Source organism: Canis lupus, chromosome 13 (genome assembly GCF_048164855.1).
Source record: "Canis lupus baileyi chromosome 13, mCanLup2.hap1, whole genome shotgun sequence".
NCBI classification, from domain to species: Eukaryota; Metazoa; Chordata; class Mammalia; order Carnivora; family Canidae; genus Canis; species Canis lupus.
The window spans coordinates 11,462,188-12,038,903 of NC_132850.1; the positions used below are offsets into that span (position 1 = coordinate 11,462,188).

At 38.5% G+C, this 576,716-nt stretch overlaps 3 protein-coding genes, 2 long non-coding RNA genes and 4 pseudogenes across 8 annotated transcripts; 8 read left to right on the forward strand and 1 right to left on the reverse strand.

The window, feature by feature from the left end:
* Positions 1 to 1,172: 1,172 nt before the first annotated feature.
* Positions 1,173 to 6,227, reverse strand: CDKN2C (cyclin dependent kinase inhibitor 2C). Its single transcript, XM_072772176.1, has 3 exons — positions 5,946 to 6,227; positions 5,355 to 5,494; positions 1,173 to 1,923 (listed from the first exon to the last, which is right to left on the reverse strand). The coding sequence occupies exons 2-3, from the start codon at positions 5,481 to 5,483 to the stop codon at positions 1,546 to 1,548; spliced, it is 507 nt and encodes a 168-aa protein (XP_072628277.1). The 5' UTR covers positions 5,484 to 5,494; positions 5,946 to 6,227; the 3' UTR covers positions 1,173 to 1,545.
* Positions 6,228 to 11,391: 5,164 nt separating this feature from the next.
* FAF1 (Fas associated factor 1) lies at positions 11,392 to 472,185 on the forward strand. 4 transcript variants are annotated; one of them, XM_072772179.1, is made up of 20 exons: positions 14,168 to 14,238; positions 87,549 to 87,617; positions 147,516 to 147,583; positions 155,079 to 155,125; positions 167,537 to 167,739; positions 206,091 to 206,182; positions 213,678 to 213,769; positions 239,016 to 239,121; positions 278,559 to 278,645; positions 326,808 to 326,903; positions 334,226 to 334,352; positions 335,323 to 335,386; positions 336,382 to 336,463; positions 353,041 to 353,195; positions 378,940 to 379,076; positions 382,911 to 382,999; positions 420,676 to 420,756; positions 422,398 to 422,475; positions 434,676 to 434,891; positions 471,932 to 472,185. In XM_072772179.1, the coding sequence occupies exons 3-20, from the start codon at positions 147,527 to 147,529 to the stop codon at positions 472,013 to 472,015; spliced, it is 1,893 nt and encodes a 630-aa protein (XP_072628280.1). In that variant the 5' UTR covers positions 14,168 to 14,238; positions 87,549 to 87,617; positions 147,516 to 147,526; the 3' UTR covers positions 472,016 to 472,185. The 4 variants fall into 4 exon arrangements, with proteins under 4 accessions (XP_072628278.1, XP_072628279.1, XP_072628280.1 ...); XM_072772177.1 differs by lacking the exons at positions 14,168 to 14,238; positions 147,516 to 147,583 and adding an exon at positions 11,392 to 11,436; XM_072772178.1 differs by lacking the exon at positions 147,516 to 147,583 and having other exon boundaries at positions 14,080 to 14,238.
* On the forward strand, positions 142,554 to 144,576 carry LOC140602127 (MICOS complex subunit MIC26 pseudogene; annotated as a pseudogene).
* Positions 183,189 to 184,725, forward strand: LOC140602544 (polyadenylate-binding protein-interacting protein 1 pseudogene; annotated as a pseudogene).
* LOC140603208 (ATPase inhibitor, mitochondrial pseudogene) lies at positions 184,190 to 184,725 on the forward strand (annotated as a pseudogene).
* LOC140603209 (uncharacterized) lies at positions 324,927 to 326,417 on the forward strand (annotated as a pseudogene).
* Positions 472,186 to 487,114: 14,929 nt separating the features above from the next.
* Positions 487,115 to 491,697, forward strand: DMRTA2 (DMRT like family A2). The gene is made up of 4 exons (XM_072772182.1): positions 487,115 to 487,412; positions 487,897 to 488,150; positions 488,542 to 489,317; positions 490,537 to 491,697. Exons 3-4 carry the CDS (start codon positions 488,762 to 488,764, stop codon positions 491,568 to 491,570), a joined length of 1,590 nt encoding a protein of 529 aa, XP_072628283.1. The 5' UTR covers positions 487,115 to 487,412; positions 487,897 to 488,150; positions 488,542 to 488,761; the 3' UTR covers positions 491,571 to 491,697.
* Positions 491,698 to 523,358: 31,661 nt separating this feature from the next.
* On the forward strand, positions 523,359 to 527,039 carry LOC140602128 (uncharacterized). The gene is made up of 2 exons (XR_012005122.1): positions 523,359 to 523,701; positions 525,041 to 527,039. It is a non-coding gene; the product is annotated as an uncharacterized lncRNA (long non-coding RNA).
* A 27,541-nt stretch (positions 527,040 to 554,580) lies between these two features.
* Positions 554,581 to 565,557, forward strand: LOC140602129 (uncharacterized). The gene is made up of 3 exons (XR_012005123.1): positions 554,581 to 555,093; positions 557,177 to 557,322; positions 564,980 to 565,557. It is a non-coding gene; the product is annotated as an uncharacterized lncRNA (long non-coding RNA).
* Positions 565,558 to 576,716: the final 11,159 nt, after the last annotated feature.

Below are 576,716 nucleotides of genomic sequence, written 5' to 3' on the forward strand. Positions count from 1 at the left end.
AGTTGAATTCTTATTGCACTTAAGGAGGTGAACTTTAGTGCTGAAAAAAAATAAAACTTTTTTCCTATATTCTTTTATATTCTTATGGAAAACAAATTATTGGAAACCACTTGCCTGCGACCATTTCAATCCTTGTTAGGGCAGGCATCAGAACCATATCCGTCAATAAACCTTGAAGTATTTTGTTCTTTTTGGAGCCAGGGCAGGGAGCTTATAAAGCAGGAGGGAGCTTTCACATAAAACATCTTTGTTTCATGTCGGAGATGATGAATAAAGTATAAATTTATAAATGGTAACTGCATTGAACTGTTTTGGTGAAGATCTGTAAAGTTAAATAGCAGATGCTGGACAATTCTCTTGGAAATTTGATATTTCTATTTCAAATTGTTTTTATTTTTAGCTAAATGTATTCTTAAAAAGATTTTATAAGCCTTTACTAAAAAGTTTCCTGGAAATCAAGTACCATGTATAGGAGTGGCCTATTTACTTATTGTAAAAGTTTCTATATTTGTTATACTGCAGTTAAGACCCTTACATGTAAGGGTCATAATTAGTTATGACCCTTATATGTAATTTACACATTTTTTTCTTGCTGTACTTTGTATCCCCTAAAAATCTGTATTTACATTATATCTCAAGACTAAACATTTTGTAATTTTATGTTTCTGACATGCAGAGAGAAAAAAATGTGATAGTATATTTATGGTATAATTTGGGAAATGTATTATTTAACCAATTGTTTCACTTTGTGATTAAAAAAAGAACAATTAGTGGGAAGCACTTTTAAGGTGGCATTTTCTTTTAAAAGTGACCTTTAGAGCTAACATATATTTGTTTTCAGATCCCTACTTCTGAAGCCTGTTTTTCAACTATTTAACTTAACTTTGAGAAAAGGGGAAGACTGAGCATTAGGAAAAATTCACATTTAAATCATTTTAGTTCTTCAAAAAATGTCCTTATTTTGTTGTAATGCAGAATTACAGGGCACCAAGTAAAATCTTTGGAGGGAGGCATGAGGAAAGAATGAATCATCAATAGAATATGTTTAGTTTTTCACTTCGTCTACTTTCTCTAACGTCGAGACTTAAACATTGTCATCTTTTTGTACACTTCTTAGCAAGTGGCAACCTATGTAGGGGTAATAGAGTGGAAATCACAGAAAAACACTGTCCTGTTTTTAAAAAAAGTGTTTTAATTAGGCAAAAGAAACATCAGGACAAATCATTTTTAAAACAAAGTCTCTAAGTTGGGTTTTGAGACTGGCAAAGGGAGAAGCAAGGAAAAAGTCAAGGCGAGATAACATATTCAGGAGAAAGCCAAAGCTATTTGCAATTACATGTTAGAACTCAAGATTTTGCAGGTGGAAAAGATGTTGCTTAAATATATTCATAAACCTGTAGTAAGATTTCCACTTTGCAGTATGAGAAGATTTAACTAGCTGCTTAAAGTATGACAAAACTGGATTTTTAACAAGTGATAGTAAAATAGGACAGCCAACCAATTAATGACAAAATAGAAGGCAGTGTGGGAGAGCCCTCCCCACATTCATTGCAAATTCGAAGCTCCCTCTGCCTGGTTTCCCTCCATCAGGCTAACGACCTCGTTCCTCCGGTAGAGCCTGGCCAAGTCGCAGGCGGTGTCCCCCTTATGATTCCGATGCCCCACTTTGCTGGCCGTGTGCTTCACGAGGAACTCCACCACAGGGAGGTGGCCTTCTTTGGCAGCCAAGTGCAAGGGCAGGTTCCCTTCATTATCCTCGATGTTAACATCAGCTTGGAACTCCAGCAAAGTCTGTAAAGTGTCCAGGAAACCTGCTCTGGCTGCATCGTGAATGACAGCGAAACCAGTTCGGTCTTTCAAATCGGGATTAGCACCTCTAAGTAGTAGTCTCCTGGCAATCTCTGGATTTCCAAGTTTCATAACCTAGGAAAGAAGAGAAAATGGGAGAATCCTTCAAGTGCTCCTACAAGAATATTTTAAAATATCCTTCTCTACTATTTATATAATTCTATTTTTGAAGAAGCAGTGCTTGGGGAAGACCCACCTGGTAGGGTTTGAAGGGCTCAATTGCAGGAAAGAAAGTACCAGTAGGTGAAAGTAGAAGACAACCTCTAAAAATTGAGCTTCTATGATGGACTATCTTAAAAATAGGCCCAAAGGAGGATAAGCTAGTACAGCTTGTAGAAAACTCTCCAGCAACTCAGTTCCCTATCTCCCATGAGGAGTTGTGTAATTTCATGAAATTATTAAAATAAAAGAATTGGAATTTGAAAGTCTCTTGTTTGATTGCTTATGCCCATAAAACATAAAACCTGGGTTATTAATTCTGAAATATCAAATGTAGATAAAATTTATTTTCTAAATAGCTACTGAAAAAGAAATAAGGAGAGTGAGTTTCTTTATATCCCCAAAGAACTGTTTCCACACATCAGACTCCATCACCTAATATAAAAATGATCTATTAAAATACTAGACCTGGTATTTTCTTAAATTATTAATTTTCACAAGTTCTCTCCAAATATATATAGCTCAAACTTCCAAGTGTTTTTAAAAATATTTTTTCTTTGCAAGTTATTTCATATTGGCTACCAGGTGTGTTCTGTGCTTAGAATTCTTCACCCGAATTTTAAAATGTTACTGATTGTTAAGGTGTTCAATAATCAGTGGTGTTCTACGTTGCTTATGCTACTGATTTATCTAAAGCTAAGTTATCTAAAGCTAAATCCTGTCATGTATTAGACAGGAGATGATTGCATTGCAACCATTCTTGAAAAGAATGAAACAGTTTTCCAACTATATTACTCACTGTTTCTTGAAGTTCTAACTAGCTTCCTGATTTTTAAGTACGCAAACAAAGAGAAAAGAAGATATTTAATGTGAATTATGAGACTCACAACTTTGTCTTGTGGATTGAGTGCATTTAATACTCAACTGGTGATGCCATCTTATTTCCTTTTGCAGTTATTATCAGGCATTTACAAATAGCTATTTGTAAACTGCCAACATTTTAAAAGTCAGAATGTGGTATTAAAATTTGCTATCAACATACAAATAATTCACACGAGAAAGATTTATCTACTGTTGTTTGAACATATTTCATCCTAATAGGGTCTCTGTTAGGCTCTCATAATTATAAAATGTCTTGTAGAGCAGCATGCGATTATATAATACATATAATTTAGTTGTGAAAAAAAATGTAGTCTCATTAACATCCCAGAAAATAGTTCAGCATTTTAACTGGTTTCAATTATATTTAGGTATATTCATAATCACCTAAATTTATAATAAACAGAGTACATAGTAGACACTCAAATGTTTGTGAAATCAAATATAATCCACTGAAAAATTCCTACAAAGTTGATCTGTCACTTTAAATTGTTTATTTAAAAAATAATCACAAATTAAGTAATAAAATATATTTAGAATGAATAATATTTTATGAATGCAAACTATATAGATGGCCAAGGTATTAAGCTTCCCTGTTGATAAAACCCTGCTGACCTAGCCTTGCCTTTGGAGCAATGGTAAAAATGATACATAATTTATTTTTTGAGAATTTCAATAAAATATATTTATTAGTTAAAAACGAACACAATCTAATTTTTGCCACAACTATCTCTAAAGATTTAGTCACATTTAAAGATCTAGACCGGGAAAAATAAGGGACAGACACCTTGGATCTTTGTAGAGCAAATGCGCGATTAAGGCCTTTCACATTATCCTGATTGAAAAGCTTACACTAGGAAGGGGGGAAAAGCTTTTGCAACCAGGTTAAATGAACATAATTATAGAAGAAAATTCGCCTTTCACAGAAAATAATAGTAATACTGGAAATTGTTTTGAAAGAAAGTTCTTTCTTGAGTTATGACACAACTTCAGAGTCAGGATTATACATACTGAAAATAAACCTTGAGACTCCTGTTTGTGTATGTTTCATTATATAAATTAGGGTTAAGCCACAATAAATGGGTATTAGTATATTGATAAGTGTGCTTAATATAAACAAGATTGCAAAGTTGTATTAAAAATATCAAAACTTTTTGTCAGTCTTCCTGTTCATCAAAAGTCCTGTAAGATCTTATTCTGAACATGGGTTAAATTGCTCATTCTTAGTCAAATTTATATAATCTTTGGATTTTCAATAGGAAACTTTTCAATATATCAAATTTGTAGCATTGTTATCATCATCAAAGCTATTAAAAACTACTAGGTGGACAAAGAAAAAAATTCCTTATCCCATAGAATCTACGTGAAATAACAAGATTAAATAATTTAGTATTTATGCATAAATTTCCTTAATACTGAAATTTTTGCAAGGCCGGTATGTTCTGATTTAAAAATGTACAGACTGAACTTCGTCTGTTAATAGCGTATCTCCTGCTACTTTTAAGTCTAATTCTTGTAAGTAAAACAAAGCATTCTAAAACCTTCTCCCCAATGAATTTTCAAAAACAGCTTCAAGTGTTGCATTTCCGAATAAGAACGGTTTATAAGAACACTATTAGAACTTTGATAAAGCAACTATTTGAGACTACTTTGCCATTTTTCTGTTTCTAAGCCTTTCAACTAAGTTACATGATAATTAACATTCAGAGGAGGAAAAAAATTATCAGGTACAATACTTGGCAGCTGGACATGTTTCATTTCTTGCTTGTAAATCTAATTACTGAAAATTAGAACATACCACCGCATGACCTCAGAGACAAAAATACTACAAACTGAGCTCTGATTAGAAAATTCAACTTTTTATTCCTCCTCAATCCCGAACGGGTGGATGGTATTGCATTAACTGTGAAATGTACATCCTGTCCCTGTGCCCAGGCCACCTATTCCAAACGAGGAAAGGTCGTTTGTCAAAACTTGAAGCATTTGAAGGAAAAACACCCTCGCCAGGAGTCAAGAAAATTAACGTTAAAGCCAATTATTGGAGCAAAGCACGGAAACCACTAATAGCAGAGTATTTACTTCAAATAATAACTATAATAATGTGTTTACAGAGCTGTCTTAAAACACACACACACACAGACACACACACACACACAGACACACACACACACACCTCGGCGCTGCTTCGACTACTTTTAAATCCCCACCGTCACAAAAACATTCCAAAAATTAAGACCAAACCTGGAACCCATCTGATATCGAGGATGTCATTGAATTCGACGAGTTTGTTCAAAGTACGTCATTTTTGGGGACTCGGATCCACTTAAAGATATAAAATATGGCAACCAAGTAGGCTTAAAAAACAGTGAAATTCTGTACCCCTGAAAGCTTAAAAGCCGTTATTCCAGAAACCCGGGTCACGTAGGCAACATTGTTGACCTGTTTTCCCCACCTCTCTGGATACCAACCTGCAGCGCAGTCCTTCCAAATCCATTTTGTGCATTGACGTTTACATTATTTTGCAACAAACTAGTAAGTTGCTCTAGGTCCCCCCTGGCAGCTGCAGACGCCAACTCGTTCCCCCAAGGCTCGGCCATTCTTTAGGGTCCTGACGATCGGGAAAAGATGAATTAGTTGTTTTTCTTTTTCCCCTTTCCTTTTGCTCCTAACCAGGCTGCATGATGGCATCGGAGACTGACAGAAGGACTGGGATGGTTAATCTGGAGTAGAGCTTGGTAGTAAATACTAGTAAGATCTGCCTGCCAAAAGCCCGCCCCTCGGTTCACACGTGATTATTCAGCAAAACTGAGCCATTGGAGAGGGGCTCCGCTCCTCGCTCTTTAGCTTAACCCCTGTGAAGAATTCTGGTGACTCAACAGAAAGACACACAGACGTCTATACATTGCCGGCAAATTGCTCTGGACGTAAAATGCTGGCAGAGCTGTCACGTATCTACATACAGGTCTCCGCGAGTCCTGCGTGCGGGGACCTCGGCGGCTAGACCAGGGCGTAGAGCGCCGCGGCAGGAGGGGTTCGGGGGAGAGGAGGCATTAACCCACCCGTGCTCACGGCGGTGGCTGGAGCCGCGCGAGCCAGAACCGCGGGGGCAGGTCCTCGCAGGGCCCGGTCTCCATCCGTGTGCCGAAGGGTCGTGCTGCGCCCGCGGCGGGGAGGGCGCCCGCGGCGGGGAGGCCGGCGCGGAGGCAGACGCCGCTGGCAGTTCGTGGCCCTCAAGCTCTAGGTCCCAACGCTCCTGTGTGGCCTCGGCTGCTCGGGGGAGCCCCGACTCGCTCCGGGCGGCCCCGCCGGCTAACGCCGCGCGGGAGGGCTCCGCGGCCCGCCTGCCGCGCCGCCGCAGCCTCGCCGAGCCTCCCGGGCCGCGGGCGCCGGGCTGCGAGCGCGCCTCCGAGGACGGCCGGGCGCGCGGCGGGCCCCGGGCAGGTCGCTCATGCCGGCCCCCGCGGGTCCCGGGACCCCCGGCGGCGCGAGGAAGGGGGCGCGGGGCGGCCGTGCGGGCCCCGTCTACGCGGCCCGGGCTGCTGGGGCGGCGCGCCGCTGGCTTCCCGCCTACGACCGAGCCGGTCCAGACTTCCCACCGCAGCCTCTCCTCGAACCGCCGCCGCCGGCTCTTCCTTCCTTCCGCGGGTTTCGGGGGACCTCCGGAGGTCGGGAGCGGCCGGGGAAGCGCAGGCCAAGGTCCGGGGACCGGGGGCCGCCGCAACGCCCGAGAGCAGCGGGTCCTGCCCGCCCGTCGGCGACAGCCCCGCGGCTCCGGCCCCGCCGCCGCCCCGCCGCCCTCCGGCCGCCCACGGCCTGTGCCCCCGGCCCGTGCCCCCGGCCCGTGCCGCCGACGGGGCGCGGCCGCCAGCGAACTGTGCCCGCGGCCGAGCCGGGCACCGCCGCTCCCTCCGCAGCCGCAGCGCTCCCGCTGACAGTTTCTTTTGTAGCTGGTCCCCCAGATCGCCGGGCCCCGCTCTCTTCACCCCTGCAGACAACTTGCGCGTTGTCCTCTTTTCAGCTCTTTTCCTTCCCACCCGCCTTGGCTTCTTTTTTCGCTCAAACAATTGCTGCTTCTGTTGCCGCTGCGGAGACGGTGCCGGTTTCTTCTCTCTTTTTTCCGACCTCATCAGCTTTTTTTGAAAAGAAAAAAATTGAGCGCTTTTTGAGTTGAAAAACCCGCCCCCATTTTAACGGCAGAGTTTTAAGGAGGCTCGGCCGAGTTGCAGCGCCGCGGGAGCGGGAAGGCCGGGCGCCGCCCACGCCCCGCCCCCTGCCCGGGAGGCGCTCGCGCTCGCGGCTCGCTGGCCCCGCCCCCGCCCCGCCCGCGCCCGCGCCCGCGCCCGCGCCCTTCCTCCCGCTGCCCCGCTCCCCGCCGCCCGCCCGTGCCCTTCCTCCCGCCCTCGCGCTCCCCGCCCCGCTCCCGGCTCCCGGCTCCCGCTCCCCGCTCCCCGCTTCCCCCGCCCCGCTCCCCGCCCCGCTCCCCCCGCCCCGCCGGCCCCGCTGGAGCGGCGTTCTGCCCGGCCGAGCCGGGCTTGGCCTCCCTGAGGCCGGCTGGCGGGATGCAGTCGGCGACTCCAGACCTCGGACTCCCGGAGCCCGGCGGGGGCGGGCGGGGAGAGGGAGCTGGTTTAGGACGCGGGCTGCGGGGAGCCGCAGGGCCTCCGAGGCTCGGCGGGCTGCTGGGAGGCGGGGAGCGAGCTGGCGCGAACCAAGTTTTCCCCGGGCCTGGCGGGCCGGCCGGCTCGCCTCCGCGCTCCCCCGCCAGGCTCTCGGAGTCCGGGCGGCCGGGCCTACGGCTGCCGCCGCCTCTGGGGCGCGCCCTGCCTTGACTCCCGGGCCTCGGCCTCGCACCTGCCAGATGAACGCCCGGGGCCGCGGTGGGCAGAGGCGGCTGCGGGGGCGGAGGACGCCGGGGCTGACAGCGGGGACCGTGCTCAGAAAAAGCAAAGGTCTTTAATACACTTTTTACGGACACTGAAGGCATAGTATAGGGAAGAAATCATGACGAACTCTGAAGTCTTAATGTTCCAAGGGCGAGAAACTCAACTATTCAATTTCTTCAGGGAAAGGAAGAAAAGCAATGAACTCTAAAGCTAAATTTACAATGACTCTTGGGAAGCTTTTCTAACAAGGCCATTTCTTTCTTGCCAAAGTTCTCTCTTTTTCTACTCAGATGGGGGCTGGTTTTTTGAGGGGAGGGGAAGGCGTCTGAATGTAAAGGAGTAGAGTCTCTTCCCCTACCGTTTCTGTCAATCCTTGGAGACACCAGTTGTCTGCACTCTTAACCTCCTCTTTTAGCTATGTAAGATTAGTTAAAGGTTTCTATATTTTTGGCTCTTAACAATATCCAGCACGGTTACATGATGCACCCAGTGGTCAAAATGAAACCAAGCAAAAAATGACAAGTGGTTTAATTAGAGCGGGCCTCTAGTAAGCATATCCTGCAGCGACGTCTGTAACCAGCCCCTTAAAGTATAATGGGAGTATTAGCAACAATACACCAGAAACATCTGGAGAGTCAACTAGCAACAGATTGGCTAACAGGTAGAGGGAGAGTTGAAACTGGGAGGAATCTGCCAGTGTTTTCTTTAACAGAATTGTTGAGGAAAAAAATAACTAGAGCTCTTTTCTTAGGTAACTAAACTTGAATTGTGAATCAAGTATGAGCTACAACACCAGAAATTAACTCCTCTTATTTCTTACATGTATTTAGACATTTCAAATTTATATAGAGTTGCTTTGTGGCATTTATTTTGTGTGTGTGTGTGTGTGTATTTGCTGAGAGAAGATATTGTAATGAGGAAGAATCTTAAATTATACTCATTATGTATGAATACACATGTGTTATAATTTTTGTGAAGTACTCTTTTGCTGAATAACTGAGTGATTAAATTTTGTGGTACTTTAAGACGCACATAGAGCTGGATTAAGATTTTTGGAGGTCCTAAACACTGAAAAGAGTTTGATGTCCCATCACCTCACCTAATATGTAAATAAAAACAAAGACAAAAAATAAGAGTAAGTAAAGAAGTCCAAAAAATTTCTGATTTTTCTCCGTGATGACTACTTCAGTGCTTTTGCTGAAATATTAAATTTAAAAAATTTTAGGAAGTCTTTTTGGTTTTTTATTCTGGCTTCGCTGGTGCCCTAAACCACCTAAAGCATATGCTTAATCTGCTTGTTGTATAAAGCACAACTGGCAGCACAGAGGTTCCAGTCTTAGTTCAGAGAGCATAAGCAATCACTATACAGTACTTCCAATGAAAATCTAATATTTATTGATAGTTCACTGAAGTATATTCAAAGGTGAGTATCTCTGCCTTTACTAATTTTACATTCTTTTTTAATATTTTTTTTAAATTTTTATTTATTTATGATAGTCACAGAGAGAGAGAGAGAGAGAGAGAGAGGCAGAGACACAGGCAGAAGGAGAAGCAGGCTCCATGCACCGTGAGCCTGATGTGGGATTCGATCCCGGGTCTCCAGGATCACACCCTGGGCCAACGGCAGGCGCCAAACCGCTGCACCACCCAGGGATCCCCTAATTTTACATTCTAATATGGTATAAGAAAGATCCACAGTTAGGCATCTATTATATTGAAAGTAGTGGTTTCTCTTTTAGTATAATAATGACCTGTCTTTCAAACATCAGAAAAGAGGCTTCATATTAAATATGGCCATAGAAAATTTCTCCCCAGCAGTTCATACTCATTTTAAAGTGCTTATAGAAATGTAATTTATCAGGTTATTTTGTGCTTTTCTTCATTGACTCACTTATGCAGTTTCTGAATGATTAACTTATGGAAATGTATATGTGGTATTTATAATTTCCTTGCTAGTATAAAAGTCTTCCTTTTTGTTGTATTTATAGATCCAACAGAGGTAGAAAACAGACTACTACCCTCAAGGACCTTTCTATCATTTCATAATTGTGACTTTGGCATTTTATTTCTGAGTTTCAGTAGGCTTTTTTATGTAAGTCATTTTGTAAAGTAAGTAAATAAATGCTCAGTAAGCAACTCAAAAGCTTAAACATAATAGAAACAATTGATACTTGTATATTGTTTCATGGTTTTAACACATGAAGCACACATTATTTAATCTCACAACAACTCTGAGCTAAATGTGGTAATTATCCCCATTTTTTAGGTGAAGTAATTGAGGCTTGTAGAGATTGTGACTTAAAGCCAATAAGTATTGGATTTAGGATTTGGACTCAGATCTTGGGGCCCCAAATCTTATGCCTTTCCCATTAGTTAAGAGTCCATGATCAGACACTAGAGTCCTAAAGAAATTAAATCATTACATGAAATATATTTTTGATTATTCAAGTGTAGTAGCATTACTCTTCTCATGAATTATATTAGAAGTGAGTAATATTGTTAAAAAGTTTTTAAAAATAAAAAATAAATAAAAAGCTTGATTAACTTAACCAAAGGATTAAGGTTGATACTACCATAAGTTATGTTGATATCATGTGCCCTGGTAATATGTGATGAGGGCACATCACTTCTGTGGTATGATTCCTCCCAAATCCATAAACAGGATAATTCTGACAAAATTTTAGACCAACCCAAATTGAGGGATGTTCTATAAAGTTCCTGACCACTACTCTTCAAAAGTGAAGGTCAAGGAACTGTCACAGATTAGAAGAGGCTAAGCAAACATGATGACTATATATAATGAGGTATTCTGGATTGGACCCTGAAACAGAAAAAAGACATTGATGTAAAAATGTAAGTAGAGTCAGGGTGCCTGGATGGTGCAGTCCGTTAAACATCTGACTCTTGGGTTTGGCTCAGGTCATGACCTCAGGGTTCTGGAATCGTGCCGTTGTTGGTCTCCATGCTCAATGTGGAGTCTGCCGCGGAGAGGTTCTCTTCTCCCTTTGCCTGGTTCCCCCCTCCCCCCTCTCTCTAAAATTAATAAAATTTAAAAATGCAAATAGAGTCTCTAGAATTTGATTAATAGTATAAAACCAATGTTAATTTTAGTTTTGATAGCTGTACCATTGTTATGTAAGATGGTAACATTAGAGGAAACTGGATAAAAGGTAAATAAATATAAATCTAAAATTAGTCAAATGAAAATTCAGCAAAATAACTTTATCACATATATTTGAAAGAAAGATGAAAAAGTTCTTTTCCAAACAGTAATGGTAAGGTCAAAGAACATGGAGATTCTAGGAAAAAAACCTATCTTTGAATTAGGCTGCTCTGTGAGTTAATGCAGTATGTTAACTATGAGAATTTATTTAAATTATTTTCCTTTGCTCATGCCTATGTACAGAGAATCTATACATTTTTATTCTCTCAGTTTGTAACACTGAAGTTGTTTGTAAGACTCTTCTGACCTTTCATTCTGGGGAAATGAAAACTGAACTTTTTTAATTCAATATTTATTTTTCTTTCATTTTGTTCTCCACAGTGGACAATCACTCTGGATGTTGGGTACCCAACCATGGATAGTTAGGTCATGGAGAAGAATCAGTCTCTTCAGTAAATGTACAAACTTTGCAACATGGAGGGTGAATTGCAGAAATGCAACAGGGTAAGTGGAAAGAGCCCTAGTTTTGACCTAGCCTTAAATACTAGGCCTGTCCACTTTGTAGCATGACTTTGGGCAAATTCTTAACTTCTCAGAGCAGTTTTTTATTCTCTACAATAGTTGTAAGAATGAAATAAGATGAGTAAAATACCTGTATCTACTAGATATCCAAAAATTAATAAATTCAAAAGTATTGGTTGTTATTATATACCTAATACTTTGCTATATATGAACCATAGTGAATATAAAAACACACTGAATGAAATGGCTTATAATCTCAAGGAGTTTTTAGCCCTTGGGAAGAGATTAAAACATGACTAGATGAAACTATTAGGGAAAAAAACCTTACAGAATTCCCCGGAACATTAAACTGTGTTGTAAAGACAGTAAAAGCAGTGATTAGAAGGGAGAAGAATCCTTTGTTTGTTTTATGAAAGCAGTGGCCTTGAGAAAAGCCTTTAGGAATTGGTACACAGAGTAGTAGCAACTAATATTTTTGGAGAGCTTTAAGATTTCTGAAGAGTTTTCACAAGTATTTTAATCATGATGTTCACATTACTCTATGAGATGAGTTTTATAAGCCCCATCTTGAAGATAAAGAAAATGAGACTCACGGACAGAATTAGAACTGAAGCCTTGCAATGCTATGAAATTTCTATGCTCATTTTGTAAAAATATTTTATTTTCCAAGCATTTTCATAATTATTTTCTCATCACCTGGAACAGCAATGTCAGAAGATGAAATCAGAGATACTACCTGACCCATGCAAGTTCCCCCAGCTAATTAGTTGGAAAAGCAGAACTGGGACCTGTGTACCTGAATGTGTATTCTTTCCATCTTTCTACATTATCACATTGTCTTCATTTCCAGATGGTGAGGAGGGAGGGAGCAAGGGACCAGTACTCCATTTGAACTGGTTCTGTGGCACACACACATAATCACAGAGAAGACCCTCAACTTTTCAGGACTGCATTAATCCTGGCCATGTAACTAGAGACTATCATTGACCCAACTTGTGCTGAGAATGACATATACCAACGGGGAAACTGAATCACCACACCTTAAATTGCTGGTAAAACGTGTTTTACCTCGTGATTCACATTTGTGCTCTATTTTGGAATCACTTCCCATGAGATGGCAATTAAAATAGACATTTCGATTCATGTGATTATAGATGGTTCTATTCCTTATCTAGCTAATTCTGGTCTAAATACAGATTATTGAGTGAGAGTTGTAGGCCAGTCTATTTTCATTTAAGAACACACAGGATGAACCTGGATCTTTAGAACATCATAGCGCTCTTGTCTTCAGGGGACACAATGATCTAGGCCTTATTGTATATGGCGATTTACTAGCATCTACTTTACAGCACAAAATCACCAATCTTACTTCACACTTCCAGGGGTTAATGCACCTCCCAGAGCACATCAAAACTCTGTTACAGTCCAGAGGTGGTGTCTTCCCCAAAGTTAAATATATCCACTGCCACTTTTCCTCCAGTGAGGATGACTGTTACAAACTGTCATGCTGCATTACACAGTCTATTTTTTTTATTTTTATTTTTTGTCTTTGACTATTCTTGTCTCAAAGCCTGTCAACCTCTGACCATAAATTGAAACTTTTAGTAATTGGCATCTTAATATAATTTCTTCGCTTACGGAAGTATTTTCAATTGGTTATATTCAAAGCTGGATTCAAGTTTTCCCCATTTGCAAGATGCTGCCTTAGGTCTAAAAAATGATTGTTATGCTGCAGGAATAGAAAAGTCTTTATTTCTTATAACTAACAAAAAAAAGTGCTCATCTTCTTGGGGTCGACAGTCTCACTTTTCGCAGCTTCCACGCCCCCCCACGTCCAATCTTGGGAGGCTGGTTACCTCTGAGTTACCGAGTCTGGGGGCGCGCGCGTCAGGGGGCTTGGGCAGGGGCGTGACAGTGTGTAAGCAGGTTTGGGTCGTGGGGTTGAGTCTGTCTACGAAGTTGTATTTTGGAGAAAATGTTCATTTATGAAACGCTGTCTGTAAAACGGGTCGTTAGTGGGGCTCGATGTGTACGTAACCGCGGAAGGCTCAGAGGCCGATCCCCACCCCGGCCGCGAGGCGGCTTTTGCTTAATTCCAAACCGGAATAACCTGTTGCGGGACTTGAAGCTCCCGCAGTTGTTGGTCGGCGTCCCAGCCAGCGGCGCGCGGATCCCGCCTGGCAGTCGCGCGCCCGGCGCTTGACAGGAAGGCAGTCACGTGGCAGCCGCAAAGCGGCGCTTTGCGACCTCGATGACAGGCAAAATGTGCGACAGCCTCGGCGCCGGCCAACCAGGGGCGGAGGAGGCGGCCAGGGAGGAAGCGGAGGAGGCGGAGGCGGCCGAGGGGTTCGCCCGCCTGCTCGTTCGCCTGGTTTCCCCGCCCCCGCCAGTCTCGCCGCAGCTGAGGGGAGCCGGGTGCGCGCTGTCGTAACCTGCCCTCATCCTGGCCGGCGACGGGAAGACCGGACCCCCATCCCGACCAAGCTCCCTGACAGGGCGGCTGCGGCGCGGGCTCCGCGGGGCGCAGGCGGGCGGCCCGGGCGCCTGAAGGTTACCGAGTGCATGAGCGCCTAGCCTCCCGCGCTGCCCCGCCCGCCGGCCCGCCGGCCCTCCCGCCGGCTCGCCCGCCAGCCCCTCGGCGCCCGGCGGCGGCGGCGGCGGCGGCGACGGCCGCAGGAGGCGCCGTTTCCCTCCCAGGTGCGCGCTTCGCTCCCGGAGCCGCGGAACTCGGCGGCCGCCATGGCGTCCAACATGGACCGGGAGATGATCCTGGCGGATTTTCAGGTGAAGTACACGGCCTGTTCCTCTCCCACCTCCAGCCTCGTGGGCTCCCGGTGCCAGAAGGGTAGTCTCTCCTCAGGGGTTGTCAGAGCGTGGCGGTGGTGTGTGGTTTGGGCGTTTTTATTCGGTACGTGGCGTGTGTGTGTGTGTGTGTGTGTGTGTGTGTAGCCATCGGGAGCGTGCGGCTCATCTGCTGGGTGGGGTGTGTGTACAGTGTGTCATGAACGGATTTGCAGGACGAGGGGGCGTTAGGATACTCGGTTTGCTGTATGTGTGTGGGCTGTGTAGTGTTCCCTGTATTATGTGAAGAAGAGGTGGAATTTGGGGGTGTTAAGTGTGAGGCTTGTAAGTGTGGGGTTCTGGGGGTCGGAGTTTTGGGTTGCTCCCTGAGGAGAGCGCTGTGCGGAGAGTGTGTTGTGGGTGTGGCGTATTGTATTAAGAGGTGAGTAAAAAGGAACCAGGGGGAGGCGGTGGTGGAGGTAGGGGCTTTTTCAAGGAGGAGTAAACATTATAGACTTTGCCTATTGGAATCTTTGGAGGATATGAAGGTAAAGAGGAGGCCAATACGCTGTATGTACCAAAGTATCCTTGCGGTGAATTCATAGCTTAATAAATTACATATTTGCGGATTCCCTTTCCCTACAGATGTGAATTGCTTGGTTGGTGTCCCAACCGCAGGAATAATTTAAAGGATAAGCCAAGGTTATTCTTTTATTTAGCCCAAATGTAGTTACACTAATATATGAGCATCTTAAGAAGGCTCGTTGAAGATGGAGGTGGACCCCGTCATGAAAGACTTGAAGTTAGAACTAATATCCCATGAACTCCATCTTTGCCTTCTGATGTTTGATGAGGAAAATGTAGTGAGATATTTTTAACCATTCATTTTGGCGTTAACTTAGAAGCTACTGTTATGTATAGGCAGACTTTTCTCTAACACGGTCATCACTGCACATGGTCTAACACTAGCATAGTACGGGATAGTTTTTCTTATTGAGATTTTGTTGGTCTGCTCTTCTTCTTTCTCTTATTTTCCTTATTTTGTGACTTACTATTATGGTGGTCATTTTTGGAGTTTGCTCTTTATTTTACTCAGGAGTGATATCTGATGTGTTGGGAATATGGTTATATCTGCGTTTGATTATACCATAACTTCCAAACTCAGACAGAGGTGTTCTGAAGATAAAAGTTGACCACAAGATTTTGGCGTTTTCTAAGATTGCTCTGAGATTTTATTTTGCTTAAGTCTTTTATTCCCTTTTTCCTTTTTTTCAGTCTCCAGTCTTTTAGCTAATATGGAATGTGGTCGTATGAAAAAAGCACTCTTTCTAGGAGTATTTTATTTTTTATTTATTTTTTATTTTTTTATTTATGATAGTCATACAGAGAGAGAGAGAGGCAGAGACATAGGCAGAGGGAGAAGCAGGCTCCATGCACCGGGAGCCCGATGTGGGATTCGATCCTGGGTCTCCAGGATCACTCCCTGGGCCAAAGGCAGGCGCCAAACTGCTGCGCCACCCAGGGATCCCTCTAGGAGTATTTTATCCTGTTACAAAATTGCTTTATAGAAAGGGCTTTAGACAACAATAAGTGTAGTTTATCTCACTAAAAGTTTTAAGGTAATTATAACTTTATTTTGATTTCACCAGTTTTTTTAATGTCCTGTAACAAGTTGTAGCTACTTGTTTTCTTATTATTTGTGATAATATGCTTACTGTGAACTTCTATATTAGCCAAGGACAGGAAATTTAGGATTCTTGTACTCAGAGACAAAGTAAGATTTTCTGACAAGCATTTGGGATATTATTTTGATCACATTAATACATTCTGTTTTTCTGTTCACACCAATGGCACTGATGTGAACAGTTGTTTACAAAACAAGGAAAAGCTATGGCATTCTCAATGTTTGCCAAATGGTGAAAGTTTATTTCATATTGTCAAATAGGTAAGAACACTAATAGAAAGTTATTTACAAACTATGCACATATATATATGTATATATATAAAATATTTTATTTATTTATTCATGAGAGAATCAGAGAGTCAGAGACATAGGCAGAGGGAGAAGCAGGCTCCATGTAGAGAGCCTGATGTGGGACTTGATCCCGTGACTCCAGGATCACACCCTGGGCCAAAGGTAGACGCTCAGCCGCTGAGCCACCCAGGCGTCCCTAAACTATGCACATATTAAGTGCATTAGCCTTTTGTGTTTTTAGGAACCTTGTGTTCCTCTCAAATGATGATTCCAGATCAGTTTGCTTAGTGGACTTACTTTTAGAATCAATTATTCTTCCTACTTTTAAGATTATGTAAACTTTTTGTAGGATTAATTTTTTAAGAATTAGTATTTATCCAGTTATCAGAAACTAGATAATTTTAAAGATTGCAGTTCAAGTTTTTTTAAGATTTATTTATTTATTTATTTATTTATTTATTTATTTATTTATTTATTTATTTATGATAGAGAGAGAGAGAAAGAGAGAGAGAGAGAGGCAGAGACACAGGAGGAGGGAGAAGCAGGCTCCATGCCTGGAGCCCGACATGGGACTCGATCCCGGGACTCCAGGATTGGGTCCTGGGCCAAAAGTAGGTGCTAAACTGCTGAGCCACCCAGGGATCCCTACAGTTCAAGTTTTATAATGTGGATACTTGGATGATACTTGCTTTCATCTGTAACTGTGCAAATCAGTTTCTCTCCAAAAGTGAACACATGACTGTGAAATTAATAATAATTTCGAGAATTCAGTGCCGCCTTTGTCGAAAGGGATATGATTTTTTAAAAAGTTATTTAAATTCCAATTAGTTAACATACAGTATCATATTAGTTTCAGGTATATAATGTAGTGATTCAACACTTCATGCAATACCTGGTGCTCATCACAAGTGTACTCCTAAATCCGCATCACCCATTTAACCCATCCTCTCACCTACCTCCCCCTGACAGTCATCAGTCCATTCTCTATAGTTCAGTGTCTGCTTGTTGGCTTGTCCCCCTTTCGTTCCTTTATTGAGAAAGGGACATTATTTTTAAATATCAGATTTTAAAAATAAGTTTCAGATTTTGATTATTGCTAGATAATAGGTTCTTATAAATACAGTCCCTAAATACGGACAAACTTTTTTTTTTTTTTTTAAGATTTATTTAAGAGAGAGAGTGTGAGTGCGAATGCATGTGGAGAGGGGAGAGGCAGGGGGAGAGAGAGAGAAGCAGATTCCTCACTGAACACGGAGCTGAGCTGGAGCTGGGGTTTGATCTCACCACCCTGTTACCATGACCTGAGCAGGAATCAAGAGCCCCATACTCAACCAACTGAGTGATCCAGGAGCCCCAGAAAAACTTTTGAGAAAGATTTTTGTATTTCAACTCAATGAAGAAAGGACTTCTGTTGAAACTGATCAGTGAAGGAGTAGTTAACAATTGTAATTTAAAGGACAGCCCCTGTGGCTCAGTGGTTTAGTGCTACCTTCAGCCCCGGGCGTGATCCTGGAGGTCTGATATTGAGTCCCAAGTTGGGCTCCCGGCATGGAGCCTGCTTCTCCCTCTGCCTATGCCTCTGCTCTCTCTCTATGTCTTTCATGAGTAAATAAATAAAATCTTAAAAAAAAATTACCTGGTTTCTTATAACTGAATAAGTAATGGATGGAAAGTTATACCTCCATCCATGACTTAATAAGACAGGTTTGGGATTTTATACATCAGTGAACTCATTACAAAGCAAATGTATTATAGATTGTCCTCTTAGGGCACCTGGTGGCTCAGTGGTTGAGCATTGTGTCTTTGGCTCAGGTCATGATCCTGGGGTCCTAGGATCGAGTCCTGCATCAGGCTCCACACGGGGAGCTTGCTTCTCCCTCTGTCTGTGTCTCTTCTTCTCTCTCTGTGTCTCTCATGAATAAATATATAAAATCTTTAAACAGACAAAAAAAAACCAAATTGTCCTCTTAAAGATTTCTTCCTCAAATAAGAACAGCTTTTAATTAAAAATTTTTAAAAAGATTTTATTTATTTGAGGGAGAATGAGTTGAGAGAGAGAGCGAGCACACAAGCAGGCAGATGGAGAGGGAGAAGCAGACACCCCTGCTGAGCAGGGAGCCTGAGGTGGGGCTGGATCCCAGGATCCCAGGATCACAACTTGAGCTGAAGGCAGATACTTAAACTGACCGAGCCACCCGCACCCCCAATTAAATTTTTTAAAAAATTGTGGTGAGATACTCATAGCATAAAATTTGCCATCTTAACTTTTTTTTTTTTTTTGCCATTTTTAAGTGTCCAGTTCAGTGGCATCAAGTATATCCACATTGTTGTGCAATCATCACCACTCTCTATCTCCAGAACACTTTTTATCTTGCAAAACTGAAACTTTAACCATTAAACAATAACTTCCCATTTTCCCCTGCTCTCCAACACCTGGCAACCACCATCCTGTTTTCTATGAATGTGAATATTCTAGGTACCTCATTTAAGGGTAATCGGGCAGTATTTATCCTTTTGTGACTGGTTTGTTTTATTTAGCATGATGTCTCCCAACATTTATCCATGTTGTAGTATGTGTTAGAATTCCGTTTCATTTTAAAAGGCTGATATACAGTATATGTATACAGTAGCCCCCAATATGTATGATTTTGCTTTCCATGGTTTTGGTTACCCTTGGTCAACTCTGGTCCAGAGGTAGATGATCTGTCTTCCTGATGTATAATCAGAAGGTCAGTAGTAGCCTAATACTTCATCACAATGCCTGGGTCATTCATCTCACTTTATCTCAACATGTAGGCATTTTATCATCTCACATCACCAAAGAAGGGTGAGTACAATAAAAGTTTTGAGAGACCACGTTTATATAACTCTTATTGCAGTATATAGTATTGTTAAAATTACTCTATTTTATCATAGTTACTGTTAATCTCACAGTAATGGATTTATAAATTAAACTTTATTATAGATACATATGCATAGGAAAAAGCGTAGTGTACATAGGGTTTGGTACTGTCCTTGGTTTCATGCGTCTGTTGGTGGTCTTGGGACATAACTTCCAGATAATGGGGGACTGCTGAACCACATTTTGTGTACCCATTCATCTGTCAATGGACAATTTTTTCCGTGTTTTGAATATTATGAGTCATTAATGCTGTTATGAACATAGATGTACAATTATTTGAATCCCTGCTTTTAATTCTTCTAGGTATATATCCAGAATTTGATTTACTGGGTCATATAGGGTTTTTTTTTTTTTTTCTTTTTAAGATTTTATTTATTCATGAGAGACACACAGAGGGAGGCAGAGACATAGGCAGAGGGAGAAACAGGCTCCTCACAGGGAACCCGATGTGGGACTCGATCCCGGACCCTGGGATCATGCCCTGAGTCAAAGGTAGACATCCAACTGCTGAGCCACCCAGGCGTCCCAATCATATGGTATTCTTTGTGGAAATTCCAGCCATACTGTTACCCATAGTGGCTCACCACCAAAAGTTTGAATGAAGAGAATGACAGCATCATGTTTATTTAAAAAAAAAAAATTAACGGTTTATTTATTTACTTCTTTATTAATGAGAGACACAGAGAGAGAGAGAGAGAGAGAGAGAGGTAGAGACAGAAGCAGAGGGAGAAGCAGGCAGGAAGCCGGATGGAGGACTCCATCCCGCCACCACAGGATCATGCCCTGAACTGAAGGCAGACGCTCAACCGCTGAGCCACCCAGGTGCCCTTGACAGCATCATGTTTAATGAATTATTTGTAAATTCACCTCTGGGCACGTGAGTTTATAATTTGGAATAGTCTAACAAAAATCAGTTTTAGGGACGCCTGGGTGGCTTAGCAGTTTAGTGCCTGCCTTCGGCTCAGGACGTGATGCTGGAGTGCTGGGATCAAGCCCCACATTGGACTCTCTACATGGAGCCCACTTCTCCCTCTGCCTCTCTCTCTCTCTCTGTGTCTCTCATGAGTAGATAAATAAAATCTTAAAAAAAAATCAGTTTTAAATGTAAATAGTGTTAGCATCGTATGTTACTGGTAAAGGAATGAATAGAGTAGTACACCTACAGTTCTGGCTGGTCAGAGCCAGGAGGGGGTGTAAAGGAATTTCCTGAGTTTAAAAAACAGGCAGGCATTGATGAATCAGGACAGTTTCTTTCTTTCTTTCTTTTGTTTTTTTTCGTCCTTAATGTCTTTTTTATAACAAAGAGATGCATTCAGGTGAGCGTTCTAAATCTTGTCCTTTTTGTAATTGTAGAATTTTTTGCCTTTTTTTTTTTTTTTTTAAGGTTGAGGTGTAGAGCAAAAGTCATTTGATGAAACAAACTTTTAAGGTATATTTGGTTTGCTTAAGATGTGAAAATAGCTATCCAAATGGAGTTGTAGCTGCTATCAAATGATTTCAGTTATAGTAGTTATTTTGTTTTGTTTTTATTTTTTAATTTTTTTTAATTTTTTTATTTATGATAGTCACACACAGAGAGAGAGAGGCAGAGACACAGGCAGAGGGAGAAGCAGGCTCCATGCACCGGGAACCCGACGTGGGATTTGATCCCAGGTCTCCAGGATCACGCCCTGGGCCAAAGGCAGGCACCAAACCGCTGTGCCACCCAGGGATCCCAATTTTGGATACATATGAACAGAAAGTGAATATTCCCCTTAACCTTTTTTTCCCCCTTAACCTTGTAATCAATGAATGCTAATTTCTTTTTCCTTTAAGATACTTTTTTTTAAATTTTAAAGATTTTATTCATTCATTCATGAGACAGAGAGAGAGAGAGAGAGAGAGAGGCAGAGACACAGGCAGAGGGAGAAGCAGGCTCCATGCAGGGAGCCTGACGTGGGACTTGATCCCAGGTCTCCGGGATCACGCCCTCGGCTGAAGGTGGTGCTAAACTGCTGAGCCACCTGGGCTGCCCCGATACATTTTTATAATACATTTTTTCTTTGGGAACAAAAAAGGGTGCTATAGCTGTTTAGGTTAGCTCACATGTTGGTGTCATATCTTTTTCTATTTACATTTCTCTGTTATTGCAGTTATTGTATAATATAGAAATATAATAGCTTTACTCAAATCAAGGGAAAAAAGGTACAATTTTCACTGGTAGTAATATATATATATATATGTATACACACACACACACACACACACACACATTTTAAGCAACAAAACCTTATCTCCCTTCCTAAAATAATATTTTTTCTCAACCTAGTTCTTGTGGTCACAGAGTGAGTCTCCTTCTCTAATTTGGCTTTGATTTTGATGTTACTTTCAGTTATGTTTCCTGGATGACACAGTTGTGCCTTTGTTTTCTTCTTCTGGTCTTTCAAGCTAATAATACCTTTACTGCCTAAATTGCTTTATGCATTTTCATATATTGGATTATCAGTATGGGACTTTTAAGTTTTCTTTTGCCTATCACCTTCTCTTGGAAGCATGGACTCTTCCATGACACTACCAGTAAGTCACCTGAAAGTAGTTTCTGCTCCTTCATAACATTTCTTCCTTCTTTTTTTTTTTTTTTTTTTTTTAAGATTTTATTTATTTACTCTTAAGAGACACAGAGGCAGAGGGAGAAGCAGGTTCCACGCAGGGAGCCTGACGTGGGACTCAATCCCTGGTCTCCAGGATCACGCCCTGGGCCAAAGGTGGTGCCAAACCATTGAGCCACCTGGGCTACCCACATTTCTTCCTTCTAATTGAAGTTGTGAATCTTTTTCTTTTTTAGTTTGACATGAAGAGGTATCTTCTACAAAAGATGCCAGACTGTACAAGTAGAAATGATATTGATCCACATGGCTAGGTATCCTTTTTGGTGTGTCGTGGCTTAGGGACCAAACTAAATATCCATGGAACATCGTATTTATTTCCTGGGAGGTTACCTTAAGTCAGAGATTGAGTACTGTGGCAGAAAATAGTCTTGTCTTTGTCCTTTCTTTCCTTTCTCCACTTTCATTAGAGGGATGAGGCATTTTGTGTACCTGTTTGGATTGTTAGTCATTGGGAAAATAAGGTTTTAGTATGTAGAATAAAGTTTAGTATGGAGTGATTGAGAGCGTGGACTTTTAGGTCAGATTGCTTGGATTTAAACCACAGCATTGCCACTCACACATCTTGTGATCTTTGACTACTCATTTCATACCTCTGCCTCAGTTTCCTGATATGAAAAATGAGTTAGTGCGTATAAAGTGATTAGAACAGTTGTCTGAGGGCAGCCTGGGTGGCTCAGTGGTTTAGTGCTGCCTTCGGCCCAGGGTGTGATCCTGGAGACCCGGGATAAAGTCCCACGTCGGGCTCCTTGCATGGGGCCTGCTTCTCCCTCTGCCCGTGTCTCTGCCTCTCTCTCTCTCTCTCTCTCTCTGTCTCTCTCATGAACAAATAAAATCTTAAAAAAACATAGAACAGTTGTCTGAGATACAGTTCAATAAACTTTAGTTATTTTCATTTTATTAAAATATTTATGTATGTATGTATGTATGTCAGAGTGAGAGAGCACAAGTAGGGGGAGTGACAGAGGAAGTGGCAGAGAGAGGCAGGTCCCTGGGATCATGACCAGACGCTTAACCAACTGAGCCCTAGTTATTCTCATTTTTGATAATTTTAATGTATACTTGTTCTGCAGGGGACTTCAGAGATCATCTGTTTCCAGCTTCTCAGTTTTCCTTTTGTGGAAGTTGAGACCAGAAAAAGGAAGTGACTTGTCCAAGTTCCTAGGTTGGTTTGAAACAAAGATTATATCTAGGTACATATATTAGTGTTTATTTTCTAGCTTAATGTGTCAGATGGCTTGTATTTCTAGAGGAAAACAAGACTCACCATTCAGAAATTTCCCCAAATGATAAAATTTATATACAAAATGAATTAACAGTACCTGGCATATAGCAGACATGCCAGAAGGGAGAGTGGGCCTGGCACTTTGTTTCTAGACTAGCATTCATTCCAGTCTAGTGCTGTGCTTCTAAGTTTACAGATGGTCAGAAGCCAGGGAATGAAGAGCGTGGTTGGGTTGATGCCTGTTGTTTGCCAGACTAGGTTTATAGACTCTGTAGATAAGGGGTCAGGAAACTATAGTCTGTAAGCTGGCTACCTGTTTTTATACATGAGGGTTTATGGGAATATAGTGATAGCTATTCATTTTAATTTATCTATTGTCTGTGGCTGCTTTTTTGCTACACTGACAGAGATGAGTAGTTGAGACAGAGACTTTATGTTGCACAGGCCTAAAATACTTCCTGTCTGGGCCTTTACCATAAAGTTATTTCAGAACCCCCCCCCCCCAAACAAATACTTTTCTTTCCAGGTTTCAGTAATTACAAAGTGCTAGAGCATTTGAGTGCTTCACAAGTAATGTTACATGGTTGTACACCTCCATAGGAGGCAGTTGTTAAAATATTTCCCTTAGGCAGACTAGAACTCTAGTTTTTTGCTTTTTTTTTGTTTTGGTTTGGTTCTGGTTCTCCGAGCAAGTCTTTTATCCTTTCTGGGTTTGATTTATTTAGTCTGAAATGGAGATTTGTCTAGAGTCATATATACCTGAAAGCAGGGCTGGACTAGATCAGGTATTCATATAGAATCTGGACAATCACATGGCAGCAGTAGGGGGTTGAGGACATTCAGTTATAATTTAGGTAATACGTCTGGATCAGGAATTAGCAAACTATATCCTGAGGGCCAAATTACCACCTGGTTTTGTCAGTGAAGTCTTTTTTTTTTTTAATTTTTATTTATTTATGATAGTCACACAGAGAGAGAGAGAGGCAGAGACATAGGCAGAGGGAGAAGCAGGCTCCATGCACTGGGAGCCCGACGTGGGATTTGATCCCGGGTTTCCAGGATTGCGCCCTGGGCCAAAGGCAGGCGCCAAACCGCTGCGCCACCCAGGGATCCTGTGAAGTCTTATTAGAAGACAGTCATGCATACTTATTTACATGTTGTCTCTGGCCACTTTTGCCTTCAATAGCAAAGTTGAGTAGTTAGTTGATTGCATGGCCTGCAAAGCCTAAAATATTTACCCTGCCCCTTACAGGAAAGCTTGCTGATTCTTGGTCTAGATTAGTGGTGTTCAACTGTAGGTAGTATCTGTTCCCCAGGGGACATTAGGCAATGTCTAGAGACATTTTTGGCTGTCACAACTGGGAGAGTGCTGCTGGCATTTAGTGGGTAGATACCAGGAATGCTGCTAAACATTCTGCACAAGACATCCCTTCACAATGAAGAATTATCCATCGTAAAATGTCCAATAGTGCTGAAAAACCCTGATCTGAGTTACTGGTTCTCAAGCTTTAATTTGTTTGTTTTTGAAAGATTTTATTTATTAGACAGAGAGAGAGAGAGAGAGCATAAGCAGCGAGAGTGGGAAAGGGGGAGTCGGGTTCCCCACTGAGCAGGGAGCCCGATGCAGGGCTTGATCCCAGGACCCCGGGATCATGACCTGAGCCGAAGGCAGACACTTAACCACGTAAGCTGACCCTCAAACTTTAATCTGTTAATAACCTGGAAGGCTTGTTAAACCATAGATTGCTGGACCCCACCCCAAGTTTCTTTTTTTTTTTTCACCCCAAGTTTCTGATTGAATGGATTCTATAGGTGGGGTCTGAAACTTTGCATTGCTCTGGGACTCCAGGATTATGTTGCTGCTGATCCAAGATCTACACATGGGAACAACTGATCTAGATGACTTTAGAAGTTAAATCCATTTCTATGATTTTTAAAAAATTTTGTGATCTGTTTCATTTTTATAACTTAGGAACGTTGCTTATTTTCTTTTCTTTTCTTTTCTTTTCTTTTCTTTTCTTTTCTTTTCTTTTCTTTTCTTTTTTTAGACTTTAAAAAAATTTATTTATTAGAGATACACAGAGAGAGAGAGAGGAGAGAGACAGGCAGAGGGAGAAGAAGGCTCCATGCAGAGAGCCCGACATGGGACTCGATCCCAGGTCTCCAGGATCACGCCCTGGGCTGAAGGTGGCACTAAATCTCTAAGCCACCGGGGCTGCCCATTATTTTATTATATGCCCTATGCCCAATGTGGGGCTCAAACTCATAACCCCGAGATCAAGAGTTGCATGCTATCCCACCTGAGCCAGCCAGGTGATCCCAGGCTCTGTGTCTTTATACCCTTATTTTTTGTGCCCTTTAGAAAACTTCCATTTATCTTTTAAAACCTATTAGTTGCCTTTTGCTTATAAGATCAGTGCCATGTGCCCAGTTTTTAGGGTTAATCATTTTGTCTTATGTTTCTTGTGTATGTTTCTCTTCTTTGAGTCTTTTTTACATTTTAAAAAGTATTTATTAATTTATTTCTAGAGAGAGAGCACCCATGAGTGGGAGGGGCAGAGGGAGAGGGAAAGAGAATCTCAAGTGGACTCCATGGTGAGCACAGAGCCTGGTGCAGGGCTCCATCCCAGGACCCTAAGATCACGACCTGAGCCAAAACCAAGAATCAGATGCTCAACCGACTACACCATCCAGGCACTCCTCTTCTTTTGAGTCATATGCCAGTTTGTTAGTAATCACTTTACATGTTTCTTTCCCCTAATGTCAGCTCCTTGAGTGAACAACTGCCTGGGTCTTAACCATCCTTTCCTGCAATATCTATAAGAGGTGCTCAGTGGGGACACCTGGGTAGCTCAATGGTTGAGCGTCTGCCTTTGGCTCAGGGTGTGAAGAGTCCCAGGATTGAGTCCCTCATTGGGCGCCCTGTGAGGAGCCTGCTTTGTGTCTGCCTTTCTCTGAATCTCTCATGAATAAATAAAATCTCTTTTTTTTTAAAGGTGCTCATTGAATATATTTTTGGAGGAATATTATGAATATTAGCTGTTATGGTAAAAATAACAGCTACAAAGAGTAGAATTGTAGGTTTACATGTACAGTTGACCCTTGAATAATACAAGGATTTGGGGCACCAATCTGTACGTTTGAAAGTCTACACATGATTTGGACTTCCCTCACATTTAATCAGTAATGGCCTGTTGTTGACTGGAAGCCTTACTGGTAACATAGTCAAGTAACACATATTTTATATGTTATATTTTGTTTTTGTTTGTTTTTTTTACAATAAAGCAAGCTAGAGAAGATTTTATTAAGAAAATAGAAAATACATATACAGTACTGTATTGAAAAAAATTTGGTATATGGATACACACACTTAAAATGTGTGGTTTTCAAGGATCAGGTGTATTTTTAAGCATCTACTGTTGACATGATTTTGAATAATAAAATCTGTTAGTGAGAGAATAAAAATTGGGCTGTTCTGTTGAATTGAAGATTATTACTTTAAAATGACCCATTTGTAGAGAAGTACATAACACCTCCCTTCTTGTTGAGCTTTTATAGAGGCCTCAGTAAGGTGATGTGGCAACATATAGGGCTTGAGGTCAATAACTTAGGGAAATTTGAATGTTGTTACTGAATTGCTCTGCATCAACACTTCTCTTGATTTTGGTTTCACTTTCAAACTTTTTTAAGGCAGAAATTTCAAATAAAAATTGTTTACCATATTAAATCATTAGTCATTGGCCTTAATGTGAGTTTGAGAAAATTTTAAGAAGCAGCTTGGGAACATTAACAGTATTGTTGTACCTATCTTTATTCTTATTTGTGGTTATAGAAGAATAAGTGAAGTAGAAAGGATGGGATGTCAAGTTGTGGTAAGAAAAGAGAAATGTTGCAGGTTATGTGTACCTTAATGGCGGGTGGAGTTAGGTTCCAGCCACCTGTTTTTTCCTCTCCATTTTACCTTGATTTCTTGGACTTTTTTTCTTTTTTTTAAAGATCTTATTTATTTATTCATGAGAGACACACACACACACACACACAGAGACACAGGCAGAGGGAGAAGCAGGCTCCATGCAGGGAGCCCGATGTGGGACTCGATCCTGGGTCTCCAGGACCAGGCCCTGGGCTGAAGGCGGCACTAAACTGCTGAACCTCCCGGGCTGCCCAATTTCTTGGACTCTTTAATGAGGTATAACGTTAGTGAGAGGAAAGCTTTGTCTCTTGTGCCCTCTTGGCTATCCACCTTCTTTCTTCCAAGGGAAAAGTAGTGGTTGAACTTGTTTATTTTTTTGAAAGATTTTATTTATTTGATGGAGACAGAAAGCAAGCACAAGCAGGGGGAGCAGCAGAGAGAGGAGAAGCAGGCTCCCACTGAGCTAAGAGCCCAACATAGGACTCAATCCCAGGACCTTGGGATTCTGACCTGAGCTGAAAGCAGACACTTAACCAACTGAGCCACTCAGGCACCCTGAAATTGTTTTTCTTTTTTTTTTTTAATTTTTATTATTTTTATTTTTAAAGATTTTATTTATTTATTCATGACACACACACACACACACACACACACACACACACAGAAGCAGAGACACAGGCAGAGGGAGAAGCAGGCTCCATGTAGGAGCCCAATGTAGGACTCGATCCCGGGACTCCATGATCATGCCCTGGGCTAAAGGCAGGCGTTAAACTGCTGAGCTGCCCAGGGATCCCCTGTTTGTTTTTTTAAAATATAATTTTAGCTGCGTCCTTTGACATGCAGTGAAAGTGAGGTGGAGATACAATTGAATGTTCTTATTTTAGGTTTAATGGGGGGTGGGTGGGTAATAAAATTAGCATCTAGCTTTTGATTGTTTTGTATGTGCCAGGTACTATGCTAGGCTCTTAACAGCTAAATTCTACAGTGACCGTATTGGGATCTGTTGATACAGTTCTCCATGATTTCTGTGTGTCTTGTGATCAGAGACACTGACTGCTCTTGTTTTCTGCTCTCTTTTCAAGCATGTTTGTATAGTGAGCTGCCTTGGAAGATAGAGGTAGTGTCTCCCTCTAGAGCAAAGGGTAGGCATGCATACTCTTTGCAGTTTGAAAGATTTGGGTTCTCTAGGCTCTGGGTTTCTCTTTTAATGCAATCCATTGCATGGTAGGTATCACGTGGCCTGCTTTGTGTTGCACTGTGGGAAATGGGACTGGGGAACTACATAAGAAAATGCTAATATTCTGACAATGAATATTGTCAGAGTCATAAAGTTCATTTTCTCCAACCCAGGAGTCTAGGTCTTATGCCAGCATCCATGAAACTGGCAGGCTAATTTGTTAGCTTGCAAGTAGGGTAAAAAATATCAGATCTTTCACTGCTTTAATAGTTTTGGCAACAAAGATAGTATGTTGGTAGACACATGGCTTTTTGGGAGAGAAAGGGTGAGGGCTCATGGACTGGTTAACAGAATTAGAGGGGCCTCCATGGAATTGATACTGAACACCTCGACCAAATTGTTAAGTGACTTTCTACTTTATTGCCTTTTAATGAGGAAGAATTAGGGAGGTGATTACAGACTGAGTATCAGGAAGGAGGTTCAAACACAGTTGCCTGAATATTCTAGTTTTTGCTGTTAACAACCCTCAAATATCCTCTCTGGTAGACAGAATTTTTTTCACCAATCTATCAGATTCAGAGTCAGACTCCCCCCTCAATGTAATAACTAGTACTAAGATTTGTCCCGGCTGGGCAGGAAGTTCGGCCTCTTTTAGACTACATTTACAGACCTATGTACACCTACACTTGAGTGCAAAAGGAGGCAAATTTGCAACCCCTGAGTGCACAAAACAAAGGACTTTCTGTGGTTTGAGAGATGAGAGGATGGAGGTTAATGATGTCTTAGGGCTCAGTCCTTCCTTTGGAGAAACCTTTATTCCACATTTCACTGTCTAAAGCAAAGCTACTGATTCAGTGGGGTCCTCAATCCATAGTTTTTCCTAAACCTGGGCATGGTTCACCAGTGATTTAGCCAAGCCGAAACTGATTTGTCTGGTTGTCTTCCGGGGCTGTTCAGCCTCTGTGCCAGCTATGCAGACTGATAGTGGGTGATTGCTTTCTCAGTGCATAGAACTCAAGGCTGTTCTTATAGCTCTGGCTAGTATTCTCCTTCATAAAACTTGTGTTTCTAGTGCCCCTTGGCTTGTTGCCCATGGCCTAGCTATTCGGTCTGCCACTTGGAAACTATAGACTGGCAGATTAAAGGCAGCTCTCTTTGAAGCTGTGAACTATGGAAACAAATTATAGCTGCTGATCAAACTGTCTGGATCACTCATGTAGATGCCCACAATAAGGGACTGTTCTCTAATGAAGCCCACTGGAATCAAGCTTCTGATTGAGTCTGTACTGCCCAGAGCCATCATTGTTGTCTGGATCCATCCATCATATTAGATGTGATAACACATCAGCTATCATAAAATGGGTGTAGACTTAAAGACTATTTATTTCTGATGCAGAGGGTAACATTGCTCTACTTGTGAGTTCTGCCAAAAATTGACCTGTCACATAATGAGAGAATCCACATTTGCTTTTAGCAAATTTAATACATTGGAACTTTGGCCTTCCATTCATAAGTATCAGTGCTGCCTCACTGCTGTTGATACTTTTTTTCTGGGTATGGTGTTGCTGTTGTAGTTCAATTAGCTGACTGGCCACAACATTTTGGCCTGTGAAACTAATCTTTGTTATGCTTTTGGGTTTTCTGGACCATTTGCAGTCTGACAATGGTGAACTTTTTATTTTAAAGCCACTCAGCAGTGAGCTTGATAATCAAGATGCTTGAGGGATCTTTCATGCTCCCTAGCATCCACAGACATCAGGTATGTGGATAAATGTTGAACATGGAAGCATCTTTTTCCTTAGTAAGTCAGGCCACTGAATGCAGCTATGACCAGAAAGGGATCATCTCATCTTGGTCACTTACTTCATGACCCAATAATCGGGATGGAAGGGTTGGGAGGATATATATATATACACACACATACACACACACACACACGTATATATACGTATATATGTATATGTATATATATATATAAAACGAATTCAGATTTTTTTTAATATAAGATTTTTTTTTGTTTGTTTGTTTATTTGAGAGCAAGAAGGAGGAAGAGAGAGAGAGAGAGGAGGGGTGGAGGGTCAGAGGGAGAGAGAATCCTAAGCATATTCCGTGTGGAGAGCAGAGCCCAACACGGGGTTCAATCTCAGGACCCTGGGATCATGCCCTGAACTGAAACCAAGAGCTGAACACTTAACTGACTGTGTCACCCCAGGCATCCCTTCAAATTTAGATTCTACCCTGACTATTTCTGGGCATGAAGCTTTTTTTTCTTCTACCTACAGTACAGAGCCAGCCTGTTGGTACACCTTTTATGTGGCAGTATGCCAAGAGGTAGCCTTGAGATTCAGACTTAATTCTCGTTTAGCCACCTGGATTCTCATGTTGGTTTGACATGGTCTAGATTATAAGGATAATGACCACTGGTTGAGTACCCTGTTTGCTGAGTTCCCCTACAGTGGCCCCTACATGTGGGCCAATGGGGACCATTAATGGATTTCTGTAGGTTTAATAAAAATTCCCTTGCTTATTTCACACTGACATTTCTAGGGGAAAGGCCTAAGTATGAATGAGTAGGAGAAGATTGGAAAAAAGCTGCAATTATAGCTACTGGAATGGAACATAATTTTGTGGTAGTGGAGGGAAAGCCAACGATCTTGACACCTAGGAAGGAACACCTTAGACCTCAGAAGAAGCTTTGGGGAAGGGAGAGACATTCAGAACCACACTTGAAGCTTTCCTTAGTTTCCAGGAAAACATCCTGATGCAGCTCTTGCAAAATTGCAGGCATGTAGTTGCTGGGGTCTGCCATCCTCCCATTAGAGTGCTCAGCTCTGATCACCATTTGGTTATCATTCCCTTTAATTTTACTGAGAAATCTATTGGAAACTGCAGGGGTTGCCCCATACCTTCCATGCAAAACACCTGTCATTGCCTGCTCACATCTACCCACATGTCTTCCATAGCCTTTGCTCAGGGATTCTGTGGGGTGGATTACTGGTGGCCTGCACAATTAGGATAGTTTGGACTGACTGCCTTCATTCAGTTCTTTCAAAAACAAAGACTATACTTAATTATTCAAACTGAATTTGGGAACTCCAGGCCTGTCACCTGTCTGGGAGGCCATGTTGGGATATAGATTGTCTCCCAGGTTGATGTAGGTCTTCCGAAAAATATGGACTCTTGTACCTCTTGAATATTTAACAAAGCACTACTAGTAGATCTTAGAGCCTTCGGTGGACTGTGGAGATCTCTCCAAAGTGAGACTATCCTTAATTTTTTAGGGAGGCTTCCCAGAGTCTTAACTGATTTGTTATTTATGTGCATCCTGTAGGCAGTTAACTTTATGAGGGAAGTTATTGAGTTAGAATAGATGGTTCAGAATTTGTTCCTGATTCTTTTTGCTGATATGATCAGTTACACACCTTGGTCCTAGGAAGCATTCAGATTAGTCTCAACTCACTGACCAGCATTGTTATGGATGATAAAATTGCCCTTATAGGCCGAAGCAGAGTCTGTATAATTGTTAATATATCCTGTTGTTCTGGATTAATGCCTTGGGCCAAGTGGAAAGGTTAATACAGAACTTTAGGGACAGGGACACCTGGGTGGCCCCAGTGGTTGAGCATCTGTCTTTGCCTTAGGGGTCATCCTGGGGTCCTGGGATCGAGTTCCACATCAGGCTCCAGAGGGAGCCTGCTTCTGCCTCTGCCTATGTCTCTGCCTCTCTGTCTCTCTCATGAATAAATTAAAAAAAAAAAAAAAAAAAAGAGAACTTTAGGGAAAAAGACACCAGACTTTCAGAGGTAGACCCTAATGTTTCATGGGATTTTCTTCAGCTTATTCAGGGGTGGAACTCTGAGGAGCATGGTTGAATCAGATCTGAAGGTTGGCTTCATCCTGCTGCCTGTTGATAACTGTTTTAATTAAATGCTGTATGAAGCAAATTGAATGGGTTTAGTCCCAGTCACTTGTCAGTCAGATTAATCAGAGTGGCCATTGGAATCTATACTCATGAGAAACTTTGTCAGCAGCCAAGATGGTTTAGAAGTGAGAGACAATTCTCTTTGTCTAATATCATCACATTTTATGAATAGAGACAGCAATTGTTACAGTCTATCTTTTCAAGGGTGTTGTATTGTGACCAGCCTAGATAATGTCTCCTTCCAGATCAAAGGGCAAGTTTGTTCACAATCTGGGAGATAAAGATATTTTTTCCCTCCAGAGCAAAGGGTGGGTATGCTCTCAGGATTCTTCTCCTGTAGTGGAGTCCTGTAGTGCATGAGCAGATGTCACCTGGCTCACTATGTATCACCTTGTGGCTAATCAGATTTGCGAACCCATGTAAGAAACTGCTGATACTCTGGCTACTGCTATTGTTGTGAGTAATAAAGTACATTATTATTATTATTATTATTATTATTATTATTATTATTTTAAGATTTTATTTATCTACTTATGAGAGACACACAGAGAGGCAGAGGCACAGGCAGAGGGAGAAGCAGGCTCCATGCAGGGAGCCCGATGCAGGACTCGATCCTGGGATTCCCAAGATCATGCCCTGGGCCGAAGCAGGTGCTAAACCGCTGAGCCACCCAGGGATCCCAAGTAGTTTATTCTTGACCTAGGAGTCTTGTGTCTTCCTCTAGCAGCCATGAAATTGTAACATGCTAAATCATTAACTTCTAAGTAAGTAAAATATTAGATCCTTCACAGCTCTTACCACCCTGGAGACTAGGCAGTCCTTTATTATACAGAATGGTTTTGGAGATGGTAATTATAATTACTACTAATGTTACTCAGCAATACTTTGGCCTATATGGTCAATGTTTTATCTGCATTGTTCAATCTAATTGGTATATGCCATTTAATTTGTGATAGTCATTATTAATATTCTCATTTTATTTTATTTTATTTTATTTTAATTTTTTTAATTTTTATTTATTTACTTATGATAGTCACAGAGAGAGAGAGAGAGGCAGAGACACAGGCAGAGGGAGAAGCAGGCTCCATGCACCGGGAGCCCGATGTGGGATTCGATCCCGAGTCTCCAGGATCGCGCCCTGGGCCAAAGGCAGGCGCCAAACCGCTGCGCCACCCAGGGATCCCAATATTCTCATTTTAAAGATGAATAAGTGGAAACGTGTAAGGAGGTTAAGTAATTATCTAGAGATAGGTAGTCATAACAAGGCTGGGTTTGGAACTCAAGTCTGCTCTACTCCAAGGTCAAGTCTGTGATCTTATGTATGTATATTTCTCAAATGGGTATGCTAGGAAGTGCTCGAAGTTAAGAATAAATATCAACATCTTGTAGCACCAACTTACTAGAATAACCTAAAAAGAAATACTATGAAGTAAATATAGAGTTTACATGAATTTTAAAGAGAAAATGAAATTTCAAAGATATTGTAAGGATGTGACTTGTTTCCTTTGGGTCATCTACTCCCCTCTTCCCATTGGGGAACATATTTCCTTTCTTCTATCATTATGACTATAATAGTGGAAAAAATTAGTAAGTACTGTACTTTTTAAGGTTGCCTTTTAAAAAAAACTGCATCCAGTTATTTTTTGATTCCTTCATCCTGTTGTATCTTTGTGAAAACACAAAAAGACAGAAAAAAAACGTTTCTCTGGTGTCCCTAGATTTACTGAGACTAATAGAGGGATCAAAAGATGAAAAACTGGGATTAATGGACTTCTGTTTTGAAGTTGTATGTGTCAGGGGTTGCTATTAGGATTACTTAGGTACTAGTAGGTTTGCTATTAGGATTATTTTAGCAAGAGATTATCCTGCCACTGCTTTTCTTTTTTCTTTTTTTTTTTTTTCTTTTCTTTTCTTTTCTTTTCTTTTCTTTTCTTTTCTTTTCTTTTCTTTTCTTTTCTTTCTTTCTTTCTTTCTTTCTTTCTTTCTTTCTTTCTTTCTTTCTTTCTTCTTTTTTAAGCTTTTACATTTATCAGTATCTGTATTGTGTTGGTATATGTAATATTTATGCCAAGTATTTTTGTCTCATTTTTCTGGGAGTACTGTCAATTTTGGATTTATTCCTAAGGTCTAGTAGTGGGACTTGAAACAAAAGTAATGATGTGACAAAAATAATAGAATTGGGTGCTTGGATGGCTTAGTCAGTTAAGCTTTTGACTTTGGCTCAGATCATGATCACAGGGTCCTGAGATTGAGCCCTGAGGTGGGTTCCTTCCTCAGCAGGGAATCTGCTTGGGATTCTCTCTCTCCCTCTCCTGCTTGTATTCTCTCTCTCTCTCAAATAAATAAATGTTAAAAAAATAGGATTGATTTCAGCTAAGACAAGCTGGTTCCAGGTTGAAACACAAGAACTTTGTTTTATTTATTATTTTATTTCTTTTTTTTAGGAAGGGGCAGAGGGAGAGGGAATCTTAAGCAGGCTCCATGCCTAGCACAGAACTTGATACAGGGCTTGATTGCATAGCATTGAGATCACGAGCTCAATGATCAAGAGTTGGATGTTTAAGTGACTGAGCCACCCAGGCACCTCTTCTTACTTTATTTTTTATTTTTTAAAAGATTTTATTTATTTATTCATGACAGTCTCACAGACAGGGGGAGAGAGAGGCAGAGACACAGGCAGAGGGAGAAGCAGGCTCCATGCAGGGAGCCTGACATGGGACTCGATCCTGGGTCTCCAGGATTAGGCCCTGGGCCGAAGGCAGGCGCTATACTGCTGAGCCACCCGGGCTGCCCACTTCCTCTTATTTTAAAATCTGGTTATCAAGAACTTTGTTTTGAACTGTGTCGTATTTTAGAAGAGGAAAGCAGGGATCCCTGGGTGGCTCAGCAGTTTGGCGCCTGCCTTTGGCCCAGGGCACAATCCTGGAGTCCTGGGATCAAGTCCCACGTTGGGCTCCCGGTATGGAGCCTGCTTCTCCCTCTGCCTCTCTCTCTCTCTATCATGAATAAATAAATAAAATCTTAAAAAAAAAAAAGAAGAGGAAAGCATTGTTTAGTGATTACTTTGCAATAATGTAGTGTAAATATTTTGTGGAAACTGGCTATTTGATGGGAATTAAACAATTACGTTTGTTAAGTGTGATTATGATTATGATTAATGGTTATGTTTTAAAAAAAAGGAATGCTTATCCTTTAGAGATATACACTGAAATATAAGTGATACCTGAAATTTACTTTGGAACAGTCTGGGAGGCGTTTTGGGGATGGGGTTGATGGGGAGTGAAACATTATTGGCTGTGACTTGGTAGTTGTTGAAGAGGCTGTTCATTTAACTATTAAATCTACTATCTTGGGATGCCTGAGTGGCTCAGAGGTTGAGTGTCTGCCTTTCGCTCAGGGCGTGATCCTGGGATCCAGGATCGAATCCCACATGGGCTCCCTGCATGGAGCCTGCTTCTCCTTCTGCCTATGTCTCTTCCTCTCTGTGTCTTGTGAATAAATAAATAAAATCTTTTTTTTTTTTTAAATAAATCTACTATCTTGTATATACTTGAAATTTTCCACAAAAGATGTTCTGTCAAAATAAAAATGACTTTGGGGGAACTGTAACCTTTGGTATACTATTTTCATGTTCTAATGATCTACAGGATTAGAGGAATGGTGATGAGATTATTACAAGGAAGTGATAGCAATCATAGTAATGTTATGTAGTCATAATCTCTTGTCAAAATGGTTGGTAATTTTTTGTCCATATTTGTTGTTTCTGGAAAATTTAAAGTAGTTAAATTTTATTTGTAAAAAGTCTTTGCAGTTGTCTGGAATAAAGGTTTCCTAAAACTAATCAATTTTCTAACCAAGTTAAAAGGTATAAACTTAACAGAAATTAACTTTATGTGTTAAATTTGATTAACTGAAGGCAAGTGTTACTTTGGCAAAGAGGTGCCAGCAGTTTTTTCTTTCTTTCTTTTTTTTTCTTTAAAGATTTGTTTATCTCTTCATTGAGAGACAGAGAGAGCGAGAGAGGCAGAGATACAGACAGAGGGAGAAGCAGCCTCCCCACAAGGAGCCTGATGTGGGACTCCATCCCAGACCCCGGGATCACACCCTGAGGCGAAGGCAGACACTCAACCTCTGAGCCACCCAGGCGTCCCATTTTTTTTCTTTTCTTAACCAATATTTTGACAAAATAAGAAACCTAAGAAAGTACAAAAGATGTTTCAAGCAAAAGGCCAATTTGATGATGTGTCATTTTTTGTGTATGTTTAGATTTTATTTATTATTTTTAAAAATTTGGGAGAGTGTGAGTGAGCACAAGTGGGAGAGTGAGCCAGTGAGCATGAGCTGGGGTAGGGGCAAAGGGAGATGGAGAGGTACAATCAGACTCTACACTCAGCAGGGAGCCTGATGTGGAGCTCAATTCCAGGATCTGAGCTGAAGTCAGAAGCTTAACTGACTGAGCCACCCAGGTGCCCCTAAATATGGCTTTAAGAACTGAGAAATACTTGGGGTGCCTGGGTGGCTCATTTGGTTAAACATCTGACTTTTGGTCTCAGCTCAGGTCTTTATCTCAGAGTAGTGAGTTCAAGCCCCTCTTTGGGCTCCACATTGGGTGTGGAACCTACTTAAAAAAAAAAAAGCACAGAGGAGTACTGTATGATACTACATGTACATGGAGAATATGTAAAATTACAATGTGGATTATGCCAAACGAAGTACGTTTTTGTTGTTAGGATTAAAGGTTTTGTTAGACCATAAATCCTACCTATAATCCAGCATTTTAATTTAATTTGCTAAGATAAAAAGATTGAAACCATGTCGTCATGGTTTCCTGGCATATCTACTAGAGGATTTCTATTTCTTTACTATTTTAAAATCTTTGCTATTCTTTTTTAAAATCTGTGCTCTATGTATGTGTATATGTGTGTGTATGTGTGTGATTGTAGCAGAACCTTGCCATTTCCAGGGGATGGATTTTGAAGGTATGTTGATTTAACATGGATACAGAGTCATCCTTTGATGGAAAGGCAATGGTGACATGCATAGTTGATTCTGGGACTCAGTTCCACATGCATTCCTCCTGAGTTTTTAGGAAACCTTAATGAAGATAGCTGCAAGGAATTCCCTCCTGGCCATGACACATCACAGTTGCAGCTGCTGTGTGTGTTACCTCTGGGGCAAGTATGAAATTGTAGTGTCCTGAATCTTGGTTGGTTTTCTGCCCTTGCTTTAGTAATCCTGGATAGAGATGCTCTGGGCTTGTCCAATAAGGCATTTCCTCAGAAATACCTCTGTTCTGATTGCTGTTGTAGTCCAATTAAGTTAAGATAAAAGAAGATGGGAATATCATGAGTTTTGGTGGTGTTGGTATAGTGCTTGATACATGAACAGCATCTTTAATTCTTAGTGCTTTAAATCTGTAACTATGTTACTGAGGGTATACCAGATATTTGTTTGTCTAACACATACTTGAATGACTTCATGTATTGTAGTATGAGGATTTAGGAATACAGAGAAATACGAATTACCTGACACTGTCTTGATTCATATATTTACTTGACAAAAATTTATTGAATACCTGCTCTGTGCCAGACATTATGCTAGGTAATTGGGAGATTGCTACCTCATAAGGCAGTTAAAATAGCTAATAAAAGTTAACCTCTTCATAGCTTATTTACTGTAGACCTGTGAAGAATTTTTTTTCCTGTCAACAGGAAGGCAACTGTGTTACCATTAACTCTTACTATCTGAGCCCTAATTTTCCAGTTCTTTCTATTACTCTTTATCACTTGCTTGCTCTGTCATGGATGTTTTTACTTATTAATGGCACACTTCAGAGGAGGAGCTTGATAGTGAACACACTATTCCAAAAGAAGCTTGGAGTAGAGCAGAATGGCCTCTCCCTTAATTTTTCTACATTATATTACTATTAATACAGTCACCTTACAGTTTTGACATCTTCTTAATGGGTAGTAACTTGAAATGCTATACAAATAGGTAAGACATATGTCCTCATTCTAAATTTAATCATTTGCATTTCTCAAGCTAAGTGGAGAACTTTTTTTTTTTTTTTTTTTTTTTTGGAGAACTTTATATTTGTCTTTCTTAACTTTTTTTTTTTAAAGATTTTATTAATTTATTCATGAGAGACACACAGAGAGAGACACAGGCAGAGGGAAAAGCAGGTTCCATTGAGGGAGCCCGATATGGGACTTGATTCTGGGACTCTGGGATCACGCCCTGAGCCAAAGGCGTGATGCTCAACCACTGAGCCACTGAGCCACCCAGGGGTCCCAATGATTGAGTTTTTTTTTTTTTTTTTTAAAGAAAGCATATTTTATTTTATTTTTAATTTTTTTAAGTTTTTATTTACTTATGATAGTCACACACACAGAGAGAGAGAGAGAGGCAGAGACACAGGCAGAGGGAGAAGCAGGCTCCATGCACCGGGAGCCCGACGCGGGATTCGATCCCGGGACTCCAGGATCGCGCCCTGGGCCAAAGGCAGGCGCCAAACCGCTGCGCCACCCAGGGATCCCTTTTTTTTTTTTTTTTATTAAATATTTTATTTATCCATGAGAGACAGAGAGAGAGGCAGAGACACAGGCAGAGGGAGAAGAAGCAGGCTCCATGCAGGGAGCCCAGTGTGGGACTCGATCCCTGGACCCCAGGATCATGCCCTGGGCCAGAGAGAGGCAGGCTCTAAACTGCTGAGCCACCCAGGGATCCCCAATGATTGAGTTTTTGAATCCTGATTTTGTCATGAGAATACTAGCAGTTTAGCTTTGTGTCATTTGCGTATGTAAATAAGCATCAGTCTGTTAATGCTTTTTGAGTGTCCTGGGATTTGGAATTGTGTCACATTAATTATTAGTATCTAATGAAGTGCCTGCCAAATATCAGGTTACTATTTTTTATTGAATTGAAGCAAATTAAAATTAGATGAAAGCATTTATGCTGCAAAGATACTATATGATTAGTAGCATCTTTATTGATGCTACTAATTCTTTATTTCTGTGGATTGTCTTTAAGAATAAATGAGAAAAAGTTTTGTCAGTTGCTCTATTGAAATCCAGATTTAGGGGATATATATTATATTCCTGATCTCTAAGTCAAATTATTAAAATTTTTTTGGCATTATTTATTGTAAAAATCACACTTTCCCTTCTAAGGATTTATTGGACATCTCCTTAAGATTTAAGATTTGGTATGAATTGATGACAAAAATAATAGTGGTAATTGTTTTAATTTTTCTGTTTTTATCCCCTCTTTTGAAGTGCTCTTAGCATTCCTTCTATTAAATGTTGGGCAGCCTGGATGGCTCAGTGGTTTAGTGCCGCCTTCAGCCCAGGGCATGATCCTGGAGACCCGGGATCGAGTTCCATGTCGGGCTCCCTGCATGGAGCCTGCTTCTTCCTCTGTCTGTATTTCTGCCTTTCTCTCTCTCCCCTCTGTGTTTGTCACGAATGAATAAATAAAATCTTTAAAAAAAAAAAGTCCCCAGAGAGTTTTTTCCTCTTGGTTGTGTGGGCATTATTGGCAAGATTTTTCAGTACTTTTGCAGGTAGTTGGTATGAGACATAACTTTACAGATTCAAGAAGCTCTGTGGACACCAAATAGGAGTAATACTAAGAAACACATACATAGGCACACAGCAGTAACATTGCTGTAAACCAACATAAAAGGAAAAGTCTTAAGAGTCTGAAGAGAACAATGACAAGTATGGTAATCAACTTCTCATCAGAAACAATGGGATAAATACAGGGGACACTGGAATGATATCTTTAAGTGCTGAAAGAAAAAAATTAAACCAGAATTTTATATGTAGCAAAATTATCTTTCAAAAGTGAAAGTGAAAAACATTTTCAGAAAATAAAACACAAAGTGTTTGTTGCCAGCAGACCTGCACACTTTCAGAAATGCTAATGCAAGTTCTTTAGGCTGAAGAGAGGTGATACCAGATGGAAATGTGGATTTATGGAAGAAGAAAAGCACTGAAAATGGTATATATGTGGGTAAATACAAACAATTATGCTTCTCTTCATAATTTTTTTTCAGGATTTATTTATCCTAGAGAGAGAGAGAGGGAGAGAGAATGAGCACAGGCAGGAGGGGCAGAGGGAAAGGGAGAGAGAATTTTAAGCAGACTCCACAGAGTGTGGATGGTGGGTGTTGATCTCACAACCCCAAGATTATGACCTGAGCTGAGACCAAGAGTTGGACACTCAACTGACTGCCATCCAGGTGCCCGTTTTCATAATTTCTAAAAGAACAGTTGACTAGTAAAAAAATAATACACTATGGAGCTTTATATCTGATGTAGAAGTAAACTCTGTGACAACAGCTGAAAGAAAATAAATGGACTTTCTTATAAGGTTCTTACATTATGTGGGGTGTAATAATATTAACTCAAGGTATGCTGATAAATTAAGGATGCATATTATAATTTGTAGAACACTCACTAATGAATAGAATAACTGTAGTTAAGCTGATAGAGGAGATAAGTTGCTTAAAAAATGTAGATAATGAAGAATAACAGAACAAAAACAATTGGGACAGATTACAAACAAAAAATGGCAGACAATCTCAGTCCTATGAATAATTAAATGTAAATAGACTAAACAGTGAGCAAAAGGTAGAGACTGTCATCAGCAAGGGTCCCTGAACTCACCCCCACCTCACCCACTTATACTTCCAAGAGCGTGACTTGGACTCAGCTATCACTTTCTAGGAGCCAGTCTGTACTCTCTTTACCTGCTTCTCTCACCCTCTTGACTCCCATCTGTAATTAGAGTTGTTTAAAGAAAGGCAAAAAAACCCAAACCAAAACAAACAAACAAAAAAAGTAGAGACTGTCAGATTGGCTAAAAAAGAAAAAACTGATCTATATTGTTTATAAGAGGGGCATTTGAAATATAAAGGCCCAGTTAGGTTGGAAATGTAAGAATGAGAAAAGCTATACCATATAGATACTAATCATAACAAAGTTGGTGTGATTAATTAATATTAATTAATTAGTAGACTTTAAGATAAGGAGTATTCCTAGAAATAAAAAAGTTCTGGCTCGCTAGTTTTCTACTTTCTAATCCGGGGTAAATCATGTGGCTTTCTTTTGTGTTCTTATCTTTATTTTTTTTTTTTTTTATTTTTTTTTTCTCATCTTTAAATTGCAGTTAATATATGAGCTCTTATTTTTTTTTTTTTTAATTTTTATTTATTTATGATAGGCACACAGTGAGAGAGAGAGAGAGGCAGAGACATAGGCAGAGGGAGAAGCAGGCTCCGTGCACCGGGAGCCTGACGTGGGATTCGATCCCGGATCTCCAGGATCACGCCCTGGGCCAAAGGCAGGCGCTAAACCGCTGCGCCACCCAGGGATCCCTATGAGCTCTTATTTTAGGCATTTACCTGCATAATTATCAATCCTTTTAAGAGCTTTGCAAGATGATTATTATTTTTCCTAAAGTCACAGGATTAATAGTTGGCAAAGCTCAAATGTGAAGCCAGTTTAGCTTTAATTCAGACTTGATTTTTTTTTTTTAACTGCACATTGTTTCCTGCCAATATACCTTCCTGTGAAGGACTGTACCCTGTGCTTTGCTTCTTTATAAAGATATACTTCTGTAGAGAATTATTAATCAGAAGAGCTCTCCTGAGGTTACCTATCTGTTCATTATGCCCTCTTGAAATCCATTCTTCTTTAAATCATATAAAAGTAGCTGTATTCAAATGATATTAATTGGCTGTGATTGAGAATTTTCAGTGTTGGTATTATGATTTTATTCATCAGATTTTATCTTTTTAAAGATTTTATTTTTAAGTAATCTCAACACCCGACATGGGGCTTTGAGCCTACAGTTCTGAGATCAACAGTCATTTGCTCTACCCACTGAGCCAGCCAGATGCCCCCATCAGTACGTTTTAAAGATGCCTCTCTCCTGAAATACCGTGTTAATTACAGTCTCAAATTCCCCTCAGTGTTGATTTACTTACATTTTGATTGAGGTAAATGAAAAATGGTGAAGTAGCTTATATTATTGGAGTCCGTTCAGAAGAGGATAATTGGCATTGTAGAGCCTACCATGAATTCTTTGTATAATAAATTGCATAATGCATGTTATTTGCCTCTTAGAGTTATATAATATAAACAACTGATATTTGGTTAGTCTTTTCCATCATATTTGTGGTTTCTGGTCTGTAAGTATTCAGATTGAATACTTACAAATTACAGTTTACAGTAATGCTATAAAAAAAGCCAAGTATGATTTGTTCATGTTTATTAAAGAGTTTTACAAAATTGTAGATGTACTTTGTTGTGTGAAGTACTGTGATGCCTGGGAGCAGGAGCTATATATTTTACTCACAGTATTTCCAGACACTGCTTAGCAACATGGCAATCACTCAATTAAATGCTTTTTGGTATTTTTTTTTTTTTTCTGATTATTGTCCTCTAAAAGTCTTGTGTAAAAATTAGTATGTAATGAAACTCCCATAAAGATGTGTTAAATGTTTGCTCCCTCTTGTGGTTATAAAATAGAATGTAAGCTCTTATAATGAAATCTGTTCTCTAGTTTTGTTGTTAAAAAAATGTAATATAGTATGTAAAATTTACCCCATTTTTTCTCTTTTTGGAGAGATATTAATCCCATATACATTTACCAACTCATTAATTTTTTTATTTCACATACACTCATAAGACATGCAGAATTCATGCTCAAGAAATATGTCCAGGATAAAGTTTATATACTGTTAATTCAAGTCAGAACTTAATAGCATGTTTTAAGCATACTCTTTCTGCTTTCCTGCATATAAGATATATGAATAATTTTTGTATTTTATTTTTTTAAGATTTTATTTATTTATTTCATGAGAGACACACAGAGAGACGCAGAGACACAGGCAGAGGGAGAAGCAGGCTCTATGCGGGGAGCCTGATGTGGGACTCGATCCCAGGACCCCAGGATCATGCCCTGAGCCAAAGACGGATGCTCAACTGCTGAGCCACGGAGGCGTCCCACTTTGTATTTTAATTATAGTGCTACATTAGATAGTTTTAGATATATATGAGAATATTATTGAGAGTATTATTTCCTAATGGTGTTAAACATTCCTTGTTTTGGTCAAAGTAAAAATAAAAGACTGATTTTCTTTTCTTTTTTTTTTTTTTTTGCCTTCATAGCTTTTAAATTCAGAACACCTGACCAGTTTTTTTTTTTTAATGAATAATATTTTTATTCTAAGTAGTTAATGCAACTGAGACTATAAGCAAGTGGCCTAGGGATAGCTTTGACATGTAGAAATATCTTTTTAACAGGTCTCTATAGATCCTTGACATTCTTTTCCCTATATACTTAGAGACTTTCAGATTAGTTTGTTAGACCTCTTCATTTTCTGTTTACTTCTGTCACTAATAGAGGTTGACTTTCCTTTTGACTTTTGGTATAGAAACATTCTTTTCACCATTTCGGGGGGAGGAGCAAGATGGCGGAAGAGTAGGGTCTCCAAATCACCTGTCTCCACCAAATTACCTAGAAAACCTTCAAATTATCCTGAAAATCTATCAATTCGGCCTGAGATTTAAAGAGAGACCAGCTGGAATGCTACAGTGAGAAGAGTTCGCGCATCTATCAAGGTAGGAAGACGGGGAAAAAGAAAGAAACAAAGGCCTCCAAGGGGGAGGGGCCCCGCGAGGAGCCGGGCTGAGGCCGAGGCGAGTGTCCCCAGGACAGGAGAGCCCCGTCCCGGAGACGCAGGAGCTGCACCGACCTTCCCGGGCGGAAAGGGGCTCGCAGGGAGTTGGAGCAGGACCCAGGAGGGCGAGGATGCCCTCGGGTTCCCTGAGACAGTAACAGAGCAACTGCGCGCCAGGAGAGTGCGCCGAGCTCCCTAAGGGCTGCAGCGCGCACGGCGGGACCCGGCGGGACCCGGAGCAGCTCGGAGGGGCTCGGGCGGCGGCTCCGCGGAGGGGGCTGCGCGGCCCCGGGAGCAGCTTGGAGGGGCTCGGGCAGAGGAAGAGGCTCCGTGCAGAGGGGGCTGCGCGGTTCCAGGAGCAGCTCGGAGGGGCTCGGGCGGCAGCTCCGCTGAGGGGGTTGCGCGGCCCGGGAGCGCGAATCCACCAGCGCAGGCTCCGGAGCACAGGGCGCCGGGACACAGCCCAGGATCCGGCCTCCCCCCAGGACAGGCAGAGGCCGGGAGGGCCCAGGACAGCAAGGACGCTCCTGCCCCGAGCTGAGCAGATCAGCGGCCCCGCCCCAGAGCCTCCAGGCCCTGCAGACGGAGTTCCTGCCGGAGCTGAATCCAGGTTTCCAGAGCTGGCCCCGCCACTGGGGCTGTTCCTCCTGCGGCCTCACGGGGTAAACAACCCCCACTGAGCCCTGCACCAGGCAGGGGCACAGCAGCTCCCCCAACTGCTAACACCTGAAAATCAGCACAACAGGCCCCTCCCCGAGAACACCAGCTAGACTGACAACTTCCAGGAGAAGCCAAGGGACTTAAAGTACACAGAATCAGAAGATACTCCCCGGTGGTTCTTTTTTTTTGTTGTTTTGTTTTGTTTTGTTTTGTTTTGCTTTTTGATTTGTTTCCTTCCCCCACCCCCTTTTTTTTCTCCTTTCTTTTTCTTTCTCTTTTTCTTCTTTTTTTTTTCTTTTTTTTCTTCCCTTTTTTTTTCTCTTTCTCTTTTCTTTCCTTCTTTCTCTCCTCTCTTTTTCTCCTTTTCCCAATACAACTTGCTTTTGGCCACGCTGCTCTGAGCAAAATGACTAGAAGGAAAACCTCACCTCAAAAGAAAGAATCAGAAACAGTCCTCTCTCCCACAGAGTTACAAAATCTGGATTACAATTCAATGTCAGAAAGCCAATTCAGAAGCACTATTATACAGCTACTGGTGGCTCTAGAAAAAAGTATAAAGGACTCAAGAGACTTCATGACTGCAGAATTTAGAGCTAATCAGGCAGAAATTAAAAATCAATTGAATGAGATGCAATCCAAACTAGAAGTCCTAACGACGAGGGTTAACGAGGTGGAAGAACGAGTGAGTGACCTAGAAGACAAGTTGATAGCAAAGAGGGAAACTGAGGAAAAAAGAGACAAACAATTAAAAGACCATGAAGATAGATTAAGGGAAATAAATGACAGCCTGAGAAAGAAAAACCTACGTTTAATTGGGGTTCCCGAGGGCGCCGAAAGGGACAGAGGGCCAGAATATGTATTTGAACAAATTCTAGCTGAAAACTTTCCTAATCTGGGAAGGGAAACAGGCATTCAGATCCAGGAAATAGATCCCCCCCTAAAATCAATAAAAACCGTTCAACACCTCGACATTTAATAGTGAAGCTTGCAAATTCCAAAGATAAAGAGAAGATCCTTAAAGCAACAAGAGACAAGAAATCCCTGACTTTTATGGGGAGGAGTATTAGGGTAACAGCAGACCTCTCCACAGAGACCTGGCAGGCCAGAAAGGGCTGGCAGGATATATTCAGGGTCCTAAATGAGAAGAACATGCAACCAAGGATACTTTATCCAGCAAGGCTCTCATTCAAAATGGAAGGAGAGATAAAGAGCTTCCAAGACAGGCAGCAACTAAAAGAATATGTGACCTACAAACCAGCTCTGCAAGAAATTTTAAGGGGGGCTCTTAAAATTCCCCTTTAAGAAGAAGTTCAGTGGAACAGTCCACAAAAACAAGGACTGAATAGATATCATGATGACACTAAACTCATATCTCTCAATAGTAACTCTGAATGTGAACGGGCTTAATGACCCCATCAAAAGGCGCAGGGTTTCAGACTGGATAAAAAAGCAGGACCCATCTATTTGCTGTCTACAAGAGACTCATTTTAGACAGAAGGACACCTACAAAAAAAAAAAAAAAAAAAAAAAAAAGAAGGACACCTACAGCCTGAAAATAAAAGGTTGGAGAACCATTTACCATTCGAATGGTCCTCAAAAGAAAGCAGGGGTAGCCATCCTTATATCAGATAAACTAAAATTTACCCCAAAGACTGTAGTGAGAGATGAAGAGGGACACTATATCATACTTAAAGGATCTATTCAACAAGAGGACTTAACAATCCTCAATATATATGCCCCGAATGTGGGAGCTGCCAAATATATAAATCAATTATTAACCAAAGTGAAGAAATACTTAGATAATAATACACTTATACTTGGTGACTTCAATCTAGCTCTTTCTATACTCGATAGGTCTTCTAAGCACAACATCCCCAAAGAAACGAGAACTTTAAATGATACACTGGACCAGATGGATTTCACAGATATCTACAGAACTTTACATCCAAACTCAACTGAATACACATTCTTCTCAAGTGCACATGGAACTTTCTCCAGAATAGACCACATATTGGGTCACAAATCGGGTCTGAACTGATACCAAAAGATTGGGATTGTCCCCTGCATATTCTCAGACCATAATGCCTTGAAATTAGAACTAAATCACAACAAGAAGTTTGGAAGGACCTCAAACACGTGGAGGTTAAGGACCATCCTGCTAAAAGATAAAAGGGTCAACCAGGAAATTAAGGAAGAATTAAAAAGATTCATGAAAACTAATGAGAATGAAGATACAACCGTTCAAAATCTTTGGGATGCAGCAAAAGCAGTCCTAAGGGGGAAATACATCACAATACAAGCATCCATTCAAAAACTGGAAAGAACTCAAATACAAAAGCTAACCTTACACATAAAGGAGCTAGAGAAAAAACAGCAAATAGATCCTACACCCAAGAGAAGAAGGGAGTTAATAAAGATTCGAGCAGAACTCAACGAAATCGAGACCAGAAGAACTGTGGAACAGATCAACAGAACCAGGAGTTGGTTCTTTGAAAGAATTAATAAGATAGATAAACCATTAGCCAGCCTTATTAAAAAGAAGAGAGAGAAGACTCAAATTAATAAAATCATGAATGAGAAAGGAGAGATCACTACCAACACCAAGGAAATACAAACGATTTTAAAAACATATTATGAACAGCTATACGCCAATAAATTAGGCAATCTAGAAGAAATGGACGCATTCCTGGAAAGCCACAAACTACTAAAACTGGAACAGGAAGAAATAGAAAACCTGAACAGGCCAATAACCAGGGAGGAAATTGAAGCAGTCATCAAAAACCTCCCAAGACACAGGAGTCCAGGGCCAGATGGCTTCCCAGGGGAATTTTATCAAACGTTTAAAGAAGAAACCATACCTATTCTCCTAAAGCTGTTTGGAAAGATAGAAAGAGATGGAGTACTTCCAAATTCGTTCTATGAGGCCAGCATCACCTTAATTCCAAAACCAGACAAAGACCCCACCAAAAAGGAGAATTACAGACCAATATCCCTGATGAACATGGATGCAAAAATTCTCAACAAGATACTGGCCAATAGGATCCAACAGTACATTAAGAAAATTATTCACCATGACCAAGTAGGATTTATCCCTGGGACACAAGGCTGGTTCAACACCCGTAAAACAATCAATGTGATTCATCATATCAGCAAGAGAAAAACCAAGAACCATATGATCCTCTCATTGGATGCAGAGAAAGCATTTGACAAAATACAGCATCCATTCCTGATCAAAACTCTTCAGAGTGTAGGGATAGAGGGAACATTCCTCGACATCTTAAAAGCCATCTATGAAAAGCCCACAGCAAATATCATTCTCAATGGGGAAGCACTGGGAGCCTTTCCCCTAAGATCAGGAACAAGACAGGGATGTCCACTCTCACCACTGCTGTTCAACATAGTACTGGAAGTCCTAGCCTCAGCAATCAGACAACAAAAAGACATTAAAGGCATTCAAATTGGCAAAGAAGAAGTCAAACTCTCCCTCTTTGCCGATGACATGATACTCTACATAGAAAACCCAATAGTCTCCACCCCAAGATTGCTAGAACTCATACAGCAATTCGGTAGCGTGGCAGGATACAAAATCAATGCCCAGAAGTCAGTAGCATTTCTATACACTAACAATAAGACTGAAGAAAGAGAAATTAAGGAGTCAATCCCATTTACAATTGCACCCAAAAGCATAAGATACCTAGGAATAAACCTAACCAAAGATGTAAAGTATCTATACCCTCAAAACTATAGAACACTTTTGAAAGAAATTGAGGAAGACACAAAGAGATGGAAAAATATTCCATGCTCATGGATTGGCAGAATTAATATTGTGAAAATGTCAATGTTACCCAGGGCAATATACACGTTTAATGCAATCCCTATCAAAATACCATGGAGTTTCTTCAGAGAGTTAGAACAAATTATTTTAAGATTTGTGTGGAATCAGAAAAGACCCCGAATAGCCAGGGGAATTTTAAAAAAGAAAACCGTATCTGGGGGTATCACAATGCCAGATTTCAGGTTGTACTACAAAGCTGTGGTCATCAAGACAGTGTGGTACTGGCACAAAAACAGACACATAGATCAGTGGAACAGAATAGAGAATCCAGAAGTGGACCCTGAACTTTATGGGCAACTAATATTCGATAAAGGAGGAAAGACTATCCATTGGAAGAAAGACAGTCTCTTCAATAAATGGTGCTGGGAAATTGGACATCCACATGCAGAAGAATGAAACTAGACCGCTCTCTTTCACCATACACAAAGATAAACTCAAAATGGATGAAAGATCTAAATGTGAGACAAGATTCCATCAAAATCCTAGAGAAGAACACAGGCAACACCCTTTTTGAACTCGGCCATAGTAACTTCTTGCAAGATACATCCATGAAGGCAAAAGAAACAAAAGCAAAAATGAACTATTGGGACTTCATCAAGATAAGAAGCTTTTGCACAGCAAAGGATACAGTCAACAAAACTCAAAGACAACCTACAGAATGGGAGAAGATATTTGCAAATGACATATCAGATAAAGGGCTAGTTTCCAAGATCTATAAAGAACTTATTAAACTCAACACCAAAGAAACAAACAATCCAATCATGAAATGGGCAAAAGACATGAACAGAAATCTCACAGAGGAAGACATAGACATGGCCAACATGCATATGAGAAAATGCTCTGCATCACTTGCCATCAGGGAAATACAAATCAAAACCACAATGAGATACCACCTCACACCAGTGAGAATGGGGAAAATTAACAAGGCAGGAAACAACAAATGTTGGAGAGGATGCGGAGAAAAGGGAACCCTCATACACTGTTGGTGGGAATGTGAACTGGTGCAGCCACTCTGGAAAACTGTGTGGAGGTTCCTCAAACAGTTAAAAATATACCTGCCCTATGACCCAGCAATTGCACTGTTGGGGATTTACCCCAAAGATACAAATGCAATGAAACGCCGGGACACCTGCACCCCGATGTTTATAGCAGCAATGGCCACGATAGCCAAACTGTGGAAGGAGCCTCGGTGTCCAACGAAAGATGAATGGATAAAGAAGATGTGGTTTATGTATACAATGGAATATTACTCAGCTATTAGCAATGACAGATACCCACCATTTGCTTCAACGTGGATGGAACTGGAGGGTATTATGCTGAGTGAAGTAAGTCAGTCGGAGAAGGACAAACATTATATGTTCTCATTCATTTGGGGAATATAAATAATAGTGAAAGGGAATATAAGGGAAGGGAGAAGAAATGTGTGGGAAATATCAGAAAGGGAGACAGAACGTAAAGACTGCTAACTCTGGGAAACGAACTAGGGGTGGTAGAAGGGGAGGAGGGCGGGGGGTGGGAGTGAATGGGTGACGGGCACTGGGGGTTATTCTGTATGTTAGTAAATTGAACACCAATAAAAAATAAATTAAAAAAAAAAGATGAAACCACAGAAGAAAAAAAAAAAAAGAAACATTATTTTCACCATTTCAAAAGAATTGTATGTACCAAAGAAAAATAGCATGCAATAAATGTACACTGTAATGTGGATATTGGACTCTCAGCAGGGCTCACTTACTAGACTTACTCCAGGCGACTTACTCCTGAAAGCAGTCTAGCTGTGAGCATGATCCAGATCCTCAGCAAAATCACAACTTATCTATCCTTAATTGAAGAAAACAGAAAACAAAATGTTGTGGTATAACACTCATATAGCAAGGAACACATATCATAAAAGATTCATGGAACTTACATAAAATGAATACACCCATGAAACCAACACTTAGGTTAAGAAAATGGTAAAAAACAGTAGAAGTACAATGTCAGAAGCCTTCTTCTAGTCATCCTCTCATGCTCTAGAATAACCTCAGTACTTTGAATCTAACATGTATATTAGTTTTGCCTTTTTTAAAAATATATATTTATTTATTCATGAGAGACACAGAAAGAAAGGCAGACAAAGGCAGAGGGAGAAGCAGGCTCCCCGTAGGGAGCCCGATGTGGGACTCATCCCGGATCCTGGGATCACGCCCTGAGGTGAAGACAGACACTCAACCACCGAGCCACCCAGGCGTCCTTAGTTCTGCCTGTTTTTAAATATTAGATGCAGAAACCATACAGTAGGCTTTTATTTTTTTTAATTTTTATTTTTTTAAAGATATTATTTATTTATTTATTCATGAGAGACAGAGGCAGGCTCCATTCAGGGAGCCTGAAGCAGGACCTGATCCCGGGTCTCCAGGATCACACCACAGGCCAAAGGCAGGCACTAAACCACTGAATCACCTGGGCTGCCCCTAGAGGAGGCATTCATTCATTCATTCATTCATCCATTTATTTATTTAGAGGAGGCTTTTTTTTTTAAATTTTTTTTTATTTTTTTAGAGGAGGCTTTTAAAAAAATGTGTTTAAATATAACCAATTTTTTTTAACCTTTTATAAGTGTAGAATTCAGTGGCATCAAGTACATTCACATTGTGTGCCATTACCACCATTATCTCTAGAATTTTTTCATTTTTAAAAAAGATTTTATTTATTTGAGAGAGTGAGAGAGAACACACATGATTGTAGGGGGAGGGGCAGAGGGAGAGAGAGAAGCAGATTCCTTGCTCAGCAGGGAGCCCAGCTTGGTTCCAGGACCCTTGGATCATGACCTAAGCCTAAGGCAGACACTTAACTGGCTAAGCCACCCAGGTGCCCCAAATTTTTTGATTTTCTTGAATTAAAACTCTACCAATTAAACAATAGCTCTTCATAGCCCTTTCCTTCTAGTCCTTGGCAACCACCACACCATTCTACTTTCTATCTCAGTGGATTTGACTCTTCAAGGTATCTCATAGAAATCAATCATATAATATTTGTCTTTTTGTGTCTAGGCTTATATTACTTAGGCTAATGACCTCAAGGTTTATCAGTGTTTGCTTTTTTTAAAAAGATATTTATTTCTTTCTTTCTTTCTTTCTTTCTTTCTTTCTTTCTTTCTTTCTTTCTTTCTTTCTTTCTTTCTTTCTTTCTTTCTTTCTTTCTTATTTATTTATTCATGAGAAACACAGAGAGGCAGAGGCACAGGCAGAGGGAGAAGCAGGCTCTATGCAGGGAGCCTGATGTGGGACTCGATTCCCGGACCCCAGGATCATGCCCTGAGCCAAAGGCAGACACTAAAGCACTGAGCCACCCAGGTGCCCCAAGATTTATAGCATAGTTTGTAGTTTCAGAATTTCCTAGCTTCTTGAGACTGAATAATCTGTTGTTTGCATATACCACATTTTGTTTATCCAATCATATTTTTCAGTGGACATTTGAGTTATTTTTACCTTTGGCTCTTGCAAATAGTGCAGCTGTGAATATGAATGTATAAATATTGGGCAGCCTGGGTGGCTCAGCGGTTTAGCCCCGCCTTCAGCCCAGGGCCTGATCCTGGAGACCTGGGATTCAGTCCACATCAGGCTCCCTGCATGGAGCCTGCTTCTCCCTCTGCCTGTGTCTCTGCCTCCCTCTCTCTCTCTCTCTCTCTCTCTCTGTGGGTCTCTCATGAATAAATAAAATCTTAAAAAAAAAAAAAAGAAGAAAGAATGTACAAATATCTATTCGAGTTCCTGCTTTTAGTTCTTTTGGGTATATACCCAAAAGTGAAATTGCTGGATCAAATGGCAAATTTTATATTTAATTTTTTGAGAATGTGGTAGACTATTGTTATATTTATTTTGTATATTGTGACCTTATTATCACTGTGGGAGGTTTTGTTTTCTTTTTTCTTTTTAAAGATTTTATTAGAAAGAGCACAAGCAGGGAGAGCAGTAGGCAGAGGGACAGAGGACTCTGGATGGGATCACGACCTGAGCTGAAGGCAGACGTTTAACTGACTGAGCCACCTGGGTGTCCCAGGAGGGTTTTCTTTTTAAAGAATGCAGAGGATGTTCTATATACAGTCGTTTATCTTTGATAAAAGATCTTTACTGCTTTCCCAGAATTTAACAGCTTTTTTTCTTGCTTTATCACATTGGATAGGATCTCCCATAGGGTGTTGAAATAGTGACAGCAAACATTCTTGCCTTGTTCCCAACCTTTAGAAAGAAATTATTTGGTCTTTCACTGTTAAGTATAGTGTTAGTGTAGGTTTTTTATAGATTTCTTTCATCAAGTTGAGGAATTTTCTTTTATTCCTAATTTGCTAAAAAAATTTTTATCATGAATGAGTGTTAATATTGTCATATACTTTTTTAATAGTCATTTCTGCAAACAATGTGGGGCTTGAATTCATGATTAAGTCACATGCTTTAACAACTAAGCCATATAGATTGTTTCCATTATTTTTTTATTATGGTAAGTTGTACTGATTTCCTCATGTTAAATCACCTGCATTATGGGAAGAAATCCTACTTGGTCATTTATCATGATGTGTTATTCTTTTTATAAAATATGTATGATATACACATATATACATATATATTTCTGCATCTGTATTTGTGAGGAAGATTAGTCCAGATCTGAAGAAATTTGGGACCTATCTCCTCCTCCATGTCAGTGAAGTGAGTCAACAGATCAGTGACAATTTGTATGAGCTACAGTAGCACCTTGTGCCATATCTAGACTTTTTGAGGACAGTAATACCTGCTGCTTCTCATTTGCCCTCTAAATCTTGCACAGATTTTTAAAATTATGGTTACCACTCGGAAGAAATTTTCAGAAATATAGTTTCAGCCTAGATAAATCTGAGATCATCTTGGCCATACCTCCTATAGCTCTTTGTTTTTTCTCTTGTTCTAGGGATTATAATATAAAATGGCTTACTTTACCATAGTCTGTCTTGAATTATTTTTTATTTTATTATTTTTTAAAGATTTTATTTATTTATTCATGAGACAGAGAGAGGCAGAGACACAGACAGAGGGAGAAGCAGGCCCCATGCAGGGAGCCCAACATGGGACTCGATCCCGGGTCTCCAGGATCAGGCCCTGGGTTGAAAGCAGCACTAAACCGCTGAGCCACCCGGGCTGCCCCTATCTTGAATTGTACCACTTCATGTATAATAGTGTAAGAACTGTATAAGGGTATACTTCTATTTATTCCATCCCAGTCTTTGTTTTATTCTTGTTATGTATTTTACTTCTCCATGTTATAAACACCACAATTCATTGCTTTTGGGATGCCTGGGTGGCTCACTGGTTGAGTGTCTGCCTCTGGCTCAGGTCGTGATTTTGGGGTCCCAGGATCGAGTTCCACATTGGGCTCCCTGCAGGGACTCTGCTTCTCCCTCTGCCTATGTCTGCCTTTCTCTCTATCTCTCATGAATGAAATTAATAAAATCTTAGGAAAAAAAAAAAAAAACCCAAACCCACAACTCATTGCTATTAGTTTTGCTTTATTTTTATTTTTTTTTATTTTTTTATAATTTTTTTTTTTAATTTTTATTTATTTATGATAGTCACAGAGGGAGAGAGAGAGAGAGGCAGAGACACAGGCAGAGGGAGAAGCAGGCTCCATGCACCGGGAGCCCGATGTGGGATTCGATCCTGGGTCTCCAGGATCGCGCCCTAGGCCGAAGGCAGGCGCCAAACCGCTGCGCCACCTAGGGATCCCTAGTTTTGCTTTAAAGAGTTAATTATCTTTTAAAGAATCTGAGAAACAAGAAGTGTCTTGTATTTACACACATATTTGCATTTCTGACACTGTGTACATTAAAGTTTCCATCTGATATCACTTCCTTCAGCATGAAAAACTTTTTCTTGTATGCAAGAAAGATCTGTTGGTGAGAAGTTTTCTCAGCTTTTGTTTATTTGAGTATTTCTTTATTTTGCCTTTTTACTATATATGTATTTTTTTTTTTTTTTATTTATGATAGTAACAGAGAGACAGAGAGAGAGAGAGAGGCAGAGACACAGGCAGAGGGAGAAGCAGGCTCCATGCACCAGGAGCCCGACGTGGGATTCGATCCCGGGTCTCCAGGATCGCGCCCTGGGCCAAAGGCAGGCGCCAAACCGCTGCGCCACCCAGGGTTCCCTATATATGTATTTTTTAAGGAGTTAGATGCAGTATTAAACTGTTGGGTATGTAAGGACATTTTGGCAAAGTATGAAAATCATTAGAGAAATCAACTCTCTCCCCCCCTTAATAATTTTATTACTCTGTTTTTTTGGTAAGTAAAAGTCCATTTATTTTGATGTTTCTAACTTAAAAATGTTTATCTTAAATTCATATTCAGTGGCACACACTTAAGCAGTTTGATGTTTTTATAGCTGTGTATATCCCTTAACCATCGCCCTACCAAAGATACACAGTATTCCCATTGTTCCAGAAAGATTTCTTCATGTCTCCTCCAGTCAATCCCCATGCCTCATAGGGAATTTCTGATTTATGTCATTGTAAGTTAGTTTTGCCTCTTATTGGACTTCTATAAATGAAGTCCTACAACATGTAGTTTTTTTTTTTTTCTTCTTTCCCTCAACGTGATTCTTTTGTGTTTCATATATATATGATAAAAACAATATATATATACTAACAAAATTATATACATATATATATATATATATATATATATATATATATATGTTGCTGAGTAGTATTCCATTACCCCAAAGTACATTTTTATTGCTCAGAAAGGTTCCCTCAAGGTGTCATCATCATCTCTTCCTCCTCCTCTTTCTTCTTTTTTAAAGATTTGTTTATTTATTTTGAGAGAGGGAGGGAGAGAATGATCAGGGCAAGTGGGAGAGGGAGAGAGAGAATCTCAAGCAGACTTCCACTAAGCGTGTAGTCTGATTTAGGGCTCTATCTCATAATCCTGAGATCATGACCCTGAGCTGAAATCAAGAGTCAAACTCTTAACTGACTGAGCACCCCAAGTGTCCCCTTTAAGGTGTCTTCTAATCAATCTCCTTGCTTCCCGGGAAACCAGAGGTCTGATTTCTATCACTGTGGATTAGCTTGCTTGTTCTTGGACCTCATGTAAATGAAATCATATACCATGCAGTCTTAAATCTGATTTCTTTCTCTCAAGGGAATGCTATTGAGGGTCATCCGATATATGTACTATAAATATTTTCTTTTAGTTTGTGTCTTGCCTTTTTATTTTATCTTAGAGCCTGTTGTGTTTTCTGAGGCCTCATCCCATGCTGATCCTGAAGTGTAATTTTTGTCTCGTAAGACTGCCAAAAATTATGCTCTTTTAGTTTTTACTAATACTTTTAGCTTTCTAACCTGTAGAAGCCTAGAATTTGGTAAGTGTTACTTGGCAGAAAATTGGCATTATGTTTGAGGGCCCCCCAAGTATTCATAAATAACACAATGAGGCATATAATAGTATAAGGCAGAGTAGAATTAAATGCAAAAAAGAATCATAAGAGAACAGAAAAGGAAGAAATGTGTTTTTAAAGGACTTCATATATGAGGGACTTTAAGCTTAAAGCTTAAAATCCAAGTTACCTTTTGGCTTTTTCTCTCATTTACCAGAATGGAATGTGGTTAAATCCCAAGTAAATCTCTCAGACTTTGTTTTGAAGCCCTAGTTTTAGTAGTTTTGGAAAAGCAGTTTGCCAGTGGGCTAAGTGTGAAAAATTGATAGTAGACGATTAGAGAATAGCAGTAATTCACTCTGCTTATTATCATTTGCTTATTTAGGGGGAAATTTTGCTTATATAAAAAATGCTTTTTACTGGCCTATATATTTTGTATACTTACAGACCTTTGGTATCATAAGCAAAATTCTCTGGTGTATTTGAAAGTGAATGGAGAAAAAGATCTAACTTTAAAATTCTGCTAAGACTGAATCATAGTTGTAAATGCTAGGTTTTGATATTTTTGTGACATGTGACTCAAATAATGAGATTGGTCATTTTATCCTGATCCGTGGTTGGTTCTTCGTTCTGTAGACTTGAATATTATTTGATCTTTATCTGTTACCCATCAGTGATAATGTCCTGGGAAATTGATTCAAGAAGTAACAGCTTCACAGGAGGCAGATTTGTTAACTAGAATATTAATTTACAATAGGTTAGATACTTTTATATTGACCACAGTACTTGTAATCATTATTCACACATCCTCTTCCTGGTATTAGGATACCTGAGAAACCAGTTTGGTTATTAGAATATGGATTGGTAAGTAAGGAAGCAGAGCAGAACAAAATACCTGGATTGCTTTTTAGAGGATTGTTTTAGAGGTAAGTCTAAAGGAATTACTCTTGCTTTATTTCTAGTGATGAGATATTCATGCAATTAGTTTTATGAGTACTATATTTTAGTATCTTTAAGCTATCTTTATAATACTGCTTTTGGTCAGTAATGGACAGATTCTTACTGATTCTTCTTTCCCTATATTGGGTGTGCGTTTCTGTTAGAAACTTAAGTTATATTAATGTGATTAGTTTGATTGATACTTTGGCTGCTGACAGTTTATTCTTCTTGATGAAACTGGGGAACAATCCAAGACTTCCTAAGACTGTGGTACAGATGCTCTTCCTTTTTTATGTTAACATCTTGATGATATTTGCAGGGTTGTAGTGGAAACATTGAGCCACTTTGGTGTTCTGGCTCTAGATTCTGGTTCTGCTAATGAGTAGATGAGCAACTTGGTTATGCTATATGATCTCTTTTAGCCTCAGTAGTACTTTCTCTTGTGAAGATGTTGAGAGGGTTATGAATTAATGTGTGTAAAATATTTGAGCAGTGAATGCATAAGAAATGCATTTGTGGGGAATCCCTGGGTGGCTTAGAAGTTTAGTGCCCGCCTTCAGGCCAGGGTGTGATTCTGGAGACCTGGGATCAAGTCCCATGTCGGGCTCCCTGCATGGAGCCTGCTTCTTCCTCTGCCTGTGTCTCTGCCTCTCTCTCTCTCTCTCTCTCTCTCTCTCTCTCTGTGTCTCTCATGAATAAATAAATAAAATCTTAAAAAAAAAAAAGAAATGCATTTGTATGAAATTCATCCATCCATTTATCCTTTCAATAACTATTAATTGACTGATTTACTATGTGCCACGCAATTTGCTATGCACTGACCATAATGATCTGTGATCTGTGCATTTTTGGCATTTACAGTCTAGTGGGGGATAGAGGCACATAAACCAGCAACTGTAATACCATGTGATAAGTGATCTAATAGATGGTAGAAGCATATTAATAAGCGTTTTTAGAGGTGCCTTAGAAAAAGCAACGTCAGAATAATAAAGACTTTTCAAGACCTGAGTTCCCCAACTTACTAACAGTGCCTGGTTCATTTTTGTGAATTGAATGCATGCACACCTTATATGAAGATATTTGTACAAAAGATAGATATTGAATTGATACAATTCAATTTTGGTGTGGCTTCTACATTTTGAGATTTAAAAAAATACGCTATTTATTTATTCATGAGAGACACAGAGAGAGGCAGAGACACAGGCAGAGGGAGAAGCAGGCTCCATGCAGGGAGCCTGATGCGGGATTTGATCCCAAGACTCCAGGATCACGCCCTGCGCTGAAGGCAGATGCTCAACCGCTGAGCCACCCAGGTGACCCTTGAGTTTTTTTTATTTTTTATTTTATTATTTTTTTAGAGTTTTCTTTTTAAGATTTATTTATTTATTTATTCATGACACACACATACACAGAGAGAGAGAGAGACTGGCAGAGGGAGAAGCAGGCTTCCTGCAGGGAGCCTGATGTGGGACTCTATCTGGGTCTCCAGGATCATGCCCTGGGCCGCTGAAGGCAGTGCTAAGCCGCTGAGCCACCGGGGCTGCCCTTGAGATTTTTTTAAAAGAAATTTTAAGTTTTAAGAAAAATTTTCAAAGAAAAGTTATTTAAAAACTGAAACTGAAAAAAAAAAAAAACAACTGAAACTGGGTCAATGAGTGATAGTATGTCCTAATATCAATGTGCTGTTTGACAAAATGTGTGTGCATTTGCACTGTGGGACTGTTTGGCATTTATTTGCATGGAGCAACCTGTGAGTAGATTTCATTAGTACAGAATCATATAGCAGCTTATTTTGGGAAATGGTAGAGATGTGCTTTATTTGTCTTAGTATACATACATTGTCAATAAAAGCATTTATATAGGTTGTTATGATCAGACTAATGATGTTAAAAATAATAGAACAACAATGCTTGGTAAAAATAAAAAATAGCATAATTCATTAGCTCTCATTTTCATTCTTAGATGGTATGTATGTGTGTGTGTATGTAAGTAAGCCTCTGCACCAACGTGGGCTTGAACTCATGACCTGGAGATCAAGAGTTGCATGCTTTATGACTGAGCCAGCTAGGTACACGAGTAGTCCTTTTTAATAACGGGAAAACTTTTGCATTGAGTTGAAGTGGTTTACCAGAAAATATCCAGCTGGGGATTAGGAGATGGGCAAGGCTTTCTTTTCATTGTGCTGGTGGTTCTCAAGCTTTGAGAAGTGTAAGAATCACCTGGGATGGGTAGTAAACTAGAGCCCTACTTTCAGAAAGTCTGATTCAGTAGTGTGAGGCCGAGTCTAAAAACCAGTATTGTTAATAAGCATTCCAGGTAAACCTGATACAGGGGAGGTAACACTTTAGTCTAATATGCTGCCTCCTGGACTGTGATAAAGACTTGTCATGTTGTTGCTCCAATCCTTCCCTCCTCTTTCTGAAGCTGGTGACCTTCTTGAAATCATATTGTCCTTACCATTGCAATACTGACAGTAATAGTGTGCTCTGTGTTGTGTTACAGTCTTCTGAGTGCTCTGGTTTTGAGTATTCCTTGAGTATATCTGAATTTTCTTATGATGTGGAGACGACTCATCTATTACTCTTCTGTTTCATTTTCCATAACAATTCTTTTTTTTTTTTTTTAATTTTTATTTATTTATGATAGTCACATCAGAGAGAGAGAGAGAGGCAGAGACACAGGCAGAGGGAGAAGCAGGCAGGCTCCATGCACCGGGAGCCCGACGTGGGATTCGATCCCAGGTCTCTAGGATCGCGCCCTGGGCCAAAGGCAGGCGCTAAACCGCTGTGCCACCCAGGGATCCCTCCATAACAATTCTTAATTAAAATTTTTTTCTTTCACACAAATTTGTTTTAATAAAAGTGAATTATTTTTAGTTTCCTAGCATGACTGCTCTGTCTTTATCTCTTCTTTCTACTTCCTCTCTTCTTTTCTACTACTTCCTTCCTCCCTCCATCACTTCCTATTCTGTTTCTCTGACCGTATACATACAGCTTGAGTACCAATAGAATTGGTACTTAATTAAATATATTGAATAAGTGAATAATACGTCTTGTATTTCCAAAATATTATTAGTCATATATAAGTTTCATGGTTGTTATACCCATTCCTGGGAAGAGATTTTTCTTAAGGAAAACAAGACAATTAAAAAAGTAAAATTCAGGATAATAGTTAATGGAAAAAGGAAAGTGATTAGGAAGTAGCACTCTGAAGGCTTCTAGGATACTAATTATGATGCAATTTTTTAGTTTGTTGGTGGAAATATTAGTAGGTGTTTGGAAACTGGCTATTCATCTTTGCTCAAATAGGGAAAAGTGAAATATAAACTGACTATTATTAGAACCATTTGTAACATAAGTCAGACCGTCTGTGTATTTGGAATAGTAGACTCTAAAATGAAATCCACTAGGAGATTTGAAAAGTTGGCTTTAGTGAGATTGATAGGAAACTCTCAACTAAGCAATACTAAGGGCTTAATTAAATGTGTGGATTTTTTTGTTTTTGTTTTTGTTTTTGTTTCTGGTGGGAGGGAAAGAGCCGAGGGAGAGGGAGAAAGAATATTAAGCAGGCTCCAGGCCCAGTGTCACTATTACTAGTCATTGTTACTCTATCTTTGAGAATCCTTTAAACCATCTTTTGCTGTTGTTAAATAACGTATTTGGGATGCCTGGGTGGCTCAGTGGTCGAGCATCTGCCTTCTGCTCAGGGTGTGATCTCGGAGTTCTGGGATCAAGTCCCACATCGGGCTCCCTGTGAGGAGCCTACTTCTCTTCCTCTGACTATATCTCTGCCTTTTCTCTGTGTCTCTCATGAATAAATATATAAAATCTTAAAAAAATAATGTATTTATATGATTACAAAGTGAAATCTATGCATCGAAGTATAGTCAAAGAATTCTAGCTTATTTTCTTTCCCTTTTGCCTTTTCCTTTTTTCTTAACGTTTATTTTTGCATCGAAAAAAGTAAAAGTATTTTTATATTCTTATAGTCTTAAATAAATGATAATACAGTACACAAATTTTTCTACAGCTTATTTTTTTTTCACTTAAAGTATTCTGGAAGTTTCTTAATTGTCATATATAGAAAAATTGCTCATTCCTTTTTACAATTGTATAGTACTGCTAGAGTATTTTTTATTTTTTAATTTTATTTACTTAAAAATATTTATTTATTTATTTGACAGAGAGAGAGAGAGAGAGAGAGAGAGAGAACATGCAGGAGGAGCATCAGAGGGAGAGGGGGAAGCAGGATCTCTGCTGAGCAGGGAGTCTGACATGGGGCTCCATCCCAGTACCCCGGGACTACCACCCAAGCTGAAGGCAGACACTCAACTGACTGAGCCACCCAGGCACCCCTAAAGTTTATTTACTTATTTAAATAATCTCTATACTCAGCATGGGGCTTGAATTCACAACCCTGAGATCAAGAGTTGTAAGCTCTTCTGACTGAGCCAGCCAGGTGCCCTGCTAGAGTATTTTTTTAAATGTAAATCCTAAATTGTATTTCATTCCAAACTGTTGCTATTGTTGGACGGCAAACCGCCCTAAATTCAGTTACTTAAAAGAACAATTACTTACTTTCATTCAGGCATTAGTTGTGAGTTGACTGATCTAGACTGTTTTTGTGGGTGGCTTTGCTTCACTTTAGAGGTCTTATTGGACTATCTCCTGTGTAGATTGGAGCTCAGATATGTTCCATGCATATTCACTCTATGATCCTCTTAATGATAACCCAGTGATTATCTGGGTTCACATCTGATGTGATTACACAGATATAAGAGGGCAAGCAGAAACTCATGGTACCTTTGAAGGCCTAGGCTCAGAATTGTCATAATGTCACATTCACTAATATGCTAGAACCAAGCCATAGATACAAGCCCCAAGGTTGTTTCCTCCTTCTCCACTTCCTCCTCCTCCTTCTTCTTTCTTCTTCTTATATTTACTTGAGAGAGAAAGAGTAAGAGCAGAGATGGGGAGGGGCAGACGGAGGGGGACAAGCAGGCTTCCTGCTGAGTGGGGAAACTGACATGGGGGCTTGATTGTAGGACTCTGGGATCCTGACCTGAGCTGAAGGAACACCCAGCCAGCTGAGTCACCCAGGCATCCTTCAAAGTTATCTTCTTAATGTTGGTTTTATCTGGCCAATCTATCAGAAATATCAATCCCTTCCCAATGTTTCATATCCTCCTTCCCTGTTTTAATCCTTAATTTATCATTATGTTAAATATATGTGTATTTAAACTACTTACCTTCTTTACCTTTACAATGCATGTGTAATGAAAGCACCCTTTTCTATATTTTTATTCACTGTATCTCCTGAACCTAGAACACAGTTGATGCTCAATAAACATTTGTTGAATAAATAAGTGAAGGCATGAAGTACAATAACACTCATTAGTGGTTTTTTTTTTTTTTGTGCTATTTCTGGTTATTGAGGTATATTTTAATAAAACAAAATGCACAGATCTTAGGAGTACAGTTTTATAAATTGTAACAAAACTATATTCATGAAATCATAACTCCAATTAAGATATAGAACATTCCTCTCACCCTAAAAGGTTTCCTCATGTTCTTTCCTGTCATTTCTCCAACTTCTAGAAGCAATTGCTATTCTTATTTCTGTTGCTTTAGAATATCATGTATATGGAATTATATAACATATGTGTTTTCCTTATTTTTTATTCATACTGAACACAATGTTTTTTGAGATTTATCCATGTTGATGCATGAATCAGAAATGCATTCTTTTATACTACTGAGTAATATTCTTTTGTATAAATATATCACAATTCATTTATTCATTTGTTGATGGGCATTTGGGTTGGTTACTTTTTGGACTATGATGTAAAGCTGATATTAACATTCTTATGTTAAATCTTTTTGTGGATATTTCATTTTATGAAGATTTTTATTTCTCTTGAATAAATAGAGGTGGAGTTGCTGGGTCATAAGGTAATATATTAACTATTTAAGAAAGTGCCTAATGGTTATTCAGAGTGGTTTACCATTTAAAAATTCCCCCAACAATGTATGAAATTTACCAATTAAAGTTTTTTTGTTTTTGTTTTATTTTATTTTGTTTGAAAGTTTGTTGATTTATAAGTGTTCTTCCTAAGAGGCAGTGTGGTAGGGAGAAAGAAAAAATATTTTAGAATTAGTCCATGGAGAAATATTTTAAGTATTAAAGGAGTCTTGCTCCCTGAGAACCATTCTCCATATACATGTGTATATGTGTATATGTGTGTGTGTGTATATGCCTCAATATGTCAGACAAAACTGTAGAAGGGATCTTTTCCTCTGAAGATTAGAATTGGTATGTAGTTTGCCAGTTTGAGATGGTGACAAAGGAGGCTCAGCTCACGTATTCTCATGGACACACGCAAGTCTATAGCTACATATGGAAACATTCCCTTTGAAAGAAATCCAGATACAAGCTGAGTGACTCTTACTCATTGGGTAAATGAAATAAAATACTTCAAAAAGATTAGGAGAGCCTGAGACACAATCTTACCATAAAAATCAACCCCTGGTTAGCAACATACCTGGAAGGGAAAGAACAACTCCCAGCTTCTTCCTGACAAGAAAAGGGCTTGGATCCCACATCTGGTGCCCTAACTTCTAAGACTTCCACCTGAGGGGTGTGCTCCCAAAACATCCTGCTTTGAAAGAAAATAAGGCTTGTGTTCATACCACCGAAAGGCTGTAGTGAACTCAGAGACCGTTCTTGAAGGGCTTTTGTTGACTCACTGTGGCTAACGTCCTGGGGCCAAGCTCACAGGTAGAAGACTAAAACATATCTATTTTTTCCATGAAAGAGCCCTGTTTCCTTATCTTAAAAGCTTCAGTCTGGGGAGCAGTCTTCTAATTTAAGACCTAATTGAGGGGTCCCTGGGTGGCGCAGCGGTTTGGCGCCTGCCTTTGGCCCAGGGCGCGATCCTGGAGACCCGGGATCGAATCCCACGTTGGGCTCCCTGCGTGGAGCCTGCTTCTCCCTCTGCCTGTGTCTCTGCCTCTCTCTCTCTCTGTCTCTCTCTCTCTCTTTCTCTCTCTCTGTGACTATCATGAATAAATAAATAAAATCTTAAAAAAAAAAAAAGACCTAATTGAGGACCTATCTAGGGGCCAACTGCAATGGTCTCCAGATACCAAAGACGCTGGGAGGCACAATCTTCCTCCTCTTCCTCTGCCTTGCACCAGGTCTTCACTATCTCAGAAAGAAGCTCACATGTATATCTGGCACATTTTTGCAGCAGTTGACCAGAGGATGCCCCTTGATTGCCTGGCTCTGGTGGCCAGTGTGGCTTGCATTCGTGAGTCACACAGCACTGTAACAAAATTTTTAACCAGCAATCCTCCAGGGCACAGTATCGAGGCAGCAGACAGAAGTGCCTAGACTTTCTGTGAAAGAGATCTATTTGCTTATCATAATTCTGCAGCCTGAGGGCCAGGGTTTTATTTTGTCATGCATCAAGGAGCCAGCTGTGTTACTCTCCAGAGAATGGGGAGGTTGGTGTGTGCCATCTTCATACTTACTCTTTGTACCATATTGCTAGTGGATCCATGAAAGGAACTTGTGCATACATTTGGCAGCCCAGCTTTTGTTGCTGTGTCCAGGGAGACATATGATGATAGTCTAGCTCTGGTGGCCAGCAGGGCTTGTGTTCATGGGTTCAGTAGCATGGTAGCCAAGAAACAATTCTTAACTCGCTATCACCCCAGTGCAGACAGGTATACCCATCCCCCAGTCTTTTCCTGAAAGAGTTATATTTTTTCACTTTAATAGCTGCTGCCTGAGTATCTGGCTTCTAATAAGTCTACATCTGGCTGCTGAGATCCTGCCCCTTTAGGATACTGACAGTTCTTGGCACACCTTCAACTACGGGGAGCCACTAAAAACAAGGAATTGTGCTTGGAGAATCATAAAGGTTTGAGAGACAACTAAGAGCTAGAGTAGGGTTGAAAGATAAAATTTATCTCCTATGTGAGACCACTATGTCAAGACTGGAAAGGATAGCTGTTTCATCTAATGCACAGGAACAAACCCAGAGAGGCAAGGAAAATGAACAGAGGAGTATATTCCAAATGAAGGAAAATGGTATAACCCTAGAACAGATCTTAATGAAACAGAGGTAAGTGATTTACCTGATAAAGAGTTCAAAATAGGGGCACCTGGGTGGCTTAGTCAGTTAAATGTCTGCTTTCAGTTTAGGTGGTGATCTCTGGGTTCTGGGATTGAGCTCCACATTGGGCTCCCTGCTCAGTGGGGAGTCTGCTTCTCTCTCTCCCTTTGCTCCTCCTCTCTGCTCATTCTCTCTCCAATCAATCAATCAATCAATCTGAAAAAAAAAATATATATACGGTGGCTAAAAACTTCCCAGACTTGGGGAAGGTAACAGACATCCAGATCTATTAATCCCGTAAAGGTTTAAATAAAATAATCCAAAGAGACCCACACCAAGATGCATAATAATCAAATTGCCAAAATTAAAAATAAGGAGAGAATCTCCTTATATATAACAAGTTCATATATAAGGGCCCCTCCCCCTCCACCTCCAATAGGACTGTAAGCAGATTTTTCAGCAGATACTTTGCAGGTCAGAGGGAGTGGCATGATATATTCAAAGTGGTGAAAGAAAAACTGCCAACTAGTAATACTCTGAGTGGGACAACTGTTCTTCAGAAGAGATATCTTGAAGAAGAGATAAAGAGTTTCTCAGACAACAGAAGCTGAAGGATTTCATCATTAATAGATTGGCCTTACAACAAACATTAAAGGAACTTCTTTAAGCTTAAATGATAGTTAATTAGTAACAGGAAAACATATGAAAGTATAAATCTCACCAGTAAAGGTAAATATATGGTTACATTCAGGATAATCTCATGTACTAGTGGTTTAATCATTTATAAATCTAGCATGGAGATTAAAAAGACAAAAGTAGTAAAAATAACTAGCTATAATAGTTTTTTTTTTTTAAATGGAAAACACACGGTAAAGAGATAAATTGTGACATTAAAACCAAAATGTAGTAGGGGAAAGAGTAAAAATGTAGAACCCTAGAATGTATTCAAACTTAAGTTGTTATCAATTTAAAATAGACTGTCACAAATATGTTTTATGTAAGCCTCATGGTAACCAGAAAGCAAAAACTTATAGTAGATACACAAAAAGTAGAAAGGTATCTAAGTATACCATTAGAGAAGATAAATCAGAAAGGAAAAGAGCAAGAGAAGAAGAAAGGAACAAAAGAATTACAAAATAGCCAGAAGACAATTAACAAAATGGCAATGTCTATACTAATAATTACTTTAAATGTAAATGGACTAAATTCTCCACTTGAAAAACAGAGTTGCTGAGTGGAGCAAAAACAAGACCCAATTATATGCTCCTACAAGAGACTCAATTCAGCTTTAGGGACACACAGAGACTGAAAGTGAAGAGATAGAAAAAGATATTCCATGCAAATGGAAACAAACAAAAAACCTGGGGTTGCTGTACTTAGCTAAAGTAGATTCTAAGACAAAGACTTTAAGAGGACACGAAGAAGGTCATTAAATAATGATAAAGCCATCAATCCAGCAAGAGATTATAATATTTGTAGATAGTTAGGCACCCAGCATAGGAACACCTAAATATATAAAGCAAATATTAACAGACCTAAAGGGAAAAATAGCAATGCAATAATAGTAGAGGACTTCAATACTCTGTGCCATCAATGGGTAGACTAGACAAAATAAATAAACATTGGCCTTAAACAACACATTAGACTGGATGGACCTAACAAGTACAGAACATTCCATCTAAGAGCAACAAAATGTACATTCTTCTCAAGTGGATCTGGAACATTTTCCAGGATAAATTAAATTACTTGGTTACAAATGTATAGTAATTTTTTTGCTTTCTGACAGACTCATCAGAGGAGTAGGGGAAAACCAAAAAGAGCTCCATTCACAAGTGGCAGGCACCATTATCTCCTAATTCTAAATCACTAGGTAAATAAAAACTAACTTTAGAGTCTCCTCACCTTGTCAGATTCTTTCCACAACATACCATGGGGCAAATATGATAGCCTCATTTCTGTGTCACTGAAAAATACTACGTTTCTTTTGATAATCGTTGGTTCAGTATAATTACCAGCACCTCTAACAATAATAGTGATAACAGAAAAACAATATATGAAAAAGAATAGCCAAATATGATTATACTTGTATATCCCTTTGCTTCTATCATCTTGTCAAACCAAATTAACTCACTGGGTGCTCCCTCTCTTTGGTGTGATAGGCCCAAAGATGTACCCTGCTTTCTTCTCTGAGTAGTAGCTATGATTGTAGTTTCATCTCTTGAGATTTTCCTCAGAAAGTAGGATAGGTCCTCAGTAACTTTATATATTATGCAGGTCTTTTTATAGCCCAGGTCCCATTACCAGCATTCCATCCTGAAGTGTCTTGAAGCTAGGGTACTCCTGTTCAGTTGGGCAATCCTCTAGGAAGGGGTTTCTAGTATGGTGGCTGAAGCTCCAACTATCCACAGAGATGGTCATACAACACACATGAAAACCATGTTTCCTTGCCTCTCAAAGAATGTGGACACAGACCCCCTCATACTCTTTTTCAGATCTGCCATCTTTTTTCTGCTTCTTTCTCCATTTAGCTGGATTACCCCTTGGGGGTAAATCAAGATCTCTACCTATTGAGTAGCTTAGTAATATTCTAACAAGATAATCTCAGTTGGCAATTTAAAGGGTGAGAGATCTGGTTGGGAAAATCAAGAAGACAACATCTGAAACCACCATGCTGTATACATAGAAATACAGTTTATAATGTTACATATACTAATTGTCAAGTGTTATGTATATTCTAAATACTGTAGAAGTTAGGAAGAGAGCTACATAATGATGGACAAATAATAGCTCAGTCTTAAAGATAAGGTAAAAGAAGGAAGGGATAGACAAGAATACAGATAGGAAAATCAAAATAGGAATTATAGGGTTCATAATGTATGTCATATGTTGAGAGACAAAGTTAACTGTAGTCAACTGGAATAGGTTTGCAGAGGCTAGACTTTAGAGGGCTTTGAATACCGTGGAAGATTTTTAAATAGAAGAGGTGAAATAGCTAAAGCAGGATTTCACAAAGATTTATCCGATATCAGTAGGTAAAATGGACCAAAGGAGGAAAATACAAAACACACAGTACTATAACACTATCATAATATTTCAGATATTTGGTATTGAGAATCTAAACAAGTATAGTGACATGGAAGGAAATAGATACAAATTTCAAAAAAAAATCACTAAAAGAGTGATCAAAATTAGGTGACTGAATAGGAAAGGGAGTAGAAGTTAGTAAGGAGTGATTCAAAGATGATTCAAGTTTGTATCTGAATGAGTGGGAGAATGGTAGTTCTATTAAAATAAACAAGGAAGCCTTTAAAATGTCTTTCATCTTGGATGTTCCTAGGGTTATTGTTATAGGAAGAATAGCAGCCCCCCAGTAATGTTCAGATCTTAATCTCAAGAGTTTATCAGTATTTTCCGTACATGACAAAAGCTACTTTGAAGATGATTAAGTAAGGATATTTAGATGGAGAAATTATGCTGCATTATCAGAACAATATAATATAATTGGCCAATATAATATATTGAGCCCAATATAATCACAATGGTCCTTATAAGGGTTTGGCAAGAGGGTCAAATTTAGAGAGAAGGTGACTTGACAACAAAAGCAGAGAGGTAAAAGAGTCTGTAAAGCAAGACCAGGTGCCAGAGGTTGAGGACAGCCTTCAGAAGCCTGTAGCTTGCAGATGCAAGTAAACATGTTTTCTCAAAGCCTCCAGAAATAAAGCAGCCCTGTTGACACCTGTTTTAGGACATCTGGCTTCCAGTATTGTAAGATAAATTTGTTTTACCTTAAGCTACTAAGATTTGTGATAATTTGTTATGGGAGTAACAGGAAACTAATAAAGTTCCATTCTCAGCCCCCTACTTGGGTAATGTCATCCTTGGCAGTGGCTTCAGTTATGACCCCATATGATGACTATCAAAAATAAAATCTGGACCCAGGTTTCTAACCTATGTATAGTGCATCCTGAAAGTCTTATGGTTGCTGCAATAGTATTGGGTTCAATTTGTGTAAGCTGTGAATAGAAATCTCTCTCAGATCTGACTTGTATACCAATGCCACTATTTCCCCTTGTAATTTAAAAAACTGTGGTAAAGAACACAGAACATGAAATGTGCTGTCTTAACTTCCTTAAAACTTGCTTCTTATTGTTAAGATGGACATAATGGTATCCACTTTTTACTTTCTAGGTTTGTTGAGAAGATTTAATGAGATAATGTAAATTGCTTGGCTTACAATAAATAACCTTGTTTGTTCTGAATGGGTAAGAGTTTTATGCTGGTAGTACCAGATTAATTTTGAGTGTTCTCCCTTGGTCTTATTTCCCTAGTTTGGAAATTATATCAGTTGAGTGTGTGTTGCTGAGTTCTGATAGTTAACTTTAATATTTTATCTCTAGGTCTTAGGGTGAAAGAGAAGAAACTACCTGTAGCAGACACTTCTATGTCTGACTCAAAAGGCTATGAATAATTTGACTAGAATCTTAGCCTTTATTGGTTTCTTGGGCTTTTGAGTGATAATTTAGTTCCCTGAGTAATACTTAGGGGAAGCAAATAACTTTCATTATTAATTTACAACATATTTAACTCATCAAAACAACTTTCAGCTTGATTTTTTAAAGATAATTTTGTCTCAAAGAACACAGCCATTTTTTTTTCAGTCATCAATATACTGAAGGGGGAAAAACAGCTAATTGGAACCAGGAAGCATTTCTTCCAGACTAGGAAGTGCTTTTAAAGTCAAACTGTTACATGTCAATATAAAGTCAATATAAATGTAGCTAGTGGAACATTTAGTACCTAGATATTATATAATATGTAGTATTTTTACTTGACATTCTTCTGTTCAAAGATTTTGTAAAGGATACTGCATTACATGTAGTTTCTTAGGTTCCTCTTACTGTGATAGTTTCTCAAGCATCTCCTGTTTTTTATGATTTTGATAGTTTTCAAGAGTACTTTTCCTCTTCACTTGGGATTTGACTGATGTTTTTCTCATGATTAGACTGGGGTAATGGGTTTTGGGGAGGAAAACCACAGAGACAGATTACCATTTTCTTCACATTGTATGACTTAGCATTGTTGATACTGACCTTGACCACTTGGCTGGAATAAAGTTTGTTAAGTTTTTCTACTGGAAAGTTCTTCCCTCCCTCCCATTTATATACTGTACTCTTGGAAGGAAGTCATTATGCCTATTCCACACTTAGGGAGTAAGGAATTATGCTCCATCTTTGTGAAGGCTGAGTATCTACATAAATTAATTGGAATTCTACATGGGAGGTTTGCCTCTTCTTAGTGTGTTTGTATGTGTATCAGTCATCATGGATATTTATTTTATATTTGGGGTTATACTCCAGTAACAATTTATTTTGTTGCTCAAATGTTTCAGTTTTGACTGAATTTGAATTCAGTTTTGAATGTGTCTTTCATTGAGCTGCTGCATCCCTCTTACATATCCCTATCATTATGTGTGTTTGGTATTTGAACCCTTACATGCTTTCTGGCATTGCAGGGTGTTCCAGGCTAATCTATATTGCCTGCCCCAATCCTAGAGTCAGACATTACCCCAAGGAACCCTGATTCATTTTATTGGAGAATAGAGTTAGAAACTAAGATGTGGCGCAGAGAGTTCTTGATTTTGACCCACTTCCTCCAAAACATATCATAATTTCATGCATCCATGTCTTTGGCGATGATGCTTTCTTTGTACAAAATATTCTCTTCCTTTTTTCTGCGTGGAAAACTCCCATTTTATCTTTCAAAAGCCTATTCAAGGAGTACTTTCTCTGGAAAGTAGTTCCTTAATTCTCTGAGTCATTTACTCTCTTTTAAAAGTTCTTTTACACATTTTGCATATTGTTACAGGTTTTTTCTGAAGTTTTTATTGAAATTTCAGTTAACATACAGTGTAATATTAATTTCAGGTATACAATATAGTGATTCAACACTTCCATACAACATCTGGTGCTCATCACAATAAGTGCACTTTTTTATCTCCATCATCTATTTAACGCATCCCCCAATCACCTCCCTTCTGGTAACCATCAGTTTGTTCTCTATAGTTGAGACTGTTTCTTCGTTTACTAGTCTCTTTCTTTTTTTCCCCCTTTGCTCATTTGTTACTTAAATTCCCCATATGGGTGAAATCATATGGTATTTGTTTTTCTCTGATTGAGTTATTTTGCTTAGCACAATACTCTGTAGCTCTATTGCAAATGGCAAGATTTCATTCTTTTTGATGGCAGAGTAATATTCCATTGTATATGTATACCATATCTTTATTCATTTATCAGTCAGTAGACACTTGGGCTGTTTCCATAATTTGGCTATCATTGATCATGCTGCTATAAACATCAGGGTTCACGTATCCCTTTGAATTAGTATTTTTGTAATTGTTGGGTAAATACCTAGTGGTGTGATTGCTATATTGTAAATCCTGTTAGTTTTTTTGTTTTGTTTTGTTTACAGGTATATTTGCCCTGCTGGACATTGAGGTTTTTCACAACAGTGGTTGGGACATTCTCATTTCTTTAGAAAAGCCTACAAAACAAAAAGTTTGTTTTTGAAAGGAAATGAAGTAGTGGTGGTGATAATTAAAGGGGGACTTGAGGGAATGGTTTTACCAGAATTATAATCTAAAAGACAGCATACTACTTAGTATACTTAGGTTCTTTTGCTTTTCATACAGCTTTTCATACATACTTAATGTCCTTTGAAAAGGAAGACCATTTTGTTGTCTCAAACAGAATATGGTAAAAATCAGGGGCAGCCCGGGTGGCTCAGTGATTTAGGGGTCAGCCCAGGGCCTGATCCTGGAGACCTAGGATTAAGTCCCACATCAGGCTCCCTGCATGGAGCCTGCTTCTCCCTCTGCCTGTGTGTCTCTGCCTTTCTTTCTCTCTCTCTGTGTCTCTCATGAATAAATAAATAAAATCTTAAAAAAAAAAGATAATGAATAGACCTCTAGACATTTTAAGCAGGAAGGGGTTTAATACAGAGAACTAGATGCTAATGAAATCTTTGTCTGGGTTTGAAAAGAAAGGCCTTTGCTTTCAAGAAATAAGTGATTATAGGAATAGCTCAAAACTTCTACCTATGATCTTAACTATTTGTAGAAGCCAGTATGATTTGTAAGAGCTCACTTAGAGGCCATGGCGAACTTCATGTCTTCAGTCTGCTCAAGGCATTTTCTTTTGCTACAAGGAGGGATTGATTTTATTTTTTTGGTCTTTACCTAGGATTAACTGTGAATCTGGGGGATTTCTCATATACATGACAACTCATATACTGCCTTTCTCTAAAGGTGTCTTATTTTTATCTTTTTTTTATTATTAAAAATTTTATTTATGTGTTCATGAGACACAGAGAGAGAGAAAGAGAGAGAGAGAGGCAGAGACAGAGGCAGAGGGAGAAGCAGACTCCATGCAGGGATGCAGGGAGCGCGATGCTGGACTTGATCCCAGGACAAAGGCAGGCGCTAAACCACTGAGCCACCCAGGGATCCCCAATTATTTTTATCATTTTTTCTTTTTTCTTTTTTTTTGTTTAAAGCTGTGGTTAATGCTAACCAGGGATAGGTGCTATTGTTAAAAGATTTGGTTGAGTGGGAGATTATGAACTAAATAGATGGAAATATATGTATGTGTCCATATATATTTATGTGTCTTTGAGGAAATTCTGGTTATTTTCAGGGAAAGCCATACATGTTCACTTTGACATCTTGTTAAATGTTTGTTTTTTAGTCACTTCTAATAAATGTACAGAATTGTTTATTTTCCTCCTATTTGGCATTATTGGCAAATAGTGCTTATTGGATTGATTTTTTTTTTTTTAACCTCTCTGGTATTTACAACATTGATGGAAAATTTAGGGAGTCTAAGTTTTACATTTTGAATTTCTCTATCGAATCTCTACCATATTTAAATGACATTTCCTTGTAAACTAAAGTTTTGGGTTAGGAATTCTAATTTTGTGTGACTTTATATAGGCTAGGTCAGTCTTGCTCAATATTTGTCTAAACTATATGACTACTGTATTAGATTCCTATTGCTACTGTAACAAATTGCCGTAAATTCAGTAGCTTAACAGAATTTTTTTCCCCTCATAATTCTGGATACCTGAAGTTCAAATTATGATGTCACCAGGACCATTCTCTGTCAGCATTTCTTGGTTTGTAGACATATAACTCTAATCTCTGCCTTAGTATTCTCATCATTTTTTCTTTTGTGATTGTGTTTACCTCAAAACTCCCTCTGCCCCTGTCTTTTAAGAATCACATATAGGGCTCATTCAGATAATCCAGGATAAACCTCTCTCAAGACCTTTAATTTAATCACATCTTTTGTCATTCATGGTAATATCCATGGGTTCTAGGCCATATTTTTCCATCCTGCCATACCTATAGTTAGCATTCTTTTTTTTTTCAGATTTTATTTATTTATTTATTTATTTATTTATTTATTTATTTATTTATTTATTTATTTGACAGAGAGAGAGAGAGAGTGAGAGAGAGAGAGAGAGAACGTGTACACAAGCAGAGGGAGCAACAGGCTCCCCACTGAGTGGAGAGCCCGACATGGGGCTTGATCCCAGAACCCTGGGATCACAACCTGAGCCAAAGGCAGGCATCCAAATGACCAAGCCACCCAGGTGCCCCAGGTCAGCATTCTTTACCACATTGCTAGAGTATGCTTCTGAAACTTGTAGTGATGGTCTTGTGCTTGAGAGTGGACATTCATTGCTTTGTAAACAGTACTTATAGGCTCCAAGTCTTGGAGGGCTTAAAATAGCTGTCACACTCTCATTTTTTTTCTGGTCAAGATGGTGACTTTTAGCATTAACTGCCTTTTTCTCTGTGGTCTTGATGACTCCAAGGGGGCGTGGGGAGAGGTAATGGAGTCCAGCACATCTAGCAGTATCATACTTGCCACATTCCCTTTTTTCCTGGTGGTCTGCCAGTCTTTGAACTTGTGTGTTTTGCTGCTGGTAGTCAGCATGTTGTCCATGTGCCAGCCTGAGATAGTCACATAGGCCATCACGTCCTTGAGGATCTTCTCAAAGTACTTGTATGGTATGAGTAAGATAAGCATAAAATTATATAACTTTAATATAAAATACATAAGATGAGAGAAAAATAATATAGGGAGAAAGTCTTGTGTGTGTGTGTGTTTTTTTTTTAAAGATTTTATTTATTTATTCATGAGAGACACAGGCAGGCAGAGACATAGGCAGAGGGAAAAGCAGGCTCCCTCTAGGGAACCTGATGCGGGACTCAATCCCAGGACCCTAGGATCATGACCTGAGCCAAAGGCAGATAGATACTCAACCACTGAGCCACTCAGGTGCACCAGAAAGTAGTTTTATACCTAAACAAAGTCTATTTCAATATGTTGTGTTAGGAATTTGTCTCTCTAGCTGGTTGCTAAGGAAACTTTTGACCTTTGACATTATTTCTTTAAAAGAAAAATTAACCCTTGAGATTAAATAGAAATACACAATAATAACGTTTAAATTCTCTCCATACCACTTGCCTTTTTTTAAAGTGACTTAAATTTTTCAAAAGTTTAGTGCTGTATAAAAATTGAAGATTTTCCTCTCACCCAGTCACTTACTGGTGAGAGAAGAAAGCAATTGTAAGGCAGTAAGGTGAGCCAAGTGCATTTGTAAACTTAGAATTTTAAAAATCAAAAAACTAAAATTTCAGATTTATTTTTTTAAGATTTATCCATTTATTCATGGGAGACACAGACTGAGAGAGAGAGGCAGAGGCATAGGTAAAAGGAGAAGCAGGTGCCTCACAGGGAGCTCGATGTAGGACTTGATCCTGGATCCTAGGATCACGACATGAGCTGAAGGCAGGCGCCCAACTGCTGAACCACCCAGGCATCCCTAAAATTTCAAAATTTGAAATGAAAATATATACTCATTTTATACATGTATCATCTGAAATAGACCCCGTTGTGTCAAAGCAGACCTAATGCACTGGTATAGATATGACAATATAGTACATGCATTGAAAAGATAGTGTGAAACCAAAAAGGTGTGGCCATAAGGTAGTCCATTTTTTTTCTCTTCATTAATTTATTAATTTATTTAACATCTATGTGCTAGGCACCATGCTGAGTAGTAGGGGATATAATCTCATTGAACTCTGGTAGTCATAAAACTAAATGAAAATTTGTAAGAAAAGCCTGTTAAACTAGGAAAAATTGAAGCCTGTTAAACTAGGAAAATTTGTAAGAAAAGCCTGTTAAACTAGGAAAAATTGAAGGTGTAAATATCTTACAACCCATTAAGTTTACATATTCAAAATCTCAGGCTGGCACCTGGATAACATGCTGACTACCAGCAGAAAATATGCTGTTGATTTTTATAAAATGTACTAAAAGATAGATTCATATGGGTGAGATTTATTTAAGACTTTAAAAACACAGAACGGTATTCTTTTGTATCTGAATTAATATATATAATATAAAAATATAAAACATGCTGCTGTAATTCTCAGACTGTTGGGGAAGGAAGAAGCAAAGGATATAAAATAGAGAAGGATTAGGGACTTAAATCATCTGTAAGTTCTTCTCACTTAAAAAATGGATTTGAAATATATATGGCAAATAATAAAATTGTTAAACGTGGGTGGAGGAGTATACCAAGGTCTGGGATGTTTTTCTTTTTATATTCAAGAAATTTTGTTATAAAAAGGAAAGAAAAATAGTGAATCATATATGTGATTATATACGTTCAAGCTAGAAAACAAGAAAGGAAAATTCTTAGATGCTAGGACTCAAACAGAAATCACTGCCATTGCAATGACCAGTTGCTGAAGTCAAATGGTCTTTTATACTTCATATAGATACAGTATTGTTGGACACTGATCTCATGCCTGGAGTTGAAGGATAAGACCTTAGGCCAGTGTAAGCAATGAGAGGTAAAACCCTGGTGTCTGTCTCAAATAATACCTGGTAAAATTCTACCCATGGATTATTAGGGATATGGTAAAGAAAGGGGGTATTGACTTAGGAACATAGGTAGAAGAGGCATCATCCTCAAAAAACTGGAACTACAGGATTGTATAAAAAGTTTAAGACTCTGAATTTTTTAAAAAAATATTTATTCGTGAGAGATAGAGATAGAAAGAGAGAGAGAGAGAGAGAGAGGGGCAGAGACACAGGCAGAGGGAGAAGCAGGCTCCATGCACAGAGCCTGATGTGGGACTTGATCCCAGGACTCCGAGAGAGAGAGAGAGAGAGAGAGAGAGAGGGGCAGAGACACAGGCAGAGGGAGAAGCAGGCTCCATGCACAGAGCCTGATGTGGGACTTGATCCCAGGACTCCAGGATCATGCCCTGGGCCGAAGGCAGGCGCCAAACCGCTGAGCAACCCAGAGATCCCCTTCAGACTCTGAATTTAAATTAAAAATAAGAATAAGAAATAAGACAAGTAAGAACTGGTCCAGAACTGGGACGCCTGGGTGGCTCAGCGGTTGGGCATCTGCCTTCGGCTCAGGGTGTGATCCTAGAGCCCTGGGATCGAGTCGCACATTGGGCTCCCTGCATGGAGCCTGCTTCTCCCTCTGCCTGTGTCTCTGCCTCTCTCTTTCTCTGTTTCTTGTGAATAAATAAATAAATAAATAAATAAATAAATAAACAAACAATCTTAAAAAAAAAAAAAAAAAAAACTGGTCCAGAACTAATGAAATGCCTAAAGTTGTAAAGTTTCAGCCAAGGTAAATGCAAGAAACACTTTATAAGGACACCACCAAACCCATAGCATGAAAATAAATCCTGCTGAAGATTAACTTAATGTCAGAAATTATATGCCACAGAGAAGCCATAATCACTGTCAGCAGATGCCAAAACTGAAGAACCAATGAGTTGAGAATTGATAACAATTTCAAAGAGACTTTAAAATAGATGTTTAAAATATGTAAAGCAACAGGGAATAAATAGAATTCATAAGGCAGAAACAGAGTATAGTGATAGTTATAGAATGGATTTTAAAAAGAATCTGGGGGCACCTGGCTGGCATAGTCAGTAGAGCATGCAACTCTTGATCTCAGGGTCACGAGTTCAAGTTCCACATTGGGCATAGAGCCTACTTAAAAAATAAATAAAAAAATTAAATAAAAGAATCTGAAAGTCCTGAAAGAAAAAAAAAAACCCGAATAGATGAGTAAATTTGAAAGCTACATAGTTAAGAAAAAGAAATCGGAAGTAGGTTAGAGCAAATCATTACAATAAACTATAGAGAGAGCATTTAAAAGATGACAGAAGGCTAGAATGAGATGCAGCTAAATGACAAGTAGGAGCTATGAAAAGGGAGAATAGATTATGTGGGAGAAATAACATCCAAGTAAATAAAAGTGGAGGATGTCCCAGATTTATAAAAATACCCCTGAACAATCAAACACTATGCCAGAATAGCAAAATCAAAAATAACTGCTAGGTTCTTTATAGATTTTTGGAGATAGCCCTTTATCTGATAAGTCATTTGAAATACCGTCTCCCATTGTGTAGGTTGCCGTTAGTTTCGTTGACTGTTTCCTTTGCTGTGCAAAAGCTTTTTTATCCTGATTAAGTCCTAATAGTTCATTTTTGCTTTTGTTTCCTTTGCCTTTGGAGACATGTCTAGCAAGAAGTTGCTGCAGCTGAGGTTAAAGGAGTTGCTGCTTGTGTTCTCCTCTAGGACTTTGATGGATTCCTGTTTCACATTTGAGTCTTATATCCATTATGAGTTTATTTTTTGTGTATGTTTAAGAAAATGGCCTGATTTCATTCTTCTGCATATTGTTGTCCAATTTTCCAACACCATTTGTTGAAGAGACTTTTTTCCATTGGACATTCTTTCCTGCTTTGTTGGAGATTAGTTGATCATAGAGTTGAGGGTCCATTTCTTGTTTCTCGGTTCTGTTTCATTGATCTGTATGTCTATTTTTGTGCCACTACTATGCTATCTTGATGATTATAGCTTTGTAAGGCAGCTTGATGTCTGGACTTGTGATGCCTCCAGCTTTGTTTTTTTTTTTTTTTTTTTTCCCCCAGCATTACTTTGACTATTTGGGTCTTTGTGGTTCCACACAGATTTTAGGATTGTTTGTTACAGCTCTATGGAAAATACTGGTTGTATTTTGATAGGGATTGCATTGAATATGTAGATTGCTTTGGGTAGCATAGACTTTTTTTTTTTTAAGATTTTATTTATTTATTCATGAGAGACACAGAGAGAGAAAGAGAGAGAGGCAGAAACATAGGCAGAGGGAGAAGCAGGCTCCATGCAGGGAGCTGGACGTGGGACTCGATCCGGGGTCTCCAGGATCAGGCCCTGGGCTGAAGGTGGTGCTAAACCGCTGAGCCACCCAGGCTGCCCAGCATAGACATTTTAACAAAAATATTTATTCTTCCAATCCATGGGCATGGAAGGTTTTTCCATTTCTTTGTGTCTTCCTCAATTTCTTTCACAAGTGTTCTGTAGTTTTCAGAGTACAAATTCAATACCCAAAAACCAAAAAACCCAGTCAAGAAATGGGCAGAAGACATGAACAAACATTTCTCCAAAGAAAACATTTAAATGTCCAGCAGACACCTGAAAATAGTTTCAACATCACTCAGCATCAGGGAAATACAAATCAAAACCATAGTGAGATACTGCCTCACGCCTGTCAGAGTGGCCAAAATGAACAACTCAGGAAACAATCGATGTTGGTGAGAATGAAGAGAAAGGGGAACCCTCTTACACTGTTGGTAGGAATGCAAATGGTGTAGCCATTCTGGAAAGCAGTATGGAGATTCCTCAAAAAGTTAAAAATAGAACTACCCTATGATCCAGCAATTGCACTACTAGGTGTTTATATAAAGGATACAAACATAGTGACTTGAAGGAGCACATGCACCCCAGTGCTTGTAGCAGCAGTTTCCAGAATAGCCAAAATATGGAGAGCCCAGATGTCCTTTGACAGATGAATGGATGAAGAGGATAAATGAACACACACACACACACACACACAGAAGAATATTACTCAGTTATCAAAAAGAATGAGGTGGGGTAATTGGGTGATGGGTATTAATGAGGAGGGTAGTTGGAGTAATGAATGCTGGGTGTTGTATGCAACTGATGAATCACTAAATTCTATCCCTGAAACTAATAATACACTCTATGTTAACTAAATTGAATTTAAAGGAAAAATTACACAAAACAAAACAAAATAACCACTAAAGGCTACCAGACCAGAATACTTTGAAAACAAATAGGAACATAGTAGACTTAAGCCCAGTTATATTTGATTAAATGTAAATGTTTTAAATACACCATTTAAAGGCAAGAGATTGTGGCACCTGGGTGGCTCAGTGGTTGAGCATCTGCCTTCAGCCCAAGTCATGATCCTGGGGTCCTGGGATCGAGTTCTGCATTGGGCTCCCTGCAGGGAGCCTCCTTCTCCTTCTGCCAGTGTCTCTGCCTTTTTCTGTCTCTCATGAATAAATAAATAAAAACTTAAAAAAAAAAAAAAAAGGCCAGAGATTGTAGACTGGATAAAAAAGACCTGACTAGGCTATCTAGGAGAAATGCCCTATATAAATAAAGCAACAATTATGTTAAAAGTATGCAAAAAACTATATTATTAAGTTATTGGAAAGGTTAAGTGGCTGTTTGAATATCAGACAAGATAGACATTAGAATAAGGTATATTACCAAAGGAAAAGAAACATAATGGTACGAGGGTCAATTCTTTTAGAAGATAGTACCCCACATTTGTATATATTCAATATATCAAGGAAAAATGAGCAGAACTGAAGGCAGAAATAGACAAATTCAAAATTATAGCTGGAGGGCAGCCCCGGTGGCTCAGCGGTTTAGCGCCGCCTTAAGCCCAGGGCCTGATGCTGGAGACCCAGGATCGAGTCCCACGTCTGGCTCCTTGCACGGAGCCTGCTTCTCCCCCTGCCTATGTTTCTGCCTCTCTCTCTTTCTCTCTCTGTGTCTCTCATGAATAAATAAATAAATAAATAAATAAATAAATCTTTAAAAAAAACAACAAAATTATAGCTGGAGATTTCTACAGTCTTAGTGCTTAATAGAATTAGAATTAGTGCTAGAATTAGTGCTTAGTGACTAATAGAATAAATAGGATCATTTAAGATACAAAAGATTTGAAGAAAATTTTCAATAACTAGATTTAATAGGTTTAATTGAATTATAATAATCTTAATTTGTTATAAATTTATAAAGTACTCCACAACAGTGGAAGAATACAGATTTTATTTTAATGCAAATGAAACATTTACCAATATGAACCATTGACTGGGCAAAGAAGTCTTGATAAATTATAAAGGATTGATATGATACAGAAATGACTGATGATGGGACGTCTGCTGGCTAGGTTTGTAGAACATGCAACTCTTGATCTCGTGATTGTAGGTTCAAGTCTCATGTTGGATGTAGGGATTACTTAAAAATAAAATCTTAAAAAAATGATTATTGATGGGATAGTTCTTCATCTTCATGAGTTAATTCTTTTATTCTTCATCAAGAATGAAGAATCTAAAGATCCTTCAAACTTAAAAGTATAATGGGAGAATGTGTTCATTGACCATAATGTATTAAATTAGAAATCAGTAACAAAAAGATGTGTGGGAAACCTCTAAATATTTGGAAATTAAATAACATTATTTCATATATAATGCATAGGCCAAAGAAGAAATTATGAGGAAATCTAGAAAGTATTTTGAATGGAATGATAATGAAAGCACATATATCAAAATTTGTGAGACATAGGAAGAGCAGTGATTAAAGGTAAATGTGGAGGTATATGCTTATTTTAGAGAAAGGATTTAAAACCATTGATCTAAACTTCTGCCTTAAGCAACTTAAATGTAAAATAAGTGGAAAGAGGCAAATAAAGATAAATGCAGAAATGAGTGAAATAAAAAACAAGAAAAATAAGGAAGCAAATACAGTTTTTTTTTGTCATCCACTTGTATTTTTTAGTCACCAGAATTTTTATCACAATTATTTTATGTAAATGGCTTGAATTTTTTTTTTTTAAAGATTTTATTTATTTATTCATGAGAGACACACAGACAGAGCCAGAGGGAGAAGCAGGCTCCATGCAGAGAGCCCAACGTGGGACTTGATCCCAGGTCTCCAGGATCACACCCTGGGCTGAAGGTGGCACTAAACCGCTGAGCCACCCAGGCTGCCCAGGCTTGAGTTTTTTTATTACCTTTTTACTTAAGTTTGCATACTGAAAAGGGCACAAATCATTAAGTATATACTTTAATGAATTTTCTTTTCTTTTCTTTTTTTTTTTTTTAAATTTTTATTTATTTATGATAGTCACAGAGAGAGAGAGAGAGAGAGAGAGAGAGGCAGAGACATAGGCAGAGGGAGAAGCAGGCTCCATGCACCGGGAGCCCGACGTGGGATTCGATCCCGGGTCTCCAGGATCGCGCCCTGGGCCAAAGACAGACGCCAAACCGCTGCGCCACCCAGGGATCCCACTTTAATGAATTTTCTTAAAAATTTTTTTGAGTATAGTTGATGCACAGTGTTAGTTTCAGGTGGGCACTATAGTGCTTCTTCTTCTCTATACATTATGCTATGCTTACCACAAATTAGCTACTGTCACCATACGACACCGTTATATCATTGACTCTATTCCTTATGCTGTACTTTTTGTCCCATGACTTATCCATTCTATAACTGGAAGCTTGTATCTCCCACTCCCCTTACCCATTTTGCTCATCTCATCCCATCTCACTTTCTTCAGGTAACCATCTATATTCTCTATATTTAATAGAATTCTAAATAGGCTGACCAATAATCCCCCCTCTCCACACAAGCTCACAAATTACCAATGATACAATAATTCTTCCTATTCCTAAGATAACTCTTTCACAGTTAATTAGGAATGAAGGTGGGGGCGTTAATATGGATCCTCCAGACCTGAAAGCACATTAGGAGAGAATTATAAATAGCTTTTGCTAGTACATTCAACAATTGGGAAGAGTGTATTATCAATATTAAATACATTGGTATTTATAACAATTAAAAATTGATTATTAAAAACTTTCCTTGAGAAAACTCTAGGCCCAGATCACTGGTGGATTTTGTCAGTTTAGGAGAAAAAAGTCCAGTTCTATTAGATTATTTCAGAAAATAGGTTAAGACAATGCCCTTGTACCCAACTCAGACAAAGACACAGGAAAAGAAAATTATGGACCAAAATCCTCATGAACATAGACATGAAAATACATAAAATTTTAGCTGTTGAATCCAGAGACCTAGAAAGAAGATAATATATTATGACTGAATGGATTTATCTGAAACATGTAAGGTTGATGTATCATTTTAAAGTCACTCAGTGGAATTCACCATATTCATTGGTTTGAGGAGAAACAAATATCAATAAATAGAGGAAGATATTTTGACAAAATTCAGCACCAAGTAATGGTAGAAAATATCTTCTCTCATTCAGTAGGTTGCCTTTTAGTTTTATTGATTTATTTCCTTTGCTGTGCGGAAGCCTCTGTATCAGCAATTAAAAATTGGCCAGGGACCACTCCTGGCAAGGGTCGGTCAGGTAACCTCTCAGGCATTTCTGGGCTCAATAGCTCCTGTCAATCAAAGGGAATCCTTCAGAGAAGAGTGCAGGTTTGAGCTTTTGGCAGCCAGTACTTATAGCAGGTGGGAAATGAGTTCAGTATCCAGGAAGGGGCATAAACAGCATGTACAGTTGGACCTGTAAAACTCCTTTGTTATTTGTTTTCACTTTTGTTTCGCTGTGTCATTTAGAATTAGATTGGGGAAGCTGAGCATGAAATGAATGATTTATTGCAGGGATTATCCTTTACACAGCTGAAGAAAAAGCTGGGGGGGAGGGTTGGGATGTAAAGGTCCAGACTGAGGCAGTTGGAAGATGAGAGAAGAGTCAGTAACCAGGAATCAGAAAGGGATGTTGGTGAAGTTTGTGGCTGCTGCTTCTTTGTATGGTGGTGAGCTTAAGTCATTGTAGTTGGTAGGACAAGTAGCTGGGAAGAAAAGCTGAATTCAAGAGAACAAAATGGAACCGTGTTTATGTTTGGTATTGCTTCTAGCCTTTTTTTAAGATTTTACTTATTTTTGAGAAAGTTGAGAGAGAGAGAGAGCACTCGAGCAAGAGTGGGGAGGGGGCAGAGGGAGAGGGAAAAGCAGGCTTCCTGCTAAGCAGGGAGCCAGATGTGGGTCTAGATCCCAGTACTCTGGGATCATGACCTGAGCCAAAGGCAGATGCTTAACCTACTGAGCCACCCAGGTGCCCCTTTTTTGGCTTTTGGTAGCTTGATTGTAATGTGTTTTGGTATGGATGCCTTTGCATTTATCCTTTTGGGAATCTGTTGAATGTTTTGAATATGTAGCTTCTTGTCTTTTACCAAATTTAGTTTTTAGCCATTATTTCTTCAAATATTCTTTCTGCCCCTTTATTTCTTCTCCTTCTGGAACTCCCTGTTATGTATATGTTGGTACATTTGGTGGGGTCTCACATATCTTTGGCTCTGTTCATTTTCTTCATTAATTTTTCTTTGTGAAAAAAAAATTTTTTTTCCTTTGTGCTCCCCAGACTGGATAATTGCATTTGACCTACCTTCAAGTTCTCTTATCTTTCTTCTGCCTCCTCAGAGTTGCTATTGAAACCCTGTAGTTAATTTTCATTTCACTTAATGTACTTTTCAGCCCCAGATTTTTTCCCTTTGGTTCCTTTTCAAGTAATTTGTATCTCTTTATTGATAGTCTCTATTTGTTGACATCGTCTTTTTGGTTTCCATTAGCTCTTTGTGGAATCTTTGAACTCTTTGAGAATATTTAAGATGATGATTGAAATTGAAAGTCTTGTGTAGTAAGTCTGATGTCTGTTCTTCCTCACATTTTCTGTCAGTTTCTCCTCTGAATGGGTTATACTTTCTTAATTCTTAGTATATATCACAATATTCTTTTTGAAAAGAAAAATATTTTAATTTTCAAAAATTTAAAATAAAATTTAAAATATTATAATGTGATAACTCTGGAAATCAGATTCTTCTTATGATTTGTCTTTGTTGCTTTCTGTGGGTTGTTACTTGTTTACCAACTTTTCTAAACTTTTTGCAATTTTTTTGGTGATGCGTTGTCACTAAATCTGCTTGGGCTACCATGACAACATAGAACAGATTTATTTTCTCATAATTCTGAAGGCTGAAAGTCTGAGATCATGCTGCCATCTTGATTGGTTTCTGCTGAGAACTCTCCTCCTTACTTACAGATGGCCACTTTCTCCCTTGGTTCTCACGTGGCAGGGAGCAAGAGAGGGACACAGAGAGAAAGAGAAAAAAAACACCCATTGGTGTCTCTTCTCCCATTATGAGAGCCCCACCTTCATGATCTCATTTAAACCTGATTATCTCCCAAAGGCACCCCACCCTCCTCAGTACCATCACAATGGGGATTAGGGGTTCCACATAGGAATTTTGGTGTGTGTGGAGGGGATTGGGGGTGGGACACAGACTTGGTACATAATAGTCTCTGAAATCTTTTGTTCTTTAGCTATGGTCTACCAGTAGTATGAGAGAGATTTCCTTGAATATCTGAAGTAAAAAAGAAAATAGAAAGAAAAGAGAAAAGAAGAGAAGAAAGAAAATCCTTTCTTTGCAGACTGGCCCTATGTTGGAGCACTCTAACACTTAGGCTGTTCACTAGTCTGTCTTTTCTTCCTGTTTGTGCTGAGCCTAGAGATGAGCCAGTAGTTTTCTCAGATCTTCTCTGAGTAGATTTCTTGCCTTAGACATGCATGGCTTTCTAAATTCCCAGTGTTTTTTAATGTTCTAATTTCCCAAAGAAACTCTCTTGCCATTTTTTCTTTCAGGTTTTTGGCATGCCTGTTTGCCTTAACTGGAATATTTTGTTCCAGGTGGCACTGAATTTTTCTGAAGAATGCCCTCTGCTTAGCTATTTTTCTGTAGATTTTGAAGTTGATAAAACAAAGGAGAGAGCATTGAATTAGTCCTTCAGGTAGCCCTGCACAGGTTACAGCAGACAAATACGAATTCTATGAGAACAGTCTGCTCTGCTCCCTCTAAACCAGGGACCAGGGTTCGTTTAACTGTTGGAATGTGGACTAGTATATTCAAGACTGCCACACAGCTGAGAGTGGGAAAGGGAAATAAAAATCTGTGAAGCTTTTCCACTGTTCTGAAGTGATCGTTTTCATGTTTCAGCATTTATTTGATTGATGTAAACCTTTGACTAATTTCCAGAGTTCTGACAAATTTGATTCTGACAGTTTTTGGTGTCTCTGTGGAGGGGATAGGCTCTCAGAACTACCTCTCCTACATGTTTTTCTGAGGGGGGAAAAAGAGTGATGTCATTGAGGAAGTGTATTTTGTTGGTGCTTTCTGATGTTTTGCTGTGTACCCCCTATAGTTTTTCTCTCCTCTTCCTCCTGTACAACTTCTGCTCTATCTTAACTGCTCTTAGTTGCTTTTATTAGTATTTTGGAGTCTTTGGATTATCCTTGTTTTTTTTCATTTGGCTTAAAATGAGGATATTGCATTTTTTATTGTTTTACTTGTTTGCTTTGTTGAATTTTTATGGTGTCCAGGAATCAAATTTTGTTCCTTTAATTCCTCCAATTTTCCTCTTAGTTGTAGTCAACTCTTATTCTTATCCCAAGCCTCTCTGGTGATAATTCATATGTGTTCTTAGAATTTTGTCTTTTCTAAAATATCATGTAAATGGAATTATACAGTATGTGTCCTTTTGAGCCTGGCTTTCACTTAGCATAATGCATTTGAGGATTTCTCCACATTTTTTTTTATCAGTAATTTGTTCATTTTTGTTGCCGAGAAGTTTATATCTGTTGTATGAATGTATAGCTGAAGCACATTTGGGGTGTCTTCTGTTTTCAATGATTATGAATAAAGCTGTTGTAGACATTCATTTATAATTTCATGTGAATGTAAGTTTTAATTTCTTTTGAATAGGTAAATACCTAGGAAGTTGGATTACTGTCATAACTTTCTAAGAAATTGCTAATCTGTTTTACAAAGTGACCATTTAATTTTGAGATACATGTATATGTCACACATATGTCAATCTATGAGAGTTCTGGTTTTCTGCATCTTTTTTTTTTTAAGATTTTATTTATTTATGCATGAGAAAACATTGCTTTGACTTAATGTTTGATTGTGATACTAGAGAAATAAAAGCAGATAAATATATGTAATTTGGGGTTAATAATAAAGTTTTTTTTAAAGACTTTATTTATTCATGAGAGACAGAGAGAGAGAGAGGCAGAGACACAGGCAGAGGGAGAAGCAGGCTCCATGCAGGGAGCCTGATGTGGGACTTGATCCTGGGTCTTTCCAGGATCACGCCCTGGGCTGAAGGCAGACACTAAACCACTGAGCCACCCAGGGATCCTGTTTTTCTGCATCTTTACTATCACTTGATATTGTTAGTTTTTGGAGTTTAGCACTGTAATGTATGGAAGTGGCGTTTCTCTCTGTGTTTTACATTTTCCTGTTGACTAATGCTGTTGAGTATTTTTTCATATATATATTTGTGTATCTTCTTTGGGGAAGTTTCTGTTGAAATCTTTCGCTATTATTTATTTTAATTAGTTTTGAGAATTATTCTTATATTGTGGTTATCAGTCCTTTGTTAGATGTTTTTGCAGATATTTTCTCCCAGTCTGTAGCTTGCCTTTTTTCAAAGAGCAGTAGTTCTTAATTTTAAGGAAGTTGATTTTATTAATCTTTTGGGTTTTGTTTTTGTTGTTGTATCTAAAGCTCAGAAAGATTTCTTTCTGTGTTTTCAGTACTAAAAATAGATGAAAACCATAAATGTAATTAAAAAGTTTCTAGTATCCATGTTAAAAATAAAAATGCTTAATTAAGCCAATATTTTCAAATTGGTCATCTCAATATACATTAAATAGGAAAATTATTATTATTATATTTAAAGGTTTTATTTTCAGTAATCTCTATCCTAGTATGGGGCTTAAATTTATGACCCTGAGATCGAGAATTGCATACTCTACTGACTGAGCCAGCTAGAAGCCACAAAGAATTAATAATAAGTATTTACCTTTAATTTTTATACTGAGTTCTACCCTCGTGTATTTAACACAGCTCATCTTTTTTTTTTTTTTTTTTTTTTTTTTTAACACAGCTCATCTTAAGTCGAGACAGATTTCAAGGGCTCACTAGCCATGTATGTCTATTGATTACCATATTAGCACAGATCTACAAGTCTTATACAGTTTTAGATTTTACTTTAAATCTGTTATTTATTTTGAGTTAAACTTTGTATAATGTGAAAGGCGTGGATTGAAGTTCTTTTTATATGGTTGTCTGTGGGAAAGTTTTTTTTTTAAGTAGGCTCCATTCCCAGCGTGGAACCTCATTAGAAACCTTTTTTTTTTTTTTTTTTTTTTTTTTTTAGATTTTATTTTTTTATTCATGAGAGAGACACAGAGAGGCAGAGATCCAGGCAGTGGAAGAGGCAGGCTCCCTGTGGGGAGCCCGATGAGGGACTTGATCCTAGGACTCTGGGATCACATTCTGAACTAAAGGCAGATGCTCTACCTCTGAGCCACCAAGCGGTCCCTCCATCAGAAACTTTTTAATAAAAGTTGTTCTGGGCAATTAGAGATCTTGAGATCATTCTGGGCTCCAAAGCTCAACATTTAAACATACTTTCTTTTATTGCTTTGATTTATTGTCTTTTATTTCAGTGCAATGTATATTTATTTTGTAATTAACAGTTTTCAAACCATATTTGTAAAATGTTTAGAAGTGTTAGGCATTTAGTGGCTTTATTCATATACCTTTTTAAAACTTAAATGACATATTATGCTATTTACCTTTTTAAGATTAACCTTCCCAAACTTGTATCTAAAATTCTTACTTTGCTTTCAGGCATGTACTGGCATTGAAAACATTGATGAAGCTATTACATTGCTTGAGCAAAATAATTGGGACTTAGTGGTGAGTATTTTTAGTCTTTTTTCTTTTTCCCAGCATTTTTGAGATATGTATAACATTGTGTAAATTTAAGGTGTATAATATAATAATCTGATATATATTGTGAAATGATCACCATAGTAAGGTGAGCTAACACATCCATCATCTCACATAGTTACTTTTTTGTGTGTGATAAGAACTTTTAAGATTTACTCTTTTGTTGGCAGTTTTCAAGTATACAATGTAGTATTGTTAACTTGCTATACTTTAGATCACCAGAATGTACTCATTTTATACCTGGAAGTTTTTTTTTTTTTTTTTTTAACCTGGAAGTTTGTATTCTTTAACCGCCTTTACTCACTCTCCCCCATCCCTAGCAACCACCAATCTAATCTGTTTCTCTGAATTCTATTTTCTTTTGGATCCCACATATAAATGAGATCATATAATATTTGTTTTTCTCTGAGTTATTTGAAGAATTTTTTTCTTTTTTTGGACCAATAATCAAATTTCATTAATTCCTCAGTGTCTTTAATATTCCTTTATAGATGATTCAGCATACCATAGCCGATTTGTAACTGTAATCTGAGTGAATAAAATCTAAATGTCTTTAACATGAAGTTTGTATTTAGTTCACTATTAAATTACTAAATTATTATGAATTTTTAGATAATTTAAATAATTCTTAAAATTGTTCTCTCATGTTACTGTGTATTAAGGATCCTCTTCCCATATAATATTTTGCTGGAGATGCTTGGTAGGAGAGAAAATGCAGACTTGTCTAAATGTCAGAATAATCCTATCACTTCCTGAGGCTCTCACTTATGTCAGAACAATTCTATTTCATGTTTTCCCCTTACCTTCTGGAGCTCTCACTTATGTCACTCCTCTCTAAGGCCATTAAAGAAGTGACATTCTGTTGTATATTTTTTAAAACATTTAAAAATATCTACTTCAGAGAGTTTATTATAGAAGTGATTTAGTTTTTTCCGTGGGGGGAGGCAGTAACTCAAAATCAAGTCCTTGCACAGCCCAACACACAGAATTGTAATTTACTTAAAATTGCAAGGCAAACTAAACATAAATTGTTTAACAGTATAGGAAGAATACTGATTGGGTTGGGATGACACAGGTGTCCCTCAGTGCCTTTGAAATGCTAAAAAAATCTAAATTACAATTTGAAGAAGTGTTAATTTTCAAAGGTCAAAACTTGAAATGTGTGCTAATAGAACTGAGATTAGATACGTGGATAGCAAAAAAAAAATGTGCATGGACTTATATAATCAACTCTCCATTGTCTATGTGTTTTGTATAGATTTACTGCTATTAACTTTTTTACTCGAAATATAAAACAGCTTTATTTTTTGCCTGTACAAGTAATGAACATTTTTCTAGTCTATTGTGTGATTAAAGTTAAAAAATTTTTTTTCATACAGATGAGGTAGTTCTACCATTTTGTCACCTGCAGTTTTTAATTAACAACCTATCATGAATGTCAAATTAAATTGACTAGTCATTCTTTATAATGTTCATAATGTTTGCATGGTATTCCAGGAAGTGGTTGTAGCATAATAATTTTACCAATCAGTGCTATGCTGTTAGACATTTAGGATTTTTGCAGTATTTTGCTGTTATCCACATTGCTGTAGGAATATTCTTAGACCTTCATCCTTGTATACTTAACCTATTATTTTCCTAGAAGATATTGAATAAATTCAGTTCATAAGTGTATTTCTGTATCAAATTGTGTGTGTGTGTGTGTGTGTATGTATGTATATATTATTTAGGTTTTGGGTATTTATAGGTAAATTGCCTTCCAGGATGTTTGTACTAATTTAAATCTTATCAAATATATACGTTTTTGAAATGGCCTATTTCACTAAACCAGAGCTTCCTTATTTTATTTTTCATATAGGGCATGTTTGGCCACTTGTCAAAATTTCTGTTTTTATGGCCTAACTCCAAATCCATGTTTTTACCTTGCTGTAATCTTTTAAAAAAAAATATATATATATATATATTTAAAGTTTTTATGTTAATCATCTGCTGATCATCATGATAAGTGCACTCCTTAATCCCTATCACCTATTTCATCCATCCCCTCTGCCTACCTCCCCACTGAGTGACCTTTAGTTTTTTCTTTATCAGTAAGAGTTTGTTTCTTGGTTTGCGTTGTGTGTCTCTCCTTTTTCCCCCCATTGGTCCTTTGTTTTGTTTCTTAAATTACACATGAGTTAAATCATATGGTATTTGTCTTTTTCTGACTGACTTATTTCACTTAGCATTTACTCTCTAGCTCCATTCATGTAGTTGTAAATGGCAAGATTTCATTCTTTTTTTATGGCCGAATAATATTCCATTGTATGTAAATACTACTGCTCTCTCTCCATTCCTCAATCATGGACAGTTGGGGTGCCTCCATGATTTGGCTATTGTCAATAATGCTGCTATAAACATTGGGGGTGTTTGTATCCCTTTGAATTAGGGTTTTGTATCTCTGGGTAAATAGTAGTACCACTGCTGGATGATAGAGTAGTTCTATTTTAACTTTTTTTTTTTTTTAAGATTTTATTTATTTATTCATGAGGGACACAGAGAGAGAGGCAGAGACACAGGCAGAGGGAGAAGCAGGCTCCATGCAGGGAGCCTGACATAGGACTCAATCCCGGGTCTCCAGGATCATGCCCTGTGCCGAAGGTGGCGCTAAACCACTGAGCTACCTGGGCTGCCCTGATTTTAACTTTTTAAGGAACTTCTATACTGTTCTTCAGAGGGGCAAAAATAAACTGTTGGGACTGCAGCTATATAAAGCTTCCGCACAGTGAAGGAACAGTCACCAAAACTAAAAGGCAACCTATGGACTGGGAGAAGATATTTGCAAATGACATATGTGATAAAGGGTTAGTATCTGAAATTTGTAAAGAACTTTCAAACTTGGGCACCTGGGTGGCTCAGTCGGTTAAGTGTCTGCGTTCAGCTCAGGTCATGATCCTAGAATCCTGAGATTGAGCTTTGCATTGGTCTCTCTGCTCTGAGGGGAACCTGCTACTCCCTCTCCCTCTGGTTGCTGCTTTCCCTGCTTATGCTTTCTCTCTCTCTCTCCCCTCCCTCTCTCAATCACTCAATCAATCAATCAATCAATCAATTAATTAAAAACAAATTATATTCTTTGCCAAAGAAGGCATCCAGATGGCTAGTACACCCATGAAAAGATTCCTAACACCACTCATTGTCAGGGAAATACAAATCAAAACCACGATGAGACACCACCTCATATTTGTCAGAATGACTAAAATGAACAACACAAGAAACAACAGGTGTTGATGAGGGTGCAGAGAAAGGGGAACCCTCTTGCACTGTTGATGGGAATTCGAACTGGTGCAGCCATTCTGGAAAACAGTGTGGAGGTTCCTCAAAAGTTAAAAATAGAGCTACCCTATGATTCAGCCATTACATTACTAGGTATTTACCCAAATACCTATATATGAAGGGGTACATGCACCCTAATCTTTATTGTAACATTATCAACAATAGCCAAACTATGGAGAGAGCCCAATGTCTACTGACTGATGAATGGATAAGTAAAATATGATATGTTTATGTATATAAACAATGGAATATTACTCTGTCATCAAAATTGAAATCTTGCTGTTTGCAATGATGTGGATGGAGCTAGAATGTATTATGCTAAGTGAAGTAAGTCAGTCAGAGAAAGGTAAAATACCATATGATCTCACTCACGTGGAATTTAAGAAAGAAAACAGATGAACATATGGTAAGAGGAAAGAAAAAAAAGGAGAGAGAGAAAAACCATAGGAACTCTTAACAATAGAGAACAAACAGGACTGATGGAGGAAGATGGGTAAGGGGATGGATTAGATGCATGATGGGTATCTAAGAGGGCACTTGTGATGAGTACTGGGTGTTGTGTGTAAGTGATGAATCACTGAATTCTCCTGAAACCAATATTGCATTATATGCTAACTAAAATTTAAATAAAATAATTCTAAAAATAAATATTTATGTTTATTTAGCAATAAATAAATAAATAAGGAAATGTTTGGTAGAATTCACCTGTGAAGCCATCTGGTCCTGGAATTTTGTTGTTGGGAGTTTTATGATTACTGAATCAATTTCATTGCTGGTAATTGGTCTGTTTAAATTTTTATTTCTTCTTATTTCCGTTTTGGTAGGTTATATGTTTAAGAATTTATCCATTTCTTCTTGGTTGTCCAATTTCTTGATATGTAGTATTTGATAATATTCTCTTATAATTGTTTGTATTCCTGTGGTGTTTGTTGTTATTATCTCTCATTTGTGATTTTATTTATTTGGATCCTTTTTCTTTTTTTCTTAATATGTCTGGGTAGAGGTTTATCCATTGTATTAATTTTTTTCGAAGAAACAGCTCCTGGTCATTGATCTGTTTTATTGTTTTTTTAGTTTCTACTTCATCTATTTCTGCTTTAATCTTTATTATTTGTTTATATCTTCTCGTTTTAGGTTTTCTTTGTTGCTCTTTTCCTAGGTTCTTTTGGTGTAGGGTTAGGTTGGTTATTTGAGTTTTTTTCTTGCTTCTTGAGGTAGGCCTGTATTGCTGTCAACTTTCCTCTTAGAAGCACCTTTGCTTCATCCCAAAGGTTTTGAGTCATTGTGTTTTATTTTCATATGTTTCCGTGTACTTTTTAATTTCATCTTGTTTAGTAGCATGTTATTTAACCTCCCTGTACTTGTGGTCTTTCCAGATTTTTTCTTGTTGACTTCTAGTTTCATAGTGTTGTGATCAGAAAAGATGCATGGTATGACTTCAACCTTTTAAAGTTTGTTGGGGCTTGTTTTGTGGCCTAATATGTGATCTAGTCTGAAGAATGTTCACTTGGAAGAATATGTATTCTGTTGTTTTAGGAGGGAATATTCTGAATGTAACTGTTAAGTCTCTCAGGTTCAGTGTGTCCTTAAGAGCTGCTGTTTCTTTGTTGGTATTTTGTTTAGATGATATGTCCATTGATGTAATTGGGGTTTAAAGTCCCCTATTGTTATTCTATTACTACTGATTAGTTCCTTTATGTTTGTTATTAACTGTTTTGTGTATGTGGGTACTCCCATGTTGGATGCATAAAAAATATCTTCTTGTTGGATTGTTTTCTTTATTATTATATAGTATTCTTTGTCTCTTGTCACAGTCTTTTTTTTAAAGTCTGTTTTGTTTGATATAAATATTGCTACTCTGGCTTTCTTTTGATGGCCATTTGCATGTTTCTCCATCTTCTCACTTTAAGTCTGATCTTTTGATCAGAAATGAATCTCTTGTAGGCATTCTATAGATGGGTCTTCTTTGTTTTATCCATTCTGTCATCCTGTGTCTTTTGATTGGAGTGTTTAGTCCATTTATTCAAAGTAATTATTGATAGACATTATTGCCTTTTTATTACTTGTATTTTGGTTGTCTGAAGATTTTCTCTGATCCTTGCTTGTCTTTATTTTATGGTTTGCTGGTTTTCTGATACATACAGATTTCTTTCTCTTTATTCTTTGCAGACTGATAGTTTTTTATTTGTGGTTACCATTAGGTTTGTATATAACAACCTGTGCAGATAGATAGCAGTCTGTATTAAGTTGAAGGTCGTTTAAGTTTGAACCCATTCTTTACTCCTTTCTTCCCCATTTTCAGATATGTGGTATCAGATATTACATCCTTTTATGAATTCCTTGACTGGCTTTTTACAGAAATATTCATTATTACAGCTTTTGTGTTTACTACCCTCATGCTGTCAGTTTTTGTCTTTCCACTCAGGGTTCCCTTTATTATTTCTTGCAGGGCAGTTTAGTGGTCATGAACTCCATTAGTTTTCATTTGGGAGACCTCTTTCTCTCTCTCTCTTTCTTTTTTTCTTTCTTTTTTTTTTTTAAAGATCATATTTATTTATTCATGAGAGACACACAGAGAGAGGCAGAGACACAGGCAGAGGGAGAAAGCAGACTCCATGCAGGGAGCCAGGCATGGGACTGGATCCCAGGTCTCCAGGATCACACCCTAGGCTGAAGGCAGCGCTAAACCGCTGAGCCACCTAGGCTGCCCCTTTATCTCTTTCTATTGTGATTGATAGCCTTGCTCTATAGAGTATTATTGGTTGCAGGTTTTTCCCTTCAGCATTTTAACTATGTCATGCTGCTCCTTTCTGATATGGAAATCTTCTGAAAAATCCACTGACAATTTATGGAGTTTCCATTGTATGTAACAGTTTTCTTTTGTTGCATTTACTATTTTCTTTATCAGTATATTTTGCCAATTTAATTACAATATGTCTTGTGGGTCTGCTTTTGTTGATTTTGGTGAGGATTCTCTGTGCCTCCTGGATCTGGATATCTGTTTCCTTCTCCAGATTGGGAAAGTTTTCAGCTGTTTTTTTCTTCAAATAGATTCTCTGCCTCCTTCTTTTCTCTTTTCTTCTGGACTTTTTTAATTGAACATTATTACATTTGATGGAGTTTTTGGATTCCCTAAGTATATTCTTGTTTTTTATAATCATTTTTATAATCAAACACAAAAGGCAAGGTGGGGTAAAATAAACTGTTTTTTCAGAAATCTCTACTCCAGTGCCCACTGCATACAAGAAGAGAATCAAAACAAATAACTAACAAGATCCCCTCAATCACAAGTTTCCAAAGAATTGGAGAAGGGGAACAAATGGGATGAAAATGGTGGTATGAAAGGGAATGGATGTTAGCAGCACTGCTTCAATAACCAGTCTCTTCTGAATGAAATAATCTTCCCTTATATGCAGTAAATTCTGAACAAGGCTAAACTTTAGGATATACCTTGACCTGAAATTTAACTCTTTTGTTCGGCTTAATTACTTTCCATTACTCTGTCTTCTAGGTCATTAATTCATTCTTCTGCTTCTTCTGGCTTCTTGTTCATTCCATCAATTGTGTTTCTCATTTCATTTATTGAACCCTTTATCTCTGCTATGGTATTCTTTATCTTTGTGTTAATTGTCTCACTGACTTCAATTGCCACTTTTTTCTCAAGTCCAGTGAGCATCCTTATGATCATAGCTTTAAATTCTCCATTACTCATGTACTTATGTCTGTTTCTCTTAGATCTCCAGCTGTGGCCTTGTCCTGTTCTTTCATTTAGGACAAATTCCTCTGCCTTTTCATTTGTCTAAGTTTCTGTGCCTGTTTCTATGTTTTAGGAAAGTCATCAATATCTCCTGTCCTTGAGGGTAATGGCTTTATGGAGAAGGCCTCTAGTGCCCTACAATGTAGTCTGTCTTGTTGCCCAGGGCCTAGTGCCTCTGGGATTGTCTACATGGGTGCTGTGTGTGCTCTGCCCTTTTGTCCTGACCATTTTATCCTTCAGGTCAGTTGTCTCCAGAGGCTCTCTTTGCCTGGTATGGGCAGTGTTTGGCCTGTGGCCTGAATATGGCATGTTTTAACTAGGTGTACTCTGGTCTGCTTGTGAAAGGAGACCTGTCATTGCCAACACTGGAACCAAGGCCTTGTAAAACTCCTGTTGGCAGCAGTTTGGGTGGGTTTTCTTGGGGAGGGGCCAGCCCCCTGGGGACTGAGGCAAGTGTGATAGGGAATGGTGGTTCTTCTGGAATATGTGAAGCAGGGCTTGGTTTAAGTAAGTTAGGTAGTGAGTGTCAGCATTGTGCTGGTTCCTGCAGGTGGCCCGTGTTCATGCTGAGGGGATGGGGAAAGGAAATGACACAAGCCTGTTCCTTTGTTTCAGGGCTGGGGAGTCTCTGTGTGAATGCTGCCCCCTTTGAGATAAGCAGATTATTGGTTTATCATGTGCCTCAAGTGCTCTTCAGAACGCTGTTTCCACACTGTATGTCCATGGGCTGTTTGTCCTGCTTTATATTCAAGAGCAGCCCATGGTGTCCTTTGAGCTCTCCCAGATCAAAGCAAAGGTCAACACCTTAAAAACTCCAGGCTTTAAGCCCTGCTGGTTGTAAGAATTCCCGAAATTTGGGCTTTGTCGCTTTCCAAGCCAATTACAATGGCTTTTTCATTTTCCCTTATGCTCTCCTGTGTGCTAGTCTGATCTTTTGCCCTTCTTTGCACTGCAGCAGCCAAGATCTGTTTGTCTTCCAACCTACATCTCTGCACTTTGTATTTTCTTTAGTGTAGCCTCTTTTCTTCCTTTAGTTGTAGAGTTTGTTCTCCTAATCTTCGGATCGATTTCTGGTGTATTTTGGGTGATTTCATAGTTACTTAGTTGTATTTGTGGGACAAGATGGGCCTAGGGTCTTCTTACTGTGCCACCATCTTCCTAATCCATTGTGCTATATTTTCATTAAAGTATTGTATAGATGATATGCACATGATTTCTATATGGAGGTGACAAGTGTCAGGAACTTATTCAGAATAATGTCCTCAGGTTTCTTGTCTTGAAGGTATGTTTTTGTTTTTTGTTTTTTTTTTTCAATAGCAAATGCATTACTTTAGTTTGTGTAGTTTTAGGGTGTCTTTTCGGGAGGCTTATGCAAATTGTTGCTTTAGATTAAAAATCCGTCAAGCCACTCTTGCATGATATTGATGAGAGGAATATGAGATAAAATTGTTAAGTGAGGTTGTGGGCTTGGAATGATGGACTATAGTCTTTCATCTGAGAATTACCATTTGGGAGTAATGTAAATTCTTTCCTAAGGTCCTTTCTGTTGGTACATGTTCATTAGCTTTGAAGGGTAAAATATCAGTTGGTTCTGCCCATTTTCTCAGTCTACTCTATCTAGAGTATTGCAAAGGACAGTTTTTCCAGATAGGGTTAAATGAATTCCAGAAGTTTCTTTGAAATAAATATCCTAGGGATCCCTGGGTGGCGCAGCAGTTTGGCGCCTGCCTTTGGCCCAGGGCGCGATCCTGGAGACCCGGGATCGAATCCCACGTCGGGCTCCCAGTGCATGGAGCCTGCTTCTCCCTCTGCCTGTGTCTCTGCCTTTCTCTCTCTCTCTCTGTGTGTGACTATCATTTAAAAAAAAAAAAAATTGAAATAAATATCCTAGTTGGCTTTTCTCTGCAAATTGTATTCACAGCAAAAATTTGCTGTGCTGTGTAGCTACACTGTGCTGTGTAGCTGTCTTGCTCTATACATTTTCTCATTGTCCTATTTTTATGCAATATTTTATCCTGTTGCTTTTAAAAAATGAAACGAGCATTTTGAATAACTCATTATTCAAACTTTTCATTAGGTTCATGGAACTTTTAAAATGGTGTTTTATATATTTGCTTGTGCATTATATTTTGTTTTTCTAAATTATGATTTTTCACTGTTCTTTATTTTAAGGACCTTATGAATAGTTTGCATAATTTGAGTTTTAGATCTTGGACATGTCTATATTTAAAATTTTCTGTATGTATCAGTTTGACTTTTCCTCCTTTTTTTTTTTTTTAATATTGTATTTATTTATTCACGAGAGACAGAAAGAGAGGCAGAGAGAGAAGCCGGGAGCCTGACGTAGGACTTGATCCTGGGTTTCCAGGATCACACCCTGGGCTGAAGGCGACGCTAAACCGCTGAACCACCTGGGCTGCCCTCCTCCTATGTTTTTAAAGTGCCCATTGTGCTAGAGAAGTATAGAGGAATGTGAGATAAGTACCGTGATCTGGTTGTGATTGTGATGGTTTTAAGAAAACCCAAGAACAAAAAAAACTCATTATGTCAGTATTGAGTGCTTACAGCGTAACCAAATTTATGCTAGATACAGTGTGAGCTTAAAAAAATTAATAGTATATGGTATCTGACTTTGAGAAGTGTACTGAAAATTTGTTAAGACCTATTTGGTCTCTTAAACATGTATGTTATACTCATAAATGGAAATAACTTCCTGAAAAATAATGATTGCAAGTATTTTAGCTATTTTATAGATTTAGACACAAGTAAAAAGTATTCTATAATAAAATATAGTGGAGTCCCAGGAATTTTAGTCATTAAGTCACTTACCCTTATCCTGCATATTATTTTCATTATATAGCTATTCGCAAACTAGTGCTTCCAAACCCTGTTTTAAATACTCCCCAGTTGACTGTTTATTTTGGGGTAACTGTAGGTTGGTCTATATTTGCTAAAATTCTGAAAACAAAAGAACATGAACTTTAATTCTATTGGGAGATATCTCCTGCTATGGTTTTACTTGAAATGAAGACTAGTTGTACTCTGCCTGCCTCCATCCACCTCAGTCTTTGGGTTTTCACCTTGTCCTGCACTTGTATTTTGGAGAGAATTAATGTCATTATAGTTGATTCCTTCCTTGCAGATGAGTATTTTCAGTTTATATACAGAAAGATGAATATATAAGGAAGGGTTATTGCCAATGAATTAAGATCTCTTAATACATGAAATACTTATGAAGAATTGATTTATGTCCTAATCCCTATTAAGATTCTATAAAAATCAGTCAACTATGAATAGAATATATAGCAAACATTTTAGTAGAATTTTGTGTTTGAAATATGTGTACCCATACCATTTTGTTTAATTTTTTTAGCAACTTTATGATGTAGATAATGGCAGAACAAAGATGTATGCCAATTGCTTCACAGGTCTGTATATATGAAATTCCTTCAATAAAATAAAATTTCCAGTAAGCTCTGGGAGATCTAGGGAAAGGTATTTGTCATATACTTGATAACCCAGTGCTAAATGAAAAGAAAGTAAAAGTAAACGTTAACCTAGTCAATACTACATTTTAAGTACTCTGTGCTCTTAGGAAATAAGTTTTGAACTTTGCACTCTAGTTCTGCTCTAGTTTTCTGCTTGTGCTGACATAAGCTGTTTTGCTAAAGAAAGACTCTATTCAGTGTGCTTGTATTTATCTTTAACCTCATGTTTCAACCTAAGGCAAAAATGAAACAAATCAGCCTATTTTTGGATCATTACTGAATTACTAGTCCTCAGTAATATATTTGTATTTATAGAAGCTTATAATACATTGATAAGCACTGAAGAGTCAAACACCAGGAAAATTACCATGCACATAATTTGTCCCATTTTAAGACTCATTGAGGTGCTTTGAGATATTTCCATTCTATCAGTTTTCACTTTTGAAGAAATGTATCTTAGTGATTATTCTAAAAGTCCTTAGAAAAATTTCTTCTACTACCCTACTCAGGATCTGGCTATAGAGTTCCTTGAGTGTGCACTGCTTTTCTATTTTATACAGTGTTATGAACACCTGCAGTTTTATGAATGAACTAGTTTAGCCAGTGATATAATGAGTCTCTGTTGTCATCAGAAAGCAGCCAAGCATTGAGTGCTGCCCTTCATCAATGGCCATTAGACACTGGCTTATATTTGCACAAATCCTTGCTATGACAAAAGCGAAGTTATTGTGAAGGAATGTCTCATTTTATCAATTTCTCTTTTGCTATAGCCCTCTTTGTTTTTCTTCTAAGGGACTATAAGGCCATTGTTCTACAGAAGTTTTCCATTTTTTGGTTTGTAATTTGGCTACCATCCCACATTTGCTCTCTGTCCTTTTATTGAGGGTATACTTTGTGCTAGGTATCATGTCAAGTGGTTTACCTACATTATTATTTCATTTAATCTTCAAAGCAGTTCCGAAAGGTGGGTAGGTAAGTATTGGTTTTATTTTATATGAGAAACTGAGGCCCTATAAAGTTAAGTCAAGTGCCCATGCTTGTGCATCTATTTGATAAGGAGTAAAGCTGTGATTCTGAAACCTTGTCTGTCAATCCATAAAAATGTTTCATACCTTTAAAGTCATGGTTCATATCCAGTCTGTTTATCTTCTCTTTACTCCTGTAATTTTCTTTCTACCACTCACAACTAATTTCATATTGTCTTTTTAAAAGATGTTGTTTATTTACTTATTAGAGAGAAAGAGAGAGAGGGAGGAAGGGAGGGGGAGAGAGAGAGAGACAGCAAGAATGAGGAGAGGGAGAAGGAATCCGAGGCAGACTCTGCACTGAATATAGAGCCCGAAGTGGGACTTGATCCCACAATGGGGAGATCATGATCTGACTCAAAACCAAGATTGGGACACTTAACTGAGTCACCAGGCACCCCATGAAAGAGCTTTTGCTGTGGTTACCTAGTGGTACTTTAAAATATGTTGATGCATTATTTTCTTTTTCTTTTTTTTTTTTTTTAAAGATTTTATTTATTTATTCATAGAAATGCAGAGAGAGAGAGAGAGGCAGAGACACAGGCAGAGGGAGAAGCAGGCTCCAAGCAGAGAGCCAGACATGGGACTCAATCTAGGGTCTCCAGGATCACGCCCTGGGCTGCAGGCTGCGCCACTGGGGCTGCCCGATGCATTATTTTCAGGTAGATTTTAAAATTCTAGAAGAAAGGGATTCTTATTAATTTTTGTCTTGGCACCTGATACTTGTTTAGTAAACGCTTATTTGATTGCTTTTATTAGTAGTACATTAAAAAAAATTTTTTTTTTTTATTTGTGATAGTTAGACAGAGAGAGAGAGAGGCAGAGACATAGGCAGAGGGAGAAGCAGGCTCCATGCACCGGGAGCCCGACGTGGGATTCGATCCCAGGTCTCCAGGATCGCGCCCTGGGCCAAAGGCAGGTGCCAAACCGCTGTGCCACCCAGGGATCCCTACATTTAAATTAAAAAAAAAAAATTTTATTTATCCATTCATGATAGACATAGAGAGAGAGGCAGAGATACAGGCAGAAGGAGAAGCAGGCTCCACGCAGGGAGCCCAATGCGGGACTCAATCCCAGGACTCCAGGATCACGCCCGGGCCAAAGGCAGGCGCCAAACCACTGAGCCACCCAGGGATCCCCTACATTTAAATTTTTAAGTCTGTTTTCAATTTCCATTATTTGCATATTTGAAAAGTCCTTGCTGTTAAGACTTCTGACTCTTACTGCTGTTACTCTTCCTTATTTGTCATAATGAAGATACTCAAGGACTATGATTGATTTCCTTATCTCACTAACAACATTTAGATGGTTTTCTCCTGTTGTAGCTTTCTTTTTTTTTTTTTTTAATTTTTATTTATTTATTTATGAAAGTCACAGAGAGAGAGAGAGAGAGAGGCAGAGACACAGGCAGAGGGAGAAGCAGGCTCCATGCACCGGGAGCCCGACGTGGGATTCGATCCCGGGTCTCCAGGTTCGCGCCCTGGGCCAAAGGCAGGCGCCAAACCGCTGCGCCACCCAGGGATCCCTGTTGTAGCTTTCTAAGTAATATGTTTCACAAATAAATTGCTTCTATTTTTTTCCCCTTCTGTTTATTTCTGGTTGCACTAATCTGGTTGAGCTATCATAAAGAAAGCTCCTCACAGGACCCAATCTATTTGAAGTTTTTCATCAGTTCTGCATCTTAAGAGAGAACTTAAAAGCAGTGAAAGACTGCTGCTATTTAGGGGCTCCTGGGTGGTTCAGTCAGTTAAGCATCTGCCTTCCTCCCAGGTCATGATTTCAGGGTCCTGGCATAGAGCTCTGCATCATGCTCCCTGCTCAGTAGGGGGTGAGGGGGTGTGCTTCTCCCTCTCCCTCTGGCCCTCTGTCTGCTCATTTGCGTGCAGTTGCTCGCTCTTACTCAAATAAATAAATAAATAAAATAAAAAAGATTACTGGTATTTAAGGTGTGATTAAGTAGATATGAAAGAATTGTTTTCTACCTTTCAGAGGAAAACATATTTTTACAAACATGAAATTCTCAGTTTACTAACCTTGTAGTGGTTCACATTACTGAAACAAAACTGTTAGAGGTCCACATTTTTACCCCTGACTGCAACTTGATTTTCTGCTTATTTTTTCATTGGATTTTGCTCCATGTTGTATTACTTCTCCTTTAAATATGATTTTGTTCTAGAGTTCCATGTAGGAACCAAATATCTTTTTTATAAAACTTATGGTAGGTATAAATTTAGAGGCTTTTAAGACCTAGTAAAAAGGTGGTATGCTGATTTGATGATTAATTGATAATGTGCCCACTGTTAAATGAAATTTGGAACTGTGGCTAATATTTATTATTTTTTGATTTCTAGTATACTTGTCTAACCTTTGTTTCAGAACACACAGTTAAACTATTTAATTGAAATCATGAAGAGTCAGTTCACTGTTGTGAAACTAAGCTAAAAGCTTTATGCTAATTCTGAAAGAGGTAGCCTATGCTACTCTAAGCTAGAATATTTAAAAGAAAATAAAAATTTAGATGGTTTTGTTTTAAAAATTATTCAGTTCAATTGTTTACACTTTGATCTTGATGTTTTATAAAGCTTGGTAACCTACAGATTAGCTTGATTTTGAAAATGGGTTTATTCTCCCCAGGTTGCCTTGCTATATGAAACTTAGCTAATTTATTTCTGTTACTGGAATTGGTTTAAACAAAATCATCATTGCAGCAAAGTCGGTGGTTAGCACACCTGTAAATGTGATGACTTGCAGTTTCTCTTGCTGGTTTCAAGGGTCAGTGGACATAAATCAGTGTGTGCTTAGAAAAGAAAAAGTAATACGGCAGTTAAAATTCCTGTTTTCATAATTCTTTATACTGACAGTTTAAAAAATTTTGCTACCTAATGATAGCATAATTTCTTCAAAATTTTAGTTCTTATATAAACACTTCTATATTTAAGAGGTAGTTAAAATGTTCCCATAAAACTTTATATTTCTACTTATCTCTCCCCAGGTTGTCATTTTCTTCTTTTATTAACTTTTTTAATTAAAACAAATTTTTTTTTTTTTTGCAGTAAGAATGCTTAAGACCTACTCTCAGCAACTTCATTTTCTTTTACTAATATATTTTTGTGTATAGCCATTTGGTTTGTATTTTGTTTAATTAGATGTTTTAGTAATTTTTTATATTTTGATGTAATCATCAAATACTTCTATCTTTCTTATGCATGGATTTCTCTCTAATATATACCTGTTCTACATCTTGAAAATACAGTCTATACTTTTCAGATACCAAGGTGCTCTAAGATAAACTACGTTTTATCTATATCCAGTTTAGTTATAGGAAACTGATCAGTGGAGTTGTTCTTTGAATACCTGTTACAGAATTTGGGCCATCTTTCATAGCTTAATGTTTGAAAGCTTACTGTTTAACCCTGCCTATTCATGATAAAAGAACTTCCATAATTGTAGAGTGTGTATGACTTCATGCTGCCAAATTAGCCTAGAAGCTCAAACATACTGTAAGTATTCCTCTTGCCAAGCTGTGCTTTTCCTTTTCCTTGTTGAGCATTCAGATTTTATCCTTCGTTTAAGGCTCATCTGAACTCTAATCCTTTCTTCTCTCAGTGGGGATGCTTGTCTCTGAAGCTTTTGTATCTGCTACTGCTCTTTTAATACCTAGTGTTTGCTCCAACGCCAACATGTGGGCATACACATGCACACATTTAAAGAGAATATGTAACATTGTTGAAAGAATTAAGATGATTTTCAGCTAGAGTATATAAGGAAGGACTTTATGGATGAGTGTACATGGTGACTCATAGCTAGAAAAATGCATTATGCTATGCCTTTAATAAATCTATGGCTAGCAGCTGTATAGAAGATATCTTTGAAGATAATTGAGTAGTTCTAATGTATTGTCACATTATTGCTAACATGTTGGCATTTTTTTAAACCAGTAAGTTTATTATCTTTTTCTGAATGTCAAAATTGATGTATAATTCTAGAGGCCAGTAGTCTCTATAGCCAGAGGTCTATACTTTAGGGATATGGCAAGTCTGATAACACTCTGATAAAGTCTAGGCTTGAATTTTGGGATTTATTTATTTATTTATTTATTTATTTATTTATTTAGCAATTGATTTAATGCCTAGAGGATAAATATTTTTAAAACATAAAATGATAACAGCATGTTTAGAACATGGGGTTATTTAAACATGTTGAGGCATTATAGAAGAGTTGAAGAATAGTTTAGGATTCTTGATACCCTTTATCAAACTTCTGTTACTTCTGTTAATGTTGATATCTTACATAATCACAGTGCAGTTGATAACAATTGGTACAACTAACTGGTACAGTACTATTGGTAATTTTAGGACAATAACATTATAATAGTAATACTATACTATTGGTACAATATTATTAACTAGAGAACTTATTTGAATATCATTAGATATTTTACTCATACACTTTTTTTGATTCAAGATCCAATCTAAGATCCATAATGCATTTAATTTTTGTGTCTCTGTGGCCTTCTCCAATCTGTGATGATTCCTCAGTTGTTCTTTGTTTCATGACCATTATACTTTTGGAGAGTACTAATCAGGTATTTTGTAGCACATTTCTGAGTTTGGATTTCTCTGATGTTTTCTCATAATACATTGAACATATGCATTCTTGGAAAGAATATCACAGATGTGATTATGACAGGTGCATAATATCAATATGTCTTACTATTGTCAATATGTCTTACTATTTTGCCTGCTAATTTTCTCTTCTATTGATCTGTCATTATACTTCTTACAAAAATTATTTTTAGTAGTTGTCCTAGGTTTTACAAAGTAATCTTTAAACAATCAGAACCTACATTTAAATAATGACATACTGCTTAATGTGTGGTGTGATGGCCCTACAGCATTGTATTTTTAATTCTTCTGTCCCAATTTTGTATAATTATTGTCATATTACTTTAGTTTTATATATGCTATAAACACAAAACGTGACAGTTTTTGCTTTAGGTGTAAGGAGAAAATAACTTTATTTTACTTACATTTGGTTTCCTTTCTTTGTGTAGATTTAAGTTTTTGTCTGGTATCATATTCCTCCTGCCTAAACTACTTAATATTTCTTGTAGATTAGGTTGATGGCAATTAGTTCTTACAGTATTTTGTTTTTCTGAGAAAGTTTTTATTCCTTCATTTTTGAAAGATGCTTTCAGTAGGTATGGAGTTCTGAGTTGACAAGTTTTTTTCCCCTTCAGCAGTTTAAAATTCTGTGTCGCTCAGTTATTTTCTAGTTTGCATGGTTTCTGGAGAGAAGTCATTTGTTTTCTTATATTTGTTCTTCTGTTTGTAATGACTTTTTCCTCCCCTCTGGCTGCCTTCAAGATTTTCTCTTTGTATTTGCTTTCAGCAGTTTGAATATGATCTGCCTAAGGGTGTGTGTGTGTAGCTTGTGTAGTTCTGCTTGGCATTCTTGGATCTAATTTTAAAGATTCTTTTTTCTTTTTTTTCTTGAGATTAAATTAATATTATGTAGAATTAACCATATTAACATGTACAGTTCAGTGGTATTTAGTGTATTCACAATGTTATGGAACTGAGCTCTTGTTTGTTGGTTCTGAAAATTATTATTCTTTTTTTTCCTCTTCTATATTTTTGGCTATGTATGTATTAAATACAGTAGGGTCTTTTTTTTTTTTTAATACAGTAGAATCTTAATACAAGCTTGAACTGTGTGGGTCTGCTTATTCATGGATTTTTAAAATATAGTACAGTACTGTAAATGTATTTTCTCTTCCTTATGACTTTCTTAGTAACATTTTCTTTTCTCTAGTTCACTTTATTGTAAGAATATAGTATATACTACATAGAACATACAAAATATGTATTAATTGATTTTATGTTATTAGTAAGTCTTCCATTACGCTATTAATGGATAAGTTTTTGTGAGTCAAAAGTTGTATGGATTTTTTACTGTGGGGGGAGGTTGGGACTCTTAACTTTCCTGTATTATTTCCTGTATCCAAGGGTAACTGTAGTTTGATTTTGTCATGTAGCTCTTCGATTCTCTTTTATATCCCCCCTTTTTTCTGTCTTTCAGTTTTAGTAATTTCTTACATATGTATCTGCAAGTTCACTGATTCTTTCCTTGACTTTGTCAATCTACTGATAAGCCTGATGAAGATATTCTTCATCCCCAGTTTTTTTCATTTAGCATAGTTTCAACTCTGCTGAAGTTACTCTTCTGGTTTTACATGTTATCTGTTTTTTCCATTAGAGCCTTAAACGTATTAACTGTCATTTAAACATACTTAACTATTTAACATATTCAGTAGTCATTTAATATTCCCTGTCATTTGATGACAGCAGTCTGATGACTGCTTGTAGTTGCCAGTGTGCTTTTTCTGGCCTTTTGGTATACTTTACAGTTTTTTGCTGAAAGTTGGACATTTTATATAGGATAGTAGAAACTCAGATCTAGAAATAGGCATGCCTTTCTTTATGCTAAGACTATTGTGGAGGTATTTGAGTTGATCTAACTTTGAATTGGATTGGGTTTGAGATGTATTTCTCCTTTTGTTTTGCTCAGTACACCCAAAGCCTTCAGATTCTTCTTGTGATACCTGTGTTTAGGATATTGACTGGTTTGCTGGAGAGTTTTTACTTTTTTTTTTTTAGGTTTTCACTGTTCTCTCAGCTTTTGGTTTTTCCTTTGAGGTGTGCTTTAGAGAGAATGTCTCTTGCAAGTTACTTGTTACTCGGCCAGCTAGAATGGTCATGGGGACTGGAGGGCATTCTCTGTTTTGATGATACATAAGTCTTCTGTGGGCATTGAATCCCCTGGGTCTTGGGTTTGTGGTCTTCTCCGGGCTCCTGTCTCTCTCCAGGTATAATTCCCAGCCCAGTGTGTTTTCCTGCCCCCCTTCATGGGGTAGAGGATTTTCCTTCTTTTTATTTTTCAGGTTACTATGGATATCCACCACCAGTTCCCTAAGGTGAGGATATTTATTGCCCTTCTCCTCTCAGACTAGGACTTTTGTGTTGTGAGAGAGATGGAAGCGTCCTGACAGAGTTTTGTGCCCCTTCCACAGTATCTGCTTACTCTTCTCCCTTTGTTCTGTACCTTAGCAGAGACTTTCTCAAGACTCTGCCAATTTTTTTTTACTATGAACACTTGGTGGTATTCATAAAACAAAAGCCTGTAAGAACTTGCAGATCTCCTATATTTGCCTTAACACTCTCTGTCTTTACCAATTTGTTAATCATCCTAGTATAACTCTTACCCTAGCAAATCAGTGCTCACATTTTGTCTTTCTCTGCATGCTCTTGTCTTTCTCATTTTATCTTTTCTTTGTCCAATAAATGTTTAGTAGTTGGTTTTAAATTGTTCAGATGTAAGGTCCTTTCTGTTTTCTTGTTAGTTACTTCTAATTCCATTGTATTAGATTCAGAGAGTATTGTTTATAACATTTCTACTTCCTGAAAATTGTTTCTTTGTAACCTAACATATGATTGATTTTTATGTTTGTGTCATTGGCTCTTGAGAGAAGGTGCATTCTTTATTATCACTATGTAGAATTTAACATATAATCCATAAGATCTTCTATCTCCTTTCTTGTCCCCTTGATTTGTCTTGTATTTAGAGTGTTGTATTTAACTAGTCTCCTATTAGTGTATCTCTGTGTCTTTTTAAATACCTATAGTTTTTCCTCATGAAGCTGATTGCTGTGTTATTTCACACATGCATATTCAGTTTTTTAAAAAAGATTTATTTATTTGAGAGAGGGTGCATGCATGCATGAGTGGGGGGAGGGGCAGAAGGCAAGGGAGAAGCAGACTCCCTGCTGAGCGTGGAGCCTGACTCAAGTGCTCAAACCCAGGACCTTGAGATTATGACCTGAACTAAAGTCAGATACTTAACCTAACTGAGCCACCCAGGTACCCCACACATGCGTATTCGTAAGAATAATATCTTCATTGTGAATTGTGGCATTAAAAGGCATTAAAAAGTGACCTTTGTAAATAAAAATGACTTTTGTTACATTTAACATCAGATGTCTACTTCTACTCTTTTTTTGTGTCCATTAGCTTGATTTAAAAAAATTTTGTATTAGTAATTTTGTTAGTCTTGAATGAATCTCTTGTATATAGCATATAGTTTTTTTTTTTAATTTTATTTTATTTATTCATGATAGACACAGAGAGAGAGAGAGGCAGAGACACAGGCAGAGGGAGAAGCAGGTTCCATGCAGGGAGCCCGACGTGGGACTCGATCCTGGGTCTCCAGGACCAGGCCCTAGGCTGAATGAAGGTGGCGCTAAACCACTGAGCCACCGGGGCTGCCCTAGCATATAGTTTTGTTTCATGAGTCAAAATGAAATCTTTTTAAACAGTTATGTCCATTCATACTCACTAATACGACTGCTGTGTTTGGTCTTAGTGCTGTCATAATATTTTGTAATCATGCTTTGTTGTATTTGCTATGCATTCTATGAGATGTATTTTCTTTCCTTTTATAGTTATTTTCCTTAAATTATTAGTATTTAAGAAGGCATACATGTTTGTTCTTATAGTTACTTTTACACTTGAACTTTTTAATGCTCTAAGTCTCATGTTTTCCTTTTAGCTGTTTACTATGTGCTTTATCAGTTTTTAAGTATTATTTAAGCCTACCTTTTGCCTATATTATAATTACTATGCTTATTCTGTTTTCCTTCTTTCATTTAAAAATTGCTTTATACTTTTTCAGAACATTTAAATTTGTCCATTAGACTTTGGCCTTGCATCTCACTTCTGTTTTAGTGATGTATATTTATATATTCTTAAAATACCTGTAGTTGGTCTTTCATTAAAGTTTTCTTAGTCATCAGTTGGATGAAAATCTTTCTCTAGTAGATTTCTCAAGGAAGGCTGATTACTGCAGAATTCCCTAAGTTCTTACATGTTGAAAAAAATTTTTTTTTAAAGATTTTATTTATTCATGAGAGTTACAGAGAGAGAGGCAGAGACACAGAGGGAGAAGCAGGTTCCATGCAGGGAGCCCAATGTGGGACTTGAACCTGGGACACCAGGATCACACCCTGGGCCAAAGGCAGACGCTCAATCTTTGAGTCACCCAGGTGTCCCCATGTTGAAAATTTTTTTATGTTATCCATATATTTGAATGTTGGCTGCATATAAAATCTTTGGTTCCTATGTTCTTTGTGTTTTTAAAAACCTACTACTTCATTGTCTTGCTTTGTATATTGGTTTGGAAACTGATACCAGTCTTAGTCTTTTGCTTTTTTAAGTTATTGATCTTTGCCTGGAGGCTGTGAGGATTTTATCTTTATATTTGAAATTTAGTAGTTTTAGTAAATTATGTCTCAGAGTTGGTCATTCTGGATTAATTTCCTCCAGGCCGCCAGTGAGCTTATTCAATACATAGATTGATGTCTTTCTGTATTTTTACAAAGCTTACATAGGGTTTTTAAAGATTTATTTTTATTTTTAAATTAAAAAAATTTTTAAAAAGATTTTATTTATTATTTCGTGAGAGGCAGAGACATAGGCAGAGAGGAGGAAGCAGGCTCTATGCAGGGAGCCTGATGTGGGACTTGATCCTGGGACTGGGATCACGCCCTGAGCCAAAGGCAGATGCTCAACCGCTGAGCCACCCAGGTGTCCCATATTTTTAATATGTTTTAAAGTAAGCTCCACACCTAGCATGGATCCCAGGGTAGCGCTCAAATTCATGACACTGAGATCAAGACCCAAGCTGAGATCAAGAGTTGGACGCTCAACCAACTGAGTCACCCAGGCACCCCTCTTATATTATAGTTTATGTTTTAGTTCTGTTGCATTGTTTTCCTGTGTTAGGCGTTTGACAATATGAGTGTTATTGCTTTGTCTTTCTTCCACTTACTTCTACTTTCTTTCTCATCTTTTTTCTTTTTTCATTATGTTATATTTGTTCTCATGGTTGTTTTCCTGCCTTTCTTCAGTGCCCCTCATGAAATTTTGTTGGCATATATTTTCCCGTGGGTACCTTGTGACTTTATTCTTCATCGCTGAGAATATCTTTTTTCCTTTTCCTGAGTGCCATCAGCTTTCTTTCCTTTCACCCTGCCTTTTTGGTTATTGCTCATAGTTTTAAAATTTTCTGATTCAAGGTGATTGTTCCTCAAATGCTTATTTAAGTATATTTCAATATATTGTTTGGAGCATTCATTTACAACTTTTCTCTGCTTCATGGTTGTTTTTTGGAAGAAAAATTTTTCTCAGTAGAGAAGTATGAAGTGTCATTTCCTGATTTTTTTTTTTTTTTTTGAGTAGCTCATATATTTGTTGCTTTGTGTGTGTATGTTGATTTTTGTGGTGATGGTATGAATTACAATATTTTTACTTAATGGCGCCCTCTTCTGTCAATTTAGCAAAGCTCAGGTACTTTAGCCAGGTCTTTGGTTGGTTTGTTTTGGGGCTTGGGGGGAGTTGAAGAGTGGTGTAATGAGTGCTTTGATTTTATGGTTCTCTTTTGTCTTGTAGGACATTATATTTTCCCATTTTGCTTCTTTTTCCCTTACCACTTAACTATCAAAGGGATCCTTTTACTTTCTTTTTCCTTTTTCCCCCCTCTCTGCAGTAGCTATGTGTTTCTTAGACTGCCCCTATCCTTTTAAATTGTGCTTTTATAAGTCCCTTCCTTGTAATCTTTGCTCTGATCTGTTTATACCTTTTTTGTGTTTTCAGACAGATAGAACTTATATTTTCAGGCAGTAGTTTTAGAGCAGTTGTAATCTACTTCTCTAGCTTTCCTCTTCTGTTGTATTTCCCTCAATTTTGGGGGCCTGTCTTGTGGGGTAAGGATGGGACCAGGAACATGAGAGACCACACACTGGGAATTGATAGTTTTCCTCTTTTTATTCACAGTTATTTTGAAGTTTCAATATTCTCTTTCTGCAAGTCATGATGAAGGAGTGATTTTTGTTTACCTTTATGACCCCTTTGTTGTTTGGTATTGTTTTGGATGGTGTAATAGTCTGGCTTTAATTAGAATATAGAAAACCACACAGTAGGTTAAACAAGTGAAATTTAATATAATGAATTATTAACTATGATAAAGGAGTAAGTATAAGATATGAGAAAACTCTATACTGTACTCTGGGGCTAAGTGAGAGTACCTAAGAGAGGACAAACTTACAATGGATTAAGACCTTTTTGGAGAAGTAATTCAGGCCATTGAATAGTAGAGTTCACTGTTAGGCCAGACCTGACCTGGGTAAGTAATTGGCACCCTCTGGTGGAAGATGGGGAAGCATATCAGCAATCAGTAGTGTGGGTATGCTGTGGGCTTGCAGGGAGTTAGGAACTCTGGTCACAGGTAGGCTGAGTGTGGAGATTGGAGGACTTGCATAAGGAGCAGCGTAGTGTGAACCCTTTGGCCACAGGCAGCTATGCACAGGGACTTGCAGAAGACGTCAGGGTGCTGATTAGTGGACAGAAAACCTTTGGACAGTTTTCCAGTTGAGAAGGCTGTGGAAAGATTTTCACTAAGCCAAGAGTGCATGCTTGTAGACGGACTGTGTTCTGGGCTCATAACTGGGGTAGAGCTCCATTGGGTGTCCTTACTTCCCATGTTGCCAATACCAGTGCTACAGCTAGAAACTGCAGGAGAGAGCCTTTTCCTCGGCAGTGTCCTTCCAGTATCCTTTACTGACAAGGTGGTGTGCTCACTTTAAAAGCAATATCAAAGAATTCTTCTTTTGTTTAATCACAGGACATAGTTAGAGTGTATATTTGGACTTGAGAGTCAATAAATTGATAATGACACAGATGGAAATATTGGATGGCTGATGGTTAGACAGCCACTGTTGACTTTACTTACCTGGAAGTTCCACCAAATTTTATGTATCTGTAACTTTTGTCTTATTAAATTCTTCGTTTGGAATGCCATCTCTTAGCATTTCAAATCCTTCTTTCCTCCCAGCCTGTCAGACATTTATACTGCCTCAGGCATTCTGTTATAGTTTTGACTTTAGCTTTTTCATTACCGGTCACTGCCACCTCTTTCCTAATCTTAATTTCAAGTATCCCTTCCTATCCCCATCTCATACTCTTTAATGACTTGACTTGGAAAACCCTTCAAGCACACCTAGGATCTGTTAATTCATGGATCCTGTTACCTTTACGCTGTCTTTTGGATTTTGTGTATCCACTTTCCTGATTTATTTATTTTTGGTACAATTATTATATTGACACTGCTGCAAGGCTAAAACTTGAAGTCCAGGTCTTCTGACTCTAGATTCATATTCTGCTATACTAGAGATGGCAAACAGTTTTAAGATGTAAGCCAACTCTGTTCATTTTTTTTTGACTGTGTGCAAAGGCAATTGATAATGTCTGCCTCAAGAAGTATCTTAAGGTTTATAGGATTGTGTCCAGATTTAGCAGGAAAAAGTGATAGAATTGCTTCTGAAAACCTATAGTAGACATTTTTGTCTCATTGTAACCAGATTTATTTCAACGTGTCTTAAAATCAGCTGTGATCACTAATATGTTTAAGTAGCAAATTTAGATTTTGGTTTTGGACAGATATAACTGGCGTTGGTAACATCTCTCTTCCTGCCACTTGCCGTAGTGTTCTATAAAGCTAATACATAATTCCAGAATGAGTGTACTCCTTAATTTATTTATTCGAATGAAAAGTGAACCATGTAGAGATCTGAGGAAAAAGCACTGTAGAGACAGAGGAAAGAACAAATGCCAAGGCCTTGAGGTGAGGGCCAACATGTGTTTGAGGAAGAGGTAGAAGTCTGATGTGGCCAGAATGCAGTGAGCAAAAGAGAGAGAATGCTAAAAGTCAGAATAAGAAATAGGGACTTAATTTTTTTTAAGACCCTGTGGATGAATATTTTGGGTATATCAGTAACATTTCAATTTGATAACTCATAATCCAAAAATGATTTTCTCATTAGCACATGAAACATTTAAATACATGCTTAAGAATGATATAAAATTATATTAGTTTGGGTTGCAAGTAGTGTTCTCTTACAATCGATCTCAAATGATAAGCCATGTAATACATGACAAGGAAGAAACAATGGAAAAGTTCCTTACTGTTCTGAAGAAATCATTACCCAGACCTTCAGTTCTTTTTGTGTCTGTCATTCACCCTTTGCACTGCATTGATCTAGGAGCTCAAAATCTAGAGTTTTACATTAGAATAGAAGTATTGGTTCTGGTCAGTGTGAAAGAGGTAAGTACTCTGAATGAGTATAATGAAGTTCAGTGCAGTTGATGTATCTGGACCCAGTACTCCTATTTAGGGTGATAAGACTTGCTATACTTAAAGTATAACAGGATCTTTTGGTCAGTAAATCAAATGAAGTTCAGAATTCCAAGTAAGTTAGAAAGTATAATGAGGCCCTTGCATTCCTAGTCAGTCAGGAAATGTAAGAGTCCAAATCTCTTACTTAGTCTGGAATTGTAATGATCCAGCATTCCTAGTTAGTCAGTCAGGAAGTATAATAGTCCAGCACTTAGCCAGTTATTGCTTAGCAACTGGTATGAAGGTTTGATGGAAGAATGGAAACAGACTAATGGTCAAAGTGGGGTTTTGGAATCATTAATTTATCCAAGCTACCACTTTTGATTGATCTCCTTAAAATTTTATGCTTCATAGCTGGATTTTTCTTTTGACCTTAATAACTTCTTTAAAGAAATCTTTTACTGTTTGACTTTTCATTCTCTCCCAAGTATTTGTGTTTCTTACCTGATTGACTAATTCAAAATGTTGTTTTTCAGTTAACTTCATATCTTTTTCTCTTTTTTTTGTTTTTGAAGACCTAGGGTTCTTATCTTTTTACCTCAAAGACAAAGAAACAAATGAAAAACATGGCTGAGTTTAGCCTATCTGCTTGAGATTCTCTCCCTCTCCTACTGCCCCTCCCACATGTGCTCTCTTTCTCTCTCTAAAATAAATAATTAAATCTTTAAAAAATAAATATAATTACATGAATTTTTTTAAAAAAAGATCTTATTTATTTTATTTAAGATAGTGAGTATGCAAACGGGGGACAATGGGAGAAGCAGGCTCCAGAAGGCCTGATGTGGGCCTTAATCCCAGGACCCTGGAATCATGACTGGAGCCGAAGGCAGATACTTCACTAACTGAGCCACCCAGGTGCCCTGAGTTTTGATAGTTCTATGCACCTATATAACTACTCCATCAGGATGTAGAACATTTCCATTATCACAGAAAGATTTCTTCTAACCTTCTTTATATATTTATAGGCCACTTATTTATATTCTTCAGTGATGTATCTATTCAGGTCTTTTGTGCATCATATGTGGATTGGTTGTTTTCTTATTCCACTGAATTAGGAGTTCTTCATATATTCTTTGTATATATAAATTTCCTAGTCCTTTGTCAAATATATTTATTATAGATAATTTTTCTAGTATATGGCTCACCATTTCATTTTCTTAATGGTGTCTTTTGAAAAATACAGGATTTTAATTTTGGTGTTCAATTTATAAACTTTTATTGTTCATGACCTTGTGTCAAATGGATATCTGGTTGTTCCAAAACTATTTTTTTTCCAAAACCATTTTTAAAGGATTATTCCTTCCTCATTAAATGACCTTATCACCCTTCTTGAATATCAGTTAAATTTATAGAAATGTTCAATTATATCTCTGAGGAATGGATGTGTTCATAGTGTTGAAGTATAGGGAATCAGGATCCAGGCTTTTGTGACTTTAAGTTGGTTAAAGTTGGTAAGTCTTTATTAAATTTTTTTCCCCTTTTTTCTATATCTAGGGATGGCTGTCAATAGAATCTGATTTATAATGTACTCATTTTCAGCAGAACATGTTCAGATTTTTTCCTCCTCTTTTAAAAATTACTAAAAAAAAAATAACAAAAAACAAACAAAAACAAAACAAAACAAAAAATAATTACTAATTTTGCCAAATTATCTACTGGTATTGAGGGATAAACAGCCATCTGGAAATAGTTGTTAGAAGGACCTGACAGGTAATGAGCATCCTTAGGACACCCCACTCTCTGTTTTTGTGAGAGGATAAGGTGCTGTGGGATTATCAAAATCTGATCAACAATACTTAGGCCATTTCTCCGTTGCCTATACATATTTGCTGACATCTTTTCATGTTGTTATGCCAGTAGTGTTGAAGGCTTTATGAAATTCTGGTTGAATAAAACTACAGTAATTTATATAAATATGAAAAAAAAAGGGATCCCTGGGTGGCGCAGCGGTTTAGCGCCTGCCTTTGGCCCAGGGCGCGATCCTGGAGACCCGGGATCGAATCCCACATCGGGCTCCCGGTGCATGGAGCCTGCTTCTCCCTCTGCCTGTGTCTCTGCCTCTCTCTCTCTCTCTCTCTGTGTGTGTGTGACTATCATAAATAAATAAAAATTAAAAAAAAAAAAAAAAAGAAAAAAGGCTCATGCTTAAATACATGCTTAAGTCTGCAAATACCAGACTTCCTGCATACCAGAAAGTTTTTTGTATTTTGAGTGTTTGGGAGTATGTGAACCTGTAATATATGATTGGCTATCCTGTAGTGGCCATTTGCTTGGTGTTGATGTCACCAATATAAACTAATGTAAGCAGACACTTTTCATGAATATGTAGCAACCTGATTTTTGTTTTCGTGTATAAAGATAATAGTAGAAATTTAGTTACTATAGCAATGAACACCCTTGTTTTTCTTGTGTAGTGTCAACAACAACAAAATAATGTGTCGTCATTGAGCAAGGGGCAGGCTAATAGATGTATATTCCTTTTTATAAAAATGAAGCATAACAAGCCAAACTTTTCAGTTGTTTGCTGTAGAGATTTCTTTGTGCTGTGAACACATCAAAAAAGGAATAACTGAGGCCTTTAGGAGTAGCTGATAGTACAGCTAAGTTGTTGGAATATATTCCCCTTAGTCTTTTAAAAATAAACATTTCAGTTGTTTATACCTTGGTAATGAGTATTGAAAACTTCAGCTTCCAACTTTACTATCTGAAAGATTTGTCTGTTATAAATTTGATTTTGATTTAGTTTTATTGTTATAGCTTTAAAAATAATTGTTAGTATTTAATAGTAATAATCATGTATTATTTATATTTACCACATTTAAAGAATTTTCAAAATGGAGTGAAATCCTTTGTATATATCATTCTGAGAGATTGTTTTTCAAAATGTTTATATTTGCACAACCAATAGCATTTATAGTAGCAGTTGATTGTGACATTTATTTTCCAGAAGGAGTCCAAAATATTTTTATTCCTATTTACAACCCTATACATGCCAATGTATACATTTATACTGTAACTGTAGTTACATAGACTTTTCAGGATAAAACTTTCTTAACAGTTGAGAGCTTTGAGAGATAACAGTTGTTGAATATTAGTTATAGATTTTTCACCTTTTTTTGGGGAAACAACAAACAAACAAACAAACAAAAAAGGAACATTTACCATCTGATGGTATTTGCATGCTTTAGCCCAGTGGTTCAGTTTGTAAAATCATCCTGTTGTAATACACCAGAGAATATTTGCAGTGAGGGGAAAATGTTTGCAGAGTTGAGCATGCCTTTATGATTGATTCTTTTTTTTGAGGGGGTGGTGGTGGGAGGTACTTTATAGTTTTAAAGGGCACATAATATAAAGGAATTTCCCTTTCCCCAACTATTTTCTACAAATTTCATAAAGCTGATGGCTGAATTGAGTTTACGGATTGGATATATATTTGGAACAAATTGTTGGGTGTCAGATAATAGAATTATGCTTCATTTGTTGTCTTTGAACTTATATAATGAAAGATTTGACTAGCCTTTTAGAACACATAGATTCCATATTAAAATCAATGTATATATTATAATTTCATAAAGAAGAGCATCACTTATGTAGTATTCTTGCTGAAATGTTTAAATGAATCTAATCATGAGGAAATAATCAGACAAATACAAATGGTGGATTATTGTATGAAATACCTGGTTCAAAATTGTTAATGACATGTAGTGCACACACACACACACACACACAGAAGGAAAAAAGTTGGGGAAACAGTTCTAGATTAAAGGACACCAAGCAACAAGAGAGCTAAATGCAGTGCATGACCCTTAACTGGATCTCGATCCAAAACAAAAACAGCAAGAACAACAAAACCAATACACATTTATAAAGGGACAGTTGGTACATTTGGAAAATTCAGATACACACTATATCCTACATGCAATATAATGTCAATATTAAAATTTTTCAGTGTCATAATGGTATTGTGGTTATGTAGGAAAATGTCCTTGTTTATCAGATTAAGTGTTGGGGTAGAGTTTTATAATGTCTACACTTTACTTTCAAATGTTGCAAAAAGAAAAGGTGAGCGCATACAACCAGAAAGAATGAAAGTAAATTTGGCAAGAGGTAACAATCACTGAGTCTATGTGAAGGCGTATTGGTGTTCATTGTGTTATTTGTTTTTTAAGATTTTATTTATTTATTCATGAGAGACAGAGAGAGAAGCAGAGACACACAGGCAGAGGGAGAAGCAGGCTCCCCGCAGGGAGCCCAATGTGGGACTTGATCCCGGGATCCTGGGATCATGACCAGAACCAAAGGCAGATGCACAACTAGTGAACCACCAAGGTGCCCCTCATTGTGTTACTCTTTCAGCTTTTCTCCAGCTTGAAAAATGTCAAAACATAGATAATAGGGACAAAATCTCCACACAGAGTAAACTTTACCATTAGGATGGTGCAACTTACTTTATTTTGTTTGATTTTTATCTCTAATCATATCTTTTGCAAGAGATTTTTAGATATGTTATATGCTCAGTAATTATTTATTAATTGGGTTTCTATACTTTAATAATGCTGTTCCATTATTTTAGAATGTTTTATAATTTAAAGAACTTATATAGTAGATTAATATACATTCTATTCCCATTTCGTAAAACAGATGAGGTGTTTTCTTCATTTTAGAGATGAACAACTTGAGGTTTCAAGAAAGGTACCCAAGGACCAAGCCATTTACCCTTATGCCCAGACTTCTTTCTGAAGCCTCTCTCTCTCTTATCATTCATTACACATCCACCTGGATGTTCGACGGGTATCTTAACTACAATGTGCCACAAACGTATTCTCCCTTTCTTTTTATATTCGTGGTTAATGATGCCTTGATCTAACCAGATAGACTAATGAGGCATCTGGGTACCATCCTACAATTCCTTTTTTTAAAAATCCTTCAATTCCTGTCCTTTTATCTAATTGACTCAAGAGGGAGAAGAAACAGGGAAAGAGAACTAATACTTCTCATGAACTTATCCAGTATCATGTATCTTTGCTAATATTCATGACTCTTATTAAATTCTTTCAGCAACCACTGTGATTAGATGTGGCTCCATTGTTACAGTTGCAGTTTTATAGTAGACATTGGGAAATAAGCTCAAAGAAGTTAGGTGATTTGACCTAAGTTACAGAGCTTATAAGGAATGAACTTTAGGTTTTCTGGTTTCTAAAGTGTGCATTGTCTCCAATGTTCTGAGGCAGATTTCTCTTAAATCTTTCTCTTGTTCTTTACGAAACTCCCATTAGGTCTCAGTTTGGGTTACTATAAGAGCCTACTTAATCCATCTTTCTGGTGTCCACTTTGTTTCCTTTAGAACCTCCATGCTGTTGACAGAATGAACTTTCTAAATAAGCAAATCTAGTCATACGGCTTCTTTTCATTGACAGGATGGATACAAAGCACTTCATATAATCTAGACACTACCTACTTCTCTTTCCTCGTCCTTACGTGATTCCTCACATCTACCCTACTTTCCAGTCATACTGAAAAACAGAATTGTAGCTGTTTTTGTCTGTCATGGCTCATGCCCTCATATTTGTTATTACTCTGCTCTTTATTTTATTTATTTATTTATTTTTATTTATGATAGTCAAAGAGAGAGAGGCAGAGACATAGGCAGAGGGAGAAGCAGGCTCCATGCACCGGGAGCCCGACATGGGATTCGATCCTGAGTCTCCAGGATCGCACCCTGGGCCAAAGGCAGGCGCTAAACCGCTGCGCCACCCAGGGATCCCGAGTTCTTTATTTTTATTTATTTATTTATTTTTATTTATGATAGTCACAGAGAGAGAGAGAGGCAGAGACATAGGCAGAGGGAGAAGCAGGCTCCATGCACCGGGAGCTACTCTGCTCTTTCATTCTTTGCCACATTATGTGTTACACTTACTAATTCAAGATTTGAAGGTATAAGTTCCTGCTGGAAGTCTTCACGGCACCTTTATTGGCTGAATTAGGGCTTTTTCTTTGCCTTGTGCACGTTTCTGCTGTAAAACTACATTTTAATTGTTTTCATTCCTTTTACTATTATGAACCCCTTGAGGGTCAGAGCTTACACATATTAGGTGTTCAGTAAATGTTAATGGACCTTCATCTAATCTTAACACTAAGAAAATACTTGTTGTTAGGGAAGCTGGCATCTGTCAGGTTTTCAGAGTTGTTGTGACTTGACATTTTTAAAATTCATTCCCAGTATTGGAATGGTAATAGGAGAACCTGATTTCTAGTTTTGGCTCTGCCTCTTATTTGGTATACTCTCTTAGGCAAGTCAGTGTAACTTTCTAGGCCTCAGTTATGCAGTTAATGGCAGATTGAATTAAATGTTTTCTGACACTTACCCATCTTTCCCAGTGACTCTGATTTTATGATTTCATTTGGGAGGTTTTTGAGCAGAGATGTAACACATCGACAGCAGTGTTATAAGAGTTTCATTTTGACAGACTGTAGATTGCAAGGGTATAGGATAGATGCAGAGAAACCAGTTAGAATAATGTGGCTTGATGAGCATTTCATATAGGATCAGTATTTGGGAAAGGAGAAATAATTATGAGAGAAACTTTACAATTTGAAATGGTGAGGCCAGAATGGATTGTCTTCTGCCTCGTCCTTTCCCTCAAATGGATTCCAAGATTCAAAGCCTGTACTGACTTCTATTTTGAGAGAAATGAAACTAGGGGAGTAAATGGTTTAAATTTCTCTCTAATTCCTACCTTAGTTTCAAAAGAGAATGAAAGATAGGAACTTCATGACCAGAGACATAACTATTTCCAGTTTTACATAGAAAATTTTTCCATTTGAAGAAACCACTCCCTAAAAACAGAAAAAAAAGGTTATCACTCAGAAGAAGCATAAAGAGAGAAAAGAAAGCTTGGAAAACCTTAGTTTGAAAAAAAAAACAAAGACAAAAAACCTCAGCTATCAAAACATGCTCATCAAGTTTATAGGCTGTCAAATTTTGGTTTTGAGATTTTCCTCACTGGGGCAAGTGGTGTGGAGACCTCCTTGTTAGTATTACTGCAGTTGCACACTTAAATTTAACATTTGTTGAGCTCTCAAACTTGTTCAGCTGGGATTTTTAGAAAATATCTCTCCTATATGGTAAGGATGCTACTGGTGCATATTACCCTAGATAGTCAAGAAATCCAGAAAACTTTGGTAACAAAATTGTTACTAAGTCTGAGAAGTGTCATGGATGATCACTTTTGTTCCTGTCACCACAACTGTATTTCCTTCTAGTAGGAGGCAATAGGGACAACCGTGGAGGCAGCTGTTGCTAATGTCGCTACCTCTCTAAAAGCTTCACATAATGCTTCCACTGGATTTACAAATATGTTGAGAGGAAATGTGTTTCCCCATTTTACCTTTGTATTTTCCCTGCCATACTGATATTTCCCTGCACATTGATACTTCTAATAACAAAATATATTAGTTTCCTAGGGCTGTTGTAACGATTTACCACAAACTTGCTGTCTTAAAACAAGATAAATTTATTCTCTTACAGTATTAGAGGCCAGAAATCCAAAATCAAGTTTTTGGCAGGGCCATACTCTCTTTGAAGAATCTAAGGGAGAATCCTTTCTTTCTTGCCTATTTCAGCTTCTCCTTGTGGTCTTTGGTTTGTGCAGTGTAACTTCAGTATCTACCTCCAGTTTCACATGGCCTTCTTCTCTGTGTATACTTTTTGTCTTTGATTAGGATACACTTATTAAATTTATTAGGACTCATATTTTTCTAGTACTATCTCAGTCCTTACCTTATATCTACGAAGACCCTATTTCCAAATAAGGTCACATTTTTTTTTAAGATTTATTTATTTATTCATTCAGAGAGAGCGAGAGAGAGGCAGATAAGGTCACATTTTGAAGTTATATAGGTTGACATAAATTTTGTTGGCTTTCCATTCAACACACTACTGGAGAGTGCTGACAATTTGAGATAATTCTTATTCCTGGAGGCTTTGTGTTCTTCTGATCATATTCATTATTTTGCTCAACAAACATTTAGGAAACCCCAGATTATACCAGGGATAGGTTTAAAGGAAGATGGATCAGATTATTTACTTTTAAGAGCTTCCAGAGTAGTTGGAAGGCAGTTATAGACCTCAGTATCTATGATACAGTATGACAAGTAGGGTAATAGAGGCTTATATTCGATGCTGAAAGCACCTACGTATTTATCCTGTATTTGCTGTGGAGGGACCCAGGAGGGATAAAGAAAAGAGTCAGGAAAGACTTAACAAAAGAATTGACATTTGAATCTTGAAGGAAGGCAAGGAAGATACTGATACAATAATATTAAGTGTAAAGTACTATGGATTGAAAGAAAGTGGCTTAGGAAACTCCAAGTTCTAAAGTGCCACTGGATCATAGAATGGATTTGGAGGAATGAGAATGAATGATATGCTTCTGTTTTTTCACAACATTGACATCCTGATCTTGGGATTGTAGTGATCCTGTGAACACTGTGGCAAAGACAATACTATAATAAATTTCCAAATCCTTTACTCTTTCCTGGGCTAACAGAAAGGTTGATTTTTCTAGCTCTTTTGAGGTTAGATGGAGATATCCTTCCCCCTTCTTTCTCTTTTTCCCCTCCTCTCTTCCTTCCTCCTGATTGGTAGCCAATGATGAATGCTGTGTCCATATGGTAGAGTAACAATATTGGAGTGGCCTGACTCACCGAGCCACCACATGGAAAATAGCTATCCTGAATATGTTCAACAGGTTTTACATGAGTGAGAAATGAACTTTCTGATTTGTTAAACACCAAAATTGGGGTATTATTTGTTATTGTAGCATAGCCTATCCTATCCAGACGTAAAATGTTTTAAAACTTCCTTTAAATATCCCCCCAAATTTATAAATAAAAATGACAGAGGAAGATAGTTGCTAGTTTTGCGTTTTTAAATTGAGAATATATTTCACATGTAATTGTATATTTCAAATTTATCCCATTTTTTACAATCATAAAAGTCATGAATTCATTTTAATTCAAGTTATACAAGTATAAAAGTTCATCTAGTTGTAAATAAATACCAAATTAATAATTTGGCTTTAAAAGTCTCTCCCCTAAATTATTCTTTTATAAGTTATTTTTAATATTTCTTTTTAAATGTCATAAAATATTTTTCCAAAGCATGAGTTTGAATGGCCTCACCATATCCTATTACGGACTATTGTATTTAACCAGCCTCCCATTGTTTTTCATTTGGTTTGTTCTAATTTTTTATAATAAAAACTCCACAGAGAATAATTTGTAGAAAATCATGTAAAAAAATCTCTTATTATTATTTCCTTAAACCACATACTTGAAAATGGATCTTTTGGTTTAAAGGGATCTCTCGCCTTGACCCTTTCTAATGATTTTGATAGTCTATCAAATTAACCTCCAGAAAGGCTTCCTCTGTTTGCAAATGTAAGAAAGTCTTTTCATGAATTCTTAGCAACATTCGATATTCTGTGTATGTGCATGTATGCATGTCAGTGTTTGGCAGTTTGATAAGTAAGCATGTTATCTTGTTTAATTTTTTTTTTTTCCTTTGGTTGAGATTTTTGTTGCCCCAAATGTTGAATTGGTCATTTATATTTATTTCCTGTGGTTTGTTTCCAATGTCCATTTTTTCAGTTATTAAAAAAAATTTAAATTATTTCTGTAATTCAGCCTGTAATGACATGGAATTTTTTTTTAATTTTTTAAAAAATTTATTTATTCATGAGAGACACACACAGAGAGAGGCACAGACACAGGCAGAGGCAGAGGGAGAAGCAGGCTCCATGCAGGGAGCCCGACGTGGGACTTGATCCCGGGTCTCCAGGATCACACCCCGGGCCAAGGCGGCTCCAAACCGCTGAGCCACCCGGGCTGCCCGACATGGAATTTTTTAAACAATCATGTATGTGCACCTAATTTTTTCCCCCTGTTTTGTCATTTGTCATTTAAATTTATGGCATTCTTGTATGTCACAATTTTTATTTTCATGTGACCAAATCTGTCCGCTTCTTTTTAATTTTTTTTGGTTAGTATGCTTATATAGGGCTTTTTTTAACTACAAGATCAGATTAAAATACACATGTATTTCTCCTAGCACTGCTGTGTTTTTTTTCTTTTCTTCTTCTTCTTCTTCTTCTTCTTCTTCTTCTTCTTCTTCTTCTTCTTCTTCTTCTTCTTCTTCTTCTTCTCCTCCTCCTCCTCCTCCTCCTCCTCCTCCTCCTCCTCCTCCTCCTCCTCCTCCTCCTCCTCCTCCTCCTCCTCCTCCTCCTCCTCCTCCTCCTCCTCCTCCTCCACATTTAACTCTTTAATCCACATAGGCTCTGTTACTGTGAAATAGCAACCTAACCTTTTCTCAGTTAAACAGTTGTTAATTTCATTTAACAGGAACATTTTTTGTTTACAATTCTTGTGTTTTCTTTGACTTAAAATGTCACCTTTAGCATATGTTGAATTTTTCTGTATATTCGGGTTTCTTTGGTTTTTGAAATCTGTACTTGAACTTGCTTCAAGTGACCTTCCTTAAGGTAACTTTGTAAATACATACTTATTGCATAGGATAGGCAAATGGTGGTTTTTTTATTACACTTCTCTTATAGAAATGTTTTTACCTTTTTTCAACTGTTTTTTCCTCCCAGATGGATTTTAGAACTATTTTGTTTAGGTCACAAAGCATATTGGTATTACTATTGTAATTTCCTTACTCTTGTACGGTAACTTGGGAGAAATTGGCATAATTCTAATAGTCTTTTCATTCAGGAATAGCTTTCCATTCCTTCATATTTTCTTTAGTAAAAGTTTAGATATTTTTATTTTAAATGAGATGAGCAGCCGTTAGAATTATTAAATGAGACTTTGAACCCAACGAGGAAGCTACACTACAGAACAGGTTATCCATGTGATAAACCAGTAACAAATTTTGTTCAGATTTTAAATTTTAAGTTGGTAAAACTTGGAAATGTTTTATAAAAGATGTACTTGTTGCTGAACTGGTAAATTGGAATTGATCTATTTAGTGGTCAGTCTGAATTGATATAATGATTGTTGCAGAAAATTTGTAAGGACAACCTTAAAAAAAAGTCTCTGTCTTAAATGACACCTTTGGGATCCCAAAGAGAAGGTTAAACAGACTGTGTTTGTTTTATTTTTTTTAAAGATTTTATTTATGTATTCATGGGAGACACACACAGAGAGAGAGGGAGGCAGAGACACAGGCAGAAAGAGAAGCAGGCTCCATGCAGGGAGCCCAATGCTGGACTCCTTCCCGAGTCTCCAGGATTATGCCCTGGGCTGAAGGCAGATGCTCAACCGCTAACCCACCCAGGGATCCCAACAGACTGTGTTTAACTTAAATTTCTATGATGTGGATGCAGATACCTCCTTTCAGCCTACCTGACTAACCAAGGGACGTAATAGTAAGGCACCAAGATTTTGATAGTGCATGCATGCCAGAATGTAACGACCAAGCTTTTATTACTTTTGTAACCTTGTAATTCTTTTCAAGCTACTAATAATGCTTTTGTATTTAAAATGATACATTTTTGAGTTTTACTCACTTGCAAGAGTAGTTTGGCTCATGAGGTTTAAACAACTGAAACGCTGGCCCTTGGTTTGTCAATAATTGACAGCTCAGTTACAGAATGCAATATAGCTGCCCAGATTTAGAACAAGTGGAATAGGAAAAAAGAGAAGGGTGTGTGGGTAGGTTCTTGGTTTCCTGATGTTTCCACTCAGTAGTACAAAATGCTCTGAAAGAGGAATGGACTTTTGGGAAGGGGTGTTGCCTTTTACTGCCTTTAATTCTGAGCAGCAGTCTCAGTTTCCTACTTACCCTGGCACACCTGCCTGTTTTCCTCTTGTGGAATGTGTTGGGGAACACAGCAAATGGTGTCAGCACTGTTGAGGTTAGGCTGTAATGAGAGGTCGCTTATTTGAGGGTCAATCAATTTATGGCTTATAGCACACAATTTTGGTATTTCGTAGTAGGTTACAGTGTGAAAGCCAAATTGTGAGTCTTCAGTGAATAAGTAGTTAAAGGATAGTACCCTTTTTTTGTGTGTGTATTCTGTACTACCAAACAACAGACCTTTCCTGACTGGTTAGGTTCTGCTTTTCACCTTCATATTAGACTACAGCTTCTTGCAGTAGTACACCTCCTTTTCTTCTCCCTTCCACATTATGACTATCACACTACCTCTTTTGCAGAAGTGGTTACATGACTTATGTTACTGTGGGCAGAGTGTGAGAGTTCCAGTTGCTCTCTATCCTTGCCAGTATTCGGTATTGTCACCTTTTTATTTTTATCCTTTTCTTGGACATGTAAAGGCATTTCATTGTGGTTTTAATTTCTACTTCCCTTGATTACTAGGGGTCATTCGAGTGTGCTCCCTTCTGAGTACCCATTTAAATTTCTTAGTCTTTGGGGCAAGACTAAGTGGGTGACTCAGTGGTTGAGTATCTCCTTTTGGCTCAGGGTGTGATCCTGGGGTCCCAGGATTGAGTCCTGCGTCAGGCTCCCTGCATGGAGCCTGCTTCTCCCTCTGCCTATGTCTGCCTCTCTCTGTGTGTCTCTCATTAATAAATAAACAATCTTAAAAAAAAATCTCTTCGTTCTCTATTGGAGTATGTGTCTTTTTCCTGTTGATTTGCAAGGAGTTCTATGTTTTTTGGGTAGGAACTCTGCTGTATCTGTTGTATCTTCTTCCATTCTGAGGCTTGCCTTTTTTCCCTTAAAGAGTCTTTAACGAGGAGGAAAGACTAATTTTAATGTAGCTCCATTTATTAATCTTTTCCTTTATTGAATTTGCTTTTTGTGTCTCATGTTTTAAAGAAATCTCTGCCTAGTCCAAACTCATGAGGATGGTTTTCTAGACATTTTCTTGAGAAGCTTAACTGCCTTTGTCTTTTATATTTAGAGTTGTAATTTATCTGGAGTTGATTGTTGTGGTTGTATGAGATAGGTTTAAGTTTTTTTTTGTTTTTGTCATGGATATCCACTTAACCTGCTACAATTTACTGAAAAGACTGTTCTTTCCTTACTTCTCTGTAGTGCTATGTTTATCATAAACGAAGTTTTCCTATATGTGTGAGTTTGTTTCTCAACTATTAACAGTTCCATTGCTTTATTTGTTTTTCCTTGCTTAAGTATTACCCTTTTTTATAGACTGTAAATTTTTAAAAAGTCTTTATAATCTGGTGGGGGCGTTTATTTTTAAGCTTTGTCCTTTCCAAGATTGTCTTAGCTGTTCTTGATTTTTGCATATTCATATATGTATTTATCATCAGGTTATCAATTCATACCAAATAATCTGCCAGAATTGTAATTGAGATTATATTGAATTTGAGAATGAATTTGATAAGATGAATCTGAAAGAGAAGTATCATGTCTTTACAGTGTAAAATCTTTAAATCCACAAACACAGAGTATCAATTCATTTTTATCACTTTCAGTGTCTCTTAGTATGCTTTTCTGTTTCTTTTTGTCATAGTCTCATACTTTTTCATTAGATAGTCTCTAGATACTTAAACTTTTGTGATAGTGTTATAAATGGTGTGTTTTTAACTTTTCATTAGTTTTTTTCAATACATTGAATTTCTTTTTCTGGCATATTTGCTGCTTCAGACTGCTGGTATAGTGTTGAAAGAAGTGGTCCTAGAGAGCGTTCTTGAATTAGTCCCAATCTTACAGACAGAGATTTCACTGTTTAAACTAAAAGTGATGTTACTTGTAGGTTTTCATGTAGCAGCCCTTTATGAAGTTAAGGAAATTTCTCTCTACTCTTTTTTTTCTAATTATCTTTTAGAAATTGTAATTGATATTGAGGTTTATTAAGTACTTGCCCTGCATAGATGAAAATGGCCATAGAAAATTTCTTCCTTTATTCTGTAAATGTTGTGAATTACACTGGTTGATAATTTGAGTGTTATATATTATTTTTCATTTAATTATGGATGTACTTTACTGATGTTTTATTTAATTTAGGAATTTTGCCTCTGTGTTTGTAAGAGAAACTGGCATATGATTTTCTTTTCTTGTAATGTTAACATATTTTGATATGAAGCTTCTCTGGTTTCATACAGGGTTGCTGGGTTTAGTAAATAAAAATCTCATGTATATTTATACTAAAAATATTTATTGCTTTTCTGAAATTCACATTTAATTTGGCATCCTGTATTTTATCTGGCAACATCACTCATAGGTCAAGTTCAGAAATGTAGCTCTCTCTTTTTCTGGAGGAGTTTATGTGAGATTGATGTTTTCATCCTTAAATGTTTGGTATAATTCATTATTAAAGTGTCTGACCCTGGAATTTTGTTATATATAGACCTAAATATATAATTTTTGGGGTGCTCATGTAGATGATACGGATTTTAATTTCAAATTAGAATTGTTCATTGCTGGTGTATAGGGAAGTGAGTAACTTTTATACCATAACTTGTGTCCTGCCAAGGATATACAATATTTGTTTATTATATATTCCTTATTCTTAACATGATTTATGCTAGAGGTTAAATATGTGCCCCTTATTTTTTAAAACCTAATATAAGTGAAAAGTTATACTACTTGTCAGACAAAACAAGGACATTAGAACAACACTTAACATCTATTTATTGTTTTTTAAGTTTTATATATTTTCTTAAATGTTTTAATTCTGTATGTATTTGATGTCCTATGAGACATTGTTATTGTTTTATAATGTCAGTATGCATTTAGATTTACTTTCTATATACCTTTTCTGTTGCTTTTTTATTCCTCTGTGCATTTTCTTCCTTTCGTCTCATGCTATTTCTCTTCTTGAAAAACATCTTTTAGTTTTTGTTTTATTGTGTGAGTATATTAACAAAAAATTCTCGTTTTAAATATGTTTTCAAAATGTCTTTATCTCACTTTATTTTTTTCTAAATTCATTTTTATTTTATTTAAAAAAAATTTTTTTTAAAAAAATTTTTTTATTTATTTATGATAGTCACAGAGAGAGAGAGAGAGAGAGAGAGAGAGGCAGAGACACAGGCAGAGGGAGAAGCAGGCTCCATGCACCGGGAGCCCGATGTGGGACTCGATCCCGGGTCTCCAGGATCTCGCCCTGGGCCAAAGGCAGGCGCTAAACCGCTGCGCCACCCAGGGTTCCCTTTAAATTCATTTTTAAAGAGTATATATGTATATATATTTTTTCCTGGAAATAGAATTATAGGTTAAGAAAGTTTATTTATTTTTTTATTAGTTTGAAAACATTTTCTTTTGGCTTCCACTGTTTCTGTGAAGAAAGCAGCTGTTGAGTTTATTTTTGCTCTCAGATGGTAAACCTTTTCCTCTTTGGCTGCTTTTAGGATTTTCTCTTTCTTTGGTTTTCAGCGATTTTTAAAAATTTCATTTAAATTCAATTTACCAGCATAAAGTATAACACCCAGTGCTCATCTCATTGTATGCCCTCTTTTAATCCCCATCACCCAGTAACCCTGTCCCCCCACACCTCCCCTTCTGCAACTCTGTTTCCTAGAGTTAGAAGTCTCTCATGGTTTCTCTCTTCCTGTCTAATTTTTCACCTCTCAGTTTCCCCCCTTCCCTTATGGTCCCTTTCACTATTTCTTATGTTTTTCAGCGATTTAGCTAATATGTGCTAAGTATGGCTTTCTTTTTATCTTGTCTGGAGTTCTTAGGGTTTATTTAATATGGCTTTTGATGTCCGTCAATTTTAGGAAATATTAGTACTGTCCCTTTTATAAAAGTTCTGTCTTTCTTGCTCTATCTTCTGAGTCTGGAATCTAATTACATATGTATCATATCTTTTACTATTTCCCATGTGTCTTTTAGTCATTATTCCATTCTTTTGTCTCTCCATGCTTCACTTGGATAATTTTCTTATGATTTATCTCATATTCACTAATTATCTCTTCAATTAAGTCTAATCTGACATTAAACCCATCTACAAAGTTCTTTTTTTTTTTTTAAATTTTTTTTTTTTAATTTATTTATGATAGTCACAGAGAGAGAGAGAGGCGCAGAGACACAGGCAGAGGGAGAAGCAGGCTCCATGCACCAGGAGCCCGATGTGGGATTCGATCCTGGGTCTCCAGGATCACGCCCTGGGCCAAAGGCAGGCGCCAAACCGCTGCGCCACCCAGGGATCCCTACAAAGTTCTTTACTTCAGTTTTATTATTCAGTTCTTATTGACATAATTTCACAGTGTTGGGGATGAGAGGAATGAGAGAGAGAGTACAGGTCAGGTCCTTTCAAAGAGCTCTGGTAAACACCCCAGTTTCATTTTGGTACCTTGTAGGGATACACCTAAAGAGTAAGGGAAAACTCTAAGCAGATCAGCACTCAGAAGAAATGAGGCCCAATTTTGAATCATCTCAATCTCTGACTACAATAAGATGATTTATCTTTTTGCCTAGATGTCCTCCAGAAGGAAAAATCAGTTGAACCTCAAATAGATTTCTCAGTGTTTCGTTCCCATTGATCTACTCAGTAAAAAATAATAAGGCATGCCCTAAGTAAAAATTTTACTGAAAACCGAGAGAAACAGACAGTAGAACAGATGTGTAGGAGATTCAGTTATTTCAGTTATCAGTCAAGAATTTTTTAGAAATACATTATTACATGACACATGGAGAGTTTAATCAGGATTGGAAATAAACAAATTCACAAATATTCATTTACAATTCACATGGATGTATTTAGAATTCTAATGGATATAAGTGTATGTATAAAATTCCAAACATTTTTTTAAAGATTTTATTTCTTTATTCATGAGAGACAGAGAGAGAGAGAGAGAGAGAGAGAGAGAGAGAGAAAGAGAAAGGCAGAGACACAGGCAGAGGGAGAAGCAGGCTCCATGCAGGGAGCCCTATGTGGGACTCGATCCTGAGTCTCCAGGATCACACCCTGGGCAGAAGGCGGTGCTAAACCGCTGAGCCACCCAGGCTGCCCCTCAAACATGATTTTTAAATGTTAATATTTTGTGCTATAATTATAGCAGTATGAATAATTAATTCAGCATAGGTAACATACAGTATTATATTAGTTTGGGAGAGTACACTTTGTATGATTTCAGTCCTTTGCAACTTATTGATATTTTCTGTGACAGGCTAATTCTAAGATGGCTTCCGGTGATTCCTAGGTCTGCATATTCATGCACTTGTTTAATACTCTTCCCTCACTTGTGAGTGGGATCTGTGACTTAATTTTAACCACTATGATACAGATCTTCCTTGACTTATGTGCCAATCAAATATTGTAAGATGAAAATGCCATAAATTGAAAATGCACTCAATACACCTAATCTGCCCAACAGCATAGCTTAGCCTAGCCTACCTTAACACTCTCAGAAACTTAGATTAACCTTCATTTGGGCAAAATCACCTAACACAAAGTATATTTTATAGTAAAATGTTGAATATCTCATGTAATTTATTGAATACTGTGCTGAAAGTGAAAAACAATGGTTGTGTGTGTACAGAATGGTTGTAAGTGTAATCACAACCTTGCGATTGTATAGCTGAATGGGAGCTGTGGATTGCTGCTGCTGGCCTCACAAGATAGTACTGTACTGTATATCACTAGCTCAGGAAAAGATCAAAATTCAAAGCTTGAAATACGATTGCTACTGAATGTGTATTGCTTCTGCACCATCATAAAATCAAAAAATTATAAGCGAATCATCTTAACTTGGGGACTGTCTGTACAACAAAGTAGTGATGAGATATCATTTCTTTGATTAAGTTACATAGGATTTAACTTCTTGCTAGAAACTCTCTCCCTTGCTAGCTCTGATGAAGCAAGTTACTGTGTTGGTGAGGAATAGTGGCAAAGAACTCCAACAGCCCAAAAGTAATGGATTCATGCCTAAAACCAAATAAATGAGCCTGTAAAGGGGGAAATTCTTCTGTAGTTGAACCTTTGGACGAGATCCCAACTCTGGTAGACACATCAGTTGCAGTCTGTGAGAGACCATGAAGCAGAGATCTCAGCTAAGCTATGCCTAAGTTGCTGATCAATAGAAACTATGAGATGATCAGCATTTATTATTTTAAACTCCTTATTTTGTACTAATTTATTATAAAGTGGATAACTAATACATTGCTTAATGACCTAATTTGTGGGCAAGCCCGGGTGACTCAGCGGTTTAGCGCCACCTTCAGCCCACGGCCTGATCATGGAGACCTGGGATGGAGTCCCACATCAGGCTCCCTGCATGGAGCCTGCTTCCTCCTCTGCCTGTGTCTCTGCCTCTCTCTCTCTCTCTCTCTCTCTCTCTCTCTTTCTCTCTCTCTCTCTGTGTCTCTCATGAATAAATAAATAAAATCTTTAAAAAAATGACCTAATTTGTGGTCCAATTTATTTATTTTCTGTGTTTTTAGAAGTATGTTCACTTTGTAATTCTTGGGTATAGTATTTATATGTCTATTGGATCAAATATTTTACGTTGTTCAGATCTTCTAAATCTTAACTTATTTTTGTTTGCTTGTTCTATCAATTACTGAACATGATATATCAAAACCTCCAGTAAAGATTGTGTATTTGTTAATTTTTATGGATAATGTTATTTGTTCATTCTAGGCTATATTATTAGATATATGCAAATATAGAATTATTATAACTTCCTAGCAGATTGAACCTTTTCCCTTATTATATTATTCTCTAGTAATTTTTGGCTTTATATTCTGTTTTGTTTAATATTAATATAGGTATACCAGCTTTCTTTTGGCTAGTGTTTTCTTGGTATATCTCTTTTTACCCTTTATAGTTAACCTTTCTGTGTCCTTATATTTTAATGTATCTCTTAATAATAACATACAGCTGGTTGATGAGTCATCTTCAACCCATTTAATCTTTGGTTTTCAAGTTTATCATTTTCAACATCCAGATTTAATGTAATTACTCATATACGTAGGGCAAAATAAATAATGTGATGTGCCTTGTGGTCATTCCACTTGTTAAATGTTCTGTTTTCCTCCTTCTGTTACATTGGTTATATTTGTTACTCCTTCATATGCCTTTCCTCTTCCCATTTGGTAATTATATAGTCTTTAAAAATCTTCTGGTAATTTCTTTGGAAATTAGACAATGGATATTTGACTCCTCAAATTCTAATATTAATACATTGTAAGGATCTTAAGAACTATTTATTTTCCATTTATATTCCTCTCATCTTATATACTGTTTATTATTAGGTACTTTAGTTTTGTAGAAAAATTTTAAACATCATAAATTACTGTTACCATTGTTTTATGCAGTCAGTTTTCATTTAGATTTACCTACATTTCCTCCCATTTTCTTCCTTTTTTCATTTCTGTTTTCAATTTGGGATTATTTTCCTTCTACTATAGTATATAGAGTTTGAACTTGTGCAGATCTCATGGGGGCAAACTCTTCCAGGTTTAGTTTGTTTGAAACATCTATTTTTCCCTTTCCTGTATTTTATTTTATTTTATTTTATTTTATTTTATTTTATTTTATTTTATTTTATTTTATTTTATTTTATTATTTGTTTATTTATTTATTTGACAGAAAGAGAGAGTGAGAGCACAAGCAGGGGGAACAGGAGAGGAAGAGGGAGAAGCAGATTCCTTGCTGAGTAGGGAGTCTGGCTTGTGGCCCAATCCCAGGACCCTGAGATCATGACCTGAGCAGAAGGCAGATGTGTTAACTGACTGAGATGCATGGGGAGCCTGCTTTTCCCTCTACCTATGTCTCTGCCTCTCTTTCTGTGTCTCTCATGAATAAACAAATATTTAACCTCTTCAGAGGGTTTTTCTTGATCACAGATATTTCTGTCATAGCACTGTGTTTTTTTTATTCTGTATTGCTTAGTTTAGTTTATGGTTGTACTCATCATTTGCCAATTTCCCAGCTGTCTCTTGCTCTGTTCTGAGTTAAGGGGCTGACCCATATAAGCTACATATATATACCCATATATATATATGTGTGTATATATATATATATGGGTATATATATACACCCATATAAGCTACCCGTATATGCTTTTTAGTTCCCCCAAAGCTCTCTTGCCATCTGACTTTCAGCCATCATCTTATGACAGGCAGTGTGAAGAGATTGGAGAGTGAGATACTAGGCTATTTCTACTCTTCTCTTCCTATTTCTTTGGAGTCTTCGGTTAGTGATTCAATTTCTTGTTGTTTCTGGCTCCTTCCAGAGTTCCATCTCTCCCTGGGCAGCCTCTCTCCATGGTCTCCATTCTTACTGGGTAGCCTTGGCTTATAGACTGTATTAAATTATTTTCTTCTTTGGTCTCTCAACTCTTGTTGGGGTAGTAGGGACTTCCTTTTGTTGCTTATTGCTAGGTTGCCTCACATAGACTTTTTTAAAAAAAATTGAAGTAGAATTAACATGTTATTAACCATGTAAAAGTGCACAATTCATTGGTCTTTAGTATATTCCCAGTGTGGTGTATTTGCCAGCTTACTCTGGTTTCAAAACTTTTTCATTACCCAGTGAGAACACCCAGACTCATGAAGTAATTCTTCCCCATTCACTTTCCCCACTCCTTCCACACCCTGGTAACCTTTAATCTGCTTTCTGTCTCTCTGGATTTTCCTGTTGTGGATATATTATATAAAAGGAATTATACACTATTTAACCTTTTGTGTCAGCCTTCTTTCACTTAGCATAATGTTTTCAACTACTTTAGTTCTTCCAATATTCTTAAAGTAATTTTCCTTATTGAAGTCCCTCTATTGATTCTGGTATTGGTTACTTTTCCTTGTTGGAAACTGATGACATATTTATTTATATGTTTATTGCTTATTTATTACCTGTAACATTTCATATATTTATTCATTTATTTATTTGAGAGAGTGAGAGCAAGAGCATGGGGAGAGGGGCAGAGGACTAGGGAGAAGGAGACTCCCCTCTGAGCAGGGAACCTAACATTGAGATCATGACATAAGCTGAAGCCAGACACTTAACCAACTGAGCCACCCAGGTGTCTGGTATGAGAGAAATTTTAAGAGTGCTGAGGAATATTAGAAATCACAGAAGGATTATTGGAGACCTATTCAAAGTAAGGAGCAGTTAGCCTTTATAGTTAAGTGGTCTATCATGTATTCATTACTAATTGTTTTTTACCTGCTTTTGACAAGAACCCGGTATTAAAAAATACTATCAATTAACCAATATAAGAATCTGCTAATGTGTTTAAAATTTATACATTATTGACATTTCAGGAAGGAAACTGCTCTCAGAATATTTATTTTAATCCTCTTTCCCTTTCTTTCATCCTTTCTTGGCAGAAATCATTTTTTTAAAAAGATTTTATTTATTTATACATGAGAGACACAGAGAGAGGCAGAGACATAGGCAGAGGGAGAAGCAAGTTCCCCACGGGGAACCTGATGTAGGACTCAATCCCAGGACCCCAGGATCACGACCTCAGTCAAAGGCAGATGCTCAAACACGGAGTCACCCAGGAGCCTCAGAAATCTTTTTTTAAATGCATTTTGTTTTATTGTGATAAAACACACATAACAAAATTTATCATCTTAACCATTTTTAAGTATATAGTTCAACAGTGTTACAAGTATTCACGTTGTTATGAAACACATCTCCAGAACTTTCTCATCTTGTAAAACTGAAACTTTATACTGATTAACAATTATCTCCCCCTCCACCACTCCACCCATCCTGACCCTGCCTGATAACCACCATTCTACTTTCTGTTGCTATGAATTTGACTATTTTAGATACCTCAGATAAGTGGATTCATACAGTATTTCTTTGTGACTTGTTTATTTTATTTAGCATAATGTTCTCCAGGTTTATCCATGTTGCAGACTGTGACAGTATTTCTTTCCTTTCTGAGGCTGAATAATAATCCATTGTATGTATGTAATACATTTTCCTTATCCGTTCATTTATCAGTGGTGATTGAGTTGCCTCCACCTCTTGTTTGTGGCAAAAGGTGCTGCTGAGAAACGTGTGCAAGTATCTTTTTGAGGCCTAACTTTCAATTCTTTTGGATGTATATCCAGAATTGGAATCATTGAATCATATGTTCTATTTTTAATTTTTGAGGACTGTCCTTAGTGTTTTTCACAGTGGTTACACTATCTTATAGTCCCATCAGCAGGGCATAAGGGCTCCAATATTTCCAAATCCTTGCCAACACTTTTTAAAATTCAATTAATTAATTAATTAATTAATTAATTTTTGTAGTAGCCATCCTAATGGGTGTGAGGTATCTCATTGCAGTTTTTTTTTTTTTTTTCTCATTGCAATTTTGATGGGCATTTCTGTGATGGGTAGTGAGTGATGTTGAGAGTCTTTTCATTTGCTCATTGGCCATTAGTAGATCATCTTTGAAGGAATGTATGTTTAAGTCCTTTGCCAATTTTAAATTGAATTATTTGATCTTTTGTTACCAAGTTGTAGGATCAGGGGTATGATTTGCAAGTACTGTCTCCCATTTTATAGGTTGTCTTTTCACTATGTTGATTGTGTCCTTTGATGCACAGAAATTTTAGTTTCATGTATCCTTCCCCTCTGTCCCCCCCTTTTGGACTTTTTTGCTGATATTTTTGGTCTGATAGCTGGGAAATCATTGCCAGATCCAGTCTCACAAAGCTTTTACTCTATCTTTTTCCCTAGGAGTTTTATAGTTTCAGTGGCTATGACTCTTTTTGTTCATTCTTTTATATCCAACACCTTGACCTCTTTCCTGATACAGGTAAACTTTGAGTAAAGCAAGCTGCCCTTTATAATGTGGGTGGGCCTTGTCCAAATAGTTGAAGGCCTACTAGAACAAAAGATTGACTCTTCCTGAGCAAGGGGGAATTCTTTTGTATATGGCTTTCATACATGAACTGTAACATTGGTTCATCCCTAGGTTTTCAGCCGTCTGACCCACCCTGTAGATTTTGGACTTACCAGCCTCCCTAATTGGATTAGCCAATTCCTTAAAATCAATTCCTTTCTTCTTTTCCTCTGTACAAACATATACATACCACACATACCATGTTAGTTCTGTTTCTCTGGAGAATGCTGAATAATACAAGATTATTTAACCCAGCCCCTTTATATTTACAGATTTGGTAACATAAAGGCCCAAGGAGATGAGGAAATTGGCCAAGGTCAAAGAAAAGTTATTGAGAAAGCCAGGGCATAAATTCAAGTCTCCTGACGTCCAGTCTAACACTCTTATTACCTGAAATTGCTTTGCCCAGAGCATCAAAACCAAACGGAAAACCTCAGCCTCTCCTACTTCAAATAAAAAATAAGCATATTGGCTACTTTCCATACGTTAGGTCTTATCCTAAGTAGTTGGTAGCCATTTTTCTTATTAATTCTCAAAACCATTCTAAAAATAAGTATTATTATCACCTTCCATTTTGTATATTAACTTGTCTAAAATGACACATTTTGTCAATGATAGACTTCTTATCTGAACTTAAGTCTGTGGCTCTAGAATTGGAATTATTAATTGCTATACTATGTTCTCTATATATTTTGTTCCTGTCCCCTGATGATGTTAAGCACTGAAGAAAAGATTTGGATTTACTCAATTTTTGGTTCTCAGCAGCCTGGAACCTTTTCCCTTTATTGGTGTGGCAGGATAATAAATGAAATGATTCATACTGCTTATGGATAGACCTTAATTATTTGTGATCCCTTATCTTCTGTTAATTATGATTCTTTTCTGAGTAGAAATATTAATCTATTTAATATTAATCTATGTTATCTATTTATTAGTACCCAAGACATTTCCAAAGTGGACACTAATGAATTTACCATGAAATTGTGTGCCCTGGACACACATATGTTCTTCACTGCCAGTAACTATTACTATCTTTCCTTCTCCATCTTCCTTTCTTCTGCCTTTCATACCATCTGGTGGCGGCAGTAAGAAGAGTGGAGGAGGGGGTGAGGGTAGTAGTGTGGGGAAGGTGTTATAATTTTTTAACATTGTGCATACCAGATGGTAATCAGTCAGTAAAGGATCAACAATTCAGAATTGGAAAGTAATCAGTCAGTAAAGTCAGTCAGTAAAGTCAGTCACCCTGAGAGTGAGACGCCAAGAGACATGTCCCTCAGTTCGTGTCACTTCCTCCCATCCTCGGGGAGATGTACTTTTCGAGTAACATGAGGACTTACTTATATATTACTTACCATCACTCACTCATGGTAATCAGTAAAGGATCAACAATTCAGAATTGGAAAGAACCTGCAATTTAGTAGTGCTGATCTTGTACGAGTTGCTCAAATTTATTGACCTTGAGGTTATTGTCCTGCAAATCTATTGTATAGTAGATTGAGGGCAATTTTGTTTTGTCATTCCTTAGATTTTTGAAGCACTAGATTCATACCTTTCCTCTGTCTCCTAGAAATCACTCAGCTCTAAGTGCTATGGTGAATGGCAAAGAAGTAATTCATGGCTCTTGCCTGTGTGAGCTTAGACTCTGAGGATTAAAAAAAAACACCACATAGATGAGGGAAAAAAGCATAAATACTATAAGATAAAATATAATATGTATAAACTAAGTGTTTTTAAGTAGGTTTAGGCAATAAAAATTAAGAGAGTGAAAATGAGGGATCCCTGGGTGGCGCAGCGGTTTGGCGCCTGCCTTTGGCCCAGGGCGCGATCCCGGAAACCCGGGATCGAATCCCACATCGGGTTCCCGGTGCATGGAGCCTGCTTCTCCCTCTGCCTGTGTCTCTGCCTCTCTCTCTCTCTCTCTGTGTGACTATCATAAATAAATAAAAAGTTAAAAAAAAAAAAAAAGAGAGTGAAAATGATTGAGAATGCTTGGGGGATGAAGAGAGACTTGAATTGGACCTTGTGACTACTGGCTGGAATCTAGCTGCTTTTAAAATAAAAATAAGAATTTATTGTACATGTCTAAATGTAAGATGGTTCTCAATGACAAGATAATGAAAATATTTTTGAACAGCCTGGATACATAAACTTTTTTTTAAGCTTGTAGAAGAAATAGCTATTAAGCTTAGCTTCTTAAATTATACGTACAGATTTTAAATTATATAATATAAAATATTGCCTTAGAGTATCCTTTTTTTATACTTGCTTCATGAAACATTATTCAGACCCTTCACATGCATTTTAAAACATGGGTGTTTTCCTCATTACCAAAGTAAGTCAGTTTTTCAGAGTACATGATCTTTAATTTTTTTTAAGGTTTTATTTATTTATTTATTCTTGAGAGAGAGAGGGGTGGGGGAGGCAGAGACACAGGCAGAGGGAGGATCAGGCTCCATGCAGGAAGCCTGATGTGGGACTCTATCCTGGGACTCTAGGATTACGCCTTGGGCCGAAGGCAGGCGCTAAACTGCTGAGCCACCTGGGCTGCCCTGATATTAAATTTTTAAGTGGTTTGTAGAGCATTTTAAAAACCTGGATGTGGCACTTTTCCTGGGAATTTTAATCTCAAGTCACAAGAACTCATTTGCTATTCTTGAGCTCTACAGTGAAACCCTTTCAAACCTAATCTTTAATAGGCTTGTTTATAATGGCATCTAAAGTTCTAATTGTGAAATTATTATCTCCTCCTCTCCCCCCATCCCTCACCACTAAAATAAAATTTAGGAGATCTGTGCTGAACTTCTTTGCCATCTTTTTAAACTGATTTCATCAGGGAATGTTTTCAGTATCCAAAACTAGTATCGCCTGAAGTTGTTTTAGATCCTATGTCTTGTGAACAGCTTTTTTTTCTTCAAAAATAAATTAGTTGTAAGGACTCAACTATAGAATAATTTCCTTTTTCCTTTGGGACAGTTTTGGGAAAAGAACTTTGCCCTATATGCAGTGTCATCATCTGAAGTGGATCAAAGTATTACAAGTGAGCTAGTGAGTGACGTAAAGGAGATGGCTGAAGTGGAATGGAGAGTCTAGAACAGTGTATATAGATACATCCAGTATAGATGTTACTACCCTTATATGGGTATTTGAATTTAAATTAAATGATTAATTTAATAATTATGCTAATCATTAAATTGTAATTCAGTTCCTAGGTCACACTGGCTGTACTTCAAGTGATCAGTAGCCATATGAGACTAGTGGTTAGTGTATTATCCAATGCAGATATAAAATATTTCCATCATTGCTGAAAGTTCTGTTGGATAGCTCTAGTCTGGAATAGCCTCAGGAATTTAATGTAGTTCATTTCTAGGAATGATCATATTGATGGTAGTAGTCAAACTCCTCCCCTCACCCACAACTGCTCACCCCAGCCAACACCTTCCCTTCACCCATACAGACACAGATCAAAGATGTATTCTCAGTTTCCAAAATAGAGGTAGTGATCCAAGGATATTAGCATTGTTAGTAAATATTAGTATTGTTAGTATAGTACAGAAATTTATACTGTGTTCATCTGAAACACAAGGTGTACTCTTTTCTCTATGTTATTGTCAAGGAAAAAGTCCCCTAAATTGCTTTGTGGTGAAAAGATTGGGAATTCTAGGAGTCAGAGAGGTCTGAGTTTGAATGTTACTCTGTATGATCTTGGATAAACCACTTAATCTCACAGAATGTCATTTCTTCATTATGATTGCTTCATGGAGTAAGGATTAAATGAAACATGTAATGATGTGTAATTATTTTACGTAATTTCTTGCACGTAACAGATGCTTTTTCCCTCTTCATTCTTCTAAGTCCAGAAAGACATTTAATGAAGATTAATTCACTTAACACTTCATTAATAAATTCACCAGAAGATATTTATTGAGCATTTATTATATGCAAAGCTTTCTTCTCAGTGGTAGGAATATAGCAGTGAACCAAACAAGTAAGAATCTCAGTCTTCATGGTGCTTATATTTTCATAGGAGGAGACAGACAATAAATGATATAAATAAGTAATAGTGTGTGTCAGAAGGTGATCATTTCTAAGGGAAAAAATAGGCAAGGAAGATAAAAGTATGTTGGGTGAGGTTCTATAGTTCTCTAGAAAAAGGTGGGCGGGTAACAATTGAATGAAGATCTAGAGGAGGAAGTTAGCAAATGCACCATGTATCTGGGGACAAGGCCATTTCTAGCAGGGGGAATAGTACCACAAATACCTTGAAGTGGGAAATCAGGCTTCCATTTTTCTGGAACATTAAGAAGACAGGAGTGGCTCACCAAAGGAAGAGGAGGTGAAGTTAGATAATACAGGAGAGAGGCAGAAATAAGACATACTAAGGATGTTGTCTTTTTATCTGAGTAAAAAGTGGAAGATTTTGAGTAGAAGATTGACATGGCCTGACTTACATTTTAATAGCTTCATTATGGCCACTCTAATGAGAATACATGAAAGATAAGCAGGGGCAAAACAAGGAAATAGGAGGCTATTGAAATAGTAGGGGAGAGAGAAGATGGAGGCTTAGAATGGCAACAGTGCAATGTGATCAAATTCTGAATGTGTTTTAACATTTCAGCTATCAGAATTGGTGAATAAATGGCAAAGAGGGAGTCAAGGATAACACCAAGGTTTTTGACTGGATCAACTGGAAGAATGGTGTTGTCATTTATTGAGATAGAGACACTTTCTGTATTCAGCCATTTTCATGTATTCTTTTTTAAAAAAAGTTTTAAAGATTTTGTTTATGTGGCAGAGAGCACAAGCAGGGGGAGCAGCAGGGAGAGGGAGAAGCTCAGCAGGGAGCCTGATACGGGGCCCCATCCTAGGACCCCAGATTCATAACCTGAGCTGAAGGCAGATGCTTAACCTACTGAGCCACCCAGGTTTTTTTGTTTTTTTAATTGCTAGCAGCAAATGTTTATTCATGATTGAAGCCAAGAAGGATTTATAAATGCATTTTAATACCTTGCTGATAAAATAGTAACATTCCATCTTTGCAATCTTGTAAGGAATACAGGAAGAGACTGTAAAGGCTTTAATGTGTGTATCTATTATAACCAGGTCATCAGAACACACACACACACACACACACACACACACACACACCACCTACTTTAGTGTTGCACCATACCAACTTTTCAGAAAGGCTATCCCGAAGCTCTACTGGATAACTGAGTAAATAGGTTTAAAGTCGGGGGGGCGGGGAGTAGGGAAGAAAGGTGGAAGGTAGTAAGCAGCACACATTTCAAAGCCCACTTTTAAGTACACGACATTATGAATATTAAAAAAAAACAAAAACGTGGGGGTGGGGAAGGCAATTGAGCATCTTCAGAAAGAGCATTTGGCAATATTCAACGCATCAGGAGGCTGTGCTTGGGGCCATCCACTCCCTCTAGCTTCTCAAAGTGTTTCCTGGCATTGTGAATGTTGATCAGAGTAGCTGCGGAAGGGATCGACGGTTTGACATAACCACCAATAGGTTTGACATAACCACCATTACGTACGTGTTTGAGGTGAAGATGTCGATGAAGGCCGCGAACTTAGAATTTCGAACTTCCATGCTCTGGAAAGAAGCGGCTAATTTACTGCAGCTCAGCTTGAACTGCTTAATGATGTTGCTGATCTTCTCGAACCAGTGAACATCACGCTGCTCCTTGCACGCATGAGAAATGACCAAGAACGTAGCCCTCTCCTGCTTAATGTATTCTTACAGGCAGGCGCCAAACTGCTGCGCCACCCAGGGATCCCATTCTTTTTTTTTTTTTTTAAATTTTTATTTATTCATGATAGGCACACAGTGAGAGAGAGAGAGGCAGAGACACAGGCAGAGGGAGAAGCAGGCTCCATGCACCGGGAGCCCGACGCGGGATTCGATCCCGGGTCTCCAGGATCGCGCCCTGGGCCAAAGGCAGGAATCCCTGTAGTAGGTCTTTATGTGACACTAACCAAAGTCTAAGTACCACCATGCTTCCTTAGGATGGATAGAGAATTTGGAGAAGGGAAGTAAGTGACTGTCACAGAAACCACCTTTCCTCATTTTTGCTTTTAGTAAATGAGATCTTAATTGCCAGTTACTTTCGATCTTAGCTATATGGTTTTCCCAGTTTGCTATTTGGTTTTTTATCCATAGATATTTGTTTGACGAGGGTAAATCTCTCAGGTACCATTATTAATCTTAGGGTCTGCCTTGTATTTGTCTTTGATTTGGTCTGTATGAGTCCTGATACTGCATGTTGAGCTATTTTGATAGTGATACCTACTTGGAAGGACTTGGTGAACATTTTTTGCATTTGACTAAAAAACAGATTGTGGAATAGTTACATTTCTTAAATTGTTTTACTTATTAAAACTAAATATTTAGCTGTTAGGAGCTCTTTTAGGGTTGCCAATTATAATTCTTTTCTATTACAAAAATAAATAGTAATAGATTGATTTAGAAAAAACAGGTTAAAAATTTAAGTTTAGAATTATAGGGCTGTTAAACTATTCACTTTTCTACTTCTAAGATGTTTCGACATCTTATCTGTAAATGATAGAATATTTTGATGATACTGTAGACCATTATTTAAATAGTGAAAAGAGCAGACATCTCCAGAAATAAGTTGTCTGCAATAGGTAAATATTATGAGTGGAAAAATTTCTATTTTTTAAGTGTCCATTCCTTTCAAAATTTTGTGATTAAAAATTATTTGTGATTTTAAACAAGAATAAATCTTGGTATGACAAACATGGATGTACCTAGAGGACATGATGCTAAGTGAAGTCAGAGAAAGACAAATACCATATGATTTTACTTATTGTAGAATTTAAGAAACAACAACAACAACAAAAAGAAAAAAGCAGACTATTAAATATAGAGAATAAACTGGTAATTTGTCAGAGGGAAGGTGGGTTGGGGGATTAAGAGTATATTTACTGTGATGTGCACTGAGTAATATATAGAATGTTGAATCACCCGTATTGTACACCTGAAACTAATATAACACTGTACATTAATTATACTGGAATTTAAAAAAAAAGTGTAAAACTCTTGGTATGACAAATGTTAGAATAAAAGCAGTTCAGCTTCATTGAGTATTTTATTATTTATCATATACCATTTAAGTACTTAGTTTGTGTTAATAAGTTTCATAGACTCCCAATGAACAAAGGAGGGTTATCACTCCGATTTTACTGATGAGAAAACTGAGACAGAGAGAACTTTCTTTTTTTTTTTTTTTTTAAAGATTTTATTTATTTATTCATAGAGACACAGCTAGAGAGAGAGAGGCAGAGACACAGGCAGAGGGAGAAGCAGGCACTATGCAGGGAGCCTGATGTGTGGGACTCGATCCCGGGTCTCCAGGATCACACCCCGGGCTGCAGGCGGCGCTAAACCGCTGCGCCACTGGGGCTGCCCCAGAGAGAACTTTCTTGAGATTGCATAACTATTTTTTTAAAAAGATTTATTTATTTATGATAGAGAGAGAGAGAGGCAGAGATACAGGCAGAGGGAGAATCAGACTCCATGCCAGGAGCGCAACGCGGGACTTGATCCCGGGACTCCAAGATCGCGCCCTCGGCCAAAGGCAGGCACCAAACTGCTGAGCCACCCAGGGATCCCCTGCATAACTATTAAATGATGCATAACTAGTAAATGATAGAGCTAGGAAACAATGGCTTTCTGGCTTAAGAGCCTTCATCCTTACTTTGGGTATATTTAATAACATGAGTTTCTGAAGGATCTATGCTTTTAGATAACTTCTGTGCCTATAGCTATTTATGCCTTTAAGTGACTTATGAAATAATGAATGGTTTAGAAGGAATTAATAGATTGTATATGTAATATCAGAATAAAATATTTTATATAGGTCTCTAAAATATTTATAGTTGTTCCCAAACCTGGCTGTGCTTAAGAATCACTTGAGCTTGTGAGGGGGGAAGAAAAAACCTGGACCCCATTCTAGATCACCTGAATTTGAATTACTGGGAGCAGAACTTCAATATATCTGTCTTTCTAGCCCAGCATGAAGCTTGTGTTTATGTACCAGTGATATATAGTACATAACAAAATAGACTAAAACAAAAACAATATATGATGAAATATTCATATGATGAATAATTATGGTGGCTAACATTTGTAGAGTACTTTGTTGTATTATCTCATTTAATCCTTAAAATAACCTTGTGAGTTAAGTTGGTATTACTACATTTTGTAGATGGGGATACTAAATCTTAGAGTAGTCAAATTAACATGGCCAAAGTCACACAGGTCATAAACTCTTGATAGAACTAGGATTTGAACACAGATCTGCCAGACTACAAGGCATAGAACATCCCATAGTTGGCCAGAGCCACCTCTGTCAGCAACATGTTCAAGGTAATTCGGAGGTCTGTGGGGCCAGCCAGTCTGCTCACCTTTAAAGTCTATGCATCACCTAAAAGGGACTCACCTCAAAACTTCTGTGAAGGTTAATGAGCTTTCACTCTACTCGGTTCCTGAGGGTCAATCTAAATATGTGGAGGAGCAAGGACCCAGCTTGAAGAAAGCATTTCACATCTCCGACATTACTGCGAGCCATATACAAGTTGGTGTCAGGAAATGTACTCACAAACAAAGCCCGAGATGCAGAGCTTAGTTCAATGGGGGTTAGACAGCTATGAGTATCTCCAAAATGCACCTCCTGGCTTTTTTCCAAGACTTGGTGTTATTGGTTTCGCTGGCATTGTTGGACTTCTTTTGGCTAGAGGGTCAAAAATAAAGAAGCTGGTGTATCCACCTGGGTTCATGGGACTAGCTGCCTCTCTTAATTATCCGCAACAAGCCATCGTATTTGTCCAGGCTCGGGGGGGGGGGGTAAATTATATGACTGGGGTTTACGAGGATACATAGTCGTAGAAGATTTGTAGAAGGAGAACTTTCAAAAGCCAGGAAATGTGAAGAATTCACCTGGAAATAAGTAGAATGCTCCATGCTCTCCCATTTTAATCAGTTATAGGTAAACATTGGAAACTCCATGCATTTTCTACAGAAAAATGGCAGAGAAGTCAGTACTGAATGTAGTAAATTGGCTTTCTTCTTCAGGAAAAACTATACCAGGCTTCTTTGTTATCTTGGGTGATGCCATACTACCAGTGGACTAATCGGAAATCCTTTCACCTAGAGATAATGTCCAGCATTAGAGCTCCTGGTTCTCATGTTGCTATTTATGTACATAATTAAAATTCTGAATTAAAAAAAAATCCCATAGTTGACCCCGTTAAATTATGGTAGGTTATAGATTAGAGAGAATTGAACATGAATTGTTATTGTAGTTTTTTTTTGCTTAGAAAATATATAAAAATAATATGTAAAAATTAATGTTTGTATACCATCTCCTTTTTATCCATTTTCTATTGATGACTGTAGATCCTCATAGTTGTTGAATTCCCTAAGGGCCAACCTCAGTATTAAAAATTTGGTTAATGTGTATATGTAACTGTAACTGAGATTTGTATGAGGCTCAGATGTCTATATATATCTTCTCCTACTTCTCTGATAGTTCTGTTGTATTTTTCTCTGATTTCATTTTTCCTAAATACTCCTTAAATGTTGAAATTCTAAAGGTTCCATCACGAGGCTTTTTTCTTTGTTCACACTATCCTTCATTTCAGGTAAACTTAATCTGTTCCTGAGACTTTTGCAAAGGCTTTAAAAATATGATTTTAAATATAAAATATAAAAAAAATAAATATAAAATATGGTTTAAATACAAAATATATTATCTTAATCATTTTTAAGTATACAATTCAATAGTGTAAATACATTAACATTGTTGTGAAATAGATCTCCAGAATGTTTTCGTCTTGCCAAACTGAAACTCTATACCTACTAATCTACAACTTTACCTTTTTTCCCTCCTTCTAGCTCCTGGTAATAACTACCATTCTACTTTTTGTTTCTACAAATTTCACTATCCTAGGTACTTCATATGAGTAGAATCATACAGTATTTGTCATTATTTAAGTTTGACATTTTTTGGGGCTTATTTCACTTACCGTAATGTCCTCAAGATTTATTCATGTTATAGCCTGCGATGATACTTCCTTTTTTGAAGCTGAATGCTATTTCATTGTATGTATATACTACATTTTCTTTATCCATTGCTATTGATGGGCATCTGGGTTACTTCCACCGCTTGGCTATTGTGAATCATGCCGCTATGAATATCAATATACAAACATCTCTTTGAGAACCTGCTTTCAATTATTTTGGATACATACCCAGAAGTGAGACTGCTGGGTCAATTGGGAGTTTTGTTTTTTTCCAAATTAATTCTTTCTTTTCTTTTCTTTTCTTTCCTTTCCTTTCCTTTCCTTTCCTTTCCTTTCCTTTCCTTTCCTTTCCTTTCCTTTCCTTTCTTTTCTTTTCTTTTCTTTTCTTTTCTTTTCTTTTCTTTCTTTTCTTCTTTCATTTTTCTTTCTTTCTTTCTTTCTTTCTTTCTCTCTCTCTCTCTCTCTCTTTCTCTTTTTTTCTTTCTTTCTTTATTTTTTTTTAATTTTTATTTATTTATGATAGTCAAACACACAGAGAGAGAGAGGCTGAGACACAGGCAGAGGGAGAAGCAGGCTCCATGCACCGGGAGCCCGACGTGGGATTCGATCCCGGGTCTCCAGGATCGCGCCCTGGGCCAAAGGCAGGCGCCAAACCACTGCGCCACCCAGGGATCCCTCTTTCTTTCTTTAGAAAGAGCATTCGGGGGTGGAGAGGAATAAAGGGAGAATTTCAGAGAGAATCTTAAGCTGGCTCCACTCCCAGTGCAGAGCCTGATATGGGACTCGATTTCATGACCCTGAGATCATGACCTGAACCAAAATCAAGAGTCAGACACTTAATTGACTGAGCCACCCAGGCGCCCCTTTCCAAATACTTTTTTTTTTTTTTAATTCATAGAGAGAGAGAGAGAGAGAGAGGCAGAGACACAGGCAGAGGGAGAAGCAGGCTCCATGCAAGGAGCCTGATGTGGGACTCGATCCAGGGTCTCCAGGATCACGCCCTAGGCTGCAGGCAGCGCTAAACCGCTGTGCCACCGGGGCTACCCTCCAAATACTTTTAAAGTAGATGACTCATGACTCTAAAGTTAGTATCTTGAACTCACATATTTTAGATTCTTTACAGTCTATTGGACATCTCTATATGAATGTCCCATGTATACTTCAGAATCAACATACCTAAAATTGAAGGCTTCAGATCTTACTGTCCTCACCAGCCTGTCCTTTTGCTCATGCTCCATTTATTTATTCATGTATTCTGTATGTTAACTCATACTACCTAGGGACCAGGCAGTGTTGTTGGTGTTGAGGACATATCAGTGAACAAAATAGTCATTTGGATCTCACATTCTGGCGAGGGAAGACATATAACAAATAAGAAGATACATGAATAATTTGTTAGATACAATGTCATAGCTAGAGGGGTTCTCTTTTAGATAGAATGGCTAGGGAACATCTCTCTGAGATGACCTTTGGGTAGAAACCTTACTGAAGTGAAGGAGTGAGATATGTGGATATCTAAAAAAAGAGCATTGCAGACAGAGGGAAGAAATAAGTATAAGGGGTTTAATGTAGGAACATAGTTCACCTTGTTCAAGAAATTTTAAGGAAATTAGAGCAACTAGAGTAAGTGAATGAACCTCAGGAATAGCAGATGATGATGATGATGTCAGAGAAGGAGCTAGAGCCAGCTAATGTAGTCTCATAAGGTCAGAATGAAATTTTTGACCTTTGTTCTCTTGATATGGGAAAAGGGAAAGGGTTTTGTTTGACTTGACATTTGTAAGCATCATGCTGGCTTCTGTGTGAACAGGCAGTAAGCAAGTGGGGCAAACATAGAAGCAAGGAGACCAGTTTGGAGACTATTGAAATACCAACCCAGAGGAAAGATGATGGTTTAAACTAAGGTAGTAATAGAAAAGATTGGTCAGATTTTACATTTTGGAGTAGAATAAGTAATTTCTCATAGGTCAGGCATGGAATGTGAGGGAAAGGATTAATGACTATATAATTTTGACTTGAGCTATGGAATCTTTGGAATTGCTTGCCAGTTGTGATGATTGGGAGGACTGGAGCAGGAACAGTCTATTCAGTCACCCAAGCCAGAAGCCTGGGCATCATTCTCAACAATTTTCTCTTTTCAATTCGTATTTCACAGTGCTGACCAAAATGGTGTTCCTGAAGGGCAAATTTCAGTTGCAGCAGTTGCCTGCCCATTATCTTCAGGTTAAGTAAAACTTTAAATGCCTGTATTTATACTGCTTTTCATAATCTAACTCTTGCTTACCTTTCCAACTAGCTCCTCACTACTTCCTGACCCAAACGTTTGCTGAAGCCACACAAAACTGCTTTCTACTTCCTGAACAGACTTACCAAAAAACCCCCCCCTTTTTTTTTCTCCCTGAGTGCTCTTACTCAGCTTTTTCTCCTAGAAGTGCCCTGCTTTAACACTTGGTTCAAATCTCACTCCTTCCAGCTTTTTTTCCCTGACAAATTACTTCCACTCTTTTGCCTTCATATAGTACCTTATATATTCCTCTATTGAAGTTTATAGTAATTGAAGGAAGAGTCATCACCTTTTGAGTCATACAGTAGAGTACTTGAAGAAGGCTTAGAAAAGGGTTATAATGATTAACATATTTGGAAAGTAGGAATTTGAAAGAATGTATAGAAGAATTTAAATATAGTAGATTATTGGAAACAGTCTGCTACAGATACTTACAGAAAGTCATTTATTTATGAGAAAAAAAAAAAAGATTTTTCTTTCTGCCTAGAAAGAAAGAGGAGAAAATGGTGTTAAGCATCTTTTTGAGGCCTCATTGGCTTCCCACCATAATCTCATAATCTTTCTTTACAACTCTACTGCGGACACTTAAATCTGCTGCTTTTCTTTCTTCGGTATGTCACTTGTGTAGCTGAGAAAGTTTCATCCCAAAATGGACCATTTTCTTATAGCTCATTTGATTAACATAATACTAATGATGTCTGTGAAATAATAGAAAAAAGATATATTGGTCTCTGTCCCCCAGTTCCGGGCACAGGAGCTTCTAGAACCCTTATAATTTCTTAAGTGATAAGAATCTAGTGGTATCTTTTGTTATAATATTTGGTTTTTGACTCTGGTCCTGACATAGAACTCCTAAATCCCTTGGAATTTACTGGGTGATAGGAATGTCTTTTGTTCTATTGAGGAGACTTTGGGCTCCTGGATAGCTTCAGGATGGGGTGACTACCAGAAAGACCAAGCCATGATTAGAAGCTTGGAAGGATCATTCCTACTCCCCATCCTCCAGGAAGGAGAGAAGGACTAGAGATTGAATTAGTGATTGATCATGCCTATGTAATGAAGCCTCCATAAAAATCCCAGTAGTACAGGTTGGGAAGTTTCCAGAGAATACATGAAGATGTGGGGAGGAGAAGTGTGCCCAGAGAGAGCACAGAAGCTCGGCATGCCTTCTCACATAGTATTCTCTAGGCAGCTCTTCCATCTTGCTATTCCTGAGTTACATCCTTTTATAATAAACCAGTAATCTAATAAGTAAATTTTTTTCCTGAGTTCTTTGAGCCACTCTAGCAAATTAATTAAATTGAAGAGAGTGTTATGGGGACCCCTGATTTATAGCCAGTAGGTCAGAAGCACAGATAGTAGCCTGAAATTCTGATTAGCATCTGAAGGGGGAGTAGGCTTGTGTCAGAATTGAGTTAAATTATAGGACACCTAGCTGATGCTACAGAATTACACAACTTCTTATTGACCCTACTCAGAGCGAAAACACAAGAGGAGGATGATTTTGTGAATTTAGTGTGGACACTTAAATCTACTACTTTTGTTGTTTCCTCAGTACCCAGAATAGTTTCAGGTGAGTAACTAAATATTTGTTGGATGAGTTAATGTTGGAATGAATGAATGAATGAATGAATGAAATATTCAAATGAATGAGATGCATGAGTGCTGTGTAAGTACAACACAATGGAAAATCATTGAGACTTTTAAAGTAATCCCAGAGGCAGACTCTTAAGTGTAGAGAAGAAACTGATTGTTACTAGAGGGGAGATGGATGGGGGGATGTCTTAAATAGGTGATAGGGATTAGGGAGTACACTTGCAATGAGCACTGGATGTTGTATGTAAGTGTTGAATCACTAAATTGTATACCTGAAGCTAATATTACACTGTATGTTAACTAACTGGAATTTAAGTAAAAACTTTAAAAAAATATTGAGAAAAAGGTAGTATGAATCAGTTAAATTTTCTTGAAGAAAATGATTCACATCTGGGTCTTCAGCTCCATTAGGCAACAATAGGCATTCCTTCCTTCATGATCCCATATTGTATTTCACATTATAATTAGTTGTTTCTATAACTGGGAGGAATATGTCTTACCATTTTTATATCCCCTCTGGTCCTAAAACACTATGCTCAATGAATAAAAGAATGAATGAATTTGAACTGGTGAAAAGAGGATATTCTATATAAAGGATCAGTATGATTGAAGGAAAGGAAGTCTGGGTTTGTTGGAAGAATTCTCTTGATGGCAAGATCAGGTCGTTAATGCTAAAATACTATACTTTGTGGGTCCAAAGTGTATTTTGAAAATAATTTGACTCCAACATACCATAGAGTAATAATTTCAACTTGAACAAAAGTATACTAATTTTGAAAGTATTTTTCTATATTTTAAGTATTTTCAGGAGATGAAAAAAATGGATAATGGGCACAATGAAACCAATATTAATTACAAGGGCACTTGGATGGCTCAGTTAAGTGTCTTTTATTTTATTTTATTTATTTTATTTTATTTTTTTTAAGTGTCTTTTAACTCTTGATTTTGGCTCAGGCCATGCATGCTTTCAGGGTTGTGAGATCGAGCCCTGTGTCAGGCTGTGCACTGGGAGTGGAGCCTGCTTTGGATTCCCTCTCTCCCCCTCTCTCTGCCCCTCTACCCTCTCTCTCTCAAAAAAAAGCCAGTTTTACAAAAATTATTATGATCCTAGTTTACAGGCTTTCCAAACATGTGGAATAAGTAGAGTTGCCTAAACTTTAACAACTCATAATATATATGATTTTTTTGAGTGTGTGTGTGTGTGTGTGTGTAATGAAAATGTATTTATCATTTCTATTTTCACAAAATTCTAAATATTTTCTTTTTCTATTTGTTTATAAATTCTTATAAATTAAATGTATTAAGTATTTAGTTTTACTGGTCTACAGTCAGTCATTTAGAAATTGGCCAGGTGTGGAGGCTGCTAATAAGAATAAAGCTAGTGACAATGGGGCACCTAGCTAGTTCAGTCTGCTAAGCGTCTGACTTAAGCTCAGGTAATGATCCTGAGATTGAGCCCCACATTGGGCTTTCTGCTCAGCAGGGAGTCCTTCACACCCCCCCCCCCAACTTGTGCTCTCTGTTTTGCTCACTCTCTGTCTCAAATAAATAAGTAAAAAACCTTAAAAAAAACCAAAACTAATCGTAATGCTGTGATGTAGTCAGTGAAGTCTGGAAAATGATGGTCTGTTTTAACTAATGTGTATTATACTGAGAATAATGAGCATTATACTGATATTCCTATTTTTATACTTTCACACTGTTTCAAGAGTTAGTTATACCTGCTTTATTTCCCATGTATTTCTTAGCTTTTTATAATTTAATTTTTATAAAAACTTTTTTTTTTTAAATTTTTAAATTTATTTATGATAGTCATACAGAGAGAGAGAGAGAGGCAGAGACATAGGCAGAAGGAGAGGGAGAAGCAGGCTCCATGCACCGGGAGCCCGACGTGGGATTCGATCCCGGGTCTCCAGGATCGCGCCCTGGGCCAAAGGCAGGCGCTAAACCGCTGTGCCACCCAGGGTTCCCTTATAAAAACTTTAAAAATATGTCTAATAATCTTTTCTCAGGCCTCATAATATGAGACTATTTTCACATTTTTCAGTTTTGTCTAATCCTTCCTTATAGTACCTTATTTGCCCCTTCTGTGACATACTCCTGGTCTTTTCTCTCATATCTAACCCTTCTATTTTTCTTTTAGTCTTTAGCTTTCTCTCCTGTTTATTATATGTATGAATTCCCCAAGACTCTAATCTCTGTCTCACTTCTCTTCACCAAAGACAGCTTATAGGGGTAGGAAATTAAAATATTTTTAGGGCCGCTTTTATTTGCCTTTAAACATATATTGCTTTACTTAACCTAGCTCTACATTTTTAAATTACTTTTTGTCTCCAATTGGATATAACCTGAGCTGTGTATAGTAAAATTAGTTGTTGAATATATTTTTGTTCCTGCTAGAAGGCAAGCCATGTTACATCCATTAGTATATCTCCATTCCCCAATATATATTTGTTAGGTAAACAAATGATATCCTACTGTCACTTTGATGTTAACTTGTTCAAAATTGAACTCATCTGAAATTTTCCTTTGCTTCTATATCCACTCATCGTTCAGTGTCCAGATCAAATTCCATCTCTTTTCTGAAACTTCCCTTAATCCTCACAAAAATCTGTCTTCCTATTCTATATTCCTTTAGCAAATTATACTTTTATTGTACCTTCATTCTGGATTACATTTTATATTTTTATGTACAAAATAGGTTGAGGTCAGGGACTTTCTACCCAAAACAAATACATTATTTAAAATGATCTAAAGACTAAGAAAATGAAAGTAGAAGTGTTGCACTGTTCCTTTTGCATAGTATTGCCTCCTATCCCATCTTGCTACTTTTCACTTAACCTTCAGTCTTTTTGTTTTTTAAGATTTATTTATTTGAGAGAGAGAGAAAATGTGTGCACATGTGCACAAGTTGGGGGAGCGGCATAGGGAGAGAATTTTCAAGCAGACTCTGCTGACCATGGGAGTCCTTCATGGGGGCTCTATCTTATGACGTGAGCAAAAACCAGGAGTCCAGTGCTCATCTGACTGAGCCACCTAGGCACGTGTGCTTATCCTTCAGTCTTAGTTGAGACATTATTGCATCTAGAAAGTTTTCCGAGCCTTGGTCAGGTCTTGACTAAGCGGCTTTTGTTTTTGTATTTGTTTTTTAAAAGATTTGTTTATTTTTTACTTTGGCAGAGAGGAGCAGAGGGAGAAGGGGAGAGAGAATCCTTAAGCAGACTCCCATCTGAGCACAGAGCCCAACCTGGGGATCGATTCCTGGACCCGTAGATCATTACCTTAGTGGAAGTCAAGAATTGGTTGCTTGGGATGCCGGGTGGCTCAGCAGTTTTGTGTCTGCCTTCAGTTCAGGTCATAATCCCAGGATCCAGGATTGAGTCCCACCCCAGGCTCCCTGTGAGGAGCCTGCTTCTCCCTCTGCCTGTGTGTCTGCCTCTCTCTCTGTATCTCTCATGAATAAATAAATAAATCTTAAAAAAAAAAAAAAAAGAGTTGGTTACTTAACCAACTGAGCCACTCAGACACCCCTGTTTTTGTTTTTTGTACTCCTCTAGCATCATTAGCTTAACAAGTTATCAATTGCCATTTAGTGTCTGTGCTGTGCTACGCAACAGGGATAAAGTAATGAACAAAATTGTTATTGTCTGGTCTGTCACATAGCCTACATCCTATGGAGAGGGGCAGACATAAAACCAAATAAGTAATTATCAATTACCTTGAGGGAAAAGCACAAGGTTCTATGTGAGAGTGAGCCTACGTAGATGGGGGTTGATGCAAGAAGAATTCTTTGAAAAAGTGTATCTATGATTAAAATTTAGCCAGACAAGAAATGAGGAAAGGGCATTTCAAATAAACAAAGTATCTTCAGAAGACCTAAGAAATAGAACTTGATGCTTTTGAGGAACAAAAAGACAAGCCCATTTTGGCTAAGGATATAGTATTAGCTCATTATTACAGATGCGGAATCTGAGGTTCAAAGAGGTTCAGTGAGTATAGAACATATTAAGGTCATAAATAATAAGTGGGAGAGTCTAGATTCAAATTTTGGACTTTGTAAATCCTTAGTATTCTTTCTATTCTACCTTGGCATTCCCGAGTGAAAATTTGAACAAAATCTTTCCAAACTGTGGTATTTTGTTTCTTTTCCAACACCATTGAAAATTCTTTTACTATTTTCTTTCTTTCTTTCTTTCTTTCTTTCTTTCTTTCTTTCTTTCTTTCTTTCTTTCTTTCTTTCTTTCTTTCTTTCCTTCCTTCCTTCCTTCCTTCCTTCCTTCCTTCCTTCCTTCCTTCCTTCCTTTCTTCTTCTTTCTTTCTTTCTTTCTTTCTTTCTTTCTTTCTTTCTTTCTTTCTTTCTTTCTTTCTTTCTTTCTTCTTTCTTTCTTTCTTTCTTTCTTTCTTTCTTTCTTTCTTTCTTTCTTTCTTTCTTTCTTTCTTTCTTTCCTCTCTCTCTCTCTCTTTTTTTTTTTTTTTTTTAGCAAAGGAGATATTTGTATGTGGAACCAATGCCGTCAAAAGAAAAAGGATAATTGACCTGGCAATAAGCAGGGATGCTTCCATTGAATTTGTGGCTTTGAAGACCCATTTTAGCATTTGTTTGACTCAAAGGATTTATGAACCTCCAGAGTTGTCAGGGTTCTATGGAATTCACTGTCTATATTAATCTGTGGATTTCTTTGTTTTTTACCAGTGAACCATTACAACTCTCAAAATCTTACACTCTACTTTATTTCCATTCAACAGAATAACATGTAAACTTGACCCTCTTTTGGCAAATATTTAAGTTAATGTCTCACAAAATACTCTGTTTTTGGGAATTGATTTCTAGACAGCTGATAAAGCTTTGAAATGTTACTGTTTTTTTCTTTTCTGTTTTCATTTTGATGTGGACTTGGATGGACAAGGGGAGGGAAGAAGTTGTTATGATGCAGAGGCAAAGTTGGAAAGGCAAAGTTTTTTCCTTCAGAGAATCTTTGTTACCCTGCAGTAAACTGCCCATAATCTAGGATGTTGCAACCTGCTTGCTTAGTAGCCTGCAAAAATGTTGGTATCATGTCATTTCTGTGCTATGTTCTAAGTAACTGGTGACTGGTTAGCTTAGAGACCAACTTCAGAAATGTTTTATATAAGGAAACTTCCCCAGTGATGTTCCTGCCTCCTTTTATAACCTGGTACAATCATGGTACTGTGTTCTCAAACAGTTTTTGCCTCTACGTTTTTTCCTTCTAAATGTTATTTTTACTAAGAATAATAATTATAACATGAAAGAATGAATTTAATTCCTGAGCTAATTTTTACATTCTTATTGGAATTTTTCATTTGTGATTTGTGAAACCTTATGTGTTTCTTTATAACATGAAAGAATGAATTTAATTCCTGAGCTAATTTTTACATTCTTATTGGAATTTTTCATTGTGATTTTTATGTCTCACTCTTCTCAATCTGAAGAAGGAAATAATGTTAAAAATATTACTTTAAGGTACTGATTTTACTTGTTCTGACATTCTTAAGCATTGGTTTTTGTGGGTGTTTTGCTTGAATGAGGACTGTGGAATTAAGCTTTTTATGACTCAAGATTTGGAGATATTATATACCAAATGCATGTTTTTTGTTTGTTTATTTGGTTTGGTTTTAGTTTTCTAAAATACAGTTTTATTATACCAAATAGAGAAACATTTTAGAGAATATTTTGTATTATTAAGGAAACAGTATTTCATTTAAATTTGATTTTTCAAAGTACACTTATTTCCCTGTACAGTGTTCTCCACCTCACCCATCACTGAGCATTTTTCTGTTTTTTTTTTAAATGGCTTTCCCTGTTTTTTTTGTTTGCAGGCAGCTATCAATGGTGTAATACCCCAGGAAAATGGCATTCTACAAAGGTATGTTAGTTATAAGGTGCTTAATGGTAAGGATGAGAATTTAGCCAAGCAAAAAGAAATAATTGTTAATTTTTTTGTTTAATTTTTTGACAGGGTATTTGATCTTTGGTATAGAAGCTCATTAATATAGTTATTGTTCTTTTAGACATTTTTGTTATATCAATTTCCTAAAGTTTCCAACTTTTAACTATATAATGTTATTTCAGAATGAGTGATACTGTTTTTCAAGGACATCTTTTTAAAAAATTTTTTTTTATTGGTCAAGGGCATCTTCTAATTCATAAAATGGGAGGTACTGAATCTCAGTAGCTGTAGAGCATGGTTATCATCTACCTATCCAGGAGTTCTCTCCAACCTTACTACATTCTTTTTTTCTTCACTTTTGGTTTTTAAATTAAGTACATGATAATTTGCAAGAATTTGAATAAGTACTTAATTGATGAAACCTCCCAGAGCACTGAGCCATTTCGCCTGAAGAATCCATTGTTAACATGTGGAATGGGCTTCATGGTTTTGTGTCATTGCCGGAAGGTAAAATTGGCAGATGATGCCAAGAGAACTACAAGTTACAAAATAATTCCTTAAATTAGAAATAACTTTTCCTCACCTTTCTTTCCTTAAAATTGGAGACTGGTTTGGATTAAAAGAGGACACTATAAAGTCATAGGAGGTAAAACCATTCTCCCTTCCAAGTATAGTTTAATTACTTGATCCCCACCCCCACCCCCCCAATTCAAACTTTGGCTTGAATTTTAGTGGCTAGGATTTCTAAGTCACTGAAGCATGATCTGCTAAGTGCAGATGAGGCAAACAGAAACAGTAGACTAGGACTGAGGTTGTTTTGGAGAGGAAGAAAAGTGCTGTTGCAAAACCATAAAAAAATTCACCATGAACTGCAAAATGGACTGTACTTTATAGGAAACTGTGTATATTTAGAAATGAAGCAAATTCTCTTTGGTACTTATACTACCCTTAGTAATTAATAGACCTGTTCCCCACCATTTTTAAAACACTATCAGAGTTTCATCCAGAGTAAATGTGGCTGATTTCCAGAGTCTGTACCTTTTTTTTTTGGGGGGGTGGGGGGGCGGGTCCGAAGCATTCAGTTTTACTGAAACCCTTGTCTAGAAAGCAAACCAGGTGATTACCAGAACTTCCTTCATGATCATTTTTTTCTTGGTTTAGGAAGTTTTAGACTTCTAAATATGGTTCCAGTTTTATTCTTGAGTAAATGTTATTTCACTTTTGTGCCAAAATTTTTGCTTGTTAAATCCTTGTGGATTCAGCTGCTGGGTTTCTGAGCACATAGTGGATATATCTTAAAATTAATATTTTGCTATTGGTGAACTGTAGAAATTCCCTTATCCCTGGAAACATTGCATCTCTCCTGTCACTAGTGATACATTTCGATTAATATATTTTCTAAGTAGAGATTCAGCACTAAACTGATTTCTAATACTATAATATTTGGGGTTTACCTTTTGTCAGAGTGAGTTTTTGTTTTATTTGCTTGTTTATTAATTAAAGGAATGAATCATATGTGCACAGAAGAAAATCAGTTGTATCTAGTAATAGTCTTCAACTCTCTCCTTTCCTGACTTTGTTCTTTAGCTTTGAAATCACTGTGGATTTGACATAACTGAAAATTCCTCTTAACTAGGGGAAAATGAAAGAGGGCTCTTTGCTCATTTGCTTCTACTGAAAGTGGAAGACTTAATAGTAGGAATGGCATGCGTAGGTAGTTAAAAGATTTTTGTTTTTTAATTTGACTTTTGTAATATAGTCTGTGAATGCAACTGACTCTTAATTTGTCAGTTCATACTTCGATAGGGAAAGAGCTACCAACAAGTTTTTTAAATATGAATTATTTTTGGAGGGAGAAGAGCCCAATCCCTGTGCTTTATAGCTTTTCTTGAAATCAGTTTTTTGTGTGAATTCAAAAGTGGGAATATGATTTTTAATGTGCCCATGAAGTCCAAAGCAAAAAAGCTAACAATTTTAAATGCTTAAGGCACTGTGCTAAGTAACTGACATATTTTCATCACTTAATACTTAGTGTAACCCTTAAGAGTTTCATATTTCATAGTGAGGAAACCGAAAGTTAGAGAGTTAACATAGATTTGCCCACAGTCACAAGTGTAGTAGATGATAAAGTCTGGATTGTCTTCTTTTAAAAGCCATGCTTTTTCTCTGATACCGCTCTGCCCTATTCAAGGTCTGCAAACTAGCCATGTCCCACCTTTTTAAAAAGATTTTTTCCCTTGGATAAAAAAGTTGGAATTTAATACGTGTGTATAAGATCTTTCTCCCATAGTTTTGTTTTTAGTTACTTATTTAGTAAAGGTAAGTAAAGCCAGATATTCTTATCCCTCACTTTACAGGTTTAGAGAATAAGGGATGAAGTGACTTGGCCCAGATGGTACAGCATGTGTTGATGGAGTCAGGAATATAAGCGAGTCTTCTGCCTCAACCTTGGTCCAAGGCTTATTTTATTAGACAATATGCTGCTAATACAACACATTCATAAACTGTATTGCTTATGCTGTCATAAGTGTAAGCCATTCAGTCATAAAACATCAAGTATGTGCATATTTATTTACATCTTGGTGTAATATTTTATTGTCCATCTTATTGTCCAGAGCCATTTAAACATTATTTTTGGAAATAGTTATTGTTAGAAGAAAGTGCTAATGAATTACCTGTGTTAATAGGCAGGACATGCTATGTTTCCTAAGAATTTTATGAATCAGTAGTATAATTTTCCTCATTGACTAAGTGGGTAGTATCTGTCAACTCTTATTTATTTATTTATTTATTTATTTATTTATTTATTTATTTATTATTTTTATTTTTATTTTTTTTTAATTTTTATTTATGATAGTCACACAGAGAGAGAGGGAGGCAAAGACACAGGCAGAGGGAGAAGCAGGCTCCATGCACCGGAAGCCCGATGTGGGACTCGATCCCGGGTCTCCAGGATCGCGTCCTGGGCCAAAGGCAGGCGCCAAACCGCTGCGCCACCCAGGGATCCCTCTATTTAATTTTTAAAAGATTTTATGTATTTATTAATGAGAGAGAGAGAGAGAGAGAGAGGCAGAGACAGGCAGAGGGAGAAGCAGGCTCCACGCAGGGAGCCTGACATGGGGCTCCTGACATGGGGCTCAATCCTGGGTCTCCAGGATCAGGCCCTGGGCTGAAGGCGGTGCTAAACTGCTGAGCCACCCGGGCTGCCCATATTTATTTTTTTGACCCAGATGATACAGTGTATGTTTCTTTGTCCATTGTTTAATTCATTGAGAAAACCTAGAGAAGACTAGACATTTTTTCACTTATTGACCATTATGTTTTCAAAATATGTAAGTGCTAAGGTTTCTAATATAGAAAATATCCATTTTGGCCAATTAGTTTCTATTTATTGTCTTCTCTGATGCTCATTTAAGAATCTGATTTTATATATTTATTTTATATATTTATTCATGAGAAACAGAGAGAGAGAAAGAGAGTGAGGCAGAGACACAGGCAGAGGGAGAAGCAGGCTCCTCACAGGGATCCTGATGTAGGCCGAAGGCAGACGCTAAACTGCTGAGCCACCCAGGGATCCCCAAGAATCTGATTTTTTTTTTTAAGATTTTATTTATTTATTCAGAGAGAGAGAGAGAGAGAGAGAGGGAGAAGCAGGCAGAGAGCCCAACGTGGGACTTGATCCAGAGCTCCAGGATCACACCTTGGGCTGCAGGCGGCGCTAAACCGCTGCGCCACTGGGGCTGCCCTGATTTTTTTCTAAAGACAAGTTTATCTTTAAGACACATGTGTGTTTTTGTTTTGTTGTTTTTGTACCTAGAAATTTTTCCTGGGGATGGATTTTTAAAAACTGAAATAAACATGTACAGAGTTCTTGTTTAGTGTGCTTTGTCCGTTGCCTTCCAAGGACATGTGTGGTTTGTAGAGGAAAGTTGAGTGAGGATAAAAACACTCCTTTAGTTGAGGTTTAGATCTAAAACAGATTTCTCCATAGAGCTTCCTTTACTAATCAGTGTCTATTTAATTATTAACTAGAAAACAATAGTGAATAGATCAAATTATAGAATGTGTCTTCATAGACATAGTCTTAAAAATACTTTTTTTGGAGTCAGAAGTTTTGGATATCTTTGTACTTAATGGATACTATTGAACATTAGTCAAAATTTATAGGATCATTAACTATAGTCTTTCTTTCTCTCTCTCTCTCTCTCTCTCTTTGGATTGCTAGTGAAAAACTCTAATGTAAATTTATTATTTATTATTTATCTTGAAATAGAGTAATTATAGCCAATAAGAAAATTCTCGAGTGAAAACTAAAAAATTCTCTCTGGCTGACAACACACCAAATAGCCTGCTATGATTAGAAATGTTAAACTGTCTCCTTGAGTTAGAGTTTGGTAAAGAAGAAAAAAAGTGCACGAAGGTGTTTCAAACACAGGGAATTTCATATAGGGAATCAGTTCCAAGATGTGGAGCAGGTTGAAAGAAGCAAAAAGGGAATACAGAAACAATTCAGATATAATGACTTCAGGAAACAGCTGGATCACCAGACCCACCTGTGGGTGGGGTGGTCCTGCTGTGACTGAGGAAAGGAGCATAAGGCAAGAGCAGATTTACAGTTGCAGCATCCCTGAGTAGGGTGGGCACAGCCGGGACTGTGTGGACTAAGTTCAGGGTACTCCAGGAAGCCTGCTCTAGGACAGATCTGTCTGGGAGAGCCCCCTGCTAACCAGTAAAGGGCAAGAAGTCACTCCTGGTATTAGGGGAAAAAGGGAAAGTGATTGGGAGAGATTGAAATTAGCAGGATTTTGAAGCCCAAAGGAAGGACTCTGGCAACATGGCCCCTGCTCAGCTGATACTGGTACCTCTACAGGATGCAGAGGCTTTTTTGAAATAATTGAAAGAAGCCAGAAGCTAACATCAGTGGCTGATGCTAAAACAAAGTGGATGTTATTGTTACAGTAATGTCACTGCTAGGTCACTGATGTTGATAAAATAACATTAGTATGTAAAACTGTAAGAAGAAAATTTTGTGTGTGTCTGTGCACACACTCGTGTGCTGCTACATTTTTGTTACTGTTATTGGTCATAAGGCCATGGTTAGTATTTGCCAGTTTCTTCTTTCACTCTTTATATTCCCTTTGCCAGCAACTCAGTCAAGTTTCTTTACTTGGTGGGACATCTCAAATATTCATCCTAACAGTCAGGATCCTCAGTTGACTTGCTTTTGTTATTTGGCTATAGTTTTCCATACCCCAGAAATAGTCCATTGTATAGCAGCAACCCAGTTTTTTCTTGGTAATCAGGACCTCCCACCTCACTTTGTATCCCCTTATTTCATTAGTTGATTCAGTAATATGAAGAGTACAAAATGGCCAAGTGGCATTCTCAGGTTCTAATTCTGTGAAAGTATTGTGGAAACATTACATTCCTGGGAACTGTGATCTCTGAATCACCAAAGCCCAAAGTAGCAGGAAGCAAAAATTCTGTTAAGTTATTCGGCATAGTAAGAGAAACCACTATTATCACTTAGTTCTCATACCTATGTTTTCTGGCAATATGAGAAATATCACAGTGTTTTGGTTACTGATACAAAGCATATACAACATCCTTTAAGGTGGAGGGCCAAGTTTTGAGTGTTGTCTCCCAGCTGTCTTTAGCAGGACATTCTACTGTTCTAACAAGCTAGGTGCTTCTGGGTGACAGTGTATATGAATATTACCAGCACTACACTTCTTTTGCTGTGAAATGAGTTTCTTGGTTAGAACCAGTGTTGTGTAGGAAAGCCTTAGATTAATACATGAATGGTGGTGCTGGCAGAAGCATTGCTGTCAGGGAAGTCCATTTCATATTCAGAAAAGTGTCATTTTTTTTAAAGATTTTATTTATTTATGATAGAGAGAGAGAGAGAGAGGCAGAGACACAGGCAGAGGGAGAGGCAGGCTCCATGCCGGGAGCCCGACGCAGGACTCGATCCCAGGACTCCAGGATCACGCCCTGGGCCAAAGGCAGGCGCTAAACTGCTGAGCCACCCAGGGATCCCCCAGAAAAGTGTCATTTTAAGGGAGAACAAATTGCTTCTTTTTCTGTGATAGAAATGATCTATTACCAGACCCCCAAGGAATGATGTCATATTGGGGGCTCAGTTTAGACTGTTGTTTGCAGTTTAGATGCTCAGTAGTTTCCCTAGCCAGATTCAGACTTGAGGAGAAACTGATGTTGTGCCTTTGTCTAATTTCCACTCCTATTGGCATGGCCACATTATACATTAATGCATTGATAGTCCTAAGGGAGTAAGGGAGAAAAGCTGACTGACATCAACAGAACAATATCATGTTATTCACATTGAGAGCCTTTTTTTTTTTTTCTCCAGTGGATAGCTTGTAGGCAGCATTCCTTTCAGAAGCATATATTCACATTTTGTGTCCATTCTGAAAGTCCCATTTTCTAATCTTTTACCCAGACTTTCTTGTCCACCTAATTTTTCTTTTATTCTTTCCAAGTCTTGATCAGCTGACCAACCTGTCCATGGTTCAATATAGATTTGTACCTCAGGCAATTTCTCTAAATGAAAAGGTAACTTGTGGTACGATCCCAAGTTCTCCCTATTAGGAGACTTTTCTTTCACTACTGTCTTTCTGAAATATCTTTGTTTAGGGGCTGTAATGCTTCAGCAGTTTGTTTTTGGTTGGTGTGAACAGGTATACACAACCATATTTTCCTTTCCCAGTCCACATCTTTTCTTCCTCATTTAACTTAGTTATTTCTTATTATTTTTTTAAAATTTTTATTTGTTTATTCATGAGAGGCACAGAGAGAGGCAGAGACACAGGCAGAGGGAGAAGCAGGCTTCATGCAAGGAGCCCAACATGCGACTCGATCCTGGGTCTCCAGAACCACACCCTGGGCCAAAGGGGGGGGCGCTAAACCACTAAGCCACCCGGCTGCCCAGTTATCTCTTATTATTGACAGAAAGTGCAAGATAATAGCAACTGGCCTTTTACCCTGACTTACTTCTGAGTACTTACCAAGGTAGCGGGTCCCTGCATTTTTGTGGCATGTATCTTCTAATCTCTGTCATACATGTGTCCAAGTACTTGCTACTTTTGCTTTTCAGGATCAGTTCACATTGTTATCAATGTAATGTTGTTTTGTGGAATGTCTAGTTGATCAAGACTTCTCTAGGCTAGATTGTTAATGCTAAAGATTGGGAGAGTTGACATAATCTTCTGAAAAAGACAGTGACTTGTTTGCCCTGCTGGGTAAAATTAAAATGGTTGTCTTGGTGACTGCAAATTAACATAGAGAAAAAAAGTATATGTGAGATCAGTGTCTTCCTGTTACTAACCTTTCCTGCATAGCAATCCTAACTATATGGATCAGGAAGGCAGTATGTGTTGTCTGCCAGTTACTGAAGTATGTCTCTTTGAATTATACATTTAGAATCTAGAAAATAAATTGTAGGGTAGGTTGACAGATTGTTTGAACATAGTATGAATGGATTTGGGCCCAAACTTCATTTTACCAACACAGTCCTCTACTTTTATATCCCCAGGAATTAGAGTTAGCATCTAGTAATCTCCTAAAAATTTAGATATTTTCCTTTTATCAGTATACAGACACCCTAGTTAATGACTGCAGCCTCCTAGGGCAAGTCTTAGAAGAAAATTTCCAATATACACGGGGGCTACTACTACTTCAGAAAGTGCTACATGTGTGGCTCTGTTGTATTGTCTTTGTGGGGATCAGGAGCTCTATGTCCGTGAAACAGTTAATGTTTGGAAACTGAGAGTGACTATGACTCTCCATTGTGGTTACAGACATTAGGTTTTAGGCTATCAGGTCTAGGGGTCTAATGTTTTTAGATCAAGTAATATTTTTATCAACTGACTTTTAAGTTGGTTTCTTAGAAATAATTATGTTCTGGGGCTCCTGGGTGGCTCATTTGACTCTCTCTCTCTCTCTTTTTAAGATTTTACTTATTTATTCGTAAGAGATACAGAGAGAGAGGGAGAGACATAGGCAAAGAGAGAAGCAGGCTCCCTGTGGGGAGCTGGAGGTAGGACCCGATTCTGGACCCCTGGGATCACGACCTGAGCCAAAGGCAGATGCTCAACTACTGAGCCACCCAGGCGTTCCAGCATTTGACTCTTGATTTCAGCTCAGGTTGTGATCTCAGGATTGTGAAATTGAGCCCCCAGTGGGGCTGGTCATGGAGCCTGCTTATGATTCTCTTTCTCCCTCTTTCTCTGCCCCTCTCCCTCACTGCTTACTTTCCCCCACCCTTGGGAAAAAATAATAATTATGGCCCATTTCTAAAGATCTCTGCAGGTTGAAATCTTCTGATTGTCACTTTTTGTCTGTGCTGTCCATTAATGTAATTGCTTCCACCTTTTTCTTACTAAATTCTGCCATTTGACCTCAGCACTTTGGGATACCATGCTCATTAAGGAGATTTATTCAGTGGTGTCATCTCCTCATGTTATTCCCAACCCATGGAAGACAACTGCTACAGTTTTTTTAAGAATGCAAACTCCTCTTACTAATGTATTTTGTAATACTTTAGTGCAATGTCCTTTGTGACCTCATGGATGATGTAGTAGGAGAGTATATGTATGTTTGGATTGTATATGGTAAATCCACTTGAGCATTCTTATTTTTCTAAGCATCTGGATTTCCTCTATACTTTGCCAGGAAAGTTTGGGTATTTCATCCTCATTAAATGTAGACTCCTTTGGAACTTAAGTTTCATTCAGTCGATAAGCAAACTATTAGAGGTACTTACAGCTGCTTAAGCAAACATGTTATATATTTGGCTGTATCAAAACTCTTTTGGTCAAATTCACTTCAAATTCATTTTCTTACATATTCCCTAGGATTTTGCTGGTATAATTTATCAAAATATTTTTATCAAAAGATAAATTTATCTCTTTATCAAAATAATTATTTTTGGAAATAACCTTCTCTGAGTTAAGACATTGTATTTACTCTCTTGGAGAATGCCTAGATCTGATTTTAGAGGCAATAAGAAATGGTTTGGGTAGGTTTTGACAATAGGCATTCCTTTTCAAGGCAATGATCTTAGTAAGAGCATTATCAGTTTTCGAGCAAGAGGAGGATAACTTTAGTCATGGAATAAGGAGTTGTTTCTGCTTACAAAGAAGGTTCACAGGAACTCCATGGGTTCAAGATTGTTGCCTTCATCTGAGTCCACTTGGATATCCCCATTCCACGTTGTAGAATACCACTCCTCCTAAAACAGTGCTGTAATTTTCACAAAAGATACTTAGAAAGTATATATACTCAACTTTCACTGTAATGCTGCAAGCTGAAAAGTTAAATTTGCATGTGATTCTCAGTAGGATCATACCTGGGAGACAGGAAATGAGAAAGTGCTACTTCAGAAGCTTTCTTATCATGGCTTAAACTGAAAGTTGATAACCCTAAGTGTGTCATTTTCTTCTGTTAAGCATTCCATTAGAGTCAAAAGCAGCCAGCTCATAGTCTTTACTGTCATTATGACTACCATAAGGGCCAAGTCAAATAGCCATTTGTCCCCTTAGGCACTTGTTTTAATAGGTATGTGTTCATAATGAATTATAAGTGATGATTTAATCATTATGCTAGTGCATGATCACTGGTATCCCATTTTCCATTAGCAAGTAGCTCATCAGTGTATTGAAGGTCAAGGACATAATCAAACTAATTCCTGAATCCTCTTTCTGGGATACCTCCATTACCCACCCCCCCACCCACCTCCCAAAAATTGGGTATTTCAAGTTTAATGTAGGATTGGTTACACAGGTGTGGAGCAAAAAAAGTAAAACTGAAGTAACCTCTGTATAACTGCTTCAGGAAGTTACCACTCTTAGGTCCAGATCAAAGGGATTAATAGAACTTCAGAGCTCCAAGCAGCCCCTTGGACCTGAATGAGGATCAGGCCACTTTAGAAGGCATACAGTCTAGCTGCTGTCTGTGTCTGAGGGATTGTCAGGAAGCTGGTTATATGAACGCTGAAAAAAGCAGGAGACTGAAAGCTGCTGTATGATACTAATAGAAATATATGTGAATAGGAAGAAGGAAAGCTTTCCTTCTCTCCTCCTAACAATCTATCTCTATCTAGTATCCTATTTGCAGAATCTATTGGGGAAACATATGCCAAAGGACAAATAGAATTTTGCAGAATCTGCATCATAGAATAGACCACAGAAGGATGAATTCGGGGTTAAGAAAACATTAAGTCAGGGACCAGCCTATTAACTTTAGCTATATTTCCGAGCTTCTGAGAAGTGACAAAATTTAGAGATCTGAAATATCATTGCGCATATTCTGTTCATAGATACTTAGGAGCTCACTTTGGATTCCAACAGTGATGTTTCCTGCTTGGACGTTTTCTTTTCCATGTCTTACTTTTAAGATAACTTTTCTTGAATCTAACAGCTAGGAGAAAGTGTAGGTTTTTTTGTCTTTGGATCAGTGATTATTAGAGTGTCTGAACTCGTTATTTTCATACTTTTTTGGCTATGACCTACAATTAGAAATACATGGAATCCAAACACATATGCAAGAATGTATCAGAATCAAAAGTTTTAGGAAACAATACTTGATCTTAACTATTAAGTACCATGTACTGATCATTTGTATCTTATCCTATCCTGTCCTATCATATCGTCTTCTTTAAAAGATGATCACAACTCACTAAATCAACTTTTTAATATAAATTTGGTAAGCACTAATCAGAGCAGTAGTGTGAAGTAAAGGTAAATATTTTTTCTTGGTTCATTGTATGAATAGTGCTTATTTGTGTGTTTTTGGTCATTCTTTTTATTGTTCCTGTTTGGGTTCCTAATCTGTTCTTTTCCCACAGATTTAGGGGTATTTTAAAACTCAGCTAGTAGTTTTGGTGGTGGTGGAACATATATACAATAATAATGTTTCAATGGAAGCATTCCTTTGGTTCTCTTCTTCCTTATTCCTCCTAGTGAGGGGGCGGTGGGGAGGAGTGACTATATATGATAAATTGAGAGAAAACCCAAGTTCTTTAATAATTATTCCTTTACTCTTTAGCTTGTTAAATATTTAAGTGCTTTCTCTATAAAATCTTGAGCTCCAGGCAGAGTATACAGCCATAAAACATAAACGTGGGGATGCCTGGGTGGCTCAGTGGTTGAGCATCTGCCTTTGGCTTGGGTCGTGATTCCACAGTCCCGGGATTGAGTCCCAAATGAGTTTCCCTGCATAGAGCCTGCTTCTCCCTCTGCCTCTGTTTCTGCCTCTTTCTCTCATGAATAAATAAATAAAATCTTTAAAAAAGAAAACCACAAATGTGAACTTTGACCTTGTAGAACTTATATTCTCCTGGAGTCTTAAATATCAAATGATTAATACCAATTATAATTGGTAGTGATGAGGAATTAGAACCAGTCTGAGGTAGTAAAACATGCACTGAGTTGAAAAACATTCAATCTGAGATATGAAGTGTGAATATAATTAGCTAGAAGAAAGTTGGAATATTGGGATGAGATGAGAAAGAATAGTCTTAGAAGGAATAGTCTGTGTTCCGCTATGAAATGGGAAGGATCAAGGTGAGATGGAAGAAATGAAAGCTTGTTGTGCCTGGAAGCATACAGAGATTGGAGGAGATAGCCTAGCACAAGCTAAGGATAGGAAGGTAGGTAGGCTTTGGATCATATAGAGACTTACATGTAGTTCTGTATGAAGAAGAGGGGAATATTGAAGAAAATGATATGAAGATATTTCTATAATTTCATTTTTGTAGTGGTATGGAATGACATGCACAGGAGCAAGGGTACGTTCAGAGAGATTAGTTAGGAGGCTGTTGTATTCAGAAGAATAATTCAGGAGATATTGAAGGTACTGGAAAGGAAATTCATAATCCATAATGTAAAGCTAATTAGAAGATGGTTTTGGATAGATGTTGCCTCTGTTTTATAAAAAGAAAAAAAGAATAGAGGTTTAAGGATGGTAAATTTCTGAGTTTTGTGGAAAGTAGAGTTAATCAGATAATGCTTCAGTGAGCATTCATTAGTGAATGAATTCACTTTCATTAGTGAATGTAGAAGACACTGTTCTTAATTAACAGAAATTAATGTTTTACTAACATCATAAAGCAAAAACCTGATTAAATGATAGATGATATGTATGATACTGTCAATAGACATAGGAAGGCAAGGTTGGGAGGGAGAGTAATGTAGCTTTCAGTCACTAGGAAAGATTTTATGGAGGAAGTAAAACTTTAGTTAGGCTTTGATGCACAGGTAGGTAAATTTGATTGGAAGACCAACACAAGCCAAGTATGGAATGGGTCCTTAGTGGTAATCTATAAGGATTTGGTTGATGATAATCTTTCTTTTTATGTCAATATTTCAGTGACTATGGAGGTGAAACTATACCAGGACCTGCATTTGATCCAAGTCACCCAGCTTCAGCTCCTGCTCCTTCTTCCTCTTCAGCATTTCGACCTGTAATGCCATCTAGGCAAATTGTAGAAAGGCAACCTCGGATGCTGGACTTCAGGGTTGAGTACAGGGACAGAAATGTTGATGTGGTACTTGAAGACAGCTGTACTGTTGGTAAGGTTTTTCCTAGTATAAAGCCTTCATAAATAGAGAATTTATTAGGTAAACATTTCTTTATATTCTTTTCTTTTGAGTTGAATGCCAATAAGAAGGGAGAAAAGACAATTGAAACTGATATTTTCCATACAGATAATTATACTGCATTTTAAAATACTGTGTTGTTACTGAGGCAAGTTTAAGAATAATTCTTTTGTTCCACTTGAATGGTATAAGATGCTGTTTTAGGGCAGATGCAAATCAAACTTTTAAGTATATTGCTTATTGGACTTTATAGCTGAAATTCATTAATTTTTCATACTGTGGTTAATGAGAGATCAGAAATAAGACATGTTTTCATTACTTCTTCTCCTACCTAGTTGTATAAGTTTTTCAATGTTGTCCTTTCAAAGGAAACTTTGAAAAAAAAGTGTATGCCTGCCATTATTGGACAGATTTTACCAGATTTCTATAGAGAAACTGTGTTGAATGAATATTTGATTCAGATTATTTGACTTATAAATCTAAATTCCAGATATTTCTGAAAATTTTGCCTTTGTTTTATTAGGAAGATTCTTTCCTAATTTTATTTAATTTATTAATTGAGGTACACTACAGGAGCACTTGGGTAGCTCAGTAGGTTAAGAAGCATCCAACTCTTGATCTCAGCTCAGGTCTTGATCTCAGGATTGTGAGAAAAGAAAGAGAAGAAGTATGCTGTAGAGAAAAGCAAAACTGTTAAAAGATTGATCATTCTCAAACACGAATCAGATTGTTATTCCCTTACTTAAAAGGCATTTAGAAACTTTCCATTGGTTTAGGATAAAATGAAAATCTTTTACCATGGCCTGTAAGCCCTGCTTGATCAGGTCCCTGCTACATTTCTGGTTTTCATCTGTTACCACTTTTGCCCTTGTTCACCATGCCTAAGTTGTTTTGGACTTGTTTCAGTTCCTTGAATAGGTTATGAGCCCACTCAAGGCATTTATAATGTACCTTCCTTTGCCCAAATTTCTTTAGTCCATTTTTTCCCATGCTCAGTTCCATGCCTCCCATATATTCTCCTATTAACTCCTTTTTAAAAAAAAATTGTGGTAAAAAAGTACATAATATGATACCTATCCTTTTAACAAATTTTTAAATGTACAATATAGTTTTGTTAACTATATGTACATTGTTGGACAGCAGATCTCTAGAAGATTTTCATCTTGTATAATTGAAACTTTGTATCCATTGGATGACAACTCCCCATTTTCCCCTTTTGCCAGCCCCTGGCAATCATCATTCTACATTCTACTCATCTGAGATGAGTTGGACTACTTTAAATATATCATATAGGTGGAATCATACAGTGTTTGTCCTTCTGTGTTTGGCTTATTTCACTTAGTATGATATCCTCAAGTTTCATCCCTGTGTAGAATATTATAGGATTTTCTTTTTTCTTTTCCTTTTTTTTTTTTTTAAGATTTATTTATTTATTTATGATAGAGATAGACACAGAGAGAGAGAGAGAGGCAGAGACACAGAAGGAGGGAGAAGCAGGCTCCATGCTGGGAGCCCACTGTGGGAATAGATCTTGGGACTCCAGGATCGCGCCCTGGGCCAAAGGCAAGCGCTAAACCGCTGAGCCACCCAGGGATCCCTATTATAGGATTTTCCTCTTCTAATGAGTAATAATCCATTTTATGCATATACTACATTTTCTTTATTCATTCACCCCTCTGTGGATATTTAGGTTTTTTTCACCTCTTGGATATAGTGAATATCCAATGGATATACATTCCTACCAATATAAAATGCATAAGGTTCTAATTTCTCCACATCCTGTCAACACTTACTATTTTCTGTTTTGTTTTTGATTTATAATGGCCTTCTTAACAGGTATGAGGTGATATCTCATTATGGTTTTGGTTTGGATTTGCATGATAATTAGTGATGTTGATTATCTTCTCATATACCTGTTGGTTTTTGTATATCTTCTTTAGTGAAATGCTTATTCAAGGTCTTTGCCTATCTTTAAGTCAGAATATTTACTTTTTTGCTTTTGAATTGTAGGATTTCTTTATATATTTTGAATACCAGTTCCTTTTAAGATACATACTTTGCAGTTATTTTCTTTACAATCTTGTTGGTTGTTTCCTTTGCTGCACAAAAGTCTAGTCCCACTTATCTATTTTTACTTTTGTTGTCTTTGCCTCTGGTCTCATATCCATGAAGTCATTGCCAAGACTAATGTTACGAAGCTTTTGCTTTATATTTTCTTTAATGAGTTTTATAGTTTCAGATCTTATATTTAAATCTTTAACCCATTTTGAGTTAATTTCTGAATATGGAATAAGCTAAAGGTCCAATTTCACTCTTTTGCATTAGATATCCATGGTGTTTTCTGTGCACCATTTGTTAAAAAGACTATCTTCCCCCATTGTGTAGATTTGGCACTCTTGTCAAGTCATTTGACCTATATGCATGGATTAATTTCTGGGCTTGTTATTCTGTCTATATATTTTTCTTTATGCCAGTACCTACTATCTTATTACTTTGTAACATGTTTTAAATTCGGGATATGAGGCCCCCAACTACATTTTTCTTTCTCAGATTATTTTGGCTATAATAGGGTCTTTAGTGATTCCATATGAATTTTAACACACTTTTCTGCAAAAATGTCCGCGAAGATGCCATTGGGATTTTGATAGGGATGACATTGAATCTGTAGGTTGCTTTGGATGGCATGGATATTTTACCAATATTAAATCTTTCAATCCAAGAACATGTGATGTCTTTTCATTTATTTGTTTCTTCTTTACTTTCTTTTAGCATCGTTTTGTTGTTTTCATTGTACAGATCTTTTGCTTCCTTGGTTAAGTTTATTCTTGTGTATTTTTATTCTTTTTGATAGTATTGTAGATGAGATTGTTTTATTAGTTTCCTTGTTAGATTATTTATTGTTAGTACAGAGAAATATAACTAGTTATTGTATGTTAATTTTATATCTTGTAACTTTCCTAAATTTGCTTATTAGTTCTAGCAGAGTTTTTGTTTTTTTAAATGCAATCATTAGGGTTTTCTACATGTAATATCATCTGGAAGCATAGATAATTTTATTTCTTGCTTTCTGATTTGGATGTCTTTTATTTCTTTTTATTGCATAAATTGCTCTGGCTAGGATTTCATATACTCTGTTGAATACAAGTGGCAACAGTGGGTATTCTTGCATTGTTCATGATCTTTAGAGGAAAAGATTCTAGTTTTCACCATTGGGTGTGATATTAGCTATGGACGTTTCATATATGGCCTTTATTATGTTGTAGTAATTTTCTTCTGTTTGCAGTTTGCATATTTTTATCAGGAAATGGTTTGAATTTTGTCAGATGCTTTTTCTGCTTCTATTGAGATGATCATGTAATATTTTTCCCTTCATTTTGTTAATATGGTGTATCACATTGATTTCCACGTGTTAAGCTCTTTTTGCTTCACATGCATACATTTCATTTGGTTATGGTATATGATTCTTCTAATGTGCTATTGAATTTGGTTTTCTAATATTGAGGATTTTTGAATCCATATTCATCAGGGATATTGGCTTATAGTTTTTGTTCTTGTTCGTGTAGTGCCATTGTCTGACTTTGACATCAGGGTACTGTTAACTTCACAAAATGAATTTGGAAGTATTCTCTACTCTAATTTTTGAGGTGAGTTTAAGAAAGAGTGACATTAATTTTTCTTTAGATGTTTGATAGAACTCTTTTTTATTTAAATTTTTTTTCTTTTATTTATGATTTATGATAGTCACACACACAGAGAGAGAGAGAGAGAGAGAGGCAGAGACATAGGCAGAGGGAGAAGCAGGCTCCATGAACCGGGAGCCCGACGTGAGATTCGATCCTGGGTCTCCAGGATCGCGCCCTGGGCCAAAGGCAGGCGCCAAACCGCTGCCCCACTCAGGGATCCCTGATAGAACTCTTGAAACTATCTGGTGCTGAATTTTTCTTTGTTGGGAGGCTTTTGATTACTGATTCAGTCTCTTTACTAGTTACAGATTTGTTTAGATTTTCTGTTTCTTTGGATTCAGTCTTTGTAGATTATATATTTCTATGAATTTACCCATTTCTACTAGGTTATACCATTTGTTGGCATATAATTGTTTATAGTAGTCTATTCATATTGATTTCTGTGACATAGTTGTAAGGCCTCCTTTTTCCTTTCTGATTTTACTTGAGTCTTCTTTTTTTTTTTTAGTTTAGGCTAAAAGTTTATCAGTTTTCTTTATCTTTTCTAATATCAATCAGTTTTGCTGATTTTTTGAAAAGTTGTTTTTCTATTCTCTTTTCATTTCTGCTCTAATCTTTTATTATTTCCTCCCTCTGGGCTTAGCTTGTTCCTCTTCTTTAGTTAACTTGAGATGTGAAGTTGTTTATTAGATCTTTCATATTATTCTCTCTTTTTTAAATGTATACACTTACTGCTATAAACTTTGCTATTTTTCTTACATCTCTGAAATTTTGGTATGTTGTGTTTTTGTCTGCATTTGTCTCCAGATATTTTTAAATTTTTCTCTTGATTTTTTTCTTTGATCTTTTGGTTGTTCAGGCATAAGTTGTTTAATCGCCACATATCTGTGATTTTTCCAAGATAGATGACATATCTTTTTTTTTTTTTAAAGATTTATTTATTTATTTGAGAAAGAGCATGCATGGAGGGAGTGGGAGGGGGAGAGAATCTCGAGCAGACTCCCTGCTGAGCATGGAGCTGAATGCAAGGCTTGATTTCATGACCCTGAGATCATGCCCTGAGCGGAAATCAAGAGCGGGATTCTTAACCAATTGAGCCACCCAGGTGTGCTAGGTCACAAACAAGTCTTGACAGACTTAAGACTGAAATGATATCAAGAATGTTTTCCTACCACAGTATAATGAAACTAAAAATCAATAGTGGTTTTCCTTCTGCTTCTTTCTTCTTAAATTTATTAAGACTCATTTATAGTCTAACGTGGTGTCTACCCTGGAGAATGTTCCTTGTGTGCTTGAGAAATATGTGTATTTTGCTGCTCTTCAGTGTAATGTTTTGTGTATGTCTGTTAGATCCATTTGGTCTATGATATTGTTCAAGCCCTGTGTTTGCTTATTGATTTTCTGTAAGTTTCACCCATTATTGAAACACAACTACTGTTGTGTTGTTGTGCATTTCTCCCCTCAGCTCTGACATTGTTTGCTTCATATATTGGGTGCTTTGATTTGGGTGCATATGTGTATAATTGTTGGTTGTATCTTCCTGGTAAATTGACTCGTTTATCATTAAATAATGTCCTATGTCTCTTGTGACAGTTTTGATTTATGGTCTATTTAGTCAATGTAGTTACGGCCACCATGCTTTCTTTCGGTTACTATTTGCATATAATATTTTTTTTCTGTCCTTTCACTTTCATCATATGTGTACATGAATCTCAAGTGAATCTCTTGTAGATACCATATAGTTGAAATTTTCTTTTTAAATCCATTCAGCGGGGATCCCTGGGTGGCTCAGTGGTTTAGAGCCTGCCTTTGGCCCAGGGTGCGATCCTGGAGTCCCGGGATCGAGTCCCATGTCGGGCTTCCAGCATGAAGCCTGCTTCTTCTCCCTCTGCCTGTGTCTCTGCCTCTCTCTCTCTCTATGTCTATCATAAATAAATAAATAAATAAATAAATAAATAAATAAATCTTAAAAAAATAAAATAAATCCAGCTAGTGTGTCTCTTGTTAGGGGAGTTTTATCCATTTACATTTAAAATAATTACTGATAGGAAAGGACTTACTATTGCCATTTTGTTGATTATTTCCTTTGTCTTTGTAGCTTTTGTTTCCTCTTTCTCTTTGTTGTTTTTTTTTTTTTTTTTTTTAGTGTCATGCTTTATTCTTGTTCTCATTTTCTTTTGTTTATCTTCTATAAAGATAGAAGTTTTCTTTGTATGTTCTAATCTTCTCTAGCTGTTTTCTTTGTGGTTACCATGGGGCTTACATAAAGCATCTTATAGTTTTAATAATCTGTTTTAACCTGATAATTTCAGTCATATATAAAACTAGTCTTCATCCCCTCCCTTTGTTATTGATGTCACAAATTACATCTTTTTGTATTATGTACTATTGATATTTTATAATTATACTTATTTTGTATGCTTTTGTCTTATAACCTCTATATCAGATTAAGTGTTTAATCACTGTTGTTACAGTATTCTATACTTGTTTGGGTGTTTATAATTGTCTATATGTTTACCATTAACAGCTTTATACTCCTGTGTTGCTATTTAGTATCCTCTTGTTATGACTGGAGTACTCTCTTTAGCATTTCTTATAAGGCAGGTCCAGGGTTGGGCTTTCTTGGTTTTTGTTTAAATGGGGAAAGTCTTTATTTCTCCTTAATATATGAAGAACAGTTTTGCTGAACATAGTATTCATTTTGGCAGTTTTTTTTTTTTCAGCACTTTTATGTGTCATCCTACCCCCTCTGCTGCAGAGTTTCAGTTAGAAATCTGCTGATATGGGGATCCCTGGGTGGCTCAGTGGTTTGGCGCCTGCCTTTGGCCCAGGGCACAATCCTGGAGACCCGGGATCGAATCCCACATCAGGCTCCTGGTGCATGGAGCCTGCTTCTCCCTCTGCCTGTGTCTCTGCCTCTCTCTCTCTCTCTCTGATTATCATAAATAAATAAAAATTAAAAAAAGAAAATAAAAAAAAAAAGAAATCTGCTGATACTGGGGGCTTCCTTTATGTGATGAGCTTTGCTCTTGTTGCTTTCAAATTCCTTTTTGTCTTTTAATTTGACAATTTGAATTTAATGGTTTTTTTTTGGATATGGACTTTTTAGGATTTATTATTTTTTGGATCCTTTATGCCTCATGAATCTGCATCTCTGTTTCCTACCCCAGATTTAGGAAGTGTTCAGCCATATTTCTTCAGATAAACCTTCTGCCCCTTTGTCTGGTCTTATTTTCTGCAACTCCCATAATGCACATATTGGTCATTTATCTTCTGTCTTTTTTCACTCTTTCTCTTGCATTTTTTTTCTTTTTTCTCTTTTCTGATTGGATAATTACAAATGACTTGTCTTCAAGTTCACATAGTCTTTCTTCTGGTTAAGTCTGTTGTTGAGCTCTTTTAATGACTTTTCAGTTATTATATTCTTTAGCTCCAAAATATGCTTGGTTCTTTTTTTTATATATATATAATTTTCTCTTTGTTGATATTTAAAATGTATATATAATCCTAAAATTACCAAAACTCTCTACTGATATTTGAATAATAGTTTTATTTATCTTTACAATAGTAATTAGAATTGACTCTGCTTATTGTTCATATAGATTTTCAATAATATTGCTAAGGCACCTTGGTGTATTAGTAGGGAACCCTTTATATAGCATTTTACTGGCTTTTACTTTCCTAGTTTAGTGATGAATATATTTATTATAGAGGAAAGAATTCAGTGTCATATCACACTTTTTCTTTTACTTAAAATTATCCCAGATTTGTATCTGTTTTAAAAAAAACTGGAAAGAAGTATTATAATAAGTAAGTTTAAATTGATATTATGTAGCATGTGGCTGAGTAATTAACTAGGTCTCATTTCAAAGTGACCTGATTCTTTTTGTTGATGGAATATTTGGTATATGGTGGAAGTAATTGGATTACTTGAACCACCCTTTTCATTGGCTCATGCAGTTGGAGTGAAATCTCTGCTTATTTCAGAAATGGTGATCAGAAATGCTTCTTTATATACGTTAATGTTACACTTTAATTTTATCTGAGTTTGGAGGGTAGTCTAGGAAACTGCTTTAAAGCTTTGTTGTAAAAACATGTGATAGAATTTCCAGATATCATATTTGTTAATATGTTGGCTTTATAATTCATTGTAAAAGCAGACTTGTGCCCAAGAATGGCAGAGTAGAAAGTCAAGTTATCATTCTGATTGAAAACAAGTAACAATTAAAATAGTTGCAAACATATTGTAAATAAAATGTGATTCAAAAGAAATTATATACAGATACTGTTTTTGGATACAGATACACAGCTTCTCTTCTTTCTTCTAATTCTAGTTTTTTATTTGTTCTAGATTATAGTTATTCTGTTATGATGAATTGCATGCCAGAGAATCATGTCATGCATCTTCTCTGTATTCACTGTTAAATTTGTTAATATGCATCACTGTAGAAGTTGTGTGTAGGAATATTTGGGACTTGATGGAAGATTTTTTTCTTCTTTCACTGCATTTGATTGATTAAGTTCTATTAGTTTTATAACAATATCACTGAATCCTTCATTTTTATGACCTCAGTTATAGTTCAGGAGCTAATTTCTTTAATGAATTATTAAGATAATTCCTTGAATTTCTATTCTTTGTTTCTATATTCCTCTAGTCTGTATTCTACATAGTTGTCCTATAGTGCTGTATCTAGAATATAAATCTTTTACATCTTTCAGTGATTCCTTATTTCTTATATTCTATTTGATTTGCCCTTCCTTATTTTAGTTTTTCTAGAAAACTCATAATCATCTTTTAATGTTCCATGTAAATATCTATCCTTTCCACTTTTCCTAACCTCCATGGGCCTAAGTTGATTCATTCATTTATTTTAAAACATCTTATTCTTTCTTTGTGTTTCGGAATTTCTTTGTGAATGTTAACTTCTCAAACTCACAGACTAGGTCTTATTCTTCTATAAATTCTCCAAGCACAGTGCTTAGCACAGAGCAGTATCTGTTGAGAAAATAAATGGATCAATAAATGAGCGTATCTATATGTTTGTATGTATATTAAAATATTTATCATAGGAAAATTTAAAAATACACTCAGTAAAGTTTATGTGACCTGCAATATAATTGTTAAATATTTTTTATATATAGACCAAGTTACGGAGTTGGATAAATACTAATTTTTCTGTGTATTTATAAATATTAAAATGCAAAAAGATGCTAAATAAGATAGTTTTTCATGTTATTATCAGGAAGACTCAACAATGTATAAAGGCAGCCACCAACTTTATATCATAGTGACACCTAGTGGTAATTGTATTGGTCTGTTAATATTTTTAGTATGTTATTTATTTGTTTATTTCTACAGTTTTATTTTATTATAAAATCCTTCTAGGTTTTCTTAAATAAATTTAAATAATTATTTTAAGACCTTGATTCTTCTATAAAATACTATCTAGTGTGAAGTAGTATGATCTTGAAGGTAGGAATTATTGTGTCTTTCTATGCCTATAAGATCTAGCACTGGATTTAACCTAACATACAGATATTTGTTCAATAAACTTTGTTGAATCAGTACTGTCAGCAAAACATAGCCTTATTTTCATTTCTGAAATGGAAAAGAGGAAAATAGGTCTGTCATTAGTTTAACCTTTGCTTCATTTTCTTTTCCATTTTTAATCTACTTTCTTAAAGCTGCTTTTATTATATTGGATGGCATTTTAGTTTAAATGAATCAGATTGAGTATGGAAAGAGTTAAAGCATTTAGCAAGTCCATTTTGAGCCTAAAAAGTAGTTTAAGTTATTTCAAATCAGTTTTTTTTCCTGGAATCTATGAACTTCTTTCCAGTCTTGACTCTAAAACTCAGATTGTGTAATTTCTGGCACATGCCTTTACTTCTCTGCGCTCAGACACCCTTTATGAACAATAAACACCATATAAGTGAGGGTTTTTTGTTTGTTATTAATGCATGTGAAAAGAGAAAGAATAGCAATCTTGTTTGCCTTATATGTTGTGAGCATGAAAAGACAAGAGGATAATTAAAAAATTAAATAATTTCCATCCGCAAATTGATGTTTATGGTCTCCGTGACAACAATTGTGCACTCCCCAAATTATCTGTAAGATCATTTCACTATCTAAGTAAGCAGCATCTCAAATTGGGCCTTATTGTGCATAGTTTACTTATATTTATGCATTAGAAATGTATCTTTAACTTAGTTTCACATTTCTAGGTAATATATTTTCAGTAAAAAAAATTTTTTTTTTAAATAGAGGAGTATTTTTCTTTTTTCTCATTCTTAAGTCTCTGCTGTTAGCAGTTTGGTATAGAGTGTAAGGTTGCCATTTTATAAAGTCTTTAAGTTTTATTTAAAAATAGTTTTCCCGGGTAGACCCAGTGGTGCAGCGGTTTAGCGCCGCCTGCAGCCTAGGGCATGATCCTGGAGACCCTGGATCGAGTCCCATGTCAGGCTCTCTGCATGGAGCCTGCTTCTTCCTCTGCCTGTGTCTGTGCCTCTCTTTCTTTCTCTGTGTCCTCTATGAGTAAATAAATAGTCTTTAAAAAATAAATAAAAATAGTTTTCCCCCTCAACTACTTTTATCATTCATGTCATTTTTCTGTTGTCTTATCTTCAAGTCAAAAGATCAGAAGCATATATTTATGTTTTCTAACATACTATTTTGTGCCATTTATCTTTCAGTCTTCTCTTCCTTTGATAATTCCCTATTATCTTCCTTCGAAAGTCTCTCAGATGACTTTTTTCCTTTTTAAAGGAATAAAACACATAGTGATGGCTCTAACAGTAAATAACACTTTACTTTCTTAAAGTCTCATATTTAGCAATTACTGCTGAAAATTAAGACATAAATCCCAAAAGACTTTTGTGTAATCAGAATAATTTTATTATGGATGTTTGTTGATTACTTTGAGTTTAATATTATGCTAAGTTTTCAGATTATGCATAAAATAAGGGAATCCTCATCCCAGAATACTCCATTGTCTTAAACTTTATTTATTTATTTATTTATTTATTTATTTATTTATTTATTTATTTATTTATTTTATGATAGTCACACTGAGAGAGAGAGAGAGAGAGAGAGGCAGAGACATAAGCAGAGACATAGGCAGAGGGAGAAGCAGGCTCCTTGCACCGGGAGTCCGACGTGGGATTCGATCCCGGGTCTCCAGGATCGTGCCCTGGGCCAAAGGCAGGCGCCAAACCGCTGGGCCAGCCAGGGATCCCCTGTCTTAAACTTTAAAGAGGGAAATGTAGATGTGGAAAATAAGGGCTTTTATCTATTCGTTCACTCACTCATTTGTTCATTTTTAAATACAGACACACACACATACATATAACCATATTACTTATTGTACATCAGCCACTCTTCTCACAGTACTACGTTCTTATACAACACTTAAAATAATACCGTGAGGCAGTCATTATTATCCCTGTTCCAAAGACAAATAAACTGAAGCTCGGAGAATTCCTAAATCACAAATTCAGTTTTAAACTGAATCTAGAACTCATGATCTTTCCAATTAAATAATTATTTCTGTTATGAAGTAGGTAGTGGTATAGGAATATTGAAAAGAAAGATTCAGCTTTAACTGGTGTCTTGAGAGTATGGGAAGGGAATAAATAGGATTATGAGGGTAATCAGAAAAGATTTCAAAGGGACCAACTTATGAAATATGAACCAAAATATGGTATGTGAACATAGTTGGTGAGTTTATTCTAGGCAAGGAAAGCATGGAAGCAGGAATGATAATGGGGTATCTGGTGGAATAATGAGGTATATTGCAGTCTTGAGCAGGAAGTTGGGGTTACAGTCCAGCTAGTTGAACAATTCACTTCAGTGGAACCTCTTCTTTTCCACTAGTGACAGGTTCATGCTATGCTTCCTTCCCGTGATCATATCTTAGTTCCTGCCTCTGCCCTTTTATACTCTTTGACCTACTATTTTCACATTACCTTGAGATAGCCAAAAACTATATCCCCACTTTATAGTTGTGAGAACTGACAAAAGAAAATAAGCAACTTACTGATTCATGGAGATTAATGATTGTGGAGGGATCTGTAAAAACTGTCTAGTACAAGTGGCCACAAATTAAGCATTATTTTCCATGTATTTGTCTTAGGGTCTTCTAGCGCATGCTTAAATACTTTTAGCAATGGAACTTATTAATTTTAAGACGTTACTTCAATTGTCCAGCAACTATGAAATTTTATAAATAAAAAATTTTATACACCGACCACATACAAAAAAAGAAGTATCAGTTGTATGTTTTTCCTTATTTTGAGTTGCCACCTGTAAGCTCCATTCCTTTGACCTCACTCTTATTTCAGAGACAGATTTTACAAGTTAAATGTATTTTCTCGACAATTCTTCAGCTATTAAAAGACAGTACTGTTTTTTCTCTCATTTCTTCAGGCTAAACATCTTTAGTTCATTCAACCATTGCATAGAGTTGTATTGAAATTAAAATACATACTGTATGGGAATGCAGTGTATAAATTATGGTGACTATAGTTAACAGTGTTGTATTTATATTTGCAAGAGAGTAGCTTTTAAAAGTTTTCATCACAAGAAAAAATATTATAACTGAGGTAAGTGATATTAACTAAACTTTATGTTGTGCTGCTTATTTTGTAATATACATGTAGATCAAATCATTATGTTGTACACCTTGAACTAATAATTATATCTTAATAAAACTGAAAAATGCATACTATAGATGCTAGTTATTCTTAGTCATATTTGCTGAGACATCACTTTCAGATAACTTTTCTATTTTAGAACTGTGATTCATTTTAGAAGGTCATTGCTGCACATACAGTGTGACACTTACATGAGTGCCCACCTTGGGTTGAGAGACCATAGTTGATCTATCTTCTTCCTTGATTGAAGCATGTCACTTTTTAAAAAGATTTTATTTATTTACTTAGAGAGAGAGAGAGAGAGAGAGAACATAAGCAGAGGAGAGGAGGAGCAGGGGGAGAGGCAGATTCCCTGCTGAGTGTGAAGCCCAACATGGGGCTTGATCCCAGAACCTTGAGATCATGACCCGAGCCATAGTCAGATGTTTAACTGACTGAGTTACCCAGGCACCCCAGAGGCATGTCATTTCCTTTAGTGTAACCTTATATTAGTTTTTCGAACTACTTTTTCATGATGTTTCAGAGTCTCACAGTGAGATGGTGATTGGTATTACTCTATCTCACAAAAAAATAAATATAATCATGTCACTCCTGTGATTGAAAAAAATTTCATGTACCTTATCAACAGGTTAAAAAATAAAAACCAGATGATTATTTCAACAGATATAGAAAACATTTAACAAAATTCAGTGTCCAAAATTCCAAAATTGGAAATAAAAGTAGATTCTTCAACCTGATAAAAAAAATTTATAAAAATTCTACACCTAGAATACTAATGGTAAAAAGATTGAATCTTTTCACCCTAAGATTGAGAACAAGCAAGAATGTTCACTCCTACCACTTCTGTTAACATTGTTATTCAAAGCAACATTGTCATTCAAAAATGACAGAATAATCAATGTAGAAAGGCCCCAAGAATCTACAAAAAAGCTACTAGGAATAATTGAATTTAGCAGACTTATAAGATACAAAGTCAATATACAAAAATCAATGATATTTCTTTACACTGCAATGAACAGTTGGAAACTAAAATTAAAAAAATACTTTTTTACAGTGTCATTTAAAAGACTTAGAGATAAATTTAGCAATAAATATGCAAACAAGACAAATTTAAAAACTAAGCAGAGTATTATATTAATGAATTGTAAGTCTCAATATTGTTAAAATGTCTCTTTTTCTCACATTACTCTATAAAATCAGTATAATACTAATAAAAATTCCAATTTTTTAAAAATAAAATATATTGATGGGTTGATTCTAATACTTAAAATGCAAATGGTATAGAATAGTTAAAACAATTTGAGAAAGAAGAAACTTGGATGTCTCCATACCACATTAAGACTGATTTTAAGACAGTAGCCATGGCAATATCTTTATTTTTTTTGCAAAGAAAGATAGACAGGTAGGTCATTGAGACAGTGTAGGGAATCGAGAAATAGACCCTACATTTACCTGGTCAGCTTTTTACAACTTGCCCAGTTAATTCAACTCTGTGGGGATAGTCTTTTCAACAAATGGACTTCCAAATGCATAATTGGACATCCAAATGAAAAAATACAAAAAACAAAAGTACAAAACAAACAAAAGTAGCAGCAATAGTGGTAGCAGCTTAATCCTTCCACCACATACCAAAATAAACACCAAATAGGGATCCCTGGGTGGCGCAGCGGTTTAGCGCTGGCCTTTGGCCCAGGGCACGATCCTGGAGACCCGGGATCGAATCCCACATTGGGCTCCCAGTACATGGAGCCTGCTTCTCCCTCTGCCTGTTTCTCTGCCAATCTCTCTCTCTCTGTGTGTGACTATCATAAATAAATAAAAATTAAAAAAAAAATAAACACCAAATAATTCACAAACCTAAGTGTAAGAGATGAAACTGTGGAATTTGTGAAAGAAAATATTTGTGACCTTGGGTTATAGGCAAAGATGGTTTGTTTCTTCCCCAAATAGGACACAAAAAGTACAAACTATAAAAGAAAAATTGAAATACTGAACTTCATCAAAATTTATATATACTGCTCTTTGAAAAACCTTCATATTTTTTTAAAAAAAGATTTTATTATTTGAGAGAAAAGAGAGCATGCAAGCAGGGGGAGGGACTGAGGGAGAGGCAGAGAATCTCAAGCAGACTGTGCTGATTTCGGAACCTGATGCACACACAGTGCAATCTCACCATCCTGAGATCATGGCCTGAGCTGAAACCGAGAGTTGGACTCTTAACTGACTGAACCACCCAGGCACCCTGGAAGACATTCATTCTTAAGACAATGTAAAGATAAGCAGAAGGCTTGGAGAAAGTATTTGCAAAACACACCCTTTATAAGGGACTTGTATCCAGAATATCTAAAGAATTCTCAAAACTCAATCTTAAGAAAGAATACTCAATAAAAAATGGGCAAGAGATTCTAACAGAAACTTTAAGAAACTATAGGTAGAAAGCATCATGTGAAAAGGTGTTTAATACCATTAGTTTTTAGGGAAACGCAAACTAAAATCATAATGAGATACAACTAAACACTGTTAGAATGGCTAAATTTAAAAGACTAAATACCAAGGCCTGGCAAGGATGGAAGGAACTTTCATATATTGCCGTTAGGAAAGCAAAATAGTAGGAACACTTTTGAAGACATTTTGATAGAATCTCATCCACAGTGTCAGTATTTACCTGGGGCCACTCCCTAATACCATGCCCACTGTTTCTGTGCCTCCAGCCCCAGAGAAAACCCCAGTGGACTCATGTACCCCTCACGTGGGTGGTCAATGGTAGAAGCCTAGATGACTTCCTTTTACTCTTAAAAGGAAGAAGTGTACTACTGATTGTTGTACTGTGATTAGGGCCCTGCTGGGTCTCTACCTAAATTAAAAGAAAGTATAGCACAGATAAAAAGAGAGACTTCCAAGTCTGTTAGCCTCGATTTGAATCCTTTTAAATTTTAAGTGTATTTCTTTGAACATCTAACATTCCTGGACCCTAGCTTCTTTTTGGCAGAATGGAAAAAGCATCTTCCTTTTTCTGGGTTGTCATGTATATGATCTCAAATAATACAATTAAAAAAGCTTTGTAAATCATAAAAAAAATATTAAATTGAACAGTTTGCAGAGACCCTGAATGGCTGGGTTACAACAGATGATGCTTTGCAAGAACTTGTAGAACTCATCTATCAACAGGCCACATCTATCCCAAATTTCTCTTACATGGGAGCTCGCCTCTGTAATTACCTGTCCCATCATCTGACAATTAGCCCACAGAGTGGCAACTTTCACCAGTTGCTGCTTCAAAGATGTCTAACTGAATATGAAGTTAAAGATCAAGCTGCAAAAGGGGACGAAGTGACTCGGAAACTATTCCACGCGTTTGTCCTCTTCCTGGGAGAACATTACCTTAACCTGGAGATCAAGGGAACAAATGGACAGGTTACAAGAGCAGATATTCTTCAGGTTGGTCTTCAGGAGTTGCTGAATGCCCTCTTTTCTAATCCTATGGATGACAACTTAATTTGTGCGGTAAAATTACTGAAGTTGACAGGGTCAGTTTTGGAAGATGCCTGGAAGGAGAAAGGAAAGAATGATATGGAAGAAATTATTCAGAGAATTGAAAATGTTGTCGTAGATGCAAATTGCAGCAGAGATGTGAAACAGATGCTCTTGAAGCTTGTAGAACTCCCGTCAAGTAACTGGGGTAGAGTCCATGCAACTTCAACATACAGAGAAGCAACACCGGAAAATGATCCTAACTATTTTATGAATGAACCAACATTTTATACCTCTGATGGTGTTCCTTTCACCGCGGCTGATCCAGATTACCAAGAGAAATATCAAGAGTTACTTGAAAGAGAAGACTTTTTTCCAGATTATGAAGAAAATGGGACAGATTTATCAGGGGCTGGTGGTCCATACTTGGATGATATTGATGATGAGATGGACCCAGAGATAGAAGAAGCTTATGAAAAGTTTTGTTTGGAATCAGAGCGTAAGCGAAAACAGTATAGCTAAATTTCAGCGTATCAGTTTTATAAAGCAGTTTAGGTTATGGTGATTTAGCAGAACACAGGAAAACAGGAAAATGTCGCACTTATACCAAATTAAGGATGTTGAGTTATGTTACTAATGTATGCAACTTTAATTTTGTTTAACACTATCTGCCAAAATAAACTTTATTCCCTATAACTTAAAAAAAATTTATGTACTTGGGGTGCACAGCGGGTGTGGCTGGGCATGTGGGGGTGTTAGGGCCCTGCAAACCCGAGGCTTCGGCTCCGAATGGTCAGAGGACCCGGGCTCCACAGGCTCGATCCGGGAGGCAGGTGGGGCCTTTGGAAAGAAAGAGCAAGCTGAAGAGGAACGATACTTCCGAGCACGCACTAGAGAACAACTGGCAGCCTTGAAGAAACACCATGAAGATGTGATCAGTCATCATATAAAGGAGATTGAGCGTCTGCAGAAAGAAATTAAGCGGCACAAGAAGAAAATAAAAAATCTAAAACCTGATGATGATTAAATGCACACAGTTCCCATAGAATGGCTACATATCATCATCCACTTCTATGGAAACATAGTTCTGGTTTTATTATCTGTCTTTGTGCTGCCAACAGATTATAATAAATTGTCGTCAGTGAAAAAAAAAGTAACATGTACTTACCATGTTTTCCATTATCAACATAGACTGTTTATGCTTTTATTCACTATTTCTTGTCTTCTCTTTTAATATCCTCTGCTAATAGATTTTATCTTCTTTGTTTCCCATTCAGTTCTTTACTAGATTTTCTTAAAATCTGTAACAAGTTCCCTATGCCACTCAATATACACGATTAAAATCTGGCACTTAAGAGAAAGCCTTTCAATAGATATTAGTTGCTTAGTTCACCCTTTGTTTATTGAGTCCTGAGATAGAAATTGTTTCTCTCTGTTTATAAAAACTTCATTTCCAGTGTTACAGTAAAATATTTATGAAACACGAAAATATGAAAAGTAATAGTCAATAATTCTGTTTAACTGCAGTCAACATTTTGTTGCATTTATTTCCAGTTTCATTCTATGTCTATTGTATAAATTTATATTTTATAAAATTGATGCTTCATAATCAACTTTTTTTTACTTGTAGCATTATATCATGATCATTTTCCATACTTTAAAATACTCCTGAAGTACAATTTTTAAAGCCTGAACAATGATATATTGGTTGGATCACTTTTTTCCTGCTGTTTGAGTTCCCTCCCATTCCTGATCTTTCACTATAATATGTTTCAGTGAATTTTGTTGAACCTCTGTGATTATTTTTCTTAATATAGATGTCTAGAGGTGCAAGTCTACCTGAGAGGGCACAACCATTTCCATGGTTTAGGCATATTCCACCAAATTATTCATTAGAGAAGTCTTATGGTTTATACTCTTGACAACAGTTTGTGATATTGAAACAAAACTCAAAGGCCTAAACAAAAAGAGCTCAAACTCTAAAACTCTTGTAACAAAAAGCTTCATGACTTTGGGTTTGGCAATAATTTCTTATATGTGATACCAAAAACACAGAAACAAAAGGAGTAAGTGAACTGGACTTCATGAAAATTAAAAACTTGTGTGAATCAAGGATCATATCTACAGAATGAAAGGGCAACCTACAAAATGGTAGAAAATACTTCCAAATCATATATCTGATAAGGGATTAGTATCTGGAATATATAAAGAACTACAGCTCACCAACAATAAAATCCACAAACAATCCAATTAAAATTGTTCCCACCACAAAAAAAGAAGTAATTGTGACCTGATAGAGTTGTTACAATGATAATCAAATTGCAGTATACAGATGTGTCAAATCATACATGTACACCTTAAACTTACACGATGTTATAGGTCAATTATATCTCAATAAAAAATAATTTAAAAAAATAGGCAAAGACTCCACCCCAAAATTGCTAGAATTGATACAGGAATTCAACAAAGTGGCAAGATACAAAATCAGTGTACAGAAGTCAGTTGTATTTCTGTACACTAACAATGAGGCAGAAGAAAGAGAAATCAAGGAATTGATCTGATTTACAATTGTGCCAAAACCCATAAGATACCTAGGAATAAACCTAACCAGAGAGGTAAAAGGATCTATGCTCTGAAAACTGTAGAACACTTATAAAATAAATCAAGGAAGACAGAAATGGAAAAACAGTTCATACTCATGGATTGGAAAAACAAATATTTTTTGTTAAAATGTCTATGCTACTCAAAGCAAACTACACATTCAGTGCAATCTTTATCAAAACACCATAGACATTTTTTATAGAGCTGGAACAAACAATCCTTAAATTTGTATGGAGTCCGAAAAAGAAAAAGACCTCAATTAGCCAAAGGAATGTTGGAAAAGAAAACCAGAACTGGAGGCATCACAATTTCAGACTTGAAGGTGTATTACAAAGCTGTGATCATCAAGATAGTATGGGACTGGCACAAAAATAGACACACGGGTCCGTGGAACAGATAGAGAACCCAGAAATGGACCCTTATTAACTCTATAGTCAACTAATCTTCAACAGAGGAAAGAATGTCAAATGGAAAAAAGTCTCATCAACAAATGGTGTTGGGGAAACTGGACAGTAACATGCAAAAGAATGAAACTGGGCCACTTTATTACTTCATATGCAAGAATAAACTCAAAATGGATGAAAGACCGAAATGTGAGAAAACCATCAAAATCCTAGAGAAGAATGCTGGTAGCAAATCTCTTTGACATTGGCTGCAGCAGCTTTTCTTTTTTCTAGACACATCTCCAAAGGCAAGAGAAACAAAATAAAAAATGAACTATTGGGGCCTTATCAAGATAAAAAGCTTTTGCATGGCAAAGGAAACCGTCAACAAAACTAAAAGGCAACCTATGGAATGGGAGAAGATATGTGCAAATGTCTTATCAGGTAAAAGGCTAGTATCCAAAATCTATAAAGAATTTTTCAGACTCAACACCCAAGAAAAACAGATCCAGTCAAGAAATGGGCAGAAGACGTAAATAGGCATTTCTCGAAAGAAGACATTGAAATGGCCAGCTGGCCAATGCTCAGCATCACTTGGCATCAGGGAAATAAAAATCAAAACCACAGTGAGATACCACTTCACACCTGTCCGAATAGCCAAAATGAACAACTTAGGAAACAATAGATGTTAGTGAGGATGTGGAGAAAGGGAACCTTCTTACACTGTTGATGGGAATTCAAACTGGTGCAGCCCTCTGGAAAACAGTATGAAGGTTTCTCAAAAAGTTTTAAATAGAGCTATTCTATGACCTAGTGATTACATTATTAGGTATTTGTCTAAAGGTTACAAATACAGAGATTCAAAGGGGCACATGCAACCCAGTGTTTATAGCAGTAGTTTCCACAATAGCCAAAATATGGAAAGAGCCCAGATGTCCATTGATAGATGAATGGATAAAGAAGGTGTGTGTGTGTGTGTGTGTGTATACACAATGTATATACAATTGTATATATATAATGTGTATATATAATGGAATATTACTCAGCCATCAAAAAAGAATGAAATCTCACCATTTGCAACGATATGGATGGAACTAGAGGATATTATGCTAAATGAAATAAGTCAGAGAAAGACAAATACCATTATGCATTCACTCATATGTGAAACTTAAGACAAAGCAGATGAACATAAGGAAAGGGAAGGCAAAATAAAATAACATGAAAACAGAGAGGGAGACCAACCATAAGACTCTTAACTCTGGGAAACAAACAGAGGGTTGCTGGAGGGAAGGTAGATGGGGGGATGGAACAATTGGGTAATGGGCATTAAGGAGAGCACTTGAAGTAATGAGCATTGGGTGTTGTATGCAACTGATGAACCACTGGATTCTACCCCTGAAACTAATAATGCAGTATATGTTAATTAAATTGAATTTAAATAAAAAATTTAATAAAAAATTAAGTTAGGAATAAATAAAAATGAAAACAGAAAGAAATAGGCAAAGGACTTGTAGAGATTTCTCCCAAGAAGATGTACAGATGACCAGCAAGCACATGAAAATAGGTTGAACATCGTGAATCATTAGGGAAATGCAAATCAAAATCAAAATGAGATACCACTTCACACCTATCAGGATTATTATTATCAAAACAGTAGGGAAAAACAAGAGTTGGTAAGGACATGGAGAATTTGGAACCCTTGTTCATTGCTGGTAGGAGTATAAAATGATGAAGCCACCGAGGAAACGGTATGGCGACTCCTTGAAAAATTAAACATGGATTTACAATATAATATATTAATCCCACTTCTGAGTATATACCCAAAAGAAATAAAACCAGGGACATTTACAGAAGAACACAAGAAGTAGAAACATCCTAGGATGCTTGGGTGGTTTAGTCAGTTAGGCATCTGACTCTTGACTTTGCTCAGGTCATGATCGTGTGATCAAGCCCTTTGTTGGGCTCTGCTCTGTGGGGAATCTGAGATTCTCTCCCTCTGCCCCTTCCCCTCACGCAATGTGCTTGCTCTCTCTCACACTCCCTCTCAAATATTAAAAAAAATAAAAAATAAAAAGCAAAAGCATCCCAAGGGACCATTGGTTGATAAATGGATAGACAAAATGTGATATATACATGCAATAAGATATTCAGCCTTAAAAATGAATGAAATTTTGCAGTATTCTACAACATGGATGACAATTGAAGACATGCTAAATGAAATAAGCCAAACACGAAAGGACAAATATGTATTATTCCACTTATAGGAAGTACTGATAATAGTCAAATTCTAACAAGTAGAATAGTGGTTACCGGTGGTGGGGTGGGGTGGGGTTGGAATGGGGAGTTATTGTTTAATGGGCACAGAGTTACAGTTTGGGGTGATGGGTATGTTCTGGACATGGATAGTGGTGAAAAGAAAAAAAAGAGCTTTGCTAGTTTGGAAATAAATGATATCTTTTGATTTCAATTCACCATTCTTTCACTACTAATGAGTTAATAATTCACCAGGTTTATTGGCTCTTTTATATGTGAGTTTATATGTTTCTACGGACTTAAAAATTTTTATTTATAAGACAATAAATGAGATTATCATTTCATTATCTGTTTTGTAGATCTTTTCCCAATTTACATTTTTATTTTATTGTGCTTTTGGAGAGAAGGAAGTTTTTTTTTTTTTTTTTTAAATATTTTTTTCTTTATTTATTTATGATAGTCACACACAGAGAGAGAGAGAGAGGCAGAGACACAGGCAGAGGGAGAAGCAGGCTCCATGCACCGGGAGCCCGACGTGGGATTCGATCCTGGGTCTCCAGGATCGCGCCCTGGGCCAAAGGCAGGCACCAAACCGCTGCACCACCCAGGGATCCCGAGAAGGAAGTTTTTTATTTTGATGTTATTGAACTTCTTTGTAGCTTTTCCTTTTATGCTTGTAATTAGGGATCCCTTTCCATTATGATTTATTCAGCTTTTGGATTCTTCAGAGTGCTAAACTTAATGCCTTACACTTAATAGAAACAACATGGATATGAGGTTTTAGATCTGGAAGCCCTTAGAGGCCATTTAGTTTAGCTGCTTTTTATTTTACAGATACGAAAACTTAAAACTCAGGAGGCTGCTCTGCTGTGGTCCCATAGTAGTTAGTAGACCCCACAATAGACGGTGAATGTCTTTTGATGTTCAGTCCAGTCTGTTTTCCACTAAACCTAAAACAATTTTCTTGTATGAATGGCAAACACAGAGTGTCTTTATTCAGGCAAAGGCTCTATAGTACAAGAAGCAGAGAGGTAAATAGCAAATAGTCACATGAAAATTACTTGATAATCCTTATTGACCAGTATGCTTCATAGATGACTAGAAATTTTGCTCCCTAAAAACTTATTTTATTTTTTTAAAAGATTTTATTTATTTATTAATGAGAGACACACAGAGAGAGGCAGAGACATAGGCAGAAGGAGAAGCAGGCTCCCTGCAGGGAGCCTGACATGGGACTTGATCTCAGGACCCTGGGGTCACACCCTGAGCCAAAGGCAGACACTCAACCACTGAGCTCCCCAGGTGTCCCAGAAACTTATTTTAAATACATCTCTTTCTTATTAATTATAACCTTTAGGTTTCTTTCAACATTCAGGGAACATTGATGTTTGCGGGAAAATAAGGACTTATGCCTTTTAATCTCACAGACACAACATTAGCTTTTAAAGTAGTCTGATAGAGTGTTTATATGCATTATTAGGTGTAATTTCAAGTTCTTGTAGGACGCAGTGACACAGTATAAGTAACCTCATAAAGATGAGCAGCATTTTCTAGATCCTTTTGTCTCAGAACCCCTAAATATCCACATGTCTATTATTATTTTGATAATTATATTTGTTATATTAATGATATTTTTGTTCAGATTTATATGTTTGAGCAGCAAGTTATGCAGGAACTGCATCTTTGAATCTGTGAGGACAGAATGTGGTATAGAGGGAGAAGCAATGGAGCATTGCCTTGTAGTCTTTGCCATTAAAGTCCTACTTGTTCTTGGGGAAGTCATATTTCAAAGCAGTTTTATTTATTTATTTATTTTTTAAAGATTTTATTTATTTATGAGAGAGAGAGAGAGAAGCAGAGACACAGGCAGGGCGAGAAGCAAGCTCCATGCAGGGAGCCTGACGTGGGACTTGATCATGGGTCTCCAGGATCATGACCTGGGCCAAAGGTGGCACTAAACCACTGAGCCACCCGGTCTGCCCATCAGAGCAGTTTTAAACAGCCTCTGAGATGGGTTCTTTCTAGTCTTAAAAGTCTAATGTGCTTCTTCTTCTGATACAGAATCTTAATCTGATTTTCCTCAAAATAATAGCTTTCATAGTTCGAGTGAATATTTGTAGGCATAATAGCTTAAAATGTTTGAAATAATGAAGTGATTGGAATTACTAAAAGATTTCTGACTTACAAAAATACCAAGGAAATAAAGGGGAAAGATATTAAGTTTTGAGGATTGTGCTTGGGAAAAATGTGATTTATTATCAGACATTTTTGTTTATCTGACATTATCAGATATTTTTGTTTCTTTTGGGTGATGGGTTTGATTTCCTTATTGTGTCTACTGAAACAGGCTAATCATTTTTCCTTTGGGGGCAGTTTTAACTTTTTGGCGCCACCTTGTGTTGTCATTTTTCAACTTTAATAAATGGCAACAGGTAGCATTACAAGTGTCATTAATATGAAATGTATTCATAGCTTTTTAAAAAATTAATGTGGAATTTGAGGCCCAGAGAAGGCCTATAATTTACTTTAATAATAGTTACTTAGTGATCAAACTGGGATAATGCTTTTTATCCTAGTGATCATAGCATTGCAAAAATATGCTGTATTCTACTTGGATATTGTTAATACAGTCCCAGTATCCAATTTTCACTACACATTTTCCTATGTAAGAGGAAATAATCGGAATGTATTAACAACCATGTTTTAATTTGTTTTGTATTGATAGAATCCACTTTTTCTTCCTCCCATATTTAGTTGCCTTTACAAATTATAAGGTTTAAAACTACATATTCCTTCCAAATGACCTTGAAAGAAAGTAAATTCTGTAGACAGTATATTTGTTAAAACTTTGGAATCTGAAGGAAGATAAAAACAACTATATAAAATATCTGTTTATTAGGTATTTAAATGGCAAATAAAGTGTTTATAAATCTATTTATAGTTTATTATAGTGCAGCAGACTAAATGACCTCTTGCCAATTATTTCTCTGTTGACCAGGCCAAAATCTGTTTAGACTGATTGCTGACTAATGTTTGAGGTAGTCTTTTTTTTCTTTCCTTTTTTTTTTTTTTTTTTTTTAGCTTTGTTTTCACAGAAACTGGAAAACTAGAGAAATGTTGCTGTTAAAACAAAAAAAAAAACAAAATGCAGTGCCTAGGTGGCTCAGTCAGTTGAGTGTTTGACTCTTGATTTTGGTTCAGGTCATGATCTTATTCTTAGGGTCCTGGGATTGAGCTCTGCATTAGGCTCTGTGCTCAGCAGGGAGCCTGCTTGAGAATCTCTCCTCCTTCTACTGACCTTCCCCCCACTCTCATGTTGTGTGTATGTGTCACTCTCTCAAATAAATCAATCTTTTTAAAAAAGAAAATGGGATGCTTTGGGTGGCTCAGCGGTTGAGCGGCTGCCTTCCGCTCAGGGTGTGATCCCAGAGTCCTGGGATCGAGTCCCCACATCTGGCTCCCTGCAAGGAGCCTGCTTCTCCCTCTGTCTATGTCTCTCCCTCTCTTTCATGAATAAATAAATCTTTAAAAAAAGTAAAGATAATTGTACTTGTAGCAGTATTTGTAAAATCCTTATTGATGTATAGAACAAATTATTAGATGAAATAATTTATGGTTCATGTTAATATAAAACCACATGAATACAAATCATAATTTCCAATGTAAAGGTAAGCACTAATTTATAAAACAGAATTAATATGCCTAATAGTAGCTGAATATGCTTTCATGAGTTACACCTCTGGTTAGTTTTTATGAAACTTTTTTCAAACCTACGAAAACATTGGGATTTTTGTTGGCAGTAACTTTGAGAAATAAAAATTATAAGAATTTCTATTTCTGCCCCTGGAGGAATAACTGGTGTGGTGCCCACTGAAAGTACCCATAACACTGGACAAAATATATGAAACAACTATCTTTAGGTATTGGACAACAGGCAATGTAATAGGGCTATGATCCCTGCATAATGGGAAATAAATAGGTCAGCTCAATAGTTTCCTCTGATTTCTGCGTAAAGGAAATTTCTAGACCATTGTTTACAGAAAGGGAACTCAAGCAGTACCTAACAGTCTTGTTGAGATGGGGAAAAAAAAAAAAAAAGCTCAGAGATCCATGATGCTGAGATGACTGGAGTCTTCTGGGCAGAATATTAGAGAGAAGAGAGCTGCAGGAGTAAAACTCCAGGAGTCTGGATTGTGCTCCCCTCAAATCTTCAGCTGAATAGTAATCTGCACTAAGTTGAACAATTCCTTGAGCTCACGGGTAAGGTTAGGAGACTATTAATTTCCTTCCAGCCAGAGGAGACACTGTTAAACATATAGGACAGTTAGTAGAGGCTCCAGAGGAATATTTTCTGTGTTAGTAATTAAAACTGAGAAATTTTAAAAATATTGAATAATTAGTAAATAACAAAAGAGAAGTCATTACATGTTGATATAAATATAATTCTTCATGAAAAATAATTAATTTTCCCAAAAAGGGAGCATTGTTTTACATTTTTTGAAAATTTTCAATGTCTACTTATTATAGAAGACAGCTTGATTCTTAGATCTGCTACTTTATTCATTCTGTTGCAATATTTCTATTGGAGTATGTGAAGAAAATGGTGTCACCGATGTATAATTAGAGAAAAGAGAAGTATCATAATAGCCTTTTCAGATAATATTCTTATTGCTTTACTTGATATTCTTATTTGCTACTACAACCAAAACCTGGGGAGTGATAATTTCTTAAAGGTTAGTGGCAATGTAAAATCTGAAACCACATCAGCAGAATTTTGGTATTGTTGTATTAAAATTCACTGGAATATTCAGTTTTAGTGTATGATTTTCTAAAATCTATGAAATAGTCATTTGGAAAATATTGGTTCACTTAGACCAACCAAGTATTAGTAGATGGCATTATATCAGTAAATCACATTTGTTAATATCACTGATCTCACAGAAAAGTATTTTAAGTATGGGGAAGTTGTAGAGCTCATAATGATACATACAAATTTTTTAAAAATTTGCAATTTAGTTTGAACGCTCAAATTTTGTCATTGACAGAAAATTGTCATTTGTTTTCCTTGAATTGATGGGCTTAGTTTTTTCCTTTTTAAGAAAATGTCAAGTCTGAATAACATGGCATGATGTCATTTGCTTAAGTAAAAATGGTGTTCTGTGAAAAAAGTTTGGTTCACACTGTAAACATGTCCTTTTCCTCAGAAAAACCATTTACTTTAGTATGTAGCAGAAATGCCTTATGAGTACTTCCAATTTCATCATACATAATATTAAAAGCACCAAGATTTAATAAAAAATATTTTTTGTTATTTCATGGCTTTTTTTAAATGCAAGTATTTTGTGGTTAAGGATACAATACAGTGACTACAATGTCTACTAGTTCAGCTTAGCATCACTACTTTTAATTTTTTATTATTTATTTATTTTGAGAGAGAGCAAGAGCAGGGAGCAAGGGCAGAGGAAGAGAGTTGTTAAGCAGACAGTGGGTGGAACATGGAGCCCAACATAGGGTTCAATCTCATGACCCTAAGATCACAATCTGAACCAAAACCAAGAGTTGGATGTTTAACTGACTGTGCCACTGGGTGTCCCTACTTTTCTTTTTTTTTTTAAGATTTTATTTATTTAGAGATCATGCAAGTGAAGGAAGGAGCAGAGGGAGAGGGAGAAAGAAAATCTCAAGCAGACTCTGCACTGCGTGAGGAGCCTGACATGGGGCTTGAACTCATGACCCTGAAATCATGACCTGAGGCAAAATCCAGTGTCAGACACTTAACCAACTAAGTCACCCAGGTGCTCCTTAGCATCACTACTTTGATTTGTGGTAGAGTACCAGCAGTTTTACTTAGCATTATTTCTGTACAATCAGTCTCAAGAAATCCCTGGAGTCTGTGAACTATACTTTTGAGAATTGCTGCTTTAGATCTACCCTAAAAAGTGTTGTAAAGGAGTCTAAAAAGGATCAATCTGATATGTGTAAAAATTGAAGGCCTGTCAGAATAAACTTCTACACTCTTCAAAGGCAAACCACTAAATATAGACACTCATTGATGTAATTTTCATAATGAATGATATTTAGTCAAAAACTAGTAGACATGAGAAGTAGCCAAATGTAACCCATAACCTGAAGAAAAATTTTAAAATAAAAGTACATCAATGGCAAAAATGATAGAATTAGGAGATGAAGATTTAAAAGCAATTTTATAACTATTCTTAAGAGTTTAAAGGAAATCTAGAATGCAATGAGGAAAGAAATGAAAAATACTGAAAATTGTCCAAATGGAGATCCCAGAATTAAAATATAACATCTGCAAAAAAGAAAATTTACCCAAAAGGAGTTGAGAGGTTAGATACTGGTGAAGAAAAGATCAATGAACTTGAAGACATAGCAATAAAAAATTGCAAAGTGAAGTACACACAGCAAAAAAATATTTTCTATTTGTGTTTTTGTTGTGTGTAGGAGTAGGGGTGGGTGTGGAATGTTGTGTGAGTGACTCTTGGGGTACATAGAGAGTAGTCTAATGTATGTGTGGTTAAAGTTCCTAAACTAGAGGGACTAGTTAGAGAGGGGGAAATTTAAAAGAAATAACAGAAAAATACCCAAATTTCATGAAAAATATATACTCACAAGTATAAGCAGCTTGTGACTCCATCACGAGTAACTCAAAGGAAACCATATCAAGGCATATCATAATAAAATTGCTAAAAATGAGTAGTACAAAAAATTTTAAAGTAGAGGTGAGAAAACAGACACATTGCACATAGGAAAACACTTAAAAATAATGACTGTAGACTTCTTATCAGTGGTGCAAGCCCAGAGATAATCAGTGATAGTTTTAAGTGCTAAAGAAATAAAATATTAATGCTATATCCAACAAAAGTATCTTTCAGAAATGAAGACTTAAATAATTTTTCCCTCAAAAGTTACAAGAAATGTTAGAGGAAGTTCCTTAGGTTGAAAAAAAAACAACAGGTGGAAAATTAGATGAACACAAATAAATGAAGAACACCAGACATTGTAAATATTTGGGTACATATGAAACTTTTTTTTATTTTCAAATTTTAAAAAAGATTGACATTTGAAAAGTGAAAGTAATTGCAGTATATTGGGTTTATGATTTAGATAGAAGTAAATGTATGAAAACAATACCACAAAGAATAGGAAAGGAGAATATGAGTATACTTTTGTAAGACAAGTCCTATATTATTTGAAAGCAGACTGTGTGAAGTTAAAAATGCATATTGGGGCACTTGGGTGACTCGGTTAAGCGTCTGACTCTTGATCTCAGAGTCATGAGTTCAAACCCTGTGTTGGGCTCCCCACTGGGCGTGGAGTGTACTTAAAAAATAAATAAAAATTCAAATTGTAAACCCAAGAGCAATCACTGAAAACATTGAAATGCAGATTATAGTTATTAAGTCAAGGGCTAAAATGAAATGGAAAACCTAAAAATAATAAATTCAAATGAAGGTAGAAAGCGACCATGAAAAATAAGATAGGATGAATAGAAAATAATAGGACCATAGCTATAATTAATATAAATATATATATTTTTTTTTTTTTTAGATTTTATTCACTTATTTTAGAGAGAGTATGCACATGTGCATGCACATCTGGGGAGAGGCAGAATCTTCGGGAAAGGAAGAGGGAAAGACTCCCAAGCAGACTCTGTACCAAGATAGGAGCCCAACACAGCTCAGTCTCTCGACCCAGAGGTCATGACCTGAGCAGAAGCCAAGAGTTGAATGCTCAACCAACTGAGCCACCCCAGCACCCCTATCTCACATTCTTATTAGGAGGTAGAGATTGTGAGACTGGATAAAAAAGGAAAACCAAATATATATGCACAAGAAACTCAGTTTAAATATAAAGTATAATATTAAAATATATATAGGAAAATACTAACCAGGGTATGAAATGTTAGTAACATGTTATTGTATTACAATATTAAATGAGGTAGACTAGACAATATCATTAAGTCCAAATGGAGACATTTTGTGATGAAGATGGCAACTCATCACAGTCATCAAAAACACATAGTATCATAAATGTGTATAGGTCTAATAACAGTTTGAAAGTATATGAAACAAAATCTAATAGAACTGAAATGAGAAATGGAAAAATCCACAGTGGTAAATGGAGATTATAGCACTCCTTTCTCATAGTAAATGTTCAGAACAATAGCAAATATGAACAATATATCAACAACCAATTTGACCTATTTGAAGTATGTAGACTACTCATAATCCCAGCAAAATACATATTCTTTTCATGGGCGGTTGGTGCATTCATTAAGGCAAAAAATATAGTCAGCCGGTTAAAAAATCATGTGTGGTATGTTCTCTGACAATAGTGGAATTAACAAATCAAGAGTCTGGAAAATCCTGATATATTTGGAAATTAAACAACATATTTATAAATAAACCATAGGTCAAAGAAGGAATCACAAAAGAAATCAAAATATTTTGAACTAAATTAAAATGGAAACATGGCATACCAACATTTGATGCTGACAGAGTGGTATTGAGAGGGACATTTATGGTTCAAATTCTTAATTATAAAAGAAGAAAGTTTTAAAAGCAATGATCAACACTTCCACTAAGAAATGGGAAAAGTAGGGATCCCTGGGTGGCGCAGCGGTTTGGCGCCTGCCTTTGGCCCAGGGCACGATCCTGGAGACTCAGGATCGAATCCCACGTCGGGCTCCCGGTGCATGGAGCCTGCTTCTCCCTCTGCCTGTGTCTCTGCCTCTCTCTCCCTCTCTCTGTGTGACTATCATAAATAAATAAAAATTTATAAAAAAAATAAACTTGAATGTTAAAAAAAAAAAAAAGAAATGGGAAAAGTATCCCCTCCCCTCCTTCCACTTATATTTATAAGATTTACTGTTACTCCTAAAATAGCTAAATAAACCACCAAAAATGCTTAGAAAGAATACTATTAGGAACAGTATCTGTGCTTACAAACTAGATAGGAAAACCTCATAATTCATGAAGCTTGGATAGAGTATGCAAGGCTTTTTTGCCTTGGTAATGGGGAATAATTAGCTTTAGATTCATTGCTACTTGGATGATACTCACTGACATCTTAATAGCAAGACCCAAGCACAATGAACTTTCCAAGTAACTTACCTGCATCTTAGAACAAAACCAAAGTATATTTATAGGAATAAAAAAACATTTAGTACTCATCAGTGTAAAATTTGTAGTGTCTGGCATCTGATAAAAATTGCCAGGCATTCAAAGATGCAGAAAAACTTAGCCCATAATGAAGAGAGAAATCAAAAAACAATTAAAATTGACATAAATTTTGGAATTAGCAAGTAAAGGGATGCCTGGGTGGCTCAGTGGTTGAGCATCTGCCTTTGGCTCAGGGCATGGTCCCAGGTCTAGGGATCGAGTCCCACATCAGGCTCCCCACAAGGAGCCTGCTTCTCCCTCTATGTACTGCTTCTCTCTGTGTCTCTCATGAATAAATAAAATCTTCAAAAAAAAAAAAAAAAACCAAGGAATTAGCAAGTAAGGACATTAAAATAGTTTTTATAACTCTCATACTTACATTTAAAAGAGAGGAAAAGGGTAAAAAATGTGAGCAGGCCTGTGGTTGCCTTGGTGGCAGAGTTCAATAAATTGGGGTTTAATGCAAGATGGTATATGAGAATGATGATGTGAAAGAGGCCATAAGAAGGCTTCTTGAGAACCTTTATAACAGGATGTTTCGCATTAAGAGAGCACTGGCCCTGACTTTGAGGCAGCAGATATTGCCTACAGAGCAGAGGACAAAATATGAAGAGGACAAATTATTTCTTGAACCATATCTGAAGGAAGTTATTTGGTAAGGAGAAGAAATGGGAAAAGAAATAATCATGGATTTGAAATCTGTGGTTGCAGCTGTCCTACAAATATTTTTAAGAAGTTGGGTAAACATGAAACATGCAATTTAGAGCAATTTGAGCTGCAAATGTGTTACTTTAAACAAATGTATATTGTAATTATAAAAATAAAAAAGAGGAAAGTTTTAAAATTATGAGTCATTGAAAAAAATGTTAAATGTTAAAATGACCCAAATTGAGTGTCCAGAGAAGAAGACCATGATGTGTGAGATGAAAAATTTACCAGATGGGATTAACAGTTTAGACAGTGAAAAAGAAAAGATTAGTAAATTTGAAGATCTCACAATAGAAACCACTTTAGAAAAGAGTTTGGCAGTTTCCCACAAAGTTATTATACAGTGTCCAGTCATCTTCTAGGTATTTACTCAAGAGAAATGAAAGCATATCTATCAAAACGTGTTCATGGCAATTTATTTGTAAAAACACCAAACCGTAAATAACCCCAAATGCCCATAAACCATTGGATGGATAAGCACATTGTTGCATATTTATACAATGTTATACTACTTAGTAATAAAAGAACTGGACTGTTGTTACATATAACAATGTGGGAGAATCTCAGATTAGTCTGAGTGAAAGAAGCCAAATTGAACAGATGTATTCTGCAATTCCATTTATATAAAATCATAGATGATTCTAACTAAGTCATAGTTAAAGAAATCAAAGCAGTTCTCTGAGGATGAAGTAAGGATAGTGTAGAGGAATTACCAGGGAGCGTTAAAAAAAAAAAAAAAAAAAAAACCTGAAGGGGGTGAATTTACAACCTTGATTAGGATGAATTTCACTTTTTGGATATATTTGTCAAAACTTATGAGATTGTAGATTTTAAATGTGTGCAGCTTATTTCATGTCAATGATAAGGCTGTTAATTTTTTAAAAGCACAAATATAATTCCAAAGTAGCTATAGAAGGAAGCAAATTATACATGTGTATAGATGCAAACAGAAATCAATAAAGCAGAAAATGGATATATAGTAGAGAAAATGAACAAAATAAAACAGCTTTTTTTGAGAAGATGAATAAAGTTGATAATTCATTTGCTACTATTAATAAGAACAAAAGAAAGAAAGCACGAGTTATTCATATTGGAAATGAAAGGAACCTATAGACATTAAATGGGCTATAAGGCAACATCAGGAACAAATTTATGTCAGTAAATTTAAAAGATATATCAAACTTTAAGAAGCTATGAAAATTATGTTAAAGGTACAAATTATAGCTGACAGAAGAAAAATTAAAAATCTGTATAGGTATGCATCAAATACATAAATTGAATTGACAATCAAAAACTTGCCCAAAAACCTTCCCAGAAACCAAACCCAATATTATTAAATGGCTTCATTGGTAAAGCCTGTCTAATATTTAAGGAAGAAAGACTAGCAATCATTCATAGAGACAAGATAAAGTATTTCCTTATTCATTTCATGAAACCAGCATTACTCTAATACTAAAACCAGACAAAGACATTACAGGAAAAGAAAACTACAGACCAGTATTTCTAACAATTACAGAGGCAGAAATCCTTTACAAAATATTTGCAGGTTGGGGTGCCTGGGTCACTCAGTCAAATTAAGATCTGACTCTTGATTTCTGCTCAGGTCACGATCTCAGGTTCATGAGATCAAGCCCCGAGTTGGGCTCTCTGCTCTGTGGAATCTATGTGTCTCTGTCCCTCTGCCCCCTACTCTCGCTCATGTGCTCTCTTGCTCACTCTCAAATCTTAAAAAAAAAAAAAAATGCAAGTTGAATTTAGTAAAATATAATAAAATACATGTGTATATAATATACCTCATGGTCAAGCAAGTTTATCCAGGAATGCAAAGCATGTTTAACAGCCTATAATTTGTTCTTGTAATTCACCGTATTAGAACAATAAATGAGAAAATTCATCTGATATTTCAGTAGGTGGAGCAAAAAAGCACTTAATACCCATTCTTGTGTAAAAAAAATCCTAAATTCATAACTAGTAAGAATAGAGGGAAACTTTGTCAACCTCATAAAGCACTTTGCTGAGGAACATACAACTAATATAATACTTTATAATTAAAGACTAAATTCTTCCCTCTTTAGATCAAGAACAATGCAAGGTCCACTTGTAACACATCTATCCAATGCTTTGTAGAAGATATGCAAATAGCCTTTAAGCGCACAAAAAGATTCTCAGTGTTATTACTTATTATTAATCATCAGGGAATACACAGTGAGAAACTACACCCACTGGAATGGTGAAAATTAAAAAGAAAATTCTTTTTGTTAATAGTGATATGTAACCTCTGGAATTTTGGTGGAATGCATGATGGTATAATCACTTGGAAAAACAATTTGGCAGTTTGTAAAGCAAAGTTAATCATACAGTCTAGCAGTTCCATTCTTAGATATTTATTCAAGAGAAATCAACACATATTTATGAAAGAGTTTACACAATGTTCATAGTAGATTTATTTGCTGTAGGGAAAAAATAGAAACACCGCAGATGTTCATCAGCTGGTAAATGTATAAATGAATTGTGCAATATCCATATGTATTTTATTTGTTCTTGTGTAACAAATGACTCAAAATTTAGTGATTTAAGAAAACATTTGTTATCTCACAGTTTATGTAGATAAGGAATCCAGGCATGGCTTAGCCGTTCTCTTACCAGCTGCAATCAATATGTCATCTCAAGGCTCAACTACGGAAGTATACACTTTTGAGATCACTGATGTGGTTGCTGACAAGATTCATTTCCATGTGAGCTGTTCAGCCAAGAGATTCAGCTCTTCACTCACTCTTGGGTGGAGGCTGCCCTCTGTTCCTTACTATTTGCACCTCCATATACCAGTTTACAAGGCAGTTGGTATCATCAGAGAACAAGTAAAGGTCAAGAGAGAGTGTGCTAGCAAGATGGAAACCATAGTCTTGTAACCTATCTCCAAAGTCACATCCCATCACCATTGTTATATTCTCATTAGAAGTAACTTGATATAACTTACACTCATGGGGGCGGGAATTACAAAGGACATGAATACCACGAGGGTGGGGAGCATTGGAAGGCATTTCAGAAGCTGCCTACTTTACAATATAATGAAATACTACTAAACAATGAGAAAGTACTGGTTATTGGTATAGATAGATAACAGTGTAGATGAATGTCAAAAACATTATGCAGAGCAAATGAACCCAGACATAAAAGATAACAGACAGAACTAATCTTTAGAATGAGAAGAAAGATCAGTGGTTAGATGGGAGAAGGTTTTTGTTTTGAAGGGGTATGAGTACCTTTCGTGATATAAGAAATGTTTTTTATCTTAATTGTGGTAGTGTTACAGTGGTGTATATATTTGTCAAAACTTAGAGTGAATTTTATTATATGTAAATTATCTAAGTTGGGTTTTAAAAAAAATATCCTATTGGAGTCAGTGGAATCTTTTTGCAGTTTTATTGAGATGTAATTGATATGCAACACTGTATACTTTTAAAGTGCACAGTGTAATGACTTGACTTGCATATATTGTAAAGTGATGACCACAATAAGTTTAGTTACCATGCATCATCTAATATAAATACAAAAAAAAAAAGAGTTTTCTCTTTGTGATGGGAACTCTTAGGATTTACTCTTAACAACTCTAAAATATACCATATAGTATTGTTAATTGTTATCATGTTATATGTTTTATCCCCAGTACTTATTTATTTTATTTATTTATTCATGAGAGACACAGAGAGATAGAGAGGCAGAGACATAGGCAGAGGGAGAGGCAGGCTTCACTTGGAGCCTGATGTGGGACTCCATCCTGGGACCCCAGGATCACCCTCTCAGCCGAAGACAGATGCCCTACTGCTGAGCCACTCAGGCATCCCCCCAGTACTTATTTATATTATAACTGGAAGTTTTGAGCACCTTCATCCAATTCCCAACTCCCCACTTGTGTTTACTAAAAAGTCTGAGCTCTTTCTGTGTGCTTTTTTTTTAGATCTACATAAAAGTGAGATAAAATATAATGTTTATATAAATTATATAATATATATTATTGTATTATATTTATTTATACAAGTATAAATACTTTTCTGACTTTTTTCACTTAGCATAATACCCTCAAGGTTTGTTCATGTTGTCAAAAAAATGGCAAGATTTCCTTTTTTTATGTCCGAATAAAATTGAAGTGTATACATATATTACAACTTTTTCATTCATTCAGCCATCAATGGACATTTAAGTTACTTCCATATTTCGGCTGTTGTAAATAATGCTGCTATGAACATGAGAGCACAGATATCTCTTTGACATAGTGTTTTTGTTTCCTTGGATATATTGCTGGATCATATGGTAGTTCTGTTTTTAATTTTTTGAGGACCCTCCATTCTGTTTTCCCTAGTGGTTGTACTAACTTACAATTCTACCAGCAGTGCACAAGGGTTCCCTTTTCTTCACATCTTTGCCAGCATTTGTTATCTCTCAACATATTAGTAGTAGCCATTCTAATAGGCACAAGGTGATATCTCATTGTGGTTTTGACTTGTATTTCCCTAATAGTGATGCCGAGTACCTTTTCATTTATCTGTTGGCCATTTGTATATCTTCTTTGGAAAAATATCTATTCAAGTCCTTTGCCCCCCCCCCCCTTTTTTTTAAAGATTTACTTATTTATTTTAGAGAATGAGAGAGAATAAGGGAAGGGACAGAGAAAGAAGGAAAGAATCCTTAAACAGATTCCTGCTGAGTTCAGAGCCCAACATGGGGCTCAGTCCCAGGACCCTGAGATCATAACCTCAGGTGAAATCAAGAGCCAGATGCTTAAAACAACTGAACCACCCAGGCACCCCTGCCTATTTTTAATTGGATTGTGTGTGTGTGTGTGTGTGTTTTGCTATTGTGTTGTGAGTTCTTTATATATTTTGGATATTAACTCCTTATCAGATAAATGGTTTGCACATTCAGTGGACTGTTCTTGATGACATCTGCATATCTTCACATTTTCCCAAGTAACATACTAGCATGCTTGTGTTATCTTGGGCTAAGATTTTTGGTGTCATGCAGACCCATATACAAATACTGGCTCTAAAACTTGCTGCATTCTAGTACTTCACTGACCTAGATTATTTTGGATATTCCTGAAACAATAACTACTGTTTTTAGAATCTATACTGGTTACATTCTGTGCTAGACATTTATGTGTGTATTACCTTAGTTAACACAAATCAAAATAACCAACATTTTTGAGTCCCTTGTGTATTAGACACATATTAATATAGAATATTTACCATGCCTTATGTGATTCAATGTAGCAACTCAATGAAGTGTTGGCACTAATACTATCCCCACTTTACAGAAGAAGAAATTGAAACCAACAGAAAATAAATTTTTAAAATATGAGGAACTCAGGTTGCTATCAAGATTCTGGTTTTGTTTTCTATTCCTCTCTACCTGTAGAATTAGACTGTTTTATATGTTACCGAAGCTTGCTGCAAAGAGTAACTGCAACTTCAACTTAAAATCTCTTTTTGTATTTCTTTAAGAAACTTCTTTTAGGTTATGAATGCTAAGAGTGTCTCCAAGAATCTAAGTAGAAGGTGTCAAGTGAAGATCAGATTCTAAGAGGAAAACACTGGGCAGACTCTCAAGAGCATAAGCTTAGTTCTAGACAAGTACAGTTCTAGAAATACCAACCTTAGCCATAAACGAAAAGGCAATATTTGTATGTATTTGATATAAAAATATGGCTTATTATTCTACCATTTCCACAAACAGAACATTACTTTGTCAGCAGTGACATTTTTGAAGGTCAAGGTTGATAAAAATTTGTGCTTGTAAAATCTATTAATCACTTTCAGAAGTGCTCAGATAAGAATTTTCTTTGGGGAGGTAAGACTGTGTCACTAAGGCAGTGAAGTGTTTGTGGCGGTACCTACTTTGGCAACTGTGTTTCCATAGTACTTGGGTAGCATAAGTTTTTCCCCCCTTCTTTTCCTTTGTCAATGTGGGGTTATTTTTCCTCTTTTAGTATATAATATAATCAGTTTTATCAGTATTCAACCACTTATTGTAAAATGGGGTTGAATTATATGTTAATCTAAAAGTGTAGACAAGGGGCGCCTCAGTGGCTCTGTTGGTTAAGTGTCCAACTCTTAATTTCGACTCAGGTCATGATCTCAGGGTTGTGAGATTGGGCCCCATGTCGCGCTTGGCATGAGTCTGCTTGAGATTCTCTCCATCTCCCTCTCCCCTTCTTTCTGCACATGCTCTCTCTAAAAATAAACAAAATCTTAAAAAAGAATATAGACTAGCAACAACCTAATAAAAGTAGATATGTGCAATACTTATACATTCTGATTCATCTGATCTAATATACTGTAGTTCCAGAAATTAATTAATTAATTTACTTATATATTTTTAAAAAGATTTTATTTGACAGAGAGAGAGGACAAGTAGGGGAAGCAGGAAAGGGAGGAGCAGACTCCCCACTGAACAGGGAGCCTGATGCAGGGCTCTATCCCAAGACCTTGGGATCATGACCTGAGCCAAAGGCAGACACTTAACCAATGAGCTGCCCAGGCGCCCAGCTGATTGATTTGTAAGTAGACTTGATTTATGAAAAATAATTTGTGGAGTACTGGGAAGATTTTGATTCCTCACTGTTTTTCGTTAGCATCATGTTCATTTTTGCCTTTTACCTTTAAGTCTTTTGTCTTCACTGAATAGAATAACTTTTGGTTTGGCTGGGTTTAAGTCTTATCTCTTTTCTTAAAGCTTTATTTATCCAACACAATTTTTTTTTCTTTTCTGAAATTCGGTTGCTTGTCTTTTTAACAAAATTTAGATTGTCTTCTAGATTATATACGTTGGCTTTATTTTTTCAGCTGCTTTCACGGATATTATTTCCTTTTATCCTTAGACCCTGGAAATAGTTAAGAAAGGCAATATTATTATCCACTTTATGATACAAAAACTAAGAATAGATATTTAATTTCTTTAAAATAAGACTTCAACCCAAATTTTCATTCCACAATCTGCTTTGCTTATACTATACCAGTTCAAGTTTTATACTTTACCTGCTATTCCTACCATATGCTGAGCATATAGTCGTATCGTCAGTTGATTGATTTAAAATATTTGTTTATATTCAAACCCCCATTCCCTGGTATCTGTTTCTTTTAAAAAGCTATGCAATTAACTAGTTAATTAATTGTAGAGTCTTTTTCATAATTAATCTTAAAACTGGAGTCCTTCAAAGGGGCAACATTTAGTTCAAGATTTGAAGTTTGGACTATGGAAAATTTTCTTATTTATTCATCAGACATATGTCATTGACTGTGTACCATATGCCTAATATTAGTGGTAGCCATGGATATGGACAAATGTTGATTGTGTTATTTTATTAGTAACATTGTCTTTTCGTATTTATACAGGAGAGATTAAACAGATTCTAGAAAATGAACTTCAGATTCCTGTGTCTAAAATGCTGTTGAAAGGCTGGAAGACCGGAGATGTGGAAGACAGTGTGAGTTTCTTAATTGCCTAGAAATAAAAGAAAATTAGGTCATGCAGTTGAATAAACAATATATAAAAATTGGTTTTTATTAGTTTTGTTGCATATGACAAGTGGATTTTGGTAATAGTAACTTAGTTTAAAGAATCAACAAACTGTTCTTCAAGTTAAAACATTTTCGTGGTAAACCAGCAATAGTTTTGAATTAGCTAGGTATATAAATGAAAACACTATATGCCATGTTTTTCCTATTTCTGTTATATAGGAGTTAGTTTGGCACTCTTTTGAGAACTTTTACTTTTTTTATCAAACATCATAGGATGTCAGTAAGTGCCCTAGAATAGTAATTTACTGAACAATTACTTACTGGCCTGAAAGGAGTCATCCACAATGTGTATGTATGGCAGATATTGATTATGGAAAAAAGATAATAATAAGACATTCTTTTTAACTTGGAAAATTTAATGGTAGAATCTTTGTTTACTGGTAGTGGCAAGGGCACAGAATGAATTGTACTTCAGAATTTTCATAAAGTGTTACAATTATAAAGCAGTAGCTGCTATTCTCGAGGACCCAGTAGCAGCCTCAGGTATTAAATATTTCACATGCTCTTTCTTTGTCTTGACAGAGAGAGAGGGGAAGGATGGAAAGAAATGAAAGAACTCTAAAGTTTTATGTGTTTGAAATGCAAATAGTTATCAGATACTTACACAATCTTTATATGGTTATTAACTTGATATTTAAATATCTAGGCATTGGGATCCCTGGGTGGCGCAGCGGTTTGGCGCCTGCCTTTGGCCCAGGGCGTGATCCTGGATACCCGGGATCGAATCCCGCGTCGGGCTCCCGGTGCATGGAGCCTGCTTCTCCCTCTGCCTGTGTCTCTGCTTCTCTCTCTCTCTCTGTGACTGTCATAAATAAATAAAAAAAAAAATTTAAAAAAAAAAAAAAAATAAATATCTAGGCATAAATTTAGAATCTTCAACTTTTGGTTCAGTTCTTTGTCAATTACTTCTGGTAGATATTGTGCTTATAAATATTTATATGTGAGTTCATTTGGTTTGTGGAGATGTTTGGAGTATTTCAATAAGATATTTAAATGAATTTCATGTTTGCAAGAGATTTATAAATTAAGCTACAAGTTAGTGATGTACTATTTTAGAGGTCAGAAGACTTTTTCTATATAGAACCAGGTTGTAAATATTTTAGGTGTGCAAAATATAGTCTCCATTGTAGTTACTCAGTTCTGCTGTGGTAGCGTGAAAGGACCCATAGCCATATGTGAAAGAGTGAGCCTTGACTGTGTTCCAATACATCTTTATTGATAGACACAGAAATTTGAATTTTATAGAATTTCACGTATTGTGAAATACTCTTCTTTTGATTTTTTTCCCCCACCATTTAAAGATGTAAAAATCATCCTTAATTCATAAGGCCATATAAAAATAGGCAATGGGCTAGATTTGTCCCATAGGCATAGTTTGCTGACCCATGGGGCTACATGGCTGTTGTAATTGAAACATAGATTAAAAAATAAAAAGAAATGCTACCTGAGTAATCAACAACCTTGGCAGAAATATATCATTTATTTGTTCATTTATTGAGAAACCAGTGGATATGAATCAGTCGCACATGGCATTTTCAATAGTTTGTGAAAAAAAGGGCAATTATTTTGAAAATGTTCTTAAAGCTATCTGTTCTAATATTTAAACATAGTCTTTTGTTACCAACAATATTTTCAGTCACTTATTTCTGTGTACTCTTTTCCTAAGGTGATTTCTGCTATTCCAATGCCATTAATTTTCTGATTGCTCCAAAATTTGTATTTCCAGGTTATACTTCTGTGTATACTCTGTATACTCTGTATACTTCATGTATCCAAATTGGTAATTCACTTTTGTACTTGTATGCCTTATGACATCTTTAAGTTAGCATGTTTAAAATGGACCTCTTGGTTTTCCTTCCCATGCCATTTCTCTACCAGTTTCTTCCCAATAAACAGTAGCACTGTATAGCCACTGCTGAATCCAAAAATACGGGCATCCCGTCTTTTCCCATTTCAAACAACACCTAATCCTTTGGTAAGTCCTATAGCTTCTATCTCCAAATATATCTCAACTATAGCCACTTTTCAGTATTTTTATTGTGCTGCCTAATCAAGGCCATTAGCATCTTTTGTCCATACCAGTGTAACAGCTTCATCATTGTTTTCCAGCTTCCTTTCTTGGGTTCATCCTTACATTCTCCACAAGCAGCCAGAATGGTCTTTTAAAAAAGCACATAAATTGAATTATATCACTCTCCTGTGTTTTGTTGCACTTTGAATAAAATTCAAGCTACTCACCATCATTCAAAAAGCATTTTATTATTTATCCACTGTTCACCTCTACAACCTCATCTTCAGCCTTTCTTACCCTCACTCTCCATGATGCAACCATAGAAACCCCTTTTTAATTTTTCTAATAGACCCAAGTCTACCTGTACCTTCAACTGCTTGGAACGATTTACCTCCAGTTCTTCACATGGATGGCTCTATTTCATCCTTCAAATTTCAGTTTAAACATTACTTTTTCTAACAGGCTTCTGTGTAAAATTAGGTTCCCATCCCAGCAATCTCCATGAATTGGAGTAAATGTTTGTAGAATGAATGAATGAATGACTTAAAGAAAGTCACACTGTATGTGATTTGGGGGAGATTTAGTGGAAAATCTTTGGGTGGTGGCATGGCAAAAGAACAGTAGTGATTTGGCCAAGTGGTAAGAGTAAACATTTATCAGTAATCCACCAAGTAAAATAATGAAAAATAGAAAGGTAAAAATAATTTTTCTATGTATATATATGTGTGTGTGTTTTGTTTGCATGTTAACTCTTAACTCTGTAGAGGTAACACAGATCAGTTTCAAAAAGGCTTATACACATTGACATAAAGATTCGGGACTTAAAAAAAAAAAGATTCGGAACTTAAAGGTGAAGTTATGAGTAAAGCCCACTACAGTATTTTTGTAGATCATGAATTACAAACCATTAATAAGTTGTGTAGTGAACTGAGTGGGTTGTAGCCAGCATTAAGAAAAAAGAAGAAATAGAAGATGTCAGAGTATATTGCAAGTAATAAGGTTAAGTATTTTATTTAACATATAGCTAATATGGGTCATACTAAGTCCCAATGTCCTTGAAGTAAGACTGTGTACCTAGTAAGATGGACCTTCTTGTGGGGGGATCAAGAATGAGTTCCTCATACTCTGTGCTTGGGTGAGATCAGCCCCTGTCTCTACTTCCATCTGCGGGGTTAACAGAGATTCCTAGATATTTACTACACCTTGCATTCCAACACTATCAGCCTTGACATTATTATTTGATTAAACCAGGACTGATTTGATTACATCTTTGCCCACTGTTTATACCAGTCACTGCAAGGAGTTGAAGTTTCTCATATCACCCTCACTCGAATTTCCATAGTTTCTGCACAGGCCATCTCTGTCTCTATCCTTTTTCATCTACAATACCTGAAATCTGTTCGCTACTTCTGTGGAGCTAATTTTATCACTAGCCAAATTCCTTCTGTTGTCAGCCTCTTCCCTGCATGCTCGCTTCACCATCTTCCTTTGATTAAAACCTGTCTTCTGGAGGACGTTGTTTCTCTATAGGCTTCTCTGTGTTAATTGCTTTTCTTTAGCAGCTATCATACCACTGGACTATCTGTTAAAATATGTATCCTTATTGTACATCTCTTCCACTTCCAGACCTTTATCAGTCCTTCTTCCTCTCTAAAGATCTGTAGCTTTGAATTTCATGTCAAAAGGTCATCACCTACTTATTGAGGTCATCTTCCCTCATTTCCTGATGATTTTTAAGTCCTGGTCTATAATTGCGGTCTTAATTCTTAGTTTAAAATCTTTGTAAGTGGTACTTCTAATACCTTGGCTTAGTTTCTTGAATTTCTTTCCTACAGAAATCTTTTTCTTCACTCTGTATCAGCTATATCTTCCCATGGTTCTATCATTTAATTATAATTCTCAAATCTTAATTTCAGGCTTCCGTTTCTTGTTTACCATTTCTTATCTTTCTAGCTCATTTTCTTTGGCATCTTGACTTCACCAATCCTTCAACACTATCTGTTGTGCCCAAGATTGCGAATCCAAGAAACCACCAAGGAGCCGACACCAATGCAAGTGCACAAGGGTTTATTTGCAAGCTCGAGCTTGGGTCCAAGTATACCGGACACAGCGGAGCAGGGACTTGGACCCCGAAGTGAAGTGACACAGCGGAGCAGGAACTTGGACCCTGAAGTGGGTTACAGCTGGGTTTTTTATAGGCTGGTCTAGGGGATTTTCAGAAGGGATGGAGGAATTTCTCAAGTTCTGTTTACATTTTGATATGGGGCTTTCAAGGGCATTGAGCTCTGTTCTCATTCTAATATGGGACTTTCTATCACGGGTGTGGATTCTGTTGTCTTTCTGATGTGGGATTCCCTGCAAGGACATTGAGGACATTCTGCAGTTTTTCCTATAAAGTTCAGCTCTTATTCACAGGGACCTAAGATGGCTGTACTTGTGCTAATGCTAAACTTGAGGTGGAATGGCCTTGATTTTTCTCGGCCTCCACATATCTAGGCCTCCAATCTTCCCAATCCATTGTTTCTGCCATCTGTTCATGCCACTACCTCCTTCATGTCCTCTATTCCTTACAGTGGATTAAATCCCACAGTTAATCATTATACTCACTTTCTTGTGCATAGTCTCAACTCTTGCTTTATGGATCCTGAATGACAAAAAAAAAAATCCTTTTTTTTGATAAATCCAACTCCACCTGTTCTGTGCCTTACAGCTAAATATGGCTGTAGAAATATAAAATTATGGTGTTGGTGTATCTTTAAATTCATAATTATGATCTTTAGAGAGTCCTTTAATGTTGCTAGGCAATCACTGTATTTACCTGGTTTATCCACACTCCTAAATGGTTATGTTACACTTATCGTCTCTTCAAACCTTTAAAGCACCTCTCCCTCATTGTCACTCTCAGCTGATAACTTGACTTCCTGTTTTGTTTCACTAACAAAATAAAGGCAATACAGGAAAATTTCTATAAGCTCCCACCTTGGTCTCTGTTTATTTAACTGCATTTTATATACATACTCTTCTTTTGTTACTCTAAATGGCCTATCCAGTCTCTTTTCAAAGACCAACCCTCCATGTTTGCTTTGGATTATATTCTTTATCTCCTCTGGCCTACTCAAGAACTTTACTCTTAATTCTTCCCTGTGTTTCCTGTATCATCAATATTTTCCTTTAATAGATTATTACCTCTAGAGTGTAACAACAAATATGATGTTATTTCTTCCATTTTTCTCTTGATCCTGCTTCCCCTTCCAGCAGTCACTCCATTCCTCTAGTCCTCTTCATAACAAAACTTTCCCTAAAGAGTTGTTTATATTTCTTATCTCTAATCCATTTCTCCCCATGTCTCCTGAGTCCTGTCTAAACAGAGAACTGCTAGTGTTCTTGTCAAAGTCACCAGTGAAGTGACCACATTACTAAATTCAGTGGTGATCTTATCCAGCGTAATGACTTTTAAGTGTACCTATATGCACAATTTTATATCTTTATATCTCCACCCTGGACTTGTTCCCTGAATTCCAGATTGATATATCCAGCTGCTTATTTTCTCCACTTAAATGCCTAATACACATTTCAAAATGTGTATTACCTGCCTGAAATGGAAGTCCTTATCCTGTCTTTCCCATTTTAATTGATAGTAACTTAATCCTTCCAGTTGTTCAGTCTAAAATCTTTAGGACCATTACCAACTCCTTTCTCTCATAACCTATATCCAGTGTGTCAAGAAATTCTTTTGGCATTGTCTTCAAAATATATCTAGAATCCAGCTATTTGCATCACTTTTACTGCATCACTTTTATTTTGCATCACACAGACATAAGCCATTATCACCCTTATCTTAGTATATTCCATTAGCCTTCTCTGTGCTTCTGCCCTCCTCTGCCAGTCCCTTTCCATCTGTTTTCAACATAGCTGACAAAGTGATTCTTTTTAAATGTGAATCTAATCATGTTACTCTAATAATTTCTCATTTCATTCAGAGTAAAAGTCAGAGCTTGTAGCTCAACACATTTCTTGTCCCTACCATGAATGTTCTCTCTCTGACCTATCTCTGCCAGTGCTCATTTGACTTCAGTGACAATGGACTTCTTGTTGTTCTTTAAGCACATTTTGTGCTGGTTGTGTTTCCTTTGCCTGAAATATTCTTTATCTGTATAGTCTCATGATTTGTTTCATCACCCTTTAAAAGTCTTTACTCAAATGTCACATTCTTCAAGTGAGCTCTCCCCTGATCACCAAGTTTAAAATGACATAACTTCCCACCTCCATATTTATCACCCCTCCTTCCCTGATCTATCTTTAGTCCAAAAAATCATCACTTTTTAATATTCAGCTATTTAGATAACTTTATTAATCCTAATAAAATAAAGCTCTATATAAGATTAGGAGATTTAAACTATTCTGTTCACCACTATATCCACAGTGTGTGGAGTAGTCCTGGCACAGAGTAGGTGGGTCAGTAAATATCTATTGAATAAATATGTATGTCCTGGATTATGATATAAAGATGTAAAATGTGTTTCTTAATGCATTTTTCTGTCAAAAAAAGTTTGAGGGGCGCCTGGGTGGTACAGTCAGATATTGTTTAGTTCTTGATCTTAGCTCAGGTCTTGATCTCAGGGTCATGAGTTTGGGCCCCATTTTTGGGCTCCACCCCAGCTTAAAAAAAAGGTTTGAACTATGTTAGTATTTACCATCGAGTTAGAAGTTTGAAAGGTATGCAGGAATTTTACAGCCACAAAATTTACTGAATTTTTGTATGATTTTCAAGATGTAGTTTTGATATACCCCAAGGGTAGTTTATTCACCCTGGATGAATCATTTTAACAAAAAAAAAATTCTCTGGAATAAGAGTTTTCTTTGGAGTAAAAGTTGAGTGACCTAGGTAATACTTACTAGAGACCTCATCCAAGTTACTTTCCTTTTCAGGCTTCATCTCCTCATGTATAAAGTCATTGGGTTGAGGTACTCACTATGATCTTTTCTAGGTCTTATGATCTCTGAAAACCTACATTGCAAAAAAAAAAAAAAAAAAAAACCTACATTGCTATTTTTTGCTCTAATGATCCTGGCACAAAGTGCATATTAGTTTCAAGGATATACTTCTTCAATGAAGAAATTAGTGATTCTTAACTGTGTTATCTATTTATCTCTCATCATGAGCTAAAGAATATGTTTTATTTTTAATGTTCATATTTATGCTTATTTATGATATATATATAGGAGAAATAAGTTACTTGCTTTCATTAGTTCTGCAATATTCTGCTTAGGAAATTGTCAAAGTTTTCAAAAAGTGAACTACAATATTGAAAAAACTTAAGAACTTTAGGGAAAAAATGAATAATGTACAATCAGCAGTCATTTTTTTGTTTTTAATTTTTCTTTTTCAGACGGTCTTAAAATCGCTACATTTGCCAAAAAACAACAGTCTTTATGTCCTTACACCAGACTTGCCACCACCTTCATCATCTAGTCATGCTGGGTAAGGTGTTTACTTTTTCCTGGGAATCTGAAATGAAAAGCTTGATTGTTAAGTTGCTTTAAGCTGTATGTAAATACCAAAATGAGATCAAATAAAAATCTTGAAGCTTTAATTTACCAACAACTATTAACTATATAAAATTTCAGATTATTTGGTTTGGATAGTTTGATTTCAGTGGTGGAATTTTTTTTACAAAGAAAATCTTTAGCAAAACTCCATTATGGAAAAAATAGTCAAAAATGGTACTGTTTTGTTTGAAGGGGAAAGACTAATTAATGTTGGAAGGAAGAGATTGAGTAAATGGAACTCAAGCTTCTCCCATGGCTAAAGAAGGCATACGTTTGAGGAAAATTCATTAGGCACTGCAGGTTAAAGCTTGAAAGGCACTGATACATTTTTATTAAGATTTTATCTCTTTTTGGAATAAAGTATCTCGTTCTTTTTTTCATTCACAGTGAACCTCAGGACATTTATAGAATGATTAAATGATTTTAACATTAAATTATATATGACATTGCTGGGTGAGGCAAATTAATCTAAAGTAAATGATGCTGGTGATAGAGTAATAATTTTTTTGAGTACAATATTATTCCAGAACTATGTTTAAGTTGTTTTTAGAATTTCATAGCTTTTATACACATTTACCTCTTTTAATACTACTTGATGATTTTGTGTAGTAGAGAGATCTGTGTGCCTTAACTTGGGAAATTGTCAAACTTTTCCTACCACATATCAAGTATCTTTATCATTATGTAGTAGAAGGGGGAAAAAATCCTGTTTGTTGTTTTGTTGTTTTTTTTTCTCTACTACACTGCTCACAGAACACTTCTGACTACCAAATGTGTTGGGTTCTTTTTCCCAACATCAGGCAATTCTTCAATACCAGCTTGATGTTCTGCAATTTAAATAAATTCTGATACTGTCTACCTGAAGATAGCATATAATCCCATAAATTCAGGGCTTAGTTCCATAAGACTGCTCCCACATCAGACACCATTTCAAGTGTAGATTGTCTCCTGTGCTTCTGAACAACTGGCTATATACATTGGATGTTCCCACAAACCCCTTCTTGGGTTTGATGATTTGCTAGAAGAGCTCACAGAACTCAGGAAAGTACTCTACTTACTATTAACCATTGTATTACAAAACATATTGTAAGGAATATAAATGAGCAGCCAGATGAACAGATCTATAGGACAAGATCTGAAAGTGTCTTGAGCACAGAACTTCTGTCCCTATAAAGTTTGGGGGTGTGCCACCCTCCCAGCACATAGATGCATTCTTGTTCACCAACTTGGAAGCTCTTCAAAACCTTTCAGCTAGGGTTTTTTATAGAGGCTTTATTACATAGGCACAATTAACTAAATTATTGGCTACTAATGATTAACTCAACCTCCCGCCCCTCTGCCCTCCCTACAAATGTGGAGGCAGGGAGAATGCAGGTAACTGAAAGCTCCAACCCTCTAATCTCTTGCTTGCTTTCCCTGGCAACCAGTCCCTCCCTCCCCTATCCTGAGGGTTTTTTTCTCAAAGTCATGAACTCATTAACAAACTCAGGTGTGGCTGAAAGGGGCTTGTCACAGATAAAAAGCTCCTTGCTCCTGTCACCTAAATCACTCTTATCATTTAGAATATTCCAAGGGTTTTAGGGAGCTCTTGTGTGGGGAAGACCAAATGTGTATTTCTTATTATAGATCATGACATTACAGGTAAATAGTAGCAAAAAAATTAAATTTGGCTTGTACCAAAGCAGTTTGTTCTGCCAGTTGTTTTCAGATGAATTTCTGGGGTATTTAGGATGATTTGATGATTATCTAGTTGTGTTTCTGGGATAAGGCAAGCCTAGGGTCCTTCTACTTTGCCACCATTTTCCAGCCTGGCTTAATGGATTTTTACCAAGTTAAATTGATTATGTTCTCTTTGTTGGAACAGTAAGACCAAAAATTTAAAGCCAAACAGAAGACATAAAAGGGAAGAAGGGACATGTAGAAATTCCCCTTAATGAAAAATCATGTTAATGCACATTTTATTAAAAACTAACTAAAATCCAAGTTGTTTTTCTTTTAGTGTATCAATTTAATATATTTTTCTATAAAACTAGGGATCATTTTCCCTTTTTTTTTTGGTGATGTATATCTGAATTTTGATTTCATGGGAGACAAAATCCATGCAGAACCTTAAATGCTAATGGTTATAATTATTTTTAACTTGTGCTTTTTAAGTTTTTGTTTCAACAAATGAAAATAAATTTTCAACATCTTAACCATATAGTAGAATCTAAAAACAATGTCCTACTGAAATATATATACGTATGTGTGTACACATATATGTATACACACACACATACATACACATATCCCATCCCTTTCTTCATCTCAAATTTAGGGATTTTGAAGAAATGATATATTTTATTTAGGTGGGGTTGGTTTGATGTTTAATTGGTTTTATTGCTTATTTTTCTCTGAGATGAGTCAACGTATCCTGGAAAATGGAGGGGAGTTGGATAATAACCTGCTTGTTAGCTGCAGTGCAGAACTACGATGAGGTCCTGCTGCTGGATTCTGCCATTGCAATTCCAGTGCATTGGCAAACATTAGGTTTTTTTCATTATTAAGTATCTATCTTTTCTAAATGAACTAGACAACACTGGTATTATAGTGTCACTCCTAAACAAAATTTATTATAACCAAGTCAGTAAAGTATTATGATTATAATATATCTCTCCAGACAAAGGATGCCAAGGTATAAGTATAATGAGAAAAATCCTGGATTACTCCCTCGGTTTAACAGGGACCCTAGGTGTTTCATTTATTATAAAATGGGAAGCATTGTTTTTAGTGTCAAAGTGGTTGTAAAAATTCAGTAGCAGGAGTGGTATAAATTACAAAGCACAATAATTAAAATGATTTGTTTATGCTAATAAATACCATTAGTAATCCTTTTTATTCAACTGTTATTTGATTCTTAGAATAACCCTGCAAGGATGAAGGTTGATTTTGATGTGTCTATTTATAAATGAGGAAATTGAGGTGTCTAAAAGAGTTTTGGATCATTCAAGGCCAATAGTAAATACTTCTGACTCTAAAGTCTGCATGTGACTCTCCATCTAGTATAGCTTTTGGATTCACAACAGAAATTTACAAGACTTTACTCTAAAGATGCCTCCTCTTTTGGAGGCAGTTATTTAGAAAGATTTTTTTAAAATTTTTATTTATTTATGATAGTCACAGAGAGAGAGAGAGAGGCAGAGACACAGGCAGAGGGAGAAGCAGGCTCCATGCACTGGGAGCCCGACGTGGGATTCGATCCCGGGTCTCCAGGATCGCGCCCTGGGCCAAAGACAGGCGCCAAACCACTGCACCACCCAGGGATCCCAGAAAGATTTTTTTCAATCTTGTAATTGTTATATACTCTTTGAAGAAGGCCATTTATATACATTATTTCACTTACTGTAATTCTCAGGAATATTCATGAAATTTTAGTGTATGATTTACTTTTTTTCTGTGTATATTTAATCATTTAGTAAAATGTAGATATAAAATAGCATGCTTTTAAATTGTTTACTGACAAACCATTTTATCCTCAAAGTTTGGGGAGAATTGTATATCTAGAGAACACTACATTTTAAACCCTGTCCTTTAAAAATTTTTTTTCTTTATTTTACTGCCACTAGGGGGTGCCTGATAATTGAGTCTTTTTTTATATTTACAATTTCTGAAAAAAGAAAACACTAAGAGCAGAAAACTATGATATGCATGTCTATAATTACATTTAGAATTATTTTACAGTGTGTTTTTCAGAAAATGGAGTATCAAGCTTTCTGAGAATATAAGAACAGTCTTTTTAATCAACCTTTAGGACAGTTGAAAATCACTTAAAAACACCTTTTAATAAATCACATTTCACTAATTAATAGGTGAAACAGTACCTCAATGGCAAAACTTTAAACTATAAGTCATAGTAAAATTAGCAAAGAGAGAAAACATGTTAATTATGCGTGTTTCATATTATAAGATTTAGTCTATCAAAGATTTATTGATTACATACTGAATACAAATAAGCTCTGTCCTCAAGTAGCTTATAACCTATTCATTAAAAGTATTAGGCTTTATCTTAATTTGTCTCTTTATAGAAATTTTGTGTAGATATCACTTTTAGTGTTCTCTCTACCACTTAGGTTGATTCATTCAGTAAGCTACTTTTTTCATATGCTGTAAAAGTTGGTGTTCCTGAGTCCTGTTCTCAGCAGTCTCTCCTACTGTAACTTCTCCCTTATATCTACTCTTAGTACTTCATTTTCCAAATATGTATAGATGGGGATCCCTGGGTGGCTCAGCGGTTTGGCACCTGCCTTTCGCCCAGGGCGGGATCCTGGAGTCCCAGGATCGGAGTCCCGTGTCGGGCTCCCGGCATGGAGCCTGCTTCTCCCTCTGCCTGTGTCTCTGTCTCTCTCTCTCTCTCTCTCTCTCTCTGTCTATCATAAACAAATATGTATAGATGACACAAATATCTGTTTATCAACCCACATGACCTAGTTGCCAGTGGAGCTTTTCACTGGTGTGTATGTCCATATGTAATTCAAAGTCGTATGTCTAGAAGTGAGAAAATCCTTAGAAATCTGTACTAGGGCCTATATTTTTGGTCTCAAGTATACAGTTGTGCAAAATAGTCAGTGTATTCCACCAGAATGATAATTACTTGAAAGGTCATTGAGTTTGGCATATTAATTGATGACTTTGTTGAGATTATTTTTGGTAGATAAGCATGAGAACCAGATTATAGTAGATGTTAAGGGATATGGGAGAAATGAGGAATTGGAGTTACTGTTATTTCAGAAAAGTTGACTGTGAAGGGAAGAAGTTGAGGAATGAGTAGGGACAAGAGACTGGAGAATTAAAAATATTAGGAGAAAGAGACAGCTGATAGGGAAAATTTGAAAAAGTAAAACCAAAAAAGAGCTATTGGCCAAAAAGGGTACAGTAGTGGCTTAGCTTGAGCTACTGTAACAAAATACCATAGACTGGGTGGCTTAAATCACAGACATTTATTTCTCACAATTCTTGAGGCTGGAAGTTTCAAGATTAAGTTTCCAGCAAGGTTTGGTTTTTGGAAAGGCTTTTTTCCTGGCTTGCAGACAACTGCCTTCTTGCAGTGTCTTCACATGGCTGAGATAGAGAGAAAGAAGATAGCAGGTGTGTGCGATTGAGCAAGTGAGTTCTGGTCTTTCTTCCTCTTCTTATAAAGACACCATTTCTGTCGGATTAGGACCCCACCCTTATGATCTCATTTAATCTTTCTTCTCCTCCTCCTCCTCCTCCTCCTCCTTCTCCTCCTCCTCCTTCTTCTTCTTCTTTTTAAAAGATTTTATTTATTTATTCATGATAGACACACAGAGAGAGGCAGAGACACGGGCAGAGGGAGCAGCAGGCTCCCCGTGAGGAGCCTGATGCAGGACTCGATCCCGTATCTGGGGATCAGGACCTGAGCTGAAGGCAGACACTCAACCGCTGAGCCATCCAGGCATCGCTCCTTACTTCTTTTTTTTTTTTTTTAAAGATTTATTTATTTATTCATTCAGAGAGAGCGAAGAGAGAGGCAGAGACACAGGCAGAGGGAGAAGCAGGCTCCCTGCAGGAAGCCCGATGTCGGACTTGATCCCGAGTCTCCAGGATCACACCCCGGGCTGTAGGCGGCACTAAACCGCTACGCCACCGGGGCTGCCCCCTCCTTACTTCTTAAAGACTGTCTCCAAATAGTTATATTGAGTATTAGGGCTTCAACATAAGAATTCTGGTTGGGAAAGGGGAAAATGCAGTTCAGTCCATAGCAGAGAGAGACAGAGTAGAGTCCAGGAATTAAATATTTGAAATTAAGTTAGCTAGCAGATTTAGGGACAGTAGGAAAGATAGAAGATTGAAGGAAATGGACAAAATTTCTGGGTTCCTAATTTTAGAGCTATTACAGTAAAAGTTGGCAACAAAGTAAAAATTACATATAATACTGAAATAGAAGATAGGTAATAGTTACAAGAATAAGAATGTTAAAGAAATATGAAGTTAAAGTGTCTGGTCAGTGACAGTGACAAAATGATTACCATTTATGAAGACAAGCGTTTTGCCAAGTCCTTCATATATATTATTATATTCTCACAGTAAACCATAAATATTATTAACCACATTTTGCAGATTAGGAAACTAAGTTCAGGGTAGTGTGACCGAGAAAGAGTAGTTATTGGGAGTTCATTTAGGTTCTTACTTGAAGAATGCTAGAGATTCTGATTAACTTTATACTAAGATTTATGTTTTTTCTTTTTCTTTTTTTAGATTTATGTTTTTTCTAATACAGACTAAATATTTTAACTAAAAGGAATAATGGTAAAGAAAAATAACCTGAATACTTCTAGAAGAAAAAAGAGAATGGGAAAACTTAGTTAATACATTAGCAAGCAATAGTATGAAAAAAGAAGCTCTGGAAAACAAGGAGAGTATAGAACAGAAAATATGATAGCAGAAAAAAAATCAAGTATATTAAAATCTCAGTAAATATTAAACTCTGCTATTAAAGATAAAAGCTCTCAAATAGGATTTTAAGAATTGTCCACTGTATGTTGTTTACTAGAGAATCATCTTTTGAAGAAATGGCGTAGAAAAGGGAAAATAAAGGGTCAGAAAATGATATTCTACCCAAATATTAGTTAAAAGAATGTGTAGCAATATTACTATCACATAAAATTGAATTTAAGGCAAATAGCAATGAGGGCCAGTTTATCAGGAAGATAGGACAGTTGTGAACTTGTATGCACAAACCAGCAAAATTGACAGAATTATAAGGAGAACGAGATCAACCACAATCATATACAAACATCTTTCAGAAACTAATGAATTAAGAAATATATCTTTGCAGGCTATGGAAGATTTGAATAGCTTGAGTTAAACACAAATGGAATACTGATGAAAATTGGCTATGTACTAGAACTCAAAGCCAGTATCAAAGAATCACTATTGTACTGACCTTATTCTCTGACCATTATGCATTAAAATTAGAGGTGAAGTAAGTAAAAGATATCTTTGAGATTCTCCATATATTTGGATACTACAAATAATTTATTTAAAAATTATGGGTCAGGGGATCCCTGGGTGGCGCAGCGGTTTAGCGCCTGCCTTTGGCCCAGGGCGCGATCCTGGAGACCCGGGATCGAATCCCACATCGGGCTCCCTGCGTGGAGCCTGCTTCTCCGTCTGCCTGTGTCTCTGCCTCTCTCTCTCTCTCTCTCTCTCTCTCTGTGTGACTATCATAAATTTAAAAAAAAAAATCTTTAAAAATAAATAAATAAATAAAAATTATGGGTCAAAACGAAATCATAATAGCAACTACTAGATATATTTAGAAGTGAATGTAAACGAGAGTGCTAGATACTAAAACTTTGAAAAAGTGGTATTTAGAAGGAAATGTGTAATCTAAGTCCACTAATTGGAAGACAGAAAAGATAGAAAACAATTGAATTGTTATTCAACTTAAGGAATTAGAGAAGTAGCAGAGTGAGTCAGAAGGAAATAGAAGGAAAGAAAGATAAAATCGCAGAAATTATTGATAGAGGTAATCAACAGCAATAACTCTTTGCTTGGAAAGTCAAACCAGGAAAAAATAAGAAAAATATCAAGTATGTATAAGGGGACTTAGCTGTAGATTCAGAAGAGATTTCTTAATTAATAAAATAACTATTAAATTAATATTACACAAAAGGGAAACTAATACATTGTTTGAAAACAAAAATATATATAATAATAAAATATATATCTTTATGCCAATAAAAATCTGAAATTTAGATGAAATGGAGAGTTCCATATAAAAAGTACTAAAATTAGTATAACCTGAAAAAATGATAACCATTAAAGAAACTGAATTAACAGTCAGAAATTTGATATACCATTCCTTTTTTTAAATAAATTTTTTTTTATTGGTGTTCAATTTGCCAACATATAGAATAACACCCAGTGCTCATCCCACCAAAAGCCCCCCTCAGTGCCCATCACCCAGTCACCCCCACCCCCCTCCCACCTCCTCTTCTACCACCCCTAGTTTGTTTCCCAGAGTTAGGAGTCTCTCATGTTCTGTCTCCCTTTCTGATATTTCCTACTCTTTTTTTCTCCTTTTCCCTTTATTCCCTTTCACTATTTTTTATATTCCCCAAATAAATGAGACCATATAATGTTTGTCCTTCTCTGATTGATTTATTTCACTCAGCATAATACCCTCCAGTTCCATCCACGTCAAAGCAAATGGTGGGTATTTGTCGTTTCTAATGGCTGAGTAATATCATTCCTTCCTCCTCTCTTACCCTAGAGAATTTCCATGATGAAGTCTTACTAAATCTTCATGAAATAGGATAGTCCAATCTTAAATACATTCTTCCCAGAGGGATTGCTGTCTATCTTATGTTATAGTGCTCATAGAATCTTGATACCAAAACCAGAAAAAGATAGTATAAGAAAAAATTATCTCAACTTGTAACCAGAGATAATAAAAATAAGCAAACTTTTCTTTGCCCCCTCTCAGTTTTACCATGTAATGATCTCTTTTTTTCCCTGTCTCTAATCCACCACCTTCAAATGGCATCTCCAAATTCAAATGGTGTTACTAAGATTGATTGATTGATTGATTTTAAGATTTTATTTATTTATTCATGAGAGACACAGAGAGAGGCAGAGACACGGGCAGAGGGAGAAGCAGGCTCCATGCAGGGAGCCCGATGTGGGACTCAATCCCCCGTGTCCAGGATCACACCCTGGGCTGAAGGCAGCGCTAAACCGCTGAGTCGCCTGGGCTGCCCTGTTACTAAGATTTAAATGAACCAATAGCTCTTTTTGGCAAAACATGACTTGATTGTGTTTCTACCCTACTCAAACCCCTCAAGTAGCTTTTCATCATACTTAGAATAGAATCCAGGTTCCTTACTCTGACCTCTAAAGAATTTGCATCATCTTATTCTGACCTTCCTCTTCGTTTCATCTCTTATTACTCTCCTTCTGGCGCATAGCTTGCCAGCCACACTGGCCTACTTACTTTTCTTTAAAAATTCTAAGTGTGATTCTACTTCAGAGCATTCGCCTATTCCCCTGCCTGGAATCATCTTCCACCAGTAATCAACTCGGTCATTTCTACTAGAGTAGTCCTCTACTCAAATATCATATCCTCAGAGAGGCTTTTCTTGATCCTCCTGTCTAAAATATCCCTCTGTCTTACTTTCTTCCTTTATCTTTCTTTATCATTGCAATACATTACATTCATATACATTCAGTATATTCATATTCATATTTCTTGTCCGTCTTCCTCATCACAGTGTAAAGTTACAAGAAATCAGGGACTTTTTTGTTGTTGTTGTTCATTGCTGTATCCTTGGCAGCTAAAAGAGTGCTTAAAACATACTAGGTACTTAGAAATATTTGTAGAATAAATATTGTAAAATGACACATTCCTAAAGATACTTGCCTCTTAAAGACCATAGCTAAGGAGTCAAGTTTTAGTGGTGGGATATGAAGCATCATGCAGAACAGAGATTACATATTTGGGGAACAGATCTTAAAAATGTCTCATAAATGTAATGAACTAGACAATCTTCACTTCTTGGCATGAGGTTAGCCTTATTTTTGTCCGATGTTCCTCATGGTTTTTCTCATCAAAATATGGAATAATGGAAGGAACTCTGGCTTAATAGAACACATAGGCTAGTCATTCTGTATTTGCCCTACAGTTTGGTGTCAGACAACATTTTTCCTCTCTGAGACTAGTTTCCTTAGTATTATTTCTGGTTGGCTATCTTCTTCAGCCAGATCTTGAGCTGTGAAAAGCAAGAACATTCTTTTTTTTTTTTTTTTAAGATTTTATTTATTCATAAGAGATACACAGAGAGAGGCAGAGATACAGGCAAAGGGAGAAGCAGGCTCCGTGCAGGGAGCTCAGTGTGGGACTCGATCCCAGGACCAGGATCACGCCCTTAGCCAAAGGCAGACGCTCAACTGCTGAGCCACTCAGGCATCCCTAGCAAGAACATTATTAATGAGTATCCCCCTCAGCTCATGAAGTAACATGTATGTACAAGGCCTTTTTTTATTTTTAAGATTTTTATTTATTTAAACATGAGAAACACAGAGAGAGGCAGAGAGAGAGAGAGGCAGAGACAGGAGAAACAGGCTCCATGCAAGGAGCCCAATATGGGACTCAATCCCAGGACTCCAGGATCACGCCCTGAACCGAAGGCAGACGCTCAACCACTGAGACCACCAGGAGTCCCATAAAAGGCCCTTAACAACAAGTCCTTGTTGTAAAGAATATGAAAAGTTTCATGACTAATTGAGGAATGTGATTTTTGCTCCACGCATCCATAGTCTCTCCATTGGTTGTTGGTTGTTTTACTAACTGTTAAATTTATCATAAAATATTTTTCAGATAAATTGAGAGTCCACCCAAATGTTATTCCTGCAGGATATCAGTTATTCACTTATTTACTAGATGTCAATTGAGTACTGTCTTACAGTGTGTTAAGTTATTGTTCTAGGGATTGTACTAGGGATACAATTAAGTTATTGTTCTAGGGATTGTACTAGGGATACAGTGAGGAACAAGGTGACACAGTACCTGCTTTCATGGGGTTTACAATATAGTATATGTAGAGGTGGGGCGACAGGCAACAAATTATTTAAAAAATAAGAAAAAATATAAGGTGGTAATAAATGCTTTCTAGAAAACTGAAATAGAGTGACATGATAAGAATTGAGTGGTGACTGTAGGTTGTAAGCTCAGGAAGAGCCTTTCTGAAGACGTGCTGTTTAAGCTGAAATGTGAATGGTTGAGAAGCCATTCAAGTGAAGAGCAGAAGAAAAAGTATTGTAGGTAAGGGAAATAGTGGTGAAGCTTTCAGGTCATTAATAAATATAATTGGAGAAGGTTGTATATTTTTGAATTTGGTCTTACTAGTGATCACTTGCTAGAAAAGGTCTTAGAGAATGTCTTGGTAATAAGGTCGTCTTTTCAGCTTGCTTTGATCTTGTTCTAATAAGTGATGAAAATGTCTGCCAGTTTAGTTATATGAATTTTCTTCATTTTATGGAAAGGTGACAGAACAAGGTATCCTTTATATAGTTGTCCCTTTTACAGTTAGTAATTGAGTCTTGCTATTGAACTTTGACCTTTTATACTGGGAGGATGGCTCCTGTTAATATTTTAATGACTTCTGTGAAGGTGTTTTTGAGCTCTGGTCATGCATTCAAGCATATGGTCTTCTTGTGTCTGAGTCATGAAGTTGCTGTTAACTATATCTTTGAATTAATTGCTATTGTATAAGCAAGGGTAAGTCCAGGGTGCTAATTTGGACTCTTGTGAGTTGAATATACTACTGGTGTTAATATATATGGCTCACTTTTTTTTTTTTTTTAATCCTTGGAAAAACCATTGGTGGGAAAGCAGGTGATGGTAGTCTTGAATTAAGCAGGAGTAGGGTATTATATTTTCCATTGGGTGCTGTGGAAGGAACTAAGGAATAATGAGTCAAGATGTCTGAGTTGTAGCCCCAGCTGTGTCACAGAATCACCATAAGACCATAGATAGGCAGGTCGCTCCTCTGCTTGGGCTTCAGATACTACAAGAAAATAGAGATTCTTCTAGATTCTTAGGCGTCTGTGGTGCCACTCATTCTTCCTTTCCTCTAGGGTTCTAATCAGTGGACTATACTCATAAAAATTAGTATTTAAATTAGAAAACAAAACTGCTTTAATGGCCAGACAAGCATCCAATAGAACATGTGGTTTAGACTTGAATCCTGGGTAGAGTCTTTTACCTTTCACTGCAAATCTAAATCTTAGGACCCACATACTCAGGTAGCCTATAGAAAAAGTTATGACTGGGTCTTCAGAACCTGATGGCCTGGTACAGTAGGCCTTGCATCACCAACCCAGTCACAGTAGGAATGAATGACAAGCTTTGTTCAGATGTATCTACCACAGAGGATAAGAAGTGGGAGGGAATTCAGTGCACTAGGCTGTAAAAAGTGAAAGAGAAGCTGCTGGTTTTTAGTCTCTGCCTTCTGTGAAGCGTAACCTAGTACAGTGTGACCTTGTGAATAATTGCAGTAGTCTCTTGTCTTTTCTCTGGGAGAAACAAGTTTAGATTAGGGGGAAATGCTGTAAATTTTCTTACTAAGACATCCTTTGTGTGAAGAAGTGGCGTGGGCAGAAGTAGTATACTCCTTATGTGCATAGGCAGAAGTTTGAAGAAAAGCAGATGAAACATTCTTCTCAGGATCCTTGACGTCTCTAACGCCACATTTGATATGTGCTTCACCATACCCATTAGGCATGGTATGATAAGGGAAGGATTGAAGTATTCCTCTTCTGTCTCTAGCTCCTTGTAACCATCCAGCAGTTGTGGTAATAAGTATCCACCTGTGCTCCTAGCCTTGGTTCTAGTTAAGAGGTGTATTGATACTCATGTAAACATCATATACCTTTTTCTTTCTCTCTCTTTTTAAAAAAGATTTATTTATTTATGATCGAGAGACAGACAGAGAGAGGCAGAGACACAGGCAGAGGAAGAAGCAGGCTCCATGCCAGGAGCCCGACGCGGCACTCGATCCCAGGACTCCAGGATCGCACTCTGGGCCAAAGGCAGGCGTCAAACCACTGAGCCACCCAGGGATCCCCCTTTTTTCTTTCTCATTCCAGTCTTTCCCACCCAGTACTGAGACCTTCCTAGACACTCATCTACCTCCATTACCCAAACTAAGAGAGATAATTTGTGGGATTCAATTATTTGAAGGACATTCCGAGAATGCCTCCAAATAACTCTCATCCTACTTCTATTTCCCCAACACCTAACAATCTCTGCACAATTTTACTTCTTGTAATGTTTCTCACTCTTGGGATGTATCCTACTATTTCTGTTTTTGGTATATTTCCTTAGTACAAGAAGAGTCACATCTACAAGAGCTCTGACTTAGAATGAGAGGAAAGCTCAAGAATATCCTCTTTGGAAGGAGCTAAAGCAATCATCTAATCCAGTCCCATTTTATGATTGGAAGAACTAAGGTACAGAAAGGAGAACTTAAATAGTCTAGGCCTTGGCTTCTTTACCCAGAATGTTCAGGTTGATAATTTTGGCCTACTAGGGCTTTGGAGAGAAGTAATGTGATTAAATAAGAGCACAAGTGAGGGGATCCCTGGGTGGCGCAGCGGTTTGGCGCCTGTCTTTGGCCCAGGGCGCGATCCTGGAGACCCGGGATCGAATCCCATGTCGGGCTCCCGGTGCATGGAGCCTGCTTCTCCCTCTGCCTGTGTCTCTGCCTCTCTCTCTCTCTGTGACTATCATAAATAATAAATTAAAAAAAAAAAAAAAAAGAGCACATGTGAGCATTGGGCAGGTCACAGGGCTAGTTAATGGATGAGCCAGGACTTGGCTGTCATAGAATTCTTAACTCCAAAACATTCTTTGTAGTGCTTCTGAACACTGTTCGAAAGGTTAGAGTGAGTATGATCCTCAACATAGAGTCTCATTTCAACCTAATTCACACGTAAAGTAGACATTCAAAAAATCCTTTAAATGGATAAGACAAAGTGATGCAGCTCTTTTAGGAAGAGACAAACAGCTTTCAATGGGGGAGTTTTTTGGCTAAGTATTTTTATTTTCAACTAGGAAAAAGAAACACAATAGAATTTAACTTTTAAATAATTTGCTGAGAGATGTCATTTGAAATGGTGTTCTAGGAGTGTGTTTTCTATCTATCTATCTATCTATCTATCTATCTATCTATCTATCTATAGATTTTATTTCTTCATTTAAGAGAGCACTTTAGAGAGCACCAGCGAGGGAGAAACTGTCTTCTGAGCAGTCTGCCTTCTGAGGGGGAGCCAGATGAGTGGGGCTTGATCCCAGGACTATGGGTCATGACCTGAGCTGAAGGCAGATGTTTAAGTGACTGAGCCAGCTGGGTGCCCCTGAGTATGTCTTCATCATGGTGGCTTTTTATTGATAAGCATTCATGAGATTTTAGCAGTGTAGTAGAGAGAGAGAGAGAGACTTTAAATGGCCTATATGTGACAGTTTTCTGAAAACTTCATGTATGTAAGTAAATGTTCTGAATGAATCAATTAATTTTTTCTTCCAAAATGTTTTACAAAATAACTTTTTTGTTGTTGTTTTTACAAAGGATAGTTACCTGTAAAAATATTTTACTAGTATTGTAATCATTATAATTGATATCTATTTGATATATCTCTTTTTTTTTTTTTTTTAATTCATGAGAGACAGAGAGAGAGGCAGAGATATATGCAGAGGGAGAAGCGGGCTCCCTATGGGGAGCCCAATGCGGGATTCCATCCCAGGACCCTGGGATCACAACCTAAGCCAAAGGCAGATGCTCAATTACTGAGCCATCCAGGTGCTGCTTGATATATCATTCTTTAACTCATCATTTTTCGAGAATAAATGAATGTAAGCAATGTTTCTGGCACATTATTGTGACTCTGTTCAAGTTGAATTTAATTCTAGCAAGTATCATTATTAGAGTTTATAAAAGTAAAATTAGGAAATATAGGTTTGTAAATGTTTCTTAATAAGGGGTTACTGAAAAGTGGCTCATTTTAAGAAGAGGATATTTCCCTGAAGTTATGCATCCTGAATGAAAGAAGAAACTTGTCTCCAATTAAAGCATTGATGGAGTTCCCAACACATCTAATTGGATTGATGTACCAAACCCATTTATACAGTTTACTGACTATTGATAGGTTGGTGACTACTGAGATTAGCTTGTTAACATCACACTTTGAAAAGGAATTGCAGGTATTCTCTATAGTTGATTTAATGAAGAGTCAGAGTCTTGGTCACTAATTCATGAAACAAAAATCAATACATCTGTAAACGTAATTTTTTTTGCTTTTTTCCATTTTGTCTACATGGCTAGAATTATGTTTTGACAGTTTTGCTATAAACTACTTGATAGATCACAATATATCACTATCACCACTAATTACCACATTTTGATTAATCTTATATACTTTGGTTAATACAGTTTGCTGTATCCAGTATATCACTATATTGATAAACAGTAATTATAGACATAAAGACACCTGAACTTGAAATTATCATGAAAAATGTTATTAAAATTATGTGAAACCAAATGTTTGTTTATCTAGACATATTTAATTGCCAGCAAAAAAAGCAATTAAAAGTAGCTGCAGAGTAAGAGGCCAGCCTTCGTTAAACGTGGTTTTAAGATTGTTACAAAACTTGTGGTGATGATAACATGATGTGTCTTGGAGGATGTTAACAACTGTAGCAGAGTGTTAATTAAGAATGATGTAATCTGTAGCTCAGAGTTATTAGTATCATGTTAGTTTAGCTGGACAGGAGCAAATCCTAGCTTCAGTTACGATGAGGGCTCAAGTTGTATTTATAGTTGAAAGATTAACATTTTATTTTTATGGTGTTCCTGAGATAATTTAAAAATCCTGAATGAAATACAGTCAAATGTAAACATCAAGTCCCTAACTCATTTACATATGTGCCAGATTTCCAAACTGATTGCTATTTGAACCTAATCTGTCATTGCTGCCTGCATTAGCTACAACAAACATTACATTTACATATTGATTTCTTATTTTGTTTTAGTGTAAATAATCCATAATTATAGTAAATTTGGTCTTTTGTTGACAAGAGCTCATATGACTCTTTAAGTTTAGAATGGAAATTTAAATTGCCATGTGTGATGCTTTTTAATTTAAAATCTTGATATATCTGAAAGGATAAAAAGATCATTGTAGGTTATAAAATATTCCCAGAAACAAAAAAGAGACCTTTTGGAAAGATATAAAATATTAGTGGAAATGCAATAGCATATTCCAAGATTATTATTTACATTTTTCTAATAAAAACTCACAGTAATTTGAAAGAAATTACTGTTTTTGTTTCAAATTCAGATCATATTTTAAGAAATAAAATCTACTGGAAATGAACCCCTTAAGCCTATTATTTTACAATGATATTTTTGTTTTAAATATCTATTACAAGAAAAGAAATAGCATACATAGCAGGAATGAAACAGGAGATATTTTTGATACCTGTAGTGGTGTGTATGTAAGTACATACACAACATTGATTTGAGAAGTTTGATTTCACTGTCAACAAACCATGTGTCACTGGACATACAGTATTATTAACTAGCAGTGGCAACAAATCCATGGTTTCCATTTACATTGATTAAAAAAACATGTTGTATTTTTGAAATTAAGAATATGGGACCCAGGGATGGCTGGGTGGCTCAGTTGGTTAAGCATCTGCCATCCCCTTGGGTCATGATCCTGCTGTTCTGGGATTGAGCACCTTGTTGGATTCCCTGCTCAGCAGGGAGCCTGCTTTTCCTTCTGCACTCCCCCCCCCGCCCCCTCCCACTCATGTTGTCTCTCCCTATCTCAAATAAATTTTAAAAATCTTTAAAAAAAATTGGGACCCATTTAATTTTAAGAATGGTAATTATCAGATTGTTCAAGTATATTTTTATGGTTTATATTTTTTATAGAGATAATTTACATACAATAAGTGCACAGTTGTTTTTTACAAATTTATTTACAATTAAAAAAAATTTTATTTGAGTGTAGTTGATACAGGATGTTACATTAGTTTCAGGGTGTGCAGTATAGTGATTCCATAAGTTTATACATTATGTTGTGCTCCCCTGAAGTGTAGCTACAATCTGTCACCATACAATGCTATTACAATATCGATGACTATGTTCCTTACACTGTTCTTTTTATTTCTGTTTTTCATTACATAACTGGATGCCTGTATCTCTTACTCCCTTTAACCCATTTTGCCCATACCCCAACCAAAAATGCATATTTCTTGTTTCTCCCAGTTATATGAGTTTTGACAAAAGCATGTTGTTTTCTACCATGGATTTTAATGAGTGAGATTTTAATTTGGAGATATATATGTATAATACATATATATATACAAAATTTGGATATATCATATCCATTATATATTATATATAAATATTAATATGATTTAATATAAATATTAAAATTTGGATATATCATCCACTTATATATCATATAAATGTTAAAATTAATATATCAAAATATATAAATATTAAAATATAAAATATTATATATATGGTTCATATCCATGTAGAAGCTTGTGTTCAATTGATAGCAGCTGTTTACATGCTACTATGAATGCGGAAACTCTAAAAAGCCCTTATATTAGTCAGCTTAGGCTGCTATAACAAAATACCATAGACTGGGTGGCTTAAACCAGATACTTATTTCTCACAGTTCTGAAGCTGGGAAGTTCAAGATCAAGGTACTGGCAGATTTGGTTCCTGGAGAGAGCTTACAGGTGGTTGCCTTCTTGCTGTGTCCTCACTTGGCAGAGAGAGAAAAAGCTCTTATCTCTCTTGCTTTAAGGACACTAATTACATTACGGGCCCCACCCTCATGATTTTTCTAAACTTACTTTCTAAAGGCCCTACCTGCAAATACCATCACAGTGGGGATAGGGCTTTTGGTTTGTGAATTTAGTGGAAGTGGGGTGTGGGGGAGGAAGGGTGGGACACAGACATTCAGGGCATAAGATTCCTGAAACCTCAGTCTGAATTTGTTGTGCTTCCTAGTTTCGTTGTTTAATCTTGATGAATTTATACTATAAAGTATAAACAGTGTTTCCCTTAGAACTGGTAACTATTTTAATAGTTAGGCTATGGTGTAGCCTGGCCAAATCTTTTGGTAGCCTAAGAATTTAAGAGAGGATTCTTGATTCAAGGAATTGCTGGAAAGGAAATCCTTAAATTACTATTATTCTCCAAAAAAAAAAAAAAATTACTATTATTCTTGATGCAAGATACTTTGCCTACTTTTGTGCTACCCTATGAAATGGGCCTGCTATTTGGCAGGAAGAAAGCCATTCCTCATTTTAATCAGGAATTAACAATAGGTATATAGCTACATGATGCTCAAAAGATTGTTTCATTACCATAATGCAGCTTTAAGTTAACCTTGAAAAGTCACTGCATCATACATATTAAATAGCCATGTGCTTTCTGCATAAGTGGATCACTAAAGTATTCTCTCAATGTGAAATAAACTCAAGACTGAGTTAGACTGTTATACTTCATTATTTCAAAATGTTACTTTTATCAATACCTGATCACAAAGTCTAGTAATTTATGGCTTTTTATGTTCGCATGTAGCTTCAGGGCGCCTGGGTGGCTCAGTGGTTGAATGTCTGCCTCTGGCTCACGTCATGATCCCAGGGTCTTGGGATTGATTCTCACATCAGGCACCCCTCAGGAAGCCTGCTTCTCTCTCTGCCTATGTCTCTGCCTGTCTCTCTGTGTGTCTCTCATGAATAAATAAATAAATCTTAAAATAAAATGTGGCTTCAAATTTATTTACTGGGGCCTATGTGTTAAAATTTGCTATATGTTATTTTCCCCTTATAAAAAAAACTGGAGAGTAATGTAAAAATATGTTAAACCAACCCAGTGAATTAAAATGAAATTGGCACTTATTAGAACACAGGTATTTTATAGATGGCTTCTCTATCTGATAAATGTTCATAGTTAAATTGGAATAGAATCTTCCCAGGCAGAGATGGACATTCTGCTAATGAAAGGTCACTAGAAGTGTAAGACTTGTGGACAAAAAAGAAAGCAGAGAAAAGATGTTCTACTGGAACTGTTTCTAGAATTGCATTGGTGACTTCAATATTAATGCTTCGTTATAATACTGAGAATTTTGAGTGGCCAGCCAGCTGGCCTGCCTGCCTGCTTCCTTGCTATAGTTCCTGCTCTTGTATCCTCCCCACCAATTTTAAGTATCTTATTTATTTATTTAGAGGGAGAGAATGTGAGTGAGGGGAAGGACAGAGAGAGAGAGAATCCCAAGCAGATTCTGTGCTGAGTGTGGAGCCTGATGTGGGGCTTGATCCTGCAACCCCAAGACCATGACCTGACCCGAAATCAAGACTCAGAAGTTCAACTGACTAAACCACCCAGGCATTTGCCCCGCACCCCCCTCCGCCCCCTGCAACCGAGACTCCCCTTCTGCCTACCAATTTTAAAATGAAGAAGCTGGTTAGGGGAATTATGAGATGGTATATATGAAAATATCATGCACTATGTCTACTAATTGCTTAAAAATGTTAATGTTCATTGTATTATACTGTATTGTATTTTTTTTGCAAATAGCCACTAGCTTTTTTTTTTTTTTTTAAAGATTTTATTTATTTATTCATGAGAGAGACAGATTGAGAGAGACGCAGAGACACAGGCAGAGGGAGAAGCAGGCTCCATGCAGGGAGCCCAACGTGGGACTTGATCCTGGGTCTCCAGGATCACGCCCTGGGCTGAGGGCGGCGCTAAACCGCTGAGCCACCCGGGCTTGCCAAATAGCCACTAGCTTAAAGCTTGGAACAGTGTATGTGATTCTTATTATGGTTTAAACATTAATTTCACTCTGAGTTTGAAGGTAGGGTAATGGTAAGTTTTAAGAGCCTTTGTCTGTTTATAGAAACGAAATCATCTTCTTGTTGGTAAATGCAAATATTTTTAACCGAAAGGAAAATCATGATGAATAAAAAATTTAAAACTTTACAATGAGAATAGATGTTCTATTGAAACCATTTCTTGCTTTGGGTGAAAATTCAAATTGTTTTCCAGAAGGTTGTACATTTGCCTATACCTATCCTTCTACCTCTAATTGAAGAGAAAACATACTATTAAAAAAATCGTTTCATGTTATTTCTCACCTACCCACTTTGGTTGGCAGTCATCCTCAGAGCCACTCTAAAGGTCAAAAGTTGAAGTAGCATGAATGACTTTGCATTTTGAAGGTAAAAGAGAAGCTGCTTGAAGGTGAATTAACTGAGGCTAACTATCCTAATCAACCATTAGAAGACACTTAGAAAATTGCTCCTAGGTGCAACAGCTAAGGTGAGGACTCACTTCATTCTGCTGAGTTATAGCTAGAATCAGTTGCCTAGATAATATTTTAGCAATAAAGCCTTTGCAAATTATGCCAATCACCACAGTAAATTCTTTACAGCTTTTAGCCCTATTTCAATCCCCACCTCCCCAAACCCTTTGAGAAAACCAAGAAACAAAACTTGCTCAGTTCACATGCCAGCCTCTGTGGGAAGCCACTGTGGTTAAATTTAGGAATTCTTCTTCTTTATTTCCTTAGCATCTTAGGAGAAGTGGTTATTAGAGTTCTTAGCAAACAGTATTAAAGATGAGTTGTAAGTTTGTCTGCCAATCTCTCAATAAATTCAGTGAAGGCAGAACTGTGATTTTACTGGGTTCCCTTCCCCAGGACTTGGAGGACAAATCTTGAGTTAGACCTGGATCACTTTTACTTATTTTGTGTATTTTGTATGTGTCATTAGGCAAGTAGAGTAACATCAGTTTTCTCTTCCATAAAATGAAGAATGATAATCCTAACTTCATAAAGTTGACGTGAAGTTCTTAATGCCTGATACGTAGTAGAACTCATTAAGGGCTAGTCATCATTGTTAATTGCTAAGTGAATGAGTCAGGCTGGAGTCTGAGGTCACAGGTAGTACCCTCAGCTTACTCTTCCAGATGAACAATTCTCACAAGGAGCATGACTACACTATATCAATCCCAAGCAAGACCTGTATAAAAAAGAACATTGTGAGTGAGTCTGGATAGTATTAGGCATTACATACAATTGTGTTCAATGCATCAAAAAAGTTTTATTCTTTATGAACTCTTGTGGAGGAATGGAATTAAAACATGAAAAATTACTGCCACAGAAACACCCATAGATCCTTTTATTAATGTTTCATTATCATTGTAAGATTTTAAAGCATGGGTACCCCTCAAAAGTATTCTGTTTCCAGTAAGTTCTATGAGAAACCACTTAAAACTAACATGCAATGCAAATTCCCACTTGGCTTTCTAAAATTTAGTATTCATAGTTCTATGAAGGATTATTATCCTTTTCCTGAAGAGGAAACTGAGAATTTACAGTAAATTCTGTAATGTACCTGAGCTGAAATCAAGAGTTGGACGCTTAACCAGCTGGGCCACCCAGATGCCCCAAAAGTGATGTTCTTCCAAAGTAGTCTGACAGTTAATACTGGTCCTGGCAAACCTTTTTGCAAAGTTATTGCACAAGTCTGCCAGTCAAAATCAGAAACATACCTAAGCAATTGTGTAAAGGCAAGCACTAAAAGTATTAATGATGTATGTAGATTCACATGTAAAGATAAAGGAGGATCTATATAATAATCAAGACTTGCAGAATTCTGAGCCTTGCTTTTCAAGCTCCCATACTGGTGGTCTTTAATTTTTTAAAGTTTTCTTTTTTTTTTTTTTTAAGTTTTCTTTTTTACAAACCTTTCTTCACATCTTCTTATACTTCTTCCTCATTGCTTTCTACACTTTTCTCTATATTCTCTGGTCTCCATCTCTGCTCAAATTGGTCTGTGCCTGAAATCATTCTGCATATCTACTTGTTAAATTACTGTCCATCCTTCAAATTACTTCAAAGTTCTGTCTTTCTTCACAGTCCTCAGGTGTCTTTTAAATTCTGAATAGTCTATCTTGACTGTTACAAATAATAGAATCAAATAATTATAGAAAGAATTAATTGTGAACTCTTCATCTTTGTATCTCCAAAGCAGCTTAGCCATTTTGGGAGGTAGGATACTGATGTGTAAAGAACATGGAATTAAAGATAGTTTAGAAACTGGATTTCATCTTTTTGTAGCTGCATGACCTTGGGCAATTACATAACTTTTCTGATCCACATTTTGTGAATAAAGTGGCACTTCACAGACTCAAAAAATGAGAATTAGTAGTTCCATATATATGCAGTTCAGAACATGCAAAACTATTCTTTTTTTTTTTTGCAAAACTATTCTATAACTGTTTATAGGATTCAGTTATATCACTTTTTAATATGCTAGTTGCCAAGGGAAATACTGATGAGTAATAAGATATTTATCCTCAAAAGGCTAATAGTCTTGAATTAAGGACTTCTACACATGAAACAAAGCAAACTGTACAGAATATACTATAACTAAGTATTAAATGAATTATATGATAGAGAAATTCAGAGAAGAGAGAGTCTAAAATAAATAAAAATGGTAGACCATGAGTTGGCCTGAAAGCTGTGTAGTATTGGTGGGGTAGCTGTGGAAGATGAGAACAACATGAACAGAAATTGAATTGAGTATGATGTGATGTTTCTGTCATGAGAAGTAGAAGTTAGCCAAGCTCTAGAGCAAAAGTCAAATTTTAGAGAATAGTTGGGAAGTAGGTCTACCTGTGAAAGGCCTTGAAACTCCAAGTAGGCTTTCTGTTACTTGCCGCTTTGACCCTAAATTAACTTAATATACAGATATTGAACATTGACCCAACCTACTATTTGAGCCTCATTACTCTCTTCTCATGCAGTCATAATGAACTTTTCACAATTTCCTGAAAATGTGATTTTTCTGACCTTAGTGCATTTGATGTCTCAACATCACTTGACATAATTGCTCATGCCCTCCTAATCGAAACAATTACTGCAGTCTAGTTACTAGACTTTCTTGATCTTTCTCTTAACTCACTGACCATTTATCATTCTCCTTTGCTCTGACTCTTCTGCTTGATTTCAAATGATTGGAATGTGTAGGACTCCATCCCGGCCTCTCTCCTTTTCTCTAAGCAATGTATTTCTCTAGGTTATTTCTTTCACCCACAAAATCTAAATACGGTCTTTGTGCTATGAATTCTGCTGTAAGCTGGCTTCGTTGACCATCACCTGTGTACAACTGTACGTGAGATCTCTTTTTAGATGTCTAATAGGCATCTTAAACTTAATATATCCAAAACTTCACTCTTAGTTTCCCCACCCAACCTGTTCTTACCCCAGTTTTCCTTGTTAAATGTAATTCCCTCCTTCCATTTGCTTAGACCAGAAACTTGGGAATATGTTTTCTCTCATTTCATTAGTAATTTGTCTGGCTTCTACCTCTAAAAGACATCTGAACCTGACAGCTCTTCACCCTCTTTGCCCCTAGTAGTTCAAGTCACCACTTCTTGCTGGGACTAGCCTCCTAAGTCTCCTAACTCTCCCTGCCTTTACATTTTATTCACCATAGCCCAGGCAGCCAGAATAATATTGTATACATGTAAACGTAAGTCAGTTCTTAACTATTTCCCTGCGTAAAACCTCCAGTGGTTTCCCCTTGCAATTACTATAAATATCAAGTTCTTTACTATGGTCTGTAAGGACCTACATGCTCAGACTGCTGCTATCTCTTTCTTATCATACCAGCCTCAACTTAAATGGCACTTCCTCAGAGATGCCTTCCCTAACTATTATGTTGAAAATAATTCCCTTCATCCTGCCCCTCTGTTACTTTTTAATTGTAATCTGTTTTATTTCCTTCACAACACTTAGTATTCTCTAAAAAACATTTATTTGGTTATTTTCTGTCTCCTTTAGTGGAATGTAAATTACATGAAAGCAGGGATCATGTTTTTCTTGTTCACTACTGTATCCCTGGCAGTTAGAACCTAGATAGGTGCTCAATAAATACATGTCAACTGAGTGAATGAATGTCCTGTGTTGTTCTACTTATTATTTCCTTGTCTAAAAAGTGCGACCCTTCTCTCTTTCCCAAATGAAGCAAAAATTTCATGCCTTACAAATGACAAACACAAAGGTCCTACTTATCCTTTATATTTCAACTTATATCTTTCTTCTCCTCTGAAGCTTTCCCTAACCATTTCCCTCTTTCACTGAGACAGTTAAGTGCTTCCTTCTCAGTTTTCATTATCTCACCCCCCCACCCCACCCAACCTGTTCCTACCTATTTTTTTTTTTTGTACCTATTACATTTTACTTTGGCTATTTATGTATCTGTCTACCCTTCTTAGACTGAGAAGTTTTTAATGGACAGAATCTATGCATTTATTTGGGTTGGTTTCTTTCGCACATGGAATAATGCAGACATTGACTTAATGTGATAACTACATGAATCAAAATCAAAATCTTAATCCCCTAGTAGTTTTCCAGAAAGCAGTATTGCTTTGTGAAATACAAAGATGAATAAGACTTTTTCTGGAAATTTACAATTTATTCATTGTTCAATAAATATTTATCTACACTGTGACAGGCATTATGCTTAAGTGCTAAGGATACAGTGACAAAGAATCCTACTTAAACTCTTTTAATTTGGTATCATTTCCTTTGATTTTGATCAATAATATTTCATGCTATGTATTGCTGTTTCCTAGGTATTTTTAGTCTGTAATTAATCTAGGAACTCCATAGGAGACAACGGGACAGACAGATTAACTGCCTAATCCTAATCTTATGTATGTTTATCACATGGTTACAGAATAGCAAAGGAGGAGTAACGGAGGCTAGAACTGTATACCATACTGAAATTGTTTTCCCAATTCCATAAGCATGGCACAATTATACTCAAGGCTGCCAGTATAGATTATTCATACAGAATAGAGGCAGATTTTTATTTTCAGTGTTGATAATGCTTAAACAAATTAATATTGTCATAAACAAATAGAACTATGACTTAGGTTTCTTAGTTTATGTGCTTAATTTCATTTACTCTTCATGGTTCTGATACCTTTCTAACATTTTTTGGTTAATGTTGCTCTTAATTCCCCAATTTCTAAATTCTATGTATTTCTGATTCCTAAGTGAAAGCACAGACATTTTGAAGTAATTTTGATATAGCAATTAAAGTTCAGTAGATGTCAGTATCTTCTGAATTTTTACTAAAACCATATTTCTAATCTAATACAACATTCATGAGTTTTATATTTCTGTTCTTCTAAAACCATTTCACTTGGATTTGAACTAAAGCCTTTGAATATGCATCTTAGTAACATATTTGGAATTTTATATAATTGAAAAATTTGATTCTCTTGGAGGAAATACTTAGACAATAGCATATATCTTCTAGAAAATTCTTATGTATGCAAAATGTTTAGAATTGAAGTTTAAAAACACCTTGGTAGAGAAAGAGTTAACAGATTAGCTCCCCTTGGTTGCTCTCAGCATGTTCTCTTGCCTTTAGGAGCTGCAAAGATGATAACATTGGGCCCGGACATGCCTGTGTGGAGGTTATGGTACTCCTGGGGTTTTTGCAGCTAGCTGTAAAGCAAGCTAGAACATGTTCATCTCAGAGTTCCTTGTTTTTCTTTCAACCCTTTCAGTGCCCTGCAGGAGTCATTAAATCAAAACTTCATGCTGATCATCACCCACCGAGAAGTCCAGCGGGAGTACAACCTGAACTTCTCAGGAAGCAGTACTATTCAAGAGGTGAGTTATGTCTCACAGCTAAGGAATAAAGGTAGCTCATTATAGCTAATGTTGACCCTGTTAAAGAGGGCTTATCTGTTCTAGTTGGAAACTCTCTTTATGTTTCATTATTGGGTTCTTAATTTTAATTAACTGGAGCATCAATGATTACTGTAGATATATTAAATGACTTGACCTAGAAAGATAGATGTTGTAAATGGGAGCTCTTGATAACTCTTAAAATAGTCAACTTGAAAACTTGCTTAAAAATAACTCATTGTTATATAATATATTTTATGGTTTTTTTAGTAATGATTCAAAATATTAATTTGGAAATTGTTGACAGCATGCATTTTCGAACATGTTTATATTTTATTTGAAAGGTTGCTCTCAAATATATTATTTATATTGTGTACCCTGTCTTTTTTCCAAAAGGAGTTTCAGGAGGATTTTCTTAAGTAGCTCAATCCCAATGTTAGGCAATATTCGTGAGGTGCTTTTGGAGACTGTCAGTCTTTAGCTTGGAATATCTGAGAAGAGTCTATTTATAGTGTCAATATTTTCCTCAGTGTGGCCAACCAGGGCCACTGTTTCAAAAATGAACTGCCCCCAAGAGAGTTAAGGTACCTTTTTGCCTGTGGCCCCACCCACTTGAAAGCCAGTAGTTTATCTCCATGGCAGAAAAATGTATAAGGCTTTGACAGTACTTATGTTTAGAAACACTGAAATGATGATTATGACACATTACCTCTTATTAGTTGTGAAAACAATTGTTTGTCTAATTTTTATAAAGATAATTAATTATGCTTAACTTGAATTATTTCAGAAATTTTTTCCTGGACTACATCGCTTAAGATAATTATTAATATCATATTGAAAGAATGAGTTGATTTCACCCAGTCATTTTTCAGACATATATGAATTGTTTTGGTAGTGGTTAGAATATTAATGGTTTCCTTTTTGGATGTTTTGTCAATGAATTTCAACTTCTGAATTTGGCATAAGTAGCTCATTGTTTGAAGTTTATTTTCTCTCTTTATCACTTGAATAGTTTGTTGATTAGTAATTAAAATCTTTAATATTTTTCTTGGCCCCAAGTTTGAATCGTAAGTTTGAGTTATTTTTTCCCCAGGATTTTAAACATATTGATTGCCATTTCATTTTAACCTCTATAATAATGGGTGTTCTAGTCTCTAAATTTTTAATTCCTTGGAGAATCATTGTTGTTTTTACATTAGAAATAATGCTTAACTATGACTCTATTGCATATTTATTCTGGTAACTTCATGGTAGTAAAATTTAAATTATATACTGGATGTAATTAAGGAAATTTATTTTTGTAACAACTCCATTTTAATCAAGAAAAGCAAAAATAATACAAAATAAATTTCATTCTGTTGTTGATTTACTTTTTTGAATTGAAGACTAATATAATGCATGATGGATAAATATACACTGTTTTATTTTTCTTTCTGATTGAAATTTTATAACCAAAATTTCTATTTTTTTCTACAGTTTTTTTGAACATTTCTATAGTTTGAGTGTGTTTCAACTTTCTCCCACAAGAGGGCAGAAAGGACTATTAAACTGATAGTCAAAATGTCATTCGGTGTTTTCAAATTAGCTTCTCTTATATTAACAAAAAGGAGCATAATGGCCAAGTTATTGTTTGATTTACAGATAATTGGCATATTGCAGGGAGGAGACTTAATTTCACCCTTTTAAATTAAACAGGGAGATTTAAAAAGACATAAAATATTCATTAATGTTCGGTGATTATAAAGTAGTGGCATATATTTATTTTGCCTTTATTACTGTTTCGATGGGAAAATACTGCAAATATTTCCGAAATCGAGTTGGCCATACTGACAAGTTGAAATGTTTAAGCAGCGTTAATGCAATCTGCTCACACCTGATATCCTATGCAGAATGATTCAAAATGACTACATCAATTATTAAAAGAAATATTTAAAATTCTGTAAATGTGCCATTGTGCGCCACAGTTGGCTGAAACTGTTCTCCATGGCCTGCTATTTAGATTATCAAATATATTTTAAGCTTCAAGGACTTGTAAACAGTAAACCTTTTTCAAATGTCCCAGAAATATTTTTGTAGAGATAGATATTCTTATATATTTCTTCACAAGAGTTTGGTTTCTTCTTTTTCTCCCCCCACCCCCTTTTAAATTAATTAATTTAAAAATAATATTTTGAAATGCTAGGTGCCAGGACAAAATAAATGCGATTTCTAGTATCAGTGCTTTTTGTGAGACAGGTGCTTGTAGACCCTTTTATTCTGTACAATTTAGAAAAAAGAATATGTATTATAATCTCTGGGCCTAGGATCACACTCTGTAAGCCTAATCCTAAGATTTTTCTTCTTCAACCTCTGGAATATTTGGAGACCAAGGGAATGACTCAGGAGGAATAGATGCTCTTATGCTACAGCCATGCAACCCACAGTGACACTCAAGTATATGCCTTTTTTGTTGTATGATTGAAAGTCAGTTTGCAACACAATAAAAATACAAAGTTGATATGATTTTGCAGTATGATTTTATAAATGTTAGAATTTTTGCTATTAATGTGGAAGCTTAATGATTCCATATATCCTAAATTATAAATTAATTTCTGTCATCAGTTTTAGAAGTCTCTTTTCAGTATTGTTTAATAGTTCCAAGAATGAATTCTGACCAATATATGAGGGAAAGGAAGAAAATAACCCCTGATTTTTTTCCAGGGTAGGAATTACTATTTTGTTATAGGTGAAAAATCAGCCCATTTTTTGGTATTTTTAAATTTTGAAAGTCTTGTGTATATAAAAAAAGCTTTTGTAATATTTTTCCCTCAAAGAGAAATTTCCATTAAATAGGGTTGAAAAAGACATGATGATTTCAGCTTTTAACTAGACAAAATATACTTTTTTAAATATTGAATTAGAAAATAGAACTTAGATGCAGTTTGAATTTCAAATAAACTCTTCATTGACCATATGTTCATGCAAGTTAGTGGTGATAAACCGATACTTGTGCAAGTGTTTGTTCATTCTGGCTCTGTGGTCTCTTGCCTCACAATGCATGACTTATGTCCTTTGGGTGCCCTGGATTTTAATTTAAGCTAGTTAGATATTGAGGGGTATTTTAAGCTCTTTACAAATCATTCCACTTACATTATCTTTCTATTTGAAGAAAAGGCAGTAATAGTATAAAAAAGGTCAGACTGGAAAGTTGCAAGTAGTCATGAGAATAAAAATCCTTTCTCATTTTCCATTTCAACAAATAGTTTGTGAAATTATCAGGTAATATGACAATTATTTGTGACAATCTGTCTTTCCACCATTTTGGGTCCTGAAGTAGTTACTTGCCACACTTTAAAACAGTGAATTTCTTTGAAAATTTAAGTGAGTTTACCTTATTTTACTGAATTTTCTACATTGAGAATTCAGATTTTTAACAGTTAATCATACAGATTCTAGTAATACTGTCTAATACTATTAAGATCTGTGATTACAAATGCACTTGGGATTGGTTAAATTAAGGGAAAAAAAGATTGATTTGCCTACTGTAAAATCCTAAACCCAGGTGTGGAAAAGGATATGAAGTCCCTGAAATCAAGCCAACTTTTCTTGGAAACTAATTCTTTGTTGTCCATATTACTATTGCAAAAGCTTCTTTTAGGCAAAATACCCACTTTTATTTGCAGGTGTCATACAAACTTAAGGAATACACACATGACCCAGAATAACAATGATAAGAAACCTAAGCATTCTTGGTATGGAATCATGGAGTATTACTTATCTGTTATGGCGAGAAGCATGATGAATAGCTATTGGAATTATTTAAATCCTCTTCCAAGTTTCGCTTTACTCTAAAATTCTCACTGTTCTTATTAATGTTGATTTAGTTCTTAAGGGGAATGAAAGGGAAAAATTGATGACCTATAAAGATATATCTTGCATAGAATAGTAAAATATTTCACTACTGTTACTAGTGATTGTCAAGTGAGAAGCTAATAGTTTGAATTAGCAACAAGAAGTGAACTAAATACATAAATCAGACCAGTCTTTAAAAATAATCTTGGCTAAATAATTGTGAAATTATGAGGCTAGTTTTGATTCTGCAAATTTGAAACTTTTGTTAGGTTTTTGTGCCTGTTTTTCTACTTGATACTTTCTGAATTTACTTGATTAGCATATTTCAAACCATTCTCTGATGCTGGAGACCATTAACAGTATTAAATATGTAGTTTTGGGGTTTTGTTTTTTGTTTTTTTACTGATTGTAATAATAAGCAATTTTCTGGTATTGGGTTGACTATAACTACTTAACTAACATGACCTTTCTGTAAATGTTTTAAGTATAGTTGTTTTTTGTTTGTTTGTTTGTTTGTTTTCCAGTTTGGGGGGGTGCTGGCACAGAATTGAAGAGTAGAGTAGCTGAGAATATGCGTATGCAAGAGGGTAAATTAAATTGTGTGCTTATTTAATTAAAAGTTTAAGTGGTTTATAAATTTACTTCACGGTAAATGGCATGTATAAACTCAATTACAATGAACCCATTTTAATTAGCATATATCATAGTTTGATTTTTTACAATTTGAAATCACAAATGACATCTTAGCAAGAATGAGATATAATTTCTTAAGCAATTGGGCCATGAAGCCTTTATTCAGCTTTTAGAAAAGGAGATTACAAGTTTCTTTTAAATATGCATGTATATTATTGGTTTCAAGTTGCATTTTATAATCTGTTGAAGTCATACCACTTTAAGTGATCAAATTCCTAATGACTGTCTAATAAATATTGAGGTTACCTGTGATTCTTAATAAATCATCCCCTTAGGAAATAAGTTTAAGTAATATTTACCATGCAATTGGAGCTGACAAGTCTTCTTCTCTCTCCAAAACTATTTTAGAATAATCTCTATGGGAAAATTTTCCCCCCATTTTAGGTCTATTTCTTCACCTACTTTTCAAGAGGATAGAAACAATGAAATTTTGTTAAGAATTAAGGGCAATGCTTTAGTCCTTTGTTACTTAAGATATGTGTATCCTAACATCATCTTAGCTTTCATAATCTGTGATTTGTGTGTTGGTAGTTTTGAAATGTCTGGGCTAAGAGAAATTATGTTCAGTTATCAGAAACTAATAAACATAAGACATTTTTATATGCAAGAAAAGGCAGAGAGTAAATAATTGCACTGGTGACCAATACTGTAATAATCCTGTTTTACAATATGCACTTGACAGGTTGTAATAGTGCTAATTGAAGAGACTAATTCACACTTGCTTCATTCTATTCAAAGGCAAAATCAGCAGCTTGTTTTGCTTTTGACCAGATGGTCCTCATGAACACCTACTGTGCACTTTAAGTGCTTTACTAGAATTACAAAGGCTGGGGGCTGCGTTGGACTCCAAATGATTTGAGAAGAGAGAGAGAGAGACAGAGAGAGAGAAGAGGAAAAAAACCCCTCTGTGCTCAATGGATTTGGTGCAAGTAAATTAATTCTAGTGGACCCATTACACACTGAGCCCCCTTTTCAAAGCTCTGAGCCTCCTCGCTTGCTCTGTAGCAATGAGAAAGAGAAAGAGAAAGGCAGATTACTGCAAACAGAAATAAAAAAAAGGGCTATGAAAGGGAGAAAAGAGGCCTTGAAGCCTTTCATATCATTTGAGTTTTTCAAGTGCGTTATTTTTGGGGAGGGTGGATATATGAAAAGCCAATTGGAGTTTTTTTTGTTTTAAAGTGCGCTATTTAAGCACCATGAATATAGGCGCAAGAGCAACAGTTGACTGAGTTTACTGTGGTGAAGCTTTGTGTCCGAGGATGAATCAAATTCATTATATTCAACTCTTTGTGTTTTAACATGAATGTAGGGTTAGTTTCACAAGACTGTGTCTGTTTAGGATAATTATAATTTAATATTTTCCTTTCATAAAGTTATCACTGTAGATGTCTAAAATTTTAATCAAAGCAGATTTTGTACATTGACTTTGAAGCACCCTGACAGTTTAAAATTCAAAGGAAAGCTTTTTTAGTTTTCAAAAGAAAAGAAAGGCTCATTCTAATGGCATTGAAGCAGAGATTATTATAACTAATTAGAAGTCACACATCTGTTAGCTTTTGGTTTGTGACTTACTTATGTATTTTTTGAGTAAAATATATACTTTAAAAATATATTGCTGTTACTGAGTGAACCCAAAAGGATAAAATGCACTTAATAGAGAACCATTTATTTGAGCCAACCATTTTTGCAAATTTCTACCCAGTCCCATAAAAATATATAGTATATTAAAGTCGATTAAATGTGAATGGAATTGTATAATTAATAACCTTAAATTAGAATACACTTCCAGACAAAATATTTTCACATAGTTCTTGTTAGCATAATTCTGATTGTTAACCAAAATTGTAATGACATAACAAGAAAATAGAGCAAACCGAATTTGTGTGAATTTATAGTTATTCTTATCCTTCAAGCTGTTTATGTACAATTGTAATTTGGAATATGGACACTGTAAAATAATGAATTCTTCTAAGCAATGTGGGTTAAGATACAAAGGATCACACCTAGGGCATGTCAGTAATTTTGTATGTTTTTATACTTTTAAGTTTAATTCTTGTGATACATTTTGTTGAAATAGTCTACTTTTGTTTGAGGGTGTGCTTAACACTGTAATTCAAGTTCATTTTATTATAGTTATTAGCAAAGAATATAATAAAATTATGCCAATAAGATATAACTTAAAGATAATTGTTAACAATTCATAGAGAAGACTGTTTCTAAGTTTGGCCCATCTCTTTAAATGAATGTCTAGAAATTTATACTTTAAAAGGCATGAAGCACTAATAAGCACTTATATATCAACGTATGTTAATTACATTCTTAGGAAATAAAATGTAGTAATGTAAGAACAACTACAAAAACATTTTAAGTTTTATTTTTCAAAGACTTTTAATAAAGAGGGTAGCATAACATGCCTTCTGTGATATTTAAAATAAAATTAGATTCATTTGCTATTAATGTCATTACTTTGGGCTTCATTCATTGAAATATAAATTTTGAGGTGGGGAAGAACATAAAGGGAATCCCCAAACCTTCAACCAACAAAACATATAATGAAATTTATAAGCAATGAGGTATTAATGAATTGATATCCTTTGGGAGAAAAGGATTTCTAGAAAAAATATGAATGATTAGGAAAACTTACTGAAAAAAAATTTTTTTTTTTTGCAGTGGACTGTTTAAACTGAAGGTAAGACTAGTAGATTCTCTTTCTTGTAGGTACCATAAAAAACTACCTTTAAGTCTAGAACTTCAGTTAGCAGACATGGATTGACCATGATGGTACACTTACTTAGGTAGGGCTGATTCTTTGGTTTCATAGGCATAGTAGTTGGAGCCTTTCTCCTCATGCAGAAGAGTTTATTTCAGTATTAAAATATTAACCCTAGATTCCTGAATGCCAGAGACCATGTGTCCTGTAGGGGAGGGTTGGAAAAGGCTACAATTTTTTTTTATAGACTTGATAGGTATGATGTTACTTAAGCTGAGAAATATTTTAACATTTAAGTATCCTCCAGCCATAAAATAAGAATAATAACCTCATTCTTTTCCTGAACCATCCCCAGCAAAGAGAGGGAAAAAAGAGAGAGAGAGAGAACTAAATGAAAGGATGGATAAGTGAATGTAGAGTGCTCATAAACATAACCTAGATTGAGTCAAGGTATATTAAGGCCTGCATGTTGAAAATTATTTACATGTTTATCCTTATATATCAAAGATTATTTGGTCATAACCCCTTACAACATCTGTTTATGATCATTTTTCTTTTGTCTAATGTGTTTTGGGTATAACTTAATATTGCCTAGTCAAGGAGTTCTTTTTCAAACATACTTAGTATGGAAAAATAAAACTTAAAAACCCTATAACTCAGTTTAGAGTTATATTGCCTTATTATTACTCTCAATACATTCCTTTTTTAAAAAAATATTTTTAAAAGAAAAGACTTTAAAAGCTTGTAGCAAACATTTTTTATAAATGACAAAATGTATTCCTTGCTTTGTAATCATTGCGTGACCAGACAGTAGAGTACTGGATTGTTTTAAGGTTTTTACAGCTGCAAGGCAAAAGCATCTGTTCATTGCAAAGCCGGCATTGTTTAATTTTGACACTGACTTTTCCATGCGTCTTGTACCAAGCACTGGATTAGATGCCACTAAGATGAAATTTGTTTTAAGTTGCTCCCAAAGTGCAGCTGTCCCCATATACAGCCTTGTAGCTTAACCAAAACAGGCAGACATAGGATCAATCAGAATCTTTGTACAGGGTCACCTTACTAGGCTAGAAAGGCTCAGAGAAGGAATGTTAATGATATTTATTGTGAATAACTGCAAAATTAGTCTCCAAGCTGATTTAGTGTATGTAGAAGTATACCCTTCCCCGATTTAGGGCAACAGAACCATTATTCAATATTAAGCTTTTAAACGGGAGTATAATGGTCAAATATTAAGGTGTCTATAATATACACAGGCACTGTTCTTCCTGCAATTGATTGCAAGAAAAATGATCAGTTTATTGGTCACTAAAGTATTAATCGACTGAAAATAAAACTCAATCTAAAATGGCTCTGCTAAAATCTTGAGAAGTGGACATTTTTATAGAATGATAATTTTTCTTTAATGTTTCAAGTGAATGAAAAATGAAAGAGCACCTCACTTCCCGGGTTTCCTGGGATTGTGTGAATTTCTACCCAGCTGGTCCAAATTGATTGATACAGGGCCAAATATTTGTCTGCCTACATTTCAAAGTCTATAATTTGCTAATGAATTGTGGTAATAATCTTTCATCATACATGAAAGATTTAGCCAAACAATTTGCTAAGTATGTATTTTGATCATAAAATTTTTGGACTTACACCAAGCTTTACATCTATTTTACAGCTTATGCATGGGGGTGGAGGGAGAGCAGGGGGAAAAATAATACTGAACATGAACACTTGATGGAAAGGGATGAAGGAAATGAAGGAAGAAGGTACTTTGGAGAAGAGTAATGCTGGGAAAGTCCTATGAGTGACAGTGGAAAACAAATTAGATTTGCACTTGGAGTACAAAATAGAATTTTTTTAAATGCCAGCAGTTTTAGCCTGGGTTGTCCAGAGGTATGGTATCCAGGTAGATCAAGTCAAGGAAGGAATATTTTTCTGTTTGGCTACAGCTTTTCTACATACTGATTATAGAATAATTTCCTAGAAACTTTATGCCAGGAAAGTCAAATGCCCACAAATTGAAAGTAATTGAAGGCATAAGAATAAAAGCCGGATGTTTGTTGGGGTTGATGTAGAGACTTAAAAAAAAAGAAAACAAAACAGTGAAGAAATAAATTTGATTTGACCAGTTCTAGAAGATGAGAGAGGAACCTTCTAGTTAAGCTACTGAAATGACTGTGGTTATCCAAGAAAATATTTTCTCCCTTTAAAACAAAGACTGTACAAAGGACAGTGGGGCTTATATTTGTGTGTGTGTGTGTGTGTGGGAGGTTGATATTTAGGATTAAATAACCTCCATTTGGGAAAGTGTAAATCTTAAGTATGTATTTTTGAAGTGCAACATAAGATAGATTCCAGAGAAAGCCCAGGATTAGCCAGTGGAGTGAGAGGACAAGAAAATGTTCTAAATAAGATTCTGTCCTGCATCAGTAGTTTTTGTTTCAATGTTAGAGATCATGTTAGAGAGTACCATGACTTCTTATTTGATATATTCTGAGTTTTTTTTCAAGTTGTCCGTGAGGAGAATATTTAATAATATTGATAAAGTTTGCTTTGCTTTGCACATAGGTAGTTAAAAAAGGAAAAGCAGGTAGCTAGAAAGAGAGAAACCATATTATAAAAGAGACTGAACCTTCTGTTTTATAGATTTTAAAGATACACAGCTTTAGGATTTTTACATACCCGCTAGACCTTTTATGTCACATTTCCAGAGCATTAATTTCTATCCACTTATGTAATTCTCTTTTCTCTGATAGAGCTAAGCCTGTTCTAAATATTAGTCCAGTGGATGTCTGTCCAAGATGGCACCATTGGAAACTCCTAACAACATAATAAGAAAGTTAAAGATTTATATTCCAAACTACAGCTTTATTTCAGATAAATTGAAATCTTGTCTTATAGTTGACTTTCTCATCCTCCTTCCATTTTTTGATTTTTTTCTGTTTCATCGATTTAATACTTGTCATAATTCTTTTGCAAGTATATTGTTATCACATTTATGATAGTGCAGTTAATATAGAAGAGATCCTATAATCATTATGAAAGAAAAATTATCAAAATAATATTAAATAAAAACAGTAATGAATGAGATAGTGCATTTCTGATTCTTGTTAACAACTTTATAAAAATTGCATTTCAGGAACATTAAAGTTACAGATTGTATATTGTTAAATTCAAATTATGCTGTTGCCATTTTTTTCTAGTGCTTTTCATATCCTTTTATCAAAAGCACTTTACATTTATTTACATGCCTGCATTTGCCTAAAAAAAAAGTATTTCCCACTAAGAGGTATGTTTGTAATGCCTAATAATAATTATTACTATAATAAAATATCAGTTAAACATCAGTTCATTTCTGTTGAATTGGGAGTTATTTCTCTTATGCTTCACGTTGCAAACAAGGGAATTTTAATTAAGGTGTTTTTATTTTTTTATTTTATTTATTTATTTATTTTTTAATTAAGGTGTTTTTAAAGCTGCTATTTTGTTGGGTAAAAATCTTTGTTGCTGATAACAGATATGCACATGGATCACTTTGCTTGGAATTTGAAATTTCAGAAATATATAAAATGTCTTATAAGCCCTAATTTCTGTTGGTAATTGTAATTTCAAATACTGTAACCATAATGTTTATATATAATGAATGGAGCAATATGTAGAGCATGACTAAAAGTGATTGATATATTAACATGCTTACATGTCATAAATTTAAATGAATATCCATGCCTTCAAATTAGTCATCTTTGTTATTGATATGTATATCCTCCGTTGCTCAGAAGTTATTCTAGATTTCCAGGAACTAGCTTTAGAGACAATGATGGTTTTTAATATATTCTTTTTGAATGACCTCACGTATGGGCAGTCTTTGTCCTATGAAGGAGACAAATTGATTTGTTGGACCTGCCAAAAGTAATTGGAAGTCAGATATTGGGGCAAGTGGGTATTCAATCTGGGTAGTTAAATTTTTGGTAATTTTCTTTTTCCTGAACTTCTCCTCTCCCTGTGAATACATATCTGACTTAGCATTTGCCACACTCATTTGCAGTTATCAGTTTACTTATTTTTTTCCCTTGTTAGACTAAGAGCACCTTAAGAACAGGAAAAGTATCAGATTCATCTCTTTATTTCTGGACCTACCACTTAATTAATCAATTAAGCTTAATGAATGCCTGAATTAAAAAAGAATCTATAACTCATTGAGATTATTTGTACATGAAGGCATTTGCAAAAGTGAAGTCATTCAAGTATTTCTGAATATTTCAAGCATTTCAAGTATTAACATTGACATAAATAGATACTTTTTTGAAGAGGTTATGAGAGGATCTCTCTGATTTGGCTATATAAATTCTCACTTGTTAAAAATGAGATGGATTGCACAAAAAGTACAAAATAAAATTCCAACTTTATTATTATTTTTTAAGATTTCAAAATTTGTTCATGAGGGACACAGGCAGAGGGAAAAGCAGGCTTCCCACAGGGAGCCTGGTCTGAGACTCAATCCCAGCACCCAAGGATTGCGACTTGAGCAGAAGGCAGATGCTCAACCACTGAGCTACCCAGGCACCACAAATTCCAACTTTAAAATAGATTTATGTCATCCTTAAGTTGTTATATCTGCCAAGTTATTTCCTGGTGTTTTCTTTGTAAGTGAAGTTATAACTGGTTTTTAAAAATTGTTTTCTGAATCTATGAGTTGCAATCACAGATATTAATGAAACTATTTCTCAGGTGACAATTAGTTAGCATGTGATAGTGGAAAGATCATTATACTATGGTGTAGGGAATCTGAGTTCTAATCTTCTACTGTTACCATGCTGCAAGATCATCTGGCCCTGAGTGGCTTGGTATTTCTTTTGAATTTGTTTGACTTTTTTATGATGCATAACTGCAGAGACTCAAACTTTTTGCTGGTGAAAATGTAAAATGTCTTGGTACTTTAAAGTATGTGTAAAATCCCTACGTCCCATTGAACCTGCTGTATACTTCTATTGCAGCATGTCTATCCTTTTGTTTTGTGTTTATTTTCCTTCTTGTGGTAGGCTTCTTGAGGGTAGGATCTCAGTCATTTAATCTTCATATTTATAGCACTAAATGTAGTACCTAGCATTGTATAAATGTTGAATGAGCAAATATTTACATGAGTCACCATCTAGTAGTTGAAAAGAAATTGGGAAACCTGGATTCTAATATCTGATATTTTGCTTTCTTAGCTATATGAGTTTGGGCAATTCATTTAACTACTCTGGATCTGGGTCATTTATGACAAATCGGAAATGGTTTCAGAGGTGTTTCCTGCTTCTAAAATTTGATCGTTACATGTGAATTTAGAAATCTCATATGTTCAGTTGAACCTTGTATGTGAAGTGGAGATGGGGGAGAGACAAAACTGGTCAATAGGTGGTCACAGTGTATAGGTATGTGTATATATGTGTATGTATCAGTCACTCTGGAATGTAGATATCCCTTTAATAGTTAAGGTGTTATTCAAGATGTTCAAGGTTGAAATAGAGGCCTCTCTTGTCAGGGTGTTTGAATGTTTAGAATTGAAATTTTTTTTCGAATAATAAAGAATTATATTTTTATCTTAAAGTAGACTTTAACCTTGAATACATATGATGTAAGAAGACTTTAAAGGTGAATTGCATAAACTAGCAAGCCTTTCTAATACATAAGATTTTTAAATGTTGAGTTACATAAAAGTAAATGATATTAGTGCCATTAGTTTTACCTGTGGTAAGTGAATTAAAATTCTATGAGAATATCAAGACTATAAAGGTACCACCACCATAAGGATACACCTGTAGATCCGTAGAACCGAATTGGAAGTCCAGAAATAAATCCTTTACACTCAAGGTCAATTAATTTTCAGCGAGGTTGCCATGACAGTTAAATATGGAAAGAATAGTGTTTTCAGCATAAGGTGATGAGACAACTGGATATCTACATGAAAAAGAAAATTGTACTACTCTTTCACATCATATGTAAAAATTAATCCGTTGGTTCAAAGACCTAAATATAAAAGCTAAAACTATAAAACTTGTAGAAGAAAACATAGGAATAAGTCCTTGTGACCTTGGGTTAGGTGATGGTTTCCTTAGATATGGTATCAAAAAGACAAGCAACAAAAGGAAAAATAGGTAAATTGGACTTCATAAAAATGAGAAAACCTTTATGCCTCAAAGGATATCATCAGTGAAGTGAAGAAAATACAGAATGGAGGAATATATTTCTATATCACTTATTGGTAAGAAACTTGTATATGGCATATATAAAAAACTCTTAAAACGCAACAATGAAAAAACAAATAACCTGATTTAAAAATGGGTAAAGGATTTGAATGGATATTTCTCAAGAGAAGATACAGTATGCACATGAAAAGTTGCTCAACGTCTTTCGTCATTAGGGAATTGCAAACCAAAACCAGAATGAGATAGCATTTCATATCACTAGGATGGCTAGCATAAAAAAAGATGACAATAACAAATGTTGATAAGATGTTGAAAAATTAGAACCCTCAGATATTGCTGGCGGGAATGCAAAATGATGCAGTAGCTTTGGAAGACAGTTTGGCAGTTCCTGCAAAAGCTAAAAAAGTTGTTACCATATGACCTAGTAATTCTGCTTGTAGGCATGTACCAAAAGAATTGAAAACATGTTCACACAAAAGTGTGTATGTGAGTATTCACTGAAGCATTATTCTTATTAGTTAAAATATAAAAACAGTCCAAACATCCACCAACATATCTGATGTATGAATAAACAAAATATGGTATATCCATAAATGGAATATTATTCAGTCATAAAAAAGGAATGCAGTACTGATATATGCTACAACATAGATGAATCTCAAAATTATGCTAAGTGAAAGAAGCCATACACAGAAAGCCACACATTAAATGATTCCATTTATATGAAATGCCTAGAATAGGCAAATGTATAGAGACAAAAGATAGATTAGTAGTGAAACTACTCTCTACTGTAATGGTAGATACATGTCATTCAGACTCACAGAATTTATAATAGCAAGAGTGAATCTTAATATAAATTATAGACTTTGGGTGATCATGCGTCAGTCAATGTAGGTTAATCCATTGTAATAAATAGACTACTTTGGTGGGGATGTTGCTAATAGAGAAGGCATGCATTTGTGGGGGCAAGGAATATATGAGAAATCTCTGTACCTTCTGCTCAAATTTATTGTGAATCTAAAGCTATGCTAAAAAAAGTTAAGTCTATTTTAAAAAATTAAGAAGTAGGTAAGTGTTTGCCAGGAACACATGGTGGAAGAAAGGGGAACCACTGGTATGGCTGCTAATGAGTACACGGTTTTATTTGTTGTTTTGCTTTGTTTTGTTTTTTACATAACCTACCAGTTATGTAACACAATGCATTTAAAATATTAAATATCTTTAATAATTGTTTATTTACATGTATTATAAGCATAAAATTTTACATAATGAGAAATATAATGTGATTTAAACATAGATCTTCATGTGTATTCCGAGTGTTTAATAAATTAAGAAAGTCAATTTAAATCTTCTTATTTATATGTATACAAGTTTGATTTTGTACACATTATCTCTAATGATAACATGAGATAACATGATAACATTATCTTTCATGAAAATATGAAATGTTTTCATCTTCCCACAGTGTGACTCCATACTCTTTAGACGGTAACTCCCAATCTTCTCTCTACCCCAGCTGCTATTTTACTTTCTGTCTCTATGAATTTGACTACTCTAGGTACCTCACATAAATGGGTTAGTATTTGACCTTTTGTGATGGGCTTATTTCACTTAGCATAATGCCCTCATGTCATAACATTTTTTGGAATTTACTTTTTAAGGCTAAATAATATTGTATATACCACATTTTATTTATCCATTCATCTGTTGATGGGACATTCAGGTTGCTTACACTTTTTGGCTATTGTGAATAATGATGCTGTGAACATGGGTGTACAAATACCTAATCAAGCCCCTGCTTTTAATTTGTTTAGGTATTCTTATAACATCTGCTAGTGTCAGTCCTGTTGCATATGGCTGTGTAGGTTGAAAATGGCACCTCCTGAAGCTGTGGGATACAATGGTCTTTTTTTTTAATTTTTTCTTTATTTATGATAGGCACACAGTGAGAGAGAGAGGCAGAGACACAGGCAGAGGGAGAAGCAGGCTCCATGCACCGGGAGCCTGACATGGGATTCGATCCCGGGTCTCCAGGATTGCGCCCTGGGCCAAAGGCAGGCGCTAAACCGCTGCGCCACCCAGGGATCCAACAATGGTCTTGATGAGGATGTGACTGTAGGACTTGATGAGTGTAGTCACTCTTCCTGCTATATAAATAGAGATACGGGGCACCTGGTTGGCTCAGTCAGTAGTGCATGTGACTCTTGATCTTGGAGTTGTGGGTTCAAGCCCTGTGTTGGGTATAGAGATTACTTAAAAAAAATAAAAATGTTTGAAAAATATATAAGTAAATATAGGTACTAATGCAGATTATAAGAGTCCCCAATAAAGTCATTGTTTTTTTCGCCATTGTATGATTTATTTATTTCATTTCCTAAATCTGTAATCCATTCACATGGCCTCTTCAGAGAAGTAAGCCTACCTTACCCTCCTTCGTCTCACTATATAGACTCTTTCCTCATCTGGAAGATTAGCAGTGGTAATATTACTTGCCTAACAGGTATTATTTAATTATGCAAATGAAAATGAGACAGTAAAGGTGAATATAACTTTAATAACTAAAATACTCTTTACCTCTGACTTTACTAAGTGATATTATTTGTCTCTGAACATGTATCACTATATTTTAAAAGGTTTAACTCTTCCTCTGTTTGATCACTTCTCTTTATACTGTTCTCCCTATAAATTTCAGGAAGAAAGGCCATACTCAGCTGACATATCCTTCAGGAAATCTTCTACAGTTCTTTGTCCTGTTAAAAATGTAACATTTCCTTACTACTTCATTTTGCCCTTATATGCCACTTAGTGATACTGTGCCTCATCTGCTCATTTATATACTTGTCCTAGTTCATTGTTCAGCTCTTTGAGGAGAGAGAGGCTATGTCCTACTGATCTTTATGTTCTCTACAGAACTGAACAGAATACTTTAAACAGTAAAGGGGAAAAAGAATGTAGGAGAAAAAGCATGTGTTGAAATTGAATTCTATTCAGCTGTTCTAACCATAGTGCTTAACATGCATCTGTTATAGCACTTATTGGATTTAACTGCAAAATTTTGTTTGAAGTCATTAGTTGTATAGTGCTGGAGCTAACTACTGTCAGTGCAAGAAAGCTGATTGCTAGATACTCAGGACTTTTGTGAACCTGATAAATTGTTGATAGTTTGAAATTGGCCTCAATTGGAGTATTTACACCATGTAAATTGGCAAACTCTCCAAATCATGGCTTTTTGTTTTAGGAGAACCAATTTACCAGCCATTACTCATTGTGTTTCTCTAACCCACAGTAGATTGTGAATTCCTTCAGTCATTTCTGCCTCAATGCCTGTCCTATGATAGGAATACACTTTGCAGAATTAATGAATAAATAAGTGATTGAATATATCGGCTGCCTTATTCCTCTACTGTCTGACTCCTGCTGGGAGAGACTGAATTTCAGAATCTAGTGTATTTTTTGAGACCAAGATCAGAAATGGCCCATTGTCATGGTCTGCAATTTTCTTTCTGCTTTAGAGTTTGAACCCAAAAAAGTGTCTATTGGAAATCAAGGCTATTAAACACAGATGTTTCAATAGCACAGTAAGGATGGCATTTCTGTCCATTATCACCTTGTTAAGCTACTCCTGCTATGATTTTGCTGCCTACTAAGTTTTTGGCATCCATTGCTTAACTGACTGACTCACCTTTCAGTTTCCAAGTTGGAAGCCAGTAGTGTGAACTATCTCAAATTAGCTGAAAGATTTCCTTTCACATTATAAGAGGTAACTAACTGATTAATTCTCTCTAGTCATAGATGATATAAATGCCTACAAACGAAAATATGTCTTGGAACTTCAAATATTACTAAAAATTACTGTATTAAAACAACTTGAAATATTTTTTCTAATAATATTACTGTCAGTTTTATAAAAAATGACATTTATATCAAATGAAATTTAAAAATAATGTTAAAAATTATTTGAATATTTTATTTTTTTCTAAAATATCCCCTATAATCATGTAAGTTTTTTTAAAAAATGACGTGCTTTCTGGCCATTCCATGTGCCATCTATTGCCATCTAAACTCAAAACCATTTTTAATTTCCTTTAAATTTTGAAGAAAATAAACAGTTTTTATATTCTATACATCATAGTTATGGTGTTACATACAGTACTTTAGATTCCTTTCAAAAGGCTGAGATGGGAGCACCTGGCTGGCTCAGCAGTAGAACATGCAACTCTTGATCTTGGGGTCATGAGTTTGGGCCCCATGTTGGACATAGAGCTTACTTAAAAAAAAAGGCTGAGATGTACCAGTATGTATTGAATAGGTAACAGGTTCCTTCTTGTACCCAAAGAGGTAAGTAGGCTAATCACCCACATTTTTTTATTTCTGAAGTTCTGCTCTCACTTTACACAATAGGTTAAATATTTTGATGGTAAAATCAAGACACAGAAAATGACATTACACAACATGCATATTTGTTGATTTTATTGAAAGTGCGAAAAATTTCAAACAGTTCTAATTAGGTGCAAGTGCACTCTATCTCTAGAGGTACATCTTTCAGTATCAGCTACTCAGTTGCACGTTGAAATTTTTTGCTGTATGAAAATTGTGCATTGCAGATACTGAAGATACTTGGTTCAAAATGTCACAGGGGTGACATTTTAATAAAACCTTGCTTATTCTATGGAAAAGTTAAGAGATAGAAGCTATTCTAAAAAATGGGAGATTCCTGTTTGGGTTAAAAATTTATAGTGTGCTAGTATTTGTTGTCAAGTGTGTATGTGTTCCAGAATATTGTCGGATCATTTCCAGATTAATAAGCATTTGAAATTTGTAATAAATCAAAACATGAAAAAAATTAACTACTTTTTATTTTCCCAAGTTAAGGTCATCACAAATTTTGGTAGAAATGAAGCACACAACTAACTTTTTATTTTATAAAAATAATTAGAATTCTGAATACAGCATCAGTGATCGATATTACATGATCATAAAGTTTATAGAAGGAACTCTTCAAGTTACCATATAGAATAACTTCCAGTAGACTGCATATAATTGGTTCATATAAATTCTGTGCTTAAGCGTTCTAAATATAAGAATGGGAAAATCAGAAGTACTTTAAGTTGATATGAGCATCTTGTGGAGGGATAGAAATTCTCTCAAAATTCCAAATATGTGTGAGAGATTTTTGTTTTGGAGAATACTGCATTGAGTAGTTGTTTTTCCTAGATGATTTCATGGGTACTTTTGGTTCTAAAGTACTTAAAATCTGTGATGGATTTTCAGTGTTTCCTTAATGACATGATAGAGCATTATGACTTGTTTGAAGGTATCCTTTCTATAATACAAATTTTATCTGAAGGATAAAAAGAAACAAACTTTAAAAAATTATAATTAATATTTAGTGATAAAACTAATTGTCAGTAACACTTGAATGCTAGTTTTACGAAACATTAATTAGCTGTTCCTGTTATCAGTTCATTATATACACTATCAGAGCTTAATATTTCTTCAACTTGGAAACCATTATTTTAATCTTTTAAGATCTCCTAAGTTTGTATCTGTAATTAATTAAATATGAAACAAAAATTATTTCTTTTAGTGAGCACCTACTATGTATACTAGATACATCATAGTAAAAGTGGTTTTCCTTTTCAGCTAGATTTTATCTCAAGGCAAAATATTACTTATTGTAAAGCAAAGGTGTAAGTTTTAGGCTCCAGGATTTACTCATGTTTAGGTAATTTACCAGAAATAGTATATATTGTCAGTCTGTATGATGTTGTTATTAAATGTATTAACTGTCAACATGTGTCATTAAGACTCTACTTAAATGCTTGTACAGAAACTATTTTATTTTTTAGTATTTGCATTTAGAATATCTGTGACATACAAATCTATGTGGAAATGTATAACAATTACCAATATTTTAATTTAGTTTACCTACTATGTGCTTTACATTTTAACTGCACAGTGTTGTGCTTTTATTAATTGGTTAAAGTGTGCTTTAGGTAATACTAAATTGAAATATAACTGATAGAAATAAGATAGAATTTGCTGAGAATTACACTTTGCCTCCTTTACTTAAGTGCATAAGGCTCTTGCCTACCTCTTACTTACTCTTCAATCTGGAACATCTTTTGTATGAATGGCTCCCATTGTTTGGGTCTCATCGTCAGTGTCATCCTAGAAAGACTTTCTCTGCCACCATTTTCCAGTCTAACTAGGTCTCCACTACTTTGTTGGTTTCCGTCATTAAACTCAGTTTATTTCCTTCATAGGACTGGTCACAAATTGTAATTATGTTTTTGCTTACTTGTCTTTCCCATTAGAATATATGCTTCATGGGAGTAAAACCATGCCTATTTTATTCCCTGGCGTAACCCAAGCACCTAGTTCAAAAACTACAACAAAATTTTGCTGCCTTTAAGAAAATCTCACTCAAACTCACTCTCTTTATCTTTGTGAGGAGACACTTTATGCTAGATCTACCACTTACTAAATCTGATCTTGCGAGGCTATTTAGCCTCTCCATGCCTCATTTTCTTCATCTCTGCAAAGAGGACATATCTCAGTGGTTTGCTATAAAAAATTAACTTTCTTAGTACATTTAGAGCTCTTAACACAATGTTTAATACTTACTCAGCACTGAATACAGATTTTTAATATTTTAAGATGTATTAAGGTTTGGATTGCATAAAAATTGTTTATCATTGTGTCCATTGCTCTTTTTTTGTTGTAAGCTTCGGGAGGAGAGTAGTAGGTATGTCTTACTTACTTGTCTGTACTATATCATACAGTGTTCTGAGGCAAGTTAAAGTCTAATTCAACATCATTAGGTACTTAATTCCATATCCTAAATATCTACAGAGTAATAAAATTATTCTTTTAAAAAAATGTTTAAAAATTATTCTTTTCATGTCTGAGTGTTGCTATGAACTAAAAACAGCCAACTTCACCCTTGTTCCTCGTAATTACCAGAATCTTCAACCACTCAGAACTGCCCTGCATTCTTAGACACACACTTCTGCAACTTCTTGCACCTTTCCTTATTCATGCTCTCTTCTCCTCTGACTGCTTTTACATTCCATGTCCATATCTAGGAAGTTTTTAAAGTCCATGCTCAAAGATGTCACCTCTGTAAAGCTTTCTTTTATCTTCCATGAAGATAAAATGGCTTTTTCCTCTTAGTTCTTTGTTTATAACTTTTTGGATACCTAATAATGTAATATCTTACATTTGAATCATTTGTATAAAGCTATCCCTATGTAAAAGAAATATGGACCTCTACGTCCAACAGATATTCATAGCACTCTTACCATTTGATAAGCACTATGCTAATAGCTTACAGCACAAGGATAATTTGCATGTAGACTTTTTTTTTTTTTTTTTTTTTTGCATGTGGACTTCTGAGATAAACCCATGTTTATTACAGATGACTTAGTAAGTCCTGTAACAGAAGTCTATTAAAGATTGTAGGGACTGGATTGGCTTTACCTATATGTTAAAAAAAGGCCTTCTCAGGAGGTAATATTTGAGGTGGATGTTTAAAAATGGGTAAGAATTTTCCAAGTGGACAAGAGAAAAAGCACAGAAGCATGAAAGTAACTGTGTTTTAGGGAAATACCGTTTTTCTGTTTCTGATATATCTAGAAAAAAGTTTCTTTTACTTTCAAGTCTTGTCAGGGTCTTCCCAGCATAGTACTTGACATATAGTAAGTTTTTAATGCTTGAATAATGAATAAACACAAGTGATATATCTAGCACAGATCAGTATAAAATGCTATCTTTTGCTTCCATCTTCTTTTAACTATCTTTATTTTCAGTCCATATCTTCCCAAGTGCTGATACGGTGGCTACTACATAAAGTAGTTTATGTAGTAAGCTACTGAGTTTATGCTGCTAATTTAGTAGTTTTCATGAAATTTGCCTCTCTTATAGTTATAGTAGAATTCCTGATACTGATTTAACTGGCCCAGCTTGGGTCACATAATTCATCTTTAAACAAATAACTTGGTGGATGAGAGGATTATTAGTTCTTAATTTGGAGAAGTGGGGACCAAGTCATCTTAAGTGCAGTGGGATGCTTTTAGAGGTTTTAAGTAGAAAAATTACATGATCTAGTTAAGTTTTTTTTAAAATACTGTTTTTGCTACTGTGTGTCAAATGGATTGCAGAAGGCAAAAGTGAAAGCACCTAGACTTTTGAGGTAGTTATTGTACTCCTCCGGGTGAGAGACAATGATAGTCTAAAAGTTTTGGTTATGAATTAAAAGGAATGAATAGTGAGATTAAGGGGAAAATGAAAGATGATGCCTAAATTTTTGACCTGACTGAATGGTAGTGCCATTTATTAAAAGAGGGAGGACTGGGCATGATAATAGTTTAGTTTTGGAAATGTTACATTTTTATTGTTTAAGTATCTGCATAGAGGAGCAAGTATATAAATTGGGCAAATTCTCAGGTGTCATCTTTCTCTGTAAAGTGGAAATAATGCCTCTAATAGGGATACTATAAATTATATGACATTTAACAATTGAATGAAGAAATGAATGAAGTTGAAATTCAAAATGAATGAATTCAAATGAATGAATTCAAAATTCAAAATGTGTGAAGTTGAAATTCAAAATGACCACCTTTTTAAAAAAAGGACCTAGCTTCCTTTTCCTCAGTAATTTGATTGCCACATTTAGCAGTTACAAAACAATGTACTTTGTGTTAATGATCATATTTGGTAGATAAAACAATCTGGTATAGGAAAATATATTTTTTAAAAAGCAACTAGTTTTACTTTATCAGAGTGTCCAGTTCTTGCCTTCTTCCTTGTGTTTTTACTCATAAAAATGGTGTTTTGTGAAATGTGTAAGATAGAGGAAAAAAGGATTCCCTAAAGTACCGTAGTCAAACACTAATGAACCTGCCCTCAGATATATGCTTGGCATTACTTGACCCTAGAGTTAAAGAAAAAATGACATTGTGGTTTCAATAGTGTACTGTTGCCTGGTTACTCAGTCCCTATACACTTGCCTATGAGGCTAATGCTGTTTGTACTTATGAGAGATTGGGGAAATTCCTGATGCAGTTTTTTTTTTTTTTTAATTTTTTTTTTTAACTGATGCAGTTTTTAGATTGTGGGGTATCTTAAGGGTGGCACAGGTGGGTTTAAACCTGCCTGGAGCAGGGGAAAGCCCTGACATCAAGTGTTAATTTTGAATGTGTAGTGGCTATATCAGCTAGTTTTAAATTATCCCCCAAACACAAATATTTTCCTTTTGTAGTTTACATATCCGGCCTAGATATGTTTCACAATTCATACTTTTCTAAACTTAGTAATATGAAATAAAATGAAATAATTATGTATACTCAGGTTGACATTGAAAAGTGTAACAACAGTTTTGTCATCATAGTAGTAGTTACTATTTCTTAATTACTCAGAAAGTATATAAATAATATTTCCATTGTAAATGTCTCAGGATCTCAGAAGCCTTAAAAAAATAAAAACATGACAGCCCCTTTTTGTGAGTTGTATGGTTTTCTCTTAGATAGCTACCAGAGATGGAATGGCTAGGTTGAAAAGTACATTCATTTTATTTTGATAGATATGGCCAAATTCACCTGCTCAGAAAAGCTTTACCTTCTTCACCCACCAGCTAGCTGTGTGAGCATGTATATTACACCAGTGCTGGATTATATTAGTATTTTTAGTTGTTTCCCATTTGAAAGGTGTGAATGATATTTTTTCAATTTGCATTTTCTTAATTACTAGTGAAATTAGGCATTTTTCTGCATGTATTGATTTACCTTGATAGTATTACAATTTCCAAACCAAGTGACTTTGGTATTTATTGAATTACAAAGTGATTAGTTAATGTGCATATAGTAATGGTTGAACTATAACCATGCTGAAACACTTGATTCACAGTTTTACTATAAACAAAGTATATATTGTAGTGTATAATTTATTGCTTTTTCATGTGTATCACAGAATGGAATATAGAGAGGCACTTATTATTATGTGATCCTGATTAAGTTACATATCCTCTCTGTGTCTCAGATGCCTCATCTACAGATGAATGGGTAACAAAAATATGATTTATATACATAGAATATTATTCAGCCTTAAAAAAAGGAAATCTTGCCATTTGCAACAACATGGATGAAGTTAGAAGACATTATGCTAAGTGAAATAGGCACAGAAGGACAAATACTACATGATACCACTTATATGAGGAATCTAAAATGTCAAATTTGGGGCATCCTGGGTGGCTCGGTGGTTTAGGGCCGCCTTCAGCCCGGGGCCTGATCCTGGAGACCCAGGATCAAGTCCCACATCAGGCTCCCTGCATGGAGCTTGCTTCTCCCTCTGCCTGTGTCTCTGTCTCTGTCTCTGTCTCTCTCTCTCTGTGTCTCTCATGAATAAATAAATAAAATCTTTTTTTTTTTATAAAATCTTAAAAAAATAGTCAAATTCATAGAAGCAGGAAGTAGGATGGTGTTGCAAGATGTTAGGGAGAAGGAGGAAATGAGAAAGTATTTGTGAAAGGGTACAGAGTTTCAGTTATATGAGATGAGTAAATCATAGAGATATATTGCAAAGTATAGTGGCTGTAGTAATAGTACTAAATTGTATACTTAAAACTTTGCTGAAAAGATAGACATTAAGTGTTCTTATCACCAAATAATAATAGTAATAATGAGAATAAATAGGTTAGAAGAAAACTTCTGGAGGTAAGGGATAGGTTTATGGCTTAGATTGTGATGTTTTCATGGGTGTGTACTTGTCTCCAGTTTATCAAGTTGTTTAAATATATACAACTTTTTTTATTTTAGTCATACCTCAATACATTTTTAAAGATTTTTATTTATTTACTTTTTAGAGGGCAGGGAGTGGCGGGGGGGTGGCATGGAAGAGGGAGAGGGAGAAAGAATCTGATTCTTCAGATTCTTTGACCACAAGATCATGGGCTGAACTGAAACCAAGAGTTGGACACATAACCAACTGAGTCACCCAGGTGTCCCTAAAGTGTTTTTTTAAAAAAAAAGAAAATTTATGAAAATAGTTAATATCTGTAAAAGTGCTTAGGATAGTGCTCGGCCATAGTAAGTGCTATTTGAATGTCTGCTAAATTAATCAGATCCATAAATTTATTGCATATTGAGTAAATACAGTTCTTTAACCCTCTGGGATCTCAGCATTTTTAATAAAACTTCACAATACAAAGATGTACTACAGCTCAAGTGTTGATGTCTAAAGCTTACATCTTGAATATGTGCTGTATAAGTATTTGCCAGGATGATTATTAAATTGGAAAGAATATCTAAAATTTTTTCTATTTTCTGAAATGAATTGGGTGCAAAAGTATTAGTTTTATTTTTCAGATATTTTATATGACTGATCTTCAGAAACTAAGACTTTTATTTGGAGCAATGTGTAGTGTGATATGGTAGGGAAAAACCCGCAGGTTTTTGAAGTTGCAAAAAACAGGGTTCAAATCCAGCTCAAGCACATATTAAGCCCTTTCTGTACCCACAGGATTGATGTGAGCTTGAACTGTCGTAACATATGCAAAATGTGTAGATCAAAGTGCCCTGGCACTCAATAAATGGTAGCTGTAGCTGTTTATGTCTTCTCTCTGTGCTCTGAATACTTTATTGATATCTTTATCATAATAATTATCACACTGTACCATGAATATTTGTTTCTAGGGATAAATATCACAGGGCAGTCACTTCCCTGAAGGCAAGAATATTGTGTCTTTATCTATCTTTGTATCTCTCCTGCAGAGGTTGCAAACTGGCCAACTGCAAGACTTTTTTGTTTGGTCCGAGAGTTTTAAATTTGAACTGGTTGCCATTTAAAAGTTAGGAGACTTAATATTTAAAAAACAAACAAAACAGGATTCCTGGCTTCTGACTTCTCTCAAAGAATGAGACAATTCTGGCAACATTGAACCTCAGATTTTCTGTAACAATCAGCTGTTCTGGAGTAGCAGCTGCCTCATCGGATGAGGCATGCTCTCCAGTTTGCCATAGTCCTCAAGACCCCAGTATTGCTCCCTCAAAACTAAAGGTAAATGCCATTTGCCCATTACATTTGACACATTTTGTGAACTATCTGGCTGCTCTGAACATTTGGATTTGAAAAAGCTGCTGTCATGACTATCAGAGGCTAGAACCTCAGAAGTGCTCAAGAATCTTGGTTAAATGGATGAATGAGAGAACCATAAACATATACAGGTATAGGAAGTTTACGAGATTTACTTTTAAATACACAAGATGATAGAGGTCTAACTGTGCTTTAGCAACAGCTGTTCCCATCATCCTTTTCAATTTAGAAGGTGTGGTAGTGTTGGGGTATCAGAGAATGATGTTCTGAAATAACTGGCTTTCATTGGATGTGATTGCCAACCTGCCACAATTTTCAAGAATAGATATCCTCAAATTTATTAAGTACTGGCATAATGCAGTGAAACATGACAAAAAATAAAATATGATCAAATGCACTTGCCATTTATTTTGGAATGCATGACAATATCTATTCATTTGAGCAAAAATGTACAAACAACACCCAACTGTGTGTGAAGACGGGGTATCTTTGATCAGAATCTCTGAAATATCCCTTTGAATTTAGCTTTTAGTATAATAAACTTTATTAATTTGTACCTGACAGTAATTTGGGATTTATGATTATTTAGTCTAGTTGAATTAATGCATGACCCAACCTGTGAAGGAAGAGTTAGCCAAGTAAGAGAACTGTGTGGGTAACATTTCTTTGGCAAGGGATGTAGAAGGGGGCAGTAATAAGCTAATGATAAAGAATAGACTTTTCTAGTTCTAGTTTTGGGAGAAGTATCATGGTGCAGTGAAAAAGAGAAAGTGCCTCAGCCCCATACATTTCCTTCTGAATCCTGTTTCTGCTACTTATTAAGAGTTCGAATCCTCAGTTGCTTTTTCTGTTAAAAAAAAAAAAAAGAATAAAAGCTGCATTGAACTTAAGAGTAAGAATTCAAGAGTATATATGTGTATCTAAAGCACCTGATAGTACCTTTGCATTTCATGTTTCAATGCCTGGAATACTCTTTCTGGGATATGTTCCTTCTCATTCAAGATTCAATTAATCTAAAATAGAGAATGACTTGTAGGAGGCTAATATCATCCTTCATAAAACTTAATATGAAATGATCATGTTTATGTATTTACTTATTTCTTTTCCGTCTCCTTCCTTACTGCCCACCCCCACCTGCCATATACATATTATAGAGTGAATTTAAACTCCATGAAGGCAGATACTTTGTCTCTTAGTCGCTACTACAAAATAGTACCTTCCTCATTATTGACACTCAGTAGATATTTTTTGACTGGCTGTACAGCTTTATGAATGCTCATGAATTATTAGCACTTAATGAATGTATTTGTTAAACTTAGAATAGGTTTATCTGTTGTTATAAAATACATTGAGAAATTCTCCAAATACTTTGTTAGAAGTAAATTATGTGCTTTCTTTAAAATTATTTTTTTAATGTCACCCTAATTTTTAGCATTAATAAAAAGATGATCTGCTTTTTTATAGGAGGAGAAATGTTTCATATTTCATTCTTAACTCTCTTCTCTGGTCCCATTGCGTTTTTAAAATTCATTTATTCAGTCCTTTTATTTACCTTTAAAAGAATTCTATAACAAGTATATTATAGTTATTCTCACATATTTTCTTACCAAACAGATGCAGTTCCTCAAGGGAGTATAGAGGTCTGTATCTTGTTCAACCAGCACTTTCTTTGCTGTATTACAATCACTGAAGTAGTAGATGCTCAGTAAGAATGTATTGAATCAATAAGGAATTGAGTTTGAGACTGGTAATGGTTAGAGCATCTATTATATCTGTCTCTTAACAGTTCTGCTTCTATGAATCTTTAGAAATCTTGGCCCCAGGGATCCCTGGGTGGCGCAGTGGTTTGGCGCCTGCCTTTGGCCCGGGGCGCGATCCTGGAGACCCGGGATCGAATCCCACATCGGGCTCCCGGTGCATGGAGCCTGCTTCTCCCTCTGCCTGTGTCTCTGCCTCTCTCTCTCTCTCTCTCTCTCTCTCTGTGACTATCATAAATAAAATAAAAATAATAAATAAAATTGAAAAAAAAAAAAAAAAGAAATCTTGGCCCCAAAAGAAGTAATTAATTTTGAATCATCACTCTCTTAAATGAAAAACTGCCAGATGTACAGTTAGCATGATTTGTTGTAGTAATATCTAAATCATTGTTATTGTTCCCAGGTAACCATTTTGTGAATGAATAAATGAATAATAGACCTAAATATTGTGGCAGCTATTTAATCAAATTTACATTTTTATCTAAATATTTGACTACCTTGGATATTTAATGATTATAATATAGCCCATTACTGCTTTCTTTTTTTCAAGTAAGGTATTATGTATGTTTATTCTATCACTGTTCCTTCAATTTCAGAATAGTAAAGCAGATAGTTCCTGTTGATACTTACTAGGCTACTTTAACATCATTAACAAGACAAAAGTATTTGTGTGAAAAGTTAATTTAGCACATTATTTCTGTTTTTATGTCACAAGGACTATAAGGAAATGAGAATGAGATGAAGTATATATTTAATCAGTGGTATGTTTTTACGTTGTTCTGTGTTCTCTACTTCCTTAAGTAGTCTTAATATACTGTTCAATAGGGTAAGTACTACCCACATGTGGCAATTTAAATTTAAATTGATTAAAATTAAATAAAGTTTAAAATTATGTTCCTTAATGAATTACATTAGCTAGCTGTGTTTTAAATGCTCAGTAGTCACATAGGACTAGTGGCCACCCTTTTGGACAGCACAGATACGGAACATTTCTATATCACAGAAAGTTCTGTTAGCACTGGTAGAGCATCATACACACAACTCCTTACCCTTTATTTTGCCACATTGTACATTGGATTTTTTGTTTATAATCTGAAAATGAAGTTTAGTATTTTCTAGAGATACTACCTTGCTAGTTTCTTGAAATCTCTTACCCCCAAAATGGTTGTTTTATCAACTATATATTTAAATCAATTTGTTCTTTTTTTCCTTTGTTTTTCCATTCATTAGGATAGTCAACCTGACATTTTTCACCATTATTTACAACTCTTGAGTCTGTGATGAATACAGTTGAAGTAATGCCTCTAGGTATTATTAACTTGTAAGACAACATAGCATATGACAGTGTCTCCATGCACCTCTTTTACCATATACAATGAAAAAAAATACTTATTAAATGGTGATTTTTCCCCCTTTATCTTATTAAGTAAATTATATGGTCCTTTTATATGGAAGCCTCCATAGTTAGAGATGTAAAACAGCAATTTCTTGGTTCTATAGCATGACATAGTTCAGAGCTGAGATTAGAGAAACCCCGTAGAGTTGTTAATACTTGAGGGCATCCCCAACTAGAAAAGTATGTGAATTTAGGCATGGGAGGAAGGAAGGATCTGCTTTAAATTTAGTGTAGGGTCACTGAATCTTAATGATAGATTAAACAAGGGAGGTAGAATAATGAATAGGGGTATGCAGTGTGTAGCACTAATACCAGAAGTCCATGGTTTGTGGCGGTTTTTTAATGTCCTTTCCCATATGGTTTTGAATAGAGTAGGTTATGGCAGGGATGAGCTAAGGAATAGCTTTGTTAATGAATAAATAGGAGTAATTTTTTTAAAAAAAACGGGAGACTTCAGACAGTTTATTTAGAATGCCTGCTTATTTAATGAATCATGATTTTTAAAAAACATTTTCTGGTCTTAATACATTAAGTGGAATGCTAGGGTTTTCCTGTTATTTTCTTTATAAAATGGCTATATTTACATTTCAGAGCCAGCCTTAACAGTGAAATCTTTGGGTTGGGATTATAACTGCCTTAATTAAAACCCAGTTGTATAGAGCTTCTGAGCATTGGCAGCATCAGTCCTTATTAGGGTTTGGTGTCCAGTATTAGACTTTAGTTTATAGTGTCAATTCATTTTGATAAGTTTTAATTAAATTGTCATTTGGAACAAGTTTCCAACTCTATCTCATTCATCTAAAATTAACAAGGTATGTGATTATGGTGTCCATCCTCTTATTACAATTTTGCTCTTAGTCAAGGCAGCTACTTTCCTTAAGATATCCTCCCTGCCCTCCCATATATCTCTTGAAGAGAGTAATACTGAAAGCTGATCTTGGAAAGTAGCAAGTTAGAATAGGAAAACCTAATTGGACGCACTTCTAAATATCACTCAGGGCTACTCTCTTTGGAGGAGATTACTTAATATTTTGGGAAGGAGAGAGGTTAAATAGGTTGTCTCTGGTGTCTTGGTTAAGCAGAGTGAAGGGAAATGTAACTCTCCTGACTCCAGGGCCCCAAATGCAAACACTGGCCTAGTGTTCCCAAACTTTCTCCTTGATGTGGATGACTTGAATGGTTTATTTTCACTTGATGAGCCACACCCCCAGGCCACTTTAGTATTCATGGCAGACCCCAACACTAAGTCCTTTTGTTGTCTTTGTTTTTTGCATTTTTTTGTTAACAAGAAAAGATAAAATTATAAGAGACCTGATTATAGACCGAGCTTCCATTGCTGATGGTTCCCACCACTTTTTTCAGCATCTCAGAGAAAGGCAAAGGCCTGGATGGGCAACAGAAAGCAGCAAAGCAAACATAAACATCATGTCTGAGCATCAGTGTGGTGCTACCAGAATGGATAAAAGATACACAGTCTTTATCGAAATGTAAAGATGGGTCTTTGCCCAAAACAGTATGATTGGCAGCATTATAAATTTGAAGTTTGCTATAGAAGGAAGTTTGCTATAGAAGGAATGATCTTTTCTTTAAAAAAAAAATTTTTTTTTTTAAGGAAAGAATAAATGAATTAAGAACTTTAAAAATCTGCATTATCATTCTGATTTAGACTAACTGAATGACATTTGGGCAAGTAGTTTAATTTCTGTGTGTATGTGTGTGTGTGTGTGTGTGAGAGAGAGAGAGAGAGAGAGAGAGAGAGAGAGAGAGAGGGATAAAAATTTAAAAGAAAATGCAATTCTATAAAAAAAAAATTGGTAGGATAGATTAATGGCATTGCCCTACAATTTTACATTAAAACCTGTAGAGGTTGTAACTAAAACAAATTCTTGACCATATTTTCACTTGTTCAAATCAAAAGCATAAAAGAGGGGTTGGCAAGAGTGCCCAACTGTTGAGAGAAGAAAAAGTAGAATAAGGTAGGGCATAATATACTGTATATTGGCAAAGTAGAAGAAGCAGGCCCATAGTGTGAATGTCCTCATATTCTTTTGTTCTAGGCAGAACTCTTACATTAGCATAGGGTGGAAACTCAGAAGGCTTTGAGCAAAAGTTTATAAGAGAAAGAGCCTTTGCTACCTCTCACTTTATAGTTTATTTACTGTTTTAACAGTTCTCCTTTTGCTTTGATTTATTTTCCTTGAAAATTTTTTATCTTGCTATTTCTTCCCCAGCTGTGTGTGACACCAGGAACTGCCCTCTTACTGTGAAGGCCACATTCAATTGTTGAAACAATAACAAGTTGCTACTTGATCTGGCAGTTGTCATTCCTCTATAGTACTTAAAAGTACACACTTAAAAATCTGTGTTGTCATTCATCTATAGTACTTAAAAGTACACACTTAAAAATCTACTGTTTGTAACTTGCTCTGCATTGCCTGGTGCAGTACAACAGGTGTGAAAAGGTTCTCTTGGTCTCATTCAGAGTAAGTAAGACTTAGAATTTCAGAGAACTAAATTAAATCCTTATCTCACCTTTTATTAACTGGAGTCACGTCACCTCAGGTAAATTATTTACTGTCCTTGAGCTCCAATTTGTAAAATGAAGATAATATGTAAATGTTGTTTGTGAGGATGATATGTTAACATAAAGCCTAGTTCTTGATTTATAGAAGATACTCAGTAAATGTTCACTTGCTTCTCTTTCCTTCCCCTTTCCTTTGTTCAGGGTTACTTATAATTAGTAGCACAGCTGAAATGAAAACTAGGTTGTTCTGTCTGACTCAAAGGGCATGTGTTTACTTTGAATAAAAACAAAACAAAATTCTTATTACAGAATAAAAATGTAGAAAAGATAAAAAGAAAATAAAAATGTGTCATAACCCCATGATACAGAGGGAACAAATTTTATCTCTACTATATATCTTTTTTCTGTATGCACACATACATAATGTATAATATAATATACACATAAGTATATGTATATATAGATGTAATTTAATAACAAGAAGAAATGTACATAATTTTGTAACCTGGTTTTTCTTTAATATGTACTTTTTTTTTTTAAGATTTTATTTATTCACGAGAGACACAGAGAGGCTGAGATGTAGACAGAGGGAGAAGCAGGCTCCTCTAAGGGAGCCCAGTGCAGGACTTGATCCCTGGACCCGGGATCATGCACTGAGGCACCCAGGAGTCCCTAATATGTACCAACTTTTAATGTTAGTAAATATTCTTCTACATCAAGAACAGCAAACTTTTGCTGTAAAGGGCTGAATAATAAATATCTTAGGCTTTGCAGGCCATACAACCTCTGTTACAACTACTCAGCTCTGCCATCATGGTAGTTCAGAAGTAGCCACAGATCATATATAAACAAATGGAAGTGATGGTGTTCTAATACAACTTTATTTACAAATATAACAGACTAAATTTGGCCTCTGGGCTGTGCTTTGCTGACTCTGGTTCTACATCAGCATTTTAATGGACGAAGTATATTTTGTTTATTTAATTATTTATTTAATTATACTACTATTGAATATTAATTGTGCCAATTTTGTATATGTCTGATGATAGATAAGGTGCAATGAATATCCTTGTATTTAAATATTTGGTTTTACACATATCCTTGAGATTAACTTATACATTAACTGCTTCTGACATATCAGATTGTCTGCTAAAATTCAGACTTAAAAATCAAAACATTTCTGATGTACAGGTTTTTCTCAATTTACATAACCTCTGAAGTAATACATAAAATTGAACCTTATAAAATGGTTAAGTTAAAGTAAAACTCCTAAAAATGTTCTTATGATTGTTTCAGTTATTTCTAAGATTGACTCGACTTAATTGGTATTTTCTGTTGTGGAAGTAATTTTAAATCAATTGATTTACTTTATTTTAAAAGCGAAACTTTAAGAGCATATTTTGAGGAACCTGATATATTCATTGAAGATATTAAAAAACATTTGTATCTATTAGACCATTAAATAGTTGGAAAAACTTTGCTCTCTTACTGTTTCCATAAAGTATAGATAGGAGATATCGCCCTGTAGGACAAGGTCTTGACTGACTGATAATGAGGTTAACCTCTTGCTATTTTTCCTTTGGGTCTTGTTCCAGCTTGCCTAAGAGAGTGACAAAAAAACAAAACAAAACAAAAAACTGTTTAGCTTTTCATTTGTTTCAAGCATGGTTCTCTGATGTTTAGGAATATTTTCCAATTCAGCTGATGGATACAGATATCTTCCAAGTTTGTTTTTTTATTGTGACCAATAGATCATTTATTGTGGATTTGGAGTTTTACTGTATTGCCCAAATATATAGTATAGCCGGAAAGCAATCGCACTTAAACTTAAGACAGAAAAACAGAAGAATAACACAGATTTTCAATGATAATGTCTCAGTTATTTCAGTGCTATAAAGTCTGTAGTAAAGAGGTAGTCGGGTATCTCATTAATTTCTTAAACTAACAATGATCACTTTGTCATTCAAATAAAATTATAGCATGTCTAGAATTTCAGTAACAAATCATTATTAATCACGTTTATTCTCAAAAATGATTGTCTACATTAGGCACAAATTCAAAGAACTTTAGAATGAATATACTAGAGAGGCATACTTACCTGGAAAAGCCTATGATTCATACATCCTAAAACAGTGCTTCTTAAACTTTGGCATAGTAAGAATTATCAAAAGAGCTCATTAAAACACAGAATGCTAGGCTCCAGAGTTTCCAACACACTAGGACTGGGACAGGTCCTCCAAATTTTCATTTTTAGTTTTCAGAAAATATTAATACTTTACTCCAGGTACCACACTTTGAGAACCGTGTTGTAGAAAAATAATTATTCTATTGTTGTTTATGGTTTCAACTTCTGCAACTGCATAATTTCTCTAAACATCTTTTTCCAGAAAGCTCTTCAAATTCAGCATCTTTCCATTTGTGAAATATACTCAGCCTTACTCATCTATAGGCATTTTCCTAGCACGGTAGGAATTCTCTTTTAAAATCTAGGCTTAACCTTTAGATAAAGATACGAATTTATTTTAATAAATTTATGATCATTAGTTCATGTTTCTAATGACAGTATTAAATCTTATCCTTGGCAGGTTTTCAGGATTGCTAAAGTCCATTTCCAAGTATATGCACTCAAATGCATTTCCATATTTGATTAGCTTTATTGTCATCATTCCCAGTAATCTCTTAAAATGCCAATTGTCAAACTTCTTTACTGACAAGTAAGAGGTGGAATAAGTTTTTTAAGGATGGTATACAGAACAAAACTTAGTTACAGTTGTTGGAATGAAGAATTCAGTTAGAGCCAAAAGATGTTTTAAAGAGCAGAATACAGTCAGTTCAAAGCCTGATTGAAAGCAACTTCAGTTTTATAGTTTTCTTCAAACAACATCTTCATTGTTTTCTGGAAAGATGGTATTTGAGAAAAAGAAATGTCTTGAGTTACTGTTTTTATGAGGAGAGAATTGCTGAGTCTTTTAAATGGTTAATGAGAAGAAGTAATAGTTAAACACTTGGAGCATTGATTTCTGATTTGAATTCTCCAACACAGGCCAGCCCTGAGGGAAGAGGGAAAAAAGCTTGCTAATTAACATTTGATTACTGATGCCACCTTCTCATTCCCCTTGCACCATCCGGTTTCAAGTGTTTTTGTTCAGGAAGGATTTTTAGAAGGGTTTTAACTTGCATCTTAGTAAAACAAATCCATCTGCAAGTGCAGTGAGTATATAATATGTTTAAAAAAGAAGAAGAAAAAGGAAAGTCCTTAGATATGAAGTATGTGTTCAAAACCCAGTCTGGATCAGGAATGATTGGTTTCTTAACTATAAGCCTTTCAGAACACCAAAGATTGCTAGGAAACTGGAAGGAAGCCTAGTCTGTATGCCTTATTTTGATTTAAACACCCCCACACAAAAACTTATTTGTTCAGTGCAGTTATTATTTAGCAAACTCCTAGCCAGAGCATCATTTGATAGTGTGAAGTACTTGGAGTTCAGAATTTGATATAATTAAAATTTGGATAAGCTCAGGTTCTAATAGGACCAAAGGCCTTTTTCTTCTAAGATTGGTAAGAGAATAAGATAGATGTCTGTTTCAGGATGCTTTTGAGTAAGGGTTGTAATTTGCCATAGTATTCTTAATTCAGAAAATTTAGGAATTAGAATGCTCATAAACTGATAGCTATTCTAATCCCATGACAATTAAGTATTTTGTTTCTTTTTTTTTTTTGCTATATTAAGATGTTTGATATATGAAGAGCCCTGAGCCAGATTTCAAAAATTTTAAAGATGTTGACATAAATTAATAGAACTTTACAACTGTATCACTTAGCTAATAGTATTCTGGCAAAACCATAGCCTCACTGATAACATTTGGTTGATGGAATAGTTATTTGAGAAACCAACATGACCAGCTTTATTTTTAAATGAGAACTCATGAGAGGAAACTGTTATTTAGCCTTTTAAAAAAATTTAGACTTTTTAGTGTAATAAAAAGCAAAAGCTAAGACTTTTCTCATCTAAGAAAAAAATTCACCTAATGCTCATTACAAATCTGTATTTCTTATCTGAAATTATTTGCAATTTTCCTTTTTGATGTATTAACTCTACTATTTTTCTTCCATGTTCTAACATTAAATGATTATAAACTTGCCCACATTACTTGCTTGTTACAGTTAGCTCTTCTTTTCCTGTTTCTATGATTAACTCCAGTAGTATCATAGAATTTTAGAATTTTGAAAATCAGAAGTGATCTTGTTTTATGCTCTTCTAATACTGAATAAATTAAGTCTCAGAGAGATTCCACCAACTTGCCCACCAAAACAGCAGGGCAAAATTAGGCCTACAAATCTAGTTTCTCCTCTCATTATTCCATAATACCTCAAACCTTGTGCCTTTTCTACTGTCAGAATCTGCTTTCACTTGGATAATACTGAAATGACATTTAAAGTTCCCTGAAATGTTTTTCAGTAGTTTGATCATCATTTAGCATGCAAAGAATGATTTTATTAAGGCTAACAAGTTTCTACTAAGTTTTTTTATATATATATTTCATTTTGAATAGCTATAAACAACTCATTTGAGGCTAATCTGAACCTCAAAATTTAGCTTTTAGCTTTTGAACATAACTTCCTAAGAATTTTTTTCCAAGAAATTCTGGTAAAATTTAACTTAAAAAATAAAATCATTTGAAAATTTATGGAACTTAAAAGAAACCTTTATTGGAGATGAAGATCTTATTTATATAATTTTATACTGAACAGGTCATAATAAAATGGTCTTTTCCCCAGTGCTGTGTTTATCACTGAAAATTCCACATAAGGAAATATGAGGTTTGAAGTAGAGAGCATTGCTTAGCTTTTTACGTTAATTATAGTGTAATAAACAGATGTTTATTAATTATAAAAAGCAAATAAATTAGTAATATTAATCCTATACTATTTCAAATTAATATGATTTTTTGTCTTAGTCACAAATAATGGTCTCATCTGAAGCAATGGGAAGAATTGAAACTAATCTTTTAGAAAATCTACAAAACAAACTGAAAAGTCTGTTGTTAATCTAGAATGCTTGATCCATATACAGTATAGTTTGCAACATAACTTTATTGTTCACTGGTAATCAAAGCATTTATTAAATTTCTTCGGAACTAATTGAAACATTTGCATAGTTTAGCAGCCTGAAATCTCATAGATTTAGAGCTTAATGCATAACCAGAGTTGAAAGATTCAGCATGATATTGAACCAATGCTGATCAAAGAAAATGTGTAAGACAAAAAGGCCCTTAGGAAATGTTACCCTATGAAGTGCCACTTGTCCTTAACTGGAGTTTAACACAAATCTCTGAAGATAAAACTCCATCAGAAGTAGCACAATAATGGCAGCTGGGCATGCCAGCTACAACATACTAGCCTGTGTGTGTGTTCTTTCTGTCTCTTAAGTACTGTCAAATCTCTGAAATCAGTCTCTCAGTTTCTCTCTCTTCCTGCCCAGCCCCTTTCGCCTTCTTTCTTCCCTTTAATCCTACCTTTCTCCTCCCAGCATCTCAGTCTTCTTTCTGTTTCTCCTTCCTTCTTCCCTCTCTTTATTCTTCATTTGATTCATGATGACCTTAAATTCATCTGCATCATTTTATACACAGCTATATTTTGTTATTCAGGTTTCCTACAATACTAATTTTTTAAAAGAATCATTTTTACTTTTGTGTACATTTGGGATTTTTTCCTTCTCTGCAAGATTGTGACGTAAAATTTTAATTAAGTAAAACTGTCAATGAAGATAATGGAATTTGAATATCTCCATCAGTAAAACCATCACTCATTTTGTACTTTTGCTATTGTGTCACTTATCTGTCTTTCATATGATGGTAAAATATGCCTATGGTTACAGCATTGATAAAATATAGAATTATTTTTGAAAGACTAGTTTGTTTTCACCTAAATTGTTGTTTAGTGATTGTGGTTTAACACACGATTCTTTTCACTTAATCTCAGAAACTGTCAATTTAGTTTTTCCATTGGAACAATCCAACATTAGCCAATTGCTTTGCCTAATATGCTTTACGTTGTACTGTCTCAGCCAAGTTCTGTCCCCATTAACCAGTTTATTCTATGACAAGTTGCTTAACAGATGTCATTCTGGGAAGAACAATGAAGCCAAATACTTGTGCAATGGCTAACATTACTCTAACTTTGATCACTTTTGTTCAGCACATCAGTCTGGCGTTGTGCTTTATACCAACATAACACTATAGCCAGAACATGCTTTTCAGGCTTAGAATAGCACAGGAATGTTATTCAATTCAGTGCAGTTGCAGATGAGTTAATGGAAGAAGAAAAATACTGTTTATTTCATAATACCATATTGTTGTGTTTTGGAATTAAGGTGGAATTTAAAGAATCCCACTCCAGAGTTATTTGTTTATATACCCAACACATAGTATTTGTATATACTCTTCAAGGCTGGGGTAGGCTTGCCACCTTTCTAACAGATGTAAATATTTGTCTTGCCTTTCTTTTTTCACCCCAAAAAATAGCCGATGAAGCTTGGGTATATCTTGACAACATAATTCAACATAATTCAAGGGAATTTTTTTGTTGAGACCTAAAGTCTCCTCATACTCCCTTTTCTGACCTTTCCCTTTCTTTTATTAATATAATGCTTTGAGTTTATGGAACACTTTTCTCCTTAAGAGCACTAGTGTTTAGCATGACAGAGTAGTTTGGCTAGTGGAAGTGGTCAGAAGTTTGCCCTCTGCATTTGGTTAAATTGTTGAGTTGGTAATAATTAATGAAAATTTCCAAACTTAATAAAACTGACCATAAACAAAATACTGCATGGTAGACTGGCCCTTGCTAAGACCCTCTGAAGAAAAGCTGTTTGTTTGAATTGAGTGGGGATCAAGCCATGCCCCCAAGCTCCTCAGTTCTCACTTACTTAGTCTTTTTTCACAGGTGTACATTAGAGATAAAAAATAGATTGAGTTCCATGTTTTGTTTTGTTTTCTTTTTTCTTCTTTTCTTTTCTTTTCTTTTCTCTTTTCTTTTCTTTTCTTTTCTTTTCTTTTCTTTTCTTTCTTTTCTTTTCTTCTTTTCCTTTTCCACAGTGAATATATATCTCTGTTTCACTGGAAGGATAACTTAGATGTGTTTATGTCTAATAAACAGTAATGTGATACAAGATGCTGTAATTGGACAACATGATACTTTAGGATTCTGCATTTTTAAAACATGAATGAATACTGCTTGTTTTCCATATCGAAGTGGCATCATAGAACGGATTATGTGCAACATTTCAATATTAGCTTTACTTGTTACAGTCAAGGGTAATCCTGTAACTAACCGGAAGAGTTAGTTTAAGATGAGTGATCTCTCAATTCATAGGACTTGTTATTTTTTAAAATTTGTACATTCAGAATGAAATAGAATTTCTGTATCCTATTTATAAGTAAAGCTGAAGACAGATATGACACCTCTTAATTACTGGGTAACATAGAGTTTAACCTTCCAACACTTTATTTGGAGAAATTACTTGCCTCCTGTCCTTTTAAAATGAAAGGTATAATGTTGCTGGTTGAGAGTAGTAGTTTTTCATCTTTAACAGTATTTTGAAAGGTATCATTACTCTATTTTCAGGAAGAGCCTAAATAGTATGTTAACAGATGGTTTTTAGCTAATAATCTGTTGAAATAATTTTTAATTTAGAGTAATATCAAAGAAATAATCTTGTGCTGCTTTATTAAGTTTTTATATCTTTGAAACTTACAGCAAATAATATAGTTTCAGGCTTTTCCTCCTGCCCTCTCCAAAAAATGAAACAAAACAAACAAAAACTACCATCTTCTCTCTCTCCCACATAGAAACTTGAGGTACATCTTTTGTTTATTGCACATCTTGAGTCATTTAAAAACTTAATAGATTATTAACATTTATAATTATAGTCTATCATAGATGAACTGTGTACCTAAAGATTTCTGACTGAAAAGAAGCTTAAAGTCATCCCGGAATATAAAAACAATCGGTAGAGGGAGATGTTTCTTGAACCTTCATTTCATCTAGCCTTCATTGAGGATCTCTGCTTTCAAATTTGGTTTAGAATTTTTCACAAAATTTTTCTGACTTTTGTTTTCCGAGTTTCAAATTTTGGTTTCAAATCCAGAAGAGAAAAGGAAAAGGAAATACATCATGTAAGTGGCAATGATCCTAAGTCATATGGAAACCTTATTTTAATTGTGCTTTTTCTTTGTGTAGGTAAAGAGAAATGTGTATGACCTTACGAGTATCCCCGTTCGCCATCAATTATGGGAGGGCTGGCCAACTTCTGCCACAGATGACTCGGTAAGTGACAGTTGAGTTATCAGTTTTTTATTCTCTTCTCTCTTTTGCCACTTTCAGTCTAATTGGCTCTGATAATAAGCAGAATCAAATGTGTTGAATGCTCCATTGAAAGAACCTTATAAATCAAATAATGTGAAAATAAGGAGTTGTGATAATTTGAATTCACTTGCAAAGCAGATATCATAAACCAAGTATATCAACATTCTTTTGGTAATAATGTAGTATCAATATCAGGAGTTTGATATTGCTTGCTTTCACTTAATTTTTTTCCTTGATGGGAAGAATATATTTAGACGTTCCTAGTGAAATATCCCAAGGACAAAATTTTTTTTCCCTAAATTATAAATGTCTCAAAATCAACCTAATCATTAGATTTAATTTTAAAACTACATTTCCCATAGTCAGTTGATACCTTTTTAAAAAGTTAATTTTTACAGAAATATTAATGGCTCTTCTTAAATATACCCATAATTTTCATCACCATTAAAAGCTAGAGAAAAGATTTAGTCTGTCATATTTACCTATTGTTAAATCTATTTACAATGATTATCCTATTATAAATTTTGAAACCTTTCCTATCTCTTCTCTGTTTGCAGTGATTATTCTTTTCCAAGAAAGAATAATTTTATCATATAAGGAGGCCAGCTGAAATTATATTTTGGCCACTTTTACCCATAATCTTTTTCTAACTAGATACCCTTTAAAAGAAAAAAAAAAAAAGGAAAAATTGAGAATGTTTCAAGAATGTTGACATTAAGTCCACTGTTTGTAATAAATAGGGCTAAAAAGAAATTGAGACTTTGTGAACACCTTTTAATAATAAACACCCACATACGATTATAGCTAAGAAGTGAATTACCTTTTTGTATTTTCTAGTAAATACTATGTTTCTATCTGGATAATAATTACTCATTCTCTTTCAGCATAACTGTGATACATTTTATGGAAGATAGAAACATTTTTAAACAATTTATGTAGATGATATCTGTGTCTAAATTACTCCACGATTTAAACACTGTGCTTTTGGAAAATGCATTATAGGTTATAAAACTTTAAAAATAATCAGAAGATAGAGGAACATTTTTTTTTTTAAGTGAACCTTTCAGGAAAAAAATTATTTATGTATAGGCACATTTATTTCTAAGCAACTGATCTTAATGTTGATATAGTAAATCATTAGGATTATTGGCTGGTTGTCCATGGCTAACTGGCAGGGCTGTGGTTGTTGGTTTTAGTTTGGATTTTTTTTTTTCCCTGTTGGAAAAAACTTTACACATGTGACAGAAAATGTGCTACATTTATTTTTACAAAAATAAGAATAATGTTCATAAATGATAGCCTTCTGTTTATCTGGGGAGACGTGGAGAAACCAGAAATGTTCTTAGCATTGTCTAATAATCTGCTACAAGAAATAATAACATTAATAGAAGAAAATAAGATCTGAGCATGTCATTTAAAATCTCTGAGCTTTAGTTATCTCACTAATTTGCAGTACTGTTATGCGGATGATTAGTGTTTATGTATATATATACACATAACATGTATATATTGTACCTGGCTCATAGTAGACACTCAATAAATGAGTCACTATTACAATTAATATTAACATAATACTAGCTCACGTAAGTATCACATGCAAGAATTGGCTGGGTTATATAAATGAAATGGAATTTGAGATTTGCTTCAGAATAACTTGTGGAAAAAAATAACATGTGGAGTTGGTACAGTAAGTAGATAGGCAAATCCATATTAGCCATGTGTTGATAATTGTCAAAGCTGGATGATGTGTAAATTCAATTTATTATACTGTTTTCTCAACTTTTGTATATATTTGAAATTTCCTATAATACAAAGTTTAAAGCAAAAATAATTTTAAGAACATAAGGTGATTTAGTCCAGAAATGTGAGACTTCATAGGGTTTCAAAAACTTTGAGACCCCATACTTGAAGATGCCAGATTGAAATAAGCTTTTCAGATGCAAGTTCCAAGAGTGATAAGTAAACTTAGTGAAAAATTCAGTGCTGAATTCTTTTGCAGCATTGTGCCTTATACGTTTTAGGTGTTAAAAAATTAAACTGAGTTGACAGTCTTTTATGAGGCCCATGTTTTAATGATTGTTAGAACATTTAATTTTTTACCAGAGTTCTAATGGAATTTCATTCCCTATAGGAGAATATGGAAAGCAGCTTAAACTCACCATATTCGAGACTATAATACTGCCTGGTACTGTATCTAAGTCACAGCTAACACAAGCGGGAATCTCCATTAAGAGACTTGATTCTTTTTGCCTCATTATTCATATTTGCACCTTGTCCCAGAACCTGTGAAGTGATGCCTGCCCACACCTCCCCAGAGCAAATGTTGCCACATTGGCAGGATGTTGCCTTGAGCTGCATGATTTGATACAACAAAGATGTTTAGGGCCAGGCTGCCTTTAACTGGTGCCATAGCAGATCCACTAGCTCCAGTATTTAGGTTTTGGCAAAAATGGCTTATAACTGTAGTCTTCTAAGGAGATCCCAGCCAAAGAAATGTCATGAAACCTTTCTTTCATTAGGATTATAAAAACTCATAAATCTGGTGCTTGTAATCTATATTGTTGCAGGCACTGGTGTTTTTTACTTATTTAAATCACTCAAGTGGAGGCATCTGCTACAAAACAAGATCGTCCTCACAGCTTAGGGCATGAATTGGGTACAGCTGAGAAATGTCAGCTGTGTAAACAGCCTGAAATGTGTTACCAACAAAAATATAATTAATTTCTTTCCAAGACAGTGTGCCATAACTTAATACTTAGAATGGTTTAACTTTCAGAGAAAGCACCTGAACATCTTCTTCCCAGTGCCAGAGTAGAGGATTGATTATAAAGGTCATTAAAAGTGAGGTTAGTTTGCACTTTTCCTGCTCAATTGCAGATATTTGTGTGGCTTTGAATATATAGTAACTTTAGATACTGGTGGCTTCCATGAATTTATGGGAATATCTTAGATCAAGAATTTAATGGATTTGAGATGATGCAAGTGTTCTAAAATTAGATTGTGACGAGGTTGCATAACTCTAAATTTGATAAAAATCATTGAACACTTAAAAATGAGTAAATTTTATGGAATGTAAATTATACCTCAAAAGCTATTTTTTAAAAAGTTAATGGAGAGAACTAGATTAAAATGCTTTCTTCATTTACATTTTTATGTTGCATGAGAAATTTTTTGCAATAACACAGGAGATGTTTTCTTTAGCGTACTCTCATTAACCTTTGACTTAGCAAACAGGACAAAGAAATAGACTTCTTATAATTAGATTCTTGAATAATCTTGAGTCTCTTACCAACTTGATAGACTACACTCTTTTGACATTTTCAATGCTTCTCAGTGAAGCCAACAATCATTTAAAACATTGTTGTCCCATCTCCCTTCAGAGTTGAAATATTTTCTTTGCTTGTAGTTGTACTCTAATGGGGTATGGGATACTGTATGAATTGTCAATAACTCTTTCAGTTCCTTTTGCACTCTTTCACCAGGGAAATAGGTATCTAAAGCTGCACCAGTAGGGGAATGTTTTCATGCTGTGACAGTTCAGCTGTGAGAACAAGGAGTTGCAAGTAGGCGAAATCTCATTTTACACTTTAACAAGGACGCTCTTGGTTTCCAGAGAGTAGAAATAATTTTAACACTGAATTATGCCTAGACACCTCATTTATTATAATGCAGACAATTTGAATATATGTAGGTTTTAAAATTCCAAGTTTTAATAATACTTATAGAAAGGAAGAAAAGTCCTTCTGTTTTTGTTTTTAATTTTTAATAGTTTAATGTATTTTAATAGAAAACTTATAGGAATGGCACAGAAAGACAACAGTAAAAACATGTACTTGCATGTAGGACAACTCAGAAAAGTATAGTGAATGGAAAGGATCTACTGTATGATAAAAATGCTACAGACACCATTTAGTTAAGCCATCAATACGAAGTTTACTTGTTTTAAAAAAATCCAAATGTTTGCATTGTGCAGAAAAATTTAACAGGTTTATTTATCATTCTTGTTATAAAGTTGAACTGCTGAAACTTGTTTACTGAAATATTTTGACTTGCATTAATGCTTTATGTCCCTGCATTTATATTAAAAATTCACACACAAATGAAAATGGAAAAACTGCCAATACCTGATTTGTGTCCCCTATTTTTCCACTTGCAGTCATATGCTTAGGTATCTTTTGACCCGATGGAAAAACCTTTGTAACATTCTCAATTAACAATAACAGGAAGAAGAGAAATTCTATTTATTAAAGAATGAAATGTTTTCCATCATAGTGTATTCTTAAGCACATTCTCCGTATGTGCAGCATACTAGCTTTTGGCATAATTGTTACACATTTGGCATGGATAGCACACCCATTGATGTTTTCAGAAAGGCCCACCAGATAGGCTTCACTTGCTTCCTGCAAACCACCAATACCTGCACTCCAGAGGCACAGATCCGTTTTGAAGTCCTGAGTAATTTATTACACCAGCCACTGGAAAGGAAGTTTGCGAATCAGAAAGTTCAGCAGACTTCTGATAACTTCTAATTTCACTGAATACCACAGTACCAGGCCTGTAACAATTAGGTTTCTTCGCCCCTCCAATAGAGAGTACATTCTCGCTAGCAGCTTTTATATCCAGTTGCTTCCTCAGTGCTTTAGCACTGGTGGATTTGCAGGCATTCTGCTTTATGGGAGACTTACTTACCCCCCTTCTCCTTCAGATGGAGCTGGGTGAGATAGAGGTGGCACAGTAGTGGCTGTGAATATAATTTAATCCTTCAGGTTTAATACTTTTTTATTGTGTGCCTTTTTTTCTTTTGAGTTTATTAGTGGACTTCTGTGGTTCCATCATTGGCTAAAGGACTGCTAACTCAGAATTTAAGAAATGAAGAATTTTATTTTTATTTTTTTAAGATTTATTTACTTGAGGGAGAGAAAGAGAGAGCAAGCAGGGGGAGGAGCAGAAGGAGAGAGAATCTTCAAGCAGACCCCCTATTGAGTGTAGAGCCTGATGTAGGGCTCAGTCTGAGGACCTTGAGATCATAACCTGGACCAAAATCAGGGTCTGACACTCAACTAACTGAGCCACCCAGGTGCCTCTTGAGAAATTAGAAATTTTAGAATCAGTTCTTTAAGCATGTGTTAGGAATCACAAAGCTGCTTATTAAATACTTTCATGTTGAAAATGAGATCATTTGTAAGCAGAATCATTACACAATGATTTTTAATAACATAAAGTAAAAACCACACACACTCCTCCTTCCTTTTTGTAGTTTTAAAAGAATTTGTGAATGTAGATATGTTATTGACTTTGATCCTTCTGATAGGAACCATTTTCTTATGTAACTTCTCCCTGATGGACTAGATTTGGCAGGTGTCAAATGATGAACACTCCCTTGCCACTGGATCCCTCCCCTCCACTTTATAGGAGCTGCTGTCAGAATAGACTCTCACAGTTACTACATACTTACTACACTGTAGTTACCTACTAAGTAAACTCATAAGCCTCTTTATGTCATTCCATCCATTGTTGCAGAATTAACATTTCTGAAGTACAGAATGAATCACATTCAGCCTTGCTTACTTATCTTCAATGGCAGCCCAATACTTGTTGATTTATGTGCAGATTTTTACGCTGGTACTCAAACCCCTTCATTCTTTGCTCTGAAATTTCTCTTCCAGGTTTATTTTCCCATATAGGCACAGAAAAATGCTCAATAAATATTTCTTGAATAAATGATTGAATATGATAACATATATCTCAGCTTATGCTAACTACTCATTTTTTGCTACTGAAATATACATGACGTTCTTTCCTACTCTGTACCTGTTAATCATACTGTTCCCTCCACCTGGAATACCTACAACAATTATTTCCTTCCTCCGAGACTTTTCTTTAAAAAACTGCTTATGCCTCTTCCCATGCCACCTTCTCCAACCCTTCTTAGAAATTAGTTTATATTTCTGGTCTAATTTTTTAAAGATTTATTTATTTATTTGAGAGAGAGGGCATACATGCATGGGAGAGAGGGATGATAGAGGGAGAGAACCTCCAAGCAGACTCCCTGCCTAGCACAAAGCCTGACACAGGGCTCGATCCCATAACCTATGAGATCACGACCTGAGCTGAAACCAGGAGTTGGACACTTAACTGACTGAGCCACCCAGGTGCCCCTCTGTTTTTCTCTATAAGTTATTTTAATTTTTCCTCATTTTGTTCTTTCCTTCCTTCATTTCTCTCACTTGGCTCTGAATAACCACAAACAATTAACATCTCTGGGTGTCAATCTCTGTAACTATAGAATACAGATAATTACTCCTAGAGGTGTTGTGAAGATGGAGTCAGTAGTTATAAATACAGTTACTCCAAAGTTTATTTAGAAGATTAAAGTAGTCAATACTAGATAATATCTGACATAGTTAACCTTTGGCTGTTACTGTTTTTTAAATCCATCTATCTGTTCATTCACTTGACATTTGTAGAACTTTTATAGGCCAGTAACCATGCTGGCACTGAAAGTTGCAAGAATAAAGTCCTGTTCTTCAGGTTCATTCCTTAGGGATTGCAAAATAACAGTGTGAGACAAATGTATAAGTGATGACAATTAAAGTTTATGTAAATACAGAGGGATCATTGAAGAGGGAGCAACCAGTTTTGCTGACACGAGTGGTGAGAAAATGACTTCCCAGAGAAAGGGATATATGATTGCATTTTAATTTATATTCTTGTGTTCCTCTCTTTTATAAATTCTAAAAATTGAGAGTAAGAACTGTCTTCCTCATCTTTGTATGACCTATAAGGATTAAACATAGTGTTTTATACAGTCACTCATTTGAATTATTCAAAGCTCCACTAAGTTGACATCTATGACAACAACTAAACAATGACTTTATATGATTATAATAACTTGATAAACTGAGAATTGGGTTTATTTTCTTTCTAATAAAAATTAAATTATCAAAACTCAATATTTTCTTTAGTGACAAATAGAATAACATAGTTGGGGAAGGGGGGGCCAGGATGACACCAAGCTGATTTGTACCAGTGTGTGCATGTGTGTGTGTCAGAGCAAGGCAACCCAAGTTCATTGAATCCCCATATTGCTATTATTTGGGTAAGTTACTTAAGATACGAATTTTTGTTTCCTCATCTGCAAAATGAGGATGATATTGACATGCTTGAAAGTCTATTGTGAAGATTAAATGTATTAACATAACAGGTTGAAACATATGAAATTGCCACTTTTTAAGAACAAAATGGTTGAATATTAACAATTTCATATGGTTTTACCTAGCAGGTAAAGCACATAGTGTAATGCAGGGTTTGGCAACTATAACTGTCAGCCCAAATCCCACTCAACATCTATTTTTATAAATAATGATTTATTGGAACACAGTCACACTCATTTGTATATAGCTTCTTTTACTCATCCTACACAGGGATATGTGGTTGCAACAAAACCACATGGCCACAGAGCCTAAAATATCTACTGTTTGGACCTTTACAGAAAAAGTTTGCCAACCCCTGGTGTAATGTCTGGTATTTAGTAGGCATTCAACAAACATTAACTCCTTTTCCCTTGAGTAAGCACCTTCTTTATATCACATACGCATGCAGAATCAGAAGCATTCTTTGGGTAGCTTCAGGGTCATTTTTATGCTATTTAAATTACTTTGTTGACCTGTCCTAGGTCTGACAAATTTAGGCAATCTATAGATAATGTTGCTTCTAATGGTGGTGAGTCTCCATAGCTTCAGAGCGTTCATTGCCCCCTTGTCAACATATAGAGTCTTTTTTTGTTTTTTAACATATAGAGTCTTTTACAAATAACACAGGCAAAGACTAAACAGCCAGAAAGAAAAGCTTTGAAAGCAGAAGAAAGTTTAATTTTAAAAGGAATGAAAAGTTGTGAAATGGTCTATACCCTGAACAGAGAGAGTGAGAAATTCGGGAGGGTAGATGAAACATTCAAGGGACATATTAGGGCAAACACATGGAAGCAAGACAACCCCCAACAGGAAATTTACAAGCACTATATGATCTGATGCTATGAATCTTGATTTCAGTCTATTAAAATCCCAAACCTGTAGACTACTGCTTCTGCCCATGGAAAGGTAACTGCTATGAAAATATTCTTCCTTCTATAAACAACTAAAAGACTGGATAAAATATGTGATATAACTATTTTCAGATGTTAGACAACAGGTAGTGCTGGACTCTGAAGAAAGAAACAAATGAGCCCTATGGTCTTACATTCTGCCTGGAGGCAATATCTGGATCCCAGAATAGGAAGAAGAAACTAACCAGAACCTGCATATTTTATTGAGTTTGAAGAGACAATGTGTTTAGGGAAGTCAAGACAGCTAGACTTTTTGCAAGGTAGAGTACTTGCAAAGGAAAAACATCTAGGAATCTACATAGTGTTATACCTCTGGTATTTAGCTGAATACCAATCTGTGCATGCATAGGGTGAAATTCCAGGAGGCTGGACAAAGAACAACTTCTAGGAAAAAGAACAACTGAGAACTGTAAGGCAAACAAATCTCAGAGCTCACACAGAACTGGGAATAGTTTGAGTTCCCACCAGCCATCATAGAGACAACTCAGTGACTGTATACGTGGGGCATTCAGGAATTACCCACCAGAAGTGTCACTCCTTAATAGAGTGAATAAACAAGCCATAGGGTAAAGACTACTCTAAGACTGAAGTTTTATACACTTAAAAACAACCTTCAAAAGGAACAAGTTGATTAACAAATAACTGCCACTAAGAAACAGAGTCCAGAACCAGTCAAAAGTTAACTATACGTATAAACAACAGGGAAACCTAACCCACAATCAGGAGAGAAATTAGTCAAAAGAAATAGATCTAGAAGTGACTTAGATAATGAAATTAGTACATAGGGACTTCAGCTATTATAAATATTATGAATATGCTCAAGGATTTAAAAACATGAACTTACTGAGGAGGGGAGAATATATAAAGAATATATAAAATGGAATAACATCATTCTAGAGATAATATAATACCTGAAATGACAGTTTTACTGGATGGCTTAATGGCAGATTACAAACTGCCAAAGGAAAGACCAGTGAACTTAATATGTAACAATAGAAACTATCTAAATTGAAGCACAGAGAGAAAAAAAGACAATGAATGAACAAAGTGTCAGTGACCTCTAAGGCAAAATCAAGCAGTCTAACATACATGCAATTGAAATCCTAAAGGGAGAGAAAAGATCGGGGAAGGAGGTCAAGACAAAAAAATACTTCAGGAAATAATCTCTCAAGTTTTTCCATAGTTAATGGAAACTATAAAATTTTTAGATCCAAAAAGCTCAACGAACTCCATTAAGAGGAAACACAAAGATTTCTACACTAAGGAATATCATTATCAAATTGCTGAAAACAAGTGATAAAGAGAAATAAATTTCAAGGCAGAAAGAATAAAAAAACAAATATAGACTCTTCAGATTTCTCATCAGAAACAGTGCAAACCAAAAAGCAGTGGGATGACATTTTTAAAGTACTGAAAGTTTAAAAAAATGACAACTTAGAATTATATATCAGGTGAAAATAATCTTTCAAAACTGAAGGAAAAATACTTTTTTAAAAATAAAAACTGAGAGAATTTGGTGCTAGCAAACTTGCACTATAAAAAATATTGAGGGAAATTCTTTAGGCAAGAGGAAGATGACACCAGAATGCTAAAATGTGGTTTCATATAAAAGACATTTTTCCTTCTGTTTTTCATTTCTTTAAAAGATAACTATTTAAAGAAAAAATGTTAATTGACTTTTGGATATATGTAGAAATAAAATATATGACAATAGCATGAAAGACAGAATAGAATTGTACTGTTGTAGGGTTACTTCTTATACATGAAGTGATATAATAAATTGAAGATAGTCTATTATACTAAAGATGCATATTGTATATTTAGAGCAACTAATAAAAAAACAAAAAATGTAGTTAATAAACTATTAAGAGAGATAAAAGAACTCTAAAAACATTTTCCAGAATAAGTTAGGAAAAAGGAAAAAAATGGGATATGTACAAAACAAATAGCAAGATGAAAGATTTAAATCCAACCACATTATAATTACAGTAAATATAAATGGTCTGTACATTAAAGGGCAGAAGATTATCAAACTGAGTGTTAAAAAGCAAGACTCAACTAACTATATTGTCTATAAGAAACATACTTTAAATGTGACAGTAATAAGTTAGACATAAATGAAATGGGAAAATATTTGTAAACACTAACATAAGCTATAATGACTAGATTAACATCAAAGTACAGGGCAGCCCTGGTGTCTCAGCAGTTTTAGCACCGCCTTCGGCTTAGGGCATGATCCAGGATTGAGTCCCACGTTGGGCTCCCTTCATGGATCCTGCTTCTCCCTCTGCCTATGTTCTGCCTCTCTCTGTCTCTGTCTCTGTCTCTGTCTCTGTCTCTCATGAATAAATAAAATCTTAAAAAAAAAAAATCAAAGTACAGCATAAAAAATATTACCAGGACTAAAAAGAGAAATTTCATAGTGATTGAAAGGGCAGTTCAAGAAGATATAACAATCTTGAATATGTATTCACGTAACAATAGTTTCAAAATGAATAAAATAAAAACTGACAAGACCAAAAGAATGACAGGTTCACAATTATACCTAGAGATTTCACATTGCTTTCTCAGCCATTACAGGAAGATGGCAGATAAGGGTATAGAAGATTTGAGCAACACTTTTAACCAACTTGACCAAGTCTTAATAAATTTTAGAGGACTGCAATCAAGTATATCATATCTAACCAAAACAAAATTAAATAGCATATTTTGTAATTTATGGAATTTGTAATTTATATAAGTTATCTTTATTCTTATACACAGTGTTTAGTAGTTTGTTTTTTTGTATGTCCAATATAATCAACAAAAAAAGCTACTAAATGTTTCAAGTGAAGTTAACAAGGAGAGCCTATAATATTAATATACCAAAAAAGCAAACAAAAAACACTAAAATTACTATATAGCACCAAATAAAATTTTGTAAATAGAGTTTTTGAAATATTATACTATTCATGATTCCACCCCAAAACATGAAATATTTACCGATAAATCTAACTAAATATATGTAAGATCTTGGAGATATTGTAGGTTTGGTTCCAAACCACAGCAGTAAAACAAATATTGCAATAAAGTGAGTCAAATGAATTTTTTGTTTCCTATTGCACATGAAAGTTAATTTATGTCATACGGTAGTCTGTTATGTGTGCAATAGCATTTTGTCTAAAAATCAATGTACATACCTTAATTTAAAAATACTTTATTACTGAAAGATGCTAACCATCATGTGAGCTTTCAGTAAGTTATAATCTTTTTGCTGGTGGAGGATCTTGCCTTGATTTCAATGACAGCTGATTGGTGGTTGCAGAAGATTGAGGTGGCTGTGGCAATTGGTTAAAATAAGACAATAAAATTTGATGTATACTGATTGAGTCTTTCTTTCATGGATGATCTCTTTATATCATGCCATACTGTTAGATAGCATTTTATCCACAGTAGAACTTCTTTCAAAATTGGAGTGAATCCTCTCAAATCATGCTGTTGCTTTATTAGATAAGTTTATGTAGTATTCTAAATCTTTTGTTGTCATTTTAACAATCTTCATATCATCTTCACCAGTTGATTCCTTCTCAAGATACCATTTTCTTGTTCATCCATAAAAAGCAGCTCCTCATCTGTTCAAGTTTTATCATCAGATTGTAGCCATTCAGTCACAATTTCAGACTCCAATTCTAATTCTAGTTCTCTTGCTCTTTCCACCCCATCTGCAGTTTCTCCTTCCTCCACTGAAGTCTTGAACCCCTCAGTCTTCCATGAGGTTTGGAATCAACTTTTTCCAAGCTCTTGTTCATGTTGATATTTTGACTTCTTCATGAATCAGGAATGCTCTTAATGGTTTCTAGAATGGTTAATTCTTTCCAGAACGTACTTAATCTGTTTTGCCTAGATCTCTCAGATGAATCACTATTTGTGGCAGCAATAGCCTTAAAAAATGGATTTCTTAGATGATAAAACTTGAAAGTCAAAAGAAATTCTTGACCCATGGGCTACAGAATAGATGCTGTGTTAGCAGGCATGAAAAGGACATTACTCTTGTACATCTCCATCAGAGCTCTTAGGTGGCCAGGAACATTGTCAATGAGCCAGTAGTATTTTGAAAGAAATCTTTTTTTTTTCTGAGCAGCAGGTCTCAACAGTGGGCTTAAAATAAATACTCAGTAAACCATGTTGTTAACAGATGTGCTCTCATGTAGGCTTTGTTTGATTTAAAGAGCACAGACAGAGAAGATTTAGTGTAATTCCTAAGGGCCCTAAGATTTTCAGAAGGGTAAAGGAGCATGGACTTCAACTTAAAGTCACCAGCTGCATTAGCCTCTTGCAAGACTCAGCCTGTCCATTGCACAAGCTTTACAGCCAAGCATTGACTTCTCCTCTCTAGCTATGAAAGACTTAGATGGCATCTTCTTCCAATAAAAGGCTGTTTAGTTTACATTGAAAATCTTGTTTAGTGCAGCTACCTTCATTAATTATTTTAGCTAGAGCTTCTAGATAATCTGTTGCAGTTTCTACATCAGCACTTGCTGCTTCACCTTGCAATTTCATTTTATGGAGATGGCTTCTTTCCTTCAGCCTCACAAACTCACTTATGCTGACTTCAAATTTTTCTTCTGCAGCTTCTTCGCCTCTCTTAGTCTTCACAGAATTGAAGAGAGTTAGGGTCTTGCTCTGGGTTAGGTTTTGACTTCAGGGAATGTTGTCGCTAGTGTGATCTTTCATCTGGACCACTCAAACTTTCACCATATCAGCAATAAGGCTGTTTCACTTCCTATCATTCACCATGTGTTCACTGGAGTAACATTTTTAGTTTCCTTCAAGAATTGTCCCTTTGCATTCACAACTTGGCTAACTGGCGCAAGAGGCATAGTTTTCAATCTATCTTGGCTTTCAACATGTCTTCCTTACTAAGCTTAATCATTTGTAGCTTTTAATTTAAAGTGAGAAACATGGAACTCTTGCTTTCACTTGAACATTCAGGGCCCATTGTAGGATTATTAATTGGTGTAATTTCAATATTGTGTCTCAGAATAGGGAAGCCTGTGGAGAGCAAGAGAGATAGGGAAAAGCTGATTGGTAGAGCAATCAGAATATACATAACATTTAAGTTCACTGTCTTATTAGGGTGTGGTTCATGGTCCCCTAAAACAATTACAATTGTAACATCAAAGATCACTGATCATATATAACCCTAACAATGATAATAATAATGGAAAAGTTGGAAATACTGCAAGAATTACCAAAATGCAACAGAGACAAAAAGTGAGAAACTATTATTGGAAAAATGGCATCAGTAGACTTGCTCACTGAAGAATTACCACAAACCTTCATTTGTTAAAAAAAAATAAAAAAAAAAAACCAACCCACCACCACCAGCAACAAAAAACACCCCAGAATTATCTGTTAAGTGCAATAAAATGAAGCACAATAAGATGAGTTATGCCTATAAGGTCCTAGAAGTGGAGAATTTCATGGTCGTAGATTGGACCTAAATAAGGTGGTTTTTCTCCCCACACTAATCTGTGAATTTAATGCATTCCCAATCAGAATCTCAATAGCTTTTTTGGGGAAGAAATTGGCAAGTCAATTCTAAAATTTATATAGAAATATGAAGGACCTAGGATTCCTAAAGCAGTTTTGAAAAAGAACAAAGTTGGAGGACTTACATTGCCTGATTTCCAAAAAAATGCGGTACTCAAGACAATGTGATACGTAGTATTTGTGTAAAGATAGTCATATAGATCAATGGATAAAATAAAGCATTCAGGAATAGGTCTTTATCTGTGGGTGTGGGTGTGTCTGTGTCATCAATCAGTTTTGTACAAAGATACCAAAATAGTGCAATGGAGAAAGGATGGTCTTCTTTAAAACAAACGGTGATTTCAGTAAGGACAGCTTCAACCATACACAAGAAAAAAAAATTTTTTTTTTGCCATACACAAGAATTACCTTGAAATGGATCATAGATCTAAATGCAAAAGTTAAACTGTAAAACTGGTAGAAGAAAATACAGAAAATCTTTTAAGGCCTGAGGGTAGGCAAAAATTTCTTAGAACACTAGAATCCCTCACCATAAAAGAAAAAGGTTAGCTGACCTCATCACAGTTTGCAGCTTTTGCTCTTCAGTAGATAAAATTTAGGAATAAAAGGAACAGCAGTCAAAGACTAGGATAAAATATTTGCAAAACATATATTTGGCAAAGGCCCTGCATCCAGGTTATATAAAGAAGTCTTAACAACTAAATAATAATACAAGGGAATTTTGGGAAGTGATAGATATTTTTGGTATTTCAATTGTGGTGGTGGTTACAATAGTTTGTATATATGTCAAAACTCCTTGAACTGTACACTTAAAATGAGTACATTTTATTACAGGTGACTGGGCCTCAATAAGTGATTTTTTCCTAAGTAATTTTTTTTTTTTTTTTGAGAGGGGAAGGGAATGGTGGGAGAGGGGCAAAGGAAGAGGGGAGAGAGAGAGAGAGAGAGAATGTTAAGCAGGCTCATGCCCTATGCAGAGCTCGACACAGGGCTCGATCTCACAACCCTGGGATTGTGACCTGACCTGAAATCAAGAGTTAGTCGTTTAGCTCACTGACCCCACTCGAGTGTCTGTTTTATTTTTTAATAGTGGATTATGATGAATATGTTGATTTAAAACTATAACTGATAAATGAGAAGGCAAAATGCAGAACCAGTGTTCAACTCCAAATCTGTTCCCTCCCTGATGCCATGTACTTAATCTTGTACCATGCTATTATATGTTCCATGTTTCCCAAAATAGTTTCAATTTTTAAATATCCAGTCAAATTTTTTCCAGAATTGAAGTAATACTGGTTTGAGGTGTTAACAATTATTCAATAAAAGGCAGAAACAGAGAAACAAAATTTGTCTTTATTTTCTTTTATTAGATTCGCATTTATGTGCCTCTGAGTATAATTGAATTTTAGATATTCACTGTAGCACTTTGGTTTTATATGTGTTCTTGCATAGGAACCATATGATTAATGTGGCAGGGAATGTGCAACAATACTCTATTTTGCTACCCATAGTTACTTAGTATAGTACTAGGTAAACATATTAAGAGATACTTACATAGAGATTTTTAGTTTACAAAGCATATCTCATATACATGATCTCATTTGAGCCAAGTCCCTAGATTATAAGTAAATAATTTTTTATAGAAATAGTGTACAGAAGAATACAGTTGGTATTACTGTAGATTTTCCTTAGTGTTACTCCAAACCACTTTTTCCTTCTAACTAGCTCTAGAGTAGTTGTAAATAACTTCTATGTTTACAAAAACCTTTCTCTATAAGACTATGAACTCTGTGAGGGCAGGAGGCAGATTTTATTCATCTTTGTGTCTCAAGTGCCTAGCATAACCCCTGGTACAAAGTAAACAGTAAATGTTTCTTGTATTTATATTAAATGTAATTCTGGAAAGTCAAGTGATTGGCTCTAAACTGCAATAAAACTTGCTAGCCTAGTATTCTAATACATATTACTACTTTTCTTCAGAGGTTCCCTGCTCTTTTTCAAGAAACCAAGCTCTTTTCCTCTGTTACTAAGAAAGATCTTACTGGAACCCTTGTACTTGACCCTATTCTATAACTGAGAAACGGAAGGTTGTTTATAATACATATGTGCACTACTTAATCTCTGGCATTTGTGTTTGCAAGTTAACATGCTGTCTATTGCATTTGAACAGCTGTAACATATGTGATGAGATTCCTTAATAAGTCATTTTCTTGAGCAATAGAAATATGAATCTGGAGAATGGCATTCCCAGCTTGTTAAGTTGTGCTTTTAGACTCTTGGGTTTTAAACAATCAGTTGCCTATAATTCTCTGTTTGAGAAAGGTAGTGAAGAGAGTATTGTAACCTGTTTCAGAGCTAGTAGAGATTCCATGGCATTTTTTAATGTGCAAAGAAAAAGGCTGTTTGCAACTGTGTTCAATTGGCTAAATTCCTTTAAATTTTCAAACAGAAAGAGAAGGATTAAAATGAAAATTTATGCATGATAAGTAGCTTTTTGAGTTCAAGGTCACTTAATCAATAGTCGTATCAGTTGCTAGCCCACATCATGACATTGTTTAATATTCTACATGTATAATAGGGTTTTTTTTTTTTATAAATATCTACAAGAGATTGTTGGTACTGATTGTTCCCACAGTCAATGAAATCTTTTTGTTCTTTTATTTTGTTTGTTGACAGTTGTGATCAACACGGAATGAACTGCTTTACAGTTTATTACTTTCAAAGTACAAATTTGAATGCTGTGGATTCAGATGTATAAAAGAGATAAAATTACAGACAGCTTTGAGTGGCAGTTACATATCAAACCTCACGGGGTTTTGACAGGCAACGAATATCGTTATTAGACGCTTTTTCCATAATTGCTGACATTTATCCAGTGTTTCACAGTATTTGCTAATGTATTAATGCAGTCAATCTCTGAGAGGCTGCACATGCCTTTTTAGCCCTGGCTTTTATAGGATTCTGAAATTCATAGACCCACAGATACTTATTCCCTGCTGGTTGCCGTAGTGACAGAGCTCAGAGATAAGCCAAGACAGAGCCCTTTTGTGATTGCTTTTCAGGTGACATTCAGCGGCAGCTTGAGTAGAGTGTCCTTTTATAGTTCCTGTAATTCAGAAAATGATAACAGCTTTCTGCTGCTTAGAAGGGAAGTCTGTGGACTGCTCCCGGTGGGATTTCAGTTTGCTGTGCCACTTCATACCAACACCAGCCTGATAAAGTTCTTATTATTGTGGAGATTTCAAAGTGCAAGGGGATGGAATTAATTATGACAGGTTAGAAAATACAGGACTGATGCTACAAATAAAACTTTAAAGAACCAATATGTGTTTTCCAACTATATGTAACAAATTAATTTGGATATTTTAAACTATTAGTGATGATATAGTTAGGCCTTGCTAAGTAAATAAATGCAAGTGACTTCTAAGTTGTTGGTGAACCATGCTAGCTGTTCCATCTCAAAGTTTAGAAGTTATCTTTCATTTCTGTGTATCATTTTCTCATTTTAAAACCATTGCCTCGGGATCCCTGGGTGGCACAGCGATTTGGCACCTGCCTTTGGCCCAGGGCGCGATCCTGGAGACCCGGGATCGAGTCCCACGTCGGGCTCCCGGTACATGGAGCCTGCTTCTCCCTCTGCCTATGTCTCTGCCTCTCTCTCTCTCTCTCTCTCTGTGACTATCATAAATAAATTTAAAAAAAAATTAAAAAAAATAATAATTCTGAAACCATTGCCTCAACATCTTGCTGTTTTAGAAGCAAAGAGCTATATTTGGATAGTGTCAGGGTTATTTTACTTTCTTTTCAGTATTCTCAGCAGTGGAATAATTAAAAATGAATGTGTTATGAATAGCAGCTTATATAAATTGCTTCAAGTTCAGAAGACAACACTGTGATGATAGAGAGTGGTGGTATGGGAAAGGGGTGGGCAGATCAAGGAATCACTGGAGAAAATAGAATCTTACTTGGTAAGAACATAGATGTCCTAAGAAGCCATGTTTTTTCCATAGACTCTGGAAGCTAAGAGAGTTAATAGTCTTAATTCTAGAAGAAGGAAAACTCTAGTAACAACGGATAAGTATGAGAAGCTGTGAGAGCTGAAGCCACTGTCTCTGTAGTTGATGTTATTGAAAAGAGGCAAAACCAAAGAAACAAAAAACACCAAGAAGCAGGAACACTAACCTGAATTAAACCATGCAAATCTGAAAGAAGGTATTAAGCATTTACATCTTACCCCTAAAATGAAAATGTAATTTTCCAGTAAACAGGAAGCAAGCTGAATGAGTTGAATATAGAAGTAAGTAACTAGAGAATCTGAAGAGATGAAAAAGAAGAGATGTATTCCCTGATTTGTAAATTGCTAGTGAACCATGCTAGGTGAACAAGCATATGGATAGCACATGGATGAGGACTTAGAAGAAAAATTTGGCCTAAAACATCTAATTGGTAATATTGGATTGTGCAATTGAAGAGCTGGAGATCTGATTTGTGTTACTTGTTTCTAACCTTTCAATCTCATTTAGAGCAGATGTAAACTCGACTGTCATAAAATTCAAATATTTGTAATTCAGACAAAAAAGGGTAAGCTTCAGACTAGTGACAAATAAATATGACATTTTCAAATGATATTTAGTAGACCTTTATTAACAATGTGTTACCACATGGTGTTCATTGCATTTCTTACTGTTTTACAGTTAGCTTAATCAATCATCTGCTTTGATATATTAAATAAAAGGGAAGAGAGATTTATAAGAATTGTATTATTATATGATATGCTTTTCTGTGCTGTGGTTAGTGATTTCCACTGGGAAATCACTCTCAAAATTTCGTTATGCACTAAGAAAGTCTTTAGGATCATATCATCCTCACAATGTTTTAAAACTGATAAATGTCAGCTGAAATTAAAAAAAAATTTTTTTTTTATTTATTCATGAGAGACAGAGACATAGGCAGAGGGAGAAGCAGGCTCCATGCAGGAAGCCGAATGTGGGACTTGATCCTGGGTCTCCAGGATCATGCCCTGGGCTGAAGGTAGCGCTAAACCACTGAGCCACCTGGGCTGCCCTGTCAGCTTAAATTTTACTAAAACAAAAAACAAACAAACAAACAAACCAGAAAAATAAGAACTATAAGATAGGGAAAAAGGGTATAAACAGTTTCTCAGAAAATGTAATGATTCCATGTTTAAAAATGGTTATCATGTTCAGGGAATTGTTTCTTTTTATTAACATGATTATTGTTCCCTGAATTCAGAAGCAGAAGTTTCATCGTGATGTTTATCGATTTTCAGATGATTATAAATTCAAAAATAATTTAATGAAAATTACCATTTTGCAGTAAGAACATTTAAAATAACTTTCAAAGATTGAAGTTTAGTTATTAATAAAAAATATGTTACAACTGGGATACCTCGCTGGCTCAGTCAGTAGAGCATACAACTCTTAATCTCAGAGTTGTGAGTTCAATCTCCATTTTGGGCATTGAGATTACTTAATAATAATAAAAAAAATTGTTATAGCTAAAAATGGAGTACATTTGTGCTTGACTGCTAAGAAATTAAAAAAAAAGTCTAGATGAAATACAGCCATTTCTTTTCACCTCTATAATTATTATTTTTTTTTGTTGTTAACGAAAACAGTAATAACAGGAACAATATCCATTTATCTTACTTTGTTTAAGCACCTTGCTGGTACTTTTTATGTTTTATCCCTAATATTCCCAGTAATCAGTCCTGAAAGGTAGATGTTATTGCTTATTTATACATGAAAGAACTGAACTCAGAGTGATTTAGTGACTTGTGTAACAATGCACAGAGAAGAACTGGTAGAAAGATCCTGGCCTAGGTTTGACTCTAAAAGGCTACCTCTTTACACTGTACCATAAGGGATTTCCTTATGAACCCTGAATCTCAAGTTCTTTTTTTTTTAATATTGTATTTATTTATTTATTCATGAGAGACACACAAAAAGAGTCAGAGACATAGGCAGAGGAAGGAGAAGCAGGCTCCTGCAGGAAGCCTGATGTGGGATTCGGTCCGGGGATTCCAGGACCATGCCCTGAGCAGAAGGCAGATGCTCAATCACTGAGCCACGTAGGCATCCCCCCAGGAAGTTCTTATTTTTTCTTCCCTACACAGTTCTCCAACTTCACCTATTATGAACGTTCAGATATTTTCCTTAAAGAATCTGTTTTGTCCAATTAGATTAGTCCCTTTGCCTTAAGCTCATCTTAGATCTGTCTGGGCATAATAATAGCAATAGATAGTACTATAAAAGTACAGTGCACAAAGTAGTCTTAGCAATGTATATAATAATATAACTCAATCTTTCTAACTACCATTGGAGGTGGAATTTATTATTTGTCCCATTTTACACGTGAACAAACTGAGGCATATTCATATGACATCGTAATTAATAAGTGGCAGTGGTATTTGAACCCAAGTAAAATAGAGTTCATAGCCTTACCACTTTGTATGCCTCTCGTAATAGCAGAAGTAGATGAATGACAGGACATGTGTGAAAGCCTGCCACCTGTGTTCTTCACCATGGTATAAATGTTCACTGTGGAACAGTTCATAGATGAGCATGCCATGTTTGTGTCAGTAATTCTACTTTTATGGAATATGAGGTAGAAAATGGAAACTAGATCTTTCTATAATTTACTGTGAAGCATGACCACTGTGTGTATCACATTTACCGGTTCTCCTTTTCTTTATTTTAGATTCATTGATCTGTAGACCATTGACAACTTTATTTACTAACAAGCTTTTAACATTCAAGGAGAGAATATCATTCTAGACTTTTCACCTCTAAAGCTGAGGGTTTACCAGTTGATCCATAAAACTCCAGAAATGATATTAAATGCCATTTCCATTTTAAACATGGAAGATACTATGGCTAGTTATTTAAAAACTTGTCCAAGTCCACAGAGACAGGATTAAAACTTGGAAGCTCGTTTATACTGAACATTAGAATATTGCCAGTAGCCTAATTCCACATACTTAAATCAGGTAACTATGTATAGAAAAAGAGCACTGAATTTAGAAGTCAGAAAACCTTGTTTCTAATGTAGGCTGAGTATAAGATCATTTCTTTACCTGTGCTCTGTACCCCATTCCCATTTGTCTTCTCAAAACTATACATTATCAGTGATCTCTTTCAATATTTTAACTAATCTCATTGTACTGGATGTTCTATCCACATTTGTGCACAAAAACCTCTCATCAAAGAAACATAAAAACAAAAACCATAAAAACAAATATACATATAAAAACCTCTCATCAAAGAAACACACTTATACACACCATAAAAACAAATATACATATACATATAAAAACAAATCCTGCCTAACTTTAACTACTACTTTTTCTCCAACTCTTTGCAGCCAAAATTCAAAAAGAGTTATCTTTATTTACCATCTCCATTTTTTTTCTGTTCCACTGATTCCTCTCCTCACACCACTCTCACCTTCAACCCATTTCTTCACTGAAATAGCTTTTCTTTAGGTACCATTCACTGCCATGTTGCTAAACCAACTTAGCCTCTCAATCCTCATTGTGGCTATACTTGATTTCTTAACAGTGTTAAGACCAAAAAAATCAAACCTTTTAAGTGAAATACATTCATTTGGGAAATTATGCAAATCATAAATGTACAGTCTGATGCATTTTTGCAAAGTAAATACTTTCATGTATTCAGCATCCAGATTAAGGAAGAGAACATTTGCAGCATTCCAGAAGGCCCTCTCAGGTCCCCTTCATCCAAAAATAAGACCCTAAATTAGTTTTGTCTGGTTTTTAACATATATAAATGGAATCGTATAGCATATACTGTTTGTCTCCTTTATTCATTCTTTGATTTCTCCTTTCCTTTCTTCCTTCTTTTAATCTTATGTTTATGAAATTCATTCATATTCTTATATGTAGCTATATTTGATTCATTTTTATTGCTTTACAATACTCCATTATGTGGATGTTCCACATTATTCATCTGTTTTACTATTAATGGGACAGGCATTTCAGTAGTTTCCACTGCTGGGCTATTTTCAGTACTACTTCTCAGCTGTGTTAGATCCTGTTGAAAATTCCTCCTTTCTGAAATGCTCTTCTCTTGCCTCCCAGGATACCATACTCTCTTGGTTTTTCCCCTGCCTCTGCTCTTTTCTGTCTCTTTTGGAAGTTCATCCTTCTCTCTACCCAGTCATTAAATATTTGAGATCGTTAAGGCATAGTTCCATGTGCTCATTTTGTATGTTCTCTTTAGGCATTTCATCATGCCTATAGCTTGCTTAAATTAACATCCATGTAATGGTGATTAACAAATTTATATTTCTAGCCAGTCCTCCCACGTCAGTTCCAGAAAAGCCTTTTTATCATCTCTTAGAATTAACCATAGTACCTTAAATTCTATATATCCAAAACTAAATTTGTATTTTTCCCCAGCCATACCTGGTCCCCTTCTAAAGTTCCCTGATTCCATGAGAGATACATAATTTTAGCATTATATATCTTTCACATACATTCAATTCTATCCATCCCTACCACCACCACCCAAATACAAGATACCAACTTCTTGAATCTGGATTATTGCAAAAGCCTACAGATTGGGCTCTCGTATCCACTCTCACTTCTCTTCAAGTCTGCGCTTCATACTACATCAGGATAATTCTTTAAAACAAACAACCAAACATATATGCTCAAGTAGTCTCTCTGTTTAAATCCCAAATAAAGACAAGAATCATTAGCATAACCTACCCTGCATAGTCTGATTTCTGCTTACTTCTTTAGTGTTGTCTTGTTATACTGTCCCTTGTTTTTTAACTACACTGATCATCTGTGAGTTCTTCTAATGTACCATCATTGGGCCTTTGCAAATGTTCTCTCTACCTGAAACAGTCATACTCCCCAAGATCTGTGCTTTATAATTCTTACTCATTCTTCCAACTCAGTCATTTCTTCATCAAGGCCAGTTTTTCATTGTATTTACCACAGTTGTGATTTTATATTTTACTTAAGTGAATATTTCCACTTTAAACTAAGTCCCCCCCCTCTCATGAATAAATAAGTAACATCTTAAAAAGGGGGGGGGGGCAGCCCGGGTGCCTCAGCGGTTTAGCGCCGCCTTCAGCCCAGGGCCTGATCCTGGAGACCTGGGATCAAGTCCCATGTCGGGCTCCTGCACGGAGCCTGCTTTTCCCTCTGCCTGTGTCTCTGCCTCTCTTATTTAGGTTCTCATGATTTTCTCATTTCCCTGTTTCAGGTCTCCTTCTCTTATATCTCCTAGTCCAACTTCCCTTCTACAGTGTAATTATTTCTGTGAAATGCATTTGCATCATGTTATTCCCTTGTGTCAAATCTCTCTGGGGTTTCAAATGCCTATAGGATAATGTCTATGCTCCTTAATGGGACATATATGACTCTTCATGATTGGACTTATGCCCTTCTACCTGTATGTCTCACTATTTTGTACCTTATCTGCCCTCCAACAGCACTAAATTACTTGTTTCTTAGATGTATTGTCTCCTTTCTTGCCATTTTGCCATTGCTTATGTTACTTCCTTTTCTTCTTCTAAGGTGCTTGCATGCCTCATGGCCTGCTCCTTAATCAAATTATCCTTTAAAGATTCAGCTGGCACTCTTTTGTGACATTTTCCCTTGAAGTCTTCAGGCAAAGTAAGGCATTTCCTCCTCTTGTTCTTTTAGGGGACTTAACCACATTGGTAATTAGTTATTTACACTTCCTATGTGTAAGTACATTTTACTACTTGTTTGTGGACCCCTCAAGTATGTGTAGACACATACTTGATATTTAGTGATAGAGTGATTAGTGATTAGAGAAGAGTGACTAGAAGAAATGAGGAATGGTTAGACTTTAAAGTGAAAAGACTTAAAAAAATAAATAAAGTGAAAAGACGTGAAATTCATGTTGTATAGTGGATTCCTTCTATTATTCTTGTTAGGACTGTGGTCAGCTGCACTGTGTAGAGGGAGGAGCTATAATGCATTTGACTTTGGCTAGTTAGAGTTCTTACTGTGTCATCAAGATCAGCTTGATAGTCTTTTTTTTTTTTTTTTATTGCATATCTGCTTACTACATGGCACTTCAGGCAGAAACTGAGATTCAGAGAGGTAAATAGATGGCCAGGAACACTAGAAAGTAATAAAGTTGTAGAGTTCTAGTCTAGAATCCAGTTCTTCTGACTTGACTACCAGAATGCCTCCTATGGAACCATATGACCTTTCTGTTTAGCTATACCACTGCAATACCATTTATCTTCTGATCTGTGAGAAATTTTTCAACCTGAGCCAAAATTCCTGAAAATTTCTAAAGTACAATCAAAATGGAACGTTGTCCCTCAAATGCCGGTGAAAGTGAAAGTATCATTTAGCAAAGTCTTCAAGTGCTTTTTACTTGGTAGGAGTTGTTTCGGGCTTGGTATATCTCTTGAGCTAACTGATATTTTAGGCTCTGAGGGAATGAATCTCAATACAAACTCAGTGTAGTTAGGAGATGGTAAGAGGAGCAGGGTCATGATGTTGAAGATGGTATTAATGAGCCTAGAGTGTAGAGTAGCATACCATATGGAGTTACGAAGTCTAAGATGATGAAGTCATAGAAGAGGACTTGAGAAATAAAGATAGAATCTACAAGAAACTCCAGGCTGCCTCTCATTTGGTCCCAACTGTGACTACCCCTACCTCCAGATATAGATAGCTGTACTATCAGAGGTTCCCCAGAGGAGCCATATTCCCTTCTCCTCACAGAATCCACAAGGACACCCACTCTGCTAGAGTTGATCACTGCCATTTGCCTCTAGCTATCTTTGGGTGTCCCAGTGGCAGCCTACTTATTCTTAAGCCCCTAGGAACCCACCTTAGTGGATGCCTTCTGGGTTGGCAAAACAAGAGGGTAATTTTGTATCCTCCTTTCCTAAATAGACTTCACCCAAGACTGGTTATAGCATAGTATTTTTTCCTCCCAGGCTATAACTGAGTAAAAGTTTTAATGTTAGGAAATTGGAAACGTTTGAGTGATGTCATTATTATGTCAAATAAGTTTGAGTGTCATTTTAGCTGGGGAAGATTTCATAGGACATCATTTAGGAGGCTCTTAGAATAGGCGGTGATGAAATGTGTGTGTCTTGAATGACAAAGTGTAGGGAAAAAAGTATGATACATTGAAGCAAATAGGCCCAGTTTATAATCTCTCCTCTGAACTTGCCATCTGTTCAACCTTGGGCAAGTCATGTAACTCATATGGACTTTGGTTTCTCTAACAGACAAATGAGTTATATTAGAAAATATACATGGGACCAACCTAAAGTAGCTTTAGACAGATTTATTAGTTTTACTAAGTCTCTGTTTCCTCAGCTGTCATATGGGAATATTAGCAACTTTAGGATGGAATGTGTTAATGAATATTAATTGCCTGGTTAAATAAACATTAGTTTCTTTCATATGGGTGAACAGATATATATTCTAGACTTAGAACAACTTGAGTTAGAATTAAATCTCAGTCCCACCAAGGGTAATAAATCTCTCGGGACTTCTGTTTCCTGAAACAGAGGTAATAATACCAACCTTATAGCTCCCTGTGTTAATGGGAAGTTGGGGAGGAATTTAAAGTGCCTGGTACATAGTAGGTGCCTGAAAAATATTAGAATCCTCTTACTTTCTCTAAAAAATCTTTCCCACCCCCAACTCCAAGATTTCCCCTAATTCTAGAATTCTTTGATTCTGTACACTTCTAATGTGTCTTTAGCAAATGAAATTAATCAACTAAAAAAAAAATATGTAAATTTCAAATAATATGCAGCTCCCAAACAGCAACCTTACTAGTGTTCTTCAAAACATAAAGCTTTCCTTCTCATCATTTCTTGCTCCCACTTTGCTGAGATATCTCCAGGTATTTTATTTTGCTTTGAAGAAATGTTTTTGACGTTACTATATGTTGATCAAAATAATGTATAAAATTATTTATTCCTCACTTCTGGAAAAAATTTCACTAAAAATGAATTAGTTCACTAAAAAGTTTTGTTATACTCACATTAAGGTTCTTTTATTTTTCTCTACTGTAGTACTTTTCAGTAAGTTTATTCAGCTCAAAGTTATAGATTGATTAGTATTTGGAAAATAAGGCTTGTAATTAGCACACAAAAATGACTACTGCCTATTTTAAAGAGTTAGCACTTTAGCACATACTTTTTTGGCATTGACACAAGTAAGTGCTGCAGATATGAATTTGCCGTCAAAAGCATGCTTGACGTAGGAATAAAACATTATTTTGTCATAAGTAAAAATATTTTTGAAAAAGTATTGGATTTGAGGATTTTCCCAATTTTTAATACAAAAGATTATTCTTGGGGTATGTGTGTGTACATACAAGAACCTAGTGAACGAGTAACAAACATATGCACACATATCTAGAGAGATTTAGAGAATTTAGTGCTTCTTATATTTATCAGTTTAAGTCCTAAAAAAATAAGATAGTAAAATAATGCTGATATATTATTACTCCTAGGTGAGTTGTAATTTACAATATATTGGGGTTTTGGGGGGCATTTTTAACTTTTATTTAAATTAGATTAATTAACATATAATGTATTACTGGTTTCAGAGGTAGAGGTCAGTGATTCATCAGTCTTATATAATACCTGTTCATTATATCACGTGCCCTTTATAAGGTGGGGCCATGGGGTAGCTGGGTATTTTTATGTATAGCATATACTACTAGATAGTTTCTATACCTATCTGAAAACATTTTTATTAGCTATTTTATGCATTGTCATAAATTTGGGAGCCATCATATTTTACGAAGTAGAGTTGAAATGACATTTGAGGGGTGTGTGGGTGGCTTAGATGGTTAAGTGTCTGCTTCATGATCCTCAGGTCCTCAGGATGGAGGCCTTCATTGGGCTCCCTGCTCAGCAGGAAGTCTGCTTCTCCCTCTCCCTCTCCCTCTGCCCCTCCTCCCCTCTGCCCCTGCTCCCTGTTCATGCTCTCTGGAGCACCCACATGCACTCAACAGAGAGAGAGAGCACTCTCTGTCTCAAATAAATAAATAAAATCTTTAAAAAACAAAACAAAAAAAGGTGATATTTGAATACTCTAATTCCCAGGAAATCCATAGGGATGAAATACATTAGAATGCAAAGATAACTATACAGGAACATTAAATATGAAAGAAACTAGTATGCTTTATCAAAAAAATGAAAATGTTTAAGTTCATTCAAATTATGTTGATGTTGAATTTGAATGGTCTTTATTTTGCTTATTTTGATTGGTGGTTTCAGGTCATCGGTTACTAAATTAAATTTAACCTGCTATCTTATGTCAGAATCCTTTTGGGCCTTAATGCTTTTCACTCAGACCCAGAGATCTATCAGCACTCTGATAATACTTTTTAGTGTTTCTTATCTCACTTTGGAGTGGCTTCCACGCTTTTTCCTTCTAGGCAGATTACCTGTTTCTCTAGAAAATTATAAGTATCTTTCATATTTTACCCTGACAAGAAAAGTAAGCAAAGTAATCCTTTAAATTAAAGTAATAGACATTTATTATATGGCAGTTCTATCAGAGCAACCTGCTAAGCACTATGCAGGTTAAAACTGAGACTCTTAAGATTCAGGTTGTTCCTTTAGGGGCCTTAGGGTCAAATACCTAAACAGAGACATAGGCAAAGTTGAAACACAAACCAAGAATTCTCAACATTCACAATAAGGGCGTATGAGTTGAGCAGAGGAGAATCATGTGACTGGGATAGGCCAAGCATAGATTAACCAGCAAGGTGAAATTCTTTTTTTCTAGTTTCTAGATAGCACCCATTTATGGTGCTGTGCCTAACTTTGTATTCAGACTCTAATTTTCCCAGGAGGAAAAGCCTCAACAAGATGCACAGCAGCACTATGTCCATGTGCTTGCGACCAAAGCTGTTAGCATAACTGCCTGTGTTTTGCCAAGGAATTAGATGCTGCTGGAAGAATATCCAGAGCTCCTATGTTTTCTGTCCAAAGAGTTTCCCAGTGTTGTGGGGTAAATGGCATCCCACTATTGACTAGACATGAGCCAAATGGCTGGTTAGTACTCTTTATGCATGCAAAGCAGGCTTGAGATATATCCCTGCATATTTGAAGATTCTGTCATTATGATGAGCTGAAGTCACCACTGATTAACACCGTAGGGGCACCTGGGTAGCTCAATTGGTTAATGTCCACCTTCAGCTCAGGTCAGATCCTGGGGTCCTGGGATTGAGCCTGCATCAGGCTCCCTGCTCAGTGGGAGCCTGCTTCCCCCTCTGCCCCTTGCTTGCGCCCTCTCTCTCTTTCTTTCTCTCAAATAAATGCATAATTTTTTTTAAAAAAGTACTGTAGCTTTCTAAAATGATGAGTTTTTTCCACTAACAGAACCTCTTTATCAAACTTAAAATGAGCAGCCAGCTTGAGGTAAAAGCACCTTCTAACCAAAGGTTTTGTCTTCATTCTCTGTGAATACATTATGATTATAGAATAAAGCAAAAGACTTTATTGTCTTGATAAGATCCTAGATTCTTATAATCAATATTTCATTTATGCTTTTGTTAATAAATGACTTTCCAAATGTTAAGAAAATGAAGAAAAATACCTTGAGAGTATTTTTTCATAAGTTACCCCTTCTGTATTTTGGCTTGGGAAAAATTTTGCATTTGTAATGCGGATGGATGGTTTTATTTATATATGATGGTTTTAAAATTTTGTGGAATTATTAAGATGCTGAAATTATATTGCTATGCCAAAATTACAATGGATTCATCAATGAATGTAGTTTTCTGCAAACAAGCAATTACTTTCTTCAAAATTCCTCCTCAGTGTCATTATTTTGTCCTTTGCTTTTCATGAGTATTTAATACTTCTAGATTCTGTTTCTAAGATAGTTTCTACAAGCTCAGGCTTATATCTTTCAGCCAAGTTGTTGGTGTATATATTTGTGTTTGTGAAACAATGCCGAATTACTTTTAACTTTGACCAGGTAATGGACACTAGGCATTTATTTGTTAATCAAATCTCATATGTTGTGACCAATACAGATCCATTCGTTGTTATTTAGTTAGTGTATATTAACATTGATTATGATATGGACATGTTTATTTCCTAGACTTTCTGGATCTTCATCTAAATAAAGGCAGCAAACAGTGAAATATCCAGAGTTTAGTCATTATCATTCAGTGTTCCCTTGAATACAAATTGAAATAAAAATGGAGTAAAAGACCATTTTATTTATTTTTAAAATCCCTTATCAGGAGAGAGTAATTAACTCAAGATCCACAATTAGCCTCACAGCAGTCCATATTAACCATCTCCAACCATCCCAGGTCTTTCAGAGGTGGCATAATTCTGAGATTATTTTGCACTTGAAACAGAGAGGCTTATAATAACTAGCTTAAAACACATTTAAGAGTGTGAGGTTTTTCCTTTTACTTTTTGCATGAATGTCTACTCTCTCTAATGATAATTTTCTGGTTTATATGTGGGAAAAAAAAACCATACTGGAGAGAATACTTCCTTCATACCTGGTTTTAAAGCTGTGTTTTTTCTTTGGTAAATCTGGAAGTAGCTGCTTTATTTTAACTGGAAATTTCAGTATTGAATTAGTTACATGACACAAAAGAATCAACAAAATGAATCACATTTTCAAGCTTGAGAGAGAACCATGAAGAAAACTTAGGCCCACTGTTAAAGTATAATTGCTGGCTCTTCCCTATTTACTTTTTTTATTTGGTTTTGTTTTAAAGGAAATGTTCAGTTGCAGAGCATTCCTGCATAATTCACAGCACAAAGCTCGACCCTGGGAACCTTTTCTGCAGCTCTCTGAATGTTCTTTATGCAACCTGCTTTTACAGGTTTAAATTACATTCTGTGACACTGTTTTTGTGGTTGAATTAGAAACTTTTTTTTTTTTTTTTTTTTTTTTTTTAGTTAAACCTGTGATAAGTAATTGTCACAGTTAGCGCCCTGGTACAATGCTAATTTGAAGTGACATGTCCATACTGGCCCTCCGTAACATGAAGAAGCCTAACAGGTGTGAGGGGTGTGGCTTCCCATGGGCTCTGTTGAACTTCTAACCAGAGAAAAATAGCAGAAAAAGTGAAATGAACCTTGAATAAAGCTGTCAGCAGTAATTATCTCAGCAACACTTTGTAGAGAGATAAAATAAGCACTGGCGCTTTTATAACCTGAACACACTGCACCCAAGATAGATTTTTTTTTACCCATTTAACATAAACTGCTAAATACCTTTCAAGAGATATTTTCATAAGCCTAATTAAACAATAACAACAATAATAATTATCACAAAACATAAATTGTTGGAAGACAAGAATTTGTTTTTATTTTAACATGTGGATTCTTTTCAGGTAGTTTGAGTAACAGAAGTTTTTCTTTTTCATGCTTCTTGTTTTAGTAAGCCATTATGGTGTGAAATCTCAAGTATTGTATAGAAAATTACATTATCTTCTGGGAAAAAATACTTTCACAATTAATGTTTGAAAGTTTGGTTTTCAGTTACTTTGAAAAGTGTTCAGAGTATTAGACTGACCCATATGAAACTGCAAGTCACCATATCAGCACTGCTACATATACTTCCTTAGAGAAGTATAAATGTACTATATTTCTTGAGAGAAAGATTTTATAAGCCTTTTTCCAGTCTGCTCTCTAAGCACCAGCCATTGTCATTTTCTTTTACAGTAGTATTTTTAAAGTATACTTTAACTTACTTACAAAGTAATTCAAATGACATAATGACTATGTTGCCTGACTTGAGAAGTGTAGAAGAATTAAAGTATGATTTTTCTTTACAAATGTCCAGGCTATAGAAGCTAACTATACAAAAAATAGTTGAGATTTTGCAACCTATACTGGTCTCTATTTCTTTCATTGCCTTTCTATGCCTTGAAATAGAGTTATGATTTCAGTTGATCTAATGAGACTTGTAAATTTTTTTTCATAATTTAATTTCACCATGTTCCCACACCCAATAAATTAGAGGCTTAACAAGCTAACCAGGTTGCTTCGCCTTTAAAATGGAGGTGATGTCATTAAAAAAAAATTTTAAAGGTTAGGTAGGAGTCAACATGTTAGTCCTGACTGTGCTATATTTATTAGCTTTATGATCTTCGGTAAAAAAATCTTCATTTTTTTTTTCTGTGGAATGGTTCTTGGCAAACTATGTCAGGTACATTCTCAGTGAGGATAACAGAAATTAGATAAAGCAAGATAAAATAGAGCTAACATGTATACTTTAGTCACAAACCAATGGCTATGAACTTCATCAAAAGGGATACATTGGCTGTATCCCTAGCACTCAGCTGATTTCCCCATGGATGTTCGATAACTACTAGTGAGTGAATGAAGTGCATTTCATACTCTACTTAAGACAAGTTTAGTACTTTCCGTCTACTCCCAAGAGTTATATGGCAAAATCCCTACCATATGTATATATGATACACACACTTTAATCCTCACAACAATCTGTGACTTAGAAATCTTACAGAGGAGGAAATTGAGTTATCTAAAGTCATACAGCTATTAGTCATCAGAGCCAGGATTTCAAATACTGGCAGTGTGACTTTGAAGTGCAAGTTCATAATCACAGTCAAAGAAATTGTCTTATCGTGACAGAGATTTCCCCAGAAACTTCCTTGTCACAGGTGTAAATGATTCAGGAGACATGGGAGTGCATTTTGGGGGGTGAATTCCTTCCTTCCTTATTCGTTAGGACACTTTCTGTCCCTTTTGCCTCCTACAACAGCAGATCCCCCAATCCATTGTACCCATTGAAACAGTATTGCTGCCCTACAGCTGCCTCTTCCTCGGTGACAGAAAGGGCTTAAGGCCTGGACTGCCTTCTACAGTTGTAGGATAACAGAGTTTTGATTCCTAGATATTTGGCCCTTCTTTCAGTCAGGTCCAGTTACTGGGCCAAGCTTTTACTACTTTATCCCAGACCCTGACCTATCCCTCCCTGTTTTTAAAATTCCCACTGCCTCCTTCTACTCAGCTCTCACCTGGGATTCTGGTCCTCCCCTCAGGAACTGGCTGACTAAACAATGTTTATTTCTGGAAGATTTGTCCAAGTTTCATGAGGTAAAATTGACTACTGAAAGATACCAGTGTTTTTTTAGGGCACCTGGCTGGCTCAGTTAGTGGACCATCTGACTCTTAATCTCAAGGTTGTGGGTTCAAGTTCCACATTGGGCATAGAGCTTACTTTATTTTTTTAAAGATTTTCTTTATTTGAGAGTGAGAAAGAGAGAGCACAAGCAGGGGCTGTGGCAGGCTAAGGGAGAGGGAGAAGCAGGCTTCCCGCTGAGCAGGGAACCTGATGTGGGGTTCAGTTCCAGGACCCTGGGATCATGACCTGGGCTGAAGGCAGATGCTTAACTGATTGAGCAGACACCCTAGATATAGACACCCTAGGTGTCTAGATATAAACACCCTAGATATAGAACTTACTTTAAAAATTTTAAAAAGAAAAAAAGAAAAAAAAGTTACCAGGTATTTTAGAGAACAGAGAAAATTTTGATATTGGGAGGTTATAGGGGCTTTCAGGATGAGTTTGAGCTGAGGTTTAAAGTGCTTTCACTTACTTTTCCCATATGATCCTAATAGACCTATGAAACAGAAAAGAATGGGGTAGGGGAAGGGACCCAGGCAAGAGTAATAGCATGAACAAAAGCCTAGGAGTAGGTAAGTACAAGGCATAATTTTTGGTTCATTGAGCAAACAAATGTGTATACAGTACAAAAAAGTAGAGATAATAGCTGGAAAGATGAGTAGGCAGTGGCCTTGAAAAATTTGTTCAGACTGAGATAACAGAACTTAGAAATCACCTAGTCTTTTTTTTTTAAACAAGTGGTAAAACTAAAAGAAGAGAGTTAATCAAGGTCACACAATAAACAGAGGCAGAGTTAGAATTTTAATCCACATCATTTTATCTAAGTACAGTGTTCTTTCAATGTATTAGCCCTCCGATATTTTTGTACACATGGAATCATATCATAGGCAGCATTGATGGGAGAAAGTCATAAAAGGATATCAGGCAGCCTTAAGACATAAAAGAACAATACTTGATTTGCTTTAATGGTGATGACAAAAGAAGAGAAGCTTACAGGCTGGTTAAATGTATTTAAGTTGAAAGTCCTTAGTAGGCTTAACTAGGCTCCCAAAGTCACTGCAGCAGATAGGAACACCCCTTTCCTCTCCCTCTTCTCCTCTTCACCCCACTCCCTGCCTCTCCCTGCAGGCTGTTTTCCTCTCCCTCAATCTCAGTTAAGTTAATCTCATAGGAATTAAATGGGAAACCTGTAGCAAGTTTCCACTTTTGGACACCCCTTGTAAAATATCCTTATAAAAATCTCAGTTGTAAACAGGTAGTGAATGTCAGGGATGGGCTCTTAGGTGCACTCAGAGTCGAAATATATCTAAACAAACATACTCCTCACTGAGTGATACTTAGAAGAATGTCATACAAGGTCTTGAGAATAGATAAGAAACCCTTAAATAAACTTAGTTTGTTCACCTAGGGAGAAAATATTTTATTAAGTGTTGGTCAACATCCTATGGATACCTTTGGTGTGGAAGTTTAACTACTATATTAGTCTGTCCTGTGTAGTATGTTTCAGAACACATATCAATTAAGTTAAATGTAGTTGACATAAGGTGCTATTAAACACTAATCTGATACCAATACTGTCATCTAGGCTTAAATTCTTAAAGACAAATAATTGGGCATTGCATCTGAAAACACCTATATATATGATAAACCTTCCTTCTGACAAAAAGCCAAAGATGAAGGGTATGTGCTTTTTGTTTTAGTTGCAAAATTAAGCCCCCTATGCTTAGCACTTATCCACTTATCACCTTTTTAATGCTGTCAATTAAGATATTATTCCCATTACTTGGATGAGGAAAGTTGGGTCTTATGAGGTCAAGCAACTTCCTTGGAAAATGTATTAAATATCAAAGCCAGGATCCAAGGCTAGGTTATCTGTATCCAAGGGACACAATATTGGGAACTTAATAAATGTTTATTGAATAATTAAGTTATTATAGACTCTGGGTAACTATATGGTTCATATAACTTTCTCAGCAACTAGTTCTGAATTAAAAGTAAGTATGGGAAGAAGGACAAGTTCAAGAGAAATCTGCACGTTTCAAATTGCTTTCTTTCCCCTCACCCATCCCGTGGATTAGAAGCACTGGGGTTTTTTTTTAATAGGTTCTTTTTTCTGCCCTCCACCAGAGGGTGCTCATAAGCAATTAAATAACAGCTGTAGAGATCGGTACTGAGAAACAAGTGCCATTTAATTCACAGCATGGATTATCTGCCCCTGTGCAAAATAGCAGACTTTCAATTAGAACTCTTGATTCAATTGAAATAGCTTCTTTGGCTTAAAGCTGTCTTTCAAATAGTAACTAGTCTACCTGCCTGAGCTAGTATCTTTATAGAGGTAAACCTGATCATTCTTGCTAAATAGGTATGGGAGAAATTGTGCCAGTAGGCAGTGTTCTGCTAGACTAACAGGGCTATATTCTTATATAACAATGCTCAGAAGTAATAGTATTCTGAAGTACGTCAGAAGCTCGTCTAGTATACTTACTAGAATCATATACTAAAATGCAAGAATGTTACTGTCTATTTAGTTTTATAAAAGTACATCTTTTTAGAAATTTTATTAATTTTGTGCAATGGACGAATTTTCATCTTTCTCCCTCTCCCTTTTTTTTTTTAAGATTTATTTATTCATTCATGAAAGACAGACTGAGAGAGAGAGAGAGGCAGAGACACAGGCAGAGGGAGAAGCAGGTTCCCTCTCAGGAAACCTGATGCGGAACTCGATCCCAGATACCAGGTTCACTACCTGAGCCAAAGGCAGGTGCCTAACTGCTGAGCCACCCAGGCATCCCAAATTTTCATCTCTTAATGGTATACTCTGGTTTTAGGAACTGGGATGCAGTAGAAGACTTTAAAAAAAAAAATTAATGTTGAGCAACCTCTCCTTGACAGAATGCTAGACAGAATGCTGGATAAGTGGAGGGAAATACGAAGATAGGCAATTATAACACAGCAAAGTAGCATCAGGTGATTCTCCTTGTTTTCAACACATTTTTAAAAATATTTTGAGGAACACCTGGGTGGCTCAGTGGTTGAGCCTCTGTCTGCGGCTCAGGGCGTGATCCCAGTTCAGGGATTGAGTCCAGCATCAGGCTCCCTGTGAAGAGCCTACTTCTCCCTCTGCCTATGTCTCTGCCTCTCTGTGTCTCTCATGAATAAATAAATAAATAAAATCTTTAAAAATATTTTGAAACTTTCAATAAATGTATTCTTTATACAAAAAGACAGTTTAGATTAAACATGTCACGTAGAATTTACAACTTGTCAAAGCTACAGTTTACATCTTAGGAATATTCACAAGTAACTTATGACACTAACTATTGGTTAAATGGAACCTAAATAAATAAAATATAATGCAGTTGTTTTTTTAATTGAAAATTATCCTCTGCAACTGTTCACTGAGGACCCAAGAAGATGCGTAGCATATGCAGCTTACAGTTAAGTGTGGATATCCAAGAATGCCACAAATACGTTGCTTCACTAGGACATTTCTGTGTATCACTGCATTAGGAAATGCTATTTATTTTGACAATCATTTCCTCAAAGATGAGTCTCAAATCATTATTTATTTGAAATCCATTTTTTCTTTTTTTTTAATTTTTAATTGAAGTATGATAGACATTTAATATTATATTAGTTTCAGGTGTACCAATATATACATTTCAAAATACCTTAAGTGTAGTTACTGTCTGTCACCATACAAAATTATTACAGTATTATTGACTATATTCCTATGCTGTACTTTTCATCCCCATGATTTACTTATTTTATAACTTAAGGTTTGTACCTCCTATCCTCTTCATCTATTTTAGCCATCTCCCTGCTCCCCTCTCCTCTGGCAACCACTAGTTTGTTCTCTATGAGTTGTTTTTCTTTATTGTTGTTTGTTCCTTTGTTTTGTTTTTTAGATTCCACATATAAATGAAAGCATATGGTATTTGTCTTTCTCTGATTTATTTCATTTAGTGTATACCCTCTAGGCCCATTTATGTCACAAATGGCAAGATTTCATTCTATTTTATGACTGAGTAATATTCCATTGTACGTATATTTACCATATCTCCTTGATCCATCCACTTATTGATTAACCCTTAGGTTGCTTCCATATCTTAGCTATTGTAAATAATGCTGCAGTAAATACTGGGGTACATATGTCTTCGCAAATTAGTGTTTTCATTTTCTTTGAGTAAATATCCAGAAGTGGAGTGACTGGATCATAAGATATTTCTATTTTTAGTCTTTTCTTTTCTTTTCTTTTTTCTTTTCTTTTCTTTTCTTTTTCCTTTCCATTTCTTTTTCTTTTCTTTTCTTTTCTTTTTTAGGAACTGTTTTCCATAGTAGCTGTACTAATTTGCTTTCTCATCAACAATGCACAAGAATTCCCTTTTCTCCACTTCCTTGCCAACACTTGTTATTTTTTGTCTTTTTGATACTAGCCATTCTGATGGTGTGACTTGGGGCAAACAACTTTAACTCTCTACATCTCAGTTTCTCCCCTTAAATAGTAGTATTAAACTCGGTCTTCTTATGAGAAGAAACTAAATTTCATTTAGAATCTACTGGAGATGATGGGCTACTGATAGAAGATTCTGGTGATAGAAGTAGGCTGGTGATGAACTCTCAGGAGAGTCCCATTAGTAGCTTTGAATGGAACGAGGGATGCTTGATAGAAATAGCATGGCAGTAGCACTTACCTCAGCTAAGACTTAAAGATCTGTGGTCTCTGGGGTGCTTGGGTGGCTAAGTTGGTTAAACATCCAACTCTTGATCTCGTGTGAGTTCAAGCCCCATATTGGGTTCCACACTGGGTGTGGTGCCTTCTTTAAAAAAAAAAAAAAAAAAAAAAAAAAGGCCTGTAGTCTCCTTGTTGGGATATCAGCAATTGATGAATTCAAAGACCCTTCCAACTCTAATACTTTATGAGTCTAAAATGAAGCCATCTATAGCAGCCATCCTTGTTTCTTTCAACTTGGCTTGCATGATATCATTCTTGTTTTTATACACAGCAGAAAGCCTCAGAATTTGTTACTGTTAGGTTTTATTTTATTAAATCTTACCAACTTGCCAAATCAGTTGAGGATGCTAATATAGCAAGACCAGGGAGAGAACAGTTTTTGAGCTGTTTATAGAGGAGTTTTGTAGATAATTGATCTTGACCTCTACATCTCTTATAATATTCCATCCCATTGGTTCCAGATTATTATTAGCCACTTCCTTTTTAACAGTGTGCTTTTTTTTTTTTTTTATGAGGTGACTAAACTGCTATTTAACCCTGCTACAAGAATGTGGCAGTGGGCTAGTCCAGACAAGTGGATGTGCACTTGGTAACTAACATTCTTAATAAGCTTGCTTCAACCTGCCACAAATTAAAGCTCTGTGACATTTCTAGCACATAAGTGATTTAAAAAAAAAAAAAAAAAAAAGCTTGAGTTGTGAATAAATAAGCTTTTTTGATTTGCACTCTGGTTGGCATTAAATGAAACTTCAGCCTCATGATTCAGTTTGGCTTCCAACTACCTTAATCTGTCTAGCTGAACAGTGAGCATCTGAATATTTTAGAGGGGTGATCCAGCAGTCATCTTCAGGGCTTCTTATTCATAAAAAGCTTTCCGTTGGTCAGAAATGTGATATAGTTAAAACTCCATGGCTTTTGGAATAAAATCTGGTTTGCCACTTAGAGGTTGATTAATCTTAGACAAATTATTCTATCCCCTACCCCAATGCTGTTTTGTGATCTATGCAAACATGTTTATCTTTAATTTGCAGGATTGTCATGTATGGTAGACATATATTATATAAAGTACTTAAAATATGGTACCTGACAAATTAATGGTATCCAGGAGAAGCTGTTTTGACTATGCCACAGAAAGTAATTTTTGTTTATCAGTCCCTCAGACAACATATAGTAGGGCCTTAATAGTGTTTGACTAAATTCTTTCTAAATGCCTCTGAGATAAAACTCTCTGAGTTTGAATTTTGACTCACAACTTAGTAGCTGTGTGACCTTGGGCATGCTTCTTAATCTGTGTAAGGTTCAATATCCTTATCTTTAAAATGGGGGTTATAATAATACCTATCAAGGAGGGTTATTGTGACAATATGGAATAATGTATATAAAGCACAAATAATGCCAATAATACCAATATACATTAAGCTCTCAATAATAGCAATTATTATTAAAATATTTTTAAAACCATGAGTGATTTCATGGGTATTTTTTATATATTCCAAAGTATATCAAATTACATATTTCAAAACATGTATAGTTTCTTGTAAGTCAGTTATATCTCAATAAAACAATACTCAGTGATATGTATGTATGTATCTTCATTGTACTATGATGATTGTATTCAATGCTGATTCCTTGCAAGACTCTCAGACCTAGATGGAACTACTTATGCTGCTGCCTTGTCAAGATGTTGACAAGCTTGAAATATGGTTTTAAAAAATTCTCTTATTAATATTTTTTAAACACAAGGGAATTGTATTTTACAAGCTGATTTTTACAAGATATAAATAGTAAAGCTATAGTTATATAATTTTTAGGTTGTTTTACTAAGCGTATCACATGCAGGGCAAGGATCCTGGAGGTGACTGAACTGAATCTTCTTAGTAATGCATTAAGATTGTAGTTCATAAGAGCTGGAAGGGATCTGAGAGGTCATTCATGTGGATTGCTCTCAGGGAGGAATTTTTTTTTTTTAAGATTTTATTTCTTTATTCATGAGAGAGACAGAGAAAGAGTGGCAGAGACACAGGCAGAGGAAAAAGTAGACTCCATGCAGTGTGCCTGACATGGGACTGGATCCTGGGTCTCCAGTATCACACTCTAGGCCGAAGGCGGTGCTAAACCGCTGAGCCACCCATGCTGCCCAGGAGGAGTATTTTTTTTTTTTTCAGGAGGAGTATTTTAATAGTCTTTTCAGATCATTGTGGATATTATTCTTTGACTCTAAACCAGAACTCAAAGTGATAGTTTCCTAATGTTAGTTTTGATGTGGAATCTGCAGCGATATCAATATTCTTTTTGTTCTTTGTTACAGTAAGATCCATTGATCCATCTTGCACTTTGCTTATTTATTTTTTTAAGATTTTATTTATTTATTCATGAGAGATGCAGAGAGAGAGAGGCAGAGACACAGGCAGAGGGAGAAGTAGGCGCCATACAGGGAGCCAGATGTGGACTCGATCCCAGGACCCTGGGATCATGACCCGAGCCCAAGGCAGATGCTCAACCGCTGAGCCACCCAGGCGTCCCAGCTTGCACTTTAACTAGATCCTTTACCAGTGCATAATTTTATAACATCATGCATGCGTTGTTCATTTGGAGCATCTTGGTCCTCTGAGTTATGCAGATTTTCTAATACTGACCTATTCCATTATATGATACTAAAAAATAAATAAATAAATAACCCGTTAATATCACCACTGATCTCATCAGAAAAGTCTTTAAGAAGGTGCCAGGCTTGTTCAGTAGGTGGAGCATGTGACTATTGATCTCAGGATTGTAGGTTCAAGCTCTGTGTTGGATATAGAGATTACTTAAAAATGAAACCTTTAAAAAGAAAATAAAACGTCTTTAAGCATTAGGAAGCTGTTCCATTAATGGCGGCTGATAAGTTTTCCAAAATTTTAATTTTTACTTAAAAACTCAAATTTTGTCATGGGTAGTCAATACTCTCAGACCTGTTCCTTGAAGTAACAGGCTTAATTCATTTTGGAAGAATCCTGTCAAATACCTAAACCAAATAACCATAGTTTGCTTGCCAATCATTTCAGTAATAATAGTATTCCATGAAAAAAGTTCAGCACACAAGTCAAACAATTACACAAGTGCTTCTTCCTCAATACAACCATCATACTTTGTCATGCAGCAGGAGTTTTATGCATACTTCCCATTTGTCATTCCCATTCAAAGAGGTCAAGTCTACTTGAAAGCAAAATTTTCTACTGATTCAGCAGGAGCATTCTTAAGTTAAACTGGCATTTTTACAGTAAGTACACAGCAGTGGAGACTTTCACACAGTTTGGTGTCACTGCCTTGATTTGTGCTAAGGTACCAGCAGTTTTGCCTATCATTGCTTTTTCTTTTTTTTTTCTATTAGAGCAAAAACAGTTAAAAAAATCAAATACCATCTAAATATTATTACAAAAATTATTTTGATCTTGTGGAACCCCTAAAAGGATTTCAAGAACCCTGTGTCTATAAACCACATTTTGAGAATCATTGGCATCGTTAATATGTTTCTAAGAAAATACTAAATACTTTCTTACAGAAAAAAAAAAAAATAGACCTTAAGAGTATTCACTAAGTAATGGGATATATACTATTTGGCAAATCTTTTTTTCTTTGTATGTTTTTTTTATTGGAGTTCAATTTGCCAACATATATTATAACACCCAGTGCTTGTCCCATCAAGTGCCCCCCTCAGTGCCCATCACCCAGTCACCCCAACCCCTCATCCACCTCGCCTTCCACTAACCCTTGTTCATTTCCCAGAGTTAGGTGTCTCTGATGTTTTGTCACCCTCTCTGATATTTCCCACTCATTTTCTCTCCTTTCCCCTATAATCCCGTTGACTAATTTTTATATTTCCCAAATGAATGAGACCATACAATGTTTGTCCTTCTCCGATTGACTTACTTCACTCAGCATAATACCCTCCAGGTCCATCCACGTTGAAGCAAATTGTGAGTATTTGTCGTTTCTAATGGCTGAGTAATATTCCACTATATGTATAGACCACATCTTCTTTATCCATTCATCTTTCGATGGACACCGAGGCTCCTTCCACAGTTTGGCTATTGTGAACATTGCTGCTATAAACATTGGAGTGCAGGTGTCCTGACTATTTGGCAAATCTATTCTCGTTTAAGCCATCTTATAGAAAGCCTTTTAGGAAAGGTAATTTCCAATTTTATAGAATAAGAAACCAAGGTTTGAGATATGAAATATTGGTTGAAGTAAATAATAGAAAAATAACTACCAGAAGTGAATTTGAACTTAAGACATTCAGACTTTAGAAGTCCTTGCTGGTAGAAAATATCTGTAAAAGATACATCTGAGAAGGAACTTTTATCTAAAATAGACAAGGAGGGCAGCCCGGGTGGCTCAGCGGTTTAGCGCCGCCTTCAGCCCAGGGCCTAATCCTAGAGACCCAGGATCGAGTCCCACGTCAGGCTCCCTACATGGAGCCTACTTCTCCCTCTGCCTGTGTCTCTGCCTCTCTCTCTCTCTCTCTCTCTCTCTCTCATAAATAAATAAATAAATAAATAAATAAATAAATAAAATCTTAAAAAAATAAAATAGACAAGGAGCTCTTAATACTCAACAAGAAAATGAACAACCCAATTAAAAAAATGAGCCAAACCTTAACAGACATCTTACCAAAGAAGATACACAGATGGCAAATTACATATGAAAAGATACTCCACATAATATGTCATCAGGGAAATGTAAATTTTAAAACTACCTATTAAGGGTAGTTTAAGAGGTGCCTGGGTGGCTCAGTCCTTCGAGCATCCAACTCTTGTTTTTGGCTCAGGTCATGATCTGAGGGTTGTGAGGTCGAGGCCCAACATCAGGACATGGAGCCTGCTTAAGATTCTCTCTTTCCTGGGGCCTGGGGCACCTGTTAAGCATCTGATTTCAGTTCAGGTCATGATCTCAGGGTCCTGGGATCAAGCCCTCCATGGGCTCCTTGCTCAGTGGGAAGTCTGATTATCTCTCTCCCTCTGCCTGTGCTCCTCCCCTTGCTTGTACTCTCTCTGTCTCTCTCAAATAAATAAATAAAATTTTAAAAGAAAAAGATTATGTCTCTCTTCCTCTGCCCCCACCCACCCCACACACTTAAAACAAACAAACAAATGAAAAACATCCATTAAATGACTAAAATACAGACCACTGACACCACCAAATGCTGGTGAGAATGTGGAGCAATAGGAGCTCTCATTCACTATTGGTAAGGATACAAAATGTTACGGACATTTTGGAATACATTTTGGTGATTTTTAGAAAGCTTAACATACTCTTACCATATGAATTAGTGATTGTGCTTTTTGCTGTTTACCCCAAAGAACTGTAAACTTAGTTCCCCACAAAACCCTATACACAGATGTTTTTTAGAAGCTTTATTTGTGATTGCCATAACCTGGAAGCAACCAAGAAATCATTCAATAGATGAATGGCTAAACAAACTGTGGTACATCCAGACATATCATTCAATACTAGGAGGAAATGAGATTTTAAGCATGAAAAGACATGGATGAACTTTAAATGCATATTACTAATTGAAAGAGACCAATTTGGAATGACATTCTGGAAAAGGCAAAACTATGGAGACAGGAAAAAGATCAGTGGTTGCCAAGGGCAGTGGGGGGAGGTGGAGATGAATAGTCAGAGCACAGGGGATTTTTAGGGTGGTGAAAATACTCTGTATGGTATTATGGATAAATGGATAATGGATAAATGCCATTATAACTTTTTCCAAACACATAAAATATACAACACCAAGAGTGAACCCTAATGTAAACTATAGACTTTGAATAATTACAATGTGTCAATGTAGGTTTATCCTTGGTGTAAAAAAAAAAAAAAAAAAAAAAAAACACCATCCAGGTGAGTGATATTGGTAATGGGAGAAACTATGCCTGTTTGGAGGCAGGGAGTATAGGAGGAATCTCTACTCTCGTCTCAATTTTGTTGTAAACCTTAAATTACTCTTAAAAAAACCAAAATCTTTATAAATAAACAAATAACTCTCATGCTTTTCAACAACATAAGCCATTTTTACATATATATACATTCATATATATAATCCCTATTTTATATATGTACTTACATATATAATAGTTTAATTAAACCTATATATGTTATATAACATATATATTATATATATAATAGCCAGTGGGATTTTTAGACATGAAAATTCTTGTATCCCAACCTTTCCCTATCCCTAAGCATTCAGATTATACCCTCAGATATGCTATATTTATTTAAAGGTATAGAATTAATTAATAAAGGAATTTTGGCTTGGCTTCATTTTGAATTTGTGAGCCTGTTTTGAATTTCTGCATCTGCAATGATGGAATGTCAGAGAATTACAGTCTAATGTGGCCAGGAAAAAACTGAATAAAGCCTTGAAATAGATTTTGCAAATGAGTCACAGTTCTTCATTAGATTAGGTTAAAGCAATCTTGTGATTGAGAGATTACCATTATGTTTAGGTTAATTAACTAACATAATGTATGCAAATCTAAATTTTTTAAGGTAACATTTTTCAACTATAAAGTCAAACAGACCTGCAACCTTAATCTTTTTTTCCATTTCCTTGCAAAATAAATACCCAAATGATAGTATCGATCCTTTTCAATTATATAACCATTTGGTTTCATATACATTATCTCAATCTCACTGGTTGTTCATACCAACTCTGTGAGAAAGAACAGATTGTATTACCCTATTTTGTGAATTGAGTACAGGTTCTATTACACCATTCTCTCTCTAAATAAGACTGAAATACAGAAATTTGCCCATAGTCATTGGACAATTGAATGATTCAGCCACCCTGGAACCTCAGCCTTCTGACTTCACATCTTTTGTGTAAATTTAGGTTATGAGTCCCATCAAACATTTACGTTAGCCCTAAATTATTGAAATCACTCTCTGAGTAACTTTTCCCTTCCAAGGGAAAAGGGAAAAGCCCTACAGAGACTGCCTGGTGGAGATAGAGCCCCATCTTTACTCCCTTGTATTCCTTTTTCTGTGCCTGTTCCTATGTGCATCTTTTGTCTCTCTGATTGGTATATATGTTCCTTTAGGATAGACTACTATTTAATCCACACTGGGTATATAGTGACTCAGTTTCCTCTTATTATGGAGGCAAGCCCATTTTTTCTTCCCAGGTCCTAAAAATAATGATCATTGGAATGACAAAAAGTCTTGTACCTGTTCAGTACAGTTTCGAAGCCAGCTTTTACTTACTTTTAATACATTTAACCCTTTGAAAAGTCCATTGAGGTAGTTAAGGCAGGGATTACTCGCCTCAATAAATGGAGAATTCTGGCTTAGAATAGAGAAATGACTTCCCCAAGTTCAGAAGGCTGGGCAATACTTGAGAATTGAGATTTCTTTGGCTCCTCATCCAAGTCCCTTTCCATTACACTAAACTGCTTCTTACTATCAGTGACATTTACCATCATTACTGTTTCATTACCAGAGGATTTTAGGGTGGGGGAGGAAGACTTTTTTTAATGAAAAATATTGTGAAAGTAACATGACTTGAAATTTAGCCTGTGCTTCTTATCTAAATTAGCTTTTTTTTATGTTATGGTGTTTTTTTTTTAAATAAATTTATTTTTTATTGGTGTTCAATTTACCAACATACAGAATAACACCCAGTGCTCATCCCATCAAGTGCTCCCCTCAGTGCCGGTCACCCATTCACCCCCACCCCCCGCCCTCCTCCCCTTCCACCACCCCCAGTTCGTTTCCCAGAGTTAGGAGTCTTTATGTTCTGTCTTCCTTTCTGATATTTCCCACACATTTCTTCTCCCTTCCCTTATATTCCCTTTCACTATTATTTATATTCCCCAAATGAATGAGAACATATAATGTTTGTCCTTCTCCGATTGACTTACTTCACTCAGCATAATACCCTCCAGTTCCATCCACATTGAAGCAAATGGTGGGTATTTGTTGTTTCTAATGGCTGAGTAATATTCCATTGTATTTGTTTGTACTGAAATAAAATAAATTGAGCCAATTGTGACAAATGTTAATAAATATGACTGACGTGGTACAGTTTTGCACCTGGCTGGCTCAGTCAGTAGAGCATGGGACTCTTGATTACAGGGTGCTGAGATTGAGTCCTACACTGGACATAGAGATTACTTTAAAACATAAATAAGATAAAATTATTAAAATAGCAAAGGTATGCATACTTTACCCCAATTTAAAAAAAAATTAAAAACCTCTAACCAGACTAAAGGAAAAATAATGAAAAGCAAATGATTTTTATCATTATAATCTATATGATAGCACACATATCACATGATTTGAAGATACCTGTGTATCTGTGGCATTTGCATTTTTCATTCCTATATTTGTCTTCAGGTAATTAGCTTGATTATAACACTTTTGAATTGTAGTTATGACCAACCCACTGTTGTGTCCTTGGTTAGTATCTGTGAATTTACAGAAATTTGGGCTTCCTCATAAATCAGTTTAATTCACACTTCCCCACAAGTTGCCAGTGAATGTTTTCAGTGTGCTAATGGAAAACCTATTTTATTTCTAATAATAATAAAAGAAACTTGATATCATCATTACATTAAATACACAAATGTGTCATTTCATGAACACCAAAGAAAAACACCCTCTTTTGGCTATTTAATATTGTTTTAATTCCTCTAGGTAGACAAAAGTGACATGTACTCATATTTGCTCACATTTTCCCAAATTTAATTTAAACCTCAAATTAGTTATTTAATATATGACCCACTAAAAACTTCTGTAGGAGTAAATATATTTGGCCTTAATTGTGTTGGCTAAACTAGGCAGATTCTTTGGGTAATATTTTATATCATAATGGTAATAAAAATTAACTGAATTAGCTCAATGTTTGTGTGCCAGATACTGTGCTAGGTGTTTTACATATATTATAGATTAATAAGCTGTAAGAATCTGATATTATGTATTAATATTATTAAATCATAAATGACATTGTTACCATCTGTAGAAACTTTTCTTTTTAATGCCTTCAGCAAACACTACTCTAGGGTACCCTCCAAAAAAGATTTATTAGAGTACTGTCCTGGGAATTCGTAAGGTGAAGTATTATTCTAATTGGAAAAGTAACAGACACACTGGTGGTAGGTGAGGGTGTGGAGATATACATGATTAGCTTTATTTTAGGCCTCTTACAGTTTCCTGGAGCACTAGTCTTTTGTCTTATGAAAAATAACCTTGACTAAAAATAAACTATTGGGACTACATCAAAATAAAAAGCTTCTCCACAGCAAAGGAAATAATCAACAAAATTAAAAAGCAGCCTACTGAAGGGGATAAGATATTTGCAAATGACATATCCAATAAAGGGTTAGTATTCAAAATATTTAAAGAACTTAATACAACTCAACACCCCAAAACAAATTATCCAACTAAAAAATGGACTGAAGTCATGAACAGACATTTCTCCAAAGAAGACATGCAGATCACCAAGAGACACCTGAAAAGATGCTCAACATCACTCATCACAGGGAAATGCAAACGAAAACCACAATGATATATTATCTCACACCTGTCAGAATGACTAAAATCTAAAACACAAGAAACAAGTGTTGGTGAGGATGTGGAGAAAGGGAACTCTTGCACTCTTGGTGGGAATGCAAACTGCTGCAGCTAGTCTGGAAAACAGTATGAAATTCCCTCAAAAACTTAAAACTGCCATCCAGCAATTGCACTATGGGGTATTTGCCCAAAGAATACAGAAATACTAATTCGAAGGGATACATGCATCCCAATGTTTACAGCAGCATTATTTACAATAGCCAAATTATGGAAGTAACCCAAGTGTCCATCAACTGATGAATGGGTAAAGAAGAGGTTTATAACTATTTCATATATAGATGAAATATATATATATAACTATTATATATATAATTATTATTCAGTCCTAAAAAATGAAATCTTGCCATTTGCTTTACAATATAGATGGAGCTAGAGGATATATGCTAAATGAAATAAGTCAGTCACTGAAAGACATACCATATGATTTCACTCATATGTGGAATTTTCGAAGCAAGTGAGCAAAGGAAGAAAAAGTAGACAAACCAAGAAACAGACTCTTAACAATAGAGAACAAACTGATGGTTATCAGAGGGGAGGTGGACTAGGGGGATGGGTGAAATAGGTGATGGGGATTAAGGAGTGCACTTATTATGATAAGCACTGGGTGATGTGTGGAATTGTTGAATTACCGTATTGTACACCTGAAACTAATATAACACTGTATATATTGACTATGCTGGAATTAAAATAAAAACGGCTGCCAGGACATTGGCAACTGAGTTGGTGTTACAGCCTTTGTATTACGTACTCCCTGGGCACTGTGAGCAAGCCAGACATCATATCACCTTACAGGTGGTATGGAGGAGAAAACCAAGGTATATGTTGGTAATCTGGGAACTGGTGTCAGCAGAAGAGAGTTAAAAAGGGCTTTCAGTTATTACGGTCCTTTAAGAACTGTGTGGATTGTGAAAAATCCTCCAGGATTTCCCTTTGTGGAATTTGAAGATCCAACACATGCAGAAGATGCAGTGCAAGATCTGGATGGGAAGGTGATTTGTGGTTCCAGAATGAGAGTTGAATTACCAACAGGCATGCTTTGGAGATCTGATTTTGAAAATAGACCACTTGCCCAACATTCATTTGGTCCCAGTGATAAGTGTGGCAAAAAAGGACATCATGCTTATGATTGTCATCATTACAGTCAGCAGAGGGGAAGCAGGTTACAGTCTAGATCATATTTAAGATCCAGAGGTAGGCGATACTCACACTCATGTAGCAGGAGCAGGGAGAAAGGTCAAGATCAGGATCTCCTCGACCAACAAAATCAGCTTAACACAGAGGATCTAGGGCTGGTTCTATAAAAGGATAAAGATCTCCATCAAGGTCAGGGTCAAGATCCAGGTCTGTTTCACTGCCAAGAATCAGTCAAAGTCCAGATCTCTATCTACAAAAAGAAATCATTCCCCATCAGGAAGTCCATAAAGAAGTGCAAGTCCTGAAAGAGTGAAGTTCTCAAGTTCATCTTTTAGAGAAAAGTTATTTCGTTTACATTATTATAAGGGATTTGTGATGTCTAGAAAGTTTAACCTAGGAAGGTTATTTCAATCATCTAATCAAAATGGACCTGGATTATTACTCTGTAAATTCACAGCAATAAGATAATATAAATTTTTGTTGAATGTATTAACATCTTGTGGTTTGAAAATGTGGATTTTTATTTGGCATGTTTAAGATATTTCTAACTAGAATAAAGAACTATAAATTAAAACTTAATAAAAGTTTTATTTTATAAAGGGGCAGCTGGGTGGATCAGTCAGTTAAGCGTCTTTGGTTCAAGTCATGATCCTAGCGTCCTGGGATGGAACACAGCACCAGGCTGGTTCCCTGCTCAGCAGGGAGTCTGCTTCTCTCTGCCCCTGCTCATACTATCTCTCTTTCTCTCACTCACATAAATAAAATCTTAAAAAAAAAAAAAAAATCTAGAAAATATCAAAAGGGTCTTTTGTGAGACCTGGCCTCATTTTGTTTGCAAATGGTGGATTCTTTTTGCAGATGTGTCTTGCTGAATCAGGACTGTCTTATCCCTGCCATCGACTTACAGTGGGCAGAAGATCTTCACCTTTGCAGACCCGGGAGCAGTCCGAAGAGGTAAGCCTGTTTGCCAAGCTTTCTGGTGAATAGAAGGCCTGTCTTCCACTACCTGCCCATTTCCTATTCTTTTTTTATCTGCCACAGCAATGAATAGATAAAGTTAATGTAGCGTGAATAAAATCTCAGTAAATTCTTGAAGGCAGAAACTTTTCATGCGAGTTTATTGCTAATGTGCTCCTTCTTGGTCTCTAAGTTTCATGTTTCAACAGACAGAATTCAGGTGGATTGATAGAAATGAATTTTACTTAGAATTGACAGGTTGATAAAAGGATTTTCTTCGTTGCCTACTCTATAGTTGAGTACATTTATTAAGACCGATCCTGAAGGTTCTTTAACTCATTGAGTTGGAGCCCAGTCTATTAGCCAGGTATTGTGCTTGATACTAAGTAACAAGGATGAATAACAATGTATTTACCAAAGTGCTCAAAGTCAAAGATGATAGACAAGTAAACTAATAATAATGGCAAAATGTAATAAGAGCAGTGATAGCACATAGAGTGCTATAGGAATAGAGAAGAGGGGGAAGATAAGATTGAACATGTTTGTGTATGGGATGTACCTGTATGTGTCTTTGTGGTCTGAACAATGTTAAAAGGCAATATCTTTTCCATGGCTACAAATAACACTTTGTGTCCAACTATGCCTTTGATTATAAGGGAGTGGGAAAGATAGCTTGGATATTATAATTTATCTGTTTAAAAAACATTTATTGAGCTCCTACTATGTGCTAAGAATAGTCATCACTGTGGCTTAAAAAGCACATGTCAAAAAGGTCATAACTAAATAGCACAGAAAAACGTTATTTATCTCAGTGTTTTTCAGGCTAAAGGATGATCCAGATATTCAAAAGGTTGGGCTAATCCAAGAAAATTTTTTCCATTTACGTTCTATACAAAATATGGTTGCGAATTTTTGTTTAAAATGTGTATTTGGGACATTCATTATGGAAACTGCTACAGGACCTCTTAGCCATCCTCTGAATATATATTTATATCACTTAAATAGGTGAAAGAAAAGTGAGACTACATAAGTCACATTCTGGTCCATGATCATCCTGTGAAAATGATAATCTGCAACTCTGGTTTTTAACATATCTTAGAAATCCACATAGAAGGAAGGGTTTTCTCCTGCTACAAATATTACTGTAAGTGTTTTCTTGGGCCTCTAAAAATGTTAATTTCCTTTAAGGAACCCACACCATTTTATTTAGCATTTTATCTCACTAATCCTCATGAAAGGAAACATGATACTGAGAGTCACTGCTTGGCAGAAATTACCAGAAATAATTTATTGAAATATTTCTTTCTAGTGCTTGGTATGTTTTTAATACTAAAGTAGGTTATGCTTCAACCCTCTTACGGATAAATCCACTATGTTAAATGGTGGCCAACTTGCTCCACCCAAAATTTTTAGCTCTTTCCTTTGAAAGATGACATATACCTGTTTCACTTCATTTTATTTCCTTCTCTCACTCTCACTATTACATGTGTTATTTGGGGGTCCTGTCAGGAAAAAAAAAAAAAAAGAGGAAAAAAGTCAGTGTCATACAATAATAAATAGTGTTTATGAGGCAGCACATTCTTTAGGTTAGTCAAAGTAGAGTGGGGTTAGTGAGGCTTTGATAAACTAAAAGAGCAACAGTCTTGGGAGCATCTTAAAATATGACTTTTGGAATGAAACCATTATTTTTCCTTCCCTGACTGTAAAAATCACCTTTTCAGGGGACTGGTGAGAAATGGACAAGGGTGACTCAGGCTTTTATGCTGTCATAAAATTATCCAACTGGAAGGGATTTTTAAAATTTTATTTCCACTCTTCTATTCCACTTCCACTATTTATCCCTCATTCATTTAAACATTTAATGTCTTCTAGGTACCTGTCATTAGGACCACAGTCTGTATGCTGAAAGACCTCACTCAAATAATCCTCTCAAAATATTCCTATATTTGATTTCCTGTAACAAGGCAACCAGTTCCAATTGTTGAACAGCTATAGGTCTTGATATCGTTCATATATTAAACTGGAACATGTGTCCTTGTAGCTTCCACCCAGTGGTTCTGCTTTTTTTTTCCAGTTTTAACCCTTCTACATGATTTCAGGTTTCAGGACAATTACCATTTTTCTATTGATTGTCTTAAGCCTCAAGTTAGGAAGAAGACTTTTGAGACCAGTAATTAAATTTAAGCTTTGAGTTTTATGGCTTATAGTTATGTGTCCTCTACCTAGGGGAATTTTGGTTCTTACATCTTCCTTCTGGTCCTGCAACTACATTTTTTTTATAATTCGCCATTTTTTCTTACTTTCCCAGCCTTCCCTTACTCCCCAGCCCCCTTTTAATGATCTTTCCATATCTCAGTACCTAGCTAAATACGTTCCTCTTCTTTTTCCAGCTGCCTGGGTGGGACAGAGTAAGGACCCATGGACCCAGGCCTCTTGAGAATTGTCAACTCCTCAGTTGATAGTGGAAGAGGGGGGAGTACCCCAAGAATAAAAAAAAAAAAAAAACTTCAAATGTAATAGACACTAGTTAGTTAGTTAATAACTTCGGTTAAGGAAACATCTTTTGAATGTTCACTGTGTGCTAGTCAGATGAATATACCTGGTAATTTTATATTATATAGTGAAAAAATCGAGGCAAGTACAAGATACTACGGGAGCACAAAAGTGGAGGTTGGAGGCATAACATTCAAGAATGTTTGCAAGCAAAAGCTATATCTGCCTTATGTACCTCTGTAGCCCTAACACCTAGTGTAGTACCTGGCATATACTGGCCACAAAATAAATATTGGTGAGTAAATATTAAAAAAACAAAAAGAAGAAGAAGGGGAGGAGGAAGAGGATGAGGAACAAGTTGAGGGAGGAGGAGGGGGAAGAAAGACTAGAGGAATTTTTATCCAAATCAAATTATAAAGAATGAGGCATAGTCAACCAAATGAAGAAACATTCAAAGGAAACAACATGATCTGATGCAGTATACACAGAGATGACTGTAGGTTGGTGTTTATGCAAATAAAGTGGGAGACAAACATAAGAGATAAGATTGAAGGTGAATAGGTCTTACAGGTCAAGTTGGGAACTTGAATTCTGGGCAGCCATAGAAGGCTTGTAAGTGAGAAATGATTTTCTTTCCCCAAATACGCAGTTCAGAGAAGACAGTTTTGGCTGCTGTGTAGAGGCTAGGTGTAAGGGAAGCAGATTGGAGGCAGAGAAATCAAATATGAATCTATTGTACTAGCTCAATTAAAGGATAATGGGATGTCCAACTAGAACATCATTTGTAAAACTAGAGAAGGATATGGGTTCAAGAAGTATTTTGGAGGTAAAATCAGTAGGCCTGGTGACTGATAGGATTTGTGGGAGGAGAGAAAAGGAAGAGATAAGAATGATACCTAGGTTTTGATTTAAGTGGCAGAAAAGATTCATTCAGTTTTCATTCATTATATTCTGATTGCATGCCCCTCTATGCCTAGTACTGATCTAAGTACCAGGAATATGACTGTGAACAGAGCAAAGGATCTTATACCTAATAAAATGAAATTGAACATGGATAATTGCCAAAAATCTGTATTTCAGTTTTTAAAACTTGGTGAGACAAACTAAATGGTAATCGAGTTACTTCTGAACATTTTCATTTGAAGGCCCATTGCAGACTAACTCTGCACAAAATTGAACTTACCATATCTCCCCCCAGAAACCTATTTTCTCATCCATAGTAATGATCACTGTCAACCCAAGCCAAAAACTGCTCATTTTAATCACTGAGGGACCTGCTATTCTTTGAAACTCGCAAATGATACATTGTGATTTTTGTGACCCTTTCCTTTTGACTATTCAAATAAGGATATTTTTATGTCTTCCTTTAGAGTGGAAATTTCATGAAAGCCTGAACCATGTTTTATCTCTATATCCCTAGCTTTTAACCTGGTGCTTTGATATAATTGGTGAAAGGAACATCTGCTTCACTTACAAGCTTGCCTTAGTGCCAAGTATATAAGGAGTCTAAATTTTGTCTCAAACAGTTTGGTTCTTCCTCCTCTAGGAAGTTTCCTCTGATTTTTCCCATTCCCTGTGCATTAAAATTAAATACTCTCCTTGAAACTTACCTGTCATGACACTTATCACTAGGTATTATAATATTATTTATATATCATATATGTGTGTATATATATAAATATTATAGAGTGCACCTTAAGAAAGTATAGACTATATCTTTCCAGGCAATGTGGCATTTACTAGGGGTTTGTAAATGTTTGTTAAATGATAATGGGAATAAATGAATACCGATAAACAGCCAAAATAGAATCATGAATTTTTTTAGCTGTTTTTCAAATTCTGAATAAATAAATTCTCTGGATTCAAAGAGTTTTAAGGCTGCCATGGCTGAACCAAGAGATTATATATTCTCATCAGCAAACACTAATGAAAAAATGATTGTTTATCTCATTTTTTAGAAAAAGCTTTCCTAACCTGTTAGATGGCTGATAAGAAAATGTGAAGAGATTGGGAGTTCCTTATACATAATTAAGTAGCTCATTCTTGCAGATACTTCAATAATTCATATTTGAAATATACTTTTTCAACAAAATTGGCTTTTTAGATAACTCCCTGTGTAGGCTTTTTAGATAACTCCCTGTGTAGGATTTTGCTTTCTGGATCTTAAGAGACTTGGGAATTCTACACTTTATGAAGACAAAATGAATAATTGGTCACATAGGCACAGATTAAAATCACTATCCTAGTATAGTATGAAATTATTTTGTTATGGAAAGGGGCTATTATTTGATGGAAGACTGGATTAGGAGGAGTTTCAATGTGGAGGAGTAAGGTAAAAGAGTGAGAAAAAAAGATGTCTGTCTTCCAACCCTTCTTTTAACCTGATGCCTCTTGAAGGGAAAAGTGAGTGTTAGGCAAGACCAATGAAGGCTGAGATGAGAGCTTAGCTGATAGCAAACGTGACAAGGTTCATCATACTGGACTTTTGTTTCTTTCCACCAGCCTGTGAACCTGGCTAAGTATCCTACAAGAGCATATAGTGTACCTCTTAGATCCTGCACCTTACCTGTTCAAGAAACTGAGCCTCAATGTTCAGGGAACTTCATGCTCCAGATATACGCGTGCCTGAAACACAGAGGGAATTCAAGCACAGAAGTGATCCTAATAAATGTGTTGTTTTATAGAGGAGGCTCCCTTACTACTTTGAAATAAGAAGGGGCTTTTGAATTTTTAAGCTGTTAAGTTGCTGAAATTAGGAGGAGCACTGTGCCCTATAAAGCAAAACACTTAGATTAGCATCATAAGTAGAAACAAGGTGTCTGTGAGATATAGTGGTATAGTCAGAATAGCAGATAGACTGCTTAGGGCAAGGACCATTCATTTTCACTCATCCAATAAGTATTTTTTTGTTATCTTCTCTACTCAAACCAATAGGAAGACTTTCAGATAAGAGAGAAAATGTTGCAATTCTGGGCATCAGTGCTTGGTTATGCCCAAAGAGGAAATGCTAAGCTGAGTCAAATGGAGTAAATATCTTGGCTTCTTCATTTGGAGCTGTTAAGACTTGCTAGATCAGTAGATTTAAAAATTGTTCCATAGTGTCCTGAGACCTTTCTGAAGTACCCAACTATCAAAGAGATATGAGAAAGAAAAGGCCAAGCCCAGGAACATTAGACTCCCTCTCCCTGCATCAACTAGAGTGGCCTTACTTTTGTCTATTTTATGCACATGTCTATTGTAATTTTACATAATATTTTGCCGTGGGGCCATGGGAAAGCGGTAACCCTGTGAAAAGAAATTTGAAAACCATTGATAAGAAGATCTTTAAAATCCCTTCTAGTTTAAAAATCTATGATTTTATGACTAGCCAACCTCTAACATCCCTTTAGCCAAGTTTTAGGAGTCTTTGATTCTAAGTTTCTCTCTCTCTCTCTTTTTTTTTTTTTTCTAAGTTTCTCTTAATGCTTTTCTGGCAAATATTTATCTCTAAGGTAGGCTCTTCTTCATAGGCCAGAATCAAATAGTTTCCCCATTTTCGTAGCTTAAGTACATAATGCTGTATTTTAAAAGATAGAAATGTCATTTATTAAACAGTCTTTATGTATTGAACATAGTACAGATAGGCTTTTAGCCAGATATCTTGCTGAGACCCCCTTTTCATCCAAGACATAAATATTTGTCAGTATTCACAGTTTGGATGTTTTAGATCTCAGTATTTTTGAAATTCCATTCTTACCTAGAGATTAGCAGCTTAGTTCATATTTTGAAGTTGGTGTTTTTAATTGTAATACTTTAAATCTCAACTGATGTTGCTGAAAACAAAATAAACAGAATATGTTTTGTTATTGTTTTTCAAGATTTTATTTATGTATTTATTCATGAGAGACACACAGAGAGAGGCAGAGACAAGAGAAGCAGGCTCCATGCAAGGAGCCCAATATGGGACTCGATCCCGGGACCGCCCTGAGCCAAAGGCAGATGCTCAACCACTGAGCCACCCAGGCATCCCTAAACAGAACATGTTTATCAGTGCCCAGCATGTAGTAAATTCTCAACAAATATTTATTGAATAGAAGCACATCTCATATTTAATAGCCTGCACTTTACAAAGAGCTTTTTATATAGTATATTTCATATTATCTCCAATAACACTCAGAATAGTGTACCATATTCCACTAATGAAAAATTTGAGAACGCTTGCAGTAAGGATGTGGCAAGTTTGAAATAGAGATTACTGTGAGCTTTTTAAAAGACTCTTATAGCTTGCTTTGTCTTTGACCTCTCTGATTATAACCATCTCCACATTTATGAGCACTTAATTGTACACTATTTCTGGGGATAAAACAGACAAAAATCGCTGTCTTCATTGAGTTTGTAAGCATTCTTCATTTTCCTTCAGGTTCCAACCTGGTTTAGGGTTATCACAGCAAGTTTAGAAATATACATAAGCCTTAATTTCTTTTTTTTTTTTTTAAGATTTTTTTAAATTTATTTATTCATGAGAGATACAGAGAGAGAGAGAGAGAGAGAGAGAGAGAAGCAGAGACACAGGCAGAGGGAGAAGCAGGCTCCATGCAGGGAGCCTGATGTGGGACTCGATCCTGGGTCTCCAGGATCATGCCCTGGGCCGAAGGCAGGTGCTAAACCGCTGAGGCACCCAGCGATCCCCATACATAGCCTTAAAATGAAAAATTTACTCTAGCAAATGGATTCTTATTTAATAAAATTATTATAATACTTATATCCCGTTGTGATTACATAACTTATATTTTGGAATTTGATTTCCTAAAGTCAATATAAAACTAATCAGGACTTTTCTTAAATAGCAAAGCACCGATGTTCATATGGTTAGTGATAGCGATGGAGATGATTTTGAAGATGCTTCCGAATTTGGAGTGGATGATGGAGATGTATTCGGCATGGCATCTTCTGCCCTGAGAAAATCTCCAATGAGTGAGTATTAATAGCTCTTTGGGTCTAGCACTATAATTCTACTTCCTACTGCAGAAACTTATGAAGAACAATGAACTTAAAAATCTCTTATTGACTTTCCAGGTTTGAAGAGAGAAAATATAACAAATAGACACATTATTCATTAGAACCACAGCCTCTTTAGTTTTGGTTTTATTAAGCTCGACAATTCCCAATGCTTATGTAAAATTCATTAAAAATGCAAGGGAATGAGTAACTTATGTTTCACATATGTAATTATTATGAGTTTCTTTACTTTAAACCTTGAGGTGGATAACAAATAACTATATCTTCTATGACTGTACTTGTTTCCCCACATCTTAGTGGAGATATCAGTTTTAAGAATAATATCATTTTTCCATTCACTGGTCCCACCTTTGGAAGGAAAAAAAGGGTAAACTAAATGTGCCATCCCCTTCTTTTTAACTTTACATGATATATAATCACAAGTGATACTATATGCAAAATTACCATTAAAATAAATCCTTAAATGGCTCATTTACTCAGTGAAATCAGGGAATTCCCTTGGGCACAAACAGATGTGATATTTACTTAAAATTGACCATCTTCCTTATAAATAAGATTGTTAAAAGAATTTGAGATCCTTTCTTATATAATTTAATCACAAGATGTCATTTTAAGAAAACACTGGAATCCTAATTGATTACTGACACATTTGAAATGCTTAGCCGGATTGTGTCAGTTGGCTTTCCAAAATTTATGAGCTTGGAATTTTTTCAAGGTTCCTTTTTAAGGTTTTATGTGATCTTCTAATGTATGTCAAGTTAAAATGTCTCCTCAAATATATCACAGAAGTTAAAATTTAATTTTATTTTCTCTTTATTGATTAAATATATTTCTTATATGTGGGATTAGATGTTATGTGGTTTGTTTTTTGTGTCTATTTGTTTTGTTTTTTTTGTTTTTGTTTTTTCTTTTGTTTGTTTTTTAGTGCCAGAAAACGCAGAAAATGAAGGAGATGCCTTATTACAATTTACAGCAGAGTTTTCTTCAAGGTAGGGTTAGGACATTAACTACATAAAACTGATGTTTTTTAATGCTACTGTAATTTTTATGGGGCAATTTTAATTATAGATTGTCTTTAATTTCTCTGTAAAGTATTCAAAGGATACATTTATCAGTTTATATAGTCCTGGTAGTTTAACACATATTATTCAATGTGGATAACTAGTAAGCCATTTATGCCACTTCAGAGATGTATTCATCTTATCTCTATATCTTTATAGAAATAAAATAAATGGATACTAATTAATATATTAATAATATATATCAATATATAATTTATGAGTCCCTATATTCCCAAAGGGACTAGGTTATAAGATGCTAATTTTTGGTATATCCTAGGATAAGTAAAATATCCTTTAAAATATTAAATATAAAAATAATTTTAAAATTTTAAATGTAAGTGAATTTTTTCTTTTAATTTTTGTTTTTGAACTGTTATTCTTAAGAGTCTAATTGAAATGTTTTATATGCATTAGAGATTCTTATAAGGTGTTTAAGTAAAGAAGATTTAAATTTTTAACCCTAAATTTTTGTTTTGTAAATGATATTTCTCTTTAGTTCTGGTTTCCAATGTAATATAATTTGGAAACTTTGCAAAAGATATAAGTTTTTCCCTCTCTGTTAGACTTCCAGAATAAATAAACTAATAAAATGAAAAGTTAAGTTTACTGTAAGGAAAATCTTAGGAAAGTAGATAACCAGGAATTCCTACTTATAAATGGCATGGTGTTTTGTAGCACTTATTAATAAGTCCATTTGCTAGATGTTCTTAAAATTACAATATTCTAACATTATCAATATAGGCCAAGAAGAACTCTATGAACTAATGAAGCTCATTCCCAAACCTTTAAAAGAATGTTTGATGTTTGGTTTATACTTAAGAGGCATTAGTCCCAACATTTACTTAAAAGATGCTAATTAGACTTGTGAAACTTTGAGGCAATTTGAAATGTATTTAAATTAATAGACATAATTTTTCCTATAGATATGGTGACTGCCATCCTGTATTTTTTATTGGCTCATTAGAAGCTGCTTTTCAAGAGGCCTTCTATGTGAAAGCCAGAGATGTAAGTGCAGTTTTATCTTTTCTGATTAAAAAGTGCATCCCATAGGTTTACCACCAGGCCTTAGGCAATGCTTAATGTTTTCTCGTTTTTTCAGATTGAAGACTTGATTTTGTTTGTGGTTCATCTACCAGCCTAATCTTCACCAAGATGCCCATTTCAGAGGAGCAATAGGGTGTTGCTGGCTCTTATAGATGGCCCTGTCAGACTCTGAAACAGGAGTTTTTTATAGGGGAACAAAAAGTAGACATGCTTAGAAGGGACTAGGCTACATGAGTATGTTCTTTTCAGTTACCTGATTGACAGGGTCTTGGTAAAGGATTTGTCTTTCAGTCTTTTCCCAAAATGATTCCAGCTAATAGGATATATTTAATAACTGCAATATTTTTATCTCAAAAGTCACTTTCAACAGCAAAAATATAGAAATGGGCATTGTGATCTTGAAGTCAAATAGATTGGCATTTATAGCAAGAATTCAGAAGGTCCATTTTCACCAAGAAGATTCTAAGTAATCACTTTGTTTATATGTTGACCCAGTAGTAGAGACCTTAATAATCTGGCTCCTACCTTATCTGCACAGTTTTAGCTCTTCCCATTCCCTATTTTACACTTAATAAATCTAGCAATGATGTTCCATTTGTGTTTCCCCATAATCTTACTCTTTGTTCATGCTTCTCTGCTATAAGGAATGCCTTCATTCTGCCCTTTACCTGGTTACCTTCTACTCTTCCTCTGAAACTTAACTATCCCTGACTCTCCCACTATCCTCACTATTGTGCCTACCCCTTAGTACTTTTAATAATACCCTCTGCTTGTCTTACTGTTACATATAACATATTGCTTATCATTCTCTATTCTCTATATACAAGTCTTCTGAAGAGATTTGATTTTCTTTTTGGCAGTGACTGTGTACCTTACATCCCTATACATACTAAATACTCTAATGAATAAAGGATAAAAGAGTGGGAAGGAAGAAATAGTGTGTAGATGAAGTAAGTAGAGGGAAAGTTATTTGAATTGAAGAGGGCAAGGAATTTTGAGAATAAAATGCAAGGATGCCTCTGAAATTTCTAGTTTCCTGTTTATCTTAAACTCTGGCATAAAGAAAATTTGATTTTAAGCAAATTTTAAAAATTGACAATAATCAGTGATCAAACTTAGAGCAATAATAACAGTTTAATAAAGTGAAATAAGAAACAAATAGTTTTTTACCACAAGAATAGTGGAATTGCCCATTACAAATGCTGTGCTAATCTATTTTTTAATTATTAAATTTATATAAAATGGATGTTATTTTTGAATAAGTATTTACAATAATATATGTTTATAGTTTCCAAAATGCAGGTTTATGGAAAATACTGAAAAGCAAAAAGAAAATATTCTAACACAGATTAACAATTAAAAGTATGATACATACTCATTCTTTCCATATTTTTAAATGTATTTGATGAATGTTTTTATGTATATTTAATATTACTGAGTCATGTTATAAACCTGTTAAGATAGTTTATTTTCATCTTTTAATATCACATGGTCATTTGCTTAATTATATTTTATAATATTTAACCTTGTAGTAAAACAATTTTCAATACAGGAAAAGTAAAAAGAATATTACAATAAACACCTAAATCCCATATCCCTAGATTAAATAACTAATAACTTTGCCATATTTGCTTCTTCTATTTGCAGGCATCCCAAAGTTTTAATGGAGATAAAAGCCTTAACTTAAAAGTTTAACTGCCACACATTTATAAAAGAGTAGCATTTGAAATGTGATTATTTACATTTTTTACCCTTACTTAGGTTTGTGATTTTGATGAATTAGTTTTTTATGACAAATTTTTGTTTTAGTTCTTCTCTAACTGAAAATGGCACACATTGACAGGAACAGAAAATAAATATAAAATCTATCATTTGAAATATATAAAAATAAATATAAAAAAAGTTTCTCGTGATTTTTTAAAGTTTGTAGCAGTTAAATTTTTGAAATGATTAAAACTTAAAACTGCATGAAAATATCTAGAATATCTTTTTATATTCAATATTTTTGTTAAATTACATATCGTACACCTAAAAACATCTATTTGTAACAAAACATCACATGTAACAAAATTAACAGTAATTCTCTAATATCATCTAATATCCAGTACATATTCAGCTGTCATATTGACATATTCATATACCAGCTGTCTCCAAAATGTCTTTTTAACTATTTTTTTGAAACCACAGTCTACTCAAGGAACACAAATTATATTTGGCTGTTAGATTTTTTTTTTTTTTTTAGGATTTATTTATTTTGAGAGAAAGAGTGTGTGAGAGAGCATGTTGGAGGGAGGGGCAGAGGGAGAGAGAGAATCTCAAGAAGACTTTGGGGGAAGAGCCCATTGTGGGGCTCAGTCTCACAACCCTGAGATCATGACCTGAGCCAAAATCAAGAGTCTGACGCTTAACCGACTGATCCACTCAGGCACCATGTGATGGTTAGATTTCTTAAATCCCTTTAAACAAGCACCCATCCTCCCTGCCTTCCCGCGCCCCCATAACATTTGCTTTGTGAAGAAATAATCTAGATGGCTATTTTATACTGTTCTAAATTCTGGATCTGTATAATTGCTTCCTTGTGGTATTATTTAACTTCTTCTTCTATCTCTGTATTTCCTGAGAAGTGGATAGTAGGTCTAAAAGCTTTATTATATTCAGGTCAAAATTCTTTTGTAAGACTGCTTTGTAAGTAATACTGGCTACTTCATTAAAACAGGACTCTAATGGTTATAGAATCTCTCCTTGTATGACCATGCTACGATATTTAAACAATCCTCTATTTGACATAAATATAGTTGAAAGTAGTTGAAGTAATTGGAAAATGTTAGGGACTTTGTGACTTAAACTATAGCTCCCAAATAGGAATAGATATCTTTTATTTTTTATTATTTTTTTCTTTTTAATTTTTATTTATTTATGATAGTCACACAGAGAGAGAGAGAGGCAGAGACACAGGCAGAGGGAGAAGCAGGCCCCATGCACCGGGAGCCCGACGTGGGATTCGATCCCGGGTCTCCAGGATCGCGCCCTGGGCCAAAGGCAGGCGCCAAACCGCTGCGCCACCCAGGGATCCCCATAGATATCTTTTAAATCCCATTTAAAAAGCTACCGTAAGATATATTATGTATACCTTAAATATTATAACTTTAAATGAAGAAACTTGTGTAAATATACAGTATATAATAGACAAAAGAACTTTTACTGTGTTATATAATAAATTGGCATTTGATGATCCCCAGAGGAGAATAAATTCCTGCTTATTTAACTTGTAGATATTTCTAATGAAACGGTTGTTTGCCTTTGATGAGGGTCTTAGTATTTTAACAAATGAAAGTCATTGGTTCATGTAATTAAATGTTTTGCTTCATGTTAGATTTGTACCGAAATCCATTGACCTCTTTGGACTCCTAAATTGTTTTTATCTTTTTCCCCTTGTCCAAGACTTTTTTTTCATTTCTCTTTACAAGTCAAAGAACAACAGTTCATGCATTATTTACATTACTGTAAACTTAAGTAAAACTTATCCAGATGGTGGATAAATTATTCAGAATTAAATCTAAGCAGTTACATTTATTATGACCATCAGCCAAGATACATACATATATGTTCTTTACATACTTATATTTATATGTGTGTGTGTGTGTATATATATATATATATATATATATGTCCTTATATATTTGTGTGTGCCCTTTTAATTAGAACTATGTATGCATAGAAATAGTACTACTACTACAGATCTGTATGGTGCTGTATGGTTTATAGAGCATTTTTCCTATATGTATCTCATTTGAACTTAGGGACATATAATATCAATATTCCCATTGTATAGATGGGAAGCTCAGAAACACAACACAACTTAACCAAAAGCACATCAGTAGTAAGTACTAGAGTCCAAATAAGAGCCCAACTCTAACACAAGTAAGTATGATTTACATTGTATCACTATATTTCAGTTTTCAACAGTAACTACTATACTGCAGGATTCAGTTATGGAAAAGAAGTTTCATTTCTCCTTTTCAGATTTCACATTAGAGAGTTAAAGCAAATCTTTTTCAATATTATTTTTTAAAACTTGTGAGTGAATCATTTTTAAGAAAACAGTTTGCTGTTGTTCACATATTTGAAAAGCAAGTGTGACCAATACTGTGGCATTCTGACTAAATTTCTTTCATCTTAAATATCACATGTTTAATTTAAACTGTGGGAGGCACATTAATTTTACCAGGGCAACAGATGAGCCTCAAGCACCAGCATTCTTCACTTGAAGTGAGAAATTGAGTTCCAAGAGTAAATAAAAACAAGATTGAAGGTTTAAATCCTCTGCTAGGCTTTTTGAACTTATATACTCATTAAATGTTTATTGGAGTGGTGGGATTACAAAGGATTTGGGGAGCTTCATCAACTGGTATATAGTTAATCACTAAGTAAAACACTACATTTGATAAAGTGTTTCTCACGATGCCACATTCAATCCATCTTAATGAAAACTGCTTCAAACTGATTTTGTTTGAGAGCACTTGGTGATGAGAGTGCCCATAGTTCTTTCTTCCTTTTTCATGAGGAATTTAAAACACTGTCCAAAGCAGAGCTCCAACTTCAATAAAACAGGTATTCTAAGGTCTTGTGTTTAAGTGTATTGTGACAGAGTTTTGACTTCTGGCAACTGGTCCATCAGTTTTATGTCTCCTCTCATGTTCACTCAGTTGAGGGCTGTAAATATTTATCACACAATTGCTAAGGACCTGCAATAATAGAGCTTCCTTGCCCTTGAGATGCTCATAGTCTAATGGGGAAAGATAAAGCAACAGATTCATATAGTATACTATGCTGTAGAAGCAAAGAAGAAAGGTACTTCATCTACCTTAGAAAGTTTAGGGAGATTTCTTGAGAAGGTGTATCTGAACTGAATCTTATGAGTCACACTTAGCCAAATAGCAGAATTCTAAACAGAAAAAAAAAGGTCAAAAGCAAAGGCAAGATTAAAATGAGAGAACTACAACCAAAAAATTAAGATCAAGAGTAAAAATGCAAGATAGAGAGTTGGATTGCAAGGCATGAGGCTGGGAAGATCAGCAGGGGCCAAGGCATGGAAGGGGCTGGCATTCTCTGGCATTACCTGTCATTTAAGAGATATTTATTGAATAAAGCTTGTATTTCATCTTTAGATAAGTGAGAGCCAATGGTTAGTCACTGTAATTAAGGTTGCAAAAGCATTAGCACCGGCCACACCATGATTCCCTAGGAGTTTCTTAACAGACTCTTTTTCTCCTTCTAGCTTCCCCACCTCTCATTCTTGCTACCTTTGAATTCTGTACAAAACAAAAAGTACACTTATAGAATGATTAGACATTTGTAGTAACTAAAAATCAACAGCAATAAAAATCTCAGTGCCAGGGTTTATCTCCCATGTGAAGGATTGTTCCTTTCCTAGCATCCCCTTGGGAGACTCGGCTTTGATATCAGTAATCCTGTTATATTTCCTTAAATCTTGATTTCAGACTTAGTGATGTTTCCAAATATTACATGTAAGTTAAGGAAAGCAGTGCTTAATTCTTAAATTCTCACTCAGTAACTCTGTGGCCCCAAACAAGTAATCAGCCTATTTCTAATCTCAGGACAAAAAAAAACAAAAGGGAGATAATAATATGGTTTTTTTGAGGATTAAATTAGGATGCTATCCATAAATGCACCCAGCATCATGGCTAATGTGCTGTGAAGCAGTTTTAGACTAATTTGAGACATGTTTGTAAAATAACAAAACTGATTTATTCATGCAATTCATGAACTAATTCTAAGAACAGTTCCAGAAAGGAATTTTGAGAACCACTATGAGCATTTATATAGCACTAAGTTCTTTGCTTTAACAATATTTGCCATCAGTTTTATTTACATTTACTTTTTAATATCAGGTTATTTTAAAATAGTGCTGTTTCTACTTTATCATGTTAAAAAGAAATCTAATATCACTGATCTATATTTTTTAAGAAAAATAAGTTCTACACAAATCTGAAGCCATAGCTATAGTGATTGAGTTCTAGCCCTCCATTATCCAAAAAAAAAAAGAGACAAACTTATTTGTGCTTTAGAGAATATGCCCAATCTGTTCATCTTGTCTTTGTTTTCTTTTCAATTTAAATTCCTTAAAGGCAGACATTGTCTCCAGAGTAATTTTATATGACAGCTATGACAGCATCCTGCATACGTGGGAGATAAGAACAATGATGCTAATATACTTTGTTAAGTATGTCCATTCTACAAATAAATTATTTGTTGTAAAAAAAAGAAAATAATGTAGGTCCATTTAAAGTAAAAAACAAGTTACCACATAATCTGAAGCCTGAAAATAATCACTATTAAATGTTATTTTACTTTTAAATGTGATTTTTTAAAAATCTCCAAATATGTATATCAGTAAAAAAGTTGACATGTTTTATATAAATTAAACCATATCAAATATGCTGTTCTATAATGAGATGTTCCCACTAAACAGTATATTGTTAGCACCATATTTTGAATTTGCCTCTAATTCTCCTGAGTTATATCACAACCTCCTGATTAAAATTCTAAAAATTTTTAGTGTCCATAGTTAAATGATTTTTAATTAGTTAAAAATTTAATAAATTACTTTTAAGATATGCTGCTTTGTAAAACATTCTTCTCAATGTACTACTACTTGGGATCCCTGGGTGGCGCAGCGGTTTAGCGCCTGCCTTTGGCCCAGGGTGCCATCCGGAGACCCGGGATCAAATCCCACGTCGGGCTCCCGGTGCATGGAGCCTGCTTCTCCCTCTGCCTGTGTCTCTGCCTCTCTCTCTCACTGTGTGCCTATCATAAATAAATTTAAAAAAATATCCATGTACTACTACTTACCATCTTTTTGAAAACAATTTAAGCATATTTGAAAAGCAGTATAGGTGAAATTTATTAAAATATCAAAAGCAAGGCTGATTTCCATTTATGGGCTTTATCTATATTTGTATCATTTCTCCCAAAGGACCTTTCCTGGCCCTAGAATGTATTTGTTATTCATATTACTTGTTTTAAAAGGATTAAAAGCTAAGGTAGATCTCTATAGTATTTCAGTTTTAAATTCAAGAAATCTGTTTCATATCTAATCTTAAATGTTAAAAATAAAGAGGTATGGTACAAAGCGTACTAATCAAAATTCTTATATTTGAGTTCCGGCTTTTCGTTTACTAGCTATGTCCTGTTAACCAGATTACTCTTCTCCTCTGATCATCAATTTCTGCATTTGAAAATTTGTGCTGTAATACCCCACAAGATTGTTTAACAAGAAATTAACATATGTAAAACATCTTTGAAATGTATGTGAGACATCTTAAGATTGCTTATAAGTAGGTGGACATTGAATAAATCAAGCAAATTTGGATTGAAAACTAGGCCTGAGACTGAGCTATGTAAGCCTCCATTTTACTTTCTCTGAAATGGAGCTAAAAATATCTTGGCAATTAACCCACCTTGGAAAATGAGCCCTTACATTAACAATAACTAAGTTATTCAGATACACATGTTAGAGAAGAATAGGCTGTTGAATTGGTATGTATGGTACTTGTAATGGAGCAGTAAAGGATAGGGCTGAAAAGTAAAGAAGTAGACAGGGTCTACCTTCATTATGGAAATCCCTGAAGTCCAGCTAAAGATTTTTGTTGTTCCTAGGCAGTGGTTAGCTTTGGAAAGTTTTTGAAGAAAGTGACACTGTCAGACCTGTACCATAGATATAAGCAATGTGGTAGTAGTTTATAGGATAGATTAGAGGGGAGAAATTCGTGGCAGTGAGACTGAACAACTGTATACATTTATGTATGTTATAATTGTGGAATGTCCGGCACTGGCTAGAAAATCATAGTATAGTAATAGCACAATGTAGTTCACAAACTTTTTGCCTCCTGAATTCACAGCCTGTTAGCTTTTGTGTACCTTTTTATACCTATGTATTTTCTAGTATCCTGATTCTCCCACACCCTCCTTGAAGTGCCTAACAAAACTGAAGAGAACAATTCTGCTTCTGCTTCTGACGTAGACCTGTGCTAATGTGTTCTGGACTTTCTTTTATGGAGCATTTCAATAGAAACTATTGATTTTATATTTCTATATAAAAACTGTCATTTACAGTCTTTTAAGGAATTATATTTACAAAAGTATTTCTGATGTTAAGTAGTGCATGGTATCTGTATTAAAGATATTGGAAACTTAAATTTTTCTAGCAAATACAATTATGAAGAACTCCAGAAATCAGTAAGACAGCAACCCATTATAGGTAAGCAGTACAAGCAGGTACTTCACAGAAAATATGAAAAGATGCTTTGTATCTTCCATAATACAAGAAATACAGATTAAAATTACACTAATACTTTATTTTCACATATCATAATAGCAAAAATTTTTTGCATGTGTACCTAAGCATATGAGAAATAAGATAATTACAATGATACTTCTTATAGCATGGTTTATAATATCAAATTGGAAATACTTTAAATATCATTCACACAGTGGAATACTATTTGACAATTTAAAAGAATGAAGCCACTTTACATATGTTAATGTGGAAAGATGTTCAAGATACTCTGTGAAGTGAAAAAAGTGAGATGTGTAACAGTGTGTATATCTCCTTTTGTGTTATAAAAATAATGTGTGTACATAGATTATAAAAAATGCAAAATACATAGACCAACCACCTGCTATGACTTCAACCATCCTGGGTTTCAGATATATGTAACATGGCACACAGAGCATTTCAGATAGATGTATACTTCACTTTTACAAATCCCAGTAGGCTATCCTCTATGGGTTAAATGGAGTGGACCACATACTCTCCCTTCTCTGTGTCTTCTTTTGCCTTCATGCCTACTTGGCCTTTCAAAAACAGGGTCCCCTCCTCTCTTCTCACCAACCAGATGTACAAGATGGAACTTTCTGAATGGCCGGTGAGGTCATTTGCATTAGGCCAGTGTTACTTACAGTCCTTTATAGTGTAATTCAGGGCCCATTGGAAGCTGTGAGTGTCTTATGGGCCACAAACAAGTCCATAACTGTATGTCTTTTCTTTAGATCTTCTGGGTTAATAGTACAGTTCCATGCACTAGCATTTTTATGTATGTCTAAGGATTTCTTTTTTTTTTTTAAGATTTTATTTATTTATTCATGAGAGACACATAGAGAGGCAGAGACATAGGCAGAGGGAGAAGCAAGCTCCCTGCGGGAAGCCCGATGCAGGACTCAGTCCCAGGACCCCAGGATCACCCCCTGAGCCAAAGGCAGACACTCAACCACATAGCCACCCAGGCATCCCTGACTAAGGATTTCTAATAGTCTATTGTAAGAGTTAAGATTGGGTTTGGTTCTTGTAACACAAAAATAAAAATTAATAGTAGCTTAAATGAAATAGAAGTTAATTTCTCTATTCTCTTCAAGAAGTTCAGAGGTAGTCTGTCCAGGCCTGGTATGGTAGTATTACAGAGTCAGAAATTCAGGTTCCTTTTATCATTTGCTCTCCTGTGTGGTACAGTTCAGGCTATGTCATGATTCTGGATGACTACAGGGGATTGAACCAGCACTTCTGCTTACATTAACCAGAACTTGGTTACAGAGCCACATTTGTTTAAATGGAGGCTGAGAAATGTGTTCTTTATTTCAATCAGCCATTAATCCACCTTAAAATAAATATGTAAGAGATTTCCTCATTAAGGAAGATGTGGGAAATATTTAGTGACGATTAAGTTTCCACCATTCCTATTAAATGAGTAGTTAAAAGCTACTACAATTCTATATGCTTAATTTGTGGGTGGACATGTTCAAAATCATTAGAATTCTTGTGATTATTATCAATATATTTTAAATTAAAAATTACTGTTAATTTATCTCCAGTTCTTTATTGCTGTGGTTCCCCCACCCCCTGAAGTATGGAAATGATGAGATCAATAGGCTATGTATGGATCCTTTCTCTCTTCCTCAGCAGTCTGAAATTAGGACAAGGAAGTGTTTGTGTACCATTGCCTTTCAAAGTGTGTACCATGTTCTTCTACCTGTTTAACAGGCCAGTGGTTAACCAGGGTAGTGTTATTCCTCTCAGAAGAGAAGATCAAAAAAATCCTGCCTGCATTCTTATGAGGCTGCTTTTCTAGTCCTTGGTACTGCTTCTAGGTGTTCACTTGGAAAACCAATGGGATGAGATCTTTGATCTGGCCTGAAACTGCCTACTTTCTTGCCTCTGCCATAATCCCTCTCCCAGCCTCCCCAAAAGCTTGCCTGCCTCTCTCCAGTTAGCTGTAGTAGCCCATCACTTGAACTTCTAATTTCCTTATTTGTAAAAACTTTAGTCACATGTTATTTTCCTCAAAAATATTTTATGACCTGAGTATTACAGTCTGAACAATGAAAACTGATAAAGCTCTGTACCCAATGAACATTTGTCAGCTTATTTTATGAAGAGAGTTTGGTTTTACTTTAGGGTTTTTATGTTTGTTTAACCTGTGACTTTCATATGAGAATTATTTTTACATGAGGCTCAACGACATTTGCATCCTTAAGATTTCAGAGTGCTATCCCAACATTTCCTTCAGGAAGTGAGAGGAAAAAGACATCATCCTGGCATCACCTCACCTTCAATATCTGGCTGTCTCCTTTTAGAACTTCTCCAATTCGTTGCTGCCTATCGGTCCCTGAATTCAGCTTTGGAGCCAAAACTCCAGAGTGTCAACAGTTCTTTCCACAAATCAATCTACACTGATTCTTCACTCTTTAAAACTTACTAGCTTGGAGTTTTTTGAACATATCAGGCTACTGACATTACTGGGCATTACCAAACTTTTCTCTTTGCTTCTTCTCTTTTTCATTCTTCTTTTTTTCACTGTCATCTAATTTTAAAATTTAGCTCAAATCAAAGATAAGTTAGTTACTATATCCTGCTTTTAAAATTTAGCTCAAATATTCCCTTCATAAAGAAGCAGCCAATCAGTGTGTGTGCTTAGACCCTAGACCACCTCTATACTAACACTGAAGTTACCACTCCTACCTAGACAGAACGTTGAACTTTTGACCTCCAGAGCTACCTGGCTTCCAAAGCACAAAAAAATGAAGTAGTTTTTCCAAGGTCACATAGCTAGGAGATGGCAAAGCAGGAATTTGAACCAGGTGGCATGGCTTCATGCTGCCCTGCCTCTATTCTCACCTTGTACTTACGTTGAGTCATGGTTGGATGCTGGGCTAGGTCTATGAACGTTCATATATAGGAATAGGATTATAGAAGTGAGCAGTGTACTGGAATGATCCTAATTGGAGCCTGGTTTTAAGACAATAAATAAGACACTGTAAGGGACATTTTGAGGTGGTTGGGGATATTTGAATTTGGACTTTATATCAGATGATATTGTAATAATATTAAATGTCTGAGGCATGATAAAAATAGTATGGTTGTGTAAGGAAATGTTCTTGTGTCTTAGGAGACAGTCCCTGCAGTATTTAAGGTGGAGGTGTCAAGAGGTGTGCAACTTTAAATGTTTCAGGGTAGGAAGCATACGATGAATGATAGAACAAATATGGCAAAATGTTAGTAAATGATAAATCTAGATAGAGGATAACTGAGTGTTTATTGTTGTATCAGTGTATCGGGTCTTTGTATTCATAAACCATTCCCAAACTTAAAACAAAAACAAAAAATAGTGATGTGATTCTGGTAATGATGGTGATGATAATCATGATAAAAAAAAGGAAGAAAACAGAAATAAAGTCAGGTCCCAATTTATATAAAGGAAATTATTTTGTTTTTAATGTATTTTAAACTGAAAAATTTTAAAATCACCAAAAACCAAAATTTTACTGAAAAATTTATGAACCACCATTTATAGAAATTATCCTATCAACCATAAATTATTGAAAACACAGATTATGGATGTTCTGGTACTCAAAAAGAAACAAGAAAACTTCCTTTTCAGTCCATCAGCAAATATTTTCTGAGTGTCTGCTCTGCTTGGCTTATTTTGAGACTTAGCTCATTTCTTCATCTCTGATGTTCTATGATTCTGCAATGCTAAGTGTCTAAATACAATAGCTACTATAACTCAAGGCCAAGTCACATTGGCTGGTGTCAGCATGGCATTTCCTAAGCATCAACTTAGTACCTTAGCTCTTGGATTTGAATGTGAAGATTAGTGAGGCCCGGAAGGCAGGGACAAGTTTAGCATCCCAAACACTATTGCTAGTAGAAATGAAAGAACTTCATAATCTTTAATATATTTTCATGGCTATCATTTCTCTTGAAATTGCTTTCAAAACCTTTATTTTGCATGGATAGTTCTGGAATCTTCACTCTAACCACTACATTTCATTCAGCACTTACTATGGGCCAGGTGTTGTAAAGTAGGCACATTACCTGCTTATCTACAGTTGAAACAAACACCCATCTTGCCCCATGGTCACGCAGCTGGTAATGCAAAACTGGATTTAGCACAGAGCTTTTTTATCTCTACAATATGTTACCAAAACCTAGATCACAAAGAGGGAGGCTGAGGAGAGTGTAGCTGGGCTGCTTGCCTTTGTCTACCAGACTTAAAACCTCTCTGCCAAATATAAAGACAAAAAAAAAATTTAATGTCCTAATCTTGTCACTTGTCATGTGGTACTGCAATTAAATTTTTGCTTCCCCATATACCGACACCACCACCCCAACTCTTTGAGGACAAGGAAACTTTGTTTTATTGATCTTTATGTTCTCAGTGACTAACAAATCAGCGCTCTGTAAATGTTATTGAACTAAATTATTAATGGGCCAAAGGGAAAAATGGTTATAGTAATGGAAAACAAAACATTTTTTCCTGCTTTTCCCCTATACTAGATGCTTTTGCTTCACAAAAACTATTTTCTGATATGCTGAACTCAATTCTCACTATTTGGGCCTGTGTTTAATTGAGCTCAATAAAATAATCAGAATGTGAGTCTGAGGCTCATTTAGCTGTTCCTATAATCTAATCAAAGAATTTATGTAGCCCAAATTTAGTAGTATTTTCATATTATTAAGAGTTTTATATTTTACTTATTACTACCATAAAAAAGCAGAAGAAAATTTTTTTATTGAAAGCTTAATAGGTTAGAGAGAAAAGATCATTTTAAGATTATTCCATTTCCCTTTTCAAAGCTAGTATGGGAGTCCCCCCAGCCTGAAGATTCTCTTCTGATTACTCTCTTTATCATCCCCTTTCTCACAGTTTAGAGCTTAAAGTGAGAATTTTTTTTAGGTGTGTTTTCCTGGCATCTCATGTTTAAACAGTGTCAGGGGTTTGTGTCCCTGGAACGAAAACTGTTTCTCCAGAGCCTTTTTTCTCTCAGCTTCCAGTGAAAAGAGGGGCGAGGCGAGCCAGTCGCTTACCACAAAGCAATGCCACCACAAAGGAAAGATTAAGGGTTTAGAGAGAGGTCAATGTGGGTTTTTCTCTAACTAAACACTTTCCTAAAGTTTCCTTGTGGAAAAATAATGAAGTCATCTCAGAGTTTTTAAAGAATTTTTATTTCTTTTTCACCGTCTGCATTCGCTTGTCTTCTCAGCATGGATGTTTAATCTTCCTAGGCTTTGTGAATTGGCCCAAATGAATAAGTAGTGAGCTGTCTCTCTAGGAGCTAGAGGCTTATTCTAAGGGCCTAATCACTGAGTAAACACATCTTTGCCCTCCCTCTCACAACTGCGATATAATAGTCGAGATTCTAGCACAGTAACCTGGATATTGCAGGGACCAATGCTTTGAAATGCAGAACGGTTGATCCTCCAAAACAGACAGTGCCTGATCTTCGCCTGCCTCTTTCTTCTTTTTTAAATTAAATATTGCCAAAGAGATGCTGTTTTATTGCTTGATATTGTGCATTAGTGCCCTGGATTTCCAAGTTTAGTTTCAGTCAACACTGTCGGCTGCACTTAGAGGGAACTCTGCATGTTGGGTTTCTTAGTAGCCTCTTCGGCACATGTGTGTTTGGTTTGGAAGAGCATTTAAATTAAATCAGTGAGATAGCAATGTAAATCGCTAATCTCTTTCCCAAAGTCTAAATGTTCCATTGCAGCATTCTTGAGAGAAATGGGCATTTTAAAGATTTAGCCATTGCCATTGTCTGGTTAGAAATATGCTGATTTAAAAGTGGACAGCTCTCTTGTTCCCAGTGTCTCATTAAATGTAGTTGCTGAGATACGATCAAGCAGAATTAGAGGTTGACATCCCTCTGTCTATTCAGCTCGAGAGCTCCTAAGAAGAGGAGCTCTGAATTTGTTAGTGCTGCCAGGTTCACGTTCCTTTCCCCAAAGCTGCAGATTTCTAGATTCTTTTACTGAAAGTGGTTTGGCATGCTGCTGCCATTTGGTGTCTTTTTTGCTAGGGGGTGGATAATCAGCATTCATGTTTCTTTCATCAAACATGCTGAGACCTATGCTGGCTTTTAGGGATGCAAAGACTGAAAGAGACTCAGTCTCACCCTTGAGAGACTTTGTCTAGAGGGGAAACTGGTAAACAATGATGATACTAATTGGGAGGAGATAGAGGCACAGAAAAGGAAGCTCTTAACTCTGCCTAAGGGAGTCAGGGAAGGTTGCATAGAGGCATTTGCTTTGAGACTTAAAGGATGAGTAGGAATTTACCAGATAAGTATCTCTTCAACTATGTATCTGATTACAAACTTCCTAGAAGCCAGCTTCTGGCTTACCTACAGACATCTACATTGGATGAAGAGATCTTGAGTCTGTCTTGCTCACATTTTATCACTATTGCTTCCTACTGGACCTGACACCGCATTTCAACAAATGCTTGTCAAATGAAGGATTAAATTAATTGAAACATGGAAACAGCTACTGTTGGAGTAATTAAGCTACTTCTACTTCTACTTCAGGAATTCTGTCCTTATTCCCATTGCTTGTTGTCTCTGAGGCCCTAGAAGCACTCCTATATGAACAGTGGCCAGTCTGGCATCTTCACATTCTATGAGCGCTCCAAGCCTTGATGGTTGATTTTCTACTACTGCTGTAGTATCAAGGAAGGAATACGAAGCTTGGAGTCAGTCAATCCAGGTTCCCATCCCAACTGTACTGCTTACTTACTAGTTGTGGTAGAATTTAGGACAAGTCAGTCTGCTTTCTAAACCTCAGTTTCCTCGTATGCTCATAAAGTTAGAGCATAAACTACTTTATGGGCTTATTCTGGGAATTAAAGTAGATAATGGGTATGTAACTAACTGCCTCCTATTCATAGTAGATGCTTTTAGAATCCTAATCTACCTATATACCGTTGGCTACCCTCATCTAGTACAGAATTTACCTTTGAAGAAAATATTTTAAATGATTACCTTTTTATTATTTTTATAATTTGAGTTATTTATCAGTATAATTCTAAGCATCAAATTTCAATATTCTTTCATCAATATGAACCTTATATTTTTCTGTAAATGGCCTACTTTTTTTTTGGTATCCCACACTGAATTTTTCATTATCATTACATCCTTATTTAATATGAAGGGAAAGACCCTAAGCTTCTTTAAAATTTTCCTTTGCCAGAATTTCACATTTTGGTGTGTACATTGTATTTACCATAAAATTTTATCTTTCCATTTCCTGCAACTGACTGTTCTTAAACTCCGCTCTTCTACAAGGTAGCACCAAGAAATTAGTCAATAACAATATAAACTCTCTTTAATCATCGTGGTCATTATTGTTGTTAAAGCTGACATGTTGCAAATTGTGTTGCTCAATTTCAGTTTTTAGTTTCAATTATTTTATTGACCATACAAGTATGACAGAGGACACTATTTTAAGAGAGTAAATGCCATTTCTTGAAAGGAAGTTTATCAAGCAAAGGGGAAGGAATAATTCTCAGTATGAGAAACCACAGGGACATTTTCTGAAATATAGACTAGAAAGAATTCATGTGAAGTGAACTATTTTCTACCATCCTTCCATTGGCAGTTAGCTGTTACATGATCTTACACAAGGACTTTAATATGAGAACACATTAAGGACTTTGAAATTACCTGTGGAAGTAAAACACAACTTCATTTCAGACCTTTTCCTTTCAAGTAGAAGAGACTTCCCGTGTTCAGATTAAAAACGAAAAATACATTAAGAGAGATTTTGGCAACCAATCTTAATCAGTATTTTTTTCTATGTACAAAGTTGAATAGTTCAAAATTAATTTTCCCTTTCTAAAGTATGCTTTAATATGAAGAATTGTAAATCCATTTTATTTAAAGAAAATGGATTTCTATGGCATATTCTGCTTGAGATAGGCTTGCACATGTTAACAGGAATCTTGACAGTGGCCTCTAAAACAATGTAATTATCCTAGACTCTTTAGTATAAGGAAGTATAAGGAAGCCAAATTTATTCATCTTAGTAAATGCTTTAGGAACTCCCCAAGTGTCAGGAACTCTTTTAGGGAGTAGCATGTGATTTTGTCTTTGTTATTTATATTGACCAATTATGCCTTTCCAAAATTCAAGAAATCTTATGTTATTGGATATTTTAATTCATCAGTCTTTTCTCCTCTTTTCAGAGAAAGCTTCTTGCTATCTACCTCCACCATGATGAAAGTGTATTAACCAACGTGTTCTGCTCACAAATGCTTTGTGCTGAATCTATTGTCTCTTATCTGAGTCAAAATTTTATAACCTGGGCTTGGGATCTGACAAAGGACACCAACAGAGCAAGGTAATACTGTTGTTCACAAGTTGTAAGTTGGGTTTCTAGTTTTTTTAAAAAGTTATCATTGTATTTGGTTTCTTATCATCATTAACATTTTCATCCTCAGCATTAAATTCTCTACCATTACATGTAATTATATAAAAGCTATTTGTTGAAGCTAACATGTGCAGTTATTTACAGTGTGAAAATATACCTTAATTTATAAAAGATTTCTAAATCTAAGAATAACCCAAAAACAAAACCAAAGTACATTGTTTTCATCTTTTTGCAGTAAAACTGGTATGGTACATTTCTATGTACTGAATATTCTAATGTTCTCCTATGTTGTTGAGTTATTAGAGGAAATCTGTATTTTTAATAATCTTCAGAAAAAGCAAGGCAAGTCTAACATACAGTCTTAGTAGTGAGTTTATTTTTTAATAATTCCAGTGAAGAAGGCAGGACATTCTGGACTAGTCCATGGAGTTGGTAATAGCTTAACTCTAGCATATACTAATTGATGTAATCGCTTTATTGCACCCATTCTTTTGCACACATCCATATTCTTGGTAGGAAAAACAATCCTTTTCCTCGCTGTCAGGATAAATTTACTTAATTTGTTAATCATAATATCTATAACTGATGAATAATTCTTCATATTTTGCCTATTTGAATTTCCCATCTGAAATACATTTCATCATGTTTAATTACACATGTCGCCATAACATCCAATGATGTTACTTTGGGTGTGTTAACACAATAATAATCACAGGCTGCTGGTATATGAACAGGGAGATTAAATTAATTCATTTCAAGGCAAGCCTATTGTAGTTAGCTAATTTATTTAAATGAACATGGAACAATTAGAAATAATCTGATTTGTTTTTTTATTATTATTTTTTAGCTCACTGAACTTTTGCTGATCATTTAGACTTTGTTTTATGTAATCTAAACCTGAAAAGAAAGATGATGCTTCCCTTTATTGTGAAGCAAAAGAATGTTGAAGCAATTTTTTCATCTAATACTTCATTTCTTTAAGCAAATGGTTAGGAAATTTCACAGGATGACTTCGTTCTGCCTTGGAAATGTTCCCTGTTATACATAAATAAAGAACCTTTAGCACCTGTATTTGTTTAAATTAAATCAGGTTATTATTCACACTCAGTTAAAGGTGATGAAAAGCAGTGCCAAAAACAGATAAAAATGCAGCATCGAAGGTCTTTCATGAGGCAAAATACATAGACTGGAGACTTGGCTAAATCTTTTGCCATTCACTGGCAGTAAGGAATCTCCTCCTTTCCTTTTATCCACAACTTGATGGAGAAGGAAACACTATTTCTAAACCATCTGTAGTGGCTAAGTTCAGCAGGCTACCTGCTGTTATTTTGTTCTTTCCTCCATTTAATTCCTTAGTTCCTTTTATTTTACAATGACAAAAAATTGCAGTGTAGTTTCTTTTGAAAAATAGTGTTTGAGGGTTTTTTTTTATGACTGGCAATCAACAGCCATGTAATTGCTTTGTTATGTTATACTAAAGAAGTCTGTTAAGTAGCACAACTTTGATACACTAGTAATAAGAGTTTGCAGGTTACAGAGACACCTGTGGTGACCAAAGCGACAGAAGCTGCTTATTAGAAAGAGCCAGTACAGCTGTGTCCTATTAACTCCTTATGACACTTTTTTTAAAACACAAAATAAAGGCCTTGTTTAAGGCTTTAAGAGCTATTCCTCAATGGATTGCAGGACTGACTATGAGGTATGATAGGCTATTTTAATCTGCATTTACAAAAATATGGCTTCTCATTATTATTATTACATTCATGAAAATGAAAAGAAATTAAAGACTGAAAATAGAAACATCTAGGAATTTGCTTTAATAAATATTTATAGGAACAAGAAACAGCACCAAGGTGAGAAAGAGAATGTTACGATTTCTGGAATTTAAGATACTTGGCAATCCTTCCTCAAAATCGAATTCTACCCATTACAAATTGAAAACTATTTTAAGTTAAGGTGTTACAATTATTTCTATGAAGCAACAGAATTATGTAGATGGTTTTCATGTACAGCTCATTATTATTGTTAAAGCAAATGGAAAAGTACACATTTTACATACACAAGATAAAAATTCATTGGAATGGGATATTCCTAAAAAAGAGTAAAAGTGGATTTCCTTTTGACATATTAAACTGTAAGAAAATTTTAATAAACTAGGCTGATTTATTGTCCAAAAAAGGATTAGCTTAGCAACAATTTTCTGGCCACTCATCATAGATTCATCTAAATATATTGTCTAATTGAGTTTCTTTGTGATCTTACTTAGATTTTTTTAGCAGCACATTTTATCCAAAGGTGTTTGTCATAAAAATTTACTGCATTATCCATTTGATGCTATTAACACTAAGTAACAAAACCTCAAACTTTCACTCTCAATTCAGTAGAAGATTGCTGCACTAATATTTATTGGTCAGTGAGCTATATTTCAAAAGTTGCTGTGCCATCATTTGCATATTACCAGAGAGTTAAATATGACAGATTAATATGTGAAAATATAGAAGAGATTTCTAGGCATCACCAACAAGATTATTGCTGTGGGTTTCCTTTTAATTGTGATTTTCTTATGGCAAATGTAAAAGTTTGGAAATAAATTCCTGGTGGATGGCTTGTCTGGTCCCATTATCTGGCTGTTCTAGTTCATACTGATCAACCAGTCTTAAAAATCCTGAGCCTGTAAGCTGGTTAGTCGGGGTGACTCCTTAGTGGTTTTCTGGGACTACCCCCTGACATGATAGCTGGGAACATTGGTACCCAAGATGGGGAGGAACTTGCCAAGCAAATTTGCTTTTGCTTCAGAAACACTCTGTTAAACCTACAGAAACATTAGTCCTCTTCAGTTTACTGTGAATCTAACATAAGATAAGTGAAGGATACTGAACTTAAGTGAGTGCTTTGGTAAAGTTATCAGAATGTGAAGGTCAGTTGTGGTTATAAGGTTAAATTTCCTGATCTGACAGATGTCTATAGAATGTCACTGTTGTACACTGCTGTGATGTTGATATGGATTTCCCACCTCTGAAGTGATTCTAATAACTTTCTAAGTTCAATACTTAAGTTGACCAGCCTATATATAATAGATTATGTGGAGAAAGACAATCATCATATGGTTTCACTCATATGTGGAATATGAGAAATAGTGAAAGGGAGGTGAGGTAAAGGAGGGAAACTGAGTGGGGAAAAATTAGAGAGGAAGACAAACCACAAGAGACTCCTAACTCTGGGAAACAAAGGGTTGCAGAAGGGGAGGGTGTGGGGGGATGGGGTAACTGAGTGATGGGCACTGAGGAGGGCACTTGATGTGATGAGCACTGGGTGTTATACTATATGTTGGCAGATTGAATTTAAATTAAAAATATTTTTAAAAAGTATTAGAACAAAAAAATAAAATGGGATAGAATAATTTCTTGAAACATTCCAAATATGAATTGAGACATCAGATTTTAGCAGTAATGATTAGGTACCTATCATCTCCCTCACTAAATTGTGGTCTTCTGGAAAGGCTTATTCATGTTATTTGTCTCATTCAATAAAGCACTTTAAATTTGCAAATTGCTAGAAGAAAGAAAATAAGCATTTGGTAAATGAATGTATGGATCCAATTCCACCAAAGAATGTGTTTATAATCTCAGTATTATACATCCAAATGGAGGTTTCTTTCCTGTAAAACTCTGTACAGTCTTGTTGGCCGCCATGTCTGATTGGAATTCAGGTCCATTCTTTCTTAAAGCAGTAGGCAGTAAGCCCTCGTTAGCCTTAAGAAGTGCTAGAAGGTATAATTTCCTAAATATTCATCTAAACAATGACTCTGAAAGAAACAGTAGGATATACTTGTAAATGAAAAAGCTAAAAACAGATAATAGTAAACAAGGAGATCCTGCAAATCACTTCTGAAAGTGCCTAAAAGAGTATCTTAAGAAATGTATATTTCCTTCATGTTTATTCATTGAGTAAACATTTACTGAATATTTCATATGAACCAGGAATGCTGCTTTGCACTGAGGATGAGAAGATGAAAAAGATACAGTACTTAATGTTCAAAATACTCATAGTCTAGTAGGAAGACAGACATAGAGCTAATATGTAATATGTAATATGAAGTACGTGCAGGGTGCTTTGGGAGTACAGATGAAATTCATAGGGAATTACTCTACCTGGGTGGGCCAAGGAAGGACTTGAAAGAAATGACACATGGAAAAATGAAATTAGAAGTTTTGCTTTTTTTTTTAGAGAGAGATTTTTATATTCACAGCATTCCTAGTTGCAGATATTTTCTATTTTTATAAAAGAATATTGGTTTTTAAACCTCATACTTAGAAATGAAGGATCAATGGTTTACATAATTGTGGAGGAGAGAAAAAAAAATAGAAGGATCTGGTCTGAACCAGATTGAGGAGTCAGGTCAACCAGTAGGGATGGACAGATCTCAAGTTGTTTTGTTAATGATTCATCCCAGTATTGGCATATGCTTACAAGCAGACAATGGAGCAGAGATCAAATACTCTTTTGGATCCAGAAACGTGTTGAAAACTATCATGGATTTAAGTAATACAGTAAAAATATATTTAAGGACAATATATTTCTAGTGAATAAATGCTTATGTTATAAAAGAATAATTTATTAAAATTCAGGACAGGTATCACCTCTAGGAAGCTTTGCCTTTGTCCATCATCCTCTTGCCTCTCAGTCTGAGGGAAAAATGCCCTTTCTTTGCACTCCCATAATGTCCATAGACTAACTTGTATTGATGGAACTTATTATGCTGTATGGTTATTGTCTGTCTCCCTATTAGGTTGTCAGCTCCCTAAAGGAGCTATGTCTGTAATCTCAGTGTATTACACAGTGCCTTTGAAAAAGTCAGTGTTATATTAATAAATAATCTCTACTAGTCTTACTAATAATGAGGGTGACGAGCTTGGGTAGTGGAAAGTGCATGGAAATGCTGCTGTAGGAGTTCCCTGGGTGGCTCAGTGGTTGAACGCCTGCCTTCAGCTCAGGGTGTGATCCTGGGGCCTTGGGATCGAGTCCCACATCAGGCTCCCTCATGGAGCCTGCTTCTCTCTCTGCCTGTGTCTCTGCCTCTCTCTCTCTCTCTCTCTCATGAATAAATAATAAAAATCTTAAAAAAAAAGGAAATGTTGCTGTACTGTAAATGTGTGATCTTCCCCCATACCCATTAATAGGATTGATCAAGCAAAAGCCTTCATTTTCCTTATAAAGTGAACAATGTCCAGACTAGGTACTCTGTCTTCTGTTGTTCCTGGAGCACTTTAGAATATTGTTGCCTGTGCTATGGTGATGGTGCTGATTAAAGGAAACATGTCCATTAGACCAGCGTGCTAGCCTGGCTACATGATGAATTATGCCAAAGAGCCAGGCAAGTTCCATTTGGGCACCATTTGAATTAAATATAGACAGTACTATATAAAGCACTAGCACAATAAGCATTAATTTGCTTCCCTCTTTTAGAGTTATTTGCACATCTTTGGTTGCATGGAACATCGGCACTTGAGTGCCCTTGGTGTGAAGCTGTGAGTTTTGGCTGTAGTTGCTTCATCAAGCAAAGCTACATAACATGTGGCACAGTAAACCACCAATATTAACCAATACTAAGTGGATTAATGGATATCTCTTGTTCTGACCAGGAGGACCCACAAGGCAAATATCTCCAGCTGGTATAGGTACTGGCTTAGATGATTTAATTCTAAAAAACTTAAACATTGAATTTGACTATGATAGTGCCAACTGAGGTCATCAGCCAGCTGTAAGCTGTTTATATGTAAGTTTCCGAGGTGCAATGCTTAGCACATGCTACAGAGTATTAAAGCATGCATGCTACAAAGTACTAAATTGGACACTGCCCACTATTTCTAAGTAGTGTTCTGAGTAGCTGCAGTTACCTGGGAATTGCTGACAATTACACAGGTTGCACATGTAACATATACAGTGTTGTATTAAATTTTTCCTCTGCAGTTAGTACCAATGTTCACAGAATTCTATTGCCTGTTAATACTAGCTTTTGAACTTAATGCCCCTGGGTGCGGTATTACAGATCACTGTAAACTTCTGCTGCTATGCTGACAGGTACTTGTTAGCCTTAATATTCAAGTGATAGTTTTCCACATTACTTAATCTTTGGCAAGAGTTAATTGACTTAAAGCTCTTATTATCAGTAGGCTGTCTTCACCTGCACTTTCCATCTCAGTAATTAGCCATATTCACAGTGGCATACCCTTAATTCCAAACTACTCAGTGCTTCATGCCTGGCTGAAGCCTAGATGACCATGTTACTCTAACCCTACACCTCCATTTGATCCAGCAAATATAGCCCAGGTGTGGGGTCTGGGTGGGATACACAAGGAGTGTTAATTTCCAGCTGCTTCCCTCAGAGCAGATAGGGATTCTGCAGAAGTAGCTGGGAAAACAGATGGACATGTTGTGGTCAGGGAACCAAGACTTCATAAGAGCCTTCATGCCAGATTTCCATATAATTTTTCCCAATCTGCTTTATTCCCTTTGTGCTACGTTTTCCTTCCAGTACTTTTAAAGGAAATGTATTGCCATCCTAAACATCCCAGGTCAAGGGCTTAATTAATGCTTTAAAATAAAGGTTCCAAAACACCAGGAGAGTTTGTCATTTTCTCCCTGGTTTGTTTTGTGAAGAGGGAGGAGAGAAGGTGAGGAGGAACCCCTCCTGTTCCATGATTACATCCTACCCACTCATTTTCTCCTTTTCTCCTCTGCTTTTGATTTTTAGTGGCGGTCTTAACAGAATGTCAAGATCAATTTGCAGCCTGGTTTAACTCAAGGTTTGCGTTCTGCCAGCAGCAATTGTCCCTGCAAACAATGCCGTGTGTTCTTGTAACTTCAGAAGCTTTTAGAAGGATCATGGCAAGGGCAGCATCTAATGACTTTATTAGTGTAGGGTTTCAAAATGGGCTCAGTAATTGTTCATATCTCTTTGTCAGCAAGTCATAATTACTGCTCAGCATTGTCCAAGGGTGCACTTGTGAATAGTTCTCTAACAGTACTGAAAGGAAGGGAAAGAGAGGAAGATAAAAGGTGATGGCCTCTCATGATTGAGAACCAGCCAGTTTGTGTATAGATGATGGCTAAACAGTTTATAATACTTCACTCTTTTTAAAATAGAAGATTATCCTTTTAAAAATTTTCTTTTTGGGTATTTTTAAGTGACTACTTTGGAAACCTTTTTTACCGATTTGGATACTTCCCACAGTACTACCTTGTACTACAATCATAACAGCCTGGTGACATTATATCTGAATCAAGCTGTATATTTTTCCATGACATTAATCTAATTATTGCTATTAAGGAAATGTGCATTTAACTCAGATACAGTTTTCTATGTGTTTTCACAGTCTGTGTGAAAACTATTTTAGAAAAGAACAATACAAAGGTGATAACTGTTGGCAAGACAGTCCAAAAGAACAACATTGTAAGTTTTTTAAAAATCTTATTTTTCTCATGCACTAAATCTTTCTTGTTACTCTCATGGTGTTCTCTTTGGCCTTTCTGCTAAATCCTTTGTGTTTTGAATATTTGAAGTATCTTGATTGTAAGAGTCACAGAATTAAAAGAATCATTGCCTTTTCAAGAACTCCAAGTTTCAGCTTAATGCCAAGCCTTTGTGCTCTGATGCCAAATTCTTTCCTGTTCTGTGACTCTGAACTCATATACGGTTCTGTGCAAATATTCACTCCCAGTAGTTGGTTATCCTAGTATTTTAGAGTATACAGATTCAAGTAAATATGACTGCCAGAAGTAAAATACCTCTGTTCATATAGTGTTTATATAGAATAAAAAACATGAGATGTCTAATGAAACAAATTCTAAAAATAAGACATCTCCAAAATGAAATACCAGATTTAAGTAATATACTTCATTATCGCTTTTGCCTTTCGTCTTGCCTGAAATTGAAAAGATTTCAAGAGATTTATTTATTTTCTTAACTGCTTTGTTAGTATTAATAATTTTTATATTTGTGGTTGTTTCTGAAGAGTTTTTACTAGTCATGTCATCTATTCCACTTAAATCAGTAGCACAGTTCTCATCTTCCATAAATACTGATAGTAATACACTCAGAAAAATTATAAAAGAAACATGTTAGTTCAGTTGTATAAAACCAGCTCTGGAAACTAGTTCCTCTGACATTTTTCCAGTATTTGCCTGTCAGTCTACATAGATACTCCAAAGAGGTTTTGGTGCCCAATTTTCTTAATGATCTATTGGCTAAATGTGCCACCAAAAAATTGAAAAAGGAAATAACTATTAGTCTGGAACTGGGGAGTCAGATGAAATCCTGTTTCCTATGTGTTTGGGTAATTTATTAGGAAATATTTGGTATCCTTTCCTCAAACATGTTTTGTGTCTCTGAACTTGATTGCATTATAGTAATAAAGTGACAAAATAGTTTTATATTATTAATCTTAGGGATTTTGGTAAAAAGCCTTCTGTTAATTTATCTTCTATTGGCTCAGTCTGTAGCCACAGCAAGAATTTCAAGAATCATCCTAAACAGTCTCCTTCTGTGTATCTTTTCCTCAACACATGATCAGCCAAGAAAGTCCTCTTTAATGTTCTTTTTTATACATCTCAACTAAGGAAAGAATGAAGCAAGTTTATATGAAAAATAAAAAGCTTTGATTGCTGTATCTCGATCTCTAAAATTCTCTTTCTGATGACTTGGACACAATTGTTTTCAATAGAAAAATGAGAAGTCAGCAAGATTTCGTTTTTAAACTAAATGTTAGTAAAGTATGTAAGTAGATTATAGCATACTGCCCTTACCTGTTTGTAATAGTTTAGTCAGAGTGGCATTAGTGTAGTGTAGCTAAGAAGCCACAATCATTTTCTGCCTCTTTCACCAATAAAGTTAACTTCCTTACCCTTAGAACTGTTCTCCAAGCTCATGCCATTTTTGACAGGAGCTTCTACTGAGAGAGTATCAGTAGCTAAGAACAAGCCTATCATTACTGCTCTTTAAAAATTAAAACACAGGGCAGCTGGGTGGCTCAAGCCAGTTGGGCGTCTGACTTCGGCTCAGGACCCTGGGATCGAGCCCCATGTTGGGCTCCCTGCTTACTGCTTAGCACAGAGCCTGCTTCTCCCTCTCCCTCTCCCTCTGCCTGCCAGTCCCCCTGCTTGTACTCGCTGTCAAATAGATAAAGAAAATCTTTAAAAAATAAAAATTAAGAAATATTTAAAATCAAAATACATAATAACTACAACCATTAAAGTATCTACGATATGCCCAACTCTATATACGAACTCATTTAATCCTCACTGTATATACATTACCTCATTGAACTACAGTAATTCTGCATGGTAAATAGCAAAGGTCCAATACCACATATGTGGAAACTATTTTTGGCTCAGCGAGGTTCTGTAATTTACTCAAGGTCATGTAAATGGTTATACTAGAGGTAAATCCCAGATCAACCTATGCTTTTCTGCTTCATAATGCTTCTTATCCCATGACCTTGTCAGACTGGATTATTTAACAATAAAAATGTACTGAATAACTGTGTGCAAAGCCTTGTGGGGTTACAAGAGAAATATAACACATGGGCCTTTTACTCAAGGAACAAATAAACAAGGGATTCACTAAATCTTAGAGTTGCAGGTTAGAGGTATTCTCAACATCCAGTTTTTAGCCATGCAGGCATTTGTCCTCATAATGTGTTTACCTGATGTTACTACAGTTGCTACCTGAATACTACCAGGGACAAAGAAATTAACACTTCAAAAGGTAGTATATTTTTGAGCTACTCTAAAAGCTAGAAAAGGTATTTGCTACAGTGCTTCTTCCTCTACAGGGCTTCTGCAACTTTCTCCCTCTTGGTTCTAGTTTTGAATCAATAAGCCTAGCTTGGGAATTAATAAACCTAACTTCACTTCTGCATTACGGTCCATTCTCAGTTTAACCACAGCTTTCTTGTTTGCCCTATTTTTCTTGCCTTTCCTTACAAAGTATGTTTATTTCCATTGTTCCTTATATGCTAGGATATCTAGACCCAGCCCATTCTAAAGGTGCCCAAAATCAAGAATATTGCTCCAGAGCAGGTTTATCTCATGCTATGCTCAATTCTATTCTGTAATTGTATTATTGACTCCTACTCAACTGAGGTAGTCAACTAAAACCCGCTACCAGTTTTTCAGAGATGAGGCTGCTGAGAATGGGCTGGGTTGTTACTAAACTAGATCTCTACCATTCTGTACTAATGTAGTTGACTGATAGTATCTTTTGAAGTTCAGATTCTATTAACTCTCCCAAGAGTTATCACTCATAAATGATGTTGTAACTCCTAACATTTCTACTGTTATCATTCTTGATAATCTTTTCTGTACCTAGAAATATCTAACTCTAGAAATTTTTTTTCTTATTTACTATACTTAGATGTGGTCATCAAGAGAAACTTTATCACCTCAAATATTTTTTATTTTTTTTTAATTTTTATTTATTTATGATAGTCACACAGGGAGAGAGAGAGAGAGAGAGAGGCAGAGACACAGGCAGAGGGAGAAGCAGGCTCCATGCACCGGGAGCCCGACGTGGGATTTGATCCCAGGTCTCCAGGATCGCGCCCTGGGCCAAAGGCAGGCACCAAACCGCTGCGCCACCCAGGGATCCCTCACCTCAGATATTTTTATTTCAAGCACCTGACCAACACTTCCTATCCCTATCTTACTTGCTTATAAACCTTATATATAAGGTATATATATATATATATATATATATATATCATTATGCCCTCTAATCTCTTGACCCTACCACTTTACTTCGTGTACCCTCTTCTGTCTCCAATCTCATTTCTCTCTTTGTCCTATTTAGATTTCAAAGTCCATCATTATCACTTCCTTGGAATATCTTAAATTCTGTCATTCCGTCTCCCTCCATTGCACTCAGTTTTTTGAACCCAACTATTCACCTTCTCTATGCTTATGCCCTTGCATTTGAACACTGCTGGAAACACTCACACTAATATTTTTCCTAAGTAAACACAACTTCAAGCAAGTACACAATAATACTGAGCAAGCCTACTGTGATTCTCTAGTTTTTCTTTCTCCAGATAAGATGGCTATTTCATACTACTACTCTTTCATTAAACATCTCATGTCCCTCACTTCTCCCTTTCTCAGCTATCCTCACTAGCCGAGAAAACAGAAGTCATTTGATAGAAGTGACTCTTAATTTTCTTTCTTCTGGTCTCAGTGTTAAATATCTACTCTTCAAAAAGTCCTATTAAAACTTTAGAGAAAGCTTCTTCACCATCATTCTCTTTCATAGAACTCTCTTAGAACTTTTCATAATAAGTCATTACTTTTGATTATTAAAATTTTGCTTGCTAATTCTTACACTAGAACATAGGATTCCTAAAGGCAAAAATACATCAATCTTCCTAGCTTTGTTTCTTACTGCAATTCTCAGTAACTACTTGTTATATATATATATACTTGTTAATATAAAAATGCAGAATAGCATAATGGTTAAGTTTGAATTAATTTGGATTTATCAAACTAGGATTGGAATTTTAGCTATGCCAGTAGGCCACCATAGTGACATTGGGCAAGTTGCTTAACTCCTCTAAGTTGCAGTTTCTGTATTGGAACATGGAGATTAAAAACAACATCCCTTAGAGTTGTTAGAAATAAGTGGGATAATTGATTTTTGAAAAGTCTGGCACAGAGTAAGTGCTTAGTGCATTTTATCTATATATGTATATTTGATTTCTTTATCTCAGATATTTATGAAAATGTTGACAAAGCCAAATGGTAAGCTGTTTGAGACTACTGTCAGTTTGGTAGTGGTCTATAGGTTCAGTTTTTCAGTGACAGAGAATTTATCCAACTTAGCCTGCATTTCTGAATCTTACCCTGAAGGAAGGATACTTTAAGACACTTCGTCACTTCTTAGTCAAGTTCAGATAGTTGAAGCTTAAGGAGTGTTCATGAGTTCTCAACCTGGTAACCTCATAGTTAGGCTTATTGTGTTCTTAATAACCCATGTTGACTCCTAGTCATCACTACAGTATTCTAAGTATTCATAAGCCATTTGTCTAAGTGACTTTTCTAGCTTTTGTAGAGGACTGAGGTCAAGTTTACTGATCTGTACTTTTTAAAACTTATGGTATTTACTTATCTTTAGGGATGCAGATTCCTCAGATAATAGTCATTTTATCATCATTCATTCTAGCTTTTTACTGTCCCATTTATTCTACAACCTGTCCATTTCTTTGTCCAGTAACATATCTATCCATTAAACATTTATAAACTCCTGGGTTGACTCAAGTTTTGTACATAAACACCAATTTCAGCTCTATAATTCTGGCAGCTTAGGAGAAAAAGGAAATGTGATAGGCATATCCTCATTTATTCATCTATCCATCCAATATATATTTATTGAGTTTCTACTATGTGTCAGATACTATACCCTAGAGCTTACAGTTTACCATTTATAGTTCTTATCAACTAATAAAAAAAATTAACAGTTCATCTCAAGATTTCCTGGCACTGAGTTCAAGAGAGAGTTTTTTGCATGATTATCTGAGTCATTTAAGAAATAAAATAGATAATTCTTTTCTATTGTTTTGCATATGACAGATTATTTTAAATTTAAATAGATGTTTCTTATATTAATCCTCTGTAAAAGCAGAGGGCTTTGTATTAAATATCTTTTTTCAGTAATGGTAATTTTTTTAGGGAACTTAGGTGATATGGTCCTTAAATATTCCTTTTTGATGATCTTATTCATAGCCAGTATAGAACTTACATAGGAGAATCCTATGTAGCCAACCTATCCATTCAACTCTCTTTGTCAGACATCAGCTATCTCAAGTGAGTCTTTGTCAAGTACTGGATTGTAATTGTATCCTATTTGGAAGCTTTAATGGGTGACTGAAATGCTAATATATTGGACTGTTGGTCATTTATCTTTTATTTTCCTGCTGTTTATGAGATTTCTGCTTATACTCTCCCAATCTTTTTTATCCCTTAGGATGGAGGTGGATGGGGAGATGGGTTAAATAGGTGATGGGGATTAAGGAGTGCACTTCTTGTGATGAGCATCAGATATTGTATGGAAGTATAGAATCACTATATAGTACACCTGAAACTAATATTACACTATACGTTAACTGGAATTTAAATAAAAGCTTTTTAAGAAATCAAATACGTAAAGAAATTATGTATAAATGTCAATGGAGACTCTGTGATTTTATTATTATATAAAATAATTTTGAGCATCATTTATTTCAGAGTTGGTTGGCTTCTTTCGGAACATTGACAGTGGAGGAAAAATTCAGGGAACATGACAATATGAAAAAAATGTATCTTCAAATCTCTACCCTAGAATAAGGCATGATATTATGTTACAAGGATACTGAAATATACTGTAGAAGTTATAAAGCAAAATAATATAATGCCAAGCATGGTGCTAAGCAAACTCCTTGTTTAGTGATGTGAGTCTGTACTGCTGTACTGTACTGCTGTTACAGTTTCTTTTAAGAAACATTTTGCCAGGGGATCCCTGGGTGGTTCAGCGGTTTGGCGCCAGCCTTTGGCCCAGGGCGCGATCCTGGAGTCCCGGGATCGAGTCCCACGTCCGGCTCCCAGGCATGGAGCCTGCTTCTCCCTCCTCCTGTGTCTCTGCCTCTCTCTCTCTCTCTCTCTCTCTCTCTATGTCTATCACAAATAAATAAGTAAATCTTTAAAGAAAGAAAGAAAAAAAGAAAAGAAAAGAAAAGAAACGAAACATTTTGCCATATCCTTAATTTTGGGGACCAGGGGAGTTGATTAAAGAAAAAACTGATTTTGATTCTGAAGCATATAAAAGGGGAAAAAAAGAATATTAAGTAATCTTCAGACCAGTTCTAAAAATAGGTATCATTATCTTCATTTTATATATGAGAAAGCTAAGGCTCAGAATAATTAAGTTATCCAAAGAAACAACTAGTAAGTGACAAAATTGGGCTTATTTGATGTCTAAGTCTGTTCTTCCTACAGAATTATGCTGCTTGCAATAATTACTATTTTTCTTAATATGTTAATTTTTTAAGATTTTATTTATTTGTTTGAGAGGGAGAATGGAGGAAGGGGTAGCAGAAGAGAAAGAATCTTAAGATCTTAAGCAGACTACTCCACGCAAGCACAGAGTCCAGTGCAGAACTTGATCCCACGACCCATGAGATCATGACCTGATCCAAAACCAAGAGTCTGGTGCTTAATGAATTGAGAGCCACCGAGGTGCCCCTAATATGTTAATGTTTGAATATTTTACACCTCTTTTAAAGTCACATTTTCAGTCAGTGGGTGGTGACAGGATGAAATTATGTAAAAATTGCAGTATGCTCAGGAGGGAAGCTTCAAGTCATGAACTTGTGGACCAACACCTGCTTATTTTGAGGGTCCAAATGACCTATGGTGATAGAAGCACAGTGGAAGAGACTTTAGAGATCATGATAATTCACAGCATCTTAATTAAATTGATTTCAGAAGTAGTTGGAAGAGGAAAAGAAAAGTCATATGGTCAACATTGTTATAGTAGAGATAAAGGTGAATTGCTTATTCATGTAACAAATAAATTAGTCACTAGGTGCTAGGAATGCGGAGGTGAATAAGAGATGATTCCTCTCCTTCTAATAGCTGTCCAGGAATACCATCATGGAACACAAAATTCTCCCTGACTTCTAGGCCGCCATTCCATTCTCTGAACTCTCCAACACTTCATGTAAACCATTAAATCCAGACCCCACTTAAATACCAGATTATGTTTCCTATTTATGGGCCTTTATTTACCAAACCCAAAATATCCTTAGTATCTTAAAGACAGAAACCATATCTTATCTTGTCTTATATTTAGTAGGCCCTCCTAAATATTGATTGATTGTTAAAGGCAAAACACAGAAGAAATATTATCTATCATTTAGCATACATTTGTTCTTTTATGCAACCCCTGGAAAATGAATATTCTCTTTACATGGCTAGAGGAGGAATTTTTACATTTGATAAGAGATTGGATTAGATATGTTCTGTTACTCCTCCCAACTAAGATTTATATGGGCTACTTAAAATAAATGAATATGTTCTTAGGGTGATAAGAAAAAGAGAGCCAGTTATCTATTTATGATTATTGTCCTTACAAAAAATTAGTATAAATAATGACCCTACAGTCATTAAATTGTCAGTGCCTCAAAGCCTTTTCACTTGAGTGATTTGTAGGTGACAATAAGAAGATAAATTAAGAAGTTAATTGAAATTTTTAAACCCTGACTACTAATCAATTGAGACAAGTTAACAGTTTACTCTTACTGGGAAGTCTAATAAGCCTCAGACATGTGAGAGATGATTTTTAGATTAAATCTTCCCAAACTCTCACCTGTTTTCTTAAATTTGCCTTTAGTTTGGCTGTGTTCTAAACTTCATACAGTATTTGCATTTTCATGGAGAGACATTATACCATCCTTTTAGGAAATGATTGATACATATTGATAACACAGATCAATAGTCATTAAATGATTCTACCTTTTTACCCTGTAATTCCACTGTACAGACTTTTTATCTTAAGGAAATACTTCAGGTTAGTTACCCCAGTATTATTTATAATGATGAAAAACTACAAAGAAAAATTTAGCTGGAGGAGCACCTGGGTTGCTCAGTGGTTGAGCATCTGCCTTTGGCTCAGGTCATGATCCCGGGGTCCTGGAATCAAGTTCTGCACTGGACTCCCTGCAGGGAGCCTGCTTCTCCCTCTGCCTGTGTCTCTGCCTCTCTTTCTATGTCTCTCATGAATACATAAATAAAATCTTTAAAAATAAATAAATAAGAAAAATCTAGCTATAGGTGAATAGTTATGATTATAGTAACATATACATCTACTGAATGGAATGTTATTCAAACACCTAAGTAACATGCCAGTTCATTACTATTGCATGGAAGGCTAAAAGATTATATTCATTTCTGCAGTGATTACCACAAAAAGGAAAAAATATGTTTGAACAAAAGACTAATAAAGAAATAGACAAATGTGATTAACATTGTGTTAAAAGTTTATGGATTTGGGGACGCCTGGGTGCTCAGTGATTGAGCATCTGCCTTTGGCTCAGGTGTCATGATCCTGGGGTCCTGAGATCAAGTTCCTCATCGGGCTGCCTTTGAGGAGCCTGCTTCTCCCACTGCCTGTGTCTCTGCCTCTCTCTCTCTCTCTCTCTCTCTCTCTCTCTCTCTCATGAATAAATAAATAAAATCTTAAAAAAAGAAAAGTTTATGGAATTGTGATACTCTATGTGGAAAATCCAAAAGACTCCACACCAAAATTGCTAGAACTCATAAAGGAATTCAACAAAGTGGCGGGATATAAAATGAATGCACAAAAGTCAGTTGCATTTCTCTACACTAACGAGACAGAAGAGAGAGAAATTAAGGAATCGATCCCATTTACAATTGCACCAAAATCCATATGATACCTAGGAATAAACCTAACCAAAGAGGTAAAGGATCTATATTCTGAAAGCTATAGAACACTAATGAAAGAAATTGAGGAAGACACAGAGATGGCAAAATATTCCTTGCTCATGGATTGGAAGAACAAATATTGTTAAAATGTCTGTGCTTCCCAGAGCAATCTATACATTCAGTGCAATCCCTATCAAAATACCATCCACAGTTTTCAGAGAGCTGGAACAAATAATCCTAAAATTTGTATGGAACCAGGGATGCCTGGGTGGCTCAGCAGTTGAGCATATTCCATCAATTTAGGACATGATCCCTGGGTCCAGGATGGAGTCTACTTCTCCCTCTGCCTATGTCTCTGTGGCTCTCATAATAAATGAATAAAATCTTTAAAAAAAAAATTGTATAGAACCAGAGAAGACTTCGAATAACCAAAGGAAAATTGAAAAAGAAAACCAAAACTGGTAGCATTATAATGCTAGACTTCGAGCTATATTACAGAGCTGGAATCATTAAGACAGTATAATACTGACACAAAAACAGGCACATGGATCAGTGGAACAGAATAGAGAACCCAGGGGCAGCCCGGGTAGTTCAGTAGTTTAGCGCCACCTTCGGCCTAGGGCATAATCCTGGAGACCCAAGATCAAGTCCCACATCGGGCTCCCTGCATGGAGAGAGTCTCTCTCTCTTTCTGTGTGTGTGTGTGTGTGTGTGTCGTGAATAAATAAATGAAATCTTCAAAAAAAAAAAAAATAGAGAACCCAGAAATGGACCCTCAGCTCTGTGGGGAATTAATCTTTGACAAAGTGGGAAAGAATATCCAATGGGAAAAAGACAGTTTCTTTAACAAATGGTGTTGGGAAATTGGACAGCCACATGCAGAAGAGTGAAACTAGACCATTTTCATACACCATACACAAAAATAGACTAAAAATGGATAAAAGACCTAGATGTGAGACAGCAATGCAACAAAATCTTAGAAGAGAACATAGGCAGCAACCGCTTTGACCTTGGCCACATCAACTTCTGGCTTGATACATCTCCAAAGGCAAGGGAAACAAAGGCAAAAATGAGCTATTGGGACTTCGGCAACATAGAAAGTTTTTGCACAGCAAAGGAAACAGCAAAATCAAAAGACAATCTACAGAATGGGAGAAGATATTTGCAAATGTTTTATCAGATAAGGGTTAGTATCCAAGATTTATAAAGAACTTATCAAACTCAACATTCAAAGAACAAATAATCCAGTCAAGAAATGGGCAGAAGACATAATGAACAGACATTTCTCTAAAGACATACAAATGACCAACAGACACATAAAATGTTCAGCATCACTCGGCATCAGGAAATAGAAATCAAAACCACAATGAGATACTACCTCACATTAGTTAAAATGGCTAAAATGAGTAAGTCAGGAAGCTGTTAACAAATATTGGCAAGGATGCAGTGAAAGGGAAACTCTCTTACAATGTTGGTGGGGTTGCAAACAGGTATAGCCACTCTGGAAAACAGTGCGGAGGTTCCTCAAAAAGTTAAAAATAAAGGCACCCTACAACCCAGCAATTGCACTACTAGGTATATACCCCAAAGATATAAATGTAGTGATCCATAAGGCCACCTGCTCCCCAGTGTTTATAGCAGCAATGTCCACAGTAGACAAATATGGAAAGAGCCCAGATGCCCATTGGCAGATGAATGGATAAAGAAGACACACACACATACACATAATGGAATATTACTCAGCCATCAAAAAATTGAAATCTTGCCATTTGCAATGATGTGATGACACTAGAGGTCATTATGCTAAGTGAAATAAGTCAATCAGAGGAAGACAGTTATCAAATGAATCCACTCATGTGGAATTTAAGAAACAAAACAGGAGCATAGAGGAAGGGGGGCGGAAATAGAGAGAGACCAACCATAAGAGGCTCTTAATCATTGGAATCAGAGGGTTGCTGGAGGAGAGGGGGCAGGGGGATGGGGTATCTGGGTGAAGGGCATTAAGGAAGGCACTGAATGTAATGAGCACTGGTTGTTATATGCAACCGATTAATCACTGAACTCTTCCTCTGAAACTAATAATACAGTGTATATTAATTAATTAAATTTTAATTTTAAAAAATGTTTATGGATATTACATGAAAATTTTCTTTATTTTTGTAAGGGACTTACTGTCTTTCAAATTCGATATTTATTTCATGATTGGCTAATATATCCACATTAATCAAAACTCAAAAGGCATAAAAAGGTATGAAAAGAAAGTCTCATATTTACCCCACCTCCTCAGAGGCACTATTATAAGTTTTTTATTTCTTCATCCAGAGATTATTTTATATATAAACAAGCTAATATATACTTATTTTCCCCCATTTTACACAAATGGTAAACACTATTCAACACCCTGCTTTTCCACTAACATCTGTTAAAGATATTCAGTATCAGTTCATAAAGAACTCTTTCTTTTTTTTATTTTTTATGATAGTCACAGAGAGAGAGGCAGAGACCTAGGCAGAGGGAGAAGCAGGCTCCATGCACCGGGAGCCCGATGTGGGATTTGATCCCGGGTCTCCAGGATCGCACCCTGGGCCAAAGGCAGGCGCCAAACCGCTGCGCCACCCAGGGATCCCTAAAGAACTCTTTCTATTTTGTGGCTTAATATTATTCCTTTAAGTGCCATAAGATACTATAATTTATTTAATAAGATCCTGCTATTGCAATTCTATGGTAACAGTACACAGGATGATTACTCAAATGAAAATATATCTAGACTAAATTCCTACACGCAGGAGTGCTAGGTTAAGAGTATGTGTACATTCTTTAACAGATGAACAAGGTGGGGGCAGTGAGGGAGGACCATAAAGCCGACTCTTAACTAGAGGACACACTGAGGGTTGGTGGAGAGGAGGTGGGAGAGAGATTTTTTTTTTTTAAGATTGTTTATTTATCTATTCATGAGAGACACAGAGAGAGAGAGAGAGAGGCAGAGACACAGGCAGAGACACAGGCAGAGGAAGAAGCAGGTTCCATGCAGGAAGCCCGATGCAGGACTTGATCCCAGGACTCCAGGATCACACCTTGGGCCGAAGGCAGACACTCAACTGCTGAGCCACCCAGGCTTCCGTCCCTGGGGACAGCTTCTAAAAGAACTGCATTCCAAGACAGATTACAAAAAAAGCCTTAGAAGGAAAGCAGTTCTGTGTCCTGAAAGCAGTGTTTCTCAGTGTGGTCCATTAATCACACCAAAATCACCTGGTGTGGGTTGGCAACTTATTAAAACAGGCAGTTTCCTGGGCTTTTCCCCAGATCTGCTGAATCAGAATCTCAGAGGGATGAGGCTGAGGAACTTGCCTTTTAGAATAAACTCCCTAGGGATGCCTGGGTGGTGCAGTTGGGTAAGCGACCAACTCTTGGTTTCTTCTCTGGTCATGATCTCAGGGTAATGGGCCCCAGCCCCATGTTGGACTCCGCACTCAGTGCAGAATCTGCTTCAAATTCTCTCTCCCTCTGCCTTTCCTGCTCATGTGCTGGTGCACTTGCTCTCTCGTACTTTCTCTCAAAATAAATAGATAAAAGAATAAATGTTTAAAAAAATTCTTTTTAACTTCCTAGGTGATTCCTAAGCCATTAAAGCTTGAAGATCACTGCCTTTATAGTCAATGTCCCCTAGCTTAGTCCACATACCTTGTTTCCCTTATTCAGTTTGAATCAGACATAAGACTATTTCTAAAAATCAAAGCCACCCTCAAAGGACAAAAGGGCATGTGTCAGGGATGCTGAAGGTCATTCCCAATGGGAATCCAGAAATGAGCTGAACAACAGGCTAGGCATTGCAGACTGGCAGAAATTATGTTGCATTAGGAGACAAAAATGCTCTGGTTGGTCTGATTTTGGTATGCTTGACAGTGCTAGTAACTTGACAAGTGTCACTTCACACATTAAAGAACCTTGGCTTTAATTTTCCTATTAAAGGGAAAAGAGGAGGAAAGGAGAATTGTGTTTTGGCTAGATAAGTAAATGATCTCAATGGTCCTTTCTCTATCTTATGTTCTGGTTTTTCTACTGAGATTAAAAAAAAAAAAAAAAAAAAAAAACGGGGCAGCCTGGGTGGCTCAGCGGTTTAGCGCCACTTTCAGCCCAGGGCCTGATCCTGGAGACCCAGGATCGAGTCCCACATCAGGCTCCCTGCATGGAGCCTGCTTCTCCCTTTGCCTGTGTCTCTTCCTCTCTCTCTCTCTCTCTCTCTCTCTCTCTCTTTCTCTCTTTCTCTCTCTCTCTCTCTCTCATGAATAAATAAAATCTTTAAAAAAAAAAAACCCTAGACACACAAATTAATATATATAAGTAACGAGGATTATTACTATAGCAAAAACTGCTAGTTTGATTTCTTCTAAAGGGAAGAGCCTTCTTAATTAAAAAAAAATTATTTTAGTTCTATATCTTTTTTTTTTTAATTTTTATTTATTTATTCATGAGAGAGAGATGGATCACACCCTGGGCTGAAGGCGTCGCTAAACCGCTGAGTCACTCGGGCTGCCCTATATCTTTTTTTTTTTACTTCATTTTTCTATTAAAGATGAGTAAGTTTGGAAAATCAGATTCTGGTTACATTTAGCTATATAACTGTATTGTGTCTCTAATATCCACTTCTAATTAAAGTTTTGTAGTATCACACAGCTACAGCACCACATATTTTCTTATTTTCCAGATATTAATAATTGCCCTTTCATTCTCTAAAGCGAAATAAAACCAGTGACTTTTTTTTTTAGTCAACAATTCTTAACTATGTAAAATATCTTTCAGTGTTGGCCCATAGATATAAGCTATAATTTTAATCCTGAGAATAGTTGTGATAAAAATCTTAAATGTCAGGGGATCCCTGGGTGGCCCAGCGGTTTAGCACCCGCCTTTGGCCCAGGGCATGATCCTGGAGTCCCAGGATCAAGTCCCATGTCAGGCTCCCAGGCATGGAGCCTGCTTCTCCCTCCTCCTGTGTTTCTGCCTCTCTCTATATATATGTCTATCGGGATCCCTGGGTGGCGCAGCGGTTTAGCGCCTGCCTTTGGCCCAGGGCGCAATCCTGGAGACCTGGGATTGAATCCCACGTCGGGCTCCCGGTGCATGAAGCCCGCTTCTCCCTCTGCCTCTGCCTCTCTCTCTCTCTCTCTCTCTCTCTCTCTCTCTCTGTGTGTGTCTAACTATCATAAATAAATAAAAAAAAAATTAAAAAACTTATATATATGTCTATCATAAATAAATCTTAAAAAAAATCTTAAATGTCATTATGCAGTTAATAATAAAATAGGTACCATTGTTCAGGAAATACCATATTTTGAGCATAATTCTGAGTACTTTTAGTATCTTACAAGAATATGGGTTGGGTTTTTTATTTTTTATTTTATTTTTTTTAAGATTTTATTTACTTATTCATGAGAGACAGAGATTGGCGGAGATATAGGCAGAGGGAAAATCAGGCTCCTCGCAAGGAGCCTGATGCAGGACTCGATCTGGGACCACAAGATCATGCCCTGAACCGAAGGCAGACTCTCAACCGCTGAACCACCCAGGTGCCCTGAGAATAAGGGTTTTAAAGATAAGTGTTACGCCCATTTTACATGTGACTCTTCTTTGGAGGTCATATTGAAGTGTAATAATTCAAGAAGCTTCACAGAACAAAAAAAGAAGCAGCAGCTTCACAGAGAGTCATTAGCAATTTTTGGCTTCCACTTTCTATTAGATATGCCTCCTTTTACATTACCTGGTATGCTATAGGTAATCAGTAAATGTTTGCAGAGTTTACCACTCTCTGTCTAATTTGCTATTTCTTTTAGTATATATTTTATGTTGGAGTACAATTTAGTAAAAGTCAGTGACTCGTTTAATTATGACCTTGAAAGAAACTAAATTATATCCTGTTTTGAATTAAAATGAGATTACTTTTTCCCATATCTGATTTATTAGTAATCCTGGTTTCCATTAGCAAGATAGAAAAGATCTATACTTCAGAGACTAAAAATTTTACTAATGATTAATATATGCTAGCCATTAGATGTTCTGCTTTTTTTCTCTCCAAACTTTAGATTAAAAGATAAAATTGTATCTTTCTAATATTAGATTTCTAATAACAATAATTGGTGAATATATGCTACTAATTATATTTTGCTTCTTGAGCAAGGCAGAAGTTTGAGACTTCTCACTCACTAACCCCACCGCCACCAGCACCAAGCCCCCAGGGACAAATGAGTTGCTTTATTGTACCTGATTTGTGATTAACTGTTCTCTCTTCATTCTTTTTCTCAACCTTTCCTCCTTCCTCCATAACTCTCTTCCTCCACTTCATTTTACCCTGTCAGTAAGGGCATTTGTTCTTCATCTTTTCAAATCTATCACTTTAGCTTTTGGTTTTGGGGATTTATTTGTCAACTTATTCCCTCTCCTCAAATAGATATATGATGAATAGGTTGCTTCATTTATTTAAACTTTTATAATTAAAAAACAAAGCCATTTCTTCTTGCCACAGAAGAAAAAATGCTTGCCATTGCTTCCCCCTTTGGTTTTGAGATTGCAGGAATCCTGTTGCTGCAGATACCATTTATCCCTTCATGACACCTGACTCTAATGAACACTATATGCAGTTAGGCTGACAAGTTTGGTGCTGCCATTAGATGCACCGGCACACTTCTATCTCTTTAAAAAAGAAGAAAATTCTGCAATTATGAGAACCACATTTTTTTTTCTTGAAACAATTTATTTTTCCCTGGTCTGTTTTTGTGCTAGTGTTTTGAACTGGATTTTTGCAGTGTGCTGTGAATGGTAACTTTGTGCTGTGAATGATGTTGAGAGGAAGAAGCAGAGCCCCCAGCCATGAGAAAGATCTAATATTTGTGTTTTAAAGTTCTTATAAATTGTAATGCAAGAACTAACAATTTGGAATTTTGTAATTTGGGGCTGTCCACTAGCCCTACAGGCTCTCAATGATTGTAATTTGAAAATCTCAAAGTAAACATGATTCAGATCTTAGATTAATTAGATTAATTAAAATTTTAACAAAGTCTCTCTTTGATTAGAACAAATCGTTTGTGAAGGCCACTAGAAAGCATCAACTGGCTGCGGGATCCCTGTGTATTTCTCAACTACTTCCAAAACGTCAGAATGAGTTGCCAATACCTGGTAGAAAACTAATCACTTTGTTGTTTTTTTATAGTTAATTGAACAGCTAATGTGCTTTTGAAGGCTGTGTCTCTCTTGAATATATTTTGTGAAGTTTTGAAATGTTGTTGTATATTAATTCAAACCCAATAAGATACCTATATTTTCATAATAATTTTCCCTTCTAACTCATTTTCATAAAAAGACTATTTGGAAAGTACACAATTTCCAGGCAAAATTATCTTGAAATTGAATTCTTTAAACCACAAAGCTAGCCAGCCTGCCTGCCTCTTTCTTTCTTTCCTTCCTTTTCTCTCTTTCCTTATTCCTGACTTCTTTCCTCCCTTCCTTTTTTTGGGGTATCCTGTTTAGGTAGTATTTAATATCACTTGTGAGACTACTGCTATGACAGACATCTACTGTGTGATACCCACTTAATCCATTGGTGTGAAAGCAACAAGGACTTATTTTCTCCTTTTTGTAGGGAATGACATTCCAACTGTTCTTTGACATGTTTACATTCAGAGGTTGCCAGTGATCAAATCAGGTCAGGACTGACTTCAAATATTTTAAAAAGCAGAAAGAAAAATGAGATCCTAACTTTCCAGTGTCCTGATCTACGCATCCCTATTGATGAATTAAAGCTTATACGGGTGTGAAATTTGGTACCTGAGACTTAGGCTGCTTGAGCACCTTTTATCGCATAATAGTTCTGGAATGTGAAGATATGAATTTTCATGGGAGCAATGATATTTCATGGCCAACAATGGATTTCTTAGGGTCTTGTCATTTCAAATTGCCATGAGGTCTGGTTATTGCTGCTCTAAATGTAAATATGAAACTGCTTCCCGATGAACTTATTGCGATGGTGCTAACTTGTCTTGACACTCTTGCTGGCAGTTCTAGTGGCCCTTAACATGGTCTGCTTTCTGTAGTCACAGCATGGGTTTTGTGGAGGATTCAGCCTAAATTTCTGGAATGAATTTCTATAGACAAGAGATATATTGGCTTTAAAAATTAAGAGGTTTGATTCTGTTTTGAATTTGGATATCAAATGAATATGAGCACATGACATTTTAATGCCGTTTGTCTTTTCAAATAGATTTACCTTCTAATGCATGTGACAACAGGATTTTGCTCATCAGCTAGAACATACATTTCAGAGGAGTTGTTACCTAAAATATTATCATAAGGCATAAGAAAACACACGATTTAAGTTGCCTTTCATGAACATAATTAAGAATTAATAAGCCAGTACCAGTGGCTAGTCCCCAGAATTTCCACTGTTTTGCCTTTTGTGACCTGTGTTATTAAAAGTCCATTATTTTTACAGACTTTATTAAATTGGATCTTATTAAAGCATTCTATATTTGCATTTGGTCTTTCATAATTCATTATTATTATGACATTTACTTTTTACCATCAGATCTGAAAACATATCATAAGCTACCCTTTTCTCTTGAAAGAAATGCTAATTTCAAACAGTCCTCTAATAGAAGAGAAAAGCTTTATCAGTTTTTTCATTTATTCCAGATCGTGTTAAGAATACTAATGCTAGACTTCAGTATGCTAATATCTCTGAGCTTTTTTTGGTCAAAAGCTTAGAATTATTATTTTTATCCCATGTTAAGTATGAAACCAGGAGACCTGCTACTACTGGAGAAAACACAATTCTAAAGTACAATTCATGATTCTAAAGACTTGTGAAAATGTTGCTAAATCCCGTTTAGGATGCTGTCAGTCGATTTAACTTTGTACCATACAACATTTGTCCATTTAAGAAACTCTTTCCCCTTAAAATTCAGTTTTTTTGTTTTTCTCATATATTAGGTCAGTATACCTTGCAATGTTTTAAGACTACGAACCTATGCTTTCAGCCCCAGATGGCAGTTAGGGCATGCTGCCTGCTTTTCTATATGATAGTCGCTTCTATATCATTTAAGATGTAGTTGAAACTCAGCCTAGCAAGATTTTATATATTGATATTAGACAGGCTATCTAATTATTATTAACATAATAATAAAGTGAGTTTTTTGTCGGGGTACTAGTAAATTTATTAAACTCTGAAATGAAATTTACTTTGGCTTTTGTCTCATTTTAGATTTCTGACAATGTGCAATAGACACTTTGGCAGTGTTGTTGCACAAACCATCCGGACTCAAAAAACAGATCAGTTTCCACTTTTTCTGATTATTATGGGAAAGCGATCATCTAACGAAGTGTTAAATGTTATACAAGGTAAAGTACATGTCACAAGAGGAGAAGTGTCTTCTTGTGTATGTGATAACCTTATAATATTTACCATCAAAGTTGACAGTAATTCTCTATATGAGTGAGCATCTTTGTATTTTAAAACATAGAATATCCTAAAGAACAGCTTCAAAAAGTATAGAATCTATGAAAAATGAAATATGCTGCATAAAAATGTAACAGAAATTTCTTAATAAAATAACAGCCCTTGGGACAGAGCATAATCATGTTAAAAGTTCAGAATTGCTAAATTCTCTAAACTAGTAATTAAGCCATAATCAGTTATCAGACATGACATTTCTTATTCATATATTGATTTCTTGCTGTAATGTTGATTTGTTGAAAGAAATGCTTATCTTTAGTTATCTAGAAAAGCCAGTGACTAGATATTGCAAATTAATTGTTCATGCAGTGGTAGTTGTTTCCCCTTAATTGTGTGAGTCTGTGTCTAGGATGCAATGCTAAGGTGCGAAGCTATAGGATGCCTATGAATTTAATCACATTGAATATTCTTTACAAACAAAAAAGGTGAATGATTTTTTTTTTACTGCTACTGATATACCCCAAGGATTATTTTAAAATATTACCTTATTAATAGCAAGCTTAAATTGAAAACAGTATAACTTTCTTTGCCCCAGGGAAAAAGATGTTTCAAGTGCCCTGAGCTGAAGCTTCTGTTTGAGATACTTTATTTTTACCCCTATTTAAGTCAAAAGTTCTATAGTAGATAATATGATGGAGGAATGAGTGTAAATACTAGTGTCTTTAAAACTCAAAATAAAACCTCTGGTATTTTATGTTTGCTCTATCCCTAGAGCATTGAGTTTCATAAACAATGCTAAAGATACTCTGCTGGGGAAATGAATTGCATACATAAGGTAAATGTATAATACTTCATTCCTGTTTTCCCCCATCAGAGGCAATATAATAAAGTGGTTTTCAAAGTGGTCCAAGATTCTGGAGGTCCTCTAGACCATTTCATTGGATCCATGAGGTCAAATTATTATTTTCATAATGGTAATAAGGCTCTTCTGTTTTTGCATTTTTATTTATTTATTATTTATTTATTTTTACTGTGTTGACATTTGCACTGATGGCACAAAATCAATGTTGTGTAAAACTACTGGCACCTTCACACAAATCAAAGTCATGTCCAAACTATACTACTGTCATATTCTTTACTTCCATAATGTGCAATTTTAAAAATTATTTTTTGAGCATTTAAGCAAAATGTTATATCTTCCACTGTAAGATTGACAGCTTAAATAATTTTCTGATGAGATCAGTTGTAATGTTACAAATATACGATTTTTTTTGTATCGTATAATTAGTTATGTCAACATTGAAGATAAATGCATAAGTCAGTAAACCAGTATTTTCCACATGACCAGCGCATGATATTATAAAGTCCTGCATAGGTAAAAGATCCATTCAAAGAGTGAGATAGGTCAGTGTATCTTAATATAACAAAGTACAGAAAGTTCAATAGTTTCAAATTCCTCACATACTTGAAGAAACTTCCACTTGTCCATTTGAGTTTATCAAATGCGATCATGTGTACTATATTATTTATTAAAATACTCCTCCCTTTTTCAATTATATGTCTGTTTAAGGGCAGGCTTGCTTGATAAATTTCAGCTAAGTCATAAGACAACATATTGTAACTAGTTTAACATAGAAGTAGATATAAGAATCCAGTTATGTTCTATTAAGCAGACGTTTAAAAAAATTGCAAAAATGTTGAAACTATACCATTCTTCTCACTAAATGTTTTCATTTGGAGCATAAAGCCATTTTTCATAAAAATATGATATTTATATAAACATGTAATGGTTTTATCATTGTTACTTTTAATGAATTGATAAATACGTTTTAAGTATTTCAGCTTTAATTTTTAACACAGTAAATGTTGATAATAATAACCCACAAAACTTATTTGAGGATCTCAGTAGTTGTTAAGAGTGTAAACAAGTTCTGAAAACAGAAGTTTGAAAACCACTGCAATAGGTTAGAGAAAAAAACTTGTCTGGACCTGCGTTAACTGGTACCTTTCCTCTGTCTTGTCCAGTTTGGTAGTGAGTCCTGACTGTTAGCACTGAAGCATAGTTGATAAGCATTGGCTTAAGCCTGAAAATGAATGGCCAGTATGTAACCACCTTTCTAGTATCCTCCATAAAGAATAAAGAATTCATATCCCATGCTTTGAGTCTTAGTCACTACAGTTTGCAAATGAGAAAGAGAAACTCAACAATTTGCCCATTATCAAACTCTATATTAAAGGTACTGCTAAACTTTTTGCCATTTGTTGTATCTATTCATAATAACTGCCAGCGATCATGTGTACTATATACAGAGGTAGTGTTATTTTTATTTTACCGATAAGAGAATCAATCCTTAGAGAGCTATAGTCAGTCACTCATCCACTTATTTATTCATTTACTAAGTGAATATTTATTAAGCCCTTGTCACATGCTAGGCAATTTTTAGGTACTAAATCATATGGTTTGTAGGTAGCAGAACTAAAAACTATGACTACAAAACCAGTTCTGCTTTTTCAGTACCATGATATCACACCAAGATAATATTTGTTCTCTAGCTCATTTATTGGGACAGTAGTACCGATGTGACTGAATTTTTTTGATAAGGACCACAGATGCTCCCTGCCATGCTGCCAGTGGTCATAAGGAAAATTGAGAAAAGGACCATTGAAAGATCATGTTAGTCCAGCTCTACTCCAGAATAACACCAACAAAGATGCTTGCTACTTGTTGTCCTATTTGATCAATGGGATAGGAAGAGCTCTTCTCAGGCCCTGGAGAAAGACGGGCTTTTTGCCAATAATCTTGAAAGAAGAATCGCTATATCTTTATGTATCTTTATGGGTTTCTCTGTTGTAGATGTATTCAAAGCAAGTAACAGGAAAATACACTCAGGAAATGGCATAAATGTTTGTTATGGCCTTAGACAAGGAATAAGATAGCATTAAGGAAAACCAGACATTTTAATACTTTCATAAAACTAATATAACATTATGGGAACTAACTGGAATTAAAATTAAAACTTTTTTAAACACTGAATATTCTCTTATAAAGTTTATAGCATAGTCATTTGGAAGCAGCTGAAAGAGAAAAATACCAATTGGGCACAAAAAGAACTCAGTTTTTTTCAGTAAATAAATTACTGTCCACTTCATCAAGGAATTTTTAATTATAGGAAATAATTCTAAATAAACAGTATATTGAGGTGGCAAAAGAGAACAGGCTTTTGAGTTAGACTCATTTGGTTTCAAATTCTGGTCCCACCACTTAATCAAAAGCCTGATCTTGATTGCACACGCTACTCCAGTTCTTAAAGCCTCCTTTTCCCTCTCTTTAAACTCAAGATCATGATACCTTCAAAGAATTATTGTACAGGTTTAATAAGATAATATATGTAAAGCAGTTAGCCTACTTACTGGCATATAAAAAAATGGTAGCTGTTGCTAGTATTTTCAAGTAGATATGTTTCTATAACTTAAAAGAACTTTGATTTCCAATACTTGGCCATTCTTCATTTTGAGCTGAAAATCTTTCTCGTTAACAGATGGTTCCTTCAAGTATACTGTGTTTGAAATTTCAACTGCCTATATACTGGTTTACTCTTTCACAGTGAACATATGAAACTTTTCAAGGAAAATATGAAAATATTTTAACTGGGTATTAGCATAGTACACTGTCATTTTTATTAGACTATAGTTATTCCTTGCTGATCAATTCTAGAATGACTTTCCATTTTATAATAACATTACTAATGTAAAGTTTGGCGATCTCCATGTGTTGCTAGGTAACACAACAGTGGATGAGTTAATGATGAGACTCATGGCTGCAATGGAGATCTTCACCGCCCAACAACAGGAAGATATAAAGGATGAGGTAAGATGAAAGGTTAAGTAGACCTTTAATAGGATTTTGATGAAATTATTTGTCAAATGGAGATGCTTGCCTATGTAATGATTGATAAATAAAGAAAATGAAGATGCATTTCCAGATTAACCAAGGACTTTTATGCCATTGAGTTTACCTTTCAGTCCATTCTTTTCATGACCCCAAGACCCAACAATTTGTTTAACTTTATGGACATTTATACTTTGCTAGATTTGGAGTAGTGGCAGGAGGTCAATTTGCAGGAAATGAATTCTGAAGCATATTTACAAAAGAAACGACAGTCCAGGAAATCCTGTGCACTATGTGGTTTTTCACTCACTTTCAAGATCCTCTTACTCTTTTTAAATATTGAGGTTGATTAGTGATAGACACATTTTACATTTTTGAAGTGCTGTGAGAATTAGTAAAAGGTCTCCAGAATTCTGAATTTCTCAGTGTCCTGAGTATATTCAGTTGGTATAGATGGCATGAGTGTAGAACCTCAAATAAAATAATAACAGCAATATTGATCATGACAATAGTAGTCAACACTTATTGAATATTTATAGTGTGCTAAGCGTCAAGCTAAGTACTTTACATATATTATCTCTTGTAGTATCAAAATAACCCCAAGAGGTTGTATATGAGTCACACAGAGTTCTGGCAGAAAACACGTGGCACTTTCAAACTGGGTCATTTGGAACAGTTTAATAAGAGAACTGTTTGTAAAGGTAAGGGCAAGGTTTATGGAAGTCAGCAATGGGTAGTACAGACTTTAGGGCTAAACAGAGCCATTACCACCTGTAGGCCTAAAGGCCGTGGAGGGTGGTAAATCGAGAAGACTATATCTGATAGAGGGATATAGTCAGCCCTTGGTGACCTGCTAGGGAGGAAACCAGAGAACAGATTTACTTTCCTTCCATACTCTGATCTTCTGCCAATACTACCTAGGTAACCCAACCAAAAGCTGCAAGGCAAGAGAACTTACCCAGGCAAAAAGCTAGATAGAGCTTGGATACTGAGGGGGCAAATGGGAGATAGCCTAGCACAGATTGGTACTATTATCTTCCCTTTTCAGGTGAGAAAACTGAGACTCAAAAGAGTTAAGTTAATTTACCCAAGATCACATGGCCAGTAGGACCTATGATAATCTCAAGTAATTATTAGTGCTTTATCAGGTAAAAAACTTCTGGATTTGGAGAACAGTCTAAAGAACAGTCTAAAGATAAAATATGAAACATATGTTAGCATTTGTTAATTTGAGATGCTCAATTCACAGGTATTTCTTAAATTGTCCTTTCTAATATTTTTAGTTGAAAAATGTTTTTCATAGACAAATAGGAAAAGTTTGATTGCTGAGCAATGATGAAAAGTTTCCAGCTATATTGAGTGTTTTCAATACAATACCCATTAGCTATTGCAAATGGAAAACATGTAGACAAATATAAAGTAGAATTATTGTGTTTTACCATATTTGCTTATCTCTTTCTTCTATTATTCTGTGAGTTTGTTAAGAGTCTGAGTTGTATCACATTCACATTTATAACATTTATCTCCTATCAGTGTACCTAGGACAAAGTAGGCACTCAGTAAATGTATAGTAGATGATTGAATATTTAATACTTGGAAGAATTCACATGAAAAATGTTACTTGAAAAAAGTTCTTGATTGCAGTGGTATAAAACCTGATGTGTCCACATTAACAAATATGAAAATTTGAAGTGCTATAACTAGTTTAGAGTTTAAATACACACTAAGTTTCTTTTATTGCTGGAAAAATGATGTTTGTGATTTTCCTTAATAGTCAGTGTTTCATTTACTCTAAAGAAAAGGTAATCAGGTATATGATGGAAAGATGTTTATCTGTTACTCTATAAATTGACAGTGACATTTTGAAATAATGAAGTACTGTACTTACTTAGGAATTTGTAATAATAGGTGTGTTGCCATTCAAGATTATGTTTATCCTGGAATAGAGGCATTGATTGACAATAAGTCACTAAACACATTCTTCAGCCATTTAAATCTTGAGTCTCATTAGTACTAGATTTACAGATTATGCTGTATAATAATATGAATGCACAATATTTGCATGCATATTCCCAGTTCATTCTTTCATCTTAATTTGTGTTCCTCATAATTCATTGGTAAAGAAAATTGACTTTAATTCCTTTAATACTGAGCACAAAATTTAATATGAGGGTTACAGGGAAAATCCAAGGCTCCATATAATTGAAATTTTTATTGAAATTTAACGGCAAGAGGTAAGGATTTCTCTTTGTTTTTAGAGTGTCTTCATGAAAGTTATCATTTAGTTCATAAGTAAAGTTCCTAAAAAAAGCTTTTATAGGTTCAAAGACTTGTTTTGGCCTATGCATGGATCATAATAGATTTGGTATCTGCTGAATTTGTGACAAGAAACACTGTCCCTTGTAATTGTGAATTTGCCTTTACTCTTCAAAAAAATTTCAAGTAATACTTTATCTTAAGCTTGCAATGAAAATCAAATTCATGAACAGACTTGGAGGATGGCTTCCTAGGCCTGAATTTATATAAACATTACTTTGGTTCAGTTACTTTCATCACTTAAATGATTACATCATTAGTGCCACCAGAGATGCCCATCCTATAAGAAAGTTTTTAATAAATAAAATCAAGCCCAAACATATTCATACTCTGAGTCATTCTTTAATGGCCCAGAATGGATCTTTATATCAATAATTGTTCTATTTCTAATCAGGAAGTATGTATTATATGAGCCTTTTGTTTTGGCAAAACTGCTTATCACTTTATTCACAGACATTTTCATTAATGGTATTAGTTTGGTTTTTTAAGTGTTTATTGAGGATCTATCAAATATATAGCACTGGGCTCAGTTTTAGGGACAGAGGTACTTTGCTACAATGTAGGCTTATTGGCAAATATTGGCACTACGTGATGGTAGCTTGTTTAGAATCAAAACATTTATGATCTGTTTTTGCTTACAGCCTGGTTCCAAACAATAGATACTTTCTAACATGTAAATAGATTCAGTTATTTTCATATGCCATATTTTCTTTAGTAATCCAGAAACCTCTGGTTATCAAGTTTCAGGGGCTTTATCCATTTCTTCTTAAATGATCTATTTGTGTACTGGCATATAATTGTTCATAATAGTCTTTTATGATCCTTTGTATTTCTGTGCTTTCAATTGTAACATCTCTTGCATTTCTGATTTTATTCAAGTCTTTTTTTTTTCTTGGTCAGTCTAGATAAAGGCTTTTCAATTTTGTTTATCTTTTTTTAAAAATCAGCTTAGTTTCATTGATCTTTTCAATCTTTTCAAACTTTACTTCTTATTGAAATATAATTGACATAAAATGTTGTATTAGTTTCAGGTGTACAACATTGATTCAGTAATTCTGTATATTATTCAGTGTTCACCATGATAAATGTAGTCACACTGATCTTTTCTATTGTCTTTTAGTTTCCAATCCTTTCTGCTCTGATCTTTATCATTTCTTTCCTTCTGCTAACTTTGGATTTTGTTCTTCTTTTTCTAGTTCCTTGAGATGTAAAGTTAGATCGTTTATTTGAGATCTTTATTTCTTGATGTAGGCATTTAGTAAGCCTTACAAGCTTCTCACTTACAACTGTATTGGCAGTGTCCCATAAGTGTTGTATGTTATATTTACATTTTCATTTGTCCCAAGGTATTTTTTTTACTTCTTCCTTAACCCATTGGTTATTCAAGAGCATGTTAAGTTCCACATATTTGTGAATATTCCAGTTGTCGTCTTGTAATTGATTTCTAGTTTCATACCATTTTGGTTGGAAAAGATGCTTGATATGATTTCAGTCTTCTTAAATTTATTAAGATATTTTTGTGGTGCCCTAACTATCCTGGACAGTGTTCCTTATGTGCTCTAGACAAATGTGTATTCTGTTGCTTTGGAATGAAATGTTCTGTATATGTTTGTTAAGTCCACTCTGTCCAATACATCATTTTATTCAAATGTTTCCTCATTGATTTTCTGTCTGGATGATATATCCATTGATGAAATTGGGATATTAAAGCCCCTATTATTATTGTATTGCTGTCTCTTTCTCCCTCTTAGGTCTGCTAATATTTGTTTTCTATATTTAGGTATTCCGGCGTTGGGTGTATAAATATTTTAGAAAGGATTCTTTATCAAGTGTTTTTTCTCCATAGTTAGTCCCGAATCACAGAAGATAATAATTTCTCTCATCTTGATTTCTATATTCATTTCTTAAATATTTATTGATCTTTTCCTATGGACTAGACACTATGTAAAACACCAATACCACAGCTGTGTGCAAGATAGATAGGGCCATTGGGCTTACAACACAGCAGTTCCAGTATAATCTGTGAAGTAATCAAGTAGATAAAGCCATGGGAGCACCCAGTCAGAATGAACTAGACATGTTATATAGGCAACTTGACCTAGAGCACATAGAAGGGCTCTAGTATTCTCCAATGCAAGCTATGAGGCAAGTAGAACAGGTGAGAATGAAGATAATAATAATAGCCATTCTTTAGGCTCCTGCTACATTCCAGCCATAGGTATTTCTCCGTGTGATTCCTAGTTTACCAGAATACTTAGCTATCTACCAAGGATTCCAGGCAGTTAGGTATGAACAAGCAATGTAATAAATTTTGTCAACATTTATTTCACATTTTGAAATGTAAAATAAATTGTGATGTCCCTCCAAATCGCATTTCATTCATCATATCTGTTACAATTTATTAGACTGTTCGTGTACAACAAACATTGCATTGGATGTTTTATTTAGACAAATTCACTTAACTAGGGCAGTTTACTTTGGCTTCTGAACTTTTATATCATTCACATATTATTGTTAAGTCCATATTAATTTTTCCTTGCTTAAATTAGCTATATTATTTTCTTAATTCCCCCAAATTGATCATGGCTAAAATGTGATTCATTGAAGCATAAAAGTAATGATGAAAATAATATTTAAAAAATTATAAATCAGTGATTCACTGCTACACTAATTCAACATTAATGTAAACATAATTTAGAGAACTCCAGTCCTAGAATAGAAGATGCCAGGGCAACTGACTCTGATTGTAATGATTTCATACTGGCTGTCATAAAAAAATTTTTTTTGATCGAGAAATGAAAGTTAATTGTATAGAAGCAGCAATGCATTTACCCCTAGTGCCTCTGTTTCTGAAATTTTTTATAAAAGTATGAAGCCTTGAGAGCTTCTGTTTCATTATTAAATAAAGACCAATGACCTATCTTTTTATTAAATCAATAGTTTTTTTCAGATCAAGAGAAAAATAATACCACTAAAAAAAAATCTTACCGGGATCCCTGGGTGGCGCAGCGGTTTGGCGCCTGCCTTTGGCCCAGGGCGCGATCCTGGAGACCCGGGATCGAGTCCCACGTCGGGCTCCCGGTGCATGGAGCCTGCTTCTCCCTCTGCCTGTGTCTCTGCCTCTCTCTCTCTCTCTCTGTGACTATCCTAAATAAATAAATAAAATATTAAAAAAAAAAAAAAAAAAAAAAAAAAATCTTACCATGCAAGGCAGAGAAGTGACCAAACTGCAGATGAGAAATTGTTTACAAATTGCACTCCTTGAGGGGGAGGAAAAACAAAACAAAACAAAACCACTGCTGCCAAGAAACTTGTAATTTCAGCCATAAAGTTTCCTGAGTACTTTCTCAACTTATACTGTTGAGTAGCATGCAATGGCAATAGCATGGTTTGTGGAGGAGCAATGACCACGTTGTGCATGTTATGCTGCTTTACAGTTAGATTAAACCACTAAGATGTACAAATTAAGAATCAGTTCTTGGCATATTGCTGTTTGTATGTATACAAGGTAGAAGTAGTCATCACTGTTCATTCTGTTTATCAATGAGAAATATATATGACAAGATAAGTTTTTAATGATTATTTTGCAAACTTTGAATTATACTTAAAAAGATGAAGTAGAATCAGTACTGATGACAAACTAACGGTACATCAAAGGACACCAGAAAGTGAAGGGACAACTCACAGATTGGGAGAAAATCTTTGCAAATCATATTTGATAAAGGACTTACATATCTCGAATATATAAAGAATTCTTACAACTCAATAATAAAAAGACAAATTAGCCCATTAAAAATTGGGCAAAGGATCTGAAAAGATATTTCTTTATGGGAGATATACAAATGGCCTATAAGCACATGAAATGATATTCTGCATCATCAGTGACCAAGCAAATGCATATTAAAACCACAATGAGATGATACTACCTCACACAAACTGCAGTGGCCAGAATCAAAAGATACCAAGTGTTAGTGAAAATATGGAGAAATCTGAACCCTCATAGACTGCTGGCGGGAATATAAGATGGAGCAGTTGCTTTAGGAAACAGTATAGCAGTTCCTCAAATGATTAAACATAGTTAACATATGATCCAGCAGTTTCACTGATAGTCATATATCTAAGAGAAGTGAAAAGATAGGTCCATACAAAAATCTGTGCATGTGTAGCAACTTGTTTCTAGATGTATCTCCTGAGGCAAGGGAAACAAAAGCAGAAATAAACTATTGGGATTTCATCAAAATAAAAAGCTTTTGCAGAGCAAAGGAAACAATCAACAAAACTAAAAGGCAACCTATGGAATGGGAGAAGATATTTGCAAATGACATATCCAATAAAGGATGTGTATCCAAAATATATTTAAAAACTTACCAAACTCAACACCCCAAAAATGAATAATCCAATTAAAAAGTGGGCAGAAGACATGAATAGACATTTTTCCAAAGACATACAAATGGCTAACAGACACATGAAAAGATGCTCATCATCACTGATCATCAGGAAAATACAAATCATGACTACAATGAGATATCACCTCACATCTGTCAGAATCGCTTAAATCAACAAAGAAACAACAGGTGTTGGCAAGGATGTGGAACAAAAGGAACCCTCTTGCACTGTTGGTAGGAATGCAAACTGGTACAGCCACTGTGGAAAACAGTATGGAGGTTCCTCAAAAGTTTTAAACTAGAATTACCCTATGACCCAGCAATTGCACTGTTGGCTATTTACCCAAAGAATACAAAAACAGTAATTCAAAGGGATACATACATACCTATGTTTATACAACAGAATTTTTTATAATAGCTAAGAAATGGAAGCTATCAATTGATGAATGGATTTATAAAAGAGGTGGTATGTGTGTATATATATGTGTGTATATATATATACTTTTTATTATTCAACCATAATTATAATTATTTTATTAATTTTTATTACTATTTTATTATTACTCAACCATAAAAAAGAGTGAAATCTTGCCATTTGCAACAGCATGAATGGAACTTGAGAGTATTATGCTAAGTAAATAAGTCAGTCAGAGAAAGACAAATACCTTGTGATTTTATGCATATGTGGAATTTAAGAAATGAAACAAATGAGCAAAGGGAAAAGAGAGAGAGAGAGAGAGACAAACCAAGACACAAACTCTTAACTACAGAGAACAAACTGATAATTACCACAGGGAAGATGGGCAGGGGATTGGTTTAATAGGTGATAGGAATTCAGGAGTGCACTTGTTGTGATAGGCACCAGGTATTGTATGGAATTGTTGAATCACTGTAATGTACACCTGAAATTAATATTACACTGTATGTTAACTACCTGGAATTTAAGTGAAATCTTTAAGAAAAAAATCTATGTATGATTTAAAGCAACATTACTCATAATAGCCAAGAGATGGAAACAACACAAATGTATATAAAGGAACAAATGGGTAAACACACACACACAAACCAGCTGGCATATGCGTACAATGGAATGCTATTCAGTCATAAAAAGGAATGAAGTTCTGATAGACACTGTAATCTCAGATAAATCTTGAAAACATTATGTTAAGTGAAATAAACCAATCACAAAACACACACACACACACACAATTAAGTAAGATAAATAAAAGGCATCCAAACTGGAAAGGAACTTGATCAGGGGATCCCTGGGTGGCTCAGTGGTTTAGTGCCACCTTCCGCCCAGGGCGTGATCCTGGAGTCCGGGGATAAGTCCTGCATCAGGCTCCCTGCATGGAGGCTGCTTCTTTCTGCCTGTGTCTTTGCCTCTCTCTCTCTCTCTCTCTCTCTCTCTCTCTCATAAATAAATAAATAAAATCTTAAAAAAAAGATAATATGATCTTACATGTTGAAAACCCTAAATATTCCACACAAATAAACTGTTAGAGCTGATGAACACATTTTTGCAAAGTTACAGGATATAAAAAGTAAAAATCTGTCACATTTATATACACTAGCCAGGAGGATTTAAAAAGGAAATTTAGAAAATAATTTAACTTATGATAGCATCAAGAATAACAAAATACTTAGAAATACATTTAACCAAGGAGGCCCAAGTCTTGTATGCTGAAAATTACTAAATATTGCTGAAAGAGATTAAGAAGACCCAAATAAATGGAAATACTTCCCTCTTCAAGGGATTGGAAGACTTAATAATGTTTAGATGACAACACTATCCAGTGCTATCCATAGATGCAGTGCAGTCCTTATCAAAATCCCAAAGGCATTTTTTGCAGAAAAAGAAAAACCTATTTTAAAATTCATATGGAACTACAAGGAACCCTGAATAGCCAAAACAATCTTGAAAAAGAAGAACAAAGTTAATAGATTCACACCTCATGATTTCAAAACTTACCAACAACCTATAGTATCAAAGCACTGTGTTACTAGCATGAAGATAGACATAAAGACCAATGGAATAAAAAAGAGAGCCCAGAAATATACTCTCATATGTATAGTCAGTTGGTTTTCAACAAAGGCACTAAGACCATTCATGATGAAGGAATAGTCTCGTCAAGAAGTGGTGCTGGGAAAACTGGATACTCAGATACAAGAGTGAAGTTGAACCCATATGTAGCACTGTATACAAACATTAACTCAAAATGGATCAAAGACCTAAATTTAAGACCTAAAACTATGAAACTCTTAGAATACAACACAGAGAAAAAACTTCATGACCTTGGATTTGACAATGGTTTCTTAAATATGACACCAAAAGCACAGATAACATAAGAAAAAAACAAGTAAGTTGGGAAGTTAGGCATCATAAAAATTAAAACCCTACTGGAATTGCAACAGATTTCTGTACATTGATTTTGTATCCTGCAACTTTACTGAATTTGTGTATCAGTTCTAGCATTTTTTGGTGAAATCTTTTGAGTTATCTATGTAGAGTATCATGTCATCTGCAAATAGTGAAAGTTTCACTTCTTCCTTGCTGATTTGGATGCCTTTTTTCTCTTTTTGTTGTCTAATTGCTGAGGCTAAGGACTTCCAGTACTATGTTAAATAGAAGTGATGAGAGTGGACATCCCTGTTTTGTTCCTGACTGTAAAGGAAATGCTCTCAGTTTTCCCCATATTGAGAATGATATTAGCTGTGGGTTTTTCATATACGGCCTTAATTAGGTTGATCTATGTTCCCTCTAACCCTACTTTGTTGAAGGTTTTTGTATGAATGTATGCTGTACTTTGTCAAATATTTTTTGTGCATATATTGAGAGGAACATCTGGTTCTTATCCTTTTATTAATGTGGCATATCACATTGATTGATTTCCAAATATTGAACCATCCTTGCAGCCCAGAAGTAAATCCCACTTGATTGCAGTGAATGATTCTTTTAATTTATTATTGGATTAGATTTGCTAGTATTTTATTGAGGATTTTTGCATCCATATTCATTGGAGATTGGCCTATAGTTGGCCTATAGTTCTTTTCTTTAATGGAGTCTTTGTTTGGATTTGGTGGTATCAGGATAATGTTGGCCTCATAGAATGAGTTTGGAAGTTTTCCTTCCATTTCTGTTTTTCAGTATAGTTTGAGAAGAACAGATACTAATTTTCTTTAAATGTTTGGTAGTGGTACATTAGGTTAAGCATCCAACTCTTGATTTTAGCTTGGGTAGGGAACTCTAGGTAATGAGATGAAGCCTTGGGTTGGACTCCACGCTCATTGTGGATCCTACTTGAGATTCTCTCTCCCTCTCCCTCTGCCCCTCCCTTGCATGCACACATTCTCTCTCTTAAAAAAAATAAAAATAAAAATAAAAAAAGTTTGCTAGAATTCCCCCTGTGAAGCCATCTAGCCCTGGACTTTTGTTGGGAGATTTTTGGTTACTCATTTAATTTCTTTGCTGGTTATCAGTCTGTTCAAGTTTTCTATTTCTTCCTGTTTCAGTTTTGGTAGTGTATATGTTTCTAGAAATTTATCCATATCTTCCAGGTTGTCCAATTTGTTGCCATATAAATTTTCATAATACTGTCTTATGATTGTTTATATTTTTGTGGTGTTATTTCTCCTCTCTCATGACCAACAATAGCCAAATTATGGAGAGTCCAAATGTCCATCAACTGATAAACAGATAAAGATGTGGAGGGTGTACGTACACACACACACGAATATTACTCAGCCATCAAAAAGAATGAAATCTTGCCATTGCAATGATATGGCAAGATCATTGTTTTGTGCTAAATGAAATAAGTGAAGCAGAGAAAGACAAATACCATATAATTTCACTTATATGTAGAATTTAAGAAATAAAACAGATGAACATAGGGGAAGGGAAGAAAAAATTTAAAAAGATAAAAACAGAGGGAGGCAAACCATGAGAGACTCTTAACTGGAGCAACTAGGTGGCTCAATTGGTTAAGCATCTGCCTTCAGCTTAGGTTGTGATTCTAGGATCCTGGGATCAAGCACCCTGTTGGGCTCCCTGCTCAGTGGGAGGTCTGCTTCTCCCTCTCCCTTTGCTCCTCCCCCACACTCATGTGCACTCTCACGTGCATGCACTCTAGCTCTCTCTCTTTCTCAAATAAAGTTTTTAAAAAAGAGACTCTTAAAACTGAGGATTTCTGGAAGAGAGGTCGTGGGAGGATGGGCTAAATAAGTGATGGGCATACACAAGTGATGTTATGATGAGTATATATATATATATATATATATATATATGTATATATACACACACACATATATATGCAATGGAATATTACTCAGCCATTAAAAAAGAATGAAATCTTGTCATTTGCAATGATGATTGAGGAGCTTGAGAGTATTATGCTAAGCATAGTAAGTCAGAGAAAGACAAATACCATATGATTTCACTAATGGAATTTAAGAAACAAAACAAATGAACAAAAGGGACAAAAAGAGAGGGGCAGACCAAGAAACAGACTCTTAACTATAGAGAATAAACTGATGCTTATAGGAGGGGAAGTGGGTGGGGCGATGGGTTAATAAATAGGTGATGGGGATTAAAGTGGGCACTTGTTGCTATGAGCACTGAGTGTTGTATGTAAGTGATGAATTACTAAATTCTATACTTAAAACTCATTTTATGTTAACTAGATCAAATTTAAATAAAAACTGGGAGAAAAAATATTAAAAACGTTTGTGCTTCAAATGACACTGAGAAAGTGAAAAGAAACCTACAGAATGGAAGAAAATACTTGCAAATCATATATGAAAAGGGTTTAATATCCAAAATATATAAAGAACTTCCACAATTGAACAACAAAAGCCAAATAGCACAATTCAAAAACGGGCAAAAAGCTTGAGTATACATTTCTCTGAAAATACTCAGATGGCGAACAAGCACCAAAAAAAAAAAAAAAAGATGCTCAACATCATTAGTAATTAGGGAGATGCAGATCAAAATCACAAGAAGATACCACTTCAAATCTACTAGGATGGCTATTACCAAAAAGAATGGAAATTAACACAAATTGACAAGGATGTGGAGAAAGTAGAACCCTTGTACATTGCTGATTAGAATGTAAAGTGGTGCAGACACTGTGGAAAACAGTTTGAAGATTCCTCAAAAAGTTTAACATAGAATTACCACATTACCCAGCAATCTACTTCCAGGTATAAATACTCAAAAGAAATAAAAACAGAGACTCAGACACTTGTTCTCAAATGTTCATTGTAGCATTATTCACAATAACCCAAAGGTGGAAACATTCCAATTGGCTATGGACATATGCTGATGGACACATCAGCAGATAAATAGATTAAAAATGTGTTATAGCCATACAAAGAATATTGTTCAGTCTACAATAAGGATTGAAGTATTGATACATGCTGCGACATGGACGAACTTTGAAGACCTTGAAATGAAAGATGCCAGATGCAAAAGGTCAAATTTTTATCAATCTACTTACATATCTTGAATAGATCAATTTATAAGAAATGCAAGTTGATTAGCACTTACCAGAGACGAGGTATGAGGCAGGTTGGAGAGTTACTGCTCGATGGGTATAAAAGTTTCTGTTTGAGGTGAAGTTATGGAAATAGTGTAACGGTTTGCACAACACTGAATGCCACTAAATTGCCACTAAATTGTACACTTAAATAGTAAACTGTATATTATGTATATTTTACCATAATAAAAAAAAAACAAAATACTAATGACATACGTGACTGTTCAGTACTTTCGAGCTGAGAAGTGAGAGTTTGCCATGGGTGGTAACATGAGTTCTGCATTATTGGGCTCAGTACTTGCCGGAAACTAGTGGAAACTGACATAGAGTGAAAAAGATTCCACCTTTGCTTTCATGAGCTTTAATCCTGAGCAGTTTTTTACTCTATATTAAATTCCAAGCTATTACCTCTTAGGGAAGCAAGGATGACAGCTGAAGTACCTTGAAAAAGAAAGCTAGAATGTGTTGAGTATCTATCTGCTAGTGCCAAGCAAGCACTATGTTAGATACTTCCTGCCAATAATCACTTTTTAGTTTTCATGATAGCCTTGTGGAATAGTTATTATTCCTATTTTATTGAAGAGAAAACTGAGGCATATAGTCGTTATACATAGTTTGCCCAAAGTCCCACAACTGTTTAAAAAACAGAACACATACTTACATGCTTTTCATACATCATGATCCCTTGTAAAGCTGAGTTACATTTACATTAAAGATTTGTAGGATAAATTGAAGCAATGCTCTTACAAACATTAGGTAGAATCAGAGTAGGCTGACCTGAAGAGTAGGTCAGACATTTCTAGATTCCCAAATACCATATTCACTTGAATAGAAGAAGAAAATTTGTCATAACTGTCTACTCTTGTGCATGGAATAATGCTCACTGTTAAAAAGTTATATCCACACCCTATTTATTTACATTTGTTGCTCTTAAAGTGCTTGCTGATGGATTTGTTCAGCCATGCTTGACACCTCACAGAAGTTAATAATTTGTCATATATGAAACTAATGTAAAGAGATTTATGACTCAACATTGGCATTACAATTCAACACACCTGTTCTGAGCCAGCCCTTCACATTTTTTCTTTCCTTTGCCTGAGGTAGAGACTTCTTCATGGATTACAGTAACACTTTTTGACAAGCTTAGACTGGGTGGAGCTGCCTTGTAATGACAGAACACAATTGATGATATCTCAGTAATGCATTCTTTTTTGATTTGGGCTGTCAACATTTATTACTGTAAAGGCACTCATTGTTAAACAGCTGGCCCAGCCTGTCGACTTTTTGTTTTTGGTAAAAGTAGAGTCTAACAAAGTATGTTTGTTTTTCTAGTTATGCAATATTAGCTAGTTTGGTGGGGGGGATATATCTAGTTATTGTATTTTCTTTTGTGTAGCATTGTTTTAGAAGTATCTGTCTTAGTGTTCTCCAAATAAAAATTAAAGCCTTCTACTTTTTCTAAAGTGTTCTTAAGTGCCCATTGAGACCTTCCCATTGTCATAAGCCTGACAGACATCCAAAGAAAATGTTAACTGAAACTCTCCTAAGGCAAATCCTTTAAAAAGATTCAAAAGAGACTTCCTGTCTTAAATATGATACTACCTAAACTCTTATCTTTAGAGAAAGGCGTATTCCTTGTGAATTTTTCTTTCCCACTGGGCAGATATCTAATTACCTGTCATGGCAGCAAACAGGGAATTGCAATATAGTATGAAAACATAGCAATGGCAATAAGCACAAGGTACCTAGGTGACACAAAGAAGATGCCTTAGAGGAAGAAACATTTAAGCCTTAAAGGATACATAGATGTTCACCAGGTAAAACACCATTAATTCATTTGTTTGGTCTCTAAACCAACACGTTTTTATTAAGGGCCTGCTATATGTCCACATTATGCTAAGCACTAATGGTTACATGGATGACATAGTGCTTAGATATTCAGTGACATGCAAATTAAGGATTCCAGTATAATGATGTGATTCCCATGATGGAGGTATATATAGGTTGTTAAATCTGCCTATCAGAGTTAGAAAGGCTGCACCAGGGGAAATTCTTTTAAGCTGAATAAGTTTAAAATTAGCATCATTGTAAGCAGGTAAAGTTGTGAAGAAGTGTCTTCTAGAAGAAAGGATACTTTTCCAATAGATTGTTAGTTTGGAAGATTGCATCATCATCAAAGGAGACACATTTTATAATTAAGTGGGACTACTTGGTTAATTAGGCAGAAAGATTCGAATTTCAGATTAGATATTTCAAATCAACCATAACCATATATACCCTATTTCCTATTAATACTTACCTTTGCAGACCATTTTTTACCATAAAGCATACCAAAGTTAGTTGAGGCAAAGAAAAAATGATTCTCGGCACTTAAAAAGTTTTGTTATTGTCAGAGGTATATGTGTATGGGAGTTTATGTATGTGTTTCAGTGTCTGGACATATACAGGAAAACATCCTAGAGAAAATTTTAGCAGACTAGAGAGAACTATTTTAATAGGGGATTTGCTTTTGGAATTCTTAACTATGCAATGTTGCTTCATTGAAGTCAGTCACTGCTTGTATACTAAAATACTCATCACAGCTTTGTACAACTTTGGAGACTTAGACTAGGAATGCTTATTACCACTGAGTTAGAAGAGAGAATGTAAATTCTTATTCATTTGCTGTTGGGAATACAAAATGGTTCAGCCACTCAGAAAAAAGTTTGAACTTTCCTCAGAAAGTTGACCATGCACTTAACACATAATCCAGCAACTAGAGTTAATAACCCTAGGTATTAACTCTAGAAAAGTGAACTTCGGTTGTTCACACCAATGTTATGAATGTTCATAAAAGCTCTGTTCATAATTGCCAAAGCTGGAAACAATTCAAATGTCCTTCATTATCCTTCCATTGACCTTCAGTGGGTAAATGGATAAATATACTGTGTTACATCCACACAATGGAATATTACTGTGGAATAAAAAGGAACAAACTATTGGTATGTAAACAACTTGAAAGTATTACAAAGGCATTCTGCTTAATAAAAGAAGTCAGCCTTTAAACTTACATACTCCATAGTTCCATTGTTTGATATTTTTGAAAAGACAAAAACTATTGGAATGGAGAACCAATCAGGATTGCTAGGAGTTAGAACTCAGAAGAGATTATGACTACAAAGGAATAGCTCCAGGGATTTTGGGGGCAATAATGGAACTGTTCTGTATCCTATTTTGGTGGTGGTTACGTGCATCTATACATATGTTAAAACTTACAGAACTTGGGGCACCTGGTGGCTCAGTGGTTGAGCATCTGCCTTTGGCTCAGGTCGTGATCCAGGGGTCCTGGGATCAAGTCTCGAGTCAGGCTCCCCACAAGGAGCCTGCTTTCTCTCTGCCTATGTCTCTGCCTCTCTCTGTGTGTCTCTCATGAATAAATAAATAAAATCTTTTAAAATATATAAAAATAAAACTTATAGAACTATATACCAAAAATAATCCATTTTGTAGTATATTTACTTACAAAAATAATATTAAAAGTGAGGAAAATAAACAGCCCATAGAAATAATTATAAAATGGGCTTCAGCAAAAGTTTATAGTTTGTTCATTGTTCTTTTTATTGTATTACTAATGTTTGGATGCTTGTGATAATAAGCTAACATTTATTGAATCTCTACTCTTAAGTATAGGACCAGGCCATTTGCATTCCTTCTATAAATTCTTCAAGGTAGGTATTATTAAACCCATTTCACAGAAAAGGAAACTGGCCCAGAGCATTAATTGACTTTACCAAGCCAGATACAAATTGGGGGGAAAAAATCTTACTTTATACACAGCAGTTGGGATTGTACTAACTTTACCAATATAGACTGCAGCCATTGGAGTTGGCAAGCTATTCTCAAATTATGGGGCAGTGGCTACTAGCATCACTATTACCTGAAGAGTTTGCTTAAAATGTATGTTCCTAAGCCTCTGACCTATTGAGTCAGTTTATAATCACTTGTATAAAATAGGATGATAATAGTACCTACCTGATAGGCATGTTTGGAAAATTAAATAAGATAATACATGTAAGGCAGGTACTGGTACCTAGTATTTAATAAGTATATAAATAACATTATCTATTGCTGAGCTGAAAGGAATTTTACAAAACATTTAATCTTAATTTCATTCTACAGTTAAGGAAATTTAAGAGTTATAGAAGTTATTTGCCCAAAATCACTTATAAAATCAGGCCTTTTGTTATTATTTTTTCTCTTTTTAATGTTATTTTCTCTTAATTGAATTAAATATTTCTCTTTTATTTTTTTTATTTTTATTTTTTTATTTTATGATAGTCACAGAGAGAGAGAGAGAGGCAGAGACATAGGCAGAGGGAGAAGCAGGCTCCATGCACCGGGAGCCCGATGTGGGATTCGATCCCGGGTCTCCAGGATCGCGCCCTGGGCCAAAGGCAGGTGCCAAACCGCTGCGCCACCCAGGGATCCCTAAATATTTCTCTTTTAATAGGACATCCAGTAGGTGTGTGGGATGTTGGGAGGAAAGATCTTCAAATGATTTGGAATTGTAGCCTTTTATTTTTAAATAACATTTTCCTTTGGGGTACCTGGGTGGATCAGTTGATTAAGCATCTGCCTTCAGCTCAGATCATAATCCCAGAGTTCTTGGATCAAGACCCACATTGGGGCTTCCTGCTCAGCTGTGAACCTGCTTCTTCCTCTCCCCCTGCTTGTGCACACACTCTCTCTCTCTGTGGAATAAATAAAATCTTTAAAAATAAATAACATTTCCCTCTTTTTAAATTGAGATATAATTGACATACAACATTATATTATTTTTAGTTGTAGAACATAATGATCCAATGTATGTGTATACTGTGAAATGATCACCATAATAAGTCTAGTTAACATCTTTCACCATACATAATTATAGAATTTTTTTTGTGATGGCAACTTTTAGGATTTACTCTCCTAGTAACTTTAACATATGCAATATAGTATTGTTACTGTAGTTGCTATGCTGTATATTATATCCCCATGACTTATTTTTTTCATAACTAGAAATTTGTACCCTTTGACCACCTTTACCCATTTCAACCAACCCCACCTCTGGCAACCACCAGTATGTATGACCTTGGTTTTTTTGTTTGTTTGTTTAGATTCCACGTATAAGTGAGATCATACAGTATTTGTCTCTGTCTGACTTATTTCACTTAGCATAATGCCCTCAGCGTCCATCAGTATTGTCACAAATGGCAAGATTTCATTCTTTTTTATGGCTGAGTAGTATTCCATTGTATATTTATACTCCATTTTCTTTATCCATTCATCTGTCAATGGACACTTAGGTTGTTTATATATCTTGGCTATTGTCAATAATGTGCAATGAACATGAGGGTACATATGTGTTTTTGAGTTAGTATTTTTGTTTTCTTCAGATAAATACCCCAAAGTGGAATTGCTGAATCATATGGTAGTTATATTTTTTAAATTATTTGAGAACCCTCCCTACTGTTTTCCATTGGCTGCACCAATTTACATATTTTCCTTTTAAAATAAATTATCCTTTGGGGCGCCTGGGTGGCTGGTCAGTTAGGCATCCAGTTCTTGATTTCAGCTCAGGTCATGATCTTGGGTCCTGGGATCCAGCACCACATCAGGCTTCATGCCCAGCAGGGAATCAGCTTAGGGATTTTTCTCCCTCTCCCCCTCCTCCTGCTTGTGCACTCTTTCTCAAATAAATAAATAAATCTTTAAAATAAAATTTAAACATTATCCTATGTACTTTGCTAGAAAAAAATATTCTTTAAATCCTTTCTCATAAAGTTCTTAATATGCATATGTATAATTTTATTTTCCCACTTTAGCATTGTAAAGACGGTTTACCCCTAGGAAAAGATGAACTAGAATAACTGTATGTAAAGTGCAAAGAATACAACCTAGGGAGTCTGTTCACTACGTATATTCCAGGTGTAACTGAGACAAAGAACATACACTTTGTAGTCCTGAACTAGTTTATTCATGCAGAGCAATAGAAAAATTCAGCTTTGCAAGCAATCCAAAGTGTTTATGAACATCTCTTACCTGGGAAGAAGGTAAAAACTTCTATATAGCTTTTTTTTTTTAATTTTTTTTTAATTTATTTATGATAGTCACACACACAGAGAGAGAGAGAGAGAGGCAGAGACACAGGCAGAGAGAGAAGCAGGCTCCATGCACTGGGAGCCCGACGTGGGATTCGATCCCAGGTCTCCAGGATCGCGCCCTGGGCCAAAGGCAGGCGCTAAACTGCTGCGCTACCAAGGGATCCCTCTATATAGCTTTTTAACCCAAATATCAATTTAAATGTACAGCTGTAGCTATCTAATTACTATTTACTAGAAGACTGAATTGCAGAATATCTTTTTTGTAAGTCAGAACCACCCAACCATGGAGACCAGTCCTTTATATGACTAAGAACCCTTTCATGATGACAGCCTTCTATCAAAAGAACTAACAGATACCTGCCCCCTTACTCCCTCATTCCACTTTGGAGGAACTAACCATTCCCCATTCATGTGCATTCTCTTTAATCACTGAACATGGGTTAGCTGGCAAAATGCTTGCTCTGCATTTCAGTACAATAAAAATTCTTTCAGTGCCTGCCATATACCAAGCTACACTGGGAGACACAGTTTCTGCCCTCAGAGAGCTTGTCACCTCTAAAAATGAAACCTTAGTACCTAAAGCAATTAGAGAACAATAATCAGGTTCAAAACAAGGAGACTTATTTCACATACAAGTGGAACAGAAGAAAGTTCATTCGGGGTTAATAAGAGACAAGAGTAGATTAAAAGAATCTGAAGAGAGATACCGTTTTAGGCCCTAGGTAACTAAAAGAAAGTCCTTGCCTGAGAATATCTCATTGTCTCATGAGCGGCAACTATAAATTAGTCATTAAGAGTTTATGGTGCGGGCAGCCCCAGTGGTGCAGCAGTTTAGTGCCGCCTGCAGCCTAGGGTGTGATCCTGGAGACCCTGGATGGAGTCCCACGTCAGGCTCTCTGCATGGTGCCTGCTTCTCCCTCTGCCTCTGTCTCTACCTCTCTCTCTCTCTCTCTCTCTCTGTGTCTCTATGAATAAATAAATAAATAATCTTTTTTAAGAAAAAGAGTTTATGGTGCCTAAATTCAAATCCCAGCTCTCCCACAAAGCAGTTGTATAACATTGAGAAAAATCTCTTAAATCTCTGTACCTCAATTTCCTTAATTAGTAGTTACTTGATAGGATTAAATCCATTGATACATGTAAAGTGTTTAGAGTACTACCTGGCATCTAATAAATACTTATGAAATATTTTCTGTAATAACATAAACCGAGGGTGGTATAATGAGTAGGAAGTAATCATTCGGACTAAAAATGTGGACATATGATACAACTTGGGGTTGTAAAATGGCTTGGGATGTGGAAAATGAAGAGTAATTTAGTAAGTCAAGATGGAAGAGAGGAAGGATACCTGAGTGGCTCAGTTGGTTAAGCATCTGCCTTTGGCTCAGGTCATGATCCCAGGGTCTTGGGATCGAGCCCCATGGTGGGCTCCTTCCTCAGCAAGAAGTTTGTCTCTCCTTCTTCCTCTGTGCTTGCCCTGCCATTCAGGCACTCTCTCTCTCTTTGGGCAGCCCTGGTGACTCAGCGGTTTAGCACCCCCTTCAGCCCAGGGCATGATCCTGGGGTCCCGGGATTGAGTCCCACGTCGGGCTCCCTGCATGGAGCCTGCTTTTCCCTCTGCCTGTGTCTCTGCCTCTCTCTCTCTCTGTCTCTGTCTCTGACTCAAATAAATAAATAAATAAATAAATAAATAAATAATCTTTAAAAAGAAAAAAAAAGATGGAAGGGAGGAGAGAAGAAGCTGAAAATGTGCATTAGGGCCACATGTTGAAGGTACTTCTATGCTCCGCTATAGAATTTTAACTTTAAACTGTGGGCAGTGGAGTATTTATCATTTTTTTAAGCAGGAAGTTGACATGACTAGATTTGGAATTTAAAAAACTAATTCTGATGACTATGCTATTTGCTCATCACTTTGTTGGTATCTTTATGTTGGTATCTTTACTTATCTTGATGTTATTTTGTTTTCTTTTTGAGGTATAGTACTTACTTTTCAAAGTGTGATCCATTGAGCACATATTTGTTACAATAGATTTTTGAGCTTCTGTGCTAAACTTAATCAAAATCTCTGCAGTTGGGCCAGAAAATCTGTGTTTTCACAAGTTTGCTCTATATAACAAGTGATTTTGTATATCTTAAAATTTGAGAACCATTGGTTTAGGGAAAAGAACATGGCCTTTAGAAGCAGATAGACCTAAATATAAAACCAGATTCAGTCCCTCACATTGGCAGATTATGTAGCCATTTTGAGTCTCAATTTCCCCATATGTTGAATGGAAATAATTATACCCCATTGTAGGGGTAAAAGAAACAGCATATTATAAAATGACTAACTCAAAATAGGCCTTCATCTATATTGCCTTCCTTTCCAAGTTTATATATCTATCTCCTACATCTAATGAAAGAAGGAAACTACGTCCTACTCATCTTGTTTCTAGTCCCTAACACAAAGCCCAACATATAGTAGGTGTGCATAAGTATTTTATAAATGTATAAATGGATGAATGAATACGTGAATGATGAATTTTATGGAGAGGAACTAGAGGTTAGGAGACCTGTTGAGGCTAATGCTGTGGTGTAAGTAAGAGATGGCAGGAGTCTAAACTAAGGCATCATGCTTGAAAAATGTGTAGGTTTCATTCTATAAATTACCAAACAGATATGTAGATTCTCTCTGGATTGGTTTAGCCTTAACATATAAACTCTCACAAGTTAGCCCACTTCCTGTAAAGCAGACACTGAGACGCAGTCCATCCTTTGAAATCCTGCCACTAAAGAAATTACCAAACCAGTCTTAAATCCAGCTTTTCAGCTCACTCCCACATACCACTTTTATCCAAATGAAAAAGAATCTTTTCTAAACATCTCCACCGGAAATTCCAGAGACTTACATTCTAGCAAAGCAAAACCATCTCAGTTAGGAATTGGAAGTTACTTGCTACTTGTGAATTCATCTCTCTGTTTTCATAGTCCTATAATGGACTGTCTTAAAATTTCTCTGTTTAAAACTTTCGATCCTTAAAGTCTAAAAAATAACCAGTGAGTCTAACATTTAGACTCAGTCTTTTATAATAGGTACCAAACCTATTCTTTCAAGAATGTAATCTGAAAGAATGTTGAGTGTCAAGTTTGCCATAATCCTTATTTTACTGTTTTTGAACATTAGCAGTTCATTAATTATTTTACAGGCAAGTCAGTCTAACAAATATAAACTTACAATACAGATGTCTGTAGAGCCAAATGCTCATTCACCATTGAGTTTTAAAGGTTGTACAAAGTACCAGGCACTGTTTATGACTAGGGATACAGAAATAACAAGGAAAAGTCTCTTTAATTTGCATAAGGTATGAAGAGAGAAATAAACATGTGAGTAGATGATGACCAACTCTAAAGGATAATACAAGGCTCTGGAGGTACATATCTATTTCTTCCTATCTTGCTCTTCTCTATGGAGAGTCTGTTGGTAATAAAATAAGTTAAGCCTGTATTTGTTTTTCTTATTATTCAAGTCATTCAGCAAAGGTAAACAGTTTATTCCCCGGAAAATCATCCCATGTCTGTCTCCTATGCCAACTGAAGGACTATATTCACAATATTTGGAAGGAAGAAAATTTAGAGGAGAGAAACACGTTAACCATATAGATTGAAGAGAAGTGAAATGGCACAGAAATCTATAGATGAGGTGCCAGGAAGCCGATATTCTAATAAGCTGTGTGACCCTGGGAAAAATCACTTCAGCTTTCTTAGTTCCCTCATCTATAAATGAGTATAAAAGTCCCTTCCTGGCTAACTTAATTATTGTGAGTATCACATATGAAAGTACTTCTTAAACTTTGGAATATAAGACTTTAAAGGATTAGAAGTCTTAGGTAAAAATATAGGTGGGGAATATTCATTAATACTACATTTTCCTTTGCAAATACTTAGTTAATGGTAGCTTTGAGTAACAAGGAAATGAGGGTGTTTTACAGAATGGAAACCACAGTGATAAATTAGGCCACAACCTAGAAATTCTTTTATTTATTTTTTATTTTTATTTTTTTTAAGGCATTCGTTCTTCTCATGGAGTGAATTGGGCCTTCTAAGTCATTCCTGATTCCATTAACAATATGATAATTGTTAAATATGATATGATAAACAGGAAAAATATATCTTGAGAGAGGTATCTTTCTGATATCTGACATTTCAGAAAAATCAAAGTAGTCATGAGAATAATTAGAATTTTGTTAGACCTCTGAAATGTATTTTTACAGTTTAGTGTAAGCTTTTCTTCTAAATTACATATGTTGCATAACTTATGCTTAGGACCACTCACGTTCTTATTTTTGGCACTAGGACACTTATCAGAGCCCTAGTACATAGGCAGTGACTTGGATGAAGTATAGCAGTTACCAGGAACAATGGAAAAATGCTTCAGAGACCTGAGGCTTATGTTCATATAATTGTTTATGAGCCTTTCTCTGCCTTCCCTCCTCTACCATTGTCGACCCATAGAAAAATGATGCTATTTTTTTAAGATTTTATTTATTTATTCATGAGAATATACAGAGAGGAGAGAGAGGCAGAGACACAAGCAGAGGGAGAAGCAGGCTTCATGCAGGGAGCCTGACATGGGACTTGATCCCCGATCTCCAGGACCATGCCCTGGGCTGAAGGCAGTGCTAAACTGCTGAGCCACCTGGGCTGCCCAAAAAATGATGCTATTAATGAGTGATGATTTGCCCCAGGTCCTCCCCAAGCAGTTCTTAGAAGAAACTCAGAGAAATTCAACTGTTTGGACTAAGGTTATACATCTAGTTATTAGAAGGAACAGGATTGATATTATGAGGGTGATTATGATGGTGATCGTGATGATTACTAGGATAACATCAAATGCTCACTGTAGTCCCAGATACTATACTAGGTGATATGTATGCATCATTTCATTTCATCCTTTCCATAATCTAGCTAGGAGGTATTTCTCCCATTTTAAATATATAATTGATGAGTGTTGAAAGAAATCAAGGAACTTAGCCAGACACAGAAATTTAAGTGGCAAACCTAGAATTCAAACCAATTCTGTACTTTAAGCCTATGACCTTTTCCTTGTAGTACTCTGCCATCATGATGGAATGAGGACTATAATCCAAGTTGTTTGGTTGGAAAATGAGTGTCTTGGCTGCAGTACACCATGGAGCCAGTGCTGTCAGGCAGCACTCCTTTTGAATGCCAATTTAATGCATCTTTTCAAGCAGTGCTTTCATCATTTATACTGCAGGTGCAGAAAAATAAAAATATTCTCTCTCTTTTTCCACTGTAGAGAGTTTTGTTGTTATTTAGTTCTTGGGTCATGTCACTTCCTTCTGTAATTTTGATACTTGAGGGGTTTTTTTAGGCAACTTTCACATAACATAGAATTAGCTATTTTATCCAACTTTTTAAAGTTTTCTAAAGACTTTATTTTTATTTGAGAGAGAGGTGGGGGGAAAGAAAGCATGAGCAGCGGAGGGGCAGAGGAAGAAGCAGGCTCCTTGCTGAGCAGGGATCCTGATGTGGGGCTCCATTCCAGGACCCCAGGATCATGACCTCAGCCAAAGGCAGACATTTAAGGGACTGATCCACCCAGCTGCCCCTATTTAACTTTCTTTAAAGTTTTATTTAAGTGATCTCTACACCCAACATGGGGCTCAAACTCCAGACCCTGATATCAAGAGTCTCATGCTTTACTGACTGAGCCAGCCAGGCACCCCAAAATTAACCATTTTAAAGTGTACAATTCAGTGGTATTTTGTACATTCCCAATGTTGTGCAACCTCCATCTAGGTCTGAAACATTTTCATTACCCTCTACCCATTAAGCAGTTGCTCCCACAAACCCTTTGCCCCCTCCTCCAGAAGCCACTGGCAATAACCATTCTACTTTCTGTCACTATGGATTTGTCTATTGTAGATATTTCATACCAACAGAATCATACAGTGTGAGATTTTTTTTGGTCTGGTTTCTTTCACTTCGGTTCCTCCACACTGTGCCATATGTCAGTACTTCAGGTTTTTTTTTTTAATGGCTGCATAATATTTCATTGTCTAGATATACCATGCTTTGTTTATCCATTCATCTGTTGGTGGACATTTGGATTATTATTCCTCCCTCCCTACCTGCCCCCCCTTTTAAATAATAGACATTCTAGTGGATGTGAGGTGGTATCGCATTGTGGTTTTGATTTGAATTTCACTGACTGATCACATTGAGCATCTTTTCATGGGCTTCTGGCCATTTGTATATATTCTTTGGAGAAATGTCTAACTCAAACTTTAAAAATAGAAGATACGGATTAAAATCTTATTTTGCAAGCAAGATTCTCAGAATATTCTATGGCCTAAGAAATTTTCAAAAATAAGATCTTAAATATCTGAACTCCAGGTCTATTCCAATTAGATCATAAGATGAAGTTTAAAAAAAAAAAAAAAGAAAGAAAAAGAAGAAGAAGAAAGAAAAGGCTTTCACCTCCCAAACATTGAAGAAGAAATTGAGGCGCATTCTTACTTTCTGGTGCCTAATGAATTAGTCCCCTTAAAAATAATCTAATTACTAAATTCTCTACTTCCTTGGTTGTCATACCAACCAGGTACTTAGAAAATAAAATATCAATTTGGCTTTAGAGGCAGGTTATGAAAACCTGTCTTTAAATTATTATATATTTGAATTATTTTACTTTTTCCCTTTTTGAGATCGCCGAATCTACAGAATTGCCTGGCTTGTTTTAGTGACTTGAAGGAGTCAGTTAATTGTTCTCCCAGCTCAGTCAGTCTGTATTTGTTGAATAATTGCTCTGTGCCAGGCACTGTGCCCAATCATGAGCATGAAGATTGCCCTGAAAAGAAACTTGTCATTCATACAGATTATGTTACAGAGGATAGTCCTGGAATAATCTAGCACCCTTCACAAGGACCATTTTCCTCAGTAGAGCTATTTTTCTTCCTCCCATTCCTGCCTATTATCATTACTTTCAAAGCTTCTAACCATCTTTTAAGTCTCAGAACCCAAGATAGAGGTAATAACTGTAATGGAAGCAAGAGAAAAGTAAAACAAGAGCATTTAGCTTGCAAAGGCTATTGACACTTCTGAGATCCATGATACTTTCTAGAGCAGGTAACTTAGTTCCCTTACTTTCTTGTTACATGTGTAATTGCCTCCTTTCTTTGTTCCTTCCCTGAATATACTTGAGGATGAAAACAAATAATACACAAACTAATTTAAAAAGTACCTGGCAAAAAAAAAAAAAAAAAAAAGTACCTGGCATTTAGTAAGCATTCACTAAATGTTAACTACTAGTATTATCTACCAAGTGCCAACTTGGTGGGATTAATGTATGCTCAAAAAAAATCAGAGATTAATAAAACAGTATCCTTGACCTCTAAATGCTCACAGGGTAGTGGGAGAGACAAATATGTAAGTATATAACTATAAAACTATGATGTGAATAGAACACAAAAGTGAAGCCATTCTACCCAGTGCTGGGGGTGGAGGGAGTACAAGGTGAATACCTGGACACTTAAGGTGGGCCTGAAAGACAAGTGTGATTTTGCCCAAAGAAGAGTATTCTAGGCCAAGGATAAAGGATGTATAAAGGCAGGGAGGCACGCAAAAGCCTGGTCTGTTCAGGGCTCTATATGGCTAGAGCATAGGATATGTGGAAAGGAGATGTAGGCAATGAAGCTGATAAAGTATGTGAGGTCAGCTATGCTAAGAATTTAAACTTTATCCTGAAGATGTGGGGAAATCATTAGAAGTTAGAAGAGTGTTGTAATATGATTTTGATTCTAGAAAGATAATTTTTTTACTGATACTGTGCTTTCAACAATAGAGATTTGATAATAGCAGTAGATAACTACAGAATGTCCATTAAAATAACAACAAAAATCCTTTGTGCCTTTCTTTCAGATCAAATTAAAAACATTCTTTAACATAAGGACTGGTATCACATCTTTCTCTTTCCCACAGTACCTGGTCCAATGTATTACTTGTGGTAGATGTTCAACAGTCATTTCCTGAAACTAAGCCAAGTGGTTCACAACAAAAAAAAATTCTATACCTAAGCCTCCAAGACAGATGATTTGTTCAAATGTGTCTGGAGTTAGAAAGTATCACTCCACTTTTTCTAGAAATCTAAGTATATAATTCTCTTGCATTCTTATGTTTAATCAAATTATTTTTATCCATAGTTTGAAATCACTTTCAAGACCTTCTTAATTAGCCTATGAAAAATTTGAAAAATGTAGCTGCAAAACCTTTGACTTTAAATCTTTAACCCTAATGTCAGAGCCAGGTTATGGCTCTTTCTATCTGTTCATTCCTTTTTCTGAAGCTTTCCTTAGATTCCCATGAACTTTAAATCTCATCAGAGTTTTATTCCCTACTTCCTAAAAGTTTAAAAGCTGAAATCAGCATTTGTAATGATTTCAAAGGGTCAGCAAATTTTTCCTGTGAAGGGTCAAGTAATAAATATTTTTAGCTTTTGGGGCCATATACTCTCTGTCACAACTACTCAACTGTGCTATTGTAGCACAAAAGGAGTCATACATAATACATAAACAAATGATCATGACTGTGCCGCAGTAAGACATTTGTTTTCAAAACCAGGCCACAGGCCAGCTTTAGCTCTAAGACCATAATTTGTTCACCTATGATTGAAAATAAGCTTTCTCTTCCTGTCTTATCTACTTTCAGGAAGGAATCCTAACTAAAGAAGTGGCAACCAAGTGTAGTAGATTTTATCAGAGACCATTACATCATTTCCGTTACATATACACACACACCAAAAAAATCTCCAGAACATTTAGCTGGACTTACCATGTAATGGGGCTGGACTTCCATCTAATGGAAAAGGAGATACATTTTTCTCTCTCTCAGAGTGTATGCTCTCAATGGACATGTGAGCAGTCTACATGACCTCTTGGGAACCTATTGTGGGATCTCTATTCAAGAGCATGGGTCTTTTCTCCCAAACTCCCTGGCTCTAATAGATTAAGTGCAAATCCTAGTATTTAAGCATTCTTCTGTACCATACGTATGAACTTCTACCATTTATGGCTTTCCTGAAAGCAAAAAAATATCCCAACTACTGGTCACTTAAGCATTATTAGATATATTACTTTTAAGCAAAGAGATCTTTGCTTTCTCTGAGATGCCCTGAAAACAGATACGGTCTTTTTAAACAGTGCTTTTCAAATTAATTGTGCATAGGAACCACCTGGAGATCTTATTAAAACTTATGTTCTGTTTTCATCATTCTGGAATGGGGCCCAAGATTCTGCGTTTCTGACAGGCTTCCAATTGTTTTCAGTGCTGCTTGTCATTGAATCACACTTTGGTGAGGTTTTAACTGATACTTCTGTTACTACAACCCAGTCGTTCAAAGTCTTATCATTGGATTAGCAGAATCAAGAATCAGAACTGATGTTTTTCAGGTGAGGTGGCATTCACAGCTCTATTCTTTGACCATGGTGACTTCAACCAATTGATATGTTTATTTAGTTTAGTAGTTTCTATAGAACTAGAGGTTACCGTTTGAAATGGTCTTTACCCACTTAATATTATACTAGAAAATTCAAAAACATTATCTCTTTGAGTATTGCTCCCTTCTCTATATTACTCTCTTCTAGAATTCCTAGCAGATGCATATTAGACACTGATTATATCCTCTGTGACTCTTAATGTCTCTATCATATTTTATTTCTCTGTATCTCTCTGTGTTGCAATTAAGGTGATTTTTCTCACTTCCAATTCATTAATTCTCTCTTTACCTGTGTCCAAACTGCTGTTTAATCCATCCATTAATTTTTTAGTATTATTAATAATTTATTTTTGAAAACTATATTGAAGTATAATTGATACACAATAAACTGAAACTATAAAAAGTATACAACTTGAAAGTTTCTGACATGTATATATACTCATGCAATACATACTACAATCAAAATAGTGAACATATTCATATCTATCACTCTCGAAAGTTTCCTCATATGCCTTTGTAATCCCTTCTTCCTGTATCTCCCTGCCAACCTTCCAAGTCCCATGCAACCACTGATCTTTCTGTTACTATGGATTTGTTTTCATCTTTGCAAGTTTTATTTAAAAATTGTATCATACAGTATATGCTCTTTAGTGTGGCTTCTTTCATTTCACCTAATTATTTGAGATTCATCTATGTTGTTGCATGTATCAATAATTCATTCCATTTAATTGCTTAGTAATATTCCACCATATGGATATGCAGAAATTTTTTTTGGTTCTAATAATTTTTTAATATAAGTAGAATTCATAAAACATATAGTTCATTATTATAATGTGTGGCATTCAGTGGCATTCATTGTATTCACAATGCTGTGCAACCACCATCCAGCAATATTAACAATGCTACCTTTAAAAATAATTTAACAATTGATTTTTAAATTTTGCATAAATGCCTTAAGACAAGTTTTTAAACAGCAAAATAGCTCAAATACAGTATACTTTTCTTTCTGATTAGCTCATCTCTCACACACACACAGAATGCTTGAATATTCACCCATACTGAATAGCAATATTCCAACAGACCCAAATGCTTCATTTATTGTTAGCTATCCTGGATCCTAAAATGGACTACTAATATATAGGACAAGTCTTTCCTCCAGTAGCCACTGAATAATATGATGGCTATTTGTGTTTACCAGGTAACTGCCTCTCACTCTCTGAAATCCTATGAAGAGAAATCATTACATTATGACAGAGGTTCCAGTAATTGTCTGCTCTGTACAAGCATGGCTCAATGAAAGCACTTACTTCTGCTTTCAGCAGTATACATATTTTTTCACATTTTTTTAAAATCCATTCACCTGTTGACAGACATTTGGATTATTTCCTAGTTTGGAACTATTACAAATAAAGCTATTATGAACAGTTGTAATCAAATTTTTATGTATGCTCTCATTTGTTTTGGGTAACCACCTAGGTCTAGAATGACTAGATTATACAGTAATATATGCTTAATTTTTTAAGGAACAGAAGTGTTTTCCAAAGTGGTTACACCATTTTATACTCGCATGATGAGTGTATGAGAGTTCCAGTACTCTACATCCTTGTTAACCCTAGGTATGGTTAATCTTTTTAAATTTATGACATTCTAATATGTATATAGTAGTGCTTCATTGTAGTTTTAATTTGTATTTTCCTAGTGATTAATGAGATTGAGCTTTTCATGTGCTTCCTTGCTGTCCATATGTCTTTATGGTGGTGTCTGCAAATTTTTGCTTACTTTGTAAATTGGATTCTTTGTTATTTTTGTATTTTGAGTTCTTTATATGTTCTAGATACCAGTTCTTTATTTGATAAGTAACTTGCAAGGATTTTTCTCCCAGTTTGTGGCTTAATTTTCGTTATCTAGCGCTTTCTACACTCGATAGGTCTTCTAAACACAACATCTCCAAAGAAACGAGAGCTTTAAATGATACACCAGACCAGATGGATTTCACAGATATCTACAGAACTTTACATCCAAACTCAACTGAATACACATTCTTCTCAAGTGCACATGGAACTTTCTCCAGCATAGACCACATACTGGGTCACAAATCAGGTCTGAACCGATATCAAAAGATTGGGATCGTCCCCTGCATATTCTCAGACCATAATGCCTTGAAATTGGAACTAAATCACAACAAGAAGTTTGGAAGGACTTCAAACACGTGGAGGTTAAGGACCATCTTGCTAAAAGATGAAAGGGTCAGCCAGGAAATTAAGGAAGAATTAAAAAGATTCATGGAAACTAATGAGAATGAAGATAGAACTGTTCAAAATCTTTGGGATGCAGCAAAAGCAGTCCTGAGGGGGAAATACATCGCAATACAAGCATCCATCCAAAAACGGGAAAGAACTCATATACAAAAGCTAACCTTACACCTAAAGGAGCTAGAGAAAAACAGCAAATAGATCCTACACCCAGCAGAAGAAGAGAGTTAATAAAGATTCGAGCAGAACTCAACGAAATCGAGAAGAATTCGTGGAACAGATCAACAAAACCAGGAGTTGGTTCTTTGAAAGAATAAGATAGATAAACCATTAGCCAGCCTTATTAAAAAGAAGAGAGAGAAGACTCAAATTAATACAATCATGAATGAGAAAGGAGAGATCACTACCAACACCAAGGAAATACAAACGATTTTAAAAACATATTATAGGGATCCCTGGGTGGCGCAGCGGTTTGGCGCCTGCCTTTGGCCCAGGGTGCGATCCTGGAGACCCGGGATCGAGTCCCACATCGATCCTAGTGCATGGAGCCTGCTTCTCCCTCTGCCTATGTCTCTCTCTTTCTCTCTCTCTCTCTCTCTCTCTGTGGGTGACTATCATAAATAAATAAAAATTTTAAAAAATTAAAAAAAAATAAAAACATATTATGAACAGCTATATGCCAATAAATTAGGCAATCTAGAAGAAATGGACGCATTCCTGGAAAGCCACAAACTACCAAAACTGGAACAGGAAGAAATAGAAAACCTGAACAGGCCAATAACCAGGGAGGAAATTGAAGCAGTCATCAAAAACCTCCCAAGACACAAGAGTCCAGGGCCAGATGGCTTCCCTGGGGAATTTTATCAAACGTTTAAAGAAGAAACCATACCTATTCTACTAAAGCTGTTTCATTATCATTTTCAACTCTCTTTAGGAAAGCAGAAGTTTTTCATTTTGATGAAGTCCAATTTAGATTTTTTTCTTAATCTCTCGTTCTTTTGAGTCATATGTAAGAAATATCTCCCGAAGTCAAGGTCACTGTTTTTTCCTGTAAGCAGGCTCTCCACAAAGCAGGGAGCCCCATGTGGGGCTTGATCCCAGGATCCCAGGATCCCAGGATCATGACCTGAGCTGAAGACAGATGCTTAACCAACTGAGCCACCCAGGCTCTCCTAGCATTAGATTTTTATACTAAGGTCTGTGATCTATTTGAGTTAAATTTTATATAGAGTATAAAGTATGGATTGAAGTTCTCTTGGGGAGGGGGCGTGGGAGTGGAGGGGGACATGGATATCCAGTAGTTATACCACTATTTATTGCAAAGAGTATTCTTTACATTGAATTGCCTTTACATCTTTGTCAAGAATCCGTTGATCGTATATGCATAGGTCTCTTTCTGGACTCTGTTCTGTTCCAGTGGTTATTTTTGTCTATCTTAATATGAATACCACACACAATTACTTTAGCTTTATAATAAGTTGTGAAATCAAGTAGTGAAAGTCCTCTAACTCTCTTCTTTTCATAATTGTTTTGGCTTATTCTAGGTCCTGTGCATTGCCATATGAATTTTATCAGTGTGTCAATTTCTACCAAAAAAAAGATGCCAGTATTTTTATTAGAATTGCATTAAATCTGTACATCATTTGAAGAAAATTGACCTATAACAATATCGACTTTTCTAATCTATGAAAATTATTTATTTCTCCGCATATTTAGGTTTAATTTCTCTCAGCAATATTTTATAATTTGAAGTGTATATCTTTTTGTCAAATTTCTCGCTAAGTAAGTCACATATTTTATGCTATTAAAGTGATAACTTTAAAATTATAAGTTGTGATTGTTTTTTGCTAGTGTATGGAAATGCAGTTGCTTGTTGTATATTAATTTTTTATCCCACAACCTTACCAAAATCACTTATTAGTTCTAATAGTTTTTGGGTAAAATCTGTATAATTTTCCATATCTCTAATCATTTTATTTGTGATAAAGAGTTGTACGTCTTCCTTTCCATTCTAGATCTCTTTTATTTCCTTTTCTGGCCTTATATTTGAAAATCAATTAATGTGATTCACATATGATAATCTCAGTGGATGTAGAAAAAGCATCAGGCAAAAGCTAATCCATTCCTAATGGAAACTTTTGATAAAATAGGAATAGAGTAAAACCTGATAAAGAACACCTATTAAAAAAAAACCTACAAGCTAACATTTTTCTTACTAGTGAAAGACTGAATGTTTTTTTGCTAAAATTGGAAAAAAAGGCAGAAATGTCTGCTCATATCACTTCTATTCACCATTGAATTAGAGATCTAGACAGTATAATAAACAATAACTATCCATTCTGCTCCCTTCAGTCCCTGGTAATTTCTGATTTACTTTATTTCTATGAATCTACCTACTCTAAGTACCTCATGTAAGTGGAGACATACAATAGTTGTCCTTTTCTGTCTGACTTCTTTTACTTAGGATGATATCTTTAAGGTTTATCCATGTGGTAGTATGTGTCAGAACTTCCTTCCTTTTATGGCTGAATAATACTCCATTGTATATTTATACCACATTTTGTGTATCCATTCATCTGTTGATAGACACTTGGGTTGTTTCACTTGTGGCTAGTGTGAACAGTGCTGCTATGAATATGTACTTACTGGCATTTATATAAATCTTCTTTCGAGAAATGTCTTTTCAAGTCCTTTGCCCATTTTTTAAATTGGATTGTTCATTTTTATTGTTAACTTGTAGGAATTCCAGATATTAAACTCTTTTGTTGTTTTTATTTAAATTCAATTTGCCAACATATAGCATAATACCCAGTGTCCATCTTACACTTTAAGTGTGCCCACCTTAATGCCCATCACCCAGTTACCCTATAGATATTAAACTCTTATCAGATAAATGATTTGCAAATATTTTCTTCCATTCTGTGAATAGCCTTTTCACTCTTTTGGTAGTGTCTTTTGATGCACAAAAGTTTTTAATTTTGATGATGCCTAACTTACCTATTTCTTTGTATTGCCTATGCTTTCATTGTCATACTGAAGAAATCGTTGCCTAATCCAAGGTCATGAAGATTTTCACCTATATTTTCTTATAAAAGTTTTATAGTTTCAACTCTTAAATTTAGGTCTTTGGTCCATTTTGAGTTGAGTTTTTTAAATGGTGGAAAGTGAAGGCCCAACTTCATTCTTTTGTAGTGTTCCCAGCACCATTCAATTGAAAAGACTGTCCTTTCTCCTTTGGTCTTGACAACCTTGTCAAAAATAAGTTTGTCTTGTATGTGAGAGTTTATTTCTGGGCTCTCTCTTGTATTCCATTGGTCTAAATATCTATCCTTCTGCCAGTACTATAATGGTTTTTATTATTATTACTATTGTTATTTGAAGTATAATTAACGTACATTGTTATATCAGTTTCAGGTATACAAATATAATGATTCAGTAATTCTATATATTACTCAGTGTTCATCACAGTAAGTCTATTCTTAATCCCCTTTATCTATTTCACCCATCTCCTCTACCTACCCCTCCCCATTAGCAAACAGTTTGTTTTCTGTACTCAAGTCTGGGTTTTTTGGTCTCTTATTAGTTTGTTTTGTTTTTTTAGATTCCACATATGAGGGAAGTCATGTGGTATTTGTCTTTTCTCTGTCTAACTTACTTCATTTAGCAGTATACCATCTGGTTCATCCATGTTGTTGCAGATGGGAAGATCTTATTCTTTTGTGTGTCTGGGTAATATTCCACTGTATGTAAAAATGGATAAAGTACTACGATATTTTGATTACTATAACTTTATAGTAAGTTTGGAAATCAAAAAATGTGAGCCCTCCGATTTTGTTCTTTTTCAAGATTGTTTTGGCTATTTGGGGTCCTTTGAGTTTCTGTATGAATTTTAGAATGGGGTCTTCTGTTTCTTTAAAAAAAAATGCATTGGTATACACTCAATTGTTTCTTAAAGAGATTTAAATAGTAAAAAAGAAAAAAAAAGTCTCTTAATTTACCTGCAAAGCTCCTATTTCCACTTCTTTGTGTAGATCCAGATTTCCATCTGGTTGGTATTATTTTCCTTCTACGTGAAGGACTTCCTTTACCTTTTAATATAGTACACATGTTGGTGATTAATTCTTTGCCCTTTGTGTATCTGAAAAAGTCTTTATTTGATCTTCAATTGAAGGATATTTTTACTGAGTATAGAATTCTTAGTCGACACATTGGTTTCTTTTGGTGCTTTAAAAATGTTGCTCCACTTGTACTGTTTCTGAGAAGTCTGCTTTCATTCTTAATTTATTCCCCTAGACATATGATGTCTTTTCTCTGGTTTATTTTAAGATTTTTCTTTTTGGTATTAATTTTATGCAATGTAGTTATGATGTGCTTGGGTGTACCTTTCTTCATGTTGTTTTGTTTTGTTTTTCACCCAATGTTCATTTCGATTCTTAGATCTGTGGCTTTTTAGTTTTTATCAAATTCAGAACACTTTTGGCCATCATTTCTTAAAATAAGCTTTCTCCCCCTCTCCCTTTGCATCCTATTCCCAGGCTCCAATTACACTTATACTGTACTGCCAAGAGTTAGCCCATAGATAACTTTCCAGCTCTGACCATAAGTTTAGGAAAATGCATCCTGAGCCACATTTCTGAGCCAGCCCTTCTGTCTGTGATAGTCAGGGAGGGCTGTGAACAAGGGCAAGAGTATTGCATTGTAGCAGGAAAGGGAGAAGAAGCTATCAGGAGACCTGGCTTCAAGTCTAAGCTCTGGGTAGTCTTGTATCATAAAGGATAAATCCTTTATCCTCATATGATTTCAGTTTCTCCATCTATATAGTAACTCTTTTGTACATGTTGGTCTCTTATATTTCTAAAAGTGTATGAAAAGCTAATAGGATTTTTAATGATAGAGATGATGGAGCAGAAACTATTCCAGGTAGAAAGTGACATTATGTAAGGAACAAAAGGAAAATAATGCAAAACTTGAATACTGAATTCTTCATGCTAAGTTAGTAGACAACAAAAAATAATGATGGTGATCCAAACAGGATTATCTGTGTCTTCCCATAGTAAACTATGCCTCGGTATCCTTAGTGCTAGTGTGATGCTAATATAAAAGGGGAGGAAGCAAGTTAGCTGGTTCAGGAAGTCCTCTCACAACAGGTGCCACATTTTGTGGCAGAGATCCCTGTACTTAATGGCCTTTCATATCTGCAACAGTCTGTTTTAAAACAGACCTATTTACTTAGAGTGCTTTTATTATCAACTATATTTGTGTTCAAAGGGCTTCCAGCTGTGGTAGCTTTTAGAAGGTCCCTTTGTTGTGTGTACATAGTGTCATAACATGTCATTTCTGCCCAGCCAGTCGATTTCATTGACTCAGATGGGGCTGCTTTGTGGATGAGCTGTCTTCTTCCTCCTTAATTTTTACTGCAGACAACAAATATTTTATGCCTGGAAAGACTACTTATTCAACAAATGCTTATTAAACACCTCCCCAAAACTAGGCAATGTGTGAAACATTTGGAATATAGAGGTGTGTAATATAGACAAGGTCCTGTCTTTATGATGCTCACAGTGTCATGGAGGGGATGTCATATTAAGTTAATAATTATATGATAATTAATTAATTGCAATTGTGATAAATGTTGTAAAGGGAAAGTACAGAATGTTACAAGAGAAACCAAACTAATCTGGAGGAATGGGGTCAAGAAAATAATATAAAATAAAATTAGACATCCTAAGTATTTCTCCATTTATAGAAAGATAAGATTACTCCCGTAGGTTATACTGATTGTATTAGGGATTTCTGAATTTGGAAAGATAGACTTGTCCACAGGGGCATAAAATCCTAGAAACTCAATCCTTTAATTTAATAAGTGACTGAAAAGGGAGACATTATTTATCCAAGAACACACAGCTTGCCACTGGCAGGGGTTAGACTTAAACACAGATCTGCTAATCCCCCCATTACCTCTCCTCAGCGACTTAAAAAAATAGACATTATATATCAAGTACAGATCAGTCATGGCCAAATGAACTATTAAGTGGCCACTGTGTGCAAACTTGGATATTGAGTGTGAGAAAGAATTCAGAGTAATGAATTAGGCAAATGCTAATGTAAATAGAAATGCACAAAATACATCTTATCAGGTTGATGGTATCTGGTCATAGTAAAACCTAATGTATATACCAAAGTGGGAAATACCTAGCTGGAATTAGTGAAAATATATTTAAAGGTAAATGTTTCTGTTTCTCTAAGATATAAATACTAATGGCTTAGTAGAAGTCTCCAGATAGAAGTTTTTAAAACCCATTTTGATTCATGTGTAATATTATAAGACATGTAAATTATCCTTGAATGCTTAGCAGCCTGAGTGGTCTCTCAGTTAGGTTAAATATTGTTCCTGATACTGTCTGTGTTCCACCATAGAATTCACCTAGCCTGTCCTTTCACCAGAGAGAGTATAGCAATTAGCTTTATGCCAGCAACTTATAATTCTTCCTTATTTTTTATTTGAAAGACTGAGAATTAATGAAATGTAGCTATTTATATTAAAGATTTTGGAATTAGTTGAGTCTCTGAAACTAAAAGGAGATTGAGGCTTCAGAGAGAAAGCTAGTCTTGAATAGGAATCAATGAGAGCACCTAAATATATACTGAATTAGAAAGTCAAAAAATTAGAAAGTGTTAAGTAAAACCATATGAAATTTCCTTTTTTAGAGATCCAGAACAGTCAAATATTGATGAATTTATGTGATTTACTCAGCTGAATATAGGCCCAAGGGAACCTATATTCTAATGTCAACAGATACCACTATTTATTAAATTTAAGTATATGTCTATACTTCAGAATTTAACAAATGAGAAATTCTGGTAGTTGAATGAATAATTTCATATGCAGTAATAGTTTAAATGTAGATGGATGACATAATCACCTCAGAAGCTAAACATGTTTTAAAAGATCATCAACTTCGATAACTGCTAAGTCTTCCATACTTCATGAGTGTGAGTGTTGCGGGGAAGACTTAGTTCAATAACCAAGCATTAGTGATGTGATATAGACTATAATTAACCAGGGCATTTTTCTTTCAGCTTCTTATGCTGACCACAGGCTATCCTTTACTCATCACCCAGTCTTAGCCCCAGTGGTGACAGTCTCCAAGTTTATCTTAGAAAAATCAGGAGAAAAGGGGAAGGGAGCTCATCATTGTGAATATAAACTGTCAGGTGTTTTGAAAAACAGTTTCTATATTATTGCATTTAATTCTTATAACAACTCTCTGAAACAAATACTATTTCTATTTTACGGTCAAAGAAACTGAGATCCAAAAAGGTGAAATAACTTGCCCAAGGTCACAGTTTATGAGGTAGAGCTAGGCTTCAGACATTCTTATTTCACTATCTACTGTGCTGTTCTTCTTGGCTTGTTTGCTTATTTCTAACCTATATACTTTAGAAATGCCTTATTTAATTCTAATAAATTCACAGAAGAGAATTATCATTGTTTTCTTCCATTAAAAAAAAGTAATATAGTAAAACATATTTGAATCTTTTCTTTTAAGGATGAACGTGAAGCCAGAGAAAATGTGAAGAGAGAGCAAGATGAGGCCTATCGCCTTTCACTCGAGGCTGACAGAGCAAAGGTAGGTTTGGTCAAAGGACTTCTAAGATAAAAAACACAACCCGAAATAGTCTTTCATTATTTAAGTGCCAGCCCTTTTACCAGTTTGATCCCTAAGAATGTTTGGTTTGCAATGGAGGAAGCTAGATTCAATTAACAGAATATAATTTTACCCTTGGTTTTTTGTTGTTGTTTTTTTATTTTCGATTTTTTTTTTAGAGAGAGAGATTTTATTTATTCATTTGAAATGGAAGGATAGAGAGAGAGAGCATGAGCATGGGGAGAGGAAGAGGGAGGAGAACTGGACTTCTTCTCACTTCTTATCCAAGAACACACAGCTTGCCACTGGCTGGGGTTAGACTTAAACACAGATCTGCTAATCCCCCCATTACCTCTCCTCAGCGACTTAAAAAATAGACATTATATATCAAGTAGAGATCAGTCATGGCCAAATGAACTATTAAGTGGCCACTGTGTGCAAACTTGGATATTGAGTGTGAGAAAGAATTCAGAGTAATGAATTAGGCAAATGCTAATGTAAATAGAAATGCACAAAATACATCTTTTGTGGGGCTCAATCCCAGGACCCAGAGATCATGACTCAAGCTGAAGTCAGATATTTAACCATCTGAGCCACCCAGGTACCCCTCTACCCTTGTTCATTTTGATAACAAGTTTTTTAAGAATCAAGAAATAAAAACAAAAATAGACCTAATAATTATTTTCCTTGTTTTTTAATCAGTCTGTGGTAAAAACCTAGCAAACTTATAAAAGTTTGAACTTGGACAGCCCGGGTGGCTCAGCAGTTTAGTGCCGCCTTCAGTCCAGGGCCTGATCCTGGAGACCTGGGATCGAGTCCCGTGTCGGGCTCCCTGCATGGAGCCTGTGTCTCTGCCTCTCTCTCTCTCTCTCTCTCTCTCTCTGTGTGTCTCATGAATAAATAATAAATAATAATATAATAATATAAAATAATAATAAATAAATAATAAAAATAAATAAATAAAATCTAAAAAATAAAAATAAAAAGTTTGAACTTTAAAAAGTTCTTCAAGTGGTGTGCCTGGGTGGCTCAGTTCGTTAAGTGTCTGTCTTGGGCTCAAGTCATCCTGGAATCAAGCTCCGCAGCAGGCTCCCTGCTCCGTGGGGAGTCTGCTTCTTCCTCTCCCTCTGCCCCTTCCCCACTCATGCGCTCTCTCTCGCTCTCTCTCTCGCTCTCTCTAAATGAAATCTTAAAAAAAAAAAAAGTTTTTCAGGCGATTCCTTCTGTGCACTCAGGATCGAGAACACTGAGAACCACTGACTTATTTAATACTTCTTGAGTACCTGCTTCTCTGTTGGGCATTGAAGGAGGAGGTAACGAATAAGCTAGTTTCTGTCCTCAAAAGAAGGCTCACAATGTGGTGTAGAACAGTTAACTCAGCAAAAGAGACCAGAAAAAGGTCTTCTGAAGGATCTTGGCTGCCGCACGACGCAGAGCTACCATGGTATTAGTATGGGTACTTGACATGATTAGAGAGATGTGCTTGATTGTTGCTTCCATTTCCACTATTTTCAGAGAGAAACACTTCTGGTACCACAGTGCTGGGGGTGGGCTCTCTTTTTCCTCCTTTTTAAGTAAACCGTTGTTTATTGAGTGCTGGCTCCCTTCCTCTTTCATTGGCAGAGGGAAGCTCATGAACGAGAGATGGCAGAGCAGTTTCGTTTGGAGCAGATTCGCAAAGAACAAGAAGAGGAACGTGAGGTAGGGCGTAATTTCAAGTAAAGTTATTCAAAAGCTAGGTTTATTTCCACGGCATTGGATACTGAGGCTGTTAGTATTTCTTACTTCTTTCCACCTTTTCCAGACTCATTTTAAAATGGAAGATCTGACCTCTCCTTAAAAGAATGCTTCATGCTCTGAGGAAGATTCATGCTTTTCTATTCTTTTCAATTCCTTTTCTCTCTTCTTGCATGACCAGTGCTCCCATCCTCCCTGGATAGTGTCTCATCCCAAGAATACAAAGATTGTATTTTCTGCCCTTTCCCAGTCTTCATTTACCCTACTGGAAGAAACTGAGTTACTTCTGTGACATCTTGCACTGGGCCCCTAAATATGGGACATCCATTTAACATGGTTTATTTTTCCCCCCAAGTTCATGTCATGTTCATAACAATAGAGAGCATTTTTCATTCACTCATCTTGCAAATAGTTTTTTGAATACTTAGTATATCCCAAAATCTGTTAGGGGATAGGGTACAGATGTGGATCATCCCCACCAGGAGTACAAATCACTAGCCTAAAGTGCAGTGGGAACAAAGAGAAGGGGTGTCAAACAGCTTCCTAGGATGGTTTCACAAAAAAAGACTTTTAGAACTTTTTCTAGACGTGGGACTAATAGCAAATTTCACATATAGAAAGAGAAAACCATCTAACAACTGATGGAAAGGCCTGAGGGCCCTCACGTTAGCTGAGGAAAACTCCATTAGTCATCATTCCCAGTCAGAGGATGTCAGCTTGGACTTATTCAGTAAATATTTTTTGAACAAAAACTATGCTAGGCACTGAGAGAGAAACAGATAAGATAGTTTTTGCCTACAAGAAGAGATTGCATCTTGTAGGGAAGGTACATGTCTACAAGTAACAGCAAACCAAGGAAAAACTGCCAAATGACATAGAAGTAAAACATAATACTTAGAGAATTCATTGGCAAAGTAAAATCTTTTACAACTTTTAGAAACAGACCACACTATAGAAAAAGTGATAGGTCTTAAAAGATGTGTAATATTTCATGGTTTGGAAATCAAACTTTATTCGTGTTCAAACTTATTATTGAACCAGATACTATGCCTGACAAACCCTAGTCTCTGTACACTGAAGACTCTCAATAATGGAAGGTAGGGAATATTTTTATTGAGTATCTTCTGTGTATCAAGTACTTTTCTAGCTTCTGTGCATATGCTTAGTCACTGACTATTAAAACAAGCTACAAGATTAGAGACTTCTCTTTATGAGAGAGAAAACTGAAACTCATTGGGAAGTCACACATAAAAATGGAAAAACAAGATGAGTGAATGAAAAATTCATTCTGTGAACAAGGTCATATATCATTCTATATATCTATAGGATCATGTTTGCAGATTTTCATAAAAGTTAAGAGACAAATTTGTCACTATGCTCTTAGGCTATTTCAAGAAATATGGTTTAAAAATTTAGGACTCTCATTCTTTCATGCTCTTTCACAATGCACATGCTCTCAGTGGTTTATCTTCAACCGTATACTTAATAAAGGTCAAGTGTACACAAATAGCTGCATGTTTTGGATCTAGAGCTTGATAGTACGTGTATTTTCTTCTGATGATTTCTTCCTCTCATAGAAGACCCCATAAACATCCTTTAGCATACCTCAATATATATGTTCCAGCTGTAAACATGAGAGGGTGGAGCACAGAGGTAGGGAATTTACCACTAGTTATTACTGCACTTATCCATTGCTGTGCTCCCAGAAAACCAAGTTCAGGTAATGCTCCATATTCTACCCACACTTCCCCAGAGAGTCACAATTAAAGGCTCTTATAAATCTTACCATTAAGAACCTATCTTCTGTATATCTTAATTTAATTAAGTCTTATCCAAACTTACTTGACCCTTTTTTTCATGGAACACTAATTAACATATTTCAGCATACTCATGTATAACAGACAGTTTTGGGAAAGCTGGTATTGTGCAACCTCTGAAGAAATTGAGACTCAGGAAGATTATACAGTTTGCTTATGGTCACCAAACTGGTTGGACACATAATCTGGACTACAAGCTTGGTCACCTGACTTTTCACAGTAATACTGTCTTTCCTTCTAACCAGAAATCCTAACCCATGTAATTGTATTGAGAAATAAGAAATAAGAATGGTTTTATTATTTTAATTATCTCTAGTACTTCAAAATCCTTTGGAAAGATGAAGTATTGAATAGTCAAATCACCTTGGTTACAGGGAAATTCCTTAATGGTTGGTCTGATTTTGCTGTGTGGTGACTGTTGTAGTGAAATCAGTAAATCTAGGAAAACATTTTGATCTTGTCCTTGACCATGATAAGGAGAAAGGCTTTAAAACTATTCTGAAGGAAAAACGAAGGACAAAAAACTCCAGTATTTTACTAATTTATATATTTACTTGTTCTTTCCAAAATGAGTTTCAAGTAATTTACATAAAGATGTACAGTTCAAATGGCTTAAAAGGGAGAGAAAAGATATTATAATCAGGTTAAAGGAAAATAAAGACAAAAGTAAGATTAACATTTTGACAACAGACAATCCAGCACACCCAACCAAATGCATGTAATAGGATTCTGTACATTTGCTCAAAATGGACCACAAAATTTCTTCTATACTTCTCTTGGGCTAAAATGACTGTTTATATGTTTCACTTTATCTGTAACATCAGATAAAGGCCATTCTTTCTAAAGGTGAGATTTTTCAAGTGCTGAGACCTTAAAGCAATGTTTCTTTCTTGTGTTTCTCCTTCAAGAGGAAATTGTACAATATGGTGAATACTAGCCCCAAGTATATCTTATAGCTATAATAGCAAAAGGGAGTCATGTATAACAGCTTCTTATAGCTTTATATAATTCAAAGTCATAAGGCCAAAGAACAGTTTAATAAAAGCATCTCTGGAAAGACCCAAATAATATATTTTTTGGTAGTCCAGGTTAAAGCACAGATTTTATGGAAACTTAGAGAAATACATGAGGGCAGCCTCGGTGGCTCAGTGGTTTAGCGTCACCTTCTGCCCAGGGCCTAATTCTGGAGACCCAGGATCAAGTCCCACATCAGGCTCCCTGCATGCAGCCTGCTTCTCCCTCTGCCTGTGTCTTTGCCTTTCTCTCTTTCTCTCTGTCTGTCTCTCTCTCATGAATAAACAAATAAAATCTTTTTAAAAAATACATGAGCTACATATTCTTTAAGAAATCTTTACTGAAAAAAAGAAAAGAAATCTTTACTGAATATTGTTTTGCCACCAAATTTTTGGTAAGTAGAGGTTTCAGCTAAGATTATGGACTCCTGGGTCTTTTAATGAGTCAATATTTGCAGATATTTTGTTAATCTCCTTCAATGTGCAAATCACTGAATCATGTACTATAGATACTATATTGTATGTGACATAGCCCCTGCCCTCAGGAAGGTCACTGTCTAATATAGGAGGGTAGATGGATACAAAATAACTATAGGATAGGATCCTATGTGTTATAAAAACCATTAAAGTAGCACAGAGTGTTGACAATATTTGGATGAAGATGATTTCTGACGAGGAAGGCAATGAGAAAGATTTCACAGAGGGAAGAGGCTTTGGAAGATTGGTAAGAATTTTATGATTAACAGTAAAGTAGAAGAGCAGTTTGGATGGAGTCATGAATAGTAGGATGGCTGGATAATATGAATAAAGGGAGAAAGGCACAGGGCTTCTTCAGGGGATAGTAAACGGACAAATGTAGAACCCCGTCTAGTAATTAGATAAGGTTAAAAGGGCCAAGGTTTGGAGACTCACAAATGGGATAGAATAGGCACAAAGCTATTCCCTTTTGCTGCTGGTTCCCACAAAAAAGAAAAAGGTTACATGTTTGCCTATCTGCCCAAAGTTGTTTTCTTTTACATCTTGGTGCCTCCTCAAATAGATAATGTTAAATAATCTTAAAAGACCATTAAATGAAAAAAAAAAAAAAAAAAAGACCATTAAATGAGAGAAGAGAAGAGCATGGAATTACAAGCCTTGGTACTTCCCTTTAGTTTTCTGATTTGATCTTCACAACCATCCTATAAAACTCACTTGATATAGTATCATTACCATCTTACAGATGAAGAAATCAGATCACAGCAGGATTTAAAAAGCCTATTTTAAAATTCTTACCTAACATTTGCCTGGTAAAAGCAGAACCAGATCTTCTACTGGTATACTTTCTATTATCCCAAACTGGAAGAATGAAGGTGGGAACATGAATAGATTATTAAAGTAAAAAACTTCTCCTTATAATTTGTGTTTTTACTTCCTGTCACACAATGATAACACCACTCTATGAGCCACAAAGGTAATCATCCCTGCCATCATCATCATCAGTAGCTATTAAGCAATTAATTTGTGCTAAACTCTGTCCTTTGACATTATTTTTTTGAATCTCTACAACTTAATATGGTAGGTGCCAATACTGGAATACACCTTATTATAACTATAGAGACCATATATCCACAATTTCTTAAATAGTTTCACTTTGGAGTATTCTCCTGTTGTCTTCATGAACTATTAAAATAGACTAGAAATTCTAGTTTCGTGGTATCCAATACCAATCTACAGACTGTTCTTTATATCCCAGAAGCAGCCCAAAAGGCCTATGTCTGAATTTTGGTTATGACTATTTGCCTTGATTTACTTTATCCACCAGTGAGGCTATGTTTGTTGTAAGCAATCCATATTCTCTAGATGGATGATTGGTTGCCAGGAACACAGAATGGTTGCAAGATTGGGTCTGACCAACTGTTCTCATATAGGATCCATTCTGCTCCTTTGATGATCACAGAGTATCATGACTAAATTACTATCTGTACATTTGGCTCCCAAACTTACATCTCCAGCTCCTCCCTTTCCCTGAACTCCAGACTTGAATATTTCATTGCTAGCCCATCATCTCCCCGTAGGTGTTTAATAGCGCAAACTTAACATGTCTTAAATTGAACAATTGATCTTACCCTCCCCACTCAAAGGTGCTCCTCCTGCAGTCTTCCCTATTTTAATAGGTGGAAAACTTTCTAGTTATTTGAACCAAAAACCATGGAATCATCCTTGACTTCTCTTTTTCATATCCATATTTTATGGGCAAATCCTATTGGTTCTACCTTCAAAATACTTACACAATTCAGATGCTACTCACTAACTCCACCATTACCATCCTTTTGCAAGCCACCATTATCTGTTACCTGGATTACTTTAGTAACCTCCCAACTTGACTTGGTGCCTCCATTTTTGCCTTTCCTGTATGTCTTTTAAATTTTTTTTTTTTTATGATAGTCACACAGAGAGAGAGAGAGAGAGAGAGAGAGAGAGAGGCAGAGACATAGGCAGAGAGAGAAGCAGGCTCCATGCACCGGGAGCCCGATGTGGTATTCGATCCCGGGTCTCCAGGATCGAGCCCCGGGCCAAAGGCAGGCGCCAAACCGCTGCGCCACCCAGGGATCCCTCCTGTATGTCTTTTAATAAATCCTTTTTAAAAAACAATTGGCACATCATGTTACTTCAAAAACCCACAATAGCTTCATATCTCAAAATAAAAGCTAAAACCTTTACAGTGATTCTAATCAACATCAGCAGGATTTTTATTTTTTTTATTTTTTTTATTTTTATTTTTTTAGAGTTTTACTTTTTTTTTATTTTTTTTTATTTTATTTATTTATGATAGGCACACAGTGAGAGAGAGAGAGAGGCAGAGACATAGGCAGAGGGAGAAGCAGGCTCCATGCACCGGGAACCCGATGTGGGATTCGATCCCAGGTCTCCAGGATCGCGCCCTGGCCCAAAGGCAGGCGCTAAACCGCTGCGCCACCCAGGGATCCCCTCTGCAGGATTTTTAAAAAGAAATTGACAAAAGTGATTCTAAAATTGATATGAATAGGCAATAGAACTGTAAAAGCCAAAACAATTTTGAAAAAGAACAAAACTGGAAGACTACCAGGGTTCAAGACAGTATATTCAAGACAGTGTGGGAATTGGCAAAAGAACAGACCCATATTTCAGTGAGACAGAATAGTCCAGAAATAGACTCACACATATGGTCAGTTGATTTTTGACAAAGGTGTAAAGGCAAGTCAATGGAAAAAGGATAATCTTTCAACAAGTAATGCTGCAACTATTGAATGTTCATATGTAAAAAAATGCAAAAACACAGAACAATTTCTAAAAAACCTTCCCAGTCCATTTCTTGCATCATATGCAAAAATTAACTCCAAACAGGTCGTAGACCTACAACTATTAAAGACCTAGAAGAAAACATAGGGAAAAAAATCTTCATTATCTTAAGTTAAGCTAAGATTTCTTAGACCTAACACCAGAAGCACAATCTGCAAAATAACAAGTATCTAAATTAGACTAAATCAAAATTAAGAACTTCTACTGTTCAAAGACACTGTTAAGAAATTGAAGACAAGGCACAGACTGAGAGAAAATCACATACCTACTGTCTAGAATACATAATGAACTATCAACATTCAATAAAAAAACAAATAACCCAAGTTTCTAGATGGACAAAATATTTAAACAGACGCTTCATCAAAGAAGATATACACAAGGGCAAATAAGCACATGAAAAGATGCTCAACATTATTAGTCATTAGGGAAATGCAAATTAAAACCACAATAGATACACACCAATTAGATGGCTTTTTGAAAGAAAAAATTACTGGTAAAGGTGAAGAACAACTGGAACTCATATATTAATGATGATAGTCATTAAGATAGCAAGTCCACTTTGGAAAATAATTTGGCACTTTGTTTTAAAGTTAAACATACATGTACCATATGACCCAGCAGTCAGACACCTAGATATTTACACGGGTGAAATAAAGTAATAAAATTTATGTTCACACAAAAATCTGTGCATAAATATTTATAATAGCTTTATTTGTACTACCAAAAACTGGAAACAACTTAAGTGTCCCCCAGCTGGAGAAGGAGTAATCAAACTGATAATATCTATACAATGGGAATACCACTTGGCAATAAATAAGAAACTACTCATATAATCAACATCATAGATGAATTTCAAATACATTATACTAAATGAAGGAAGCCACTTATATGATGTTTATGACTGTATTTATATAACATTCTAGAAAGGTAAAACTAGGGATGGAAAACAGGTTGGAAGTTGCCAGGGGCTAGAAATGAGGGAATTGCTTGTGTGTGTGTGTGTTTGTGTGTGTGTGTGTGTGTGTGTGTGTGTGTTTCGGGGGGGGGGTGATAGAACTGTTCTTTATCGTGATTGATGATGGTTATGTAAATATATGCATTCATCAAAACTCACAACTATACATTTAGAGGGATGGGTTTTACTGCATATAAATTATATCTCAATTCTAAAATGGGGGAAAAATCATTACAGAGGCTACTCAAAGCCATGTATGATTTATTCACCCCTCTCCTTTGATTCCTCTTTAACCAACTCCATCCCCCTCTTCCCCTGATCTTCTGCTTCAGGCACCAGGGCTTGGCAGTTACTGTGACTTCTGTCTGTGATACTTCTCTCTGATCTGAATGTCCTTGTGACTCCCTCTCTTTTAGGTCTTTGCTCACTGGCATAGTTGTTGCACATTGAGGCTTACACAGTTGGTTTATTTGGGTTTTTTTTTTTAAGATTTATTTATTTTAGAGAGAGGAGTGGGGAGAGCATGTGTACCCTGCGGGAGGCGCAGAAGAAAAGAATATCATGCAGACTCACCGCTCAGGGCTGGGCTCAATGCAGGGCTCATCGTGGGGCTCATCGCCAGGTTCTGTCTCACCACGCATGAGATCATGACCTGAGCCAAAACCAAGAGTCAGAGGTTTAACCAAACTGAGCCGCCCAGGCGCCCCAAGGCTTACAGAGTTTAAAGTTGTACCCCTCCTTCCTTTCTACCAGCCTCCCTGTATTCTCTCCATAGCACTCGTTACTTTGTGACAAACTATACATTTTCCTATGTGTGTATTTGTTGTCTTTCTTCCACCCTTCTAAAATACAGGCTCAAAAAATAAATAAATAAATAAATAAATAAATAAATAAATAAATAAATAAATAAATAAATAAATAAATACAGGCTCCATATAAGCAGAATTCTTTTAATCTATTTTGTTCACTGATATTTTCTTATCATTTAGAACAATGCCTGGCACATAGGAGGTGCTCCGTAAGAATTCATGGAATTAATGACTGTTAGCCTATTTTAAACTCTGCTTTAACTAGCTATAAACTGTTATTTGGTGGGTACCCAAAGAACCCTAAAAGATACTGTGTGCATGCATGTACTTATGTATGTGTATATGTATATGTGTAAATTTGTATATGTATATGTGTAAATTAAGTCAGTCCTTGATTTTTATTTTTAAGAGACTGGTATACGTATATATTATTTTTCCTGTTTAAAAATCATAGCTATGTAGAAACTGCCTTTTCTGGGTGTCTATCTTTACTACCAAATTTCACTTCAAATAAGTCCCCATTTCTCATCCCTCAGACATGAATGCTCTGAGTATTCATATTTTTTAGTAAGACAAAATGTCCAAGATCAATTTATATTTCCAACTTATACTAGGTTTCCTTGTTTTGCTACAAACCTAAAATAATGCAAATAAAAAGTTATATTTGTTGAGCAAACCAAATTGAAGCTTAACAATGGTGTTTACTATGACTGCTATTCAAGTATGGGTGTCCTTTATGTCGTTTTGTAACAATATTTACTTACATGAAGCCTTTGTTTTTAGCCAGTATATTTGAAACTGAGCTACTGATGTGTTCTTTTTTGCTAGTAAAACTTGAGTCCTCAGATCCCAAGGTTGCCAACTTACCTAATATTCCTTCATTGTTTTCCACATTGGGACCACTGGTGTGGGATATCTAAGGTCTGTTTTCATTCTGGGGAAAAGCCCTAGAGACTGGGTGCATTGAGGAAGCAGATATTGTCTGCACAATGAGTGGGGTAATGAGCTACTGTTGTTTATTCTTCTGTAGTATAATTGGTTCAGTTCAGACAATAATGTAGCATCTGTTGTTATACCGTGCAGGGAAATGTCAAAATAGAAAGCAAGCAGACAGGTGGATTAAAGGGAGAACAGGAGAAGAAACCAGGAAATATCACATTAAGTTCTGATTTAGAGTAGGTGCAGAGGGATTATAGTAATGATAATGATAACACCAACAACAACTGTCATCTGTTGAGCACAGTATTACATCCTGAGGTTCCATGCTAGGCACAACTGAATGCTGCCATGTGTCAGCACTTGATAAGTACATTTACTTATAAACATTTACTGCATTTTATACGAAAACCTTTGTGAGGAAGGTATTATTGCCCCTTTTTCTTATATGGGATAACTGAAGTTCGTGAAGACTGTCATATGCCTAATAGCAAGATTTGAACCTCTGTCTGTCATACCAAGGCCTATTTACTAGCCATTCATCACGTTTAATTATTGAAGTTTTTTTAAACTGCAGTACTAGAAGTCAGGATAGTGATTAACTTTGAGGAAAATAATTTTTAGGAAGGAGACAAAAGGGCTTCTGAGATGCTTGATCAGGGTGCCACTTTTATGTTCACTTTTGAGAAACTTATCAAGTTGTGCATTATTGCACACTATCTCAATGCACTGTACTATGCACACTATCTCATATGCATGTTATATTTCAGTAAAAACTTGAAAACAATGGCAAAATACATGACTTGACAAAAGATAAAGCTTTGTACAATGTAGCACTGATGGAAATTTTGCAAAAAAAAGTTTAAAATATATGTTTATATAAAAACATGCATGAGAAATTGATGGAGAGTGTGGTGATGACAAAGTTTTAGAAATAATTGGTGGTGATAGTAACATAACATTGTGTGGAATATACTTATTGCCACTAAATTGTACACTTAAAAACGATTTAAAAAATTAGTGAGTGTAAACACTCAAATGATAGCAGGGGCTATCCCTTGATGGTGCATCCGGAAATGAATTGTAATGCTGTGCTTATCACTTATTTTTGCAATGATTATATATATTATTTCTATAATCAGGAAAAAAATTTAATCTCAAAGATATAGGTTTTTTTTTAAGTTTTCATTTTAATTCCAGTTAACATACAGTGTTATATTAGTTTCAGGTGTACAATATAGTGATTCAGCAGTTCCATACATCACCTAGTGCTCATCACAAGTACACTCCTTAATCCCCATCACCTATTTCACCCATCTCCCTGCCTAGCTCCCCTCTGGTGACCATCAGTTTGTTCTCTGTAATTAAGCGTCTGTTTCTTGGTTTGTCTCTCATTCTCCCTTGTTTTTTTCCCTTTGCTCATTTATTTCTTAAACACATATGGATGAGGTCACATGATATTTGTCTTTCTCTGACTTATTTCACTTAGCACTATACCCTGTAGTTCCATCTATGTCGTTGCAAATGGCAAGATTTCATTCTTTCTTATGACTAATATTCCATTGTATATATATGCCACCTCTTCTTTATCTGTTTATCAATTGATGGATACGTGGGCTATTTCCGTATCTTAGCTATTGTAAATAATGCTGCTATAAAAAATGTAGAGATGAGTGTATCCCTTTGAATTAGTTTAGTGTTCTTGTATTCTTTGGGTAAATATCTAGCAGTACAATTGCTGGATTGTAGGGTAGTTCTATTTTTGAGGAACCTCCTCCATACTGTTTTTTGGAGTGGCCGCACCAGCTTACATTCCGACCAACAGTGCAGGAAGTTTCCTTTTTTTCCACGTCCTCGCCAACACCTGTTGTTTCTTGTGTTGTTGATTTTAGCCATTCTGACAGATGTGAAGTGGTATCTCATTGTAGTTTTGATTTGTATTTCCCTGGGTAAGTAATGGTAAGCATCTTTTCATGTGTCTGTTGGCCATCAGAAACACAGTTTTAAAGAACCACAGTGTTAGGATAGTCAAATGAGGGATGCCTACTGAGTGGCTCAGTTGGTTAAGCATCCAACTCTTAGTTTCAGCTCAGGTTGTGATCTCAGGGTCATGAGATTGAGCCCTGTGCCCACCTCCACACTGACCTCAGGGCTACTTAAGATTCTCCCTCACCCTCTGCCCCTCCTGCTTCTGCACTCCATTTCTCTCTCTAAAATAAATAAATCTTTTCAAAAATAATAAAATGATCCCACTTAATAGTTTAGAAAATGTATATAACTAATCCACAGAGATGTTTTGTCCCTAGAAGCAACTCTTGGTTAGCCCTTAAGGAAACATGTATGTAGAAAATTAATCTGAAAATTGATGCTGGAGGAAATCAGACCTCAAAGAAAGGAATTGATCAGTTCTTGGCTACTAAGAGAAAAGCCCATGAGAGTCAGATTATTTTACCATTTATTTAGTACCTCCTGTGGGCTTAACACCATACTAAAGCATTTTTGCATGTTATTTCAGTTAACTTGTTAGTTTATTCCTTCTCTTACCAAGTACATATTGAGCATCTATTCTGTGCTATGCACTACTCTTGAAATAAGTAAGACATGTTTACACACTCTTACGGAGGTTGCAAACAAGTGGGAAAGTCAGACATTAGACAAATAACTATAGTACAGTGTAGAGAATTCCAGTACAACTGAAATTTAATTTTGATATACACAAGTTCATCTAGTCATTGGGTTATTAATATATGACAGTGCTACTAAAATAGCTTAATATTTTAAAATATTCACTTGAAACTCATTGCTGACCAGAACACCAATATTAGATAAATAAACTCATGCTATCTAAGAAAGAGAGAGAGAGAAGGAAGGACAGACGGACAGACAGGCAAAAGTAACTGGTCTAACTTCCTATCCTTCTGATTTTTAGATTATATTTCTTATGTCTCCATTTCTGGGTCTCAATTTCTCCATATAAAAAATGAGAATATAAGACTATATATATAGGAAGCAATTGGGTATTTGATACCTGTTCCCTCAATCACAAACACCTGAACCCTTCAATAGAAAACAATTAATTATATTTCTTTTCTATGTGATTACTTGTCAATTTAATAATACATGTCATCAAGGTGGGACTTACTTTAATTGCTTACTAGATCAATATTAAGAAAATGAAAACTTGCTTCTATTGTCAAGCATCAAGCTTGGATAATAAATGGATAGTAACTTTTTGATGAGTTTATTCGATTCTCTCCCTGTCCCGTTCCCTACAGTCCTATCACACACTTTGACACTTGGTTTTTGCCCTCTTTAGGCCATCCGGCTCTCCTTAGAGCAGGCCCTGCCTCCAGAGCCAAAGGAAGAAAATGCTGAACCCGTGAGCAAACTGCGGATCCGGACCCCCAGTGGCGAGTTCCTTGAGCGGCGATTCCTGGCCAGCAATAAGCTCCAGATTGTCTTTGATTTTGTTGCTTCCAAAGGATTTCCATGGGACGAGTTCAAGTTACTCAGTACCTTTCCTAGGAGAGACGTAAGTTCATGTGCCTGTTTTAGGAAATGTGTCCATTGGGAAATATCCTATCATTAGGGCTAGACAAAGTAGTCTAAGAAAAGTCCCATGGTACAGCATGCTACAAGCCCTAGGAGTACTTTGTTCTGCACACCATTCTCTCCTCAGCCTTTGAAGAAGGTATGTCTTCCCAGGCCAACAAACATGTGCCCAGGAGCCTATGTAAGAAATTAAGTACTAAGTCTTTCTTCCTTCCTAGCTGTTTCCCCTATTCCAGCATCTATTTAGGTTTTCCCAAAATCTCATCTCTATATACCTTAGAGTAGATCTGAAAATTGTGTGCTTAACAACTTAACAGTTCAATCAGGGTCAGTGATTATATAGGTTCACTAAGTCATGCTAAACCAAGAGTATTTTGTGATTTGATAGTTCTTACTATCCTGTAAAGTCACAAAGGATGACCTATATTCTATGCTTATCTGTATTTCAGCAAGGTATTTGATAGTCTCTAATAGTATCCTGGGACAAAGTAGAGATATAAATCTATAGTTAGGTAGTTTCATTGCTGATTAAATGGTAGTATCCAGAAAGTGTTGACTAAGTGATTATCCTCTCCCTAAAGGAAACCAAGAGGTTCTGTATTTAGTCCTTTATTACTCACCATGCTTATTGGAACTTACACGAAGACCTTATCAGATTTATGGATTATGAGAAAATCAGATTCAAGAAAACCTTAAAATACTAAAACATTAGACAAAAATGAACCTATAGAAATTTTACAGAAATATTCAGAGATAGCGAGATTCCCACATTAGACTTAGAGAATTAATTACATTTGAAATAGACCATGTATTATTAGAGGTTATCATTGAATTAGGCTGAATATACATTATTGTCTTGTGGCTGCTAACAAAATGCTAGCTGAATTTTTTGAGGATAATCCCAACAAGAGGATAACTTAATGGTCCTATTCAACTGTGTACTAAAATAATCTCACCTTGAAAGAGTCTGTAGACTCCATGCTGAAGCCTAAAGAAAAAAAAGAGCATGTCTAGAGCAGGGCTAGTAGGAAGATGAGGGAACTGGGAATTATATATCATTCAAAGAACATTTCCTCTAGAGATGGAAATGCCATGGGAGACATGACTGTTATCTTCAGCTACTTGAAGGTCTGCCGTGAAAAAAAAATGGGATCTTCTTTTGCGAGGTTCCAAGGACAGAATTGGGACCAATGATTTGAAAGTTACAGGAGGCAGTTTTGGCCCAATATAAGAAAGCACTTTCTAAGTAGGGAATGAGTATCTTGTGTCATGAAGTGGTAGTTTTACTGTCATTGGAGATAACCAAGCATTGCTAAATGATCCCTTTTCAGCAATACTGGATATTTATGGAGAAGGATTCATTCCTGGTGTTCCTACTTTAAATGGGATGGAGCTTAAACTAGCTTACCTCTAAAATCTACAGTAAATCTTAATATTCTGTGATTCCATTTTGATGTAATAATATGAAGTCTAGTAACTTAGACTTAATCTAAAACACAAAACCTAGGGATGCCTGGGTGGCTCAGTGGTTGAGCACCTGCCTTCGGCCCAGGACATGATCCTGGAGTCCCAGGATCAAGTCCCACGTTGGACTCCCTGCATGGAGCCTGCTTCTCTCTCTACGTATGTCTCTGCCTCTCTCTCTCTGTGTCTCTCATGAATAAATAAATAAAATCTTTTTAAAATAAATAAAAAATAAAACACAAAACCAAGAATTTGATTAAGAGTCATCTTAGTCCCTCACAGTGGCTGTCAGATTTACAGAGTAGAGACAGAAACCAGTGGTATATGTTTAGCTCTACCCCTCAGCCACAAAATCCCTAGGTGGGATGAGGATCCTGCTACTTATGTCTAAGCCAAGGAAACTAGAATAACCACAAGTGCTGGACATTGCTCCTCTCTCACTAGCCCCACTTACTGCTCCAAGCAGTTTTTCTTTGTTCATATATACCACACACAAATATGTACTAGGGAACATGCATGTATGTACATGCTCTGTGTACTGCATGGCCAGGTAAAAAAACTACTTTAATTCTGACACTGAAGTTAAACTCTAAATATGTAAACACTTAGGATAGAACCACTATCAAAGGGATCAAGGTCGGCCTGAGTCTCATACTTATGTTCTATGATGAACATCTCTCTTAAAGAACTTATAAAACTTTGGAACTACTTAGTCTCTCCCGACTCTTGGTTTTTTTGTTTGTTAAATTTAAGTGTTATTAACATATAACTTTATATTACTTTCAGGTATACAACATAATGATTCAGTATTTGTGAACATTGTGAAATGATCACCACAATAAGTCTAGCTAATATCCATCATCATACATAGTTACAGGTTGTTTTTTTTCCCTTGTGATGAGAACTTCTAAGATCCCAACCTTTGGTTTTAAGGTATTCTTCTGGGCCTTTCATTTGAAAATGAAAGTACTAGAAGAAATAGTCTAAGGACCTTACTGGCTTTTAAAACTAAACTTTATTTTCTTTTAAATTAATTTTTAAACCTGATTACTGGGGATCAGGTGGGGGAACAATCTCAAAATTAGCTAGATTTTATGATCAGTGTTAATGACGTCTTCCCACAAGGTAGAAATGTAGACTGTACAAAGCTGCTGTTATAAATAAGCAAGAGAACTGTGAAGTGAAATGCAGAAGGTTGTTGGGCCTGCTACCTGCTGCCTTGAGTTTTACTGACTAAGGACTCAGCCTTTTCAGTACAGATTTTGTTAACTGTGGATTTGCCCTAAACGGAAGGTCAATCACCTAGTCTCAGAGAAAATGTACTTTTAAAAAAAAAAAAATTATTTATTTATTCATGAGAGACACACAGAGAGAGGCAGAGACACAGGCAAAGGGAGAAGCAGGCTCCATGCAGGGAGCCTGACGTGGGACTTGATCCCAGGTCTCCAGGATCATGCCTTGGGCTGAAGGCAACACTAAACCACTGAGCCACCCGGGCTGCCCCAAAAATGTACTCTTGATTTAGATCTCAATCATTCACTATTCGATCTGGTTACCAGTCTCTTCTCCCAATGTCCCTTTAACACCTGATCCCATTTCTACCTCAAACCCTAGCCCAGGGCCAATTTAGATCAAGTTTGGCCCATTTCCCCAGAGGAAAAGTCTAACCAGAGGCTTATTTATCTAGGAGGAATTCAGAGCTTCCCAATATCCATCACAGGTCCATTTATGGTCCTTGGTCAACTTTGATATTATGTGCACAGTGATTTTTCTAAAACCCTATTCTGATCATTCCCGTTCTTGTTTAAAAATTCATTAATAGCTCCTTATAGCCCTAAGATAAGGATAGACCCCTTAGAATACTTTCAAAAACTCTTCCCAATCTGGTCCATACCTACCTTTCCACCTTAAGTTCAGCATCTCTTATTTCCATCACCAGAAGGTATGAGATTGCTCACTAGTCATGGAAGACTCAAGAGACTCTCATGCCTCTGTGCTCTTGAATATTGTTCAATATTCAAGGTAACGTTGGTAAACGTTTTTCTGCACCCCCAGAAGGATACTCTTCCTTCTTGAGTATCCACCCTCCCCACTCTTCCTGGCCTGTTTGACCTCATCTTTTAATGCCTGGTGCAAATGTCATCCCCTCTGAGAAGCCCTCCCCTCTCCCAGGCTCCTTACCTATGAACCCATTGCAGTTTGTACATTCCTCTCTCATAGCACTTATCCTGTTCTATAATTTTTTGCAAAGGCTGTCCATATCATGTTCATGTCTACCTCCCCTGAAGTTCCCAGCATGGTACCTCACACATTAGCATTTAGTTACTGTTGTCAAGTATTAATGATCTCCAGTCTGATTCTGAATCTCTGATTCCAGAGTGAACTAGAGAAGTTATTCCAAAAGAGAATAGATACCCTAGGCCCACCCAGATTCCAGACAAGATCTAAACCCAGGAAGCCCACCCAGGACTCGTTAGACCTCCTAGAGCCAGGGGTAGGGTGAGAGTTAATGGCCCTTCATCCTTTTCTGAATGCTCTTTCAAGTCAAACGACTAGTGTTTTTGCAAGGCTATTCTGTAACAGCCATCTGTGTCTGCAAGGATTAGGATCTAATTTGTAAAAGTCATCTTAAATTACAACCAAACTAAAGACTGTTAAAAAGCACATCTTAATACCTCGCCTCTTTAATAACAAATAACATAAGACTTAACTCCAGGAGTCTTATTGTGTCTTCAGCCTTTTCTCTACAAAGCAGAGACTGATTTCTCACCATAGGACCTGGTAAACGTTTTTCTGCACCCCCACTCCCCAATCAAAACAATACTTCATGTTAAGATTTCCCAGCTGTCCAACTATTTACTAAATGTCTGGTGGGTATACCGCTGAACTGAGCACTGTAGGACAACCAAAATAGCAGCAACACAAGCCTTCCCCAGAAAAGCTGATTGTCGAAGTGCTAGGAATATCAAGTTATTTGATTGTTGTTGTTGTTGTTGTTGTTGCTGTTTTGCTGTCTATTTTGCTAATCAAAGTTACCAAGAAAAATAATATTCACTACCAGAGCTTTAGATGTGTTAGAGCCATGTGAACATCAGTGACCCCTTTGCTTACTTGGGTATTGTGAGGTAGTTGGTAGCGAGGTAGTTGAGTCCTAAAGTTGAGGAATGATCCTAACCCCTACTGATACTCCCCCTGACTACGAGTCAGAATAAGGGGCCTCTGCCAGCTTTCCAGTTCCCCTTTGAACCTACTGGACATTTGCCCAATGCCATTCAGTGTAAGGTTGTCAGTATCCCCTGGTCTTCCTTTTTCCCTTCTTCTTCCTACCATTCTCCTTTCCAATCCTGTTTTATCCTTTTTATTCTCCTCCTTTCTTTCCAGCCTTCCCTCCTCATCTTGTTATCCCACAACTCTTACCCTTTCCTGCCTCCTCTGTTTTCCTTCTTTTGCCTACTCCTGTCAACATCACACAGAGGAGCTCCACCTGAAGCTGGAAAGTGTTGTCTTCTGTTCATAACATGACTGGAGAGCAGGAGGGAGGGAGGATGGTAATGGCAGATTAGCTTCAGGACTAGTGAATGCCCTGTGTGCCTTGTCACCTATGTGATTACACAGCCCTCATCCTTCCCCCGAGAACATTTCTTCTTCCAGATCTAAAAATTTGACACCCCCAACAACAAACATGCATGCATTCCCAAATACACTATCAGAAATTTTATATTCTAAAACAAAGTAATGAATGTATTTGTATTTTTCTCCTACTTTCTAGTCCCCCCCATAACTATACTTATCATTTTTTTCTTCCTCCCTCTAATGTGTTTTTTTGTTTTTTTGCTTTTTGTTTTATTCATGAGAGACACAGAGAGAGAGAGAGAGAGAGAGAGGCAGAGACACAGGTAGAGGAAGAAGCAGGTTCCATGCAGGGAGCCTGACGTGAAACTCAATCCTGGGTCTCCAGGATCACACCCTGGGCTGAAGGCGGCGCTAAACCGCTGAGCCACCTGGGTTGCCCTCTCTAATGTTTAAAGTAAATGTATAAACAGGCTTCTCACAGGGTTTTTCAGAGTGAAAGGCCCTCAGTAAATGTTTGTTTAAATTAACTGGTGGGAAAGCCTTACAATGTGGAGTATGCAAATTCCTTCCTCTGTCACCCATCCACCTTCATTACATGAAACACTAAGCTCAGAAATGGGAACACAGTGCTGAGGAAAATGACTTAATTCCTGCCCTTATAGAACTTATACTCTGTATCCACAAACTACTGCTGGATGATGTTTGACTTTATCAATAACACAAAGATATCTTATTTGCCACCATAAGGAAATAGAAGTAGTTTAATTTGCATTTCATTCATATATTGGTTCTTCCATATGACAAAACATTTGCTGAGCAGCCACTTTGCCAACCTCCATTCCAGACGCTAATGATACAGAAATAAAAGAAATTGTTACTGACCTTGAAGAGTTCACATTCTAGTGAAAAAAAATCTAAAGCAAATAGCATTATAAATTATACCCACTGGGATCCCTGGGTGGCGCAGCGGTTTGGCGCCTGCCTTTGGCCCAGGGCATGATCCTGGAGACCCGGGATCGAATCCCACGTCGGGCTCCCAGTTTATGGAGCCTGCTTCTCCCTCTGCCTGTGTCACTGCCTCTCTCTCTCTCTCTCTCTCTCTCTCTCTCTCTCGGTGTGACTATCATAAATTAAAATAAATAAATAAATAAATAAATAAACAAACAAACAAACAAACAAACCCACTGTGGGAAGGACAGGTAATTTCAGCCTGCAGTGGTAAGGAAGGCATTATAAAGGAAATGAATATGACCTGAGACTTGTACAGAGAAATGTTAGGTGAGTAGAAACAATAGCACAGTTAAAATAAAAGTATTGGTTGTAGTTAGACCTATATCTGAGGTCTAACTCCATACTTGCTGTATGACATTGGACAACTTACTTGGCTGTGCTGAATGTTTATTTCTTCACCTTTCTCTCTTTGAGAGGTCCATATCTGAGGTCCACTCTATACCTGCTGTATGACATTGGACAACTTACTTGGCTGTGCTGAATGTTTATTTCTTCACCTTTCTCTCTTTGAAAGAAAAATAGTAATACCTAGCTCCAAGAGTTGTGTGTGGTAAGAATGAAATGAGTGTATGTAGGCTACTATGTCCCTACCACATAATAAACAGTATCTGCTATAATTATCTCAAGTGGAGAGAAGCCAAAGAGGTGAGAAAGGCTTCTTGCTAAAGAAAGCATAGCAGCAGTGAACTCTAAACCAGACAAAATAATGTATCATTGGAATCATTGATGTATTTGCCCAATGAATCTCAGAAACATCAAGGCCAATGCTGTCATTTTACAGATGGAAAAATCAAAGCATGATAAAATTTAGTGATCAATAGCAGAGCCAACACTAAAACCCAGGTTTTCTTTGGCCATTGCTTTTTAAGAGCACTGACTACTTTTAAAAGTCTAATAGATTACAGAGCTCCACTTTAAAAATAGAGCTATAGGACAATAAAACTAGAAAATCAACATTAGAGACTACATAGTAAATGCAATAAATTGCAGCTCCAAGCACCAATTTTTAAAATATTCTGTATTTCAATGACTTTCATATGTTAATGCCTCTAATATTACAGTGGGATTGATTTTCAATTTATATTAGACTGTCTGATTAAAAAAGAGAAAGAAAAGAATCAGAATGAAAAACTTTAATGCCATTGAACTACCTATATCTTAAAAGCTTTGTTTTCAAGATAAAGCAAGATGAAGCATCTAATCAGTGAGATACATGTTAAAGTTACTACTGCTGAGCTTGCTCCATTCCTTTCAGGTATTTTAATATCACCATATCTAATTATTTGAGGCTTTCCAGTATCCCTAAATGATCAAGATTTAGAGAATAAGGACAATGATTGTGAAATGGAACACAAGTAATATCCAGTTGGTCACAATATCAGTCTGCCTCTAAACTTCTCTCAAATCTGTTATTTTCCTCTCCTCTCCCCACTTTCCCCACTAACCCCCACCCCCAGTCCCCACTACTCAAATCTTCATAGTCCAGATTAAACCTATGACTTCTTCCCCCTGACTCCAGTCGTGTCTACTGTATCTCCCATCGATCCTCCCCACTGACTCTTGAGTTATTTTTCTGAAACACAGATTTGATGATATCTTATCTCTTTCCTGCTTAAAAGTCGTTCTAACGGCTGCCAGTCCATACTCCTTACCAAAGCATACACAATCTCACATCATCTCCACTTCCTGCTCAGTTCTTCTCCCTTTCTCCCATTACTTCCCCACCACATGCTTCTCACCATTAAGCTACAAAAGACTGCTAAAATGAAAGAAATCAAGAGATCTTACTGAAGTGCAAAATGCAGTCACAGAATTATCTGTCTTTTCCTTGTCAGCTTGGGGAGGTAGCAAGGCAGGCAGTATTAGTGTCAGTCAACATATGGAGAAAGTGAGGGCCTGAGGTGGTGACATGGCTTGCTTGAGAACATACATGCAATTGATGACCACAGAGGACTAGAGCCCAAACCTCTCAACTGCTTTATTTTCAAAAATGATGTCCTAAGGAAAGATGTTTCTGAAATATTTTGACCACACAACATTTGAGTTTATAGGTTGAAGTCATCTGGTAAACTGTTTACATAATATTTACAACAAAAGAAACTAAGTAAAAAAAAAAAAAAGGTAAAAAAATAAAAAATAAAAAATAAAATAAAATAAAAAATAAAAAAAATAAAAAAAGAAACTAAGTAACAAAAGATTTAAAAGAATAATATACCTGCTTCTTAAATAGGTCTGTATATGAAACTCTAATCTGGTATATTAGTCTAATTAAAGGGGGGAAATATTTTTAGCAAGGGTGTCTTCTATTTCTTCAGGTTATTCATTTTGTTTAAGAAATGTATTTTCTAAATTTTAAGCTTTGTTTTTAAGTAATGAAATGAAGCATCCTGTACCTTAACAATGCCTTACACATTACATCAGTCTGAAAACTCATAGTTTTTTTAAGTGTCTCTATTGTTGAAACCATTGAGATGGAATAGAGGGAAAGCAGTGATATAGAGGAAGGAACTGGGAATCAAAAGATTAGCTGTGCAATCTTGAACAAGGCACACCCCCTCTTTAAATCTCAGTTTTCTTCTCTGTAAGTTAGCAATAAATTCTGCCTCTCCCAGGACCATAGCATGACTCAAATAAGGCAATGTATAGAAAAGTGTTTTGTAAACTGTGAGATAACTGTCTAAGTATGAAAGGTGATGATGATCATGATGACTATCCAAAAACCAAATATTCAGAATAAAATTTTTTTAATAACAGTATTTATTGAGGGTTTGCTGTATTAGGTACTTTTCTCAGTGTGTTATGTGAGATGAAAGCAGAGAGGGAGGCAAACCATAAGAAACACTGAATTCTAGGAAACAACTGAGACTTGATGGGGGTGGGGGGATGGGATAACTGGGTGATGGGCATTAAGGTGGCACTTGATGTAATGAACACTGGGTATTATGTGCAACTGGTGAATCACTAAATTCTACCTCTGAAACTAATAATACACTATATGTTAACTAAATTGAGTTTAATTAAAACAATAAGCAAACAAAAACTATTCTAAAGGTAAGTATTCATCCTTTCTTCACTGAGATAGGAAACTCAGGCACAAAAGAGGTTAAGTAAAAAAAAAAAGAGAGAGAGAGAGAATGGTTAAGTAAATATCAGAACCAGATACAGATCTAAGTGTGTGACTCTGGAGTCTGTGTTCCTAATCCCTATGCCATCATGCCCCTTGATTTATTCCAAGGAAGGAATAAATGAGTGAGGTAGTTTATCATCTAGAAAAATACTGTAAATGTGTAAATGAACCTTAGAAAGATTTCATCTTTGATTTCTTCATGTTGTCTTTGTAATTCCTATTACAAAGTCACAGCCAGATATAGGTAAAGTGTACCCTTAATTGTATTTCATACTGTTTACCAACAAACTTTTATTTTTCTAGGCACTGTGCTAAGTGCCAAGGAGTAAGGTATGGTCTTTGCCTTTGAGAATACCCTGGCTTTTCATACAAAAATAATCTTCATACTGCAGTTCATGTAGTGGGTTCTAAGAGTATTCAAATAAAAAGGGTAATAGAAATCAGTGTTGACCAAGATCCCGGACCTGGATAATGAGAAAAGGCTTTGTACAGAAGGTAGCAGATAAACAAAACTTTGAGATGAATAGGATTTTTGTTGAACTGATAAGGGGAGAACATTCTCCAGCAGCCAGGACAGCTTGAGGAAAGAAGCTAATGTTGGAATGCACAAGGCATGGCTGGGTAGGGGAGTGCAGACTAAATTAATCAAAAAATTGAATTTATATAGAAAGTTCTAGGAACAAAAACTGTATAAAACCTAGACTACCAGGCAAAGGAGCTTGGCTTTATTTCATGTAAATTTGTTGAACAAGGTAATGACATGGTCATGGTCATCACAGTTATCATCATAGTAAGAATAATTACCCATACATTATTTCATATTTTATAAATTCACATTGCCTGGCACATTGTAGGTGCTCAATAAATGTCAGTCCTCTGATCTCTTCCCTTGCTACCCTCATTATCTAGGGGATCTCATTCAGTCTTATGGCCTTAAATGTCATATATACAGTTACCACTAACCCTAGGCCAAGCCACTATAATCTCTTGTCCAGATTATTACAGTGGTATCTTAACTGACCACTCTGCCTCCACCCATGCAGCCCCCTACCGCTTCAGTCCCTTTTTCTAAAAAACAGAGAGACTTTTTAAAAGCATATAAGGCAAATCATATCACTTCTTTTCTCAATACCCTGTGATGGTTCCCCGTCTAGTTCTGAGCTTTGGAAAGGCCACCCTGATGTGACTCCCTGCTATTTCTCTGACCTTATTTAATCTTTTCCAGTCACCTTGGCATCCTTGCTATTTGTAAAAGACAACAAAACATTTTCTCACTTCAGAACCTTGCACTTGCACTTTCTTCCTCTAGGAATCTGCATTGCTCATGCCCTTACTTCCTTCAAGTCTCTGTTCAAATGTTGCCTTTTCATTGAGGCCTTTTCTGACCAACTCATAGCAGTCTTCCTTCCCTCCTTCCAGCTCCCACCTTACTGACAACCCTTAGGCTATCTACCATTTATTGAATTCCCACTGTGGATTAGGCAATTATGCTGTGCCCTTTACAAGTGTCATCTAATTGAATCCTTACAACCAACTTGTGAAATTGGTATTGTCTTTAGTTTATAGTTGAACAAACAAAAGGCATGAAGAAGCAGATTTCAAACCCACATCCAAAAGCTGTTATATCAGGCAAATATTATTCCCACTTTACAGATACAAGAACTGAAGCTTCTTAGTTAAGTGTTTTGTCCAAGATCACATAGCCAGGAAGTAGAAATTGAGTATGAAGGTGCTGATTCTTTCCATTATATTGTACTGGTAGCCTGGAAAGATGAATCAACATGAAGAAAGACTGAAGCCAGAAGAATAGTCAAGGGTTGTTGCAGTACTTAAAATGAGATTGATAAAAATGCAGCCAAGCAGGGGAAGATTAGAGAGATGCTAATACATGGTCTACTAACACCTGAGCTATTTTGATAAATAGTTCCATAGTTTCTCCTAGTGCATCTGTACTTGGAGTCAGAGAGATAATGCTGGCATCTCCATCTATTTGCTGAGTTACATTGAGTACATTATATTACTTTGCTAAATTTCAGTTACTTCATCTTTCAAGTGAGGATAATGTCATGTGTCCTCACTAATATATTGTGATGATAAGATAAAAGTGATAATGAAAACACTTGGTAAATGGCAGAGGCCCATGCTGCTTGATTTGGTAATGCTGAGTTTCTTTTATCCCTTTCCAGCAAGTCACTGCTTTTGCCCTGTTTCTAGCCTTTAAAAAATAAGTTTTGATACGCATTCTTCATTCCTAATATGAGGGTGACCTGCATTTTGTCACTTGTGTTATAACAGACTCTTCCTTAGAAGGAAATCCACTATTTAGTCCCCATAGTGCAGGAAAAATGTGTTTTGAGTATTGGCAGTCATGACAGGGAAACAGCACAGTTATATAAAGAACCAGTTACCAAGGTCCAGGTAAGGTCCTGCCAAGGTCCAGGTGGACCTTGGGCGAGGCACACAACCTCTCTAAGCTTGTTCCTTCACCTTTATAAGGCAGATAATAATAGCTGTGTTTGAGGTGGTTGTAGAGTTAAAAGGTGATTTGAGGGCAAGAACACAACACACGGTAGATGCTCAGGACATACGGTGCTTTAAAATGTGTAGACTTTGTGCTTGGAAGAAATAACATGGCTCACCGGTTGGACATGCCTCTGGGCGAGGCCCTGTCTGTAGGATGAAACCACACCATCTCACTTTCAGCATATTTTCCTTTAAGGGAGCATGTTCTCTCCCACTTCCTCCATGTTACTCTTGCCACAAAGCAGAATCCTCTTATTGAGATTGCAGGGAGATACGACTAAACACCAAAGAGGTTCGCAGTGAAATGTGTTCGTACAGTTTCCTGCTTAGTTTCAAGATGAATTGGGTCTGAGCCTTCAAAAAGTGGGTGGCTTACTAATATGAAAGTTTTCTTTGAAATTTTGGGGGCTGATTTGGTGACCTCTACAGTTCTTAACAGCCTTTTCCAGCTCTCGGTCAGACAGGAATTAACAGTTATTAATATTCTACCAAATGCTTTGGGAAACATTCTCTCATTTAATCTTTATTTGGAGACGCCTGGTGGCTCAGCGGTAGAGCGTCTGCTTGCGGTCCAGGGCGTGATCCTGGAGTCACGGGATCGAGTCCCACATCAGGCTCCCTGCATAGAGCCTGCTTCTCCGTCTGCCTGTCTCTCTCTCTCTCTCTCTCTCTCTGTCTATCTCTCTCTCTCTGTGTGTGTGTCTCATGAATAAATAAGTAAAATCTTAAAAAAAAAAAATCTTTGTACAAGCCCTATAGCCCCATTTTACAAGTAGAACAACTGGGGATAAGAGACCATAAGTAATATTTCCAAGGTCACATGCCAAGTAACGGACATAATTATGATTGAACTTCCAAAGTCTATGCTTTTATCCTAAACAGAAAACTTTTTCATATAATGTGTCAGAGGGGATCCCAGGACTGCCTCCAGGTTTGATGACTTCCTAGGAGGACTCACAAAACTAACATGTAGTCATACTCATGGCTATGATTTACTACAGCAAAAGGATACAACCAAATCAGCAAAGAGGAAAGGCACATGGGGAGAAGTCCAGGGAAAAGCAGGCAAAAGCTTCCAAGAGTCTTATCCCAGGAGAGTCACACAGAATGAACTTAATTTCCCCATTGATTTGAGACAACACATGTGAAGTATAGTCAAGCAAGGAAGCTTACTACGGACTGCATAGCAAGGGTTTTTATTGAAACCTGATCACAAAGGCAGATACCCTCTGTCTAGTTACCGAAATTCCAGAATCCCGGAAGGAAAGTAGGCATTCAACACAAACTGTAGTTTACACAGTTTAGGTTTATTGAATCACACTTACTAGTTCTGAGAATGTTGGGAACCCTCCTGAAAACCGTGTTGCCACATGCCAACCCAAGACCAACCTTGTAAACAAGACTTTCAAAGAATATCAGTCAGACTTGCTTACGTTAACTCCTTTCTATATATGTCATCCCCTTGACTCTTGACCAAGGCATCTTTACAAAAAAATTAGAATCAATAGGACCCTACATGCAGAATAAAAGCAGCCTCCAGTATGGAGCCCATTTATGCTTTTTAGGGATCCTGGACTTCGCCAGCTAAAACAAATCCCCTTAACCATTAAAGTCCATCTTAGAAAGCAAGGTGGCTTCCTCCTTAAGTTTCTGTATTAACCATGTTTTCACATGGCCCATGTCATCAACTCAGGTATAGCAGAATTCTGGCTAAGTTGAAGCTGACCTCTGAACATCTTACAGGGCTCAGGCAGTGTCATGATATCAGGGTACACACAAGAAGTACAATCCCAGGGGGATACCTGGTACCCCCAGAAACAAAATTTATAATTAAGTGTTAGAGCACCCCAAGCAGGACATGCATTAGGCCCAGTGCAGTACCTCCCACCCATGAGTTCTCTGTCATTCCAGATAGTTTAATTCAGCCCTTGGTTTCACAGTCTCAAATAGATTTGCTTGTCCATAATACCAGTTCATCTGCCTCATGAATGTCAATAACATTGACATTGTTCCTTCCTGCCTTTAAAACTATCCTTTTAACATTGACATTCACGAGGGATGATCAATCCCTTTTTGGGAATAGCAGCATTTAATTATCAGATTGTCTTTCTAGGGTGTGTACACCAGGAGAAAGGTGAGAAAAGTAGAGTCAAGCTATTTATTAGTCTTTTGTTGCAAACTGCAACTAAACTGGGAAGTTGAACACAAGTCAACAGCAGTGAGACATTCCCCCAAAGGTAGAAGTTAAGAGTCCAGAGTCTGTCAAGAATGGGCAGAGGAGTCACACTCCTTGCGTGCCCTCCCCCAATTTACAGCTTTTGGCAGGAATCACAAATTAGGAATATAGTTGGTCTCTATTCCAAATATAAGCCAAATCAGAGCTTGATTTTATATGATCCTATCAAAAAACAAATCCTTTCCTACAGGCATTTGTATGTGACCCAGATAGTACAGATAATGCTCATGATGTCTTCAGAATTTCAGGCCCCACAGAGAGTGTCCTAAATCTACAATTCCAGACTCAAAGTCCTGGTCATTGAGTTTATGCTTGCTTTCAGTTCAGCACAGCACCTTCTGATGCTGAAACAGCTTACAACAGGTAGCGTTAGGTTTTTGTTTAGAGTCAGGTCTAGACAATTACGATCTATGGATTTAGGATTCCAAATGAAGCCAGGAACTTTTCTTCAGCAGCAGCAAAGCCAAGGTGCTGAAGGACCAGGCAGCAGCAGTGTTCTAAATTCAAGTAACATGCAGCACTTTCCTAAGCCCTTTTGTTATTGTCCAAATTTACATACTAAAAAATATGCATACCACACAGGAAGATCATCAGTCTCTAAAGATCAGAGATCTGATTTTATAAGATCATTGGCAAACTAAAAACTATTTTTTTTAAAAACCCCAAAGTGTGGCTCTCTTTTTTTTTTTTTTTTTTTTTTAAGATTGTATTTATTTGTTCATGAGAGAGACACAGAGAGAGAGGCAGAGGCACAGGCAGAGGGAGAAGCAGGCTCCATGCAGGGAGCCCCATGCGGGACTCAATCCCAGGACCCCAGGATCATGCCCTGAGCCAAAGGCAGACACTCAACCGCTGAGCCACCCAGGCGTCCCCCAAGGTGTGTCCCTATCTGGAGATTGCCTCTCCTTACCATGTTATCTCCCTTTTTCTAGAGGCTTCAAAAGCAAAAATCGTTAATTCTGGAGACTTGTTCCTTTTTCAGTACTTGGAGTTTATATTTTAACCCACTCACCAGTGGCAAAGTCACAAAAATTATGTTCTGCTAACACAATTTGCAGCTTTCTTTAGTTGGGATGAAATTGGAAGCATATAATGTTTTATTTCTGTTTTTACCAGATATCTAGATACAATAGCCACAAGACTATAATTTTTTTAAATTCCTGCCCACCCTTTTCTAATTGCAAATTTATTCAAACATGTAGCAATACTTTTATTTTTTTAATTAATTAATTTATTTATTTATTTATTTATTCATGAGAGGGGGAGAGAGGGAGAGAGAGAGGCAGAGACACAGGCAGAGAGGGATCCCTCCCCATGCAGGGAGCCCGATGTGGGACTCAATCCCAGGACTCCAGGATCACTCCCTGAGCCAAAGGCAGACGCTTAACTGCTGAGCCACCCAGGCATCCCTGTAGCAATACTTTTAGCATTTACAGAGCTAATACTAAAATTGTTAGAGAAGATCCCTGCTGGAATGCAAGGGATGATAGGGAAGGAGCAATACCTTGCTATTGCAACAACAGAGGTGACAACAGCTAAGCTGAAGAAATGGCTGGGGATCCTTGGGTGGCGCAGCGGTTTGGCGCTTTGGGTTTGGCGGTTTGGGTTTTAGTTGGGAACTGATCATGTATGTACCCTGTACAGTGGCATGTCCCAAAATTCCAGAATCCCAGGAGGAAAGCAGGTGTTCAGCATAAATTACATTGTTTGCCCAAACAATTTAGGCATAGTGAGCCACCCTTACCAGTTCTGGGAATGGTGAGAAGCCTCTCTAAACCCAGGTTCCCAAATGCCAGCCAAGGACCAACCTTTCAAAAGAATAGCTGTCAGGGAAAAAAAAAAGAAGAAAAAAAAGAATAGCTGTCAGGTCTGCTGTATTAACCCTTCTCCACACATATAATTTTATTATTTTCTTATAATTTTAATTTTTAAGGTATTCACATCTCAAATTCATTTCTGGGGTTTACTACTGGATATGTAGGTGGAATTCTGAAAGTGGGAAGCTTAGAGCATTTGACTTTGTCTTTTACTTTAACTTGTAACAGTACTTAGTCCTTTAATGAAGGATAAAAGTAACCTTCAGAAGAATACAGCTGATCCTTGAATAATATGGGGGTTAGGGACACCAACCCTCTGTGCAGTCAAAAATCCACATATAACTTTTACCTCCCTGAAAACTTATGTACTAATAGACTACTGTTGACTAGAAGCCTTACCAACAATATCAACAGTCAATTAACACATATTTCATATGTTATATGTATTATATGCTGTATTATTGCAATAAAGAAAGCTAGAAAAAAAGAAAATCTTATTAAGGAGAAGATGCATCGACAGTAATAAATTATATTTATCCAAAAAACTGCATGTAGGTGGACCTGCTGAATTCAAACCATGTTGTTCAAGGGTCAGCTGTACTAACAAGCACCAGTTAATCCTGTATTTTCAAAGGGGATCTTCAAGAGAACCCGAGGAAAGCACAGTCCCTCGAGATGGTCATCTCCTAGTTCTAGAGTGCCAACATACTCCATGTAAACTTGCTCCCAAATCTGCAGTGGTCCTGCAGTTGTCCTTCAGGCTTCAGCCACTTGCCCTCACTGCAGAGGGAAAATACTTTCTTCAAACTAGCTACTTAAAATAAAGGAGGAGTTGTTGGTATTTATTTTTCCTTGCTTGTTTTATAAGCAAATATAAATCAACACTGTAAAGATGATTTATTTAATACTACGTCTTCTTTTCAATCACATTTCAGAGGCATTGTAGCCTGAAATAAAAGCACATACCGGCTATAGAGTCAAATGGACCTGGCCTTGAATTCTGGATCAGCTTTTCATTGAGTGATCTTAGATTACTTATTCCCTTGGTAAAAATGGGAATAACAATACCTACTTCAGGGGATCCCTGGGTGGCGCAGCGGTTTGGCGCCTGCCTTTGGCCCAGGGCGCGATCCTGGAGACCAGGATCGAATCCCACGTCGGGCTCCCGGTGCATGGAGCCTGCTTCTCCCTCTGCCTATGTTTCTGCCTCTCTCTCTCTCTCTCTCTCTCTCTCTCTCTCTCTGTGACTACCATAAATAAATAAAAATTAAAAAAAAAAAAAAAAAGAAATCCCTTAAGGCTTTCAATGGATTCTCACATTAAAAAAAAAACAAAAAACAAAAAAACAATACCTACTTCAAAGGGCTATTGTGAACATTGAATAAAAGAATGAATGTAAAATGTTTAATACATATAACATTTACCACAGTGTATGAATATAATAATAGTAACTGGTATGATAATAATGTTGATTATTTCTCTCCCTACCCACCTTCTTTCTATCCTTATTTTTTCTTTCATGTTTTGGTTTCAAGAGGACAAAGAACCTTTGTCCAATATTAACTGGAAACTACTAGCTTTCAAGTAAGGATATCAAACACTGTGCCTTATAGGCCTAATAGCAATAGTTTGAGAGTTGTGTTCAACTAGCATTATCTAGAGTTTAATTATCTGACTTCTGTTTTACTAAACTAGCAGATTTCTTTCATAGTCGGAAACATTCCTGAATGAGTCTATGGCATTTTTCCTAGGGTGAGAGATAGGCTTATTTCCTCTGGAGATTTTTTACCTCATTTATGTCAGAGTTCTCTTCTAGGGTAAGCTCATTTAGGGCAATAGCTGTACTGCATCTTGTTTGCCTTTGCACCTCCATTTCTGGCATGGGCTTGCACAGGCCTAGAGTAAGGACTCACCAAGATGTGAGTTGATATAGGCTGGAGAAAAGGATGTAGGGATGGCACACTTTGTTGGGTGTGATAATGATGATGACATGGTCTTGGTCTAGAAGGCCAAGTCTGGTAGGGGAGATAAAACAAGAAATCACCCTAGCAGGCACAAGAGACAACACATCCTGCCAACTTAGGCACAGCATGAAGAAGAATACACTATTTTGCTTGAACAAAAAGGTCTGTGTCTGTCAGTTGTACAGGTGAGCACTGTACCTGAGGTTAAAAAATTTACTTCATTCTTTAGGCTATAGGGAGCTGATAGTTTTAGAACTGAGAAGTACAGTTTTCATTTTTCACAGTAGTTATATTGTATAAAGTTGCCACAAACACTGAGTTAGCAAATACTCAATATTGCTTCTAAAGGAAATACTTGGTTAAGTTCCTGTGAGTTTCTGGGTACAAGTTTTCATCAACCAATCAATACATAACTTTGTTTTATGTGTGTTTCTGTTTAAAGACATTTTAGTTAGTGTATAAGGCTTCATTAACATTACACTCATGGCCAGCAATACTATAACTTATGCCTGAACGAAGTTTATCTAGCACACACATTTTCTCCATAAGGCATATCACAACCTTCTTAAATTTGGGAACACCAGACAGCACTTTAGTAGTATGCTTGGGGGCATTTGAAACAGCAAAATCACACACACACACACACACACACAAACCCACACACACAAAAATGCAAAAACCATGACACTAAATCTACCACAAGAAGGACATTTGTTTACACTATGAGAGCTGAAACAATAAAGTAGAGTATTGCCTCATTTGACCTCAGATGGGAACATGGGTACCAGGCAACTGAATTTTTCACCACTCTAAACGTGTTCTCACATGACCATGAAAGTACTGCAAGTGTGGATTTCAGAGTTAGAAATGAAGGTTAATGAGTAGGTGAATTTACAAATATCAGAATCTATGGAATCATGAAGACCAATTTAATATGGGCTCTGTAGCCTTTTAGGAACACTTGCATAGCATTTTGCCATATTCAAATATACTTTTACCTCTAACTTCTAAGTTAGTTGATAAACATTTAATACATACTTAGTTTTACCAGGTACTTGTTAGGCACTAAAGATACAAAATGGGACCAAAAGCCCTAATACATAAACAAAGATATTCAAAGGTTAAAAATGTTATGATAGTCTATGCCAGATATAATGGGAACCCAAGGAATAGTAGAGGCTTTAGTTCTACTGGGAGATCAGTAAAGCTTTGCAGAAGAAACAGGGTTTGAACAAGTATTTTTAAAACGGAATAGCAATGAGAAGGAGTGAACGCTTGATACATGATGAAAAAATCTGGATAGATCTCAAAAGCATTATGCTGAGTGGAAAAAGGTAATCTCAAAAGATTGCACATACTGTATGATTCCATTTATACAACATTCTTGAATTGACAAAATTGTAAGGATGAAAAATAAATTAGTGGTTACCAGGGAATAAGGATAGAGTTTTCTGTGATGGAATTTAGGATATGAAGTTGGGCATGGAAGGATTGAGATAGGAGATGAAAAAATAACTGAAGAGTCTTCTATGTATTAATCTAGCAAATATTTGAGCACCTCTTATGCATAAGATATTGGGGATATGGTAGTGAATAGGCTAGATAAAATTCTTGCCCTCATAAAAACAAGTCTAGTGGTAATTTGAACTAGTTAAGTGTTAACCCTTGTAATAAAGATGAGAATTTAGGATTGCAATTGCCACGTGGCTGACACAAATTGACATAGCTAATAAGTTTCAGAGCAGTGGTCTTTTGATTTCATATTTTTACCTTTTCCTTATTGTCTAAAACTTGTGGGTTATTTTTATCAAGAAGGATTAGAGTAGGGAGACCCTGGAAAAAGGAGACCAGATAGGACTATTACAGTCAACAAGACAATAGGCTATGGAAATCTTAACTAAGATGGCATCAGTAGGGATGAAGAAAAGGCAGCAGAATCAGGAAAAAGGAACAATCAGTGGGACTTGGTGATTGTCAAATTATGTCTGTGGTGGGGTAGAGAAGGAGTTGTCAGAGGAAACTTAGAGGTTCCCAGCCTGAATGATAAGAAAGATGGTATTTACCATGTAGAGAAATGAAGGAAGACAGATAAGGAAGCAGATTTCACTTGAGACAGATTTGTTGAGTCTCAGGTACCAGGAGAAAGTCTTGGTGGTGCTAACAGAGGATTGAGATTTAAACTGGTGAGACTGGCTCAACACCAGAAAATTCCCCTGACAGTGACTGGAGTGGATTTGAAGGAGATGAGCAATAGACAGTAGAGAGTGGTGTTTAAAAGATTGGATTCTGGCCTCCCACACTGAATCTCAACTCTACCATTTCCTAACTCTTCAATCTTGGGCAAATTTCCTAACCTCTATAGAGCTCAGTTTCCTCACCTATAAGGATGATAGTACCTACTTCACTGGGCTGTTGTAAAAATGAAATGAACTGATACTTATAAACCACCAGCATGTAGTAAGTGCTCAGTGTATCTAAGCTATTATGATGAAGTTGATGGCAAGCAGAGGAAAGGTTTTTGCTAACCCACAGAGGTACTGAGAGAACCAATGTTATTATATAAGAAAACCCATCAAAAAAAAAAAAAAAAGAAAAGAAAAGAAAACCCATCATTTATGTTCCTGACCAGATTAAAGAAATACACAAAGGAGTTTTTAAAATATGTTTTTAAATTATAGCCATTTCATGGAAACTGAATGGAATTAAGAGCCTTCACAAAATCTGCTATTGCCCTTTCTACTCATTACAAAGGAGTTGGAGTGGTAGGGAGTGAGGACAATGAATAAAAACCATTTATTTTTATGCCATTATGTGCACAATCAAGTATATTCTCTGAAAGATAGATATTATTCCCATTTTACAGGTAAAGACGTGGAAGCTTAGCTTAAATTTTTCAGGGTTGCACAATAAATATCAGTACCAATATTTAATTCCCATAACTCAGGTCCTTTCCCCATACCATGCAAACATAAAATGGAGTGACTATTACTGATTATGTACAGGTATGTTGATGTATTTAAGCATTTAAAAAATTATTTACTTTGCTCCAGAAGTTAATTTTATAAGGGGTTTATAAAACACCATACCATTCAGAATTGCGTTATCAGAAATCAAATAAACTTTTGAAGGCTTTACATACAATCCAATCTGATTTCATCTGGCCATAAATAAAAAATCATTAGTTCTGTGCTCAATATTCCAGGTGCTTCTGCAGACATGCTTTACTCACTTAAAGTCTGTATAATAACCCCATTGTAAATACAAACAACTGCAAACGTGTATATGTGCAGATTAACCTTTTCTAGACACTCCTTGTAATTTTCAAAGCCAGTGCTGGAGTTCCAGAGTGTGTTAGCACCTGCACCAACATGCCAAATCCCACCCCCGCCCGCCGGTCTCACTGCAGTGCCAGCTCTGGTCCTAGCCTGGCCTGGCCGCAGCCTAGCCCCAGCCTACTGCACCCTGACCACACCCTACTCTTTTCCTAGCAGCAGGACATCAAGGCTTCAGGTTTAATACCTGTATACCTGTAGCTGAATCCCAAACCTGAGGACTCCTTTGCCACTTCCATATTTATTTTACTTTCCTTCCTCTGGTTGGCTCTAATGTAAGAGCCTTGTATGAACAGGCTTTCCTCATGCCTCTCTTAGACTGTGAGAACTAGAAAAAAAACCTATTTTATGAATGAAGCACTCAAGATACAGAGAAGGAAAGGAACTTGATCATGGCTTAGGAAAACCAAAAGACACCAAAGCAGAAATGCTGGGCCCAAATTTACATAGTCATGAAGATAAGGTGTATGTTTTTTTAAACAAAAAAAGAGCTATACACATCAAATTATTTGAGATTGTGTCTCGTTTATCTGAGTATTCCCTTGCATTGTGCTTGGCACACAGTGGGCAACAATAGTGAATTATTATGTATAAAAGTAGAAATCAGAAAAATGGTTAATTCGACTGTAGGGAGCAGTTGCGCACATTCGAATGACCCAAGGAAGACAGGGAGAGCTGATTGACCCCCTAGGACCAAGGTGCCTGCCACCCTTGTGTCCCCGCCACTGCACCAGTTCCCTGTCCGAGCCCTCCCCTGGTCAGAATTGCAGTGGGCCCATTTCCTGCCTGCATCCTGTCCCGGGTTCTCCATTCCTTGAGGATGGAGGTGGTGCCTTGTTCGCTGTTGTGTCCCAATGCCTATCGCAGATTCCGACACTGTAGGAAACACTCAGGAAATATTTGTTTAGTAAATAAATGAAAAGAAATAAAGTATTCCTGTCCATTCATGCATCCACTGTTTTTATTTGGTTTTCGCTTTTGTATTTTCCATCTCACCAGGCAGAAACTCACGGTAGCTCTGTGGCTTGAGCAGAGGCAATAGAAGGCCACCATATAGTGACATTCACCCTCACCTGTTCCTGCCCTCCCTCATCCCAGGTCTCTCCCGCCACCTCCAGGTTTCTCCCTGCCCCTCCTGCTGCATCGTCATGGAAGAGAACTCCAGAGTCTTGGGGGGAACCATGGGGTCTCTGGAATTTAAGCTCCAGAAGTCACTCATCTGGTTAAAATTTTCAGGTGTTAACAGCCAGTTGCCAGCCTCTCATTTTGACATCTCCAGCAGGACATTCTTAGAAGAGTGTGATAGGCAGGGAAGGGAACTAAGCTGGGAACCAGGCGTCCAAGGCAGTATTTCAGTTCTTCCAGCCATTTGTTGTATGATTTCAAGCAAGGGACATACTTCTCTGGGTCTTATTTTCTTCATCTGAAATAGAAAAAGGTTAAAATAAGTGCTTTCTGAATCTTCTTCCCATTCTGATACTATGTGACTCTATGATTAAATGACCTGCATGTAGATAATACCTGCCCCGTTGACAGCACTATTCTGAAAACTAGAACAAAAACCACTGGCTTTCTGGTCTTAATGGCTTTATTTAAGATCATCTTCTCTCCTTTTATGTGAGAATGTCTCTGTCCCAGGCAGTTTATGGGGACTTAAGCTTTTATTTACTGTAGCTGGAGGCTCCTATAAGCTGGGGCTTTGACAATATTTCACATTTATTTATCTGAGCCAGAGCTTAGGATCAGGTGGCAGCTAAGTCACTTAAGGTTATTCAGATGCATTGGAAATGTTGCTTAATAATTCAGAACCAGTTTTCTCTGTTTAGACTATTAAGATTTTTTAAATCCTTCTAATTAGCCAATTCCAACAGCAGTTTAAATAGACAGGGAAATATCTGTCCCTTCTGAAAGGGCAACTGATGCAAACTTATTGCCCGTCTCTGTGTCTGTGCAGCACAACTGACTGAAGCAAGGGCCAGAGGGGTCCAGAGCCAGGGGGCCTACTAGGGTGACCTGTTAATGGTGTCACTGACGAGTTCTGCCTGCTGTCCTAGTGAGGCTAGGGCAGGCGGGCCTGGGAATACAACTCTTGACTCCCTTTCTTTGGACTGGTTGGGGCTCCAGGAGGAGTGGGGAGCCTCCACTCCGTCATGCAGTAGGTCAGTCTTTCAACAAACATTTGCTGAGTTCACACCGGTTCCAGCAATACAGTCGGCCCTGAGGATAGACAGCCAGTCCTTATTTTATGCCCTCAGAATCCAACCTGCCTGGAGAGAAAGACTCATAGACAAACCTGGGAGGCACAGCAGACAGATAACTCAGTGTGAGACTGCAGCTGATCCTTTGAGTTAGATCCTCCAGAAGCAGGTAGCCTCGCCTGATCAAAGTACAGTAGTGCTGGTTTAACAAAGGACTGGGTCCACATTGCCAGTATCTACACTTCAATTCAAACACTGACTGACCTTAGGTGTGCAAACAGATGTTGGCAGCCACCACGTCTGAGGAGTCTGAGATGAAACAGAGGTATTTGTGCAAGCAGCTGGGGACTGGCCACACACAGAGCATGTGTAGACTAGGCCCCACAATGAACGTATATGGGCCCTTGTGTTCCAGGAACATCCATCGCCAGTGATGGGAGAAGATGTCACTTGTAATTAACTCTCTTACAAGGAACCGGAAAATGAGATTAATTTAGGCTCTGTCACTCTGTCACCTGGTTTTGTAGATGAAGTGGCATTTGAGATGAGCCTTAAAGGGTAGATGGAACTAGGAAGGAAGGACAGTCCAGTAGAGGAAACAGCATAAGCAAAGGTTCAGAGAGGAGAAGCACCAGACGTATTTGGAAATAACAAACTGGTCTAACTGGTTAAAGCATAAGGTCTGTGAGGGGATAGAATTTAAAGAAAGAATGTTGGGGCCAATACCACCACCCTTTTAAAACATACAGGCCCAGATACCACTTATTTGATGTAGTTTTTCAAAAGAAAATAAACATCTGTTTTGCCACTTAACTTTACAAATGTTGCTAATAAATTTTTGCTCTGTATTTTTCAATGTTGCATGATGTCCATTTCTGGTTTGATCATTTATTCAACAAGCATTTATTGAGAGCATAGAATGTACCAGGTTCTTTGCTAGAAACTACAAAAACAGGAAAACACACAGTTCCTGTCTTTAACTTGCTCAGCCTTATCCTGGAGACATTCGTGTAAAGCACAGTGGAAGACAAGCTGCGTAAATGCTCCTAGCAGGTATCTAAGTGGTGCATCAGATTCAACATCCTTACTTAACAGAAGGAGACTCAGAGGAGGAAAAGTGACTTGCCCAAGATCCCACAGGTAGTTAGGAGCCGTGTGCTAGAGTGAGGAGCCAGGTTTGCAGTCTCTCAAAGGGTGCTTGTTCCTTTCTCCCCTCCTCTGCTCTGAGCCCTGAGCCTTGAGCTCCTGTGGACACTCGAGGACCGAACTGACAGGAAATTAGCATGAAGAAAGCCTGGCTAGGTGAGGTGCATAGCCCCAGCCACCTTCAGGGACCACTTCCTTAGCGTGTTCTGTCCTAAATGCTTGTGCTTCGCATCAGGGTACTTTTCCTCAAGCCCAGGAGAGAGTTTGGGAGCTACTGGTATAAGTTTGGTATTGTACAGGTGCCTGCTGGACCAACCTTCAAAGAAAACACCTGTTCTGTTCATGATTCTTGCCTTCCAGTTTCATAAGCTTTTGGGCAGATGAAATGTAATATCAAAATAGCTCAGAGAGAGCCTTGGTAACATTTAAGATATTGAACGTGCTGCATCTGGTAACTAGAAAATTTAATGATCTCCTGCTGTTTTGGTAATTGGATAAGTAAATACATCAGAATAAATCACACCGGCAAGTCTTTTGTATGTCGTTAGGGACTCAACTCTTTTAACTCCTGTTCAAAGCTCCAGCTCTTGAGCGGCATTTGCGTGCAGAATTGCGCACACACCAACTCATGTGGCCCTGCTTGAGTACTAAAATGCATTCAAAATGCTTACTTTCCCCCAGCTACTCTGCCTGAAGAGCATGCCGAGCATGCCACTCTAGATCCCTCAAGCCAGGGAGAAAAGTTTAAACTAAACCCTTCATGATCCGTCTCCAAACTGTCTTTCCAGCCATGTCTTCCATTATGGATGTGCTAGAAGCCTTGCCAGAAACACCATCCATTTGCACATTGGGAAAATGAGGCCAAAGCAAAAGGGGGACTCTGCTGTTGTGGTAGGGAGTCATGTCAGAATTTTAAGTAGGAGAGAGGCAGGACCAGACATTGTGTTCATCTCTCTCAGGTGATAGTGTGAAAGACCCAGAGGGAAAGAGGGAAAAGCTATTAGGTATTGGATGATGTTGTCACCAGCTTGCAGTTGAGAAATTTGGGTCTTCTGGAGGTTAAATGACTGCCCAAGAGCGTACATGCAGAACTAGAATTCAGATCCCACCAAGGCATTTTCTTACTGCCTCCCTAATTGGCACTTAAAGGCCTAGTGGTGAAACTGTTGGGCAGTCATTAGGGTTTTTCAGGTTTTTATGAGGTAACAGTTCTGAACCTAGCCGGTTAACAGGTTTCTCCCCAAACATAGTGGTAGCATTCGTTATGGACCAGTCTTTTATCAGAGGCATCCTAGGAACTGTTTATACCTGGCTACCTTCCATGATATCAGCCTCTGAAAGTGAGGCATGTCCCCAGACCAGTGCTTCCAGCCTTTTACAAATAATGTTGAAAATGTCTGTGTGCCTCATTGCAGTAACCACACTAAGCTGCTCAGGGTTAGAAGCAACCCAGCCCTGAGGACTCTCGTTGCCCTAGGGGATGAGGATGCTAGCATCCTGGCACACCTACAACCTGGCACACCAGTGGGGCTAATCTGCACTAGATTTCTCTTACCATACTATGGAATCCTCATTCATTAATTTGCCTACCCCCCATTTATTCAGCGTTCAGGGACAGTGAGCTTGTGAACCATTCTGTAAAGTGGGACTTCCTTTTATTTACTTGAAATCATGTCTTCTAGAGCCCAAGAGGGACTAATCTTGGGAACTGTCATCCCAGAATAAGGAAACATGCTTTTCCTCATTCTTGTTATGCTCTCTATTCTTTTACTCTCTTTCTGCTTTTTACATTCACTCTGCATGCACACTTGGATCTTCTGTGATCCAAGAAGAGGCTTCCTTCCCACCCCCACACCACCCATCTCGATAGAAGCCTCTGTTCTCTCTGGGCCTTCCCCCCTGCCCCCAACATTGTTGTTTAAGAGTATAGTGACCAAAGCCACTATCAAGGATACCAGGGCAAGGAGAAGGTCACATCTTTTGTTTGGTATTCAGGGCCTCCCTGACAATATACCGAGGTTGAAGCCATTTTGACATTAGTAACACTTTATAGAGTTGGTGTCCTCATTAAACAGCCTGCCTAAAGGCTGAATGAAAGGGGATGAAAAATCTAGATTTGGCCCTACATCATTCCCTAAAGGGAATGAAAAATCTAGATTTGGCCCTACATCTGCCATGAATGCTAAGTAATCTAGGGTAAGTTCTTTTCCCTCACTGGACTTTGCTCTCCCCATCTGTTACAGAGATAACTTCTAAAAATCCCCTCCAGTTCTAATAATCACTGGGTTTCAGATCATTGAGGAGCTAGAAATTTGCCCAAATACCTGTAATACACTGTTATGGGGAGCTATGTGCTTCAGTTACATGAAGGGGATGGTCCTTCCAAGCAAGAGACTTATAATAAATACTGTAGTATCTGACTGTCCAGCTAATACTCCCCGGGGAGGTGGTTAAGAACACAGACTCCGGAGCCAGACCTAGTTTAGATCCTTGTTCTGTGCCTTCCTGCCCCTGCAGTCTTAGGCAAGGTATACAGTCTCTCTGAGCTTCGATGTCTCATTTTTTTAAAGATTTTATTTATGTATTCATGAGAGACAGAGAGCAAGGCAGAGTCACAGGCAGAGGGAGAAGCGGGCTCCCCGCGGGGAACTGGGATCACGCCCCGAGCCGAAGGCAGACACTTAACCACTGAGCCACTCAGGCGTCCCCGGTGTCTCATTTTCAAAGTGGAGTTATTGCACCTCCCTCACAGGGCTGTGTAGTGCTTATGAACCACTTAGAGTTAGCACCTCGTAAGCTTGCAAAAAACAGTTGGTTAACTGTCACCATTATTATAACGTGATAAACCAAAGAACACATAGGGCAGCCTACCAGATACAATTTTTATCCCTTTGCCATGTTAGTCTTCTCTCCCTTTGTTCTTCCTTTAACTTTTCTTTCATTCTCCCTTCTTCCCATCTAAAAAAGAAACTCAAGGAAAGAAAATGTCTAGTTAGGACCCTATTCTTCGCACTACAGCAGCCTACCCAGCCTCACTCTGTAGCACACAAATTATTCTACCACAGTTTAATAATGAAAAGAGGAGCATCTGTCACTGTTTTCTAGAAACTCTTGCCCCAGTGCTATTTCTTTCCTGTGATCCAAGGAGACATATTGGTCCACAAACTACACAGGAAACTGGGATGGAAATCAGCTATCTAGTCCCATAGAGAGACCCTTCCAGATTGAAAGTTTCTTTGGAGGTTGCATTACTACCTACAGCAAATGTAGAGGAGAAGTTGCTAGGAACTAAAACTGGCATTGCTGTGCTTGAGGAGGAGGAGGAGGAGGAGGAGGAGGAGGAGGAGGAGGAGGAGGAGTAACCCCTTATGTTTGCAAAAGACTTTATAGTTACCAAAGCCTCTTCATACCCTGATCAGCATATGACCAGCAGATCAGTTCTTAAGTTCTCCCTCTGACACTTTGTGGGTGTAACTGGCCTCTTTAGGGATTCTCAACTCAACAAAAGAAAATGGACAATTAACCATTAGGACCAAGTTGACAGGAATAAAGTTCCTGTGGGAAACAATAAAGCTCATACCACAACAGGAACATGAGCTATGGTACAGCTGCAGAGTGCATGCTTTTTTAATGTTCAAGGGAACATGAACTGTTTTCTGTTTAGAAGTAGGATCAGAGGTTAAGAGGCAATGAAGAGGGTTGCATCAGATATAGGCTAGAAGTTCACAAACCTGGGTGCAAATTCTAGCCTTATCTTTTCCACCTGTGTAATGCTGGACAAATCCCTTAACTGCTTTTGACCTCAGAGAATTCATGTATAACATAGGAATAATAGGAGTACTTCTCTCATGGGATTGTTAAGACAATTTAATTAGATAATATGTAGAACTAGTATAGCATGTGGCACTTATAAAATGCCAAAAAAAAAAAAAATGGTAACTTTTTTGGTAGTGATGACATTAATATTTTTTAAACTTGTGGTAATTAAAATGCATTTGTTTAAATTCAGTAACTAACAGAATGGATTAGTCCTAGCATACCAGTAAGATTAGTTGTGGGGCACCTAGGTGGCTTAAGCATCCACCTCTTGATTTCAGTTCAGGTCATGATCTCTGTGTCATGGGATCAAGCCCCACACAGGTGTCTCCGTTCGGCAGACTCAGCAGGGAGTCAGCTTGAGATTCTCTCTCTCCCTCTCCCTCTGCCTCTCCCCTCCTGCGTGTTCTCTCTCTCTCTCTCTTTCTCTCTCTCTCTCTCCAAAATAAATAAATCTTTAAAAACAAACAAACAAACAAACTGGGGCACCTGGGTGGCTCAGTCAGTTAAGTGTCTGCCTTTGGCTCGGGTCATGATCCCAGGATCCTGGGATCGAGCCCCAACTCCAGGCTCCTTCCTCAGTGAGGAGCCTGCTTCTCCCTCCCCCTCTGCCTGCTGCTCCCCCTGCTTGTGTATTTTCTCTCTCTGTCAAATAAATAAAATCTTAAAAAAAAAAAAAGATTAGTTGTTCCACCATGCTCAAAGTAAATACTAATTTTGAACAGATGCAAAAGCAGATATGTATATTCAACTTCAGTGTAACTTGGGAACTTACATAAGCAGCCTTTGTGCTGCCTCCTAGGATAGAAAGCTCAGGATTTGAAGTGAGAAGATGTGGGTTCAAATGCAAGCTCTACCAATTCCTAGCTGTGTGACCCTAAGTAATGTCCTTGTTTGAGGTTTGATGTTCTCATCTGTTAAAGTGAGGATAAATTACTCCAATCTCTTAGAATAGCTCTGAGGTTTAGATAATGTATGTGAAAGTGGTCTGAGAGCTGTAACACAATAGTCATTGTTATGTACACATCCTTCAGAAGGAAGTTTGTGAGCACATTCATTCTGTGTTCAGATAACTTGTTTAAAGAAGCATGACTTTATGAATAAGCTTTGTTGTGGCTTTATGGGTGGGAAATGTATTTAGGACTGATTAATGCCCTGACTGGGTGACTCTCATCTTCTCATCACGGCTGAATAGACTTTGAGAAAAAAAAAAAGTTGTGACCCTTACATCAGGTTACATCAAATCATAATTATTAAGCACTTGGTTAGTGCTATGGGGGTATTTGGGGTTTTAAGTGTCATTTAAATTACACCTCTTCACTTTAACTAGTTCAGGACTAATTGAAAGACATAAGACCAGCTGAAAGAGAGACATAGGACTCAGAGGGAATACAAATATCACTTTTGTTACTGGAAAAGTTGATCAGAGATTGCGGTTTGGGATCTGCAGCCAGGGGGCTTACTGATATTCTTTGCCCCTAAATTAGACAGATTTGCCCATGCAGACTTTGGTATACAACTGGAGAAGCAGGTTTGGCTCCAGAAAAGGGAAAGGGAGGGGCTGAGCTTAATTCTTCACCCAAACTCACCAATCAGATAGGTAGGTCTTCGTCTCACCCTGTGTGACAGGGAGAGCATCCCAGAGTCTCTGTGGAAGCAGGAGTATGAAGTGCTTCATGGTTATAAGCCTCACCTTATTAAATCGTCACAACTCTGGATGGCAAAAAATGTCTCAATATTATAAATAAACAATGAACCAGAAAATTAAGTAACTTATGCATGGTCATCAGAGAGTTAGGAGGTTTTAGCTATGGAATTCAACCCAAGTCTCTCTCCCTAGGTCACTGGGGAGCTCACACCATACTAAGACATAAATAAGACATTGAATCATGGTAGCTGCCGTGTTGAGGCTCTGGCATGGCTACTTTAATCCCCATAACAACCTTTTCACCCAGTAGAGAAGGAAGCTGGAGCTCTAAGCATTTTACTGATGTGGCCAAGAGCTGGATCATTGAACCCAGGTGGTTCTATTTACAAATCCCAGTTGCGGCCCAATTGACCCCATTGATACATTAACCCCCACATTTTTAAAAATGGAAAAATTAAAGCTCAGAAAAGAAAAATGACACTATTAGAGCCAGAACCAGAACCTATACATTCTGGCCCTTTGCATCCTGACAGCATCAGATAATATACAGCCTTAGCTATTAGTACAAAGGAATATGGAGGAGGGAGAGCTTGCTGAGGGCTGAAAGGGTAGTAAGTGCTTGCAGAGGCTGTGTGGTCTGTCTGTTGTAGATGATGGGGCCTCCTTGTCTTTCACATCTGTGGGAGGGAAAAGGAGGAAGTAGGGGTATAGATGAGATTCTAGTGTTTACACAGAGCTACAAAAAGATTTTAAGTTTTCCACCAGTGTAGCTAAGGGTTGCTCTGAGGGCTGTGCAAGGCTCCCTCTGCTCACAGTGCTGCCAGCACACAGCACAGTCTAGAAAGTGGTGGTGGTGCCTGCCCAGAGGGGAACAGTCAAATACTACAGAAAATAAGAGAACAGAGCTGTTCTCTCCTTGGAGATGCTGGAATTTTCTGAAATGCAAATTTTACTCTAAAAACAAGAATACATGTGAGAAACCACTGGTGGTCTATTGCTTCCCAATTCTACACCTTTCCCCACTCCAGCCCCTAGAACTAGTGATCTTTTTACTGCCTCCATAGTTTTGCCTTTTCCAGAATGTCATATAGTTGGAATCACAATATGTAATCTTTTCAGATTGGCTTCTTCCATTTAGCATTTAAGATTCTTCCATGTATTTTCATGCTTTAATAGCTCATTTTTTTTAGTGTTGAATAATATTCCATGGTCTGGATGCACCACAGTTCATTTATCTGTTTACCTACTGTAGGACATATTGGATGCTTCCAGGTTTGGGGCAATTATGAATAAAGGTGCTAAAAACCTTTTTTGTGTGTGCAGATTTTTGTGTGGACCTAAGTTTTCAGCTCCTTTGGAGCTTGATTACTGGATTATACAGTAAGAATATGGTTAGTTTTGTAAAATACCACCTGTCTTCCAGAGTACTGTGCCATTTTGTCTTCCCACCACCAGTGAATGATAGTTCTGTTGATCCACATCCTTACCAGCATTTGGTGTTAGTGTTCTAGATGATGGCCATACTAATAGGCGTGTAGTGGCACCTCATTGCTACCTTAATTTGGATTTCCCTGATAGCACATGATGTGGTAGGGCATATTATCATATATTTATTTGCCGTCTGCAGCAGATCTCCTTTGATAAGGTATCTTTAAGGTTTCTGACCCTTTTTTTAATTGGATTGTTCCTTTTCTTATTGTTGAGTTTTCAGAATTCTTTGTATATTTTGGATAATCATTCTTCATCAGATATGTCTTTTGCAAATATTTTTCCCCAGTCTATGGCTTGTCTTCTTGTTCTCTTGACAGTGTGTTTTGCAGAAGTTTTTAATTTTAATGAAGTCCAGCTTTATCAATTATTTCTTTTGTGGATTGTGCCTTTGGTGTTGTATCTTAAAAAATCAAAGCCATTCCAAGGTCATCTAGGTTTTGTCCTATGTTATCTTCTAGGAATTTTATAGTTTTGTGTTATACCTTTTAAGTCTATAATCCATTTTGAGTTAATTTTTGGGAAGCGTGTAAGGTCTGCATCTAGCTCCTTTTTTTTTTTTTTTTTTTTTTGCATGTCAGTGTTCAGTTGTTCCAGTACCATTTGTTGAACCTAGAATTTTTTCCTAAATGTGAAAATATTGGACTACCAAACTTAACTTTATTCAGTTTCCTTTTTTTTTTTAAGATTTTATTCATTTATTCATGAGAGGCAGAGACAACACAGGCAGAGGGGAAAGCAGACTCCATACAAGGATCCTGATGTGGGACTGGATCACGCCCTGAGCCAAAGGCAGACACTCAACTGCTGAGTCACCCAGGCGCCCCTTCAGTTTCAAAATAAAAGCATTACTTCAGCAAAATTAAGTAAAATAACAAGGACTGATAATAATATCTATGCTATATGACTGTGAGTTAATATTTGTATAAATATGTTGCAAACTATAAAGCACTATGCATGTATTGCTGCTACTATTATTTTTAGTATCACTCAGCTGCTGCTCTCAGGTAGTCCTCCGTCCAATGGTAGTATTATATTTATGTTCAGGTATTTTTTTTAAGTGAGAGGCAGAATGGTATGGCTAGAAAGAATCCCAAAACAGAAGTCAGAGAGTCTGTTTGAAAGTCAGAAAGTCTAGGGTACAGGACTACATCTTTCTCTTTAACTGTGTGACCTGGGCCAAGTCACTTGACTTCTCTGAGCCTTAGGTAGGCAACCTGTGAAATGAAGGGATTGGACTTTGGCATTCAAGGAACTTTCTCCCCCTAGCATCCTGGGACTCTCTTTGGTATGGCCTAGGATGAGACTCTGTCACGCTGAGTCACATTTTTCTTAGCAGCAATGTTAGACTTTTTTTTACAAAGGAAGTAATAGAAATAAGATGTATATGAAAGTTCAGACTGCTGAGAAAATTGATCTCGGAAAGAATAGCTCTATTTGTACCTTTTTTTTTTTTTAAAGATTTTATTTATTTATTCATGAGAGACACAGAGAGAGAGAGAGGCAGAGACACAGGCAGAGGGAGAAGCAGGCTCCATGCAGGGAGCCCGATGCGGGACTCGATCGCGGGTCTCCAGAATCACACCCTGGGCCGAAGGCAGGCACTTAACTGCTGAGCCATCCAGGGATCCCTGTACCATTTTTTCTAATGTAAACAAGTTTTACAAAGCCAAATTTCCAAAATATTAATTTAATAAGAAGATATATCATCCAAGTTTCCCAAGTATAATGAATAAAATGTCAAGGTGATTGACCTTCCTTTTCTAAGCAAAGTCAGGCCATACCTCTTATCTGAGAATACGCCTTCTCTCCCACGGAGTCCCAAAGGGTGGGTTTCTCTGTTGATTTAGAGAGTCAATAATTCAGTAAAGTCCCGAGTAAATGGCAGAGTACAAGCTCAGATTGGGTTTTTGTATTCGTATTTTATAAACATTTCAGGATTTTTTTTCCTGACCCTTGATCTTTTGCCATTCTTAAAGTGAAGATCTTATCTCTTGGAAGCTTGGTTAGAAAGACCCTCAGGGGCATCTCATCCACCTTTTCTCTGTGGGTGGATCCTACCCTGAGCCACACCCCTGGCCGCTAGAGTAGCAGTTCAGCATATGGATGGCAAAGCTAGATTCACATTCTGGCTTTGTCCTGAGTAGCTTTGAGACCTTGGGTGAACACACCTTACTTGGTGTGTTCCATGGATCAGTTATCTTATCTGTAAAATGGGAATAATAATTGTACCTCAGGTACATCATGTGAATCACATTATTTTGTAAATATAAAATGCTTGGAATATGCCTGGTACAAAATAAATGCTAAATACAGGTTAGCATTACCGTTATCTTCATCATCGTCTCAAAAATGCCCTTATATGAATGCTTCTAGGGACAACAGAGAATGCACTCACTGTATCCACTCTCCCTCCTCCCCTGTCACAAGGTAGTCTGCTGACAGGTTAGCCAGAAGCACTCTGGTTAGCATGAGCTTTGGAGTCGAAGACTTGAGTGCAAAATCTTACTCTGTCTGCACGTTGGTCTGATAATGCTGTACCATGGCAGTAATAATACCTACTCCACTTGGCTTTTCTGAGGACTAGTTAAGGTGCTATAGAGAAAGTACTTAGCCTGGTTCCGGCCACATGGTAGGTACTCAGTAAATAGTAGTTGCTGCTATGATGATGGTTGGGAACAAGAAGAAAACAAAGAACAGGAGGAAGAAGAAAGTAGCCCAGCAGCACACCCAGCAGCTGCTCCTTTATTAAAAAGTTCTTTCTGGTCAGCTGAATTCTGCTTCCCTGGGATTTTACTGCACCAGTCCCAGCCCTGCCCACAGGCGCTGCACATGAGTCTGATCTACGTGGCAGTCCTTCAGATACCCCTTTCCCTATAGCAGCAACCACCACCACCACTTCTCAGTTCCCTCTTGCATGGGACCCAGAGCACTGCAGGATGGTTCCACAGCATGGCCACCTATCCCCCTAGGATCCCCACAGTCTTTTTTTCCATGCCAGGCAAAAAAAAGAATGGAAGCAGAGATTGTCCTTGTTCACTTTGAAATTCCTGTCTGAAATGACCATCAAAGAAGAAAAAGATTACTTCTGATCTGGGGTACCAGAAGGAACAGCCCCCAAACAGTCATGGTTGCTGTGAAGTGGTTCAGCGCACTGAAGCTATGCAAGGGAATCTCTAGTAACTGAGGCATTACCCTAGCAGGGCAGCAGGGCAGCCTGCAGGCCTGAGCTCCAAGAGGCTTCTGGGAAAGAGCTCCAGCTGTGAAGTTAGACCAGGACCCCTCTCCAAGACAACATTGCAGCCAGTAGTGGCTACCGTTGAATGAACATGTACTGGCTTGGGTATTGTGCCAGAAGCTTTACCAGCTCTCCATTTACCATCACACTGACCTAGGAAGAAGAAACTGATTAGTCTCATCTTAGAGATGGGAAAGTGTAGGCTCTCTGGTTACAGAACCTCTTCAAGGTCTAGAGGTAGTATAGTGAGAACAGGGATTTGAATGTAAGTTTGCTTCAGTCATTTTAACCATTATACTGTACAGACAGACCCTATTAACCACATGGCTTCAACCAGTGGCAACAACTTTGAGCCTCAATTTTGCCACCTCTACCTACCTTGCATGATTGTTACGGGAATCAAATAACGTGAAATCCTTGGCATGTCATAGGCATTCAAGAAACTTTAGTTTCCTCCTTTTCAAGTCCCAACTGTCTAGCCCAAAGTGACAGAAAAAATCACTTAACTTTCCTTGGACACACTTTTCTCATGTACAAAGTGGGTATGTTTTCTGAATCTCTAACCTTGTGTGTGGACAGCTTAGGCAAGGTGTAATTTGGGCCTGAGGCTCCAGCCTCCCAGCTTCATAGTGCTTCATAGTGTATTTTTCTGCCGGTATGCACTGCTCTGGCACTATTATGATGATGGTTTCTCCCAACAAACATCATATTTACAAACCACAAATAACAAAGTAGAAGATGCCGGAAGAGCTCTGGCATGTTAATTAAGAACAATAGCAGAAGCAGCTGGACAGAAAATACCAATGAGTCTGAAGCAGAGACTCTGTTGACAAGAGACAGCACAATATTGTACATTAATTGGGGAAGTGGGTAAACATTTGCCAGCAGCTTCCCCCCCAGTGCATTGGAAGACAGACAGCAGGCTGGGCCCTCCCCACCGCCTTGCCTGCCCATCTGCCCAGAGCCCAAAAGATATCAGTAGAGCTGCTTTGCTCTGGGTTCCTTACAAGCAGAGAGGGATTCTGGAGGTTGATGTGTCTCCTTAATGACCCTCCTGGGCATACCAGGTTTCCATCTGGATACAGTCAAGATAGTGTTCCTCCTCCAGCTCTCCAGCCTGCTTGTGACTCTAGTCCTCCCAGGGCCCCCATCTCCCTTGACTAGAAGACAGCAGAGCCATCTCATTAAGTGTGGCTTGAGTTGAGCAGAGGACAAGATTGCAAACCTCAGATGCTATATTCTCTGTGGACCACAGGCCCAGAGCCCCTGTATCTCACAAGGCAGGCTACTCAGCCTCTCATCACACAACATGCAGACTTGTCCACTTATCTGTGTGTCTGTCCATCCTTAGTTACTCACATACACAGTAGACATCATTGAACACCTGCTCTGTGCCAGACACTGTGCTAATTGTATATTTTTTTCTCATTTAATCCTCACATCAGTCCTACATGGTTGATATTAATTCCAAAGCCACAAAGCTAATAGCCAACACAGCTGTAATTTAAACCGGGGTTTTTCTGGTTGTAAAGCCCACTGTCCCTTCCACTAAACTAGTATTTCTCAACTTCTTAAAATTCATACTCCCTTCTGATAAATAGGAAAACTGTTTCTTTCTCTCACTCTCCGATTCCTAAATTGTCTATCCTTGCCCCTGGCCTAAGAGATCATAAACCTACATTAGGATTCCTGTATGACTAACGTATCCCATCTGAGCCAAGATTTTGTCTAGCTTTACTCTCTATAGCTCATATTATTAAATAATGAGGGGTTTTTATTTCTAAGCTATACAATCTTATTATGGTATTGACTCCTTTTTTAAAACTAAAATATCCTCCCACCCTGCCAACGAGGAGATTACGATATGCCTTCCTAGGGAGATTCTCCTCAGGAGAGGATATTCATCTTTGGACATGGTACAGTAGGCATTGTCCAGTTTACCACAGGAAAGTGTAGCCAGAAGATCAGCCCCCAAGACTTAGTTCTTTTCCTACCGAGCAGAAAAGTCTCTCCATGCTCTCAGGAGCTAACCAAGCAGAGGTCCCCAAGAATGCCAATCGGTTGTTCGGCCAGTGAGTACCCTTTCCTAAGGAGCTCCTGTTCTGTCAGCCAAGCTGTGCTATGCAGGAGGCATGGACTTTCCACCCGCCCAGGAAGAGGCCCGGTGTCCTCAAGCTCTGCCTGCCTATGGTCAAATACTAGTTCTTCCACTAAACTATGAGACCTGACCTCCCTGAGCCCCGGGTTCCTCGGTTAGAAGATGGAAATAGCACCACCTGTGTCACAGGTTTACCGGAACATCAGACAGATAATAGATTTGGAAGTGCTCATGCCACTGCGTAGCAGGCTGAGAGTCAGTGTGCACAGGTAGGACCTGAACACCATGTGGAGAAAAGAGGGCTGGTTCCAGTCTTTTAAATATGTTTTCTTTCCTTTCAGGTAACCCAGCTGGACCCAAATAAATCTTTATTGGAGGTAAAGTTGTTCCCTCAAGAAACCCTTTTCCTTGAAGCAAAAGAGTAAACATGGCCCAGCAGTGGAACCAGCCATTCCTTGACAAGCCAGAGGCCTGCATCAAGAGAAGGGCTCCTCAGCCAACCCACCTACACGCTCGTCTCACTCAACTCAATGTCACACTTCTGCCTCTTGCAAGATTGCTGGAAAAAAGTAATAATAAACATAGCTACTTAAAATTTCCCATCCACGAGTATATGTTCCCAGCCCTCATAGAGAATTACAACTGTGCCACCCTCCTGTACCCCTCACCTCACCCTTGTTCAATGACTAATGCACTGTTCACGTGTGAGTGATCACGAAGTAGAATTTTTACCTCTGCAGTGCCCATCGTTCCCCCACACTGTCTAGGACAGTTCTCTCTGCCCTGTGACACCAGGATGCTATGTATTTGATATGTCTCATTGAGCCAGGGCTCATACACCTCTGCCTTTTTATTTTCATGACTGGATTTCTACTTTGTCACCTAATTTTAAAAGGCATGGGGGAAAAAGTCAAATGGGACTTCTCAGCATGGAGATTAAACATTGTTGTAGGAAAAAAAGCATATCATTTTTGTTGGTACTTTCTGACTTCTTTACCTAAGACATAAGCTCACAAGCTTTGAGGACCGCATTTGACATATATGCAAGATACTGGTTTACTGCTGCTGCCTTGAGTCTCCTGGGTCCATCTAGGAGGTATTTGCTGTCCCAGTGCAGCGTGGAAAACTGTCGAAGCACATTTTGTGAATGTTAAGATAGTGTGAAGAGGACCAGTACCAGGACTTTGGTATCTGGCCCGGCTGCAAGAAGCTGCTGTTAGGTTTGAATTTGGGCACTTAAAATCTCATGGATACCAGCTCCCAGGTTGCTGGTCCAACTGTATATACTGCACACAATCCTCTCCTGCTCCATCATGTGTTTGGACCTTGTGACTTGGTATTTTAAGCACCTTGTCATCCATTACCAAAATCTGATCAGTCACCCATGGACTCTGAGTCCCGGTCTAAAACCTTGCCCCACTATTTTATTCTTTTAACGCTTTAGTACTAGATACTAGATTCCCATTTCGAATGAAAGAGATTTCATCCTATGGCTGAAAATTCTGACTTCATATATTTAAGAGAGCAAACCTGGGGGCTCAGCTCAGAAGACATATGTTGCTTGAACCTACATAAAATAATTTGGGGATTTTTGTTTTTCTGTGGATTTGGGGTTTGAAGTTTAGTTCCTGAAAGCACTGTTTATGCCTTCACAGCCAATGACTTTTTAGTCTTGGAATGTCTCTCCATATCTGGTTTTATGTCACCTGTGGTCTCTGTCCCAGGTGTGGTTTTTGGATTTTGACATTTTGTATTTGTTCAGTGTACACTCTTAAGTTCTGGGTTTCTTCCCCTGGCCCAATTCAAGGGTTTTTCAGTAGACTCTAACTGAAGCCTAAGATATGGCTGGTCAGTTTCCCTTTCTCTGGAAGTGGCTATTGGATTTTGGCCAGGAAAATTACTCCTGTGTCTCTTCTTTGATGCTCCAACCAGGGACATCCCCGAACACGCTCTCCTACGAGATGTGTTCCTAAAAGATTGTGCTACATCTGCTTCAGTGCAGGCCTTCTCTGGCTCCAGAGGTCTCCCAGGGAGGCTGAAAGGATAAGACACCCACTGTGGGGGGAGTTCAACCTGAGTACTCCCTCCCCAGCTCCACTCCTACCTTCCTAACCGATGGCCCCAAAGACCGTCATTTCCAATGCTGTGGATGCACGAGGGCACCGGCTCTTCTTTTTTCAGGTAGACCTTGTTCTGTAGCTGCTGAGCAAATGCTCTAGCTCTGAACCCAGGCCATACTCAGGAACAGCAGCAAGAGTGGGTGGCAGTTGGAGAGACAGGACTCTGAATTTTCTTTCCTGGTTAACCTGTTTCATCGATCTGGGTTTGACTTCATCCTAGTGTTCTGACTTATCATCCTCACTTCTGTGTTCCAGTAATACAGACTTTACTCTGCACCCGATTTCGTAAAAGTTATTAAATGCTTCTTGAATGTGTATGAAATTTATACACCCTTTTTCAACCAGGTCTTGAGAGATTCTCCTAGGTCAGTCTCATGTAACACCAGCCCATCGGCCCCCATTGCTGGGAAAGGCCTCTGCTAATTATCACTGTACAGTGACGTCATTCTGGTCTCCCAAGCTCCAGAACAGGAGGCCAAAGCAGTTTGGGACTTTTTCTTACAAACACAAAGTTAAAGCGACTTGCATAAAGTTAGGTTCTAAGAAAAACATTAAGTAACTTGCTATCACAAGAGAAGACGTTATTAAGTAACTTCTGCGACCATAGAAATAGCAACGTCCTTCGTCCTTCGTCCTTCGACAGTTTTTCCTCCTGCCCTCACACTTCCCCGGGCTTTCCATCCCAGCCACCAGGCGCAGGGAGCCATTCAGAACCAAGCCCCGTGTTCTTGGGCCCAGCTGTTTGCCGTGATGCTCCAGGGCTCCTTGTCATCCTCACCCCCGCTCCGGCTCATTCCTTTGTGTTTCTTAGATTATTAGTTGTGTTTGGAGCATGAGCTTGAAGGTTTAAGGCACTTTCTGATTTACAGTGTTGCCATTTTTTGGCACCACTAGTTTTTTGGGACACACAGGTGTTGATCTCTGAATTGTAAGCATCCAAAGTCTGAATTGGATGAGAATATCTTATGGAATCTTTCTTTTTTAATGTAGGAGAATGGGATTTAGGCTTTTATAAGTTTTATTTGGTGACATTAGACACATAAAATAGGTTTGCAGCTGCATTAAAATTGCTACTCCCAAAGCTACACATACTGACCTGAGTACGCTGGTCCAAGGGATAGGTTTTAAAGATGTTGCAGAGCTCTGACAGATTTCCCCAAAGGCACAGACGTCGTTCATTTGGATGGGGAAGAGGAACTGACTTAGTTGTCTCCATGAGCAGCATCACTGATTAACACTCCTCCTCCATCCCTCCCAGCCCCTCATCCACCCAGTCGCAGATCCCACAGGTGGATGGGACATGGACCCTAAATTCAGGAGTAATCACATAAACATCACACGTCAGAGTCTGGTGACCCTGTCACCTGCATTACTTCATTTGGTCTTTTTTTTTTTTTTTCATTTGGTCTTTTTAAAAATTCTTGGAGGGAGATATCTCTCTCTCTCTCTCTCTCTCTCTCTCTCTCACACACACACACACACACACATTAGAGACTTCCGTGTCTTCCAGTTTGAACCTTGGTTCTGCCACTTAATAGCTGTGCGACCTCAAGGTAAGTGACCTCTCTGAACCTCAGTGTCCTGATAACATTCAGATAGCATTTTGCAGTTTCTACACCTTCCACACTTATCCTCACAGCCCACTGCAGTGAGGAAGGCAGGGCAGAGATGATCATTCCATTTTTGTACATGGAGCTCAAAGGCAGTGCTTGCCTGAAGTCACACAGATTGTCAGTAGAAGAGTCCAGACTCGAGCCCTAGGTGCTGATTTCCAGGTTCACAGCTCTTCCATAAAGAATCTCTAAATTTCATGTCCGAGAATGGACCTTGGCATCCTCCACAACTGTGTATGAAAAATTAAATGTAATTTTCTGGAAGGAAAAATCTGTATTCATCAGATTCTCAGTGGGCAGTATCGATGCCAGAAAATTCAGAACCACCATGTACCTCATGCAAACACCACCAGACCATTTGGGAAGTTGAATCTGCCCGTTCTTCTTTTCATCAAGCCACATTTTTATCTAAAGGAAAGCTGCAAACCCCAGAGGGGGGGAGATACAACTGTTGGGCTTTCTTGCCTTGAACCTCCGTCTGCATTTAGTGCTTCTCCCTCATCTCGATCTGCTTTGGAAGATGACCCCTAGCAACCCCCTGGCCTTACAGCTCCTCCCAGCTATATTTTGAAAGTGTGGCCTGAAAGGAAAAGCAATAAAAGAGACTTCCTCTCCAGTCTTCATTCTATTAACTCCTAGTTTGCACACTATTAGTTGTGGTTCTCAGTTTTGAGAGGTGATATAATGTGTGGCTAAGAGCATAACCTCTGGAGCCATGTTCCCTGGGTCCTGCGCTTACCAGCAGTGTGCCCTCAGGAAGCCACTTCGCCTTCTTGTGCCTCCACTTTTGGGCTAGAAAATGGAGATAATTATAGTACTTGGTTGATAAGGTTGTGAAGATTAAATAAACTAACATTTAGACATCAGTTAACGTATAAAGCAGTTAGCTATTCTCTGGTCTACAAACTCACCTGGGATTATAAAAGGAAAAGAAAGTGTGGGTGATGACAGTGACAAGTGGCCACTTATGGAGAAGGACACAGGAAATGTGAAAATGCCAGCAGTCCAGGAGTCCTACCCTGGGGCCCTGCAGGGATGGTTCGAGAACCTTGCACCAAGTGTCACTGTTACAGCGTCCAGAGGCTACATCCGGGCCATCATGGGAAGGAGAGGGGAGGAGGCTAACTTGCTGAGCACTCAGGGTGTACCCAGGACTGTGCTCAGAGCATCACATACCTTACCACATGTAACCCCACAACAACCCTGTCCAATCGGTGATCTTGACCCCATTTGGAAGCAACAGGCTCAAAGAGGTGAAGTGTGACTTGCCCAAGCACCACAGCTAATAAGGAACAGAACAGAGTTTGGGGCCCAGGCCTTTGACTCTAAAGCTCCCGCTGTTTATGTCAATGCAATGCCACCTTCCATGAAAGTATGACCTTTTACCAAGGCATTTCCAATAATCACAATAATAACATTTTTAAAATGTTGATGGTTACAAAAATGGGTAAAGCCCCATTTCCATAGAAAATTCAGCTCTCCAAAATAACTCCTCTCCAGGTTTTAGGCAATGCCTTTTGTTTTTAAGCACATGCATTATTTAAGAAGGATCCTATAGCTTCTACCTCTTTGACATCTCCAAAGTCCATTCCTTCCTCCTTCATCCGTTATCCCACCCGCGTTTTTTCCCTCGGAAGACCACCTTTGTGGTCTCTCACCTGGATTATGAAACCACATCCTAACTGATCTCCCTTTCTTCAGTCCCTCTCTTCGGGACCAGTCTCCACACAGCTGCCAGAAAGAGCTCTCTAACACCTGCCTCACCAAGCCACAGCCATGCCTCCGTACCCTCCATACCCTTCATTGCCCTCCAAATAAAACCCAAACTCAGCCTGCATTTAAGACTCCCGTCATCTGGCCCCTACACCCCTTCCCACCTACCTCCAGCCATGCCCTCAACACACATCCTGAATCACCTGCAGTTTTCTGAAAGCATCAGCTTTGCATCCCCTCTGGCCTTGGACACTCTCCCCTCTGTTGCCACCAGACCCCTACCCCTCCGCCCTTCACTTTGACACTTCAGGTCCTCCTAAGCGGTTTCCCTGACCATCGCGACACCCTCCCTACCTCCAGGTTAGGGTAGGACCCTTCCTCGCCGCCCTTCGGTCGCGCTGGACCACCGTGAATCATGCCTCCCAGCTCACGTGTTCCCCCGCCCCCCCCCCGCAGACTGCGGCCCCCCCAAAGTCCCTCCTCATCCTCAGGCCCAGCAGAATGACTGGTACCCAGTCAGCACACGCCTGAACGAGGAACGGTGCGTGTGTGCAGGTGGTCGCTGCCGTCTCATGCCGCTCGCTGGGGAAGCCGACGGCAGAGGCGGGGGCGCAATCCTCCGCGTTCCGGGGCCCGGCCTGGTCGCGCCGTCCCGCGGCCCACGGCCACTGCGCCTTGGTGCACCGGAGCCGGAACAAAGCCGACTGGACCTGCCGGGGAGAGAGGAGGGTAAGGGAACCCGTGCTGAGCCCCGGCGAGCCCTGCACGGGCACCTGCACGCCGCTCTCGGTCGCTGCCGCTAGTGCCCTTGTTCACAGGGAGGGAGACTGAGGCTCAGAGGATGTCCCTGTCCGGAGACACCCAGATAGTAGGGAGGAGCTGAGGTTCCGCCTGACCTGGGCCCGAGGCTCAGCCTAAGCCACAGGGGAGAGAACGTGGTAATGGTAACCCCCCCCCAGGGGGGCCTGAACTCCCCTCGCCTCCTCCCACTGCCCCAGGAGGCCCCTGCGTCTCCCTGCACTTTCCCTGCCTGCTTGCCCGGGAAATGTCAGCAGCCCCTGAGTCCGTTCCTCCGCACCCCCCCTCCTCTGGAACTCTCCTTAGGTGGGAGGCAACTTGAGACTCAGCTCAGATTTTGCCTGAGGTGCAAGTTCAGGAGGGTAAGGTCCGAGTCCGTCTGAGCCGATGTCCTGTCCTCCCCTGGGACCTGGCCCTGCACTCGAGTGGTGACAAATAGCTGTGGGCCCTACAGTGAGCGGGTGTGTCGGTGGAGGGCCAGGCAGGAAGCTCTTCAGCCTCGATCAGCGTGTGAAGCAGGAGTTCTTAGTCTCCCCACTTTATTGGTGAGCAGACTGAGGACCAAAGGTTAGGTAACCTGCCCAAGGTCCGGCAGGCAGTAAACTGAGGAGCCAGGATTCAAATGCAGGTGTTGGGACCCCAGCGTTCAGGCTCTACCCGCTACTTCCCCAGAAAGCCTCAGGGACCCGGGCCAGGCTGGGAGCCTCCTCCAGTCCCTGTGGCGGCCCCTCGCAGAGCAGAGCACTTAGCCTGTCACGGTGCTGACTGGCTCAGAGGGCTCCCTCTGTGGACGCTGACAGGTCTGCTGCCCCCCCCCCCCCCCAGAGCACAGACAGGAAATGTCCTATGAATGAGTGAACTACACAACTGCCCTCTGAGATGGAACATACTATCCCTGTTTCATAGTCTTAGGGAGCTTAAATCATTTGCCCAAAGTCTCCTAACTACTATAGAACATACCCTGTCTCACCAAAGCAAATCTTTTTTTTTTTCTTCCCATCATGCACTTCATTAGATGTGCATTAAAGGGTCCGTTTTGACTCACCTACTCATCACTTAGGCTGGATTCCCAGCCTCTACCGTTGGCCCAGAATTTCCAGGAGCCAGTTCGGGCAGTTGGACAGACTTCTGGGAGAGATGAACCCCCCCCCCCCAAGGGGCTGCGGCCAGAGTCCATTCTGTAATAAATGGCACTGCCCAAGCCTGACAATCTGGGATCAGAGTTAGAAAATGTAGGCATCCTATAGGATGAATGAGCTGAGGTCTCCGGGGCCCTGGAAATGTTGTCTGCCTTCCTTGGACACACATTGGTAAACAGAGGCATAGTATTTTTCTGAAGAGTTAGCAGCAAGGAGAGTCTTGCTGAATCTTCCCTGTGTTGCGGGGCGGCGGGGGGAGGGGAGGTGTCTAGTGAAAACACATATAAAGGAAATCAGGTTTGGAGGCCGGAACTTTGCTGTGTTCCCAGAGCAGACTGCCAAGGCCCCAGCCAGATGGAACATCCCTCATGTGAATCATCATCTTCCTGCCTGGGTATGCGTGGTCCTTTTCTCATCTCAGAGCATTTCCAGATGCAGCAGGTCTACCTCTCCTCATTCCACAGATGGAGAAACTGAGACCCAGAGCAGTGAAATGACTTGAGCAAGGCTCCCTTCTGGCTTCCCTTCAGCCACACCAAGCACCAATGAAGTAGCAAGTGCAGCATCACCTACATGCCTCAGGTGCCTGATATAAAAAATGGTGCATCTTCTACGTTTTGTACATGGTACGGGAGGGCTTGGACACAAAGGGAAAGGCCCTATTCTCTGGCATGAAAGTACTGTACCATGGGGGCTAAGAACCCAGCCCCTGCCTCCGGGGAGTCCCACAGGAACCAGCAGGGCTATGGTGGGCCAAAACTAGCAGAGGCCCTGAGCAGAGGCGGGGTTGCTGCCTCCAGAGCCTGGGGGTGGGCTCTGGGCTGTGATGCTCCTTTCTTACTGGCACAATATCACTTTACACTTTATCACAAACATGTTCTGATTAACGGAGCCACTGAAAAGGGTGGTGGGAGAGAGCCAGGCGACCTAGGAAAGGCGCCAGACCTAGGAGATGGCCCCAGGCCTGCCAGAGGTCTCTGAACCACGACAGTCCATCAGAATTCTGATTCTAGGGGATCCCTGGGTGGCTCAGTGGTTTAGCACCTGCCTTCAACCCAGGGCATGATCCTGGAGTCCTGGGTTCGAGTCCCATGTCAGGCTCCCTGCATGGAGCCTGCTTCTCCCTCTGCCTGTGTCTCTGCCTCTCTCTGTGTGTGTCTCTCATGAATAAATAAATAAAATATTTTTTTTAAAAAAAGAATTCTGATTCTGGAGGGACTTTGCAGATTACAGTTCAAGAGCAGAAGTCACCTCCTGTCATCCACTCCCAGCTCCCCAGTCCTTCTTCTCAAGGAGGCAAAAGGGTACTGGGAAGAATAGTTCTCCCCTCTGGAGTGAAGGCAAAGAGAAATCACTCATTCAGCTCCTGGCTAACAAGTAGCAATACCCAGGATACCTGAGTGTTTACTACATGTCAGACACTGAGAGGGACTTCCCATGAGTTGTGTTGCTGAACCCTCACAGTGACCCCAGGAGAGCATTCTTTTTCCTTCCATCTGACATAGGAGGGAATGCGACAAATGCGGGACGCCTGCCGGGGCAGTTTTCGGAGTGGCGGCCAGGCCCGGGGACAAGGGCGCTAGGGAGACAGGAGCGATGGTGGGAGACCCTTGCCGGGCGGTGAGAGTACAGTCCGAGGGGCACAGGGGAGCTGTTCGCGCTCAGAAGGGAGAAAGGAGGCTCCCCGAGCCCGCCAGGGCTGCCTGGGCCCGGAGTCACTGCCTCCCGCGTCCCCGTTCCCTCCGGCGGGAGCTGTGCGGGAAGACGCGAGGCTGTGGCCTCAGGGCAGACGCAGGGGCGCGAGGGCCACGGCTTGGCCAGGAAATGGGGGGGCGGGGGGCGAGCGCTGCTCCTACAGGCTGAGTGGGAGGCGCCGGGGCCGCCCCTGAGAGCCTCCGGGGCCGCGGGCCGCACCCGCCCTGCGGGTGGCAGAGGACGCCTCCGAGTCAGCACCCCACCCCCCCCCGCCCCCGACCCGGACCCCGACCCGCCGGGAGGGGAGGGCAGGCCGAGACGGGCGGGCAGGAGGTGGGCGGGGGGCGCGGCCGAGCGGCTAGGCCTCCCCCTCCAGGCCCGTCTGCGTTCCGCTGGGGGCCTGGGGTTACGGGCTTCGGGCCTGGCGCGCGCCCCTTCACCTCGTCGTATCCCACCCCCACCCCCCGGCCGCTGCCGAGCTCCGATCCGATCCCGGGGCTGGCGACTCGGCCAGGGTCACGCAGCGCAGGGAGGCTCCGGGTCGCGGCGCCTGGGCGGAGCCCGGAATCCCTCTCTGCGAAGCCCTTTGGCGAAGACGGAGACCACGGGAGGGAAAGTGCAGAGACCACCCTGCGGGGCACGTGGTCCCCCAAACTAGGAGGCCCGCAAGCCGTTTGGGCCCTTGCACCGTTCCGGATGCGCAGACTCGCCCCTCTGTTCCTTCCTCCGCCGGGTCAATTCCAGGTCCTTCCAAACTCAGCTCCGGGAAACTTCATCTAAAATGGCTCAGCAAGCAGACTGGGCTCCAGATAAGTAAATATACTATGATCAGTAACTTTCTTGTGCTCCTGTCCTTACCACTTAGACATTGTGAAAAGATGGGCAAAAAGATTCTGTTTATAATAGACACATAAAATACCAGAGAATGTGCTTAAGAAACAACTATAGGAACAAAATGACAAAATTTTGTTTAGAAGTCTGTGAATAAATGAAAGTCACACTGCGTCCTAGATGGAAATATCCCATATTGTAAAGATATATAATCTCCTTCGAATTAATTTCTAAAAGTAGTTAAATAAAATTTCCAACGGGTTTTTAAATTTTTACTTTCCCTTTGGAATCAGCTTTTAAAATTCTAAAATATTTTTTTCAGAAGACTGTCTTTCCAAAATAGCCAAGAGGATTTTGAAAAAGAAGAATCAAGATTCAGAAAGATGCTTGCCCTCCAAACATTACAGGACTACAATAATTTTTGAGTAAGGCTGGTGCAAAAGTAAATCCCTCCTTAGAAGAGAAAGTGATGAAATGACCTAATGCCAACTGAGAATTTAGTATATTATAGCATATGGTCAGTGGGGGGAAAGGGTGGATCATTAAGTAGAGCTGTGATGACGGCCTAATCTTTTGGGGAAAAATTAAGTTACAAACTCACTTCACACTTTCCACCAAAATTAATTTCAAATGAACTTAAGATATCAATGTAAATAATGAGAAGGGGCTAATATAACCTATAGGTGAATGTGCTCAGAAAAGTTGAATTTGAAAAACTCTTGGTAAGTATAATACTGTAAATAGAATCTATAAAGAAAAAAATGACAAATTTGGTTATGTAAAATTTTTTAACATTTCCGTATAAAAACTGGGTAAAACAAAAAAAAAGGAGAATGCATCATATGTTAAAAATAAGAGGATGCTACTGTCTTTAATATATAAACAGCTATTACAAATTAAAAAAGGAGAAGCTTTATGAGAAAAAAAACAATATATACAGATTTTTTTAAAACACAAGTGACAACACAGAAAGAAAAAATTAAGAAATACCTAAGGAAATGCAAATTACAATGACAAAAGATTTTTTTCCTGCCTGAATTGTCAAAGAATAAAAAGAACAGTAAGATGCACTACTGTTGAGTGTGGTCGTTGACTCAACCTTTCCTGAGGGCTATTTGACAAGTAGCTATCAAAAGCCTTAAAAATAAAAAAGAAAAGAAAAAAGCCTCTGACCAATCTTACTTCTAAGAATTTATCCTAAGGAAATCATTAGACAAATTCACAAAGAATGTTCAATGTAGTAATGTTTATTGTAGCAAAAATTGGAAACAAACAAAATACCTCTCAAGAGGAAATTGGCTAAATAAATTAATGTACATCCATACACTGAAATATTAAGCGATTTTTAAAGGTTATGTAGATGTCTTGATTAATATGAAAAAGATGTTTTTCGGGTTTGTATATAAAAGAGCAAGTAACAGAAAGCATATTTTTGTAAAGGTACATATTCAGAGAAAAATTCCAAATGTACTTTGCTAAACTGTCCAAAATGTTTTATCACAACACGCTAATAATATGTTTCCTCTTGGGAAACTTAGCGTCTCACCTCGGGGATCCCTCCCTTCCCTCGCACCTCACTCCTGTTTCTCACCTCACTCCTGTTTCTCACTCCCAGTCAGGCTGGGTGACTGGGTCCCTAGTTGGTCAATGAGCTCTCCTGGGCCTCAGGCGCTGCCACTTACGAGGTGCCCGACAGGAATGAAATTAATGAAAGACCCCTCTCGGTGCTTCCGCGAATGATCGATCAATTGAATGGAATCGAACCGACCGAAAGCCCCTAGGACTGACCCTGCCCGATGGAACAGGAGGAGAGGAGAACCCCAAGTCCGGGTTCCCATCTTCCTCGACGCTCAGCAGCCCTGTGACCCCGGGCTAGCTGGGTGGCCTCGCTGAAGCTCGGAGGACTCGCCTCTAAGACGCGGCGGTCGCAGCTCCCCGGGCCCGCGCCGCAGGGCACACAGCAGGCGCTTAGCGGGACAGGGGCACACAGGCGGCGCTCAAACGCGGAGCACGTCGGTGCGCAGGGCGCAGGGCGCAGGGCTGCGCGCGGGGCGGGGAGCCTGGCGGCCCCGGGCTGGGTCCCGAGAGCGGCGGCGGGCGGGGGCTGGGGCGGGGGCGGGGGCTGGGGTGGGGCGGGGGCTGCGGCAGGGGCTCCCGCGCCCTCGCACCCGCCGGCCGGGCTGCGGGCCCCTCCCGCGCGGGGAGCCCACGGCCGGAGGCTGCGGCCCGGATCCCGCGCGGCCCGACCGCTGGCGGGGGCGGCGCCTCCCGGCCCGGGGCCGCGTTCGCACCTGTGCGGTGGCAACGGGACTCGCTCGCGGGGCGGGGGCCCGCGGATCCCTGGCTGGGCCCCGGGGGCGCGGCCGGCGCAGCTCCGGGAACGAGGCTGGAGGACCCGGAGGGCCACCCGTTGCCGTGGGCGGTGCGTGCACACGTGGGCCGTCCGCGCGGCCGCGGGGAAGCAGCGGACGGGCGGCCTGCGTAGACTCCTTCCCCCCCCCCTCCCCCGCCCGGGAAGGAGCTCAGCCCCACTAACGGAATCCGGGGCGGCCGGGGAGGGCTGCGGAGGGGAGGGGCGGTTCCGACCCGGAGCCGCCGGTTTGGGGATAATTACTTTTAATGTCAGAAAGATTTAGTTTAATATCATCTCTATTAGGCCGTCGGGAGGGTAATTAAACGGGCCGCGCCGCAGCCGGCAAGCAGATGGCGTCTGCTCGCTCCGAGCCCGCCGGCAAACAGCGCAAAAGTCAGCGCCTCTCGGGGCCCCGGCGCCCCCCCCCCTGGCACCCCCTCCCCGGCACCCCCCGCCCCCAGCCTCGCCCTGGGGCTCCAGCTCCCCGCACCCGCCCTTGCCCGGCCGGGGCGGGGCAGCCCTCGGCGAGCTGGAGGTGGGCGCCGCTGCGGGGAGCCCCTCTGGGCCCGGCGCCCGCACGGGAGGATGCCGAGCTGGCGGGGCGTCGGGGCGCCGTCGGGGGCTCCGCCGCGCTCGGCCCGGGAGTCTGGCTGCGTTTGCCCAGGGTCCAGCCTGCGGCCCTGGCCCGGGCGGGCTCGGGGAGCAGCGGAGGCCCGCGCGTGGGCGCAGGACCCCGGAGGGCCTGGCGGTGGGGCCCTGCGAGCCCAGCCTCCTGCCGGGGCCTCTCGCGCTGGGGCGGCGGCGGAGGTGCGCACACCCCCTGGGGCGCCGCGTGTAGGCGGGAGTTGGATCCCGGACTCCAGAGGACGGAGCTCAACGTGCGGGTTGTGTGTCCAGGTGTGAAGCCGCTGCACCGTGTGTGTGGGACGCAGACTGGGCGCCCTGCAGACACCCCCCTCCTGGTCTGCTCCCCTTGGGGACCTGGGTGCGCATCAGGACCAAGCCAGGGCGGCCTGCGGAGGTCTGGGGGCAGGGGCCTCCACGCGGCTGCTCACGCCGCGTCCCCCCACCCAGGCCACAGCGCCCCCGAGCCCCAGCCCCGGGGCCCCAGGACGGCTGGAGGCCGGGGACCTGCTGAGCTGCGCGCGGGGACCCCGGAGCCGCCGGGGGAGGCGCCCGCCCTCGGGCCAGGCTGGGTTCCAGGCGTGTCCTGCCCCAAGGACAGGGGGCTCCTCAAACACGCGCGGGACAGCGTGGGGTTCTCAAGGCCCCGTGGCTGGACCTTGACTCCCCCAGGTTCACCCCGAAGTCGCGGGGCCCCACAGCGGCCCGGCCGCAAGCGAGAAAAGGCGTGTCTGGGCCGCAGCCCTCCGAAGGCCAGGCAGGTTCCGATCGTTCATTCGTTGGGGGGTTAAAATGATTTCTGGAAAAGCCTGTCCAGTGTTGCCCCGGGAGAGGGCGCCTAGCGGGCGCGGGATCCAGCCCAGCTCTCCCGCCCCCGCGGCCGCCCGTCAACAGGGTCCCTCGCCCCAGGACCTCAGGGCGTCGGCAGGTGGGGTCCGGCCTCCCCCCCGCAGCGCACGGTGCCCCGCACCCCTCCCCGACGTCACCCCACGCGCGGCCCGCGGGGCTGACCCTTGTCCTCTCCCACGCTCCCGCCCGGCTCCAGCGAGCGCAGTTTTCTAGGAGCGCGGGCCTGGTGACGTGGCCGTCAGACGGCGGCGGGGCGGCGCGGGCCTGGGCAGCCTTGGGCCTGGGCAGCCTTCTGGGAGCTTTCGCCAGGCCCCTCCACCGGGTCGAGGCTGGGCTGGCGAGGGCGGGGGCTGCGCCCCGAGGGCCCTGGGCCGGGTCTGCGCGCCCAGTACCTCCGCGCCCCGCGGCGCAGGCCGGGCCCTGGGGCCCCGAAAGTTCTCCAAGCATCAGTGAAACGCGGGGGCGGGAGTGACGGAGAGCGACGGGAAACCTCATTTTCCGCACTAATTAAGCAAATTTTCTGTACTCTGAAGGAAAGAGAAGAGTGGAGAATAAGAAATGGGAGCGAGGGCACACTGGGCGAGGAAAGGCCAGAAAAGGCACGGGGGTGACAACTGGAGAAGGCAAGGTGGCCCTGCGCGAGGACCGCAGCGTTAATTCCAGATGTTGCCTTTCGAAAGGGCAACGAAATGCAGAACCTGTTACCTCCTCTGCAGGTCGGACTGTTCCTGGGGCCGTGACGTCAGTGCGGGAGAGGAAGGCGAAAGTTACAACTAGTCCTGGGGGTCCGTGGCGACCTCGTCTCAGGCCCGGAAGGACGGACAGACGGACGCGCATCCTGCGTTCAAGAGGATCTGGGGAGACAGAGAGGCCACGCTTTACTTTCGTTTAAAAACGAGAACTAAACTTTTCGTTAATTCGGAATAACACCGACAGAAAGAATCCTCCCCACCCCCCCACCCCCCCCCCCCCCCCGGCCTACGAGAAATCGAGGTGCTGCGGAGGCGAGGACGGAGCAAGAGGGGCCGAGGGACGGGGTTAGGGGCGGGGAGGGAAGATGCGGGCGCGGGGAGCCAGGGCCGCCGGGAAGCGCCCCTCCGCGCTCCCACGGCCCCTCTTTAAGAGCAAGAATCCTCGCAAGGCACACACTTACCCTTCCTGGTGCCCTAGCCTATCGGACATTTTTAAGTGAAGGGCCCGTATTTGAAAGGAGGCAGGAGGAAGCAACCGGGAGGGAGCACGGCCCCCACCGCCCCAGGCGCGCCGGACGTGGGAGCGCACCCGAGCCGCCGGGAGGAGGAAGGAACCGGCCTCTTGGCATTTATGCCATCTGCCCTCCTTCCCCCCCCAGCCCCCTTCCCCCCCCCCCCCGTCGCCCTAATTGAATTGTCACCTGCCCCTATCCCGCCCCCGGCCACCAGGGCCCCTGGGGACACTCGGCCTGCCAGCGCCCCGGCCCCGGAGGGCGGCGCAGCCCAGCGCGGCCCAGGAGCGGGGCACGCGCGGCCCGGGACACGCGCGCCGGCCGCCGCAATTGGGCGCAGGCCGCACGCTGCCGGCGCTCGGAACCGCTCGCTCGCTATTTGCCGCGCTCCTCCCGGCGCCCCCCCGCCCCGCCCCGGCGCTCGGCGCAGCTTTTGGAGTTTCGAATCTTTCGGCCGCTGCAGAACGCGGGGCTCCCCGGGCGCGGGCGCGGCCAATCAGAGCGCCGCCTGCGTCCCCTGGCCAATGGCAGGCGCCACATTGTTGTCCCCGTCTGTCTAATGGAGCCCTGAGGAGCAACAATAGAGCGGGCGCGCGGCTCCCTGAGAGTCGGGCAGCGCCGGCGGCCGGGGCGCGGCTGTGCGCAGCGTGCTGCGCGCTCCGCGAGGGGACGCCGCGCGGCGAGGCCGGGTCGCGGGCGGCAGCCACCCGTCCCCAGCCGGGCCGGCTCGGGTTTCCGACGGAGGGCCGGGCTGCGCGGCGTCCCGAGGGGTCGGAAGTGCGGGCATGGTGGCCGCAGGAGGGTGACGTGGCCGGCAGGGACCCGGGCAGCCGGGGCAGCGGGAGGCGTGCGCAGCGCCGGCGAGGAGGACCCGCGCCAGCAGGTAGCGGAGCGCGGGGGGCGGCCGAGGGGCTTCGCGGCCCCGGGGGCCTGGGCGCAGAGGCAGCTGAGCCAGGGACGGGGCGCGGGGCGCGGGGCGCGGGGCGCGGGGACAGGCCCCGGGGCGGCGGGCGCGGCTCGGGCTGGGCCTGCTGGGCCGCGGCGCAGGTGGGGCTCCGCAGCCAGCGCGGGGCGACGCGCCGGCCTCGTGGAGGTCTCCTGGGCCAGCCCGCGACCAGAACGCCAGATTCCGCAGCAAGTAGGGTCCGCGGAGACCCCAGGTTGGGGAGGGCGTGTCTGCCGAGGCTGCCCCTAAACCCGGAAGGGAAGCCAAAGCCGACCGCCTCCCTCCTAGTAATACCTGCCTCTTCCCAAGGCGCCCTCCTTCCGACCGCCCCGGCGCCCCAGGGCTGAAGTCGGGCCGCGGCCTTTACTCCAACCCCGTCCCCCACCTTTGCCTGCGGGGTTTATGTTTTTTTCTTTCCCAGGCACTTCTCTCCCCCCCACGTGGACCCCGAGACCCAGACATCCGCATCAGCTGTTTTCTCTGGGTTGCCCCGGCCGCAGGCTCGCCCCGACCCCGCGGCTTCGGCCTAGTTTTCCCTGCCCTCCCCAGGCCTGCTCGACCTCCTCTGCACATTCCTCTTCTGTCCAACTCCCCGGAGGCCCGCACCGTGACGCGTGTAGCCCCCGCATTTCCACGGGTCCCTGGGGCCCCGCGGCCTGACTTTGCTCCTGAGGTGTTTGTTTTGCTATCGGCCTTCACTGTCTCCTAGAGCTGTTCTTTCTGTTCCTGATTTGTCTGACTCTCCTGCTCCCCCCCCCAAAGTAAAAACTTCAGACCCAGCCCCCGAACTCTGTGCCTTGCGCGCTTTGATAGGTCTCTCCTCCTAGCCTTTCCACAAAACGTCACTTCGCCTCGAATTTTTCCTGTTTTGCCCTTGGTGTCACTCTGTTGGGTCAAATTTTCCTTCTAATGCGAGTCCCATCAGACAAGCATTTCTCTCCACCCGTCTCACCCCAATTAAGCTAAACTTTGGGGGACAATATTTTCCTTTTCAAACCCTCGTTATATCCACCTGAACCAGTGACTTCTCAAACTTTATATGTCTTTTTATTTATTTTTTTTCTAGCGGAACCGCTGATCCAAACGAAATCTTAGACTCAGCGCGTAAATCAGACCTAAGAAGAAGCGCTCTGGTGGGAACCGGGTGGGGGATCCGGAGGAACCTGCTTCCAGCCGCTCGGCGCCCACTGGCCCGCGCCCGCCTCCCTGGCCGAGCCGCGTGGCCCCGGGCGCCGCTCGCCGCAGGCCTCCGCTCCTTCCCAGCGCCGTGCACGCCAGGCCCCGCCATGGAGCTGCGCTCCGAGCTGCCGAGCGTGCCGGGCGCAGGCTCGGCGGCGGCGACAGCGCCGGGGCCGCCCGTGGCGTCGGTGGCGTCGGTGGCGGCGGCGGCGGCGGCGGCCGCGTCGCTCCCGGTGAGCGTGGCGGGCGGCCTGCTCCGGGCGCCGCCGCTGCTGCTGCGCGCGGCCGAGAAGTACCCGCGGACGCCCAAGTGCGCGCGCTGCCGCAACCACGGCGTGGTGTCGGCGCTCAAGGGCCACAAGCGCTACTGCCGCTGGAAGGACTGCCTGTGCGCCAAGTGCACGCTCATCGCCGAGCGCCAGCGCGTCATGGCGGCGCAGGTGGCGCTGCGCAGGCAGCAGGCGCAGGAGGAGAACGAGGCGCGCGAGCTGCAGCTGCTCTACGGCACGGCCGAGGGCCTGGCGCTCGCCGCCGCCAACGGCATCATCCCGCCGCGGCCCGCCTACGAGGTCTTCGGCTCCGTGTGCGCCGCCGACGGCGGGGGGCCCGGGGCCGCGGCGCCCGCGGGGACCGGAGGCGGCGCGGCGGGCGCGGGGAGCTCAGGTGAGCGGAGGCCCGGCCTGGCGGGGGGGGGGGGGGGGGTCGGGGGTCGGGGGGGCCGGGGCGCGTCCTGGTCCTCGGACCCGAGGCCCCTTTCCGCGCGCCCGACCGCGGAGAGCTCGCCGCGCACCCAGGCCCCGGTTCGGGGCGCAAACACACAAACTCTTTCTCCCCTTTCTGAAGAATTAGCCCCGCTCTCCCCTGTCCCCGCGGGCCCCGATGTAACCGCGAGGGCCCCGCCTGCGCACTGCGCTGTCTCCCCGCGCGGAGACCTTCCCCCCGGTTCTGCTCCTTGCCGCCGGCCGCCTCCCGGGCTCCTTCCCAGCCCTCTTGAGAGGCCGGCCCTCTCCCAGTGCCCCCGGCCCGCACCCCTTTCTCTAGGGATCAGGGCACCTCTTCCTTCTCCCAAGTTGCTCCTGCTCCCCGGGCAACCGCCTGCGGCGCCCGCTCCTTCGGTCCAGCTTTCCCCGCTCGTCCCGGGTTTCTCAAGACCAGGAGCTCTCTCGCGTCCCTCCATCCCCCCACTCTTCGAAACCCCTACTCCCTGCCTGGCGCCACCTTCAAGAAACTGCCGAGTTTTTCTAGGGAGGGGGGAAATTAAGGCTGGGGCCATTGGGGGCCCTCTCAGCCCTCATCTTGGGAGTGAAGAACTTAGGTTTTAATTTCGCAAAGGGTGGCTTAGAAATAAGGGCTCTATTTCTGCCGGCAGAAAGGCTTGGGAGCGCTTAGATACCGAAGGCGCCCTCCCTAACCAGCTCCGCGGCCCAGGGCCCGAGGGCGCCGAGGGCGGGGTTCGCTCTTGGGAATGCCGGTGCAGAGTGGGGTCCTCTGTGCAGTAGGTGGCTGAGGTGGAAGTTGTATTGTCTCCTGCTTGAACTCTGGGCCAGGCCACTTGTCCAGGTCAGGGCAGCCACTAGGAAGGGGGAATAAGGCTGGGGGTGTTGGGGGTACAGATGTGCAAGAGGGGACCTGGACATTGAATTTACAGGGCACAGGTGGTTGGGGCTCTGAGAGAGTGTGCCCTGCGGGGTAGCGGAAGTGAGACCCCGTGTAGCCGCTCAGAGAGTTGCTGGAGAAAAAAAAGGGGGGGAGGAGCTGGAGCCCAGTGAATGAGGGTCATCGGGTTCGGAGAGGGAACTGGGGTCCACGGGGCTGATGTGCTGGGGGCGCCGTCACCTCCCCACTGCAATCGCTCCTCACATCCCCTTGTCTCCCCTCCTAGAAGCCAAGTTACAGAAGTTTGAGCTGTTCCCCAAGACGCTGCTTCCGACCGGCCGCCCCGGCAGCCCGCAGCCGCCAGCGGGGAAGCCCCTGTCGCCCGACGGCGCGGACTCGGGCCCTGGGACGTCCTCCCCGGAGGTGCGGCCGGGCTCAGGCTCGGAGAACGGAGACGGCGAGTCCTTCTCGGGGTCGCCCCTGGCCCGGGCCTCCAAGGAGGCAGCGGGGAGCTGCCCGGGCAGCGCAGGCCCGGCAGGCGGTGGCGAGGAGGACAGCCCGGGCTCCGCCAGCCCTCTGGGCTCCGAGTCCGGCTCCGAGGCCGACAAGGAGGAGGCCGAGGCGGCCCCCGCCCCCGGGCTGCCCGCGGGCCCGGGTCCCCGGCAGCGGACGCCGCTGGACATCTTGACGCGCGTCTTCCCGGGCCACCGGCGGGGCGTCCTGGAGCTGGTGCTGCAGGGCTGCGGCGGCGACGTGGTGCAGGCCATCGAGCAGGTGCTGAACCACCACCGCGGGGGCGTGGCGGCCGGCCTCGGCCCCGCCGCGCCCCCGGACAAGGCCGCGGTGGCAGCGGACGACGCGTGGCCGGGCCGCGTGGACGCCGCCGCCGGGGGCCCCGGGCTGCCCGCGCCCCTGCAGGCCGCGCCCGCCGCCCCGCCGCACCACAGACCTCTGCTGGCCGGGGCCGTGGCGCCGGGGGCGCTGGGCTCGCTGAGCAGCCGCTCGGCCTTCTCGCCGCTGCAGCCCAACGCCAGCCACTTCGGCGCCGACGCGGGCGCCTACCCGCTGGGCGCGCCGCTCGGCCTCAGCCCCCTGCGCCTGGCCTACTCGGCGGCGGCGGCGCACAGCCGCGGCCTGGCCTTCATGGCGCCCTACTCCACCGCCGGCCTGGTGCCCACGCTCGGCTTCCGGCCGCCCGTGGACTACGCCTTCAGCGACCTCATGCGCGACCGCTCGGCCGCCGCGGCGGTGCACAAGGAGCCCAGCTACGGCGGCGGCCTGTACGGCCCGATGGTCAACGGCGCCCCCGAGAAGCAGTAGGCGCCCCCCCCCCCGGGCGCCCTGCGGCCTCTGCCCAAGGGCGGCTGTCGGTCTCGGGTCTCGCTTCGGAAGGTGGGTGGAGGGCTGAGCGGAAGGGGGCCGGCGGGCGAAGTCAGAGGGGCGCGGCCCGGGGTCACCCGCCGCCCCGCCAGGCGCCTGCAGCCCGGGGAGGCGGCCAGGGAGGCCGCAGGGGCCGCGCCGCCCGCCCGCCCGCGCCCCCTCCGCTCCCCGCCGCGCAGGATGCTCCGCAGTCTGTCCTCTGTCTCCCTCTCCTTATTAAATTTTTTTTAAAAAAATATTCGCTCTAACAAATATAAATTTAGGATGTATAAATCTCTTGGCACTGAGTCGAGTCTTTGGGACACATTATATATCGATATCAAATGTAAAAAAAAAAAAGGAAACAAGTTCTAAGGTGCACTTTCCTCGTTGCGGTATTTGTCGCTCTCTTTGTTGCTTATGCCAATAAGCATGGGTTTCCTTGGTGCAGTGTGACTTTTTATATATGTATAAATCTATATATAATCTATACATATATATATACAAGCCAGTGTATAATGTTATAAAATGGAATTCTAAGTTATTAATTGTAATCTGTAGGTGATCTCGGTATTAACGTGAAAAATATTGAAAAAACAAGCAAAAAAAAGGACAAAATGGAAAACAGTAGACTATGCGCGCATTGTACTTATCAGGTTTTATAGATTAAATATATTGTGAACTCGGGACAATCCTGCCCCCGCGCTCTCGCCTGCGGCCGCGCGCCCGGCGGTGGAGCAGAGCCGGAGGCCGCAGCCGCCGGGCCCAGGGCCGGCCGCGCGGAGCGGCTGCTTCGTGTTTCCCTTCGCATAGACAGGAGCTAGAAATAAATGTTATTTTCTAAGACAACAGCCCCGAATCCCGTCCCGCTCCTCGGGCGGCCGGCTTGCAGAGGCGTCGCTGTCCCGTCGGGCGCGCTTGGGTTCCGGAGCCGGGGCCCCGCGCCCCCCGCCCCCGCCCCCGCGCGACCAGGATCCAGGCTCCGCGGCGCGGGCGGCCCCGACCCCGAGCGCCCGGGCCCCTTCTCCGCGGGCCGCAGATTTGGACGCAGCCCGGGGGCGCGCCGCGCTCCCCTGCCCCGAGCTGGGGCCCGAGGCGGCCCGACGGGGGCTGGCGGCCTGGGGCGGAGGGGCGCCGCGCTCGCCCGAGGCAGGTGATCTGCAGCCGGTCCCCCCCCACCGCGGGGCGCCGTCAAGGCTCCCGCCGACCCCCCCTCCGGCCCCCCCCAGCCCCCCTCTCCAGGAGACGCGGCGCTCCCTCCCCTCGTCGGCCGGCGACTTCCCAAAGTAAACTTCGGGGCGGCTCGGGTTCCGCCAGGCGGTGAAACTTAATAGCAGGACAAGAAAACGGTTTAATAAAGAAGGGCTTTAATAGGGAACTAATTTGATTGAGTTGCCTAATTCCACTTTAATTGGAAAGGGGTTTGGCTGTTTGGTTATAAAGTGCGAGGGTGACGATGAGCCGGAGGTGGGGGAGAAGCAGCGAGAGAAGAAAATGGGGGGCAACAGAGAAGGGGCGCGAGAGGGAAAGAAGGTAGAAAGGAAAAGGGGAGAGTGGAGAACGAAGAGGGAAGAGTTTGTAGGAAAAAAAAGAGGAAGGCTAGAGAAGCGCTGGAGCTTCTGGAAGCTGGGCTTTCTCGCCCTTCCCACGCTGCCCGCCGCGCCCCCGCGGCCCCGCTCGCCCAGCTTCCAGCCGCGCGGTCCTGGCCTCCGCCCGTCCCCGTCCGAGGGGACCCGAGCCCACGCTGGGCTCCCGGTTGCAGGAGGGACCCTCACGCAGTCCCCCGGAGCTCCAGGTCTCCTGCAGGTGCTGACGTGGGCCCCAGGGGTGGGCCTGAGGGCGCAGCCCCCACCCGACACCCGAGCTTCCTAGAGTTCAAGAGGAGTACTTCACCCTCAGCGCAAACCCGGAATATCCAGGGACTCGCTCGTCATTCGGTCCATTTTACAAAGGAGGAGACTGAGGTCCGGAGTGGTCTGTGGACTTGTCCAACCCTCCGGGGATCCCAGACCCCCTTTCCTCTGCACTGTCCTGGTGGACTGCCTGCTCCTGCCCCGGCTGGGTGGGGGCCCCGCAGCACCCCCTCCGTGCGCCCTGCGGCTCAGAGGGGAAGCTGTTGCCCCAGCTTGGCTTGAGCGCACAAGGACTGGGGAGTCCCGCTGCCCCCGCCCTGTGCCCCCCGCGGCCCAGACCCGCCTTGGAACCCCAGGGCTGCCGGCCCCACCCCTGACGCCTGCTGAAGCCCGGCACCGCACAGGCCCGACCGCAGCGCCCACTGCGCCGTCAGGGAGACTGAGGCTGAGACCGACAGCGACGACCCAGGGTTGGTATTCGGGTTCGGAGGAGTCAGAATCCGAACCCAGGACGCTCAGGCCAGTTGTTAGGCGGCCGTGGTGAGAGCGGGTCTGGCCTGTGGGCGCCTCCGTGGCGGAGCAGCCCTGGGATTCCAGGTGTGCGAGGCCGCGCGGCAGCGCCCCTCCTCGGTGGGTGGGGGTTTCCTCCTCGTCGCCAGGGCCCACGTTCTCTCCAACCTTCCGCCAAGTCCGGGGAGCTGCCCCGGCCTGGATACTGGGAGGACCTGGGCCTGGGTGACGGTGGGGAGCTGGGACTATTGTAGTCATTAAAACTTCCTTTCTGCCTCCTCCTCCTCCTCCTCCTCCTCCTCCTCCTCCTCCTCCTCCTCCTCCTCCGTAGCAACAGCAGCAGCTACACACTTCTGAGTACCTACTGTGTACCAGGCTCCGTACACAGCACATTCCGCACAGGCTCCTGCTCAGTGGGGGAAAAAGAAACCAGAGCTGGGATCCCGGCTCTGTTCTGGTGCTTTATTCATTCACAGATTATTACTTCAGTCAGCAAGTGTTTACTAAGTACTTAGTGTGTGCCAAACCCACTTCTAGGGGCCTGGGAGACATGAGATGGGACACAGGCACCGGCTCTCCACCTGCAAACTTCACAGTGCGTGTGTATGGGCAGGTGGAGGGAAGCAGCTAAACAGGCCAGGAGGCCGCCCAGGGACAGGGGAGTTAGGGCACCTCGCCTCAGCTGCTGTGAGGACTGACAGAGAGATGCATACAGTGCTTTTAGCTCAGTGCCTGATTCACTGTAATGCTCAGACACTGGTGTGGGTATGGTCCCCTGTCACAGAGGAGTAACCAGGTCAGAGGGCTCTAGTGACTGGAGCAAATTCCCCTCATAAATCCTCTAACATCTCTCAAGTTATAGCGGGTGCCCTGCCCTGAGCAACAGGCCACAGAAGGATCAGCAGATGGGAGAGAGTGGGTCCTGGAAATGCTTCCCAGAGGAGGGGAGGTGGCAGCTGAGTCCTGAGGACACCGGTGAGGGCAGCATTGTGATCTATGGCAAGAAGTTGGTGGCGGAAGAGCAGGTGGAGAAGGAGGAGGTGGGGACAGGTTGTGATGTTGGACAGAAGTCAGAGATCAGATCCAGGGGAACCTCACGCTCCGCGGTAAGGGGCCTGGGTTTCAGAGTGAGAGGACTGGGGGCCAGGACAGCGTGCTGCTGAGACCTGCATTTGGACAGGATACATTATTAAGGGGATGCCAAACCCATTTAAGGAGGAGTCATGAAGATGGTAGCACCAAAAAATGAGCAGTGGGAACAGGGACAGGGACAGAAAGGGCTGACTTCAAGAACTCTTGGGAGCCAGACCCTCCACCCTTGATCCAGTGAATCCTGGGGGGAGGAAACCAAGAGGAGGGCTTGTGGATAATCACCAGGTATCTGGGCTTCTTGACCCTTTGTGGGTAACAGAGTTATGGGCCCCTGGAGCAAAGACAAGATTGGAAGGTGAGGAAAGAATGTCAGTGTTCAACATACAGAATTTGAGAAACTTATGGGGCTTCTAGGTGTGGACACCAAAGGGTAGAAAGAATCAGCATGTGGGTGGCAGCAGGGCCTTGAGAGGTATGAAGTGGCCCAACCCTTTCCTCACACTGGACAAAGGACTTCTTTAGTGGAGGCCACAGGCCTGGGAGTAGGGGGTTGTTGAGACCCCAGATTATTGAAGTTCTACATCTCACCTTTCCAGTTCATTCCAGGAAGCCTGGTCTCTGAAAATCATTCCCTTAACATTTTGCCCCCTGTGAAGGTCATTGTCCTGAAGCAGGACCCTGGGCAGCCTGTCTCTGGCTTTACTGTGTCACCAATGAAGCTTAAACCTCAGGGGTCCCCACCGTGCACGTCCCTTTCAAACTTCCTCTGCTCTCTACTTCCTAAGGCTTTAGCTTCAGTGGCTTTCTGCCCTTTCCCCGCTTGTCCATCCCCACCTCACCATGCCCTCTGAGCTCCTCAGAGTCACCTAACAGACCATGCACTTTCCTGCATCTTTGCCCATGTAAGTCCTGCTTGGAAAGCCTTACCTTTTTCTTCTATTTTGAGGACCATCCTCACTTGTCCCAAGGCCCAGTGACAACAATGAAACTTAAAGTTCAAGACTCTTCACTTGGAGAGTAAGATGGTGGTGGGGTAGGAGGACCCTAGGCTTACCTCTTCCCACAAATACAAGAGGCCACATCAAGGAAGGTAGGAAGTGTAGAGATGCAGCTTGGGAGACACAGGGAGAGTGGCTGCTGCCCCGGGGAGGGAGCCATGGTCACAGAGAAAGGCAAAAGCCAAACTAGCACACAGAGGAGTACAAGGGGAAAACAAATCCCCATAGCAGTTGGCTTGGAAAGCAAGAGGGCCTGAATTTCATGAGTTCTTGCAACCAGCAGGGCTTAAAGCCTCAAGTTTTAAAGGTCAGTGTGCTTGGCTCTAGGAGAGCCTGGAGGCCGTTCTTGCTCTTGAAGAAAAGGCAGAACAAACAGCCTGTGGACATACAGCTTGGAAACAGTGATTTCAAGAGTGCCTGGAATACACAGTGGAGAGGTTAGTTGCTCATCTCAGAGCATGGCCCCAAGAGGCAGCTGTCATGAAAAGACCCCTCTGGGAACAAAGGAACTAGCTGGCACCATTTCCCTTCCCTGCCCCTCAGCATTAACAAAGCAGCACCAACACTCGCTACCTAACTTGCTTACACCAAGCCCTGCACCCCATGCTTCAGAAGAACCACCTTTCCCAGTTTTACTTGCCTTGGCCCAGTATGGCAGGGCCCCCTGAAGCAGAAGACTGGCCCAAACCCTGCCAACACCACATCTCCTGACCTGGAAGTTTTGTGAGGCCTTGGTTCTGGTGGCAGTGGCAACAGGTAGTATTTCACAAGCAGACAAGAGCACACCTAGTGATAATGTGCCACACACAGGCCAAGGACCAAACACTGTGTACAACAGTCAAAGAGAACTGCAACAGACCCCTGGCCTGAAGAAAAAAGTGGCCAGGACACAACAGCAGAGTGCATGCAGCACACATTGGAGAACCTGTGGAACAGAGGACATGCTACAGGGCACTACAAGACCTCTTCTTGAGAAGGCTGTTAACCTCAGGAACAGGAGACATAGGGCAGCCCTGGTGACTCAGTGGGTTTGGCGCCACCTTCAGTCCAGGCTGTGATCCCGGAGATCTGGGATCGAGTCCCACATCAGGCTCCCTGCATGGAGCCTGCTTCTCCCTCTGCCTGTGTCTCTGCATCTCTCTCTCTCTGTGTCTCTATGAATAAATAAATAAAATGTTTTAAAAGAAAAAAGGAACAGGAGACATAGCTGACTTTTCCTAATGCAAGCACAGAGACTTAGACAAAATGAGAAGACAGAGGAATCTGTCTCAAATGAAAGAATAGGACAAGGCCACAGCTGGAGATCTAAGCAAAACAGAATTAAGTAACATATCTGAATGGAGAATTTATTTTTTTTTATTTTTATGTTTTTAAGATTTTATTTTAAATTTTTTCAAGATTTTATTTATTCATGAGAGACACACACAGAGAGAGGCAGAGACACAGGCAAAGGGAGAAGCAGGCTCCAGGAAGGGACCTTGATGTGGGACTCGATCTCGCGACTCCAGGATCATGCCCTGGGCCAAAGGCAAGCACTAAACTGCTGAGCCACCCAGAGATCCCTATTTTAATTTTTTTTATTCTTAAAACTTAAAATTTATTTTAAGTAGGCCCCACACTCAGTATGTGACTTGAACTCATGACCCTGATATCAAGACCTGAGCTGAGATCAAGTTGGACTACTTAACTGAATGAGCCACCCAGAGGCCCTAATATTTTATTTTATTTATTTTTTTAAAAATATTTATTTATTTATTTATTTATTTATTTATTTATTTATTTGAGAGAGCAAGAGAGAGTTTGGGGTGGGCAGAGGGAGAGAGAGAATCCTGAAGTAGACTCCCCACTGAGCACAGAGCCTGACTTGGGGCTAAATCCCAGGACCCCAAGATCATGACTTGAACCAAAACTGAGAGTTGGCTGCTCAACTGACTGAGCCACCCTGGCACCCCAAAGATTTTATTTTAAATAATCTCTACACTCAATGTGGGGCTTGAACTTACAACCCTGAATTCAGGAGCCACATGATCTATTGTCTGAGCCAGCCAAGCACCCGCCTGATGGAGAATTTAAAGCAGTGATCATAAGGATACTCACTGGACTTGAGAAAAGAGTGGAGAACATCAGTGAGACCATTAACATAGAGATAAGGGACAACATAGCAGAGGTAAAAGGCTTAATAAATGAAATGAGAAACATGCTTAGTGGAATGAACAGCAGCCTAGAAAAGCAGAGGAAAGAATTAATGACCTAGGAGACAGAGCAATGGAAACTAATCAAGCTGAATGAAAGAGAGAAAAAATTATACAAAGTGAGAATAGATTTAGGAAATTCAGTGACTCCATCAAACATAACAAGATTTGTGTTGAGGAGTCCCAGAAGATGAAGAAGAGAGAAAAAGGGCCAGAGTATTTATTTGAAGAAATGAAATAATGGCTGAAAAATTCCCTAATCTGTAGAAAGAAGCAGATATCTAGATCCAGGAGGCACGGAGAACCACCAGGACATATTGTAACTAAAACCCAAAATATAGGGACACCTGGGTGGCTCAGCAGTTGAGCGTCTGCCTTCAGCTCAGGGCGTGATCCTGGTCCTGAGATCAAGTCCTATGTCAGGCTCCCTGCAAGGAGCCTGCTTCTCCCTCTGGCTATGTTTCTGCCTCTCTCTGTGTATCTCTCATGAATAAATAAGTAAAATCTAAAAAGAAAAACCCAAAATATAGTTATAAAGAAAAAATATTAAAAGCGCCAAGATAAACAAGGAAAACAGTTACATACAAAGGAAATCCCATAAGGCTCTCAGTGGGTTTTCCAGCAGAAACTTTCTAAGCCAGAAAGGAATGGTGAATGGGAAGAACCTGCAGCTAAGGATACTCTATCCAGCAAGGTTATCATTCAGAATAGAAGGAGAGATAAAGAGTTTCCCAGACAAACTAAAACTAAAGGACTCAATGACCACTAAACCAATCCTGCAAGAAATATTAAAGGGGACCCTTTGGGTGGAAAAGAAAGACCAAAAATGATAGTATGAAGGTAGGAAACAAAAAAGCAGTAACAATGAATATTTCTGTAAAAAAAAAATCAGTCAAGGAACTCACAATATAAAAGATGTAAAATATGACATCATATACCAAAAACATGAGGAGGAGAGGAATAAAGAATAGTTTAAACTTAAATGTCCATCAACTTAATCTAGACTGCTATATGCAGATGGTGTTCTATATATATAAACCTAATGGTAACCACGAATCAAAACCACTAAAGAAAACCAACAAACCATGAAAGAAAGACAAGAAGGGATCAGGGAAAATCATCTGAAACAACCACAAAACAAATAATAAAACGACAGTAAATACCTATCTACCAATAATTGCTTTGTGTGTAAATGGACTAAATACTCCAAAAGACATAGGATGACAGAATGGATAAAATAACAGGACCCATCTATATGCTGCCTACAAGAGACTAATTTAGACCTACAAATACCTGCCACTGAAAGTGAGAGGAATGGAGAAACATTTATCATGCAAATGGTGTCAAAAGAAAGCTAGAGTAGCAATTCTTAGACAAAATTGCCTTTAAAACAAACACTGTAACAAGAGACAAATGAGGACACTATATAATAATAAAAAGGACAATCCAACAAAAAGATATAACAATTATAAATATTTATGCACCCACCACGGGAGCCCCAAAGATATAAAACTGTTAATAACAAACATAAAGGAGCTAATCAATAGTAATACAAAAAATAGTAGGGGACTTAAACACCCCACTTATATCAATGGACAGATCATCTAAACAGAATATCAACAAGGAAACAATGGCTTTGAATAACACACTGGACCAGAGAGATTTAACAGATGCATTCAGAACATCCCATCCAAATACATCAGAATACACATTTTTTTTTCAAGTGTGCATGGAACATTCTCCAATATAGATCACATATTAGGACATAAAATAGGCCTCCACAAATTTAAAAAGATCAAAGTCATGCCATGCCTCTTTTCTTTCTTTTTTTTTTTAATAGTATTTTTTTTAAGATTTTATTTATTTATTCATGATAGTCACACACACAGAAAGAGAGAGAGAGGCAGAGACATAGGCAGAGGGAGAAGCAGGCACCATGCAGGAAGCCCGACGTGGGATTTGATCCCAGGTCTCCAGGATCGCACCCTGGACCAAAGGCAGGCGCTAAACTGCTGCACCACCCAGGGATCCCCATGCCTCTTTTCTGACTCCAGTGCTATGTTGCTTTTAAAAAAAATCTTACTTTTTTATTCATGAAAGATACAGCGACAGGCAGAGACATAGGCAGAGGGAGAAGCAGGCTCCACACAGGGAGCCTGACGTGGGACTGGATCCTGGGTCTCCAGGATCAGGCCCTGGGCTGAAGGCGGAGCTAAACCACTGAGCCACCCGGGCTGCCCCTGACTCTGGTGTTATGAAATAAGAAGTCAACCACAGGGGGATCCCTGGGTGGCGCAGCGGTTTGGCGCCTGCCTTTGGCCCAGGGCGCAATCCTGGAGACCCGGGATTGAATCCCACGTCGGGCTCCCGGTGCATGGAGCTTGCTTCTCCCTCTGCCTGTGTCTCCGCCTCTCTCTCTCTGTGTGACTATCATAAATAAATAAATAAATAAATAAATAAATAAACAATTAAAAAAAAAAAAAAGAAGTCAACCACAAGAAAACATCTGGAAAGACCCCAAATGCATGGAGGTTAAATAGCATGCTAGTTGGGTCAACCAAGAAAAAAAAGAAGAAATTAAAAAGACATGGAAACAAATGAAAATGGAAACACAACTTTTAAAGCCTTTGGGATGCAGCAAAAGTGGTTCTTTTTTATTTTATTTATTTTTAAAAATTGTTTAAATATTTTATTTATTTATTCATGAGAGACACAGAGAGACGCACACACAGAGAGAGAGGCAGAGACACAGGCAGAGGGAGAAGCAGGCTGCATGCAGGAAGCCTGACATGGGACTTGATCTCGGGTCTCCAGGATCAGGCCCTGGGCTGAAAGCCGTGCTAAACTGCTGAGCCACCCGGGCGCCCCCCACCACCACCACCTTTTATTTTAAAGATTTTATTTTATTTATTCATGAGAGACAGAGACAGACAGACAGACAGACAGAGGCAGAGACGTAGGCAGAGGGAGAAGCAGGCTCGATGCAGGAAGCCGGATATGGGACTTGATCCTGGATCCCAGAATCACGTCTTGAGCCGAAGCCAGACACTCAACCACTGAGCCACCCAGGTGTCCCATCAAAAGTGGTTCTAACAGGGAAGTTTACAGCAACACAGGCCTACCTAAAGAAGCAAGAAAAGTCTCAAATAAACCATCTAACCTTACACCTAAAGGAGCTAGAAAAAGAAAAACAAAGCCTAAAACCAGTATAAGTAAGGAAATAATAAAGATTAAAACAAATAAATGATATAGAAACAAACAAAAAACCCAAATAGATCAATGAATCCAGAAGCTGTTTCTCTGAAAAAAAATCAAAATATTGATAGACCTTTAGCCAGATTCCTAAAGAAAAAAAGAGAAAGATCCAAATAAATAAAGTTACAAATGAGAGAGGAGAAATAACAACAAGCACCAGAGATACATTATCAGAGAAGGTTACGAAAAACTATATGCCAACAAATTGGATGACCTTGAAGAAATGGAGAATATCCTAAAAATATAACCTACAAAATGAAACAGGAAGAAATACAAAATTTGAACAGACCAACTACCAGCAAAGAAATTGAATCAGTAATAAAAAAACTCTCAACAAACAAAAGTCCAGGAGAAGACAGCTTCACAGGCAAATTCCACCAAATATCTAAAGAAGAGTTAATACCTATTCTTAAATTATTTTAAAAAATCGAAAAGGAGGGAAAACTTCCAAATTCATTTTAGGAGGACAGCATTACTCTGATACCAAAACCAGTTAAAGACACCATGAAAAAAGAGAGCTACTAGCCAACATCTCTGATGAACATAAATGCAAAAATCCTCAACAAAATTTTAGCCAACTGAATCCAACAATGCATTAAAAACTGATTTATCACAGTCAAGTGGGATTTATTCCTAGGCTGCAAGGGTGGTTCAGGCTTTGCAAATCAGTCAGCATCATACACCAAATCAATAAAAGAAAGGATAAGAACCATATGATAATTTCAATGGATGCAGAAAAAACATTGGACAAAGTACAACATCCATTCATGATAAAGACCCAAACGGAGGTTTGAGGTACCTAGGTGGCTTAGTCCATTAAGCATCTGCCTTTGGCCCTGGTCTTGACCTCAAAGTCCTGGGATTGAGTCTCATGTGGGGTTCCCTTCTCAGCAGGTAGTCTGCCTCTCTCTCCTCCCATTTCTGCCCCCCACCTGTCCCCTGCAATCTCTCTCTCAAATAAATAAATAAATAAATAAATAAATAAATAAATAAATACAATCTTTCTAAAAAGTAGGTTTAGAGGGAACATACCTCAATGTAATAAAGGCCACATATGAAAAACCCACCGCTAACATCATCCTCGAGGGGAAAAACTGAGAATCTTTCCCCTAAAGTCAGAAACAAAACAAGGATGTCCACTCTCATCACTTCTATTCAACATAGTACTGGAATTCCTGGCCACAGCAATCAGACAAGAAAAAGAAATAAAGGGCATCCAGCTCAGTAAGGAAGAAGTAAAACTCTCACTCTTTGTAGATGATATGATATTATATATAGAAAATCAGGAAGACTCCACCAATGAACTGCTAGAACTGATACCCCAGAAATCACAGGATACAAAATCAATCTACAGAAATCTGTTGCATATCTATACATAAACAATGAAGTAGCAGAAAGAGAAATTTAAAAAAATAATTCCATTTACAATTGCACTAAAAATTATAAGGTGCCTAGGAATAAACCTAACTGAACAGCTGAAAGATCTGTACTCTGATAATTACAAAACACTGATGAAAGAAATTGAAGATGACACAAAGAAATGGAAAGACATTCTATGCTCATGGGTTGGAAGAACAAACGTTAAAATGCCTATACTACCCAATGCAATCTACACATTTAATGCAACCCCTATCAAAATATCAACAGGATTTTTTACAGAAGGAAAAAAAATCCTAAAATATATTTTTAAGATTTTATTTATTTATTCATAAGAGAGAGAGAGAGAGGCAGAGACTCAGGCAGAGGGAGAAGCAGGCTCCATGTAGGGAGCCAGATGTGGGACTTGATCCCGGGACTCCAGGGTCATGCCCTGGGCTGAAGGCAGCACTAAACTGCTGAGCCACCCAGTCTACCCACAATGCTAAATTTTGTATGGAACCATTTTAGTGGTTCTTTAGTCTTTAGACCCTGCATAGCCAAAGCAATCCTGAAAAGAAAAGGAAAGAAAAGCTGGAGGAGTTATAATTTCAGACTTCAAGTTGTATTACAAAGCTGTAGTAATCAAAACAGTATGGTTCTGGCACAAAAATAAGACGCATAAATCAATCCAAAAAGAAGAGAAAATCCAGAAGTAACTCCACAATTGTATGGTCAACTAATCTATGACAAAGCAGGAAAGAATACCCAATGGTAAAAAGACAGTATCTTCAGCAAATGGTGTTGGGAAAACCGGACAGCAATGTAAAAAAGAATAAAACTGAACTGCTTTCTTAGACCACACACATAAAATAAATTTAAAATGGATTAAAGACCTAAACATGAGACCCGAAACCATAAAAATCCTAGAAGAGAGCACTGGCAGCAATCTGTCTGGCATCAGCTGTAGCAACTTTTTTTCTAAATAAGTTCCCTGAGGCAAGAGTAGCAAAAGCAAAAATAGACTACTGGGACTTAAAAAAAAGATTTATTTATTTATTTATTTATTTATTTATTTATTTATTTATGATAGACATAGAGAGAAAGAGAGGCAGAGACACAGGAGGAGGGAGAAGCAGGCTCCATGCCAGAAGCCCAACGCGAGACCGGATCCCGGGACTCCAGGATCACGCCCTGGGCCAAAGGCAGGTGCTAAACTGCTGAGCCACCCAGGGATCCCCCTTAAAAAAGATTTTATTTCTTTACTCATGAGAGACACAAAGAGAAAGGCAGAGACATAGGCAGAGGGAGACTCAATCCCAGGACTCCAGGATTACTATCTGAGCCAAAGGCAGATGCTCAACCACTGAGCCACCCATGTGCCCAAATTATTGGGCTTTATTTTAAAAAAATGCTTCTGCACAGTGAAGGAAACAATCAACAAAGGCAATGTATGGAATCGGAGGAGACATTTGCAAATGAGAAAGAGCAGCAAACCAAGAAACAGACTCTTAACTATAGAGAACAAACTGATGGTGAGGTGGGGAGGGGATGGGTGAAATAAGTGATTAAGGAGTGTACTTGTCATGATGAACACAGGGTGATTAAAATAAAACAGAAAAAAAAAACTCCCTCAAAACTACTGGAATGGAGATCTGAATGAAAAATGGACTTTAGTTAATGTGAATGTATCTATATTGGTTTGTCAATTGTAACATATGCAGCACTCGAAAATGTTAATAATAGACAAAAGTGAGTATGGGGTACATGGGAACTCTTTGTAGTGTCGTCTTAATTTTTGTGTAAATCTAAAATAAAGTCTTAAGAAAAAAATAAAAGGCTCCTTACCTATACAGGTCCCTCTCAAGTTCTTGCACTTTGTGCACATGGTCAAGTGGCTTCTTTTTCTTAAAGTTTCAGGCCCCACTAAAATTGTTACTATTAATATTGCTACATGCAAATGACCCCAAAATTTAGTGACTTAAACAATAACCATCTTGTTATCTTATGACACTGGGAGGTCAGGAATTGGGGCATGGCATGGCTGCGTTGGTCTTTTGTTCCATACAGTGTTGATGGTGATCTCCTGGTGGTATCCAGCTGGTGGATGTGTTGTCTGGAGGGTGACAGCTTCAGTCACATGTCTGGTGCCTTTGCATGGGTGGCTGGAAGGCCGGGCTCTGCTGGACCACTGATTGGGGCACCTACCTGTAGTCCTTCCCTCATGGCGGCCTAAGAGTGTCAGACCTCTTGCATGCTGACTCAAAGTTCCAAGAGCAGATGTTCCAGTGAACAAAGTAAAAGCTGGAAGGCCCTTTATGACCTAGCCCCATAGGTTAAGAATGTGACAAGACTACTATTTGCAAGACTGACACCCAAGTCACATTGATTTGAAAAGAGGGAATTGATGTCTCTCTGCAGAGGCTTCTGCAGAGAATAAAGCCTGCCTGCTGGAAAACCAAGCTTTCGGTGTAGGTGAATGTTTGGCCATTTCAGCCCTGAATAGTCTTTGTTTTAGCATTTTAGGTTAGAAGCTTTATAAAGAATGTTACAGGCTTTTCCATTTTCTTTTCCAAGGAACACTGAGATGCTTCAATCTTTCTTTGATTCAAATTCATCTCAGGATGTACATGATAGGGCTGTGAGGTCTTACTGGATTGACGGTTCACTGGCTTATGCACTAAAGATGCAATATTTCTGGGATTTTCTGATACATTTTTAATTTTCATTTATTTATTTATTTTTAGGATTTTATTTATTTATTCACGAGATCCCAGATTCTGGGATCACGCACTGAGCCAAAGGCAGACGCTCAACCCCTGTGGCACCCAGGCATCCCTGATACGTTTTTTTAAAAATTGAAAACCATTTATTTTGAAAATTTTCAAGCATATAAGAAAGGTGAGAGAAGAGTATAATAAATTTTATGTATCCATCATATAGTTTTAACAATTAATGTTTTGCCACATTTGTGTCACCCAGTTTTTTCTTTGAAGAATTAAAGGCAAATTATAGGCATTGTGAAACTCCAGTGTGAAATACCTCAGTTTGCATCTCTAAAATATGAGATGGGGCACCTGAGTGGCTCAGTGGTTGAGTGTATGCCTTTGGCTCAGGTCGTGATCCAGATTCTGGGATCAAGTCCCGTATCAGGTTCCCTGAGGGGAGCCTGCTTCTTCCTCTGCCTGTGTCTCTGCCTCTCTGTGTGTCTCTCATGAATAAATAAATAAAATCTTTCAAAAATATAAAATAAAAGACACATTCTTACAAAACACCATATCTAATACAGTATTAATGTTAAAAAGAAAAGGGTGGTGGGGCCATCCTTTTATGAAGAAACAATGAGAGGATCCATTGTTTGTAGAGAATTATAAACAGTAATAATACTGACTACAAGTTGATCTGCTTTTTATTTTTAAATTTATTTTTAGAAAAGATTTATTTAAGGGGCACCTGGGTGGCTTGGTGGGTTAAGCATCTGCCTTCAGCTCAGGTCATGATTCCTGGGATTGAGCCCTGCCTCAGGCTCCCTGCTCATCGGGGAGTCTGCTTCTCCCTCCCCCTCTGACTCTCCCCCTGCTTGTGCTCTCTCTCTCAAATAAATAAATAAAATCTTAAAAAAAAAAAAAAGAAAAAGAAAAAAGACTTCTTTATTTTAGAATGGGGGAGGGGCAGAGAGAATCTTAAGCAGATTCCACGCTGAGTGCGGAGCCAGACACCGGAATCAATCTCAGGTCCCTGAGGTCAAGAATCGAGCTGAAACTAATAATGTACTATATGTTGGCTAATGGAATTTAAATTTAAAAAAAAGGAAAAAAAAAAAAACTGAGCTGAAACCAAGAGTTGGTTAATTGATTGCTCCACCCAGATACTCTGGTCTGCTTTTTAGATGATGGCCTTAGCCCAGCAATTCTAAACAATCTCAGAGATAAGATACTACTCACCTCGAAAACTTTTTGTTAGTGGGCAAATTTCTGAACAATCCTCCCGGCGATTGTTGAGTTTACATTTTGTGTGCACCTGAATGTGTGTATGCCATATGCACATATATGTATAAAATATGTTTAGATATACATATATATCACAAATGGTTACTTTATCATTCTTTGTGTTTATATGCAGTACACTCGACTTTTCTAAAAGTGGGAACACGGGTACAGATTTATTTATTGCTATCACAATCAGGATTCAGATCATCTCTATCACTCCACAAAACTTCCTTGTGTTGGTCTTTTATAATCAATCAACCCTTAACCCCTGGCAACCACTGACCTGTTATCTGTAGTTTCTTCTTTTCCAGAATGTTACATAAATGAAACCAGATAGTATGTAGCCTTTTGCAACTGGCTTCTTTCACTCAGGATGCCTTTGAGATTCATCCAAATTGTTGCAAGTGCCAATAGTTCATTCCAATTTGTTGCTGCATAATACTCAACTACACAGATGCACCACAGTTTTTGTTAATCCACTCACTGTTGAAAGACATTTGGGTTGGTTTTGGTTGTGGTGATTATGGATGGAGCTGCTATGAACATTCATGAACAGGCTTTTGTGTGATCACAAGTTTTCATCTGTCCAGGGTAAAGTACATGGGAGTATGATTGCCAAGTCATATGGTAATTGTTTAACTTTAGGAGATATCGCCTGTTTTCCAGAGGAACTATTGCCATTTTACATTCTCACCAGCAACATGAGAGTTGCCATATTAGTGCACTTGTTTGTCTAGCTCTTTCTTTTTAAAAGTCATTTTATTTTATTTTATTTTTTTAAAGATTTTATTTATATATTCATGAGAGACAGAGAGAGAGAGAGAGAGAGACAGGCAGAGGGAGAAGCGGGCTCTCTGCAGGGAGCCCAATGCAGGACTTGATCTCAGGACCCCAGGATCACGCCCTGATCCGAAAGCAGACGCTCAATCACTAAACCACCCAAGTGTCCCTAAAAGTCATTTTAATAGCAGTGCTGTGGTGTTTTTTTTTTTTTTTTAAGATTTTACTTTTTAAATAATCTCCGTACCCAACGTGGGGCATGAACTTACAACCCCAAGATCAACAGTCACATGCTTTACTGACTGAGCAAACAGGTGCCCTTCTTACTGTGGTTTTGATTTGCATTTACCTATTGGCTAATGATCTTAAGGACATTTTCATGTATTTGTTTTCCATCCATTCAGCTCTGCTGAAACGTTTATTCAAATATTTTGCCCATTTAGAGAAATTGGGTTGTTTTCTTACAGTTGAGGATTTTCAGCTTTTTAAAAAATTTAAATTCAGTTTAGTTGACATATACTGTATCACTAGTTACAGGGGTAGAATCCAGTGGTTCATTGGTTGCATATCACATCCAGTGGTCATTAAATCAAGTGCCACCTTAATGCCCATCACCCAGTTATCCCATCCCCCCCCCCCACTTCCCCTCCAGCAACCCTCAGTTTGTTTCCTAGAGTTAGAAGTCTCTTATGGTGGGCAGCCCCCGTGGCACAGCGGTTTAGCACCACCTGCAGCCCAGGGCATGATCCTGGAGACCCAGGATCGAGTCTCACGTCGGGCTCCCTGCATGGAGCCTACTTCTCCCTCTGCCTGTGTCTCTGCCTCTCTCTCTCTCTGTGCCTCTATGAGTGAATAAATTTAAAAAAAAAAAGAAGTCTCTTATGGTTTGCCTGCCTCTCTGTTTTCATTTTATTTTATTTTGCTTTCCCTTCCTCTATATTCATGTTTTGTTTCTTAAAATCCATATATGAGTGAAATCATATGATATTTGTCTTTCTCTGACTGACTTACTTTGTTTAGCATAATACCTTCTAGTTCTATCCATATCATTGCAAATGGCAAGATTTCATTCTTTTGATGGCTGCATAATATTCCATTATATATACTCCATTATTATATATCTTCTTTACCCATTCATCTGTCAATGGACATCTGGGCTCTTTCCATTTTTGCCAATTGTGGACATTGCTGCTATAAACATTGGAGTACATGTACCCCTTTGAATCACTATGTTTTTATTCTTTGGATAAATACCTAGTAGTGCACTTGCTGGGTCATAGGGCATTCTATTTTTAACTTTTTGAGGAAATTCCATACTGTTTTGCAGAGTGGCTGCTCCAGTTTGCATTCCCACCAACAGTGCAAGAGGATTCCCCTTTCTCAGCATCCTTGCCAACATCTGTTGTTCCCTGAGTTGTTAACTTTAGCCATCCTGAGTGGTGTGAGGCGGTATCTCACTGTAGTTTTAATTTATATTTCCCTGATGCTCAGTGATGTTGAGCACTTTTTCATGTGTCTGTTGGCCACTTATATGTCTTCTTTGGAGAAATATCTGTTTATGTCTTCTGCCCATTTCTTGACTGTATTTGTTTTTTTGGGTGCTGAGTTTATAAATTCTTTATAGATTTTGGATACTAGCCCTTTATCTGATAAAAAATTGCAAATATCACCATTTGGTGAGTTGCCTCTTAGTTTTGTTGACTGTTTCTCTTGCTATGCAAATGCTTTTTATCCTGATGACATCCCAATAGTTCATTTTTACATGTTTCCCTTGTCTTTGAAGTGTGTCTAGCAAGAAGTTGCTATACTTTCTTATAATTCTGGTGTTGTATTTGTATTCCTGTGTTCTCCTCTAGGATTTTGATGGTTTCCTGACTCACATTTAGGTCTCTCATGCATTTTGAACTTATTTTTGTGTACAGTGTAAGAAAATGGTCCAGCTTCATTCTTCTGCCTGTGGCTGTCCAATTTTCCCTGCACCATTTGTTGAAGAGACTCTTTTTTCCATTGGATATTATTTCCTGCTTTGTTGAAGATTAGTTGACTGTAGAGTGGTGGGTTCATTTCTGGGTTCTGTATTTTGTTCCATTGATCGAATGTGCCTGTTTTTGTGCCAGTACCACACTGTCTTGATGATTACAGCTTTGTAATACAGCTTGATGTCCAGAATTGTGATGCCTCCAGCTTCAGTTTTCTTTTTCATGATTCCTTTGGCTATTTGGTGTCTTTTCTGGTTCCATACAAATTTTACAGTTGTTTGTTTCAGCTTTACACACCAAGCTTTTGTCAAATGTTATTTGACACTTGGCATCCATTGTTCATCATTATGAATATTCCATGAGGGGTTGCAAAAAAGTGTTTTTTCTAGTTTAATCATTACATTAACATTTTCTAGTTGAAATTCCTTTGTAAGAAAAAAACCTTTCCTCATGCAATTTGCCATACTGTTTGAATAGGAAAGGCAAGCTAAATACTTAATTATTTCCCAGTAATTGCCAATACTCAGAGTTAGGTGTGGGTACAATTGCTATGTCCAATGGTGATAAATGCATTGTTACAAAATATTATTAGGCTATATGTTGACCCAGACTATGTAATTTCTTTAAGCCTTATTTTCCTCATCTGCATAAAGGGAATAATAATGGTCTTACCTCATAGTGTGCTGTGAGGATTAAATGATGATGATAATGATGATGATGATAAATCTATTTATATACCTAGTAGCAGATCTTCAAAATATATGTAGCAAAATTGATAGAATCTGAGAGTGAAGCAATTATACAGTAATAGCTGGAAACTATATTTCACTTTAAATGACAGACAGAACAACCAGAAAGAAAATAAGCAGGGAAATCTTAAACAGAAATGAAATTCTGATATAAGCTACAATATGGATGAACCTTAGAAACATTATACCAAGTGAAATGAGCCAGATACGAAATGATAAACATTGTCTGTTTTCCACTTATATGAGGTACTTAGAGACATAAAGTAGAACATAAAGCAGAATTCACAGAGACATAAAGTAGAACAATGGTTACCAAGAGCTGAGAGGAGTGATGAATGGGGATTGTGGGAGTTAGTGTTTAATGGGTCCCGAATTTCAGTATGAGATGATGAAAAAACTCTGGAGACAAATAGTGGTGGTGTTTGCACAGCAATGTGAATTTACTTAATACCGTTAAACCTGATATCCACTTAATGAACTCAATGCCATTTAAATGAATGAACTTAATACCACTTAAAATAGTTAAAATGGTAAAATTTATGCATACTGCAATAAAAGTAAATGTAAAAAATACACTGCTAATACTAATATAGACTTTTTTATGTTTTAGGTACTGTTCTAAGTGCTTTCATAATACAAACACACTTACTTATTATATAAATAATACACAGCATAAAGCTTGGCACATAGAAATTGCTTAATAAATCATAGTTAATAAAAAAAATAATAATAATAATAATAACAATTACTGCTTGTTAATGATGGCAATCTCCATTTTGAAAATCTGAGACTGAGGCCTGGGGAGTTTAAAGGACTTGCTCAAGATCATTCAGCGTGAAATTTATGGTTCAAGGTCTCCATTTGGCTGCTAGATTCCCAAACCCTCTGTTTCCTACTTTTCTGCTTACCATGAATTATTGAATTTTCATCAAGCAACTAACAATGATGGAAAAGATAGAAAGAAATACATCATTTGAAGTGAATAGTGGTTAATAATCAAGATTTTTGGTGCAAGAGAAAATTATAAAATCAGAGGATCTGTACACAAACGCTCAATATCACTATCATCGGGGAAATGCAAATGAAAACTACAGTGAGATGCCAGTATCTAACCACTAGACTGACTAAAGCAAAAAAGGGTGATAACATCAAGTATTGACAAGCTTGTGGAGTAATTAGAACTTTCATTGGTGGTGGGAATGCAAAATAGTTCAACTACTTCTTAGATATAGTTTGTCAGTATCTAATAAAGTCAAACACACATGTATCATATTTTCCTGAATCCCACTCTTAGGTTTTTATTCAAGAGAGATAAAAACAAATGTCCACATAAAGACTTGTACTGAAAGGTTTATAGCAGCTTTATTCATAACAGCTAAAAGTTGAAAACAACCCAAATCCCCATCAACTGGTGAGAGGATAAACAGATGTGGTATATCCATATGCTGTAACACTAATTCAGCAACAAAAATGGGTGCAATATTAATACATGCAAAAATATGGATGTATCTAAAATATGTTAAGAAGGAAAGCATGAAAAACTATATGTCATGTGATTCCACTTACATAAAGTTCTAGAAAAGGCAAAACTGAATTGACAAAAAGCAGATCAGTAGTTGTTGAGAGTTGTAGGAAAAGAGATCAACTGTAAAGAAGCATGAGGGAATATTTTAGGGTGTTGGATATTTCACACTTGTGTCCCCAGAAGAGTTTCTTTTATTGTATGTGAATTGTGTATCCATAAGGTTATTAAGAAATCAAATAAGTTAGCCAAAATTCCAATAATGTTAACTTACATTGGAAATGTCACTATAAACTTAAGGTTTTTAAAGAATTCAAATGTATTCATTCTGTCCAATGAAAAGGCCTAGAACCAATGACAATCTAGAACAAAGAGCATTCCTATCACCCAAAATTTATCTCTAAATATCATTCCCTCACCTTGGTATTTTGGAGAATTAGAGGTCTCTATAAAAGTAGCCAATTCCAGGTCACAGGCTGGGAATGTAGAAGATGCACTTGGGACACTTTCTTAACTAGAAAATATTTACGCTATCAAAAAAGTAAAGGAGTCTGTGAAAAAGCATAAAATTTAGTATGGGCTTCCTCTGGCCCAAAAAGAAATAATTTGAGCATCAAAATTAATATTGACTGTAATTGATTGAAGCACAGATAAGGCTCTGCCCTCATGGAGCATATCATCTGGTAGGGAATATCTCCACATCTGCTCAGCACCATGAAGAAAAGAACAACATACTATGAAATCACAAGAAGCAGTCTTGGGAAAGAACTCAATAGAACTTAGAGAAATGAAAAATGTAATCAAATTAAAATCTCAGTGAGCAGACTAAATATTGCATTAGACACAGCTGAAGAGAGAATTAGTGAGCTAGTAGATCCGAGTTAATTACCCAGAATGTAAACATAGACACAGAAATGGAAAACAGGTTAAGAAACATGGAGGATAAAAGAGAGTTCAACATCTAATAAAAGTTCCAGAAGATGAAAATAGAATGAAGAAAGAGACAATATGTAAAGCAATTTTGAATAAGAATTTTCCAGAATTTATCAAAGACAGAAGTCTTCAGGTGCAGGAAGCCTAAATATCTCAAAAAGGAGGGATGCCTGGGTGGCTCAGTGGTTGAGTGTCTGCCTTTAGCTCGGGCCGCGATCCCGGAGTCCCAGGATCGAGTCCCGCATCCAGCCCCCTGCATGGAGCCTGTTTCTCCCTCTGCCTGTGTCTCTGCCTCTCTCTATCTTTGTCTCTCGTGAATAAATAAATAAAATCTTAAAAAAAAAATCTCAAAAAGGATAAACAAAACTGAATGTATGCATAAACATTGAAGTGAAACTGAAGAACCCTAAAAATAAAGATAACATCTTAAAATTAACAGAATAAAGAGATTAACCGCAGAGGGTAATAATTAGAATAACTCTAGACTTATCAACAGCCACAGTAGAAGTTGGTGGACCGTGGTATTATAATGTGAAGGTGCCTAGAGAAAATAAATATCTATTAAGATTTTATTCAGAGGTAAACCAGCATTCAAGAATAAGGTCAAGATTGGGGCACCTGGGTGGTGCAGTCATTTAAGCATCAAACTCTTGGTTTGGCTCAGGTCATGATCTCAGGGTTGAGGCTGAGTCCTGTTGATATAGGTTCTGTGCTCAGCGCAGAGTCTGCTTGGGTTTCTCTCTCCTCCCTCTGTCCTGCTGCCATGCTCTCCTTCTCTTAAATAAATTAATTAATTTTTTAAAAAGTTAACATATATGGAGAGGGGGGTGACTGGAGATAAAGATTTGTCATTGTTTTATATGAAGGAGGGTAAAGATATTCTTTAACTTTAGACATTGTTGGGTCAAATATTTGTATTAAAATTTTGATAATAGCTCTAAGAATAGAAACAGAGTATAATTTTAAAACAATTAGAGGAAAAAGGCATAAAAATAATCTATTAGAAGATAACAGAGGAGAAAACAAAAGGATTAACAAAGCAGTAAATATAGGAAGCCCCCCAAAAGATGTTAGAAATTAATTCAGGCATATCAGAATTCACCAAGATGTAATGGACTAAACATATCAGTTAAAGGTAGAAATTATCAGATGGGATTGAAAAAAATATGGTCATATGCTTTTTAGAAGAGATGTTTTTAAACATAAGGGGAGGGTGCCTGGTGGCTTAGTCGGTTAGGCATCGCCTTCAGCTTAGGTCATGATCCCAGGGTCCTGGGATTGAACCCGGTGTCAGGTTCTCCGTTCGGCAGGCAGCGAGTCTGCCTCTCCCCCTCTGATCTGTCTCACTCTCTCTCAAATAAATGAATAAAATCTTTTTTTTAAAAAAGAAATAAAACATAAGGACGCAGGTGAGGCATGTACAGAATTTGCTACAGTTTCCCTTTGCACTGCTAGGATCCAATCTGTCACTACATTACGGGCACTCTGTTCTGTCACTGATTCTCTTTAAAAAAAAAGATTTACAACAGGAGGATTAGTGGGACAAACTACAGCGCTCACTACTATAGTTGATTCTGAGGCTGTAATTATAATTTATCATCTTCCAACCATTCAGGATTTCCCATTTGCTCAGCCTCATTCAGAACGTCTGCTGGTCTAGATTGCTTGCCCTGGGGGATGACCCAGACTTTCAACCCTAAATTGAAATTAGGGTTGACAGTATAATACCTTCAACCCTAGTTACCTTGTTCTTGTAAGGCCACTACTGCCAACTGTTTTGTTTTGTTTTGTTATCACCTGTCATGGAGGCACCAAATTCCAGACAAACTCCTTCCTGCCCCCATTATATAGCCACACTTCTGTTTCCTTATGATAATCAGGGTTAGTTATTCCTGCTAGTATAAATCCCTTTTTTTTTTTTTTTGCCTGGAGGTCCAAAAATGAAAGATACAAAGGAACCAAAATACAATCATAGCTTTAGGGTTAACTGGAGCACTTATGGTACCCTTTAATAAAAACATTTCATCCCTGAACCTCAGAATCCCTAATGATGAGACTGAATTTATGGGGAAGGCTGAAGTACAGAATTCCCAAGTGGGTTATAGCATTGGTGGCAAAGGAGCCAATCTTACTTTAAGCTCTGGCTCCTGGGCCCATGTATGTTGACTTGTGGGACACAGTACCCTATAGAAATTTGAGATTGTTATTCCAGAGTGGTCGTAGGTAGAGCAGCCATGGTAAGAGAGAGCCCATGACATTGAACCATGCACAGCATCCCTCTTTGCCACTCTGACAAGATAATTCATGGGCCTATTGTGTAATTCCTGGGATGGCCAAAGATAGTTTGACTACACCCATTAGATGAGTTATTCTATTGACCTGGTTGTTCAGTGGATCTCTGAGGAGTATTACATGTGACACAAATACTTTCGCACTTCATGACCACTCCCATAAGTTGATCTAAATGCCTCTTCTTCAAGCCTCTTTGTTTCAGATCTTCCAGTTTTCTTTCCTCCAGGCCCCTGACTATCCATACAAACCTTTTCCCACTTCCCAGGAGTCTATATATAGCCTTATCTCTCCCTACCCCACAAAATTGATGACTACATATACTATTTGAAGCTCTCCCCAATAAGTGGGTTTCTTCTCACTCCCATGTCTTGGACTCACCTGGGTTACAATGAAGAAGTCCATTTTCTACTTGTACAAACATTTTGAGTCTACACGTCTACGAATCAGGCCCAGGCTTTTCTCCTTTGTATCAGCTGCTTGTTGTAAACCTCCTAAGAAGCCATAGGTGAAAAAAAAAAAAAGAAGCCATAGGTGAAACTGATGGAAACACTACAATGCAACAGATATAGGAGACATTGATTTTGGGCCCCTGATTTGTGCCTTCTGGACCTTCTCAAGCTCAATGCAAAATGTACCATTTACAGTATTGTATGATAGAATTGTTTGGATCTGATAATAGCTGGCTCTTGATAAGCATCTCTGGTTGCAGGTCATCTAATGTTCTAGGTCAGGTGTTCAGTAGCAATCCAAGAGCTTGTCTTTGAATGGTAAATACTTCTCTGCTGCAGAAATGTGAACAGCATTACTCCAGAATTCTAGAAGTCTACGCTGAAACTCTTATTTGAGGGCTTGTCAGAGATTCCAGGTGGTCTCCTATCTACCATGGCTACCTCTAACACCATTGAGTTTATTGCACAGTTTTTACAACCAACCAAACCAGCGGCAGAGCCCTCTTAAAATGTGGTCTTCTAAGTCACCCGATCAATGGATGAAAACACTAAAACTAAATGTATCAAAAATCCAAAGGACCTGCAAGGGGCTATATCCTTTTCTTAGTTATGGGAGATAAAAGGTGCAATAACTTAGCCTTCACTTTGAGGTGATGGAATGTCCTAGAATGCCCTATGCCATCAGACTACTAAAAGTTGTTGCTGATATGGCAGGCCCCTTAATCTTTGTAGGATTAACCTCCTACTCTCTGGTACACTTGTTTCTTTCCAAGGTAGATAGAGTACTTCTGCTCCCGAGATCTGATTACCGTCTTTAGTATAATGATGTTCTGTGGAAATGTCAGAATGACCAATGTTCCTTAGATTACGCTGAGACAGAAAGGAGGATAATCATAGCTCTGGGGCAAGATGATCAATGTATTTTGCTGTTCACCTGAGGTGAATGTGAAATGAGAACTCGGAACTCCTTTTGATCTTCCTTTTCAATGGCTGTTGAAAAGAATACATTTGCTGCATCAATAGCTCTATACCAAGTGTTGATTGATTCTAGTGAGATACCATAGGTGGCATAACTGCTGTGGCTGGATCTGCCACTTGGTTAAGTTTCTGGTGGCCCACTATTGTCCACCATGATTTTTTTTTTTTTTTTTGCAGGGAATATAGTGGTAAATTAGAGAGGAACATTGTAAAAATCACCATCCCTGCATTCTTTAATTCATTGATGCTGGCACTAATTTCTGTCATCCTACTCATGCACTACTTCTAATTCCTTCTCCTGTCCTGCATGGGGGAAGTTTCAGGAGCTCTCACTAGACCTTTTCCCATAGGATGGATTCCATGTAAGATGGCCTTGGGCCAAAACTCCTTGTATCATCTGACCTTCATATAACCTCAATCCGACAAAGGAGTCCTGATTGCATGTTGAGATTTCTGGTAAGAAGGTCAGGTGTGTGATTCAATAGCCCTCAAGAGTTGGATGTTCCCTTTTCTTCAGTATGTTAATAGTCTGGTAACTGGTTATAGGTTTTTTTAAAAAATTTTTATTTATTTATGATAGTCACACACACACACACACACAGAGAGAGAGAGAGAGAGAGAGAGAGAGAGAGGCAGAAGGAGAAGCAGGCTCCATGCACCAGGACCCCGACGTGGGATTCGATCCCCGGTCTCCAGGATCACGCCCTGGGCCAAAGGCAGGCGCCAAACTGCTGCGCCACCCAGGGATCCCTGGTTATAGGTTTTTTTTGGAGTAGATGATAATATATATTGTATATACTTGTTGTGGGGTTTCTTGGTGCTTCCTCAAGGGGACCTGGCTTCTCCTTCAATTACTGGACTCTGGGTCTGAGAATTGGCTCAAGTCTAGAAACTAGGCAAGGGATCATGATTTTCCATTGTGGGAACTGGTTATCTGTTTTCTGCTTCCATGCTCTTGATACATTTTTGGTTTATAAGTCAACACTCTCGATGGCTGCCCGTCATCTGGAAGTAGCCATTACCACATGGCACTGTGGGTCAGGATCTCTGATTACCATTCCAGTTTTGTTGTTCATTCACCCGCCTTGCTTCTGATGTTTAAGTGCCACTACATGACCTCTGATAGTTCAGTATTCCTTCTTCAATTGACACCAGTGGGCCCAGTTCCATACCTGCATCTTTACCATTACTTGGCTTATAGAGGAAAGTCAACCCTGAGGTTTTTTGTTTTTTGTTTTTTTATAATGCATTCCTTGTAATTCCCTAGTGCATGGTGAAGTGAGTGTTCTCTAGCCCTCTTATAGAACTTAGTTGGTGGCTGTCTGGTCTTGCATCCTAAATCCATTCCAGCATGCCCACTTCTCTGAACTTTCTGACCTCTTCCATACTACTCTGCCAAGGCAGTTACGGTATTTCTATCTCATTTACTGTAGGCTACTGTCATCTCCAAGCTTCAAGGAACCACTCTAGCAATGTGTTAAGACTGACTTTGAACGTCCTTGCATTCAAGGATGTGAAATATTGAGTGAAGGAACACCTATTTTGATAAACTACTTCCTATTGAGCCTTATATTCTTTCCCCACCCTATTCTTGGCCCAGCACCCTCAGGATACATTCCTATATATAATCTTGTTCCTCCTGGCATGTAGTAGTTAGTTCCTGTACCTCTGGTGATGAATAATCTGCTATTTCCCATGTAAGGGACAGTACATCCCCCATACTAATCAAGTAATCAAACCATACTGAGATCAGACCATAGATGTTGGCCTACATGTCCTGGGTGGTGGAGTGGGTGGGGGAGGCAAGAGGGCAACTATTGCTTTGAAAGACATTTTCCTTGGGGAGGACTTTGAATGGTCTTCTGGCAATGGGTGGCTACTCCTCTCTATGAGGATAAGGGGAGGCATTTGTGCCAAACGACGGGGCTCAGGAAGATATGTTCTCAAGTTTGAATCCCACGTCCCAGGGTCCCACTTCTGTTCTACTAGGACTGTGAGTTTAGCCCAGGACTTACTGGAGCTGTGAATTCAGTCTCTTTTGTAACTTAGTCACGGTTACAATCAAATCTTGGGCTGATTTTCAGCACAGTTTGCCGTCCTGCTGCACGAGATGAATGTCTCTTTAAATTTTTTTTTTTAATTTTATTTATTTATGATAGTCACACAGAGAGAGAGAGAGGCAGAGACACAGGCAGAGGGAGAAGCAGGCTCCATGCACCGGGAGCCCGACGTGGGATTCGATCCCGGGTCTCCAGGATCGCGCCCTGGGCCAAAGGCAGGCGCCAAACCGCTGCGCCACCCAGGGATCCCCTGAATGTCTCTTTAAATTGTGCCATGGAGACCTTCTAGTTTTCACAATGTGTCCTGGGTCAATGGTGGACTTAACAGCCTGACAGATCCTCTTTCTTCAAGGTAGCACAACCTAATCAACTCTATAATCCTTATAATTATCGTTGTTTCCCTTGCTTTTAAGAGCTGGACCTATTCCATGGTTGTTGGTTCCTTTTCCACTTCTATATCTGCCCAGTTCATCATAGGCCAGAGTCATTAACTGTGCTGCTATGAAAGCATCCCACTTCCCAGAAGAAATGGGATTCTTTTTGCCATCTAGCTGCTAGTAATTTAATTCTAGAATTCCTTCCTGAGGTCTGCTTTCCAGGGGTCATTTCTGTCACCACCTGCTTAGTTTGGGTTTCCCCAAGAGTAGATCTTGAGACAAGAATTTGGGTGTAAGCAGTTAACTTAGGAGATGAGAGAGTGCAGAAATGAGATAGGAAATGGAGAAAAACTAATAAAAGATATGCTAATGAGTGGGTTACCTTTGGCACCACTTAAAGCTCAACCCAGCTGGGGACCCTTTGAGAGGCAGTGATGCACATTCCTTGGAAGTGCCCCACAGTGGGCTAGAAGTGGAAGGTTTTATCCACTGACTCCCAACCCTTCTTGGGAGAGGGTTGCTCTAGGGCATTAACTCTTCTGCCTTTCTGGTCTGCCCTTGATGTGATTCTTTCCAATACCAGAGAAAGTTCTCAGGCAGAGAGACATAAGAAACTATTGGCATGCCTGGAAACCATCCAGGTGACCTCTTTTGACCACAGCAACCTCTTCATGGCGTCTCCCAAGGCTCTAAGCCAACCGTACCATTGCATGGTTTCAAATCCTGCAGTGACTCCCTACCATTCATTCTCAGGATAAAGTAGCTGCTGTTCCCTGAGGGCCAATGAAATGCCAGATGTTGTATAAATGGCAGATCTGCTCCTACATTAATACATTTTATCTTTACAAGAGCCTCAACATTTTCATTCCAATGAGGAGAAAACTGAGTGTCAATGAGGTGTGAATGCCCCAAACTAGCCCAGATACTCCTTCATATTCTAGCCCCTGCCTGCTCCTCCTCCATTCTGAGCCCTCTCCTTTGTCCCACCCACACCCAGTCCGTTGCGGTTCCCCAAGCTGACCCATCTTCATACCTCCCTCCCTTTCTACATGCAATTTCTTTTGTCTAGAATGCTCTTTCCTTTCCAGATCTTGCAAATGCCTTCCTGTACCTCAAGACTCAGCTCAAGCAACACCTCCTCCAGGGAGTCCTCCTGGCCCTGCCAGGCTGAATTAGCCCCTTCTTGGTGCTGCCACAGTCTTTGTGTTCCTGTGGGAACATTGACTTCTTGGTGTTCCATTGGCCTGTTGACATGTTTGCACCTCTGCCAAGAGAGCCTGAAGAAATGGTCAGTGGGTATTTGCCAGGTGAATGAAAGATCAGCCCACTCATTTTAGTTCTCATTCTTTGCTAGCTTGTGCTGTTTCCCCACCTTTTTACATTCCTGAGTATTCCCGGGGCCAAGCTTCTAGGAGGGGCAGAAGTCTATTTCCTTAAAAGTCAGTCTTCCCTGGACTGGAAGCTCCAGGATGGCAGGAGACACAGTGGATCCTTTCATCACTGTATTCCAGCACCTAACCCAGGCCAGGCCTAGAGTGGAGCAAGATGACATACTCCTGAATAAAGGACGAATAATAAACATTCTTTATGATGTACTCATTCACTGTGCTCTGTGCTGTGGCTGGAGAGATGAGTAGGGCAAACAGGCCATGTCTCTGTCCTCAAACCTAGGTTCCTCCAGAAGCAAGTCCTGAGATAAGTGCTCTTGTGCAAATACCTTATACCTTATCTGACAGGTGATCCCAGAAAGGTGATCCCCAGGAGGGAGGAGAAGTGAGAGAGGCCACCTAAGGGTGACACTGAACCTGTTACCACAGTGAGCAGCTGCAGTGTCATTGCACAGAGACACTCTGGAAATTCCAGTGGAGAACATGTGGGTGTTCATATCCCAACTTCTGTTGGTCAGTGGTTGAAGGCTAGCATGTGCGTGTGTGTGTGGGGGGGGGGGGTGAGGGGAGTGAGGGTGAGACCGCGGGGCCCGAAGCTCTAGTAGCCAGAGGAGGCCCTTAGGTAAAGCAGCGCATGTGCTGGCAGTTGGAAGGTGGGCAGGAATGGTAGGAGAAAGGGCAGTGAGTGGGGTACGGAGAGTGACTGCTGTACCCAGAGCATATGGTCGCATAAACATGTCATTACTGTATAGGCAGGCCCCAGATGAAAATCCTGCCCGGGACCAGGTAGGCGATGTGAATGAGAGACGTGCTGGGGCTGGGAGCTGTTGCCTCTCTAAAAGTTGCATACACGTGCCACTTTGCTTCTTCCTCTGGCAGCAAGTCACCACTGGTTTTAAGGAAGATGAGTGTGCAGGCTCTCTGTAGTCCTGGCCTGCTCTGCGGTTGTCAGACGCCTTCAGAAGGGCCTGTGGCAGGGTTCCCCGCTTCTCAGCCCTGGCTGCTCATCATCATGTGGGGGCCTGGGGTGCAGGGTGATGTGGGGTCACATCTGGTTTTCTTTTTTTTTTTCTTTTTACATCTGGTTTTCTTAAAAGTGGTAAAGCACATATCTGTGTGAGCTCTCCTGATTTTAAATATACTGTGTTACATAGTATCCTCCCCAAACTCACGTTCATCTAGAACCTCAGAATGTGATCTTATTTGGAAATACGGGAGGAAGCAAAGCCTGTTGGTGCAGGGAGGTGGGGGTGGAGGTGAGGGGTGGGGGGCAAGGCTAAATGCTGGTGGAAGGGGCCAGGAGGCTGAGGAGCTGGGGTGTGGCTTTGGGCAGGAGGAACAGAAGGGGGGGCAAGGATGCTGTAGAGGATGCTGGCACCTGGTGAAGGGGAAGTGGGGGTCACAGCTGACTGTGATGCAGGGTCTGGGGTCACCTGCTGGAAGTGAGGCAAGAGGTGAGGGTGGTGCGAACTGGGGCATGTTCACTCTTAGTGGGCACAGCTGGGCAGGGCCTGACCAGGAGGCCCCAAAGCTCACTTCCCTACAAAGACCTCATCATCCCACCCGTGTACACCCACCTGCCTCTTGAGATGCTTGCTTGCGGGTGGGAGGGGCCTTGTGCCCCAGTTAGTGTTGGCTGAAAGACCAACCCGTACCCGGGTGCGTGTCTGCGTCCGACTGTACAAAGCCTGACCGGAGATCTGGTTTAAGTCTCCTTTCCCCGGTATTTGCTGTGTTGGAGGCACTGGGGCGCACATCCTTTCTTTTACTCTGAAATAATTCTGAGCACATTATCATTCCTCTTTCAGAAACAGTAACAGAGTCCTTGCTGGGACTGCCCTGCGCCGGCACCTCACCGCACCCGCCGCCCCTCCTGTCAGGGAAGAGCGGATTGGGATTGCCGGTCACCCCATTTTGCAGATGAAGGGGGCGGGGGGGGGGGGAAGTTGCTTGAGAGCAAACGCGGTGCTGACGCGGGGCCTGCCCTCGGGCTGCGCTCAGCGGGAAACGGGGGACCGGGTTTGGGCAGCTGGGGCTGAGCAGGCACTTTGCGTCCCCGCCGAGGTGGCAGGGCGGGGAGAGGAAGGGACCGGACGGATTCTGGATCGCGACGCTGCCTTCGCCGCCCGGGCCCGCGCTCAGCCCCGCAGCCCCCCCGAGCCCGTGCCCCCGGGTCTCCGCACCCCGCTGCGCCAAGCGCTTGGCCGCCCCCCCGTGACCGCCCCCGGGAGGCTGGTGGGCACACGAGGCACAGGGCGCCCCACGCCGCAGCCCTGCCCGCTCCGGCCCGAGCCGTGCCCGTGCTGCCCACCTCACCGCCCGGGCCGCAGTGGGTGCCCTCGATCTCGGGGGTGTGGGCGGCCGCCCCGCGCCTGTGCCTCCCTCCCCGCGCGGCTCCGGGCCGCCCGCCCCGCCTCCGCTCGCTCCGCGCAGGTTCCCCGCGCCCTGGGGGCTCCCGGCTGCCGGGCCCCGCCCATCTGCGCCCGCCCCTCCCCCCCGGCGCCCTGGCCCTCGCCGTTCTCTCCGCCTGTCCTCTGCTGCCCCCGCGCGGCCCCAGGTCGGCGCTGCTCCGCGGGGGCGCGGCGGGCGCGGGCGCGGGCGCGGGGGGCTCCCAGCCGCGGACTTGGCTCCGCCCGCGTCTACGCTGACCTCGGCCCGCGCGCGCCGCCGCCCCTGCAGGCTGGCGACCTGGGCGGCGCGGCCTCGCTGCCTCCCGCACGCCGGGCCCCGGGCCCCGCGCCCCGGCCCCGCACCCCGCGCCCCCGCGCCCCGCAACCCGGGCCCCGCCCCGCGCCCCGCGCCCCGCGCCCTCCCGCTCTGATCCGCGCGCCGCGGGGCCCGAAGCTTAAGGACGCGCCCGCCGAGCGGCGTCTGCGCCCCCGCGTCGGTGTCGGTGTCGGTGTCGGTGTCGGTGTCGGTGTCGGTGCCCCCCTCCCCGCCCCGGCCCTCCTCGGGAATCCATGAGCATCCCCCCCCCCCCCCCGCCGTGGACGTGGCTGCGCGACGTTTAACTCGTTCGCGTGCTTGAGCGTATTGTGCAATTGCGCCGGGAATCCGTGGTGGCTGCGGAGAGGCGAGAGCCGGCAACAAAGGACTTCCCGTTAGAGACAGGTTTCTTCCCCAAAACGCCACTAAAGTGACAGCGGGAGGTGTTATCAAAATATTTAAAGCCACAGGGACAGAGAACAGGAGAGGAGATGGCGGCAGCGTTTGGAGGCTGGGAGTAGAGCACCGACGTCGGGGGCACGGACCGGGAAGCGGCGTCTTGACCCCAGCGGGTCTACACCCGCAGCCGGATTTGCCGCGGGAGCCCCGAAAGGCCAGGCCCTTCCAGGAGCAGGTGGGGCTGAAAACCCTGAGCGGCTAGACTCCCCGGCTTCCTCCCCACCAGGCAGAGGACTAGAGGGTTATTCTTTGGAGGGGCTGCCTCGGGGCGCGGCGCCCACGGCGGGAAGGCCGGGTCCAGCGTCCCCAGCACGACACTCCTTTCCCCGCCCGCTCAGCTCCTGGCACCTGGCAACCCGGCAGACACCCCAGGCGGAGCTCGGAAGAGGGGCGCCGCCTAACGGGAGGGCCCAGCAGGGCCTCCCCCAGGCCGACGGTCAACAACCCACCTACTGCCCTCAGCTCCCGATCAGCTTTTTAATTTTTTCTCTTAATTGTTGGTTGCTGTTTTTTTTTTCTTTTTTGTTTTTTGGCCTAATTCAGACTTAGAAAAAAATTGCAAGAATTCTTGTTCTACGTTTCACCAAATTCCCCTAAAATTGATAACTTCGTCTTCGTCTTTGTCTTCTTCTTCTTCTTCATTATTATTATTATTATTATTATTATTGTTATTATTATTATTATTATTATTTTCCTGAACATCATGCCCCTTTGCCCCTGAATAATTCAGTGTGTGTTTCTCAATACTGAGGACATTCTTTTTATTTTTTATTTATTTATTTTTTTTATTTTTTTAATTTTTATTTATTTATGATAGTCACACAGAGAGAGAGAGAGAGAGGCAGAGACATAGGCAGAAGGAGAAGCAGGCTCCATGCACCGGGAGCCCGACGTGGGATTCGATCCCGGGTCTCCAGGATCGCGCCCTGGGCCAAAGGCAGGCGCCAAACCGCTGCGCCACCCAGGGATCCCGAGGACATTCTTTTTAACATTGAACTTAACAACATTGATTCAGGGCTATTATATCTACAGACCTTATTCAGATTTAGCCAACTGTGCCAATAATGTCCTTTAGAGCAGAAAATCTCAGATCATGTGTCACATTTAGTTGTCATGTCTCTTTAGGCTTCTTTAATCTGAAGCAGTTCCTCAGTCTTTCTTTGCCTTCATGATGTGGACGTTTTTTCAAGAGTAGAGGACAGGTATTTTGCAAAATGTCCCTCAGCATGTCTGATGTTCCCTCCTGCGTTAGGCACTGTTAGCAGGACGATCACGCAATGATGTTGTTAGTGCCCGTGTCCGGAGGCGCTGACCTCTGTTTATCCCATTGCCAGTGAGGTTAACATTGATCACCTGCTTAGCGAGGAGTCGCTGAGCATCTTCAAGTGTCAAGTTACTGTGTTTTCCTTTGTAATTAATTCGTATCTATCATCCACCAGTTCTCAAATCATTGATTATTCTTGACTGAATCAATTATCGTAATGTTAACTGGGGTTAATTCTTTTTTTCTTTAGAGAGAGCACATGCTCTCGAAGGGGGAAGAGGAGGGACTGGGAGAGAGAGAGAGAATCTTAAGTAGCTTCCACGCCCAGCAAGGAGCCCCACACCCAGCTGGATCTCACGACCCTGAGATCGAGACCTAAGCTGAAACCAAGAGTGGGACACTTAACTGACTGAGCCACTCACGTGCCCTTGACGGTTATTTTCTGACGCCATCGTTCCTTTTTATGTTTATTAGTTTATTTTCTAGTATAAGGAGAGCTTTTCCTTCTTGCCCTATGTTTATTTATAAACTTTATGAATGTGGTCTCCTGGATTTTATTTCAATCAGTTACTATATGTATGTATATTCTGAAATATTATGCTCAATATGTTATGCTGTGTGTGCATATTATGCTCAGTTCTAGATTTATCCACTGGGAGCCCCTTCCTGCTGGCTCTTGTGTCCATCATTATGTCATTCTTCGAGCACTTTCTGTCACAAAGAGATATTCTGGACTCATCTATTACTTCCTCTGCCCTAGTTTGGGAATCAGCCATTTCATTAAGGAGGCTTGTCTTCTTTTTAGTAATGCCTCACATAGACACAGGAAAGGACCATCAGACAGCCAAGGAGGGCATCTAGTAGAAAAGACAGAGACAAAACAAAATAAAATAAAATAAATGAACAGATAAAAGCCATGTGGCAGAAACAGAGACCAGATAGGGAGGTAAAAATTTTTAAAAAATCCAGCATGCTATCATGAACATTTTCAGAGAATCAAGAGAAGCTATTGAACCCACTAAAGAACAAGATACCATAAGAAGAATTATCAGGAAAGAAAAAAACTGCTGGGTGTTGAATATCTGAGTCCATAAATGAAAAAAAAATCGATTGAGAGGTTATGAGGCAAAGCTGAAGAGATATTTTGAAAGGTGGGGCAGAGACAGAGATGGAAAGTGTAGGAGCAAAAATAAGACAAACCAAGCCTCCAAATTCTAAAAGGTGAGGGTCCCAGAAAAAGGCCCATAGTGGTGGTGAAGGGGAGGGTGTTGGTAGAGGTTGGCAACCCCAGTCTTTTTCTGTACTTTATTTTAAAAATATTTTATTTATTCATGAGAGACACACAGAGAGGTGGAGACATGGGCAGAGGGAGAAGCAGGCTCCCTGTGGGGAACCCAATGTGGGACTCGATCCCAGGACCCTGGGATCATGCCCTGAGCCGAAGGCAGATGCTCAACCGCTGAGCCAACCGGGCGCCCAAACCCCAGCCTTTTAGAATGAGGGATAGAGCTGTTACTTTGAATATTTGAAGGTTGCGGGCAGTGGTATGCTGGCAAATTTTTAACAACCAGCTCTCCAAAAATGTGTGCACATGTGTGCATCCATAAGTTCCTTACACATTTTACTGATATGAGTAACACAATTTGCAGTAATAACAAATGCAATATTTTTTATTATAAATTCTATCTAGTCAATTGATTCTCACAGAATACTGCACTGATTTTTGCCAAGCTCTTATATCTGTAATTAACTGATAGTTGTTGATTTAGCCACAATTTGTCAAGGAGTTGCGTTCCAATCTGCTTTTTGTCCCCATATAGATTAATTGCCATTAACTCTGATACATGTTCTTCTGTAAAGCTGTTTCTCAAACCTCATATAAGTTAGAGTCATTAAATTTAAACCTCTATCAACTTCAGTACTGCATATTTTGGAATCTTACATTTTTTTTATTTCAAGTTTTTATTTAAATTCCAGTTAGTTAATATATAGTGGAATATTGGTTTCAGGAGTAGAATTTAGTGATTCATCATTTACATGTGACACCCAGCGCTCATCATAACAAGTGTCTTCCTTAATCGCCCATTTAGTCCATCCCCCCTGCCCACCTCCCCTCCAACAACCCGTTTATTCTCTATAGTTAAGAATCTCTTTTTTGGTTTGCCTCTCTCCCTCCCCCACTATGTTCATCTGTTTTGTTTCTTTAATTCCACATATGAATAAATCATATGGTATTTGTCTTTCTCTGACTTACTTTGCTGAATGTAATACTTTCTACCTCCATCCACATTGTTGCAAATTGCAAGAGTTCATTCTTTTTTATGGTCAAATAATATTCCATTATATGTGTGTGTGTGTGTATAAATGGATGAAGAAAATGTAGTATACACACACACACACACACACACACACACACATACTACATTTTCTTCATCCATTTATCCGTAGATGGACATTTGGGCTCTTTCCATAATTTGGCTATTGTTGATAATGCTGCTATAAACACTGGCATGCATGTACCCCTTCAAATCAGTATCTTTTGGGTAAGTACCTAATAGTGCAATTGCTGGGTCATAGGGTAGTTCTATTTTCAACTCTTTGGGGCACCTCCGTACTGTTTTCCAGAGTGGCTGCCCCAGTTTGCGTGAAATGTCACTTCCTTGTCAATGATGTGAATGACTTTTTTTTTTAAAGATTTATTTATTTATTTATTCATGACAGAGAGAGAGAGAGAGAGAGAGAGAGGCAGGCATAGATACAGGCAGAGGGAGAAGCAGGCTCCAGGCAGAGAGACCAATGTGGAACTCGATCCCGGGTCTCCAGGATCACATCCCGGGCCGAAGGTGGCGCCAAACCGCTGGGCCACGGGGGCTGACCGTGAATGACTTTTTTGTGCATAGGATAATAATTTTCAGATGCTGGAAAAATATTTCCTCAATATTCTGTGTGATTTATGACATAACAGCTACAGATCTGACATGTTTATAAGCTGCATTATTAACATTTCCCCCTCACTTTCTTACGTCTAGGCCAGAGATTAGCAAACTCTTTTTGTAAAGGGCCAGATAGTAAGTATTTTAGGCTTTGTGAGCCTCATATGGTCTCTGTTGCATGTTCTTCAGTGTTAAGTCTTTTTAAAATAGTTTTGAAATGTAAAATCATTCTCAGGTCACCATACAAAAGCAGCATGTTGGCTGTGGTTTGTGGATTCCTGGTCTAGACAATTAACAAAACAGTAACTCAAGCCTGAATTTGTAGTGTTGCCGATTTCTGTGGTATAAATCCTCTCACTAAATTAATGGCTAATTTCAGGCTACTAATGTGAGATCCCTGAATACGTAGGGGAGTTGGGGAGTGACGTGCAGTCGCATGCCATTATGTAGTATTTGTGCTGTACAGATTCTGTAGATTTAAGTCACCCCGAGAGCATGGAGAGTAGCCGGATGTCATAACATAATTATGAAGTAATAGATTTTCAGTATGCATCACCTTATACATCACCTATACAGCTTATTTAATTGTAAATGGATATAATTTAATTTCTGATAAGGCAGTGTTTAAAACTGGGGAGCAGATGAGGAGAGTGGTGGGGTCCTCGTGTGGGTTTAGTCTCTCAAGGTCAGGACTCGTCTGTGACCTTTGTCATAGTACTTAGTCTTTGCGGGACTCCATCTGGGGTTAATTTGGGGGCTCAATGTATGGCCCGAGAAAAGTTGAGCGTCTCTCTTGGTGAAGCGGCCTGACCCCTGTCCTGCTGCAGCTTCAAACCCAGACCTCTCCATCTGGGAGTCTGGGGGCCATCTGGCCGGCCCCACGGCTGAGAAGAGGCTCAGAGTTGACGCGGACCCCACCCCTCCGCCCAGAGCCCCGCTTCTGTTCCCTCCTGTTATCTCCGCAGCTCCCACTAGAGGGCAGCAGAGACTCGGCTAAAAAGCAGAGCGTCCACAGACCCGTCACCCGGGACGCCCCCCTCTGAGGGAGGATTCCTGCCCTGCTTGCACCCCCGCCAGGGTTCCAGGCTCAGACCCCGGGCTCTGACCCCCGGGCCCTTGCTGCCCCGCGGCCCTGGCTCTGTCTCTGGCCAAATCACACGCTCTGGGAGGAGGGGTGGGGTTGGCTGCGTTCCCCGCGCCTGGCAGAGAGCCCCGCACCACGGGGTGCTTAGCCACCCACTGACCCCCGAGCCAGTCCTAGGGGGCGAGGCGGGGCCGCGGGCGGGAAGGGCCCGCTTCAGGCAGGAGGTAAAGCCCAGCTCCAGCGGGCTCTCCGAGTCACAACCTCTCTGAGCTCTTGATTCACAACTTTTTATTTTCGAAAGATTTTATGTATTTACTTGACAGAAAGAGCGCGCGTATGAGCGCGGGGAGTGGCAGGGGAGAGGGAGCAGCGGCTGCCCCCGGAGCCGGAGGGGTGCGGGGCTCCCTCCCAGGGCCCTGGGCTCACCACCTGGTGGAGGCAGACGCCCAAGCGCCGAGCCGCCAGGCACGCTGGGCCCGCATACAGCAGGTGCTTAATAACGGGCGCAAGCTGGCAAGGAATCCGATGCGGAGAAAGGGACGGGCGGAGCGGGGAGGGGGGCCGCCGGGGGCGCGGGGGGCGCGGGGCTTCCTCCCTCCCGGGTCCCGGCCGCGGGGAGCCCACGCAGGAAGCCTCTCAGCGCGGCCCCGCGGCTGCGGCGCTGAGCACGGGGTGCGGGCGCGGGCACACGCACGGACACGCGGGCGGGCACACGGACACAGGCGAGCACACGCACGGGCGGGCACACGGACATGCGGGGGCACACGCACGGACACACGTGGGCTCACACACATGGACACACGCACAGAGGGACACACATACATACGCACAGAGGCACACATGTACACACATACAACCACATACGTACACATGCGGGCACACACACGTACACACGGGCTCGCACACATGGACACACACAGGGACACACACATGCACAAAGGCACACGTACACACACAGAGGCACATATGTACAGACGTGAGGACACACGTACGCACGAGGGCTCGCACATGTACACACGCACAGAGGGACACACACACAAAGGCACACATGTACACACATGCACATACGTACACATGCGGGCACACACACATGTACACACACGGGCACACACGTACACACGTGGGCACACACGTACACACCCACAGAGGCAGATACGTGCACACGCGGACACACACATGCACACACGCACAGAGGCACACAACACATACTTAATTTGGAAATTACTTCAAGTCTGCAGAAGAGTCTCAAATTCTGTAGAAGGACCACGTCCTGCGTTGGAGCAGCACCTGCGGTCCCGGCCACATTGGCGTATCCCCCGGGACTGCTCCGACCCCTGAGGTGTTGCGTACACGCGGTCCCCTGTCCCCGCCGAGTGCTTCGGGGCAGCCTGTGCGGCCCGTCCTGCCGCTGCGGCCGCTCGGCCCCGGCCCGCTGCTCCCCGAGCTGCCCGCGCACCTGCCTCCGCCGCTGGGCCCGGCCTGTGCCCCGTCCTGGCACCGGGGGACCGCGTGAGCGCGGCCGAGCGGCGGGCCGGGCCTGGGGGGCGGGGGGGGGCAGCGCGGGGCCAAGGCCGCAGCGCCCACTCCCCGGTTCCTCCGGGCGCTGGCCCCGGGTGGGTGACCCCCCCCCCCACCCAGGTGGGCGAGAAGGGCCCGCGGTGGCTCCCGGTGTCGGGCACAGAGGGCGGCCCGTCCGGAGCTGCTGCCCTCCAGGGGGCCTCCTGGCCACCAGGGGAGCCGGCCTGTGACCTCTGGGCCCCTCCCCACCCTCAGGTCACAGAAGTGAAGGGGCTTCCTCTGTCATGAGTAAGCAGACGAATACTTCCGCGTGGAGTCTTGAAGGATAAGGATGTTTTCTTGCATAGGCGCCGGACAGTTAGCAATCCCAGTAACTTCACTGTTGATAAAATGCTCATATGGGTTGTTGACTGCGTGGGCAGAACCCGCAGCCCCCCCGGGGGGTGCACAGCCTAAATAGACTTGTGTTGCTTTGAGGCATGAGATCCGTGATTATTTGTTATAGCAGCGGTGGGAAACTAACACTAATAATTTCATCAATTCTGACCGTATTTCAATTTTGTCAGTTGACCCAGTAATGTTCCTCACAGCATCTTCTCCTGCAGATGGCCACACGTTGTATTTAATTGTCACATCCCTTTGGTCTTCTGTAACTTGGACTGCTGTCTCAGCGTTCCTTTGTCTTTTGTGTCAATGACATTTTTGAAGACAGTCTGCCCCTGCCCCGTGCTCCTTTTTTTTTTTTTTTTTTTTTTTTCCGTGCTCCTTTTTTAATAGAATGTTTCTCATTTTGGGTTTGTCTGATGTTCCTTTGAAATTAGATTCAGATGCTGCACCAGTGGCTGGAACACCGCGTAAGCGATGTTGTGTCCTTCTCAAGGACACCTCAGGGGGCACTGGATGTCAGTCTACCAGTCATTGGTGACGTTCAGTTTGATGCCCTGGTCAAGGTGTTTTTGGTGTTGGGTGCCACCAAGAAGGGTTTCACGTGGTGAGAACTGGTACATTTTGCATCAAGGTTGGCATGGCTCTGCCGGGAACTGGGCCCCAGGAGGTAATCCATACCTGCCCCTGCAGACGGCATCACCCCCCAAGAAGCTCCCAAGCTAGCGGGGAGCCAAACAAGGAGACATTTCATTTATGCATGCATTCATTTCACACATATTGATTGAGCACCTAGGTGGGAGTCAAAGGTGAGCCAGAGGGCGTCTGCGTGGCTCAGTGGTTGAGCATCTGCCTTCAGCTCAGGGTGTGATCCCAGGGTCCTGGGATCGAGTCTCACGTCGGGCTCCCTGCATGGAGCCTGCTTCTCTCTGCCTGTGTCTCTCATGAATAAGTAAAATCTTAAAAAAAAAAAAAAAAAGATTCAAAGGTGAGCCGAGAGGGCTGGCGCTGGCCTTCACGTGGCTTACGGTCCAGTGAGAGGGTGGCTGGTTAAAAGGTTGCTGCGTCCCCAGGGTCTAGAGCTTTGCCTGCCACACGGAGCTGCTCAGTAAGCGGGGTCTGATGAGTGAGCTGCTGAGCATCAGGCCAGCACCCGTCCTTTCCCACGGGCGGTGCTTTGCGCTGCTCCCCGAGCAGGTGGGAAGCTGTGGCTCAGTGACGTCCCCGTGGCCTAACCAGCTGGCGTTGGGGGCTGTAGGTCCCGCTCCTCCCAAGTAGAGAGGGCCAGCGAGCTGGAGCTTCCAGGCCCTGGGCAGCTGGGGGTGGCTCATCTTGGAAGGAGCTGTCTCCCCTGCTTCGCGGGTTGCCGCTTCCTCTCCCCATCCTGCTCTGGGGCCTGGGGCCCCCCGATTGGACCTGTGGTTATTTAGTCAGCGATAATATTGGATTTACTTTCATCTCTGAATTGCATCAAATGTCGCCAGTGACATTTAGCTGACACGCAAGGAGGAGGCTGGCATTTTTAGATTGTCAGCGTGTTACAGATGTAGAAGCGGATTGTGTCGGGGCGTCTGGTTTATTGTTAATTAGATGGAACAGAAAGGCCTCCTCAGTGAGCGGGAGAGAGGCCCTACCACAGCTCCTGCTTCAAACTGGCTTCCAACCCCTTCCCGGAAATTAATGAGGCCTCCAATCCCCCCATTGTGATGGGGAGTTCATTTCAGGAGTTTGGGGAGCAAACAACAAAGTGAGTTGTTCTCTATCTTCTGTGAGTCTCTTTTCTATTTCAGTGATGTCCCCCAAACGTACCATCTTTCTCCTTTGTAATCGAGAGATACAACGAGAAGTCTGACGTGGTCAGTGATCTGCACCGGTTCAACCCGTCCACGCCAACAAATATTTATTGAATGCTTACTAGCTGCCTGGCCGCAGGTTTATTCCTTAACCTGTCTGCCTTGGTTTTCTCATCTGTTAATTGGGAATAATAACAGTTTTACCTCAAGGGTGAATGAATTGAAATATTCAAAGTGCTTAGAAAAGTGCCAGGCACATAGTAGGCACCACGTCCCTTTCTGCAACCACTGCTAGCACTGCGATTGCTATGGTTAGTGTGGTGGGTGCGGAGGAGGTAGGGAGTCGTGGAAATGTGCCCCACCCCCCGTAACAGAGGAGGGGATGGAGGAGATGGACATTTCCACACCAGCTGCTCTCCAAGATTCCATGGTCGTGGAGCCTGAAAGTTCTATGACTTCACATTTTTAAGACTCTCTGAATTCATGGTCCTAACATTCTATGGGGCTATGATTCTAAGGTCTGCGATTCTGTGAGCTGATCTGAGGTGACAACCACTGGCTTGATCCCGCCTCTCCTGGGCACACAGACTGGCCTTGCAGCCCCCCTGCAGTTGGGCGAGGCCACGGTGAGCTCTGGCCCAGGTGGTGAGTGGAAGTGACGCAGGCCCCTGCAGGCCCCGCTAGGAAAGCTCCCACGGAACCCTCCACATCCTTCCTTCCATCTCCCTTTCCTGACTGAAAGGACAGGATGCCGAGGCCTACTGCCGACCATGGGCTGAGCCTCCAGGAGGAGCTGAGGCCCTGATGAGCGCCGGAAAGGTGGTCCAGCCAGGAGTGTGAGCAGGAGCAGATCTTCTATTGCGTAAAGCGCTGAGACGTCATGTTTTATCTAACTTGGCAGCTAGCAGTTTGGGGCAGATGAGAAGGCAGGTGGGAACCTTCCTGATAGAACGTCCTTCCCATCCTTGCCTTATTATCTGCCATCTGCATCCGTTCTTTCTCGTAGCCTTCTCTAGCCCTGCAACTGGGTCACAGTGTCCCCAACATGCAGGCCCAGGACTGCCCCATTGGGAGCCCTAAACTCAGCTGTTAGCAGGAAGGGGTATAAGACAGCCTGCCGTGATCATGCCGCTGTGGCTCAGTCCCTGCACCCCCCTCCCCCGCAACAAGCTCGGGGCCCCTAGCTGGAGCTGATGGCATTGCTCTGACTGGGGGCCGGGGACTCCATCCTGTGTGCAGCCCAGGCCTCTCATGCCAGAGGGCCCAGGTCCTTCCCCGGACAGCAGGAAGGGGGGCTCTCTGTCCCCTCTTGTCCACACCTGTGCCACCCCTCTCTCCCCTCTCAACGCGGCTGCCAGGTGGGGCAGGCTGCTTCTCCCTGTCCACAATGCGGCCCCCAGCTCAGCAGAATGGGGCCTGATGGCCCAGGGCACCCTCTCAGGAGAGGGCAGATTTTGCTTCAGTGGAAGTAGGAATATAGTCTGTTCCTTGTCAAGGAAACTTCTGTGATTTATGCTTAAATTTCACTGCAAGAGACTGTATATTCAGTTTGCACTCACAAGATAAATAAATGGGCACATAGATAAGAGCCTTTGCTTCTGCCAGAGTTTGGTTCACATCCTGGGATCTGAATTTTAAAAACAACCTCATAAACTAGGTTACAGAGATAGTGGGGGGTCAGGAGAGAGAGGCAAATGGAAGGCTCATCACTTCTCTATCTGGCAAGTGTGAGCTTCCAGACCACCTCCTCCAGGATGCCTGCCTTCATTCCCTCAGAGGGAGTTAGCTGGTCCTTCCTCTAGCCTCAGTTTTCTCATGTGCAAAACGCAGATGCCTATTCACACGGATACACTAAAGATTAAATGAGATGCTACACGTAACACACTCAGACCAGGGCCTGGGCGCATCTGTTGGCTGCAGCTCTCGGGGTAGGTGTTGGCGCTGACGTCGGCGTCAGGATGGCTCACTAAGATTCCAGTCTTCACAGAGGTGCCCTGACATTCTGGGGGAGACTCCAGTAAAGAAAACTTCAGCCTCAGGACCCCAATATTAAGGACTTGAACAAGACAAGGGCTCTGGGAAGGGTGTCCAGGAGGGGCAGTAACTGAACTCAGCCATCTGTCTGCAGAGGAGGGAAGCACTTCTGAGCAGGGACTTAAGACAGTCTTTCAACCCAGCCCTCCAGCAAGCACTCATCCTGAGCTCCCAAGGACAATGGCATTGGTGCTTCGTAGAAACCCACAAATGAAAGTTAGGGCATTTAGAGGCCAGTGGATACCCAAAAGAAGCAGAGGTTCATGGAGGATAAGTCGCCTCCCCAAGGTCACACAGCCATCAACTGGCAGAGTTGGGACGGGAACTGCAGTCCCCAGGTCTCTTCCTCGGTCTGGCCCAGGGCCCACATGAGTGAGGGCAGCAGGTGTGGGGGCGGGGGACTCAAGAGCAGCCCCTGGTTGGCCCGGCTGGGGCTGGCAGCTGGAAAGCTCTGGATGCCCCTGAACAGAAATCCTGAGCCTCCCCAGGGACCGGGAGAAGAGGCTGGGGACCTGGGGATTCCTCATCCCCGGTCCCTGGGATGGCCTTCTAGCTGGCAGGACTGCGAGGCCAGGGCCATCACATGCACTAGCGGGTCCCGGGGTTCGCGCTTGTGTGCAAGGCCGTGTACACCGCACATTCGCTGTATGTAAATAAAAAATAAAAAAGCAGGTTCTGGCACCATGCAGTCCCGCCGATCTTTGGAGCAGGAGGCTTCCCACTGAAAGATGTTTAGGTACTAATGGATCCTACCCGAGTTGCCATCTAAACAGCAAACATCTTTGCAGCTGCATGAAATCCTTCCCGCTCAGGTGGGTGGCGGGCAGATGCTGTGAGCTGGGCGGAGGTGGGCTCTACGTGCCGTTATTTTTAGAACAGGCGGAAGGCCTTAGAGATCTGAGCCGGCGTGGAGGTTCCAGAGAGGTTTTTCAGGTTGGATGCAATTCCAAAAAATGGAAAGAGGCGGAAGGAGGTGGTGATTCTTTAGCAGCAGAGCCCGAGATAAAAGGCTAATATATATTGATGTCACCTTTTTAACTTGAATTTCATAGCGATGAAATTTAGCATCCATCTTCCATTATATGTTGTCAACCTTATGGCTGAACGCAGCGTCTCACTGGTCCCTCGTGACCACGTCTGTGGGAATTTGCTCCAGCACCTGTGTGTTAGAGGTGGTGTGAGTGACACAGGGCTTTGAATATATGGAATGCATTTTGTTTTTTTCTGTTGCAAAGTCAGAAGGTATGTGGACAGCTGAGCTCTGAGTAATGGTGAGCTCATGACTATGCTTGGGACAGGAATGTGTCCTGAGAGTAAGGCAGGAAAGTCAGTGAGCAGCTGAGTCAACCCAAGGGATGGGAGATTAGGGGATGGCCCCCAGTCACGTGTTTGGAGCAGCCCTGCAGAGAGAAAGGCCCACGTCCTTCCCTGAGACACAACTGGGCTTCTGTCTCAGATCTGGCACTTTTGCCTGCGAGGCTGGCAAAGTCATTTCACTGCTCTGAGCATCAGATTTTTTATTGGGGAGCAAGTAATGGTCCCTGCCTTAAAGGGATGGCATGAAATAAGGAATGCAAAGTTCCAACAACCAGTGGGCGCTCTATAAATGCTGGTTTTTATCCCCTCTGGTGGCAGCTGGGTTTAATCTGGCTTAGGTGTACTGTATTTCTGTATTTTCCTTCTCTCTCTTTGTGTCCACAGACTTAGAAGCTGGGCTGAGTAGAACAAAGATCCTTTGTCCCTCTTTGCTCTGTGTAGCCCTGGCATGTGGGTCCTGTTTTCTACCGGACATCTGTCTTTTCTAGGTTTGGAATATTGTGGTACAGACTATTTCCTGGCCTAGAAATACTTCCACTATAGATTAAAATGTAAAAAGGCTCAGTCCTTAGTCCTTAGCCCATATAAGTCCTCAGTAACTATCTGTGCTGGAATGTTAGCTGATGAATCACGAACCAGTGCCTGTCCTCCAGGGCTTCATATTTAAGCTCCACACAGGGAATGTAGTGATGACCTGCCCCTGGAAGTGGCTGAGCAGATACTAAAAACGTCCTGGGCTCACAGAGCCCTTCAGTTTCCTCGTGCAAAGGTTCTGCACCACATGCCAGGGCTACAGAGCAAAGGAGGGATCATCCGAGGAGGCGGAAAGTCTTCACAGAGGAGGTGACATTTGAACTGGTTTTGAAGGTGCAGAAGAATCTCCAAAAGGAGAAAGAGAAGAGTGCGTTGGGCAAGCAGCACCTGTAAGACCCAGAAGCATGAAGGGTGAGTTGCAGTTGTGACCCGAGTGAAACCTTAGAGCAGCTCTGCAATCCCAGGAGGCAGATGCTGCTCATCATATTAGCAAGTGTTTATTGAGCACTTCGTGTGTGCCTGGCACTATGGGTGTTCTAAACATATCAATTTCTTTAATCTCCATCAAGCTTATGAGGTAGCTGCTATCTATCCCCACTTTAGAGATGAGGAAACTGATTCCCACAGATTCTAAGTAGCTTCCTGAGGGTCACAGAGCTAAAGGCGGGAAGCACACTGCATCTCCCTTTCCTCCATTTCACAGCATTGCCTGATTCGGGGTTTCCTGTGAGAGGAGTGTGCAGACCACAGATCTATTATATGATAAGGCCAGAATGAGCTGCTAATGGGGAAGTCATTGTTCAGCTGGGGAGGAGGAGGGGAGGGAAGAAGAAATCGCATGTGATGACAAGATGCAAAATTGGAGGTGGCTAAAATTAAGTGCTATTACTCACACACCTCGGGCCCACTCCCACACCTGATTTTCTTCCTGTTTTCTCCCTGCTAATTTTTAGTAGGGCCAGTCACAGGTTGCTGGTGATAAGCAATAGGGAGAATGACATTGTCCAGAGTGGCCTCCCTGCTGACACTGAGCTGGGAGGCAGCACCAACTCCCTGGTGTGGGAGCCACTTTAATTTCCACCTTTCTCCTAGTCTTTCTTTTCTAAGGCTCGACTTCTAATTACATTCCCCTTCTCCCACTCGCTTGTTGAAGACACTGAGGATCAGGAAATTTGTCAATAGGTATGGTGGGTTGGGGTGGCTGTGGGATGGAGGGGAGGGAGGAGGAGAGGGAAGGACAGAATGGTGGAGGGAGGGAGAGGGGAATAGAGAGGGGAGAGGAGGAGGAGAAATAAAGAGGGAAGGGAGGGCATCAGATGGATGGTATACTGGACACTCTCTTCTCCATGACTTTCTGCCTGCCTCTGGGGCTTCAGTGGGAATTTCTTCAGGTCCACAGATCTCAGCGCAGGGTAAAGGCCTGGTGCTGGACACTGGGAATCCGCTTGTGCAGGTCTGAGCAGAGTTGTCACTGCTCAGTGACTGCGTAGAAGTGAACTGAAGGGACACAGTCACTGGGGTGTGCTCAGTGACTGTGGGTGAGGCTCAGCCTCAGGCTCTAGAGAAGGCATGGCCCCAGGGAGCGGGGGTGGCGCTGGCTTTTAGGCTCTGGGAGACCTGTATTCAGATCCCAGCTTCTGCCATTAACTAGCTGTGAAATTACCGGGCATTTTACCAAATCTCTCTGGGCTGCTGTGAGATTTACATGATGAAACTGTACAAAGCACCTGGCACATATGAGTTCCTTTGTTTTTCTCTACTGAGTATTAACTACCCGTGTGACTCTGGGCATATCATGCCACTTCCCCAAACGTCAGCTTCTCGATAAAATGGCAGAATTAATGAACTGTCTCTTGTCCCTACCTCACAAGGTCAAGGTGAGGACTAAATAGCACAAGGAGTACTTAACCAATGGGAGAAGTAATTGAGGTATTGGTTATGTTGCTTCCATCTGAAATCATTGTTCTGAGTGCTCTGGTCATAGAGCCATAGGACTGGCTCTATTCTTGCTTGACTGTGTCCCTGAAAAACCTAAGTGTTTGAAGAACAGGGCCATTACTCTGTGGTCACAGAGGCTTTTGGAGTGTTGTCATGTTCTGCATTTTGATCTCAGAACTGGTTACACAGGCAGGGGCTTTGGAAAAATTCATCAAGTGGTACACTTATAATTAGTGCATTTTCTGTATGTATTTTATACATCAGTAAAAAAGTTTACTTAAAGATATTTGTTTGCTGATTGTATTTTTAATGATACTAATAAATTGCTAAAATTGTAAGGTTGGTTAAGGGTATTTGTTTAAAATAGAGAAAGAATTCTTATTTTTTAGATACATGTTGAAATACTTAGGGATTAAATGAATGGAAATTGATTTTAAAAAACAACAAGGGTTGGAGAGAGGGTGAACAGGTAGGTATGTAGATGAATCTAGACTGGCCAGAGGTTGGTATCTGATGACCCTGGGAGTTAGGTACGCAGGTTTACTATACTCCTTATTTTTGTGTATTTAAAAAAGTTTTCGTAATAAAAATGTTTTTAATATGTTGAGGGATTTGTATACACTACAACTAGGTGGGATTTGTCCCAGGTATGCAAGGCTGGTTCAACACTCAAAAAATCAATTAATATAATCCCTAATATCAACATATCAAATCAGAAAAATTACATGATCATATCAACAGTTGCAGAAAAAGCATATGGCAAAATCTAACATTCATAATAAAAGCTCTCAGCAAACTAGGACTAGAGGGAAACTTCCTTGATTTAATAAAGAGCTTCTACAAAAACCTACAGCTAACATCATACTTAATGTGAGAAACGAGAAGCTTCCCTGCTAAGATTAGGAACAAAGCAAGGATGTCCCTTCTTACCACTCCTTTTCAACATCACAGTGGAAGTCTTAACTAATGCAATAAGACAAGAAAAGGAAATAAAAGTAACATATTTAGAGAGGAGATATAAAAACAGATGACATGATCATCTGTGTAGAAAATCTAAAGAATCGACGTAAAGCTCCTGGAACTAGTAAGCAATTATATAGTAAGGTTGTAGATTATAAGATTAATATACAAAAGCCAATCACTTTCCTACATACCAGTAACCAACAAGTGATGTTTGAAATAAAAAACACATTACCATTTACATTAGCAACCCCAAGTGAAATACTTACATATAAATCTAAATGAGGATAACTATAATCTTTGATGAGAGAAATCAAAGAAGAACAAAATAAATGGAGAGATATTCCATGTTTATGAACAGGAAGACTCAATATTTAAATTCTTCCTAACTTGATCTATAGATTAAACACAATCTTCCCAAAACACAAGTTATTTTGTGGATGTCAACAAACTGATCATAACTTCTTTATGGATAGGCAAAGATCTAGAATATCCAGAAAAATATTGAAGGGAAGAACTAAGTTGGGGGAGACTAACCAAATTCAAGACTTATTATAAAGCTACAGAATCTAGTGAGGTATTGACAAATAGATCAATTGAACAGAATAGAGAGCCCAGAAATTAATCCACTTAAATATGGTCAATGGATTTTTCACAGAAGAGCAAAGGCAGTACGGTGGAGAAAAGATAATCTCTTTAACAAATGGTGCCGGAACAACTGGACATCCACATACAAAAAAATGATCTAGACACAGACCTTAAATATTTCACAAAAATTAACTCAAAGTGGTTAACAGATGCAAAATACAAAACTATTAAACTCTTAGAAGGAAACAAAGGAAAAAAATATAGATGATCTTGGGTATGGTGATGATTTTTTAGATAAAACTCCAAAGGAACAACCCGTGAAATAAATAATTGATAAACTAGACTTCATTAAAATTAAAAACTTCTGCCAGTGATGACACCATTAAGAGAATGAGAAGACAAGCCATATAGAGGAGAAAATATTTGTAAAAGTTACATCTGATAAAGGACTGTTATCCAAAATATACAAAGAACTCTTTTTTTTTTTAAAGGACTCTTAAAACTTGACAATAAGCAAGTGAACAACAGAGATAAAAAATGGGCAAAAGATATGAACAGACATCTCATCAAAGGAGATATACAGATGACAAATAAGCATATGAAAAGATGCTAAATCTCCTATTAGAGAATTGCAAATTACATTACAACTGATAACAGAAATACTAAGGATTCTAAAAAACTATTATGAACAATTATACATCAACAAATTAGATCACCTAGAAGAAATGGATAAATTCCTAGAAACACACAACCTACCAAGACTCAATTATGAAGAAATGGAAAATCTGAACAGATCAATTACTAGTAGGAGATTGAATCAATAATCAAAAATATCCCAAAAAGAGAAGTTCAGGACAAGATAGCTTCGCTGGGGATTTCTACCAAACATTCAAAGAAGAATATATACCAATACTACTCAAACTTTCCAAAAGAAAGAATAGGAGAGAACATTTCCAAACTCATTTTATGGGGCCAGAATTATGCAGATTCTAAAGCCAGACAGGACACTACAAGAAAAGAAAATTACAGGCCAATATCTTTGATTAACATAGATGCAAAAATCTCCAGCAAAATGTTAGTGAACTGAATTTGACAGTGTATTAAAAGGATCATACACCAGGGGCACCTGCATGGCTCAGTTGGTTAAGTGCCTGCCTTTAGCTCAGGTCATGATCCTGGGGTCTTGGGATTGAGCCCCACATTAGACTTCCTGCTCAGCGGGGAGTCTGCTTCTCCCTCTCCCTCTGCCCCTCCCCCATCATGTGCTTTCTCTCTCTCTCTGCTCTCTCTTTCAAGTAATAAATAAAATCTTAAAAAAAGAAAAAAAGGATCACACACCATAATCAGGTGGGATTTATTCCATGGATGCAAGGATGGTTTGACACCTGCAAATCAATAAATGTGATATGTCACATTAACAAATGAAGGATAAAATCATATGATAATCTCATAAAAACTCTCAACAAATTAGGTATAATTGGGATTTACCTTAACATAATAAAAGCCGTATTTGGCAAGCCCACAGATAACACCATACTCAATGCTGAAAAGCTAAACACTTTTTCTCTAGGGTCAGGAATAAAACAAGGATGCACTTTCTTAACACTTTTATCCAACATAGTACTGGAAGTCCTAGTCAGAGCAAGTAATTAAGAAAAAGAAATAAATGTCATCCAAATCAGAAAGGAAGAAGTAAAATTGTCTCTGCTTGCAGATGATGTGATATTATATACAGAAACTACACTGAAAAATTGTTGAAACTAAAACTAACAAATTCAGTAAAGTTTCAGGATACAAAATTAATATTAAAAAATTAGTTGTGTTTCTACACACTGACAATGAACCTTCAGAAAGAACAATTAAGAAAATAATCCCATTTACAATAGCATCAAAAAGAATGAAATACTTAGTAATAAATTATTTTTTTTCTTAGTAATAAATTAAACCAAGGAAGTGAAAGATCCATGTACTGAACATATAAAACATTGATGAAAGAAATTAAAGGCATGATAAAGGGAAAGATATTTGGTGTTCCCGGATAGGAAGAATTAATATTGTTAAAATGTCCACACTACTCAAAGTGATCTACAGATTCAATGAAATGTCTATCAAAATTCCAATGCCATTTTTGCCAGAAACGGAAAATAAACAATCCTAAAATTCATATGGAACCACAGAAAAATACCCTGAATAGCCAAAGCTATCTTGAGAACAACAAAGCTAGAGGCATCACTTCCTGATTTCAAACTATATTACAAAGCTATCATAATTAAAACAGTATAGTATTGACATTAAAAACAGAAACATAGATCAATGGAACAGAATATCTCTTTGAGATAATGATTTTGTATCCTCTGGATATATACCCAGAAGTAGAATTGCTGGGTCATATGGAAGTTCTATCATTAATTTCTTGAGGAATCTTGTTTTCTTGTTTTCCATAGTGGCTGCGCTAGTTTACCTTCCTACCAACAGTGTACAGGCTTTCCCTTTCCTCCACATCTTCATTAGCATTTAGCTCTCATCTTTTTGATAAGAGCCATCCTGGCAGGTGTAAGGTGATATCTCGTTGTGTGTTTTCACACCCCTCCCCAAAGTGAAACATGGAAGTATGGATGTGGTAAGTGAATTTGGAGTGAATCCTTTCACAATGTATGTGTATATTGTACACGTTAAATATATTACGATTTTATCTTTCAATCATACCACAATGAAGCTTAAAATTTTTTTAAAAGACTAAGAACAAAATAGAGTATATGTGAATTACCTAGAACTGTTCTTGGTTCAAAAACATTAGTTAAAAGAGCCATACAGTGTTGAAAGCTTAAGCTCGTGATCCCTGTGTGGCTCAGCGGTTTAGCCTGCCTTCGGCCCAGGGCGTGATCCTGGAGTCCCGGGATCGAGTCTCACATCAGGCTCCCTGCATGGAGCCTGCTTCTCCCTCTGCCTGTGTCTCTGTGTCTCTCTCTGTCTCTCATGAATAAATAAATAAGATCTTTAAAAAAAAAAAAAAAAAGAAAGCTTAAGCTCGTGGCTGGACTTGCTGGGGCCAGTTCTGGCTTTGTCATTTATAACTGTAACTTAAGGCAAGACACTGTCTGGATGCCTCGGGTTAACCCAAGAAAGTACAGGCTGGGGTTGTACTGTCAAGGGGATGTCAAGCCTTGGGATCTGAATGGTTTCCCCTCTGGACTGGACTGCTCTGCTTCACTCCTTGTATCGTTAGAGTCCCGGCTAAAGGAGAGAGGCAAGAGCAAAGTGAAGGGGGTGAGGATTTATTAAGATCTACTGTGTTCCATATTCTTTCATTTAATCAACAAGAATTTAATTGAGTACCTCTCATGTGTTAGGAGACACTCTAGTTGCAGACAAGATAGAAGAGGATCCTCAGGAATCACATTCTCATGGGGAAGAGAGACAAGAGGCAAGTGATAAATAGGGTGATTTCAGATTGTGGCTTCACCTTGGAAGGGACTGGAACACCATCTCTGGGTTGGGTGGTCAGGGAAGGCCATCCTGAGGGGGTTGCATCTGAGATCTGAAGGGTGATGAGGAGAAGTCAGCCCTGTTAAGATCTGAGGGAAGATCATTCCAGGCCCTGGATTAGGACTTGGTTATATTATCTCATGTAATTTTTTTTTAAAGACTTATTCATTCATTCATGAGAAGCAGGGAGAGAGAGAGAGACAGGAAGAGGGAGAAGCTGGCTCCATGCAGGGAGCCTGATGGGAGACTCCATCCCAGGACCCTGGGATCATGCCCTGGGCCGAAGGCAGATGCTCAACCACTGAGCCACCCAGGCGTCCCTATCTCATGTAATCTTCTTCTTCCTCTTCGTCCTCTTCCTCCTCTTCTTCTTCTTAAAGATTTTTATTTATTCATGAGAGACCCAGGCAGAGGGAGAAGCAGGCTCCCTGCTGGGAGCCTGATGTGGGACTCGATCCCGGGTCTCCAGGATCACACCCTGGCCTGAAGGCGGCGCTAAACCACTGAGCCACCTGGACTGCCCCCATGTAATCTTCACAATAGCCTCAGATGTAATTATCCGCTTCTGTAGATGAGGAAACTTGACACTAAGAGGTCACTTGCTTGGAGAAAGTAGTAGGGACGAATTGAGCCCAGGTCATCAGACACAAAGAACCCTCTGGGTAGTGTTTTCCAGAGGAAAATAAAAATAAAAGCCTAGCATTTTATCTCCTAGAAATTAAAGATAAGATTGGTAATGCTTGCAAATGATGCAGTCTTAAAAACAATTCTCCCCTAAGACAGTCTTTTTTTTTTTTTTTTTTAAGATTTTATTTATTTATTCATGAGAGACACAGAGAGAGGCAGAAGTAGAAGCAGATTTTCCGTAGGGAGTCTAATGTGGAATTCGATCCCAGGACCCTGGGATCATGGCCTGAGCCAAAGGTAGATGTCTCAACCACTGAGACACCCAGACATGCCTCCCCTAAGAGGGTCTTTAAGGCAGGTTTCCTCCTTCCACACCTTTGCGGGGGCCAGCTTCACAGTCAGGAACGTCTTTCCTGCTTTTCTGTGCCCATCCGCACCCACGTCCTCAGGCCGAACTCCAGCTCCACTCCCCAGGAAACCTGCCAGGAGGACTCCGAGCCCTGGTGGATCCACGACGTGCCTTCCAGAGAGGAAAAGATCTTTGTCCAGGTCACTCAGCTGCAGAGGGGTGTCAGAGCCAGGGGGAGAGACATTGAACAAGCCTGAGAAATATGTAGGGTGCTCTGAGAATCAGGGTCCCAGGCCACAGGGTGGCCCAGAACCAAATGCAGCCACTGACCTGGGGCCGACAAAGAAAAGTGCTAAATAGAGATTCCAATCAGTCTTCCTTGTGACCCTCTTGTCACTCCCTTAGGGGCACCCCAAGCTGCTCTGGCCTGGCTCCCCCTAAGCCCCATGGGCAGCTGTGAGCTGCTTTTTGCAGGCTCTGGTTCCCGCCTCTCCCTCTCCCAGCTGCTCAGATTTCCTTCTGGGAGGAAAGAGTGGTTCTTTTCTTTCCTTTTTTTTCTTTTCTTTCTTTCTTTCTTTCTTTCTTTCTTTCTTTCTTTCTTTCTTTCTTTCTTTCTTTCTTTCTTTTTTCTTTCTTTCTTTCTTCTCTTTCTTTCTCTCTCTCTCTCTCTCCCTCCCTCCCTCCCTCCCCCTTTCTTTCTTTCTTTCTTTCTTTCTTTCTTTCTTTCTTTCTTTCTTTCTTTCTTTCTTTCTTTCTTTCTTTCTTTCTTTCTTTCTTTCTTTCTTTCTTTCTTTCTTTCCAGAGATGCCTCTATTCTTGTGGCCATGGATTACTCCTGACACCTAATTACTGTATATCATCATGCCATAAAATGACGATTGGAGGTGTCATTGTCCGAAATTTGCGCTAATAAAATACGTGTTCTTTTTGTTTTCCTCCTCTGCATTTGTCTGGGAGAAAAGACAGACAAATTTATTCTAACTTTTCAGAGGAACTTTAAAGCACAGGAACAGAGGAGTTTAGAGGTGGGTGGTTTTAAAAATACCCTGCAGAGGAGGGAGGCCCCAGCCAAGCTGATTTTGTGTGGCCTGGGGGAGAAAACGGAGACCTTGGGGGAGACACTGAGGCTAACCTGCCTTTCTCTGCCTTTGCCACCGGGCCTAAACCCCTCCTCCCTGGTCTCTTCCCTCCCCATGACCTGCTGTCCTCACAGCCCCCCCCTCCCAGCCGGGTTTCTCTAAGAAAGTGCAGGAATGTGGTGGGCAAGGTTCCCCTTTTGGGGTCACCCTGACTAGACTTCAACTCGCCTCTGCATTTGGTCAGCCCTGTGACCTTGGGTAAGTGATGCCACCTCAGGAGTCTTGGTTCTGTCCCATAGGAAACAGGGAATAACAACTACCATCTTTACCTGGCCGGGCTGCGATGAGGATTAAAGGTAGATCAGCCCTAAAGGTAAAGTACCTACTAAGGGCTGACGTAAGAGACCAAATGCTGTTCCTTTCTCCTCCCTTGGAAGTCCTGCCAGTTCTCAGAGGGTCCTGAGCCCTAGCATCACCCCTAACCCCTGTCCCCTCCTACAAGCTGCTGCAATCTGCAGCCAGTGGGAAAGCATTCTGATGAAACAGGTTGGCAGCAGGGGACACGGGTCCACTTAGGCCTCCACGAGGCACCAGCACGGGCATTGTGAAAGAGCAGTTTCATCAGTGGGCAGAAGCAGAAAAGCCGGCCTGTCCCACTGCCCTCCCTGCACCGGGACGCCCTCGACGAACTCCCTGCAACCTCTGAAAGGGGTTCGGTCCTCTGCCTCCCGAGGGAGCCCCCTTCCCTTCAGCTGTCACAGAGCAAAGCTTTCCTCTGCGCCGTGGGAGTGGGACTCTGGACCAAGAGGACTTGTCTGTGAATCAAAACCAACCTGCAGGTGATTCCTGGATTTCGGAGGCGAGGACTTGAGGACCGCCAGGCAGGTAGGAGGCCAGGGCTGCCATCGGGGAGCCCTTACCCCATCTTACCTGTGCCCGGCTGATACCTCACCTCCCGGGCTCAGCCCATCTGAGCGTTTTTCTCAGCCCTGGCTCGACGTGTTTGTTTCCTACTCTGGGATCTGGGTCTGGGGCCCCTAGGTGGCTCAGTGGTTGAGCATCTGCCTCTGGCTTAGGTCGTGATCCCGGGTCCTGGGATCGAGTCCTTCATTGGGCTCCCCCTTCGAGGAGCCTGCTTCTCCCTCTGCCCATGTCTCTGCGTCTCTCATGAATAAATAAATACAATTTTAAAAAAGGAGAGGGATCTCTGTGTCCTGGACTCCTGCCTCTAGCACTTTCCTCTGCCAGCCCCAGGGTCAGTGGCTCTGTTTGGGTCTGGGCCACCCTCTGGCCTGGAATCCTCTCAGTACCTTGCATGATCCTCAGGCTTGTCCCATGTCTCCTCTAGGCTGGCAGCCTCATGAGGGCAGTGGTGGGGTCAGCCTGTGCTCTGCTGTCGCCCAGGTGTCTAGTACTGTGCTCGCACACAGTAGGTGTTCAGCAAACAATCACGGTAACCATGACGTGGGCTTGCCACGTGCCAGGCACCGTTCTGAGTGCTTTACATATATCGGCTCATAAAATCCTCACCACGATACTGTAAGGCGGGTGCTGCTATCACCCCAGGGTAGTATGGCAGTTGAGTGCAGTGACCTCTGAGCTAGACAACCTGGATTTCTGTCCTCGCTCCGCCGCCTCTTTTCTGTGTGACCTTGGCTCAGTTACTTAGCCTTTCTGTGCTTCACTGTTAAACGGGGATAACCGTACCTACTTCAGAATAGGTGGCTGTGTGGCTAAACGGGTTCAGATACATAAGGTGTATTGTCCCAATTCTGGTGGCAAAAATGGAGACAGAGTTTTGGTGACTTATTCAAGGTCACACAGCTGAGGAGGGCCACAGGTGCCACTTAAACCCGGGCAGTGGGGCTCTGGACTCAAGGCTCTTAACCACCCCCCCTCCCCCCCGGGTCGCCTCCTGAGGAACTGGAGGCACAGCCTAAGCCTCTCCTCATCTGGAACCTGCGTCTGCGAAGGGTGTCAGGCCGCCCAGTCCCCGTGGGCTCCCCCAGTCCCCGTGGGCTCCCGGGCTCCCGCGCCTGAGGCTCCCCGCTGGGCGGCTGGGCTCACCAGGCCGGCGGGCGCAGCCACGCGGGGTCGCGTCGGGGCCACGGGGGCCGCGGTCGGGGCGTGGGGCCCCCCTGGGCCGGGCCAGCAGGGGTCAGCCGCGGCCGCCCTGGGCCCAGGGTGAGCGGCTGAGAGGCGCGGCCGCCCCGGGGACTGGGCGCGGGGAGGACTCCGGGGGTCAGACGCCCCAGGGCGGACCCGGGGGGTCATACCCGAGGCCTGACCCAAGCCCCGGCAGAGGGCGGAGGCCCCTCCCAAGGTCGTCCAGGGCGGGACTGAACTCCCTTTGTCCCCTGCTCTTTCCCGAAGGCCAAGAGGCCCGTTCAAGGGGCTGTGGAAACCAGGAGGTCCGGGCCCCCGGGAGGGTCCGCAGGACGTCTGGGTCCGGGTCCGGGAGTACTAGACGTGCTGTGTGACCTCGGGCCGACCGTCGGCCCCCTCTAGTTCTAGTGTCCGTCCAAGGAGGAGGCTCCTGCGGCCGGCGCGTCCCCTGGTTTTAGGATGATGCCTCCGTGATTGCGGCGCTGCCGGGCCACTGGCCGCCCCGAGGGCGCCAGCCCGGGTCGCAGCCTCCCGGATTGCCGCGTGGGCCGGGGCCCAAGCCTTGTCCAGCGCGGTGCAGAGCTGCAGGGCCGCAGGGAGCAGGGCGCAGGGGTGCAGGGAGCAGGGCGTAGGGAGCAGGGAGCAAGGAGCGGGGTGCAGGGAGCAGGGAGCAAGGAGCAGGGAGCAGGGCGCAGGGGTGCAGGGAGCAGGGCGCAGGGGTGCAGGGAGCAGGGAGCAAGGAGCAGGGAGCAGGGAGCAGGGCGTAGGGGGCAGGGCACAGGGCGCAGGGAGCGGGGCTCAGGGCGCAGGGAGCAGGGCGCAGGAGCGCAGGGAGCAGGGCTCAGGGCGCAGGGAGCAGGGCGCAGGGAGCAGGGCGCAGGGGCGCAAGGCCACAGGGCTGAGGGCGCAGGGCACCCGGCGTCCGGCAGGGGGCGCTGCTGCACCGCGCGCGGCTCTGCCTCCGGCGCGTCCTCCCCAGGACCGTGTGGACGCGGCGGGCGCCCAGGGGCCGGCGGCCCGAGTCCGGCAGCGCCCCCCGCCCGCGTGGCCGCGCTGGGAGGGCCGGGCTGCGGCGGCGGGGCTGGGAGCGAGCCTCCGGGCTCGGTCCGTGGGTGGGGACCGCGCTGCGGCGGCTCAGCGGGCGCGCGGGGGGGTCAGGCCTCCTGTGACCTTGAGGGGTCGCGGCCCCGGAGGCTGGTTCCCGCCCCTGGAGGGAGCGGCCCGAGGAAGCCGGGGAGCCTCACACGTGAAAGTGCTCCGCGCAATCTGGGGCTCGGGCCAGATGCAAATCCAAAGGCTTTTATTGAAAAATGGCCAGACGCTGCTCGCTCAGGCCGCCTCCCAGCTCCGCACCCGGGTAGCAGCTGCGAGTTTAGCTTTTTAATTTGTATTTTCTGATGTTTACCTACATAATTACATAACTCACGTGCTTATACCGCTCTCTCCTACCTTCCCACCTTCAGACTTCCTTCGCCCTCCCGCTGGAATCCAGGAATCAGCGGGGTCGCAGCCCCGCCCTCCTGCCCGGGGTGCCCGGAGCACTATTTTTAGGTAACTCAGCCATCCGCATTCCTCTTCGGAAAACGTGGCTCTTTATTTCCCCAAAAGCTCTGTCAGAACTGCCTCCACTTCTCTTCCCCCACAAAAATCCCGTCATTCTCCCAGGGGTGTACCCTCTAGACCACCACAGCGCCCAGCTGTCCGCAGCAGCTCTCCTCTCCAGCGCTTTCTCCCACTCCCTGTTTCATCGTCTTCTGTCTCCTTACTCTCTGCCTTTGGAAACTCCAGTTGCTTCCTAAGAAATTGGCCAGAGGTGGGACATTTTCATGTATGTGGACTTAATCTATATCCTACCCTTGTACTTGGTCAGTGATTCAGCGAGGCAGAGAATTCTGGGTTGGAAAAGATTCTCCTTTAGAGTGTCCGTGTTCTGCTCCACTGTCTTCTGCACCTATTACCCTTCAGAAGTCTCATGCCTTGTGATTTCTCTTTGTATGTAACTGTTCTCTTTCAGTATTTTAGGATTTTCTTTTTGTCCTTGGAATTCTGGAATTTCTAAACCCATGTGACATATTGGTGACTTTTGTCATTCATTGTGCCAGGGCCCAGATGGGTCTTTTCAACCTGGAGACTTGTGTCCTTCAGTGCCACGAAATTTAAAACAAAGAATTTCTTTCTTTTCTTTTTTTTATTTATTTTATCTATTTATGATAGTCACACACAGAGAGAGAGAGAGTCAGAGACACAGGCAGAGGGAGAAGCAGGCTCCACGCACTGGAAGCCCGACGTGGGATTCGATCCCGGGTCTCCAGGATCGCGCCCTGGGCCAAAGGCAGGCGCTTAACCACTGCACCACCCAGGGATCCCAAAACAAAGAATTTCTTTAATAATTGCTTCTCTCTGTGTCCTCTCTGGAACTCCTAGGAGGTGGATCCCGAGCCTCTAGGATTGATCTTCCAGGTCTCTTTTCTTTTTCCCTTGGTCTTATCTTTCTGTTCTACTCTCTAGATTATTTCCTTGAATTTATGTCTTGATTCTTCCATTGAATTTTTTATTTCAGATATTTTATTTTTAAATTTACATGAGTTCTTACTTGTTCTCTGCCTCTCTCCTCCCCCCACCCCAACACAGATACAGCCTCTTTATTTATCTCTCGGACTTTATTACTTAGTGTCTTCCCCCTCCTGTGCGCTCACTTATCTCCGTCTCCTTCGGTTTCTCTGTTGGTTTGGCTAGTTTATTGGTCTAACTTTGGCTCTGTGTCCCTCTTCACCAATCAAGGGTTCTCTGATGTTCAGTGTTCCTAGGCTTTTGTCCATAGTTAAGGATAAGGGTCCAGGAAGTTGCCTGACATTGGGTGTGCTGTGAAGGCAGATGGCTCAGTTTCTCTTCAGGTGGGCTAGGCAGGGCCTGGTCTTTTGGTCATCATTATTAACAAGGTGAGGTTTTTCCTCTGGCACTGCTCTGTTTCTGCAGTAGAGCAGGATGGATGTGGTTAAGAAAGAGAATGGGTATGGTTAAGAGGATGGATTCTGGAGCTAGACGATCTGGGTTTGAATCCCAGCTCTGCCACTGAGTAGCTATATGACCTCGGACAAGTCACTTAATCTCTCTGTGCCTCAGTTTCCAACCGTGAACTAGACCTAATAAGAATATTAGCCTATGGCCTGTTGAGTTCATATACATAAAACTCTTAGCCTGGAACGTAGTGAAGTTCTAGGGGGTCACTATAGCCACATTCTCTATAAAGTAGGGAAGAGGGCTGCGAGTCTAACTGTTCCCCAGGCAGATTTTCAGGGCAGATTAGTGAGGACAGATTTTCAGGCCTTTCCAGCCTGAAAATTTCATCTCTTACCACCACCACCCCCAGCGCCTTCCCACCTCATTGATACATCTTTTACAGGTCTTGTCTAGGTTAGAAACTAGTGCAAGTTTTTCATTGACAAAATTATTTCAAATGAGAAATCATTAAAAAATGAAAGACATTGTAAACATTTTATTTTAACTTAAAACCTACAGATGCCTCCTCCCCTTTCTTTGAGTATGGGTCTGTTAACTGGAATTCTATAAGGTCTTTCTTGCACAAACCTCAGTGCATAAAGCATTGTCTATCATTTCCTGGTTCAGCTTATTTTATAGATCAGGAACTTATGGAATGATCTGAATACAGATTCCTTCTAGATTTATATAATTTCCTCCCAATCTGTTACAATTGCTTGTCTGTAACTCATCTGAACATTTTTTATAACAATCTGCCTTCCCTGAGTATTTCAACTTAGTTTTCAAGAAACAACTCCCTTTTTACAATCGTATTTTATTGGTTTATTAATATTAAATTGAATCACATAATTACAAAAGAAAGAATAACTGGCATAAACAGGTTTGGGAATAAGCAATTGTTTCTGGGAAGGCAGACAGATTAACTAGAGGAGATGTAAAGGGGCATTTTCAGGAACATCCTGCCAGACAAGGGTATCTAGCCCATAAAGTTTGTATGGAGAATGGTGAGTGTGGCTGTTCTGAACATCCTCATTGGGTGGTGGTGGAGCATGAGAGCTTAGGTTATGTTGTGGGTTCCAGCATTCTGCCAAATAAGTACTACTCACTCCTCTATCCCCTTTCAATCTTAAAGAAATCTGTTGAACCCTCTCATCCATTAATGACTCCTTTTCCTTTCTTCCTATCCTCTGGGTTTATATCTTCTCCTTTCCACTGTCATTTTTAGGGGAGGAGGTATAGAGAAGGAGAAAAAATAAGCATTAGAGTTCAAACTGCCATTTTTATCCAGAGAATTCTCTCTCTCTCTCTTTTTTTTTTTTTTTCAGAGAATTCTCTTATTTAAGACTCTCAACCTTCAGGGAGCAGCAGACCCTACTTTTATCTCCACAAAGGCCATTCAGCTAGTATTGACAGAAGCAAGTCTCAAACTCAGGTCTGGTAGGGGTTGTAGTGGATACTGTGGTACTGTGCCCAGAGCCCCTTCCTGGAGTCGACACCCGCTTGCTGCTGGGAGTGTTGGTTGCTGATGCCTCACTGGAGATTGTCCTTGGCTACAAGAACTGCTTTATTCCTTTTTTTTTTTTTTTAAGATTTTATTTACTTATTCATAGAGACACAGAGAGAGAATGAGAGGCAGAGACACAGGCAGAGGGAGAAGCAGGCCCCAACGTGGGACTCGATCCAGGGTCTCCGGGATCACGCCCGGGGCTGCAGGTGGCGCTAAACCACTGCGCCACCGGGGCTGCCCAAGAACTGCTTTATTCCAGCGCATGCTTCATCTTGATGATTGTTCTGGCTAATGACTGGCTGATGGAGGGATGGATATGCAAGCTCAATCCTCTTTCCTTAATTTGGGACAATTCCGAGGGGTCATCCCAGCTTCAAAGCTCTTCTGTGGGATTAGTTGCAATTCTTTATGGGTCATCTTGTCCCTCTGCCCAGTTACAGGTGTGACACCAGAGAGCACTCCCCAGTAAGCCTTCTTCATGAAATGACTCCTTACTTTAGAGTCTGTTTCTAGAAGCCCAACATAAGGCAGAGGCTGTGGTTTTTGATCTTCTGCGGCCTCTGGAAACCCAGAGCTCCCAGGCCATCTTGGGGTAGGATTCATTAGCAAAAGGAAAACGGTCTGAGGATGGTTGTTGTAGAACTTAGGACCTAGTGGGGGCTGATGTTTCTGCAGGAGGGGCAGGGATGGCGTGTCCCCTCGTGTGGTTGGAGGGCAGAGTGGTGCATGGTAATGAAGCTGAGCAGGCAGGCACTGTACAGGTCCAGGTCCTGGAGGGATTTGTAATAAGAGGGTTTTACAAAGGGAGTGGCAATGATCAGATCTGGGACTGAGGAAGATGAGCTTGACTCTAGAATGAATAACTAGGGGCCAGGTGAGGGAGGGAGGGCAGAGTGGAGGCTGATATGGTGGTCCAAGAGAGAGAAGAGAAGGCCTGGACCAGGGCAGGGAGGATACAGATATGGTCTTAGTGATGGACTGCTTCCCACCCAGCACCCCAGTCCCTACTACCTCTACTTTCTAATATGCCACATCATTAACTTACTTGTTATGGTTATTGTCTGTCTCCCTCTACTACAGTGTAAGCTCCACAAGGGCAGGGATTTCATCTGTTTTGTTTATTGACATGTTCTCAACAATAGAAGGGTGCCTGGCACATGGCAGGTGCTCAGTAAATAATTGATGGATCTTGTGAGGTGTGGGGGATTGGACATATCATCAGTTAGGTCCCTTTGGTTTCTGCCTGGGTGCCTGGATGGATGGTGGGGGCTCCTCAGTGTGAGGTCAGGAGGAGGGGCCCCATTTTGTAGGTGCTGAGGTTTAGGGATGGGAGATGGAGAGAGTTGCAAGTGTTGATGTCCCATAGATCTCACTTCTCCTAGACTTGAATTGTTCAGTATTGCTAGGGGCTGCGGATTTTCCATAGGGTGACCAGAGGACTTGGGGTGAACAAGGCTTCAGTAGGTTCAGAGCTTAAGATGCTACTTATCTTTTGCCTCCTTGGCCCAGTCCCTCTCAGCTGAGAACTCTCAGCTCTGAGATCTACTGGTGGCTGTAACATGAAGGAGCTCTGTTTGGTGGGCAACTTCAGCTCTCTCTGAGCCTCAGTTTCTCTCTGTCAGGTGAGGTGAATTGTTTACTCTGAAAAGCCTTCCTGGTCCCCCTGCCAAGGTCTCCTCCCTTCTTTGATGGTGTCCAAGGTACCAAATACTGAGTCGCATTTCAGTCACCACAGGACTGGGGAAGCTGTCCGAGATACGGAACTAACTTATGGCCGGGAAACCTAGGGAGGAGAGAAACACTGACTTTCCTGCATAGGAAGCATAAAGGATGGAGCTCTCCATGGTAGTGTTGGAAATGGTTTGCTTGCTTCATTTTGAAGTTTTTCTTAAATGACCCCGATATGCTCTTTCCAAGATGCACTGATTTGTGATGGATGTTTAAATGAGGGGGTATGGCATCTCAAAGTCAATACGTGCAAATCTCAACTCATCATCATTCCACCCCAATGGTTTCTCATGCTCTCTTAATGGGATCACCATCCTCCACCCAAATGATTGTAACCTCTTCCTGCTTCTTTATTATCTTTCTTTGTTGCTTGGAAAGATTTTTATTTTGCCTTTGCTCTTTGAAAGAAGTTTTATGATAAACTCTTACAAAAGTAGAAGGATATTTGAGAGAATAATGAACTCCCATGTACCTATCACCAAGCTTCAACAGTTGTCAACCCATGGCCTATCTTGTTTCATTTACTCCTGCCCACTCTCTCCATCCTACCGTGCTCCCAGATTATTTTCAAGAAAAGTCTAGGCAGCATGTCATCATGTGTATACATTTAAGGATGCATTAAAATATCTAAGTATAGAAATAAGCCAGTCCAAAAAGACAAACACTATATAGTTCCACTTATATGAGGTACTTAATCAAAATCATAGAGACAGAAAGTAGAATGGTGGTTGCCAGGGGCTGGGGAGGGGGGAGGATGGGGAGTTAATTGTTTAATAGGGGTAGAGAATTTCAGTCTTATAAGATGGAAGGAGTTATGGAGACGGGCAGTGGTGATGGTTGCACAACATTATGAATGTGTTTAATACTACTGTGTTAAAAATGGTTAAGATGGTAAATTTTATGTCATATGTATTTTTCCACAATAAAAAATGGAAAAAATACATAACTATAATGTCATTACATACTTAATAAAATAACAAAAAATTCCTTAATATCACCAAATACATAGTGTTCAAATTTCCTAGGTTAATTCATAATTTAATTTCTTTTACACTTTGACTCAGAATTCAAATAAGTTCCATATCCTGTAATTGGCTATTGGTGTCTTTTAAGTCTCTTCTAATCTGTAGAATACCCTCTCCTCTTATTTTTCTTCAGCTATACATTTGTTGAAGAAACTGGGTTGTTTCTCCTGTTGCCCACATCTGGACTTTGCTGACTGCTGCATCCCATGGTGTCACTTAATATATTTATCTGACCTTGTATTTCCTGGATATCAGTGGTTAAATCGAGAGCCCTCATCAGCTTTTCTTTGTGAGCAAGAACAGTTCAGAGGTGGTGGGTGAAATTTTATCTTCATTTGCACACAAAAGTCTAATCATTGTGTCTCTTTTGGTTGTTAGCAGCCATCCAGCATCATTACCTAGATCAACAGCTTCTTCAGAGTTTGTAAAACAGTGATGTTCTAGTTTTATCACCTTCTATTTGTTCTTTAGCTGGACTCCCTATAAAGAATACCATCCTCTCATTAACTATTTGGATATGCCAAGGTACAGGAAATGCAGGATAAGTGCTTGAGTCTTTCCATTTATATTCAGTTTTTAAAATGATGAGTTGGTTCCTTGGCGTTACCCAAAGGTGACCAATGAGATGATTATGTGTCATTATGAACTCGTGGATTTAAATAAGTATGATGTGTTTCAGTACATTTCAGTTTTTATCTTTGCTGGTGCTCAAACGGTCCCATCCCATCTTTGGTTAACAGGAACCTCTTCACCTTAGCTCCTGAATCCTTTTGACAGTGACCTCGGTAGTCTCTGCTAGCTGCCCTGCTTTCTCCGATGACAAGATGTTCCATTTCATACATTTCCTGTCTCAGACCTGAAAACAGCCATTTCCACAAGAGCTTGGGGTGGAAGGGGCTTCAATAGGTTCCTAGTTTAAAATGCAGCTTGCCTGTTGCCTCCTTTTCTTTTTAATGGGAAATGGTACTAGGTGTTACAGTCTGGTACTACATGTTACATTATTTTTAATATTACATTCAATATATAGTAAAAGAGAATGTACCATATGTATAATTATGAAGCATCTTAATAAAATGGCTCCCCATCAGCCACCATCCAACCTAAAAATTGGAACATAAACTTTGTGAGCAAGAACAGTTCAGATTTGTGTTCATTTTGTGTGTGTCCCTCCTTCATCTCAGCCTTCACACTCCATCTAAGGGGGTGGATTATGTATTTATAATTTTCTTGCTTAAAAAAGTTTTATCACATATGTGTATGTCCCTAAATATGCATTATTAGTTTCTAGTTTGTTTTTGAGCTTTATAGAATGATATCATAAAGTAGGTTCTCTCTGTCATGCTTTGATTTTACTAAATGTAAATAAAAATAAATCTTAGAAATATCCTTTGTCTTTTATTTTTTTTAAAGGTTTTATTTATTTATTCATGACAGACACAGAGAGAGACAGAGGCAGAGACACAGGCAGAGGGAGAAAGAAGCAGGCTCCATGCAGGGAGCCCGATGTGGGACTCGATCCCGGGTCTCTAGGACCATGCCCTGGGCCGAAGGCAGGTGCAAAACCACTGAGCCACCCAGGGATCCCCCTCCTTTGTCTTTTAAAGCTATAATTCATTTATTTTCAATGATATACAATATTCCACTGAGTGACTATATCATAATTTATTTTATTATTTTCCTGTTTGTGAGCATTTGAGTTCCTCCAGTTTTTGCCATTGCAGATATTTTGCTAAGATAATGCTATTGCAGGTTTTCTTGTTCAGGTCCCTGGTGCACATGCAACAGAGTCTGTCTGAGGCAGTGGTTATCAAACATTTTAGTCTCAAGATCCCAAAGACTTTTAATTTATGTGAGCTAGAGGTATAGATATTTACTATAGAAATTAAAACAAAAATGTAACCATTTTATTTATTAATTCATTTCAAATGCAATAACAAACTCATTATGTGTTAATTTAAATTATATAGTTTAAATGAAATATAACTGTATTTTTTGGGACAAATAAAATGAGAAGAATGACATTGTTTAAGTTTTTGTAAATCTCGCTAATGTCTGGCTTAAAAGAAGACAGCTGAGTTCCCATACCTACTTCTGGGTTCAGTCTCTTATATCTTATATCATGCACTCTGACAAACTCCACTGTATACTCATGACACGAGAGTAAAAAAAATAATATCAAACCTTTTAAATATATTACAAAAAGAATTTTGACCTCATGGATCCCCTGAAAATGTCTCAGGGTCGTCCCTGGCAGCCTGTGTAGGTTCTGACTAGCAGTGTCCAGCTTGTGCAAATGAAGGAGCCTTCCCCATGGCCCAGCCCAGTTCTCAGCTCTGGGTTTGGGGCATAAGATGCATTTAAAAAATCAGCGTTAACTGAGCCATTCCTTTTCTTAGTTCTTTCTTTACTCAGCAACTTGAAGGAGAGAGGTGAAGGCAAGGCAGACTTGGGGCACAATCATATCCGGTGGCACCTGTATTCACCCTGAATTCCAATAGCATCACCTGACCTACCAGGATATACATGCCCAGTGTTTATTCAGGTGGGCCTTAAATCTTACTGAGTCCTTGTACCCATTTTGCTGAGGAGAGAGATTTTATATCATCACTACCAGCATCACCATGACCATCATCATCAAACAGCTTCTGTCCACACCATGTGGACCAGGTTTTGTGTTCTGTGTTAGGTACTTTATATGCAATAGTTTGTTGGGTTCTTGAATGACTTTATAGATCAAATGTTATTATCCCTGGAGGGAGAAAAATGAGGGAATTGAGGCTCAGAGAGAGGATGTGATTATCCCAAAGTTGCACACCTGCTGATCTGTGGAGTAAAAGGTAGGGCCCAGTGCTCACACCTCTTGGTGCAGGACTGTGAGTGGCTGGAGCAGGAGGTCACTATCCCATGGCTAATGTGGTCTCAGGCTTTTTGAGGGAAATTGAAGCAAAGGGTGGGTTCAGTTCCCAGAGCCAAAGTCTGCAGACTTAACTGGCTCATCCTAATTCTAGACCACCACAAAAGCCATTTGCCGTTCCCTCACGGTACTGTTTGCTTCCTTGAGTAGGCTTTTGGAACCCAATGGGTATGGAAGCAGGAAGGGAGCTGGTAGGGTCTGTGTGACCCAGGGTTCACCACTTAAGCTTCCTGTTCCTCAGTTTCCTCTTCTGTAAATTAATACCAGGACCATCTCTGCTTCTTTCTCAGGACTTTTGTGAGGAAAAGACAGTGTAAACAACAACCTTCATCTGTGTAATGCTTATATGTCAGGTCCTATACCAGTCTTTATACATTATCTCATTTAATCTTCCTGATAACTGTGTGCATGTAGTATTTTATTATCTCCATTTTTCTGATAAAATGCTCTAAGAGAAGCTGCATGACTGGCCCAAGATCTCTGGGGTGGGGAGTAGTAGAGCTGGAGTTTGAACCCAGGTCTCTTAGGCCGCTAAAAGCCTTGTAATGGTAATGATGGCAGCGTGTGATGGTGTGTATTGTGGTTTCATGTGAATATGGGCTATGGGCAATCCTGGTTTGCAATGAGCCAAGCTGCTTGCAGGAGACAGATCAGGGTAGTCAGACCAGCTGATGATGTTATATTTGCCAAAAGATATGACAGAGAAGAGAAATAAAGGGTGTTCAGGAGGGATGGTGGGTGTTGGCAGAGGCAGCACACAGCAAACAGCCATTGGGCACGTTGTCTGTGCTCTAAAGTCCAGCAATAGAGCTGACACAGTCTCACCCTCAAGGTGCTCAATCAGGGGGGACAGACATCCCAACAGACACCAGTCATGTACCTTGTTCTATTAGGATGCAGAAGTTGCATTCCTAAGAAATATTATGTTATAAGGAATGGAATTATAGAGACAATTGCGTCAATGGGGCAAAGCAAGTTAAGGGCTGGATAGTTGCAGACTCGCCATAACAAAGTGATTTTTCCTTCAGGAATGTCAATGATAAAGGTGCTTTTACAGCTATAAGTGTATGACTATAAAACCTGAACATCACAGAGCAAATCCAGACTTACACATCCCCATGCTTTGGCTCAAGAGGAATATTCTTTCTTTTGCTGTCCCTCCAGCACTGTCACTAGGGTAGGCTTCTCTCACCTTCCATTCACCTTAACCATCCACTATTGGAGAACAGAGGGTCAAGCCTTGCTAAGGCATCCTAAAGACATCAGACACTGCCATCTCCAGCCTCCACCATGCCTCTTACTAGTTCCCCAGTAACAGACTCTTCCTCTCCACTGTGGTATGTTCACTGTAAATTGTGCTCTCTAATGAAAGCATCACATCATACTGAGTTTATACTTAAAAAGCTTGCCACAGGAGAAATTCTTACCTGGTAAAAGAACAGAAATGAGAGTATGTGGAGGTAGTATTGTGTCACAATTAAGAGTGAGGACTCTAGAGCCAGTCTTCATTGTTTAAAATCCTAACTTTGCTACTTAGTAGCAGTGTGATCTTGGGCAAGTCACCTAGTCTTCTGTGTTTCATCTCTAAAATGGGGAAAATGATCATCCGTGGTTGTGAGGATTCAAAGAGGTAATGATTGTAAAGTCTTACAGAGAGCCTGGCACATAGTGAGCACTCAACAAATGTTACCTCTCCCACAGTGCTGAGGGAGGAGAGGTCCACTGAGCCTGGGCGGTGGGACACAGGGAGTGAGGAAAGTCACCTGGGGAGGATGAGAGACTGGAGCTGGATTTGAAGGGTGAATGGGATTGCATAGGAGGATAAGGCAGAGGCAACAGAGGGACATAGCAAGGCTCTTTTGAAGAGTCAGGCGGAGGGGGGGTGGTGGGAGGATGAGAGGTTGGATGTAGACCAGTTAGGGGTTGTTGCAGTGATCTGGATGAGGGTTTATGAGGCCAGCACTCGGCTATGGCCGTGAGGATGGGGACGAGTGGTGACTCCATGAGAGTTTGTCAAGTAATAGTTGCTTAGAAGACACCTGTATTCCCTGATCCTGGTGCCTAGTGCTTTGGAGCACGTAAGGAAAATGAACCGTGTCTAACCTGTTGGGGGTGTACACTCTATTTACAGACGTGAAGCTGACAAAGGTAACTTTTAATTGTCAAAACTGGAGAGTGAACTGGCCTGGGTTATCCTAGAGGATCCATAGAGGCCTCTATGGACTTGAACACTGTCATCTATGTCATCCCATCTCTGCTGGCTGTCACTCTCACTCTTCCACGCCATGTTTCACCTTTGCTTCCCACTGCATTTGACTTTAGTCTCTCAGGCAGGCTGGCCCCACCAGGCTAGAATCATAGCTGAAGCCAGATCAGGCTTATATTCACACATTCCAGCAACAAAGAAGTATACATGTCTGATTATGGCTTAGAGCAGTGGTTCTCACACTTTAGTGTACTCAGAATCACCTAGAGGGCTTGTTAGAACACAAACTGCTAGGTCCTAGAATTTCTGATTTAGTAGGTGTATTAGCAGCTAGAGCTGCCATAATGAAGTACCACCGACTGGGGTGGCTTAGACGACAGAGATTTATTTCCTTACACTTCTAGAGGCTAGAAATCTGAGATCAAGGTGTTCATAGGGTTGGGTAGGTTTCTTCTAAAGGCCTCTCTCCTTGGCTGTCTTCTTCTGTGTCTTCACATGGTCTTCATCCTGTGTGTGTGTGTGTGGGTGTGTCCTAATCTCTTCTTCTATAGACACTAGTTGTATTGGATTAGGGCCTACTTCAGTGACCTCACTTAAGCTTAATTACCTCTTTAAAGACCCTGTCTTCAAATATAGTCACATTCTGAGTACTGGGAGTTAGGACTTCAACAGATGAAATTGAGGGAAACACAATTCAACCCATAACTGTAGGTCTGCAGTGTGGCCTTAGAATGTGCTTTTTTTTTTTTTTTTTTTTTTTAAGTTGTAGTCTCCATGCTTAGTTTGGAACCCAAATGCAAGGCTTGAACCCATGACTCTGAGATCAAGACCTGAGTGGAGATCAAGAGTCATATGCTTAACTGACAGAGCCACCCAGGTGCCCTAGAATATGCATTTTTAGAAAGGTCCCAGGTGATGATGGTTCAGGGACCACACTTAGAGAGCCACTGGCTTGGAGTACTTACCTCTCTCCCTGGTACATATGCACTTGAACAGAAGTGGACTTGGGCTCCAAGAATTATAATGTTAATTGAAAGGAACGCCAAATACTTGTAACTGGCAAAGGGGGAGAAGGATTAGAGCTGAGGAACTTTTTGGCATTTCCTGAATTACATGGTGCTGGTATTATGGCTTTTCAGCGGCAGTGGCAGGAGAGGTTTCAGATTTTCACATTGGAGACAACATGAACTCAATCCTGGCTTTGTCCTTTTTAAGCTAATTTTGAGCAAGCCACATAATAACTCTGGGTTTCAAATTTCTCATCTATAAAATGGGAGTGAAAATAATACCCATAGCGTAGTTGGAGTTAAATGTAATAATCTGTGTAACGGACCTGGCACTTAATATATGATAGCTATCACTGTTGTTGCCTGCCTCCTCTTTGCTCCTTATCAGGAATCTGCAAGGTCTACCTCCATCTCTTGCTTCACCAGATCTGAGGACAAAATCCCAGAATCATAGAATCTCAGTATCTTAGGGTGAGTGACCCAGAGAATGAATAAATCTGAGTTCTTGCCGACTTCAGGGAAAACCCTTATGTGACAGATATGAAGCTCTCTCAGCTCATGCTGTGGGGGTGACTTTTCCACACTCCTCACTGGGCCTTGGGATGGAGGTCAAGGAGGTCAAGAACATCTCAAGAGTGTCATTTGTAGCCACCACTGCAAATCAGAAATTGTTGTGGCATTTATTTAAAGATGCAGATTCCTGGGCCCTGTCCAAACCACCCAAATCAGAAACTTTATAACAGGACCTGGGGATCAGTATTTATAGAAAGCTTCATTAAATTTTTTTTTGTAAAAGATTTTATTTATTTATTCACGAGAGATAGAGAGAGGCAGAGGGAGAAGCAGGCTCCCTATGGGGAACATGATGTGGGACTCGATCCCAGGACTCTGGGATCACGCCCTGAGCCAAAGGCAGACTCTCAACCAATGAGCCACTCAGGCGTCCCTATAAAAAGCTTTAGAAGTGTATGCCATGCAACCAGTCCTGAGGCCTCTGTGGTGGAGACCCACGTGTCCCTCTCCTCTAAACTTGAGAGGAACTGGAGAAGGAGGGGCCAAGGGACATGAGTCAGAGGGGAAGAGCTAGAAGGGCTCAGGGTGGGGACAGATTGACCTGCGTGAATTGCTTCTCCTCTCTGAGGCTTTGTTTCCTCATCTTACAATCATGAATGATGAAAACTACTGCCTTATGGAGTTGTTATGAAGATTATTCTTTTCTCCCATGGTCAGGCTTTCTCCATGAAGGAAAGTGAAGCCCCCAGGAGAGCTGGGCTTCAGGCATCTTTCTTGTATTCCCCATGGGGTTGAGGATGCAGATGGGGTCCTGTGGATGCCTGGTGATGGGCTGTCCTCTCCTCTCTATCTCCACAGGCATCAGATGGGGCTTCATCCTCTGCTGCCTGGGCTATGTCCCCAGCCTCCTTCTGCCTTTTGCCAGTCCCTCCCTTAGGTCATGCAGGGAGGAATACTGGCCCTTCCCAATGGTTCCTTCTCAAAGCTCCACAAGGTTCCGTGGGCATTTTGTCCCTATCCCTGCCCTTGTACCTGGAGCCTCTCTTGTCAGGCATTCTGGGTCAGTCCTGAGTGGGCTACCTGGGGGTTCCTTTGGGCTTTGTTTCTTCTAGCTGTTAATCTCCTTCCTCCAAGAGGGCTACTGCTGGATGATACAGACTCTGGCCTGGAACTCAACTCCAGAGCTTCCTTTAAAAAAAAAAAAGATTTTATTTATTTATTCATGACACACACACACACACACACACACACAGAGAGAGAGAGAGAGAGAGAAAGAGAGAGAGAGAGGCAGAGACACAGGCAGAGGGAGAAGCAGGCTCCATGCAGGGAGCTGAATGTGGGACTCGATCTCAGGACCCCGGGATCACACCCTGGGCCAAAGGCAGATGCTCAGCTGCTGAGCCACCCAGGGATCCCAGCTCCAGAGCTTCCCGAAGCCTGATTTGAAACAGGGTGAGCCAAGAAGAGACACTTGGAATCTTGGGGTGAAATTCCTAGCTGGGTGACCTGAAGCAAATTGCCTTTTTTAGGTGCCTCAGTTTCCTTGGGTATCAAATGAAGGGATGCTAGGATTGGTAGGGTTCTGTGAGAGAAATACTGTACCTGCAATTCCTGGAAAAGAGAGTTGTTCAATGAATGGAAGCACATATTATTGGGTGCATAACCTGCTTCCCTCACCAAGCTGGGAGCTCTCTGAGGGCAGGACTCTTTGTAATATAATAGGTCTGTCTACCGAGCATTTCTTATGATCTGGGCAGAACTTCCACAGGATAAACAATTATATTTATTTCATAGGGTTGTGTGTGGATTAAATGAAGAGGTTTATCTCCATTTTACAGAAGAGGAAACTGAGGCTCAACTAGGTTAACTTCCTTTGTGGCTTTGTATTTCTCTGTCCCTACGTAGGGTCTAGCACAGGGCAGACACTTGAATAACTGAATTTATAGTACCTGACATAGTGGTGACTTGGTCCCCTTTGCAGGGCATGTGGGAGAGACCAGGCTTTCCAGGCTCTTCCCTTCTCTTTCCTGGCCTCCCCTGGCAGAAAAGGAGGGTGTGAACCCACTGCTGGGTTGGCAGCGAGGGCCTCAAGAGTCCAGAGGTCAAGTGTAGGGCAGGAGAAGCCCATCAGAAGCCCTGCCCTTGGTGGGGAACATTTCAAGGAGCCAAAGAGCAATCTCTGAAAGGCTGAGTCAGACTGAAGTGGAAGGTGGGGTGGAGAATGGTAATGAAATGTGCAAACTCCTGCCTCTACTCTGATGAGCAGAGTTTCCCGTTGATGGCCTTGTGAGCAGAGGGGCGCAGTGCTCCCTCACTGCCTTTTGGTTGTTCCTCTTGTTGTATTTTTCCATAGATCTCTGCAACGGTGGGGGCATGCTTGTTTCATTTTACACAGAGGGCCACTGAGGCCCACAGAGGGGAAAAACCTGGGCACAAAGCCTGTGCACGAGGAGAGCTAGGTGCAACACACCGAGTGCTGTACTTGGGATCAGATAGACCGTGATTCCTTCCGCTGCTGGCACCACCATGACCTTGGACAAGTTACTTTAGCCTCTCTGAGCCTCAATTTGCTCATTTTAAAAATAGGAATATATATGTATATTGTACATATACATATATGTATGTATTTTAAAATATTTTCTTTATTTGACAGAGAGAGAGAGAGGGAGAGGGAGAAGAGGATTCCTCACTGAGCAGGGAGCGGGACATGGAGCTTGATCCCAGGACTCTGGGATCATGACCTGAGCCCAAGGCAGATGTGTAGCCAACTGAGCCACCCAGGTGCCCCAGGAATATATATTTTTAAAAATTTAAATCCAAGTTAGTTAACTATAGTGTATTATTAGTTTCAGGAGTAGAATTTAGTGATTCATCAGTTGCGTATAACACCTGCTGCTCATTACAAACTCCCTTCTTAATGTTCATCAGCCAGTTACCCCATCTCCCCCATCCAAAAATGGGAACATTAGTTGTTTTCACCCTGTAGGGTTGACCTGGGGATTAAATGAGGAAATTAGTGCATCTTGTCTAGCACAGTGCCTGGCAAGAATAGATGTTTCGAGAGGTAGATGCAATTGTGTGTGTGTGTGTGTGTGTGTGTGTGTGTGTTATCTTTGGCTCCTGTCTTTTTTTTTTTTTTTTCCCAACTGCCCCAACTCCCTTTCAGCTCACCTTTTCTTGTTCTTTGGGCTCTTTACACCATAGTGTGAGCATGTGGTTCTGCTACACAGATTTTGGTTTCAGAAGCAAGTGAGTGGAAGGAGAGTTCAGTGGACAGCTCAGAACCTCAGGAATCAAACCACACGAAATCCATCTCAAAGGAGACAGTGAATTGACCCGCAGGAGTAACCTGCTGGTTTCTGACTTCCTTTAGTGTGTACAAGAGCTGAGGGAAGAAAACTGAATGCCGAGCTGGGAGACTGAGGTTCATGGTTGTGTGACTCTGGGCTGGTCCCTTCCTCTCTCTGGGCTTCAGTTTTCCCATCTAACAGTAAGGGGACAGGCCAGAGGAAGTTCTGATACTCTGGGTTTCTAATTTTATTCTAATTATATGTTTCAGGGAAGAACAACGAGGCCCTGGATAGGATGTGATGAATGAATCTTCTTAATGAGAAGTGGAAATCATTTGTGGTTGAGAGCTGTGCCTCAGATCAGAGTGACAGGATACATGGCCAGGCTATATTTTCCAGCAGATTAAGTTAAAAGCTGTGGCCCAAGACTCTGAAATATGAAGAAAAAAGAAGAAGATGACAGGATATTTTTTCAAAGAAATATTTTCCAGCCAAAAGGTGCAGCAGATCACTTCCAGGAATTTGTTCTTGTTCTCTATCAAAGGTGAAGAGTTCAGAGCCTTCAAGGAAACAAGAAGCTGTGGGATGGAGTGAGGAAGTCTGGCCCATTGGCTTTGGGCCAGTTGCTGAATCCCTCCAAGCCCCAGTTTCCTCGTCTCTAAAATGGGGCTGGTCTTTCCACCTAGGATGTTCATCGCAGGGATTAAATGAAGTATTGAGTATTCCCATCCTCCCTAACTAGGGAGATCTGAGTTCTGGTTCTGGTCCTGATAGGATGTGGCTGGTCCAGAAGGTCAAAGAGGTAATTAGGGGGATTTCCAGTTTCATGACCAGGATCGCCATTCTTTGCCAAGGGTGTAGCCAAGGGGATAACTTTACCATTTTGTTTCTTTACACTTATTTATTGAGCTAGGATTTACCAAACTCACGTCACATACCTAACATTTTGCTGGTTGCTGGGGTGAACAACAGCCCCTCCTACAATGTGCAGAAGCACCTCCACAGGCTCCTCTCCACCTTAGGTCAGGCTCGTGCTGCAGCTGCCCACATGGAGAATGGGTCAGCATCCTTCCCCGGCCCTGCATCCCAACAAGCATCACATGTAGTCCATTCATTCTGCGATCACCCACACTGCCCTTCCTCCTGTTGTACTGTTGTAGAACATTACCCATGTCAGGAGGCTGACATCAGCCTCTTTTCTACATGTCTAATCCAGATTCCATATACCAGCCAAGCAATCCTTCTAAAATGCAAATCATGGGGCGCCTGGGTGGCTCAGCAGTTGAGCGTCTGCCTTTGGCTCAGGGAGTGATCCCGGAGTCCCGGGATCGAGTCCCACATCAGGCTCCCTGCGTGGAGCCTGCTTCTCCCTCTGCCTGTGTCTCTGCCTCTCTGTGTGTGTGTCTCTCATGAATAAATAAAATTAAAAAAATGCAAATCATGCTGGATCATGCCACTGTCCTGCTCAGGACTCTTTGGTAGCTTCTTTCTGCCCTCCTATACCGCCCTTTAATTGGCTAAGCAGAGCCCCTATGTCCTGCCCTGCCCACTTCAGCTTCATCACTTATGACTCTTTCAGACCAAACCTCACCTGGCTATTCAGGATGGGCTGTTTCAAGCCTCTGTGGAACTGCTGGGCACCCTCTTTCTGCAGGATTTCACCCATCCTGCCAGCATCTACTCAATTTTGACCATCATCTTCTCTGTAAAGACAGTCCCGAATTTCTCTCAGCAGAGCTGACTCCTTTTATCAGCTGCAGAAATAGCCTTGGAGAAAGGAAGTGACCATCCAAGGTCACAAACAAAATGTGACAGATGCCCTCTATATTAGTCTGTAAGGGCTGCCACAGAATACATAGATTGGATGACTAAAGCAACAGGCATTTATTTACTTTCTCACAGTTATGGAGGCTGCAAGACTAAGATCAAGGTGATAGTGAGGTTAGTTTCTGGTGAGGCCTCATTTCCTGGTTTGCCGATGGCCACCTTCTTGCTGTGTCCTCCCATGGCCTTTCCTATGTGCTTGAACACTCCTGGTATCCCTTCTTCTATAAGGACACCAGTCCTATTAGGTTAGGGCCCCACCCTTATGACCTCATTTAATATCATTATCTCCTCAAAGGTCATATCTCCAAACACAGTCACACTGGGGGCTGGGACTACAACATACGAATTTTAGAGGAATATAATTCAGTCTATAATACTCTTCTTGCTTGAGAGCCAAGGCTAGCAAACAGAAAATGATTTAGGGGCAAGACTGGGCCATGTGTGTTCTGTGGTGGTATAAGGAGGAGCTTGGTGGTTAGAGAAGTAGAAGCAGAAGACTGCAATAGTCAGGGGTGAGAAGGGGAGGGTTTTAGTGAATTAGGGTGAAAGCAGGGAGGGAGGAGCAGCCTGTGCAAGAGTGTGGGGGCTGCACTAAGTGTAAGAGGCTGGGCTATGGAGGGGAGTGGGTATGCAGGAGGATGGTGAGCTCAACCTGCCTTGACCTTGGGAGGGAGTGGAAAGCAGGTCTCCCTATTTGCAGAACAGATGGTCACTAGAGGCTGCTATCTGCCGAGAGAATTCAGCACCTTTCTTCAACCCTTGCACATAGGGACGGACACCCCCCAGTTCTGGGAAGTGGTAAAACCAGCTAATTGTCTGGCAAGTAGCAAAGCCAGGACTTGAACACAGGGGTCCTGATCCTCAGTCTGTGGACCTTTCTCAGCAATGAGGTGGCCAGAGTGCAAAGTTTAGAGAGCCATGTGCATAATCCTGAGCATGAGTTCCTCTTGTCTTGTTTCATCCTCATCCCAGCCCACCCTGGCCTCCTCTGAGGTGACCCCTCTCTTCTTTCTAACCTCCTTGGCCCTAGAGGCAGCAGGCTGCAGGCACTGGGCTTGGCTTTGCTCCTAACCAAGTTGGAGACATTAAGTTAATAGCCCTATAGGTACAATCAATCCAGTTAAAATTACTGCCCTCTCCTTCCCCTGCTCATTTTAGAAGCCAGTGGGGTGGCGGTATCTGTTCTCACTCACCTCCTTAGTTCATACGTTCCCTTGGCCTACTCTCAGCCGTGGTGGGGGCCTGGCACAGAACTGAGGTGGGGGTCTGAGAGGTAGAAGTAGAGCCTCATCCTCACTCTGCTCTGTGGCTTGGGCCAGCTGTTGTCTGGGGGTGGGGAAGGGCTCAGGACTCATAGCTGAACCTTGAGTTCAAGTCTCAGCTGCCACCTCCTGACTGTGTGGCCTGGGCAAGCCTCTAGGCCTCTCTGAGTCTCATCTCCTCTGTCAAGTGGGTAAAATAATTTTTGCCCGCTCCCCATTTCTGGGTCATGATGGGAAGTTGATGTGAAAAATCTTCAAAAGCCAAACAGGAGTAAGGCAAAATTGGAAATAATAGTTGCTAACACTTCCACAGTACTTCCTGTGTGCGTCTCTAAACTTATGATATATATACTATCACCACTGCCATCATGATACCCATTTGGAAGACAATGGAAACTGAGGCCCCAAGAGTTAAGTAGCTTGCTGAAGGGCACACAGCTAATAAATAGTAGAGCCAGGTGCAAACCCTCACAATCCAGCTCCATATCTGTGCTTTTAACTACAATGCCATTTTTTTTTCTTCTGGGAATTTTCCCACCTATTTTTAAATGTTTATTAAGAAGGATCAGTTGCTTACTAAAGGCCAGGAACTTTGCATTTATTTTTTTCATTTGATCTTTCCCAGGTAATGGCAATTATTGACCCATTTTGCAGAGAAAATTGAGGAGGAGGGGCATATGGCTAGTGAATGGAGAGTCAGGATTCAAACCTAGGTCTCTTCTAAATAACAATAGTAATGACAATATTCATATTAATAAATAGTTAGACACTTCTCTCAGGGACAAGATAACCTGAATTCTCATCTTGGCCCTGTCTCTGATCTATATGTGGCTTTTTGCAAGTGCCTCCCCTCATGGGATCTCACATTACAATTTCTGCTTCTAAGATCCCTCCAGCCCTGGCACGTAGTGATTCACCAGGGTTCGCAGTCTGAGGGCAGTTGATTCCCTCAGATAGAGGTATTTGTTATCTGTACATCAGAAATATTTATGTGTCTCAACCTAATCAGTGAACAAGAATAATAATAATAATAATAATAATAATAATAATAATGCCACTCTGGAAAGAGAATTGCAGTTGGAAACAATTGTTTAGAGAAAATAACATTTGTTCCCAGCTCTTGCTCCCCGCTGGAATGCTGGGCCACTTGTTTTGGTGACAGATGCCTTTTGACTGGAGTTTTGAAGCATGAGCAGCTGCATGGGCTGGAGGTGAGAGATGGAGTTGGCTCATTCTCAGCTGGCCTCTGAGGATATTACCAAGGTCTGCCCACCTTGTACTCATGGGGTCTCCTGACCTCTGAGGCAAGGCTAACTCCTAAGTCCTGATATTACCTTATAGATTTTGACTCACAGCTGTGGTATTGAGATACACAATGACTTACCCAAAGTCACTCAGCAAGATGGTGGCAGAGCCAGAACTAGAATCCACATCTTCTAGTTCCTTCCATGGTGGCATGTAGTCTTCTGAACCAATGGTGGTACCACCACATCCAACTTCAGTGTCTGGCATCTGGTCTGTCTGCCTATGTACAAGGCTTGTCGGGAATTACTAGCTTTTTGTATCCTTCGAGTGACCCTAACATCACTATCATCCTCTGGCCTGGACAGATACCTGGGGGGCTGATGCTGGTTACGTGAGCCAGCAAAACAATTGTCCAGGATCAGGCAGGGTAAGAGGGATTTGAGCCAAGTATAACTGTTTTGGTCTTGGTCACATGACTTCTTTGCTTGTGTGTGATTGGTGGATACTTCCATTCACCAGCAGGTCTGGGTCTGATTCCCCACTTATAAAATGGAGCAGTACTCTTTATTCTCCGTACCCCATTCATGAGGGCATCATGAAGATAAATTGCATGGAGAAATAAAAAGTGCTTGTAAACTGAAGAGTGATATGAAAATATTATTAATAATAGTGGCCAATGTCTACCAAGCACTTTCTATGTATGTGTTAGTTGAGGTATTAGTACTTGCTGCTGGGATGCCTGGGTGGCTCAGCGGTTAAGCATCTGCCTTTAGCTCAGGGCGAGATCCTGGGGTCCCAGGATTGAGTCCTACATCAGGCTCCTTGCATGGAGCCTGCTTCTCCCTCTACCTGTGTCTCTGCTTCTCTTTCTCTGTGTGTCTCTCATAATAAATAAAATCTTAAAAGAAAAATACTGCTGGAACACACAACCTTAAAAGCTCAGTGGATTAAGCAACACAGGTTTATTCTTACCCACCATAGTCAGAGGTTGGCCAGGAGGCTCTTGAGAGCAGCTCTTTTCTAACTTTATTTTCTTGGAGTCTTTCCCTTTCAGCCTAACTGACAGGGGTGAGAAAAGCATGGAAGATGCATGGTGGATTTAGGGCCAAAGTTAGAAGTGGTAAGCTTCACTTTTATCCACATTCCATCGGCCAGAATTCAGTCTCATGGCTCCTCAAAAATGAAGTCAAGCTATGTTTGCAGGAGGAAACTAAACCTATTTGGAGGACACATGGCATTTTCTCAGCTCCAGGGTTTCATGCACCTTGTTAATCCTCATAACAATCCTCTAAACGGTTTTGTTATCCCCCCTTTTCTTCCAGATGAAGAAATAGAGACTAAGAGAGAACAATGACTTACTAAAGATGCCAAATGAAAGGGAGTGTGGTGATCTGAATTCAGTCTGTCTGGCTGCAAAGTTCCTGCAGTTTAATTTTTTTCCAGAGGAAACTTCTAGCTGTGAATGGATCAGTTTAATTCATGTTATTTATTGAGGGCCCATGTTATTTATTGAGGGCAGAGCACTGGACCATGTTCTGTAAAATGTTATAACTATTCCTTTTCCTCTTCTGCATGCCCAAACTACCCTTTATTTCCCCCAGAAATTCTAATTCTGTCTAGTATTTAAGATTCAGCTTCAGACTGTTCCCTTCAGGAAGTTTCCCCTGATGACCCCTGGAAGCTACTCTTTTCTGAATCTCTCTATGCTAGCCTCAATTCCAGGAAATTGTGTGCAGGAGAGACTAAGGTGCAGAATGGATCCTTTTTTTCTTCCAGGAATTGACAACTGAAGTTCATGATTTAGAAAAAAGATACCAAGTTCCCACATTTTAAGGAGACTGGTGGGGAGTCAGGGCCACTGTTGGCTGAGACTCCTGGTTTATAAAACAAGTCCTACTCTGACCACCCTCCCCACCAGAAGAGAGGGAAAAGCTGTTACCTCCCCCCACCCATTCCCCTGGAGGAGACAAAGGATTTCCCCTCCCCAAGGCAAGGCCCCAAGGAAAGAATAGACTGACATTTTGTTTCTCCATTTAACCACCTGGCCTGCTCTGGTGTAGCAGCAGAAGAGCAGAGGAGAGGTGGGTGGTGGTTTGGCCAGACAAAAGAAGCAAGGACAGGCCCCCTATATCAGTCAGTCCTCAAATGTGCTTACAGTCCTCTGAGTGGAGGCCCATAGAGATTAGATAAGATTAGGGACCTCATTAGTGAGAGGCATCAGGGGATTGAGTTGTGAGACCATGATGAGGGGCGATGGTGGTGTCAGCCAATGATGAAGCAAATCTCAGGGGGACCAGTGCATAGGAGAGCTTCTTAGGGAGGGCCCTCATCTGTGGAGGTTAGGGGAGACTACTCAATTCCACAAGGATTGCACAGGTAATAAACCAGGTCAGTGGCTAAAGCTAAGGCACAATTAGTAGAGGACTACCTCACTATAAGCTTTCACACTAAGAGTCCACTACCTCTTTCTTTCCTCCTTGCACCCCAACACCAGAGCAGTAGAACGAGGAGGAGGTGAGTGAGAGCATACTCTGCCCCCTACAACAAGAGGTAGATGGTTGAACAGAGTTAGGGATGGTGGGGTATAGGGCAGGGAATGACAGAGGTGGAGTAACAAGAGATTTGAATCAAATATAAGAATAAGAAAAAAGGGCAGCCCCGGTGGCTCAGTGGTTTAGCGCCACCTTCAGCCCAGGGCATGATCCTGGAGACCCGGGATTGAGTCCCACGTCAGGCTCCCTGCATGGAGCCTGCTTCTCCCTCTGCCTGTGTCTCTGCCTCTCTCTCTCTCTCTCTCTCTCTCTCTCTGTCTCTCATGAATAAATAAATAAATAAAATCTTTAAAAAAGGAATAAGAAAAAACATAAAGATTAGAAAAAAAGCTCTAAAGAGCTCAAATAAGACTGTTCTAATAACTAAAAGTGCCTGAAAAGTTATGGCTTCAGACTGTGAGTTTGTTAGGGCAGCCTGATACTCAGCAGGAAAAGGGCTATTGGTAGCAGTTATTGAAAAAATGTTGGTGAGCTTCTAGTTTTTGCCAGACAATGCTCTTTTGCCAGACAATCACTGGTGATTCCAAGGAGCTTATCCTGGTGAGGAAACAGACAAGTAAATGCTGTGAGATAGGATTTGTATGATAAATGCCATGAGATAAAATGGTAGAGTATATTGGGGTGTGGACAGAGGGGCTCAGTTATGGTTGTGTGTATCAGGAGAGGGGTTGGGATGGCTTTTGAGGTCATGAAGAATGAGTGGGAGTTGATAAGATGGTTGCATTGGTGAAGGATATCCAAGTACAAAGGCACAAAAGCATGAAATACTGGACACATTAGAGGAATTGTGAGGACTGTGTTTGAGCAGTGCATAAGGGGTGCTTATTACTGCCACTTTGCTTCTTACTTTCATTTTATCTCCCTTGCCCAACTGGACTGTACACTTCCTCAAGGAAGGGCGATGTCCAATCAATTTTACCCCCTTACTACAGCTAGCATAGTTGTACAAATATAACACTGAGCTGCTTTTCACTGGAGGGAATCCAACAGAAATTGCATGATTCTCAGGGTTTGGGGAATTCTGCTGTGGGAAGGAGGTAGATGGGCCAGTATGTGGCTTAGGGCAAGCCATCTCTCTGTCTAGGCCTTAGGTTCCTTCTCTGTATGTAAGAAAATTGACCAGATGATCTCCAGAGTTAGCTTAAAAATAGCCTGAATTTGGAATGTGGGTGATAAGAGGAGTGGATTGGAGGTCAGGAGATTTGGTCCCTAGTTTTAACTCTGCCAATAGCTAAGCGTGTGACCTGCCCTTTCTCCCCCCAGACCTCAGTTTCTGTACATATAAAACAGAGGAGTGGTACACTATATTTCTAAAATCTCTTTTGGTTCTGATCTTCAGTGCCTTTCTCACTGAATTCAGTTGACCTTGGCTTGGCCTGGTGTCCTTGCTCAGGAAGGCCTCACTTTCCTCAATATTCTTCAGACACATTTTCAAACTCTATGGGGTAAGGAAGGGAGATTAGGGCCAGGAGAGGGTATTTGAGTGAGGCAATGAATATTTATAACAGACGCTCCCACCAGAGGACACATTAAGTCTTGCAGCATAACAAAACTGAATTACCATGAAATAAACTTTCTTAATTAAACCAATTAAATTTCTTCCCAGTATGTAATTTAGAAACTCTGATAAACCCTAGTTGAAAAGGTTTGTTTTAGCCTTAAGCTGGCTGAGAAAGCAGGAACATCTGGTTGGTGGTGGAAAGGCCTGTTTAGGCTCCAGGCCATGGAGGCGGGCGCCGCGGTGGAGCTATCCGCGGTGCTGAAACAGCCTCTGCCCTCCGGCCTCAATAAAGGACACAGGCAGGCCAGGGCCCAGTGGTGCTTAGGAGATCCGCTATTTAAGGACAGAGTCTCCACTCTAGGCAGGGTGCACTTTCCTACTCCTATGCTTGACAGCAGCCACTCAGAAGTTAACTAAGTATTCTCCCCGCCCCCACAGATCCACTCGAGTTTTAAAAGATGCCATTAATTTTCTTATATTCATGGAATCCTAAACTGGCCTAGCTGGGATGTATGGCCTCATCCAGCTCCTTCATTATAAATAAAAGAAATTGGTCTTCAAAGTGTTAAAATGACTTGACCCAAAGCCACACAAGAATAGAACTCAGATTCAAGCCCAAGTTCTGACTCTAAATTCAGTGCTCTTTTCACTAGGATAGTCTTGTAATCAGAGAAGCCTTTGAGGGAAGAGGCCATGTCTTGTTAAACTTTGTTTTCCTCTGGAACTATCTTAGTGTCTAGAAAACAATTTTTAAAAAGATTTTATTTATTTATTTATCTGACAGAGAGAGAGAGAGAGAGAGAGAGAGAACAAGCAAGGGGAATGGCAGGCAGAGGGAGAAGGAGAGGCAGGCCCCATGCTGAGCAGGAAGACCAATGCAGGGCTTGATCCCAGGACCCTAGGATCATGACCTGAGCTGAAGGCAGACGCTTAACTGACTGAGCCACCCAGGTGCTCCAGTATCTGGAAAAAATTTTGAACAGATGGGTGGATGCATGTTCTTTATATTCCTCCATAGTCAAATACATTCAATAGCAATCATATCATAATGCCAAATACACTTTTACCTTCGTAAGATTATTATAGTTAACAAAGGGCTGCACTTAGCATAAGAAGGGGCAAAAACAGAAGAGTAGTACTGGGCTCCTGTCACAAATTGCAATCCAACCAGGGAAATAATCTACACCCTCTAATGTGTGGCAAAAGGTATAGGTACTCAGGAACAGGTAATAGACAAGGTGGCATGGACTAAGGACAGGTGAGTGGCACAGATGGTGATTACTTCAGTAAAGGAAGGGGCCCCAAAGGCTTGTGGGAGATTAGCCAAACTGGTGCTGGAGGGTGAGTATGACTTTAATTCCATTCAGAAGAATGGAATCAAACAATTTTAATACTGGAAGAAACTTGGAGGTTATCACCCCCCACTCCTTAATTTATAGATAGTGAATCTGAAATGAACAGAAATGAGGGATTTGTTCAGTATTATAAAGCCATTTATGGTAGGCTTTTATATGTAGTCACTGGGGACTCAGGGCATGTAAGACAAGGGTCCCTGCCCTGAGTTTTCCAAACTAATAGAAAGAGGAACATGGAAATGGGTAGGTGCACTCAAGTGTCACAGAGATAGAATTTAGGTGGGGGCTCATGCCATAGCAAAGGAGAGGGCACTCATTATATACAGTAGCATACTCAAAGTTCAAAAGACCATGTCTGAAATGGTCAAGGTCAACCAAGGTCAGGTACCATATGTCAAAATCCCTTTCCTCACTTTGAAATCACAGTTGATCTTAGCCAAAGGCTGAGAAGCAATACCCCATTCTGAAACAATGACTAGAAGGAATTTCTGCTTTGGAGAGGCTTAAGATGGAACAATAGAGAGAAGCAAGCACTGAATCTGGAATTTGAAGGGCTAGGTTCCAGTTCTGGCTCTGTCTCTGGCTATGTGGCATTGGCTTGCTACTCCCTCTTGAAAGAGCATTAGTTGGGATGCCTGGGTGGCTCAGCAGTTGAGTGTCTGCCTTTAGCTCAGGATGTGATCCTGGTCCCGGGAGTGAGTCCCACATTGGGCTCTTTGTAAGGAGCCTGCTTCTCCCTCTGTCTGTGTCTCTGCCTCTCTTTGTGTATCTATCATGAATAAATAAATAAAATCTTTAAAAAAAAAACCCAAACCCCCAAAGAGCATCAGTTGTTCCATTACAAAATATAGGAAGGGGCTGCTTTGCCCTTTTTCAGGGTTATGGGGATGATCAGAAGAAACATCTAAGCATAAATGCTTAGTTAATTATAAAGTAATAAAGCAATATATATGTTGTTATTATTCCTCCTGTATAGAAAACAAGTCCTGGATGATAGTTGAGTCACCTCTCTGGGACCCTGCTTTCTTGTCTATGGAATGAGATGATACTTATGTTCCATCTACCTTACAGAAATGGTATAAAGTGAAAGATACCCATAATAATAAAATGATGGACATAAACAAACAAAAAGTGTGACTATATTCCTGGTTGGGGACCAGTGATTGAGTAGAAGGCAAACTGACATTGTTACTGTAAACTCACATTTGTACCTTGAAACCATTTACAAAGCACATTCGCAGCCATTATCCCATCTAATTCCCTCAACAGCTCTGTGAGATGGGCCTACAGGGATAAGCCTATCACAGATGATTAGCCGCATCTCACAGATGTGAAAACCGAGACTCAAAAAGTGATGAGCTCAGAGGCTGAATCTCAGTATAACCTCAGAATCACCCTCCCTTCTTCCTTTCCAGCCAGCCCCCAGTTTTCGAGTGCCCAGAGCTCTGTCTTCATACAAGTCAGTTTGGAAGACAGGCCAAAATCATTCTTTTGGACTTCCCTCTTGCCTTGGGGAGTAGTATTGGCTTTTTTTGCCCATTCATTCAGTACTTAGTTAGCCCTGGTGGTGCTTGATAAAATCTCTTTCCCAAAAATGGGTTGGAGGTCTCACCCACATGAGTTGCCCCCAAAAACTAATAAACAGAGCCACTTGTACCTTTTTCTTTATTCAAGGAGTTCCAGATGGGAGACTGGAACAGCTGTAACACTCCTTGGGAAGCTTTCAGCTGCTCAGGCTGTCTCAGCCAAGACATGCTTTTCTTTGCTCCTAATCTCATTTGAGGACTATTCTCCCCATTATGCAGGCAGGACCTTAGGGGTTATTGTCTCCTCTGCTCATGTCCCTCCTTTGCTAAAACTCTCTAGTGGCTGGATTATACCGGTCCCCATGTGTGTTCCCTTCCCCATGAAGATGCTAAAGAAGAGAGAATAAGAAAATCAATCTATTTTGGGGTTTGGGTACATAATTGAATTGTGTTTTGTTAGCAGATTTACTGAAAAGAATCTCTTCCACACTGTGGCCATGGAAGTTTGGGAGATTGTTAAACTGGAGGCTTTAATGGGAGTTGAATATACAGAATCCAGGAAGCAGAGCTTGGCTGAGTCTTCTCTCATCAGGGGCAGAATCTGGGTGTGAAGCATACAGATCCAATTAGGAGGGGAAGGGATTATCAGGACCAGAGCTGGTCCAGGCACAGGAAACGCTAATGCCTGCCTCCTGGGGAGCAATTATTGCCAGATGATTATCTTCCAGAGGCAGTTCA

Coding starts and splice junctions, on each gene's coding strand:
- CDKN2C (XM_072772176.1), bottom strand. CDS start 5,483: ATGGCCGAGCCTTGGGGGAACGAGTTGGCGTCTGCAGCTGCCAGGGGG. Junction 1,924..5,354: donor TTGGAAGGACTGCGCTGCAG/GTTGGTATCCAG, acceptor CTTCTTTCCTAG/GTTATGAAACTTGGAAATCC.
- FAF1 (XM_072772178.1), top strand. CDS start 14,194: ATGGCGTCCAACATGGACCGGGAGATGATCCTGGCGGATTTTCAG. Junction 239,122..278,558: donor GAAGCAGTACTATTCAAGAG/GTGAGTTATGTC, acceptor TTCTTTGTGTAG/GTAAAGAGAAATGTGTATGA. Junction 353,196..378,939: donor AAGGACACCAACAGAGCAAG/GTAATACTGTTG, acceptor GTCTCATTTTAG/ATTTCTGACAATGTGCAATA.
- DMRTA2 (XM_072772182.1), top strand. CDS start 488,762: ATGGAGCTGCGCTCCGAGCTGCCGAGCGTGCCGGGCGCAGGCTCGGCG. Junction 489,318..490,536: donor GGCGGGCGCGGGGAGCTCAG/GTGAGCGGAGGC, acceptor CTCCCCTCCTAG/AAGCCAAGTTACAGAAGTTT.